This window comes from Acomys russatus, chromosome 19 (genome assembly GCF_903995435.1).
Source record: "Acomys russatus chromosome 19, mAcoRus1.1, whole genome shotgun sequence".
NCBI lineage: Eukaryota > Metazoa > Chordata > Mammalia > Rodentia > Muridae > Acomys > Acomys russatus.
The window spans coordinates 45,933,785-46,413,917 of NC_067155.1; the positions used below are offsets into that span (position 1 = coordinate 45,933,785).

The 480,133-nt window shown below is 45.4% G+C and overlaps 2 protein-coding genes and 1 non-coding gene across 5 annotated transcripts; 1 reads left to right on the plus strand and 2 right to left on the minus strand.

Moving 5' to 3' along the window:
• Positions 1 to 17,387: 17,387 nt before the first annotated feature.
• Caln1 (calneuron 1) lies at positions 17,388 to 461,307 on the minus strand. Of its 3 annotated transcripts, none has more exons than XM_051161377.1 (7): positions 461,216 to 461,307; positions 427,246 to 427,436; positions 348,759 to 348,883; positions 242,122 to 242,265; positions 191,661 to 191,773; positions 33,425 to 33,581; positions 17,388 to 18,281 (listed from the first exon to the last, which is right to left on the minus strand). In XM_051161377.1, the coding sequence occupies exons 2-7, from the start codon at positions 427,362 to 427,364 to the stop codon at positions 18,154 to 18,156; spliced, it is 786 nt and encodes a 261-aa protein (XP_051017334.1). In that variant the 5' UTR covers positions 427,365 to 427,436; positions 461,216 to 461,307; the 3' UTR covers positions 17,388 to 18,153. The 3 variants fall into 3 exon arrangements, with proteins under 3 accessions (XP_051017334.1, XP_051017333.1, XP_051017335.1); XM_051161376.1 differs by lacking the exon at positions 461,216 to 461,307 and adding an exon at positions 455,021 to 455,169; XM_051161378.1 differs by lacking the exons at positions 427,246 to 427,436; positions 461,216 to 461,307 and adding an exon at positions 393,152 to 393,803.
• Positions 75,597 to 75,704, minus strand: LOC127204082 (U6 spliceosomal RNA). The gene has a single exon (XR_007832437.1). It is a non-coding gene; the product is annotated as a U6 spliceosomal RNA (small nuclear RNA).
• Positions 461,308 to 469,509: 8,202 nt separating the features above from the next.
• LOC127202674 (60S ribosomal protein L37) lies at positions 469,510 to 469,865 on the plus strand. The gene has a single exon (XM_051161381.1). It carries the CDS (start codon positions 469,561 to 469,563, stop codon positions 469,852 to 469,854), a length of 294 nt encoding a protein of 97 aa, XP_051017338.1. The 5' UTR covers positions 469,510 to 469,560; the 3' UTR covers positions 469,855 to 469,865.
• The last annotated feature ends 10,268 nt before the right edge of the window (positions 469,866 to 480,133 follow it).

Sequence of the window (480,133 nt, forward strand, 5' to 3'; positions counted from 1 at the left end):
GTCTGCAACCTTTTTCGTTTGGGGCTGTTGTCTGGAAATGTTGGGTTGTAGGTAAGGATATTGGTGAAAGATGGTAGTGGATGAGACTCGGCTCCTGTGAGAACAGCAAAAAGAGAAAGAAAGAAAGATGCCAGGGTTGGGGTGTCATCTGTTGAGACAGCTCACTGCAGCTAGAGGGGCTGAGGTCTAACAGAGTCCATGGCTGTCTCGGAATCCCAGGAAAGCCTTTCAGACCCACCTATCAGAGAGTGCAAAGCAAGCCCACCAGTGGGGACACAGTCTTCCGGAGTTTAATTCCTGTGAGACATTGAGGCTGAGAAAAATTTAGATCACATAGCTTACTCAGAACCTGGTGGGAGGAGAGATAGGCGATAAAGTATCCAGTGGCTACATAGGGCGACTGGGATTTTATTCCTTAGGGACATACCATTAGCATCCCCACTGAGCTGGGGCTCACTGTTTTGGCTCTCCTGGATGGCCAGTGAACCCCCAGGAACTTGCCTGTCTCCATCTCCCACTGCAGAGATGAAAGGCAGCATCACCACACCTGGCTATATACACAGGCTCTGGGTATCCGAACTCAGTGCTTGTGCAGCAAGCACTTAACTCACAGAGCTGTCTCCCCAGCCCTGTGTGTTTTGGATTTTCTTTTCATCTGGACTCCACATATGAGATAACAGCATGTTTGCTTTTCTCAGTTTCGTTTATTTCTCTTAACTTGATGATTTTTAATTCCACCTGTTTTCCTGCAAATGGTGTGATTTCATCCTTTTTTTAATGACTGAGAAGTGCCTCACTGTGTCTATGGGCTCCATCTTCTTTACCCATTCAAGGGTTGTTGGGTATTGTGGCTGATTCCGTATCTTGGTTATTGAATTCCACGACAAGCCCCTCTCTAAGGCAGATCATAGAGACAGTTCTAGAATAGGTAAGAATATTTGGTATCCAGGAGAGGCCAGGGAACATGAGGTGCTAAGCTTCTGTTTGGGTTGCAGGGGAGAAGCCTTCATGGCTGAGTTCAGAAAACACACACACACACACACACACACACACACACACACACAACTGTGTGACTGTGCTCTCTAGTTACTTTGAGAGCAGTTTTACAATGTGAGGCAGCCACTCACTTTATACATGTGTGCATATATATACACTTATATGCACACATAGATAGATAGATAGATAGATAGATAGATAGATAGATAGATGATAGGCTGATCTATTTGTTTTTGAGACAAAGTCTTACCCTGTGGCCTAGGCTAACATTAAATTGGTGATCCTCCTGCCTCAGCCTCCTAAATGCTGGGTTTACAGGACTACACCACCAGGCTTTGATTTTCTCCTTCTTTCCTTCCTTCCTTCCTTCCTTCCTTCCTTCCTTCCTTCCTTCCTTCTGTAATGGCAAAATTAATGCCATATTCTATATGTAATGTATATTCTGCAACTAATGCCGTGGTCTGTGAATGTTCTGTGAGAACCTGTCCTCCAGGTGACTTCACTCCTTCCTGCATTCCAGGAATGACCACTCCCTCCCATAAACTAGACCTGCCAGCACTCTCCAGAAACTCCACTGGAGCAATTAGATACAATTAACTTCCCATGATACTCTGAGATAAAACAACTTCCCCGGACCTAACCTGCCTGAGGGTCGACATTCCTGCAACCCACAACTTTCCCTTGAGATCCAGCCTCCATCCAACCTGCCTAAAGGTTGACATTCCTGTGACCCACAACCCCCCCCCCCCCCCGCTTCCCTTTATAAACCCACTGCCCTTGAAACTCAGGGTCGCTCTCCTATCCTGCTGCGTCAGAAAGGATTGTGACCCAAGCTCTGAGCCCGTAATGTAATACAGGACCCTGTGGATCTCACATCTGTATCGAGTCCTGGTGGTCATTTCAGGGGTCTCACTGGGCGATCTCGGTATTTCACTTCCTTCCTTCTTTGTCTCCACCTCTTCTCTTCCCCTTCTCTGTCTGCCTCTGTCTCTGTCTTATCTGTCTCTCTCCATACAACACACAGTGGGCTCAGGCAGTTCTCCCAGCTCCGTGCCAGGATGACAGACACATGACACCACGTCTGGTACATCTTGCCTCCAATGTGCCTCTTGCCTTTCCACCTTTGCTCAGAGCTGCACAGTTGGCCCAGAAAAAAAAAAAAAAAAAAAAAAAAAAAAAAAAAGATATTTTAAGGAGACACTTGCTTCTCAATCTGATGGTCAGACTATTGAGACAATGGACCACCTTGCCCTGCCCCAACCCCATGCCAATGCAAATTTCCCCAGGAATTTCATGCTGGGAGAAGAAAGAGGCACCAGCCAATGGAGACTACCTCCTAGGTAGAGACCTCACACACCTCTGAGAACTTGTGAGCTCACTTTGCACGGGTCCGGGTCCGTTGAGACTAAAGCCCAGACCGGGATGTGTCACCACTGGAGGACAGGACAGGATCTGGCCAAGACATCTGAGGTACGCATACCTCTGGGCCTCTATTTAAGCTTTAATTTTACTTCAGGAGCTCAAAGATGGACTTGAGGGAATGTCTTCTTTAGGGTTCCTATTGCTGTGAAGAGACACCGTGACCACGGCAACTCTTATAAAGGAAAAACCTTTAATTGGGTCTGGCTTACAGTTCAGAGGTTCAGTCTCCATCATCATCATGGCAGGAAACATGGCGGCATGCAGGCGGACATGGTGCTGGAGAAGGAGCTGGGAGTTCTATACCCAGATCCTCAGGCAGCAGGAAGAGACAGTGACACACCGACCAGGCTTGAGCATCTGAGACCTCAAATCCCAGCCCCCCAGTGATATACTATTTCCAACAAGGCTACGCCACCTAATTGTGCGACTCCCTATGGGCCTACAGGGGCCAGTTTTTTATCCAAACCAACATGGGGTGGGGTGGGGGTGGGGGTGACCAGATATTTTAATCCCTTTTCTCAAAATGTCTACGTTGACTACCTCTCCTTTTTCTGTTTTCTATCATTAAGCATGGCTCTCTTCATCGGCTTATTTAAGATATGGACTGGGGTCACAGGCTGTGATCCCCAGGTTCAGGATCAAGCACACAGTTCTGCTCTCACCACAGACTTCTGAGCCTTCAGAACCAGATTAGACACATCTCTTTTCATCATAAATTTTCTAGTCTGTGACAGGAGCAGAAAACAAGACTAGAGCGCAATACTGTGCTAAGAACGGTTCTTGATGATACCAAATATTCTAGAACGGTTTTTTTTTTTCACCTCGGTCTTCCAATTTCTGACAGTGCAATCATTAAGCAGCAGGTAGGTGGGTGTGCCCACCCCCGTTAGAAATGAATGACAGAGAAACTAAGTCCTAGGCAGGCAATGACGGAGTTGGAGCTGGGTGGGCCACGTGTGACTCAGGCAGACCCGACACATTCTGTTCTGTGTTTTCTAAGTGAGATTTGCGGGTGTGTCTCAGAGTGGGTGACTTCTGTTTGAGTCAGAAAACCTCTCTCTTGATTTCCTCTACGCCTGCCTCAGATTTCCTGCCAGGGTCACTCCATATTAAAGGCATCCCAGGGTTTGCATGTGGGGAGGAGGGGTGGGCAGCACAGACGTAGCATGGTTTTAATAAACCAGGTGTGACCGTGAGGATTCAGGGGTTGGATTCATAGTGCAGGACACAGCACTTTAGTTGACTTCCTTTTGCGCTGGTCCTGAATGGCTTCCTAACCCAAAACTCAGGACCATTGACCCCCTAAAACGTGACATTTCAATGTTGGGTACACAGGAACCTCCACATGACAGAAGGGGACCAAGACCAGAGACTATGAGAGGCCAAGACCAGGCTCTCAGAACTGAGCAGGTCACAGAGGTCTGCAGAAACAGAGGTGTATGAGCAGGGGCTGTGGAGGTCCCTCATCATGACAATCCAAGTTCCATTCTCAAGACGCACATAGTGGAAGGAGAGAACAGACTCTCAAAAGTTGTCTTCTAACCTTCACTCAAGCACACACATATGTAAGTAAGTAAGTAAACTTTTTTTTTTTTCAAAAAAGAAAAAAATACAGGTAGTGTCAAGGTTAGGGTGTGTCAAAGGGTATCCCTCTGTAATTGGGAAGCTCTGATACCAGAAGGCTTGTTATATCCTGTTGCAGTGCTCCAGTTTGGCCTAACCAAAGTTATCCTCTCTCTGCTTTGGGCTAAAAACTGGTAAAAGCTATTCCTCACCCCCACCTTGCCCCCCATTCCCTGCAGTTATACCTGCAACCTGGAAATCTGATTTGCTTTAAGAGTTTTTATTTAATAAGTGCATTAGATAAAAATTTCCAAAGCTCAGGTGATGAAATGCAACAAGAGGCAGTGAAAGCCTGGAAAGGTCCCGGGGTAGCATTTCCAGCCCTGAACTTGGCCACAAGCTGCCCCCCTACCTCGGAACAGGTGGATGGATTCCGCAATGACAGCTCTCTGTCACCAGAGGGCTCTCGGCATGCGGCATATGAATCCATAAGAGCTACCGGCAGGGGGCGCTCGCCGCCCGCAGCAAGTTCCACAAGCAGGCCAGAAAGGCTGGTTGTGTAACCCTCAGACAAGCGCCCCTTCTTTCTAACTTTATGCTTTGTCTGCAAAGATTCTGATTTCAGGACCATGGCTTTCTGAGTCTCTGTGAAGACCTAGGAGGGAGTGCTCTGGATGAAGGTCATTTTGGGAGTAAAGGAAACAAAAGGAAGAAAAGAGCAGGGAGTGGGGGGATCCACTCCAATCACGTGGAAGTCTGATGGCTCAGCGGTAACGGACTTGCCTAACATGACCAAGGCCCTGAGTTCGATCCCCCACCTCCACCAAATAAAATAAAAGCACGATAAAGAGAGACAGAAGATGCCTCCATCAAAATCCAACCCTGAGCGAGGGGTGGTGATGCTCACCTGTCCCCAGGGGGCTTGAGGCAGAGGACATAGTGAGTTCGAGGCCAGCCTGGGCTACATAGAAAGATCCTATTTCCAACAACAAGAATAAAATGCCAATCCTGGCCATGCTCCTTATGCTAACATCATGAAAATGCAATGCAACGGTGAATCTAGAAGCTTCTCTCTAATGCTAGCTATTTTTAGCATTTCTGTGTGCTGCCCAGACCCTGAGGGCCTTGAACCTACCCCCTCCTTATCCTTTTAGCATCTCCTCCCTCAGGACTGCACCATCAGGGCATCCTGATCCAGTCTTGAAGGCAAAAAGAGCCCCCTTGGTACCCTGGTCCCACCATAGAGTCTCTGGACTCAGTTTCCCCATCTAACGGCTCAAATAAACGATAAAGGCCTTGTGTGCCCTGACAGTTCAAATAGTCCGGGTCCTAACCTTCCCCCAGCTCAGACATTAGCAGTGCCAGGGGAGTTTTAAAATACTATGGCCTAGACACTTCCCCCGTCCTCCTCCCCATAGGGCAGAGGTAATTGGTCTGCAGTGGAGCAATGCCGTGAGAATGTTTTTTAAAAGCTCCCTGGGTGAATCGAATGCACTGCTGAGTTCAGAACCTCTGGCATCTAATTCCCCTGCTGGGAACTATGAAAACCGGTGAGCCCCTGTTCTCCCGCAAGGAGGGCAGGGAGTTGGGGGGCGGGGTCCCACAAAATGTCTAAGCTTGTCGAGACCTTGTGAAGGCCAGAAAGGACAGTGCTTGTGACAGAGAGTGAAAAGAAACAGCCCTTTTCTTGGTGAGCTCCTCCCCTCTCGGCTTCCTGCCTGGACCACCCCTCCCCCACCCCCAATCTCTTCACTACCAACCTGTCCCGAAAGGAAGACACCTATATTTTGGATTCCCTACTTGCTCCCAGCTTCCTTAATTTGCAATAGCTTTCTGGATTCACTGGTTTTTTGTTTTGTTTGTTTGTTTGTTTTTCTCGTTTTTTTTTTTTTCAAACAAGTTTAGGTTAATGTGTATTCGTGGTGGAGTGGGGAGCACTGTCAGGCTTCAGGCGTTTCTTTTTTAAACCAGACTTATTCACGCTCTGTGGTGCCGGTGTGGAGGTCCAAGGACAACTTGCAGGAGTTGATTCTGTCTTTCTATCATGTGGCTCCCAGGGTTCAAAACCAGGTTGTCAAGCTTGCACAGCAAACCCTTCTTCTACCTGCAAAGCCATTTTGCCAACTTTGTTTGTTTGTTTGTTTTGTTTTGTTTTTTTTTTTTTTTTTTTTTTTTTTTTGAGACAGGGTTTCTCTGTGTAGCCTTGGCTGTCCTAAAATCACTTTGTAGACCAGGCTGGCCTTGAACTCGCATCGATCCTCCTGAGATTAAAGGCGTGAGCCACCACACCCAGCACCACCCTTTTTTTTTATTTCTGAGATAGGGTCTCATGTGGCCCAGACTGGCTTCAGACTTGCTATGCAGGTGACACTGACCTTGGACTTCTGGTCCTCGTGCCTCCACCTTCTGTGTGCTCCAGACTAAAACTTCCACGCCTGTTCTATGTGGCTCTGGGGATGGAAGCCAGGACTTCTGCAGGTGCTCTGCCTCACGAGCTGGAACCCACAGCGTTTTTACACTGAGAGCGTCTACACCGAGAAGTAGCTGGAAACTGATCCTTGGGTCAGTGAATGTATGTAGGCAGGGATTTGTCATGAGGACACTTGAAAAATCTCCCAGGGGCTGTCAGAACGATGCCGAGGATCCCACACTTCTGGAAGGAAGCAGAGGCCCAGTGTGGCCAAACTGATTCAACGGGAGACATTTTTTCTGGGTTTTGTTATTCTGTTTTCTGGATGTTGTGGGTTGCTGGGGGGTTTTGTTGCTGTTGTTGTTTAGTTAGTTTTGTTTTGTTTTGTTTCTTTAGGTGCACATACATGTTTAAACATCTGGGGATGAAAAATCCAAACAGATTTTATTCTGAGAGTCAGGTGCAGAAAGTCTCCTCCAATGATTGTTTCTTTGACTTTATACTTCCCAGGTAAGCTCAAGTACACTGTGTGTGTGTGTTGGGGGGGGGGGTGTTAAGCTGAGACTTTCCTGCCAGTCGGCTTGGGCTGATAAGGGACAGCTGACCTTGGAGCACATGGAAGTCAGAACAATCAACTAGCAGAAGTTGCTGAGGTCAGGGCTGTGAGGATCTCCCAGAAATCATAGAGGAAACACGCGGGGGAGGGGAGGGGAATGGTGGTGGTGGGGGAAGCAAAGCCACATGATGACTGGCTTCACTTCATGCTCACAGTGCCTGGAATTCATGTATGAGAACTTAAGTCTGGCTATGAATGCTTCCAATAACTGAAGGTCACAGTGACGTGTGTGCTAGGCCTAGGGGAGGGGCCGTTGCCACACCATGTAGATCTATGAGGCATTCAGGGGACTTAAGGCGATAGACACTGTACTGGGTGGTTCACACGGTGTTAAGCCTTGTCCTGTCTGGGTGTCCTTAGTGATTGCTGCAACAGGTCCTTGCTATGTAGGTGGGGGTCGCCAGGGAGCTTGGTGTTCACTATGTAGCCTCAGTTGGTCCAAACCCACGGTTCTTCCAGCCTCCCTCTCCAAACTATGTACCTGGCCCTTGGGGTCAAAGGGTGATGCCACGGTTTTTCCCTGGGTTGTTGGGGTCAGAGATGAGGCCAGGCAGCCCTAACAAGCCAGGTTTGACCATTTACCTCAATAGGCCATTTGAACAGACAAGAAAGCATGAAATGCAGAGGAAAAAGACATTTATCCAATGTGGTCACACCGAGAAGAGGGACAAGAAGCCCAGGGACCCCACCTAGTCCAGGGCCCTGACATGAAATTTAGGTTTAAATAGAAGGCAAGAGGCCTGAGGGGATAGCTCAATGGGTAGGAGAGTTTGCTGCACAAGCACGTGGACCAGAGTTCGAATGCCCAGCACCCACTTCAAAAAAGCTGGGCATGCTCACACCAGTGCCCATGGCTTATAGGGTTGTGGGGACAGAGACAGGAGATTCTCTGTGGTCGCTGGCCACCAGTTTAGCTCAGGTTCAGTGGAAGACTCTGTCCTGAGGGAATAAAGCAGAGAAAGGTAGAGCAGGAAATTGAACACTGTCCTCTGACTCCCAAATGCATGAATGGGCATGGCTGCACACAGAGGTGCGCACACACACACACACACACACACGACACTCACACAAAGGCACATACACGCACACACATACAGAGACAGAGAGAGACAGAAAGAGACAGAGATACACATACAGACACACACACACACACACACACACACAGACAGAGAGACAGAGAGAGACACACACAGAGACAGAGAGAGGAGAGAGAGACACAGAGACACAGAGAGAGAGACAGAGACAGAGAGAGACAGGAGAGACAAAGAGAAAGAGAAAGGAGAGAGAGAGGTTTCAACTAAGTCATCCTTGGTCAGGTGTGGTTCCTCCTATTGCTGGCCCGCCTTTGTCCCAGCTCCAGTCTCTCCCGCAAGATCGTCTGACAATTTTCAGAACCATGTGGAATATCATCTTGGGAGACAAGCTCCCCCTCTGGCTGGTACCGGGCATCAGCCTTTTTTCTTCTCCAGTTTGAGATTCCCTGGGGGGAAATGCCAGTTCCCTGGGGGTCCATTGTCTTAATAGTCTGATGCTCAAAGGGAGGGCATGTGTCTCTCTAGAGCCCCTCCTGGCCTGCTGGGATGCTTACACAGCCCCTGCCTCTGTCTGCCTGGCTGCACCTGAGTCCTTTATCCTCACCTCAGTAAGTCTGTGAACAAGGAGAGGATGCTGACAGCCTAAGGTTGCTCCCCGTGGGAGGCACATAAGGTCAGGCGCTTCATCCCCTGGACCGGGTCTGCTCACCCTCAGGGATGGCTTTGATTTGATTCCCCGCCATCCATGCTCCCAAAGTTCCCGAATGGCCTTCATGTGTACGGTTCATGAAGAAGACGGTGACATTCTAGAGGAAGAATCTACCCAAGCCTGCAAGCGGGGAGAAGGGAGGATGATGTGGACAGTGCACGGCAGAGTCTAAACATGAACAGCTGAGGCTCAGGATGTCGCACGGTTGGTAGAGCATTCCAGAAGCCCGACTCCCATCCCAACAGTCTATAAACCAGCCCGGGGTGGCACATACTTATAACCATAGCACTGTGGGTGGGGAGCGGGGTGGGGTGGGTGGTAGCAAGAGGACTGCAAGTTAATGATCATCCTTGAGGCTTCATAGAGAATTTGAGAATTGTCTGGGCAACATGAGACCTTGTCTCAAAACAAATAAGCAAAAAACTGGGGACCATGGCACGCACCTCTTAAGTCTAGGAATGGGGGTGGCGGGGGCAAGAGAACATCCTTGGCTATATAGCAGATTCAAGTCCATCCTGGGCTACAGAAGACCCTGTCTCCACGAATAATTAAATGAAATAAATCGACTCAAACTCTTCTGGTTGGTTGCATTTCCCTTGAGCCTCTGCTTCCAGGTCTGCTATGATGTAAAGAGACCCTTCCACACACTGCTACTGCCATGATGTTCTAGCTAAAAACAGGGCCGGGTGACCAGAGATCGAGCCCTCTGAAGCTGTGAGCCAAAACAAAACTCTTCCCCCTGAAGTTGTCTTTGTCGGGTACGTTGATCATACTGATGCCAAAGTCACTAACAAAGGCCTGGCCGGCTGTCCCTCCTCAGGTTTTTGAATCTGTCCTCCTGTATGCAATCCACTCCACTGCTGTGTAAGCTCAGGCTACCACCCATCATGTCTCTCATGGATTCACGTGTTCTTTTTATGCCACGCCTCTGTACCTTAACTATGAGGTTCTGCCTGGGAGCCACTGTGCTATACATTGCCTGACTTCCTGTCTGGGAAAGCTTGACTGTGGATAGTCTGTCATAGTTAATTGAGGTGTGTGTGTGTGTGTGTGTGTGTGTGTCACTGTCACTCTGGTTCATGTGTGATCAGAGGACACCTTAAAGGAGTTGGGGATTGTACTCAGATCATCGGCAAATGCCTTAATGCACTGAGCCATCTGCTAGCCTTCCACCCTGTGTTTTGAGACATAGCTCTCATTGAGCCCAGAGCTCACCAGTTCACCTAAACTACTGGGCCACTGAGCCTCAGGTACCCTCCCGTCTTCATCTCCGCCACACCCCCCCAGGTGTGTGCCGCGACGCCCTCTTTCTTATTTAGGTGCCAGAGATGGCTCAGGTCTTCATGTTTCTACAAGCACCTTCCTGACTGAGTCATCTCCCCAGCCCCAAAGTTTTCTTAATTATCATGCCTGCTCCGAAGCCAGGGGACCAGTCACATTTCCTACCATATGTTCCACCGCCATCCGTTTATTTTCTGTATGTCAATCATCTTGTTCCAGAGTCCCTCTGCTCAACAGGCTCTGCCACCTTCCCAACCTGATGCTTCTTAGAGAGGTTGAACAGAGCCCCAGAAACAAATCTCAAGACCCATTGCAAGTCAGAGCACAAATAATAAACCAATTCTCTCATCAAAAGGAAGAAAAAAAAAAGAACTTTTATTTTTTTCTATTGCATAAATAATGGTAAATTAGACTCTTTTTTTAAATAAGATTATATATTTACAGACAAGTTTAGTTACAGAAAACATCTGATACATATATGGCAGTCATTTTCCCTTTATACAGTAAGATAACATGTGAATAATATCATTTCGTTGGGTCACTGAAGTTGCATGCCGAGTTCATTTATGTTAATATTTACATTTGACATAAAGATATATTTTTTTAAAATTTCACTAACCTGTTGTCTCATCACTTAATAGCAGGAAATCACCAACTAACACGAAGAGAAGAAAACGAAAACGAAATGAAACAAAACCCCCAAAAAAAGAATGTAAATGAGGTAAAGTGGGAAATTGAGATGCATGACTGACATCTGACTGGAACATTCTGACTGGAACGTTCTGGAAGAAGAGGCAAGAAGCTCCTGTTGAGAACAGTCTTCACCTGTGCTTCTGAGACACCCAGCATGCAGGGATTGAGTCCCCGCCATTTATATCTGTGCTTTGAGTAGAAGCTTAAGTTCACAACCCGTCGCCACCCACAGGCCACAGCATGCCCACACCTGGCAGGGCCAGACTTTGAGAGTCTGAGTGGCTTCCGTGAGCATCACCTTGGCTCAGTCCTTGGACAATTAACTTTTTCCTGAATTTGGGGGCAATCAAAGTCCCGGTGAGGAGTCGTCAGTCCCTCCTCAGAGCCTTCGATGTGAACTCTCAGAACTTTCTCTCAGGGTCTTCTCATGGAAGAACAATGGGGCCGCGCGGTGGGCACTGACTAGATCACAGGCTGCTTCAGGAAGCAGAAACTAAAGGCAGGAAGCAGGATTTTATCATTCTTCTTGTTTTGTTTGGGAGACAAGATCTCACACTGTAGCCCAGGCTAACCAGGAACTCACCAGAGAGTAGCCCAGGCTAACCAGGAACTCACCAGAGAGTAGCCCAGGCTAACCAGGAACTCACCAGAGAGTAGCCCAGGCTAACCGGGAACTCACCAGAGAGTAGCCCAGGTTGCTCTCAACTTGCCACCTTCTTCCTGCCTCTGCCTCCCATGTGCTGGGATTGCAGGCGTGTACCACCATGCCTGACTCAAACAGGCTCTGGTGTGGCATGGAGGAGAAGGGACAAAGACTTGAGGACCCTGGAGCTGCTACTCTCTCCCTCGTCTGTGTCTCTTGCTATTGTTGGAGCATGGCTATGGCCGGCAGCGTCTGTGCCCAGCTCTAGTCTCTGGCCATCTAAAAAACAGCTGTAGGTCGCTGGCCCTGCATCTCAGACTTGTCATCTACTTTCTGACAGTCATTATAGATGGTAGCTTTCTGCTTTCTGGAGAATTATGAATGGCCCCAAGCCAGGACCACATCCCTTTGACCTGCTGCTCAGCCCGGTGGCCAGGGAAAAAAATAAGGTGGTAGTGGGAGGCAGAAAGCATGGGTGTGTGCATCCTTTATTTGGGGAGGGGGCGGGGGTGTTCCTCAGATGGATGCGGGAGCATCATTATTTTTGGGAATCTGTCTTTTGTCTCAACCTACAGACTCATGCCTTCAGATTCCACGTGACCTTCCTCCAGGGGACCGTATCTCTTTCGTTTTCAGGCAGGCCAAGAACACAAAATCTCATCTCAACTCAGCAAGCTTTTAGGGGACGAACGAAAACCTCTCTCACCTGTGTGACGTGTGGCACATTCGCTGGCAACCAGAGGGTGTTGTTGCCTTTACAAACAGTGGGTGCCGAAAGGAACACCCCAGGTCGCCTCTCAGGATTCATGTCACAAAACAAGCTCTCCTGACTGATGCAAATCCAGGGACTTCTCAACCCCTCTCCACGGGGGAATGTCTTTTTCCTGCCTCCTAGCAGCAAGGGTCCGATTTCTGGCACCCTTCCCAAATGACAGTGCCGGCTTCTTTTTGGTTTTTCTCTTCTGCTTTCTGGCCTCTGTTCACAGGTCTCAGAGCCTCAGGCAAGGCATGCTGGGCTTGGCAGGGGTCAGCATCCATCTAGGGGAGATACTAGCCTCCTATTGGAATCCCCTGAGCTGGCTGGGAACACGTTCATTGGCAGTACCTCCCTTGGACATTCTCAAAGTAGGCCAGATAGACAGGGACTGGCTTCTATCAGCCCTTTAAAAAACACTCTCTGTCAGGTCCAAGGATGAAGTGAACACCCTGGGTGAAATCTGCATTCTCCAAAATATTCTTTCCCAATTAGTCTGTATTTTTAAGAAACATCTAGCCCTGCCTCCTTCCATTTAGATACCCTCTACCCCATCTCTCCCTACCCCTACCCAGCCTGCTCTGTGTGTGTGTGTGTGTTCACATGTAGCTCAGTCCAACTTGCTCTATCATAAAGGATGACCTTGAACTCCTAGGATGATAGGCATACCCCACTCCGTGTGCTTGGATAATGTCTGACAGTGCTTTGGAAGCCAAGATATACTGCCTAAAGAAAGGAGTGACCCTATATGCCCAGCATATGCGGTGTCCTCAGTTGACAAATTACCCAAGCTAGGAATAGGCAAGCAATGTTCAGGTACAGGGAGGGGGCTATTTTGTGCAACTGGGGGGAAAAAAAAACCGTTTTTTTTTTTTTTTTTCTCTTAATGGGAAGGAGTCCCATTATGTCAGCTCATGCTAGCCCAGAACTCTGTATGTAGTCCAGGCTTGCCTGGAACTTACCTATGTAACTCAGACTGCCCTTGAACTTGTTCCATAAATACAGGCAGATGTTGAACACTGATCCTCCTGCCTCCGCTTGCCAAGTGCCAGGAATTAGAAGCATGGTCTCCTGTATCTGGTTGATTTGACCATTCTTTGTAGGGTTTTAAAATTAGGACCAATATTAAATATAAACCATTGGCGTTAACATGACGGTATGCATCTGTAGCGAAGGTTAGGATCCTAAGAGAAGGCTCAGTCAGCGGGCACATCTGACCTCTTTTCTCCAGACCGACGGTGTGTGGCAAGGCCACAAAGTTGAGACCAGTCCCCTGAGTGAGTTAGCCAAAGTGCAGATCGGGTGAAGCTAAGCGACTGTGACACTTTACATGACTGTGGGGATGGGGCCTGGAGGAGGCGGCCTAGCGTCTCCTCTATCTTGTCCTGACTGTAAATATTTCAAATGAAGACTCTAATGGTTGCATAGCTCTTCTATTGTAGATGGGGTTTTCTTCTTGCGGAGGAGGAGAGGAGCCAGGGAGTCGACATGGACGGAGGAAATGACGGTGATTTCTGGACTCTCAGCCCTGCAGGGCATCCTGGAAGAAGCCAGTGTGGGGGTGAGGGTGGGGGAAATTATACTGATCTGAAGTTGTTTGGGATGGATGCTTCCTAGGGAGTGGGGTTCTGTGGTCCTCCTGGTCGTAGAAACAGTATGTGCCAAAGTCTAGAAGATTCATCGGAGCTCATCTGAAGCATGATCACCGCATTATATAAAAATAAGGACCCTTTTCACAAGAAGGTTCCAGACTCTCTGTGTATCTTAGGTAACAGGGTAGAGAGAGGGAAGCTGCAGACCTTTGGGGATATGACGTAATACGCTTTGAGGTACGAAACTTAGCACTTTCCACAAAAACACAGAAGCCAAGGGCGCACAAGGAAACAGTTCCACATACAACACGCAGCCAGGCATAGCCAAGTCAGCCCAACCCTGAAAGTGCCCCCAACGGTCACCTCATTCATCTTCTGATGATGCCCTTGTCCAGTCCCAGAGACACTATCAGTCTCAGATTTGAAAAACAATGCAAACAGCATTCTTTGACGTACGACCTGAGTCTGGACTTGAGCCCACAGAAGGAGACTGCAGCAAGCGCCAGCTATTTCTCTCCTGATCTTTGATTTTTCCAATCACTTTGAGAGTCAGTGGCTGGGGGTTAGGAGGGATGCACTCAACATAGGTTGTTTTCTTCTTCTTCTTTTTTTCTTTTTAAAATTCCATTCTTTCAGACACTAGATCACTTACCATGTAAACTTTGAGATAGGAGCAGGTATGGATGATGCCTAGCAGAGGTCTCGGTCTCTGCAGACTCATCACCCAGAACCACAAATCCCGAGCACTTCCTACAATCACTGGGCTTGCCCAGGAACTTATGAGGACCACAGTTGACCTCTGTTTCTAATTCCTGCCCTCTGGAAGGAGAATCTCAGCAAGACCAGTCTTGATATGTGCTTTTGCCTGCCATAGATGATGTGGGGTGGATTTATTGTCCTCCAGTGTGCAGAGAGTTTTGTTCTGGGAGGTGAGATAAGGGATAGAGGTCAGGAGGCTACCTGCATAAGGCTTACTTATGAGTCGGGGGGGGGGTGGTGGTGAGGGGGGAAGGGGAGGACAAGTTCAAATACAACAGGAAAAAGGCAGGGGAGCCATGCACATTCTTGGAGGTGCATTCTAGCAGGAAGTGGATTCTGGAAGTCATAGTGGAGGCAGGTAGGGCCTAAAGCGTTCTTTGAGAAAAGTGTTCGCTATGTTTGTGCCTTGGCAAACTCAGGGTAGGTGCCATGGTTGCCGTGGCAACCTCTTATAGATAGATGTCTCATGGAACCTGGCATGCGTTACGGAAGCCACTGTTAACAGTTCCCGGGTAGAGTCCCAACTGGGGATTCGGTCTACATCCGGGACAGTGAGGGGGGCGTGGGGGACTCATTTGAAGGTTAAAGAGTTCAGAGTCAGCTTGTTTTTCTGTCCCAGGTAAAAATGCTGTCCTGGTGTCTGCCACTCATGGAGACCTGAGGGTGTGGAGCTGAGCTGGCAGCAAGAAGGAGCCAGTCACTGAGTCACCTCATGGCTGGTCAGCTTCTGTCACTATTCCTAAGTCCAGTCATAGGCTGAACCCTCCCACCGCTGCCCCTGCCTCTCCTACAGAGGGTTTCTCAGCTGCACATGTATGGCAGAACTTTCTGGAACCAGCTCCTACTCATGAAGATGTTAAGTGGCAGGGAAGCTCGGGGTAGCATTTGTGTGAACAGGCCTGAGAGTAGGGCTGTCTGGAAAAGAAGCCCAACACCCTACAAGTGACAAAGACAGATAATACTACGAGCCCAGCAGCTAGAGGGCAGGCCACCTAAGCACAGTCAACCCCCACAAAGTCTTTTGACAAACACCACGAGACCAGACTTCCTGCACTGTTGTGCTCAGTCCCTGGGTACCTCAGAAGAAGAGGATGCTGGGAGATTAACTTCTGAACCACAGGAGAGAATCTCATGGCTTCTTTACTGTCATTTCTTCCTTGCGATTGGGAGAAAAGCATATGCCTCTTTAAGGAAGGGGCTGTTCACACCCTTGGAGGGTACAGGCTTTTTATATCAGCTCATCTCTGGAAAAAAAAACCAACTAAGTTCTTCAGTAATGGGGCAGATCTTACAGAAAAGTAACATTTGAAAAAAAAATCCTTACGTCCCCACCTTGAGAGCTAATCTCAGCTGAGGCATGGCATGCTACGGGGTCCCCCCCCCCACCTTCAGGTCCTTAGAGCCCTTCACTTCCAGATGAGGGAGGGTGCAGTGTGGAGATTCAAACATCAGCTAACGACAGGGAAGCATGTGGCTGCCAGCTATGCTCGCCTTCTCGCACAGAGCCGGCAGAGAGAAGGCAACTGCCTCAGGAAGAAACTAAAGGGGGTGGGAGTTTGTGCAGTGTGTTAATGTTCCGGGTCTCTACCTGTTCCAGCTCGGGAGTCTGGTCCTAAGGGAACAGTGGTGACTCAGCCTAGGGGAGAAACCAAAAGGGCAGGTTTGCAAAGGGCACCGTAAGAAAGGAAGGCAGGCTGCCGCCTAGATGTTCCAGGCGGTTTTATGAAGTGACTCTGTGCCCCTTCGAGCTCTTGGGACTTCCAACCTGCTCCCTCTTGCGTATGCTATGGCTCAAAAGCTAGTTTGACTTGTGCTCTTGGTGGGTGTTCACGCTCTACAGTGGGGAAATATCCACAGCTGTCCCCCACACTACTGCACGGGGCGCTTGTAGAGGTGAACTAGAGGAAGACCCTAGATGGAGACCTTGCGTGATCCAAGTCTAAGAAGTTAGTAAGGGGGCGGGGGTGCTGGGAGCAGAGGGAAAGGAGGGTAGAGGAATATGCATCGCACCATAAAAACCCACCCAGCAGAACGGAGCGGGAGGGAGCAAGCGAGCGAGCAAAGCTGGTGGCGCCTCAGCGTGGCTGGAGGAAGTGGAGGAGGGGAGGAAGGAGGAAGGCGAATCTGGGAGCTTCCGGCAGAGATACAAAGTAGGAGCAGGACGATTCCGTTACAGAAATAGAGACTTGGGCTCAGAAGAATACAAAAGGAGTTAGCACATCTGTAGATGGAAGCCTAATCTGACCACTGGATTTTAAGTTGCTAGCGAAGCCAGGAAATCTCAAAAGAGTCTTGGTCCACTATACTGAAAACAGATCATGATACCATGATGTTCAGTTCTCTGCTCCAACAGAAGCCCTCTGTGATCAGGACACCGATCAGGTCGCTGTCATATCAGCCATGCCCATTAACACATCTCTCTCTCTCTCTCTCTCTCTCTCTCTCTCTCTCTCTCTCTCTCTCTCTCTCTCTCTCTCTCTCTCCTGAATTATCATGAGATATTAAGCAAAATGCAGCAAATTGATCCTTCCATCTTCCCGCGGATTCAGGCTCTGTTTTTTTTAGGGGGGGTAGGGGGGATTCAGCACTAAAGTTCAAGATGAGGGAAGGGTTAGATGTACGCCAATCTTAACTTACAGATGCCGGCTAATATGGCAACTCAGAGCAGGCTCTGTTACTTCAGATGCCTGGGGTGTGGGCCTCCTTGCCACCAGGCTCCATCCCTCCCCTACCCCAGTTGCTTTCATCCTCTGCTCTATAAGAAGCAGGGACGCATGTGAGATAGAGAAGTTCGTGTCCAAAGTAAGCCATTAGGGAAAAAACAGCATCACTCATGGAAAAGTCTCTTGTCTGTCTATGTGTCTGGGTTATATAGAGACACTGGGTTATGGGGGTTTTTGTTGTTGTTGTTGTTGTTTGTTTTTGTTTTCCTATAATGGCGGCACAGGCAAGAAAGCTGGGAGCCAGGCTCTCTGCAGATTCCAAGATGCTGGTGCGGGATGGACTTCAGAAACAGAAAGCCAAGTGCCATGGAAACCGACTGAGAGTGCCCCAGCTGTACTGACAGGAGTCCTGTAGAAAAGGCAATAAGAACAGCAGCAGCGACTGCAAGGAGCTGTGCCCTGCTGAATGGCTCTCCCCCTCATGCCTTGGCGGGGAGGGGTCTCCACTGGGTGGAGGAAGGAAGCCAGGGTGACATGGGAAGTCCCCTTCTCCATAGCAACCCGGAAGTCAACTTCCGCAGGGAGTCTCTGTGAGTCCCCGGGTTGAAAGGACCAGGACGTGACTGTTGCTCACGCCTGCCTCTCTTTCTTGCTCTCTGATGCCACCATGGTATCTGGATGGCTACTGGAATTCCAAGACGAAAAGAAAGCAGTATTTTCTCCCCTTTGGAGTTGCTTACTGGCTGTTGAAGCAATAACTGAGAACTCCCGACTATTTATTGCATTGGGAAACAAAAACCATGAAAGCATTGAAGACAGCCCTTTTGTGTCCCTGCCAAGGAGATGGAGTTGATCCGTGACCCCGGTTGCACTGCAAAACTTGAGTTCTTTACTGAACTGTACCAACGCCTGCGTCCATCCATAGGTCCAGATCTCCTGTGTGGAGGAACAGAGTCTGCCCGCAGGGCATGCACATGCGCGGTGAGCTGGCAACGCGGTGTGGCTGGTTGGGCGGCAGCTACTCCATGCCGCTCCGCAGGATCTGGTTGGCTGCGATCAGCATGACGCTTATGATGAAGGCCATGGCAAAGGCGCATATGAGGCTCTTGCGGACGCAGGTCTGTCGGTTCTGCTTCTGCGAATGAACTGGGGTCGGGGTAGGGAGAATAGAGAACAGAGAGACGACATCGTGAGGTAGGTTTACGTCTTCAGCAAGCGGCCTACGCTGACAGGCTGTGATCAACTCAGATGATGGACACAATGGGGTTTTTAGCTGTGCAGAAACTTCTGGCGAAGGGTATGAAATGGCAAACCATCCTATCAGAACCGTGGTCTGTAAGACGTTCGGGGAAAGATCCAGACATGTAGACATAATGGAACCACAGTAAGTTTCAAAGACAAAAAATAAAAAATAAAAAAAAATCTGTAATATTCCAGAATGAGTGTCAGAAAAAGATACCATCCAACCATTGTCAGCCCTTTTCTGTAACCAGTATTAATAGAATGAGCTTTCAAAGCTTCCTCACAATTTGCATGTGCGTGTATCTTGTTTGTACATGTGCACATGCCTAGGTAGGCCAGAGGACAGCCTCGGGTGTCATTCCTCAGACACTGTCTACCTTGTTGTTGGTGGTGGTGGTGGTGGTTTTTGATTGTTTTGTTTTGGTTGGTTGGTTTTTGAGACAGGGACACTAACTGGCTAGGAACTTGCCTAGCAGTTTAGATTGTCTGTGGCGTGAGTTCCAGCAGTGATCCACCCTGTCTCCACCTCCACAGTCCTGGGATTGCACACACCACCACAGCTATGTGAAAATCTCAGGCTTGCAAGGCAAACTTGCTTGACCAAACTGAGCTGGCTCCCCAGTGTTCTTCTGAAGACTTGGTCACTTCTCCATGGTGCCACCAATTGGGGACCAAGCCTGCAACTTAGGAGCATCACAGACATCTCATATCTAAACAGGGCATGGGGGTTGATACAAAAGGGATGAGTGCTGGCTTCATTGTGAGTCAGGTCCCTGGGAATTCACATCCTAATGAGCTCTTCAGAGGACTGAGCAACTTCCAGTTCATATGATAGGCCTGGGTGGAGGTTGAATTACCAGAGACAAAAGGCACTCGTGTGTGTGTGTGTGTGTGTGTGTGTGTGTGTGTGTGTGTGTGTGTGTGTGATCGGCATGTTGGTAAACAGGCTCTTTTTAGATTCTGCTGTTAAGGAAGGTTAGGGGCTTGTGGTGAGGCTTGCTCAGGAAAACATTTGCTGTGCAAGTATGAGGGCCTGAGTTCTATCCTCGGCACCCATAAATAAAAAAGCTGGTCATGATGGCAAACACTTGTGGCTCCAGAGCTGGGGAGAGAGAGACAGGCAGATCCGGGCGGCCCACTGGCCAGTCAGCCCAGTATACTGGTTGAGTTCCAGACCAGCCAGGTGGATGGTATCCTGAGGAATGATAGATGATGTTGATTTCTGGCCTCCATGTGTTTGCATGTCCACACAACAGGCACACACATGCACAGGTACACAGGGAAGACTGGCGAAGCTAGGTGTGGCACTGCGTTCCAGTAACGCCAGCTACTTGAAGGCAGGCAAGAGAATTTGACTTGAGTTTTGAGGCATCAGTCGAGTTAAGGCTGCACAGTGGGACTCTTGCCTCAAGACAAAGCATTGCAAAACAAACAAACAAGCTAGTGAGATGGCTTATGGGTAAGGGAACTTGAGAGAACTAACAAAAGCTGGCCTCTGGATAGACAGACTGTAGGAACCAGAGGTCAAGGCCACCGCAAGACAACCTACAGCATCAACCAACCTGGGCCCACAGAGACTCAGCCACCAACCAAAGAGCATGCTTGGGACAGCACTAGGACCCCCCCACAGATGGAACAGTTGTGCAGCTCGGCCTTCCTGTGGGACACCTAACAGCAGGGGCAAGGGCTATTTCTGACTTTGCTGCCTGCCTTTGGATCCTCTCCCCATAACGGAGCTGGCATTTCTAGCCTCAACAGGAGAAGATGCACCCAGTCCTCCTCCAACTTGATATGCCAAGACAGGTTGATACCCATGGGAGGCATCTGCCCCCAACCCCCAATCTCAGAGGAGAAAAGGAGGGGGAAGTGTGGGGAGGGAATGGGAGAGGAAGGCACTGGGAGGAGAGGAGGGGCAGGAAGCTGTGCTGTGGTGGGGATGTAAAGTAAATAAACAAAATGATAATGATAATAATAATAATAATAATAATAATAATAATAATAATAGCTAGCCTCTGAATGACATAAGCATAACAACCCCCCCCCCCCACACACACACACATCACCAACAACACAATAAGTTGAATAAGTAAATTAAACAAAGCTTAAAGCCATGGTTCTCAACCTATAGGTAGCAATTCCTTTGGGAATCGAAGGACCCTTTTACAAGGGTCACCTACAACCATTGGAAAACACAGAGATGCACATTACGACTCATAACAGTAGCGCAATGACAGTTATGAAGCAACATCAAAGACGATTTTACGGTTGGGGGTGACCACCACAACATGAGGAGCCATATTAAATGGTCATAGCATCAAGAATGTTGAGAGCCACTGGTTTAAAGGAAGCGAATGGGTAAAACAAACAAACAAAAACCTGGTAATAGGAACGGTAATAGGCCCGTCAGCTCAGGGCCATGCTACAGCCTCTCCTGCCGCTTTGGGACTCCCCCGAAACCTTTTAGAAATGATAGACCGAGAAGTAGGAATCAGGCCATGTTTCAAAGGCCAAGAAGAGCCTTCCCTGGGAGAAAGGGCCCAAAGGCTTGTCAAGGATCTCTGAAAATTACTCTCAACCCCGACTTCACAGTGAGCCTGAACCTCCAAGCCGTTGCTCTGGCGCTCTCCCCAATTCACCGAGATCCTTTCTTGCCCGCATCACCTAAGCCTCATCTTGTTATCTTTAATCCTCCTGGATCCACCAGGCTTGTGTTTCCCTTGGGTGACTCACAGTTTTGTTTTGTTTTGTTTTTTTTCTTTTTTGCGGTTCTTCACTTACTGATTAACTCTGGGTTTTAAGTTCTTAGCTGGAGGAGAAAACATGGCTTGGGGTGGAGATGAGCTTCTCTTAGGAGTGGGCACACGAAGGGGGAAAATGCTAACTCTCAGGGAGGGCAAAGGAGATGGTGTTTAAGCAGAAAAGGATGGGGGTTGGAGATGTGCCTCAGTTGGTTCAGTGCTTGCCTAGCATGCACCAGACCCTGGGTTCCGTCCCCAGTCCTGTGTTAACTGTGGTGATGTACACTTGTATACTCAGCACCCAGGAAGTAGAGGCAGGGGGATGAAATGTTCAAGATCACCCTTCGTTACAAGTTCCAGCCCAGTGCGGGGAATACATGAGACCCTATCTAAACAAACAAATGATGAACCAGCAAACAAAACAAGAAAAACAAAAAACAACAAAAAAGCATTTGTGGTTTATTGAGGACCAGCTAATATATTCTGAGTTTTGCGCTGAATTAGAAACTGTCCCCTCAAGCTCCATCCTGAGGGTTGTGGAAAGCTTCAGCAACAGAAGATGCTGTGGCTGGGCCAAGGGGGAAAGTGTTCATTTTTTACTGAAAGATACTCAGGAAACAAAGTGACAGGCTTTTATCCCCAGTGTTAAGGTGTGGATATGGTTTCCTACAGGCTGAAGTGTCTGACCATGTGGCCCCCTGCAGGTGGTGCTGTTTTGGGGGGGGGGGTGGAGATCTCGGAACCTTTAGGAGATGGGATTGAGTCAGCATGGGGGTGGAAATTGGGGGTTACACAGTGCCATGCTTCCTGCTATGTTTCTTGGTCCTGGCCTAGGTAAGTGAGGTGTTCGCCCATGCAGTGATGAGCTGCCTCCGCCGCTCCCCCAGCCCCTCTGATAGACTGTATTAAACCATGAGACCAGATAAATCTCCCCTCCCTTAAATTGCTTCTTGTCAGGGTTTGGTCACACAGATGAGAAAGGTGACTAATATATCCTAGCAGTGTCGCTTCCACTTTGATCTCAGAATCCTTCAAAGCACGGCGAAGGGGGAGATAAGAAAAGCCTGAGAATCCAGACAGGCGTGTCCAACCTTTTGACATTGCGGAAACAATGTCGTCATCCATATAAAGTTCACGCTAGGCAGCTGCGCTATTGCGGTTTTGTTTTGTTTTAAGAAAAATCATAGCCCCAAACAATACAATGTTTTAACTGATGGTACAGTTTTGTGTTGGGATGTATCGATAGTGACCATCAGCTAGAACAATGTCCTGTAAGCCGAGGGGACCTTCTAGAACATCCTGAGCCCATAGGAACTTAGAAGCTGACATGAACCGGAGCCTGTAAGTCCAGCTCAGTACCTGGTGGAAGATTGTTTGTACAGTGAATTCAGACATCACCAGAAATTGTATAGTAGAGCAAAAATATAATGTCGTCTATGGCTGAACCTAACCATCAATTTCCTTATCTATTGGCCTCAATTTTCTTATCTATAAAGTGGGGATAATGAGAGCTATCTTGCTGGTTTTCCTCTGTAAAACAAAACAAAACAAAACAAAAACCCTACTTGCTTGCACATTTCATATGTGTGGGTGAGTGACTGTGTGTGCAAGCAAGTGTATAGACTGCCTTGGGTGTCTTTCCTCAGGTGCTGTTCACCTTCCGTTGAAATAGGAACTTGCCCTTTAGGCTAGACTGACTAGCCAGCACGCTCCAGCCTGTGCCTCTGCAGCTCTGGGATTACTGGTGGCCACCACTGTGCCCCCGTTTATTTCACTCTAACGATGGGACTCAGGTCTCATGCTCCCAAGGCAGATACTTTATAGACGGAGCCATCTTCCTAGCTCTATAACCCATATGGATTGACTGAGCAGCCCTCAGTGAGTTGGGTATTGCGTTGATTTTATGTGCATGGTGCACGGAGTTGGACCTCACAGAGGCTGGGCGTGTTGTCTTTAGATAGATGGAGAGCCTCCGATGTCAGCAGCAAAGGCCGATGCCATTTGATAAATAATCCACGTGGGATCTGAGCCCATGTTTTCCTCTGCTATGCAAGTTCAAAACCTCTGCATACATATTTGCTTGCTGACAGCAAACATGCTGGACACTTGGTGTGGCTGGCAGGAGCCTGAGCCAGGACCTGACGCATTTCCCTGTGACTCACTTAAGGCCTGTCACTGGCAGTTTCATATTTGTATTGGTGGTATATTGCATCGGGTAAATGTTATTTATTCTTAGCGTATTCCCCTTTCTTTCACAGTCCTGGGCATTGAGCCTAGAGCCTCATGTGTGGGGGAGGGGTGCACGACCACTGAGCTGCAGTTCCACCCTGTTCCTTTTCCTTTTTTCCTTTTTATTATTGTTTTGGGGACAGTTCTTAGCTAGGTAGCCAGGATCCCTATGTACATGTGTTTAGGATGTACATTCTTCCTATGCAGTTCAGCTTGCAGCAACTGAGGCAAGAGGCTGGAGACCAGGCTTCTGATTTCATTATTGTATCACCTGCAATCCCAGCACGCAGGGAGGCAGAGGCAGGCGGATCTCTGTGAATTCGAGGCCAGCCTCGTCTACAGAGCAAGCAAGTTTCCAGGAGCACCAGGGCTACACAGAGAAGCCATGTCCTGAAATACTAAATAAATAAATAAATAAATAAAGTCAGACGAATACATTAAAAAATAATAAAATAAAACCAAATTACTACAAAAATGAATGAGCTCACTCAACTGAAAGCTATGCCCTACCATAAATTGCTAAAGAAATGCCAAACTACATGCCTGTTTCCCCTGGGACTTGGGGAGGGTTTCCCCTGGGACTGGGGGGGGTGGTTTCCCCTGGGGCTGGGCAGGGGGGGGTTCCCCTGGGACTGGGGGGGTTTCCCCTGGGACTGGGGGGGTTCCCCTGGGACTGGGGGGGTTTCCCCTGAGACTGGGGGGGGGTTCCCCTGGGACTGGGGGGAGGGGAATGCCTGCTTGTCTGTTCTCCCATTCGGTGCAGTGCTGAGAAAACCTCAGATGCTCCCAGACCTCGTCTTGGCTTCTTAGCCTCACCAGTGCGTTCTAAGCTGCAGCTAGGCTCACCTTTCCAGAGCCCGTTTAGTATGCTGAAACACACCCTGCTGCCTTCCCTGTGCTGGCTGCCAGCCCAGGAGCCACCATCTCCAGGGGCGCCCCCACTCCGCTGGAGCCCTTCTGGCTGACTTCCCCCCATCCCTTCCCTTCTTTTCCTCTCTCCGTCGTCCCCTTTCCCCTTTCTTATCCCCTCCCCTCCCTCCCTTTCCTCCCCCTTTCCTTCTTTCCTTCCCTTCCTTCTTTCCTTTCCTTTTCCCCCTCCCTCCCCCTTTCCTGCCCTCTCCTTCCTTCCCCCATTTTATTGCAATGCTGGACTATTGAACCTGGGCACCCCCCCCCACATTCTCAGCATTGGGTTTTTTTTTTTTTTTTTTTTTTTTACCACCCAGCTTCTCCTTTATCATTTTTAAGGGCCCCGCTTTTACGATCTGCTTATTATTCATCCAGCTACACAGTTCATGTATCAAAAAATAACTTAACACACTCCCAATTTTGTGTAACCATCACTACCGCTTAACACATGAGCGTTTCCATCACCCTAAGGAGAAACCCAGGACACACTGGCACCCTTAGTTTCCTCCCCTCTGTCCCCAGCCCCAGGCAACCACTGACCTTCCTGAGTCTGTGAATTTGCCTGCTCGGCCTGTTGCATAGATAAGACTTGCAGACTGCAGGACTTTAGTCTCCTTCTGTTCACTTTACACACTGGTGGTTTGTTTGCATTGCAGTCACATCAACGCTTCACTAGTTTACATTTTGACAGAGGGTCTCATGTAGCCCAGGCTGGCGTTAGACCCACTATGCAGGCAAGCATGCCCTCAGACTCCTGCTTCTCCTGAGGCGAGGCATTAACAGGCATGCACCACCATGGCTGGCATCATCCCATTTCCATCTATTGATTAGTAGTACAACATAATACATCTTGTTTATGAGTTCATTACTTAAGGGTATTTGGATGACTTTGATTATTTCTATTATGAACATTTGTGTATATGGGTTTTCTGAGTGTGTGTGGTGTGTGTGTGTGTGTGTGTGTGTGTGTGTGTGTGTGTGTGTGTGTGTGTGTAGATAGATGTGCAGGTGCCTTCTGTGTGACGGGATGCACACAGACGTTCACACACATATGGAAGCCCCGGGTTGACTTCGATCTCTTGGTAGGAGCCCCTTTATCCACTGAGCCATCTCCACAACCCTCCTGTGCATGTTTTTGGGCAGCCATGCCTTCTGAGTTCCTTTGGCTACAAACTTAGGAGCCCGATGGTTTTACATATTAATCTCATGCCTAATCTCGGAGGTGTTGATTCTGTCAGGGATCGTCCTCTATGGATTGCTTTTATGCCCAGTTTCTCATTAGAGTTCAAGTATTCTTGACGTAGCAAGAAGAGAGGCTGCAGGAGGCTGATGCAGAATGCACCTGTAGTGCCTCCTACTTTCTGTTTCCTGCCCCCAAACCTATTAACCATCCCTATCCACCAGCAGACCTTGCCTGCTGGCAGAACCTGGGCTTGCAAGCTTTAGTGACAGACTGTCTTTGCACTTCTTATTTTAACACCAGTTCACACAGCTCCGCTTGGCAAGTGACAGGAGATGGCTCTGGGATTCTTCTCCTGGAAGGAGTCATCTGCATAGACTTTGATACTGGCCGGAAGATGGGGGTGACTGTGGCTCTTATGAGTTTGTGATTCCTTTGCTTCCGTGTGAATGCTGGCCACCTTGTGCTTGTCTGTAGAGGTGATGGCGCGTGAGTGGGATGAGCAGACTAATGTGGTCTACTTTCCACATTAGTATTTCCAGTAAGAACTCTGAGTTTCAGGGGCGTGTAAACGAAATACTCCCTATTCCAGCTCCTCTGATTCTCAGAATGAGCCAGAGCCCCTTTTGGAAGCTATAGTTTCCCTCACAGGCTTATGTGTTTGAACATGTGGCCCCCAGCAGGTGGTGCTATTTAAATTCTGGGAGAGATTCCTTTAGGAGGTGGAGTCCTACAGGAGGAAATGGGCAGCGGTGGGAGGGGACTTGAGGTTTTGTAGCCTCGCCTCACTTCCTGTCCACTCTCTGCTTCTTGATCTATCAAGCCGTGAGATGTCTCTGACACAAGCTGCTACTAACAGGAACCCTATCATGTCTTCCCCACTATGCTCAACCACAGCCCTTTCAACTATGAGATAAAGTACTCCTTCTCCATCAAGCTGTTTCTTGTCAAGTGTTTAGTCACAGCACTGAGAAAAGTAGGAAGGAGTCTATGAAACTGGTTCTTGACACAGCCTAAAATGTAAAACTGAATGGGAATTTTCTTTTATTCTTTTAAAGAATCTATTTTTTATTTATGCACCTGTGTGGATCTGCATGCATGCAGGAGGCCAGGAGAGGATGTCAGATTCCCTGGAGTTGGAGTTACAAGTAGTTGTGAGCTGCCCCAATCTATGCGGGTATGCACACCTATGCACACTGAGGCCAGAGAAAGGCATTAGACCCTTAGAGCTGGAGTTACTGGTGTGCGTATAAAGCCCAGCTTGTCCCTTTGGTGCTGGGGGTCCAAACTCTAGTCTGCATGACCCTGTGAAAAACACTTAACCACTGAGCTATCACCAGCTGGGCTACATGCCAGCCCAGAAAGGGTATATAGAAATAGACTTTGATGGTATTACGCATCACCACCAGGTAAGACCTGCAGATGGTGATGGAGGATGGGGCTGTAGGGAATGGGATGAGGTCGCGGCTTAATGATGCTTTTGTGAAGGAGAGAGCAAACTCCACTTGTACAACTGGAAGGTGGTTCACTTTTTACCACAAAATCTGCCTCCTTCTGTACTTTAGGCAGTCAGGCCTTTCATCTGAGGGTCCTACCCCTGGACTCCCACTGTACAGGTCAGGCATGGTGTTGGCCTTCCCAATGTCCTTTTCTTCCTTTTGATGACATTGTGCATCTTTTGTTTCTGGGGTCTATACTACTCCATGTAGTGAGACTTTCAACCCAAGACTTCACGTTCTTACCCGGTCACAAGCCAGAAGGACAAAGGATAGTGTGCAAAGCTCTTGGCTTCTCTGGAACACATATGGGAGCCAGATAGGTTTGATAAGGTACCCTTTTGCAGCCGACACTGAGACGTGGCAAGGGGGAATCCTATTATCTTCTGAGCATGACCAAAAAAATGAAGCAAATAGAGGAAGGAGAGGAAGAGAGAGTGACAGTATGGGAAAAGACAAAAGACGGGAAAGGAGAAACAAAGATGGAGGAGGAGGGAGAGAGAATGAAGGAGGAGGGGGAGGAAAGGATGGATAATGAGGAAAGGAAAGGTAGGAGGAGGGAGAGGAGGAAAAGGGAAAGAGGGGGAGGGGGAGGAGAGGGAGGAGAAGAGGAGGGAGGAGGGGGAGGAGGGGAAGGAGAAGGGGAAGGGGAGAAGGGAAGGAAGAGGAGGGGGAGGGGTAGGAGGAGGGGAGGAGGGGGAGGGGAAGGGGAAGGGGAGGAGGGGAGGGAGAGGAGGAGGAGGTGGGGGGAGAAGGGGAGGGGGAAAAGGAAAGAAAGGGGGAGGGGAGAATGGGGAGGGGAAGGAGAAGAAAAGGAAGGAGGAGGAAGAGGGGAGGAGTTGTTCAGCATACTCATCAAAAACCATTCTCTGGGCCTTTAGTATCTTAGAATTTCTTTTTCTAAAATATTATTTATTTTTTTTAGGTATATGAGTGCTCTATCTACATGGACAGCTACATGCCAGAAGAGGGCATCAGAGCACATTATAGATGGTTGTAAGCCACTATGTGGCTGCTGGGAATTGAACTCAGGACCTCTGGAAGAACAGATAGTGCTCTTAAGCTCTGAGCCATCTCTCCAGCCCCATATCTTAGAATTTCAATTGGCCCGCAGAAAACTTTGCTACAAAGTTGCTGTAGAAAACTTTAGTGAGTCCCCAAACAAGAAAAAATTCCTTAATTTTTTTTTACCTGATGCCCCAAGTCTGTTTCCAAAAGCTGCCTTCTGGCTTTCCACAAGCTACCAGCCCAGCTGCGCATTCACTTCCTCCTCAAGCCAAAGACACGGGCTTTATTTCAGGAAAGTCACAGGCCAGGCCAGCTGGCAGCAGATGGCTGGTGTGACATCAGGTGACCTTTTCATTTCGATGAGCCCAAAGGACTCACAATGAATTCCCAGGTGAGCACTTGATGACCTGACAGGAACACTGTGACTTCAGAAGGGATGATTGCCCTGGTGACCTTGGATTTGAGTACAGAATTCTCTCTGACCTTCCACGATGTTTGTGTCTAAATATAACTACCATTGTAAAAAAACAAAAAACAAAAAACAAAAAAAACACTTTGCATTGAATAGGTAAGAAAAATAAAACTCAAAGAGGCCAAATGACATGAGGACCACATAGCATATTACATTTCTTGACTGTGCTGGCTAATACTAATTATCAACTTGACTGTATCCAGAGGGACCCAGCAGGCAAACCTCTGGCCACACCCATGAGGGATTATCTTGATTGGCTTAATTAAAGTGGGAGGAGCCCTAAAAATGGGAGACACCAGTTCCCTGGGCTTGTGTTGTGTAAAGAGGAGAAAGCTAGGCGAACTACAGGACTCATTACTCCTTGCTTCCTAAGTGCAGGTGTAATGTGTTTGCCTGCCTCAAATTTCTGCTGCTTTGACTTCTTTAGCATGGTAGACTGTGAACCCTAGAACAGTGAACCAAACAAGCCCTTTCTCTCTTAAGTTGTTTTGGTCAGAATATTTTAATCACAGCGGCAGGAAAATTAACCAAGCAGTGACCAAATACCTGGCAGAAATAACTGAAAAGAGGTCAGTGTTGGCTCATAGTCCCAGAGATTTCAGCCCACAGTCTCTTGGTTCCAAATCCTTGGGCAAAACATTATTGGCAGAGGAGAGCTACTTACCTCAAAGCTGTCTAGGACGCCTGGAGTGAGACATGTGGTGGCCAGAGAAAATATACTTCAAAGGACCCAACCCCAGTGATGTACTTCCTTCAGGTCATGTCATTTCAGGTATGATGCCCCAAGCCCCACCCTCCCACATTATAAGCTTTCCAGAACGCCCCAAGTAGTACCAACATCTGGGGACCGATGTTAAGACCACAAGTCTATGTGACTCGTATTCAAGCCAGGACAGAGCTGTGTGGAAACCCACGTACTCCAGAGATTTCCCTTGACCTGTCCTCCTCTTTCATCAGATGGAGATTCAGTGGGCGCAAAGAAGCTCTGCTATCTCTTTCCCAGAAACTACTTATTTTCCACTGTCCTAGTTTCATTTCTATTGCTAAGACAGATACCCCATGAGAGAGAGAAAGAGAGAGAGAGAGAGAGAGAGAGAGAGAGAGAGAGAGAGAGGGAAAGACTTATGGAAGAAAGGATTTGTTTGGCTCCAAGTTTCCAAGTTGCAGGCCAGTGTTGTGGGGAAATCAAGGCAGGAACTTGAAGCGTCATACACATAGTCAAGAGCAGAGAGAGAAAATGCGTAGACCCTTGCTTGCCTGCTCTCAGCTAGCTTTCTCCTCTGTTTTACACGGCTCAAGACCTTGAGCTGCAGGAATGATGCTGCCCACAGTGGGCTAGGTTTTCCCATATCCATCAGCTTAAGAGCATCCCTTCACGGACACACCCACAGACCAACCTGACCTAGACAATCCTACACTGAGGATTTCCTCTCAGGTGATCGTAGGTGTGACAAGTTGACAATCAAAACCTAAACTATTAGGGGTTAGGGAAACGGCTCAGCAGTTAAGAACATATACTGCTCTCAAAGAGGACTCCAGTTTGGTTTCCAGCACCCACACGAGGCAGCTGCCCATAACTCTAGGGGAGCCAATGCTCTCATCTGGCTTGCATAGGTACTATGCTCACACATGCATGCATGTGTACTCACACATGTACACACACATAGATGTACACAGAATTGCAGATAAAAATAAAATATTAAAAAGCTAACTGTCACACCCAGGTGGTGAGTTTTGTTTTATTTCCCTCTCCTGTGCCTGTTGTCAATATGTCTAGAAAAAAAAATCCTAAAAGACGGAACTCTGATTGGAGGAAAAAAGGTACATAGAAAATGTGTCCTGAGGGGCTCACACAGCCTTTCTGCTCTTCTCTACTTGGCTTCCAGATTCAATATGACTTCGCTGCCAGTGAGATGGAAAACTGGAAAAGGATAATGGAATGCAATTTCATAGGGAGATTTTGAAATTGCTCCTGCAAAGGACCTGTAGTGACAAATGGGGAGACCAGGGGCCTGGTGAGATGGCTCGGTCAGAAAAGTGCATGCTTAGTAAGCATGAAGATGTGAGTCCAGATCTCCGCAGCCCCACGTGAAATGCCAAGCATGGCAGCGCACATCTATAACCCTGTGCTGAGGAGAGATGCAGGGGAACCCTGGGGAAGCCAGGAAGGATGAACTCCAGCATCAGTAAAAGACTCTGGCTCAAACTAATAAGGTGGATAACTACATTATATCAACCTCTGGCCTATGTGTGCACGCACACCTCCCACATAAACACAAACACACATGCATATGCACATGTACACGGGCGTGTATGCACTCGAAGAAGTACACACATTTTCTCTCTCATGAACATGAGTGCAGACATGCACGCGCGGACACACACACACACACACACACAAACTAAGCTGGGATGGTAGTACTGCACACCTTTAATCACAGCACCCAGGAGGCAGAAGCAGGCAGATCGCTAAAAATTCAAGGCCAGTTTGGTCTATATAGTGAGTTCCAGGCCAGCCAGGACTACATAGTGAGGCCCTATGACCCCAAGTAAGTAGTAAAGTAAGAAAAAAAAAAGTAAATAATAAAATAAGTTGATTGCTATGGGACATTCTTGTAATTTCAGCACTGGGGAGGCAGAGACAGGAGGATCCTTGTGACTCACCAGCCATCCAGCCTAGGTGAATTGGTGAGTTCCATGTGAATGTAAGAGACCCTGTCTCAGAAATAAAGTGTATTGTATTGTAACAACAGCCATGGTTGTCCTCTGGTCTCTACACTTCCATATGCACATGCACACACACACATATGCACACACATGCACACATGCATTCACCTGCACACACATGAGACTACGCATATATACATAAACACACACACATATACTTTGAAAAAGAAAGAAAATAAACTGAGTCTGGCAGTACAAATGGTAATATCAGTTGCTAGGGACGAGGAGGCAGGCAGATCTCAAGTTCAGGGCAACCCTGAACTACAGTGAACTTCATGCCATCCAAGATCCCATCTCAAAAAGTAAAGGGACATGTCAGAGGGATGTCTCAGTGGGTGAAGGTGCTTGTGACCAAGGCTGAGTTGCATGCCCGAGTCTCCTGTGGTGGAAGGGAAGAACTGTCTCCTACAAGTTGTCCTCCGAGTCCACATGTGCACCACAGCCTATGTGTCACCCCATCCAACTCCCTCCTGACCTCATCTAGGTAATAAATAAATTAATGTTTTAAAAAGGAAAAGGAGGGGCCCAAACTGTAGCTCAGTGGTAAAGCACTGGCTTAGCATGCATAGGACCTCAGGTTCACCCCCACCTCACTACTGCAAAATTAAAGAAATAAGTTAATAAGTTAACCTCTAGGAAGTCTCAACACAGAATGTAAAAGTCTGCTGATGGCTAACTCTGATATTTTAATTAATTACAAGTCAATTTCCTCTGTTCATTACAACAGCTGTTTTCTTCTAATATGTATATATATATTCTAATATGTATAAATATATATATTTAGTGTGTGTGTGTGTGTGTGTGTGTGTGTGTGTGTGTGTGTGTGTGTGTGTGTGTGTGTGTAGGTGTCCTCACAGAGTCCAGAGGAGGGCATTGGATCCACCTGCTGTGGGTGTGGGGTCCTGAATTTGGACCCTCTGCAAGAGCAGTGTGTTCTTAACCACTAAGCCACTTCTTCAGCCTCCAAATCAGCTGATTTCCAAAGTTTGGAAGAGGAATAGAATTATTAACTTTCTGGAAACTCTTGAGTGTCTGGGAGATAAGCTTCCCCTCACCCCCACCCCCGACCCTCAGATATTTTTTTTTTCCTTTTTCCTGAGCCCAAGAAAAAAATCGGCCCTGCCTGTGTCTCTTCTTGAGTTCAGATGACTCTCATTCCTTCTGTTAGCCCTTTGATTAGGCTGCTGAAAGGGCTCCATCCCCTGAGCTCTTTCTGGTCAGTGCATCTGAGAGGCCCAGAGCTTATCCTTCTAGGGGATTCTGTGGAGCAGATGTAATTATCCTGACATATGTAGATGAGGGGACGAGGAGGAGTCACTCAGCCTGCCCAAGGTCACTCAATTAACCAACGAGCTTTGTCCAAGTCTGCTGACAGATTCAGTGGGCTCTGCCCATCACCCCTGAAGCAGCTAGCTTCCACCAAGCAAGGGCCAATTGCCAGCCCCAGACTCAGAAAGACCTCAGAGAGAACAAAGTCCTTACAACGTCCTCTGAAGCTTGAACTTCGAGCCCTATATGGTGGTGTGGGCTGTAACCCCAGCACTTTAGAGGTAGAGGCTGGAGGATCTTGAGTCTGAATGAGTAAGTACAGCCTGGGCTACATATAGAGACCGCATCCCAAAAAATGCCAAGCAGCAGCAGACACAAAATGCAAATAACAAAAAGGAAGAGAGACTGAAGGGGAAGGAGGAACAGGAACAGGGGGAGCAGGAGGAAGAGGAGAAGGAAAAGGAGGAGGAAGAGGAGCAGGAGGAAGAGGAGGAAGAGGAGGAGGAGGAGCTAGAACAGGAGGAGGCTAGGGTGATGGTTCTGTGAGGGGTCAAAGCGCATGCTGCAGGAACATGAGGACCTGAGTTTTGATCCCTAGCAGTCACATAAACTCTGGGCACAGTAGTAAGAGTGTAACTCCAGCAGCAGCAGCAAAGCAGAGACACGTGGGTCCTGGCAGAGACACATGGGTCCTGGGAACCCACTGGCCACACTGAAACAGTGAGCTCTCATTGCAATGGGAGATCCTGCCTCACAAAATACTACATCGATAGAGGAGATGTCCGACACTGACTTCTGGTTTCCACATTCACACGCAGTCAGGTACACATGTGTGCACGTCCCTTAGCCCCCTACACACCAAAGGAAATTGAAAGATGGAAGAAGAGAAAACTAAAACAGAAAACAGAATTAAAGAAACCACTGCATCTTCCCCCAAGGCTGCCTCTTGTCCTGACGACTGGCAACTCCATGGGCCCCTGTGGAGGCACCCAGGGAGATGCTCAGGCAGGTACACCCACCTCCTTCGAACTCCGTCTGGCAGTTCCCCGAGGTTTCGTTCAAGCTCTCCTCCTCGTTGATGATGATGTTCTCTATGTCCTTCATCGTTAAGTGGTCCCGGAAGGCGTGGTACAGGATATGCTTCAGCTCTTCCAGAGTGACTCTCTGCATGTCAAACTGCAGAGAAAGAGAAACGGAAGAGCGACCTGAGAAAAGGGGTGCACGTGCAGCGGGGGGTGGTGGTGGGGAGGCTGCGGTCAGCAAACCCCAAAGCTCCTTTAAGAAAATGAGTTTCAGCTTCCCAAGATACCAGATGAGCAGTTTGCCACCCTGCTCAGCTCTGAGCATATGCGGGGTCTTATTAAGGATGGCGTCGAATGAAATATGTAGCTTCTAATTTAGGAGACAAAGAATGAAAGCCATTTGCTAGTTGGGTTGGTCATCAACCAGCCATCTGCCGTCAACTTTCCGCGTAGTATGGTGACATACTTTAGACAGTGTGCACGCTTCTAAAATTCTGTCTTCCTGCAAGAAACCAGTAATACTTATCTTGTGTCTCCGTTTTGTATATGTTTCTTTAAAATTATCTTCTAAGGAACTAGCAATCCTGGTTTGGCTTTGATGATGGGCTTTGAATGTGGTCCCCCCACCCTCCAACAGGGTTGCCGTGTTTGAAGCCTTGCGCTCAGTGTTGTGGTTGTTGAGGTAGGGGAAACTTTAAAAGTGAGACCTGGGGCTAGAGAGCTTGTTCCATGGTTAAGAGCATGTCCTGTTCTGGGTGCTGTGGCGCATGCCTGCAATCACAATTGGGGAGGCAGAGGCAGGTAAATCTCTGTGAGTGGGAGGCCAGCCTGGTCTACAAATCAAGTCCAGGACATCCAGGGTTACACAGAGAGACTGTGTCTCAAAAAACAAAAACAAAAACAAAAACAAAAACAAAATCAAATCTCAAAACAACAACAACCCTCCCACATACACACACACACATGCATGCATGCATGCATGTACACCTGCACACACACAAACACACATAAAGAAAACATTCTATTCTTTCAGAAGACCAGTGTGTGGTTCCCAACAATGATGTTGGGCAGGTCACAACTGCCTGTAACTTCAAACAAAGGGGATCAGATTCCCTCTTGTGGTCTCTGTGGGTACCTGCATGCACATGGCACACATACATATATTCAGGACCACACACACACACAGATTTAAAAAAAAAAAAAAAGATGGAACCTGGTAGCCAGTTAGGTCACTGAAGCTGTTGCTATTGAAGAGTGCCTCAGTTCCAAGATAGATCTTAGGGTTTTCTTAGATCTAGGTGTGTGTGTATGTGTGTGTGTGTGTGTGTGTGTGTGTGTGTCTGTGTGTGTGTGTACACACATGCACACATGTGGGTTTACACACATGTGAATGCGGGTACATGTGTGGGAGCTTGCATATATACAGAGGTGCACATGCATGTAGAGGTCTGGAATTATCCTCCATTGCTTTTCCACCATATTCATTGAGGCAGGATCTGTCAGTCAAACTCAGAACTTGCCAACATGGCTAGTCGTTCTAGGTAGCCAGCTTGCCAGATCCCTAGTCCACTCATTCCAAAGTCAGAGTTACAGGTGTGAAGCATTTCCATGACTTCTGAGGATTTGAACTCTGGTCTTCATGTTTGCATGTATAATTGTTGTAAGAGCCTGATCCCTGGGTTGTTTTCTGACTGTGTCTTACCATGTGATCTCTCCTGCATGTGTTCCTGCTATTGTGATGGTATATACCCTAAGGCCTTCGTTAGGGCCACGTGAGAACCAATGTCATCATATCCTTGCCTTCCCAAAACTAGGGTCTGCATCCGTTTCTCCTCTGCAGAAGGGATTTTACCACAGCCATGGAAAATAGACTAATACAGTAGATTCATTATTTTTCTCATTGCTATGACAAAACACCCGATACAGCAATGAAAGGAAGCATTTGGTTTATGTGAGCTCACAGTTCAAAATGGCACAGTCCACCAAGGTGGAGAAAGCATGGCAGCAGGAGCTTGAAGCAGATGGTTACATTCCTTCAGGAATCAGAGGTGAACAATGGTGCTTGGTTCACTGTCTCCTTTTTATTCAGCCCATGAAATGTAAGGAGGATTTACCTCCATCAGTTAACCTAATATGGACCTCGCCCAAGGCATGCTCCAGAGGCTCGTATCCCATGTAATTCTAGGTCCTATCAAGCTGACAATGAAGATCAACCATCACATGACGGGTGAACATGGAAACCCTTGACTGACATGACTCCACACAACACTGAGAGCAAGTCCCACCCAGTCTTCTCTCCTTCCTGTCTTCTCAAACATTTGAGATGTATGTGCTTCATTCTAGGGAATTAAGCTGAGCTGCAACTTGTTGGGAAAGCCAAGCTGATTTAAGCCGAAAGCCCTGTATGAGTCAGAGGACAATGGGCTTTCATATATTGGATGTGTCTTCTGTGTTATAGCTTAGAGACCTTGAGGGTGAATTTGACACAAAGCTGGGTACAGTGGCCCTTCATGTTGGACAAATGCGGAGAGTGTTAGCAGCTCATGTGCAGGAATGAGGCACTAAGAACGCAGAGGGGGATAATTCTGATGTGAAAATCTGGATCCTGTTCGGGTTAGGTTTAACTGTCAACTTGACACAACTTAAGAGTCATCTGAGAAGAGAGTTTCTCAATCGATGGAGTGACTAGATCAGATTGGCCTGTGGAAACCTCTGTGGGGGAGTTGTCTTGATTGTTAATTGATGTGTGTGTGTGTGCGTGCGTGCGTGCGTGCGTGTGTGTGTGTGTGTGTGTGTGTGTGTGTGTGTGCACGCGCAAGCGCACGCAGACCACTGTGGGAGGTTCCATTCCATGGATAGGTGGCCTTGGGCTGTATAAGAAAGCTTGTTGAGCATGAACCCTTGAACAAGCCAGGAGGCAGCGCTCCTCAAGACTTCTACCTCCAGGTCCCCATGGTAAGTTCTTGCTCTGTCTTTCCTTAATGAGTGATGGTGACCTGGAAGTGTAAGCCCAGATAAACCCTTTCCTATCCAAGTTGCTCTTGGTCCAAGTGTTTCATCAGAGCAACATAATAAAGCCAGCACAGATTCTCTGCCATGGTTGGAGAGGAATAGCGTTGACATCAAATAGACTCTTTAGGGGGCAAAATGAGTCACTACTTCTCGGAAGACCAAGATAAGAGGTGGAATGATAACCTGGAAAATAAAATATACCACCTTGAAAGATTTCTGCCATTCAGAAACTAGGCAAAAAGATTGACCAAAGGATAATGGGAAGGAAACTAAAGATAGAGATTTTCCGGCCCTATTGTTTAGGCTATCTGAGTTTTATAGTTATTAAAATATCTTGGGCAGTGATGGCACACACTTTTAATCCCAGCACTGGGGAGGCAGAGGAAGGGGGATCTCTGAGTTTGAGATCTTCGTCTATAGAGTTAATTCCAGGACAAAGAAAAAAGGAAAGAGAAGAAAAGAAAAGAAATATACTGCTGCTTGTAGATCAAATGTCCCCCAGACCCCCAGAGGCAATGGCTAAAAGACGTGGCCTCTAGGTGACGGTGCTGTTGAAGAGACCAGATCATGGAAGTGCTGACTTTATCACTGGATTGATCCATTAATGTGTCCATAGCTAAAAGGGCTGTTGGGAAGCAGTTCCTGACTGGTCATTGAGACTGGGTTGAGGGATGGCCTTGTGCGCTCACTTCTGTGCCCTGGGATCTGGGTGTAGTCCAAACGTGGGCATGGCCATTTCTATGAAGAGTCTCCCATCTCAATGTTGTGTAAAAAGTGCTCCCCAATGATCTCCAATTAGTTAAAAGAAGATGAAGCTGAAGAGCCAATAACTGGACAGAGGAGAGAGGGCAGGACTCCCATCCCCAGTCTGGTGGTCTCAGAGGAGAGAGGGGAAAAGGAGGAAGTTGCCTTGAAGATGAGCAGGAGTTCACCATGAGGACAGAGAATTACAGCAGAAGGCCAAGAAAAGACTAGGGTGGCAAGTCAAAGGGCATGTGGCTAGGAGGTACCCAGACTAGCAGAACTGGGTTAGAAGAGACAAATAATCTGCCCAGTTAGAGAACTTTAAAGCTTATAGAATAAATCTAATAGGTCTCTGTGTTGATGGTTTTGGGAACTAGGGTGGGTACTAGAAAAGGCCCCTACTAATACCATATTTCAACAAGAGAGTGCCTCTGTCTCTCTGCCACTATGAGGTGAGCAGTGTTCATCTCCCACTCTCCACTAACACCACCTCAAGCTAATATCAACAGACTCAGGGGACCATGGACCAAAACATCTCCAACCCTGAGCTCAGATAGAACCTCCTCCTTACAACAACATCTCTTGACCATTTCATCACAGTGACATATGGCTGTCTAACACAGGGTTCTAGCAAGCAAACCTAGCTGAGCAACTTTCCATATGTCACCTATATGGTCAGGGTACCCGTCTCTTAAAGTTTTGAAGGAAATCACTGTAAAGCAGGAACATGGCACCAATGGATATATTTCTCCCATGATGACACCAATTTAGGTTCTATACTTTTCTTGAGTTACTTTTAGAAGTTAATGCTATTTTTGGAGAACTAGCCACAAGCTTCTCGCTATTTTTAGCATGTAATTATGCATAGTAGAGCCACATTTTAAAGTTTGTCTCAAGACTGACTATACCATAGTGACTGTGGATGTGGCACAGGTGACAGAGTCCTCACAACGCCCTGGGTTCTATCCCAGAATTACATAAATCATAGATGGTAGCCTTTGCCCATAATACCAGCACTTGTGGAGGCAAGGGCAGAAACTGAAGACAAGATGGCAGAGACAGGAGGATATCTAGGACTTCCTAGGTGGACAGTCTAGCCTTCCTGCTTGGTAAGCTTCAGGACAGTGAGAAAACCTGCCTAACAAAACAAAACAAAACAATACACAACAACCCAAGGCAGATGGCGTTCCTGAGGAATAACAGGGGAGGTGGTCCTCTCACCTACATAAGCACACATGTAGGCATGCATGTACTCAGCCATGCACACACAAAAGCAAACAAGCTTGTCTACGTGGCACAGCCCAGAGTCATCTGAGAGGAAACCCCTGATGGAGGAATTACCTGGTCAGATTGGTCTGTGGGCACATCTGTAGGGGGCCATCCTAATTCTTTATTGATGGAAAGCCTAGCCTATTGCGGGTGGCACCATACCCTGTGCTGATGGCCCTGGGCTGTATAAAAAGCAGTTTGCAGAGCATAAGCCTTCCAACAAGCCAGCAAGAAACATCCTCCTTGCTTCCTGCCTCCAGATTCCAGTCTCAAGTTCCTGCCCCAATTTCCCTCAGTGATGGATTTATGACCTGGGAGTATGAGCTAAAGCTAACCTTTTCCTCCTATGAGATAGTACCTTTTTGTCTGAGTGGTTTTTTTTTTTTTTAATCACACCAGCAGAAAGTGAACTGTTCTAGTTTGTTCTAAACTGGAAGCAGGAGGCGAGAAAGAGATTGTGAGAATGGGCCATCCAAGACCCAGTGGTGCAGAAGTGTGGGCATGTGCACTGGACTGGTCATACCTGGGTCTAAGTTTCTCTCAAAGACCCATGCGTTAAAGGTGTGGTCTGATGTCTGTGGTGTTACTGGGGGAGTTTTCGGAATATTTTAAAAGGTAGAGAATATTAGGAGGTCTTCTGGTTACTCCAGGAGAATTGCAGTCACACTAAGAAGGTTGCAGAACTCTAGTCTCCCCCTTTTCCTTTTTTTTTTTTTTTTTTTTTTTGCATGACTATGGGTGCATATTTTGTATCACTATACATTTCCTACTGTGATCAGCTGATGGTCCTTCAACTGCAAAGGTGCTAAAAGCTATTATTACATCAGCCCTAGAGGCCATGGAGGATGGACCTGACCACCCATGTCCATTCTCCTGTAACACTAAAAAGGTAAACATAAGACTTGCTCCTATTTAGTGTTAAATTACCATATAACATGGAATCGTCTGGGCTTTGTTGAGGTCAAACAGGACAAAGCTACTTCTTCTTGGTCAAAAGAATGAGACCTGGGTGCTGGGGATATGGCTAGGCTGTGAACCATGTACACACTGCTCTTACAGAGCCTCCACATGAGGAGATTCACAACTGCCTGTTACTCCAGCTCCAGGGATCTGGTACTCTCTTGGGTCCCCTGCTGGTACTGAACCCAAGTGAATATACACACAAATGCATAATCAAAAATAAAAATAAGCATTAACTTAAAAAAAAAAAAAAAGAATGGTATAGCGCAGATCTATAATCCCAGCATTTGGGAGGCAGAGGCAGGTGGACCTCTGTGAGTTTGAGGCCATCCTAGTCTACAGGGCTAGTTCCAGGACAGTCAGACACACACACACACACACACACACACACACACACACACAACCCTATCTCCAAAAACCAAAAAAATAAAAATTAAAAGAAAGAATGAAATCTACCTCTGGCCCTGAGTGGAGACTTTATATTGAAGCTATCCAAATTATTATATGCTATTGTCTCCTCTCTCAAGAGTCAATCCAGCTTGGCCTGTCAATCACCTGGCCTGGAGTCCATCCCCAAAGAAATCTGATTCACCTAAAGCCATACTTAGAAGAATAATTATCTCCTTAGTGAGACTTAGCGTCTCAGAGTCCCTGCACTGCTCTCAGATGCCAACCGCAGTCTTGTAGCTCTGTAGACTGCCCACGTTTTAAAAATTACTTAGAAAAGTATAATTTGTTCTTTTTCTTCCTTTGAAGATAGTGTTATCGTCATTGTGTGTGTGCATGCACACGTGTGCCACACGTTGACTGGGTATTCACAGAGGCCACAAAAGGTCATTATGTCTCCCGGGGCGTGAGTTACAGGTAGTTGTGAGCTACCCAATGCGGCTGCTGGCAAACAAACTCTGGCCCTCTATAAAAGCAGCAAGTGCTCTCTCTTACCTGCTGAGCCATCTCCCCATCTCACCCCTCCCCCTTTCTTCTCTCTTTTCCTTTCAGATAACGGCCAAAACTTGATCAAGCTTTCCCATACACTCTCAGCTCTCATTTTTCCCCCTCCAACTTAGAGGTGACAAGTTAAACTTTGGTTGTGTTTCTTGGAGCTCCCAGAGTGACAGTCCCAACGTAACAGCTGAGGGTATGGAGTGTACACATGACCGGATGATGACGTGAACTTGGAAGTCACTGGAGTTCCGCTGACAATAAAAGTCACCTGAAGGATGACAACCCCAGAGAGCAGTCGTGGAGCATGAAAATACCTAGAGAAGCATCTAGAAGGCATGAAGGCCAGCAGGTGAGCACCCTCTGCCACAGAACGTTCAGGACATGTCTTTGATCGACATAAAATATCTAAATGTTTCTTGAAATTTCTTACACTTAAAAAACAAAACAAAATAAAACAAACCAAGTATACCCTGACATCAGTATAGGCATACTTGTTTTCTCTCTGTGTGATTATGTTACAGCCAAGCTAGCCTGCTCGACAAGTTCCAGGCAGTAGCTGAGAAATAGATGGTACCTGAAGAAAGACACCTAACGCTGTTCCTCTGTTGATTCCTACCCCTTCCTGTGTTGTTTTCCAGGCATGTGTCTAGAAAGGAGAATAACGTTTATGTACAAATAAATTGGATTTGGGTGTGAGCGCAGCTCGGTTAGTAGAGTGCTTGCCTAGCATGCATGGAGTCCTTGGTTCTGTCTCTAGTACCACACAAACCAGGTTTCCTGGTACTCAGCCGCAATCCCAGCCCCTGGGATGGTCAGAAGTTCAACGTCATCCTTGGCTACATAATGAGTCCAGTCTGGGTTACATGGAAGCTTACCTAATTAGCATACGGGACTCAAATTATTCCATCTGGTTCTAATCTGAAACTTCCTTCTAGCAATCTAGCTTCCATAGTACCAGAAAGTATTATGGGAGCTGCCAAGGGAGAGAAGTGGTCCTATCCAGCGGTGATACCTGCAAACCACAACACTGACCAGCATGGCGCTAAATCTACAAAGGTGCAATAGTGGCACTCACATTCCGGCCGTAACCAACAGCTGCCTAAGTGGACTTAGGGCCCACTCAACAGGAGGGGAATCGTGCCTGGTACTAGAAACGAAGTTAACTGCCCAGGGCAAATGAGGTCATGTATCATAGGAAAGAATCCACTACTGTCACTTTGATAGACTAGTGTAATTCTAAAGTACATTCTAAAACTTACCCTTATACCCACAGATACATGGAGCTATTGCCCCTCATCAAAGAAGCCTGCAAACTACAGCAAATGGAGATCATCAAAGAAGAACCACAACGGGGTACACTGCAGAGATCAATGGATTGTGGGGGATCCCAGCTCCAATGGCTATATCTGCAACACAGCCCCTCCCATGTATGTCTCAAGGAACCTCTTGGGAGAAGAGAGTGAAACAGTGTAAGAGACAGAATATAAGCAAGTCTGCCGTGTGTCTTTCTCTCTGCATAAACAAGACCGGAACAATAACAAAATCCAAAGGCATGCTTATGTGAACGGGGGAGAATCTTATGGGGCCTCACCCCTAGACAACGAACTGCAGGCAACCAGTACCTTCCTAGAGAGGAAGGATTAATGTCTCCAGGAGTGAGCCCCCTGATTGGTTATACAAAACTGAGTGGTCAGTTCTGAAACCACATACACATGAATAATAGTGTGTGTGTGTGTGTGTGTGTGTGTGTGTGTGTGTGTGTGTGTGTATTTGTGAATATATGTCACAATCATAAAGAAAAAGGCTATCAATCTGACAGCATGGTGAGATGGGGTAGGGGTGGGGGAACAGTTGAGGCTGGAGGGAAGAAAGGGAAGTGGGAAAGTGATATAATTATATTTTAACCTAAGACATAAACTGGATACATTAAAAATTAGACGTGCAGCCTCTGTTTCCCAGTAGTGGAAATGTATCCCATTTCCATATATTATATGCACGTTTGGTTTATTTTGACATTTTTACTTCACACTTCCCATTTCTAATTCTTACACGTGTACCTTTTCTTTTGTACAAAGTGGCTACAAAGTGGCTTTGTTTCCATTAAACTAGGAGACCTCTTCCTGGTTACCAGATATATGACTTAACTGGCCATTTTTTTTTTTTTTTAAGATCAAATTCAGAACAATTGAATTGCTTCCTTCTCCTCCCTGTGTGAGATGAGAGGCTACACTCCTTTCACTCCCAGACTTCTTCCTTAATGTGCTTCAGTCACTAGGTTTAACTCCAGATTTATTGTGACAGATTTATTATATTCATTCCCAGCAGCTGAGCACAGCGGTGCATGCCTTTAAATCCCAGCATTCAGGAAGCCGAGGCCAAGGCAGGTGACTGTTGGTGAGTCTGAGGCCAGCCTGATCTACATAGCTACTTTAAGGCCAGCCTGATCTACATAGCACATTCCAGGGCAGCCAGGGCCACCCTGTCTCAAAACAACAACTCCCACTCTAAAACACACCCCTGTGTCCTTTTTTTTTTTTTTTTCAGAGAAAAATGAACCATGATTCTGAACTGAATTTGGCGACACAATTTACAACTATGGGCTGCTACTTAAAGACACCAAATGCATTTCAATCCTCACTTCACTTTTCTGGGCTCATGCCATCTCTGGGTACATGGCTATCCTGGCATTATCTGCTCGAGAATTAAACAAACAACAAACAAACAAACAAACAAACAAAACCAGCTGCTAGCGAAGCATTTGTGAATGTTACCTTGTCTGAGAGATCTTTAAATTATTTTAAATTTTTATTGTTGTTGTTAGTCAGCATGTTTGTGTTCATGCATGTACATGTGCCAGGGCACACATGTGGAGGTCACAGGACAACCAGGAGGAGTTGATTCTCTCTTTTTTAGCATATGGGTCCTGGAGATATAACCCGAGTCACCAGCATCCATGACATGTGCCTTTGCTCCCTGAGCCATTTTGCTGGCCCGAGACATTGTATTTTTTCCACAATTCCTTTAAAATAATATGGGTGTGGAAAAAAAAATATATATAGTTATATTACCTACATGTTTGTCTGTGTACCATGTGTATGCAATACCGAGGAAGGCCAGAAGAGGGCGTCAGAGTCCCTGGGACTGGATTCACTAACAGCCGTGAGCTACCATGTACACCTGGGTCCTCTGTAAGAGTAACCAGTGCCCTTAACCCCTGAGTCATTTCTCCAGCCTCTACAATACCTTTCTTTTTCCACTCTCCTATGATAGAAACCTTGATTTGGTGCAACATGCTAGAATTTGCTCAAATGTCCCCACCTTGATACCTAAGCTGGGGGTGTGGGTATAGCTTGGTTAGTGAAGTGCACACACTTGGTGCACACACAGTCTCTCCCCCATATGCGCGTGTGCACGCACACACACACCCACCCACACCCACACACCACACACACACCCACACACCCACACCCACCCACACACACCCACACACACCCACACACACACACCCACACACACCCCCACACACCCACACACAGAAGCACACTAAATTGATTTTTATGGTTCCTTCTGTTTGGAGTTGGGTAAGTGACCCAAGGCCCTTTATCTGCTCTCCAGCACCAGTAGGAATATTTCTTTACACTAGAGCTTAAAAAAAAAAAAAAAGTTTCTGTGCCATTTTTAGACGTATGTTTCTACATTAATCTTGGCTCGAATTTAGCCAGGGTTTTTCATTTTTATACCAACACTGTGTTCTGCCTCCTGTGTGCTTCTTGCAACCATTTTGACAACTGCTTCTCTTTTGTTCTCATTCGGTTTGTCCTCTGGAACACAAATTATTCCTAATTAGCTGTCTGTCCTGTTCTTCCCTGTATTTCATCTCTTCCCTAATAATTTTCATGCCTGTATTCTGGATTGTACATTTCTGTTGCCATATATAGATCATTCTGTTTCTTTTAACTCTTTATTTTTATTCATGCATGCATGTGTGCATGCGCGCGCATGTGTGTGTGTGTGCACGCACATGAGTTCAAGTGTCCTCAAAGTCCAGAAGAAGGCACTGGATCCCTTGGAGCTGGAGTTACAGATGGTTGTGCACCACCCATTGTGTGTGCTGGGAACTGAATTCAGTTCCTCTGCATGCTCTTAGCCAGTGTACCATTTCATCAGCACTGCTTCTCTCTCTCTCTCTCTCTCTCTCTCTCTCTCTCTCTCTCTCTCTCTCTCTCTCTCTCTCTCTCTCTCTCTCTCTCTGTGCATATGCATGTGTGAACATGTGTGTGTTGTGTGAGTGTGTGCAGTACCCATGCAAGCCAGAAGAGGGCACTAGAGCCACAGGAGATGGAGTTACAGATGGCTGTGAGCTTCCTAGATATGGGTGCTAAGGATTGAACTCAGACCGATCAGTGGTGGTGGCACCTTTAATCACAGCACTCAGGAGGCAGAGACTGGTGGATCTCTGAGTTTGAGGCCAGCCTGTTCTACCAAGTGAGTTCCAGGACAGCCAGGGCTGCACAGAGAAACCCTGTTTTTTTGTTTGTTTGTTTGTTTTAATTAGGTTCTCTGCAAGAACAGTGACTGGCTTTTACCACAAAGGCATCTCCTGAGTCCCCCATCCTGCTTCTTATTGGCTGAGTCAAAGATCAGTTCTGTGCTCTTATTTCGGTCTGTGCATTCTTTTGTAATTTTAGTCTGTTTCTTTCTTGCCCCAAAATGTCATGATTGACTGTCTTGTTTTTATGTTTTTCTTTCATATAAATATGTGGTAGATGCCCCTGTGTGTGTGAGGGCACACTTGCCCACAGACCGGAGAGGATATCTCTTGTCTTTCTCTATCACTGTCTATTTCCCCAAGGCAGGGCCTTTCATTAACCCTGGCGCTAGGCTGGCAAACCTCAGTGATCCTCCTGTCCCCAAGCCCCCACCCTATGCTGAGGTTATAGGTACACATGGCCACACCCATCTTACTATGTGGGCATTGGGGACCTGAACTCAGGTCCTCTTACTTGCACAGCAAGTGCTCTTATCTGCTGAGTCATCTCCTCCATCCTCTGTCTCTCTGTCCTCCCCGGCCCCTCCATTAAATCTCCCGAAGCTTTTAGTGCAACATCTTTTCACATTAGTGTAAGGAGATGCTATTTTCCCTTGATTTTTTTTTTATTGATATAGTTTGAATATCCCATGTATGTATTTATTTATGTTTATTTCTATATGTATGAGTGTTTTGACTTCATAATATGTCTATGTGCCACACGAATGTAGTGGCAACAAAAGCCGGAAAAGAGCACTGAATCCCTTAGGACTGGAATTACAGATGGTTGTGAGCTGCCATGCTGGGCGCTAGGAAATGAACCTGGGTCCTCTCTAAGAGAAGCCAGGGCTCTGAACCATCTCTCCAGCTCTCTTGAGTAAATGTTTAAAGGCAAGTAGTTCTTTTTTTCTAGGACACAGGGAGAAGTGTGTGTGTGTGTGTGTGTGTGTGTGTGTGTGCGTGTTTGTGTTTGTGTGTGTGTGCGTGTGCGCGTGCATGCAGGGGCACATGTGTGCTCATGTCTACTGAGACCAGAGAACACCTTCTGTGTCATTCCCCCTTTTTACTTGTTTTTTTTTTTTCTTTTTTCTTTTTTCTTTTTTTCTCCGAGACAGGGTCTCTCTGTGTAGCCTTGGCTGTTCTGGACTCACTTTGTAGACTAGGCCAGCCTCGAACTCACAGTGTTCCACCTGCCTCTGCCTCCTGAGTGCTAGGATTAAAGGCATGTGCTACATGGCTGGCTCCCATTTTTACTTTTAAGACATGATCTCTCAGGAGCCTGGAACTTGCCAAATAGGCTAGGCGCTAGCCTGCTAGCTCCGGATGCCTGCTTATCTCCGTTCTCCTGGTTCTTGGGTTACCAGCATGCACCGTCATGCCCACTGCCCATGGTCCTGGAGTCGAACCCACAGCTTGTGCATGCTAGGCAAGCCTGAGCTGCAGGCTCAATCCCTACCATTGTTGAGAAGAAGTCTTGCTCTGCAGCTCAGGCTGGCCTGGAAATCCCTCTAAAAGTCCAGAAGGCCTCAAATACCTCTTGGTATTTCTCTTTCCTCAGTTTCCCTCATGCTAGGATTACAGGCCCAAGCACCACATCTAGCTTACAAGTTAGTTTTGTCTGTGTAGTGTCAGCACCAGTGGATAAAGAGCCCTTGGGAGATATGTACAATCCCAAATCAGTGGCTAGACCTGAGCATGTGGATCCATCACACAGGATCGTTGAATGAATACATGCTAGCCTTCCGTTTCCTCTCCCTCTCTCTCCTACCCATACTTCCTTTCCCCGACAGACACATCTATCAGGAGGCCAAGAAAAGTATCTTCTGCAAGAAAACTTCCAGTGGAGACTCACAGTGAAGAAGAGAAATTGAACTCCTGTTCCTGCTGTGATTGGAGCCTCAGGGGGCCCTGGCTGCAGTGAAGTTCTGAATTCTCAACAAGATGAAAGCCAGGCCACTAAAAGGACAAAGCCTGAGGCTCACCACAGGCTGCCTGTGAGGTCTTCCCTCTCCCTGACTCCCACTGGGACCAGCACTGTAGGGGACCACATTTCCCCTGACCAGATTTTAGGTTAGTCCTCCACTCAGTCCAACTTTCAGAGGCATAGATGCATTTCATGGTGCAATTTAATTCACCTTGAGGGAGATGGGGGGGAAAGAGGTCAAATAAGTTCTAGAATATTCTATAGTCATGTTCTATCCTCTGCCTGGTTAAAGAGGTGCCATTCTACTGTTACATAGTAATTTCCTTCCATTGTAACAATTCCTCTTCCAGGAAGTGGGGGCGCTCATGAGACTCAAAGCAAACTTCACATGATTGGGGAAGCTGGAACTCACAAGATGCTGGAAGGCAGTCAGTCCCCCTAGTGAATGATGCTGGTTGAGGAGACTCTAACCACCACAGCTGCCTAGAGGAGACTCTCTTGGCCTGGGAAGCTCCCCGAAAAGCCTACAGAGAGCTCCAGGGCACCAGCTGTCATGTGCTGTCACCCATGCTGAGGCCGGTTTTTTTTTTGGTGATACAGTCGCTTTAGTGTCATACATGTTCCTGGAAGTTGCCCCCCCCCACATACTCCTGAAGAAACCCGTGAACTCATTGGTTCACCAAGTTAGGCTTTGGTGGCACCTCTGGCCTGTCATGGGCTCCCTATCAGGAGTGAGAAGATGTCTTACCATGAAAAAGCCTCGCCCACAACATCCACCTGCCAAGAGAAGGAGCTGCCCAGAAGATCAGTAAGATAGAGCATCGCCACGCGGAAGGAGAGCTCTTTCCAACCCACAGTAGTAAGGTGTAGTCTGGGCATACTTATAGAGCCTGGGACAGCCAAGTCCTACCTGCATGGCTGAGCTATCTCATGGGTTTACCCTGGTGTAACAAAAAAGGACAGACTTAAAAAAAAAAAAAAAAAAACTATACCCTGAGCATCAGTTAGACCCTCCCATCCCCATAATTTCACTCTGAAGTCTTCCCTTCATCCTTGGATACACACCATCAGCAGCGCAGATACCCCGGCTACAAGTCAACCGTCAATGTTAATGGTGCTGTTCAACCGGAAATACAGGAAACCCCATAATATTCCAAGGAGCTTCCAGAAGCTTCCCTACTTCTAGGGTTTTCCCCCAACACAGAGCATTAAACAAGGAGCCTGGAGTGAAGAAGTATTGTGAAATCTCTCTGTATTTATTATTTTTAAATACCTGAAGCAACCCAGGGAAAGAAGTGTTTGTTTTAGCTCACAGCTCAAGGGCCCAGCCCACCATGTAGAGGAAAGCATAGCATCAAGATCTGGAGGTAGGATTGTGTGCCCAGAAACAGAGAGTACAGGTGAGGTTGGGCTATAAAACTGCAAGGCCCAACCCCAGTGACTCATTTCTAAAGGTTGCACAGCTTAGAGAAAACAGCACCACCTGCTGGGGACCAAGTGTTCAAATGTGCAAGCCTGTGGGGGACATTTGAAATTGAAGCCCCAGTACTCCTTTACTGTTAAGAGCAATGAGACAGGTTCATATGAAGCCTATAGCCAAACTGTTTAGTTGGGTGAATGGGATGAGAGAATTGAGGGTTTGGTCCTGAGAATATTTAGGGTTGGTGCATGCACCTATCTAGACTCGGGTGTGTCGGTGATGGTTAATATGGTCACCGTGATAGGATCTAGAATCAGAAGACACTCCTCCAGGTGTGTCTGCGAGGGCACTTCTAAAGAAGGGTTAAGCGAGGAGGGAAGACCTACCTTGAATGTGGGCAGCACCATTCCACCCCAGACTGAATAAAAAGGAAGACAGTGAGCTGAGCCGCAGCATCCATCCCTCTCTGCTTCCTGACTGTGGACGCCATGTGACCAGCCGCCTCACACTCCTGCTGCTATGCTTTCCCTGCCACCCTTGGACTGTGAGCCACGATTAGCCCCGCCTTCCTTGAGTTGCTTTTGTCAGCTGTTTGGTCACAGTAATGAGAGAAGATGCTAATACAGCACCTTTGCCAGGTACATGGGAGTGCAAGAATAGAAGGCCGGGGGCTTGTTGTATTCTGTGGCCCTGCTGGGTATCAGTTCAGGTGAGCTGAACCGGCTTCAGTTCATGGCTTAGCCTCTCTGAACCTCCTCAGCCTCACCCCCCTGGAAAGCAGTAACAGCTCTGGGAAAGATGAAGACTCTTAATCAGACCCAAACTAAGATTGAGCACCTATTGACTGCCACAGTCTGGAAGGAATTTTCCACTAGCTACAAGGCCTGTGGAGCAGACACATAATTCTGAACCTGAAGTTGACATTGAAGCTTTGCCCTCAATACACCATTTGAGGGAAAGCTAGGAGGAGGCTCCACTGATCCTACCAGCATCTGGCTGAGGCCTTCTGAAGACCAGACTCCTAGAGGAGTCAAGTCTGAGCCCTCCTGAGCCTGGGACAATACTTCCCCCTCCTCTTCTCAGCCTCAGTAGAGCCTGGTAGAGGGGACACTGTAGGGACTGTACTGCCTGTCTGGCCTCTGAGGAAGTAGGGGAGAACTGATGGTACCACCTTTACTTTTGTCTGCCTTCCTGAAGACACAGCTCCATTCCCAATGCCTGCGGGTTCAGATTTCCTTGTGTGAGTGTGAAAGGGGGGGCACATGCGGACATGTGTGCCTGCCTGTGGAGGTCAGAGGTCAACATCATGTGCCTTAGTCAATCATCGTCCCCCTTGCTCTTTTTCTTTCAGACGGGGTCTCTCATTGAACCTGGAACTCACCAGTTTGGCTGAGATCCTCCTTGTCTTCTCAGCCCCCCCCCCTGCCCCCGACAGCAGCAGGGTTACAGACAAGCACTCCCGTCCCTGGTCCTAAAGTGGACAGGACTGAAGAAAGCTAACTGGGGACAAGCAAGAGACTAAGCGAGCAAGAAGCACAAATGCGTTGACTTTCCTCTGCTCTTGACTGTGGGTGTGATGTGACTTGCTGCCTGCGTTCCTGCCTCAACTTCACCCAAACAAGGGCTGATACTTGAACGTGTAAGCTATTAACCCTTCCCTCCTTTAAGCTGCTAGTCATGATAGGACATGCTTATAATCCCGACACTTTGGCAGCCGAGGCAGGAGGACTACCAGGAGTCTACAGCTAGATTAGGTTACATAGTGAGATCCATGCTAACCCAGTCAACACATCAATACCAGGTTTCAGATTTTAATTAACGTCTACAAGAAGACATAGATTGGCTATATGCAAACCCTACCTCATCGTATCAATATATGAGACTCGGAGAGCTAAAGATTTTGTCAAAGGGCCAGTGAAAGGGCTCAATAAGTAAGAGCCACCAAATAACTTGCCACCAAGTCTGACTACACACACACACACACACACACACACACACACACACCATGGACGCGCTCACCCCAGCTCAATAAGCAAATGGGGAAAAAATGAACCACTCGATGATTTGGGGAGACAAAGGTGTATGTGACGCCCTACTAAGCGCTAGATGCCTATGGGCACCCTAAGGAAATAAAAAAGTGAAAAATGTTCTTTTCCTACAAACCTTACAATACAATTGGGGGAGACAAAAATATCTCCCCTCCCTAAAAAAAAACTGTAACTGGGCATGGTGGTGGCAATGCCTGTAACCCAGATCCTTACAGAGCTGAGGCAGGAGGACCACTGTGAGTTTGAGGCTAGTCTGGAGTACATAGTGAGACTCTGTCTTAGCCTGTTACCCCCAAAAGAAACATACGAAATTTGGAGGCATGCTTAAGGGCAAAAGGAAGCATGAAGGATCCTAAAAGGACCTATTCCGGGGGTGGGGGTTGGGGATGGGGGTGGGGTGGGTAGTGGGGGTTGGGGTTGGGGTGAGGGGGTGGGGAGGAGAAATTCAGACACAGGCCATGAAAGGAATTGCTTAGACTACAGGCTGCTGGTGCCAGAGGAGAGCAGAGAGCACACGCCTCCCCCACTGAATATGTAGCACCAAGAAAAAAAAAATGTCACCTTCAAAAAATAGAGCTAATCACTGTGTAGGAGCACCCTGGTAAAACAGTATGTGTAGTTTTGGAGCGTGGGTCAAAGGGGAGGCCCACTACAGCTCTCTGAACTCACTTTCAGCTGCGGCGGCGGCGGCGGAAGCAAAATAGTAACTCACGAATGTGTTGGCCCTTTGCACCAGTGCAACCCGTCTCCCTGGAAGATGCGGCTTCCAAGACTGCAGAGAACGCGGCATTTTCTGTTCTCCTGGAACTGTGTTTGATATGGGCCGAATACCAGCCGCAAGGGTACCAACATCCCAATAGATCTTAGGAGCCTCATCCGAAGTACTGCTTAGTTTTACTGTCAGCTTGAGCCAACCTAGAATCATCTGGAAAGACAGTCTCAACGAGAGATCGTCTAGCTCAGGCTGGCCTGTGGGTATGCCTGCGCGGACTGTCTTGACTGTTAATTGATGTGAGGAGACCCAGCCTGACAAGCGAGCGGCACCAAGCATGCACACCCCCGCTGCTTTCTGCTCCCGACTATGGGTGAGCTATGACCAGCTAGCTCTCTTGAGCTCCCGCCACCGTGGCTTCTCTGCAGTGACAGATTGGAGCCTGGAATTCTGAGCTTCAATAAACCTTCCGTCTTTAAGTTGCTTTTTCTTGGCAATGTCTCCATCTGAAACTCGGGTTGGCTTGAAGAGCACTGTGTAGTCCAGGCGCTCTGGATCTCACAATGCTGTTCAAGTAGCCCTAGGATCCAGTGTGTAACCCATGTTGATCACAAACTTATAATCTTTTTGCCATAGCTTCTCAAGTGCTAGGATTATAGCTATGCACCACCAGGCCTGGAAAAAAAAAAAAAAGAGGGGGCACAGTTTTCTCTAGTTTGCACATTTTGGTACCCCGGCTTTTTGTTGGCTTGAGACCCACATATAGAAAGTTAAGGGGAATCAAAGCCACTTGGTTAGTAGTCTCAAGGTGAGACGTAAGCAAACAAACACAAACAAACAAACTCCTGATGTGTCCGCACCCAGAGAGTATTTATAGAGCATGTATGTGTGGCATATTAACATCTGTTCTTGTACTTAAATGCATTTTGGGTTATAGTGCCATTTTTGGTTATATATATATATATATTTTTTTTTTTTTTCCTCTGTGGTTATAAAAATGTCTCTGCCTACAAGTTTTGGTTTCAGTGATGTACTGAGGATTTTTGGAACTTATTATGACAGAGTTCAATTATGACGTATTAAACCAGTTGATGGGGGCTGGAAGGATAGGTCGGCAGATTCTCAGCAAGAACACTCACTGTCCTTGCAGAGAAGCCAAGTTTGGGTCTCAGCGTCCACTTCGGGCAGTCCACAGGTACTCATAATTCCAAGTCCCGGGTATTTGACACCCTCTTTTGGCCTCTGTGGGAAATAGGGAATTCCTCTCCACCCCACCCCCCGACCCTCACAGGGTCCTAATTTAAAAACAAAAAAAAAACAAAAAAAAAAACTTAAATAACCCCCAGCTGATGTTCTGCTCCACATCCAGAGTCCTTTCGTCACAGCTCAGTGGACAAGCACAGTAGTTCCAGAAAACAAGATGAGCTCAGCCGTCAGCCTTCCCATGCAGATACACATGGGGAGTGGGGGGGGGTTGGCATCTGAGCAGGGGTGCTGCTACTGTCAGGGAGCTAATACACTCAGCCTAGGAAGGGTTTTTCTATAGACTATCTGGATATCTCCTAGCAGGTGATTTCATAGCTTAGACTCTGTTAACTCTATCCTCTTAATAGATAGTCATAATGATAATTAAAAGAAATAAGGGCGGCGGGTGGGGAGATGGCTCAAGGGTAAAATGATTGTAGCACAAACACGAAGGGGCTGAGCTTGGACCCCCCAGAGTCCACATAAAAGTAGGATGAGCCAGATGTGACGGTGCACACCTGTAATCACATTGTTCCTCCATAGCCACGGCTCTCAACCTTCACAGCGCTGCTGCTACCCTTTAATACAGTTCCTCATGTTGCAGTTATAAAATCATTTTGTTGCTACTTCATAACCGTAATTTTACTAATGTTACAAATTCTAATGTTGGTATCTGATATGCAGATAATATGATCCACGACCTGTGGGATGGGGGTTGTGACCCACAGGTTGAGAATCACTGTTTTAGAGCAATGGGAGGCAGAGATAGGAGAATTCCAAGGAGCTTGCTGGCCACACACAGAGCCAGCAAAGACCCTGACTTAAACAAGGTATAAGGGGAGGTTATCCTCTGATCTCCACACACACAATGTGACATAGGCATGTTAGCACTCACACACACAGATGCACATAGTCATACTTACTTCTTGTGTATATACACCTCTCTCTCTCCTCACACACACACACACACACACACACACACACACACGTACACACACACACCTCTTATGCACATATAAGATAAAGAAAAAATAAAAGTAGCAATAATGACATAACAGTTGAAATAATGGTGCCTTTTTCAATCTCATAAAGACTTGATAAGGATCAAATGCAATAAGAAATGTTAAGTGACATAAAAATGAAAAATATGTAATTTTTATAGACTTGATAGTGATAGGATAGTCACGGTCATCTCTTTTAAAGTATTTTTAAATTTCAGATTTACTTATTCTTATGCGTAGGAGTGCCTTCCTGAATGCGCATCCTTTAACTCTAGCAGGTATCTGCTGAGGCCAGAAGAGGGCATTGGATCCCTGGGAACTAAAGTTACATTTGGTTGTGAGCCACCGTGTTGAGGCTGGAAACCAAATGTAGGTCCCCTGAAAGAACAGCAAGTGCTCATAACCCACTCAGCCATCTCTCGACCAGGAAAAACCACACTTTTTATTTATGCGTACGTGTGTGTGCCTGCATTTGATTTTCAGCATAATGCATCTGTGGGTGTCCATACGGGCCAGAGGAGGCTGTTGGGTCACCTGGAGCTAGAGTTAAAGGAAGCTATCAGCTGCCTGACGTGGGTGCTGGGAACCAACCTGGGGTCCCCATGAGAGCAGTGAGTGCTCTTAAGTGCCAAAGCGCCTCCTCTGTCTCTCTATCCTCATCTGTACCCATTTATTCTCCCAGATGAAGAGGCAATTCAACAGAGGATGTTCTCTGAGAACCGTGAAATTTAAGCTCCTTCGAGGGAAGACGGACCAGCCTTTTTCCTCCTTAAAAGAATGTCGTTCATATTTTGAAGCTTTTCTTGACAGTTTCTGTCCGGCACTCCACACAGCAGCCTGATGGATGGCCTCTGTGTTACCTGCCTCCTTCAGTACACCCCATTTCCCCATCATCCAAGACAAGTAATTACTTCTGAGACAAGGCTCAAGAATGCCCCACCTTTCTCATCTCCTCCCCCGCCTCTCTCCCTCCCTCCCTCCATCCCCCATCTCTCTTCCTCTCCCTCCTCTCTTTGTCTCCTCACCCCATTCCTTTCTTACTTTCTTCCACATTGATGGCAGATGCTCTACCACTAAGCTGCTAAGCTAAGCCCCCAGCCTTCACAGGAGGATTCTGGGAGAGTGCTCTGTTACTGAGCCACGTCCCCAGTTCCATATTGGGAGATCCTAGCCTTGTTCTCTACTGCTGAACCACGTGCCCACTCCTCACGTTGCTCTTGAGGCAGTCTCACTAAATTACCCAGGCTGGACTTGAATTTGTAATCCTCCTGCCTCAGTCACCAGAGGAGCTCGGATCACAGGCTCATATCACCAGCCAGAGCCTCCAATTGACATCTGCTGAACAAAGGAACACGTTGTCTTGGAAAAAAAAATGTATAAAATATCCAATGTAGTGAGAAAAAGAAATCTCTGTGTATAGAGAAAAACAAATAGCAAATGGAAGTGCCCAATGAAATGGGTCACGATGACATAAGAGCATTAAAGATGGCTGTTGATAATGACATTGGAGTGTTAGTGATGACACCCAAAGGCTACTGCTGATGTTTGGAGGCAAAAAGAGGAAATCAATAAAACCTAATGATGATGTTAAAGCATAGAGAATGCAGGACTATTATGGGATGGTCACTGAATGAAGGAGAAATAAAAAGAGATAATCACATAGAGCGGTAAGTCAACAGAAGCCTGGAGGAGCAACGCAAGGTCATCATCCTCTGGGCTCCACATGCAGTACACGTACACACACATGCACGCACACACACGCACACACACACACGGATGTCCACAGGTTTAGCTCTTCTGTGATTCTAGATCCCTTCGACATGACAGCGGATATTACCCATCATATCAATCTTTTAAAACACAAAACCAAGTTGGCTACAACCAAACTTAGAATATCTGTGGCCCAATTCTGGTTCCAGAAAGAACCCCACAGGGGCCATCAACCTTTTCCTTCCCCCTTCACCATGACCCTCTGCTCTTAACTGTGTCACAAATGCAGACTATGTTAAAGTCACTTTGTTTCAGTCACTGGGACACACACACAGCACAAGAGAACATGGCCCAGTTCTCTATCTGAGGAACCAAACCACAAACATGGCCCTCGGTGCCTCCCTGGCCTCTGCTTCTAGAGTGGAACCCACGGCTGAGCTTGGCCACCTCCTGTTATTAGAGCCAGACTTGGGATACAACATGGAGGCTAGTGACCGTCCCTTCTGGCTGCTTCCCTGGCTTTTGAACAAGGCCTGTGGTTAGGGATGCAGATCCTTGTGCCTTTAACAACTAGGTCAGAAACATAGCATGTATGAGGTAGCAGAGCTCGTCATCTTTGAAACAAGACTAGAAAATCAGACTCTGGTTAAGCCATGGTCTCAACTGTGTGTGTGTGTGTGTGTGTGTGTGTGTGTGTGTGTGTGTGTGTGTATACATGTATTGTAGAGCCCAGAGCATGACCTTGGGTTGCTGCTTAGGAGCCACCTGCCTTATTATTTTCATATGTAGGATTTTAAAAATATATAAATGTTTAATTTTAAAAACTCAATATGGGGTTTCGTATTGCCCTGGAGGTCACTAATTTGCCTAGAATGGCTAGGCAGTAAACCCCAGGGACCCGCTTGTCTCTGCTTCCACCTCCCCAGCACTGGGATTACAAGTGTAGGTCACCATGCCTGTCTTTTTACATGACCCCTGGGGTCCTTATGCCTGGATGACAAGTTTTTACCTACTGAATCCTCTACACAGCCCCCAGCCCCTCTCTCTCCTTCTTAACAAACAGGTCACAGCTACAGCAGGTGGCATAATTCCTGAGATCCAAAACTTAGCCCGAGGCAAGCCGTGCAATGTTGTATTTATTGGATTCTATTACCCATCCTGGCCTCATCTTTTTAAAGTTTTATTTGTTGTCTGTGAAATTTTAATCAGCTAAAGAAAAACAAGCATGTTATTAAAAAAAAAAAAAAAATTCAAGATAATGGCGGCCATAAAACCAACAGCTCCATATTAAGTACTTTTTTAAAAAAAGAAAGAAAAAAAGGTTGTGATCACACCTAGAGAGTCAACATGAAGGAATATTTGGAAGAAATGCATCAAGTCTGACAGAGTGGGCATCATGAGGTCTTCAGAGGAGCCATAGGGCAGACTAAGGACCACATTTTACTCTTATGACTTGTGTGTAAAATGTCCCCCACAGGCTCATATAATCATCAACTGGTCCCCTGCTAGTGGCAAGGTTTGAGGAAGGTTCTGAAAATGCTCTCCTTCCTGGGGTCCAGTTGGAGGAAGAATGTCACCGGGGGTGGGTGGGGGTAGGGGTGGCACACCTTTACAGAGCAGAACCTGGTCCTTGGCCCCTTTAATCTTTCTCTGAGTGCTGTTCACCTCACAGTGAACAGGAGGTGAACGGCCTCCACCACCACGCTGGCGCTGCCATGAGATCCTCTCATCACAGACCCAGAAGCAACACAACCAACAGGAATCTCCAAAACTGTGAGCCAAACTGACGCCTCTCGCCTTTTAAGCTACGTCTGGCATTCTGTTCCATGGACCTGCAACGTTGAGTCTGAGGAGACGGCTCAGCTGATAAAGTGCTCACCATACACGCGTGGGTATCAGAATTAGATCCTTAGACTGCATCTCTTAAACAAACAAACAAGCAAACAAACAAACCCTAAAAGCTGGGCATGCATGGTGGTGTAGGTGTGCAATATCAGCACTGGGCAGACAGATAGGAGGACTCCCTGGGGTGTGTTGTTCAAAAAGCCTAGCTTGTTTGGTGAGCTCCAGGACAGTGAGAGACCTGAAGAACTGGGTATTCTCTGGTCTCTACAGTCATGAGCACACATGCGCACCACACTTATAGACACATACGCAGGGAATGCGGGCTTACATATTTTATTTTTATGGAAAGCTCTATTCAATCATTTAGCAAGGCTTGGGAACACTAAAATAAGTGAACACGGAGTGTGAAGCCTATGTGAGAGGTTTAAGCCATCAAAATTGTGGAAAATTGAGGGCCGTGGAAAGACGAAAGGAAATGTATGCTTTGAAAGCACTTAACAGCAAGTGAGAGTAGACATGGCCTGATATGGCAATCTCTTTGATAATACACACGTACATGCACTCTTCTGCATACATGTGCACACGCATGCACATGTTGACCTCAGTGAGGCTGTCTACGTTGGACTGACCTGTGGGGTGCCTGTAGGGAATTGTCTTAATTAAATCATTGGGAAACACAGCCCATGGTGGGTGGCACCACTCCCTAGGCAAGGGTCCTGAGCAGTATAAGAGAGGAGACATTGAGCTCATTAAGCAAGCAAGCAAGCAATCAAGCAAGCATGCATGCATGCATTCGCTCCTCTCTGCTCTTGACTGGTTATGGTGTGATTAGCTTTTGACGTTCCTGCGTTGACTTCCCCACAGTGCTGGGCTGTAACCTGGAATTGCAAGCTGAAATAAATTCCTTTCCCTCCTGAGATGCTTTTGGTGAGGGTATTCTATGACAGCAACAGAGCTGAAACTAGAACATACACACACATATGCATTTGTTGGTTAGAACAAAGTAGTTAATATATAAGAAATGACTTGGAAAAAATACAACATAACCCAGGTGTGGTAGCGCACGCCTTTAATCCCAGCAATAAGGAGGCAGAGGCAGGTGGATCTCTCTGAGTTCAAGGCCAGCCTGGTCTACAGAGTGAGTTCCAGGAAGGCCAGGGCTACATAAGAAAACTCTCTTTCAAAAAAAAAAAAGCAATAGCAGAGACAAGAATCAGTAAAGAAAGAAGAAATTTACAGCTGAGAAAATAGACTCAGTGCCTTGGGTGACAAAATAAATATTATTAGTTTTGTCAGGCAGAAAAAAAGATTTAGGGATACAAAGATATGAGAAGAGATGACAAGCATAAAGAACTCGGGATAGAAACATATGGAAGATTGATTTCTCTGAACAACCATGAAGAAGTGCGCAATAGAAACATTGCCCTAAAATGTTGTTCAATTTTTTTTTTTTTTTTTTTTTTTAATGTCAGGAGCTGGGAAGGTGGCTCAGAGGTTAACAGGCAGTACTGTCCAGTTCCCAACACCCATGCTGGGCAGCTCACAACTGCCTGTAACCTCAGCTCCAAGGGACTTGATGCCCTCTTCTGGCACCTGTGAGCATATGTGTATGTGTGCGCGTGCGCGCACACACACACACACACACACGTAAACACACACACACACACACACACACACACACACACACTTTTAAAAAATCTGCCTGTCTAGTTCTTATTGTTAATTGGGTAACATAACTTAAAAGATGCCCATCTTGGACATTTTTGAGACTTGAAATCTTTCTAACCCAGAAGAAAACACCTTCCCCAAATATGTAGATATAAAAGTGGGCTGACTTTTATCCCCCCTTGGGGCTTCTCCAGGGCTGCTGCATATAATGGCTGGCTACCCAATTTCAAAATGATGAGAAAATAGGGTAGGCTTTAACCTCCGGAAGCAAGGAAGCAACAGCTCACGGCAGTGCGCGTGTGTAGTTTTGAGATGCCTTCATCTGGTGGCAAACAGCCTCCCTCGGGACTTCAGATCTCTGGCAGCAGCAGGTTTCAGCATGTAATGTATGCAGTCCCTCTGACATTAAGGCCCTAATTAAAACACTTCAGCTGCGGTGGGAAGAGAAGGTGGGCTTAGCTGGGGCTGGAGAGAGCACTTGCCTCGCTGCACTGGGACTGGGGTTTGGGTCTTAAGCACCCATGTGAGGTCCAGACACAGTAGCGGGAACCTCTAATCCCAACATTGGGGGAGTAGAGACAGGGGGTTCCTGGGAGCTCGCTGGCCAGTCAGTCTAGCCTAACTGGGAAGGTCTAGCTTTAGTGAGAGACTTGGTCCTCCCCAAAGAAGGTGAAGGGCAGATTAGGGGGCTCCCATGACACCAAGCAACCATACCTGAGTTTGATCTCTGGAACTCACATGGTAGGAAAAGAAAAAAAAAAAAAACACACACACACACACACACACACACACACACTGTAGAACACACACACACACACACACACACACACACACATGCAGGCATGTACGTGCATATAATTGATTCACTATAGGGTAAGAAAACCCTTCTTGGACTTATCCTTGGCATGCCCACATAGAAGGAGCCAACAGAGAGATGCCGCTGGGATTTTAGTAGGAGTTCGACACCTGGCAAGGTGATGATTCATCGACAGAACACAGCAGACTATGAATCAGCCATGCACATGGTCAGAAAGCATGGCGCCCACTGCCTGGCCTATGTAAATTATTTAAAATGCACAGTGTCCCTGTGGGAGATGAATCAACACAGATTTCTTGATTAGTGAGAAGCCTGGCTGGTGGTACAGGCCTGTGATCCCAGCTATTGTGGGGAGGTTGAGGCAGGAGGTTTGAAAAATCAAGGCCAAGCTGGTCAACACAGAGAGACACAATCTTAGGACAAAAGGTAAAAAGAGGTGTGTGTGTGTGTGTGTGTGTGTGTGTGTGTGTGTGTGTGTGTTATAACATGCTGTAAGAGGTTAGAACTATTCTGCTATGCAATTTAATTCAGGATAAATGCTGAAAACGAGACTACAGAATAACATACAAATAAGGTGAAAAACCCAATAACACAGTAAGGTACAACTAGTATTGCATTAAGCAAAGGTCAAAACTTCAGAGCAGTGTGGGTGGTAAGAGGGTAGTGCTCTCTTCTTGCTTTTTGAATGACTCTTTGCCTAACTGCACCAGTAGTTAATGAGCGCTAAGTGACAGCTGTGGTAATGGAAAATGTTCACTCTCTGAAACTAGTTGATGCCTTTCACCTATGTACGTGATCATGCTGTCCCCGCTCCCCGCCCCCCTTCTCTCTCCCTCAGCTTCTTCCACGTTTCTCCCTTCTCTCCAGCTGGTAAACACTAAGGAAGGCACAGAGAGGAAAGTCAACATCAAAGTGGAGTTTTTTTGTTTTGTTTTTTGTTTTTTGTTTTTTTTTTTACTATGAATTCATTGACTCAACTGAGCCAAGCCCAGGAGACCCATGATTGGACAGGGGGGGTCTTTGAGCGCTTTAAATGAGCCTATCAGATATCAGAGGCAATTCTCTTTTTCTTCTTCTTCTATATCTAAAATAGAGATAGCATTCATTGTGTGTGACACTGGAAAAAAAAAAAAACACTGGGTTGCTGGTTAGCCTTTGCTAGTACCACCTTAATCTTAAATATATGGCGGAGAGTGTATCACATTTAGAATAGAGCCAAGTCTTCTTTTCCTCCTCCTTGTGTTCCCTCCTCCCCCTTCTTTTCTCTTGAGACAGGGTCTTGCTATATAGCCCAGGCTAGCTTCATGATTCTACTGCCTTAGCCTCTCAAGTACTGGGATTACAGGCGTACACCACCCTATGCAGTAAGCACATACCCTGCTTTTGCTTAATAAAAGCATGTAGAGGTATTTGTTGAAGTTATTTCCTTCTTTGGATCTTAGAACTCTGCCTTGGGGACATCATTTTATGTTAACTATATGTTTTAGTTATTTGTTTGCTTATTTATTTGTTTGGTCATATATTTATTTTATTTTGACCCTGTCATGTGTAGCACAGGATAGTCACGTATAGCTCAGGCTAGTCATATAAAGCTCAGGCTAGTCTTGAACTCCTGATCCTTACATTTCCACCTCCTATATTCATGGTTAAAAAAAAAAAAAAAACAACCAAACAAACAAAACCTTAACCTGCCAGGTACAGGTTAAGGTTTTGTTTTTCCTTTTTTTCCTTTTTTTAACAGATAGATTAAAAATAAACAATAGCATGTAAATAGTGCTGGTCAATGCATGTATCCATCATAATGTTTAAACCAGGTTAATTCTCTCTAAAAGAAAATACTCTTGTAGAATTAAACAATTAGAAAGGTGTCTATCACAAAATAATAGCCTCAGGTGCAGCAAGATAGCTCAGTGAGGAGGGACGCTTATGGCCAAGTTGAAAGCCATGAGGGGAAAGGAGAGAACGAAATCCTGCGCACACCACAACCACACCCACATAAACACAACAGCCCCCACAACACCCCTACACACAACACCCCCCACAACACCCCACAACACCCCTCCCCACAACATCCCCACACACAACACCCCCCACAACACCCCTCCCCGCATACACACAAAATACAAATTTTAAAGAGGCCCAAAAATAATAACCCCAGAGTAGTCATCATCTTAGTAGGGGCCTTTGCAAGGAAACAAAACAAAAAGTCCAGAAATTCTTTTGAATTGATTTAATCGGCAAACAAGAGGCAGTTGTGGAAGGCTATGAGGGGGCAGCGTGGAATCTTGGGAGAGAAACAATGGCGGCAGCAATCTTCAGAACTAGGCAAACAACTTCCACTTGAAAACCGAAAGCATAGCTCCTCTTCTTCCTTCTATCTGGGGCAGTAAGACTCTCAGATCTCCCTCCTCCAGGGATAGTTCAAGATTAAATCAATTCAAGGTTCAAGGGATCATTTAGTTAGCCACAATCAATCACCAATTCCAGGATTAATGGCTCCCAGTCCAGTTTAGTCAAACACCTATCCCCAGTTCTGACTCATCAGAAGAGACTCCTGGCGCACACTGTACTTAGGGAGGCCATGGTGGCTAGATACATCAACAAAGGCTTCCTTGTATCTGAGGGACAAAAGTATTTGAAGGATGGTGCTGAGGTTTAAATATGGAATGTCCCTCAATGTTCCTGTATCTGGAAACTGGTCTTCTGCTGTTGACACTGTTGGGGAAGGTTATAGAACCCTTAGAAGGAAGTGGCCATTGGAGGCGGGCTTTAACGTTTTATAGCCTGGCCGCACTTCCTGCCTACCCTCTGCTTCTGGGCTGCAGAAGCAGCGTGAGCAGGCCCTTCCCTCCCAGCCTCCACTCCAGTTGCTGTGTCTTCTCTTTCATAATGACAATTAATGTGTGTTTTAGAACTGTGGTCCAAAATAAAGCCTTCCTCTCTTAAGTTTCTGCTTCTCGGGAATTTTTTCACAGCAAGGAGAAAAGTCACTAATCCAGATGTGATTGATGCAAGGAAGGTAGCACGGAATTACAAACGAGCCATGGAGAGGTGGATATTAGAAACCGTAAACACCGCTGTCTCCAGCAAGGGTGGGTGGAGACCACTGCGCGTAGAACTGTACAATTAAGGGCTTTTTGCCTCCGTAAAGCTGATTCTCTATGGCGTCCGTCTAGGTGTCTCCTCTGATACCCACAGGTGTCATCCCGTCTGAGTTCTCAAACACCTTAGACCCAATTCTCATAGAAGATATGATATTTGTTTTCTAAAATGAAGAGAAAGACTGGAGCTATTGGGTGCTTTTTCCTTGGCTTAGCCAATTAGGATGCTGGCAGCCTGGTTAGTGGGGGTCCCAAAGTAAGCCATGCCAGTTACAGTAAATTAAATAAAAACAAAACAAAAACAAACAAACAAACAAAAAACAACGTGAACGTGCTGCCTGCAGCCCAATGGTGCATTAGCTTCTGAGCATCCCTTCACCATGCAAGGATGCCTGCGAGCTATGTTTATCAGACCCTTGGATAACCTTGGAAAGGTAAAAGGAAATAATAATAGGGCCCCTTGGAGCTTTCCTAGCCTTGATCCCACCACTGTTAGAACTTTCATAAGTAATTCTCCCAAGGAGCTGTTAGGAAAATTTCAAAACCTCAGCATTGGCAGAATTTGGAGCTCTGTGTTTTCCTCTTAATACCATTCAGATCACTAACTTGACTACGTTAGCTACAACCCTGCTCTTCAGCTCCTCATTGTGCATTTTTGTACTTTTAAAAAAAATAATGCTGGCTGGATAATAAGTGAAGGAGCAATCCTAGATCCCCATGAATCTAGCTGGGAATGGGGGTGCAGTTATTTAGCCCTCTCTCCCAGCCCCCTCCCCCAGACAGGGGACTCTTGACATGGGCTGATGCAGGGGGACTGCCAAACTGGATGGCAGCTTGAGCTGTGTAGTTAGATCCTGTCTCAGACCTGAAATAAATAAATAAATAAATAAATAAATAAATAAATAAATAAATAAGCAAGCAAGTTCATAAATGTAGAGGTATGAGGTCTACATCAGACATTTCTAAAGGAATAAATTGAATAAGACCCATCTGGGAACAAAGAAATTTCTCAGTGGTTAAAGTACTTACTAGACAAGCTTGAAGACTAGAGCTCAGATCCTACAAGCCAGGTAAACGCTGAGCTGTAAAAGGAATCTCTGGTGTATTGTACAGATGCAACACTTGTCAGTTTAAAAAAAAAAAAATCTATGACCAGTCAGATGTGGTGGTGCACACCTTTAATCCCAGTACTTAGGGAGGCAGAGGCCGGCCTGGTCTACAAAGTGAGTCCAGGACAGCCAAGGCTACACAGAGAAACCCTGTCTCGAAAAAGCAAAACAGAAACACAACCCTAAGGCCTATGGCTGAGGCAGGAAATGGGGGCGGGGCATCTGAAAAGCAGCAGGGACTCTAGCACAGAGCCAGGAGAGAATCCAGCTGGCAAAATGTGAAGAGAACGGATGCATGCGCCTGAGCTCAGGTAACTAGCCACGTGGTAGAATGTAAATTAATATAAATGGGTTATTTTAAGTTATGAGCTAGTCGGAAAAAGAGCCTAGCTATATGGCCAAGGTATGTAAAAATAATAAATGAGTCTCATGGGCTGTTATTCTAGGAGCTCAAGGCAGGAGGAAAAACCTCCACCTACAACACTGAACAGGCACGGGGCCCTGCCTATAATTCCAGCACTCAAGAGGCATACACAAAGAGATCTCCAGGATAGGTTACACTCTAGCAAAACGGTCAAGTACCACTTAGAGCAAAAGGCTCTGCTTTAGCATATAAGGTAGACAGCCCCAATGTCAACCTTTGGTTCTACATTCATTAGTATAGACAAACATGGGTGCTTGTACACACACCTGTATACATACTTGTGAACACCATAGACACATGCATGTATCACACACACACACACACACACACACACACACACACACACACACACACACACACACGAAAACCCACCCATAATTTATAGTAACAGACTGCACTAAGAATGCCAACCATAGCAAAAAACTGTGTTATCTGATTGTTTCATTACTGAAGAAAACTACGTCTTGGGTCATCAACCATCTTTCCAGTGAAATGTGATTGCTATCTTACAAAATGTTTTCCTTTCAAAAGACCCAAGGAATGGGGAGGCTGGGGAGCTGGCTCAGTGGATAAGACTACTTCCTGTGAAAGGATGAGGGCCTAAGTTTGAATCTCCAGCATCCGTATAAAAGGAGGGCACAGCTGCACATATCTGTAACCCCAGTGATGGGCGACTGTAATGGCGTTTTTTAATGAGAACGGCTACTATAGGCACATATATTTGAGTACTTGGTCCTCAGTTGGAACTGTTTTGGAAGGATTAGGAGGTATGGCTTTGTTGGAGGTGTGTCACTGGGGGTAGGCTTTGAAGTTTCAAAAGACTCAAACCATTCCCAGTTCTCTCTCTCTCTCTCTCTCTCTCTCTCTCTCTCTCTCTCTCTCTCTCTCTCTCTCCCTTTCTCTCTTCTGCCTCTCTGTCTCTTTTCTCTCCTCTCTCCTCTCTCACCCCCCTCTCCTTTGTGGTTGTGTCTCAACCTGTAAGCTCTCAGCTGATGACCCAGTACCATGCCCTCCTGCCTGCTGCCAGCTCCCTACCATGATGTCTTTGGACTCATTCTATGCAACTATAAGCCTTAAATAAGCCCTTTCTTCTATAACTTGACTTAGTCATGGTATATTGTCATAGAAATAGGAAAGCAACCAAGATAACTATAGCTAGAGATAGATGACAATAGTATAGAACTGGACGGTTAAAAGCAAAGATTCTTGATTATTTACTCACGTATTTATTTTGATTGACAATACTGAGGCTTTTTGAGCACAGAGCAGTCAACCTTTTCTATATTTGAAAAATACTTCCATTTTTAAAGTATTTTAAAGCAGAACTCTTCTAGCACAGACATCTGAGGGGATGCTGGGAAGGGTCATGAGGACTTGAGTTAAACCCCCAAGAACTCACATTTAAAAAGTCTGAGTACATGGCAAGTACTTTACCCACTAAACCATTTCCGTAGTCTCAAATATTAGATTAAAAAAATTATATGTGTATGTGTGTTTGTGCACCTGAGTGCAGTGTTTGTGGAAGCCAGGAAAGGGCACTAGATCCTCTGGAGCTGGAGTTACAGGTAGTTGTGAGCCTTGCCCAAGGAGGATGGTGGAAAGTGTATTTGGGTCTCCTGCAAGAGAGTCTAAATGCTGAGTCATCTTTCCAGGGCACCGCAAACATAATAGATTCTTGACCATATATTCTTTATGTACCTTCCTGCCTTTTACACCATTGTTGCACTGCTCAGAGTTAAGAATTCAACGCAGGAAGACCATGAAACACTGTTAGAATAAAACTTCAGTCTACGAGTCAAGGGAATTTAAATGCCAGGTCTGGAAGTGTTGAATGGGGTGCTATAGTCCCCATTTCTGGTTGCTAAATCTGCCTTGGGCATTTCACGGTTTTGTTTTGTTTTGTTTTGTTTTGTTTTTTTTATATATCTGCAAGTCTTCAAAGGAGGCTTGCTCTAACCATTCCTTCGTTTCGGTCTGCAGCCAACTGTCTCCCGAGTCCCTTTGTCCTCTCCTCCTCCTCTTGGCCCAGTTACCCATGCTCACTTAATCAGGCCAGAGGCTGAGGCAGAGACAGGCCAAAGGCCCCAGGCAAGAGCTACACAATTTTTCATTAATGGTAATGAAAAATCAGTTGTTTAATTCACTTCTTCCATTGGAGAAAGGTCCAAGAACCAAAAGATCCCTCACTGAGATGTTTGATAAAAAGCACAAAGCAATAATTAGAAATGGAAAAGAGTAGAATAAGTAATAGCTATTTTCCTGGTGATTTAGTGGCTTTGAGGAGAATGCCACCTTCACAGGAACACTGAATCCTGTGTTCACGTTAGCGAGGAAGCAAGCCAAGGAGCCGCAGAGTCTTGGCATGTAAGAAAAGAGACTGAAATCATACTAAAAAATTCACAGGCTTAAACTGAGCAAGCTTATAGGAATTCAGAGCAGAAGTGCTTCTCAGATTGGACAGAGTTTTTCATTTGTTTCTTTGTGTTCCAGTTTAAATATGAAATGCCCCCAGGCGCCCATGCGTAAAAACATAGAACCCCAGATGGCGGAGCTATTTTGGGAGGTGATGGTAACTTTAGGAGGTGGGGCCAAGCTGGAGGAAGCAGGGATCTCAGGGGGGCAGGTCTTCTCACAGGTCCCTTCCTGTCTTGCTCTTTTGATGTGTGCTTTCCATCACAGGTGAAGAATCCCCTCTGCCATTTAGTCCTGCATCATGATGATCTGCCTAAGCATGTAAATCATGAGATCATAGACTAAACCCTCCAAAATCAGGAGCTAAAATGACTCTTTTCTCCTGAAAGTTGCTTCTAATAGGCATCAGTAATGATAATAATAATCCACACATATCAAGCCTTGATTGACCTCTGCCCTGTACTTGCATCTCTTGCAGCTATGTTTAGAAACAAATGTTGTAGTTGTTCCTGTCTGATCTTCCTACAAACTGTGATTTCCCCTTCAACCTTTGACCTCTGGTTGACCTCATGGCTATATGAAATAAATACTCTGAGCAGTGACTTTGGAGAGGCTCCAAATTCATGAGATCTCCTGGGTCCTCCTCTCATTCCAAAATTGACTGTATGTGTATATATATATATATATAACAGAAGGATGTTTAATACTTAAATAGTGATTGTCAATTTGACAAGCATCACCATGGAAACACACCTCTGAGTCTGTCTGTGAGGGATTATCTGAAGGAAGTTGATTGAAGAGGTGACCCAGTATATTATGGATGGCTTTAATGTCAACTAGCCACAAATGGGTCACTTGAGTAGGGATCCTCACCTGAAGAACTGTCCTGACTGCCTTGATTCATGTGGGGTGATCCACCCCAATTTTGCTTGGTACCTTCCGGTAGCAGCTCAGAGATAAAAGGGCTCATTAAGAGGAAGACTATTTTGGTTTTTGCTTACTTGGCCTTCTTCTTGACACAGAATGGATCTGCTTTGCTGTTGTTGTTGCTGCTGCTGCTGCTGCTGCTGCTGCTGTTGCTACCACCATTGATGCTGCTGATTCCTTCACTGATAACAAAATCAGAGTTTCCAAGCTTTAATAGTGGACTAGGGGACCAGAGTCCTCTATTCTATTCCTCTAGAGAAGCCTGACTAAAACACCCAACATAAATACAGGCAGCACTATCCCATTGGCTGGGGTTTGGACTGATTAAAAAGGAGAAAGTGAGCTAAGTACCAACAAGGATTTCCTGCCTCCCATATGTTAACCTGGTCCCTGACGTCACCAAGGGAAAACCTTCTAGAAGCTTCTAAGGCTCATGGTGTACCTAGGCAGAAAGTTAGAGAGATGTCAGTAAGTACACACACACACACACACACACTGTCCAAGAGAGAGGCAGTAACAGGGATTCGGGATGTGTTGTATTCAGAACTGTGAGGCTGTGATGAAACACTATGAACAAAAGCCATGTAAGAAAAAAAAAAAGGTTCATTTTAGCATAGGATCCCGCAAGGACAGAATCCATGATGGTAGAGAAGGCATGGTAGTGGGAGCAGGAAGCAGATAGAAGGAACAGGGAACAAGGTGAGGCTACGAACCCTCGGGGTTCACCCCCAGGGGTATGCTTCCTCCAGCAAAGCGGCACTCTATAACCTTCCCAAACAGTGTCTCCGGAAATGTTGGTGGCCTGCTCCTCCAAGTCACCCGTCACCAAAAGAAGAGTTTTCAGAAGAGCTCAAATACATGAACAGATGGCAGACAGTTCCCTCTTTTTTAAAAAAATTATTTATTTATTTATTCATTTATTCACTTTACATCCTGATCGTAACCCCCTCCCTCCTCTCCTCCAGGCCCCAGCATCCCTTCCTCTTCCCCCCCCCCCCCCGCCCCACCTTTCCCCCATATCCTGTTGGGGGGATGCCCTCCCTGCCTGCCACCAACCAACCCTAGCTCATCAAGTTGCACCAGGACTGAATTCATCCTTTTCCCCTAAGGCCTGGCGAGGCAGCCCTACAAGGGGGAAGTGATCAAAAACCAGGCAATAGAGTCCATGTCAGAAACAGCCCCTGGTCCCCTTACTAGGGGAGCCCCATGAAGCCTGAGCTGCCCATCAGCTACATCGGTGTAGGGGCCTTAGATCCAGTCCATGCATGGTCCTTGGTTGGTGCTTCAGTCTCCACAAGCCCCTCTAGGCCCTGGTTAGTTGGTTCTGTTGGTCTTCTTGTGGAGCTCCTGTCACCACCAGGTCCTTTTCTCTTCCCCCACTGCTTTTTACAAGATTCTCTATGCTTCACCCAATTTTTGGCAATGAGTCTCAGCATCTGTTTCAATCCACAGCTGGGTGGAGCCTCTAAGGGGACAGCTATGGTAGGCTCCTTTCTGCAAGCAGAGCAGAGTATTGCTAATAGTGTCAGGGGTTGGTTCTCTCCCGTGGGGACATTTCTCATTAAAACCACGATTGCCTATAAGTTGCTGGCTTAAGGGATATGCCTGACTCCTTAAAGGCTGGTGAAATTTTACCTAACATGTGACTTTCTGCGGTGTCTCTGACTCTTGGGAGTTAGACCAGGGAATCCTGAGACCCTATTTCAAATAGCTTCTTATAGTGTGCAAAAGAGTCCTATGGACCACACCAAGGATCCAAGACTTTCTCTGCTCTGAGCCGTCTAGGGTGGAGCTGAGAAAAGATCAGCTCATACAAACAGCACTCAAAAGACGAGGACAAATGCCAACGAAGTGCCGGAAATGCAAATTAAGACTCCATAGAAAATTCCATCTCACCACAGAGTGGCTGTCATTAAGACAGCAAACGGTAAATGCTGGCAAGGACGAGGAGATAAAGGCTGCTAGTGGGAGTGTGCCTCACAGTTGGGGTGCCTGCCTAGAATGTCCCAGTGAGGGGCTGGGGCGTGGCTCAATTGTAGACCTGCCTAGTATGTAGGAGAGCCTAGGCGTCCTCTTCAGGAACACCGAAGGGGAAAGAAAGAAGGGAGGGAGGGAGACAGAGATGGAGAGGGAGGGGATCAGGAGAGGTGGGATTCAAAGATTCCCACCCAAAGAAATGCAAATACTTAAAGAAATAATGCTGTTAAATGGATACTAAATGTTTAATAATTTGATCATTGTACATTATCTCCATAAAATATGCATTTAGGGAATTACCACCATGCCGCATTATAATTAATATATAACAAAAAATTAGGCAACTAAAATCAAAAGCCACCTTCAAGTAAATATATATATATATATATATATATGTACACGTATATATGTATATAGATTTTAAAATGCTAACATCTATTAGTCTGTGTTCTTACAATTACTTTTTTACATCTGCCTTTGTTTGAAATGATTCATAACTAAAGATTAATCTTTAGGAAAATAGAAGATGAAATGTCAACTGAAGCTGTCTTTGAATAGTAGAATTATTGTCTTCCTACCTCCTGGTTTTCAATATTTTCCAAAAAGTATACTGAATCTTTGTTACTTTCATAATTAAGGAGAAAACACAAACTCCATTTTTAAAAAGCCATATAACCAATCAACCAAGGTAAATAGGAAAGTACTCAGGAGAAAAACGGATGAGGGATGATTCTGATAAAATGAAAATAGAAAAGGCATAAAATTTGGTCAAATCTCATTAACTGGTGCTTTACTTATACTGAATTAATTAGTGGGCAGTTGGGTTGGGTCTTGTGCTGTTAGCAAGGAGAGATTGCTTGGTACCCAATGGAATTCCAGTTTTAATGATGTTTAAATCCCATGTTTTGATGACTTGTGCCTTTTTCTTTTAATTAGTTTTTTGGATACTATGTCACCTTGGGTGTCCTTTAACTTGTAATAATCCTCCTGCCTCAGCCTTCTGCATGCTAGAATGACAAGTGTATTTCACCATACCTCGCTGAAAACATACGAAGCATCAGTTATGTGTCAAACAAAAAGCATTGTTGATTTCTTACAATCCTGGGATTAAATCCAGGACTCTGTGCCATGCAAACACTAGAGTGGTAGACCACTGAGCAATAACCTGGTTTCTCACTGGGGACTGGAGGCAAGTGCTCTACCACAGAGCCACACCTCAGCCCCTCCCTGGGGGATTCTAGGCAGGTGCTCTACCACTTAGCCACACCCCAGCCCCTCACTGGGGGATTCTAGGAAGGTGCTCTACCACTGAGCCACACCCCAGCCCCTCACTGGGGGATTCTAGGCAGGTGCTCTACCACTGAGCCACACCTCAGCCTCTCCCTGGGGGATTCTAGGCAGGTGCTCTACCACTGAGCCACACCCCAGCCCCTCACTGGGCGATTCTAGGAAGGTGCTCTACCACTGAGCCACACCCCATCCCCTCACTGGGGGATTCTAGGCAGATGCTCTACTACTGAGCCACACTCCCAGCCCCTCACTGGGGGATTCTAGGGAGGTGTTCTACCACTGAGCCATGTCCCCAGCCCTCATGGGGCGTGGGGGAAGAGTGTTCTAGGCAGGTGCTGCACCACTGAGCCATGTCCCCAGCTCTCACTGGGGAATTATAAATGGCACTATAAACTGTCATTGAGTGATGCCACCCAGGCATTTGACTGTATGGATCTTTAATGGAGAGGACTTGTTTTTTTCACATTTGGTTTCTCTTTCCATCCAAGGGTTTTGGGCCCCTGACTGGCTGAGAATGCACCTCTGTCAAAAGGATGATTAAGCCAACAAGGTACGCAAAATTGCAGGAAGATTTGTGATTCACTTAAGAGAACAAACTCTTTAATAGCTGTTGGCTCATTAAGTGTTGAAGTAAATATTGTAGCTAATTAAATACAGCTTTATTTATCTGCTTTCACAAGACCCAGCAGAACATCAATTACCAAATAAAAATTTTAATGAATCAAACGGCTTTAAAAATATTCAATGTATTTGCTAGTGCTGACTGACCACCTTTCTAATTAGTGTGAATTATCATAAAGCTTCATTTGCCAAGAATTTCCAACCTGTGGGAGTTTTCTCAAATGCTGGCTAGGTCATTCACGTCTCCAGTTCCTCAGATCTTTCACCTACACACGCAGGTGTGATGGAAAAATAAGCAATCTACAGGTTGGGTTTATGCTTGTCTTAATTTCCCTGACAAAAGCAACTTAAGGGAGAAAGGGGTTATATGGCTCCCAATACCAGTTATAGCTCTTCATGGTGGAGAAATGCCAGCAAGAGGAGCTCAGGTCAGCTGGTGTCATGACAGCCAGAAGCGGGAGACAGCAATGGATGCATGCACACTTACTATGGTGCCGCTCCATTTCTTAATTAGATTTTGTGTCTTTGCATGTGTATGTCTGTGCGGAGTTTGTGCCCATGTGTTCACAGGCATCAGATTCCCCCTGGAGCTGGGAGATGGTGGCTATAAGCTGTCTGAAGTGGGCGCTGGGAATTGAACTTGGGTCCTTTCAAAAGAGGGTAGGTGAAAGTTGAACCAATTTGGAAAACAAAAGGGACAAAGAGATTGCAACTGTTACAAAATGGCTTCCAGGGGTAAAAGAACATATCCAGGAGAAGATACTTTGGGCAGGACAATAAGAAGAGGGAATCTGGAGGCATGAGGGATGCTGGGAGCCTAGAAAAAGTCTTACCCAAAGCCCAGCCCCCACAGCAGGCGAAGAGGTTGGGTGGTAGTGGTAGGAGGGCATGGGGAGGCTCCTACCTCTGGGGCTCCTCCCATCCCCTGGATGGGAACTGTTTGTTTATCTGTTAACAGATTCACACATTTTATCATTTTGTTCTTTTATCCCCCTTGTGTTATTGATATTGTATTTCTCAGTTCTGTGTCAGTGTATAACTGTTGCTTTCACTCTGTCAGCTGGACCCAGGATCTATTGCTTCCTGTCAGAAGACCTTTTGCTGAGGGCGTCTGCCATCATCATATTCCCTACTTCAGATCCTAGCTACCACAGTCTCTCAGTGGCTCATTACTCTTCAACTGTCACATTACTTTCCCGTCTGAACGGGTCTTATTTCCAGAACATATACTTCTTTGTCCATACCACTGAGTGAACCGGGGAATCCCCTTAAACGACCACCCTCACCCAATATCACCGCAACACTGCAACGGAAGTACGGGCTCATAGATGCTGAGCTGTATCTCCAGTACTGATTTCCCCAATCTTTTTTTAAAGATATTTTATTAATTTATTCATATTACATCTCAATTGTTATCCCATCCCTTGTATCCTCCCTTTCCTCCCTCCCTCCCACTTTCCCTCTACTCCCCTCCCCTATGACTGGGACTGAAGGGGAACTCCTCCCCCTGTATATGCTCATAGGGTATCAAGTCTCTTCTTGGTAACCTGCTGTCCATCCTCTGAGTGCCACCAGGCCTCCCCATCAAGGGGGCATGGTCAAATATGGGGCACCAGAGTCCCCAATCTTATACACTCTAGGATCTCTTGCATAAGGAATGGTGTCACCCATGGTGGGCATGTCTTTTAACTTCAATTAAGGAAGCCAAGGTGATTGCAGATTTTTGCCAGGTTGACAGCACTAACCATCACAATGCCACTGAAAATTCAGTCTCTCATCCTCAGTAGCACCCTCGCCACTGCCCAGCTACTCGATCATATCACATCTTACTCCCAAAGTCTCTCCCTTAACAACCCAGCTCACACAATCTCTCCTCCCCTACACCCACTCCTCTTCCATCTTGACCTCCAACAGCTGACCAAGGCCCTCTATTTTGTGGGAAAACCTTAAATCAGGAGGCAGAAGATCACTTTGCATCCATTTCCCTGCAGATGTGCCAGTGCCCTAGTTAGGATATAGATAACAACATATGATTGTGCCTCCCAAGGCCTCCTCTATTAGACATATGGTCCTGAACCGTACTTCAGATGTGGTATGTGCCATCCCCCCAAACAAACAAACAAACAAACAAACAAACTCCATCTAATAGAATCTTATCCCCAGTGTGACTGGTGTCAGAGGAAGGTGAGGAAACCCCGAGAGGTTGGAGTACACACACGCAATGGAATTTTATTCATCTACAAAGAAAAAAAGAAAATGATGAATTTTGCAGGAAAATGGATGGAATTGGAAAATATTATATTAAGTGAGGTGAACCCAGGCTCAGAAAGACAAACACCACATGTTACCTCCCATATGTGAATCCCAGCTTTTAATTTTTATATATGTGTATTTTTTGTGGGAGGCCAGTAAACTTTATAAAGGGCAAGGAGAGGGGAATAAAGAGGTTAAGGGAGCGAGGTAGAGGAATGTGGAATAGAATATTTGGCATAGAAATATTTAATTGGAGACGAAATGCAGGAAGATGAAAAAACAAAACAAAACAAAACAAAAAAACGGGTGGGGGAGTCAACCAAAAAGGAAGAAGTCAGTAATGAAAATGTTATATGGAAATTTGCAATTTTGTGACATAATAATAATAAAAAGGAAATGAGAGGAAAAGTGGGGCCTGGTGGAGGGTGCTTAGGTAATTGGGTGCAGCACCCTCCTGGGAGCTTCATGCTGATCCCACTGAGTGAATTAGTTCCCCAGAAGGTGAATTTAAATAAAAGATTAAGGATTGGGCCAGAGATGATTCAATGGTTAAAAGTGCTGGCTATTCAAGCCTGATCAGTAAGATACACATAGTGAGGAGAGAGAACCAACTCCAGCATGCTGTTCTCTGACCTTCACACACTTACAACCACAGTTTCCCAAACAGGAATAAGAAGAGTAACTAACTAACGAACTAAATGCAACAAAACATTAACAATGATAACAAGACTAAGGGAGGGAGATGGCTCAGTAGGTAAAAAAACATTTGCCCAGATCCCTGCAGCGCATGTAAAAGGCTGGATGCAGTGTGAAACATCTGGAGTCCCAGCACTCCAAGACAGGAAATAGAGACAGGAGAATCATGGAAGTCCATGGGCTTGCTAGCCTTGAGTATGTAATGTAGCAGAGCATCAGAAGATGCAAACTTGACTCCTGAAACCTGTCTTCTGACTGCCACAGATATACCATGACAGGTACATGCCCCCCTCCCATCATCCTTCCTTCCTTTCTTACATGTACAATCAACTTTTATTTTGAAGGATTTAAAATTTTGTATTTGTATGTCTGTGTGTGGACATGACATGTGCACATGAGTGCAGGGGCCCACAGAGGCCACCAGAGGGCATGGGTTTCCCTGGAAGCAGAGTTTCACGTGGTTGTGACCTGCCCAACATGAGGGGTGGGAACAAAACTTGGATCTTCTGCAAGGGGAGGAAGTGCCCTTAACGACTGAGCCATATCTACAACCCTAAACAAGTAAATTTAAAAGGGAGCAGTACTGATCCCTCTCTGCTCCCTGGCTTCCTCTCTTCCTGTATGGTCTCTCTATCTTGGACAAACCCCCACCAAGATGCCGGCTACCATATTGTGATGTAGAGGGGCTGCCTAATTTTGAACTTTGACCCACCAAAAGAGTGAGCTAAATATATCTTTTTCTTTCTTTATAAGATACAAAACACCAAGCATTACGTTATAGTGGAGAAGAGATTCCATTGACCTCCTCATGGCACCACACCGGGGACCAAGCCTTCATCTTGTGTTCAAAATAGACTCAAACTACAGCAAGGGCCAAGCTTCCAAGATAGCACTTTGCTTTCCCTTCTTTGCACCTGGCAGAGCCAGTCTTCCTTGTGAGATGGAGCTCAGCCTCACTCCTTTCTCAGGAACTTGTTTTTTTTCTCTCCCAAACCATCAGTTTTCCCCCTCACTGGATCTTCCCCATCAGCATACAAATGAGCTGTCATTTTTCTTCCATTTCAAGAATGAAAATAGAAATTTAAACTCCTCTTCACCCCGTGTCCCTTCCAGCTCCCATCCTGCCTCTTGTCTCACCTTAACGGCTAAATTCATCCCAAGAATTCATGGTGCTTATTGTCTGCGAAGTCTCTTCCCCAGTTCTCTCACCCAGACAATTCATCATGACATCCAGCACTCTTAGTCAAGGTCACCAGAGAAGTCCATGGCGACATGCAATGGCTCATTTGTTCTTTCACCCGTCAGTAGGTACCAATCTATTTCACCTGCCACTTGAGTGCTAGACTCAGAAGGGATGGCCCTGGTAAGTGTGTCCGCATAACAGGTTTGCATTCACACTCCCTGAAACTCAGGAAGCTGGTGTGGTGACCTGATCTTGAGGAGTTTGGGCACCTGGGACTGCTTCCTTCCACAGGACACCACTCTCCTGGATCACGTTCTACTATCTCTTTTTAAATATGGACCACTTCATGAATTTATGTGTCATATTTGCACAAGGGCTATGCTAAGCCTCTGCTTCATTCCAACTTTAGTATAGGTGCTGCCATCATCGTGAGCACTGCTCTGTCTCTTTTGCTGGTGTCTCTGTCTGTCTGGAAGGTGTGTGGAATGCTTTGGTTGTCGATCTCCTCTCACTTGCAAGAGTAGTCTGCTCCAGCCCCGTGGTTGAAATGCCGGAGCACATTGAAGGTGTTATCTTTGGATGGAACCTTTACTCTAAACTCCAGACTTGTGTATCTCTTTGACTACTCGACTTGTTCCGCTTTGATGCCTGTGACAGTCAATACTGATGGCCAATACTGATTATCTACTTGACAGGATCTAGAATCACCAAAGAAACAGACCTTTGGGCATGTCTTTGGGGGACCATCTAAACTGGAGTTAACTGAGGTGCGAAGATCCACCCAGAATTTGGGCGGCACCATCCCATAGGCTATGGTCCTGGAGTGAATTAAAATGCACCAGCATTCATCTCTCTTTCTGCTTTCTGCTTCCTGACTGTGGACGCAATGTGACCAGCCACCTCCCACTCCTGCCGCCATGCCTTTCTTACCATAACGACTGGTACTATCAAACCATGAGTCCAATTAAACCCTTCCTTCCTTACCTTGTTTTTGCAATGGATGCAATATCTAACAGGCATTTGATCCCAATCTTAGCATGCTCTGTGTCATGGTTTGAATGTGACGTGCTCCCCTAACGGCTCATGCGTTTGGACACTTGGTCCCCAGAGGCTGCTGCTCTAGAGGCTGTGAAAACTTTAGCTTGAGGAAGTAGTTCACCGGGGGCTGGGAGACAACTAGAGGTTTATATCCCAGTTCAGCATCTGGCCCTCTCTCTGCTCCCTGATCCAAATGGATGCATGTGAGCACGCTCTCCCATTACAGCCACCATAGCGGACTGTATCCCCTTGAACCACGAGCCAAAACAACTTCTCCTGCCGTAAGTGGCTTCATGTAAAGTATTTGGTCACAGCAATAAGAGAAGTAACCAAGAGATGCCGCGTCGAACTTCTAGTTTTTCTTGCCGAATTCAGGCATCTTCCTTTGTTGCTCAGGTGCAAATTCTAAGTTTGAGTTCTGCTCAGCCATGACTCTCCTCTGTTACTCTGTTATCTCTTTCAAAGTGTATCCAGCATTCCGGCCATTTATCCCTCCCTACCTCACTGCTACTCTGTGTGCTGGACCAACTTCCTCGGAATGGAAACATTCTTTCCCGGAGGGAGGAGCCAGGCCCAGGAGGCTCAGGAAGTGAGCAAATGCCCCAAATCCAGGGAAGCTGTAACTTTATAGACAGTCCCTGAGGCCCATCCCAAGATTATAGACAATCTCTCCCGGCTATCTCAAGGTTATTTAAGCAGTAAATGACTGCTGGGGAGGAGACTCTGATCAGCCAAGCTGATGGAGGCCATACAGAGAGCTCCAAGTATGCAGTTTTCATGAGTCATGACGCATGTTAGGGCAGGTGGGCTTTTCAGTGATGCAGCTGCCTTTAAGTTATCCTGCCCCTGTAAGCAACTCCTCACTCATACTCCCATCAATAACCCCAATAAGCTCATTTGTTCGGCAAGCTAGACTTTGGTGTAACTGCTACTTTGGTCTGTTGTGAGTTCCCTATCTAGGTTAAGTAGATGTGTGTGTGTGTCATGTCTCCTCAGGAAAAGTCTCACATGACACTATGCTGGTCCAAGCCAACATCAGCTCCTGTTTCAACTATTGTTGATGATGTCCTAATGGGTATCCTGTTTCCACTCTGGTTCTCGCTTAGTCTACACACCGCCTGACAGCTGCAGTGGTCCTCCTAGTCTGTGTCTGACTGTGTCATTCTCTGCGCTCTCTGTGGATTTCCTTCTCTGTTCAAACAAGAGATAAAACCCTTCCCCTGAAAGGTGTTTCTTCCCCACCTTACGCCTCTAATGCATCAATGTTCCCATCTGATGAACGTTAATTTGCATTGAGTGTTTTGTGGTCACTGTGTTGTTGGTATATCTTTTTTTTTTTTTTCCGCCCTCTAGTGCAGTAGTTCTCAGCCTGTGGGTCACAACTCCCTTGGAGGTTGAAAGGCCATTTCACAGAAGTTGCATATCAGATACTTACATTATGATTCACAACAGTAGCAAAGTTATGGTTATGAAGGAGCAATGAAAATAATTTTATGGTTTGGGGGACATCAGGACATGAGGAACCATATTCAAGGGTCTTAGCGTTAGGAAGGTTGAGAGCCACTACTCCAGTGTATTCATGAAAGACCCCAAACCACCATTAATAGTTTAGCAGCAGTAACACCATTTTGCAAGGCTGAACCAAGTGCAGGGTTCAACCCCCCTCCCCCAAGAGGGAGGGAACGGGGCAGTGAAGCAAGACAGGGCAGGGGAGAAAAACAAGATGTTTTGCCAAACAGGATATCTGTGGGTGGTCGGCCACCTGGTATTACCTAAGGCCCCTGATGTCCCAAGATAACCACCCACTCCCCCTCCCAATTTCCTGGTACCGAAAAACAGCCATGACCAGGACTTGAACCCGGATGAATCTAGCCTCATTTGAATCACCCAATCAGAACCCTGTAACTATGCTTCTCGCTTCTGTACGCGCGCTTTTTGCTCTCCTGACCCTATAAAAGACCAATTCCCCAGCTCGAGCGCGCGCCAGTCCTGCATTGACTTGGACGCCCCGGGTACCTGTGTATCCAATAAAGCCTCTTGCTGTTGCAGCTGATCGTCTGGTCTCGCTGGTCTCTGGGAGGGTCTCCACTGATAGACCACCTAATTGAGTGGGGGTCTTTCATTCATAAGTTGGTTTTTCTGGAAATAATACTGATGGCTGACTTATCCCCTTCCTTGGAATATAAAATCCCATGAGATAAGACTTCTTTTGCTGTGACAATACGCATTGGGTTTTCGGTAAATATTTGCTGAATGGATGCTCTGTGCCCCTAGGGCAACATTTTAATTTTTGTCATTACAATTATTTCACTTGTGTGTGGGTGAATGTATGCACACATGTGTCAGGGACACCATGTAGCTCAGTGCTTGGGTAGAGGTCAGAGGGTAATTTGTGGAAGTCCACTCACTTCTTCCATCATGTGGTGACAGATCAAATTCAGGTGACTTGGTGGCAGGTGCTTTAACCCGTTGAGCCATCCTGTGGGGGTCCCCCTTCTTTTTCTACTCTAAATGTTCTTTAGAACTTGTTCTAAGCTCTCTATATTCTTGCCTTAACATGAAATGTCACTTTTTCTGGATTAAATTATGTCACAAAAATTGTGTCATTAGAGACAGTTAATGTCATCTTTTCATTAAGTGTACCAGATTGCAAGATGTTTTAATAGTCTCTCTACCAGAAGATTGTTTATTATGAACTTTTCCTTGCTGCCATCTCCAGGTTCCTTTTATTTGATTTTTAATAAGAAAAAATAACTGGAAGAGTTTGGGGAGTGTCACTAATCTCCCATAGAGATGGACACGTTGACAGTGTCATCAGAGGTTGCGTGCGCTTGCAATTTCATTCAGTTGCTGACATAAAACACTATGGCCAAAAGCAACTTGAGGGGTGAAGGGTTTGTTTGCTCAGGTTACACTTTGAGGTCACAGCCCATCACTGAACTCAGACAAGAACTCAAGACTGGAATCTGGAAGCAGCAACTGTAATGGAATACTGCTTGCTCGCTCTTGCCTCACTCACAGACTCATGCTCAACTAGATTTCTCATATAGCGTAAGCCCACCTGCCTAGGGATAGTGCTGCCCACAGTGGGCTGGGTCTTCCACACCAATTAATAATCAAGTCAAGACAATCCCTGATAGTCACATCCACAGGCCAGTCCATTCCTCAAATGTGGCTTCTCCTCTCAGATGACTTTAGTCTGTGTCAAATGAACTAGGACACTTGCCTATTGCTATCACCTTCATGGACGCCAGCAGAAACACAGAGAGCAGTTAGCCCCACCCTCCACCCCCTTGCCCATTAGAGGTTGCACATGAAAATGAAAAGAAAAAACTAGAAGCCTGGGCTGGGGAGATGGCTCAGTAGAGATCTGAATTTGAGTCCCCAGAATCCATAGAGAAACCTGGATGTGGATGAGAAGATGAATCAAGAAAACCCACAGAAGCTAATGGGCCAGGTAGCCTGGTACCCACAGCAACAGACAAGAGACGTTGTCTCTAATAAGGTGGAGGGTGAGGTCAGAAACCTGAATTCTCCTCTGACCTCTATATTGGCATCATAGCACACACGTATCACACACACAAACACACACACACACACACACACACACACCCCACAATAGATACATACACCCTCTCACACACAAGAACATATCAAACATACGCATATTCCCCCCCCTCTCTGTCTGTCTGTCTGTCTGTCTGTCTGTCTGTCTGTCTGTCTCTCTCTCTCTCTCTCTCTCTCTCTCTCTCTCTCTCTCTCTCTCTCTCACACACACACACACACACACACACACTCACTCACTCACTCACAAAGATAAAAGAAAGTTGGAAATCTGAGGCTAGAGCTGGAATCAAAATCTAAATGTTTCCCTTTGCCAGTGTTTCCTGATCAAACACACCTCAAAAGTGGTTAAAACTATCTAAAAAACTTTTTGTAGTAGTAGTTGTTGTTTTTGTTTTCAAGATACAGTTTCTCTGTGTAGCCTTGGCTGTCCTGGACTCACTTTGTAGACCAGGCTGGCCTCAAACTCATAGAGATCCACCCACCTCTCCCTCCCTTTGTGCTGGGATTACAGGCATGTGCCACTGTGCCCAGATTCTATCAAAACATCTTGACTACCCTCTGCTATGCTTGCAGACAGGAACCTAGTATAATTGTCTTCTGAGAGGCTTTATCCAGCAGCTGGTGGAAGCTGATGCAGACACCTACAGCTGTACAGTAGGCCAAGCTTCAGGAGTGTTGTGGAAGAGTGGAAGGAAGGATAGAGGGAGCAGGAGCGGTCATGGTCACCACAAGAACACCTACAGAGTCAACTAACCTGGGCCCATGGGGGCTCACAGAGACTGAACCACCAACCAAAGAGCTTGCATGGGATGGACCTAGACTCCCTATACATATGGAACAGATGTGCAGCTTGGTCATCACGTGGCTCCCCCAGCAACAGGTGTAGGGGCTGTCTCTGACTTTGGAGTCCTTCCCACTAAGTGGGCTGCCTTGTCTAGCCTCTATGGGAGAGGATGCCCTTAGTCCTGCTGTGACTTGCGGTGCCCCGGTGGGCTGGTGCCCATGGTGGTCCTCCCCTTCTCTGAGGAAGAGGAAAAGGGAGAGTGGGAAGGGGCATGAAGTTGGATCTGGAAGGAGAGGGAGGAGGGGGCTAGGATCAGGCTATAAAGTAACTAAATCAAAACCAGAACAAAACCAAACACACAAAAGCAAGACTGGCAAGATGGCTGAGCAGGTAAAGGCACTTCCAGCCAGGCCTGATGACCTGAGTTCAATGGCCAGGACTCAGTGCAAGGAGAGGGGCTAACTCCTGCAAGCTGTTCTCTGACTTCCATGTGTGGCGCAAGAATGCCCTCGCACGCTTGTATACAGACACAAATAGATAAATGAAGGCAATACAATTTTAAATACAAAAGCCACCTACTAGTTGCACCAGTGGCCCTCTTTTGGGGGGTGCCGTGGACCAAACCAGGGACTCTCACACAGCAGACACATGCCCTACTATTGAATTACATTATATGTGATCCTTATTTAAAATGAGCATCCCAAGGCTCCTCTCTAGATCTCCTGGTTCAGAACCCTGGAGGGCTGAGCCCAGATATCTACAGCATGAACACACAGTAGACTCCAAGACCCACCACACTGCCTACTTTGACAAGAGACTAGAATATACTCATGCCTCTCTGTACCTAGGGGAGACTGCCCCAGATGCACTTGTGGCTGGACACCAATTATGACGATGCTTCTTTTTCCAATAAGTGACTTATTTTGTTTTTATTTGTGTGTGTATGGGAGGGTATTTAAACATGAATGTGTTTGCCCAAGGAGTCCAGGAAAGGGTGTTGGATCCCCTGGATCTGGAGTTACACGTGGCTGTGATCCACCCAACCTGGGTGCTGGGAACTTAACTCATCTGGAAGTGCAGCAGTGCTCCTAACTGTTGCGCCTCCTCCCCAGTCCCTGAGGATGCTTTATTTATATAAAATGGTGTGGGTTATTTTTGCACAGTGCATATCCTCCCATATACTTTAAATTATCTCCGTATTACTTATTACAGCTAATGCAATGTAAATTCAATGCAAATAGCTGTTATAGTGTATTGTCTAGGGAATAACGACAAGGAGGAAAAGCCTGTGCACATCCAGTGAAGACATAATTATATTTTCTGAATATATTTGATACATGGTTGGTTGAACCTATGAATATGGAACCCACAGATACAGAAAACCAACTGTTGTCTCTTGAGATTTTTAGTCTATAGGGGAAATAATACTACCTATTTTTTTTTAATTTGTGTTTGTTCGTTTGTTTTGTCTGTGCACTTGTGTGTCTGTGTTGAGAGAAGTGTACATGCCATGGAGAACACGTGAAGGTGCAGAGGGCAACATGTGACAATGTTACTTCCTTCTACCATGTGGCTCCCAAGGACTGAATACAGGCCATCAGGCTTGGACACAAGCCTTACCCATTGAGCCATCTTGCCCATCCAAGAATACTCCTACTTGCCTTTTATGTCATTAGCTTACAGCTGTTGCTCAGCGGGGCAGCAAAAGAAGACTCAATCTGATAGACTCACACGTAGGATGAATCAAAACTAAATTACAGCTGAGCTGTGATCAGTAACAGATGCACTTCAACTAACACCAAAGCATGTCTGAGGGATGTGGGGAAGGAGGAACCCTCGCTGGCTGAGGATGGGAGTGCAAAAAATGCAGCCATTATCAACATCAGTATGTAGGTTTCTCAAACAAACAAATAAAAAAAAATTGAACTATCATATGACCCGGCTGTACCAGTTCCAGGCACATATATCCAAAGGGTTCCATATTGTACAACTGAGATACTTGATCAAGTGTATATAGATTGAAAACACTTCTGTGCATGAAATAGCAGTAAATATTATCACAGATGTTGAAGCATTTCCAAACTGTACAAGGAACTAGGCAGGTTCAGTTTCATCTTTGCTGTTTTTATTTTCAGTGACACCAGGAGGTTCTAATAAATAAAGCATGCCCTAGATGGCGTTAACTATCAACTTAATACACATAGTCTAGAGTCCCCTAAAAAGGGAGTCTCAGTTGAGTTGTCCAAATCAGCCTGGCCTATGGGCATCTCTGTGTGGGATTGTCTTGATTGTTAATTGATGAAGGAGGGCTCAGTCCACTGTAGGTGGTACCATTCCCTAGGCAGGTGGTCCTGGGCTATATAAGAAAGCTAAACATGAACCATAGAACAAGACAGCAAGCAATGTTCCTCCATGGTTTCTGCTACAAGCTCCTTCTCGAGTCTTGGCCGTAACTTCCCTCAGTAAGAGACTGTAACCTGAAAGTATAAGCTAAATAAGCTGTTATAGCCACAGAAAGGAACCCAGAACACAAGAAAAATTAATAGAGTAGAAATACAGAAGAAATAAGACCATGCTTTTGTAAACTGGGTGATGGGGGCACACACCTTTAATCCCAGCACTTAGGAGGCAGAGACAGGTGGATCTCTGAGTTCCAGGCCAAGCTATTCTATCAGGCAAGTCCCAGGACAGCCAGGGCTACACAGAAAAATCCTGTCTTGAAAACCCAAATCAACCAACCAACCAACCAACCAAGCAAACACACCCCCCCACACACAAAACAACTATGTTTTTGTTTATAATGCCACCATTAAAGCATGGCCCTTGAATAAGATAATTTAATAAGGTGTCTAAATATAACACAAATACTTAGTTTGCTTTACATTTCCCCATGTTTAGAAACAAAAGCATAGAAGTAGAATGGAAAAGTTACTTAATATCATGAGCTAAAACTATGAATTACTGTGAATAAATTGGCAAGTAATTTGACATAATGAAAAATGGCGACAATAAAAACATAACTGATGGAGAAATGAGGAAGCATTTATTCTCAGACATAAATACTGAATGCCATTTTTAAAGATTTCAGTTATTGGGAGAGATGGCTCAGCAGGTAAAGGTCCTTACCATCACAATTAACAATCTACATTTGATCCCGGGGACCCACATGGTAGAAGGAGAGACACAACCCCCAGTTGTACTCAGTTTCACATGTGTCCCACTCCCCAACCCACATACACAACATAAATAAACATTTTACAGGCCAGCTATTTTAATGTTAATGTGATGTTAGTCTCGGTTACTGACTTCATGGGATATGGAGTTCCCTGGGAGATACACCTCTGGGTTTGTCTCTGAGGATGTTTCCAGAGAGGTCTAGCACTGGAGCCCATTGGAAGGATGCTTTGCAAGTATTGCAAATGGGAACACCTGGCTCTCATCTCAAACACTGAAAAGGGTCCTGAGAGACGGCAGCCCAGAGGCCGACTATGATGAAGCTTCACTTACGCCTGGTTGCTAAGTGTTCTCCAAGAAAGAGAAGATGTGTTGGGTGTCCTTTACTCCTAGAGGTTGTGAGAAAGAGCTGGTGTGACCTCATAATTCCTTAGCCAAATAGGGAAATGTAAAAATTATATATAATAAATTCATGTATATATTATTATATATCTTTTATATATTATTAGATACATTATATAAGATAACATAAATAAAATTACATACACACACACACACATATCAAGTTGGCCTGGAACTTGCTATGTATCCTAGGATAACCTTGAACTTCTGACCCATGTGTAGTGATTGCAGGTATGTGCCACCATGGCCCACCAGGCTAGGGGTTGAACCCAGGGCCTCACTTGTACTAAGCAAGTACTCTACCGACCGAGCCCCAGCTCTCCCAAAGAACACATTTCAGCAGGAAATTGTTGATTGGACAAGGTGAGTTTTTCTTGAGCCAATGAGACTATTAGGGTGGGGCTCTGGAAGGGACCACCTCAGAGGGAAGTTGTGGGTGGCACCACATCCCTAGCGGTTGCAGCAGAGGAAGGTGACTGTCTGCAATGAAGGTGGGTTTTACTGGATGAGGTTGGCTTCTGGCAAACAATCCTGAGTAACTGAAGGGTAGCGAGAGTCATCAAAAGCATGGAAGGACTCAGGTGAGAATGAGGTGACCGTAACCATCTGCCAAGCGCAAAGAGCTGGAACACTGGGTCCTCCTAATGGTCCAGTGACTAAGAATGGTGCCCATCCTTTCCTGTTCCTGTGGTGGGTGGTATGGAAACCACAGGTGTGGGGGCTGTGGGGAGGGCAGGAGGCCTAATGAGGAGAGAAAAACTAGTCAAACCAGCCCCTTCAAGCAACCTGGGGGTATGATGGCAGCAGACAGTTCCTGATCAGTGTTCAGCTTTGCTTGTGACATACTTCAAGTGATCACAGAAAAGAGAGTGTATACTGGGGGATGTTCATGCGTGGTTTTTTGTTCCAGTGTGTGTATGATTGTGTGCATATGTATATATGTGCATGTTCACATAGAGAGACTAACTTGTGTATTATATGAAAAAGGTAGAATAGAAGGTGGGACATCTGGTAGACAGAAAGGATTCTGGATAGAGCCAGGTACATGAAGTCGCCAGAGAAGATGTGAGGACAGACACATGGTACCTGAGCACAGGTAACCAGCCATGTGGTGGGATGTAGATGGAATAAATGAGTTATTTTAAGTTATGAGCTAATCAGAGAAGAGCCTAGCTATACGGCTGAGGTATTTTGAGTGTCACAAGTCTTTATTCCAAGAGCTTGGGGCCAGGAGGAAGAACCCTTGCAACATGTTCATATGTCATGTCTGTGTATTTGTGGATATGGTGTGTGTGTGTGTGTGTGTGTGTTTGTGTGTGTGTGTGTGTTTGTGTGTATATGCGTAGTGTGTGTGGGTGCGTGTATGTATGTGTGTGTTTGTGTGTCTATGTGTGTGTGTATGTGTGTATGTATGTATATGTGTGGGTGCAGGTGTGTATGTGTGTATGTGTGGGTGCAGGTGTGTGTGTGTGTGTGTGTGTGTACGCCAGAGATCAGCCTTGGGTGTCACTCCTCAGGTGCCATCTACTTTGTTTATTGAGAAAGGGTTCTCACTGGGTGTGGGGCTTGCAGATCTGCTGAGCTGTCTAGCCAGGCAAGTCCCAGGGACCCATCCCCTGCTCTTCCTTCCTCCATGTTAGGATTGCAGGTGCACACAACTTTGTCCGGCTTTTGTTTGCTTATAACGCTTGAGATCAAACCCAGGTTCTCAAGCTTGTGTGGCAAGCACTTTACCAGCTGAGCCAAGCGGTTTATGAAACCTCACAAAGACTTCCCCCCCCCCTTTTTATTGTGGACATAGGCTGTGAGCAAACACTAGCAGGCACTTGAGTGCATGCGTGTTGAGGTCTCGTGACAAGTTTTGGGAGTAGGTTCTCTTCCTCCATCTTGTGGATCCTGGTTATAGAACTGGGGCTGCTAGTCTTGGCAGCGGGCTCCTTCATCTGCCTACCCATCTTGCTGGCCCACAGAGAACACTTTCATTACCTAAGTGATGTGACCAGAAAGATCTGCACATGCAATCATTTGATGAAAAGGGTGAAAGGAGATGAAAGGGCTAAGTAAAGATAGATATAGCGCTGTTTTATTTCAAGAATGTATTTGTTCAGTCTGGGAATTATGTGTTATACAATATTTAAATGAATCATGATTGGAAAAACTGGAGGGGTGTCTCCCCCATCCCAATTAGAATAATGCTATCTCTGTGTTCAGAGTAAGGGACACCATGCTGACTAGTTTCAGTACCTTAGATGCAATTCTCTGAGATGTATGAGAGGCAGGGACTTGTTTAGAGAGGGTTAGAGGTGCTTTCCAAGAGTAGAACAGGGGATAGAGACATAGCTCAGTGGGTGGGGCACAGGACCTCAGTTTGATCCCTAAAGCCGATGTTAAATACATCCACCTCATTAGTAAATTAAAAAGGGGGAGGGGCAAGCAATGTGGTACTTGTCCGTAATCCCAGCATAGGGAGGCAGAGACAGTCTGATCCCCCAAGCTTGCTGGCCACATACTCTAGGCTACTTTACAAACTGCAGGCCAATGAGGGACTATGTATAAACAAACAAACAAACAAACAAACAAATCAACAGCAACAACAACAAATCTAGACAGCGCCTGAGGAATGACACCCGAGTTTGACCTCTGGCCTCCCCATGAACCTGAACATAGGCAACACAAAAGAATGGAAAGCAAGTAGGATGGCATCCTTTGCAAAGCATGATAGCCTGAATTTGACACTTGGATCTACATGGTAGAAGAGAAGTAACTCCTACAAGCTGTCATGTGACCCTCCACATGTAGGCTGTGCCATGTGTGCCACTTCCACGAAGGCATGTTTGTTTTTGGAAACAGTCTCTCTATGTATCCCTGGCTCTCCCAGAGCTCACTCTGGAGACCAGGCTGGCCTCAAACTCACAGAAAGCTGCTTGCTTCTTCTATCTCTTCAGTGCTGGGATTAAAGGTGTTTGCCACTAGTCTTCTTTGCCAGGATGCTGAAGGAGCACGGAGCTGGCGACATTCCTTCCTTCCTTCCTTCCTTCCTTCCTTCCTTCCTTCAACCAGACTGGCCTCGAACTCACAGCAATCTGCCTGCCTCTGCCTCCCGAGTGCTGGGATTATAGGCATGTGCCACCCCACCTGGCTCTTGGTGAGGTTTCTGAATGTTATAATAATAACCCAGTCCCTCCCTACGTTCTTTTCCCAGAATTAGCAGGAGAATAACTGATCTGATCAGTTTTCAGGCTCAGAGAAAAAATGGAAAAGATGTGCTAAAGACCGTCAGGGTCCAAGGGATGCCAAAAAGGCAACATAGCATCAGCAGCAGGAAAGGGCACAAAAATAACCATGGCAACCTCTTCAGCACTCTGGGTACCACTCTGATTCCTGCACTCCCTTAGGGATGAGACCTGAGTCAGAATTCCTTGGCGCTCTGCTGAGGGGAACATAGAAGTGGGTAGAATTCGATTGAAGAACACGGTGTATTCGGACTGCAAACATCTATGCACCATGAGCCAATCTGAGAAGAGCGGGGATTCGAGAGTCTTAATGTTTCCTCACAATTGCTCAAGGTTGATTAGTTTGATCCTTAAATTGTGCTCATCAATGTTAAGGTGAAACCTGGGGGGTAGAAATTAGCCTGACATGGTGCTAATTCTGCATTCTAGAGCATTCTCCTTGGGTCAATTCTATTCCCTCTGCCAGCTTGTATTCTGGCTCAGGAGGAAAATGATTACTTCCTCATTACTCTCAAGTGTACTGTGCTCCTCCAGTCTGTGGCTGTGTGTCCCCAGATGTCCTTTAAATTCAGAAATCATCCAAGACTCACACACATCTGTTACCATTCTTCCCCCTTGGCTTCTCCTCTCTCTCTCTCTCTCTTTCTCTCTCTCTCTCATCTCTTCTCTCTCTGTTCTCTCTGTGTCTCTGTCTATCTGTGTGTTTCTCTCTTCTCTTTCTCTTCTCTCTGTCTCTGTCTGTCTCTCTCTTTCTATCTCTTCTTGTGTCTCTGTCTCTCTTTGTGTGTCTCTTTTTTTTCTGTCTCTCGGTTCTCTTTCTCTTCTCTCTGTCTCTGTCTCTGCCTCTCCCTCTCTCTTTCTCTCTCTCTCTCTCCAGCAGGATCTCATGTATCCCAGGCTGTCCTTGAACTCAGTATGGATAAACTTAAACTCCAGATCCTCCTGCCTCTATCTCTCCAGTGCTATAATTACAGGTGTGCACTCACTCTCATACCTAGTTTACCTTTTGCAGGGTAATCTGAAGTAGCAATGCAATACAAATAAGTGATGGAGGCCATGCTTATCTAATGTGCATGTGGATAGAAGTGAGAGACTGCGTTTGAAGGTCTCACAACTTGGGAGCTCTTTAAGTCTCTAAGTTGTAAATCTCTTTCTTCTTCCTATTGATTTGGAGCAGGAAAAAGCCCACATTAAACTCTTGGGAGATCCAAATCTTGGAAAGGTACGAGCCCTCCACAAAGGCACTGGACATGACTTAATTTACCCTATTGTCTGAGTTAGCCTTATCAACTTGGCACAGGCTAGACCATCTGAGAGGAAACACCTCAACTGAAGAATTGCCTAGATAAGATTGGCTGTGGACATGTGGGTGAAAGGTTGCCTTGTTAATTGATGTTAAGAGGGTCCAGCCCACTATGGGTAGCAACATCCTTAGGCAGGTGGTCTAAGCTAGCTGAGTGTGAGCAGCAGGCAGCTTTCTCTGCAGCTTCAGCTGTACTTCCTTGGGTGTTAGTGAGTTCCCTGGTTAAAGGTGACGCTGTGAGAACAGCAGGCATTCCCACCTTCAGCTTCATGCTTGAGTTCCTGTCCTCATATCCCTCCAAGATGGACTGTGACCTGGGAGCAGAAGCCAAATAGATCCCTTCTTCCCCTAAGTTGTTTTGGTCAGAAGGTTTTATTATCACAGCAGCAGAATGAAACTAAGATGTGTAGCATATGACAACTAGTGAGAATTTAAAATAAAATAACTGGACAAAGGCCACAGATTCTTGGATGAGAGTGCTCCCACCAAGAAGTCACTTGATTCCCAGTTTAAACCAGCTGGTCTCTGAGTGGTGTGTGTTGGGGACAGTCGCCTTTTAAAAACAAAAGTGTTTTCCTCTTAGAATATAAGTTCTGTTTGGGAGGAGAACACTCTTAGCACATAGAGTCAGAACAAAGCAAACATCCAGGATCTGCTGAACTGGAGGTAAGGGCTCATCCAATGTTTCGGATGATCACACACCCAGGCTGGCTTTCTCTATAATTCTATTTTCGTCCTTTCTCCTCTTTGGGGAGAGATTAGCAAGAGCTTTGCAGAAGTTACCTTGCAGCCCAAAAACTCAGAAAGGAATTACAAAAGAAACAAATCCATCTCCATGGTAACAGGAAGGTGACCATCCTGGCCAGCAGTAGTGTGAGATGACTTGACTCATTCTACACCACACAGTCATAATTTGAAAATGTTGGGTGGTGAAAAAGAAGTCCAAGGGACCAGGAAAAATAGCCCGGAAGAATTCAGGGTGGGTTTCAGATCCTCACTAACAACTCAACACCATTAAAACACAAAATCAAAGGAGAGAGCAAGTTCTCTCTGCTTTGATAGGAGCCAGCAAGTCCTCATTCCAGGTGACCTAAGAAGCCCTCACGCCCTGTGGCCAGCTGTCCCCTTTGAGAGCTTCATCATTAAACCCAGCTGGGTCCACATGACAAGGCCAAATATAAAGGGATTGTGAGGCCTGAAGTGCCCCAAAAGGGAAAAGGATTGTGGCGGAGGCAGCTCGTCTCCCCTAGGCATCTGCTGTGTACCTATTTCCTGTGTATTGATAAGTTCTCTCCCCAAAAGAGGCTCCTTATGTGGAAATGGTCAGGTACCAGGAGGGTCACAGGACACAATTCACGAGGGGGAGGGGATACTGTCTGACTGAGTCAGGGAGCTCCGGGGATGCTGCTGCCCGTGGTGCATGTGAGATTTTTGTAGATTCGGCTGCCTGTCAAGACACAGTGCTTCTGTAAGTAACCCCAATAAACCCGCTGGTTCACTTAAGCTAGACCTGAGTGGAATCATATATTTGCCCTGTCCTCTGTGTCCTATCTGGAGTGAATAGATACCTGTTCTTGTCTCTGCAGGAAAAGTCACATGATAGGGTGTGGCATTTTCGCCACTCGTGCTCCTTAACATATCACATGCCTGTTTTGTTAAGGCGAATCTTCTGGGCTTCATTCATTCAGATCAACAGTGACCACATGTCCATCATTGAGGATCTCCAGAGACTGGGCATGAATGGCTGTTGTTTCCTGAACCAATTATATGCTATTGGGGGAACAGAGATGTGTCCCCAAACCACAACTCTGTGACCATGAAAATGCAGCATTAGGCAAAGAATAGACCTAGACCTTAGGGGAACAGAACACAAAGACTTTGCCATATGACAATGAGCTAGGTTCAAGGGTGAGTGACATTTTGCTATGGAAATTTTATAACAGAGAAAATTATTTTTCTTTCCTTTCACTCCTTATCTCCTTTCAGATCTACACCCATCCTCCAACCTCTACTTCCTCCTAACGTCATGAACATTAAAAAAAAATATCATCAAGTCCAATCCATGCTGCCCATATACTCATGGCTGTGGGACCAACCCTTGGAATGTAGTCGACCTACCAGGAGCACAGCCTTAAAGAGAAGTGGCACGCCCTCTCCTAGCAGCCGTCATCTTCCATAGACCCTCAGTTAGGAATGGTGGTTTATGAGTCCCTCCCCTGTCGAAATGTAAGTCTTAGAACATTTCATACTCAAATCATAGCAAAGGGTATGCCGGATGGTAAATGGGTGGGAATGCCTATGGAAGAGCTGTTAGAGGTGTGAGAATCTGGAATGTTCTACAGCAAGCAGAGGGTTGAGGTCTTAGGCTACACACAGAGCCATGAAGGTCCCAGAAGTCAGGCCAAGTTGAAATAACAGATTTAAACAAGAATCATTCCTTCACCCTAGGTGGGAAATACCTTCTTCAGCCACTGCAAATCATTAACCCACAACAGCTGTAGTCACCTGCACTGGGCCCAGTCAACAATCAGTCATGAAAGGAGGTGGGATTTATGGGTTCCAATGGACAGCTTCTGGGAGAGGGGCTTTAGTCATGTATCCACTGTTGAGCCCACCAGGTTCCAATAGATAGCTCTAAACAGTGGTTCTCGGCCTTCCTAACACTATGACCCCTAATACAATTCCCCATGATGTGGTGACCCCCGACCATAAACTTAATTTCATTGCTACTTCATAACTGTAATTTTGCTATTTTAAGTGACCCCTGTAAAAGACTCATTCCACACTGCCCCAGGGGTCACAACCCACAGGTTGAGAACCGCTGGTCTAAGCTGTCACACAGATACGCATGGTTAAATTCAGTGGGTCACATAACAAACCAAACATAAAAAGGTTTGCAAGGGAGAAGGGAGACTAGACAGGGTGGTGGTAAGGGTAAGGGGTAAGGGTTACCTGTATGCATTACATGCACGAGTAAAATTATCTTTAAAAGTTTGACTAATACATTTTTTAAAAATTACTTCTAAAATGTAAGAGTGACAGGAGAAGAAAATATCAGAGTGGAACTGGGGAGTGGGGTGGGGTCGAAAAACCTTCAAGATTTACGAAGGAAAACAAGAGCGAGAGGTAACGGTGAAACGGTCCCAGATAACCGAGAAAGATACGCGTTTTTTAGAACCAATGAAGTAGCCAGGCATAGGGTCACATGACTGCAACCTCAGCAGCTAGAGACACAACCTGAGATGCTACTGGCGACTGGGCAAGGCTGGGGTTGCCATGGCGGAACACTTGGGAGAATCCCGACAAGCCTCGGGTACAAAGAATTACCCAGAGCAAATGGCAAGTAGCAATGAGGTTGAGAAACCTGTTCGAACTGAAAAGAGATGCTTGTGGGAGGCCAAAGCTATGCTGGGTCATCAAAATGAAACGGAGGAGCACCAACCCACCCCCTACTGATGTTCTTTTTGTCTCAAGATTTGGGTTGTGGGAACAGAAGGGCAGGAGAGGAAACAAAAGGCCATCTTGAAGGATCTGGGGGTGATTTTTTTTTCCCCTTGTGAATCAGCCTTCCATCGCTTCCCATGAGGATGCTCCAGCGAGACGTCAAGAAGCCGATCCAATCTGCCAAGATTCATCAAGCTTGGCAGAGGCTGTCTCCTATGCTGCCAAGCTCCCCAAGAGCCAAATTCCCATAGCTACTGAAATCGGCTTCTAGAAGCCACTTGTTACCTTGATATCCTGAGGCTCCAAGGCTTTGTGAGGTTATCTTACTGACGGGAGCTCTTATTTACAGGGCTGCTTAAATTTTAATCTACCATTCTATCTTAAGTTGCACGTGTTAGCACACTTTAGTCTCAGCAATAGGAAATGAAGCTAAGACAGGTACCTTAGAGCCAATTTAGTTTTAAGTTTATTTTGTTTTAGTGTGTGTGTGTGTGTGTGTGTGTGTGTGTGTGTGTGTGTGTGTGTTGCACCTGTGCATGTGTTGCACCTGTGAAGGTCAGAGTGAAACTTGTTGCCATCTGTTCTCTCCTTCCACCACGGGGATTCTGGGGATTGAACTCAGGCCATCACTTTGAGAAAGTGCCTTTACCCACTAAGCCATATCGCTGACCTGAAAAAGCCAAGTAAGGCAAAGGAGCCAGGAGGTGGTGCTGTACACCTTTAATCCCAGCAGTTGAGAGGCAGGAGCAGGTAGGTCTTTGATTTGGATGCTAGCCTGGTCTACAGAGTGAATTCCTGGACAGCCAGGGCTACATAGTGAAGTCCTAGCTTGAAAACAACAACAACAAAGCCAACAGAAACTGTAGTTGCAGCTTGGTCTGTGAAGTGCCCTGGCTTCCATTCCCAGTGCTGTGCGCACTTAGGTGCAGGGTGGCACACACCTGTGATCCCGGGACTAAGGAGCCAAAGGTGAGAAGATCAGAAGAGTCTAAGTCATCCTCAGCTACATGGTGCAGGGGAGGAGAGGTGGGGGTGGGTGGGTGAGGAGAGGCAGGGTGCTGCTGATGCTAGCTGGGGCTACATAAGACCCTGTCTGGGGTGGAGCAGAGAAGGAGAAGGAAGGAAGGAACCAGCCAGATCACCATGAGTGGGCACAGTAGACTCTGGAGAGAACAGAAATGACACACAACTAACTCTCCAGCCTCATTACCTTACATTTCAAAATAAGCTCAAGTTATGCTAACAACCCCAATTGTTAATAAACTGGTTTTAAAAAAGAAAGTCTTAATGTGCTTACATCCTGAAAAATAATGGCCTCAGTAAGCGATCTAAAATAGGCATGGGCTAGCCTATATAATGCCCCCAGTGACTCGGAGGCACACAAATTCTACAAAGGGCACCAATTACTCGGAAAATGACACACACATGCACACAGTTATAGACACATTAATGTTTTAAGCGGATCATCTACTTAAGAGTGATTGCCACGATAATGAGAATAGAGAGGCGACCTGGTCTCATCTGTCCCTCTCCCGTGCAGGCCTCAAGCTTTACCCATCCTGAATATTGAGGAGTCTGTGATTTCTGTTAAGTTCAACAACTGAGGGCTGAATTGTCACCAAAATGTCCCCTCTCCTTATTAATTCAGCATGTTTCTGGAGAAATTCTTTCCCTCTTGCAAGATCAGCACTTCTTCATGTTTAATAAAATATTAAGTTTCTCTGCACTTAAAAAAAAAAAAAAGAGCTGAGCTGGTTAAAAATGGAACTGCGCTTATAAAACTCGGATACAACAGTTCCCAAACTGCCCTAAAGTACTTACCAAAGAACAAAAATAATCAACATGGAACCCAAGCCATAATCTTTACATGTTTGTGGGGAGGAGCCATATACATGTGTGTAGGGGCCAAGGTTGACAGTGGGTATCTTCCTTAATTATTCCCCACTGTATATTTTGAGGCAGAGTCTCTCCATAAACCCAGAGCTCCCTAATTCAGCTAGACTGGTTAGCCAGTGAGTCCCAGAGATTCTCCTGTTTCTCCTTCCCCAGCACTGGGATTATGGGTATATGCTACCATGCCCAGTTTTTTTTTTTTTTTTAATATGGGTGTAGGGATCTGAACTTGGGTCCTCATGTTTGCATAGTAAGCGCTTTACCAACTGAGCCCTCTCCTCAGCCCCATCCCATAATTTTGAAGGGCTTTCCAACCAGAAGCTCTAAGGTGCTGGATTAACACACACCCTAGGAGTCATGACACAAATCCATAGAGCTCCCTTGTCCCAGTGGACAAGGAACACGGGTGGGCATTCAGCAGCTCTCTCAGACCCGGGAACCCAAGACTGGACCATCAAGGACTCTGGCCACACACATTTCAATGGAATAAGTCCCAGGACTGCCCATTCCTCCCCATACCTACACTTATGCTAGCCTGTGCTGAAGTTTAAATATGAAGTGTCCCCAGTGTTTGAGTGTTTTGGTCCTCAACTATTGTGGAACACAAATCGCTATACAGGCCAGTTGCCTTCTCCATGAACTCATCCATGCTTGCCTCCCAGAGTTCACCAACTATGCTTCTTGATTGCTGACACTGCAGGATGCCATGTAGACGGTCACTGGATAGTCTAACTATGCCTTCCAAACATCTGTATGCAATCCTGCTCTGGTTGCATGTGACTTCTTGGTTTAGGCCAAGCGATGGTCTGGGAGGGATGGGGTCTCAGATATGAGCTACAGTACATAGGTAGGGGAAGGTGAGCTGAGGGAGCCCCATCAATGTGGTTATTGGGAAGCCATCATCCATGTTGGGTGAAGACTACATGCCACACCTGCTTTGGTGTCAGTTCCTGAACTCACACTTTGAAGGCAAGTCTGATTGACTCTGGTCCCCCAGCATGGACTTTGGTGAAACTGCTCTTTCTTCTGTCATTGGGACTTTATGAAGATAGGGTGGAGGTCCTTTACATTTCCCTCAGGGAAGAATTCTTACCACACCAGTTGGTGGTACTCTTTTGGGAACTTGTAAGGCCAGACTGGCAGAGGTGGGTCATTGGAGGTGTGGCCTTTGAGTTGAGGCCCTGTTATGGAACTCGTTCTATTTCCTGGCCCACAGTCTTAATGTGACTAAGCCCTTATCAAACACTTCTTAAGCCAGGGAGTTGCTGTACCATCCATGCTATGATTCTGTTTGTTATTTTTGCTTTGACACAGGCTCTCCTGTTATCCAAGCTTGTCTCATATTCACTATATAGCCAAAGATGACCTTGAACTCGTGATCCTCCTGCCTCCACTTGAGCTAAATGAAAAACAGGTTAGCGTCAAAGAAACAGTAGCTTGATTGACAGCTGACGGTTGACCTCAGAGGAGCGATCGATAATCAGAGAGCAGTTATCTCTGCAACAGTCTGAGCAAGGAGCCAGTGATTAACAATGGCTTCACTGTGGGCGGAGGGGGTGGTTTTTTGCCTGGGACATCACCCTCAGAAATTAGAAGGCCAAATTACTATGATCAACTCTGTAAAATTGTACATCTCTAAAATCTAACCCATTAAGATTCAATAGGATTGGTACAATTTAGCAAAAGCCCAGTGGTTTCTCTACAAATGATGCTAAAATATAAAGAAATCCTACTTCTGGTACACATACACAAATACAGAGAGAAGGCAAAATGAAAAGAGAGAGAGAGAGAGAGAGAGAGAGAGAGAGAGGCTCTTTCACAGCACCTCCTCACCCAAACACATCACTCTACACCTTTTACAAAATGTCAAGAAATAAGACTAATAAGAAATGTATGAAACGCTTAAGGAAATGAGATAAAAAAAAAAAACCAACATTAAAATTTATAAAAGAAAAACAAATATTTTAAGAGCTATCCCCTGTCTCTGGATTGCAAAAACTTGTATCTTAAAGGTTCCTGACGTGACTTAATAAACATCTCTATGATATTTATTTTAGAATCAGGAAAAAAAAACACCCTAAAGTTCATGTGACTAAGTAAATAGGCAAGGGGCTGGACAGGTTGCTCAGTGGTTGGGAGCCCTTTCCTGCTTTTTATTTATTTTTTAAAATAAACTTTGTTATACAAATAGTATAAAAATGTATTATTAAAATAAAACCCTGAAAAACCTGGGTTCAGTTCCTAGCACCCATGTAAGGTGTTTCACAACAGCCTATAACTCCAGCTTCAGGAAAATCCATCCTCTATTCTGGCCTCTGCAAGCAATGTACACATGTGCGTAAACACACAGAGAGGCACGTGCTTCTTTCTTAAAAAATGGGAAGAGTCATATAGATGAACCAGACCCCTAGATCTTTTTTTTTTTATTCTTGTTACATCTCAATGTTTATCCCATCCCTTGTATCCTCCCATTCTTCCCTCCCCCCCCCATTTTCCCATTATTCCCCTCCCCTATGACTGTTCCTGAGGGGGATTACCTCCCCCTGTATATGCTCATAGGGTATCAAGTCTCTTCTTGGCAACCTGCTGTCCTTCCTCTGAGTGCCACCAGGTCTCCCCCTCCAGGGGATATGCAGACCCCTAGATCTTAAAGTGTATAAAACACAGCAGTCCGATTCATGTTGGGATACATTCCAAGACTCACGGAATCCATAGGTTGTGCTGAAACCTACATACCACTCACCTCTTTCCCATGCATATATATCAATGGTGACATTTAATGTACATTGTGGTTTGTTTGTGAAGCTTTCCCCACAGGCTCCTATGTGTATTTTACACTTGGTGCCCAATCCGTGGTACTGTTAGGGAAGGCTGTGAAATCTTTAGGGGGTGGAGCCTTGCTGGAGAAAGTAGGTCATTGTGGGCGGGGCTTGATGTTTTATAACCTGGACCTACCTCCCGTTCACCCTCTGCTTTCTGCAATGTATAATGAGCAGGCCAGTTTCCTCCTCCTGTTCCTGTCATGACTTCTTCACCATGATGGACTGAATAACTCTGGAACCATAAGCCCAAATAAACCCTTTCTCCTTTAAGTTGTATTGCCAGAGTATTTTCTCACAGAAAACAGGAAAATAACGAAGCCATTGGACAACATAAGAAATTGCAATCATTAGACTGTGAATCATTATTCAGTCCTCAGCCCCCAACCCCATTCTCTTTCTTTGCTTCTTGTCTACCAGGAGGAGAAAAAAATTGTCTCCACCCGACTAGCATTAATTGTCAAGCTGATGTAGCTTAGGGGGAATATGATTGTAGCTAGGGATATCAATCCGGGAATTACCCAGATTAGTTTGGCCTCCAGGTGTATGTATGTCAGGGGATCAGCTTGATTGTTAATTGATGGGGAAGGGGGGCAGCCCACTGTAGATGGCACCATTCCCTAGGCAGGTGGTCCTAGGCAGTGTAAGAAAGCCAGCTACTCATTGGTCTGCATGAGGCAGCAAGCTCTTCTATAGAGTCTGTTTTAAGTTCCTGCCCTGACTTCCCTCAGTTATGAACTGTGACATGGAATCTCAAATAATCCCCCTTCTCCCACTTTTTTTTTAAAATGTTTATTTTTATCACAACCATAGCATAAAAAGCAGAATCATAGTGTTTGGCTTTGTCAACTCGACACAAACTAGAGTCATTTTTGGAAGAAGGAACCTTAATTGAGGATATGTGTCTACCAGATAGGCCTCTAGGCAAGTCTATAAGAGCATTCCCTTGATTAACGATCGATGTAGAAAGGCTCAGCCCACTGTGGGATGTGCTATACTTGACTTGGTGGTCTTGGGTGGTATAAGAACGCAGGGTGAGCACTCCATGGGGAACCACAGTAAGCAGTGGGAGTAGTTTTTGGAGCTTTGGGTTGGAAAAGCCACTGAGTGCTCAGAAGTTAATGAGCTGTTCCACACAAGCTTGGAGTTAAGAACGCTGAGAGAAATGCAGAGGAAGTCTGGCATATAGGCTTGTGAAGTCTCAAAATCCCTTTAAGACTCTATTAGGACTGTTTATGTGGTATTTTGTGTCAGGAAGTCTGTGTTCTCTTGTGACCTGGGGCTGAAGACTCTGCTTTAGTTAACAGGAGATGAGCACCACTGACGTGAAGTCTTTGCTTTATTAGGACAACTGATGCTGGTCAGCTGGCACTGAAAAGTCAGCTTTGTTTGACAAGAGACCAGCATCATTGAGGTGAAACTCTTCAGGGCTGACACACAGAAGCTGTGGCATAACGTGGGCCAACACTGCATCCCAAGGTGGTAGTAGAACCTGGTAATGTGTGAGAGTCTCCCAGGTGGTACTACTAGGTTTGGTGACAAGTGAGCTGCATGGTTGAAAGAATCATGGAAAGCAGCTGAGGTACAGTATCATGAGACAGGATTGGAGCACCTGCAGAGAGGTCAGGAGGCCACTGGTGAAGGTGCAGCCTCTGCTGTGGTGGAGGCCCGAGGATTTGGAGAGGTCATGAAGAACAGGTAAGGTTTGGTATCATGAAACAGAGTTAGGGCCCCGTGAAGACAGCCAAGGGGAGGCTAATTCTGAAGTCTCAGTTACAGTGGAGACACCAGGTTACTGGAGATGCCAGGACTATGAGATGACCACCAAGGACAACTGAATGTGTTAAAGTTAGCCTGAATCCATGAGACAAGCTGCATGTGCTACCAATAACAGAGGTAGGGAGGTGGGGCTACCCAAGTACTTTGGATCCCAGAGGATAGTAAGTGAATGTGAGATGCTGTACACAGAGCTATGGTGTTTGATCTACACTGCTGGAAGTTGGATTTTGTTTTGCTTTGCTTTGTTTTTTTTTTTTTTTTTTTGCTTTCCTTTGATTGTAACCATGTCCTGGTACATCTCTCATGAGATTACAAGTCTATAACTTATTTTTTAATTTCCAAGAGCCCACAGTTGTGAGACTTTGGCCACTTAAAAGTATACTATATGCTTTACTGTGGTATTTAACATGAGATCTCGGCAATAAATAATAAAGGAAAGGTTATGGTTTAATAGTGATGTCGTTGTGTGTCAAAGGGTCAGTTGCACTCACTGCTTCTTTGTTTTGGTCAAGTTGTCACAAAATAGAGCCATTTTTGGAAGAGGAAACCTTAATTAAGAAGATCTCTTCTTCAGACTGACCCGCAGCGCTCAGTTAATGACTGATGTGGGAGGGCCCAGCCCACTGTGGGTGGTGTCACACCCTAGGCAGATGGTGCTGGGTTGTCTAAAAAGGCAAGATGAAGAAGCCACAGAGGACAAGCCAGCAAACAGCATTCTTCCATGGACTCTGCTTCAGTTCCTGACTTCAGGCTCCCACCCTGCTTCAGTTCCTGCCTTGGCTCACCCAATGATGGACTACAAAGGGTAAGATGACATAAACCCATTCCTTGGTTATGATATCCATCATAGCAGTAGAAACCTAACTGGGACACTAGCATAGAAATGAGCAACAATAAAGGAATAAAATTATAATAATATATCACAATCATAGTTACACAGATGTCGCCTTCCTCAAGAAACTCCAGATGAATAATGTTTGCATGATTGTCAATGAGTAATTGGATTTTAGAAAACATAATCTTATATAAGGGGTGGATAGTATATTTCACAATAATTGAGGCCGGAATAATGAAAAATAGGCTGCATGTGCATCTGTGGCATAGAAAATATGAACTCAGGAACTAGAGAAGTGGTTCCGTAGTTAAAAGTGCTTGTGGCTTTTGCAGAGGACCCAAGGGTGGTTCCCAGCACTCACACTGGTAGCTCACATTACCTGGAACTCACGCTCCAGGGGATCTCACATCCTCTTCTGGACTCTGTGGGTACTAGACATGTGGCAATGTGCATACAGACACACATACATGCATATAAATTAATATATATATATATATATATATATATATATATATATATATATATATATATATATATATGAGAGACCCATTTAATTATTTGATTCCCTGCAAGTCAAAATGATGGCACTATTCATGACAATAGTAAAGGGAAAAAGAGGACAGCCAGCCAGAGTTAGGGTTGAGTCCCTAATTTACAGTCCTAAGTCCAGCTAGGCATAGTGGTTCACATTTGTAACCTAGTCCTCTGGAGGCTGAGGCAGGAGACTGATGAATCTGAAGCCAATCTGGGCTACAGAGTGGGCTCTGGGCCAGCCTGCACTACAGCGAGACCTTGTCAAACATATACAAAACCAAAATGGGGGTTGGAGAGTTGGCTCAGTGGTTCAGAGTATTTACTGCCCTTGCAGAGGACCTCAGTTCAAATCCCAGTACTTCAAGTATTGGGAGACTCACAACCTCCTATCACTCTAGATCAGTGACTCTTGACCTTTCTAACTCTATGACCGTTTAACATGCTTCCGCATGTTGTGGTGACTACCTCCCAACCATAAAATAATTTTCATTGCTTCTTCATAACTGTAATTTTGCTACTGTTATGAATCGTAAATCATAATGTAAATGTTTTTGGACATAGAGGTTTGCCAAAGAGGTTGCGACCCACAGCTTGAGAACCATTGCTCTAGATCCAGGAGATCCAACACCACCTTCTGGCTTCCGTGGGTACTACACACACACACACACACACACACACACACACACACACACACACACACAAGCAAAGAACCCAAATAGACAGCAGCCAAGGCCACAAGGCAGTTGCTCAGGAGCAGAACAAGTCCACATGGTCTCTTTGCAGACAAGAAGATCACCTATACACGCTCTTATCTTGTTTCCCTTTAGTGAAATAAAGTCTCACTGTATCTCCCAAGATGGCCCAAAATTCATGATCCCCCTGTCTCAGCATCTTAAGTGTGCACCACTGCACTGGCTGCATGGGTAACTCTATTCCAGATACTGCCTTCCTGCATTAGATTTAGGATTGTGCAGGCTGGCTTGGGTGGCAGGGGCAGACGGGCATTGTCTGATGTGGGCCTGGCTTCCTGTAATGTGTGTTCTTTCTTCCTGGGCTGGCTATAGAGCAAGCTAGCTTATGTGTGAGGTGCATGCTTCCTCTGGCTTCCCCAGCATTGAATAATTGAACATGTAAGTGATTGTTCCACTTCATAAACCAGGGTCTAGGGGGGCACTGTGTAAATTGCTAAAATCGAATTAGTCTTAAGCAGGAATGAGCTGTTTGAGAGAGAGAGAGAGAGAGAGAGAGAGAGAGAGAGAGAGAGAGAGAGAGAGAGAGAGAGAGAGAGAGAGACTGACTGACTAAAGCCTTGACAATGGCCTATGGAAAGACTGTGTAGAACAAGGCCACACTACCCCAGCCCCACCCCACCCCTGTAATATCATGCTTACACATTATATTAGTTACTTTTCTCGTTGCTATGAAAAAAAAAACATGGCAACTCAAGGAAGAAGGGCTGATTGTGGCTTGCAGTTTAAAGGTACAGTTGATCATGGCTGGGGAGGCATGGCAGCAGGAGGGTGAGGTGGCTGGTCACATGGCAACCACAGTCAGGAAGCAGAGAGAGAGAGAGAGAGATGATTGATGCTGGGGCTCGGCTTGATTTCTCATTTTGATTCAGTGCAGGACCTGTGCAGTAGTGCCACCCACGGTCAGGATGGGTCTTTCCACCATCCATAAACTCAGTCTAGACATGCTCAATAATTTGTTTCCATTAGAGATTCCAATCCTATGAAGTTGGCACTCAAGATGAACCATAGCAACCAGCTAGCCAGAAAGAAACCTGTCATGTACCAGGCACAACTTTTGATGCTCAGTCTGCCAATGGTCAGACACAAACATCTCCTGGTGAAAACAATTCTGTCCTGTATGTGGGGTAGCAATCTTGAGACAGAGGCAGGAAGACCATGATTAATTTAGCTTGGGCTGCATAATGAGACCTTGTGTAAATGCGCTACCTTCCCCCAACCCCAGTCCTTTTTTATGGAAAGTATAACTGGCGTTAGTAATGTATACAGCACTTACTGCCCATTTTTGTATCAGTTTATAAAAGGCTTCCTTATACTTTTTTTTGTAGTCAAATCATTACTATAAGATGTATGTTGGTTCTTAGAAAAGGAAGCTGAGGTCAACTGCCGTTTTTTAGGGAAGAGAGCCTCATGGGCATTGGAGGCAGGGTAGCTATAGTCAGGCCTTAAAGCTGGGGTGCAATTAGGGGAGCACTCTAGCGTCATTCTGCTCCTATAATAAAATACTCTGGTCAAAAGCAACTTAGAGAAAGATTTAATTAGCTTACACTCTCATGTCACACTCACTGAGGAAAGTCAGGGCAGGGACTCAGGCAGGAGCCTGAAGCAAAAACCACAGAGGACTACTTCTTGCTGGCTCCCAGGCTCACACTTAGCTAGCCTTTTATACAGTCCAGGGACACCTGCGCAGGGAATGGTGCTGCCCACAGTAGGCTGGCCCTTCTATATCAGTTAACACACACACACACATACACATACACACACACACACACACACACACACACACACACACACACACACACACACACACACACAGATTCACCAGAGTCTATAATAGTGGTAATTCCTCGCCTGAGATTCTCTTGTCAGGTAATTCCAAACTATTGCCAGTGGGAACTTGTTTGACTTTCAGGTCAAAGTTAACTAGGACAAGAGGTTAGAACATCCTATAGCAGACATATACAACATTCACTTCAAAGTGGAGAAAGACTTCCACTTCAAAAACCTGGAGAGAAACTTCATTAAGAGAGAAAAAGACAGCTAAAGCAAATGAGTAAGAGCACTAACCACCATGGGCACCATGACAACAGGAACTGGGGGTGGCAGAGGTGCTGAAGGAGATAGCCTTCGGAGAAACACCCTGAGCCATGAAGACTCTGTCTTTTACAACCTTTAAAAAGGGAGGCAGGGAGCTTCACATACCTCTCACAGCCATGAGATTTAGTCTGGCTTATCTGTATGACAAGGAGCACAGAAGATGCAGGCACTGGGCTAGACCACAAACTTTTATTGCAGTTGCTGGGGGCACGGGGGCTGGGCTTGGATCTTCCCACAGAGATCTGTGTGCTCTAATGTCTGGAGCAGGAAGCAGGAGCTGTCATTGTGAGGTGTGACCTGGTGTGTGTGTGTGTGTGTGTGTGTGTGTGTGTGTGAGAGAGAGAGAGAGAGAGACAGAGAGAGACAGAGGCAGAGACAGAGACAGAAACACAGAGAGACAGAGAGAAAAACAGACAGACAGAACAGACAGACAGACAGAGACAGAGACAGACAGAAACAGAGAGACAGAGAGAACACAAATACACAGATGTATTCAATTTGATAATACCCTCAAAAATAAAAGGCTAGCAAAAAAATGTTCATGTACGAGCACACATCTGTTCATGTGTAGGCATGTGTCCACGTGTGGACGCGTGTAGTAACTGCACTCTTGAACCAGTAGTCTGTATGTATGTTCCAGACTGCTGTGGGTTGGAACTTGAAATTTCAACTTCAATTGCCCAAAGCATGGTTCCTTGCTTCTGTTCCTCATCAGACATGTGCTTCCCCTCCCCCGCCCCTTCTCTCTGGCTTTGTACGTCACACCTGCAGCTGATGCCCATGAAAGTCCGTCTGCCATGATCGTCCCCAGCGACCACCCAAATGAGTCCATGTTTTAACCCTTATCTCCTGCACAGTGCTAAGTGTTGGCTGGCGCATAACTTGGACTCTTCCCCTACAATCACAGCATATACTTTTTTTTTTTTTAAGAAAGCTGTTCTATTTTGGGATTATCTTTCATCCAATTTAGACCTAACCACAGAGTGCAAGCATTTGTCAAGGTTAGCCACTTTCAATGCCAAACGGAGACAACATAAATCAAAAAGTTAACATCGGAAGGTTTCCAAGGAGCCTGGAGGAAAACCAAGCTAAAAAGAGTGACTGGGAAGGTTGGCTGGGAGTGGGAGATAAAAAACAAACAAACCTGTTGTTGAATTTACAGAGTTCACGGACACAGGAGAAAAGCAGATGCATTAAAAGGACACATTGGAATGCATTGGAAAATAAATATAACAATACATAAGCTGCCTGTTTTCATTCAAATCCTCCTCCCCTGTGCCAGAGTTGGTATCTTTGCCGCATTGTCAGGAAGTCAGGAAGGGCAGGCATGGCCATGTCCTTATTAATTTAAAGGGAAAGTGTGATAGAGGCTTGTACGGTGGTCAGTGTGCTGACAGAGGGAGACACATAAACTCAATGGGTCTAAGTTTAGCGCTAACGAGCAAACTGGGGTCTTTTGGTTCATGTGAATTTGGAATATGCACTGCAGGGACCCAGAAATTTCTAGTAGAGTGCTTCTCTCTCTCTCTCTCTCTCTCTCTCTCTCTCTCTCTCTCTCTCTCTCTCCCTCCCTCCCTCCCTCCCTCTCTCTCTCTCTCTCTCTCTCTCTCTGTGTGTAAGTGCACACATATGCAACTATGACATTCAGTGTAGTTCTCAGGTGCTGCCCCAGACACGATCTCTCACTGGCTTAGAACCAGTGGCTCACCTACACTGGCCAGCAAGCAGCCAGCACAACACAGATCTCCATAGACGCACCTATTTGCCTTTTCAGTACCAGGCTTAGAAGTGCATACCGCTGTGCCTAGCTTCTTTACATGGGTTTTAGGGACTCAACTCAGGTTGTCACACTTGCACTGACTGAGCCTTGGTCCTCAGCTTGCCGCTATTGGGAAGCAGTAAATCCTCTAAAAGGGGAGGTCTGGTGGAGGATGTAGTGCATCAGGGTGTGCACTCGAAGGGGATTATGGGATGTTAGTGTCTCTTCTCTTTTTGCCTCCCACGCAACATGAAGGAGCAGCTTGCTTCACTATATCATCTATTCACAATCACCCTGTGCTGCCTGGAACTGGCCTGAAAGTGAAAGGGACACACAACTAACGTGCATAGAAGTCTCTAGAACTGAGGTGAAAAAAGAAGTTCTCCTTTTGAACTGGTTTATCAGATATTTGTTTCAGTAAAGAAACAATGACTTGTGTGTTCAAGTTCCTCTTGTGTAAATAGAATCTCTACCCCCTCTCTGTGTGTGCATGCATGCAAACACACATGCATGCACATATGTGTGAGTGTGTGTTTATATGTGAGTGTATGTATCTTTAGTGTTGAGGATAAAACCCAAAGAACTATTCATGTTAGCCAAATGTTCTACCACTGAGCCACACCCCAGCCCCTCACTGGGGGATTCTGGGCAAGTGCTCTACCACTGAGCCACACCCCAGCCCCTCACTGGGGGATTCTGGGCAAGTGCTCTACCACTGAGATTTCTAGGCAGGTGTTCTACCACTGAGCTGCATCCCAGCCCCTCACTGGGGGATTCTGGGCAAGTGCTCTATCACTGAACTACATCCCAAGCCTTCTTTTTACTTTTATATTTTGAGACGAAGTTGTTCAGCCTGTTTTTTTTTTGTTTGTTTGTTTGTTTTGTTTTGTTTTTGTTTTTTTAACTCACTGTGGAGTTCAGGCAGGCTTTGACTATGTGGTCCTCCTACCTCAATTTCCCATGAAGCCAGAGTGGCAGCCCTGAACCACCAGGTCTGACTTAGGATCCTTTATCTATATAGGTCAGGTGGGTACCCAGGAAGCACGGGTATCCAATGTCTGTACAATACCATGATCTATCAATCTTAATAAAATGACCCTAGACCCCAGCTCTCCCTCAATGAGTACGAGAGAGAGAGAGGGGGGGGGCATCTCTCAGCAGGTGGGCACACAGATGATAAATGAGATGACTTTTTCTGAGAGCAAGTTCCATCTCTGATTATAATTCTGCCTAAGACGAAAGGAGGAGGTTCTGAGATAAGAGTGACTCACTAAATCACAAAGGCCTCTCTGCACACATTATCCTTCCCACTTGCAGCCATGGTGTCCTTCTCCTCATCCCCCCATATTTATAAAAGAAACATTGTTTTTTTAAAATGAGCACAGTGTCTCACATCTATAACCCTAGACCTCAGGACACTGAAGCAGAGAGATTGCCATTAGTCCCAGGCCAGCCTGATTACATAGGCTTTGTTTCTACAAAACAAAACAACAAGAAAAAAAGTATTTTTTAAAGGTTATTCTGTCTGGGTAAGGTATAGATACATGGGGCTTTTAAAAGCCCCAAGAATGTATATCCATGGAGATGGTTCAATGGGTAACGAGCTTGCTTTGCAAGCACAGGGATCGGAGTTTGATTCTCGTAACTTGCAGAAGGATAAAAGCCAGGCGTATTGGCATACCCTTGCTATCAGAGCGTTCAGGAGGTAGAGACAAGTAGATTCCAAGAGGAGCCACTGATCAGTCAGTCTGGCCTTCACAATGACCTCCAGGTCAATGAGAGAGAGGATCTCAAACAAGAAAGTGGGGGATGCCTGAAGAATGACAGCTGACATTGTCTTCTGGCTCGGTGGTAGAGGACGTGCCTAAAATCTCCTAGGGAGAGGGTGGGACTGTGCCTCTGCAGTAAAACACCTGCCTAGAATCCCCCAGTGAGGGACTGGGAGTATGACTTGCTGATAAACCGCTGGCCTAGAATCCTCCAATGAGAAACTAGGCCTGTGGTTCCGTGGCAGAGCATGCTTCTATAGAAAGCTTGGATAGACAGTAAACCTCTAGGGAAGACATTTCAGCTGAGGAGATAATCAAGTTCCACAACAGGTACAAATTCCAGAACTACACAGGTTTTATCTTCTTTGAGATCTTTTCTTTTTTTCATGAAAAGGATGGCAGTGATAATAATCCTCTCATCTACAGAGAGCAATGCATGTCATTATAATTTCAATGCACACGGGCCATTGGAGCACTCGCCTGTAGATCATCTGGGACAGGAGTCATTGCCCGCATTTTATGGATGATGCAAATGAATAGAGGTCAGGTGAGCAGCAAAGACAACAAACTAGCAAGTGGCTATTCTCGGGGGGGGGGGGGGGGGGGGGGGGGGGGGACTTGTTCTTAAGCTACTCAGTGTCTAGCAGAAGAGTATCTACAACTGCAGCATGGCTGTCAATTAGTTACTTTTCCCACTGTTGCCACAAAGTATCTGCTAAGAGCAACTTAAGAAAGGAAGCCTTTATTTTGGCTCACAGTTGAAGGGACGATCCATCATGGTGGGTCAGGGATGGCAGGAGGAGTGTGAGGCAGTTGGGCACACTGCACCCACAGTTGCGAAGCAAAGAGGGTTGTGCTCTTTGTCCTTTTTATTCAGGTTATAGCCTAAGCCTAGGGAATAGTGCCATCCATGCTCGAGGTAACTCTTCCCTACTCTTTCAGTCTTTCTGGAAACATCTTCACAGAGGTGGCCAGAGGTGCGTTTCTTAGGTGACTCCAAATCCACCTGACTTGACCATGCCATGTTAACAACCATGGGTGGGAACAGGAACAGTATGTATCCACTTCTTTGTACAGCTAACAGGAAACTCACATAGCAATTGGACTCTTGCAGGAAGGTCTTCTATCTGTTCTCAGTTTCCCCTCTGTGCAACCTTAATTCTCTATTACAAGCTTAAATCTCACTCGCTCTTGGGCTCGAGCTCTTCAGCACAATAAGAGGCCTGGCGAGGGTGTCACTCCAAGAAACACCTGTTTCTTCCTTAGAATTGAGAAAATAAATGAGGCCATTTCAGCTCCCTGGCACTTCCTTTACGAGAGAGAGGAACCAATTTGATTTTTGACAGCCTCTATCTTCCTTTTCATGACTGCCTCTCCTCCTAATCACAAAAGGCTCTGAAACCAAGCGTCTTGTGGGTGTTCGGCAATGGCAAAGTATAGATAAGAAAAACCAATCTGACAAGGATGTGGTAGGGGCTCCGAGGGTGAGAGATCACTTTCTGGACACCCTGCTTGGGGTCTGCAGTCACTAGACACACCTTCTGCAAACAGGAGGCGCTGAGGTCCTTAACAATCTGCATTGACCTATGGGTTCGAGTTCTGCCTTGTCTGGGGACTTATAAAGCAACAATATACTAATGTTTTTCTTGTGCAATGGTTAGTATGAATTTTCAGATGGATATAGCCTAGAATTGCCTGGGAAGGGAGCCTCAATGACAGGTTGCCCATATTGGGTTGACCTGTGGAAATGTCTGCGGTGGTTTGTCTTAAGTTAATTGATACAGGAGACTGAGCCCATTGTGGGTGGTGCCATTCCTTAGACAGGGGCTTCTGGACAGTAGAAGAGTGGAGAAATCAAAGTGGGCATGGGCAAATAAATATATGAATATGCGTGCATACATTTTATCTGTGATTGACTATGGATACAATGAGACTGGCTGAAGTTCTGACTTGGTTTCCTCACAATGGCATTACCATACATGGGAGTTGTAAGATGAAATAAATTCTCTCCTATATTGCTTTTGGTCAGGGTATTTTTTTATCACACCTAGGATACTTTTCCTGAATTGTCATTATATCTCAATCCTCAGTATAGTGTGTGTGTGTGTGGTCAGAGGGTGACATTAGATGTCTTTCTCAATTGTGCTCTGCCTTACTCTATTTGAGACAGGGCCTCTTGCTGAACCCAGAGTTCACTGATGGGCTAAGCTTGTTGATCCGTGAGCCCGGTGATCTATGAAGACCAGTGTCACCACCATACCTGGGGTGGTGATGAACACCTGTAATACCAGCATTCAAGGAAGCAGAGGCATTCAGGGAAGTTCAAGGCCAGCCAGGTCTACAAAGCGAGTCCAGGACAGCCAAAGCTACACAGAGGAACCCTGCTTCAAAAAACCAAAACCACGACACTTTTATTTATTGTGGGTTTGGACATGTATATTGTGTGTCTGCACACGTGTACCTGTGGAAGTCAAGGGACCATTCCACGGAGTCTGCTTTCTCCTCCTATCCTTTATGTGGGCTTCAGAGACCAAACTCAGGTCATCCAAGCTTCCACGGCAAGTGATTTACCCACTGAGCCATCTCACGGGCCCCCCCAGTCTGGCTTTAAGAAAAGCAAAACAAACAAAACAAAAACCTAGGGCTTTACCTCAGCTCCTCATGCCTGAGCAGCAAGCAGTTTATTGATGAAACAATATCCTCAGCATTCTTATTTAATTGTATGTACTAATTAATTTTGTTTTGGAATTATCACCTCACTATGTAGCCCGGCTTAGCCTTCAACTTTTGAGCTCTGTGTCCTCAGCCTCTGGAATGCTGGGATTGCAGGCATATGCCACCATATACAGTTTGTGCGGGTGCTGGGTACGGAGCTAGGGTCTTGTGGCTGCTAGGCAAGCATTCTACCACCTGAGCAGAAGCCCCAGCTTCTGTTCCCTTGCTTTTGTAGTAGTTGGATGTGAGACCCTAAGGCAGGGGTTCTCAACCTGTGGGTCGTGACCCCTTTAACAACCCTCTATTTCCAAAAAACTGTTTACGTTATGACTCATGACAGTAGCAAAATGACAGTTATGAAGTAGCCAGGAAAATAATTTCATGGTTGTGGATCGACACAACATGAGGAACTGTATTAAAAGGTCACCGCATTAGGTAGCCCTAAAACTGAAATTCTTGAATTAAGTCTGGTGGGGGGGGGGTGGGCAAAGATACCCACCGCAAATTTATCAGAAAGAAAACCTATGTCTAGAACGGAGGTCAGCTCGAACAATCTTAGGCCGAGGATATTAGTTGAGAGGGTCATCTACTTTTTGTTTTGAAACCTGGTCTTGTCAGGTGCTGTGGCACATGTGTGTAGTCCCAGGTACCGGGAAGGCTGAGACGGGAGGATTGAGTGAGTCCAGGCATTCTGGGTTGTATAGTGCACCATGATGATCAGCGTCCACACTAAGTTCAGCATCAATATGGTGACCTCCTGGGGGCGGGGGACCACCAGGTTGCTAAGGAGGGGTGAACCAACCTATACTCAGAAAGGCAAAATACACATGCTCTCTCACATGTGATATCCTGCAATGCACACACATACATGTAAATACGCATATGCATATACATTACACACATATGTAAATGTGGGTAAAGCCTGAAAAACTAAGAGGGAGGCCAAGAGAGAATAAAAAATAAGTGCCAAGAACGGGCTGAAGGTGACAGGGATACACAGGATATGAAAGAGGAAGAGATACTGGAGGGGGGGTTTATCAGTTATTATTTTCCTGTGATAAAATGTCATGATCAAAAGGAACTTAATGGAAGAAAAGTGTTTATTTGGCTTACATAATGCATTGCCTAGGGAAGTCAGGGCAGGAACTAAAGCAGAAAACAAGGAGGAGCGATGCTCTGTGGCTTACTTCTTTCTGGCGCATACTCAGCTTTCTCATATAGCCCAGACCCACCTCCCTAGGAGTTGAGCTACTGCAGTGAATTGGACTCATATGTAAAAACCTCCATTAGGATGGTCCCGCCCCCACAAGCTCACAGCCCAATCCGTTGAAGGCAGTTTTTCAGTTGAAGTGCTGACAATAAAACCTAGCTAGCATGGTTGGGGATGGGGCAATCAAGGGTGGCATGGGGGTAAAAAGAGATAAAAGGGAAGAAGACTTTACCAAAGACACTGTTTGAAAATATTGAATACCTTGTATTTTAGCTAATTTAAGTAAATTGACCCAAAGGAAAGAGAGAAGCCTGCACAAATATGAAATGAAATATACTGTCCCGGAGGTGAAGTCCTGCATACTATTCCAGAATGCATCTTCTTTTTTTAGTGAGAATCATGGATGCTCTCAATTTACTATCCACTTAAATCCAGCTCTGCAACTAAGTAATGAGAATGTCTTTGACATCAGCACCAACGCCTGCAGGCTGCAACACTTCTTAACAGAGATCTATCCTAAATTCAGACTGGCCTCCCATTCGTCCTCTTTAAATGTCATCTTAAAGCACCTAATTCAAATTTACCACTCAAACCCTTTTCCAGACTTCCCACCGACTACATGATAAGGTAAAACTGCCAGGCCTTGACTGTGAAGTTCCACACAAGCCAGCTCCCCTTCCATTACTGACTGTTTGGTTGTTTTGAGATGGAGTGTCATGTAGCCCAGGCTGGCCTCAAACTCAATTTGTAGCCGAGGATGACCTTAAAATCACAACTGTCCTACTGTCACCTCCACTGGTGCTGGAATTATAGGTGTGTGCCACAATGACCCAGTTTAAATCATCTGTCAAGACTAATTTAACCCATACTTTTCTAAATGCATGACTCTGATTGGTGCATCATCAATGGATGATGATTCATTCATACATTTCTCTCTATTCATCCATCCATTCGGTAACCACTGGTTGAGTGTCCACGATGGCCCAGACATTATGTTCAAGGTTAAAGCTCTCTCTACAACAATGACCTAGTCCTTGATCTCAGGACAGTTACCATCTGATGGGGTTTACCAGAAGGGAATCTTACCATTTAATGTGAGAGGAACCGGGATACAAAAGAGTCAGTTCCCTAGTGTAGTGTGAATGGTTGGTTGATTTTTTTCAACTTGACATAACCTAGACACATCTGGGAAGGGCCTCATCAGTGAAGGACTGTCTGGACAATGCTGTCCTATGGACATTGTCTGTGGAGAGTTGTCTTGATCCGGCTAGTTGCGTGGGAAGACCCACACTGAAAAGGGCAGGCACCATCTCATGGGCTGGGTCCTAAACTGAACGCTTAGTGTGTGTGCATTCATTCATACGTTCCCTCTGCTCTTAACTGTGCGCGCCATGTAAGCAGTTGCTTCCGGTTCTTGCCATCCTGACTTCCCTGCAGTGATCGCCTGTGTCTAGGCTTGTGAGCCAAGGAAATTCTTTCTCCCTCAGCTTGCTTTTGCCTTTGTATTTTTATCACAGAGATTGGTAGGACGCTAAGACACCAAGCCAGCCTGCAGTGTGGAGGAGAGGCAGGCCAGAAGAACTCAGGCTTTATACAAAGACATGGAGACAAAGAGGGGAATATTTGAGATAGAAAGGACAGGCACACACACACACACAACACACACACACAAACGCAGGAATAAGGAAAAGACCCAGCAAGTAACCCCCCCCCCCCCGAGGAGGCCCCGAGAACATGGTTTAAGTGGCTCAAAAGGACTATGTGATGCTAAATTCAAATTAGATGGCTCCCTTGGCTCTGCGAAATGCTGTGTGCTACTGAGGTCAGTATTTCTCAGCTTGCACTGGTGAATGGAGTAGATCACTTGCCGAGAACACTTAAGAAGGAGCCGGAGGTATAGACCAGAGGGTGAGGATTGGTGTAGCACACACGAGGCCCTGGGTCCACGTCTCAGTATCACACACTCATTCGTCTGAGAGCTACTATAAAACAATAGCACCAGCAACAACAACAGCAACAGCTCCGAGGATGGTGAGAGGAAGCAAAGGTATCCAGCGCACAAGAGTCTTATGATCGGCTCAGCTGATGCCTCAGCCAATAGGAATGAAAGGGCATTCCTTCAACGGGTACCACACATCGGTCCATTGAGCTACTCAAGGAAGAAAGGATGTTTTATGCCCATTTTACAGACATGTAAGCTGTCTGTCAAAGATGTTAAATAACCCTGCCCAAGACTGAACAGTAACTGTTCTCATTTGTTTCCTGTTGCTGTGATAAAAATGCTCTGACCTAAGGCAGCCTGGGGGAGGAAAAGTTTATATTAGTTTACAGCTCCTAGTCACACTGAGGAAGTCCCTAATCACTGAGGGAAGTCAAGGCAGGAACTTGCCATCCCACACAGCATAATCCCACACCAAGGAACTCACTTCACAGCCAACAACTACCTTAGGAACCATGGAGGATGCAGGTTGTCACCTGGCTTGCTCATAGGCTCCAGCTTAAACAGCCTTTTAAAACAGCTTAGGGCCATTCTGAATCAGTGGTTCGCATTCTGTGGGCCGAGGCCCCTTTGGAGTCAACAGATCCTTCCACAGTGTGTCCTGCACATCAGATGTTTCCATCATGATTCATAACAGTAGCGTAGAGAAATTACAGTTATGAAGTAGCAATGAAAATAATTTTATGGTTAGGGGTCACCACAACATGAGGACCTGTAATAAAGGGTCACAGCATTAGGAAGATTGAGAACCACTGTTCTAAATCAATTAATAGTTAATACAATCCCCCTCAATATAGCCATGGGCTACTCTGAGCTGAGCAATTAAATCCATTAAGATTCTCTTCCGAGATAATGGTAGTTTGAGTCAAGTTGACAATTAAAGCTAAATAGGCTGGATGTGGTGACCTATGCATTTAATCCCAGCACTTGGGAGGCAGAGGCTGGTGGAACACTATGAGTTCAAGGCCAGCTTTGGTCTACATATCGAGTTTCGGGACAGACAGAGCTACATAGAGACACCCTATCTCTTTAAAATCAAACCAAACAGGAAAGGCTAACTAGAAGTGATGACTAACCAAATCTTCTGAAACCTGGACTGAAAATAAATCCTCATTTAAATTGTTTATCACACACAATTTTGTCACAAAATGAAAAACTAGCACTATGTATTTCACTTTTACCATGTAATTTCTAGGCTTAGGAAAATGAGTTGTTGGTTTTGGTATTATAATTTTGGCCCTCCATGGCTACCATCCTCATCCATATAAGTGGCTTCACAGTGATTTTTGTTTGGTATTTTTTTTGTGTTTGTTTGTTTTGTTTTGTTTTATGCCACGCAGTACAGAAAAGACACCATTTACAATCGGCTGGTCTCTCTGACAGAAAAAGCCAGCAGCTAACTTTGGAACCAGTAATGCCAGTGCACTGTTGATATGTGGTTTTATTTGGCTGCCTGGTTCTCTTAAAGCTTGTTAAATCACAGTCATAATAAATGTCTCCAAAGCAGAACCAGCTTGAAGGAAGAAGGCACTGGATTTGGGTGATGGCGGCTTCCCCCTGCAATCAGGATTTAAAGGGGGAAAGGAAACATCAAGGCTTGATCCAATTAACCTCCGCAGCATGCTGCTCAAGCAGGGCCCAGACAGAAGTCTCAGTCTATTATCCCGGAGCCTTCATTAAGCCAATTCCGTCTGCAGCCAGACACTCTCCTCCCTTCCTGGTGTGCTCTCATGATTCCGTAATTTAAATAAAGAGCTCACTCATTGTGTTTCCTGGGTGTTGAGAAGATTTGGAGTCATGACCTGAATTGGAGATAATAGTCTCCAATAATTTTCAGAAACCTATGAAAAATTACTAAGTTCACGTAAGGACAGAGTATCCCTCATGCAGACGGCTAGATGGAGATGCGCACGTTTTTGTTAGAGTGTCAGAAAGTACAACTCTACCCCTCATGCTGGTTCACCACCACTTAATTTGTGTGTGTGTGTGCGTGTGCATACACTCACGTGGGCATGTGTGTACACATACATGTGAGTAGAGGTGCACACAAACGTGTGCTTATGCATATATGGAGGCCAGAGTAAATGTAGAGGTTCTCAACCTGTGGGTTGTGACCCCTTTAGAGATCAAATGGCCCTTACACAGGGGTCACATATCAGATACCCTACATATCAAATGTTTACATTATGGATTTATAACAGTAACAAACTTACAGTTACAAAGTAACAACATAATGATTTTATGGCTGAGGTCACCACACCATGAGGAACTGTATTAAAGGATCGTGGTGTTAGGAAGGTTGAGGACCACTGATGTAGGGTATCTTTCTTAGTCACCGCCCACTTTAGTTTTTGAGCTAAGGCCTCTTGTCAAATCTAGAACTCTCCAATTCATCCAGGTTAGCTGTTGACAAAGCTCCATATCCTCCCTGTCCACTTCCCCTAGTACACAAACCCATACCATAACATTGGCATGAGTTCTGAGGATCCGAACTCGGGTCTTCACGCTTGGTCAGCGAGCACTTTACCAACAAAGCCCCTCTCTGGCTGGGCTTACGAACATGCAGCAGCACACCAGCTTCTTCTGTGAGGGTTCTGAGCCCTCTCCACAGCTCCAGTGTCACCAGTGTTTTCAACACTCAACTTGTATGTGCTGGACAGACGAGGACAGCACGCTGGACTTGGCTCACGAGACGACACACAGCTTGCTGCTTCAATCTGAAGTAAGTCTCATGATGCTCCCCAGAGAGATTCAGTTTTCCAAAGAAAAGCATTTGTTACCTCCATTGTCAAGGGTGAGGCACCTGTCTGGTGTGTGTGTGAGAGAGAAGGTGCTTCCAGAAAGGACTAACCAAGAAGGAAAGTTCCACCTTGAATGGGGGTAACATGTGAAATTTATTTGACCTAATTAATTATTTGGTGGTTTTTTTTTTTTGAGACAGGGTCTCTCTGTGTAGCCTTGGCTGTCCTGGACTCGCTTTGTAGACCAGGCTGGCCTCGAACTCACAGAGATCCCCCTTGCCTCTGCCTCCCAGTGTGCTGGGATTAACGGCGTGTGCTACCACATCAATCTAGGGTTCTCTGGAAGACCAGCAAGGGCTCCTAACTTCTAGGCCCCCTCCAATGGAATTTAAGGTGGAAACGGATGCAACCACTTGCCCCTTCACTGCTTCCTGGGCACCTTGATGTGAGCCCTCTGAAACCATGAACTGCTTTGCTCCACACCGTCACTCACGGTTGCGATGGGTCAATCCCCAGAAGTATAAACTAAACCAACCTCTTTTCTATACTGGTTACTCAGCTTCTGCTATTTTGGTATAGTAGCAGAAAACAGCTTACTATAGAATTGCTTTTAAACCTGCAGCCCCATGACGTCAGGGATGGATCCAATCTCCATTTGAGTGTTGGGATAAAGCCATTTGAGCCAGCAATGGTTGATAACAATGAAGAGAGAATGGGAGGCAGTGGCTGAAGTGAGGAAGGGTAAGGTAAGGGCGTTCTGTCGGAAGCACAGGGTATCACCTGGCCGATGAATGTCGTCTCTCATCGAGAAGCATTGCTTTTCTCTGTCCATCCTTCCTTCAGCTGTGAATGAAAATAAGGTTCCCGAGCCCATGGGCAATTATGGCTTCAGGGTCCTCAGCCATAAAATGCCATCACCAGGTGAGTGGAGCACTGCAGTATTCTCCTTTAGCCTGGCGTTGACATTCAGGCAAGTGGGGCGCATCAGCCCTGTCAGCGTAGTGCAGGATCCCAGGTGTGCAGGTTGAAGCCGAGCAGAGGGGTGGGAAGGGCTTAAAATAATACCCTCGGAGTTCTTCTCTGCGTGACCAGAAGCCGTGTCAGGACTCTAATGGCATAGCCTGCTGAGTTAGAAGAAGGCTTCCAGAAAGTGCCGGTTTAATCGCACAATAAACAGCTTCTAGGGGCCTCTTAGGCATGGCTGCATAAATCTGACTGCTTAAAAATAGATGCGCACAGGGCCTGGCTTCTCTCTTCAGGCACCATATGCTGAGCTGGAAGGGCCTCTGACAACAATGGAGTGATTGGGGGCGGGGCTTCCGGGATCTTCTGGTAGGAGATCAACTTCCGGCACTGGGCTGCAAGGCAGGAGGGCTCGCCCCCTTAGGGTCAGGTGCGATTGCTTGGGTCTAGTTGACAAAAATTCTCTTGCTTCCCCTGTATTCTGCCCTGTGTCTGTTTTCCTAGTTTTTACCCCCAGTTCTAAACTCCCCCATGATGGCATTTTGAATCTAAGTCATTCCCAGAAGGCTCTTAGGTCAAAGGTTTGGTCTCCCAGAAGATGGCCTTTGAAAAGCAATTGGCATCCACGGCACTCTGACCACAGGGACGGACTTTTCTCCCTTAACAGATTTATGAAATGATAATTAATCTTGATCAGTGTCTTGGTCTCATTCTATTGCTGTGATAAAAAACCAAAACCAAAACAAAACAAACAAAACCCCCACTCTGAGCAAAGCATCTTGGGAAGGGATGGGTTATTTGGCTTATAAGTGGGGCCCACGGTCCATCATGGAGAGCAGGAACCATGGAGAGATGCTGCTTGCTGCACTGGCATTAATACTCAGTTTTCCTCCTACCATTTCATCCTGCACGGCGGAGGGTCCTGTGAGGACTCAGGCATCTCTGACAGAAGATACGTAGTCAGGGCTTATTCAGGGAGTGCTGTCGTATCCTTTAGTGGCGTGGCCAACGATCAGTTGCCCTGTTCTACTGAAAAACTTTCCATTCACTGGGGCAAATGATTAATTAAACTCAGTGGGCCACACATAAAAAAGGAAGATATCAAAGAAGAAGGGCTTGTTGAGAATCAGGGGGTCCCGTGGGAATAGGGAGAGAAGGGAGGGAAATTGTGGTCAAAGTGAATGAAACGCATTACATAAATGTTTGAAACTATCAAGCAATAAAAACGGAAACTACAGGGTTTAGATGTTTTGACATGTCATATTTTCGTTTTTATCTGGTTTGAAGTATTTTTTAATTCTAGTACTTCTTTTTGATCCATGGTCTTGTGGTTCGAATGAGAACTATCACCTGTAGCTTGGTCCTAAGCTGTTTTCAGCATTGTTTTAGGTTGCTAAGGTACCTTTAAGAGGCGTGGCTTCACTGGAGGAAGTGGGTCATCGAGAGGCGGGTCTTGAGTCTTTGTAGTCCCTCTCTTCTTGACCACAGATAGAGTGTGGCTAAATACCTCTTTTGTGCTTTCCCCACAACAGTGGGTCAGATCACTTCCTAAAGCCCCGGCTAAAACAAATCCTTTTTTTTTCCCCCAAGTGCTTTTATCAGCTTTTTGGTCCCAACACAGAGAAACAGTAATGAATTCACATGGCTTCACGGAAGAACATACGGGGATTTTTAGCATTCTATTCTTCAGGTTTTGTTTCGGAGCTTAATTCCATGTGATCGGAGAATACATTTTAATTCAGTTTTGAAATTTGTAGAGTTTGGCTTATCACCCAACATATAATATAGAGAATGGTACACGGTCCCGGTATACTTGGCACCAAGGAATAATCCAGGGCTGTTGGGTGCAGTGTTCTTTGCTAGTCAAGACGCACAAGTACCTTACATCCTCATTTGCATTTGACTTTTTGTTCCACTTGTCAGAGAGAAACACACCATTAAAGGAGATGGAGAGATGGCTCAGCATTTAAGAGCACTGGATGCTCTTAAAGGGGACGTAGGTTCAGGTCCTAGCACCCACATGGTGGCTCACACCTGTCTCTAACACTCCAGTTCTGAGGTATGTGGCCACTGTCTACTGACCTTAGTGGACATGAGGCACGCACATGGTACACACACATTCAGATAGGCAAACACTCATACACATAAAAAGAAAATAAACAAATCTTAACAAAAAGGAAAAAAGGTTAAAGTTTTAAAATGCAACTTTGGATGTATTGATTTCTATTTATTGAGTCGGTTTCATCTATACATTTTGAATTTGTGTTATTAGTCGCCTATCGATTTGAGATTGTTCCAATCTTCTGCTGAGTTGGAAATTGAGTGTCTGGTAATGCCTGTTGTCTTAAAATCCACTCTGATAAGTATCCACCATCCTTCTCACTCACATTACCTCTTCCTTTACTCCTCCCTCTTTTCTCCCCTTCCCTACCCTGTGCATATGTGTGTGTGAGCACATGTGTGTGCATGTGCACAGCATCTCGTGGCACATGTGTGTAGAGGTCAGAGGACAACATTTCGAAGTCATTTCTCTCCTGTCACCATATGGATGCAGGAGACAGGCCATCAGGCTTGGTGGCAGGTGCCTTTACCCTGTGAGCCATTTGCCTGCCTTTTTTGTTTGTTTGTTTTATTTGCTGTTTGTTTTGTTTTGTTTTGTTTTTGTTTTTTTCGAGACAAGGTCTCTCTGTATAGACTTGGCTGTCCTGGACTCACTTTGTAGACCAGGCTGGCCTCGAACTCACAGCAATCTGCCTGCCTCTGCCTCCCAAGTGCTAGGATTAAAGGCGTGCGCCACCACTGCGTGCCTTATTTTTATTTTTATGTTTATAGTGTTTCTACATCTTCTATAAGCAGTTTACTCTAGGATTTTTAATGTGTTTAGCCTGAAAACTACCCATCTCAAGACTAAAACATTCCTCCACATCAACTACTATGACAACTGATTATTTGAGCTTAGATGTACCTTGTTAATCTCACTCTAGACGGACAGATGATCCTGAATTATCATAACCCATGTTGGTGAGAAGACACGTGGGATTTACAATGTTTTAAGCCAAATGATCTCCACTCCTTGTTGCTTTTATCACCGTCAAGTTTTAAGTGTGTATATCTCAAGCTCTACATTGTTTCTTATCAGCTTTAACATTCAATATGCATTATGTTTAGCCATCTCTGTCATGTTTTAAATCTTTTTAAAGCTACCTTCATCTCTTCCTTTGTTATCGTATTTCCATCTGGAATAATATTTCACCTGCCAGGAAGAGCTCTCTTTATGGCTTTTGCTGTTGGTCTGCTCTGAAACAAAACAAGTCTTTCAGGCTTTAGGTGACTAAAAATGTCTTTAGTTAACTATCATGTCTGAAGGATGCCATTTTATGGCTATAGATACTTACAGTAACATTTACTCTTTCTCAATCGCTTTAAAGATTCTATCAACTACCTTCTAAGCTTTACCATCTCTACAGGAAAGCCATCTATCATTGTTGTAAGTCTTTTAACTGTGACTGTTTGGGTTTTAAGGTGTTTTTCTTTGTCCTTAGTTTGCACCAGTTACTACAGTGAACGGCTGCACTGGCCCCTTGTCTTGTGGCAGTGACAAAACACCTGGCGAAAGCTGCTTAAGGAAGGAAGTGTGTACTGTGGCTCACAGTTTAAAGGCACACAGTCCATCATGGCTGGCATGGTGGCATGGTGACAACCATAGGCAGCTGCTTGCATGGCATCCACAGTCAGGAAGCAGAGGGAGAGGAATGCTCGGGCTCAGCTCACTTCCTCTCTTTTATTTCTTCCAGGGCCCCAGCCCATGGGGTTGTACCACTTACATCCAGAGTGGGTCTTCCTACCCCGGTTAGCCTAATCTAGAGAACCCCTCATTTACATGTCCAAAGATTTGCTTCCACAGGTGGAGCAAATCCCACCGATCCGGCAGCCATGATGAACCACAACCATGCCACTCACTCTTCCATCATAAAGACAAAATCCTTGAGAAGGACAAATTAAAGGAGGAAAGATTCATTTGGGTTCATGGTATAGAGGCTTCAAACATTGTTGGATGGTTTCCATTGCCAAGAGGGCTGGAGTGCCATAAGAGGACAGGAAGGAAGAGGAAAACTGCACACTTCACAGCAGCTGGAAATAAGGAAATAAGAGCAAACCCCCCACAGACTTACTTCCTCTAGTCAGATCCCACACAACAGTTCCCATTCCTTCCCAACAATGCCATCAAATTGTCAATCTACTGATGGGGAACATCACTGGTTAGGTCAGAGCCCTCATGATCCAGTCACAAAAGGTAATTAAATCCTCCTGCTGTGGACCAAGCCCTTCATACACAGAGAAGGCTATCCTTCAAATAGAAGAGCAATCATCTTCATCAGAGAAGCCATGACTATATATGAGAGACCTTTAAGGTCAGCTTGCTGTCTGTTGACATTCCTTCATTGAAGGAGGACTGGGGAAGGTCACTGGCCCCTCAGGCCCCTCACACTCTAGCACCTCATAGTCATTTGTATGCAATTCTGCCCTAACTGCATGTGGCCTGGTGGTCTCAGGAGATGCTAATTACATAGAGTGGAAGGTGACTTGAGCAAGGCACTCCATTTATACAGCTAGGAGGCAGTCGTTACCTCATCTGTGGTGACTTTGTTGGCAGTCCAGCTATTTGGAGTCACCCCCATTCCTATAAGCAGCCCTTCACCCACACTCTGAAGATAAGTCAATATGAACTCGCTGGTCTATCCATTAAGACTTTGGTGAGGTTATACTTTGGCTTGCCAGTGGAAGCCTATAAGCCACAGGTAGATACTGTCTACATTTCCCCAGGGAAAGTTCCTGAGGCAACTTCATATTGTAAAAAATACAATACTCAGATGCAATTCTCTTTAGATTTGTTCTGATAAATGTTCACAGACTTTTATAACTTTGCCTTTTGTGTCTTTCGTTGTTTTTGTGCAATTTTCAATCAATGGCTCTTCACATCTTGCCACAGGCCTCAACTATCCTTGAGATACAATAATGGTATATATCTTATGAACAATTTTTTCCTTTGAGACAGCATCTCCCTATGTGGCCCAGAGTGGCCTTGAACTTACAATCTCCTGCCTCAACTTCCCAAATACTAAGAATACAGGTGCCTCACTGTGCTCTTCATATTTTTTTCCAGTTCATTTATCCTACTTATGGCCATCTCTAATTTCCCGTTAAACTCACTGAATTGTTGATTTTAGCAGCTATGCCTTTTGTTCCAGAATATCAATCTGAATCTTTCTTTACACAATGAAGAGATGATGGCAAAGTTTTTATAAATTATTTTCACTGACATACCTGAGCATTCTAATTACTGTTACTTTGAGTCTTATGTCTGCTAGGTGACCCAGTCTCCTTTCTGTAACTGTGCCTATTAATTTTGTTATTTAATAATTTTTATAGTCTTTAAAAAAAAAAACCTTGATTCTCAGGTTTTAATCGTCTTCTGTCAGGGAGATGAAGATCATGATAGGGTTTTTTACACCAATCAGCAATGAGCCTAGTCAGATGGGGGTTGGGTGGAGCAGGCCTGATATTCTAGCTACTCAGGCAGCTGAGACAGGAGAATCACACTCTCAAGCCAAGCCTGGGGAACTCAGCAAGGATGTATCTCAAAAAGGCAAGAGGCATGCTAGTAATGTAGCTTAGCAACAGAGCACCTGCCTAGAGCCCCAAGTCCATGAAGGGTTGTGGGTGGGCAAGCATCTCTGCAAAATCCCTCAGTGAAGGGCTGGGGCACAGCTAAGAGAAGGAGCATTCAACAAGCTTGTGCAAAGTCCTGGATTCCATCCCCAGTACCACCAATGATGAATCCATTCTATCTGCAGTTCCCCGCTTTTTGGAAAGTGTATTTCAAGAGTCCCAACCAGAAGCCTGGGATATGCAGCAGGGTCCACCTTCCCCGTAGAGCCCGAATTCCATTTTTGTCTCCCTAGTGCTGTGCTATTGACCAGCAGGCTCATGACCTATTTCCTCCTTGGCACTCAGACACAAAGATACCCTGATCTGGCATGTCTCCAAATCGACAAATTGACGAATGCCTCGTGGTGAAATGCTATGGATCCCCCTTCCTTGTGGGACTGAGCCTTCCAAATTCAGCCTGCCTTGTTAGCCATCAGGTCCAATTCCGTGCATTCATCCCCAGGAGGCCAGCAAAACCTCAGGGCTGTTCTCGTCTCTTTCTCCTTCAGGTTCACTGCAGAAAATTCCCTGAATAAATGATGCCGTGACAAGTACTGGGGAGAGTTCAGCACATCCTCCTCTCTAAATATTTAGAAGTCCTCATCGTCATGGGTACCTTCTATTACCCTCGGATGGTAGTCTCGCTGTTACGTTTCTTTTAGGGCTCCTCTTTGCAGACATTTAGTCTGATCTAAATTGCTTTATGTAGCCAAAAGTAGATGTCTTGGGGATTATTTAAAACAAGACTCACCAGTTCAAATGACAAAAGAAAAAATAATAAATAGGTATAACTATACCAATATTATGGCTCTATCGCCTTCTCCCTCTCTCTCCATCTCACTCCCTCCTCCCCTCCTGCTTGTCTCTCCCTCACTCCCTCCTTTTCTCTCTTCCCTTTCTTCCTCTTTCCCTCTTTTTCCTTCTTGTCCTTCCCCTCCCCCGTCCTTCCCCCTTTCCCTTCATTTCACTCTGTAGAATATCTTCAAGCTCATTATTCTCCTGATCAACTCCCTGGGTTCTAGGCTTAGAGACACATACCAGCGATCCAGGTAGAAATTTCTGTGCAAGAAAAGGACACCCATGGATGAAATTAGCTGGTGAGCAGAAGCTTAAAAGGTCAATAATAGGTACCTCTAAAATGAACAGCACACCTAGGCTATAGGGTTCGTCATATAATTTATATACAGCTTGACCCATAAATATTTATGGGCCACAAGCTTGGCCACCACTGTGTGGTGCCAGATCCCATTAAGAGGTGGGGCTTAATGGAAGAGAATTCAGTCATGGGAACTGTCACTCAGGAATGGACAGGTTTGAGGAGTTTGGATTAGGCCCCTCAAAGAAGAGGCTATTTTAAAAAAGCAACTCTGGCCCCTCCCACAGTCTCATCCATCCTGTCCATGGCTTTCACCTCTTGACTGTGGCTCACATCCCTTTTACATCTACTACACTGAGGCATGGTCAGATAGGAGGCATATGCTGCTTTGAACACTCCAGCCGCCAGAAAGCGAGACACGTGACCCTCTTCTCTCTGCACATGAACTGACACCATAGGAACCCAAAATAGATGAAGACAGTGCTTGGGAGAAATGGGCAAAAAGTTATGAGTGTGCAAAGGAGGGTCAACAAGACGGAGGACGGGTTCGTCAGAGATGGTCTGACTCGGGAGCAGCTGCAGAGCCATGAGGGAAAAGCACACAGGACACCACTCTCCGTACACCTAACTGGCCACTGAGTCACTAAAGCCTGTGGGAGCATTGGCATCTCTATTCCAGAAAGTGATGCGATGGAAGGTGGGTAAAAAACAGAATGCAGAGTCAAAATTAAGGCAGGAGGCAATCGATCCATATAACACATTGTGGCCCTATCCATACCCTCCAATTAGTTTTTCTTATATCCATTTCCCCTCTATTCGTCCCCAATGATTCCCCTTGCACTTTTGTGATTCGATATATGGGGAGAAACACAATGCATTTCTACCATAGTCAAGAAAATATAAATGAAACATTATACATAATATGTTCAACTATATGCATCAGCACTCGAGCAGCTGGAGAGCTGACTCGGTGGCCAAGAACACTTTTGTGCTCTAGCAGAGGACCTGCATTTGGTTCTCAACACCTACATCAGGCGGCTCACAACCACATGAAACTCCAGCTCCAGGGCATGGAATGCCCGCTCCTGGCTTTCATGGGCGCGCGCGCACACACATACACACACACACACACACACACACACACACACACACACACACACACACACACAAATACAAATAAAATAAAAATCTTTTTTAAAAAAATGTAAACCTATTAAGTGAGCCTAGCATGGTGAAGCTATAACCCCATCACTCAGAAAGCTCATGAGGGTCATGGCCATCTTGGTCTGCATGATGAGACCCTGCCTTTTAAAAAAAAAAAATTAACCAATGGCTGTGGGTGTGCCTCAACGATAGAGCTCTCGCCTAGGATGCTTGAGGCCCGAGGTTCCATCCCGGCACTATAAACAGAAAAAAAGAACAGACCAAAGCTGAGGGCAATACAGATCCAGTGTCTAATACTCCTTGCATCTTCCTTCTGGGTGGATGCTTAGAGGTTCTAGGATACATCTGAAGTCTTGCTGAGAAAACCCTTGTAGTCATTCCCCTATTGTATCCGATTAAGCTGTTCTTAAAAAACAAAACAAAAAAAAATAACTTGCTCTTGTTAATGTGTTAATGACTAATTATGAATTAATTACTGGATAAGTCTCTGAGTCAAGGACCCACTGTATTTAGAAACCACTGTGGGCCCGGGGAGGTGACTTAGTGAGTAAAGCACTTGCTTCACAAGTGTGGAGACCTGAGCTCAGATCTCTAGAGCCCACATAATGGTGTACGCTCTAGCACACGTCTGTAACCCCAGAACCCCTATGGCAAGATGGAAGGTAGAGACAGGAGAACAGCCAGAATCCCATGGACCAGACAGGCTAATGTAGGCACACAAGAGACCCTGACTCAAACAAAAATGGGATCTAAGGACTGACTCCTGAGGTTATCCTTTGACTGGTACCCTCCCACTGAGGGGCATGCATGACTGCGCTCACTCAGATGGATACATACACATAAACACGTATTACATGCAACATACACACACACACACACACACACACACGGAGAGGGGGAGAGTTGAGGAAGAGGAAGGGTTGCTGATGCTGGGGAGAGATAACTTAACAATTAAAGCTGTTGGCCTAAAAGCATAAGGACACAGAATGCAGATCTCCAGAAACCCACATAAATGCCAGCATGGCTAGGGCCACTGTCCTGCATGAGCGAGCTTCCGGGAGACTTTTTCATGATAGAAACTCAGTCGAAGAGCGGCCCTAAGGAAGGTCGCCTTGAGGGTGGCCCCTGGCAGTGGCCCACACAGCAGCTTTTGTAGATCAGTAAGACAGTCAGATTCCAAAAGCAATTTCAGAAATCATAGACTCTAGGGAAATGGTTCACTTTCTTTTAATTAGCTGAATAACCTAACAAGGGCTGGGGTGGGGTGGGGAGAGCTGTTCCAAAGGAAAGAAGTCAGAGAATCTTCATATATTTCTATTTTTGTCTGTTTGCAAAAGACCTTGAATAATAAAACCCAAATGCATATAAAAATAGCAATGATGAGGAAGGAAGCCTGGTTTAGGTCTGCTTTATATCCAGAGGCTACAAGAACTTTCGATATGAGCAGATAAATTTTCCAGACTTGTCTTAGGAGAAAGCCTGTCAAAGCTATATACCCCCTATACAATGGAAAACAGTCTGAATAAAATGGGGGAAGTTACTCAGTCCACAGCTAGCTGGGCTTACTGACATTGAAGTCGGTGTTACACAGGATGAATAAGGAAGTGCCCTTGTGTGGCTATGGGTCCAGTCACCGACCTGTGCTGAGCGAATAGGGTAACACATACCCCTCTGCTAGAATGTCTGAGAGCATAATCTCGGTTCATGTGACCTATCGAGGACGTCAGGCATCACACCACAGATTAACTTGCTTAAGTGAAAATACAGCATCATTGAAGTTGCTGAGATGCCTTATCAAAGAAATATGCTTGCCACCAAGCCTGACAGTCTCCAGAATCTGCCTGAGGGGAGGAGAGAAATGGCTCCCCCCTAAATTGTCCTCTGACCTTCACACATGCACCATGATGTTCATACACACACAGACACAACACACACACACAGACACACACACACACACGTTGGTACATGAGTGCACACACACATAAATAAAATAAAAATAAACAATACAAAAAATACAGTGTAGTTAAGTTACAATACTAATCTATGCACTGTTTATATATATAATGTATATATATGTGCATATATATATATATATATATATATATATATATATAATTTTAAAATAAAATATCTGACTAGAGGCTGGAGAGGTGGTTCAGTAGTTAAAAGTTCATAATGCTCTTCAAGGAGTACTGAGTTTGGTTCCCAGCACCCAAACTGAGCAGCTTAAAGCCACATGTGACTCCAGCTCCAGGGGATCTGATGCCCTAGGCTGGCTTCTGCACATACCTATACACATTTGCACATGCCCACCCAGACACATAATTTTAAAAAATAAAGTTAATCTAAAAAATGCATTTGGCTAACGCAATTTGGTTAAAGAATTTATTTTGTCTCACAGTTTGCAGAGAGACGGTGCATCCCATCACACCGAGGAAGGCATGGTAGCTAGAGAGCCTGCGGCTGCAGAAGTGGGAGCAGGAGACGGCTTGTTCACATCTCCGTGGCTGACTAGGAAGCAGACCAGAAACCAAGAAGGACTATAACACCCAAGCCCCTTCTCTATGCTTCCATGTATTTCAGATACATCCATATACGACATGCTGTACAACTACTTAAAACAGTGCCACCAGCTGGACAGCAAGTGTCTAAGCACATAAGCCTGTGAGGGACATCTCATATTCAAATTCAAAACCTAGTACTAAGAATTAGACCAGAAAGTTAAGCCTAAGACTCCCCCACCAGAAACCATTGTCACAGCTGTTGTTGGAAGCTCTGAAAAGATAATTGGACTTAAAAATGAGGGAAATTATTACTGGAAGTCTTTTTTTTTTTTCCTTCTTCTTCTTCTTCACCTGTAATTTTCTGCACAAATTGTGTTGCCTTCTAATTGTGTTTTCACGGTGCAGTTATAATTAGCCACATTCCCAGGTGTGAATGGCCCTATATGGCCCAATTCACCACTTTGGTGAACTTCTTGGTAACTCGCTTCTGAAATGTCACTTGTTTTGAGGGCCAGCATTCAGACAAACTGGGCTAGCTTTTCTGTGTTCTTGTTTTTCAGACAGCGCAGGTAAGTAGCCCAGGTTGGTCTCAAACTGCTGCCTAAGCCTTTCAAGGGCTGGGATTACTGATATGTACCATACTCAGGTGCTCTAGTTTCATCCTGTTGTTGTAAAAAATCACAGTAAACAGAAATAATTTAGTGGAGAAAAGGGTTTGTTTCATATTACAGGACCCACTCAATTATTGAGGGAAGCAGGTCAGGAACTCAAGAAGGAGCTTGAAGCAAAAACCATTGACGAGTACTGTGTATTGGTTCACTCTCTGGCTCAGGCTTACCTAGCATCTTATAAAGCCCAAGGCCAGGGGAATGGTGTCACCCACCATAGGTTGGACCCTCTGACATCAATGAACAATTAAGATAATGCCCCTACAGATGTGCCCATAGCCAATCTGTAGGTTGTGCCAAGTTGAGAATAAACACTAACAAGGACACCAGCTATGCTTGGGAGTTTCTTGAACAGACACACCATGCAGCCAACTTAGGTTCTGACAAAACAAAACAAAACAAAAAAACAAAAAAAAAACCAAACTACGCTGACTTCAACCCCCCTATATAAATGTAGATTAGCACTGAACTCAATTCTCTTGCCCCAGCTTGACAAGTAGCTGGGATCTCAGGACTCAATCACCCACCACCACCTCAAGTTAGGCAACATTTTGATCGCTGTCCTCTATCTTCCTCCCATCTGATCCATCACCAACATCCCTTTGAAGATTTACAAGCATGCCATGAACCTGGACTCTCCTCCCCACACACTTTGCTACCACCTTGGGTCAATGCGACTCATACAGGTCAATGATCTGACCCAGAACAGTCAAGACTAATCTTTCTCTTGCTCCTCCTATCCCCACTGCATACGACTACCAGAGTCAGCCTTTGGCATTGCAAAATCCAATTGGAACACATATCTGGTTAAATTTACAGCACCGACCCACAAACAATTGAGCCCATACCCCTGCTGTATAGACTGATTCCACTTTACACGCACCTGCACACTGCCTGCCTCATCAGCCCCCGCTCTTCATCTCTCACCATACTCTACTGACACCTGCTTGCTTTGCTGTTTAAGACCTTGTGATGGTTAATATTAATGTTCGACTTCGTAGGCACCTGAATGACCATGGTAGCAAACTTCTGGGCATGTCAGCGACGGTACTTCTAGATTAGGTCAGTTTAAGTGGGATGCCACCCTGAATGTGGACAAAAGGACCGGAGTCTTGGAATGAAAAGGAGAAAGTGAGCTGAGCACCAGCCCCCATCCCTCTCTGCTTCCTGACCACAGAGGCAATGTGACCAGCTGCTTCATGCTCCTGTTGCTGTGGCTTTCCTACAGTGATGGACTGTTCCCTCAAACTGGGCCAGAAAAACAGAGCTTTCCTTCTTGAAGTTGTTTTTGTCAGCTGTTTCGTCACGGCAATGAGAAGTCATATGCAGACCTCCTATTCGCTGTTGCTCCTGTACCCAGGTCATTCCTGCTGCTCTTTACCTTTTCCCAACAGCCTGCACTAGCCAGCAGATCCTAAGCATCCTCTAACCACTACACCATCCTGTGGTACCCAGTTTCGTTCCCACCATGAGACGTATGAGTTACTGACGTTGCCTTCTATGTTAGCATGTCTATGTTGTCTACTTCCCCCATCCCATTTCCAAGTGCCTTAAACCTGCACACTCAGACACACACTCAGACACACACACACACACACACACACACACACACACACACACAATTTGTTTACTTTTGGCATCTCAGAATACACTCTTCAAATGTAATTAAAAGTTTTGCAACCTTGCTAAGGACCAAACAGTTTGTAAATAAACAGTTTGGGTTTGCTGGTGTGTTCTCTCTGTAATTAAGAATCTTCTTTCTTGTTGCTCCCTTCCCCCAACCGGTGCTAAATGACTGAAGCCTTTAATTTCTTCTTTACCCTCCTGGAGAGAGCACCTGTCCCAAGCTACAAAATGTGAGAGCTCATTGCAAAGTGAGAAGTGGAGTGGGATCTCCATGTCACATGAAGCTATTTTTCTGGACCACCTTACAGGGGAAAGGACCACATGGTGGAGCAAGAAGCTTGGCTGTGCAAGTATTTCCCTCCTGGGTCTCAGTAAAGCCACTGTTCTGCTGAATTGTGCTCACCACCTACAACTGCTTAGTTACAGAAAGCAGAGGCAACTTGGGAGCAGTTTCCTGCCCTGTGACGCCCTCACTGTTGTGGTATCAATATGAAATGTCCCCCACAGGCTCATGTGTTTGAACACGTGGTGCCCACCAGGTGTTGCTCTTTTGGAAATGTTATGGAGCCTTTAAGAGGTGGAACCTTGCTCGGAGGAAATTGATCATTGGGAGGGCACAGGGATGGAGTCTGGGGATTGATGTTTTGTAGTCCAGCCTCACCTCCTGTGCACACAGTGATTCATGACTTTGGATGTAATGTGACCTTTCCCTCACACTTCTGCCACCATTCCTTCCCTGCCACATGAACTGTACTCTAAACTGTGAAGCCAAATAAGCCCTTTCCTTCCCTAAGTTGGTACATTTTTAAGAACTTTGTGACAGCAGAATTAAAAGCTACTTGTAAAAAAACGTCTTGCTTAGGGACCTCTCATTCTTAGTTCCTTCCCTCTTTGTTTTAATTTTTAAAAATTGTGTGTGTGCCTGTATGTCTGTGCATGTGTGTCACATGAACACAATGTTCACAGAGGCCAGAAGAGGGTGTCATATCTTCTGGAGCTGGGGTTACAGGTGTTTGTGAGCCACCTGATGTGGGTGCCGGAAATGAACATTGGGTCCTTGGTGAGAGCAGGTGCTGGGAATCGAACCTGGGTCCTCTGGTTCCCAGTGCTCTTATCTGCTGGACCACCTCTCTAGCCTCCTTTCTTTGGTTCATCTTCTGGAAGTGTTTCCCTTTGTAAATGTCTTAGATGCTTTAAAAGTTTTTCTGTTTGACTGTGATACACTTTCGACCTTAACTGATGGGTATGCAAAAAGTCTGCCTTTTCCATCTGTCTCTCTGTTCTTCCCACAGCCTCTTACTTCCTGTGCTGTTAGAGATCACTGCTATCAGCACAACTTGAGTTAAATCCCTTTTTCTCTTCTTTCCACTCTGTTTTATACAAGTTCTTTGTGAGTGACTATTGTACACCTGAATATGTGTGTGTGTGTGTGTGTGTGTATGTGTGTGTATTCTTTCCAAAGTGCTTTGAGTTTTTCTGCAGTAATTTCGTGTGTAATACGACATTTTTTATTTTCATAATAACTCTCCTAAGAGGTGACTAATATGCTTCGGATACGGGCACACATCACTGAACAATGGAGATGCAGTCTGAGAAATGCCGCAATGGGTGGTTCCACCATTGTGGGGCTACCACAAAGCAAACTCAGAAACCCAGATGGTAAGAGTCAGTTACTCCACGAGGGCTCTCAGTGAAATCAAAAGAGGTAGGAAGCTCAGATTGCGTGAGGCAGCTGCTGGCGTAGCAGCACACTGCTTTATAGTAAACGTTTATGGGCTTTGATGAGTAGAAGGAATATTCTCTGAAATAACAATAAAAGTATTGCAAACATAAAGCGGTAACAGACTTTTATTATAATTATGGTAACTACACCAAGAATTATGTGCTGTGCACAGTTGAGTGGCCTAGGCTTGCATGCTTCTGATAGCTTGATGGGTCTGCGTATACCAGCATTGAGAGTACACAGCAGCGAGGCAGTATTCTGGTGTGTATGAGTGGCATCGGTCAGAAAACGGTCACAGGATCTTTCCAAGTCCATTACAACCTTATACAACCACCATCGTATACTCTGCTGATGTGACAAAATATCTTGACAAAAGCAAGTGAGGGGAGAAAGAGAGGTCTTTTGACTCCTACTTCCAGGTTACAGTTCATCACTTTGGGGGAAGTCAAGGCAGCAAAGACACGAGCAGCGAGTCACACCCCATCATGCGTGCATGCCAATGCTCCGCTCACCTTCTCCTTTCATACAGGATTCCTGTCTAGGGGATGTTGCCACCAGTAGTGTGCGGGTGTTCCTACCTCAATTAACAGTTGCTCTAATTCTCAACAGGTATGTCCACATGCCAACAATCCCTCACTGACACTCTCTTCCCAGGTGTTTAGAGACGTACTGAAACTCTGTTTGTGACTCTACAGCTAGCAGACTTCCAGGTGCCAAAGTTTTTCATCCAGGAAAATGAGTGTCCACCAAAGAGGTATTGCTGACCACAAGCCTTGCTCCTCACCTCTTCCCTGCCTCTTTCTGGGCAATCAGCATTAAAAGAAGAGACACCCAAACTCTAGCACAGGTAGCACAGGGGCCTGATTCTCCTTAGAGGCCCTGCTATGCTGTCTCTCTGTTGTGCTGGGACCTGAATTCTCCTCAGAGTTCCTACCACACTGTTGTTGTGTTGTTGTTTGTCTATCTGTAATATTCCTAAATGTTCTAATAGTCTTCTTATCCACAACCATCCATCTCATTGTCCCATTGGACCCCCACATTTGAAACCAGGGATAGTCTAAATACTAGTATTTTTCCCTCTTTTAGAAGGGAAAGTTGTGAAAATCTTTGCCAGTGGCCGCTCAGAACAATACTCCAGTTAATAGGCCACTACCCCACCCCTCAGCTATCCTATTTGTTGGAACATAAGAGATTTGGATTTTCCTTTATAACTGCAAGAAGAGCAGGCAGGAGCTCAAATATGGTAGAAGCCAGAGTCTTGGGCGATAGTAATGATGATGGTGAGACGAACACTTCACGCTTGGGAAGCACTTTTCATTATTTCTAATGCATTTTTATATCTGTTATTATGTTTCTTTCTCACAGTGTCTCTGGGAAACAGTCATGAGATGGACTTTTCAGCTCATTTGCTTAGATGACGGCATTGAGATGAAGGCTGCCAAGTTTTCTTATCGTTTAGTAAAGGAACTCAAGCAATATACTCATGAAAAGCAATTCCATATTGCACTGGATGTGAAAGAACTCAGAAAAAAAAAAACTAATGAAGGATGATGGAAATAAAATGGCTAGGAAGGAGGAAGAAAGAAAATGCCTGTAGTTTACAGTACATTACCAAAGACCTTTGTAGAGTGGGAAGAGATCAGATCAGAGGAGGTCTAGGGAGTGAACCCTTAAGGGCTTGAGGATGGAATTTCTAAATGCAAGAAATTTCAGAGGCTGGAGAGATCACTCAGTGAGTAAGAGCATCAACTGTTCTTCCAGGGGACCTGGGTTCACTTCCTAGCAGCACCCACACGGGGGCTTACAACTGCCCAACTCCAGTCCCAGAGGGTCTAATGCCCTCTTCTGGCCTCTGTGGACACTACACATACACACAATACAGATGTACCTATAGAAAAAAATATCCATGCACATAAAATAAAATTTAAATTAAAAAACTTAAACACAGCCAGTCATGGTGACATACGCCTTTAATCTCAGCACTCAGGGAGGCAGAGGCAGGTGGATCCAAGGCTACACAGAGAAACCCTGTCTCAAAAACAGCAGTGACAACCACAAATTTAAATATAAGGAAAATTTAAATGCAAAAAGTCCTGAAGCAGGTGCTTGTTGGTGTGTCTGGGGAGCGACAGGAAATCCATTGACACTGCTGCATAATGAGAATGAATATAAAGGGAAGAGATGACACCATGAGGGGTTTTGGCTTTTCAGATCGAAGGGACAAGCAAGAGAGTACCATGGTGTGGTTGTTACTCTTGATTGCCAACTTGACAGGACCTAGAATCACCTCTGAGACAAACACTGAGCATGTCCAGATTAGGCTAACTAAGATGGGAAGAATCACCTCGAATGTGGGCGGCACCACTGCATAAGCTGGGGTCCTAAAAGAGGGGAGGGCTGAGTAGCATCCATCTCTCTGTGTTCCCTGACTGTGGATGCCATGTGACCAGCCACCAAGAGGTTCCTGCTGCTAGGACTTTCTCATCACATCAGATGGTGGCCCCTTGAACTGTGAGCCAAAATAAGCCCTTCTTCCGTTAAGTTGCTTCTCACCAGGCATTTGCTAACAGTGAGAAGAAAAGAGAAAGGGGGAACTAATGCACACGGCTTCTGTAACATTTTAGAGTCATGCTGGTGACTAAGGAGAGAAACGGAAAGAGTGAGAAACGCCTTGAGCCAAAAGGAGTTTTGGAGAAATAGCAAGATTCTGGATTTTTTTTTTTTTTTTTAACCCCACAGGGCTGTCTGGCGTATTCAACACCATGTGTGGTGGCAATGTGTCTATCCCTCAAGTAAGGGTGTCATAGCTTACAGGTAGGTTCTAGAAGCACATCTTTGGGAGCCGTTTTGAAGTACGGAACCCTATGGGCATTCGTGAAATGTGCCATATACGTAAGGGCGAAGGAAGAAGTGTTCATGGCCGCCCCAGGCTCAGGAGCAAGAACTGTGAACAGAGAAGAATGAGAATAAATGACAAAACTGGTGACACTGAGGCTGGGGATGTGCTATCCTGGAAGCCAAAATGAAGACAGCGTGAGAAGGACAGAAGGAGGACGCGAAGACAAAGATACAAAGAGAGAAATTAGCACTGTCTATGGCAACATGGCAGCTACAGCCATATGCTACCTCCACTGGAGTTGTTCATGAAACATGTCCTAATTAGTTTTAATCATCAACTTGGCACAGCCTACAGTCATCTGGGAAGAGCACAACGTCACATGGAGAACTGCAACTATTAGACTGGCCTGTGGGCATGTCTGTCAGGGATTGTCTTGATTGTTGATTTGATGTAGGAGGCCCAGCCCATTGCGGGTGGCACCATTCCCTGTGCAGATGGTTGTGGGCTCTATGAAAAATATCAGTTAAGCATGGCCCGGAGAACAGTGGTTCCTCCATGGCTTCTGTTTCAAGTTCCTCCTTGGTTCCTGTCCTGCATTTCCTTAGTGATGGTCCATGACCTGGAAGTGTAAGCCAAATGCTTTCCATCACCTGTAAGCTGCTTCAGGTCAGAGTCTTTATCATCTCATAGCAACAGAAAGAAAGTAGATCAGAATAGTAGGAATAGAAATACACAATGCAAGTGGATTCGAGAGGCAGTGAGAGGAGAGGATACAGGGCAGTTGGCTATAGAGGATTTTCTGCAGCTCTTCCACACAGCCATGAGGTCTGTAGGGTTCATTTTCTGTTTCTTTCTTTGCTCATTCTGGGGCAGGAGTTGACTGCGTGTGCTTGTGTTGGGACAGAGAAGACACATGGAGTGAAAAGAGGGCAGAGAGCCTTGTACATGTTTTGTAAATGTTATTTTTAGAAGCCTCTAAGACATCTACCTGTGTGTGTGTGTGTGTGTGTCTGTGTCTATCTACTTATCTATCAATTATCTATATCTATCTATAAATCCATCCTCTCTCTATCTCTCTCACATCTATCTATCTATCTATCTATCTATCTATCATCATCATCATTGTTGGGTACTGTATGTGTCTGGGTTGCAAATATGAAACTCAGGTCATCAAATTTCTACAGCAAGTGCCTTTGCCCCTAAGCCATCTCACTGTCCCTTAAATATATTATTTCTCTTATTCCTAACTCTGGATGTAATGTGACCACCTGCCTCAACCACCCGCCACCTTGACTTCCCTACCATGGTGGACCGTACTTTGAACTGTGAACTAAAACAAACCCTTCTTCCTCAAAAAAAAAAAAAAAAAAAAATTAAAATACAATACTTTATTCATTCTTATAAACAAGTAGGTGTGTTTTCTCATTAGCATGCATTTACTGTAAAGAGTAATGTGTTTCACTGTGACATTTCATACACATATGCAATGCACTTTCACTGTACAGTCACTCCCTATATTTCTACAATCCCCTAGCCCGCTGGCTCACATTCTCTTTCCAAATAGATAACCTTCTACTCTTACGTCTTTAAAAAGATTTTATATATGTATGATATATATCATATAAACATATGTATGTACACATATATGTATATGTATATATAAATGTGTGTGTGCGTATGTGGTTGGGTAGGTACACATGCCTGTGCTTATATGCTAGGCCAGAAGAGGACACCAGGCATCCTCTTCCATCACTCTCCATATAGTCTTCAAAGGCAGGTTCTTTCCTGAGCCCATGGCTCACATAGAAGCTGCTGGAAGCCAGCAAGCCCAGATGATCCTGCGTCCACCCCTCATCAGAGCCGGGTTATAAGTATTTGTAGGGACCGAGGCGCTTTGTGGATGCTGAGCTCTGAACTCCAGCACTCTTAAAGGCTGAGCCATCTCTCCAGCACAGTCTGGGGTGAGACCAAATCCACCATGGTGAGGAAGGTCAGTGGCAAGAGCATGGGGCCGCTTGCTCACATCTCAGATTACGAGGGACAGAGTAGGGACTGCTGGCGCACAGCAGCTCACTTCATTCCCTTTAATGCAGTTTAGGATCCGTGTCCACAGTATGGCGCCACCCACATTCAGGGATGGTCTTTCCTCTTCAGTCAAACCGTATGGAGATGGCCTCACAGCAGACTAGACTAAAACTGGGTCTCACTAGTCCCCTCTGCATTTCTTAATGCGATCAAGATGGTGATCAAAATAACCATGGCAGGGCTGGATTGACAGGCAGATGCTCAGCCTGCCGCCTGGCTAGTCCCCTGGTGATCTCACAGCCGGCAGCTGACAGGATCCAACTGAGCCAGTGTGGGCTGAGCTGTGTGTGCTCTTGAATCTTAATAAGACACAAGAACCCTTTTGGGGGGGCTGGCTGGGGGCACATGTATAAACTGTGAGGGAGGATCTGGAATCAAGGAAAAGATTTTAAGTGTGGGTGCCGGAGAACATTATGATTCTGTGTTATTCTAATTTAAAGTTCTGGGTGTACCGAGTGGCACAAGCACACAATAACCGAGAGATGCTTCATTATATTATTATTATTATTATTATTATTATTATTATTATTATTACTGTTGCTATTGTTATTTATTATTATTATTTTGACAGCTTGTTCCTACATTCCCCTTTCACAGAACTTTATGAATTGATGGAGAATGGTGTAAGCTAAGTAATAGAGATTATTGAAGTTAATCGTTTTGGTTTTATCTTAGCAAAAGACAAAGCCTGGATACAAGAGCCAGCAACCAAGCACCCAGCTCAGAGGGAGAATTCTTTTTCCTCTGAGAGAAAGAATTTAATTCTTTTGGTAGGGCTAGCAGTTGCTAGGTAAGACTGTGGGTTTTTGATTCATGCATAAACCTAATGCTTTCTTTGACTATACGAGTCTAATTATTGATTCAAGAAAGAAAGAACTAGGCTAAGGAGATGGGTCACTGGTTAAGAATGCTTGCAGCTCTTGCAGAGAACCTGGGTTCAGGTCCCAGCATCCTCGCTGGCTTGTTTACAACTGACTGTCACCCCAGCTCCAGAAGAGCTGGGACTCTCTTTTCTGGCCTCTTCCCACATCTGTGTCCATGTGGTACACATATGCTCACTAAGACCCCACCCCCCACCCCCCACACACACTTTAAAAAAGGAACTCTTAAACGAAGATGAAAATGTGAAGAAATTGAATTTTTAAAAAAGCACAGAGGCAAGAAAGCTTCCAATACAAAATAAATACATTCTTTGGTTGTAGGAAACGCGGCTCTCATAAAGATCGTGGCTTCCAAACCTTGACACTCCTCCGCCCTGCTGCAAAAATCCTCAGGCTGCTGCTGTCACCTGAGCTGATGAATGAAGCCTCGGTGCACCTTCCTTAGCTCACAAATCACTGCATCCATGACTGAAAAGATAGATCATTCTACCTCCTAAGTAACTTTAGCCCTCAGACATGAGGGTAGAATTTATAGGAGATGCGTTAAGAAGCGAATCAAGTTGACTCGGTGGATTTGTTGTTGTTGTATAAGGGAAGAATGGAGGAGAAGTCTCATTTTCACTGTAGGCATTTCCCTTCTAATCTAACAGGGTGCCTTTGATGGTGGATAAGGCAGTACTGACTGCTGCTTATCTGCTCCACTGTACCCTGCCCCCCCTTTAGTAGCTTGTCTTTTTCATTGCTGCATCATATTCCAGTGTGCGGCTGGACCACAGTCTGTGTGTTTTCTTGATTTGGCAGACAGCTGGGTTGTTTCCAGCTTCATGCCTGGATGGTATCTCTCTAAGATCTTGAACATGGGTTTTGGCACTCCTCTGTGAGTTACATGATGGCAAGAGCTCTCATGTAAATGGATACACACACACACACACACACACACACACACACACACACACGTAGGGGAAGGCATATAGAGGGGGTGCAGGGGTGCAGAGAGGAGAAAGGAGAGAAGTAAAATATTTTTTAAAAAAGAGAAAGGAAGGAAGACAGACAACAGTAAACAATTTCCCATTTTATTTTACAAGCTTTCTCACTACTACCAGCCACTAAGCTTGGAACGGGATGTCACACCAATTCGACTGTCTCTAGATTATTAAGGTACCTAAAGAACACTCTCGTTCCTTGACAGCAGGCACCGTGCTAGACAGAATCTAGGCCCAGAAAGGTGACTAAGTCAGATAAGGAATTGGAATCAGAGCTCACATTTGCTCTTTACAAGATGGGAAATTATGGCTGGCTTGAGGCTTAGTTGGTAGAGTGCTGGCCTAGCAGGCATGAAGACATTGGTCCCATCCCCGACACTGCACAAGGCCAGGTGTGGTGATGCATGCCTGTCATCTAAGCACCCAGGAATCAGGAAATAGAGCCAGGAGGACCAGAAGTTCAAGGTCGTCCTCAGCTACTTGGCAGTTCAAGGCTACATAAGATCCTGTCTCAAAAGGAAATAAAACAGAATGACAGGCAATTAAACCTTAATAGACAATCACCTACAGGATGCCTTTATAAATAGAACCTATTTGTGCTCAGCGTTAGGACATGAGTTACAATTTGTGAAAAATGTTGGCCACATTTCTACCTTGGGAGTCTTTCTACGCCAATAATTCCTAATCTCTTTTCTGCCCTCAAACACACAGGGGATTATGTTCACATTTGTTCCGAAGCCCCAAGGGGATTGTTGTGAAGAAATCCTCAAGCTCCTTGCTCTCCTTATTAAACAGAGAGAAAGAAACACTGAAGGTGTGCTTGTACCTCTCAGTCGCCATCCTCTCACTGCCATGGGTCTTGGGTGGCCAACCCCTCTGGGCTCTGTCTCTGGCACAACACATCTCTGTTTGCTGGCTTTGGGCTGGGTTAAGGAAATAAAGGGCACAGCATGGAATCTTAGAGAAAACATGGGTCCTTCTTCAGCATGGTTATTTATGTGGTTATTTATTTATTTATTTATTTATCTATTTATTTATTTAGACAAGATCCCACTCTGTGACCCTGGTGACCCATATATTAGTATGTTTTCTGTACCCTGATTATGGACTCCGACCAAAAAGAGGCTTAGAGATCAAAGAGTGTGTTTTGGTCCACAAGTCCAGAGGTCTCATGGCCAGGAAGACACGGAAATGAGCAGGGGAGACATGGCAACAAGAGCACACAAGCCTAGCTCACCCGCAGTTTTTAAGCAGAAAAAGAACAGAGCATGGGCACAAGGCTATAAACCTCAAAGCTCCACCCCCAATGATGTACTTCCTCCGGCAAGGCTCAACCTCCTAAAGGATCCACAGCCTTCCCAAACAGCGCCACCCGCTGGGAGCCCAGTGTTCAAACACATAGGTGAACATACACTCAAATTACAGCCCAGAATAGACCACACTGATCTCAAAATCACAATCCTCCTGCCTCACTGTACCAAGTGCTAGAATTACAGGTATGTACCACCATGGCCAGTTTGAGTTTGCTTGCTTGATTTTTTTCCATACCAAGTTTGTTATAAGAAAACACACACACAAATATATATATATATAATTTCCCCTCTCTCCTTCCCTTTCTCTCTCTCCCCCTCTCTTGTGTATGCAAGTTTCTGCAGAGACCAAAGAGGGTGCCAGGTCCCCCAGGAGGTGGAGTTACAGGTGGTCGTGGGAGCTGCTGTATGTGGCTGTTGGGAAGTGGATTCAGGTCCTCTACAAGAGCAGAAAGACCTCCCCTGTGAGCCATCTACCCAGCCCTGCAGAGACTTTGTTTTTTCAATGTTGATTTCGTATCCTGCTATTTACAGCGTTTGACCATCAGCTCTGGTGGCCTTTTGGTGGCCCCTTTAAGGTTTTTCTCTGTTGAGGATGATGGCATCTGCAAACAAGGATAATTTGATTTCCTGCTAAAATGGTGAGTTTTGAGAATTGTATCTCAAAATACCACAACGAGTCATTTCCCCTTTACATGCAGCCACAGAACAGCAGTGTAAGCATTGGAGAGCTGCTCCTCTATTGGTTTCTGGAGTTCCCTTCTCTTTGCAGCCTTTGGATAAACTGTCCCCTTTCTGTGGGCATTTAGAAGTCTGGGCTATGGTGGTCTGAAAAGAAGTTTGGATATTAATTATCTCCTTGGCATCCTCTGTAGCTTAGGGTGACATTGAACCCCTTATCTTCCCGATTCTCCTTCCCAGTGCTAGGACTACAGGCAAGCACCACCATCCCTGGTATATGCCATGCTGAGAAAGGCTTCCTGCTAGGCAAGCGCTCTATCAATCAACTGAGCCACACCCGCAGCTTCTCTTTGCTCTTTGACCTGATTTCTCTGACAAACTGTTTCATTTCAACATGATCTATACCTTCTTCTGAGACTATGTATCTCTCGATAAGACGTAGCATACATCACCAAGTAAGCATAAGTTAGTCACAAGAGCACCTTCAGCTGACACGCATCATAAGAGATGGAGCCACAATGCTAATTCATTCACGCCAGCCACCATGCTGCATGCAGCATGTTTTATTCATTGGGGGGGGGTTGTTTCTCCTGATGAGGAATGAGAGCTAAACAGCATCCCCAGCAAGAAAGACTTTATCCAGGAAACAGAAAACCATGGACACTCACAGAAGAGCAAAGATCCTGAAGATGTGACCACTGTCTTCAAATACTTCATAGCCTGTCAGACAGACAGGAGTAAATTAACTTGGGCTCTCCCTATTGGGTTAGAAGCGAGGCTAAGAATTGCAGCCTATCAAGTATCAGGTGAGGCCCTTCTGGAAACGTATCTCCAATGGAGCACCGATGAGATGCAGCGTGTCCCCACGAGCCAGGCTTCTTACTCATTACCTTGGTCATCAATTTTATTAGATACCATAGGTTCACAATTAAGCATTTTTCTGTTCTCTTAGTTCCTCTTTCTCTTGTCTCTCAAGCCTTTGTATTACCATAGCTAAATTTTCTTGTTGTATAGTTATTTTTTTTTCAACCTTTTTTAAGAGGAAAAATAGAAAGGTTGCAACCAACAGTAGAGTCGGGTTTACTTCAGTGGTCATGATTGCAACAAGTATTGCGATGGCTTTTTCAAGCAACGTTTCTAAATCCTCAACTCCTACCCTTGTTCTCAAGGGACCTGAAGTGGAGTTTCCCATTTTTAACCCAGGAAAAGTCGGTTTATACAATTAAAATCATCTTTGGGGGTGACTTACTGTGACTCACGGTCTGAGAGGTTCCTGCATCGTTCCTCCTCGCTCTGGGCTGGAGGCTCCCGCTGCTCCGAGATCTCCTGAGTCTCTCGGGACATCCAGCGGAACTCCTGAATCTTCCTCTGGAGATGATCCTGGGTGAATTTCTCCTCGGTGGCTTTCTACCAATGTCCTCTGCCTCTGCAGTGTCTGTGGGCTTCCTTCTTCTTCTTCAATCACACTGGGTTTTCTTACCAGCCACATTGAGCGCCATATGTAAAAGTAAGTTTTGCTCTTCTGGATCAATTGTCTTGGAGCTCACTGCCTCCTTCTGATAACGTAGGCCCAGTCCTGGAAGTGTCTAGGCTCCACACAATCTAACCTAGGCCTAGAATTGTTTTCAGTCTCTGAGACTTACTGCTTAATGAGCTCACCCTTTCTTGTTCTTACTGAGCTCTGGGCTGGCTGGTTCAACTCAGCTGCTCTGGCTCAAACTCTTCTCCCAGCTGACTTATTTAATCTGGGTTCTCTCTCAGCCTGGAATTGCTCTGCTTGGCCTCAATCTAACTCAGCAATCTGCTCTAGTCTTCTGGCTTCTTCTTATTTTCTGGCTCGTTCCATCTTCACCTGAGTTTCTCTCTCTCTCTCTCTCTCTCTCTCTCTCTCTCTCTCTCTCTCTCTCTCTCTCTCTGCAACCCACCTCTCTATTGCTGTCCTGGTAAGACTGCCTCCTCTCTCTGTAAAACTGCCTCTTAAGTAGCCTCCTTTTCCCGTCTTTTCTCGTGAGAGTTGGGCGTATCCTATTTTGTCAAATCTTCTCTGATTCGTCACCGTTTCTGCCACTCACTTAGACATCACTTTCAAACATGGGTACTTCTGTCTATAAACTAACTTTACCTTCATTTTGGAATTAAAGGCATGTATCACCATGCCTGGACCTAAACTTTTCTTGATCTGATACTTGCTGTATATCAGGCTGGCCTTGAACTCAGATCTGTTTGCCTCTGTCTCTTGGATTAAAGGTGTGTTTGTATTCCAGTCTGGTCATACAGACCTAGAAGGTCTTTGGATGTGATCTCTTGCCAGAACATTCATGTTCTGAATTAACATTCCTCTACTCTTCATTTAGAAAACAAAAATTTCAAATGGGGCTGGAGATAGGTGCCTCAAAACTGCCTATAACTCTAGCTCCAGGGGATCTGATGCCCCCTTCTGGCCTCCCTGGGTATGTACACTCATATGTACAAACACACACAAAGACACAAACATGAACACATCATTAAAACATAAAATAAACCTTAAAATAAGATCAAAAGTTCATATTGATAAAACATTTGCGTCGTCTAACCCCGAGAGCCTATGGCTATTGTTTTACTCACTTTTCCTGTCACTGTGGCCAAATAGCTAAAAGGAAACAACTTCAAAGGGAGATTTGAACTCATGGTTTGAGGGTGCAGCCTATTACGGCAGCGGAGGAATGGGGACAGGAACATGAGGTTGCATTTTCAATGTTGGAACAATTTTCAGTGAGGTTGGAACACATTGAAAAGAGAATTTTGGTACCCAGCTGGCCTTTTCCCTTCTCTCCTTTTATGTAGCTCAGAATCTACTTAGAGAGATGGTGCTGCCCACACTGAAGGGGTTTTCCCTCCTCAGATAAATCTGCCTAGTAACACCCTCACAGACATACCCAACAGCCTGCCTCCATTGTGCTCTAAGCATTTCTCCTTTTTTAAGATTGATTTTTAAAATTATTTTTTATTATGGGAGTGTGTGTGTGTGTGTTTAAATAGGTAGGCAGGTAGGTCGTGTGCATGAATGCAGGTGCCAGCAGAGGTGACTGGAGTCAGATCCCCCTTAAGGTGGACTTGTAGGCAGTTTTCAGCCTCCTGAGATTGGTGCTGGGAATTGAACTCGAGTCCTCCAGAAGAGCAATACGTGTTCTCAGTTGCCAAGCCATCATTTCAGCACCCCTTAGGCATTTCTTGACTCAGTCAAATTCACAGTCAAAATTCACCATCTGGGTTCTTTACATCTATGACTACGTTTCCAACAGCAAACAAATGTATTTTTGACTATACAAACATTTATTGACTTTACTGTCCTCACTATGTTAGAATGACTGCGGCGGAAAGACAGCAAGATGAGACTCTTCTAACCATTTTAGAATCACACCCGTAAGAAACAAAATTGCAGCCCAAGTTTTAGGGATTGTGTTTTTGAAATATCCCCATCGCCGGTGCAGACAAGCTGCCCTTCTCTGCCTTCGGGAAATAAACAGGCATCAGGACATTCTCAGAACGGAGTTTCGAGTGATTTCCCACTCTGCCCTTCTGCTTTTAATACTTAGGCAATAAAGCTCACGACACTTTCAATAAAGAGTACGGAAGGAAATGCTCCTTATTCATGAGTGCACACAAAGTCACATCGTGCACAATCTGACAAAGCGCAGTTAAGCAGCCAGACCCGAGATTTGAAAATCACTCCCTTCACCACCAGGGACCTGAGTTGATAGGTTATGTAAAACTGACAGCCAATTTCATGCCAGCTTGAATGCCGAGATGCTGAGGCTGTGTTGGGATTGCTCAGCATTCCCAGTACAAGCAAACAAGGCCGTAAAGATTGTGTGTGTGTGTGTTTGTGTGCGCGCGTGTGCGCATGTGCACATGCACACATTGATGCACTTATGTGTGTGTTGGTGCACCACCATGTAGGCACATGTTGAGGCCAGAGATTGATATTAGAACACCTGCCTCTACCACTTCTCCATTTTTATCATTACTTAGTGTTACTTTTGTGTGCATGATCTGTGTGTTCGAGTGAGGGCACACAGGTGCTATGGTGTACATGTGGAGGTTGAAAGACAACTTCCAGGACCCAATTTCCCCTCCACCGCAGGTTCCAGGCATCAAATATAGCTTGTCTGTGTTTTGAGGCAAGTGCTTTTATGCACTGAGCCACCTCACAAGCACTCTCCCTAATTTTCTGAGACCGACTCTCTTGTCATTTTTGGCTAGAAAGGGAGCCAAGCAATCCCTCAGCCTCTGCCCGCCTCTACTGCACAGTGTCGGGGTTACAGACATACACAAGGTCTCTAGGCTGAGGATGTGAACTAAGGGCCTCATACTTTATTAGCCACCAAGACATTGACCCAGATATCCTAAGTATGATAACCTAACTAGATCCGGAGCAAAGAAAAAGAGTAAACAGTACAGAGGAACGGATGGGTCAGTGGTTAGTGCTCTCAGTTTGAGCATGAAGACAGGGTTCAGAGCTCCAGAAAACTATGTCGATACTGGGTGGACACGATGGCCTGTCTGTACTTCAAGCCCCAGGAGGCAGAGCCAGGGGATCCCTAGAGAAAGCTAGCCATCAAAACTAGCCATATTGACCAGCTCTGGGGCCTGACTGAGAGATCCTACCTCAGTGAATAAGGTGGGAAAGTAACTGAGTATAATTCCTGACCTTGAGCCTACACATATGCACACTACACACACACACACACACACACACACACACACACACACACACACACAGCACTCAGGCACTCAAGCGTGTGCACATACACCCACACAAGAAACCACATACCGTGCAAAAATATGCATACCAAGCATGCACACTACATACACATAAAAAATGGAATAGGAAAACAAATTAAAGAAATAAGGAAAGGACGTTCTACTGTACACGAGTGTTTTAAGGGGCACTTGAGAACTACTTAGAGCCAAAATATGTTTACTGAGCATGTATCACATGCTCAGGACCAGCTATTATACCCCATTTTGTCCCCACAGGAAACCCGATCACCAGGGCCATTCTATTCTCCCCAATTGCACGCAAGATGATAAGGAGGTTCCGGGAGCTCATGCCATTTGCCCAAGTTCATCTGCTCACAAAAGGAGAAATACAAATTTAGTGCCCACAAATGGATCCAGCAAACACACATTCCAAATATGCAGGTCTAGGGATATCTGAGTCTTTGCATCACACCAAACCTTTTAGCTGAGGGTTACACGGACAAAAACCTAATGAACGCATTCTTACATTGTTTAAGCATCCCAGATGACGTGAATCATCAAGGGCTGGGGAGGCGACTCAGTTGACACAGTGTTTGACTTGCAAACATGAGGACCAGAGTGTGATCCCCAAAACTCGAGTAAAAAAGTCTGGCACCGTGGCATGCTTCTAACTGCAGTGCTTGGGAGAGGGGAGCAGGGAGGCTCACTGGCCAGCTGGCCTAGCCCAGTAGGTTAAGTTCCAAACCAACGAGAGGCCCTGTCTCAAAAAACAAGATGGAGAGCACCTGAGAAATGGTGCCCAGGGCTGTCCTGCGGCCTCTACACGCACGTGCACACAAGTGCACATGCACAAACAAACTGTGATAAGCTGGTCCAGGGTGCTGCATCCATCCACTTCTTGGCTAGTATTTTGATAAATGACATCAGACAAGATTGTCAGATGAGATCAAGGGCCCACGGGGAGGGAGGCATCCATTTCCAACTTAGTGAAATTAATGAATTCTAATGAGCTACTCCGTGTTGAATAGCTTTTGACTTTGCACCTCCCTCACATGCGTACTCGGCAGTGACTGACAGGCATTCTGACTCTCTTAATTTGATTCCGGTATAGCAATCGAGAACCAGCTGTCACCAAGGTGACCAGGAACAAGTGATTTATAGGCTTATCAAAGGATGTGGGCACCGGAAGATCTCTAAGCACCTTCTGTGAGAGAGATGGAGGGGGGGGGCAGGGAAGAGAAGGGAAGGAGGGAGGAAGGAAGAGAGGGGAAAGGAGGGAGGTCATGAACGCAGGAGTCAACTGTACGTATGTGGGTATGTATGCGCACATATGTGCATGAGTGGAGGCTAGAGGTCAAAAATGTGTATGTCACGCTTCTGTGTACTGCGTAACTTCTGTTTGAAACAATGTTCTAGCTTCATTCTGTTACTGTGACAAATGCAATGGCCAAAAGCAACTTGGAGGAGGAAAGTTTTATTTGGCTTACACTTCCAGGCAAAGGACAGTCACCAAGGAGGAGGTCAGGACAGGAACTTAAAGCCAGCCGTGGGAGAATGGCGCTTGCTATTTAGGTACCTAGTTCATGCTCAGCTAGCAGCTAGCACTATTTTTTTTTTTTTTTTTTTTTTTTTGAGAAGGGTTCTCACTATGCAGCACTGGCTGGCATCAAACTCAGAGCAATCTACCTGTCTCAGCCTCTCCAATGCTAGGATTAAAAGCCAGCACCACCACAGCTAACCTTAGGAACATTCTTATATAGGCCAGGGAAAGCTAACCAGAGAATGAATGATGCTGTCCACCATGCACTGGGCCCTCCAGCATCAATTAATAGTTAAGACAACTCCTTATAGACATGTTCCTAGGCCAATCTGAACTAGGCAGTCCCACACTGGAGACACCCATCGCAGGTGACTCCCGGCTGTGCCAAGTCAATAACCAAAGCCAAGTAGAACAGATGGGGGTCTCATTGTCCTGGAACTCACCAAGTAGACAAGGCTGGCTGGCCAATGAGTGTCAGGAATCCACCTGCCTCCGCCTCCCTAGGGCTGTGATTGCCAACATCACCACGAGCCACGGAGCATGTTTTTAAGTGGGTTCTAGGAATCAAACCCGGGTCCTCATGCTTATTCAAGGGCAGGCACTTTAGCGACTGAGCTGTCTCCCCAGCATAACAATGTAAGTAGTTAAGAAAATACATGGAGCTCAGTTGCAAAGATATTTCCTAGCAAGCCTGATGGCCTGACTCGAATCCCATGGATTTGACTGGTAGAAGGAGAGAACCAACTCCAGTAAGTTGTCCTATGACTTCACATGCTTACAGGAGCATGAACCACCATCCCCAACACACACACACACACACACACACACACACACACACACACACACACACACATTCACGTGCACACACACATGCATTCACTCACACATATATGCACATACACAATAAAGAAATTAAGGTGAATAAAATATATTTTCAAAATATGTGCTTAACAGATGCACTTTCCGAGAACTGCTCCCTGCTGTCCGTGTTCTCTGTTGTTTGCATCATAGATCCAATGTTGATGTTGAGTAGCACTGTCTCCTGAGATAAAAACATCCACCTTGGAGAGAAGCTTAAGACACAGGATATTAAAGGGAAGCCGAATCGAGAAGATGTCCTACGAGAAAAGCTCTTAAGACACAAGATTTTTACAGGGAGGTGAAACAACGGGATGGTCCAAGGGAAGGCGAAACATCCCACCCTCCAGGAAAGCTCCTTAAGCTCAGGAAGTAAACAACTCAACAGCTTCAGGAAGTCCCTGAAACTAACTAGCCTTCTCCCTCCCCGGGCATATGTAAGTTGTCAGAACTGCCGAGAGACACTCTCAGACAAACTGCCTGCAACAGACACTACAACTGTTGAGCTGCCTGGAAGTTGTGCGGTGTCTTCTAGAGTCCTAGCTTTCAGGAGCCCTCACCTGTGCTGAGATGGGCTTTTAATGATTCGGCTGTTGTTGAGTCAGTTCTGCTCCTGTAAGCAACCCTTCAATCTATATGTCTGTAAATTACCCCAGTAAAACTCATTGATTCGCCAAGTGGGGTTTCAGTGGCCCTTGCTTTGGTCTGTCGATGGTTCCCTATATGGGATAAGTAGATGTTTGTTCACACAACAAATGACTAGGTCAGTAGATTCAGGCCTGAACGCTACTATAATTAGATCCGCTGTTGAGAACAGAAAGGTGTTTGCTCCTTGCTCAAGACGTACTTGCCAAACCAAAGACGTCTTTATAAACAACTCATTTAGAGTCCTGGGGCAAAGCTGAGCAAGAAAGATGACTCAGAGGTTGTGAGTGCGTATAGTTCTTCTAGAGGACTTGAGTTTAGTTCCTAGCACCCACAACCAGCAGCCTCCACCCACCTGCAACTCCAGCCCCAGGTGATCTGATGCCCTCTTCTGGCCACGGTAGGCACTTCACTCCTATACTCACAACACACACGCACGTGTGCACATACACATATACACACGCATATGCAATTTCTAATAATAAAAATAAACCTTGGAATGTTATTTTAGCAAAATTAAAATTTATAATTAGTGGATGTGTCTAGGGCCCTAAGACTTTATGCTCATTATCACCGAGACAGAGAAGCCAGGGCAAACAAACAGAGTAAATAAAATGACACAGCAATGCTTAAGTAACTAAAGAAACAAAGACGACTGCCAAAGACTTTGGCAATTTAATTAAGGGTGTAAAAGCATGGTAATTACCAATGTGTCTCAGTGCTTCCATGCACAAACACTTTTTTTTTTAAAGTAGCACTTAGTTCCAATTACTTTAGATGCTCAAAGCTGTAGAGCAATGCTGTAATAAAGTCCATGTCTTGAAAATTACCTCAATAATGAGATTTATCTAAATCATGCAAGCTGGCCTTCCCTAAATGGTCTGAACTGATGCAGTTCCAACTGAATATGTAGTAAACAAAATAAGTTTATTAATTTGAATCATCCATGTAATAAAGACAGAGATATCGGGCTGGAGGGCATAGCTCAAAGGCGGAAGTTTTGCCTAGAATCCCCCAGTAAGGGGCTGGGATGTGGCTCAGTGGTACAGCACCCACCTACCATGCATGAGACATGGGGTTCAATCCCTTGCACCAGAGAAGAAGAAGACAAAAAAAAAAAAAAAAAAAAAAAAAAAAAAAAAAAAAAAAGCCTCAACAGAGGCTCTCAGAAGCATATGGTAGGCAATTATGACACTTTGAGGTTTGGGTGGGTGGACATGATACATGTGGGCAAGTTTGAGGGGCAAATTGCTCACTACTTGATGTTCAGCTCTACTCTTGGTGCTGCATGGCCCCCACTCCTGGATCACTGCAATCCTGCTCAGCTTGGCGGGCCGTAGGGTTGGGAACCAGTACTGGCTCCATGTAGGTAGTGGTTCTCAAAACCGGGCCAAAGCCTCCTGAGAGAGATTCTCCTCTCCGTTCCTGTTAGCCTTCTGTCTGGGAAACAAAGCCCCGTGCTGCAGCCAGAAGCTCATAGCAGGACTTATGCATTGGTCGCCAAGGCCCACCCAGCCAGATGCCACTTTGATCAGACCCAAATTAGTCAGTGGCTTGGTTTCGTCCCTTCAGAAGGAGTGTTGGACGTGTGCAGATGTTTCCCTCTGGGTGAACCTGCTCCAAGCAAGCAGAGGTGGAGGCAGGCTCCACCACAGAGGCACGGAAGCCATGTTCCTTCTTACGCAACGGATCTGACATTAGCTGCTCTGGTTGGTGGAGTCTGTATTCAGCATAAAGTTTAAATGCATCCGATTGACCCACTTAGAACAAGTGATTTTTTTTAAGTGTTCAGAGGAGAGAGGTTTTACAACATGAAACTTACCCTTTTTCCATCCCCTTAAGACTATATTGGGCCATGTTATCATAGCGTTGTTTAATATGTAGATTGTATTGGTATTCATAATATAAAGTATTATTTTTAAATTTAAAAGTAAATGATTTTGTTTGTTGTTGTTGTTGTTTTGGTTGCCTGCTTTGTTGTTGTTGTGAGTGGAGGAGTTGTTTGTTTGTTTCATTTTGGTTTTTGGTTTTATGAGGCAGGGTCTCCCTGTGTAGCCCTGGATGTCCTGGAACTCACTCTATTAGAATGGGGCTGGCCTTAAAATCAGAGATCTGCCTTCTCTTACCTCCTGAGCGTCGGGATTAAAAGCGCACGCCATTACCGCCAGGCAAAAATAAGTGTTTTTAATTAAAATATTTAACAAAATAAAATGAGGCAGATAAAGTTTAAACGTAGGCTTAGAGAGACAGCTCAGTCAACAAAGCGCTCACTGCACAAGCATGAGTTCCAACACCAACACCTGTATAAAAGCCAGGCATGGTGACCTGCACTTAGAATCCCAGTGCTGGGGACCAAACACCTAATCAGCCCAGCACACCTGTCCCTTGCTATAATAGCTTCCTTTTCCTTAAGGAAGCGGGGGGGTGGGGGGGGTGGGAGGGGGCAAGTACAGTATGTGTGCGAGTGTGTGTGTATGTGAGTGTGTATATGTGTGTGAGTGTGTGAGAGTGTGTGTGAGTATGTGAGCATGTTTGAGTGTGTGTGAGTGTGTGTGAATATGTATGTGGGTATGGATTGTGTGGGTGTGTGTTTGAGTATGTGAGTGTGCTTGAGTATGTGAGTGTGTATGTGTGTGTGTGTGTGTGTGTGTGTGTGTGCGTGCTTCTCCATTAGGGACTGTCGGCACTGGGTTCACCTGTGGCATGTATGTGGAAGACTGTCTTAGCTACGTTAACCAATGTGGAAAGAGTGAGCTCCATTCCTTAGGAAGGGAGAGGCCTGAAATGAGGAGAAACTGAACTGAACATAAGCAAGCAATGCACTCATTTTTCTCTCCTCTGGGCTAAGGATGTGATGTGACCAACTGCAGCAAGCTCCTGCCTTGATGCCCTGCTGAGAGGAACGACAGCCTGGGACTGTGAGCTAAATAAATCCTTTTCTGCCCTGAGTTGCTTTTTTGTTGGGGTGTTTTATCACAGCATCAGAAATGAAAGCTACAACATTATGCCAGTAGTTTCATTTATTTGTTTTTTAAAACCCACCAGGCATTTCTCTTAATGCCTCTCATCTGCCTCTGAGGTCCAGGCTGAATGAAAACAAGTTCACTGCTTGTTCTCTCTGCTTCCTGACTGCGGTTGCCATGTGACCAGCTGCCTCACCCTCCTGCCCTATGCCTTCCCCACCAGGATAGACAGTCACGGACCGTGACTGAGTTTGCCTGGTGAGCCCCTGTGTGAAGTTGGGCTCAGGGAAACACTTAAAATGATCACACTGTAAAAGCATCCACAATACTGTGAAGGGTGCATGGGGTGAGGCATCTTAGGCTCATCGTAGCTCTTCTATTACTTTCTAAATTATGTGTATACATGTATGCTACATGTGTGTGAGTGCCCTGGAGAGCTGGAGTGGCAAGCCCATGGGAGCAGCTTGATATGGGTGCTGAGAAACCATGCAGGGTCCTCTGCAAGACTCTAGTGATAACATGTGCTTTTAAACACTGAGTCATCTCTCTGCCTCCTGCATCATAATTTTTGTAACTCTTTTACAGGATGCTTCGTTTTGTTTACTTCCAAAGGACTCACAGAGTTGCAGCAGTGCACCAACCACTAGGACGGTGTGTAGAGTACCGATCCTACCTCACTCCAACAGAAGCAGGGACAAAGCAAAGGCTTAGTCCAGCAATGAACAGATGGACTATGTCTTGAGGCCAAAAATGGACCTGAAATGCAATGCAAAAAAAATTGCCCAAGACTGAGGGTCATCTGGTTGCAGAAACAGAAACACAAACAAGGATGTGCTCCCTCCTGGAGAAGGAGCCTTAACGTCACCTGGTGTGAAATGAGGAGTCTGGGTGTGTGGCCCGAAAACATGTACCAAGGCCACAGCACTTTCTCCCCAGGCCTGGGATGATCACAGTAAGACAGAGGGAACAGAGAGGCCTTATCCCAGCAGCAGAGATGAGCTGCAGGTGGCAACCTGCCTACGACACCATCAGGGTCACGGACGAGGCCAACAGCCACAATGAAGAATGTGAGGGTCATGCTGAAGATGCAGAGTGGCTCTGAACTTCATTTCAAACCAGTTAAAGTAGGTATGTGCACATGTGTGCAGAGAGAGAGAGAGAGACAGAGAGAGACAGAGAGAAGATGGATAGGTCGATGGATGGATGGATGTGATGGTGCTAAGTTTTAAACGCCACAGCCTTGGACATGTCAGGCAGATGCTTCACCACTTAGGCACATTCCCAGCCCCTCACTGGGGGATTCTAGGCAGGCATTCTAACACAAGTTATATCCCCAAAAATATGTACTTTAAACATAAGAATAACCTCTAAAATAAGAGAAGCACACTTTATAGAAGAAAAAAGTCAGGGCGGGAGGAGGGGTGTATCATATCTATTCGACAGACAGACACTGCGAGTCTCTTCAACGACCAGCAGAATGCACAAAGTAAGGATACTATTGGTCGGGGTTGGTAATACCCTGGTAACTCCAGCACTTGGGCAGCTGAGGCAGGAGGATTCCAAGTCCAAGACCAGCCTGTGATGCATAGTGATATCATGTCTCTAAACAAGAAGCAAACAGTAAGTGGAGGAAAGAGAAAAGGAGGAGGAGGAGGAGGAGGAGGAGGAGGAGGAGGAGGAGGAGGAAGAAGAAGAAGAAGAAGAAGAAGAAGAAGAAGAAGAAGAAGAAGAAGAAGAAGAAGAAGAAGAAGAAAGAAGAAGAAGAAGAAGAAGAAAGGGGGGAGAAAGGGGAGGACAACATCACATCACATAACAGGAAGCAGGATGAGGTGGCCCAGTGGGAAAAGCCTGATGACCTCTATGGTGGAAGGAAAGAATCAAGTTGTCCTGTGACTTCCACGTGTGTTCTATAGCACTCAAATAACTATGCATGTGTACACACACATACACATACACACACACACACACACACACACACACACACACACGATGATGATGATGATGATGATGATGATGATGAAGAATTTAAGACAGAAAGTAAAAGTGACAAAGGAGATGGGTTTTATCCCTTTCCCAGCAACCTTAGCAGGATTAACCCAGGGGTCCCATGAGAATGACTTTAATCCCTCTGAACCACTCACTGCCTCCCAATATCTGCTCACCAAGCACCAAAATTCCAATACATGTATCTTGGGACACATTGGAATCATAGCCAAGCCACAGCCAAGGGGCAGACCTCAGGTAACATGGAGAGGGTTAACTTGTCTTCATTTCTTCCGGCACCTGGCGTGGCCATGCCGGTGTATACCCTATGGTCTCGTCTACTTTATTCAGCGCGGCCGTGCTACGCTCTGCTTCAGAGAAAATAAGAAAGGCCTCTTTCTCCTGGGGACGTAATGAGTTGGCAGCAATCTAGGCAGGCTGCAGCTAGAATATTCCACCTATGCTGTGGCTCAGGAACACTGAGTCACCCAGGGGCAGGAGGACAAGAGTGAGTCAAAAACAAATCAATAAGAGACAGACACACCAGCAAATTAAAAACTTGGCAACAACAGGCAAAACTCAAGGGAAAGAGGAAGGAGAGAGAGAGAGAGAGAGAGAGAGGAGAGAAAAAGAGAGGAGGGAGGGAGGGAGAGAGAGAAGGGGGAGGAATGAATAGGACAATAAGCTTGGGGGACGAGGGGAATTGTCCGCACTCCAACAGGAAAGGCAGAAGAAATGGAAACAAAACAAACATGAAATACCACAACACTGACTACCAGGATTTGGACAAGGAACAGGTGCCAATGACACAGGTTAGATAGGAGCACAGAAAGCTGAGGCACTGATGAAACAGCAAATGGAAATAACAGTTTTGAAAGTAATTTTGGTGCCGGACAAGGCGGTATACAATTGTGATCCCAGAACTCTATATAGTGAGGCAGTAAGATCACCAAGAGTTCAAAGCTAGCCTTGGTAATGGAGGAAGAAGCTGGCAAGGAGAGGAAACAAAGACGTGAAGGAGGGAGAGAGGAAGAAAAGAAAAAAGTAAACCATTAGGCAATTCTTTGTTTGCTTTTTTTCTCTCCCCTGGGAAACATTGTCTCCTGTATGCCAGGCTAGCCTGAGCCCTGTTGCTTCCACCTCCACACCCTGAACACTGGATTACAGGCTTGCACACCGTGCTCAGTTTTCTATAGTGCGGTGGATGGAACTGAGGACTTCATGAATGCTAGGCAAGACCTCTACCCAGCTCTGAATCATCGGTTCTTAATGGAAGTGAAAGTGCCCACATTTCACAATGCAATAATTCCACTCCCATGCATGCACCAACAGGAGCTCACGGAGAAGCACATCAAAAGATTTTAACCGCAGTACCATCTGCAGTAGTGAACGCCTGGGAACAATATTGCACGATTAGTAGCCCAAGACTGGGCATATCAATGGCAGCACAAGGAAGGCCACTTACCCCTCCATCTGTGGACTCTTCCTCCATGAATTCAGACCATAGATAGAAGACGATTGGGGGTTTGGTTTTGTTTTCTTTTGAGTAGCATGTAATTTGGAGGTGGTAGCGTACATCCTTCACTCCAGCACTTAGGGAACTATGGGAGAAGCACTGTGATGCCGGAAGTCTACCTGCCTCTAGATAGTGGGAGCCTGTCTCAAAAGCTGGGAGCAGTGGTGCATGCCTCTAATTGCAGCAATGGGTAGGGTGAGACTGGAGGATTGCAGTGAGTCTCAGACCAGCCTGAGATACATAGTGAGTTCCAGGTTAGACTGGGATGCATAATGAATTCCGGGTTAGATTAGGCTACACAGAGAGTTCCAGGCTAGCCTGGGCTACACAGAGAGTTCCAGACTAGCCTCTGCACAGCCAGACCGTGTCTCAAAAAAGAAAAGCAAAATTGCACCTGTACTCAATGTGTACAACTTATTTTCTCCTTGAGGTTTTGTAAACAATACAGTATAAAACTATTTACATGGTACAAGGTCATGTATGTCACCTGGAGATGATTCTAAACACACAAGGTGTTATCAGAAATTCTGCACAAATACTACACTCTATATAAGGGGGCCGGTGTGTCTAGGGATTTTAGCATCCACAAGGATCTTGAGACCAATTCCCCATGGATACACAGACATGCCTGCATTTTGAAGCATCTAGAATAATCTAGATCAACACTGTTAATGTAAATTAACTGTAAACGTCATTTTTTTCCATACCAGGGATTGAATTCCAGGAGTCTCATATAAGCTACCCAGGTGATATCTCTCTCTCTCTCTCTCTCTCTCTCTCTCTCTCTCTCTCTCTCTCAGCCATGCCCCCAGCTCCTCACTAGAGGATTTTACACAAGCAATCTACTTTTGAGCTTTATTCCCAGCCCCACACTGTATCCCAGGCAATCCTTTAACCTGTGTACCTCCTGCCTCAACTCCTCTGAGTACCAGGATAACTGGTGTACATCAACATGTCTATCTCAACTATATCAATTCAAAGTAGAACGGAATCTTGTCAATATACTCTGTGAGGGATGCTGAGGCTGTGGGTACCACTTTCAGTTGAAGCTTCTGTTCCTATCAGTCAAACGCATCGCTGTTTACAGTCCATATATGCACAGCAAAAACACAAACACATGGCTAAGAAAGATATAAAACCAGCCTTGGCATTGTGGGAGGCATAGGATGCATGACCAGGCAAGCAGACAAAGTCAGGCTGATACTGTTAAGGATGCTAGAAATTCTAAAACAAGCCTTGAACGCTGTTTATATTTGTCCACAGTGAGTGGTTTGTTTTAGGACACAGCCTTCATTTTATTTGCATAGCTTTATTCTCTATGACTGAAATATCTAATTACGGGACCGGAAGATGGATCAGTGGTAACGAGCAGAGGACATGGGCTCTGTTCCCAGCACCCATGCCACATGTCCCACAACTCCTGTAATTGCAGCTCCAAGGATTTGGTGCCCTTTTCTGGCTTCTGTGGATATCTGCACTTACTCATGAGCATGTGCGCACACAGAGAGAATTAAAGCATTTTAAAATTTAAAAAAAAAATGTAATATTCCAATTCTATTGGACAAAAAAAGGTCCCAGTTTGCCAACTTTTTCATTTATTTTCATGTGTGTGTGTGTGTGTATGTGTGTATGTGTGTGTGTACAGGTTTGTATGGGTGTCCTCAGAGGTCAGAAGAGGGTGTGGGATCCCCTGGAGCTGGAGTGGCTGTGGGTGCTAGGAACAGAACTCAGGTCCTCTGCCACAGTATCAACGACTTTTAAATGTTAAGCCATCTCTGTATCCCCCAATATGCCAATGTCTTTATCTAGGGCAAAGTGGAGTGACTTGATCCGGACCAGACACGTCTTCAGGAAGGACAGGAATTAAAATTGGGCCTTGATGACATCATAAACTGAAGACACTCAGCATCTTTTATACATAAAAGATGATGGGTTTGGGAACAGTGGCCCGTGTGTGGTTATATAAGCTCTGCAGGACACTGCAGAGACTTGGGAGAAGGTCCCCTAGGGTGGGCCTGGCAAGCTGCTTGCTACTGAGCCAAGGACAGAGAGAGGCAATAGGCTCTAGGAGGGACAACAGGAGAAGGTGAGAGCCATGGGGAGATGGGCAGGTGTGAGAAGATGGGCTGGAGGGCTGAGAAGTGCTGGAAGTGTGCGGGGCCAGCTTCCCAGGGTACTGCTGGGGCCACTGAACACAAGACAGATAACAAAGGGTTTTGTAATTTGCACTCTGTCCAGAGGGAGATGTAGAGTCTTTGAAATATTTCTAAGCAGACAGTGACCTTGAAGGAGCCTCCAGTTCCATTTCTTGCCTTGGGGCAGATAAATGTCTAAGTCTTTCGGAATGTCGGCTGGTCTGTTTTTCCTATGTCTCCAAGGACGGAGAGTCTATGGTCCCCATCCTTCAACTTTTACAAGGTTGGACAGGTGTACTCGGGTATGAGAAGGTGACCATGAGGGCATGACAGATGGGGAAGGGAGCAGGTGTCACTCCTGGGATCCAGTTGGCACCGGGGGCAGAGTGCTTTGGAGTGGGAGAGCAGCAGGCAGAGTCAGCGTCTGGGATGGGTAGAGGCCGGGGCAGGTGAGTGGAGCCCAGGGTGACCTGCTAAGATGACAGATGACAGCACAAGCTCTACAGCAGGAGGGCTTATAGCAATGATGCTGACAGCGATGACAGCAGGTCCTCTAGCCACCACAGCCATCCTGGTTATTACTGCGCTGGACACTGGGAACCAGGAAATATTCTAAGTGCTATGCACACTCCCAGCAATTCCACATGGCAGGCATTTCATAATCTGCATTGTATTACTTAACATCACCACCATCAACAACAACGCCATCATCATCACCACCACCACCGCCGCCATCATCATCATCATCACCATCATCATGTATGTGTGTATGTGTCTGTGTATGTGATTGTGTGTGTTTGTGTGTGTGTATGTGTTTGTGTGTGTGTGTGTGTGTGTGTGTGAGAGAGAGAGAGAGAGAGAGAGAGAGAGAGAGAGAGAGAGAGACCTCAAGTGTCATCCCTCGCCTGCTGTTCATCTTTTTCTGAGACAGAGTCTCTCAACTGGCTTGTAGTTCCCCAAGTGGTCTATGCTGGCTGGCCAGGAGTCCCAGAAAAGCTCCTGTCTCTACCTCCCAGCACTGGAATTACAAGTGCACTGTCACTCCCAGCTCTCTCTCTCTCTCTCTCTCTCTCTCTCTCTCTCTCTCTCTCTCTCTCTCTCTCTCTCTCTCTCTGTGTGTGTGTGTGTGTGTGTGTGTGTCTGTCTGTCTGTCTGTCTATCTGTCTCTCCCTCTCCCTCCCTCCTTTTTTATGTATTCATGTATATGGGAATACTTATACGTGCCTGTGTGTGGAGACTAGAAGTCTGTGTCCAGTGGTGTCCACCTCAATTACCCCTTCACAGTATTCTTTGAGGTAGGATCTTTCACTAAAACTGGATCACTGAATGACTAGACTGACTGACTGAAGAGCCCCAGTCTCTGCTTTTTTCAGCTTGCACTACAGTTACAGGTGTCTGTAGGTACACCACTTCTTAGGATGATACTAGGGATTGAACTCAAGTCCTCACACTTGCACGGCAAACGCTTTACCAATTAAACCATGACTGAAGCCCCAATGTCCACTTTTATATGGGTCCTGGGGGTTGAATTCAAGTCTTCAAGGGCTTTTCCAACTGAACTGTCTCCCAGGACCAATGACCCACATTCTAATGATGAGAAAAGTAAAGAGATAGGTCTGAATATAGTCACACGGCTTGGAAGAGAGATGTAGGATGCAGAAGCAGGCACTAGCTGCCAAGTATGATTCTAGCCACAAGACTGCTTTTCAAAATGGAGTGACTACAAGCCAGAGCTGGTGGGAGAAGCAGGAGGATGGTGAGTTCAAGGCCAGCTTGGGCTACATAGTGAATTCAAGGCCATTCTGGGCAACAGGGTGATTTCAAGGCAAAGTAACATAGGAAGACTCTGCGTCTACAGTGGGATAGGTCCCAGTAGAGCAAATACGTCAGAGGAATTTTAGGAAAGACATGACGAGCATCCAAAGCCTTTCATCAAGGTAGAATGTACATCTGAATAAGAGGCAAAGCCTTTGCTTTGAGAACAGAATCTACATATAGGTCTTTGGTCTGCACTAAGACATCCTGGCTTGTTGACCAGAAGTTCAGTGCTTTCCTGTTTCCACACAGAGTGTCAGAAACTAGAGTGAGAGACATGGTCCAATGACCCCCCCCCCCCCCCCCGCAGTGCACCACCCATTGCATGTGCTGTTTCTTTTCATGCCCTGGGCATTCCTCAGAGCTGAGTAATCAGAGGCTCTGACAAGCACAGCAATGGAGCTAGCTCCTTCAAGCTCCTGCAACCTTGATTTCCCCACCATGAACCATGAGCTAAAAATAAGTCCTTTCTTCATTAACTTACTTTTGTTAGGATATTTTATCAGAGCAATGGAAAAATAAACCAAGACACTCAGTAAAGTACTTTTCTTGTAAACGACAGGACCTTAGTTCAACCCTCAGAGTCATGTGACAAAAGCTTGTCACACATGGTGGAACATGCTTGGCATCCCAGTGCTGGGGAGGGGGAGAAAGGAGGATGCTTGGGGCTTGGGGAATGGCTAGTCTATACTATCTGACAGGTTCCTGGCCAGTGAGGAACAGTGTCTTGAAGACAAGATGAAAGATGCCTGAATTATGATGAAGGGTTGTGTCCTAACCTCCATAGGCACATATATACAGAGTGCACATACACACACACACACACACACACACACACACACACACACACACACACAAGACAGAGCCATGTGCATCACCATTTATCTTAAAAGTCCAGTGGGGTTTTGTTTTTTTTTTTTTTAATTTGTTTCTATTATTCTACACAGATTCACACTGGGAATTTTCCAAATAGCCATCAACTAAACATGAGCACTGGCTTTGAGTCAAGCTAGACATCTGTGCTAATTTCCCAGAAGGTTACCCACAGAAATATAGACCTACAAATGCCAACAGTAAACCAAAGATAAGAGAGACACGGGTCAAGCTTTGGGAAGCATTTCCACTAGTGGTCACATTCCTGAGAATGATCTAGAAAGCAACCAAGCGTACACTCTAAACCACAAGAGGAAAACACAGCCCTAGAGAAATTGAAAACTCATATCACACAGCATGGATTAGGAAAATTTTTTCTTTAAAAATTTTAAAAATGAACACTGCACTTTTGAAACAAAGATGGCTGCCCTTGGGGAAATAAACATTACCCTGTTTAAAGAAGCAAAAGAACTTTGCTAGTCACCACTTGCAAACCACAGGGAAACCATCATCAAGACATCTCTCTGAAGGGCCGCAGCTACGGTGACTAGTGTGGTGATAATGTGGGTGGCTTTGGCATGTTGACTTTGTTTCCTTTGGATGTGGAACCCAGGAGCGAGATGGCTGGGCTGCTTGGAAGGGCCAACCCTTTCATGGCCGAAGTGATTCATTCTTATTCACCTCTTGAGAGACATCATGAGCGTTAGCTTAATTGAAGGCTTCCTTTGGGACCCTGTCTGGTGTACTGTTTCTCAGATGATGAAGTGACGACAAAGGCATTCCTTTCTTGTGCTTTTCCTGCTCGTACAAATGAGCCCTCTGTGCCTGTGGGTTCTTGCTCTAGTTTTGACTTTACTGCTTCAACAAATACCCTGACAAAAAAAAAAAGCAATCTAGAGAAAGAAAGGGCTTATTTTTTGTTTACAGTTCCAGGTTATGGTCTATCATTTTCAAGAACAGGAAGCTGGACATGTGACACCCACAGCCAAGAGCAAAGAGCGAGCATCTCAAAGTGGCCTTCCTTCATTCTTATACACCCCAAGTTCCCTTGCCTATGGAATGCTGCCACCTATAATGGGCTGGGTCTTCCCACACAAACTAATAATCAAGACAGTTCCCCACAGACACGCCCAGGGGCCAATCTGATGTAGGTGATTCCCCCCCCCCCATTAAGACCCTCTTCCCACAAATTCTAGGTTGTATCCTGTTGACAGAACTAACCAGAACTGTTCTAAATCAGTGATTTCAGGTAACAGCAAATCAAAAGTAATTTTAAAACTCCATCTGAAAAAAAAAAAAAAAACCCTCCATCTGGGACTGGAGAGATGGCTCAGAGGTTAAGGGAACTGACTAACTACTCTTCCAGAGGTCCTGAGTTCAATTCCCAGCAACTACGTAGTGGTTCACAACCATCTATAATGTGATCTAATGCCCTCTTCTGGCATGCAGGTGTACATGCAGGCAGAGCACTGTATTCACAATAATAAATAAATAAATCTAAAAAACCTCCATCTGTAGAGCGTATGTATAGAATCTTGTCATTATTTCATAAACAATACAACAGCTATTTACAAAGCATCTTTAGCCCATTGGGAATTAGATGCTATCTGGAGATTTTCTTTGAGACAAGGACTCATGATGTATGGATTTAAGCATAGTTAGCCAGCAGGACACCACTGACACATAGAGAATACCCATCTGGCAGCGGATATGTTTTATAAAGTGTCCCTGAAAGGGATAAGGGTGTCATCCAGCAATAGAGGAGTGTGTGTGTGTGTGTGTGTGTGTGTGTGTGTGTGTATACACATATATGTATGCATAAAGCAGTCTAAGGATATACCTCAGTAGTAGAATGCTTACCTAGCATGAGTCCTGGCTTTAACCTCTAACACTGTGGAGGAAAAAAGGAGAAAAATGAAGGAAGAGAAGGCGGGGAAAGAGAAAGAAACAAACTGATGAATTCTCTGGACACTTGGAAATTTCAGATTCGGATAGCACGTCTACATGTAGGACCCAAAGGAAACATCTAAAAGCAAACAAACATAGAGTTGGATGAAAGTAAACACACTGCATCATTCCAAACTCTGCTCTTCTACGTTAAGAAGCTGGAAAAAGAAGAGACTGACGCGTAGGAGAAAAGAAAACACTGAAGAAGTACATACGGATAGAAAGCAAAACCATGGAGGGATAATGATTGGGGGAAAAAAAAGTCTCTGAAAAAATAAGATTGGCAAACTATAAGAAAAATGTAAGAGAAAAACACACCAATCACTAATACCAACAATAACATGTAGTTTTAAAAAATAATTTGTGTTAGCATCCAAAATGATGGGATCATCATGCCTTTGTCATACACGCATTATCGCCCCACATCGGTTATAGATGGGGAGACTGCAGTCAATCCTGCAGCCAGTAAAGTTAGTAAGGGAATTCTGTGGGCACATTTACAGCCAGAAATTAAACAGCCTAGCAGAATTGGCTGATTCCTGCAGGGGAACCTACTAAAATTCAGACAGATGAAATAACATAATCCGAGGAGTGCTGTAATCATCAAAGAAATGGAGTTTGGGGTTTAAAAGTTGCCAAAAAGGCACCAAGAGAAGTATCCAAGCCCAGCTGCTTTCTGTGAGGAAGTCATCCATTCAAATATGAATTAACACCAATTTAAAGTAATCCCCACCATAAATAGTCTTCTACAATCTCCCCCCCCCCAAAATAGTAGAGACAAAAATATTTCCCAATTTATTTTATGAGAGACCTGATTTAAAAAACAAAACAGGAAAACAGTACCACAGAAAAGAAAGAGGGGAAGGGAAAGGAGGGAAGGATATGGAAGAGGAGGGGAGAGGAGGGAAAGAAAGAGGAAAGGGGAAGGAGAAGGAAGGAAATAGAAGGGGGAATGGAAGGAGGGAAAGGGAAAAGGAAAGAAATCAGCTGTGGTTGTTATGCCAGCAGTCCGAGCCTCAACAAGCCAAGTCAGGAGGTTCACTGCAAATTCAAGGCCAGTCAGGGTTACAAAGTGAGGCCCTGGTTATCCTGAGCTTAAAAGTGAGGCTGTGTCTCAAAGAACCGAAAAGAAAGAATGACAAGAAAGCTATAGGTCATGTCTCCTATGAGCTTTGACGTAAGAACCCCAGAGTATCTATGCCAGCACACTCAACCCAAGACTGTGTAAAAAAAAATTCTGCATCGTGACCAAGTCTTATTTGTTATAGGTTTCCACAGTCGAAACTCAGCCAGCATGGGCTGAGATGTATGCAGCCAGTGGTAGAAGACTTGCCCAGCATGTGCAGGGCCCTTGATTCCATTCCCAGCTAACACACACGCGCGCGCGCACACACACACACACACACACACACACACACACACACACACACACTCATCAATGAGAACCCATTGTAATAGCAATAAATTAAAGGAGTAAAATACAGTCATATCAGCCAACACGGAAAGCATTTGACAAAAATCCAACCACCACGAGGCTAAAACAACAACAATCCCACCATGATATCTTCCAGAAATTCCCGCTATTGCTGGTGACTGGATATGGGCCAGTCCTGAATTAGCATTATTGCAGCTCTCAGACCTCATCAAAGAAGGTTCTTTTGTGCGTCGGGCGGTGCTCAACACAGAAACCCTCCACTGGTCACAATGCAGAGAATAAGCGACTGTGGAGTGCTCCATCACAAACGGGAAGTCTGCATCATGTCCCTCCCCCCCAAGGCTCAGGGACCACCATGGAAGAGGAGGCAGAAAGACTGTGAGAGTCAGAGGTCATGGAGGACCAGAGAAAAGCAGTGTGCTCTAGACGTGACAGGACCACCCACAGGCCTGTGGGTGCCCGCACAAGACACTAACAAGATGAAGCCAGTTGACAGTCCATTGTGGACTATAAGTGACTCATGAGTCTTCATCTATTACTGAGGAGCTATGGACAAAGGATGACTTCCGGAAAGAGATAGAGTCACCCTTCCTTGAGGGCGTAGATCCTGGTCCACCACGCTCTAGTGGTTGACTCTGCACCGGAAGTATGTGGGCGAGACGAACTGAAGTCAGTGGGCTAATGAATAAAAAACAATAAGACACAAAGTTGGGAGGGGTCAGGAGGAATGGGTAGTGGGTATGATCAAAATATACTATGTGGGATTGAATAATTAATTAAAATATCTATAAATAAAACTGTAATACGTGAGCTGAGCGGGGCTACGGGATACTACTCAGACCTGAAAAGGAAACATGGCTAGATGTGGCGGCCCAATATAATCCCAGTCCTTGGAAGGCAGAGGCAGGAGGATTGCAAATTCCAGGAGAGGATGGGATACATACTAAGGATCTAAAATTGAAAAGAGGGGCCAAAGAGATGGCTCAGCCATTACGAGCACTTGAGTTTGATTCCTAGCATCTATATTGGGCAGCTTGGCGCTTCCTGTAACTGTATCTCTAAGGGATCCAATACTTTCTTCTGGTCTCCAATGGTACTTTCACACACACACACACACACACACACACACACACCACACACACACACACTTAAAAATAAATTTTTCAAAAAGTTACTTACTAGGCCTGGGAAGATTGCTCAATGGTTAAAACTCTTGTCACACAAACACGAGCAGAGCTCAGACCCCCAGGGTTCACATAAAGGCCAGAGGTAGTCATGGTGGTCCACTTCTAACTCCAGACTCAGAAAGCAGAGAAAGGGGAAGAGCAGACTGAGCTAACCAGTGAGACTAGCCATATCAGCGGTCTCTGGGTTGGATTGAGAGACCCTGCCTCAAGGAATAAAGTGGTAGAGATGATTCCTGACATCAACCCTGTGCCTCCACCCACATACATATGCACACATGTGCACACACACACACACACTCACACACACATATACCCAGGCATACACATGAGCACACATATACACAACACATGTACGTGCATGCACAGACACATGAATATGCACACACACTAATGCATGTGAGTGTGTGCCCACAACCATACATATACACAAGAAAAATGGAAGAAGACAAAAGACTCACTGAACTATATAACCATAATTAACAGTGATGTACACATATGTTTAAATTGCTGAGACAGTGGATTTTTAAATGTCTTTGCCATTGAAAAATGTTAAATAGATGAAGTTAAGGATAAGACAATTAGTCTAATTTAGCCATTTCAAAATGAGTGTCCCTATGTGTATGTGTACGTGCATATACACACATATATGTTTATATGTGTATTTCTATGTATGTATATCAGAACATAATGAACATTGTAAATTAAATGTACACAGTTTTATTTGTCAGTTAAAAACAATTCTGTAGGGTCAGGGAAATGGCTCAGTTGGTAAAGTACTTGACTTGCAAATCCAAGGACCTGAGCTTAATCTCTAGAACTCATATTTAAAAAGAACAAACAAACAAAAAAAAACCCCAAAATATTAGGCATAGCAATGAGCATTTATAACCCCAGTGCTGTGGAGGCTCCCCGGGACTCACAGGCCAACCAGTCTAGCCTCCTTAGCAAGTCCTAGGCCAATGAAAGAACCTGTCTGAGAAAAGCAAGGTGTATGGCATCTGAGGAACAATGTTTGAGGTTGTCCTCTGACCTCCACAACCTTACACACACACACACAGACACACACACACACCAAATAAATAGAAACTTTTTTAGAATCCTGAGCACAGGCCTGGGCATATAGCTTAGCAATACACAGCATTTGCTGCCAATAAAGCCACTGGTGTCAGCAATATTAGTGAAGTTGAATCAACACAAACACCAAGTACAATTCCTATTTACAAACAATGGCCACACTACAGTCACTCACTACAGGGAAAACTAAACACCTAGGCATAAATTTATCAGTGTAGCCACAGGATCAATGTGCCAAAACTCATAAGGTATGGATAAAAGATATCAGAGACCTAAATAAAGAGAGTGACAATTATGTTCATAGGCTAAAAGACTACTAATAATAAGCAAACAGATCCCACCCCCCAACTTTGTAGGCTGAATGCAATTCTCATTAATATCCCAGCAAAGGTTTTGTGGACAAAGTTTTAAAGAGACGCAGAGGGGCCAAGCTCACCCTAGAATTCACATAGAGAGACAGGACCCTAAAATAGCTAAAGCAATCATGATGAGGGAGAATAAAGTGGGTGGAACCACTTAGCTGATATGAAGTCTTAATATACAGCTACGGCAACTTAAGCTGCACAGTATTGGCAGAGACAGAAGCGAGAATCAATGGAGCAGAATTGAAAGCCCAGAAATAGACCCACATACATATACTCTATTGATTTTTTTTTTTTTTTTTTTTTTTTGGCAAGATTGTCAAAGCAATTCGATGGAGAAGCGACAGGCTTTTCAACAAATTGTATTGGAAAAGTAGGCACCCATAGACCCGCTCCCGGATAGAACCTTGACTTAATTACACCTTTATACAAAAATTAACTCTGGAACAATGTCTGGGGTTGGAGAGAGACAGCTCAGTGGCTTAGAGGATACACTGCTCTTACTGAGGACTGAAGTTTGATTCCCAGCATCCAACTGTTACCTCACAACCACCTGTAACTCCAGCTCCAGGGAGTCCAATGCCTCTTCTGACATCCATGGGCACCTGCACTCATGTGCAAATTCCCCCCCTCACAAGTACACATGCATACACATAATTAAATTTTTTTTTTTAATTTAAAAGAAATGTCTGGTAGGGGGCAGAGAGATGTCTCAACGGTTAAGAGTGCAGCAGCCACATTAGGTGGTTCATGACTGTCTATGACTACACTTCTAAGGGACTGGATGTCTCTGGCCCCCTCAGGCACCAGAACTCATATGCACATACTTACATGCAGACACACACACCTACACACGGTTAAAAACATTAAAAGGGTTTTTGTTTTATTTTGGTTTTTTAAATTTTTTTTTTTTTTTTTTTTTTTTTTTTTAAGAAATGAGAACATTACAGAGACACTCCTCTGGATGTGTCTTAGTTACGGTTTTATTGCTGTGACCAGACACCATGACCAAGGCAACTCTTATAAAGCCAAGCACGCCTGTAATATCAGCCCACAGGAGGCAGAGGCAGGCAGATTGTTGTGAGTTAGAAGCCAGCCTGGTCTACAAAGTGAGTTCAGGACAACCAGGGATGTTACACAGAGAAATCCTGTCTTAAAAACACAAATAAACAAACAACAACAAAAGAAGAAGAGGAGGAGGAGGAGGAAGGAAGGAAAACATTTAATTGGGGCCACTTTTCTAGCACAGCTCCACTCACCGCAGTGCCCATCTGTGGGAGCAAGGGGCCAGCTGTTCCTGAAGCAGGCATTTTATCTGCCCAGACGAAACCCGGCTCCTGCCTCTGCCTCTCATGTTTTCCGAGCTCCTAAAGAGCCACCATTACCTGCTGCTCAAAAGCAGCCACAGACTCTCCCAGGTCGGCTGCCTGGCTTGGGTTTGGGGGCTCTGATCTCCTTTGACCCTGGGCTTCATTGTTTCCCTCCACCGAGTGTGTGCTTCCAGATTCTGAGCTATTCCACCCACACACTATAAAGCCTGTTTTCTCAACTACAATCTTTGATATTGTGAGACCCTTCTTCCCATAAGTTTTTTCTGTCAAATATTTAGTCACGGGGGGAGGGGGGCCGCTAAGAGTAACTAGTGCATATTCTAATTGGATGAGATGTATATTCCTATTGATGAGTTTGAGAATTTAACATTTCTTTTTCTTTTTCTTTCTTTCTTTCTTTCTTTTTTTTTTTTTTTTTTTTGATTTATTTTTATTTTCATTTTTTCATACTGGGGATTGAACCTAGAGTTGGATACATTCTAAGCAAATGCTCAGCCATTGAGTTACACGCCCAGTCTCTGCTTTTTATTTTGAGAAAGACTCTCAACTTAGTTGTGCAGCTTAACCTCGAACTCACTCAGCGGCACAGGCCGTGGGTGGGAACTCTTGGTCTCCTGTCTCAGCATCCTGAAAAGCTGGGTTCCCAGGACTGTGTTATCAAGGCCAGCTGAGTTTTGAGAATTCTTTTATAATCTAGCTATAATTTCTTAGTCAGAGATACTGTTGTCACAGTCTTCTCCCACTCCGTGTCTTAACGCGTTTTCTCTCCGAGTAGCATTGAAAGAGCCAAAGTTATATGTTTTGACCCGGTCCTCCGTTACTTGCCCCCACAGGTCCTGTCTTACCTGCCTCCTCCACTGAAACAAACCTGGTGACAGCAATTGGCAGAGATGGCCCTTATTCGAGTCCAGGTTTGGGAAGATGAGCTAGAGAGTAGATGGCCCTCATAGCAAAGCTGTCCCCATTTTCTAAAGGGGTGGTAGGTTTAGGGGGTTTTAATAGGGACAGGGATGGGAGACCCTACAGCGGGGAAAGCCCCTCATTCTCCCACTGAGACCTTCTCTGAAGGATCGGTTGGGCGGAGGCTCCATCTATCTTCTCCTTGTACGACTCCTCAAACCAACCTTCTATCCTCCTGTTGACACACTAGTGGAGCTTCGTGGAGAAAGAATAGGCAGGGATAGATGATTAGAGAAAAGTGAGTCTCTACAGTGCCATTTCATTTTTGCACATCAAGGTTTAAACAAAGGAGAGGCTACCCCTTTGTAGTAAGGCATCACAGCTGGGTTTTGTAAATTTATTTATTTTTATATTCTCCTGGACTTTTTGGCCTGTTGTGTTACATGCTTATTGTTGTCACTAAACACTTGATCAAAGCAACTTAAAGGGGAGAGGTTTCTTTTGCATGGGAGTTAGGAGGAAGAGAAGGAGAGAGGAGGAGGAGGGCAGCTGTTGGGAGTAGAGGTGTAGGGTTGTTGCTCATCTCCAGATGGACCAAGAAGCAGAGAGAGGAGGGGCTTCTGGGATCTATCTGCGTCTTGTCCCATGTCCTCAGCACATGTGACAGTGCCTCCCACATTCACAGTGGGTCTTCCCCTGCCCCTCAGCTAATCCTCCTGAAATTACCCTTACAGGTATGGTGGTTTGAATCGGAATGGCCCCCATAGCCTCATGTGTCTGCATGCTTGACCCACAAAGAGTGGCACTATGAGGAGGTGTGACCTTGTTGGAGGAAATATGTCACTGTGGGGCTGGGCTTTGTGGTCTCCTCCCAGTGTGGCACAGGGTCTCTCCCTGCTGCCTTCAAACAGAGGCGTGCAAACCTCTGCATTCAAGGGCAGCCTGGTCGAACTCTCAGCTTCTCCAGCAGTGATGGTGAAAGCTCTTTACAGTCAGCAAGCAGCATGTGACTGATGATTAGAGGTCAAACCCGGGTATCCAGCAGCTAGTCTTCAGAGAGGGCGGGAGCCCATCCTTCCCCCAGAATAAATGACAAATCCCAGACGGTTGTGAAATCGGCGACTTATAAACTTTAGGCAGTGGGAGGGGTTTTGAGGGTGAGTGTGTTTGATTTGCTGGGGCGAGGGTGTGCCAGAGATATTTCATTTACATAAAGCAACACAGCCCTATCATAAGAGGGGGAAAGCAGTACTGCATTATCCTATGGCATGGGTGTTTCCAGGAATTCCCAAGTGCACATTGACCAGGTTTCTTATCAGGAAAGGTTGGGCCCGTGATTTCCCAGAGGGCTCTGTGACTCTTCTTAGAGGATCTGGGGTCCCCAGATCAGGCAGAGAGGGAACCCGGCTTAGAAATGGAGTTTAGTATCTTGTGCTGAGCTCAGAGGTTATCCAGAAATGCCAGACTTAGACTCTAACAGCAGAGTCCCAGAAATCTTCACATCACAGTGGGCTGGTTTCCCAGGTGGCTCTTTCTGTCAACTTGATACAGTTAAAAGTCACCTGAGAACACTTTCAGTTGAGATAAAGCCTAGATCATGTTGACCTGTAGGCATGACCAGGGGTAGCATTACCTTGATTGTTAATACCCACTGTGGGTAGCACCATTCCCTAGGAAGGTAGTTGTGGGATCTATAAGAAAGATGGCTGACTATGAGAATGGGGAATTGAACAATATTCAGTGTTCCTCCATGGTTTCTGTTTCAAATTCCTGCTCGAGTTCCTGTCCTGACTTCTTTCAGTGATGGGCTATGACCTGGAAGTACAAGCCAAGCATAACCTTTCTCCCTCTAACTTGAAAATGTTTGGTCAGGGTGTTTTAACACAGCAACAGAAAGGAGACTAAAACAATCAGCAAGTGGAGAGCATGACTGCTGGCACTTGTCTCACTTTCCTTGGTTTTGTTGTTGTTGTTGTTGTTGGTTTTCTGTTTTATCCTTTTTGTATTCAGTCTGGGACCCAGGGCCATGTGATAGTGCCACCCACATTCAGTATGGTTCTTTCTTCCTCCATCAGCCCCCTCCAGAAACATCCTCAGACACGTCCAACAGTGTGCCTTATTAAGGCTGCAGACATTTCTTAATCTGACTAAGTTGTTAAAATTAAGCATCACAATAGCAAAAAGATATCAGTAGTGGTTTGTGTCAGAGGTATGCTCGTGGCTAACCACCACTAGAAGAGACTATCTAGTAGAAAAATGGCCATCAAAATCCTATAGAAATATAGCTTCCCAGCTATTAGAATGACAAATAGAGAATAAAGAAAACGCAAGGATACCAAAGCTAGAAAAGATCAGGAAGGGGCTGGGGAGAGGACTCAGAGGTTAACAGTGTGTACAACTCTTAAAGAAGACTCAAGTTCAGCACCTATATTGGACAGGCAAGGTCACACTACCGGTTACTCTAGCTCTGGGGAATCCAATACACCCTTCTGGCTTCTGAGGGTACACACACAAACAGAGAGAGAGAGAGAGAGAGAGAGAGAGAGAGAGAGAGAGGGAGGGAGGAATAGAGAGGGAGGGAGGGAGGGACAGGGAGAGGGACAGGGAGAGGGACAGGGAGGGAGAAATACAAATAAATTCTTGGAAAAAAGATAAGGACAAAACAAAACTAGAAGGCTCATGCATTGCTTTATGAAAATATAAAATGTTACCAGCACAAGAGGGGAATTTTCGTATTTTCTCACAAAATAGAACATGGAATCACTGTACAATCCTGTAATTGCCCTTAGGGTCATTTACCCCAAAGAATGGGAAAAAAAAACACCTGTACTCACAGAAGCCTGCTTACAAATATTGGCAAGCAGCTTTATTCATCACAGCTAGATATGTGAGCTGCTCAGGTGAATATTAACAGCGAATGGTTAAATAAAACATGATGTATATTTACTACCCAATACTACAGAGCAAGGTGATACATCAATAAAAGGTGACTTTAGTGAGTCCACCACTATGTGTGTGTGCACGCCCTTGTGTGTACACGTGTGCACGCGCGTGCATGTGTGTGTGTGTGTAATCGCATACATATATGCAGTACATGGTCTCTTGCATGTTAAGCAAGTATTCCACCACTAAGCACCATATCCAGCTACGCTTATACAAGCCAGGGAGATGGCTTGGTGACATCAGTAAAGTACTTGTCACTTAGGCATGAGGACTTGAGTTTCAGACCTCACTCCTACATGAATATTCCAGGGATGGCGATGCATGCCTGTATTAGCAACACTGTGGAAGCAGAGACAAGGGGGTTACTGGGGCTCACTGGCCAGCTATTCTTGCCCAATTGGTGAGCTCTAGGCTCAGTTGAAAGAGTCTGTCCCAAAACCAAACAAGGTGGAGAGAGACTAAGGAAGACATCCCAATCAAAGTACAGCGTCATTACATCGCCGTGAGCACAGGGGTTCCATATGGCAGCCTTATAGAAACAATCCATGTCACTCTAGACTCCTTGCCTGCCAGCCACTATTGTGCTTGCTCTTGCTAATTCGTGTGTGCGCCCACGTGTGTGTGTGTGTGTGTGTGTGTGTGTGTGTGTGTGTGTGTGTGTACCTATGTGGAGGCCAAGTGTCTCTCTCTGTCTCTCTCCACCTCTATCTGCACCAAATCTCCCTGGCATCCTCACCTTTCTCCCTCCCAGCTTCATGTCTTCTCTATTTTTCTTACCAATAACCCCAAGTTGTCTAATTAGCCACTTCCCATATGAACGTAGGTGGTGGTCATCCACTGGGACGTGAACAGCCTACCAGTGGCCTTCTCCCCAAAGGAGGATGATGTTCTCTGATGGCTGCCATCAGCTGCCCCTCTCTGCTTCCTGATACAGTGTAAACCAGCTGCCTTACACTCCTGCTGCCATGCCTCTCCTGCCATGATGGACTGGGTTCCTTTGAACAGAGAGCCAAAATCAACTCTTTCTCCTTCAAGTCACTTTCATGGGATTGTTTTTATCCACAACAGGAAGAGGAGCTAACACAGATAGTATTAAAGGAGACAGGGTAAAGTAGATAAGACTCTTTCTTCTTCATTTTTTTTCAAGTGCAGATGAATCTACAGTGTTTCAATTTTTAAAAGCAGATCTTTAGAGTCAAACAGAACATGAACTTAAGCTGGATTCCTTTTAGGAAGTTGAAAGCTACGCCTCCCTCCCCTGCCCCCAACCCAGACTTTATATTAAGAAAAATGTAATTTTAGGCACCTATTTTACAAAGGTAAACACAGGCAGCTGTAAAAGGATTATAGTGATAAGCGCTGCCATTCTAATTAAGTTAGAGGATAAAATATACAAAGCAATCGATAAAGCCAAAGACAGAAAACAAAGAAACCAGCTTAAAAACAGAGCTATGGCCATGAGACACTGAACCTCGAATAAGCCAAAGACACTAAGGAACTAGCGGGAGATTACCACGCAATTAGAGGACAGATTGTCCAACACTGGCTTATAAAAATGGATCCCACGCTATGATTCTCACAAAGAGTAGTGAGGCAAAAAGAAGCAGAATTATTAAAGAGAGTAGACGGATAATATTCATGAAAAAGCTACATGGGACAAAAAAGCTACTTATGAATTTGGTAATAATAAATATATAATAAAATTTTATATATTCTATATATTTCATATTTAGTGATGCCCTATTAATCCTGAATAAAGTCTGTATGTTTCCTCTTTACACCATGGCTGTTTCTGTTCCAAGGAAGCCATCAGGCTTTTTCCCCAGCTTCACGCACACACATACACACACACACACACACACACACACACACACACACACACACACACACACCCCACAGATAATTGCATAAATTAATCACTGAATAAGAGTCTTAGAAAAAGGACAAGGAAAAGAGCAAAGTAAGATGAATGTTAAAAATACCAGAATAGGAAATGAAAAGGGAAAAAGAATTATTCATTAAGTATAAAAGTGTACTTCTCATTTTAAAAAAATCACTAAAATTGACAACAATCATCTTGAATACCACACAAATAAATAGCATAAAACCCAAAATGTGTGCTGTGCTAAATACTGAGTAATTCTGAGAAAGTGTTGCCTTCCTGAGGATAACATACCTTTTTAAAACTGACTGAAGAATAACTTTACTTTTTTTTTTTTTTTCCAAGACAGAGTTTCTCTGTGCAGCCTTAGCTGTCCTGGTCTTGCTTTGTAGACCAGGCTGGCCTCGAACTCACAGAGACCCACCTGCCTCTGCTTCCCTGAACGCTGGGATTAAATAGTTATTAAAGAGCCAGGCATAGTGGCACATGCCTTGATTCCCAGCACTTGGGGAGAAGAGGCAGACTGAGCACTGTGAATTCAAGTCCAGCCTGGTCTACATAGTGAATTCCAGGATAGCCTGAGCTACACAGTGAGATTTATTGAAGAAGGGTTTCAAGAAGCGGAGTGTGGCCTCTCGCTCCTATAGTCCCACTATTTAGGAGGCTGAGGTAGGATGTATGCTGAAAGTCTGAGGTCAGCTGAGTGAGCTCGAGGCCAGTCTGCGCTGTTCGAGTGAGTACACAAGTTCAAGCTTAACCTGGGTCACATATGGAGACCTTGTCTGCAAACAAAAACAAAACAAAAGTCAAACAAAACTAGAACAGAAGAACAATGCTTCCAATGGAATTAGGCCCTATGTGAACCAGCTGTTTAAATTCAAGTTCATGAAGTCCTTAGTATATGGAAATTATTGTAGATCACAAAAATAACTTTAAAAAGTAAACAAATTAATTTTATCATGCTAGGATAACTATGGCTCAAGACTAAATGGTGACACATTAATTATGAATATGGATGAAGAAAAAAATCAAGATCGATGGTAAATCAAAGTTTTAAATTGCATTATAAATTCAATGTTAAGAAACGACCTGACATGATGCGTCTTATCAATCCTAGCAATGTTGAGTTTGTTTAATATTAGGAAATTAGTTGACTACTGCATCATGCCGTTTATTGGAAGCAAGAATAAACACATGCTCCTGTCATCACTGAGCGAAAGGACATTTGATGGAAGCTATCACATATTTGTGACTGCAAAAATCTACTGGGCGCCGCCGACTCTAGATAGCATTTGAGATGAGGGCGGGGCTCAGCTTTTCTCAGAGAAGCTTCTAGATGCAGGAGCTGGTGATTATTGTGCGAACCCATAACTGACCAAAGCTCTGAGAATAAATGATGGTGGGGTTGCAGCTCTAAATGAAGCCACCGTATCATCACCCCCTCCAAGGCTGGGGGAAGGTCACAGAAGGCAGGAAAGAGAAAATGTATGTGCCAGAGGAGCAAAAGATGTGCAGCAAAAGGATGCTTTCTAGACATGGCACAAGCATCGCATCGCACTCATGAGCCCACTGCAGCTGTGACCTGTACAACACTCGCGCATGGATGGAGGAGGGGCCGCAAGGCTCCACCCCCCTCTCCAGGGGATTATTGACAGTTACTGGCTATTGGAGGAGGGGTATCTCTTCCTCCAAGGCAGAATCGCTAAGGATCTGCAAAGTCAGCAAGTCCCCACGAACTCCCCAGACAAGAAACTCTAACCTTAGTGTGTCACACACGGAAAAGACGTGAAAGTAGGAAGGGGACCTGGTGAGGAGAATGGTTTCAGTGGGAGCCTGGAAGGAATAAGACCAGGGAATGCTCGCAGGGAGGGGGGGCGTGGCTAAAGCTCATGGTATACTATAGGAAGCTGTCAAGTAAAGCAAAACAAAACAAAACAAACAAACAAACAAACCTCTGTAGCTTAGAGGTTCCTCACCAAAATCAAATACCGCCGATACTGTATTTAGTAACGAGCAGGTTTTGATTGATACAAATAGAACTAAGGTGCCCATTGCCAGGAAGACACAGAGCACTATAATTTGGAGACAAAGTCACAGCAGACACAGAGAACCTAATCAAACAAACTAAACGACCCCAAGCACTGTGTGTACTCTCCTGGATGTATATATTGAAACACTATTCACCATGGTGCTTATTCTGGGATGCCAGCTACTGGAATGTCCTGAAGGTCATGGGGGTAGAATTCTCCCAAAGGACATCCAAGCCCTTATAAAAGAGACTCATGCTTGGGGCTGGAGAGATGACTCAGCTAATAAAGCTTTTGCCTTGCAAGCATGAGGACCTGAGTTCAAACTCCAGGACCCACACTAAAAGCGGAGTGTGGTGACACACACCTTCAAGCCCAGAGCTGGGAGAAAGAAGACAGGAGGACCCCTGGAGCTCTCTAGCCAGTCGGTCTAACCAATTCTGCAAGCTCCAAATGCAGGGAAAAGACCCAGTTTTGGAAGCTGGAAGACACCAGATGTCAGCCTCTGGATTCCACGCGTGCAAGCATCCATCCTACCCTTCTCGTTGCATAACCATTCTAGAAGGCAGCTCCCTGCAATCTGCCATCAGCAGAGCTTGACCATGCTCCAGGCTTCTGGGGCTGTGAGCACTGCAGTTCTGTGTTTTATAACCTGCCAGGCAACAGACTATACACTTGCTGATGTTCAGAGGGTGGTCAGGAAAAGCCTCTACTCCTAAACTGCTTTCTATGACACTAGCCAAAAAAAAAAAAAAAAGCTAGAAATATGTCCCCCAAAATTAAAATAGCCAAAGTTGGAAAAATAAGACATACTTAGTCCAACAAGACAGTGTGGGGTCTGCAGTCTTGTTTCTGCTTGAGAGGATTTATCTGCAGAAGTCCCAACCAACTACCACAGGCAATTGGCTTCTTTCTCTGTCCCTTGAACATAAACTTTAACTAGTTTCAGGGCAAAACAAGATTTAAACCCTGATAGAATCAGTCTTAACTTCCTTTTCTTGGTTTTCTTATTCTCCCCACACCTCTCTGTGGGAAAGAATTCGTATTCTCTCTCTCTCTCTCTCTCTCTCTCTCTGTCTCTCTCTCTCTCTCTTTGTCTCTCTGTCTCTCTGTCTCTGTCTCTCTGTCTCTCTGTCTCTTTCTCTGTCTCTCTCTGTCTTTGTCTCTCTCTCTATGTCTGTCTGTCTCTGTTTGTCTGTCTCTCTCTCTCCCCCTCCCCCAATGTCTTACTCTATGGCTGAGCTGCCTTGCAATCCTTCTGCCTCAGGTTCCCAGACTTTGGGATAAGCATGTATCACCTATTTGTGTAAATCTTGATGAACATTCTGTGCCTTCTGAAAATCTTACTTGCATGACATACTGTGTGCCAGGCACTTGGAGGACATGATACACTGTGTGCCAGGCACTTGGAGGACATGACACACTGTGTGGCAGGCATTTGGAGGACATGACACACTATGTGCCAGGCACTTGGAGGATGAGTCAACTACGTGGAAGGAAATCACACTTGATCTTACCCAAAAGACTAGAAAATTACTTTCAGTATAACTTGAGAGTATTCTACAGGATATAACAATTAGGTCACGTTTTGGTTACTTTATCTTTCTTCTGCCAAAGCCACTGAGAAACTCATTCCAGGCACAGGTTTAAGAAACAGCCAATACTGATTTCAAATGGATTTTTTTTTAAAGTGCCCTTCTCCCCTTCACTTTGGAGACACAGTGTCATGAGCCCAGGCAGGCTTCTAATTCAACTTGTCTCCAGAATGACCTTAGATTTCTGATCCTCCTGCCTCTTCCTCCCAAATTGGCATAACAAGCGTGTGCCACCACGCTCACTTTATACACAGTGGTGGGTAGCGAACCCCGTGCCTCTTGTGTTGGTAGGTGAGCACTGTGCCAACCGATCCCACAGTCCCACCAGCCTTTAAATTGCTTTGAATTCCTTTTTCGATTAGAATATCAGCTCAGACGCTCTCCTAACATGTGAGTTGTCAGCACATTAACTGGGTATGTGTGGAGGCCCATCTGTTCACTTGGCAGTGGGTTTTCGGTGGCCTCCACAACTGAAGAGGCCACATAGCAGCTTGGGGTGGGCAGCTGCCACCAAGCCAACCCCACTCGGCAGCTAAACCTCCCCTCCTGGCATCTGGTGGCTGTGATTCATTTGGACTTCATGTTTGCATGCTTGGGCATGAGCTCGGTGCTCAGCGCACTGCTATGCTGGCTTCATAGATAAGGAAGCCCTTCAAACCCAGCTCCCTTTCGTTTTGCCATGGCAAACTATTGATTTCTAATGCACCTAATTAATTTGAAATTGTGCTGAACTTCTCAGATATGTAAGAAAACAGAACTGACAGGAATGGTGAGGCTTGCCCATTAATGCCAGTGCTTGGAAGGCTGAGGCAGAAGGACCCCCAAAAGTTTAAAGCCAGTCAGCGGTATATTGAAAGACCCTGATTTAAAACAAAACCATGGGATCTGCAAGAGAGCCCAGTGAGCAGACACTTGTCAAGTTAAATTAAGGGCTGGCAATATGACTCAGAGATAAGGATGCTTACCACCCAAGCGGAAGGCCCGAGTTCTATCACCAGGACCCCTGAGGAGCGAAACCGGAACTGACTCCTAAAAGTTGTCCCCAGCCACACACATATACCAGGGTGCATGATCCACTCATCAAATAAATAAATGTTGCAAAAACAACAACAACAACATATTCCATACTGCCTAATTATAGAAACATCAGGAAATAAAAACAAGTGCAAAGAATAAGAATTATCTTCACTTTCATTGAGATCGATAATAACAAGTACCATCAAATTTATTGCGTTTCCTGAAGCTTTTCTCTATGAATACAAATGGATTTAACAGATGACTATAAAGAAATGCATAATAGATGAATATAAATGAATTTATAATAGCGGTAGAACATCTATGTAATTACACCATAAATCTAATCTCTAGACAGACTTTTCCAGTGACTAAAAGGTAATGACATTATTTTTAATAATTGTATAACATTCCATCCTTACAGCTGCATTTGCTGACAGATTTTAGGGGATAGATTTGTAGACGTTGAATTAATTTTATAAGGTTTATCGTGTGTGTGTGTGTGTGTGTGTGTGTGTGTGTGTGTGTGTGCGCGCCTGCATGTGTGCATAAATGTGTGTGCCACACATTCCTGCCCAAGAAGGTCAGAAGAAGGCATCAGAGCTTTTGGAGCTGGAGTTACAGCCATTTGTGAGCTGCCAACCATGGGTACTGGGATTCAAAGGCTAGTCCACAGGACAGAGCAGCAAGCACTCTTAATGTACAAATCCCCGGCAGTATCTGGGTTTGCTCACTTCACTCACTCACTTAAGAACTCTCTGTATTCTTACGGTTTATTTACTCGTCTGTGCATACTCCAGGCACAACTGCGTGCTTGTAGAGGTCGGATGAAAACTTGTGGGAGTTGGGTTCTTTTTTCCCCCCCCTTCTACTATACAGTTTCCAGGAGCTTGAACCTGGGTCTTCAGGTTTAGTGGCAAGCACCATTAACCTGCTGAGCCATATTGCTAGCCCTTAATTCATCCCTAAGAGCAACTGGAGGTGCTAAATGAAATCTTGGGGGAAGACACAGCATGGGCCACATATCTGCATTACACAGATACAGTCAAACCAATTAGAATTTAAATACAGACACTGAACTTCCGGGGCTTGCAAGAGCCCTGCCCCCCCCATCCCCCCAACAGTGAATTATTTAAAACTGTAAATAGTTGACCAGCGTATATGCTTTAGCAAACTGTTTTCTATGCCCCACTTCCAGTGCCTGTGTCACACTTCCAGTTTTTCTAAGCCTCATTTCCTGTTTTCTATGTCCTGCCTCACTTCTGGTTTTCTAAGCTTCCTTCCTGCCCCCATACACACACACACACACACACACACACACACACACACACACACACACACACACACACACACACACACATACACCTTACCCTCCCAAACACCCACCTCTAGTTTCTCCAAGTGCTATTAGATGGAGTTCTTGGTTGGAGTTCTCAAAGCCAGCGCTAGTTCAATAGGGCTGAATCCCATTTCTGTGTTTTTGTTTGTGCATGTGAATTTAATTGGTCAAAGGAACCTTCCTTTTAACAGCGATTAAGGAGAAAACTATTATCTTGTCGTTTTTCAATTATTGTTCCTTCGATTTCTGGTGAAGTTGAATCATTTTAATCCTTTCTCCTGCCTTAGCTCGCCAACTGCTGGGCATACAGATGTGAACCAACACATCCCTGGGTGCACTGAAAAGTATCTCCTGGGCTAGGGATGTAGCCCTGTGGGTAGCCCTCACCCAGATGCCATGGAGTCCTTGGTTTCATGCTCAGCAACCCATATGCAGGCTGAAATGCTGCAGACCTGTAATCCTAGCCCTCAGGAGGTGGAGGCAGAAAGGTCAGGAGTTCAAGGTCATTCTGAACTGCACAGCCAGTCAAGATCATCTGAGTATACACAAGACTTTGTCTCCAAAATTGAAAAAAAATCTTAAAGAAGACCTGGAGGTGGGGCTCAGTGGTAGGATGCTCGCAGAATATGACAAAGCCCTGAGTTCACAATAAACAAATAATCTCTCAGTGGTCTTTTGTCCCGTCTCTCGTGTCTCTAGTGTCCTCGTTACCATTTCTCATGTTGCTTTAGCAATGCTTTTACAGATGACTTTTACATCTTTTTTTTAATATTTTTACATATTTTTTATTTATCAGCTGCCATGTTCTAGTCTGTTCATTTATTTTATTTTATTTTTGTTACTTTTTAAAGCACGTAATTTTTTATGCCATTTCTAGAAACAGAAAATTTCTGCCAACCATTAAACTGGGGCACTTGAGCAAAGAAGAACAAAACATGCTTTAGAAGTTACTGACATTAAACAGTTCAAAGGTCAGAGTGGACCTGCCTTGGCCCTGGAGGTGCTGGAGTTATAGATGTTAGAAAAAGTATTGGCTCACAACCTCTAAGACTAAGTTCTCAGCTCCAAGAAGATTTGTTTGCCCCAGAGGGGCAGAGGGCAAAGGGGAATTTGTCCCCAGGAGATAAAGGACTGCCTCTGGATAGAGAGCAGAAGACGTGGTACTTAAAGGGAGGGTTATAAGGTACAAGGAGAAGTGTTAGGGTGAGGTATTTCATTTTAATTGGGCATGTTAATCAGGTGAGCCTAGGGGAGCTTTTGATCGCTGCGCTTTAATGCTTTGATAGCTGGAACTTGGTAGTCCGCCTCAGGAGGAGGAAGTGGCCAAATGAGGGAACAGACCTTGGAGGCTAGCTTTAGGGATGTAACCTAGCAGCTTAGGAAGGCAGAGGGAATGGGGGAGATGGGCAAGGCCTGCCAGAGCCATGCTTGCTAAGGTCAAGCTGGTCAGAGTCCCTTCAACAGATGTGTACCAACTGTTCACAGACTGCTTCCACGTGTGTACTGAAAGTATCTCATGGGCTAGGGATGTGAGTCAGCGGGTTTTGTGTTTGCTTTGGAATTCATTTTTTGGACACTGTCAGGTCAAAATCTTTTTACTCATGTGGGGTGTGTGTGTGTGTGTGTGTGTGTGTGTGTGTGTGTGTGTGTGTGTGATCCCCACATGCTGTTGACCTGGTCTCGTGTCATAACTCACAGTTTGAGAAGCTGAAGCCTATGAAACACATCAGCTTCAAACTCGTGTTCTCAGAAGATTTTAAAAGATTTTAATTAACTCCAGGCAGTGGAGGTGGTTACAGATTGAATGGTATGTATTTAAAAAAAAAAAAAAATGGAAGTGAGAGAGAAAGTAACTTAACTGGCTACAGTTTATTCAATTAACTAGTCCATCCTCTACAGTTTATTAGGCATGTGGTTGCAGGGCTTCCTGTAACCAACACCATCAGATATTGGTCTGGTCTGAGGTGCTCAGTTCTATGCTGGTGCTGGTTTCAAATCTACAGCTTCCAGTACATTTTTATTTAACCCTCCCCACCAAGAAACTAACAGCAGAGATGGAGAAATGGCTCTATGATAAAGTATTTACAAACAAGAACAAGGACTGAGTTCAAAATCCAGAGCCCACCAACAAAAATAAAATAAAATAAAATAAAAAAACTTGGTGTAGCGGTGCTCACAATTGCCAACACTGGGAAAGTGGAGACAGGAGAATTCCTGGGGATCGCTGCCTAACCATGCCATCTAAGCAGTGAACTCCAAGTTCAGTGGGAGACTGTCTTAAAAAGCAAGGTGGATGGTGCCCAAGGAATGACAGGCAGCATTTGTCCCCTGGCCTCTACACGCATGCACACGCAAATGGATACACATTCACAGGTGTACTTGTGTACAGGAAAACACACACACATGCAAATATGCGAAAAGTTAAAAGCGTACTGTTGCATAATCTCTCTATACTTTAAAACCAGTTTGAGAGGCTGAAGAGATGGCTCAGCTGTTAAGAGCACATACTATTCTTGCAGGGGACAGGAGTTCAAGTCCCAGCACCTACACTAGGCAGTCCACAGTCCGCTGTAATTCTAGCTCCAGGAGATCCGATGCCATGCCTCTCGCTTCCAAGGATTCCTACGTCACATACATAAATCCCCCCCCCACACAACCACAAACAAATGCACGTAGCCATTTCTATTTGAAACTACTGTGTCTTATAAATTACAGTTTTTCAAACTGTGGGTTATGACACCAGATGGGGGTGAGCAGTGTGTGGGGATCACACACACACACATACAAACACACAAACAAACAAACTCAAACAAACCAAAAATGCAAGCAGCAGTAAAAGGATTCTGACCCAATAACAACCAATAGACTAATTTAAAATCAGACACATAGTTAGTCTGACATGTTTCTGGACACACCCGCTGAGGGTCTGACTTCACTGAAGCCTCGGTTTTGAGCACCCAGCGCATGCCCTTTACACTGTGCGTGCTGTCACACACATACACATCACCAACATCCTGAAAACCCTGGGCTCCGATTGGAGCCCACTGTGTGTTATGGACTGCAGTACTTACGCTGTACATATGAAGCCTTCTGCTTTAACAGAAACGTAATGACTTCATTACAACAAACAAAAGCCAATTAGATTTTCCTATGTCGCCCCTCAGCATGTAAGCATCCAGTCAGTACACATTGGGGTTGTAGTGTGCTAAAACGTTTGATTTTAAAAATTGATCTTCAGTTTACGGCTTGAGTTTCATTTAAAAAAAAATTATTGCATTGCATTTTGGGCTTGGGACTGAGACAATTTTCCAAGGTACTTCTATCTTTTGAACTACGTATTTATACAAAATGGCGTTTGGACCTTGCATCAGTTCTGGAAAATTTAGGCACTGGGTCTTACAGTGTCAAATGTTCACCTGAGATTTTATTCCTTCTGTTAAACAGAGTCACATTTATCTCATTAACATGCAAATCTGCCTTTCTTTTAATAAATGGTAAATGATTATGTACAGAAAAGTTATTTTAAAATATATTTTTTAAGATTTATTTTTAATTACGTCTGTGGGTGGCATATGCACACGAGTGCAAGTGCCTACGGAGGCCGGAAGAGAGTTTTTTTTTGTGCTGTATGTTGTGTTTTGTTGTGGTCTGTCCCCCGGTAGCCCTGTTGTCATGTCGTGACCTACCCCCACCTCCAGCTGGAAAAATCAAGAGGTTGTGAGACGTCCCAGGGATCGAAATGCTCTGAAGGAGCAGTCAGTACAAGTTCTTACCTCCCATAACACTTTTCTTCAGGATGCATTTATAAACAAATGCTTGACTTGCATATCTGTTTTACCCACCTAGACACATGGGGCACATAAGAACATCCTGGGTAATGGCGGCCTGCATCGGAGTCCCCGGGACCCAGATGGTGGAAGGAGAGAGTGGCCAAGGGCTGTCCTCTCACCTCCACATGCACACTGTGTCATGCACACACCTATATTTAAAAACTACTCAGTTGATTAAACCTCTCGTGTGTAAAGGATTAATGAGTGGAAATCTTTATGTAGCCCTGATAGTTACACTTGAGAATGGAATAGGTAAGGAAGAACTCAAATTACCAAGCTAGAAGGAAGCCAGGATCAGCAAAACAGCAGTAAATAAGGCTGGCTGTTCTGTCCAGAATGTCACCCCGAGCCTCTCTGCTTTGATCAAGCTCCATCACCAAGGGGGTTCAGACAACAGATTCCTGAGGTTTCTTGTGCAGACATCCTGGGGTGTGGGGTCCAGAGATTTGCCTTCTAACGAGTCCCAAGCGATGCTGCTGCTGCTGCTGCTGAACAACACGGCGGGAAACCATCGGCTCAGACACCTCACATTTCCATGTTTCACACCTAGGAAAATTACTTTGGGCATCCAGGAGCTTGCTGTCAGTCTAACAGGCATGGTGATGGACATTGGTGCTGAGAGATACTCAGGTGTCATCAGAGGAAGAAGAGAAGAGCCGCAGTGTGGATCCAAGACTCTGGGAGAGTGGCAAGCTGACACAATATTAGAGGGGAAACATCCAGCTGGTGCCAGATGTGATGCATGGAAGATGTGCTAGGAAAAGCTAAGTTGATTTTTAAAAATGAGGCCACTACGATAGCTCACTTCTGTCATCCCAGGTACTTAGGATGCTTTGAAGAAGAAGTGTCCCAAATTTTGAGTCCAGTTCAGAGGAATAGAGGGAGTTCAAGGCCAGCTGTAGCAACTTAAGAGACCCTGACTCAAACAAACGGTTGGGGATGTAACTCAGTGGTGGAGTGCTCACTGAGCATGTGTGAGACCCTGGGTGCAATCAATAGCAACACACACACACACACACACACACACAGAGAGAGAGAGAGAGAGAGAGAGAGAGAGAGAGAGAGAGAGAGAGAGAGAGAGAGAGAGAGAGAGAGAGAGAAAGGACAGAGAGACAGAGACAGACAGAGATAGAGAGAGAGAGAAACAAAGACAGAGAGAGACAGACACAGACACAGAAAAATAGAGAGACAGACAGACGACAAAGAAATAGAGAGACACAGACAGAGAAAGACAGAAAGAGGAAGGAGAAGAGAGAGAGAAAGGACACATGGAGGACAGAGGAAGAGAAGAGAGAAGGGAAGAAGGGGAAAAAAGAAAGAGAAAGGACAGGGATGGGGAGGAAGGAGGGAGAAAAAGAGAGAAGAGGAAGGAGAAGGAAGATCTCAAAACCAAAATGTTCTTATATTTTCCAAGCCTTCGCCCCATGCAACAAATACTTCCCAGAAATGAACACACTTTTCATTTCACACCCAACTATTTCCCCTGCAATCTTCGTCAGCAGCCCGCCTCACATGGGTAACCTCTAGTCTTACATGTAAAAAAAAAAAAAAAAAAAAAAAATCATAGCTATTAATAGACACTTGACTAGCTGAAGTCTGCTCTTTCTTTACTTTAACTTTTCCTCTCAATTATGGAAGTAACATATGCCCACTGTTGAGATTTTAGAAAACACCTCCATCCTCCTACCACATAGAATGTCACTGTCAACATCTTAGCCCATCCCCATTCAGTTCTTAAAGGCATATCAGATTTTCCATTATAATATAACTGCGGTTTTGCACATTTTTCTTACATGTCGTGAACATGAAGCATTGGGAACCCTCACCTGGCCAAGAGTCAAGAGTCCCAAGCCATGTTAACACCTATATCAACCGTGGCTTCCACAACATGTCTAACATTCCAGCCAGAATAGAGCCCAAGGCTTGGGAAGAATTGTTGTTGTTGTTGTTGTTGTTGGGCTTTAAAAAAGATTTGTTTTTAATTATGTGTATGTGCCGGGGGGAAAGGGGTGTGGAGAAGAGTATGTGTGCATGTGAGTGCAGCACCCAGAGTGTCCAGAAGAGGGTGCTGAATCCCCTGCAACCTGACTTACAGGCAGTTATGAGCTGCTCAACATGGGGTCTAGGAACTGAACCTTCTTAACCATGGAACAATCTCTCAGGCCCAGTGTGTTTGGATTACAACAAAGACCATGAGTCCGGGACTTAAGCAAACATGGAAAGCTAGGGGGACGGTGGAAGAGAAACAAGACAGAGTGGTAATTGAGGATGGAAGGATAGAAGACGAATCTAGAAAGATTCTCTGGGAGCAGCTGCAGGTATTGCACTACCCTCTTGCAGATAGGGAGGGGTAGAAGCTGGTAGGAGCACTAGGCAGTCCTGTGGTTAGGCATTCGGGGACCAGACAAGCCATTTGGTAAGCAGGTCTTGTTTGAGACCATTATCTAGGGGTGGTAGGTTGGGTGCATATGGGAGGGATCAGAGGTCATTCAGATGGTTTCTACTTTGTTTTCTTCAGACGAAATCTCCTACTTACTCAGAGCTCAGCAAATAGGCTAGGCTGACTGACCATTAATAACCCAGGGACCCACCTGTCTCCGCCTCATAGGCTGGAGTTACTAAAGCAAGTTTTTGTTTGTTTGTTTGTTTGTTTTGTTTTAACATGGGTACTGAGGATGACAGAACCTCATGCTGACGTAGCATGAGTCACTTGCCCAGCCTCCAACTCGTGCACTTTTATGCTAGGACAGTGACTTCATCTCAGATAGTACATAGATCTGTATGGCAAGCCAGACATTGTCACTATCTTAAGAGTTGAATGTGATATGCCCCTCCCCCCTGCCACCGTACCATATGTTGAATGCTCAGGACCCTGTTGAGGGTGATATTTTGGGAGACTTTGAAAACTTTAGGAGGTGGGACCCAGCTGTATGAGTTAGGGCCCTGGAGGGTTATATCCTCGAAGGTACATTATCTCTAGCCCCTTCCTGCCTCGTGTGGGGATTACAGGTGTGTACCAGCACACCTGTGTTTTTATGTGGTGCTCAGGATGGAACCCAGAGCTGCAGGCGTGCTAGGCCATCTCTTCCAGACCCTGTTTTAGTAGTTTATGTCACACAAACAGCTCTCCCGGCTCAGTGTGGAAGCCCTGTCACCTTTTCTTCAGAAAGAAGAGAGACTAGCAGAGATAGCTGTGTGACCACTGGGGTCAACAGTGCTGTTAAATCCTTGTTATTATCTTGTGACTTTTTGCAGTCTACAGACTTGTAGAAAAGCCTGGCACAGTTCTTGAGGTCAAAGAGGAAAGACTGTAAAAGGTTTCTTGTAACAAACAGACATTGAACAGTAACTGGCTTTCTCCTCCTCAGCCTAAGGGGGCGTCTCCGCCAGACATTCTAGAATTCAGATGAAGGTCCTGGTATGTGCTACAAAAACAGGAGTGGTGCCACATAGAGTGCTAAGGACCATACTTCTCAAGTGGTGGCAATCAGCCAATAGCATTGTTTTCTAGCAATTCCCACCCTAGAGGGAAGCTTCTTAACAGGCAGGAGGCAAAGAAAACTTACAAGGCTCAGAAAGTTCCTGAGATTTACAGGATTCACAAGGCCTCTCACCCCAGGGTTATATAAGCTGTAACAAACAGGTGCTAGGGAGAAGAGCATCTCTGCTCAGCTGAACTGTTGCCTGCTAGTTCTGACTAGAGCTCTAGGGATGCAGCTTTTTCGAGTTGCTACCCATGCTAGAGTGGGCTTCCAGGGATACGGGGGCTTTTAGTTATCTATGCTCCTATAAGTAACTCTTCACCTAGATTCCTATAAATAATTTTAATAAAGTCATTGGCTTGCTATGTTTGGCTTTCATCTGTCACTGGTTCCCTCTCTGGGGTAATCAGACATTTGCTCATGTGTCCCCAGGAATGTTGAGCAGGAGGGCCACCCTTCATTCCTGAATCGGACTCTTTTCATCTCTCTCCATCTATCTCACTACAATATATCAAGTCCCAAGTCCAACTTCAAGCAGAACTTCATATTTCCTTCCCTATAATATCTCTGCGATAACATCAAGGGCACTGAAACTTGATACATGGACGAAGAAGAAGAACACAGTAAAGTTTCCAAAGTTACCAGCTGAGCATGGTGGTGGGTGCCTGTAATTCCAGAACTCCAGGCTGAGGCAGGAGGATCAGGGGTTGAGGCAAGCTTGGGATACACAGCAGGACCCTGTCTCAAAAATAAAAACAAACAAACAAAACGAAACAAAAACAAAAACACAAAAGTTCCGGCTGTGGAAACAGATCAGCTGGTTAAAGATTGTCTATGCAAGCATGAAGACCTGAATTCCACCCCACCCCACCCCCCCGCCAGAACTTTACAATACAACTCAGGTGTGGCAGCAAGCAGGTACTTGTAAGATCCCAGCACTGGAGAAACAGAGATGGGAGGCTCCCTGGGAACCCCTGGCTAGCCAAACTATGGGGTGATTTACAAGGCTTTGGGAAGCCCTGTCTCAAAAGGGAGGGGTGGGAGGGAATAGGAAGGATGCTGGCTTAGGACAACACCGAGCTTGCCTTCGGGCATCTACGTGCACACAGGCGCACACATACACCAAGGTTTACAAGCTATAACTTACTATCTAAGAGGCTCTTGAACTGGATGTGCCAGGGACTCTGAGAGCCTCACACACAGGCACAGAATACCCCTTCAGTCCAGACCGTCCAGCACATGACTTACAAGCCACACCCCTTAGGAAGGACGCTGTGGGTGTAGCTAGTTACATGTCCCCAATGTCAATATCAACAGCACCACCATCAATTCCCTGCACAAATACAGTAGGTCATAATTGTAGGACGACGGACACCAAGTGATAAAACAGTTGTTTGTTTGTTTGTTTGTTTTTCAGAATCTCATTCGATTTGATTTTACCCTTGGCAATGTAGGCTAGGACTCCAGGAAGGACCAAGCATCCGAAAACAGATTTAATTAGGAAGATGAGCTCAGTGCTCAGGGAGATTTTCTTGCCGATGACGTAGAGAAGAGCGTCCACCTGTGTGCTTCCGCTAAGGCAGGAAGCATCCAAAGCTGGAGGAAAAGCAAGGCTTGTGACAGCAATATAAGATCAGGAGTGGAAGCTCAGGCTGGGGAGATAGCTCAGTCAGAAAGTGCCTGCCTAGCAAGCCTGAGGGCCTGAGTTCAATTCCCAGCCACCATGCGTGGGAGAGGCAGGGACAAGTGGATCCTCGGGACTCTCTAGCCAGTTAGCCTAGCCTAGCCGACAAGCCCTCAATGAGAGACTCTGTCACAAATCAAGGTGGCCAGCTCCTGGAGAACAGTACTCGAGGCTGACTTCTAGCCTCCACACACAAGTGCATACATGTGTATGCACACCTGTGAGTGTGCAAATGGGAACACACACACATACACACACACAGACCCTGGAAGCCTAACTAAAGGGTGTCTGCTCTTTTTTAGAGCCAGCCTCTCCTGTAGCCCCCAGATAGCCGCTGCTCTTGAATTCACTGGCAGGTAGTCTTCCCCCACACTTAAAAAGGACAGTGTGCCAGTGAGAGGCTTTGCTCCAAAGAGAAGATAAATGGTGCCTGAGGATGTCTACTGACCTCTGTACACATGTACATACATGTGCACACATACACACGCATACACAAAAGCAAAGCCTGAACGTTCTCGTCCCTTCTGCCCTGCATTCTGTTCGATCCCTCGCTTTCACAGAGACCAGTGTCATGTCAGAAAGCTCAAGTGGCACTCTGGCGAGGCCCTGCTGGTGGAGAGCTTGAGAGCAGGTTGCCAGCCAGGGCAAGGAGGCAGCCTAAAGTCCATCCTTGAGCCTCAGCCAAGCCGTCTAATGACCACAGCCAGCATCTTGACAGCAACCCCCTGAGAGAGCCAGAGCCAAGGCACCCAGCTGAGCTGCTCTCTAATTCCACGACCTACTGAAGCCATGGGACTTGCCAAACACTTACTGTTGTCTGCTCCTCGACTGTGAAGCCATGCAAGGAGCCACAGCTGGGTCCAAGGACCTGTGCTTCTGTGAGGACTGGGTACCAGCTCTGATCGACAGTCTTGCCAGTCTCTTAACACAGCACCCCTTGCACTGAATTAGTCCCTTCCCCTGCTAGTATCCCCTCCTGGACTACCAAAGGCAGAAACCTGTCCTTCTGTTCCTCTCTTCCTGTATGCTTTCTTCAATCACTGCCACAAACCAAATAGATACATTCATGTAGAGGTGTCACTTGTGCCTAGGCACACATGCACACAGCCTTCTCTTAACACCTCCAACACCCCAGCCACCCAAGCGTGGAGGCTGGGAGCTTCTCTCCACGCATGGATGGCTGTTCTGGCTGTTTCACACACTTTCTCAGGCCGTTTCTCAGTAATGAGGCAGCAGCGGGGAACAGCTGCTGGGAAGCGACGGGTGCTCCTCTGCTTGTGGACTCAACTTGCTGTGCTGAGCTGGGGGAGCAACCACGGGAGAGGGAAGACACCGCTTTCCAGAACCCATTCAAACATTACAGGTTGGGGATGGGAGGATGGCTCAATGGGTAAAGTGCTTGCCTCACAAGCAGGAGGACCTAGGTTTGATCCACAGACACCCCCCCAAAACACACACACACACACACACACACACACACACACACACACACACACACACCCCAAACCAAAACCAAAACTTGCGTATGCCGGCCTGAACATGTAATCTAACAACTGGGGGAATCTGAAATGAGAAGATCCCAAAGGCTTGCTGACCAGCGAGGCTAGCTGGGCTGGTGAATTCTGGGCCGGTGAAAGACCCTGCTCCGAGAAACAAAGGTAGACGGCTCCTGAAGAAGAACACATGTGTACATACACACGAACACTCGCACACACACAGTCACGCAAAGCAAAATTTTAAAGATAAGTAATCTAAGATATAATTTCCCCGCCCACCCCCGCCCCCCCCCTTGGCTCTCTTAGCAAGCACCTCACCTTAACACTCTGGAGGAGGGAGACCTATTATACAACAAACTCACAGAGGATTTGTCTTCGTAGTAGCATGATGGAACTATGCTAAAAAAGTTGCCTGTCCTAGAGATGCCATACTGTGAGGACTCTGGAGAATTGGGGCCACCGTCTTAAAAAAAAAAAAAAAAAAAAAAAAAAATACCCACGGTTCCTTCCCTCTTCTCTGAGCTGAGACCAGGAAAAAAGAATATAGAGTTCAGAATGTCCCTGTGGCACCTTCCTAGGCTAGGGTGGACCATGAAAACAGAGCACAGGGTGTAGCGAGAGTTTTAGTTTCTTTTAAAAAACCCAGTTTAATATGAATATGTTTTTGTTTTAATCCCAACTGTGGCAGGTGGGGCTGCTTCAGCTTATCCACAGCATTAACTATGATTGTCTTGTGCCCTAGCAGAGGTATGACTTGTGCCAGCTGTAGATAGTTTAATTCTGAGAACTCGTGAGAGGGGATAAATGCAGGGCCCGGAGACGGCCCTTGGCGGGGGCTGCTCTCCCTACTGCTGCTGCTGCTGCTGCTGCTGCTGCTGCTGCTCTCCCTGCTGCTCCTGCTGCTGCTCTCCCTGCTGCTGCTGCTGCTGCTGCTCTCCCTGCTGCTGCTGCTGCTGCTGCTGCTCTCCCTGCTGCTGCTGCTGCTGCTGCTGCTCTCCCTGCTGCTGCTGCTGCTGCTCTCCCTGCTGCTGCTGCTGCTCTCCCTGCTGCTGCTGCTGCTGCTGCTCTCCCTGCTGCTGCTGCTGCTGCTGCTGCTGCTGCTGCTGCTGGTTCATCTTGCTGCTGTATTTGCTATTGCTGGCTTTGCTGGACTACTGGATATCCTGACTATGAAGACTGGACTTGTCCCAAGGAACTATGTCCTTAAACAGCAGGAAGTAGTATAAAGAGACACACTCTGCCCCTTTCCTCTCTAACTTTCTCTCCTACCTTGTGTTGGTGTTTGGAAGGGATTAGGGTGGATAAGGGTTGGGTAGAGGTATAAGAACCTCAATAAAATAGGTAAAAATAAATAAAATACACGACTACAACAGGGTAGAAAGAATTCATGGGAACGGAAGGTAAAGTGCACAGGGTGGGAACAATTTGTCCATTCAGACTCAAACTTGGAAGGGCTGAAGAATGGCATTATGGTTCAAGGGTGAAATAATCTCCCACAGGGCTTTGGCTTAAATTCTTTGATGGCTCTATTTTAGGGTATTCTGGGATCTTGAGATGGTAAGTCACTAGAGGAACATCCTTAGGGGATATGATGCCTGACCCCTTTCTGGATTCCTCTCTGCTTCCTTTCCACTGTAAACCGAGTGAGCATCTCCTTTGCACTGTGTGCTCCCACTGCTGTGGTGTCCTGCCCAAACACACCGAGCCAAGTGACCATCTGAGTCCTCTGAAACAGTGAGCCAAAATGAATCATTCTTCCTCTAAATTGTTTCTGGCATCTATTTTTGTCACAGCCAAATGAAAGGTATTCTATATGCTCATTAGCTATATGTGAGATGAGGAAAAGAACTGTTAACCATATGCCTATCTATCTTAAGAAAATGTACTTACCGGGGGGAAAACTATTTTAAGAAATCAAATAAATACTGTGCTTTGATGGTGTCTGTATTTTTTATTTATTTTTTCTAGTTTTCATTTTTTTTTTAATTTGTTTTTGGTTGCTATTATTTGGTTTGGTTTTTGATTTTGTGAGGCAGGGTCTCAGCCTGCAAACTTTGTAGCCCAGGCTGGATTTAAACTTGTTGTAACCCCCCTGCTTCAGTCTCCTAAGTACAAAAACCACGGTATGTACCACCCTGCCCAGCATCAATAGTATTTTAGACACGTAAAAGGAAATTCAATTCAACTGAACTCAAGAACTTATCTGGCTCATCTTTTTAAAACAAAGATTAATAGCCCATCCCCCAATTCCGTAACCATGAAATAATAGTCGCATTTTAAAATTGAGAAGGGATGTAAAATGATTTAGTGGCACTCTCGTAATTAACATGTAGACATCAGTCATCTCCAACAAGAATTTACAAGACAGGACTGGCTGTAAATTGATGGCATCGGATGCAGGTCTTTAGATAAGACTATCGAGTCACAGGAAATGCAGCAGTAGTGACAGCGTCCAACACAAGCTACCATGTACCTGTCCATGGGGAAATCTCTTGAGATTGTCAGGTTTGGGCTAGAAGCTGCTTAGACCAAGCTCACCTGTGTGTCTACAGAGAGAGGAGAGAGAGGGGAGAGAGAGAGAAAGAGAGGGGGGAAGGGGGGAGGGAAGGGGAACGACAATCTTTTTGGACTTCTTTCTCTCTCCTCTCCCTCTCTCCTCTCCCTCTCTCCTCTCTCCTTCTACCCTTTCTCTCCTCTCCTCTCTCATCTCAAACTGCTGTAGTAGAAATGAAAGCCACCATGCTGTGATGGCCTGTGAACTGTGAATCTGTAATCTTCACTTTCCCAGAGGAATTTCATTAAGCACCCTAAGCAACCAGGAACTAGTAACCATACCCCCATATGACAGACAACACATTAACTAAGGGGACCAACTCCTGCCACTGACATGACAGACATAATCTGACTGGACACGTATACTACAGAGGCCTCAGCATCTACACGGCATTGGACCATCACCTCTTTACCCTAAAACCTCTAAGACAGCAGTTCTTAACCTGAGGGTTGCAACCCCTTGGCGGGGGGGGGGGGGTGTCATATAGTAGCTATCCTGCATATCAGATACTTACATTATGATTTACAACAGTAGCAAAATTACGTATGAACTAGCAATGAAAAGAATTTCATGGTTGGGGGATTACTACAGCTGTATTAAAGGGTCACAGCAATAGGAAGGTTGAGAACCACTGTTCTTAGAGGGAACCTTCACTCTGTCTCACGGGACTGAATTCTCTTCAGAGGCCCTCTCATGCCTGTTTGCCTATGTCATTAATAAATCTCCATGTAAACCTATTCCCCAAAAGGACACCCTGCCTAGGTGTCTCTCATGAACCCCCACACTGAGAAATGTTATGAGTTTGGCTCAAAGTAAAAAATTTCAAACACAACACCAATGTCCCTTTTTCAAGGTCTGAAGGAGAAAGCCCTTCATGAATCAGACATGGAAGGATTCCACTTCCACCAATGCAAACTTGGCTCCAAGGAAAAGACATAAGGAGACAGCTCACTTCCCCAAACCCTAACTGAGCACAGTGTGGACTTCATCTGAGACGTTGGATTCAAAGAACACGCCTATAACTCCAGTCCAAGAGAGTCCACTGCAGTCTGAACAGACACTCAAGGCTTCACAGTCAAAGCCAGTTGATCCCAAAACACATGATTCAGCCAGACTTAATCTTAAGTAAAAAAAAAAAAAAAAAAAAAAAAAAATTCACTTACTTGCCAGAAGATGCTGTCTATCGTATTTCCAAGAAAACCATCCCGACCTTCTGATGACACCAGCTTGGGCCCAAGAATTGTCATGAATTCATCAAAATCCACCTGCCCATCTCCTGGAAAGAGAAAAGAGATATATAAGTGGAAAAGGTACCATAAATGTGAGCAACAGCCCCTGATGCAGTAAATGGCTCCGCTTTTCTCCTTGGTATGACCTAAATCAAATAAAAAGAGCTAGAGATGTAACTGAGTTTGGGTTTTTGTTTCCTTGTACTAAGGATTGAACCCAGGTGCCTAAGCATCCTAGGCAGGTTCTCTACCCCTGACCCATGACTCCAGCCCCTCACTGGGGGATTCTAGGCAGGTGCTCTACCACTGAGCCACAATACAAGCCCCTTACTGAGTAATTCTAGAAACACATTCTACCACTAAGCCATTCCCCAACTTCTCATAGGAGGATTTTAGGTAGGTATTTGTCCTGAATAGATTGTTGTTGTTGCTGCTGCTGCTGTTGCTGTTGTTGGTTTTTTGGTTTTTGTTTTGTTTTGTTTTGTTTTGTTTTTCAGCTGAATCAAGTTTCTTTGGGAAGAGGAAACAATTGAAAAAAATGTCCACAGAAGACATGCCAATAGCCAAGCCTGTGAGGCATTTTCTTGATTAATGATTGATGTGAGAAGGCCTACCCCACTGTGGCCGGTACCACCCCTAGGAAGGCGGTCCTGGATGGTATAAGAAAACAAGCTGAGCAAATCATGGAACAAGCCAGTATGTAGCACTCGTCCATGGCCTCTGCTTTAGTGCCTACCTCTATCTTCAGCTTCAGGTTCCTGCCCTGATTACCTTTCATGACGAACTGTAATCTGGACATGTAAGATGAAATAAGCCCCCCCCCCAAGTTGCTTTTAGTTGTAATATTTTAACTCAGCAATAGAAAACCTGGACAGTAATCTACATTACACCAGGTCAGTACCTCACCTCTGAGCCACACCCCCAGCCCCACACTAGAGGGTTCTTTTTTTAATGTATATTTTATTTATTATAATACATTCATATTACATTCAGATTGTTATCCTCTCCCTTTTTTACATTTTTTTATTAATTTATTCATATTACATCTCGATTGTTAGCCCTTCCCCTGTTTCCTCCCATTCTTCCCTCCCTCCCACTTCACCCCCTTCTCCCCTCCCCTATGTCTGTGATTGAGGGAGACCTCCTCCCCCTTTATATGCTCTTAGAATATCGAGTCTCTTCTTGGTAACTTGCTATCCTTCCTCTGAGTGCCACCAGACCTCCCCATCCAGGGGACGTGGTCAGAAAAGGGGCACCAGAGTTCGTGTGAGAGTCAGATCTCACTCTCCACTCAACAGTGGAGAATATCATGTTCGTTGGCTAGGTCTTGGTAGGGGTTCGAAGTTTAATGCCTATATTCTCCTTGGCTGGTGCCTTAGTTTGAGGAGGACCCCAGGACCCAGATCTGCCTGTCATAAAGTTCTTCTTGTAGGTTTCCAGGACCCTGTGGGTCCTGCTATTTCCCCATTCTTCCATGCTACTCTCACCTAAAGTCTCAATAGGATGTCCTCTCCTCTGACCCACTTTCTTGGTAAGTAAAGTTTTTCATGGTACGTATCCCTTGGACTAGTGTTTTGATATAAGTGAGTATATACCATTTGTCTCTTTTTGCTTCTGGGTGAACTCACTCATTATAGTAATTTCTAGATCAATCCATTTGTCCACAAATTTCGGGAATTCCTCGTTTTTAATAGCTGAGTAGTATTCCATCGTGTAAATGTACCACAGTTTCTTAGTCCATTCTTCTACTGAGGGACACTCAGGCTGTTTCCATGTTCTGGCTATTATGTATAAAGCAGCTATGAACATGATTGAGCATATGTTCCTGTTGTGTGGTAGGGCATTTTCTGGGTATATTCCAAGGAGTGGGATAGCTGGGTCTTGAGGAAGCCCTATTCCCATTTTTCTGAGAAAGCACCAGATAGCTTTCCAAAGTTATCCTCTCCCTCTTATCTTCCCATTCCCACCCTCCCTCCCTCTTCTGCCTATTCCCCTCCTCTAGACCTCTGATGGGGCGGGGGCTCCTACCCCAACTGTCTGGCAACAGCCAAGTAGGTCTCCTCACCAGGATAACAGCTGAGCCACCTCAATCCCAGCCCCTCAGCTAGGGGTCTATACAAGCGTTCTAACGTTGACCAGCCTTCCTAGCCCTCTTTTTTACTTTTTGTTTGGAGAGAGGGTCTCACTAAATTGCCCAGGCTGGCTTTGATCTCACTTTGTAGTTTCTGATGGCCTTTAATTTGCAATCCTCTTGCCTTAGCCTCATGAAAAAAACCCGAAATGACAGGCCTTCACTACCGAGGTCCATTTTGTTTTAAAACACTAAAGTATCACAAGAAAGTAGAAGTGAGTAGCACACATAATGTTATATACACTTCTGCTCTTTTTCAAAACGGCCTGTAAGGCTTTTATTGCTGTTGGTTGTCTCGTGTAGCTCAGGCCAGCCTCCGACTTGCAGTGGAGCTGAGGATGACATTAACTTCTGATCTTCCCACCTCCATTCCCCAAGTGCTGGGACCACAGGAATGTGCCACCATGCTCTGTGTATTCTGTGCTGAGGATGGGCACAGGGCTCTGTGCATGCTACATAAGAACTCTACTGACTGAGCTACATTGCCAGCCCTACCACAAGTCCCGACTATATCATTTCCTCTTGTCCCTAAACCACATGTGCACATGCATGCACACACACACACGCAGACACATACATGCACTTGCACGTGCGCGCGCGCGCACGCACACACACACGCACAGTCATACACTAAGCGTGCACAAGGACACTCTTTGATGTTCACAGCATGAGTTAAGTCCCTGATGAGACATTTCTCAGTGCCTTTCCCCTAATCCCCTGATCACTAGGCAATCCATGGACTACTCTATCTAAAAGCCCACCCAGCACCTCCTACTTAGCGTGACCACATCCACCTCCTGCTTCTCTTCTATACCTCAAACTGTCTGCCCACATGTGACAGAAGTCATAACTTTATCCATGCACTCACACAGAAGCACAGTTGTTACATCTAAAGGGTTTAACCCCTTATAAACTGGCTGAAGTTCTAGCATTCCTCCAGTAGATAATTACCTTCCTAGCAAGCTTGGTGGAACAACACTTCCAAGACTCAACACTTGTGTTTGGAGATTGCACTGCTGCCTCCATACTATCTTCCATATAGTCTGAGATGACTTCCCCCGCGCACCCCCCGCCAAAGCAAATATGATCCCACTCTACAACCTTCAGTGATATTGTGACCCCAAACTAATCTCCAAGTCTGCTTATTTCTCTTGTACCCTTATCACCACACATGCATAAAAGGCAATGTGTTATTTTCATAGCTCCGGGGCTATGTACCTGTTGCTGTATCCTCTGGGGGATGTCTTTACACACGGTCAATCTGGTGAACACAACCTTGTTCTGTAGGAAGAGCTAAAATGTTCAGTTATTGTTTTATTCCTTCCTGGCCATACCTTGTCTCACTAGGACAACTATGCCAACTTTTCTTTCTTGTCAGTACTTAGGTAGCTATTTTCTCAGAATTGAAACATTCTCCATTAGAAGGAAGACGGTGTTGACAAGACCCAAGAAGCTCAGGAAACTCACAAGACTCAGGAAGTTCATGAAACTCACAAGGCCCAGGAAGCTGGGGAAACTCACAATGCTCAGGAATGCCAGGAAACTCACAAGATTTACAAGGCTCCTCCTCAGTGGGCTTTTCATTATCACATCGGCCACCAAGTGACCTATGACACTCTATATAATCCTTTACCAGTACATCTGTAAGTAACCCCGGTAAACTCATTGGTCCAACAAGCTGAAGTTTGGTAAAAATCATTTCTTTCCTATGTTATTGGTGCCTATCTGATGTGAACACATCTCCCCAGGAAAAGTCACCGCATAGTCTCCTATTACGTTCATGTGTGTCTGTCTATTACAGAACTTACCATCTTGTTCCCTAATCATGCTGCACATAACTATGTAAAGTCAGACCAAATCAGTTGTGTAACTATTTCCTATGAAATGAAACATTCCCTCCTGGACTAGGAGAAGTCAATAAAACATACAAGGCACAGAAAGCCCCTAGAACTTACAGGACTCAAAAAGCCCCTCTTGATGTTATGTAAGTGGTTACGATGTGTGTGTGTGTGTGTTGGGGGGAAGCATGTTTCCAACCTATTAACCAAGTACAGGGAAGAAGCTTTAAAGAGTTATCACCCAGGCTGGGGCAGACTTTTGGTGATACAGCTGCCTGTGAGTCACCTATACTCCTGTAAACAATCCCAATACACTCACTGGTTCACAAAAGTAGGCTATAGTCGAGTCATTTCTTTGGTTTGTCATCTGTGCTCTGTTTGGGATGACTAGACATCTGTTCATGTGTCACTAAGAAAAGTCACCCAAGAAGGCTTGAGACATCTACGTATATTGATTGCCAGAACAGGTACTCAATATGTGCTTGTAGAATGAATAAGTCATATCTCCTGATTGTTTTTCCGTTGTTCAGTTAAACATTACTTGGGGTTTGGTTTGTTTTTATTTTTTCATGCTAGAGCTGATGCTAATGAAAAGGTTCTACCAAAGTGAACTCTTGGGTCATTGAGTGACCCTCAGCAAGTCATCAATCATGACATTAGGAACCCTTAGAATTGTTTAAACTGGCACCACTACCAATAGCTTTCCACATCCTTACCTTAGCTCAAGCCAGTGAACATACACACAATACTGTGCCAAAATGCAGACCTAGATGTTAATCTACTCTCGGAATGTCCATGCTTCCAAGGAGCACTCATTCAAAACCCATGAGCAAAGGCCAAGTAGATGTGATGATCAAGTTGTCAATAACTCAGTATAGATTGTCCAGGAACACACTTCCTCACAGATGAAACTGCTGGGAGGATCGGGGAGGTGTGGCGAGCTGGTAGGAAAGGGAAGATTAATTCACCAAATGGGGTGGGGCAGTCAATGAACTGCTTAGTGGAAATCAATTTATCTCTTACCATTTGACAAGATAAAGGGAGCTGGAGCTTCACCCTTGCTGCCATGTTAAGGATGTGCATACAGACAAGGAATTCCCATTTGCAGTTCAGATTAGCAAGGGCTTCTAAATTAAAAAAAAAAAAAAAAAAAAAAAAGACTCCCCAGTGGGATGCTGGCAGAGGCGCAGAAAGGATGCCTTCTGATGCATTGCTGGCATATTTGTTCCTGGGTATAAATAGGAAGTACTATCAAAACAGGAAGAGAAGAAAGAAGAGGAAAGGGGGAAAAGGAAGAACGGGCAGTTAAAGAAGAGGGAGCAGGAAAAGGAGGAAGAAAGGAGGAAAGACAAAGGAAAAGGAAGAGGAGAAAGAGAGGAAGGAGGAGGAGAAAGGAGGTGTTGAGAAGGGAAGAGTAGGGGAAAAAAGGAAAAGGAGGGAGGTGAGGAGAAGGAAGATCAAGAAGGATGGGAAAAGAGGGCAGAAGAGAAGGATTAAGGACACTGGATTCCTATATTCCCAAAATGTGTACCATAGACGCAGCTCATGGTCACCCTCCAGACCCACACCCATGACGAGCTCTGACAGCCATAAAGTCTTTGAGCTTAAGCTCAAGGACACAGGTCCACTTGTATGCAGACCTCATGAGTCCTAACTAAGATGTGTCCAACAAGCTGGACACTCACACTCTTCCTCATCATGCTCTCCCACATGGAAGACTAGCAAGGGAGCTTGTCCATGCTTCTCAGCCCGGGGAAAGCAAAACTACGTTTGTTTGTTTGTTTGTTTGTTTGTTTTAAATCTACCTATTTCTTTCTTTACCCCTTGCAGAAGCTCCTCCAGAGGAGGCAAAGCATTTCGCATCTCAAGGATCCTCAGGAATCCTGGTCCCACTTGTTACAGCACCAGGTAGTGCTCACAAGTAGGATCTGCTTTTGGCCCAAGGCACCACGGGAGCAAAAACTGACCAGCAGAATGAGGCTTCTAAGAGCTACCTTGGCCCTGGAGAAAACAAGCAGCTCATTTACCACTTACAAACTGTGGTCTGGGAGGAGGAACTGGAAAGATAGTTTAGCAATTAAAGTGCTTGCCTGGCAAGCATGAGGACCCCAGAAAGCATGGCAGCCTGCCTACAATTCTAGCCTGGGAAGTTGAAAACAGGTGATTCCCCAGAGCAAGCCGGCTAGCAAGACTAGCCATATTGGATGAGTTCTGGGTTTGGTTGAGACCCCCTGGCTTGCCTCAATAGATAAGGTGAGAAGTGATTAAACATCACTTAAAACATCAGCCTTGGAACTCCATATGAATGAACAGAGAAGTAAATGTGCAACAACACACCCTTGTACTCTCAGACACACAAGAACACACACACACACACACACACACACACACAAGGCACACACACACTAATGTAAATGACTGTCTCAAGGGTTGGGAAGATGGCTCAATGGTTAAGAACTCTTGCTGTTTTCCAGAAGACTTGAATTCAACTAGTAGCACCTAAATCAGGTGGCTCAAAAACACCTGTCACTCCAGCTCCAGGGGGATAGGGGCGGTTTGATGCCCTCTGCTGGACTCTGAGAACATCTGCATTCACAGGTGAAATACACAAATACACGTAATTGAAAAATAAAGTAAATTTTTGATATGAATAAACAGCTCTTACCCCTAGAGGTTTTACTTAATTGTTTAAAAGAGTAATAAGAAGAAACAATAGATAATTGTCTGACATTTTCTAGACGCCAGGTATGTGAGTACTACCTTAATTTATTTCAACTCCAACACTATGAAGAATTCCCCCAATTCACATCTTACCCATGGTAAAAGTTAGGCAAGAAGGGGTTAAAAGCAGTGAGTGGGAAAGTGCCAGAAATTAAGCACATGGCAGAGTAAGGGCTCAACTGGGAAACCCCAATATTAACCTGACAATAGACCACGCCCTTCTGCATCAGAGACTCGAGCACACAGGCTTGATAAGGTTCATATTTCTCTCCAATGTCTGAGAGTTATAACGTGTTTTCCTCTCATAGCCCCCAAGGAAAGGATTTAATGGGAAATTGAGAAAGATGACCTTTGGGAATTTTAATGTAAATGGCCACTGTCTAAAAGCCACATGTTCCCCAGATTGCCACTGTGCCTGCAGTGAGCATCCTGGGTCATCTTCACAGATGGCCAGTTCCCAAAGGATTCAGGGTGCTCGCACACAACCCAGCTTAAGTTTCTCCCACCTCACCCTCCTCCCACCCAAAGAAATCTAAACAGGGCAGGCTTACCACAAACAGCCATTATTGAATGTCCCCAAAGAAAAGCGTGGAACAATATCTAGACCAGTCAGCTTTTGTGAACTGCAGAAAGATTGGCTGTACCCTTTCAGGTTGACCTTGGTGGTTGTCCACTTTGTTTGTCTGAAACAGGATCCCTCACTACACCTGGCGTTCACCAGTCCTGCTAGAAATGCCTGGGATCCTCTTGTCTCCACCTCCCCAGTGGGGAGATTACAGAGATAGCCATCACCTCTTGCTTTTGCACTGGTGCTAAGGATACGAACTCAGGTCCTCCTGGTAAGCGGTTTCCCAACTGAGCCAGCTTTCCAAGATACAGAAGGATTTTTGAGGACATTATCTATTAGCGTACATTATACAACATAGTTGGGTAACCATGAGACATTTTAGACACATGTAACATGACTCTCTTCCATCCTGCCCCCACCCCCCGTTTGCTGGTCCACTTTCTTTTCCCAAATAGTCTCCCTTCTATCTTCACGCCTTATTTTAAAAATTTAGATTCTATCTACAAGAGGGCCAGGAATCTAGATTATTTTTTAAGGCACACAAATAGATGGGAGACTAATTATCTAAGTCCAGATTATTTTGCTTTTCAAAGGATTCTTTTTTAAAAAAATATTTATTTTATGTATATGAGCACACTGTCTTCATGCACACCAGAAGTGGGCATCAGATCCCAGTATAGATGGTTGTGAGCCACCAAGTGGTTTCTGGGATTTGAACTCAGGACCTCTGGAAGAGCAGCCTGGCTCTTAACCACTGAGCCATCTCTCCAGCCCCACCAAGGCTTCTTAATTGCAATATTCTTAAACTTACATTTGACGCAGGAGTGTGTGGCAGTCAGAGGACAGCTTGCAGGAAGTCAGTTCTCCACATTCACCATGTGGCTCCCGGGGATCAAACTGAGATCATTAGGCTTGGCGGTTGGTACCTTTACCCACTGAGCTATCTCAACAGGCCGGTTGTGAAATCTTTTATTTAGCAACGGCTTTCTATGAATCTTGACTAAGAAAGTAAATGCACAGAGAAGGAAGCGCACTCCTTCCAAACTGCCCTCCTTTCAGCGGCTTCCACTGATCTTGATCCACTTAGCCAAAGGTACAGGGAGGCAGCCTGCAAAGGACCATGTCTTCTGGTCTCTTCCTGCTATGTGAGCCACAGTAATGAACTTGAACTAGGGCGGGAAGCTGCAGGAGGGCCAGGACTGTGTGGTGCTCATTAAGAGCAGCCAGCTGAACTTTTCCAGGAAGATGGAAAATAATCATAAACTCCCTGTAAAAAAAAAAACGACGCAAGGGAATAGGCTGGAAAAAGTCAGTGGGCACTGATGGGTAATAAGGCGAAAATATAGAGGGAATGTAAAAACGTGTGACTGAGAAGCCACTCCAAGCTGTGAAATCTACACCCAGAGTGACAAATGCACACAGTACGCACATCCCAAGCTGTAGAAGTACAGTGTACAAGCCACTACTTAGGCTAGAAACAGGACCATGGTGGATCCATAAAATCATCGTACTTGATGCCTTAGGCTCCCAAGAGGTCATCCGCGACAGTTTTCAGAAAATCCTTTCAGAAGAAAGGAGCCTAACAAGCTGCAAAGGGAAAGGAGGTATGGTGGTTCATCTTCATCATCAACTTGATCTTACTTGAGGGACAAAGCCTTTATTTTGGCTCTTGGTTGAAGTGGGGGAGGGGCAGGGATACATGAGTCACAGTGGGAAGGGCATAGCAGTTGAGACCTCACTTGGTTCTGGCAGCCCGAGCTAATAATGCATCTTCGTCACTCTGGGGCACACTAGGAGGCAGAGGAAGAATCTGATCTGTATCCAGGTTGTAACTCCCAAAGCCCACACCCCCCTGCGATTGCTCGCCAGCCAGGTGTTGACCCTGAAAGGCCCCGAAATGTCCCCTAACAACCAAGTGTTGAAACATAGGAGTCACTTTTAATCCCAGCATTCAGGGAGGCAGAGGCGGTGTGGATCACTGTGAGTTCAAGGCCAGCCTAGTCTACAAAGGGAGTCCAGAACAGCCAAGGCTACACAGAGAAACCCTGGGGGAGGGGGTTTGGTGGACAACAACAAAAACCATAGGAGCCAATGGGGGCCATTTCATACCCAGACCATAACAAGGCGAGAATGTAGAACTAGGCCCCAAGTCAGGATGAGCAAGTAATGGTCTGAATGGAACTATGGGTTCTCATCCTCTTCTGTGGCATGCTCTAAGCAGATGGGGTGCAATGCATGTTGGGATCTCTCTCTCTCTCTCTCTCTCTCTCTCTCTCTCTCTCTCTCTCTCTCTCTCTGTGTGTGTGTGTGTGTGTGTGTGTGTGTGTGTGTGTGTGTGTGTGTAAGCAGTTGAGATAAGGTCTCAACACATCATTCAGGATATCCTCTAACTCCCAATCCCCCTGCCTCAGCCTTGTGAGGAATAGGATTACAGACATGTGTACTATGTCCCCACTAGCACTCTTTTTACTGACCAAGCAGCTGTGCATCCTACAACCCAACAGCTGGAGCACCCTAAAACCAAAATGATAAGAAAAAAAAATGCTCCATGACAAACACATTTACCAATGGTCGGCCTATGGTAAGCCTGGTCTCCATGCTAACAGCTGAAAGCAGGAATAACACTGAGTGCAGTGTCAAAGAGAAGAAGAGTCGCATCGAGCACCCAAATTTAAAAAAAAAAAGAAAAAAAATAGCACCTCCCCCCCACTTACTCACAGCCTGAGGAGAAGACTTAAGAACTACCTGTTTGCAAACTCTGGTGGCCCATATTTGACCACTTCCCCTTGGTGGGGAGGCCTGGTGGCACTCAGAGAAAGGATGAGCAGGCTACCAAGATGAGACATGACAGCCTATGACCATATAGTGGGGGTGACAGTCCCCCTCGGCCACAGACATAGAGGAGATGAACAGGGTGAAAGCAGGAGGGAGGGAAGAACAGGAGGATACTAGGGATGGGATGACAATTGAGAGATAATCTGAATAAATTAATTAAATAAAAATTTTTAAAAAAGAACTACTTACCAAGAAGAGACTTGATACCCTATGAACATATAGGGTCCCCCTCAGTCACAGTCATAGGGGAAGGGAGTAAGGGGAAAATGGGAGGGAGGGAGGAATGGGAGGATACAAGTGATGGGATAACCATTGAGATGTAATCTGAATAAATTAATTAAATAAATTTTTTTTAAAAAGAACTACCTGTTTGGATGGTGGGAGTAAAGCTCAGTGGGGAGAGTTCTTGTGTCATATGTATAAAGCTCTTGCTTTTGTCCCCCCAAAACTATGGAAACCCAGAGTGGTGGCAAAACCTGCCATTCCAGCACTCTGTGTAAGAATGTCACGTAAGTAACTGTCATCAGAGGGACTTCATCCAGCAGCTGATGGGAGCAGAGTCCCACAGCCAAATATTAGATGGAGCCCCAGGAGTTCTGTGGAGGAGAGGGAGGAAAGATTGGAGGAGCCAGAGAGATCAAGGGCACCACAAGAACACAGCCCACAGAATCAACTGACTGGGACTCAAGTGGAACTCGCAGAGATCAGGGACCCTGTAGGGGTCTGACCTAGGTCTTCTGCATCTGTGTTACGGTTGTGTAGCTTGGTTTTCTTGTGGGACCAAAAAGTCGGTGCAGGGGCTGTCTCAGACCCTTCTGCCTGCCTTTTTGACCCCTTTTCTCCTCCAGCCATGATGTGAGAATGTGTGCCTGGTCTTGTTATGCTGTATGCTGATGTTCCTGGAGGCCTGTCCTTTTCTGAGAGGAGGTGGGGTGGGGGTGTGAATCTGAGTGAAAGGAGGGGGCAGAAACTGGGGGGGCTAGGTAAGAGAGAGAAAACTGCAGTCAGAATGTAGTATATGAGACGACGACAATAATAATAATAATAATAATAATAATAATAATAATAATAATAATAATAATAATAATAATAATAATAGTAAATGACATGTTAGACCCAGCCCCCACTGAGGTCATAACACCTGCAGCACCCCTCCCTCTTTTCATAGTCACCACACACCCTACTGAAACACTCTCTGTGAATCTTCAGCTCAGAGACTTCCTAGGAAATGAGTTTACTACAAAGGTGTTATACATCCTGCTCCCAAGACCCTCCTCTTCCTCCTGCCTGAGAATTAAAGAGCCTGGCTACAGGCTTTTGCTTCAGAACCTTCCCCATCCTCAGAGAGGGTGAGAACACACCTGCTTTATAGATTCTGACTCCTTCCCTTAAGAGACCCTACCATACTTTCTGTCTCTGATGCTGGGGCCTAACCCCTTCTTAGAGCTCCCACTATGCTCCTGCCTCTCTGCCTGCCTGTCCTCTGCATCAGTAGCTTTTCTAGCAAATACTTTGTTCCCCAGTAATCCATCTCTTGAACACCTGACCCCTCTCCAAAACCTAAGACTCTGGGAGATAGAAGCAGGAGGATTAAGAGTTCAGGGCTATCTTTGGCTACACAGTGACCTTGAGGCCAGGCTAGCCTACTTGAGAGAGAGAGAGGAGAGAGAGAGAGAGAGAGAGAGAGAGAGAGAGAGAGAGAGAGAGAGAGAGAGAGAGAGAGAGAGAGAGAGAATGAAAGAAAAGATAAAGAAAACCCTCTGTGACCAAGAGGATGTCTAGACACAGGGGCTCTCGTTAGTGGGAATGAGAGAGACTGAGACAGAGTGGAAGAAAATTTAAAAAAGGGTCTGGCTTCCATAATGGATAAGGCAAGGGCAGCAGCAATGTGCTCGCAAAGTCAAGGTCTACTTGGTATCCATTGGCAGGGAACTGCAACTTCTAATTCAAATCAAGAAATAACACAAACCCATTATGTACCAGGCATTGTGCTAGACCCTGGGGACACGGCAAGGGACAGTGAAAGCATAGCTGCCATCCTTTGGAAATTAAGTTGGGAGGAGAGATAACCAAGGACTCCAAATCACTTGTCTGGTATATAATGGAAAAATGACACAGACACACAGGCTGTCCCAGACAGGGGCCTCCACGGTGTTACCCCTGTTGGGAAGCCTCCAGTCCTTCTTTCTGAGCGAGGGTCATGGCTGAGTTGGTGAAGTGTTTCTCCTGAAAGCACGTAGACCTGATTTCCATGCTCATATGAAAATTCAAGCATTATGGCACCAGAAAGTGGAGGCAGGGGGATCCCTGCAATGACCAGACAGCCCAGCCTGCTTGGCAACTTGTAGGCCAGTGAAAGACTGGTTTTTTTTGTTTGTTTGTTTTTTTGTTTTGTTTTTTTGCTTTTTAAACTTTTTTCCATTGGGTTGTGCTTGAGAAAGGACACCTGAGATTGTGTCTTCTTGCACATGCATACACACAACCACTTCCCGACTTGAAACTCACAATCCTCCTGCCTCACCCTCCCAAGTGCAGGATGCCAAATGTTCATCAGCACACCTTACTTCATCGTGATTCTTAAGGTCATTTGGAAGAATAAGCGGGCAAGAAAAGCTTTAAAAATAAGTAAGGATGGAAACCTATATCTGGTACTTAAGTGTATTATAGAATTAGAATAATGAAAAATATTCTCAGGTAAGAATGGATGGGAGATAACACTAGGTGGTTCAGAAATAAGCCACAGTAAATACAGATAATGCAACAAATAATAGAGCAGGGGAAAAGGCTTCTTTCACAGGTGATAATAGAAAGATAAGAATTTGGGAAGAAAAAAAGAATTTTGCTCTTCACTAGATTTTATTATAAAATATTAAAAATATAAGCCACTCAATATTATGAGATTTTAAGTTCAAGGGCAACTAACTAAATTTAGTAAGACCCCCTACATGAAAACAGAAAAGTACAAAGAGGCTTAGAAGTAGAGCTTGGGACTAGTGCCCTTGCCTAGAATCCCTCAGTTAGGGGCTGGGAGCATAGCTCAGTGGTAGAGCACCTGCCTAGAATCCCCCAGTGAGGGGCTGGGGGTGTGACTCAGTGGTAGAGCACCTGCCTAGAATCCCCCAGTGAGGGGCTGGGAGCATAGCTCAGTGGTAGAGCACCTGCCTAGAATCCCCCAGTGAGGGGTTGCGGTGTGGCTCAGTGGTAGAGCACCTGCCTAGAATCCCCTAGTGAGGGGCTGGGGCCGTGGCTCAGTGGTAGAGCACCTGCCTAAAATTCCCCAGTGAGGGGCTGGGGTGTGGCTCAGTGGTAGAGCACTTGCCTAGAATCCCCTAGTGAGTGGCTGGGGGTGTGGCTTAGTGGTAGAGAGCCTGCCCAGAATCCCCCAGTGAGGGGCTGGGGGCATAGCTCAGTGGTAGAGCACCTGCTTAGAGTACCTCAGTGAAAAGCTGGGGTGTGGTTCAGTAGTAGAGTTCATGCCTAAAATTCCACAGTAAGGGGCTAGAGGTGTGGCATGGTGGTAGAGCACCTGCCTAGCAAATATGAAGCCTCAATAGCACCAGGAGAAAAAAAAACGGTGCATTTTTAAAAAAGCACAAAAGAGTAAGCCTTTATAATGCACTCTGCATGTTAAATAATAACAGATTCAATTAAACATTTAGCAATAAGCCAGCAAAACATTATGCAGAGAATTTGGCAGTGGGATAGCATTTTTCAATGCCAAAGGACTTCATTAGAAGATTAATATAAAGGATGAGATCAGATAATTCACAAAGGAAAAAAAAGCATAAACATGAAACACATGGAAAATATCCAAGTTCAATAATATGAAAATAAATGCAAATGAAAGCAATAATAACATTTTCCCATACACCCAGGACGCAAAGATTTTATTTTTAAGTATGGAAGGTGCCATTGGCTGAGCCTTCTCACACTGCCGGGAATGGGCTTTGGCAGGCCCTCTGTGATGGCCATTCTGTTTATAGCAAAAGCTCTGTTGTAATGTTCTTTTCCTTTGATTTGATAATTCTTTTTCTGGAATCCATCCTAAGAGAAGGTGGTTAGAAATCTGAAAGATTTCCACCCTGTGCTGTTCATCATAGCATTGTTTATAGACGTGGGAAGTTTAGGAAAGAATAAAGAACAAAAATAAGAAATAAAAGTTCAACCCAATCCCAGAGATGAACATTAGTGTATCGCCTTCCATTTTCCTCTAAGTTCATACACTTAAAAACTAAAATAACATTTTCCTATCTGTTTTATTTTACATTGCTTTATGCATTACTTGTTTGGGGAGAGGAATGACTAGGTATTGAGTATTGGACCTAGGGCTTCAAGCCTGAGAGATAGGCACATCCTTGGGGCTCACTCCCAGCCAACCTAGCTTACTTGGAGAATTCCAGGCTGGGCAAGAGACCCTTCCCCCAACCCTCCCCCCGCAAAAAACAAGGCTGTACAGTTGAACCACCCTTTTATCTTCACTGGGAAGATTCTAGGCAAGTGCTCTACCACTGATCCACACATCTATCATCTCACTGGGAGACTATAGAAGTGCTCTCCCACTGAGCCAAGTCCTCAGCTCCTTACTGGGGGATTCTAGGCAGCTGCTGCCCATGAGACATGCCCCAGCCCCTCACTGGGGGATTCTGAAGAAAGAAGTGTACTACTAAGTTGTACTAACTTGTCCCTCACTGCAGGACTCTAGCCAAGTTCTCTACCACTGAGCCACACATCCACACAGGAGCAAATTAAGTTGCCCAAAATAGCCTTGAACTCACCCTATGGTGCACTCTAGCCTCGAACCTGTGAACCTCCCACCTTGCTCTCCAGAGTAGCTCAGAAAACAGGAGTGAGCTTCCATGCCAGCTTTATTTGCCAGTGTGACATGAACTTGTCTCATGGTGCTGAGTCCACCTGGCCCTTTAGTTCTATCAGACCTCAGAGGAAACCCTTAGTTTTCTCAGTAGGTCCTGTGTTTTCAGAAGTGGGATGCAGTGTATTTGCAAGGGAACGGCAAGCTATTTCTCCCTCCCTGTGCTTCAGCATTCATTTGAAATAAATCCTGAGGCGGGTCACGTTTTTTTTTTATCAGGAAGGTATTTAGCTGAATCCTGATGACCTGTAAGAAATGTAGCTTCTGAAATTGTATAGAAGATGCCATTTGGCACCAACTTATATCACACAGAAGGTTAAACACAGAAGTGTTTGCCGTGAAATTAGAATGGTAGAGAAAACAACTCTTCCAGGAGAGACTCTGACACCGTATTATACATAAAACAAAACAAAACAAAACAAAAAACAAATTAGGCCATTTTGGAAAGGTGGCTTAGTTTGGTAAAGTGCCTGCCTTGCAACTTTGATGACCTGAGTTCAATCCCTAGAACCCATGTTTAAAAAAAAAAAAAATCCCAGTGTTGTGGCACACAGTTGTAATTATGGCTCCAAAGAACGGAAGGCAGGCACATCCTTGAGGCTTACAGCCAGCCAACATAGCTCTCACTTGCAGAACTCCAGGTTGGGTGAGAGACCCTGCCTCAAAAACACAAGGTGATCAGTACCTGAGGAATGATACCCAAGGTTGTTAAGCTCTGGCCTCTTCACACTGGGGGCAGGGAGGGTGAGGAGAACTATGCCGTGTACATCAAGCTGCTGTTCTCCAGGAAGAACTCACAGATGGAAGACAAGAAGCTCCCAGACCTGCCTGTCAGCACAAGTCGGAGTCCCATCCAAACTAAATATTTGAGCTTTTAAATTTGGACTTAAACTTGCGTGTCACACTTCCTGGAACTTGAATATCTAATTTTAAATGTATTTCTCAGCCAATAAAGGTGAAGTGGATTAGGCAGCTCAAAGAAACCCTTTTAGGAAGAGCTAGATATATACGTTTCTTTTCAACAGTCTCTTGAAAGCCTTTAGGGGCTGAAGAGCTGGTTAAGAGGGCCCAAGTTCAGTTCCCAGCACCCACGCTAGACAGCTCACAAGCAGTGTAACTCCAGCTCTGATGCTCTTTTTTCATCTCTATGGGCACCTGCACTCACATGTTTATACAACACATACACACACCACCTTTATAAAAAAAAAATCTTTACACAGGAAATAAACAAAGCACTCTTTGGAATATGAGGGAATCTGTGATATCTCTCTGTCTCTCTGTCTCTGTCTCTCTCTCTATCTGTCTGTCTCTCTCTCTCTCTCTCTCTCTCTATATATATATATATATATACTGTTCACTGAAGAAAGTCTGGACAGGAACTCAAACAGGGCAGGAACCTGGAGATGGAAGTGATGCAGAGATCATAGAGAGGTGTTGCTTACTAGCTTGCTCCCCATGGTTTGCTCAGCCTATAGAACCCAGGACCACCAGCCCAGGGATGGCACCACCCACAATGGGCGGGACCCTCCCCCACTGATCACTAATTGAGAAAATGCCTTACAGCTGGACTTATGGAGGCATGTTTTTCTCAACTGAGGCTCCTATCTCCCTGATCATCCTAGCTTGTGTCAAGTTGACAAAGAAACAACCAGAATGCCCCCAAAAGTGTGCTGTATTAATGGCCTGGACATTTATTCATCACGTTTTTTCTTTCCTTCCTTCTTCCTTTTTTGTCTTCCTCCCCTCCCCTCTCTTCTCATCACACCATTTCCCTCTCATCCCTTCTGCTTTATACAGGGTCTCATGAAACCAATGAATGTTATCCTATTACAATCTAGCTCTTAAGTATTGCCATCCTGGCAGCCAAGCCCTCACTAAGGGACCTGGGTTACATAGACCTTGTCTAAGGAAGGGAAAGGAAGCAGGGGGGGGGGGGGGGAGGAGAGAAAAGAGGAGGGATGGAGGAGACAAAAAGAAGGGAAGTAGGGAGGGAACGAGGGGAGGCAGAGAGATGGTTCAACAAGCAGAAACACTTATTGTGAAAATCTGACATTGGGTCTCGGGCATAGAATCCCGGAGACAGCCCAAAGCAATGGCGCATATCTCTAACCCCGACATTCCTACCGTGAGAATGGAGGCATGGCCAGGAGAATCACTCAGGAAAGCCATGAGCACCTTGGTCCAAAGACCTCAGAGTGGTGCAAAGAAAAGGAGAGGCCCTGGGTTGGCAGAGTAGAAGGAGAGAACCACTTCCTACATTGTTCTCTGGGTTCCGTATCTGTGCACCTGCACACACACATATACACACATGTATAATAATAACAACAACAACGATGAAAGAGGGAAGATAGGCAGGCATTTTCAGGTACATCATAATCAAATTGTTGAAAAACAAAGTTGAGAAGAGTCTGGATAGCCTACAGGGAGAAAGGATGCATTTCCAACATGGAAAGAATGATTTAAAATATTGTACATTTCTCTCCATAAAGCATAGAAGACAGATGAAAATGGAAAAGCATTTTTTAAATGCCAACAGAATTCTATATCCAGTGAAAACAAAAAGGTGAAATAAAGCCATTTTAAAAAAAAAAAAAAAAAAAAAAAAGGCAGAGGAATTCATTACCGGTGGGGTTGCTGCTAAAGAAATGTTTTAAAGGAATGTTCTTCAGAAAGAGAGTAACTGGTATCAAAAGAGAACTTACAACATTGGAAATGGTCAGTGCTATTATCTCATTAAAAAGATACTCGTTTGGGCACTGGGATGATGGCCCATGCAAGCATAAGAACCCTAACATATAGTAAAATACTCACGCTGTCCAGGGCTACTGATAATATTCTTTTAATCCCAGCACTTGAGGGGCAGAGTGAATGATTGGGAGTTCAAATTCAACCTGGTCTACATAGCAAGCAAGTTGCAGGTCAGCAAGGGTTATATATACACGAGACCCTGTCTCAGCAAACAAAAGAACAACAAAAAGATATGTTTGATGGCATGTGCTTGGAATCCTAGCAGAAGGGATGCAGAAACAGGCGGACTCATGGAAATCCCTAGCCAGCCAGCCTAGAGGATACCAACGAGAGACACGGTCTCTAAAAACAAGGTGGGCAGCACCTGAGGAATGACACCAGAGATTGTCCACTGACCTCCAAGGGTACAGGCAAACACATGTGCAGATACACACACACACACACAGAGAGAGAGAGAGAGAGAGAGAGAGAGAGAGAGAGAGAGAGAGAATTCCATGCTTGAAAACATAATCTGTAATATCATCTGAAGAAAATTTCGATACAGATACATTATAATAACATATACACACCAGGCAAGAAAAACAAAACAAAGGAACAGAGGCAATGGACTGATTGCTATACAACACAAAACCTGCCAAAGAGGAAAGGCTCACCCTCAAAAGTCCTATTAAAGAAATTGTAGGCAGATCTCTGTGAGTTCAAGGCTACTGGGCAGTCTGGTCTACATAGTGAATTCTAGGACACCCAGGACTACAAAGTGAGACCTTGCCTTAAAAACCAAAACCAAGCAAAACAAAACTGCCCTTATAATTGAAAAAAAAAATTTGAGAACTAGAAATAAATCCTGGTTCAGTGGGTAAAGATGCTTGCCATGTGTGCTGACCTGAGTTCAATCCCTGAAATTCACATGGTAGAAGGAGAAAGTTGTCCTCTGACTTCTACACATATGTCCCCCCACAACATATGTATGCACACATACATACACACCACACACATGATACATACATACAAATAGACAGAGATAATAGACAGATAGAAAGAGAGGGAGAGGTAGGGAAGAAGGGAGGGAGGGAGAGAGGGAGGGAGAGAAAGAGAAGAGAAAGAGAGAGAGAGAGAGAGAGAGAGAGAGAGAGAGAGAGAGAGAGAGAGAAAGAAAGAAAGAATATTTTAGAAAAATAAATGAACAAATCTTGGGCCCCAGACAGCTTCCTTGGCAAACTTTGCCAAACACACACTTTTTTTCCTTTTATGCATTTTTACCCTCATTTGTAAATAACACCAATTCTGCACAATCTCTTCTAATAAATTTTAAAAAGAGGAAAAAAGTACTCCTGGCTTATTTGATGAAAATTATATTAATATGGTAACAACCCCAAAAATATTCCCAAAAGAAGGACAATGAATAACAAAAAACAAAATAATAAGAATCCAATATTCTTCATGAACTTCCTAAATAGAAACTCTTTAATATTCAGGAAGTTCCAAAGTTCAGGAAGAGTCTAAAGGTGCCTCCTTAAGATTCAGGAAGTATACAACTCACAAGTCTCAGGAAATCCCAGAAGCATGCCATATTCACGAGGTCTTGACTCTCCAAGGTTATATGAATAATAAGGACTGTTGAGGAGAGGAGACTCTCCAATCTGTCATGCTGCCTACAAGTCATGAAGAGAACTCCAGGGTTGTGGCTCTTGTGAGTTGTAGCACATATTGGGATGAACTTTCAGTGATCTAGCTATCTTTGAGTCATTTCTGCTCCTGTAAGTCACCCCTCACCCATGCTCATATAAGTGACGTTAATCAGCTCAGTGTTTCACCAGATTGGACACTGGTAATACCATTACTCTGGTCCGTTGATGGTTCTCTGTCTGGCGTAAGTATATATTTGCTCACATCTTCCCAGAAATAGTGTCACACAACTCATTAATTTTGTTATATCTTTTTTGTTTCATTTGTTGGATTATTTGGTTGGTTGGCTTGTTGGTTGCCATAAGGTCTTGCCACAGCTACTTTTGAGGTCATTGTATTTCCCAAGGTGACCTCAAACTTGTGATGAGCCTCCAGCCTCAGCCTCCTGAGATCTGAGATTACAGATGTACACTACCACATCTCGCCCAAATGTTATTTTTTTTTTAAATTACAATAAGGGGGTAGAAAGAACGTAACAACTAGAGAATGGGAGGAGTGCTATGAAATTCTGTCTTCTAGACATGGCATGGCCACCTCACTCATAAGCTCAAATTACCTGTACAAGAGCAAACCAACAAGGTCAGCCAACATTCCAGCAGGGTAACACTAACTAAACAGTGGTTTGTAAGAAATGAACAAACCAACCAATCAAAAGAGACATAACTGGAGGAGGCGAGTGAACTGGGGGATACTCTGGGGGAAAGGAAAGGGGAAGTTGACAGCATCAAGATAAATTGTATACATGTTAGGAATTTTCAAAGAGTAAGTAAAATGTTTTTAAATTTAAAGTGCAATTTTCTATCTCCCACGGCATGAAGGGACCAGGTTAAATATCTGCAGGAACAATGTGACTGCCTTTTCAAATAGTGTAGAGTGTGATGCAACATAAGATAAAGGAATTGGTGACAACTGGGAACCTTTCTCAATCCTTTAAAGGGGGGCAATATAGTATTGGACATTGTCCTGTAAAGATGTATGAGGTGGCAGCCATCTTGCATGAGGAGGAAATTTCAGAATTCTTATCTTTTAATTTACTTTTAATTAATTTACTTTTAATTAATTTACTTACTTATTTCTGTATCCATCTATCCATCCATCCATCCATCCATCCATCCAGCTATCTATCTATTTATCTATCTATCATCTATCTATCACCACGTGTCCATGCATGAATGTACTGCCGTGCATGTGTGGAGGAAGTCAGAGAATTATTTGTAGGGGTCACCTCTCCTTCCATCATGTGGATCTCTGGAATTTCAATGAAGTCATCCAGTTTAGCAGCAATACTTTTACCCACTGAGTCATCTCACAGTCTTCCCCTTTCACCAAATGAACCAGCCAAGAACTTGTACTAGCTCTACACTTATCACAAGAGTTCACAAAACTATGTCAGTCATCTCATTGATGCAATGGTGGCTGAAAAGTTAGGGTTTTTTTCTAACATAAATAGTAGAGTTGAATGCATATTGTAACACTCCACAGAATTTCTATGGATGAAGTGAACACATGCTGCCTTGTACCAGCAAACAAGTTGTTTTTTTTCCTCTGTGAAGAATCTGTGACCCTTCAGGGCGCAATTGAGCAGAAATATACTCAAAAGACACTAGAGCAACACAAAACTGATTGCTTTCGACAGGTGCTTCATACCTGGATGAAAAGCTATAACTAACTCTACTGTACTGCAAGTCACCCAGGAACCTGGTAAGTGTTCAAAGCCTGCTTCTTTTGACATGCCGTGATGATATAATCCCACTGAAAACTGCACATTTACAACAAATATTATTTAACATACACATGTTAAAATCTGATCTTCTAAGTCAAAGCTATCTCTTTTATGTCCCATGATTCAAGATCCTCATCTTTCCCACGTGAAATTGTTTGGTCCTTAAGTTAATCTCATATTCATTTTTGAAAAAGAAAATATGAGTCATATATTTTTTTCAGTCCTAGGGATTGAACCAGGGCTACATTCATCTTATGCAAACACTCTAGTGATGAACCACATACTTAGTCCCTCACTGGGGGATTCTAGGCAGATGTTCCCTCACTAAGCCATACTCCCAGATTCTCACTGGGGGAATTCTAGCTAGGCACTTTAGTAATTACTCAGACCCTTAAAGACTCTTACTAGGGTATTCTAGACAAGTTCTCTACTGTTCATCAATACCCACTGTGGGAATCTGAATAAGAACGGTCTTTATAAGCTCATATATTTGAGTGGTATTATTTGAAAAGATTAGAAGGATTAGGAAGTATGGCCTTGTTGGAGGAAGTATGCTACAAGAAATGAACTTTGAAGTTTCAAAAGCCCATGCTAGGCCCATTCATTCTCTCTTCTTTCTTCTCTTTTCTCCTCTCCTCTTCTCTTCTCTTCTCTTCTCTCTCTCTCTCTCTCTCTCTCTCTCTCTCTCTCTCTCTCTCTCTCTCTCTCTCCCTCTCTCTCTCTCTCTCTCCCTCTCTCTCTCTCTCTCTCCTTCTCTCCCTTCCTGCCTCCCTCCCTTCCTCTTTTTCTGCCTGCAGATCAGGGTGTAGCTCTCAGCTACTTCTCTAGTACCATGTGTAATGCCATCACCATGATGATAATGATAATAGACTAAACTTCTGAGGCTGTAAGCAAGCCCCTATATAAATTAGTTCTTTTATAAGAGTTGCAATAGAACAATGACTAAGATACACACACACACACACACACACACACACACACACACACACACACACCTCCTGTTCTCTGTGTCCTACTTCTATGTGCTGTTAGAAACATGATTGAGCAGAAATCTACCTGGTTCCCATTTGTTTCCAGAAAGACTTTTATCATTTGTACATTTGGATTCTAAAGAATACAGACATCAACAGTCCACCAGGCTCATAAATCCTTGCAACCTATCCAAATCTTAATCTTATGATCGCTGCCCATCCCTACTGCAGTCCAGTCTGTTTCCTTCTGGAAGTGTTAGTGGTCCAGGGCTTTACAATTCAGAAAATGCTGCCTTAGTGACAGAGGCTTGTGTTCATTGACCATTGATAGAATCTGGAGTTGGTGTAACGCCAGAAGCAATCGAATTCTTCCAGACTGTGAAAATCTTCAAATGTGAAACAGTGGCAGAGCATATCTGAAGAAAGCACGGTGCCGTATATCTTTGATAAAGCTGGCATTCTTAACCCTATCCTGCCAACTTGGTTGAAGCTGAAATTAACTGAGAGCTACACTTCTAGGGGGTCTGTGAGGGCACTTCCAAAAATCATTAAGTAGGGTAAAGACACCCCTCAGAACAAGCAGCATTTTCCAGCACAGAAAATCCGTGCTGCTTTGCCTGCCTTTATTCCATGCTGATACGTCTATCTGCCCAACTGTTTCTGCCACTGCTACTATGGCAATAAGATCAGAAGCCCAAGTATTCAGTCTTCATACATGGGCTAGATGCCAGCAGCCCTCCAGGCCTCTTCAGGCTTCTAGGGCCAGATTGGGATTGCTGAGACCGCCAGCTTTATGGAATGAACAGCTACTGGTTTCTCTGGATCAGTAACATGCAAACAACCACCATTGGCCAGCCCAGCCTGTGTTGTATAAACCAGTCTGATGCAGCACCTTTTATAATGTGTATTCATTCCCTTGACCTTGAGAGCCAGTAGTACAAATCTGCATATCAGCAGAACATTCTTTGAGTTCTGTTACTCAAGGTTATCTTCCTCCAGAACAGTGGTTCCTAACCACTGTTGGGAGTTGAACTAGCGTTTCCCAAGAGTTGCATATCAGATAGCCCACACATCAGATGTTTGCATTATGATTCATAACAATAGCAAAGTTACAGCAATGAAGTAATTTTATGATGTGGGTATGTAGGGTCATCACAACATGAGGACTGTATTAAAGGGTTGGGTCACATGTCCCCTGGAGGGGGAGACCTGGTGGCACTCAGAGGAAGGACAGCAAGTAGCCAAGAAGAGACTTGATACCCTATGAGAATATATAGGGGGACATAATCCCCCTCAGGAACAGTCATAGGGGAGGGGAATAATGGGAAAATGGGGGGGGGGGGGAGGAATGGGAGGATACAAGGGATGGGATAAACATTGAGATGTAACAAGAATTAATTAATAAAAAAAAAAAAAAAATAAAATAAAATAAAAATTAAAAAAAAAAAAAAAAAAAAGGGTTGGGTCACAGCATTAGGAAGGTTGAGGACCACTGCTGTAGAAGAAGCTCTCACAGTCAAGAGAGCAAAAAAGAACCCGCCTTTGACCACAGTCTAAACAGAAATGATGAAGAAGAGAATTACTTGTTTTGTTGCGACAGATTTACCTCTAACAGTACAGTCTACAGTGTATTTACTCTAGTAACAGTACCCTCATGACTGTGAATCCACACCAAATCTGGTGGACATCATTTGCACCTGTGCCGAAAAACAAACCTGTGGAGAGCCCCCAAGGACCGCACCCCTAAGATGGCGCCTGGCCCGTTGCCAGAGCTGCCTCTGTTGAAAACAAACAGGTCCTTATTTGGATATAGCCCACTGCCTGCGGTAGTTCCGCCTTTGTGGACCTATGAGGATACGAGACGTGGTGTGAATTGATTGGAGGACAGTATGCTTTATTAGTGTGTGTCGGGTGTGGTTCGGGGGAGTTGCTTGCACGAAGAGCTTGAATAAACTGCTTGGAGAACTGGTGGTCGCGTCTTTCTTGCTGGCCGAGTGAGGCGCGACACAAACTCTTTTCCATTCTGCTTTGCTCTTACCTATTGCTGTAAGACTGGAGGTCTGCACACAAGTTCAAGACGTTGCCACTGTGTCTGTTCCTCTCACCTTTTAGAGTCAGCCTTATTATCCCAACCCACCAAGGATTTTTTTTTTTTCAGATCCTTATTTCATCGTGCAATGACTTCGACAAATCAGTGCTCATATTTCTGAACCAAACCCCAGGGACGTTCCAAGAAGGCTTCCCTCGGCACAGCCAATTATAGCTATGCATGACTGGATCTGCCTTTGTGGACATACTTTGTCTGTTTTTTAACAAGGACTCGCGCCTTTTATGAGAACTATACTGAGGCGATAGAGCTCTTAGGCTCAATGAAGGGGTCAGAGGGTGAACATGGCTCTAAGGTGCTGGGTTTTGATTTTCTGGGAGCTTGATATGACCCATGATGAATCTTGGGGTGATGACAGAAATGTTCACTAGTGGAGAACAGGAGTAGAAGGTTCTCAGGACCAGAGATGTTCAGGTCAGTCCAGCATTTTCTCTAGCATCTACCATTGTCTATCTTTGTATCTATCTACCATCCATCTATCTATATATTAGATACTTTTCTATTGTGGAGATAAAACACCACAACCAAGGCAATTTATTTTAAAAAAGCATTTATAGATGTCCACGTGCATTAGAATTAAATTAGACATGTATCTATTAACCTGCACAAAAATTAGACCCAAGTAAATCAAAGGCCTCAATTGTAAACCCTAAACACTAATGAAATACCTCGGAATGTGTTCATTATCCTTAACAATAATGGAAATGCAAATTAAAATGACTTTGAGATTTCATCTTGTCCCTGTCAGAATGGCAAGGATCAAAAAGCAATTGACAACAAATGCTGGCAAGGTTATGGAGAAAGGGGAACCCTCATTCATTGTTGGTAGGAATGCAAATCATTATAGAAGAGGTCCTCAGAAAACTAAAGATAAACCTACTACATGGCCCAGGTATGCTACTATATGGCAAATGTCCAAAGAGTTCAACACCAGACTGACCACATAGATGGGTGCTCAGCAATGCTCATGGTGGCTTTATTCACAATAGCCAGAAAATTAGAATGTAATAAATGTCCTTCAGTGTATGAATGTAAAAAATTATATATAAGTGTATACACAACAGAATACTATTCAACTAAAAATAAAACTTAAATTTGCAGGTAAATGTATAGAACTAGAAAATATTATAATGAATGAGATCACCTGGCCATAGAAAGGCAAATGCTGCATGCTCTATTTGATGTGTGGTTCCCAGCTCCAAATCCTCAGATGTGAGCATAGAATATGGAGTAACCACAGACACCAGGAAACTACAAAGGGACCATAGGTGTGTGCATGTCAGGGATGGGTCTTGAAGAGGGAATATCAGGACATAATTGATATGAAGTAGAAAATTTTAAAAATTGGGAGAGGCTTCAACTGTGAGGTAGAGAGAGAAGTCAATGCAGAAAGAGAGGGGAAATCAGAGACAAATAATATCAAGATTATTTGATAAAACATAAAACTTCAATGAATTATATAATTGTATACATACCTAAAATTATAACACACATATACATATTAATAATAATAAAGAGGCTATCAACTTGTGATGGCACAGAAGGGGTATGAGGAAAGGTACCTAGTAGGAGCTGAAGAGAAGAAATGAAAAGGAAAAGTGATGCGATTCTCTTTCAATTAAAAAAAAATCTAATTTAAAAAATAAAAGAAAGAGTTTGAGCTTATGGTTTCAGAGTGTTAGAGTCCATGATGCCAGAGCAAGGGCACCATGGTAGGAACATCTGGATCCACAAACAGGAGGCAAAGGGAACACACTAGGAATGGCTCATGTCTTTTGAAACTCCAGATCATGCCCACAATGACACATCTCCTCCAACAAAGCCACACCTCCTAATCTTTCCCAAACAGTTCCACCAAATTCGAGAGCAACTATTCAAGTATTTGGGCCTGTGGGAGAGGAGGTGGCGTTCTCATATAAACCACCACACTATATCTCTGTTATCTATTCTCTATTATTTATCTTTTGTATATCTGTGTCTGTCACCTATCATCTCTCTATCAACTATTACCTATCATCCATCCATTTTCATACATATATGGATATATATATATATAAAACCAATCTATAATCTTCCTATTCTCATGTATTACATCTATCCATTTAAGATCTATCCATTTATCTATCAATTATGTGTTTATCTTTCAGATGAAAGTCTATCCATTCATCCATCCATCCATCTGCCCACCTACCTACTTACCTACCTACCTTTATCAGGCACAGGTACAGCAATACTAAGACCTCAACCTTTCTGAATGTTGATGCGGCATGAGACTTGATTCTAAGAGAAATGAGTGTCTGATTCACTTAACCCGAATAAACAACTTCTAAGCTGATGCAACCTTTATTTCTTGTTTAATAGGATAAGAACATTAGGCATAGCATAGCTAAGAGCCCTGAACAGAATGCTATAAACATAATTACACTCTGGCAAAATTGGTCTGAAACTGAAGGAATGGCTTCATCTATGCTTTTATAGAGTAATGGAGAGCCTGGAAAATAACAAGAAAGAAATACAATCACGTTTTCACATCCCAGAACCAAGATGGGTTCCACATACATTTTCATGGTCCTCCTTAGATGCTAGAGAAATATTTTATAGATAAAAAAGAAAAATAAAATCTGAAATTGGTCAATAAAGTATAATACTATGGTTCAGAGAGGAGTCCATATTGCCTCATTTTATGATTTTTCATTGTTTGAGGCAGTCTCAAACAGCCCAGACCAGCCTTGAACTCCTTCTGTATTGGAGGATGACCTTGAACTTGAGATGACCCTTCTTACTTCCTCCAAGTCCTGGGGTCATAGGTATACCCAGCATGCCTAGCTGCTGCTATGTTGTGCGTTACTTCTCTGCCATGGGCTTATGGAGACTATCTCTGCAGACTCTCAGCTCACCATCTTCTGTCTCCCTCATCTGCATAAATCAGGATACCCAAAATAGAAGTGAAGGTCAGAAAAAGTCAGCTAACTGTGTCCCAGCTTACAAATTTTATGGGATATTTTCATCTTTCAAACATTAATTCTTCCATTTGTCTCTGTTTCTATGAGCATGGAGTATTAGTCATTGTTTATATGTCTGTTTCCCCTACTAGACAGTAAGTTGAAGAAGACTAATTCAGTAAACTCATGATCACTAACTACTTTCTTCCTATCCACATGTTCATGCATAAATAGCATCATGAGTTAAACCTCAATTATCATTCTCCACTGAGGAAGAACAGTCATTTTTCTGTATGTTCAAAGATATATGTCCTATATGTTTCTACCATTGAAAACCCTAAAAACATACACAACATTCACTTATTCACATTACACACATATTTACTTGTCAAGTATCAACAAAACTCTTTTTAAAATTAATTTGAAATGGAAAATATTTAAGGGAAACATTCTGGTGTTTTCTACATGTATTCCAATCAACTTTTTCTTATTCTTACCACTTTGGATCCCGATGGTATAGAACATATATAATGTAATAAGGTTGAAGAGATACTGAACTGTAATCATGGCTTAATAAACTGAGCCAAGTCACTTTTTAGCCTCACTTTCCCATATCTGAATGATGGACTAATAATACTTTACAGGGAAGAGGGCATGGCTCAGCACTAAAGCTCCCACCTAGAATCCCCCAGTGAGGGGCTAGGTGTGTTGTTCAGTGGTAGAGCACCTACCTAAAATCTCCCAGTGAGGGGCTGGGAGTGTGGCTCAGTGGTAGAGCATCTGCCTAGAATCTCCCAGTGAGGGGCTGGGGGTGTGGCTCAGTGGTAGAGCATCTGCCTAGAATCCCCCAGTGAGGGGCTGGGGTGTGGCTCAGTGGTAGAGCACCTACCTAAAATCTCCCAGTGAGGGGCTGGGAGTATGGCTCAGTGGTAGAGCATCTGTCTAGAATCTCCCAGTGAGGGGCTGGGGGCATGGCTCTGTGGTAGAGCACCTGCCAAAATCCCCCAATGTAGAGCTGAGGGCGTGGTTCAGCCTTAAAGCACTTGCTTAGCATTTGTAAGGCCTTGGACTTCATTGTTAGTACTTTGGGGGTGGGGATTAGCATTAACAAAGATATTCACTCAGCTACCACACCCAAGATAATTAAGAAAAAAAGGTCCTTTCCCACCTCGATACACATACAAAGTAATAATCCTCAATTCAGTGAATATACTGACTGATGACTGTAGAAAAGCCAGAGGAAATAGGCACAATGATACGTCTCAACAGGATCCTCATCTACCCATGCCCTCCTTATATTCCCGGAAGGCTTAGTGTGGGCTGCTCAGTCTACCCACCAGCCCATGCAGGTGAATATCCCAGGCTGTCACCTACCTGTGCTGTATCTACACTCCCAGGCCTTGTTCATGCTGTGCAGTCTGTACACCAGGACAGCCAGGTAAGTGCTCCAGATCCCCCACGCACACCACCCCCTTACTCCCAAGCCTAACTCAACTGGTGATGCTTCTGCTCCAGCCTGACCAGACCCAGCCAGAATTCACATATGCATGCCTTCTTAGTCACCATTAAATTGGAACCACTCTCCTCCTGCCAATCAAACCTCAACACCAACTATCTGAGGGACTGGCCTACTAAAATCTCTGTACTTGTTCTAAACTCAACCAAGATCAGGCAACTGCAAAAACAGATGTAAACATTCACTCAATAGAGGCAGGCTAAAATGTCATCAGACTCATGACCTATAAAAAAAAAGTCCACATGCCCAAGTTGCTAAAACACAAACAATGTGAAAGGTCAAGACAATAAAAATCATTAGTCCTCTTGATATGTTCTCTAACATTATTAGACAAACCCCAGGATATGGAGTTTAAAAGAACAACCATAAATATGATCAAAGAATTCAAGGGGTCCATGGAGGGCATGAACATACACAAACATACATGAATATAAAGAGGATAGATATAAATTCCTGAGTGAAGTCCATGAAGACATACATGTATAGCAGAACGAAATGATGGAGATAATTCGAGATTTGAGAAAGCAAATCCAGCAAAGAGAAATACTGAAGAAATCTCAAGCTGAAATGAAGATGGAACTGGACAACTCAGTAACTCAATTAGAAAGTGCATGGAAAAGCCTTACCAGTAGAATGGACCAAATAGAAGATAGGATATCAGGATTATGGTATGGGAGAGATGGTTGAGCCATTAATAGTGCTTATTGCTTTTTCAGAGAAACTGGGTTTGGCACAGACATGGTGGCTTACAAACATCTTTAACTCATTTTTCAGGGGATCTCATAACCTCTTCTGACATCCCCAGACACCCAGAATGTATATGGTACACAGACATTCATGCAGGCAAAACATTACTACACATAAAAAAAACAAATAAGTCTAAAACAAATTTTAAAAAGAGGATCTGAACTTGAAGATAAAATAGAGGTATTATACCATTCAATCAAAGAACATAATACTTTTTTTAAATGAAAGGAAAATGCAGGAAGTTTGAGATGCCATGAAAAAACACTATGAATTATAGACATAGAAGAAAGAGAAGAATCCAAGGCCAGTGGCAAACACCAGATCTTCAACAAGATTATTGAAGAAAAACCTCCCTAAGTTAAGGAAAAACAAACCCATACAGATACACAAAGAACACCAAAAATAGGACAATGAAAGAAACTTTCCACGAAACACCACAGTTAAAACACTGAATATACAGTACAAAGAGAGGATATTGGAAGCTTCACTAGAAAAACCATAAATAACATACAAAAAATAAAATCCATCAGAGTAGCAGCTGAATTCTCCATGGAAACTTTCAAAGCAAAAAGAGCCTGGAGCAATGTACATCAAGTTCTACAGGACCGAAGATGCCAACCCACACTACTTTACCCAGCAAAACTATCTATCACCATTGATGGAAAAAGAGAAAGTTTCTATGACCTGAGCAAAAGGCTATAAGAATTTGTGTCCACCAAACTATCCCTACAGAAAATTGTAGAAGAAAAAGCTTTGGACTTTGGAGAGGAATAAGCATATCCAAGAAGCTCCAGAAAGAAATTTGATGAAGCTATAATTACTGAAACACAAAAGAAGACTCAGAACACAAATAGCAACAGCAACAAGCCCAATACATTGATGGCAAGCGGCATATTCCTTTCAATGATAACTATAAATATTAATGGTCTCAATTCTCCAATCAAAAGACACAGGTTAGTCAAGCAGGTTAAGATACAAAAATCAATGGTTTTTTTCTGTCTACAATACAATAAACTCATTTTACCTTCGGGGCAGGCACCACCTTAAAGTGAAGAGATATGAAGTGTTCCAAGGAAATGGGACCAGGAAACAAGAAGGTGTCATTATCCTAACATCTGCCAAAATAGACTTCAAACCAAAACTAATCAGAAGAGATTTTTTTAAAAGGATATTTCATTTTGATCAAGAGAACAATTAACCAAGAAGACGTTTACAATCCTCAACAAATGAGCACCAAACTCAGGCACACCCAATTTCATAAAAAGCGTGCTACCGGAGTTTAAGACCTCAACTCAGTAATAGGTCGTTTCAGTATCCAACTTCTCCAACAAATCGGTCACCAGGACAAGAAATAAATAGAGAAACAGCATATTTAAATGACATTATATTTCAAATCGACCTACAAATATCTACAGACTATTTTACCCAAACACCAACAACAAAAGAATCTAGAAATTACAGAAACTTATGGAGATTAAATGACTCACTACTGATAGATACATGGGTCGAAGAAGAAATCAAGAAGGAAATGAAAAATTATGAAAATAATGAAGAAAAAAATACACAACACACCAAAATGTCTAGGAGACATTAGAAGCAGCCTGAAGAGGAAAATTTAGAGCTCAAAATGCCTGCATTAAAAAATCTAAAAGAGTACAAAAAGATGAGCAGAAATTAACGAAACAGAAACAAGCAAACATCATTAACAACAAATACAAAGAATCAATACATCTAAGAGCTGGTTCTTGGAAAAGATAAACAAAACAGATCCTTAACATAATTAACCCAAGGAGAGAAAGAGGAGACCCAGATCAACAAAATTGGAGATGCACTGGGAACATTACACAAACACCAAAGGAATTCAGACTATGTTAAGAGAATGCTTTAAGTACTTATACTCATTAGGTCCGAAAGCCTAGTAAAAATGTATCAATTTCTAGGTTCATCCAAACAAGCAAAATTAAATCAAAAAGAGATTAACAATTAGAACAGGCCCATTAAAAAAAATAAAGTGATTGAAATGATTTTTAAAAAAAAAAGGTTTCAAACCAGCATGGGCCCAGATGGCTTCACAACAGAATTCTATCAGCTTCCACAAAACTACAAACAATATGTGTGTGTGTGTGTGTGTGTGTGTGTGTGTGTGTGTGTGTGTGTGTGTGTAACTATTTTTAAAAATAGAAACATAAGCAGTACTTCCAAGCTCTTTCTATGAATCCAGTTTTACTATAATACCCAAAGCCAAGGAAAGGCATAACATAAAAAGACATGGAAAGCCAATATCCCCCTTGAACGCAAATGCAAAAATTCTTAGCAATATACTTGCAAACTTAGTATAGGTATAGATCTGCATGATCACCTACCATGATCAAATTGGCTGTATCCTGGGGAAACAAGGATGATTTAGTGTTTAAAAGCAGATAAATGAAATAAATCATATAAATGGACTTAAAAGATAAAAATCACATGATCCTCTCAACAGATATAGAAATGGTCTTTCACAAATTCCAACATGCCTTCCTGATAAAAGTCCTGGACAGAATAGACCTGAAGAAAACACATCTTAACATAATAAAAGCAACATATGACAAATGCAGAGCCAATATTACCCTAATGGAAGTCATCACATTAAAATCAAGAGCAAAACAGTGTTGTCCACTATCACCGCTCCTTTTCAACACAATGCCTGAAGCACTAGTTAGAGCAATAGGACAAGAGAAGGAAACTAAAATGATACAAGTGGGAGGGGAAAAGCCGAATTATCCCTATTTGTAGTTAATATCATATTAAATGTAAAATGTCCCAAAGATTCCACCACAGGATTCCTAAAAATAATCAACACTTTCAGCAAAGTAGCAAGAAACAATAGCAACGTACAAAAGCCAGTAGCTTTTTTAAAAACCTATAACATGTTGAAAGAGAGTTCCCAGAAAGATTCCCCTTCACAACACACACACACACACACACACACACACACACACACACACACACACATGAAGAAAGAAACCAAGGAAGAGTGTAGAAGACGAGTGGACTTCCTATGCCCATGTCTTAATAGAACTGATACTGTGAGAATGACCATCCTGCCCAAAGCAATGTACACACACAGTTCAATCTCAACCAAAATCCGTGTGACATTCTTCACAGAAATAAAAACTTGATTAAATTCATGTGGAAGAACAAAAGACCTCAGATAGCCAAAACAACGCTGAGCAAAAATAAACCACCATAGAGGGACTATCATACCAGATTTCAAGCTATGTTACAGAGTTATAGTATAATAGGAAAAAAAAAAAAAAGCACAGTATTGGCACAGACACAGATATGCAGATCAGTGGAACAAAATAGAAGACCCAAACATGAGTACACATAATTACAGCCATCTGATATTTGACAAAGACACCAAAAATACACATGGGGAAAAAAAGACAGCATCTTCCACAAATGATACTGTGAAAACTGGGTATTCGCATAAAGAAGAACAAACTATGACCTGTATCTATAGTCTTGCACAGAAACCAACTGCAAAGGGATTAATGGCACAGGAGTGAAACTTGAAATGCTAGAAGAAAATATAAGCAGTGCCCTGCAACATATAGAAACAGAAAAGGGCTTAATGAGCAGCAGCACTCCATTGGCCCAGGAATTAAGTTCAACAACCAAAAAAAATGGGGCCTCATAAAAATAAAAAAGCTACTGTACAGGAAAGGAAATAACCTGCTGAGTGAAGAGAAAGTCTGTCGAGTGGGAGAGAGTCTTGGTTGTGTGTACAGCCAATGGTGAATTAATATCCAGAAGGGACAAAGACCTCAATAAACAAAACCAAGAAGGCAAATGACAACTAAGAAATGGGCTGTGTGCATCTGAACAAAGAGTTCTCCAAGGAAGAACTAAAAATGGTTGAGAAACCCTGAGGAGTGGGAGGGGCTTTAGAGAGAAGGATTAGACATGGGTGGTTCGATGAAGGAAGGAGGGCAGGAGTAGGGGACTTTAACTGGGAAGGTGGGAAAGAAATCAATATAGAGGGAGGGTGGGAAAGGGGAGATAATACTGAGGGCGTTTGGAAACACCATAGATAAACACATTTATAGGTATGGGGTGTGTGTGTGTGTGTGTGTGTGTGTGTGTGTGTGTGTGTGTGTGTGTGTGTGTGTGTGTGTGTGTTAAAGGCATGATAATGTTCCTCCAAGAGCCACACATAGACTGACAATAACTCCAACAGTAGGTAAGGAAAGCCTCCCCTTTGGGTTGTTGGTTGGGAGGGGATGTCCAAGAGACTCCCAAAACAATATATGCTATTGCCACTGACCTTGCTTGTCTCCAAGAATTTGAAGGGCAGACCCTATTGCTGAGACAGCACACACTTCAGATATCGGACTAGGAGAAATTGAGCTGGGACCGACCTGGATGCCTCCTCCGAGAGGAGTGATATCACAGTATTGGAAGGCACCGTGCATGCTGTCACAAGGGAAAGGCACTCAGTATTCCTGCCCAGCTGTAAAGCCAACAAACCACAGCAATGGCCAACCAAGCAAGATATCCCCAGTGATGTAATCATGGCATCATTAATTCGAATTGGACCTAAAGCCCACCCAGTAGGAGGGAATTCATACCAGGTACTGTTTGTAAACCTAGGCCAATGCTCTGTGGCTGGAGAGGACAAAGATCCTGGAGGAGGACACACTACTGCCATTTTCTTAAACCAATATACAATTTAACTGCATTCTACATAATTAGCCACAGATAAATGAAGCTATCACCCCCCTCATCAGAGAGCTTTCTTTCTTTCTTTCTTATGTATAAAGCAGCTATTCTTTCTTTCTTTCTTTTGCAGAAGATGGAGGACATCAGAGATACCAACAACAAAAATGCAAAGAATAAGTTGCAATGGGGTGTTCAGCCCCAATGGCTACATCTACAATGCAATCCCAACACCTAAGGTTCAAAAAACATCCCAGACAGGAGAGGAAAGGCTTGTAAGAACCAGAGGACCAGGATTCCTACTTTGAGAGTGTGTCTTCAAGCTACACCCATGAAATCAGAGCAATAGGGTTATCTGAACGGAACCTGCACAATGATAATACCAATCAACATGGCAACAGGGAGAGGGAAAGCTTGGGAAGCCCCACTCCTACTTAGATGAAGAGCTACAGGCAATGGGTGTTAAGAGGGAGGATTAGTTTTCTCTAGGGACAAGCCCTCTGAGAGCTTATTCAGTGTCAAGGGGTCAGCCCTAAGCACATGGATATTTAAATAACAATAAATGGACCTAGTAGGTTAGCACAGGGAAGGGGAGAGATGGTATAAACACAGTATTCATGTATGTAATTCCCACAAAAAACAATTTTATTTGAATTAACAGAAAAGAAAATTTTTTTCTTTCTTTTTTTTTTTTTATTAATTTATTCTTGTTACATCTCAATGTTTATCCCATCCCTTGTATCCTCCCATTCCTCCCCCACCCCCATTTTCCCATTATTTCCCTCCCCTATGACTGTTCCTGAGGGGGATTACGTCCCCCTATATATTCTCATAGGGTATCAAGTCTCTTCTTGGCTACTTGCTGTCCTTCCTCTGAGTGCCACCAGGTCTCCCCTCCAGGGGACATGGTCAAATGTGAGGCACCAGAGTACATGAGAAAGTCGTATCACACTCTCCACTCAACTGTGGAGAATATTCTGACCATTGGCTAGATCTGGGAAGGGGTTTAAAATTTACCTCCTGTATTGTCCTTGGCTGGTGCCTTAGTTTGAGCGGGACCCCTGGGCCCAAATCTGCCTATCATATTGTTCTACTTGTAGATTTCTAGGACCCTCTGGATCCTTTTATTTTGCTATTCTCCCATGCGTCTCTCATTTAGAGTCCCAGTAGGATGCCTTCCCCTATGTCCCAGTTTCCTGGTAAGTGAAGGCTTTCGTGGGACATGCCCCTTGGGCTAGTATGCAGATATAAGTGAGTATATACCATTTGATTCTTTCTGCTTCTGGGTTAACTCACTCATTATGATCATTTCTAGCTCAATCCATTTATCCACAAATTTCGGGAATTCCTTGTTTTTAATAGCTGAGTAGTATTCCATAGTGTATATGTACCACAGTTTCTTTATCCACTCTTCTACTGAGGGACACTTAGGCTGTTTCCATGTTCTGGCTATTATGAATAAGGCTGCTATGAACATGGTTGAGCAAATTTTCTTGTTGTGTGCTGGAGCATCTTCTGGGTATATTCCAAGGAGTGGAATAGCTGGGTCTTGAGGAAGCCCTATTCCCATTTTTCTGAGATAGCACCAGATAGATTTCCAAAGTGGCTGTACTAGTTTGCATTCCCACCAGCAATGAAGGAGTGTTCCTCTCTCCCCACATCCTCGCCAGCATGTGGTGTTGCTTGAGTTTTTGATCTTAGCCATTCTGATGGGTGTAAGATGGAATCTCAGAGTTGTTTTGATTTGCATTTCCCTGATGACTAAGGAGGTTGAGCATTTCCAGAAAAGAAAATTTAAGCAATGGACTGTCTCTACATTGCAGTAGCAGTCAGAGTCATTTTTGAGTATAATAAAAAAAAAAATCACTTGTCTTGTCTATCAAGGACAGAGTGACTGGTCATCCAGATACCAACATGCTTAGAAAGGGCAAGCAAGGTCGAGAGGCAGGAGCCCCCTCAGACACACAGTGATGAACTATAGACTTCGTGACAAATATCCAGTTGTCAGAACTCATTGTCACAGGAAAAGACAGGTCAAGCAGAGCTTCCTCAGACAGACACACTCATGGTCAAGGTCTCCTCCAAGTGGCACTTATGCTTGTCAGTGGCGGGTAGCTGTCACACAACACTGCACTTATCACTTCACTGAGGCATAGGTAATGAACTATGCATTTTGGGGTAATAAAGTAAAAAAGCAATATTAAGGCTGGTAAGTGTGCAGGAGTGGCAGGAGGATGAGGGATTCCTAAGACCCACACAAAAAGCTGAGCGTGGTGGTACATGCCTACCCCAGCACTGGGAAGTTACAAACAGGGTGAAAACTGGTTAGACAGGCAGCCCAGCCAAATGACCAAGTGCCAGGTTCAGAGGTAGACTTTGCCTCAGAAACGTTTCTTAAAGGTAGAAAGACCAAGAAAGGGAGATAATAAAGGATGCGAAAAGACAGAATGTAGAAAAAAGGCAAAAGTCATGAAAGAGGACACTGATCTGTTGTACTTTTTTCTAGTTTCAACTTTATCATGGTCCACTCCCCCCCCCCATGGTAGACATGTAAATTCAACATTCTGGGTTTTGAAAATGCACAGACCTATTTTTGCATTACCACCCACCCCTCAATCCAACATGTGTTATTTCTTTGAATGGTAATCGTGAACGTTGGGTTTTCTGCCGACCATCAGTGCACCAGTAGCTGGTCATGAGTAGTCACTGAACACAGTTGCCACACTGACCCACTTGGAAAAGGCGATTTTACACAATATATCAAATCATTCTATTATAGTATTATTTGATATGTAAATTTTATTGGCATGCATAAAGCATGGCTTAAATTTTTAATTAATTAATTAACTATAGAGGAGTAGGGTGATCAAGGAGAGACACTGAAGTTGACCTCAGGCCTCCATATACATGTGCACACACACATGTACACACACACACGTACACACACATGTACACACACACACACACACACACACACACACACACACACACACACACACTGGTTGCCGCAATGGGAAGCTAAGTGACACAGGAGGGTAGTGCAATCCCATTTAAGGGCACCAGGAAGCTCCTCAGCCCAAGATTATTTAAGTTAACTGAATCTGCAAAGACTTTTTCCTAATTAGGTAACATTTACAGACTGCAAGGATTGGATCGTGATACCCTTGGAAAGCTGTGTTCAGCCCTCCCTAACAGTCCTGAAGTTCCCTGTATCCTGAGATGCTGTGATCCTGTGGTCTACATAGGAACACCAAGAGCATCCAGCTCAAATAAAACAAGGTGTGTTACTCACTCCCCTCATCACTGTGGTCAAATAAGCAACTTAAGAGGGGAGGTTTATTTTGGCTCGTGGTTTAAAGGACATGGTTGATCACAACAAATGCGATGGCAAAGGGGCTATGAGGTGGTTGACCACATTGCATCCACTGGCAGGAACCAGGGACTGGGCGGAAAGTAGCACTTGCCTACACAACTTTGTTTCCCCCTGTGAACCACTTCCTCTCCCGATAGACCCAATCCATCCTAATCTTTGTACCCGTGTTTTACGTGTTTTAGGAAACATTCTGTCATTCTGAGGAAGACAGCCTCTCTGTCAAGACCATTTTTGTCAGACAGCTATCACAACACTTGCAAAAGCCAAAGACAGATCGTGGTGAGACGCCACGAGGAACTCAGAATAGTCGTCACATTCTCGTCTCTTTCCTTTCCGTAACTTGGATGAGCACTCCCGGCCATAAAATTAGTTCATTGCTCCTTCATAACTGTGATCTTGCTACTGTTATAAATCATAACGTAGATATCTGTCTTTTCGGGTGGTCTAGGCGAGCCCTGTGAAAGCGCTGTTCTAGCCCCAAAAGGGGTTGTGACTAGGGCATTGCTGTATAGCATTTTCCTCTGGGTTGTAATACTCCCTGCAGGAGTGTGGCAGGAAGCCCATGGGACTCAGAAGGTCAGACTTCACGTGTCTGGGAAAGCTGAAACTTGCAAGGTTCTACAAGGCTTCTCCCAGCCTTATGGAAGCAGGGTCCCTGCTTGCTTTCTAATACTGCAATAAAACATCATGACCAAAAGCAAAGCAAATTAAAGTTCTGGTTTATTCCAGACCTGTACAGCTGATTGCAAGTTGTAAAGGAAGGTGTGGAGCTGGAGTTTTTGTACATTGTCCTCTGTGTTAGGGTGAGCTTTTCAGAGAGGCAGGCGTTTTTGAGTTATTATTCTGCTGTGACCCTTCACCCATCCTCCTGTTAGTAGACCCAGGAAAAACCTATTGGCTCAGTATGTTGGACTTTGGTGCAAACTTTAGTATGCCATGGGTTCCCTGTATGGGATAAGGAGGAAGTATGTTGCCTTTTTCCCAGGCAAAGTCTCACACAACAGTCCATTTTTATGTTGCTACCTCAGGAGTCCAGAGCAGAAAACATAAACTATGTTCTGGCCATAAAATGTGTCCAATTACCCCATGCCCATGAGTCTTTGTATGGCACCACATTGAGTTGTTTATACATAGGCTCCAAAGATACACTAACGTTGGTGTCCTCCACAGCACTCCCAGATAGTAAATATATCATCTCTATTCTCCATAGTTATTTGAGATTCACAAATCTCCACAGAACTCTTTAGAATGATTCTTTTCTCTGCTTTTTTCCCCCTTTCCAAGGAATGTTATGGTTTGAATATGAAGCATCCCTCGCAGATTCGTGTGTCGAATGCTTGGTCCCTAGCTGGTGTGTACAGTATCATGCTTAGCTTTAGTTGCCAACTTGACACAACCTGGAGTTGTCTAGAAAGAGACTCTCACTGAGGAGCTGTCTTGATTAGACAGACTGTCGGAGATTGTCTCAAGTTAATTGGTTGGGATGACCCAACCATGGGCAATGCTGTTTCCTAGGCATGGGGCCCTAAAATGTTTGAGTAGACAAATCAAGCTGAGCAAGCACAGGCAAGCAAGCATGCACCTATCCATTTTTCTATGTCCTTGACTGTGGATTGAAACCTAGGTTATAGAATGAAATAAACCCACTCTCCTCTATGTTACTTTTTCTCACGATGTTTTACTACAGCAAAAAAAAACAAAAAAAACAAAAACAAAAACAAAAAAACAAAACAAAACAAAAAACACCAAAAAAACAAAAAAGTGAAAGTAGGACAGCAAACTTCTCTTAGACTGGGACTTAACTGAGGACATCAGTCACTGCGATGTATGTATTATAGAGAGCCCCCTCCTGCTGTGTTCTTTGCTTCCTATCTGCCACAGTGTAAACAAGTTCTCCATGTTCTCCCATGATGCTCTGTCCCACATCAGACCTAGAAATACAGAGCCGAGTAACCACGAGCCAAGTAGCCACGTTCATTCCGAAACAGAGATAAGATAAATCTGCCCCCTTTAAAGGTGTTTCTGCTGGGTTATTTTGTCACGGGCACTGGAAAAGTAATTAAAACAAGAAATGAGCGTTCCTTCACTTAGTTATGATTCTATGACAAAAGTTAAGGGTTTTTTGTACCCAAAACTTCTCATTTAAGGCCAAAAGGCCCACAAGATCGCATAGCAACTTTCAGATTTGCTATATAATTCCCAAGTTAGAGCTCTGCAGTTGTCGGATAAATGTCCTTGCATCCCCATCCCATAGATGTGTGTGTGCATGCTTCCTTACTACAGGCACAACGTGACCTCCCATTCCCCATCCCACAGACTGTGTATGCCCTTGTGCACATCCTTACTGTACACACAATGTGCACTTCCTTACTGTACACACAACGTGCACTTCCTTACTGTACACACAACATGCACTTCCTTACTGTACACACAATGTGCACTTCCTTACTGTACACACAACATGAACTTCCTTACTGTACACACAGTGTGCACTTCCTTACTGTACACACAGTGTGCACTTCCTTACTGTACACACAGTGTGCACTTCCTTACTGTACACACAGTGTGCACTTCCTTACTGTACACACAGTGTGCACTTCCTTACTGTACACACAATGTGAACACTCCCTCAAGCTCCTGATGTTAGTTATCTGCATTGATGGGCTGGAGCCTGGGAACTGTGAACCAAAACAGGTTCTTTCTCCCTTAAGTTGCTTTTGTTGGGGCACTTCATCACGCAACAAGAAGAGAAACTAATAAGACACATGGTTCCGGCTGAGACTATAACTCCATGGTCTCCTGTCCCGTCTTTCTTTTCAAACTCTGCATCCCAGCACCATCTGGGTAAAGTCGGTAGAGATGGGAGTTCATTCATTTGTGTAAATAACACAGAAAGAAATATGTCTAAGGAGAATCCTGAGAAACTGCACACCCACTGCTGTTGCGTAGCGTCCCGGGAGGAGCCATGAAGAAGCAAATATTTATCCAAAATAGGGCACCAACAGCAGACTAAAGAAACAGTCCCACCCAATTCTTGCTTGGTGAGCCATGGAGAAAACTAACATCCCTGGTGGTCCCCAGCACACCTTGCAGGCAGCTCCACTGAAGACTCCCTTCTCAGCTACTGTCTGCTGGTTTGTAAGCTACAGGAGGGGCCCTGTCAGTCTTGTAACTTTGTGCACTTAATCTAAACATCTTGTCAGTTTCATTAACTTCCTGGGCTCTGTGGGTGTCTCCTCTCCTGGAGGGACTCTTCCAAATCAGTGGCAGTATCGGCACCGCCTGTGTTTGTGTCTGGACATCTTTGCTGCAGGGAACAGGCAGGCAGGGAAGCAAAGCCACTACCACTTTGAGGACTTTAATCCAGTGAAATACTTTCCTTAACCCATCAGTACATAATGATTGTCACAGACTATTAGGAAAATCAAGGCACCTGCCCCCTAAAATATCTCTTGTCAAGCTCTGCTGGAGGAGTGCAAAACTTCTAGACATTTCCCAAAAAAAAAAAAAAAAAAAAAAAAAAGATGTGCTGAACCCCAAGTCTCTGCCTCTGCAAGGTACAGTTGCCATGGCAACTCCAGCTAATGAATATGTATGCAAATGAGCAAAGAACTTATTCATCATTTGACAGTTGTTCTAGCTGCTTTGCCCTTTCTGAAACTTGGAAGGCTGAAAGGTAGGGTATTAGGAAAGTATGTGTTTGGTAAAACATTGGTTAAGTGTTTGTTTTCAGAGGCCATGGGGGGAGGGGCTGTCATTCTTTCTTTCTTTCTTTCTTTCTTTCTTTCTTTCTTTCTTTTTTGTGATATATACATAAAGTGGATTTCTCTGCATCTGTTCCTAAAATAAATAAAACCAGAAAGAACAGGACACATGTGCTCTGGGTCCCTTAGGGAAAAAAATTGCAGTGTGTGTATGACAAGTCCAAATTTTGGTCCACTCATAGTTTAGGTCTTATGCAAGGGCTTGAGAGACTCCCAAGCCATCCTGGTGAAGACTAACAGTATCTGATTCTTCCTCCCTTGATCCCTCATTAAGTGACCAAGGACATCCATGGCCAGACAAAAGCTGAAAAGAACCAAACCAAACAAAACAAAACAGAGCCCAGCGTGTCAGCCCACTGGACTCCCAGAGAAAGGCTGAGAAGAGTGCTCTGGCCTTCTGAGTTAGAATATTGATAAGGAGGCTGAGATTGCAGCTCAGGAGGAGAAGGCTGGCCTATCCCAAGAAGGGACAAGATCCTTAGTTCAACTCCAGCACTGGAAGAAGGTAAGAAGAAGGAAGGAAGGAAGGAAGGAAGGAAGGAAGGAAGGAAATTAAGAAGTAGAGGGGAAAAGAGGAAGGGAATAAGCAACAGAGATGGGGAAGAGAGAATTAGTGAGAGGGAGGGATAAAATAAGGAAGAAGGAGAAGTAGCAATCTATGAAGAAGCAAGGGAAGAAACTGCAAAGGAAGATGGGGTTATAATTCAGTAGCAGCCTAGGGCTGTACTTTGAATACTGCGCCCATCCTTGGCTTTGTCCTGTCTTCCACCATGTAAAGAATGTCCACCTTGTGTTCCCACTAAGAAATCCCACCAGCGTTCACCACCACAGTAGACGGACCCCTCTGAAGCCGTGAGGCAAAGCCAAGCCTCCTTCTGTTTACTCGGTTCCACTGGGTATTTTATCGGAGTAAGAAGAAGTGACTAACACGTGTTCCCGGTTTAGTTGACTAGTCTGTGGAATTACAACACTGAGATCACAGATTCGTCGACTCACTCATATAAAACTCAGGGCACTGACTGGAGTGCAATAGGGCCCGACAACTGAAGCTGACTGTAACAGAAACCCGCAGAGGCATTCTGTCAGTTCACAGCTACCTGTTTCCATGACCCAGCCATGGCTCTGTTCCTCGTGATCTCAGCGGTTTGCCTCAAAATTGACCCCAAAGTGTTTTTACCCACCATAGAAACAAACAAGTCCACACATAATGGGCATCAGATAAACTGTTTTAAATTGGACAGAGTTGAATAAGATTCACCCCTCGGGCAGTGGTTGAACCTAAAGCAAAAGGACACATAAATAAACAAAACCTACTAGCATACCAAGAGACAAAATAAATTCCCAGGCTCCTGGCATGTTGTGAGAATGGCGTAGAATTTAGAACCTTAAAGGGACTCCCATATAAAGTCAGGAAGGCAGAAGACAAAGACTGGGCTTGGCTCAAAGAGGAAACTTAGGGCTGGGGAGATGACTCAGTGGTTTAGAGTGATTGAGTGCAAGTGTGGGGATCTGAGTTCGAATCCCCAGGACCCACCTAAAAAGTAAGGCATAGCTATGTGTGACTTTAACCCCAGCATTGAGAGGCGAGGACAAATGAATCCCAAGAGCTCACTGCCAGCCAGCGTAGCTGAAACAGTGAGTTTCCGGTCTGGTGATAGACTATATTGAGGCAATGAGTTGCGGGGGAGGGGCAATAAAGAAAGACACCTTACATCCTGCTCTGGCCTCCACATGCATGCACATGGACACAGGCACGCATGCATACACATGGACATAGGCACTCACATGTGCACATGCATGCACAACACACACACACACACACACACACACACACACACACACACACACATACACACACCATTCCCCCAAATTCTCATTTTAAAGGTGAATTTTTTGTTCCCTAGCCACAGGAGACCAAGGGTCCATTTGGAAGAAAGAGGGTTACCTCACAAAATATGAGGGAGGTGGTGCAAGGGCCATGGGCTGCTGGCTCCATCATTTTAGAGAACTTCCCTCTAAGCTAGTTTGGCTCACTCTAGGTGACAAACTTGTCATGTTCAAATCACTAGAAATGCAGAAAGTGCTCCAAAGTAACCCTTAAGCCTTGAAAGCAACATGACTTTATACTTCAGTGAAGCCTGCAAGGAGCCACAGCAGCGACTGGGGAGCCCCAGATCTGAGGGAAATAAATGAGGGCACTGCAGAGCTCCCGGGGTCCCCAAAGCATCCAGTCTACTCACACTTCTACAAAAGCATTCAGCTCCCCTATGTGTGTATGTGTGTATGTGCATATGTGTGTGCTTGTGTGCACATGTGTACATCTGCCTGTGTGTGTGCACATGTGCCTGCATGTGTGCATGCCTCCCTGTGTGTGTGTGTGTGTGTGTGTGTGTGTTTGCACTTTTACTGGCAACTGAACCTAGCACCTTGTGCATACTAATCAAGTATTCTAACCATTACAACCGCCTCAGCATTCTTCTTACTTTGTATTCTTTATTCTTGCTCAGGCTGACCTTGAACTTGTGATGGCCCTGGCTCAGGCCCCTGAGTAGCTAGGATGACAAGCTGAGGTAGGTTTCAGCATGATGGTCTGGCAACTCTTCAAGGATGGTTCATAAATGTTATTATGTCGCTATTCACTTTGCTATGACCAGATAGCCGACAGAAACCAACTTGAGGGTAGAAGGGTCTTGGCTCAAGGTTTAAGGGAAGACAGTCCATCGTGGCAAGGAAGACACAGCAGGGGGAGTGGGAGGCTGTTCGCTTACAGCTAGGTAGACCAGAAAGCCAGGAGCTGGATGATTGCTTGTGCTCAGCCAACTTTCTCCTTTTTGCCTCTTTTTTTTTTTTTTTTTTTTTTTCAGTTCAGGACTCCATCCCAGGGGACAACGCCATCCACATTCAGAGTGGGGATGGTAGGAGGGCAGTTTACCCATCAGCTAAGTCTCCCTGGAAACGCCACTGTAGATACACACACACACACACACACACACACACACACTTCATTAATGCCCTAGGCATTTCCTTGTGTATGCATGTGTGTCTATATGCGTATGAAGGTACATACAGGTGTGCATATGCACATGCATATGTGTATGCATTTGTATGGCAGCCAGAGGGTAACCTCCAGTGCCATTTCCCAGGAAGCCATCCACCTTGACTGGCTTCTTGTTGCTTGGGGCGGGAGGGAGGGGAATGATGAGTGTGTGTGTGTGTGTGTGTGTGTGTGTGTGTGTGTGTGTGTGTGTGTGTGTGTCCATTTATCTTGAGACAGGGGCTCTCACTTTTACCTGGACCATACCAATCCAACTAGGCTAGTTGACCAGGGAACACTAGGAATCTACCGGTCTCTGCCTCCACAGTGTCCCTACTACACATGTAAGCTACCATGCCTGGCTTTTCAATGTGGCTTCTGAGGATCAGTCCAATCCGCTCATTCTGGCAAAGCAAGCACTTCACTGACTGAGCCACCTCCCCATGTACCCCCCTAGGCATTTTTTTTGTAATGCAGTCAAGTTGACAATCAAAATCATCCATCACAAGGTGAAAATGAGCAGTTGAGTCCAAGGTCAAAAAAAAAAAAAAAAAAGCAGCAGCTTTTCTAGTAAAAAGCCAAAGAAAGCCCTGGGCAATGAACAGAAGCTCTGAGTTTTTGTTTAACTCAGAACAAAAGTTTAAAACATACAAGACACACACACACACACACACACACACACACACACACACACACACACACACACACCTCAGTCTCAGTACTGACAGCCAACTGGCTACAGACCAGGAGAGTAATTCCAGACCCTTCTGCTGGTCCTCCATTCCACCCTCTGGGACTGTCTGGCTGAGCCTGTGTGGAAGACATCCAACAAGTGTCTCTGATCCAAAGAGGCTACTGTTCGAAGGCAGCCGGCAAGGCACCCCGCTGCCTGGGAGCCCCTAATGAAAACCATATGTGAGGGCTTGGCATGCAACGACAGGCTCAGTCAGTTCTAGCGAGGTCTCGTGCTGAAGGCATGACCTCATTGTCGGGCAAAATCAACTCAGCAGGCACCCTAAGAAGAGATGGCGAGAGTGAGGGTGCAGATTTGCTCTTAATTGTGTCCACATTTTCTGCTTCCTCAGATGCTAGGGTCTAGAACTGGAGCGATGCCGTCATCTTGCACTATGAAACCCCAAATGTTCACTTTCGTCTTCCTGTGTGTGTGTGTGTGTGTGTGTGTGTGTGTACGTGCGCACATGCACGCATGTGCATGCGTGTAGCCGTGTAACCTGACTAGCCAGTGAGTCCTGGGGCCCACCTGTGCCTGTGTCACCAACACTGGGATGACAGCCATGTACCACTGTATTTGCTTTGTTTTAATAGGTTCTAGGGAATTCAAGCGCTTATGCTTGCACAATAATCCGTCTTTCTTACTGGTTTCTCTTCCCAGCCCCTTTAAAAGTTACAGTTTTAAACTATAATACAAGCAATTAACAAACCAATTAGTGTTTATCCTGCAAACACAAATGTCACTATATTTTAGGCATTATTGATATAGCTATTTCCCCAGCTCTTTTTAGGAAGAATAGAACTACATCATAACTTCTTAAAAACAGATGAGCTCAAAGGGCCTCATTAGGAATATGGTCAATCCAGCCATAGCCAGAACTTGGCAGCCCAGAAACTTCCTGTCACAGCCTTTGGTAATAAAATGCCTACAGACGAACATTTCCCCCTGCAATGAGGCTTTAAAAAAAACTTTACACTTTTCACATTTAGTCAGTATTTTCATATAGTTAGTAGTATTTTTTTTTTCAGGCAAAAAATTGAATTTAAGGAAGCCGTGTCTTTAAAAATAAGTAAACGCTGTTACCTCTGCAAGATCAAGCCAAGTACATGAGCCAACAGTCCTACAGGCATCCCTGATTGGACTCAGTGGGGGAGAATAAAAGAGGGGACATGAAGGGTGGATGGTGACGTGTTGGGGGCTGTCTGGAAGGAATGGGAGTGTACATAATCAAGATGTACTGTTTGCATGTATAAAATTATCAAGCAATAAATAAGACACTCTATCAAAGTAATAATAAAAAAAAAATAAGGGGCTGGAGAGATGGCTTGGTGTTTAAGAACACTTGCTGCTGCTCTTGCTGAGGGACCTGAGGTTCAGTTCCCAGCACCCACTGGTGCTTCACAACCGGCCGGAACTCCAGTTCCAGTGGGTTGGACACCCTTTTCTGACCTCCATGGTCATTAGTGTGTGCACACGCACATGCACACACACACACACACACACACACACACACATACGTGCACACACATGTGCACAGGCACACATATCCACATAAATAAAAATGGAATAAACCTTTAAGAGTACATCAGTGTAGGCTAGGCACGATGGTACACATTTGAGAAACTAATGTAGGAAGAATGCAAGTCCTAGGACAGCCTGGGTTTACAGAGTTCCAGGATAGCCTGAGGTTCACAGCAAGGCTCTGGTCTGTCTCCAAAAATACCAGTGCTCAAAACTAAATCAAATACATGAAAAGCATTTTTACCTGGCCGGTCTCTGTGAAATACTTGGCGAATTGTCTTTGGCTGAATGGACTGACAGAAACTCTCTAACTATTTGCATCCGTGTTCTGACAGCAGAGTTCATGTGATTGTGGTAAAACCGCAGGTTGTTGAAGGTTTAGAATAGTGTAGAGCCAGTGGAGCCAATGCCTGAACATGTCTCCCTGTGCTCCCTGAGGAATGTCCCCACATAAGGTCCTATGGGGCTCCAACCATTATGCAGGCAGCCAGGGTCTTCAAATTCATGAGAACTCTCCCTGGGCCGGAACCGAGCAGTTAACGCAGTACTGGCCCTGTATGTGTGATGACTAATCTTGGTTATTGACATCATAAGATCTAGAACAGTGGTTCTCAACCTTCCCAAGGCTGCGACCCTTTAATACAGTTCTTCATGTTGTGGTGACCGCCTCCCTCCCCCAACCACGAAATTATTTTCCTTGCTACCCCGTAACTGTAATTCTGCTTCTGTTACGAACCATACGTAAACATCTGGTGTGTGCAGGGTGTATTTTCATGGTTACAAGTCGACCTGGAGGGGTCGCAACCCACAGATTGGGACATCATCATCATCTCCTCCACCACCACCAGCATCATCACCATCCTCAAGGAGACATGCTGTGGCTGTGGATGTATCTAAGGAGGAGTTTCCAGATTAGGTGAATTGGGGCAGGAAGATTTGTCCTAAATGGAAGTGGCCCCACCCCATGGGCTGGGGTCCTGTGCAAAATGAAAAGAGGAGTGAGCGAGCTAAGCGCGGCCATTCCTCTCTCTCTCTCTGCTTCCTGACTGCGGCTACTTCATGTTTTTTCCCTTGTGTGGATATTTGCACGGGAGTTACAGGTGGCTATGAGCTTCCCAGTGAGGAAGGTCCTCAGTGAGAGCAGCAAGCATCCTTTACTGCTGAGCCATCTCTCCAGCCCCAAGAATTTCTCAACTAAACAACGACACCTTTTTCGACCTATAAACAGCGTCAAACTTTTTTTTTTTTTAATTAAGAGGGCTCCGTTGGTGTGACAGCTGTGTTCTCATGACTCGGGAGGCTGAGGTGTAAGGACTCCCATGAGTCTGAGGCCAGCCAGGGATACAAGGTAACACCCCTGTGTCCAGAAAAAAACAAAAATTAAAACAAAAAGGTTTTAAGTAGGAGATTGTCCTTTAGCAAGCACTCCTTTGAGGACAGGGAACGGATGGAAGAGAAGGTTTTACTGTAGGCACTTTGCCCCAGCACTGCAGAACTGTGGCTACAATAGAAAGCACGGTCGCATCAGGCCTGCAGAGGCACAGTGAGTCACCATCCATCAGGGACTGCTCAGACAATGCATGCCCCCGATAGAGCAGCTCTGTGCTGAGCCAAAATAAATAAATAAATAAATAAATCACCATCCGCAGCTGCACTCCGTTCACCATATGGTCTCCATTGTCCTCTCTATCACATCTTGCAGGGAGGACAGGAGAAAACTAGACGTAAAGCTGGCATACAGACCAAGCAAGCAGTCCCGTACCAGATTGTTCTGGTTTCATTTATGTTGCTGGGATTAAAAACAAAAACAAACCACTTTGACCAAAGGCAGTTTAAGATAGAAAAATGTTTTTATTTCATCTTAATTTCATCTTACACTACCTGGTCACAGTCCATCATTCAAAAAAGTCGGAGACGGAACTCAAAGAAGGAACGTGAAGTTGGGTGTATTAGTTACTTGCCCTTTGCTGTGATTAAAAACGCCACCAAGAAAAGTGACCTATGAAAGAGTTTGTTTTGGCTTACGGTTCAAAGGGATACCAGTCCATCATGGTGGGAAGACATGAAAGCAGATAGAGCAAACTGGAAATGGGGCAAGGCTATAAACTCTCAGAGCTGGTGCCCAGTGATGTACTGCTTATGGCAAGGCTCCAGCTCCTAAGGGTTCCATAACCTCCCTAAACAGCGCCACCTACTGGGGACTGAGTATTAAAATACATGAGCCCATGGGGAACATTTCTCATTCAAAGCACCACAACTGAACTGCTATTCCACAAAGCAGGCTGTGACTCTGCAGTTGCCATTCCTCAACCTCCAAATGGCTGGGATCACAGATCTGTACCAACAGCCCTGGCTGTGATCATTGTCCTTTTGTCTGGCTTACTATGCTATTCTATGTGATTTCCTCCTAACTGAAATACTCCTTTCTGGAGGGAGGCTCTTAAGACCCAGGAAGTAAATAAGACATACAAGTCTCAGGAAGTCCCTGAAACTCACAAGATTTATAAGGCACCTCCTCGGCATTATATAAGCAGTAGCAACAGCTGGAGAAAGGTCTCCTACCAGCTTTGCTGCCTGCAAGCTATGGTGAGAGCCAAGCTCCAGGGGTGCAGCTGTGTGTCGGGGACTGGGAGAACAGGTCAGTAAAGTACTTGCCTTGCAGGCATGAGGACCAGAGGGCAGGTCACCACAATGAATGTTTTAAAAATTAAAGCTGGAGGCATACAAGCACACTTTTGTAATCCTAGCACTGGAGGGGTGAAAACAAGAGGATCCCATGGGGAACAGCCACCAGTCAGTGAATCCTGACTCCCAAAGAAAGACCTTTCCTCAAGAACAAAGGTAGGTGGTGCCTGAAGAATGTCACCTAAGGTTGACCTCTGACCTCTACACGAACACGCTCTAATATGCTCACATACTCACATGTGCAAACCCACGTATATATGTGTGCAAAGAGGCACAGCTTGCTTTTAAAATGGAAGGTAGAGACCAGAAAGGTGTCTCGGTGTTTTAAGTGTTTGCCACCCAAGCTTAGAACACCAGAGCTTGAATTTCACGGACCCACATAAAATATATGTGGCCTTAATTCTAGACTCAGGAGGTGGGGATGGGATTCCCACTCCAAGTGGCTAGCTAGACTAGGGATATTTGGAGCTCCAGGTTTGACTGAGAGACCCTGCCACAGTGAATCAGATGGGAAAAAATGGAGAAAGGTTTTAGACATTAACCTCAGGTTTCCACATACATGTGCACACATGTGCACACATGTGCACACATGTGCAAAACCATGCATATACTTACACATGCACATCACATGTATGAAAGTGGGAAAAATAATATTTATATCATTTTTTAATGTGTGTGTGTGTGTGTGTGTGTGTGTGTGCATGTGTGCATATTAGTGTAGCTCCTGCAGAGATTAGAGACGTCAATTCCCCCTGGAGCAGGGATTATGGATGGTTCTGAGCCACTCAACATGGGTGCTGAAAGCCAAAATTGAGTGGAAGGATGTGCGTTCTTAACCACTGAGCTCTCCCACCCTGAGAATGGGAAAATAAATAAAATAAAATGGGAGAGAAAGGAGAAGGGGGAGGGTGTGTCTCACTGTTCCACCAACCAAAGTGGCTTCATCCATCCCTGTAACTGTCCCCCAAACCATCCCTGCTGGCCCCTGGAGCTCACACATTCCTGTCGGGACAGATTCAGATCAAGTTCAGGTTTCTATGCCTGACGTGTAAAGTGAGATGGGGCTCAGAGCATGAGGCTTGTATAAATCCCAACCCAGAGAATGAGGCGGGGGCTGGGGGGGGGGAAGCGGGAGGGTAGAGGTGGGGAGCGCACCCCAGCAGTACTAAGCAGGGCCTCACCGTCCATGTCCAGACGCTGCATAATGATAGCCAGCTCCACTTCACTCGGCATGTATCCCAAAGAGCGCATGGCCATGCCCAGCTCCTGCTTGGAGATGAAGCCGTTCCCATCTCTGTCCAGAACGCGAAAGGCTTCTCGGATTTCTGCAAGTGAAAAGCAGAGAAAGTCCACGGTCACATGGCTGTTTCATTGCACTCAAACCACGGGTGACTAATAGGTAGCTTCTGGCTGTACCAGTTGGAGGCTCACTGCTTTTCTGGCCACTGTGACTGAACACATGATTTTCTTCAAAGCAATTTAAGAAAGAAAGAGTAGAGCAATGAGACTCCGTTGGCAGAGACTGCTCTAGCATGCATGAAGCCACAGAGCTCCATCCCCAGGCATGGTGATGCCTGTTGTGATCCCAGCCCTCAGAAGAAAGGTGGAAACAGGAGGATACCCTAGGCTTCATAGCAAGGTAGGGTCCAGTCTGAGCTACATGCAAACCTGTGCCTAAATAAATAAATAAATAAATAGACAATAAGATGACTAAGGTGGAGAAATGATTGAGGAAGAAAGCCAGAATCAATCTCTGGCTTGTAAGCGTATGCACCCACACGCGCACATGAACGCATGCAAAAATAATTATAAAATAAAATGTGAAGAGAAAGAGAGGAGAAGGAAGGAAGGGCCAGGAAAAGAAAGGAAGGAAAGAGGAATGAGAGAGGAAAAGAAAAACAGAGACAAAACAAAACAAGAGGCAGATGGCCCGGGGTGTCTGTACACATTGCAATAGGCACAGTCAGGCAGGGATCCCAGCAGAAAACTGCCTCGATGAAGGGAAAGACTGTGTGAGCTTTGCAGAAATGACAGGGTCGGGGGAAAGTGTTTGAGAGTCCCCCTGCTCCTGCTGGAGACGTGCAGTGTTTAATAACCTCCGAGGACAGGAGGTGAGCATCCCGCTGCTTCTATTCCGTCCCTCTAATCCGCAGTTGTTTTATGACTATAAACAGCCACCGCTCGGTATGAATGTCAAAGAGGTTCGAAAGAACTCTAATCACTTTCTCCCTAGTCAGGAGAAGAACTTGACTCTCCTGTCACTAAGGCTCATTTCGCATGGCAGGAAGTCTCCCACTTTTTACTCTGGGCTATGTCTACTTCCTTTCCCCCAGCACCTCCAAAGCTCGCCGTCCTAGATTGAGTGAACATTTTTCACCAGGCCACCCTTGCGAGACATGAAGCCTTTGAGATCCCAGTTTAAAAGGAGGTCCATCCTGTGCATCAGAAGAAGGCTAGACCTGCAGCCACTGGGAGCTGCCCCAATAGATCCAATGTAGGGAAGATGCAGGGTACAGACAGCTCAGTGGTGGTAAGGGTCCTGGCTATATAACCATGAGCACCCAAGTCCATGGTATTTGTCTTTCTCGGTCCAGCTTATTTCATTTAACATGAAGGCTTTCGGCGCCCTCCAAGTACAAAACTCAATTCTTCGTTAAGGCAGTACAATACTCTACTGTGTGCATGTACTACACTTATCATTTGTAGGAGTACATGCAGACTAGGTCAGTTTCAGGCTATTGTGACTAGTACAAAAATAATCATAGATGTGCAGGTTTTATAGCCAATGCAGAGTAGAGCAGGGGCCTGAGTTGGGCTGTTGGTAGAAGTCCCAGGATAGTTGTGCGGTGGGGGTGGGGACTCATCAGGGACAGCTGTCCTGGGGCAGTCCTGGGGACCATGTGCCTGGGCTTGGAAAGAGACCTGGAGATGAAAGGGGCATTTGACACACGAACAAGATGTGGCTTAGTGGCCTGAGGTATCCACCTAGTGGGTTTCTGGGACAGACCGCCTAAACAGATGGAATGGCGGGGCAGGGGGGGGGGTGTTGGGGAGCAGGGTTGGGATGTTGCTGTCTGGGGGATCCACTGAGAGCTTTGAAATACCCAGGAGTAATACTGCTACACCGGAAGGTAAATCATGACTATGTGGGGTGGCAGAAACTGTGCACGTGAATGCAGATGCCACAGGAGGACAGAGGGATCATCTGATCTTTTGGAGCTGGAATTACTGGCAGCTGTGAGCTATCTAACATGGACACTGGGAGGCAGTTAGGTCCTCTGGAGGAATGGTATGCTTTCTTAGCCACCCAGCCATCTCCTCAGCTGAGCTATCTCCCCAGATGCTGTCTTCCACATCGATTTCCATAGTGGATGCAACAGTTTACATCCCTGCCGACCCACTTCCCTTATATCCCAATGCATGAACTGGATTGGGGAACCACCCGGATCATCTATCCAAGACAGGCTCTATTTCAAGACCCTGAACCCAACCACACCAAAGAATTCTTTCCAGGGAACCATCCGGAATTCAGGGATTAGGGCCTGGCATTCCCTAGGGATGTTCTCAGGGTGATGAGGGTGATGATACTCTTTCACCCGGAGCTGCTTCTTTGAACAACTTTCTTTCCTCCTTCCTTGCCAAAGTCACATTCGTCCTTTGTGACCACATCTAATTTCATTTCTGTTGCTGTTACAAAACACCCTGACCAAAAGCAACATAAGGGAGGGGAGGGTTTGTCTGGGGCCACTGCTCCAGACCACGGTCCATGGTTGCAGTGAAGGCACAGTAGGATTCCAGCAGCTAAACATAGCCATAGTCAAGGGCAGGAGAGAAACAATGGTGCCCATGCTGCCTGCCTACTAGGTGTACCTAGCTGGCTTTCTTCACTCTTACAGCTCAGGCTCCAGGCCGTGCAATGGTGGCACTCTCTACAGACCCTGTCTTCCCACATCAGTTAACAGTCAAGACACGTCCACCAGCCAACTTAACCCAGAGAACTCCTCCCCCAGACTCTGCCCAAGTGATTCCGTTGTATAGAGGTTGTGTACGGTTCAAATATAAGGTTAGCGTATAAAGTTAAACCCAGGCAGCATACGTAGATTCCAGAGGGTAAAAAAAGATGGCTTTGCCAGCCACAGCAATGCCTGTCTCTCAATCTGCTAACTATCCAGCAAGCCATTTGCCCCTGTCACATGACATCCTGTATGCCCCAGCACTGTGTGGGGGTAAAAACAGAAGATTAGTTGAGGAGTACAGGTTGACAGCCTAACTGCAAATTCAGTGAGAGACTCTGTCTCAAGAGAATAAGGTAAGAGTGACAGAGTAGGACACCTACCAAAGTTCTCTGGCCTCTGTGCATCTGCACAGGCATGCACACCAGTATGCATGGTATACACACACACACACACACACACACACACACACGGGGGGGGGGGGGCGGAACAAAGGAAAGAAAGGATGTCTTCTCTCAACTCCAAGTCTCAACATAGACTTCTTTTATTGCCATCTGTTCCCGACTCATATTGTAAGAGGCATGAGACAGACAGCTAGCAGACTAATAACGACAAATACATCAGTCTCAATAAACTAAAAATTATAGGACTGAGAGGCTGGGAGAGATGGTTCAGTGGTTAAGAAGAGCACTGGCTGTTCCTGCAGAGGACCTGAATTCAAGTCCCAGCAACCACATGGCACCTCACAACTGTCCGTAACGCCAGTTCCATGGGATCTGATAATCCCTTTGGCCTCTGTGGGCACCAGGCATAAAGGGGTACACAGATATACATGCAAGCAAAACACCTTATACATTAAGTAAAATTAATTGAGATTAAATTAAAAATTAAAAAAAGAGTCATGGGCTTGAAAAGATGGTTCCACAGTTAAGAGTGCTTGTTGCTCCAGCAGAGAAACCAGGTTCAACTCCCAGTACCAAGGTTGGATGACTGAAAACCACATATAACTAACTCTAGCTCCGGGGCATTCAACATCTACCCCTGGCCTCCATGAGCACCTGTACTCAGGTATACACACACACTCAGACGCACAGGCATATACATAATTAAAGATAAATCTTTAAAAATAATAATCACGTATAACCAGTAATTTTTATCAGTATTAATACTAGCTTATCATGTGGAATGCTTGCTGCAAACACATGTGGACCCAGCAGAGAGAAAAGCCAGCCTGTGAGCAAAGACACCAGGCTCCTGGCCAGGCTTCGTAGCTAATTATGTTGGCAGCCAAGACCAGAGGTCTCAATTTGCTCCCGTGTAAAATGAGCTGGGTTGGCTATGAGGCCCCCTTGGTTCCTACCAGCCCTCCCCTCTGCGGATGCATGAGCATCGTTAAAGACGGGAGAACAGGAAGCCTGTGTTCTCTTACATACCTTATTAATCCGCCCTCCCCCTCCAGCCTCTTCTTTCCTTCCATGGCTGGAATAAAAGCAAGTTTTCATCAAACCCAAATTCTTTGTCTGCATTTTCAGTCTTTTACCATCGACACAATATACCCAGTCCCAGGTATCATGAAAGCACTTGGTCACGGCAGAGAGCACCAAAGAACACCTGAGCCCCCACGCAGCCTGACTCTAGACTCTGGATACCGCAGGATGCACAGGCAGGATCTCCTGAAGTGTTTTCAGGCAGTTGGTCCAGACCCCAGCCTCGCTTACCTGGTCTGAAAAGTAGCGGATCTAATTTTCTTAATATTACTGTGATAACACACTTTGATCAAAAGCACCTTAGAGGAGGAAAGAGTTAATTTGTCTACACTTCCAGGTACCAGTCCATCTCTGAGGGAAGTCAGGGCAGAAACTCCAATAGGAACTTGACATAGAAGCTATAAAGGAATGCTGCTTGCTGGCCTATGCTTATCTAGCTTTTTTTCATACCACCCAGGACCGCTGCCCAGGGATGGTACAACCCACAGTGGGCTGAGCCCTCCTATATCGATTAACAATCAAGACATGACCACAGGCCAATCTGATCTAGGCAATTCTTCTGTTGAGACATCCAAATCGAGTGACTCTAAACTGCATCAAGTTGATAGTTGGCGCTAACTAGGACTACGAGATGCCTGTAATCTCTTTCCAGCCTCGGTACTGGCATTGTAAACTTGGTGACAGAATGGTCCATAGAACAGAAGAAAATGTGAGATGATGACAGGGCTTTGTGGCCGCAGTCCTGGATAGACAGTTGCCCAGTGAACCTCTTTATCTGGACTACTCCTTCCCAAGGTATCACACATCTTACACATTTAATTCTGAACCTTCTCCAAGGCTTCTCACACCACCAAATAGAATAGCCCCCCTCTGTAAGGGTTAATATTGTCCACTTGGCAGGATCTAAATACATCCCTGGGTTTAACTTGAGGGTATTTTTTAGATCAAGTTAACTGAAGGAATAGCTGTACACTGTGGGGTGGGATTATTCAGTGGACTGGGGTCCTAAACAGAATAAAAAGGAGGAAGCGAGCTGGGAACCATATCCATCTCTCTCTGCTTCCGAACTGTGGATGCCGCACGCTCCTGCCACCATGATGGACTGTGTCCCTTCAAACTGTGAGGCATAAATACATCCTTCCTAAAGTTCTTATGTAACCAATACTTTGTCACAGCAGGCAGTAGGAAAGGGGCCTCATGTACCTTTCTTATCAGTAAGTTCTTTTTAGTCATTGCCACAATCAAAAGAGAAACAACTTCAGGGGAATAAAAGAATTTATTTTGGCTAGGTATTTTACTGGATTCAATCCATGATCACTTGGACCCATGCATTTGGGGGAAAGATCATGGTGGCAGGAGTGTGTGATCAGGAAGCAGAGAGTGAGATGCAAAGGGGCTGGGCGTAACAGACCCACGAGCTTCCCAGGCTCAACTCCTTGCCCCAATGACCTATATCTTCAAACTAGGTCCCACGTCCTAACGTTTCCAGAACTTCTCCAAATAGCATCACCATCTGGGGGCACATTTCATATTTATGATCCTGTCTGTTGCAAAGTCCCCACACCGCTCTTGTGGACTCTCGACATGCCCCAGATATCACTGTGAACTTCCGCCTGTATCCTTGCACTGATCAGACAAGGGTGCCATGGTGAGGTGGGGTGTGGTTCTGTGGCCAGAGGTTGGCAGGTCATTGCTGCCTTTCTCAGACACTATATGCATCGTGTCAGGAAGGAAGCCATTCTAAAGAAACACTGCACTTCCCCTTTTGACTTCCAGATTTATTGGAACAGTGGACTTTCTCCAGGAGTGGGGAAAGAGAAAGCTGGGACCCTGGGGCGAGGCAGTTCTGACTTCCTATCAGGCCACCTCGCACAGGACACTAAAATCTAAAAACTGAAGGGCGAGGGATGAATAGGATGACACCTTGTTACATGGAGACCTCTTGCCCTCTAAATCTAGACCTCGTGTGGTGACGCTGAAGATGGACGTGCAGGTTCACTGGGCCTCTTTATACCTCTTCCCAGTGAGGCCACTTTTATTCAAAACTCTCCCTCTTCTGTTTGCCACCATTAATGGCCTCTTTAATTAGACTGTTAGCTAGAGCAGGCTTGTCGGGATCCAGGCACTGACAATCTACGGTAACAACTCCGTCAGATGACTTGATCCTGGCTCCTAACTGACAAAGGTATGGCCTGTGTACATCGTATATCTGCTCGTATGCCGTGCATATTACACACAGGTGCTGGTGGGAGCATTCAAAAACTTCTTTTTGTTTCAAAAGAGCTGAGAAACGGGGGGAGGAAGCAGAACACAAAACCGCAACCCCATCACGGAGCTCCTGGAAATTCAATTTTTCCAGGATAAAGCAAGCCAGACTGGAAGAGGCAGGTAACGTGTGCCTCGTTTTGATTCTTATTAGCAGAACATGGTATGGAATGATCTCATAAAACCAGCAAAGACACTGGAGCAGACAGGACCCCTTTGTGTCTGGCTCACAGCACCCGTGGGCTCTGGTTCTACTTTTCCTTCCATGGCCCACAGCTCCAGCACTTGGGAATATGCCCTGAGCATATACTTCTTACTGGTATTTTTATCTTTGGTGGTGGTAGTGCTCTCTCTCTCTCTCTCTCTCTCTCTCTCTCTCTCTCTCTCTCTCTCTCTCTCTCTCTCTCTCTCATTCTGCCTCTCTCCCTCTCTCCTTCCCTCTCTCTCTGCATGTATTCATATGTGTGTGTCCTCATGTGTGTGTATGTGTGTGTACATTCATGCATAATGTATGTTGTGCATGTGTGTGTGTTGTGCATTATGTATATGTTGTAAGTGGTTGTGATTGCTTGTGCTTCGGAGTTAGGTGAGCATGCTGTGCATGCATCTTTGACTGAGTTTCCCTTCCAGTCTTGTATGCCTGATTGGGCTCAGTGAAACCCCAGCACCGTTAAGACACCTTCACGAGCTGCAGAAGTGGTGCCCGCGGTTGGTGGCGTTAGGAAACGGTTCTTATTTCATTTCTGTTGCTGTAATAAAAGCACCCTAATAAAAAACAACTTAGAGGAGAAAGGGTTTGTTTTAGCTCACAGTTCCAGTATAACCCATCACTGCAGGGAGGTCACAGAATCAGGAACTTGAAACACTAGTGATATGACACCCAAGAGTCCAGAACAAAGAGCAGCGATTACATACGTGCTTACTTATCCTCAGCTCCATCTCTACCTTTATACAGTCCAGGACCCAAACCCAGTGAATGACGCTGCCCACAGTGGGCACGTCTTCACATATCCATTAACAGAATCAAGAAAATTTCCCCACAGACCTCCTCCTACAGGCCAACCCTACATAGGCAATTTCCCATGAGACTCTTGCCAGCTGTCCCAGATGAACCTAGGCTGTATCAAGCTGCTAGCTAGAAGTAACCATCACAGCTCTCCAGTCTACGTCATTAAGGGCATGTTTGTACTTTGTGCTGTAGAAAGCAATCTGGATGTGAACGCTGTAAGGAGCCTACCATTTTGTTTGTTCTAGTTACATAGTTTTTTGTTTTGTTTTGTTTTGTTTTTTTACTTTTATTGATGTTTTCTGAATTTCACATTATGCACCCAAATCCCACCCATCTCTCTGTCCCTTCACTTCTACCCTCTGCATTCTACTCTTGCACCCTCCCCTTCAAAAATAAAATAAAATTAATTTTTAAAAATCTCTGTGGAAGATACATTACGGTGTGTCCCACAGTATACCCTTTTGTTGAAACATCTTTACCTGCAACTGTTCACTGCAATGAGTCATTGGTCTGGTTCAAGGCCTCTGACTTCTGCTACACTGGGACGTCTCTCTGATATCCTGCTGTTGCCCTGTTGTCATGGAGATCTGTAGGACCGGCTCCTTCAAGTGCTCCAGCAGTTCATAGATGGGGTGGATGTTGGGGTGATGGGGTGGATGTTGGGGTGGGCCAACTCAAAGCCCTGGATCTGGGGCCTGGGTTGCAGCTGGGTCAGCCCACCAGTTCTCCCGCGCCTATGCCACTAGTGCCAGCTCTGCAGAAGTGCCCTGGCTAGCTCACTCAGTGCCACATCTGGCAAAGCACGGAGCCAGCTCTCATGCTATCATACCCTTGGGACTGGCTCCTGTACTTCAGCCACCAGGGCCAGCTCTACTGTGTTGCTCAGAAGAGGTGTAGGACCTGCCAGTTCCTTTTAATCAGTATGGTTTTCAAGGGAAATGCAAGACTCAGAAGCTTTGGTATTTGCCAAACCCCTGCTACCCACAGAGACGGGGTGGAAAGGAAAAAGCACCATCACCAACAGGAATCCCAGAGATAAGACGGTCAGGCGAGACCATAGGAGAAAGAATAAACTTTAGAATGACTTGCTATGATGGTCCATGCTAATTGTCAACTTGTCACAGCCTGGAATACCTGGGAAGAGAGTCACAGCGTGGGACAGTCTAGACCAAGTTGGACAAGAGTCATGTTGATAGAGGCTTATGCAGAGTGTTAACTGGTGTGAGAAGGGCCCAGCCTGGTAGTGGACATCACCATGCCCCAGTTTTGGATCCTGGACTATATAAGAGTAGAGAAAGCCGGCTGAGCAGTAAGAAAGCAAGCATTCATTCATCTCTGCTCTTCATTATGAGTGGGACAAGCTACTTCAAGAGCCTGCACTGACTTCCCCACAGCAATGGCCAATAGCCTGGCATTGTGAGCTAGAATAAGCCTCTTTCCCCAGAAGTCACTTTTATCAGGGCGTTATCAGCAGAAGAGAAACTGGAAGACTCTCATTGAGCCCACTCCCTGTATTAACTGCTAACAATGAGATGGAACTCAGGTCCCCCGCGGTGGTAAACCTCTGTCTTCTTGGCTTCCTAGCTCTCTGAAAAAAAGGCTCAATTTATAGTTTTCAATTCTTATCTCCATTCACTGGTTTCTCAGAGTATCAGGCAACACCTATCCAGTTCAAGTTTTAATACCACGCTGTCCCAGTGGCATGTGGAATGTGAAAAGGAGACACAGAAAGACACATTTCCTGGGAGAAGAAATCTAATCACTGCCTGTGGAATTGTCCTGAAGCTAAGTCTGCATTCCCATGGGGATCTAGCTGGGCTTCTCCTCCTTAGAATGATGTTCATGACCTCGAGCCCAAAGGGCCTTGGGTAGACCAACTTCTTGTTTCTGCAATAATTCTTTGCTTCTTAAATTTATCCTGTTGTGGGAAAGGGTAGAAGGGCTTACAAGGCCCCTTCCCTCTCTGAGGAGTTATAGACGGCTTACAGCAGCTAGAGAGGTCATAAGGTTCTGTTCCTCTGGGATCTATAGGCAGCTAATAGTAACTAGAGAAGGTAGAGACAGTGGTTAGCCAGTTATGATGCCTGGGCTTTAGTAAACAATCCCACCTCACCTCATGAGCCTAAAAACAACCCTATGAGACCCATTGGGCCATACAGTACTAAAAGGTAGAAGGAAGAGTTGTTAGAAAAAGTAAGAACAAGAATCAACAGGAGTTGGAGTGGATGAAAAGGGGTAAAGTGGGGGTAAATATGATCAAACGCATTAGACACATGTATAAAGATGTCATCATGGAACCTGTTGGTGTGTGTAATTCATATATACTAATACAAATATCTTTAAACTACCCATGACGAGCACTGAGAACTGTTAATCCAGGTTGAGTGCCCTGTCAAAATCCTGCCTCAGATCCAGGAGGTCTTCATAAAGATACAGCCAGGTGAGGCAGGAACAAAGCCAAAGGTCCATTTATCTCAGGGAAGACAGACTCAGAGGAAGGTCAGGCACAAGCCAATGGCAATGTTAACCCTAATGCCCTGAATGTGAAGCATCAGGTGCCATTTACAGCACTGATTTGCCACTCAAGTTAGTAGTGAAGAGCGAGCAGTTTCCTGGCTTGATTCCCACAGGACTCAAAAAATCTACTCATTTTCTGTATCCCTAGAAAGAATGTAAGGTTTTCATTTGTGTGTATATATGTGGCAAAGGGGTTGTTTATGTGTGCCCATGTGTGTGCACTCTTGCAGCATGAATGTGTATGTATGAATGAATGTACGTGTGTGTGTGTGTGTGTGTGTGTGTGTGTGTGTGTGTGTGTGTGTGTGTGTGTGTGTGTGTAGATGCTAGAATTCAATGCCAGATATCTTCTTGGGTTGCATCCCACTTTGATTTGTTTTCAGACAGGGTCTCTCACTGACCCTGGGGCCCATTGACTTGGTAAGACTGGATTGGCAAAGAGTGGTCTGGATCCACCTGTCTCTGTCCCCACCCAATGGTGGTGTTTTAGATGCCTATCCCCACACCCAGCATTTCATGTGGGTGCCAGGAGTCTGAACCCTGGTCCTCATGCTTGCATGGTAAGTACTTTACCGACTGAACCATCTCCCCAATCCTGAACGTGGGTTTTCACTGAACAAAGTAAGGAATGGAAAAGATATATTCTGTAGACACACATCATTGAAAATTGCGAAACTGGGAAGATCTAGTTCCTAAGTGAGGTAACTCTGACCCAGAAAAATGTAAGATACAGACGTACAAGTCTTTATTCAGAGGGAAAAATATAAAACAGGGATGAATTATGAGTCAGGAGAGAGGATTTAGTGGTTACGAGTATACACTGCTCTTGTGAAGAAGCTAAGCTTGGGTCTCACCACGCATGTCAGGGAGCTAATATCTACATGTAACTCCACAGGATCCATCATTCTCTTCTGGCCCCTGTAGGCACTTTGCTCACATACACATACCTACACAGAGACACACAAATATACACATTGGTTTAAGAAAATAAATATTAAAAAAGAACAAAGTTTTTAAGGGTTTCTACTTTGTCAAAGAAAAGTTAAAAAAAAAAAAAAAAACAAGAACATTTGGAGATGATTAACACAGATATTCATTCCACAAACAGCTGCTGTTTACTTACTATATATCAGATACAACATTAGGAGACGTGTTTGGTGAATAAACCCTTCCAGGCTCCAAAAATCTAATATTCTAGATGGAGAAAAAGAGGTTGACCAGATGTCCACTGGCAAGAATAGCAAATTGAATGATTCAAAAATCTCACAGAGTTCCTTAGGATGGAGGCACACTCTACAGAAAAAGTGTTATATTAGACATGGTGGGGAGGCACAGCTCGGGCCATCAGTGACCTGAGGAGCTTCTTCTCCTTTAGGGACCTTCACTCAGATAGGGCCAGAATCTTGACTATACTTCATAAAAGAACGTCAGGATGAATATTTGAGTTTCATTTATTTTGTTGTGATAAAAACATCCTGAGCAAAAGAGGCATAGAGGAAGAAGGGTGTGGCTGTAAGATCTAGCCCACCATTGAAGAGACGCCAGAGTGGCAGGAGCTTGAGACAGCTGGTCACACTACTGCCACAGTTAACAGATAAGAGAAAAATAAATGGACTTTTTTTTGGGGGGGGGGCGGCGAGGAGTTGCTCTAACTTCGCCTTCTCCTATCTCATATAGTTCAGGGCCTAGCCCATGAAACGGTGGTACATACAGTCAGGATAGGTCTCCCCATATCAGCTGGCAATCAGGCCAAGTCCCCACAGACGTGCCCACAGGTTAACCTGATCTAGACAGCTACCCGCTAAGACTCTCTTTCCAGGTGATTTTAGATTTGTGTCAGGTTGAGAGTTGAAACTAGCTAGCACAGTGAGTCAGAGTGACATAAAACTAGTGAGTTTCTTAACAGGAGAGAGAACATATGATTTAGACCAAAGCAAAGGAAGATAGAAAGAGGGACAATTCGAATAGGAGAGTACACATTGAACACGTGGGCAAAGAGTTCTCAAGAGGAAGAGTCACACCTAGACATCTCTAAGTGGTATGCATGGGGGATGGGGAGATGGCTCGGTGGGTAAAGTGCTTGCTGAATACAAGCATGAGAACCTGCGTTTGGGTTCCCTGAACCGACATAAGAGCTAGGCACAGTGGTGCACCTCTATAATCCAAACACTGGAAGGCAGAGACAGGCAGACGCCAGAAGCTCATTGGCTAGGAAACTTAGACGTACTGATAAAGTCTGGGTTTAGTGAGAGACCCTGCCTCAAAAGATAAAGTGGAGAGAGATTGAAGAAGATACTTGAAATTGACTTCTGTCCTCTGCTTGGACACATACATGTACACACACGTATACACACACACACACACACACACACACACACACACACACGTGATCTTGTGGCTTTCTATGTTATTTTGTGTAATTTACAGCAAGATTTAAAGACCAAGTCTAAGAACTAAGGAAGGACACATATGAGCTATTTTACTTATTTCTCTTAAAGAATCCCCTTCTGTAAATGAACCAAGGTACACTGTTCAGGTTTAGGGGTGAAAGGGGAGTGTTAACACACTCAGAGCTACCACACACACTCTGACCCTATGTAAGCACAGTCTGTTGTCCCAAACCAGGCTCATCTGGAAAAGAAAACTGCAATTGAGAATGTGAGTGCTGCCACCCTGGGGCAAGCAATCCTGGATGCTACAAGGCACAGGTAGCGAGCCACTAAACAGCATTCCTCCCATGACCCTCTGCTTCCATTCCTGCCTCCAGGTTCCTGCCTCCAGGTTCCTGCCTCCAGGTTCCTGCCCTTGACTTCCCTTTATGATGGACTACAACTGTAAAGCGAAATAAACCCTTTTCTTTCAGAAGTCATGGTTGGACATAGTGTTTGTCACGGCAATAGAAAGTTAACTTTCTGTTAGTTAACTAGTCCTGTTGTTTTTAACGTCCTTGTTGGAGATGTCTTCAGGAAAAACAAGTGCTGCATCATGGGCAGTTTTTCTCCTCTTAAGATCAGTTTGACTTTTAATTGTGTATGAATGGTAGCGCATGAGTGCAGGTGTCCACAGAGGCCAGAAGCCTTTGATTCTGTGGAGCTGGAGTTTCAGGTGGTGCGAGAAGTCCAACGTGGGCACTGAGAACGCAGCTCAGGACCACTGCAAAAAGCAGTGCCTCCTCTTAACCAATGAGCCATCTCCCCAGTCTCTGGCAGCTTTTGGTTTTTAATCAATTGTGCTGAAATCTTCTACTCCCAGCCAGATTCCAGAGTGAGGGTTTTTAAATTCTCTGTTTCCATGCTCCCCATCCCCCCCCCCACACCGTCTTTTTTCCTCTTTTCATCCCGCCTCAGATGGGAGTCGCACTTGAATCTTTGGAACCTTGAGACCAACGAGGCAGAATAAGGAGGCTGTGTCAAGGCACGGCACGTCTAAATCACTGTCTGCACAACTGGAAGAAGCGGACTTAGAAGTGATGGCAAGCTGTACTTGGGACCACTTGCCTGGGGCCTCCATAGCCTCTGGGCTCTACCCAGCTAGCCATGCATTGACAAAGGATGCTCTGAGCCCAAACCTAAGCATCTATTCATAGGGGACTCTGAGAACACAGAAAATCCTTATTCGGGGCCAGCATTGAACATCGAGAAGTAAACCCCCGGCTGACCATTAAGAAGTAAGGGTCTACGCGGCAGATGGAGAACTTTCAGGCTGTCTGCCCCACCCCCTAAAACCCCAGTCTTCCACTCTCCCCACTCACCATCTGTCCCTATCACTTGGCTCTGGGGATTTTGTCTCTTGCCATTTTGCATAGACACCCTCTAGCCCAACTCATCTCATACATATTTAAATCTCATTTATCCCAGCTCCTCTCCATCCTGAATGCCAGCCAGGGGCCATTCAGCCTGTTTCTGGCCTGGGTGGGCTCCCATGGTGAATTTCTATTCTGTTTTGCTTTGTTCTGTTATTGTTGGGGGCAAGGGGTTCTGTCAGCTTTTACCTGCCTGAAGTGCTGGACTCAGTTTAACCTTGTCTTGTTGGGGTATAAAGTTTTTGCATATGGTTGCTTCTCTTCTAGTATGTTTTCAAAGCTTTATTCATTTTATTTTTATGTGTGTTTTGCCTCAGATACAGACGTTCACAAGGCAAGCACAGTGAATATCTTCCTAGCCCTTAAGTCCTTAGAAGTGCCCCCCAGCTTTTTAACTGCCCAGGTCACCATTACCTAAAACAGAAATGGTTGCTCTTGACAACCTGAGACACCGGCTTAGCCTTTGCTGGTTTAACAGCACCACTCAGTTAGCTATTAAATGCATGCTTTTGGGCCATGAAATAGTAAAAAGGGCCAGAACCTTGGGGGGGACACCTGAGATATGTAGCAGAACCAACTGACAAATCAGGATGTGAGCCTGGTATCTCTGCCTTCATTTTCTGCTTGTTTCCTTTACCATCAAGAAGAATTCTGCTTGACTCAACATCATAATGTTCGCCATTCAAGGACTGGTTATCTACCTAATTTAACTCACCTCTCTTCAAAGCTGAAGGGGCCGGGATACATCTCGTCTTAGAGCTGGAGTCATCTTGGATTCTGGGAATGGCAGAGGTCAACAGGGCCCCCACCCAAATGAGGACAATGGTCTGTCATGGTGAGGTACACTTGGAACAGGAACAATCTTCTCCCCAAAACCAGCTTGTCCCCCCACCCAAGCTATAAAGCTTTCTTTAGAATGCCTTACAGAACCCAAGTTGAGACAATAATTGGCAAATCCTCATGACTGCTTAATTATATGTACTTTCCCCTGTGCCCCAAGTCTTATGTCAGTACCAAAGATGAGCATGACGTCACTGGGCTCCTTTATCTGTTCCTCTTCTTCTGTGTGTACTGATTAAATCACCACTCTTTGCATTTCACCATTACTTATCTCTTTAATTGGTGTATTGGGGCAAGCCACTGAATGTTCTAGTTTCCTTTCTGTTGGTGTGATGAAATGCTCTGACCAAATGCAACTTAGGGGAGGGAAGGGCTTATCTGGCCTATGTTTCCAGGTCACAGTCTATCACTCAAGGAGGTCAGGCCAGGAACTCAGGCAAGAAACTTGAGATTTTAAAAAAGCCTGGAGAACTGCTGCTGGCTAGTTCACTCTGGCCTCCTGGATCTTGCTTAGTTGTCTTTCTTACACATCTCAAGACCACCAGCCTAGGGAATAGAGCTACCCACAGTGGGCTGGGCCCTCCTACATCAATTAATAATCAATACAATCCCCTATAGATGTGCCCACAGACCAATCTGATGGAGAAAATTTCTCAATTGAGATTCCTCTCTCAGATGACACCAGGGTGTAATCAAGATGAGTGATAGTTAAAACTAACTGTACTACCCTGGCCATTGTCAACTTGGCTTACAAACACATCCCTGTTAAACTTGTTGAACCTATTAAACTACTCTTCCTTCAAGGTCTCATGTTAATATCATAAAACACAATCCACAACCTCAAAACTCTCACAGTTTAAAAAATTTCCAATGCTTTAAAAGTCCAAAGTCTCTTAACTGTGGGCTCCTGTAAAATTAAAACCACGTTTCATGTTTATTTTTATTTACTGTGGGGGGGGCAGAGGGGGGAGGGAGAGAGAGAGAGAGAGAGAGGCTGAGGATACTCAGGGAGACATATTGGATATAAGTGCTGGGTATCAAACTCAGGTCCCCTGGAAGAACAGTACACACTCTCAACTGCTGAACTCTCAGCCCCAAGTTACACACTTGTTTTTCCTGTTGGAGCTGAGCTTTTTGGCTCTAAATCTCTAGTAAGAGTATCAAGACGGTCAAGTTTGTGCAGGGACTAAAAAGTGAGTAGCGAACACAGAGTCTAGGAGGAAGACAATGGACCTGAAGACATATCTCTACCACAGCAGAGGAGCTGGGGGCAGTAGACATTTCTAAGACTGAGTGGATAGCACCCAGGACAGGCTCAGGTGTTCAGGTTTGGAAAAGGCAGAATCTGAAAAATGCACAGCAGTTTCTAGTTTACTTGATGGGTAGGAAGTGAGAGAAGAAATACAGACTTCCAGGAAGAGAAAGAACGGAGTTCACCTGGGACCATGTTGAGTTTGAAAGGCCTCAATGACCACAACATCTGTGATCCCTTCTAGCAAGAAATAGGATCAGCTGGCTATAAGACAGTGGATTTCAACTTTCATAATGCTACGACCCTTTAATACTGTTCCTGATGTTGTGGTGAACCCTAGCATAAAATTGTCTTCATTGCTACTTCATAACTCTAATTTTGCTACTGTTATGAACCATAATGTAAATTATTTTTGGAGATAAAGGTTTGACAAAGGGGTGGAGGTTGGGGGAACTATAGATCTTGATTGACCAGCATGAAGTTATGGACAGTAAAGATGTAACCATCCTGACAGAAGTAAAAGTAGTTCAAACAGATACCTGTGCCCCTCCCTTTATCTATCAGACACAATGGACCCCCAAGAAATTAGAGTTTCTATAGGAATCACATGCTGGGAGAAGAAAAAAGACTGAAGCCTTGATGCTAGGCAGGGGAGGGAAGGGACTGTCACCCAGAAAGACATTTCACACAGTTCTAACAACTTGTCACACCACCTTGCAGGAGAGACCGGAGCTGAGACAATGATGGGTCAGTGATGGGCAGGACCACACCTTGACAGGACTGCTTAGCTATGCTTGACTCACTCTCCAACTCTGACTGGCCTGGAACTTCCCATGTAAACCAGGCTGGCCTCGCGTTTACAGAGATCCACCTGCATCTATCCCCGAGGTGCTGGAATTAAAGTTATGTGCCACCATGCTTGGTTCTTGCTTTCTCTTTAAACCTGAACCTCATGTAAAGACACTGAAGATGGAGTTTTGGGGGTGGGGGTCAGGGGAACATAGGACGTCTTTGTTTCTCTTTCTAATGTGGCCACACTGAATAAACCTTTCTCTGATTTGCATTATCACTGGTTTAATTGGGTGGCAGAGTCTGCGTTGTTTAGAGGCTGTTATGGCCCAAGCTTCAAAGGTATTCTGTGACTGGCATCAGTCCTGGCCCCACAGATGTGCTGAGGAAACACCCACAGCCACCACAGCAGGCACCTGAACCCAGTTGCTGGGACTCAGTGAGGGAAGAAGACATTTGGGATAAAGAGGAAGAGGAGCAGAGATAATGTAGCTCTGGGGACCTCCAGGCCAGTGCTAGGGTCTGGACATTTGTTCTAAGAGGAGATGGACCACCTCCACGGTACCAGGAGCATGTTCCAATGCAGACCAGACTACTGCTGGGACCAAGTACAGCAGCAGCAACAGGGGTTCCTATAAAGGAAATAGGAAGCCCCCTACAGAAAGGCTGTCTGAGTATCTCTGACTCCCAAGCCGACTTCCCAGGTACCAGGATTCCGAATAGCAGGCATCTGAATTTTCACTTCACCAAGGATGTTCCAAGGCTGCTAACCTCCGGGACATTAGAAAGCCACCTATACAGTGGATGCTCCCTCAGCTGAGTGGGCCCTTCCTCCTCCTCAGTGTCCTACCTGGGATTCTTCCTTCTAGAGCCCAGGATTGAGGGGCAGGCTGGCTGCAGGCCCTGGTTGTGAAACCTTCATCCTTTTCCTCTGAAAAGGGACCACACTCTGCCTTGTGGGCCTGAACTCTCCATAGGTCACCCGCCATGCTGCTGTCTGTTTGACCATGCCACTAATAATTCCTCTATCAAATATCTTACCCAAAATAATAATCCACCCCAGTGTCTGTGTCAGAGCTCCCCCACCCTCTGCCCCCACCCCCACCCCCCGAGCGCTCAGCATCCTGGCCAACCTTTCAGATAGAAGCAAGGTGTGGCCTCCCAGGCCTTCAGTTCACACTTGGCAATGCACACCTGCTCAGGGAAAATTAGGCCAGTTGCTGAGAATGAAGAATATTAATTGCATCATTTGGTTCAGGAGACAACATCAGAGGGGCCCACGAGCAGCGAATGGAGTTGGGATTTATCTGCAAACATCGGGGTCATAATCGACGTGGCTAATTTCTCATTAAATCATTTCATTCCTGAACTTAGAAAAGTTAATATCTAAATACCAGAAAATAACTGGCCTCTTTGTAAGTGGAATTGTCTGGTGGATTTAGTGTGGATATGAAAGCCGGAAGAACAAAATCCATGTTCCAGAAATAAACCAGCGGCAGTGGAACAGAAGGAGGAGAGAGGAGAGAGGGATTTTAGGCAAAATTCCTAAGAGGAGAAGGATGGATGGTCTAGTGTACATGAAGCCTTGAGTTCTAATCCCAACATCCTTTAAAAAAAAAAAAACATCCAGGAGCTGAGGAGATTGCTTACTGGCTAAAACACTTGACACACAGGGGTGAGGACCTGAGTTCAGACCTCAGGACCCACCTAAAGTTAGACATAGGTGTGTGTGTGTGTGTGTGTGTGTGTGTGTGTGTTGGAGGTTTGGTCTGATGTATTTTGATGCTAATTACTGCGTGCTGTCTCTGTGACCCACCTTACCTCAGAGCCTAACCTGTTTGACCAATTAAAGGCCATCACACCTGAGCAGGGCAAATGGGATAGGCATGGCTAAGGTTCCAGGGCTTGGGGAGACAGAGACAATCTTGGGAAGAGCAGAGACCAGAGGAGAAGAGAAATGAAAATCACGCCATCATGGGTTAGTTGGAGGGAAAGCACCTGGCCGGTGTGAATGGAGATTTGGCCCAGATGAAGAACATGAGCAAGTATTTGGGATTATGGATGGGAGGTAGCTTGATAGAAGTTATTAGAAGCAGATGGCATTGGATTGGGACGTGTATTCCATACCTGCCCCACTATGGGAAGTAGTTTAGGGGATTAATATCTGCCCTGCCCCAGGTTAACTACAGCTATTTTAAAATGTAACAGACATCTGTGTCTTGATTGATTCCTAGTAGCTTAGAAAATACTGCCATAAAAATAATTATAAGCCTGATAATAAACATTATTAAGCCATATTGGTAAATTAACAGCAACATGCATGTGTGTGTGTGTGTGAGAGAGAGAGAGAGGAGAGAGAGGAGGAGAGAGGAGAGAGAGAGAGGAGGAGGCGAGGAGAGGAGAGAGAGAGAGAGAGAGAGAGAGAGAGAGAGCCCTGTGCCCCTATAGAGATGTGGAGGGTAGAACCAGGAAGCTAGGACAGGAACATTTTGAGTTCTAGGCCAGCCTAGGCTCTATGCAAGACCCGATTTCAAACACACACACACACACACACACACACACACACACACACACACACTTCTCTTCTCAATATGAGTAATTCCTGAACAAGCAGCCCTGCATCTGCAGAGAAACTCTGCTTTCTCAAAATATAGAGAGAAAGCCTTTCCTTTTGTGGCTCCCAGACCTCCCAACCATAATGCAAAGCAAATGCTGGGGAAGAAATGTAGGACCATGCAGGTCTCAAAACTCCCAGCTATGTCTCAAGCTCTTGGCCAGGGACAGTCTGAGCCATAGGTAATAGCAGAGGCAGGGTGGGTTTTTTTGATCAAGGCACCTGTCACTCAATAGAACAAGAGGACAGTGAGGGTCACACATGTGGCTCTTGACCTTACATAACTTAGTAGCAGCAGGTTAGATCAAGATGGCTCAGCAGGTAAAGGCGCATACCACCAAGCCTGATAAACTCAATTCCCAAGTCCCACATGGAGGAAGGACATAACTGACTCTCACAAGTTGTCCTCTGACCTCTACACAATTATCATGGCAGGCATGTGCCCATACACACACACACACACACATACACACACACACACACACACACACACACACACACACGCGCGCGCGCGTGCACATACACTAAGTTTTAAAAATATAGTTTAATAATGAAGGAGACCATGTGCACATTAAGGCAAGGGCCCCAAAGACATCTAGCTGCCCACAGCCAGTAGAAAATCTGGGCAGTTCATTGTGTGAAATAATTTTTTTTTTTTTTAAATAAAACCAAAAACAAATGGTTGTGAATTCATCGGCCTACCAAAGCAGGAGGATTACCATGAGTTGAGACCAACCTGGGCTATGCAGGGAGCTCCAGGCTAGCCTGGGCTATGGCACGAGGCCTCCTAGCCAAACAAAACAAAACAAAAGCTGTCGATAATTCAAGTCACCAAGCCTTGGGTCAAAATGACAAACACTAAATACCAAGTTCTAATCCAGAAGTTGCGTGCCTATGATCCCAATATTCAGGAAGCTGAAGCAGGAGAATTGCCAGGAGTTTCAGGCCAGCTTGGGCTATGAAGCAAGATTCAGCCTTCAACATTAACAAGACCTAGGGGTATAGCTAACCAACAGGGAACCTTCCCAGAATCCCCCAGTGAGGGGCTGGAAAATGGAGGTGGCTCAGTAATAGAGTGTTGGCTGGGGGTCTCCAAGGGCAGCCCCTGAAACTGTTGTCTATAAAAGACAGTCACATGGAGTTTGGTGCAACTCTGGGGTAAATAAAGTATGGGAGGCAAAGGCGCAGGTGGAGACGGGCAGGCGCAGGGCATCCTGGGCAAGCCTCCCTCCACGCTCTCTGATCTCCTGTACACAGTATGGCCGGCCCATTCATTCCCTGTTCGTTCTTTCCCGTTCATTATGCCTCCCTCCCGAGGCCCTACTAAAAGGGCCGGCCTATGAAAGCCATTGTTCTCCACCGCAGGCTATGTGAATGTCCCATTATCAACAAGAAGTAATTCATTCGCTTAAAATGGCCAACTCTCTCATTTTGTTTTAACAAGCTGGCTTGCCAAAATAAGTCCGCGCCTTTGAAAAGACTATTTTCAAAGCCTCACACGCGCGCTCCGGCTTGAGAAATAAGTCTGAAATCAGCCAAGGCAGCCTGACCTCATCCCCATTCGCCAACATTAAACGGGCAGCTCAGAAAAAAGGGAAATAATTGCTTTCTGAATTCCATGCGGAAACTTAATTCTAAAGGGGCTGGAAAGTTGTCCTCTGAACCCTGCTGGCGCTCCCGCACCCGCACCGGGAAACAAATCAATACATGAGTAAATAAATAAATGTGATTTAAAATTGTTTCAGTAAGAGCTAAGAGGAAGGGGGAAGGAAGAGGGGAAAAGGAAGAAGAGGAGGAGATAAGGGGAGAGTGGGGCAAGAAGGGATATGAAGGAGGAAAAGGAAGAGATGGGGAAGGAAATAAGAAGAGATATCAAAGAAGAGGAGGAGGAGATGGGTGGGCGGAGCATGGAGGGATAGCCAGGAGGAGGGGAAATAGAAAGCAGAGAAAGAGGAAGAAGAAGTTAAGGAGGAGGAAGAGAACTAGGGGAAGGAAAGAGAGGCAAGAAGAAAGGAGACTAGAGGGAGGAAGTGGATGGGAGAGAAGAGGAGATGGGGAAATGTGAGAAGGCAGAAGAGGAAACAGAGGGGTAAGAAACAGACTGAGGGAATCCCTGGAGTTTAATGGTGAAACGGCTTGTGCTGTTCTCTCTGCTCTTGGGTATGTTTGATGATCCTGCAATAGAAACACTACTAGGGCCAGGGTAGTGGTGGCGCACGCCTTTAATCCTAGCACTCGGGAGGCAGAGGCAGGTGCATTTCTGAGTTCGAGGCCAGTCTGGTCTACAGAGTAAGTTCCAGGACTACACAGAAAAAAACTTTGTGTCAACTGCCCCCCACCCGGAAAAGGAAAAACAAAAACAAAAACAAAAAACAAAAAAACACTGCCAGGGACCCTCTTATTAGGACCTTGCAATTCCATCTGTTCAAGTTCAGCCTAACAAATGAGAGGGTATGAAAAGATTAATTTATAAAAGCATTTATCATAGCCTTTGTGTACAACACACACACAAAACAAAAAAAACTATGAATCCAGTGGCTAAATTCCCAATTGCTTCATTTAAAATGGCGGCAAGATCAACAAATGCCTAGATACGCAAGAAAGTTTAGGATGTGATAAGGATAACATTTTCCAAACAGTATTCAAAGGAGAATTCAATAAATGCTGTCAGAACAATTAAGTAGGTGTGTCTAAAATTGAGAATGAGGGCCTGTAGATGGCTCAGCAGTTGAGAGCACATACTGCTATTCCAAAGGACTCAAGTCTTATTCAGAGCACCCATGACAGGTAGCTCACCATCCAAAACTCTAGCTCCAATGAGTCAGATGCTTCTGGACTCTGTGGGCACCTGTACTCACCTGCATATACTCACACACAGAGACATACACATATACACAATGCCCTCTTCTGGCATCCATTGGCACCTACACTCACATACACATACTCACACAGAGGCTTACATATATACACAATGCCCTCTTCTGGCTTCCATTGGCACCTACACTCACATACACATACTCACACAGAGGCTTACATATATACACAATGCCCTCTTCTGGCTTCCATTGGCACCTACACTCACATACACATACCCACACACAAACATATACACATGTAATTAAAATAAACTCTTTTAAAATAAAAATACACTCTTTCCTAGCAAAAACTAAATAAAAAAAACAAAGCTCACAGTAAGCTTTGTGAAAATTCAGAAACGGAAGTATGCCAGTGTGCTTTTCTGCTGCTGAGTTGAAGTACTATCACAAACGCAAGGGGAGGAGTTTATTTTGGCTCAGAGTTCAAGTACACTCTGTCATGTCAGGGAAAACATGGCGTCCATAGTTAAGAAGCATAAAGAGATGGATGCTGGTGCTCAGTTCACTCTCTCCTTTTCACTCAGCTCAGGTCCCCAGCCCATTACACGGCGCCAACCACAGTCAGGGTAGGTCTTGCCACCTCAGTTAATCCAATCCAGAAAGTCCCTCGGAGGCATGCCCACAGGCTAACCTGACTGAGGCAACCCTTCCCTGAGACTTGATTCCATGGTGATGGATTCTAGGTTCCTTCAAGTTTACATTTAAAGCCAACTATCACAAAAAGAAAAATAAAGTTGCAAGTTAAATTAAAACTACATTTTGGAATTCCAAATGAAAATTCCTGAAAAGAAATTCTGTCTGGCTGTGATATATAAAAAAAAAAAAAAAAAAAAAATCCTGCAGGAAGTCTGTGTCTGCAGAGACTGGATGGACCAACTGGAATTTCAGTACTGTGGAGAGGTTGGAATTTTGGGGGTTCCGAGGCTAGTCATTTTATCTTGGGGTACTCAGCCTTCCGGAATAGCCATTCCTTGATTTCTACTTGGTAATAATAAATAACCCCTTAGAAGCTATTGACTCAGCAGAACATTAGCTTCTGCCAGTCCGAGAGCTAAGAATGTCAGGAGACAGCATCTTGGGCCCACAAAATAGCTCCCCCAACCATGTTGTACCCATTTCTTCAGTATACTCCCAGATGTGTTTTAAAGTTGCCTTCATTTATGATTTCCTTTGTTCTTTAAATCTATTTTTAAAAACCCATGTGAAACTGCTTCCACATTGGAACATGGAATTTTAGGGCACCTATATCAGTGTTCCCAGGTCATGGTCATTCAAAGTAGCTCCAGACTGAATGAGCGCTTATTCTCTTTAAGATGAGAGCTGTAGTTTTTATGTCAGCATAATGCATCGCAAAAGCAGAGGTAATTTTACTCATAATTTTAGAAGCTTATAGTCAAGCAATGCGACATACACCCATAAGTCACAACCATGGGTTGACTAAGGAAGGCAGACTATGAGTTCACGGACAATCTAGGCTACATACTGAGACCTTACCTCAAAGGGGGAGACCTTACCTCAAAGGCAGCCGCTGAGGATGTAACATGGAAAGACCATCTGCGTAGAATGCCCCAGTGAAGGCTTATGGCCTGGGAGAGTTGCTGAGTGCTAGATTACCTGCCTAGAATCCCCCAGTGAGGGGCTGGGGGTGTGGCTCAGGGGTAGAGCATATGTAAGACCTTGAATCCTCCCCTCTTCACCACCACAACAAAACCTTGTATGGAGTGGTAAGAAAAGTATTAAAAGAAAAATATTTAGAGAAAGAACAAGAGCAGGTGGTTCCCAAGGCTGGAATTACAAAGGGCTCAGAAACACAGAAAGTTCGGTTCAACCTGAATTGTAAAGGGAGGGGAGCAATTGGGACAGGGCCTCAGTAAAACGCATTTCACCTGGAAGGCAGGTAAGGATCAAGACATTAGATGGCACAAGGAAAGAGTGAAGCTATGAAGGAATAGGCTGCCTTCAGGCACAGGGGCAGAGGGAACAGAAGCCTGCATATGTATGCTCTTTGAAATGCAATTCATACTCAGGTTTAAAAAATTCATTGCTATGCATCGATTCCACCTCTCAAAATGTATCCCACAAGCATGATTGCATACCTGTAAAATAATATCAAAGGCTTGCTTGTGTTTGCAGCATTGCTTATATACCCACCCACATCTGCCCACCCACACCCACATCTGCCTACTTACACACCCCCACACCCACATCAACAGAAAGGATGTTTTTAGAAGCACTCACATAGCCCCAGCCATGTGGCTAAAGATGACCACGAACTCCTGATCCTTCTGCCTCTATCACAACCTGCTGAGCCATTTCTCCAGCCCTAGGCACTTGTATTCTTTTTTTTTTTTAATTGATTTATTCAGATTACAACTCAACTGTTAGCCCATCACTTGTATCCTCCCATTCTTCCTTCCCTCCCACTTTTACCCTATTCCCCTCCACTAGGTCTAAGACCTAGGGGGACCTCCTCCCTCACCATATGGTCATAGACTATCAAGTCTCATCTTGGTATCCTGCTTATTCTTTCTTTGAGTGCCACCAGGCCTCACCACCAAGGAGAGGTGGTCAAATATGGAGCACCAGAGTTCATGTCAGAGCCGGCACTTGTATTCTTAAGCCGTTTGGGATCAGAAGTTATTTTGGCAAGGGCATTTGGGGTCAGAAGTTATTTTGGCAAAGGCAAAAGCTTGGAAGTGACTTATTTATTGAAGAGCTGACTGCCAGCAACCTTGACTCCATTCCAGGCTACTCATTCCTACATACTTTTCCAGTGTACTGAGCCAGGGCAGAGTGCTGAGCAAGGTTTGTCCCTCATGATGGGCAGGAAGGAAGAGGCAGAGACACAGACAATGACAGCAGGAAGTGTGCAGGGTCGGGGAAGAAAACTCATCCAACATTGGAATATGTAACGTCTTTCCAGATAGATGGTAATTAGATTCAATATTATACAGCGATGGGTCCACCTAATGTCAATGATAGAAAGATAGTTCTTGGTGAGTTAGTTAGGTTTCTATTGCTGGAACAAAACACCATGACCAAAAGCAACACGGAGAAGAAAAGATTTATTTCGGTCTACAGTTCCGCACCACAGTCCATCACGGAAGGAAGTCAGGACAGGAACTCAAGGCAGGTAGAGGCCATGGAAGAAGGCTGCTTATTGGCTTGCTCTCGGTGACTTGGACTTGTTCAGCCTGCTTATACGGCTCAGGACCACCCCAGAGATGGCACCACCCACAGGATGCTGGGCTCTCCCATAGCCATTATGAATCAAGAAAATGCCTCCATTAGACTTGCCTACAGGCCAGTCTTACGGAGGCATTTTGTCAGTTGAGTCACTCTTCCCAAAATGACTTTAACTCGTGCCAACTTGACATAAATTTAACCAACATTCTTGAGTATTGAGCACTAAAGACGAACCCTAATTACCTGCTTGGGATCCTCCAGCATAGGGCTAAGTGAGCTTGCTTGCCTCTTTATGCTTGTCAAGTTCTATTGTGTGTCAAAACAACAGTCCTGTTCCATTCTAAGTAAGTCTGATCCCTTGAGCAAATTACTTTGCTGAGTTTTTTTTTCCCCATTCTATTCATGAAAACCTAGCCAAGGTCACATTGTGGGACTATGCACCACACAACAGACTTCCCAATCTAAAATACTGTGTGCGTATCCTTTCGTGGGTGCACGTGTCTATACAGTTTCATGTATGTGCACATTTATGTGGTCAGTGAGTGTTAGATGTCCTGGCTAGTTTTATGTCAAGTTGACACAAGCTAAAGTGATCTGAGAGGAGAGAACCTCAATTAAGAAAAATGCTGGTGGTCTTGGGTTCTATAGAAAGGCAGGCCAGCAAGCTATATGGAGCAAGACAGTAAGCAACATTTTTTCATGGCCTCTGCAGAATTCCGTTTGAGTTCCTGTCCCTGACTTCCTTCAGTGATGGAGAGTTATATAGAAGTCAAAGCCAAATAAGCCCTTTCCTGTCCAAGTTGCTTTGGTCATGGTGTTTATCGCAGCAGTAATCCTAAGACATTAGGTATCTTGCTCAATCTCTCTACACATTGCTTTCGATACAAAATCTGTTAGTAAACCTGGAACTCATCTATTCAGCTATGCTGGATGGAACGTTGACCAGTGCCAGAATCTACCTGTCTCTAGTTTCCCAGCTCTGAGAATAACAGCTACATTACGACATCTAGCTTGCTTGTTCTTGTTTTTACCGTAATGTCTTATGCTGTCTTCGTTTATCCTTTGTGGCTATGATAAAAATGCTCCTACAAAAATCAGCTTAGGAAAGAAAAGGTTTATTTGGCTTATGGTTCCAGATGTAGTCTATCATGGTGGAGAAGGCATGGTAGCAAGCCGGGAAGACATGGGAACAGGAGCTTGGAGGGGCTGGGTCACAATTGTACTCACAACCAAAAGGCAAAAAGAGATGAATATTAGTTCTTAGCTTGCTTTCTCCAGTTTATATAATCCAGGATCCCATTCTAGGGAATGGGACCACCCACAGTGGATGGGTCTTCACACCTCAATTTTAATTCCCCATAGGCACGCTCTGAGAACTTTCTCCCAACTTAGTTCAGATTTTGGCATGTTGACAACACTGCCGCATGTATTTAGCATTGTCTGAGAGGGTGTGTGTGTGTGGGGGGGGGAATGTTAGGGGGAGGAGTAGGGTTAATGGTTAAAGGACTGCATTTGGAGAGGAGGAAGGTGTTCTCATGTTCTACAGCCTGTAAGGGAACTCGGTTTGACTGCCATGATGGCAACATAGCTAGCAGAGGGTATTTTGAAGCTCCTTAGCATGTAAGTTAACAATGCTTAAAGAGATGGATACGCTAATCACCTCACCTAATTGGTAAACATTCTGTACGTATCGCCCACATTTCGTGAACGTGCATAATTACACATGTCCATTAAAGATAACTAAAGTTAGCCTTACTGGTTGGTGCAAGTCTGTCATTCCAAATGTCTAAGGAAGCTAAGGCAGGAGGAGCACAAGTTCGAGGTCAGCTTTGACAACTTAGTGAAAACCTGTCTCTAAATGAGAGAGTCCAAAAGGTGGCTTGAGGTACAGTTCGTTTGCAGATGCTTGCCTAGAATCCCCCAGTGAGGGGCTGGGGTGTGGTTCAGTGGTAGAGCCCCTGCCTAGAATCCCACAGTGAGGGGCTGGGGGTGTGGCTCAGTGGTAGAGCCCCTGCCTAGAATCCCCCAGTGAGGGGCTGAGGGTGTGGTTCAGTGGTAGAGCCCCTGCCTAGAATCCCACAGTGAGGGGCTGGGGGTGTGGTTCAGTGGTAGAGCACCTACCTAGAATCCCCCAGTGAGGGGCTGGGGTGTGGCTCAGTGGTAGAGCACCTGCCTAGAATCCCCCAGTGAGGGGCTGGGGTGTGGCTCAGTGGTAGAACACCTGCCTAGAATCCCCCAGTGAGGGGCTGAGGGTGTGGTTCAGTGGTAGAGCCCCTGCCTAGAATCCCACAGTGAGGGGCTGGGGGTGTGGCTCAGTGGTAGAGCCCCTGCCTAGAATCCCCCAGTGAGGGGCTGAGGGTGTGGTTCAGTGGTAGAGCCCCTGCCTAGAATCCCACAGTGAGGGGCTGGGGGTGTGGTTCAGTGGTAGAGCACCTACCTAGAATCCCCCAGTGAGGGGCTGGGGGTGTGGCTCAGCAGTAGAGTACCTGCCTAGAATCCCCCAGTGAGGGGCTGGGGTGTGGTTCAGTGGTAGAGCACCTGCCTAGAATCCCCCAGTGAGGGGCTGGGGTGTGGCTCGGTGGTGGAGCACCCGCCTAGAATCCCAAATTCAGTAATACAGAGCATGGTTCAGCAATAGAGCCTTTGCCTATTGCACACTGCCATACTTGGAAGAAAATGGAAAGAAAGAGGAAGGAAAGGAGTAGGGAGGGGAAGGGAAGTCAAGCCAAACCATTATAATAATGAAGGGAAAAGCCAGTAAATAAATTCCCCAAACAGCAACTTTATATAGCCGACCTTCATACCCCCTGCAGCGCAGTCATGAGACAGTGGCAAGCCTAGCCACAGTTTACTTGCTGTTTGTTCCCTGACTTCCCGTCTCTGACTTCATTCTTTTTTTGTTTGTTTGTTTGTTTGTTTTGTTTTTTCAAGACAGGGTCTCTCTGTGTAGCCTTGGCTGTCCTGGACTCACTTTGTAGACCAGGCTGGCCTCGAACTCACAGCGATCCACCAGCCTCAGCCTCCGGAGCACTGTGATTAAAGGCGTGCGCCACCATGCCTGGCTCTGACTTCATTCTTAATGCCCTGGGGTTGCACCTCCATAGAGTCATCATGGCTCAAGCTTGGCTCAGGCTACTTGAGCAACACAGCCTTTATACTATGCATCCTACATTCCTCCAGCCCAGGGGCTTGAGCCAGGCATCTCTCACTACTATACTTGTTCTGTGCATACAGAATGGCCTAGATAGAGACACGGAACTCCTCTAAGCCCACAGTCACCTGTAAGAAACCTTCATGCTTTTCCATTATAATTTTATTTTTTTTAAAAAAGCCGAATGAATGAATGAACGAATGAATGAAAAAATGAGTACACGTGCTAGTGAAGCTCTGCATTTCTCTTCCTGGCCCCTTTGCTCTCACTCCCCAGATATAACTACTATATTTAATTTGGCGTATATTACTCCCATTCACACTTTTAAAACTATTGATTTCATATCCTAAGACATTCAAAAATAAGAGTCCATAAAAGAGAGTGTTATGTAAATGGGTGTTTTTCTAGACCAGTGTTATTAAAGCTATAATTGTTCCACGTTTCCTTTAAATCATTTTTAAAAGACTTCACAGAAATGTAATTTTACATGGCATAGCTTGGGGCCACCAGTACACCTCTGTATTTTATTCCTCTCCTTCAGTTCCGCTATAATTTTAGTCTTTATTATTGCCTTAAAAGACTTCAAATTTTTATTCTGAATGAGTGTGTGCCCATGTTGTATGCACGTGCACACGAGCACATGAACATGTATGTAAGCGCAAGATGCCCAAATAGGCCAGAAGAAGTCAGAAAAAAGTATGTTGCAATGAACACCTTTATGTGTGTTTCTTAGGCTATCTTGTAGAATTCTTTTAAGATTACATACATAGATAAAACTTTTATTATTTTAATTATTTTTAAAGATTTTATTTTTAATGTTTAATGATGTGTACATTGTGTGTCTGTGTGTGGTTTTCTGCAAATGAGTACAGTGCATGAAGAGGCTAGAAAGTTGAGGGACGGTATTAGATTCCCTGCAGCTGGAGTTACAGGCAGTTGTGACCCAAATAAGCCCTTTCTCCCTTAACAGCTTTTTGTCTGGATATTTTACCACAGCAACAGAAACGGAACTTGTGTATCAGTGTCCTACAAGTAGCTCTTTACCTGTGCTAAGTAAACTCCCAAAATTCATGTGTTCACTTAACTTGACCTTGATGGAATTGCACTTGGCCTTTTGTCAGTTCCCTATGTAGGGTCAATAGATGTTTGCTCACATCTCCCCAGGAAAAATTAATACAACACCACAGCAGGAAGGAAATACAAAAAAAAAGCTAAGATGAATTATCATAGACTACTAATATTGACAGTGATTCTGTGCAGAGCAATGAAAAAATGAAATGCTAAACAAAGCCAAGACAATGAATGAAGCGAAGGCGTGTTAGTTACTTTTTCCATTGCCGTGACAAAAATGCCTGACAGAAACAACTTAAAGGAGGAAAGGTTTGCTTTGCCTCACAGTTTCAGAAGACAGCTCAGACCATCCTGATGGGGGGTGCTTGATAGTTTCAGAGCATTAGAACAAGGTTTTTCACGTGGTAACAAACCAAAAAACTGGAAAGAGCAGGACCAGACTATACCTTTCAAAGTCTCTCTCCTAGGAATCTATTTCCTCCAACCAGCTCCCAACCCCTAAAGAGTCCACAATCTTCAGAACAGTGCCATCTGCTGGTGGACAAGTTTCAGAACATGATTCTGTGGGGCACATTGCAGATTTAAACCAGAGCAGATTTAAACCAGTCCACACTTTTTCTACATTCTAGTGCCCATCCCCCCAAGACAGTCTGAAATCTCATTTTAGGAAACTCAAAACTTTTCCTCTCATCTGAGACTCCTCTAGAGAACTTTTCTTCCACTGTCTACTCATCAATTCACCCACAAGGACTAAAACAGTTTCAGGCACCGACTTTCCAGGGCTTATGGAGGTGTGGCTTTTTAACCCAGGCTGAAAAGTGAGTTAGCTAATCTTCAAAAGACGACAGCAACTACCCTAGTCAAATACTATGAAAAGCAATTTGTTTAGGGGGAAGAAAAGCCATTTCAACATGAAAATTGGTTTTGCGACAATATGCTTGATAAAAACAGCCCATAAAGGAGCTGTTGGCAGGCCCGTCTTCCCTGGTGCATGGGCTTCTATAATCTCACTCATTACACTTTCCATCAAGCATGTCACTGTAATGGAAAATGAGGTTTTCCCGATGGAAAATCAACCTGGGACATTTTTTTTAAATCTATGAAGCAGTAAAGCAAAACTGTTCACACATTCTATGAAAAAAAGAAAAGAGAAAAGAAGAAAAGGAAACACACACAAAAAAAATGAAGCCTCTGTTCATTGCACGGTTTCTACCTGAAAATATGACAAGGGTTCAAAACCACGATCTGTTGCTCAACCTTGAAAACACTCACTCTTTCCTCTTCTCATTGATTCCAACACTCAGAGTGGTGAACACTTGTGACATCATGTCTAAGTACTTTTCACTTCACCATCAAATCCCTCTCTGCCTTCCACTTGAGTATGAATTCAACAAGTCTCTGCAGGTTGGCTACCCAACAACATGACTAGAGGGACTACATTTGAGGGTCTTACAAAATTTGCCCACACTCACCTTCATGCATTTCTGAGTCCCAACTCTACTCTTATGCTTCATTTCTGTGGCTGTGATAAGATACCCTGACAAAGAGCAATTTAGGGGAGAAAGGGTTTATTTTAGCTCAAATTCCAGACCATATTCCAACACTGCAAGGAAGTCAAGGCAGGAACTTGAGACAAGTCATAGCACAGTTGCTATCAAAAGCAGAGAGAAATGAATGTGTGTATGTGTTTGTGTGTGTGTGTGTGTGTGTGTGTGTGTGTGTGTGTGTGTGTACTCACTTGCTTGTGCTCAGATAAATCTTTCTGCTCTAACAAAGTTAAAGACCTTTTACATAGGTTATTGTCAGGAGCCATAGGACCTTGCCTGACCTGCCCCAGTGGCTGAGAGGCCCTGCTGGCTGAAAGCCACAGCTGTCTGCATACTTGAGATAATTATTCTGCCTGGCTACCACAAAGATCCAGCCTGACCTTGAGAAAGAGAACATTCGGTGTATCGAGACTTCTGTATAGTCGCCCCACTCCACACCTGCTGTCCTTCGGCCTGGCCCAGAAGATTTTGTAACTTCCCACTGCATTCCTTCTCACCCCCGCCCTTTCAGAAGCTTATTATAAATTTGGATACCCCCTTATAATAAACGGCCCTCGATAAGCAAGTTTTTCCTGGGCCCATGTCTCTGTTCTCGTCCATTCTTTATTCACAGGTCGCGACCCTCCTCGCCACTCCACGAATAACTGAACCTGCGGGTCGGGAACAGGTTATGGTGCCACCCACGGTGGGCTGGGTCATTCTGCATCAAGACAATTCCTACAGATATCCTCAAAAGCCCACCTGATCTAGAAAATCCCTTATTTAGACCCTCTTCCTGGGTGATTTTGTATTTTGTCAAGGTAACAATTAAAGATAACCAGCAAACATTCATGATATTAACACCAACTGTCTGTTCTACTGTGGTAAGGCTTTTATTTAAAAAAACTAAACTATGAAATGTTTTGATATCCAAAAGGCCCTCTCTTCCTTGTTAACTGTTCTGCAAATGACAAATAGCTACTTATTCTTTAAGCTAAACACCCGGGATTATGAGATAGATGGCTCCATCAGTAAAGTGTTTGCTTTGCAAGCATGAGGACCTGAGTTTAAGATCTAGAACCCACAGACAAAAGTCAAACATGGTGGCACAAGAGGCTGAAACAAGTAGATTCCTGGTACCCACTGGCCATCAAGTCTAGTCTACTTACTGAGTTTGATGCAAACGAGAGACAAAAGGCCAAGGGGCACAGTGCCTAACAACTGATAGCCAAGGTTGTTGTTTGGTGTCCATGACATATATGTGCATGCACACCCACCCTCACAAAGATCCACATCCAACCTCAGTTTTCCTACTAACATCTCAGAAGAAAAAGAGGTACCTCTCTCCTCTGTTAATCATGCCAGAATATTCCACCAGAATGGTGGAAAAATACCTACTCAGGGGTATCTAGATGTTTTTGTCAACTGTACCAGAAGATCAGCTGGAAGGATTTCTCCACCTATTGGCCAATGGAGAATAAACAATGGGAAAGGGGTCCTTGGGGGTGACTCTCAAGCCTGAGTGGGTGGGATCAGCTGACTCTGTCCAGAGCTGGGGCTAAGGATAGTAGATGTTAATAACCTCTGACTCAAGACACACATCGCATTGACATGCTGTCTCTGGACTGCTTTGTAGGTCTCTATTACTATTATCTAGACTATACCAGTGAAAGGCTGGGAATACGGCATAGTATTAGAGCTCCTGCCCTAGAATCCTCCTGTGGCTGGCTGGGAATGTAGCTCAGCAGTAGAGTACTTGCCTAGAATCCCCCAGTGAGGGGCTGGGGGCATGGTTCAGTGGTAGAGCACTTGCTTAGAATTCCCTAGTCAGGGGCTGAGGGTGTGGCTCATCAGAAGGAATGGGGCAGGGAGGAGGGGGGCACTAAATCTCTTTCTAGAGACTAATATTAATAGAAAAAATCTAGAAATGGAATCGTAGGAATAATGTAACCTAGGCTGGAGAACTACTTGTGTAAAGAACCCTAGAGGGTGAGTTTGACATCAAAGCAACAAACAGGATGATGATAATATACCAAAAATGGTTCAATCAAAACTTTCTACTCATCAGTTATCCATTGCTGTCCAAGATGCTACTTTCTTTGTGCCTTAGTTTCTTTATCAACATAACAGGAATATATCAACCTGATAGAATGTAAGGACTCAACGCCCAATAAATAATAGCTGTGAGTCAGGCATGATGGTACACACCAGTAATTCTAGTACTTGGGAGGCAGAAGCAGAAGGAGTTCAGAGTCAGTGCAATAATTAATCTTAACTGTCAATTTACTAAGATCAAGAATCATTTGAGAGATGGGCTTTCCCAGCATTCCAGTAAGTAATTAATTATCTTGATTAGGTTAACTGAAGTGGGAAGATCTGTCCACTGTGGGTAGTACCATTCCCAGGGATGAGATACTGGACTGTATTTTAAAAAAGAAGTAGTAAAGTTGAAACATATGTGTGTGTGTGTGTGTGTGTGTGTGTGTGTGTGTGTGTGTGTGTGTGTGTACACACGCATACATATGTATATGTATATACATACATATATATGTGTGTATGTATGTAAGTATGTATTCTGAGTACTGATGCAAAGTAATCAGCAAGCCTCCTGCTTTGCCACCACGCCTTCCCATCGAGATGCCATGTCTTTGCCACCATGGTGAAATACATTCCCCTGGAACTATAAACAAAAGTATAATATACCCTTTGTTCACTTAAGTTGCTTTAATCCAAATATTTCATAACATCAAGAGAAAAATTACTAAGATGGCCAGTCTTGGTCACATATCCAGTTTCACACTATCCTGAGGGACATGAAATCCTGCTTCAAAAAAAATTTTAGTAAGTAAATGTTAGCTTATACCATGATGAGGGTGGTGTTGGTATTTGTGGTGTTGATGATGGTGGCGATGTGTTTATAGTTATGATCTTAATGGTGATGGTAACAGTGATGATGGCGATAATGATGACGGTGGTGGTCGTGATGTTGATGTTAATGTTTTTTAATGTTGGTGATCATTATGGTGGTACTGATGATGAGCACTGTGATTATGAAGGGAGTGGAGATCATGATAGTGGCGATGATGCTGGTGATGAGAATGACAATAATGGTGGTGGTAAAGATGGTGGTGGTGGTGGTAAAGATGGTGGTGGTGGTGGTGATAAAGATGGTGGTGGTGGTGATAAAGATGGTGGTGGTGGTGGTGGTAAAGATGGTGGTGGTGGTGGTAAAGATAGTGGTGGTGGTAAAGATGGTGGTGGTGGTGGTAAAGATGGTGGTGGTGGTAAAGATGGTGGTGGTGGTGGTAAAGATGGTGGTGGTGGTAAAGATGGTGGTGATGATTGTGGCAGCGACGGTTTTCATGTTGGTGATGATGATGGTAATGATTATGGTGATGATGATGATCATGATCATGATAGCAATGATAATGGTAGTAACTGTGATGATGATGATGATGATATGATGATGGTAGTAATTGTGATGATGGTGGTAGTGATACTGTCAACAATAATGTCACAGATCTACATTGTGCTCAGTGACAGAAAAAAATAAACATTATCTACCAAGCAGGCCATACTACCACCTTCAGACAACACTGACTTCCATTTTCCTTAGCATCATCTAGTTGGAGTCTTCATCATCACCTGCAAGACCCTAGGTACAGTCAGGAAGGTTTCTGAACAATCCTTATGTGTGTCTTGTTAAGTATTTCTTCAGGACAAAAAGAAAACAATAAACACAGTACTCCATCAATACCAGGAACTAGGAGCCGGCTTATACAACTTTGACATAAACCTTCTATGTAAAGATTAGGCTGTGCCCCACTCTAAATCACTTCATTGTAACGGCTTTATTTTATTTATTTACGTATTTATTTATTTATGTGTATGTGTGTGAGTACACACATACCATGGTATATGTGTGGACATCAAAAGAAAGCTCTCAGAAGTTGGCTCTCTTCTTCCACACGCTAGTTCCCAGGGACCAGACTCAGGTCCTCAGGTTTGGCAGCAACCACTTTTACTTGCTAAGCCATCTCAGTGACTTGATGGACTCCATTTTATGAAACATCGGCTTGCTCTGTTTTGATTGTAAACACTGAGGCCGAATGACTCTGTGCTTTGTTTGTGTAAGTAAAATTGCCAACCACAAGGTACAATCTGATAAATAACTTACCAGTGCAAATAAAATAGCTCGACCTATGCATTTCATCGGCTGTGGTCAGGAACATATGGACCCATAGGGATATCCAAAACAATATCAGAAAAGCCAAGTTTGGGAAGTTATTTGAACATCCCAGACACCCCCACCTGTCATATAAACAGAGAGGTACCTAACACGGAGGTAGAGTGGCACACACTGGATCCACCACCAGTCCACTTTAGACACATGTCATGGGATAGATGAAAATGAACTCCCAAACCTTCCCCAGGACTTCAGCTCAGCACAGTATCCCTGTTGGACATAGCCTAGGGGGACTGCCATTCATCAGGATGCAGCTATGATGGGATGCCTTACATAATTCCTTATCTGACCACCCCCAGGGGTTCTCTGCATCTGTATCAGCTCTGCGCACCTTCACTAAGCCTCACTGAACTGTAGCCTCTTTAACCCTTTCCAAGGCACTCATCACCATCATCACCATCACCATCATCAGAAAAATCATCACCGCCATTAACATCAGTGTGTGTGAGAACATATGTGTGTGTGCATGTGTACATATACACATATACAATTATATATGTTATTTGAGTTATAATGATCCTGGTGTTAATATTAATAATCAAGACTGAAATAGAAAGCTGAGCATGGCGGCTCAACCCTGTAATCCCAGTTCTCAGAAGCCGTGCCAAGAAGCTGGTCTGAGCTACAGCGTGAGACCCTGTCTCAAGGAATAAAAGGTAAACAGCGCCGGGAAGATAGCATAGAGGAGACAGCACTTGCCTCACAAGCACAAGGACCCGAGTTTGATCCCTGGAGCCCACTTTAAAAAAAAAAAAAAAAAAAAAAAAAAACGGGCATAGTGGCACATACTTGTTATATCAGTGTCAAGGAGGCAAGCACAGGTGTATTCCTGGGGCCCCCTAGGCAGACAGCTTAGCACAAGCAGCAACTTCCAGGCCAGTGAGAGACCCTGTCTTAATACTAACGTGGATGGTATGCACACACACACACATATGCAGATACACATACATATAGATGTACATGCATGAACACATGCACACATCTACACATATTAAGAAGAGATTGAAATACGACTATCAAGTGAAATTGGTACCATTTGGTAAGTTAAAGCCCATCAAACGAACGTAGCTTGGGAATCGAGACCTCGGAGAAGTGCTTCTCTTTCCTGTTTCCCACAGAGCTCATGCCGAACCTCCCAGTAACTAGAGGCGCAGCCGAGGGAAAGCCCAGGCACAAGAACAACCCAGAGAAGGACATGGTTACGGGGTTATGGACTTATAAGCTGAAGGTGCTGGCAAGATGGTTCAGTGGGTAGGGGCACCTCGACAACCCTGACAAACTGAGTTGGATCCTCAGGGCCCATGTGGTGGAATGAGAGAATTGGCTCCTGAAAAGTTGTGCTCTCATTCTCCCTCCTTCCCCCCACCCCAAGATAGATGACAGATGATAGGTAGGTAGGTAGGTAGATAGATAGATAGATAGATAGATAGATAGATAGATAGATAGATAGATAGACAGACAATATTTTTTAAAGATTCTACTCAAGTCAAATACATATGGCCTTCAACCTAAGAAGAGCCCCCCCCCCCAATAAAATCATGGTCCTCTAGTCTCAACTCCTTCCAGCTAGTCATGAGAACAAGAACAGACCCAGGCAGAACTGGATATCCCCCCCTCGTCTGCCACTACGTTCTGACCATAGTGAGAAGCGTTCATTTGAGCTAGAAGCGTTAGCCCCAGTGGAAGCGGATTCTGGTCTTTCCAAGCTGGAGAAGATTACCTAAGGTCACCTTGTGGTAGGGAAGAGATACAGAAAGAAAAAAAAGAAAAAAAACAACTCCAAAATAAGGACTCATTTGTCCCCAAAATGTCCCAGGACACCTAGGGAAAATAAACTCAAACTAAGTAGCTGTCTTTCTTGGAGTCTGAGGTGGTAGCCCTTCATGGCTTAGTAGAAACCAGGCACCCAGCACCGCAAGATAAAAACTCTCCCTTCACAGGGACTGAGTCACTTTCTCCATAAACCCGTCTCCGGTGGTGAGCGGTGAGCCTGGCTTTTCCTGTTCACAAATCCAAGTGTAACTAACCTGGCAGCAATCTAAAGAGATGTTGTGTCCCCCAGGCCGACTTTCACACTATTTGAACAGTGGACCCCAAAAGACAAGGAAATTTCCCCAGGAATCTCATAATTGGGAGAGGAAAAGTCACCAAGCAGAGGAGGCCCTCCCACTTCGGGACCCTCAAGATGAACTTAGGGAAAAGTGGGGGAGTCCATGGACCTCTTTGCCTCTCTTCCATTAAGGATTTATTGACTAAATCGCCTCTGTTTGCTTTTTATTATTAATTTGGCTGCTTTAACTGACTTATTAAGGATGGGGGTGGCAAAGGACTTCTTGGGGTATAGACTCTGGTTCCAAATTCAGTAAGAAGACTCATCTCTAACACCACTGGGTTACGGAAGTCCAGGCTGGCAATGCCCATCACTGCAGCGATGTAACACCTAAGTGTAGGACCCGCAACCGGAAAAGAGGGCCGCTGTTCCTGTGTTGCTTGGCCCTCAAGGCACCTCTGGAGTGGTGGTGGCTGGATCTTGATGCAGAATTATCCACATCGCATCTGTCGTTAGGTTTCTGGAACATGGTCAGACACAGGCTGTCTTGGCACAGGGAGGTCTGTCTCTATGGTACTTGGCTTAGTGCCTATCATCACTGAATGGCATCACTGTGGCCAATCCTGCTGCTGCCGCTGACACTTGAAGGATACTTCAAAGCACTCTACTTGGCATCTGTCTAAGAGCGTGTCATGGTGAGCCCATGCTGTGGAGTTCAGAATGCTCTTTCACCAGGCTGGGGAGATGGCTCAGTCAACAGAGTACTGAACACACAAGCATAAAGGCCTGAGTTCCATGTGCAGAATCCACATTCAGAAAGGCAAGTGGTATGTGCCTGTAATCCCAGCACCTGGGAGAGAGGTGACAGAATCCCTATGAGTCACTGGCTAGCTGGCCTAGCTTAATTAGTAAGTTCCAAGCCAATGAGAGACCTTGGCTAAGAGGAACAAGGTGGAAAGGCCCTGAGAAATGACACCAGAGGCTGTACTCTGGCTCTACAAGCATATGAATACACATACACACATGAACACATGAACACATACACATCAATGTGCAGCAATGAAAACATCAGCAAACAGACATGCAAATTCACATATGTGTATACACATAACATACATCATATACGCCATACGTGTGTGTGTGTGTGTGTGTGTGTGTGTGTGTGTGTGTGTGTGTGTGTGTATAGTCTGGAGTTTCTAAATTTACCCTGATCCAGTCAGAAAGTAGCTCCACAAATATTTGATTTTAAACCCAACACGTGCTGAGTTCTCTGCTGCAGACTGACCAGGAATATAACAATGACAGAACCAACACAGGGCAGGACCGCACAGCTCAGTTCCCATGACATAAAGGGCCCAAACTAGGTCCATACGCAGAGGCTGAAGATGAGCTGGTGGCTGCATAGGGCTGGAAGGATTGAAAGGAAATGCAAGGAACATCAGTGGGTGTTTGCAGTAGGAGGTAGGAGTGGAACGTAATGGACAGTCTCAAACACTGTGGCAATGATTGTTCAGTTCCATGAACATTTTAATAATGAATGGGTTGTCTATTTATTATTTATTTATTTTATGTGGGACTGGTAATAGAACCCAGGCAACCTTAAACACGCTAAGCAAGCACACTACCACTGAATTACCCCCACTCAGTTCCTCACTGGGGGATTCTAGGTGAGAGCTCCACCACTGAGGCACACCCCAGCTCCTCACCGGCTGGTTCTAGGTGGGCACTTCACCTCCGGTCTCCTTTCCTGGCCTTCTTTCTTACTTTTACATTTGAGACATGGAGTCATTAATCTGCCCAGGTTGGTTTTGAACTCACTCTCTAGCCCAGAAGCACTTAGAACCTGTGAATCCTTGCGGTCATTTGAATAGGAATGGTCCCCCCCATTAGACTCACGAGTGTGAAGGTTCGGCCCATAGGGAGTGGCACCATGAGGAGGCGTGGCCTTGCTGGAGTAGGTGTGGCCTTGTTGGAGGAAGTGTGTCACTGTGGGGGCTTTGAGGTCTTATAAGCTCAAATCTGGCCCGTGTGACAGTCGCCTGCTGCTGCCTGCGGATCAAGATGCAGAGCTCTCAGCTCCTTCTCCAACACCGTGTCTGCCTGCACGCTGCCATGCTTCCCAACATGATGATAATGGATTAAAACTCTCAAACTGTAAGCCAGCCCTAATTAAATGCTTTTCTTTATAAGAGTTGACATGGTTAAAAAAAAAAAAAAAAAAAAAAAGCCTCCCTTCACAGCAATAGAAACCCTAACTAAGACAAATCCCTGTCTCCTGCCGCAGTCTCCTGCATAGCTAGACTGACAGACCTGTGGCTCCACACCTGGACTGAACTGGGCACTTTAAATAGTGAATCAGCAACAAATACCGTGAGACACAGAACGGAGCATTCACAACAGGTGTGATGCCGCCTGAGATGGCTAGTGTCAACTGTCATCCTGGCAGATATAGAGTCATGTGAGACACAGGCCTTGTTGCCAGACTTGTAGGGGATTACCTTGATTATAGTAATTGTGCTGGGAAGACACGCCCATGATGGTTGTTCGATTCCCTGCCTGGGATCCTGGACTGAGAAGCTGAGGAAGAGAGGCAGACACCAGCATACATCTCATCCTCTGCTTCACCCTCCAGCTGCCTTGACCTCCCAGCTAGGACTGACACCCGCCCCGCCCCCTTGAACTGTGACCCAGAACAAGCCTTTCCATCCCTACGGTTGGGTTGCTTTTGCCAGGAAGGAGACTCAGACAATATCCAAGATGGAGCTATCTGGGATGCTGTGGGAGATACTCAGGGGCTTCCAGTAGCATCTGCCGAGAGAGAGAAAGCTGGGGCAGTTCCCAGAGGAAGTGACGCAGGGAGGACGCAGTCAAGCAAAGCGAGAAGCTGTCACGGTTCAAGAAAGAGTAGGGAGGGAGAAAGGGGAAAATGGGAGGGAGGGAGGAATGGGAAGATACAAGGGATGGGATAACAATTGAGATGTAATATGAATAAATTAATAAAATATATTTAAAAAAAGAAAGAGTAGGGAGAGAAGAAAACACATGGTATATTTGGAAAAACCATGGAGGTCCTCACCCTGGCCCAGCAAGTGTCTTTCCCCACTGAGCCATCTCACCTCTTGCATGCAGATGTTCTACGCTGGGAATTCCGACCATTGCAACCAGTAATAACATGGGTGTTTTTTTTTTTTTCCTTCGAGACAGGGTGTCTCTGTGTAGCCATGGCTGTCCTGATCTTGCTTTGTAGACCAGGCTAGCCTCAAAGTCACAGAGATCCACCTTCCTCTGCCTCCTGGGATTAAAGGCTTAAAGGCGTGTGCCACCATTACCTGCAACATGGATGATTTGATGGGCAATGCCAAGTTTCTGTCAACAGACATTTTTAAAAATGCATAGTTGCAATATATGGGTGTGTATTATATATATATATATGTGTGTGTGTGTGTGTGTGTGTGTGTGTGTGTGTGTGTATGTGTGTGTGTGTGTGTAAGTTGATAAGACTTGGTGATTTACTACCACTGGATGAGGGGCAGGCATGCAGATGTCCAGGATATGTGTGTGGCCACCAGTTTGACAAGAGCATTATCAGTCATGGTGTTAGGGACACATAGGAAGAAAGATATGAGCGATTGTGACATCCCTTCATGATTTCTAAGAGAAAACAGGGAAAGGACAGAGGCCTTGGCTGGGCTGGGCTAGGCTGCACATCCAACCCTAACCAACACAGATGGCACTCAACCATCCTGCCAGCCTGCATTACAGATTACAACGCGGAAATTGGCAACAACATGGTTCTACTACTTACCGAGGAGCCTGCAAGAGACAGCAGCACTGCAGAATGGCCGCTCCTCCCTGAGTTCTGATGATGGGGAGGTGGGGAGGGGGTAGGGTGTGGTGGTGGAACCGGAAATGGTGGATACTGTGTTTACTAACAATGTGGCAATTTCTAGAACTATTTTAATCGTGAAAAAGAATTGAACAGACTCAAGGATGAAAAGCACACTTAGAATTAGAGGCAGGGCATGAGGCACATCTGTCCTCCCAGCACTTGGGAGGTGGAGGTGGGAGAATCGCTATGTCTGAGGTCATCATAAACTGTGGGGCGAATGCCAGGCCTACCTGGGCTATGTATCTCATTACAATGGAAAGTACTGACCTGGCAATAAGAGAATATTCCTGTAATGCTAGCACTTAGAAGGTAGAGGCAAAACTGTGAACACAAGGCTAGCCTATGGTGAGACCCAATCTCAAATAATAGCAGCTACAACAACAATAGTAATAATAGTAAAGTTCGCTTGGTCAGCCTCACTAGCCATGTGTCAGGTTCCTGGTCAATAAAAATACTAAGATAAAGCTTCTATTCTCAAAGGGTCTCAGACATTTTCCCTTGGTTGTCTCTGAAACTCTAAGATTGTGGTATTATGGCTGGGCCAAGATAGCTATCGTGTGACCACAATACAACCAAGGGTAGTGGCAAAAGCCATCGGCTGCCTGTGGTGGGGTAGAAAGCCGGAGTGAGAAAGACTCCAGAGAGATTGATTGCTATACGCCTGTGAGCATCGTTATCTGCCCCAAATCTGCTTGTTTTGCTATGTAAACAATAACTTCCATCATGATATAAACTCCTGTTTTATTATTTCCTGCCAAATGCATTCCTCATGAAAGTAAGGTGGGAGGTGGGGTGGCTCAGCCGTAGAGCTTTGATTGACCCAGCATGTTCGAACTCCTACATTCAATCCCCAGTATTGCTAGGAAAAAAAACAAACAAAAATCCCTTTCTATCTTCCCATTTAAATGCTCTAGAAAACAGGAAAGATGGTGGCATTTGAATTATAAATATACCAAATGTTTCTCTTTTTTTAATTTTTAGATAGTCCAGACTGGTCTCAAAGTGAAAATACTCATGCCTCAGCCCCCTGGCTACAGCTATAAAGATTCTGTTTTAAAGAAAGCTTTATTTAATCAGTAGATTTGTCTGTACCTGCGTGTGTATGAAGGTTAAGGGACTACTTCTGGGATTCGGCTTTCTCCTTCCACCATGTTGGGTCCTAGGGATCGAACTTGGGTCGTCAGACTTGACTGCAATCACCTTCCTACCAGCTGACTCACCTTCCAAACTGGAAGCTCCAAGCTGCCTTTATAGGCTAAGGACAGTTTTTTTCCCTGGTTGGCAGCCTCTAGCATAAAAACAAAAATCACAGTGAAAGTGAAATAGTTAATGACAGAAAGTAGGGGAAACAAGAATAATAATATCTAGAATTTACTGATGGTTCACTGGGTCTAAGAAATATGTACGTAATGTATGGTCACACGACACAGGCACAAGTACCTGTGCTGTTCACAAACAGGAAGATGGTGAGTTCAAGACTAGCCGAGACTATATATAATGAGACCTTGTTTAAAAACAACAGGATCTAGGGAGATGGCTTGATTGGTAAATGTTTGCTGTGTAAACATAAGGATCTAGGTTTGATGCTCAGAGCCCAGTTAAAAAGCTGAGCCTGTTGGTGTGGGAAATGAAAACAAGAGGATGGCTGGAACGTGCTGTCCAGCCAGTCTAATTCAATCTAGGAGCTCCACGTTCACTTAGAGACTGTCTCAAAAAGTAAGGGGCAGGGTAATTGGCAAAAACACCTGAAGTCAACCTGTGAATGCTACATGCACATATGTGTATACACATGCACATGTGCCCACACTAACACAAACACACCATACACACACACACACAATCAATCAATCAATCAATCCATCAATCACAAAGCCAGCAATGAAGGCCCAGATGCATTTTAGCATAGAGTAAGTATTTGCGGTTCCTCTGTTAGCTGTGCAAGAGAGATGAGAATTGCAAGCTAACTAGCAGGGTTTTTGACCCTGCTGCTCATGTGCTCTGTGAATCTGAAGATACTTTGTGTCTCTGGGGCGCTTTCTCTTCTCTTAAATATAACTGTTGGGAGAAAATTATCCACAGGGTCCGTTTGATGGTTAACCTTCAGTCTGGGTCAATTAACTAGTCTGGGTCAAGGTGGTGTGCCAGATATGTAAGAATTCATGAAATATTTGTGAAGCATCACAGTCAGGTCAAGGGCACCGTGACAACTGAGCATCCCAAGCTATGCAGACATGGTCAGGGTAAGATACCAAAGATGAGACTCGGAGGAAAAAGGATGAGGACTTACTAAATGTTCTTATTTATTTGTTTCCTTGCTTGCTTGCTTATTTAAATAGGGTCTTATGTACCCCAATCTGCCCTCAAACCCACAGTGTAACCAAGGATGGACGGCCTGTCAATTTAATGATTCTCCTGCCTCCACTTCCCCAGGGTTGGATTGCCATGGTGTACACCATGATGCTCAGTTTGTGTGGTTCTGGGCATGGAATCAAGGTTTTCAAGGATGCTGGATGGGCACAGTACTAAATGAGATAAACACGCCCCGCACCCCCAGCCCTTATTAAGGATTCTCAGCACACTAACACAGTCACTGTGACCTTAAGGAATTACTGTCCAGATAAGATCGGGGTTTGTTGTTGTTTGTTGTTGTTCTTTTATTTTTGTTTGATCTCCACTGCCTTTTCTTTTTTAGAGACGGGGTCAAACTAAGTTACACTAACTTATGTAGCCCAGGCTAGCCTCTAACTTGAGCTACTCTTCTTAGCTCACCCTTGCAAGTGTACAAATTACAGGCATGAGTCACTGCACCGGGCTTCCAGCGCATGCCAAGTAGTCCCAAACTGTTTCTATCTGACTTCATGATGAAATATAATAGTTGTGTGTGTGTGTGTGTGTGTGTGTGTGTGTGTGTGTGTGTGTGTTGGAAGGGTTGTTTTTGCTTTGTTTTAATTTGCACAGTGTTGAAGATGGAAGCTAGGCAAATACTTTGCTACTGAGCTACATCTTCAGCACACAGTAGACTTAGTTTAAGATTTACTTTATTTTAAATTGTGTATGTCCCCTATGAGCATATACAGGGGGAGGAGGTCCCCCTCAGTCACAGTTTTAGGGGAGGGGAGTAAGGGGAAAATGGGAGGGAGGGAGGAATGGGAGGATACAAGGGATGGGATAACCATTGAGATGTAATATGAATATGTTGATAAAATATATTTTTAAAAAATAAAATAAATTATATCAAAAAATTAAATTGCGTATGTCTATATGTCTGTATGTGAGTATGTGCATATGGGCACAGTACCCTCAAAGTACAGCAGAGGGCGGTAGATTCCCCTGGAGCGGGAGTTAGAAACCATTTTGAGCCGCCAACAGCTGTGGGTACTGGAAACAGAATCTGAGTCCTCTCAAGAGCAGTATAGGTTCTTAAATACTAAGCTACCTCCCCTCCCCACAACCATTAAAACAGCAAAGCACCCATACAGAATTATTTCTCCCTGCATTATGTTTTCTTCACATTTTTTTCTACACACCTTTTTTCTGTTTCTGTGAACAAAGAATAACTTAGACTACAAATGGAGAGAAGGCTTTTAAATGAAATATTCAGAAATAAAGCTACGAAAGTCAATAATCTCCAGGGCAGGGTAGGAAAAGTTGATGATTTGTGAAGCAGACTGAGTAATTTTTTTAAAAAGTTATTCAAGCTTCAGGAAATTACATGGGCTCATATTTACATTTAGCCCCCATAGTAAAATTATATTTTCTTCTAGATCTACAGCTCTGGGCTTTAAAATATAGAGCTATTAAAATGAACCAAGTAAAATTCCAAGGATTACAAGAAATATTTTATTTATAATGTTTTCACAAAGCTAGACACTTCCCCATCTGTCTTTTCCAATATATTTTCAAAACTGAATTTATAGAGTATAGCTTTCGGAAAGTAAGAGAAAGTGTGTGTGTGTGTGTGTGTGTGTGTGTGTGTGTGTGTGTGTGTGTGTGTGTGTGTTCTGATGCCTTCACACTATAACTGAGCTTATTGTTATATTTGTTGTAAACTGTTAACACACTCTACCAATCCTCAAACAATTTGCCAGTTTCCTTGTGGTTATTTTTGCATATCCCAACTATGATGAATTCTTTAAGAATGCAGACAATGATATCTAAACGTTACCACTCTCTCCCTGAAAATACATCCATGTATAGATGATAGATAGATAGATAGATAGTGGAAAGTAAATAAATAACTGTTGAATGAAACTACAGACCTCTTCTCAGGCATATTTGCTTTCTATTTACTTTTTTCTTTATTTTTAACCTTATGTGCATGAATGTATTCCCTGAGTGTATGTTTGTACAACATATATATGCAGTGCATGAGGAGCAGAGAAGTGAGTCTAATCCTTTGGAGCTGGAGTTACAGACAGTTGTTAGCCTCTGTATGGGTACTGGGAACAGAACCCGGGACCTCAGAAGGAGCAGATGGTCTCTCCAACCCTGATTCTTTTTCTTACAAAAAGGTCTCAGTGACTGGCCTCAAACTCATGATCTCCTGCCTCAACCTCAGGCACTGGGATTCTGGGGGTGATCTCATGACATTCAGCCTCCATCTATTTCTTTTTCTCACTTTCAGCTCTACCATCTTGCCTATTTAAGGCTTTACTGACTCTGATATTAATTGACAAACCATGCCACGGTATCAAACTGTCTCCTAAGATACACACCACTACCAGTAAATTACTGTGGCTCTCAGACTTCGTTGGAGCTTCTTTGGACAACGGGTGGCAGTGAAAGCAGACATTCACCACTGTCAAAGTGCAAAATATCAATGTCTATGGAGTTCTTACCCATAAGTGGGACATCTGTGTCACACATGCGTGTGCGCGCGCACATACATACACACACACACACACACACACACACACACACACACACACACACACACACACCCCTCAGGGATCATCCCTGAAGAAGAAACAGAAAGATTTCAAGAGTCAGAGGTTGAGGAGCTGCAGGATAAGACAATGTCTCTTTGATGGGACAAGGGCACTGAGCTCATGAACTCACAGCAGTTGTGGCTGCCTGCATGACACAGGCACAGGACCAAGCCAGTCAACATTCCAGCGTGGAGGGTTTGCAGAGAAACCCTACCTGAGGACAGATGATGGCTTCTGAGGTGGCGGAGAGTCAGCTTTCTTTAAGGGTGTGGTCCTAGTAGTCTACCATGCCCCAGTGGGTGCCCCCCCCCCATAGCCATGCATATATAGAAAGAACTACTGGACACAGTGGGCTACTTTTAAAAAAAGGAAAATCAAAATAACAAAATAGTAACCTGAGAGGAGATGGGGAGATGGAGGGGTTCAGGGGGAGAGTATTGGGTGGATATAATAAAAATATACTGTATGTATGTATGAAATTCTCAAAGAGTTAACAAAATATATTTTAAAAGCGTGTCACACTCTTTTAATAAGCATCACAAAAATGTCCGCGAAAGCCAGTGAGATGCACAGTAGCTGGGACCACTTGCAAAGCAAGTTCAAGCAGATAAACGCATAATACTCTTTTTGGGAATTAAAGAGGAATTTGACTCATCATGCCAGAGCCATCAATATTTATTGCAACACTGTTTGCAACAGCTGAGTATACAGCTAGCCTGCCTATTGGTCAACAGATGAATGGATAAAGACATCGAAGGTGGATGCATACATATATACATGCACACACACGCATGTAAGCATGATTATGCTCATGCACACATACACAATAGAATATTACTCATCCACAATGAAGAATAAAATTACATCATTTGCAGGAAAATGAATGAAACTTGAGATCATTCTGAACAAAATAGTCCAGACTGAGACAAATACAGTATTCCCCCTCCCATATGCCTAATCTAGATTTAATATATATGTATACATGTGGTTTTATTAGTGTTCTGTGGCTGTGAGGAAACACCATGAAAAAGGCAACTCTTGTAAAAGAAAGCATATAATTGGGGGTTTGCTTACCATTTCAGAGTGTTAGTTCATGACTATGGCAGAAAGCAGACATGCATGGAGCTGGGGCGGTAGCTGAGAGCTTTACATATTGACCCACAAGCATGGAGAGAGAGAGAGAGAGAGAGAGAGAGAGAGAGAGAGAGAGAGACTGGCCCTCAAAGCCCATCCCCAGCAACATATCTCTTCCAGAAAGGACACAGCTCCTAATCCTTCCCAAATAGTCCATCAACTGGGGACAAAGCATACAAATATATGAACTGGGGGTAGGGGAATTCTCATCAAAACATCACAGTGTGTGTGTGTGTGTGTGTGTATGTGTGTGTGTGTGTGTGTGTGTGTGTGTGTGTGTGTGATGAAGTAGGGGGGAATTGTTTACGAAGAGGAAAGAAACAAATAATAAGGGAAGAGGAACAAGAAATGTTAGTGAAAATGAACATGATAAAAACATATGATATACACATATTAAAATGTCCCAAATAAACTTATTGTTTTGTACAAATACAGTGATTTAAAAAAGGAATAAGAAAGAGAGAGAAAGATGTTACTGAGCATTTTAACGTAACTCACCCAGGCTCCCAAGAGCACTAGGCTAAAGGCTGGAGAAATGGCCCAACAGTTAATTTTAATTTCATTTTATTATTATTTATTTTATGTGCAGTGATATTTTGTCTGTATATTTGTACATTAGATCCCCTAGAGCTGGGGTTACAGATGGTTGTGAGTGCCGTATGCACGGTGGAAATCAACCCCAGTTAAAAACACTGGCTGCTCGTCCACAGGACCTGAGTTTGGTTCCCAGTACCCATGTTGGTTGCTCAGAGCTAACTAACTGCCTATATAACTCCAGCACCAGGGGATCTAATGCCCTCTTCTGGCAACTGCAGGCACTACATGTCATCCTACACAGTAGTGCCTACACAGATACACAGACATACCCACACCCACACATACTTTTAAAAAATAAAAATCATTTGTTTAAAAAAAAAAAAAAAAGACTGCCATGCTGAAAATTGGACTCAGGGTCATCATCTCTGCAATCCCGCCCCCTTCCTGTCCCTTCAAAACAGAAAACAAAAAACCTGGGTACAGCTACAAGGAGGAGCCAAAATTCTAAGTTCCTAGGTAGTGTCCCCAAATAATCTCCAGCTGATTCAAGTTGTCCGTCTTTGCCATGTCTTTATTGGCATTCTAGATTCCAGAGCATGGGAAATGGTTCTTTGTGCCATACCACACCAAGAAAGACAGCAATTACTTGATGTATCTTAGCATAGGCTCTGAGATAAGCTGGACACTAAACTAAAAAGGAGAAATTCTGCAAACGTGCGGGAACTTTGAGACGTAATAGTGAACAGTGAGAAAATTTTCTCATACACAATATTAATTATGAACTTGCTTAAACTTGTCTACCAGCCTCCAAAAGGCACCCAGTGTTGTGTTGATTACACATGTCAGGATGGTTTGAGGATTTTTTTTGTTGTTGTTGTTATTGTTGTTGTCTGTTTGCTGTTTATAAACAGTTTCTTGTAACCCAGGTTAGGGTGGGTTAACCTAGGATGACCTTAAACTCCTGACCCCTCCCCTTTTGCCCCATCCTCCAAAAGCAGGCACTATAGGGGTGCATTGCTCCACCCCCAGCACAAGATTCATTTTTATTGATCACTTACTTATTTCTCCTTATTCCTGACGCAGATCCACTAAAAAAACTGTCACAGGGTGAGGAAAGGGAGGGATGTCAGTTGTTCTCCGCTTCCAGGAATCTTGGTTGCTAGGCAACTGAGATCTCAAATTAGGAAACTATTTTTTTTTTATTAAGTTTCAACTTTTTGATAAGCCCGTACTAATTTTACATAGTAATGGGGTTAAAATGGGGTTCCTTGTGGTGCGAATGGGGCTTGGGGAGATATTTTGATGCGCGCATGCTCTGTGAGAGTCTCAGACTCTAAGGACACTCTTGCAGGCTGGTCATTCATAATTTACCACCAATGGGCCATTAAAATTTAAAACTGTGGAGGCAGAGACTATTTGTTGCCCCGTATATGTTTTGAAAATGGAATTCTGGATGTGCTCACTATGATGAGATGTTTTCTTAGAGCATCAATATTTACAAATATATTTGGTATTAGTGCTGGGTGCGTAGCCTGATTTGGTGGGCTAGCAAATAAAATTGCATCCTAATGACCTTTCTCTCTCACCGTCTCTCATCTCATCATTTGCTGCGGACTTTTAAGTGTCATCACTGTCTCTCATGCATCCTGGATATTAGCCACTGAGCCACAGCCATAACCCCTCACTAGGGTATGCCAAGCAGGTGCTTTCCGCCTGAGCTGTGTCCCAGCTTCTCGCTAGAGGATTCTAGGCAGGCACTCTACCTCTTCTGGCAACTGCGGGCACTGCATGTGATGCTCCCAACGGTGCTGAGAACCTTCGGATATGAGGAGAGCTATCTTTCTCAGCTGTGGTTGGTCAGGGAATTTCCCCGCAGCACACCTACAGACATCTACAGACATCGTCAGGAACACTGTTCTATAGGACAGACTTCTCTACTTATCTCTGGGTATGTCTAAAATGTATTTATTAAACTTTGGACTCAAAGAATCTTGCCTTTTTGGTAGAACAAATTTATTATATTGATTTGTCAAAGTTGTGTAATAGCTTTTTTTTTTTTTTTTTTTTTTTTTTTTTATATCTTAGATATTTGAAAGGCTTCACTGTTGTTGTGCCATTTGCCTCGTGGGATAAAGTAAGATGTTTTTTTATAACTTATTGTAAACTCCAGGTCCCTGGGAAAGCCCCTACTAACACTGTACACTGGAAATAGTTTGAGTTTTAAAAATGCTCACCTTAATTTAAAGATACAGCTTGCCCATGAAAGACAGAAGAAAGTGCTAGATGCTCTGGCGCTTGAGCTGTGAGCCATCCAACATGGGCTGGGAACCAAACTCCGGACTTCCGGAAGAGCATCAATCACTCTTAACCACTGTGCCATCTCTCTCCAGCCCCAATCTCAAGACTAAACCTAATTAGCATTCCGCTGTACGTTCTTATGTTTGCATATCTGTTATAGCAATTACCACATGCACGTTCTCACTTCTAATTTTGTCAGATCTTTTGCATTCATCTGCCACAGAGAGCTAGGGTGTGATCGTATAGTGGAAATAAGGCAAGAGAATGAGTGAGATGCGGTTACTGCTCTGGCAGAAGTCGTGCAGCAGTATGAGAGATGGAGAGACACACATAAGCTGAGCATCACAGTCCTCTGTCATGCTAGACAAAGATGGAAGAGAGCCTTGTGTGGTACCTTCGTACTTATAGTCCCCACACTTGGGAGGCAAGGGCAAGAGGATTGCTGTAAGTTTTAGAATAGGTTGGCTTTCAGAACACTCTCAGAGAAAGAAAAACAAATAGACAGACAAGGACAGACAGACAGACAGACAAGACACAGATACAGAAAGAAAGAGAGACAGTGACAGCAACAGGGACAGAAAGACAGACAGACAGATGATGGAAATAACATCTTGCGAAGACAAAAATAAAGCTTCAGGGAACTGGGAAATTCTTCGAAGCCTCCGGGTCCTAACAGATGGAGAGACGGCTACACAATAATTCTGGAGGGAGCTATAGATTGTTCAAGGGAAGACGAGAGTGAAGAGGCATGGTGGGACAGATACTTGCTGTAGTATCGAGAACAGGGAATATGGGGCAGGAAATGAGCCTCATCAAGGTAAATCGTGGTTTGAGTCTGTATGAATTTCTTGTTGCCACTGTAGCAAATTATCATAATCTAGGCTGAGAGATGGCTCTGGAGGTCAAGTGCTTGCCTTACAAGCATGAGAACCTGAGTTTGATTCCCCAGGACCCACATAAAAGGCTGGGCATGGTGGCAGGCATGTGCTGGGGAGGCAGAGATAGGCAGAGCCCTATAGCTTGCAGGCTGACCAGGATAGACTCCTTGGTGAGTTCCAGACCAATGAGAGACACTATCTCAAAAAGAAGTGATGACATTTGAGGAATGGTATTGAGGATGTACTCACAACCCTTCATAAAAACACACATGTGCATGTGTGTGCGCACAAAGACCCAAACACACACACACACATACACACCATATGCATATATATATATATATGTATATGCACATAGAAGTTACCATACACAGGAGCTCAAATAAAAATGAAGTTATTATCTCAGATTATCTATTTTATTGCTGCGTTGAGGACAGCCTGGTCTACAGAATGAGTTCCGTAACAGGCAATTCTACACAGAAAAACCTTGTCTAAAACAAACAAACAAACAAACAAAACCCAGCATTAGTAGCAAGTATTCAGATTTTGTTTTTGTTTGGTTTTTTTGCATTTGTTACAATTTTTTTATTAATTTATTCTTGTTACATCTCAATGGTTATCCCATCCCTTGTATCCTCCCATTCCTCCCTCCCTCCCATTTTCCCCTTACTCCCCTCCCCATGACTGTGCCTGAGGGGGACTTCCTCCCTTTTTATATGCTCATAGGGTATCAAGTCTCTTCTTGGTGAAGTTATTATCTCATAGCTCTTTATTTTTAAGTCTGAAATGCATCCTAAGTGACCAAAATCAAAGTTCAGCAAGCCATACTCCCACTAAAGGTCCTAAGGGAACAATTTATTTCCTCAGCTTTCTGGCTTCTCTGCTCAGCCTTCTGAACACCCTGGCTATATATTATGCAATGATTTCATCTGAATAGAAACATCCCTTCCTAGAAGGATTCTGGGAGTTAAGGAAACCCACAAGGCTCAGGATGCTCAGAAATTTACAAGACTCAAAGACCCCTTCCCAAGGTTACATAAGCAATAAACAATTTCTGGAGAGAGGAAACTCTTTGGTGGATCTCACTGTATACTGTGCAGGAAGCTCCAGGGATACAACTTTGCTGAGTAATCACCCATCTAACTGGCATGAGCTTTTCACTGATGCAGCTGCCTTTGGGTCACCCACACTCCTAACGGTAACTCCTCAACCATCCTCCTGAAAATAACCCCAACAAACTTACCCATTCACTAAGCTAGATTTTGGTAGTGTCCTAGTTTGTACTGACTGTCGACTTGACACAGTCTAGAGTCATCCAAGAAGGGAGCCTCAGCTGAGAGATTGACCAAATCAGATTGGCCTATGGCCATGTCCTTGGGTATTAATTATTTATTGATACCAGGGGACTCATCCCACTGTGGGCAGCACCATTCCCTAGGTGGATGGTCCTGGCCTATGTAGGAAATCTAACCAAGCATGAGCCTGTGAGCCCGTCATTGTTCCTCCATGGTTTCTGCTCCAAGTTCCTGCTTGAGTTCCTGACCCGACTTTATTCAAGGATGGATCTAGAACTGCAAGCCGAATAAACTCTTTGCTCCCTCCCAAATCGCATTTTGTCTGGAGGAGTGTTTTATCACAGCAACAGAATTAAACTAGAAGATGTATAGTAATGCCTTTGGTCTGTTGTCAGTGTCCTATCTAAGGTTAACAGATGTTTTTCAAATCTCCCAGAAAAAAAAAAAAGGCACTCAATATTGTGGTTCTTCTGTCTTTTAGGCCAGGTGTATAACATCTTCTGACTCTGTTCCTCTACTTCCTTCATCCTATTTCCTCCTCCCACTCAGACCTCTCTTCCTCCCTCTTATAAAGAACCCTGTAATTATCTTGGATAAAAACATAGCCATAGGTTCTGGGGAAGTGCACAAGGCTTTGCCTTGGGAGTTGTGTTATTTTGTCAACCATAGAATCTTGTCTAGAGTGTATGGACTTTGTTCTGCAGACAATAAAGGGAAAATGAGAGACTTTTTAATCTGAAAAGTGACCTGATGGAAGACACCAGAGAACACCGAGAAGAGTTCAAAGGCCATTCTAGACCAACTCAAAGCAAGAACAGAGGGATGGGTTGCAGACCTGCCATCTCAGTTACTCAGGAGATTGAATCATGAGAATCACAAGTACAGGATGAGCCTGGGCTACAGAGTGAGCTAGCCTGGACAACTTAGTAAATAACTTTTGTCAAAATAGGAGATAAGAAAAGAGCTGGGGCATGGTTCAGTGGAGGAGAACTTGCTAGAATTCCCCCAGTTGGGCGTTTGTATGCAGCTCAATAACAGATCGCTCACCTAGCATGAACAAGGCTGTGGGTTTGAGCCCCTCTATGACACAGAAACATAAATACACTTCATTTCATTGTCTAGTATAAAATCAAGTTTTGTGGAAGCCCCGTGGTCTCTCTGGAAGAGGACTCATCCCTTCTTTAGATGTGTTTTAAGACTCCCCTGATCAAGTAAATCTTCTTAAGCTGTTTTTAAAAGAGCAATGCCCATCTCAACAATGCGTTCTTAATGCAAGCAGCTCACTTAAGAGTAAAGAGGAAGTCTGAGAGCTCCGAGGCCAGGGAGAACCCGGCTGTTTGCCACCAGATTGTTTGCCAGGCTCTCTGCTTCCGAATGATGAATGGCCATCAGAAGACAGAAACACTCACTTTGAAAGACTTGGCTTATTCGGCTCTCTAAATAATCAACCTGACATTTCAGATTTTGGCCAAGGATCATGGGACCATTGCTTTATTTATTGCCTGAGATTAGATTTTAAAAAAAGACATCATTGTTGTCAGAGCCTACCAGGTTTGTCCTAAACATAATGTGCCATCTTTCAAGTAACATAGCTTGACGGGTCCTGACAGGGTTGGTCTCCTAGACGGAATCGGTTTGTTTCTTTATTGGTTGATTGATCAGTAAGTGGTCTTACTACATGGCCCAGGCTGGCCCAGAACCCACAACACTTCCTGCTAAAGCCTCCTCAGTGCTGGCACAACAGGCCAACACCATGCCTGACTCTTCAACTGGATTTTCCAGCATCACACATAAAAATAATTCTCATTCTACTACCACCCCCGGCTCAGTCCTCCTGCAAACACCTCCCTAAAATAACTTACTCCCACCAATTTTGCATCTACCAATCGCTAAATTTACAACTTATGACCAACCTAAAAAGTGAAAAGATATAAAAAGAATTTACAATCAAATCTGGGTCAGAGCAGAAAGTGAGGGGGGAGGGGGGAGGCAGAGGCAGGAGTATTGCTGCAAGTTCCAGACCAGCCTGGGCTATCAAGGAAGACGTTACCTCAACAACAACAACGATGACAACAACAGCCAGAGTGGGCACATAGACTCTCATTTCCAGGTTTCGTGTTTTACAAACACTATCTTATAGTGTCTCCTTTAATTCTCACAAAGGGTCGTGGCGCTCATTGGATGGATTGAACAACTGAATCTCAGAGAAACTCAATCTACAGCCCAGGGCAATGGATCAAGCAGGAGAAAAGATGGGTCTTGAGTTCAGTTTTTAACTCAGATCTGGTTATGGCTTAGTCAACATGTGACACTCCCTTCCCTGAGAGGTGGGGAGATAGGAAATACCATCATAAATAGCCATAAATAGGAAACTAGGATTGAGGCTAAAAAAACAGGGCAAGAAGGAGGCCTGTGAGGGTAAAGATGAGGTGCTCACGTGACAACAGCCATCCCAGGCGGAAACATCTGGAATTGAAAGCTAACTTGGGGGCATCACACAGCAACTCGCTTCAGCCTCATGCAAGCTGAGCACACAGTGGAGCATGGAGCGGGAAGCCCATGTCCAGTGAACACTGACAAAAGACCTGGCTGCCTAGATGCAAACTGGAGAGAAACTAACAGGAAGCTCTGAAACAACTTTAGAAGCTCACCCCAAAAGATGATCTGGAAAAAGAGCTAGCCCACTTAAGGCAACTCAAGAGTGTATGGATTTCATGAGATGGGAGCTAAAGAGCACCCCAATGGGGCTGAAAAGATGGCTAAGTGCCTAAGAGTGCTTGCTGCTCTTGCAGAGAACCCTAGGTCTATCCTGACCTCCCATGTCTAGTGGATCATAGTTGCCAGTAATTCCAGCTCCAGTAGATCAACTGCTCCAGTCTCTGCAGGCGGGCAAATGTACGTACACGTACATGTACACACACACACACACACACACACACACACACACACACACCTGAATTTAAAAAAAAAAAAAAACTTTAAAAAAAGTGATTCAATTATTTCTGTCATTAGATGCCATACGAGAACTCATACAGAGTTTCATATCACTGCCACCAAATGTCAGCATAAATTGAAAACTATACTCATTGCCAGGCAACCAGAGGTCTAATTTTCAACTCCATTACTACTTAATGACAGGAGATTTTTTCTATGAAGAAGTAATGCATTTTCTTTACTGTGAAGAAGTAATGCATTGCATGAGATTAAATATATGGGTGTGTGTGTGTGTGTGTGTGTGTGTGTGTGTGTGTGTGTGTGTGTGTAGGCTAGGGAGATGGTTCAGTCAGTAGAATAATGTTTGCTTTGTAAACATGAGAGCCAGAGATTAGATACCCAGCACCCGTGAAAAGAGCTGAATGCGATGGCGCCTGTTTAATTCCAGCACCAGAGAGGTTAAGACAGAAGGATGCCAGAGGCTTGCTGGCAGCCAGACCAGCCAAACAGGGGAGCTCTGGATTCCCCATCCTAAAAGCTAAGGTGGAAAATGATTGAGGAAAGACACCAGACATGGACATCTGGTCTCCGCACATACAAGTACATCCTCAAAACAACAACAACAACAACAACAACAAAAGAGACATAACCCACAAGGCTTAAAGAAAGCCCATAGAAAGTTCTCAGTTCTTCACAACACAGCATGGCTCATGCATAATGCTCACATGACAGCTCTTCTTTCCATAATAATAACAGCCAAGTCTAGAGTATGCACCTTCATTGGTTCCTAAAGTACCACAAATGTCCCACGGGGGGGGGGGGCAGAGGGGGGAGGAAATCCAACGACTTGAGGCAGGCAAGATGGCTCATCAGATAAAAGCACTTGCCAGCAAGCTTGATGACCTGATTTCAATCCCTGGGACTCACAGGATGGAAGCAGAGAACTGACTCCCTCTGATCATCACACCAAGGCACACACTCCCAAGACACAAATAAATAATTTTTTAAAGTTCCAAAATATTATTTCAAATGCATTCCATTCCATGAGTAACGATGAGTCATCCCTCACTCACTGATGCCAGTTATTGGACAGTTGTTTTGAGCACTATAGGAATAACATTATAAGCAATGCAGTAACGCAACGCAAGGCAGCTCTGAAGTACTTGGCTTCGGAAGTCAAATTTCCTGACATTAAATCCCTGTTGTGCCATTTATTAGCCATACAATGTTACGCAAATTAACTCAACAATATGTGCCTGCTTCCTCCAAATCACAACAGACTCATAAGTCCTTAGCTCAGAGAGTGGCACGAATTAAATGAATTAATATGTGTAAGGCTTTGGGGTATTTAAGCATTTTTTTTTCAAACAAAAATATTTAGAAATTTAGGTTGCTTCCAGTTCTTTGCTGTTGAAGGTGCAATAATTAGTCTGTTCTACACACAGACACACAGACACACAGACACACAGACACACACACACACAGACACACACACACACACACACACACACACACACACACCTATAGACATAAACATGCATATATACATATACAGAAGTGAATCTTTAAATCACTGCATTTTTTTTTTCAGGAACATAGCCCATTCTGGCTTATAACGTGGTATACTGCTGAGGCTGGCCTTGAACTTCTGAGCCTCCTGCCTCCACCTCCCAAGTGCTGAGATTTCAGGACTGAACCACAACACCTGATGTACATGTTGCTGGGCCTCATGCTAGACAAGCACTCTAAGGCAGCCACGTCCCCAGCAGGTCACTCATCGTTCTCTAAGAGACGCATGGCCCCACACCAACGATGTGCACGCCTGGCCTTGGTTCATGATTTAAGCATTGCTATGCATTGCATCTAAGCGTCACAACCCACTTGTACAACTGCATCAGGCCAGCAAGGAGAGCAAGAAAGCCTATCTCACACAGCATCACCAGCAGGCAGTGTCTACTCTCCCCAACTCTCTAGGACAGTGGATGGTAAAGTGACATTTTCTTGTTGTCTCTTAAATCTCTGTCACCAAAAAGATGGGCATTCTTTTCTGCAGACCTATTGATTGTTTTGATTGGTTTTTTTTTTTCCTCTCTTTCTTTTCTGTATTTTCCCCTGGCTTTGTCAGGAGTGTTTTTCTATTGACTGCCAGAAGCATTTTTTAAGATTGGAAATAAATATTTATAACACATGAATATTGTATAAAACAAGGGCTAGGGTGCACACCTGTAGTCTCAGCACTCAGAATATAGCAGCAGAAGGATTCAAAACCAGCATGGGCTACATGGTAAGATCCAGTCTCAAAAAAAAAAAAAAAAAAAAAAAAAAAACCTAAAAGGGGCTGACAAGATGACTCCATGGTAAAAGGCTCTTGCAGGCAAGTCTTACAACCTGAGTTCAACCCCCAGGTCCCAGGTAGTGGAAGAAGATAACAAACTCCTACTAGTCACCTCTTGACTTCTACATATGTTCCATGCCAGGTACACACACACACACACACACACACACACACACACACACACACACCAACAAATGAATAATAAATTGCACGTGTCAAGTTTGGCAGCAAGCCCCTCTATCCACTGAGCTATCTCGCCTGCCCTGTGTGGTGGTTTTGCCCTCCCTATTTTTGACATGAGTAGCATCCTTTGCTACAATGATGTTCTACCTGGACCTTTTCCTTAAAATTGCCAGGGCTCACTCACAGCCTTGTTTTTATTATTAATGAATTAATTGGCTCTGCTTAGCCATTTGGTTCTTCGGATGAACTTTAGAACAAGTGCTGTCACTTTCTGAAAAGCCCAGTGGAGAATGTGTTGATGTTATATTTGAAACACAACAGATGTTGCTCCGTTTGTTTTGGAATCTTCTTCCAAAATATAAATCATGCACATATCAGCTCACCGATGTCTGTTTCTACACGTACAATCTCCCAAGAAACTGAGTTTCTGTCCTTGACCTCAACAACCAAGGAGTCCTCTCAAGACTCATTTTTCTCACCGCTAAGGAAATTCAGTCATTTTAATTCTACCTTTTACTGTTTTCCCCCCCCCCCCCCCCCCCCCCAGCCCTGCCAAATGGTAGAGGAGATGGTGCCCAGCAGCCTGTCTGTGCTAGGTAAAGCTTACTGCTAAGCCGTGCCCCCAGGCCTTTCCTGAGGGATTCTAGGCAGCCACTCTATGCTGGGATGCACTCCCGCCATCTTTATACCTTCTACTTTGAGATCAAGTCCCACTAAGTGGCCCAAGCTGGCCTTGAACTTGGGATCCTCCCACCTTGTCCTCCTGGGTAGCTGGAACGACAGATCTGCCTCCCACCACCACTGTACCCTCCCCTCACTGGTTTTAATACTCAATGCATTGTCCTCATCACATGACTTGTCTCCTCCACTTACTTCTAGTCCTGCCAAACTCCTTCTCCTCATCAGCCACTACCTTATAACACAAGCTTTCCTTCCCTGTTTTTGGTTGGTTTTTTTTTTTTTTTTTTTTTTTTTTTTTTTTTTTTTTTTTTTTTTTTTTTTGTGCCTTTGTTTACAGACCATGGTTTTATGAGTTTCCTTAAAGCTATAGCACATGCTGTCAAAAAATATGTTGGTCGGTAGAACCTGGCAGCACATGAATTTAATCCCAGCACTTGGGAGAAGGAGGAAAGTGGATCTCTGTGACTTTAAGTCCAGCCTGGTCTACATAGTGAGACCCTGTCTCAGACAAAAAGTACTTTTATGATGAACAATCTTTTCATACTTTTCCCTGTCTCATGCAGAATACATGTGTCTTTTTGTTTGTGTTTTTGTTTTTTTAAGAGAAGGTTTCTCTTTGTAGCCCTGGCTGTCCTGGATTCACTTTGTAAACCAGGCTGGCTTTGAACTCACAGAGATCTGGTTGCCTCTGCCTCCCCGAATGCCGAGATTATAGGCATGCGCCACCACGCCCAGCTGTGTGTGTCACTTACCACCGATTATCTCTATGTCTGATGTGGATGGCTTTGCTGTCCCTTCTTAAGTCATATTTTAACGAAGACTGATCCTGCCAATGAGGATAGGTGATCTCCTGGCCACCTGGAGGTCGAATCTGCACTGTTACAATCCTGGTGAAGGACTTTGGCTTCGAGCACGCCTTTAATCCCAGCACTCGGCAGGCAGAGGCAGGTGGATAGCTGTGAGTTCCAGGCAAGCCTGGTCTACAAAGTGAGTCCACAACAGCCAAGGCTAACACAGTGAGACCCTGTCTTGAAAAACCAAAGAGAGAGAGAGAGAGAGAGAGAGAGAGAGAGAGAGAGAGAGAGAGAGGGAGGGAGAGAGAGAGAGATCTATCCTATGATTCCAGTACTCACGAAGCTGAGCAGGAGGATCATAAGTTTGAGGGCAGGCTGAGATAGACAGAAAGATCCTGTCAAGAAGAGAAAAATGAAAAAAGATGGTTTACCCACACCAGTCAACCCATGATGACCTAACCACAGTGGTCTACCCATGGTGTTTACCCATGGTGGTCTACTCAACAGTGGTCTAGCCAGACACAAACACTCCTTGTCATTCATTGAGCCCTCCTCATAGCAATGGAAGAGCTCCCATATCCTAAACTAGGATATGTATGTATGTATGTATGTACGTATGTATGTATGTATGTGACCAAGATGTCAAACTGTAAAGGATGCTATGGCTTAGCATGCGGCTGAGTGGAAACAGTGCATGCCCGGTATACACGATGCTTTGTATTGCATCCCTAGCACTACATGCTGGATGTGATGATGTACATCTGAAACTCTGCCAGGGATCAGAAGTTCAAGGTCATCTTCAGCACAGTAGCAAGTTTAAGACCATCCTGGGTTACATGAGATCCTGACTCAAAAAAAAAAAAAAAAAAAAAGAAAAAGAAAAAGAAAAGAAAAGAAAAAGAAAGAAAGAAAGGGGAAAAGAAAAGATATTCTGAGGACCCCTTTAATGTTGGTATATAATGCACTTCCTGCCATGAGGTTTCACATGAGCCAGCTCCTTTCCTTTATTTCTTTCTTCCCACTCTCTTCATCTCTGGGTTCCAACTCCCGTGACCTCCTCCTGTCTTTTCATCAGTCCCACGTATGTTCCCAGCTTTGCACTTGGGGTTCACAGGTCTGTTCTGTCCCCACATGCTCCCATAGCAGACTTTTCTTTCTCTCTCAGGTCTCCCTTCAGGTGCCCCTCCCCTGAACACCCGACTTGCCCACATCACTCCCATCTCACCAAACCTGGACTGCGTGTGTTTCTTGGGTGACCCTCTTCCAGTGTCAGATAGAAAGCCCGGGGCTTCTCGCATGTCGAGCAAGCACTGCTGCTGAGCTAAACTCCATCTTTCTGTTCCATTTTCTTAATAGTATTCACAACTAGTTTGCATTATCTGGTTCATTGGCTATCTAATGGACACATCTCCCTCTGCCAGAAATAGAAGCCCTGGACTGGGAATGAGGCTCAGTGGTGAAGTGTTTGCCTAGCATGTACAAGATCCTGAGTTCGATCCCCAGCACCAGATGATTAATTCTTCTTCTTTTTATCTTTGATACCCATAAAGACTTTCTCTGCCCAGGATTTGGAAGTTTCAAACAAGTATCAGACACATAATAAGTGTTTGTTGATTACACAATGGTTTTAGTAGGCAGGACTCTCTGTGGTTTTTATTTTTCCTATTTCTAAATTTTAAAAATACATTATTTTCATAGTAGTTTTGAAAAGCCTATGCAATTTTAAATATAGTGAAATTTATCAAATATTTTAGATGCGATTCATTTTTATAAAACCCTTCTGAAATTACTAGTATATGAGAAATGAAAACCATCTTTCATTGTGTTCAAGTTCTTTTTATGCACTCTGCTATGCTAATTCCCTCATAAAATCAACCAATGAGACAATGAAGGTTCTAAAGGAAATGTTTTAATTTTAAATTAAGACATGTCAATGAGTTATTCCACTTAACAAAAGCTTCAGATGACATTCTCTTATCTTAATTTAGGCTATTTAAATTTTTGCTTTAAAAAAGTTAAAATTCATTTAGAAAGGTAGTTGCAGGTGGTAGTGTGCTTTAAAAATTCATAAATAAAACAAAGGCAATGGTGGGGCAGCGGGATTTTCTGTTAAGACTCTCTGATTAGAAGTTAACTAAGATCAACAAATTCTCACTCTGGTTGTCTCCTTTTAACTTTTAAAAAATCATTTATTTATTCATTCATTCATTCATTCTGTGTGTGAGTGTGTGCATATGCATACGCATGTGTGTGCACATGCAGAGAGTGCATGTGAATGTGCAGATATATGTGTGTGTGTTCACACGCAGAGGACAGCTCTAAGGAGTTGGTTCTCTTCATCCACATGGTTCCCAGGGACAGAACTCTCATCACCAGGCTTGGCAGCAAGCACCTGTGCCAGTTGAGTCACCTCACACTGGTTATCCCTTCTGAGTTCAGTTTACGCCTGGTTTGTGTTTTACTTATTTTTAATAATAAGTTAGAATGCACGTAACACACCAAATATGAACCACATATCAACAGCAAAAACAAAAAGGGTGTTCCAACAGTTCTCAGAAGATCCCCTCACTTCTAATGATGCCGGCCCCCCTCCTCGAGGCTACCTTTCTGCATTCCTCACAGCCTTACCAAGCCACCTACTGAAAAATGACGGGCATGGCTTACAGGTTGTTAGCAATGGCTTCTTCAACTTCCACACGCTTGGACCACCACCCACTGTGCAGAGGCTAGGGCTTCTGCAGGGCACGTCCCCCCAATCCCATTCCCCCCTACATACCTCAATAAAATTTCTCTTCCTTGCCTTCTATCCTCGGGGAGTCTTGCTGAATACAAAGAATAAATTATTTTCCGTGAAGAGATCCTGAGCTGTCCAATTGATCTTTCAAAATGAAAATGTAATTGTTAAACCCATAATGAAATCTTGCTAGAGACCCTTCACTGCAGAAGAAATTAACTCAGACTCCCAGCGGAGCCCTGCTCCAGGGAGCCCCTGACCCTTCTCACCCCTGCAGACTTCTAAAGGTCATTTCTCAGCTTTTTCTTGCCCTGTCCATGGTCCTGACAAACTGAGCGTGTTCTCGGTTCACTTCTGTGGCTGTGATAAAATATCCTACCAAAACGGCAACTTAGGGGGAAAGAGGTTTTAATTAGCTCACAGTTCCAGGTGACGGTCAATGCTTTCAAGGAAGTTAAAGCAGAAACATAAAGCATCACGTCCATAGCCAAGAGCAAAGAATAAACTCATGGACTCTTGCTTGCTTGCTGTGCTTGCTCGGCTGGCTTTCACTACTCTGGTGGTTCAGGGCATAGCCTAGGGAATGGTGCTACCCACAGCAGGCAGAGTCAATTCATAACCAAGACAATCCCCTACAGACAAACCCACCAGTTAAACTTATCTAGATGAACTAAAAGAACTACCAACTCCCTAAGGCAACTATAGAACCCGCTGAACATCTGAAATATGCACTTTCCTTTTTTATTCCAGGAGTCAGCATGAGTGAGATGTCTTTCCTGTGTCTTCTGATTCAGAGCAACTTGGTTGAATCTCCTTTGCTATGGATGACAGGTTCTCAACTTTGTATCTATGTGTGGTGCGTGTGCATGTGTGTCTGTGGTTGGTACGCTTGTATGTATGTGGTATGTGTGTTGTGTTTACCTGTGCATGGACCCACGTGTGTATGTAGGTGTGTGGTTATGTGTGTGTGCATGTGAAAGCCCAGGTTGACAGCAGGGGTTCCCTCACTCTCTTTCACTTTATTCATTGAGGCAGGGTCTCTCATGTAAACCAGAACTCCCCAATACCGGCCAGAATAGCTATCTAGCTCACTCCGTCAATCACTGTCTCCCCCTTCCAAGCACTAGAATTACAGGCAGGCTGCCCTGTGGCATTTACTTGGGTTCTGAAGCTTCCTCAGCAGTAAGTATCGACTAAGCTATCCCCCCCAGCCCCCGCCACCTCAGCAATTGCTATTGATTGTGGATTTGACAGGGTCTAGAATCACCATAAAATGACCATCTGAGCATGTCTATGTGGGTGTTCTAGTCACTATTAATTAAGGAAGGAAGACACGCCCTAAATGTAAGTAGCACCAACCCATGAGGCCCTAGATGACATCCGAAAGAGAAAGTGAGAGAGCGCCAGCATCCATCTCTCTCTCTCTCTCTCTCTGCCAGCTGATAATGGGTGCACTGTGTCCAGTCTCCTTACACTCCTGTCATTATGCCTCCCCCGTTATGACGAATTGAGATCTAAAGCACGATTAAACACTTCCTCCCTTGTGCTACTTAAGCTACTACAAACAAAATGAAATGAAACTAACCAACAACAAGAAAACTAATACAAGAAGCCAAAGAAACAAAATGTCCTCACAGAACCACTAGAGAAAGCCTCACTCTGTCTCAGGCTAGATCTGCCTCAAGACACAGATCACGTGATCAATCATCGATGAGTCTCTGTTCAGAGTGAAAGTCGCTCCCAAGAAATAAGGGCTGATCTAGCAGAAGCCATTCTACCATACAGCCCTTCTGCCACACATTCTGTCATGCCTGCCCTAACTAAAAAATAGTCAACATTTGCTAATACATGGTCTGTGTTGTCATTCCCAGCCTCCCAGTAAGTCACCCAGGATGGTCGTTCATAGTCAGAGATCAAGTCTAATTTTCCAGATCACTCGCTTTGTGCCTTAGCCTGGGTTTTCAAAATGGCAAAGCTGGAAGCAAAAGCTTAGGGGCCAGAAGAAAATTCACAAAAGCAGAAAGCTTAGTGGTTGCCTGGGGCTGAATGTGGAAACATACAATGACTACAGATAGGGCCGAGGAGTGTTTTGGGGGTAACGGAAATGTTCTAAAAATGGAGGTTGGTGATGGCTATACACTAATGTACATTTTATGGTGTGCAAATTACACTTTCAAAGATTAGAGGCGGTGGTTCAGTCAATAGAGGCAAGGATGACGACCTAAGTTTGATTCCCAGAATACACTTCAAAAATCCTGGTGTAGTGCCCTGTGCTTGTAGCAAGTGAAAGCAGGCATATCCCTGAGGTTCAAAAGCCGGCCAGCCTAGCTAAATCAGCAAGCTCCAAGCTCCCAGTGACAGCTCCTCCCTGACTCCTTAACTGGCAGGAACATCCCATTGTCACTTGTTACTTTTCATACCCTTCTCTTATCTGACTGTGGACCCGAGACACGAAAAAGTTCTTGAACCTCTCAGGGCACATATACAACAAACGGGGCGGGTCAAATGATGAGAGACTTTGGTTCTCATTGACCATGTGCCAACCTAAACCCATAGCTTCCAGGGATCTGTAGGCAGTGTCCTTGGAGACGGTGTTATTTTACTCATCACAGGGCCCAACCCAAGTGCCGATGGCCTTGACCCTCGGGGAGAAGACGACTCGGCAAGGACTCATCCGTTTCTTTCCTTGTAGCTGTGACAAAATTGCTGGCAAAAGCCATTTAAGAAAATATATAGTTTGGCTCACAGTTCGATGAAACAGTCCACAGTGATGGAGAAGGCACAGAGCCAGGAGTGTAAGGTTGCTGGCTGTGTAGCCTCCAGAGTAAGGAAGAGAGATACACACTGGCTGGTACTCAGTGTACTCCCTCCCTCCTTCCCTCCCTCCATCCCTCCAGAGACCTCCATCCCTAAACCATCAGATGATGCTGTCCACATTCATCTTTCCACCTCATTTAAACTAGAGACTTGCCCAGAGGCTTATCCCCTAGGTGATTCTGGATCCTGTCACGTAGGCAATAAGATGCATCGCAGATGCTGGTAACTTCCCCCCAAACAAAGAAGAGAAGCATCTGATCTTTGACTCTGACGCTCACTACATCTCCTTCACTTGTCTCCTCACTCCCAAGCTCTGACATAAGATGGGCCAGGAAGATCCCCCGTTCTGGTGGCCGTAGCACAACAGCTGGACCAGGGACAAGCTCTGAGACTGAGCTCCTCCAAGAGAAACATCTCTTCAGGGGAGGCTTTGGTTCTTATTCTGCTCCTGGTTTTTGGATCAGTTCTCTTAACTTGCCATCCTCCTGCCTCCGCCTCCAGCATCTTTAAAGCAGTGTATGAATTGGACACAAGGGCAGAGGACACATCCAGAGGACAATGAAAGACACATAGGAGGCTTTGGAGGGGGGTGTTAGCTTCCCTGCAGAGCAAGCTGAGGGCCTCTCTGTCGCACTTGCTGGCCCACCCAAAGGCTGACTTTTACACCAAAGTAGGATGTGGCTAAAACTGAAAAGAACCCCAAAAGTGACCCTGCTCAGTAGTATCGGCTTTCCAAGCAAAGGAGAGCACCCTGTAAGCAACAGAGCTTTGGTGCATAGAGGAGACACTGAGCTGGGGGTTGATATTTTTAGCTCTCATAGTCTAAGCAAAAATTAAAATTTGATTTATTATTTATTATTATTATTATTATTATTATTATTGTGTGTATGGATGTGTATGAGTATGTGTGTATATGTGTATGTATCTCTGTGCGTGTGTGTGTGTGTGTGTGTGTGTGTGTGTGTGTGTGTGTATGTATGTATGTATGTATGTGTACATGCCCACAGAGTTCAGAAGAGGGCATTAGATCTTCTAGAGCTGAAGTTACAGACAATGTGAACCAAACTTGGGTCTTCTGGGAAAGCAGCAAGTGCTTGAGACAGGATCTCATGTATCCTAGAACTTTTGCTCTGTAGCTGAGGCTCACCTTGAACTCTTTTTTATTTAATTAATTTATTCAGATTATATATCAATTGTTATCCCCTCACTTGTATCCTCCCGTTCCTCCCTCCCTCCCTCTTTCACCCTATTCGCCTCCCCTAGGTCTATGACAGAAGGGAACATCCTCCCCCACCATATGGTCACAGCCTATCAAGTCTCCCGCTGGCAGCCTGCTTAGCCTTTCTCTGAGTGCCACTAGGCCTCCTTACCAAGGAGAAAGGGTCAAATATGGGGCACCAGAGTTCATGTCAGAGTCAGTCCCCGTTCTCCACAGAACTGTAGAGAATGTGTTGTCCATTGGCTAGACCTGACTAGGTATTCAATGTTTACTGCACGTATTGTCCTTGAACCCTTTTTTTTTCCCCGAGACAGGGTCTCTCTGTGTTAGCCTTGGCTGTCCTTGACTCGCTTTGTAGACCAGGCTGGCCTCGAACTCACATTGATCCGCCTGCCTCTGCCTCCCAAGTGCTGTGATTAAAGGTGTGCGCCACCACACTCGGCTGCCCTTGAACTCTTGACTCTTCTGTTTCCATCTCTGGAGTGCTGAGATGAGACACATGCAACTCACATCACGGCATCAGGTTCCACCGCATCAGGTTTACATGGTCCTGGACATGGGGCCCAGGGCTCCGTGCATATATGAAAGCACCCTACCAGCTGAGCCACACACATCCCCAGCCTCTCCTCAAACATTATTAGAGAAAACAACTCTGTGAAGCCCATGTTCATGACAATAAAGCTCTAGGGAGACCTGACATCACTGTTTCTATGGCAACCAGAGAAGGGAAAAATGTAGAAGACTTTTTTAAAAAGCGCAATCAAAACTGAGGACAAAAGTTATACAAGTGACTGAAAGTTCGGGAGTCCTCGCTAGAGAAGGTCTGGGGGTAGAAGAGATGTCATAGGGGTCCCTAGGGTCCAGTCCTGTCTGCTGAGGAGCAGTGATGGGCTACGGTGTCCTGTGGCATTTTGATTTGTTATGGTATTTGCCTAACACATAGGAAGCCCTGAGTTCCATCCCAGCACTGCAGAAGCAGAGTGTGGCAGTACTCATCTGTAATTCCAGGCCTCTGGAGTGGAGGCAGAAGAGCAAGACTTCAAGGTCATGCTCAGCTACAACACAAGTCTGAGACCAGCCTGAGCTATGCAGGATCCTATGTAAAAGGAAATTTTTAAATTAAAAAAATGATAGAATTTTGTCACCGTTGGTACATGCCTGTAATCCCAGCATTAGGGGCCCTCGGGCTATTGGATTGAGTTTAAGGCCAGCCTGGGCCACACAAGAGGACTTTGTGTCGATTTACAAATACTTAAGTGATAACTAACAACTCAGGTCCTGTGTCCATCAGCAGATTCTCCTCTGGTCTCCTCTGGAGGTTCCCCACCCTTATGGTCTGTTTAGCATCCTATCCTGTAGGGGAAAATCAAGAAAATTCGCAGAAGGGCCTGAGAAAGGGGAAGGTGTAGGGCTGTACAGTCCCAAGGGCAGCAGGGCCACCAGAGCAGCCGGTGTCCCAGGTGGCACATGAGTGAAAAAGGGCAATACTCCTTGGCTGGATTTCCCTACCAGTGACCGAGTCCAAAGGACATGTGCTTCTGTGGAATGTGGGTTCATTAGACGAGATCTCAGACATTCCAGTTCTTAATGACCTAATGTGACTCTCAGCTCTGACCACGAGCACAGAGCAAGAAAACCTCGTCTCCAGTGATAGCGCTGTGGGCACCCGTAATTGAGTCAAACGCTCTTCATTGAAAAGTTCATTTATCTTCAGGATTGGTATGGGAATCAGGGATAGCCTACACTGTACAGCCAAAGCCAGCTTCCCATGAAAAGAAAATCCATGAAGGGAGCAAGGCACTGCGGCACACACCTATAGTCCCAGCACTCGGGAGGTAGAGGCAGGTGGATCTCTTTGAGTTCAAGGCCAGCCTGGTTTACAGAGTGAGTCCAGGACAGCCAAGGCTACACAGAGAAACCCTGCCTCAAAAAAAAAAAAAAAAAATGAAGGTATGTGTACACACTAAGACAGACAGAAAGGTGCACAGAGATTTACACATGTGTACACATATATGCATCTAAAAAGGAAACTGGAGATTGAGGGTGTGGTTCAGCTGGTAGTGTGTGTGCCCAGCATATATAAAGCCCCGAGCTCAACCCCCAGAATGCCATAAACCAAGCGCAGTGACACACTACCTATGGTCTCAGTTCTTGGGAGGCAAAGGCACAAGCTCAAGATCATCCATGGCTACACAGTGGGTTTGTAGCCAACCTGGGCTACACTGAGACACTGTTCCCCAGAAAAGAGGGGACTGGGCGGGGGGGCGGCTAAAGCAGGTAAGAGAGCATCCTGGTCTTGCAGAGGCCAAGTACTCCCATTAGATGGCCCACAACTATCCGTAACTGCAACTCTAGGAGCCCTGAGATCTTTTGGCTTCCCCCAGGCACTTGTAGTCACATACACACATCCATATAGAGACAGAAAGATGCGTGTGAATTTTAAAAAAAATTTTTTAAATGAGATTTACAGCCGAACATTGGGCGATGCGTAGGGAGTCTTGTGGAAAAGTGGAGAGAAGGAGAAAAGGACCTGGCGGTGACAGGAGCTCCACAAGAAGACCAACAGAACCAACTCACCAGGGCCTAGAGGGGCTTGCTGAAACTAAAGCACCAACCAAAGACCATGCATGACTGGACCTAGGCCCCCTACACAGATGTAGCTGGTGGGCAGCGCAGGCTTCATGTGGGTCCTCTAGTAAGGGGAGCAGGGACTGTCTCTGATATGGGCTCTGAGGCCAGCCTTTTGATCACTCCCCACCAGCGGGACTACCTTGCCAGGTCATAAGGGAAGAGGACACGCTCAGCTCAGTCCACAAGTGACTTGATGAGCAGGAGAGAATGGGGAGTGGAGGGTCCCCTTTTCTGAGGAATAGGAGAGGGGTGAGGGGAAGAGGGAGGGAGAGTGGGAGGAGAGAAGGGATGAGGCTATGACCAGGATGCAAAAAATTTTTTTTAATTATCTAACATAAAATCAACTTATAATAAAATGTGTATTTCATGTAAAAAGTATCTTTAAATTAAAATAAAGTAAAAGGGAACATGGCTTTGGTGGTAGCTAAATCAATAAAGTGTTTGTCTTAAGAATGAAGTCCTAAGTGGTACCCCAAAAACCATTTTTAAAAGGCTGGGTGTGGTGATAAATTCTTGTAATACTAATGCCAGGAAGGCAGAGATAGGAGGATACCTAGGGGATGCTGGTCAGCCAGTCTGGTCTACTTGGCAAGCTCTAGGCCAAGGAGAGAATTCAACCTCAAAATACACAGATAGAACCCGGGAAATGACAACAAGGTTGTCCTGTAGCCTTCACACACATACACATATGTGCATACACAAGCACACATGTACACACTGCCTGTGCACTATTAATTAATAAGTTATTAATAAACTGAAAGTATTGCCGGGGATGGCAGCATGCACCTGTCATCCTACATAAAGAGCAGAAGCAGTAAGTTTGCAAGTTCAAGGCTAGCCTGAGTGACTAAGGGATGCCTGGGGGCGCTGCTCAGTGGTAGAGGTACCCAGTATGCACAAGGCTTCAAATTGTCAAACAAAACCCTGGCACACGGTGCTGGGGAGATGGCTTGGTAGTTATAGAGCGCTTGCTGCACTTGCAGAAGACCCAAGATTGCGTTCTTAAGACCATGTTGTGTGGCTCACAACCACCAGATGAGGGGGGTCCTAACACCCTCATGTCCTTCACCTGGCACCGGCATTCACAATCATGTGTGCACACAAGCATGGCACACACACACATACCTACATACAACTGAAATATTTTTAAATCTTAAGACATAAAACCCTGGCAACGACCACAGCTACTTTCTCCGTCACAACCATCCAGGTTCTACCAAAGAATGCAGAAAAAAAAAATATTTTGGCTAACCTTCACATAAGAGAAATGAATTTGACCTCACAAGGAACGAAGGGAAAAATCTGCTTGCAATGTCATTTTTGAATTATCAAGTGGCCAACAGACTCTAAGACCCTGAAGACGATGCTGGCAGTGCTGCATAAAATGGATTTTTTTTTTTTTTTACGTGATCTTATGGGCTAGCCTTGGATGCACTGTGTAGCTGAACCATGACCCTCTGGCCTTCCTGTCTCCACCCATGGAGTGCTAGAATTGCAGGTTTGTCCCACTACATCCAACACTATACACCTTCTGTTTCCGGGGTTTGTGCAGGTGAAGAAAGAGGGGGGCACCTCTCAAGGATGGATTTTTTTGGCAATTAAACTGAAGGGCTAAAAGGTGCTTCTACCCACTGACTCGGAGTCTTCCCGTGGATGAGAAAAGCAAACACAGCCAAGCGCTCCTCCCCCAGCTGCTTACCACAGCGTGACTTACGATTGGGGGGGGGGGGAAATGTAGGAAAGGAAACAGAGTGGCAGTCAAGGGGGTGGGGGGGCGCTGGGAATAAGGGAAGGGAGGGAGCGAAATGCGTTTCTCCACGCTCTGCTCTTTTCTGGTGAGTTCTGCCCACTCCAACCTGCCATGAACCTACATCCACCCCCACTGGTCTGAATCTGACCCAAATCAGCTTCTTGCCCCTGCTCAGGGCTGAAGTGAGTCCAAGCAAGATGTTGGGGGGAGGGGGCGCAGGGCGGATATTATTTTCTGAATATAAAGCAAAAACTATGTAACCTGCAGCAAAATGTCCGAAGGGAAATGAGTCCAGGAAGGAACAGAAAATATTAAACAAGCACAAACGTTCCCTACTTAAGAGTGCTGCGGTGGGCCGGGCATAGTGGCCCACGCCTTTAATCCCAGCACTCGGGAGGCAGAGGCAGGTGGATCGATGTGAGTTCGAGGCCAGCCTGGTCTACAAAGGGAGTCCAGGACAGCCAAAGCTACACAGAGAAACTCTGTCACAAAACAAAACAAAACAAAAAATAGTACTGCCCTTCTGGTCTTCCCCAAGGCCCAGAAAACTTGACTTCCGCTAAAAAAAAAAAAAGTAACGAGACTAGAAGATGGCTCAGTGGGTAAGGTGCTTGCTATGAAAACACAGGGACCCAAGTTTGATCCTCAGAACCCAGACATACCTGTATCCCCATAAAAACCCATATATACTTGGAAGCCCAGCTCTAGAAGAGGCTGAGACAGGAGAATGCCTGGGACTAGCTGCCTAGCTAGTCTAGCCCAATTGATGAGGCGAGGGTTCAAAGGGAAAACTTGTTTTCAAAAGAGCTAGGCAGGGTAGACTGGCTTAATCTTGTGCAGGACTTATCCAGCCAGCCAGGGAAGATGTGAGCTCCTGAGCGCATGGATGAGGGAGGGCCTCACAAGAGGAGCCCCTAGCAAAGGAGCTGCCACAATTGACATCTGCCAGAGAAGGGAAAATCAGTTTTCTTTTGGAGTATGGCTGCCTGGCAGGTTGTCCATACTTAGGTAGGCAGTCCCACACTCATGCGCATATGGACTAATGAACTTAATGATTTCATTTTTGAAAATCAGAAGGACATGAACTTGGGGAGGTGCTGTGGGTAGAGAGGTGCCTGGAAGGAATTACATGGGGTAAAAGGGGAGTCAACATGATGAAAATACGCTGTATAGACATATGAAGTTACCAAAGAGTGAATAATACATTATATTAAAAAGTAGTAAGGTTGGCTGGGCAGTGGGGGGACATACACCTTTAATCCCAGCACTCCGGAGTCAGAGGCAGGCAGAGTTCTGAGTTCGAGGCCAGCTTGGTCTACAAAGCAAGTTCCAGAACAGGAAGGGCTATACAGAGAGACCCTGTCTCAAAAAAAAAAAAAAAAAGGGGGGGGGAGGAATTAAGGAAGACACCACCTGAGGTCTACCTCTGGCCTCCACTCTCACACACCTGCAGACACACAACCGCACGCACACACATGTGAAATAAACAAAAGAATGAAAGAAGAGCCCTTCCAGCCCCAGCACTTCAAAAATAAAAAGAAAGTAAGAATGGAGGATGAGAAACCGGGCAAGAGAATAAGTTGTCGCCAGACACCGGGGAGGGATTTAATTATTACAATGGAGACCTGGATTTAGTGCTGCTCTGGTACTAATAGCTCAGGCGGGGCTGCAAACACTCGGGTGATAGAGTTTTTATTGTGCTACAGAAAAATAAAAGGAAGAGCAACTTCGCTGGGCAGATGAGTTATTATCAAGTGTGGAAATAAAACACTGAGCCTGTTCCTTCTTCCCCTGTGGCTTTAAATAAGTAAACCAACCCCAAGCGAAGGGAGCTAGCCCTCTCAGCCTCACCTGGCTCAGTCTTCAGACATCTCCACCCTAAGAAAGGAGAACCAATAAAGCTGGGTCTGTCTCAGTCTGCCTGCCATCTATGCATGCCCTTCCTCAAAACAGAATTGAAGGGGACTGAGAAAGGTCATCAGTGGGGGTCGGGGCAGGAACAAGCCGCCCTCAAGCAAGACAGTCCATTCCTTTCAAGTCAGGTGGCAAGGTATTGGAACTCTCACCTGGCAGTGCATTCAAGCCAGCCATGACAATGGTAGCCCAGGCTAAGGTCATTCCCAGAAACGGTCCTTCAAATATCCACGCATCCCTATCTTCCCTCACATACATGCCACAGGGAAGAAATACAATTGCTGTGCCCAGGAAGACGGCCGGCAGTCTTTTCTGAAAACTAATGGTTTTCTAGTCAGGGTTCCCTGAAGCTCAGGCTGACCTCCATTTCTACACGGTTGCGGGTGGCCTCAAACTCTGCTCCTCCTGCCCTCACCTCCCAGGGGCTAGGAAAGCGGCCATGTGTTGCCACTCATAGAGCTGGGGATCAGAATCCAAGCAGGCAAGTATTAAGTGAGCTCTGTGTCTAACCCACATGACCAGTTAATTGGCAATCAACTTCCTCAGGTGGGCCAAAAGGTGGCACACACCTGAAATCTCAACTCTGGAGAGGCTGGGGCAGGAGGATTGCTATGGGCTTAGGGCAGCCATAGCCAAAGAATGAGTTTCAAGCTAGCCTAAGCTACAGTGGGAGACTGTGTATCAGAAAAATAAAATTAAAAACAAATCTAAACGGCAGGAATGAGAGCAAAAGAGTTGGATTTTCCTAGTACTTCTCTGAACTTGGTCCCTCACTGGCCCCACTAAGCACAGAACAAAGAAATTACCTCAAGCCACTAGCTTAGCGTTTGATGTTTTCTCATCACAGGCAGAAAGAATCCTGCACTGAGCCAGGGGGAGTTCTTATCTGAGCCAGAAGGACAAATCAAAGGAGGAAACCATGTCCAACTCTTCGTATCTTCCGTGACGCTGCCTCCAACGGACTTGATCCTAGGGTGCCAATTACCCATCCCGAGGACAGGGGAGAGGAAGTGATACCCCCAAGGGCCACTTAAAAGAAACGAGTTGAAGACTTCAGCCTGTCGGATCATTGATTGATCTTCAAAATGCATCAGCCAGGTAGGGAAAGAGGTCATCTCCAGTTTTCTGTGCCAAAGACGACGAGCTCACAACGGGAAGATCACACACACGCGGCTCCATCTCCGAAACGTATGAGTGTTCTATTTTAAAGCGACACCATTGGTGCTACCTTGATTTTTGTAGGATTTACACCAAAAGGACAGAAAATGTCACACCATCTTGTGTGTTGCTCCTTTCCATGTGCTCTTTGCAAGAAAGTCAAACGAAACTGTTTCCGAACACTCGGCAAGCCCTCACTCGGGATAGCTGCTGCGCACAGTTTCAACTGTGTGTGTTTTCTGTGAGGCAAAAAGGGCAGAGGGAAAGAAATAGCAGCAGAAATCTGTTCGTGAAGCTAGGCTTGGCGGCTCATGTTTGCAATCCTAGAATTCGGGAGGGTTGGGGGAGGAGAAGAGTCGGGGCCACCATGGGCTACACAGTGAAAACCTGTCTGGCAAGCAAAAGAGGAAACCGCTCGAGAACCCGGAATGTTTACTCAATTGCAGTTTCCTTGGACGCAAAATCACCTGTTCTGTCAGGACAGTTGAGACAGTGTCGTTGGAGCAACTTCCTCAACTTGAAACAATGTTTCCTAGATAGAAGGAAGATCATCCCAGGACTCGGGAAGTAAACAACATCTACAGGATTAGAAAGTGATCGAAACTCACAAGGCGGCGCAGCAGGTGTGTGTCAGTTAGGGTTTCTCTTGCTGGGATAAAACACCACAGCTAAAAGCAACTTAGGAAAGAAAGGGCTTATTTCAACTCACATGTCCCCATCACAGTCCATAATGAAAGAAGGGCAAGGCAGGAACCTGCAGGTGGGAAATGAAGCAAAAGCCATTGAGGGATGATTGCTGGCTCGTTCCTCATGCCTTGCTCAGCCTGCTTTTTGTGTCATCCAGGACCACCTGCCCAGGGGTGATATAGGCAGGCCCCTTCCGCATCAACCATTAATCAAGAAAATACCCTACAGGTTTACCCACAGGCCAATAAGGAGGCATTTTTATCAATTAACATTCCTTCTTTGTGGATGTGTCTAGATTCGTGTCAAGTTGACAAAAAAAAAAAAAAAAAAAAGCAAAACAAAACAAACCCCCCAAAACACAACCAGCGCAGGAGACACATAAACACACAAGGCTCAGGAAGCTCCTGAAACCTAGAAGACTCACACGGCCCCTCTCAAAGGTGGTATTAGTGTTAGCAGCTGCTGGGGAAAAAGCCTTTCTGGTGGACCTGTGTGCAAGTTGTGCTGGGAGCTCCAGAGATGCAACTTTTGTTATCATGCATGATGACGCAACTGCTTTTGGGTCATCCATACCCCTTGCCATATTTCTGTATGTAACCAAATCAACCCTCTAGTTCACTGATGTCAGACTTGAGTGGTATTCATCTTATCTATCAGCAGTGCCCTCTCTGATTAAATGTTTCCCCAGGAAAAGTCACACAAGGCTCTAGTATATTTGTGGAACTTTTCTCTTCCTGTCTGGGGGCCTCAGTTTCCTCTCTCCTCAAATTACAAGGGTAGGTCAAGAGGACAGACAGCTACGTGAGATGAACCAGCTTCAACACAATATCGTGAGGACTTCCCTTCGGACATATCTTTCTATGTCAACCTCCATCACTGAAGCTTAGGACAGGATAAGAGTTATCAGGACAGCTGAGTCTTTCTACCTCATGCAAACAGAAGAGAGAAGGGAGTTTCTGCATCGCTAAGATGATAATTGAAAGCCCCTCGGCATGCTGGGCTAGCCTTAGCATACTGGGCTAGCCTACAGACTCCATGGGATCCCATGCCCTTCCCTTCATATTTTTGATCTCCACAGTCCATTACCACTCCACCACCAAGCTACACCCCTAGTCAGCAAACGCTATAATTGCATGTTTCTATTTTTGGAATCTATTTTTTTTTTCTTTTTTTTTTTTTGGGGAATCTCTTTTTAACCCATTATGGGTTGACCAGATAACACAATTTCCATTTTTAAAATGACAGAACCAGCATAGAAATGGACTCCATTGATTGCAGCACTCCATAGGTGCAAGCGAGAAGATCAGGGTTCCAGGATATTTTTGGCTGCACAGTTATATTGAAACGAGCCTGGGCTATATGAGACCTTATTTAAATGTAAACACACACACACACACACACACACACACACAAATGAACAACAATAGTAGAGAGTGGAGCATAGAACTGTAATTCCAGCACACACCGGCTGAAAAAGGGGGATCAACGGAAGTTTAAGCCAAGTTCAGTCTCCATAGTAAGAGGATGGATAGATGAAAGATGATAGACGATAGATAGATAGATAGATAGATAGATAGATGAAAGATGATAGATAGATAGATAGATAGATGAAAGATGATAGATAGATAGATAGATAGATGAAAGATGATAGACGATAGACAGATAGATAGATAGATAGATAGATGAAAGATGATAGATAGATAGATAGATAGATGATAGATAGATAGATAGATAGATAGATAGATAGATAGATGAAAATAGATGAAAGTTAGCCTTCTGTCTTAGATTTCTACTGCTGTAATAAAATCACAGCCAAAATCAAACTGTGGGGAGGGGGAAGGGTTTATTTCATCTTACAACTCTCAGGTCACACTCTGTATGTGTATATACCATGAACACAGAAATAAAGCTCACTAGGGGAACAAAAGGGACCAATGAGAGAGGGTCAGGAAGGAGAGTAATGGAATATGTGGGCAATGTGTTCAACATACGATGTATACAGTCGGGAAAGGTTAAGTGTGTGTGTGTGTGTGTGTGTGTGTGTGTGTGTGTGTGTGTTTAAAACAACATAAAGAGAAGAATTTTGAGCCGGGCGTGGTGGCACATGCCTTTAATCCCAGCACTCGGGAGGCAGAGGCAGGCGGATCGCTGTGAGTTTGGGGCCAACCTGGTCTACAAAGCAAGTCCAGGACAGCCAAGGCTACACAGAGAAACCCTGTCTTGAAAAAAAAAAAAAGAGAGAGAGAGAAGAATTTCACCTAGAGAAAGCAATCTTTTTTGAAGGCCAGCCATAAAGAAACAGCTCCACAAGGTAAAAATTACCAAATACCAGTTCAGATAGACTTGCTGATGGAACCCTATGTGGTCCCAGCAGAATGCATCCCACACTTGGGTGAAGCAGAAAAGGATGCTAAGTGGCCCTCAGTGACTGGGTTGTGAAGTGTGGAGGGCTTTACTCAAGGGATCTAGCACATTCCTAAGTGTGGAAAGCCTCTTTGCTTCTCTGTTAGCCCTGGGCTCTAAGACATCTCTCCTTCTGGTGTCCGACACTGTTATTAAATCTGTCAGTCACATCTCTGCTTTGTCTCCCAGCTTGCTCCTGGGATCCTTCAAGGTCATGTTAGAATCAACTGTTCCTGTGATGCTGCCCTAACTTCCCACATCTGTACTTGTACCTCATGGTGAATAACGGCCTCCAAATAGAGCAATGTCCTGATGAAGGTCAAACCTTACAATATACACACACGGGGTGGGGGGGTTGCAGGCAGGCAGACGGACAGACAGACAGACACACACAAACACAGAGAGAGAGAGACAGACAGACAGACACATACACATATACAGAGAGAGAGACAGACAGACAGGCCGACAGACAGACAGACATGCAAACAGACAGACAGACAGACACACATGCACACATGCACACATGCACACAGACACATACACCAACCTTAATGGCTGGAATGTTTATTTAGGCTCACAGTTTCAGAGGATTTGACTCACGCTTGCCTGGCCCCACACACTTGAGCAGAACATTGCAGCGGTGAATTGAGTGGTGTCGAGTCAGTCTTCATTTCATAGTACGCAGGAATTAGACTAAAGAGGGAACTACTGGCTAGGTGTAGCCTTTAAAAGCCCTCCATTATCACCTATGTCTCCTTGGCATGCCCAACCCCCAACACAGGCATGCCTGATACGCAGCCCGCGGGTCATGTGCACCATAGGGTGGCTATCAACTCGGACCAACAACAACAACAAAAAAATCGCAAACTCACTTAAAGTATTATGTAAGTTTCCATGACTGGATTATACAGTTCTCCAGAATAAACCTTGCAGGTGACAGTGCTATATCTCAATGTTACATCGTGGCCCGTAGGGTGAAGGAATCTTCCTGCTTCCTAAGTGCTGTGGTTATAGGCCAGCACTGCCACATCCAGGCAAAGATGAGAGAAGGTAGAAGGGTGGCTCCTAGACCATGAATTGACCTCTTTATGCTAAAAGGTTCCCTGGCCTCCCAAAATAGCACCAACAGCTTTAGAACAAAGGTTCAAACCATGAGTCTGGTGGAGGTCGGGGGACAAGATGATGCTACAATTCAAACCTTGATATCATCATAACGCCCAGTCTGTGCCTGTTTATACTGAATATCTACTCTGTAAATTCAAGCACAGTCATCAAACATTCTGGAACATTCCTCTGACCTAATACATATACATTTCTGCACGGACCATGCGTCGTCATGTGTACCTTTGTTCGTATCATCTACTTCCACCTAGCATTTACAGCTCTCTCTCCCTCTCTCTCTCTCTCTCTCTCTCTCTCTCTCTCTCTCTCTCTCTCTCTCTTTCTCTCGCTCTCTCTGACACAGAGTTAATTCTTCTTTTGTATTTGCCGAGTTTGAGTATTTCAGTTGAATATTTTAGTTCAAGTAGGCTGCCTTGAGACTCAAAACAAGTTACTTTATAGTCAGCCTTGCGTCACTAGATAAGCACTTATCTATTAAAAGAGCAATGTCCTAGTTAGCTTTAGCTGTCAACTTGATACATCATAGAGTCACCTGAGAAGGCAGTCTCCACTGAGGGATTGCCCAGGTTGGGTGTGCATGTCTGTGGAGGATTGTCTTGATTGTTAATTGATGTAGGAGGACCCAGCCCACCATAAGAGGCATCATTCCCTAAGCAGGTTGACCTGGGTTAGCTAAGCATCAGCCAGGGAGTGAGCCAGCAAGCGCATTCCTCCATGATCTCTACTGTACTCCTTTGGTTATGAGTTCCTTGATTAGAGGTAATGTTTCAAGGAGTCCGGCCATTGGGTTCTGGCTTGAGCTTCTTCCATGGTTTCCCTCAGTGATGGGCTGTGACTTGTAAGCTGAAATTAATCCTTTCTTCCCACAAGTTGTTTTTGACCATGCTATTTGTCATAGCAACAGAAAGGAAATTAGAACCGAAGACAGATTGTGTGATGGGCACAAACAGGACATTTCTTAGACTTGTTCTTTGCAGCTGTTGGTTGCCTTCATTTAAAGTAACTTTTAAATGCCAAAAAGCTAAAGGCATCATTAGGCCTTTCCTTCCACAAAGCAGGTTCAAGGTACATCTCACAAGACACATTTAAATGCCTGAAACTACGGAGCTGGGAATACAGCCATGCTTCTACAGATAAAAACAATAACAAAGTGAGCCATAAAAAAATAAAGTTGATGGAGACATGGAGAGATAACTCAGTGGTTAAGAGCACAAACTGCTCTTACAGGGGAACTGACTTCAGATCCCAGCATCAGTGTCAAGTGCCTCACAACTGCTCATAATTCCAGCTCTGGGGAGTCTGGCTGGCACACCCTTCGGGTCTCTGGGTGCACTGCATGAAGATGGTGCACATAACTGACACTACTGTTTCTCTTTCTGTCTCCTAGCCTCCATGAAGTGAGCCCATTTTCTCCACCACAGGCTTCCTTCATGGTGTTCTTCCTCACCCCACACCCTAAAACAAAGATGCCAAATAACTACGGGCCTGAGTCAATATTTCCTCCTTTTCAATTGCTCATTGCAAATGAGCTTCTTACAAGGACCCACTTCCCCCAGCTAAGTACTTAAAGGTTCCATGGTCTCCAAAAACTGTGCCACAAAGCAAGGACAATTATTCAAAACATAAGTTCATGGGGGACACTTCAGATTATAATTCAATTTATAATTATAACAGAGTGGTAAAAAATAGAATGACATTAAATGTCCCCAAAGAGGGCAGCAAAAATAGAGAGAAGCTGGTGTGATAGCTCATCTGTTGAGAGCACTCAACCTAAGAGGACCCAAGAAACGAGAGCATTGCTCATTCTGTCCTGAAACTCTAGTTCCAGGGAATCCAATATCCTCTTCCGGCTTCTGTGGGAACTGGCACTTGTGTGTGTGTGTGTGTGTGTGTGTGTGTGTGTGTGTGAGAGAGAGAGAGAGAGAGAGAGAGAGAGAGAGAGAGAGAGAGAGAGAGAGACTCACTTAAAAATAAAAAATAAAATCTCAACCACCAAGACTCAAGCAACCCCACAGTAGACCATGCTGCGTTGCTGTGGGGCACATTTCTGGAAGGATGTTTTCTAAGGTTATAGAGTGTCTCAAGATATAACAGAAAGGCAACGAATTAGTTTTTTAATCAAGGAAAAGCTGGACAAAATAGTGAAAAAAAATCATATAAGCAGAATGGGTCTTAAATTTCTTCATTAAAGGGGTGTTGGGAAATCACAGGGGCTGTGTTCCCAAACAGAAAGCATACAGTCCCAAATGGTCGGATCCCCCAGAGACATGCTCCTTGATCACTAGGCCTAGAGTGAGGACCAACCCGGGTCTCCCCTACTTGCTTCACTATTATTGTTTATATAAAACAATATGCCCCATCTATTCTCCAGCCACGAGCCTCGGAGACGCTGCCTCCCCGTGCAAAAGACCAGACTCCAGCCTGAGGCCAGCTCTTGAAGCCATCACACCACAGAAGAGAAGCCAGACAAACAGCGCCAACTTCCTTTGCAAGGTAAAGAAATCGGGGTTCGGGCAGCCATGTAACATGTGCCTGTAGTTCCAGTACTTGGGAGGCTGAGGCAGGAGGATCATGAATTCCAGGACAGCCTGAGCTACTGAGTGGGGCTCTGATTGAAAAGAGCATGGCTGGAGGTAGAGGTTATGTGGTGGAGCGCTTGCCTAGTGTGTACAAGAGCATAGGTTTCTGAGGGAAGGAGGGAGGGAGGGAGGGAGGGAGGGGAGAAAAGAATAAAGCAAAGAAAGAGAAAGGAAAGGAATAAAAGAAGGTGTCATCTTGTCACTAGAGTCACCTAGAAAAAGGGAACCTCAACTTAGGAATCGTTTCCATCAGATTGCCCTGTGGGCATGCCTGTGGGACTTTGTTTTTATTAATGATCGGGGTGAGAGGGCACAGCCCACTGTGGGTGGTGCCACCCCTAGGCAGGTGCCTACGGGTTAAGAAGGAAAACAAGTCGAGCAAGGCATGGAGAGTAAGCCAGCCAGCAATGCTCCTCCTCCGTGGCCTCTGCTTCTGTGCCTGCCCGCATGAGTTCCTGCCCTGACTTCCCTCAGTGATGGGCTGTGTATGGGATGGGCCGTGAATGGGCTTTTGGTCCTGAGGATTTATCACAGCAGCAGAAAAGCAAGCCAGGACAGAAGTAAAGGAAAGGAAAGAGGAGGGGAAAGAAGGAGAGGAGGAAGAGAAGAGAGGAGGGGAGTGCGGAATAGGCTCAAAGGAAGCCAAAAACTCTGGGCACACGCTGGCACAGGAGGCAAAGCTAACTTAGCAGGAACATTTCCCTGAGACTCACCCTGGATCGTCAACAGGCTTCCGTGAACAATGAAAACCCAAGGTCTTTCCTGCCATGCCAGTGTGTGACCGCGCATAACCTGACAACTCCAGTCTTCCTTCAGAATCCCTCTGTGCCCTCCTGTAGCCCTATACCACTCTCTCAGATCACCCTCTCCCCAAACTTAACGGAAAACAGTTCAGTGTGAGTGCATACAAGGTAGCTATTGGAAAAGCAAGGCCTGGCATCCATGACCCGGAAAGGAATGAATGTGAGGGGTTAAAATGGAATGTCAGAATAGGTCAGCCAGCCTCGGCCAGCTACTGGGTAACCTTGGGGCAGGGACTTAACCTCTGTTAGCTTCTTGAACAGTGACAATAAGGACATCAAGGGCTTAGCTGGGCAGCCAGGAGAATCAGAAGATAACATTCCCAGGCACAGTGGGAACTGCGGGATAAGTCACACAGATTCATCTTTAGGGGCGGCCCGTTTTTATCTTCTCTGAAGTCAAAGGGTCAGCTCTTGAAAAATAAATTACCATTATGGTGTGAGCGTATTTATGATAAAAATGTGTGAGTTCAGGCATGGAAGTGCCACATATAGAGGTCAGAGGACAATTTTGTGAACTTGAGTCTCTCCCTCCAGTTTTACCTGGGTTCCAGGGTTTGAACTCAGGTTCTCAGCCTTGCATGGCATGTACCCAAGGACCATCTTGACAGACAAGAATTGACCTACATTGAGTGTTGACTATTTGTCAAGGTGCCTCCGCTCACCCATAGCTTCCTTTTGCTCACTCCACTGAAGTCACCAGACAAAACGGTTTGGGGACTAGGCTGTACCCTGAGCTCACAATGCTTCGAACATCTCCCCAACAGACTGCACTAAAGTCCAAACCTCATTATCTTGTACCCTGCATCACCAAGAATTTTAGTTCTCCTTTATTTTATTTATTTATTTATTTATTTATTTTGGTATTGGGGAGGGAATAATGCAAGTCAAGTGCTCTACCACTGGGCCACACCCCCAGCCCCACATTAGGGAGTGTATGTGAGCCATGTCCTAAGCCCCTCACTGGGTAGGCAAGCACTCCACCCTTGAACTACATCTCCAGCCCTATTTTTGCCTATCTTAAACTCCATCTAAGTTTTCAAGGCTGGCCATGAGCTCATTTTGTAACACAGGCAGGCTTGAATTTTTATTCCTCCTGCCTCAACCTCCTGAGTAACTGGGCAAAAGCCTGCCTATGCCCCCCTCCCCCCCCCAGACCCAGCTTTAAGCCACTTTCTGGTCCACCCACTTTTCCTCATCTACTCAGACTATAGCTGAGGGAACCCAGGCCTTATGTATGCCAGGCAAGCACTCAATCAGCTGGGGTATGTCTTTAGCTCTACATTGTTTTATATATTTATATACATATAAATATATGTATATATACATTGTAAAAAATAATAGTAACAATAGATTTTATGATGGCATTTTCATTTGAGTATATCATGTATTTTGTTCACATTCGCCCTCCCTTTATTACCCTCTGTTTTCCCTCCCCTCCTTTTCCACTTTTATTTATGTTGCTTTGATAAAATATCCTGACAAAAAGCAAATTAGGGGAGAAAGGAGCTTTTCCCTGCTTACAGTCCCAGGTAACAGTTCATCATAACAGTGGAGTCAAGGCAGGAGCTTGAGACAGCTGCTCACAGACATTCACAATCAAGAGCAGAGAGGAATGATGTGAGCACACATGCATTTGCTTGCTTACTTGTTCTCAGCTCTGTGACTCCAGTCTTCCGCAGTTCATGAACCCCCTGAGTAGGGAATGGTGCTGCCTACTATGGGTTGGGTCTTCTCGCATAAACAATCAAGACAATCCCTTACAGAGATGCCCACTGGCCAAGCCAATGTAGAGAGACTCTCTTCCCAGGTGATTCAAGGTTGCAGTAACTTAACAATTAAAGTTAACCATTACTCCTCTTTAGTGGCCTCTTGGTCTCCCTAAATAGTTTCTATTCTACTTCCGTGTCATATATTTTTTTTTATCTAGATTCTATAGATGAGCAAAAACATGAGACACGTCTTTCTGAGTCTGACTTATTTAGATTAACATGATAGCTGCCTGTTCCATCCATTATCCTGCAAATGACTAACCACCTTGACATCATACGCTGTGGGTACCCCACCACAAGAGCCAGAGACTTATCAGGTGTGGGAAATCTTCTGTTTTCTTCATTATATTAAAAAGCTGTAAGAAAATTGTCATCATCGGATACATGTTTGCTGAATGGATGTCCAAATGATTGAATGAATTATACTGGATGGGTAATTCTGACTTTCAACTCAACAGAACATAGACTCACCTAAGGAACAAGCCTCTGGGCATGGATGTGAGGGTTTAATCAGATGAAGTTAGCCCCTGGGAGTGCCTGTAAGTTGTTATCATGATTAGGTTAATTGAGATAGAAAGACCTACCTTAACTATAGGCAATACCATTCCCTAGGCTGGGGTCCAGACTGAAAAAAAAAAAAAAAAAAAAAAAAAGGAAGAAAATGGGCTGAGCAGTGGAATCCATCTCTTTCAACTTCCTGACTATGGTTGCAAATGTGACCAGCTGCCTCATAGTCAGTCCTACAGCCATGCCTTCCCATGATGATGGACTGTGTACCCTCAAATTGTGAGACAGACAAACCCTTTCTATCTTTAAACTGCTTTCTCACCCTCCCCCAGGTATTTTTGTTACAGCAATGAAGAAAGTAACTAACACAGATGCTATTGTTTGAGGGGGCTGGCAAAATGGCTGAGTGGTTAAGAGAACTTGCTACACAAGACTGAGTGGGAGTTCAGAACGCAGCACCCACAGGACAAGCTGAGCATGGTCATGTGCACACTTGTAACCTCAGCACTGAGAAAGGTGCAGGAACGAGGACCACTGGGGTTTGCCAGCTACTCAGCCAGCCAGAATAAAACAAATTCCAACTCCATCCAGAGACCCTGCCTCAAAGAAATGAGGTCAAAAGTAATAGAAGAGGGCGCCCAATGCCTTCTCTGGCCTCCACACATGCACATAACCCATACTTACATGTATGTACCTACACCACACACACACACACACACACACACACACACACACACACACACAAAATACTTTTAACTTGCTTTTACAAGTTGAAAATTAGGCTCAGAGAAGGCCCCTGAGGCTGCAGAGAAACAGGAGCCACAGTTCCTTTACCCTGGGACCATATTCCCACCACCCCACCACCCCACCACCCCACCACCCCGTTCTTCTTTACCCTGCCCTCTTGGATGGATTCTTAGAGACTGGATCTCAATCCAATGGTCCGCTTTTACTTTTATTAGCTAGTCAGAGTGCTTAGATATTTCAGGGTGTTATGAAAACCCGTAGAGCAAGGGCAGCTTTTTAATAGGAATCAAAATTCAGTTCAGGGTCTGAAGGTGTCACTCAGGTGCCAGGCAAGCATGAGGTCATAAGTTTGATTCCAGCCAGGATCCTTGGGAGATCTCCAGGCCAGCGAAAGACCCCATCTAAAAGTAGGGGGATAGCGTTTCTGAAGATGAAGCCAAAGTTGTGTACGCATGCACCACAGCCAGCCAGTCCCCACTATATTAAAGGACATTCTCTGTTTCATCTCTCCTTTGTTGTACTGACTGCTGTGCCGCACTGCCCAACAGAAAATTAGACCTATACCCACCCGGAACACTCAGGACCTCCCTTGGCCTCCTTCATGGTGTGCTGTCTCCTTTACCCTGTATGCCTGAAGGTTCCAGAATCTTACTATAACATTGTTCTTCCTGAGTTTGTTTCTGCCCATGGACAACTTTGTGGATGTCTTCCTCTATGCCTTGCAAGTGTTCTCTATGGTGTGTGTGTGTGTATGTGTGTGTGTGTGTGTCTGTGTGTGTGTGTGTGTGTTTGCTACTTGGATAAAATCAGGGGAGGATGCAGAGCACAGGACGGTGAACAAGCCACGTATTTGATTTGGCTCTGACTGGTAATTTGTTAAGGCCACGAAGGAATGACGTGATGTATGTGTCCTCGCTCCGGAGCTATCAGCCACTGTCCCCACACATCAGCCTCCCAAGTGGCTGTGCCTGTCTCCGGCACACACATTGAATCACCACCTCGATGAAGACAAATGTGTTTTGCTGTGAGCAGGCAATGCTTTTGTGCCCCCAAAACACATTATAATCAAAAGCTATTATCAAAGGCTCAGAAGGAAACCCTTTCCCGAAGACAGGTTCGGAGTTGAACGGGCAGCAAGTCTGCTCATGAGCTCAGAGCAGTGGTCTGTGTCTCACATCAACCTGGGGCCATTAGCACTTGCCCTGGTGTCTTACCTCCTTAAATAAATGGTCTTTAGAGACAAATGGACTGGAGATATGGGCAAATCTCAACATTGTACCACTCATTGGGACATTATTAGCGCCGTAAGAGATAGCAGTTTTTATCACCTCTATACTTTAAAAAAAAAAAAAAAAAAGACAGACATCCCTGCCAGAAATGGTAGCTCATGCCTCCAATCCCAATACTCTGAAGGCTGAGGCAAAAAGACTACCATGAGTTTGAGGCCAGCTTGACCCACATAGTGAGTTCTGGGACAGCCTGGCTACAGAGTGAGAGACCCTGCCTCCCTGCCTTAAAACAAGAAAGGAAGGAAAGAAAGAAGGTAGGGAGGGAGGGAGAAGAAAGAAAGTTGGAGAAAATTATTTAAGCCTTTTAATCCTAGAGAGTAGTACCCTTCTTTTCTAGAACTTTCCAAACCAGAATGTACCTGGGCTTAAAACAAAGGCAAGAGGCTGCAGAGAAGGTTCATGAGTTGAGAGCACTTACTGCTCTTGCAGAAGGTCAGGGCTTTTCACCCAGCACCCATATCACTCAGCTCACAGCCATCTGTCACTCCAGCTCCAGGAGACCCAACATCTTCTTCTGGCCTCCATGGGCACTGCCCACGTGGCCCACAAACATAAACTTAGGCACACACGTGCACATACACTTATGCATATATGTATACACATAAAATATCTTAAAAGAAAGTGAAGGAGGAAATAGAGACTAACTCTATAAGGTAATAATAACACCAACTCCCAAAGGCTCATACTATACAGTGCCCTTGTGACTATTTCTGCTAGTGAGGCCCCCCCATCTCCTAAAAGCTCTACACCACAACCACCAGCTGGAGGCCAAGGGTTCAAACACATAAGCCTGTGAGTACCATCCCATGTCCAAGCCCTAAAACATGAGTATTATTCTTTTATGTGACTCCCTTTAAGAATGTGGCAAGGGAGATTGCTCAGTGGGTGGAGTGTTTGCTATGCAAATGGGGGGGGAGGAAGTTTGGATCCCTCAAACCCACATAAATGACAGATGGGCAGGGCAGACACCTGTAATTTTAGCACTGAGGGGGTAAAAGACAGGGGATTCCTAAAGCACATTAGCTAGTTAGACTGGCCATCTCAGGGAGCTCTGGATTTAATTGAGAGACTTTGCCTTAATGAAAAAGATGGAAGAAGGATTAAGAAAAAATTCCTGATATAAACAGTGGACCTACATTACTACACACACACACACACATACACACACACACACACACAGGTCTTGTGTACTTTTCTATTGCTGTGATAAGACACCATGACCAGGGTAACTTATAAAAGAAAGTATTTATTTGGGGCTTACAGTTTCAAAGGGTTAGAGTCTATGACCTTCATGGTACTGGAGCAGTAGCTGAGAGCGCATATCTTGAGACACAACCACAAGGCAGAGAGAGCTAACTGGGAATGGCATTAGCTTTTGCAATCTCAAAGCCTGCCCACAGTGACACACCTACAATAAGGCCACGCCTCCTCATCCTTCCCAAACAGCGTCAAAAAAAGACCCAGGTAGTCAAACATCTGAGCCTAGGGGACCATTCTCATTTCAAACCATCATATGTTTTTTTTAAAGTATAATGTTTCTCCTCAAGACAAAAAAAAAAAAAAAAGCCTACTATAAACACAAAATATTCCAAGTTCCATGGTGTACAAAGGCTCTTGCCTTATCAGCTATCCAAACCTACTCAGTGAGATTCAAATTTGAAACATTATCTCTCTCAATTTATATATTCGTCCCACCCATCTCAAAAGAGAATTCATTACCCCGAGGAGTCTAATAAGGAATAATATAAAATTATGATCAAACATAGACCTGAAATTCTGACTCTTTTTTGTTTGTTTTTGTTTTCCAGCCCCAAAAGATGTTGGCTGAAACACCGCATACCACACTAGTGTAGGAAAAGCTGCACCCTCAGGTTTGACTCTATGGCTCCCCTTTGCCCCACTGTTCCTCCAACCTGGACAGCAGATGTTATCAAGACTTCACTTTCTGACATATTGTACAAATTACACAAGGGCGCGAGGCCAAGAATTTCACAGTGCCTCCTGCCTGCCACGCTCCAATGCCCACACATGTTAACTGGCCCTTGCAGGTGACTGAGGTCTGCAACCCATCCCGAGGAGTGTTTCACTGGGAATGAACAAAGCAAAGGCTACTCTGGTAGCAAGCGAGGAATCACACCTATGGCTGGGCTAGCAACCAGGGCCCAGTGTTACCCTCTGTCCTGGGACAATTAATTTTAGTAGTTTCTGTTTGTTTGGTTTGTTTGTTTGTTTTAGGGAAAAGCAAAACAACCACTTTCCTCATGATCACCAAGAAACTTTGGCGTAAGAAACAAACCATTAATACTGATGCTGAGCTGGGTATGAGGGTGTACATCTGTTATCCCAGACATTGTGAAGGATGAGACAGGACGATCACAAGTTGGAGGCCTTCTTTGTGTTACAGAGTGAGCACAAGGCTTGATTGGGCAACTTAAAAAGATTGTCTCAAAATTAAATGGATATATGATTGATTGATAGATAGATAGATAGATAGATAGATAGATAGATAGACGATAGATGATAGATAGATAGATAGATAGATAGATAGATAGATAGATAGATAGATGATAGATAGGCAGACGAGCAGCTAGATCAGGGGTAAAATGCTTGCCTAGCATATGCATGGCCCTGCTTTTTATTCACAAAATTGCAACCAAAAGAAGTCTGAAATTGACATTTGGAGCTCAGAAAAAATGGCCGTGGATATTAGCCAGCTGTTAGAGGAACACAGAGGAGTAGGAATAATCTGGGCAGGTGACATGGCTAAAATAGGCACATCAGTAGGCGCCTACATTTCTAGAAACTTCCACCATTCCAACACAGACTCTGGCTTTAGAGAGAAGAAAGCAGAAGCCCTCATTCTACTTGCTCAACTCAAAGGGCTGTCAAAGACCCTTGACAAAGGGGAGCAGGTTTCTATCCCATCCGGTCTGCTGGATCACGTGATGTGGAGGGGACAGAGCAGCCTGGGCCTGTGGAAGGGCGTTCCCCTGTTCCAGGTCTCATTCACTCACATCTGGCAGCTTTCCAAGTCACTTAGTATATGAGCCAGAGTAACACACCCAAGAATATGCTGCCTCCCAAATCCAAATAGATCCCCTAAGCATTGTGCTCATTTCCTGGTAGTGGGAGTGGCCATGCGTGCATGGCAACTTATCCTTCACTGTAGATGGATGCCTAGAAATTTCACTGAGATAAAAATTTTTGTTGGGTTTATTTCTCATCTTCTAATGTGTTGTATGCTTTGTCATGTCCAAAGTGATTGCTACATCTCATTCATTTGGTCTATTGAGCATGACATCATCAATAAAGTATACTGGCTTTAGGTGCCAGGCAAGCAATGAGGATCATGGCAAACTAAGTTATGATACAGGGCAGCAGAAGGAATAAACCCTTGATGTGCTGCTGGTCTTGACGGCTGAAAGGAAACTACTTCTAGTCCTCCTTATAGATGGGAATCAAGAAAAAAAAATTCTCTAGATCAGTATCCATATACCATGTACCACAAGATGTGCTGTAAAGACACATCTGGCACATCAGCCACAATCAGAGTCACTACTTGGTCAAGTCTGTGATAGTCAAGCATCATTTGCCATGACCTGTCTGTTTCCTGGGTAGGCAAAACAGGAAAGTAAACATGAGATATGGGGGGTAGGGGGGTGGGGTGCAGACCATCACGCTCGTACCTTTCAAGCCCTGGGTGGTGGCAGGAGCTTCTGTAATTCTTCCAGGGATGTGATAATTGTTTTGGTTCGCTATTTTCAATGGTAGAAGCAACTCCAATGGCTCTCATTTGGCCTCTCTAACAATAGTAGCTCTCTGTCCATGGGCTGGGGAACCAAAGTGGGGATTTTGCCAACTTCTGCGTATATCTATCCCTATTATACATTTTATACATTCTGGAACTGGGAAAATAACCACGGGATGAGTTTGGGGATCCACTGTGAGTTGGACTTTAGCCAAAACTCCTAAGCCCCTACTTTAAGTGGGGAGCCATGATGTTCTGGGGAGTCTCATGATATCAGGGTCCATTTAGAATCAGTATTCAATAGGAAATTCTGACAGTTTCCTTTCCCCCAATGTCCAGTTACCCTAGTAAAAGGTCATATAGGTCCTGGTGGAGGAAGGATAGGGAAAAGGCTAATAGTAAAGCTCTTTGATGTTACAATATGGTCCTTCCTCCGGGGGGAGGGGGCGGAGTAGGAGGGAGCGGTGGCATGGCCTTCCTTCCAATCAGGAGTTTCTGGATCTGTGATTGACCAAAGTCTGGAAATTGATGGGTCATGATTCTCTGATACTATGATCTAATGTAGCCTTTCTTTCATTTGTTCTAGAGGGTTTTATTTTTCATATGCAGATCAAACAGAACCCAAGGAGGCTTATTTATTTCATTCTCTGGAACATTCTCTGGAACACTCTGTTGATTAGTCAGAACCAACGCTACACACAAGTCATGCCATTATAGATATTGTCTGGGCTATGTTCGCCTTTCCTTTGGCACTCAATGCGGCCACCTGGTCCCTGCTACTTCAGCCTCAGATAAAAACCCATAATATTTAATTTGTCCAACTGTGCAGCCATATCTCCCACCCTAAGGTCTGGCACAAAAAAGGGGGGGGCAATGACAAAGCTCTTCAAATGAACCGGTGCCCCTCTCATTTTCCACCTCATAGCATTAGTGAAGGGCATGCCTTCTGGGTCATTCCGTTGTGGAGGATTAGATTTTAAACGGCAAATCCACTCCAGTATCCCAATTTCCCTGAGCCTTAAAATCCCTCCATCAACACTAAGCCAGAGACTATCAGGCGTCTCCAGTTCCTTCTCAGTAGGCCATCCTTTCACAAATACTCCAGCCAGCCAATCAAATAACTCTCGGTACTTTTTTTTTTTACCTGTGTTTGTTTCAGTACTAAACCAAGAATGTCTGCTCAATAGGCCCTTATAGATAAATCCAGTCTGGATTTATGTTCCCTCTACCATTAACCAATACCCTTAAAAACCCATCCCCAGACATCTGCCTAGATGAATTCAAAACTCAAGTCATTTGGGGATGTAGCACAACTCCTTCTGGACCACATTTCCTACCTCACCTCTAGGAACCCACTTAGCCTTGAGTCTAGTTATAGGTCTAGAGGCAATGGTTGGTGGTCCCTAATGGGCATCGGCATTGTCATGTCTGGCATCTTCTTTAGGGAAAGTCACTGCCTGCTCTACCAATGAGGTAGAAATAATTCACTCAAACAAGGGTAGTAAGGGCAACACTGCAGGGGAGTGGGGATGAGGAGGAATTCTCTGCCAAGAATGGGGAAACTGTTGCCTCGAGCAGAGTAATCCCGTCAGCATCTAAGAATTCAAGCCCTCAAAGTCCTGAGGATCCTCCCATGTGTCACCATCTGTCTCAGATAACTCTAGTTTATATCAAGTTGACAAAAAAACAAACAACAATCAGGACACCATCCCAAACCATAGGCTCCTGTTCATTTGCGATCAGTGCCCTCACGTGAACTGATGACACCCTCCATGGCTGGGAATTAACTTGGAATTATAGCTCAGCTAATGAGATTTGGGATTTAGGTGGCTACAACTTGAGCTCTAAGGCTGCTGGAGAGAGAGAGAGAGAGAGAGAGAGAGAGAGAGAGAGAGAGAGGGAGGGAGGGAGGGAGAGAGGGAGAGGGAGAGGGAGAGGGAGAGAGAGGGAGAGTCCCTCTCAGGGCGCACGTAGATCATTTATGGTGCGTCTGGAGCTGGTCAATTTTATCGCTCAGCTTATTTCTTTTCTTCTGTCACTTTGCTCAAAGATGCTGAAAGAGTCAGCATCATTGTTTTCCCACGAATGATCAACAGTTTTATACACAGTCACTAAATTCCTTGTTCTTCACAAGAGGTGAACCAGAAGCATCAAATGCACTTATCCTGATAAATTGCAAGCCTGAAGCTAACTTGGCTTACCAGCCTTTGCTCTATAATGAGAGTCCGTCTTCCAAAACTAAAATAAAAAGGTAGATAAAGAGTATGGCAAGCCAGACGTAGTGGCGCACGCCTTTAATCCCAGCACTTGGGAGGCAGAGGCAGGTGGATCTCTGTGAGTTTGAGGCCAGACTGGTCTGCAAAGTGAGTCCAGGACAGTCAAGACTACACAGAGAACTCTTGTCTTGAAAAAAAAAAAAAAAAAGAGTAAAGGAAGAAGAAGAAACAAAATTGTTGTGGGGGGTTGGGAGAAAGTTGTGTGGATATACACACATATGTGAAGCACTAGGGATGGAAACCTTACACACTAGGTAGATGTTCTAATGCTGGAGCAACACACTAAGCCCTTCCTGGGGGATTCTAGGCAGGTGTCCCCAGCCCTATTGTGGCTACACATTGGGCATTTGCTACACGCCAATTTTATATTATTAACTAACATAGCTGTGCTAAGAAATCTGTGCTATGATCCACATAATACAAATCAAAACCCATTAAGCACTGAAATGTCATCAAAGGTCACCAAGTCTCTAAGCCTGCTAAATCACCGACCATCATCAATATAGTCCTACCTCATTAGAGAGCAAACCATCAGGAATACCTAACTCCCTTTGGACAAACCTCTCAGAGGACATGGTGTTCTTATATCCAGCATGCTTTGGAGTTTCTGGTTTTGTTGCTGTGTTTTAATTTTGGACGTGATGTTTCACAATGAAGCCCAGACCTTGAACTCATCAACCTCAGCCACCTGAGTCCTGACATTACAGATTTGGCTTTGAAATAATCATCTTGATAGAAAACGATGTAAATTGTCAATGGCAGTATCCCAACCCATCACCTGATTTTAAGTGACTTGAGGTGGTGTTGTAAAGATGAGTGAGACAGCCCTCCTAAAATATGTTGCTAATATTATATCTTTGATTGTTCCCAAAACAGTTGAACCTAGTGAGAGCCAATTAGTATGAGGAGAAACGCATTGGTACCAACAAAGCCAACATCAAAATGATGGGTTTGGCAAACCCCCTTCTGCATCCAGATGGATAATGCTGGATAATTCTACTCATCAGGTTAACTCATTTAGTTAGATACAGCACTTAATGACCTCAGTAGATTGATGAGGTGGCATTTCTGGTGAAAATGAATCTTTCCCTGCAAATAATATAAAAGTTATTTTATAAGAAACAATTACGTCCTTTTTTAGATTGTGGGGGGGGTGGATGAATACAGGTGCCTACTGCAGCCAGAAAAGGGTATCAGATCCCCCTGGAGATAGGCAGTTGTAAGCTGCCTGATGTGGGTCCTGGACACTGAACTCAATTGCTCAGCCATCTCTCTATCCCAGTCGATAATGTTCTCTTCAACTGTCTCAAGCCAAGTTAATGCTTTAACGCTCACATCAAGCTGTGTGGTTTTTATTTATTATTAACCCCATTTGCCCAAGTGCTAAAGACTTGGTCCTCAGCTTGGGGCTATTGGAAGGAGGTGGAAATCTGTAAGAGGTGGGAAGTTTTAGCTTATTGGTAGAGTGCCCATGAAAGGAATTATGGGACACTGGTCTCTTTCACCTCTCTCCATTTTGCTTCCCAGTCACTATGAGCTGATTCGTATGTATGTATGTATGTATGTATGTATGTATGTATGTATGTATGTGTATCATGTGCATGCAATACCCCCTGAGGCCAGAAGAGGGCATCAGATACTCTAGAACTGGAGTTACAGACAGACATTTGCTACCCTGCAGGTGTTGGGAACTGAACTTCTGTCCTCTACAAAAAGCAAGAAGTACTCTTAAAGTATGGCTTAAGTGCTAAGCCATATCTCTGGCAACATCCTTTCATTATCTTAATTGTCTCAAAGATTGTGTTACAGTAACAGAAAGCTAACATACCAAGATCCCTACCCTGCCAGCAATCTGCAGCCAGGGGGTAGACGTGGAGACATGGATGGCATTAATAAATGAACTTTATGAGAAGGCTTTCTAAATTCAGTGTATCCTCATCTCTCTGCGTTTCTTCCCTCATTGAGGATCACCTCCAGCAAACCATCATTAAGTAGAACCACAATTTTAATACACTCAGGGATTAATGGCTGAGGAGATGGTTCAGCGTTTAAGCATTTAGCATGTCAGCATGAGGACCTGAGGACCTGAATTCAGATCCCTAGCACACACATACAAAGGCAGGTGTGGTAGCACATGACTGTAACTTCAGCACTGGGAATGTACAGACAGGCAGAGCCCTTGAGAGACATGCCCTGCTGGAAAATAAAGTGGATGAAAAAGACTGCTTAGAAGCAACACCCTCTGGATAGAACATGGCTGCCGCATTTGTGAACTCAGCAGCTGTGGTTGCATGTGCAAGATCAGGCCAGTCGACATTCCAGCATAGATGGAGGAGAAGGCACATAAACTCTCAGATAAGGAGCTATTGGCACTTGACAGCTTCTAGGGGAGGAAAAGTCAGTTTTCTCCAGGAATGGGACCATGGTTTGTCACCCATGCTCCAGTGAATAACCTTTGCACCATACACATGAGGACAGTGCTAATAAGGTTCAGTGGGAAGAGGAAGAGGAAGAAGAGGAGGAAGAGGAGGGAGAAAGAAAGGAAGAAGAAGAAGAAGGAGGAGGAGGAGGAGGAGGAGGAGGAGGAGAAGAAGAAGAAGAAGGGGAAGAAGGGGAAGAAAACTTGTTGAAAAGCCCAGGAGGAATTGGTAGTGGATATGACTAAAATGCTTTATATTCAGCCAGGCATGGTGGTGCACACATTTAATCCCAGCAGAGGCAGGCAGATTTTTTTTTTCCGTTCAAGGCCAACCTGGTCTATAAAGTGAGTTCTAGGACAGCCAGGGCTACACAGAGTAACCCTGTCTTAAAACAAACAAACAACAACAACAAAAACTAACAAACTAACAAAAACGAAAAAGCCTTTGTATTCATCTATGAAATGCTCAAAAATAAAATAAGTAACTGCAAGGTAGTGAACAATCAAGGAAGGCATATGACATTAACATCTGCACATGCCTGAACATATGTATACACAGGTGCACACACACGCAATCCTCAAAGAGTTAAGAATGAGACAAAAAGAAACTATCATTGCTATATCTGAAGTGGCAATACAGAATACCCTCAGGCTTGTTATTTTTGACTGTAGAACAAAAGAGGTCTACGTTAAAAAAAAAAAAAAACAACAACAACAACAACAACAAAAAACAGATGAGAAAACTCTTGTTACAGAATGCTTTGAGGCCGTCTTTCGATGGAGGTAGTTAACCTTTTTGTCCCTATCCACTGGAAGTTGGGAGTCCCAGTTAAGGCTCTTTCATGGTAAACTTAATTTAACAGATTAATTTTTATTGTTCTTATGTATGTATGTACATATATGTATCTGTGCATATGTGTGTGTGCGTGATGCATATATGTGCATGCACAGGTGCATGTAGGTACCTGCAGAGACCAGAAGGAGGTGGTGCTGGGGCTGAACTTACAGGCAGTTGTGAGCCGCCTGACCTGGGTGTTAGGAGCAGAGCAGAGCTGCAAGACCAGCAGTCATCCCTAACCTCCGAGCCTCCACAGCAAACTTACTAAGTTTAGGCAAATGTCACTTTTTTTTTCTCCCCCTCCCTTGCTTCTCCATGAAATTTTCTTTCTATTTCTATGCTGACAGCTTTTGTGGTTCATGATTTCCTCTTTTATCATAAGAGATATCTCAATCACTTTCAGAAGCCTGGAGAAAGCCAATGCCAAACAGAGAAAGTCTCGGAGTGTGTGGGAGAACACTCAAATCTCCTTCCTGGCCGTAGCTGCAGGCTGCATGTTCAAAGCTGATGCGGGAAATCAACCAGCAGTCTTCAGCAGCGGTTTCCTAAGGGTTGGCCCTAGAAGCAGGGCACCTCAGAGTCAGCCCTTGTCTTTTGTTTTTGTTTGTGTAGTTGTTGTTTTGTTTTGTTTGTGAGACAGGGTTTCTCTATAATAGCATTGGCTGTCCTGGACTCACTTTGTAGACCAGGCTCGCCTCGAACTCAAAGAGATCTGCCTGCCTCTGCCTCCCGAGTGCTGGGATTAAAGGTGTGCGCCACCACGCCCGGCTTAAAGTTTTTTTGTTGGTGTTGGTGCTCCTTTTCTGTACATTGGTATTTTTTTTTCCTGCCTGGATTTCTGAGAGATTGCATCCACTGAAAGCAGGGTTGCAGATAATTGTGAGGAACCATGTGGACACTGGAAATCGAACTCGGGTTCTCTGGTTCTCTGCTAGAACAAGCAATGTTCATAACCCCTGAGCCATCTCTCCAGTCCAGCCCTTGTCTTGGTTCCAGTTTCTCTAGTGTCATGAAACACTGTGACCAAAAGCAAGTTGGGGAGGAAAGGGTTTATTTGGCATGCACTTCTGCATCACAGTACACCATCAAAGGGTGCCACAACAGGAACTGAAACTAGACAGGCACCCAGAGGCAGGAGTTGATGCAGAGGCCATGGAGGGGTGCTGTTTACTGGCTTGCTCCCCATGGCTTGCTACACCAGCTTTCTTATAGAACCCAGGACCACCAGCCCAGGGTTGGCACCACCCACCATGGGCTTGGCTCTCTCCCCACCAATCACTAATAAAGAAAATGCTCCCACAGGTCTGCCTATCCCAATCTCACTAAGGCATTTTCTCAATTGAGGCTCCATCCTAGCATGTGTCAAGTTGACATAAAACTGTCCATCCCAGTCCTCTGCTCCACGGCTCTCCACAAAACACATCCCTTAAGGCTGAGCAATCCAAGATTCCAAGAATAAGGCTCTGCTAAAGGGAAGAAAAGAAAAACACGCAGCTGTGAAGCCAACTCCCAGCCCAGGAGCAGATCTGTCTATCCATCCAGCCATCCCACTCACAATGGGAAGATGGGAATTACTGTGTGTCTTTTATGGAGACATGTGAGCTGTCACCCTTCAGAGAAAAGCTGCAGTTTTCTCATCTTGTGGCAAGAATGTTTGCATTTACTTAAGGTCTCTCTTCAAAGTGCACTCGCTCGCTCTCTCTCTCTCTCTCTCTCTCTCTCTCTCTCTCTCTCTCTCTCTCTCTCTCTCTCTCTCTCTCACTTAAGACCCTCTCTTTAGAAGCAAGTGCCTCCAAAAAAAAAAAAAAAGGCAGGCAAAAGTCAACCATCAAAAGAAGAGTATGGCTCCGCAGCTAAGGGTATTTGTTATTCTTTCGAAGGACCAAGGTTCAGTTCCAAGAGCATACATAGTGGCTCACAACTGTTTTTACCTCTGGTTCCAGAAGGAGATGCCTTTTTCTTACCTCTACAGATACCAGGCGCACACACTCACATACACACACATACACACACACACTCAGAGAGAGAGACAGAGACAGATATAGACACACAGTGCACATATAGACATGCAGGCAAAACACTCATATACACTATGCATAAAGTAAATAAATATTTTAAGAGATGGAGGTAGGATAGCCACACAAAGTGGTAACAAGCCTGCAATCCTACCCTACCAACAAGATTGTAGCAGGAGGATCATGAGTTCAAGGACAGCCTTGACTATGTCATGAGTTCAAGCTCAGCCTGAGCAACTTGGTGAGACCCTGTTTCAAAGTAATAAACAAAAACAGGACTCAGTAATAGAGTGCTGGCCTAGAATCACCCAGTGAGTGGCTTGGGGTATGGATCAGTGGTATAGTGCTTTTATAACATGCAGGAAGCCTGGGTATAATCGTTAATACAAAAAGGAAGGAAGGAAGGAAGGAAGAAAGAAAGAAAGAAAGAAAGAAAAGGAAGGAAGAAAGAGAAAGAGAGGAAGGGAGAGAGGGAAAGAGGGAGAGAGAGAGAGAGAGAGAGAGAGAGAACACAGCAGGAAGAGGAGAAACAAAATGGAAAATTGTCTTTCTAAGAAAATATGAGGCCAGTTGAGCAGGAAGAGAATGCTGTCACGGCTCAGTGTGATGGACCCAACCTCCTTCCTGCCCACCCCTGTCCATCGCAGCCCACAGGGCTCTGCTCCTAGTTAGGAGCATGCTGGGTTCATCCTGAGCTTTAAAAATCTCTCTCCACCCACTGAAAGCCTGATTAATCAGCCAGTGTTCACCTGTGTGTCACCAGGGGTGGCAGTGATGTGTATGGCAGCAACATGACGGTTGCAAGGAAGGCACAAAGAGCCCCATCTAGCAGGGAGGAGTATTCAGAGCATAAATGTTTAAACAGGGGGTGCGGGGGGGGGAATATAGAAGCTCTGAAACCAAGTAACCAGTTCTAACAAATGCTATCTAGATGACCTTGGACAAGTCAGTCATCTCACTCCCGGATTCCTCTCATTTAAAAAACAAAACAAAACAAAAAACAAAAGACAACTACAAAGAAAAGCAGTACTTTCAAAATAACTAGAATGACAAGATGGCTTGTCCAGTAGGGGCACTTGCTACCTAGTCTCATGATCTGAGTTCGATCCCTGGGATCCGCATGGAAGAGAGAGAGCATCTACTCCCACAAGTTACTCTCTGACCTCCACACTAGCACCTTGGCATGTGTGCAAACCCTCTACACATAGAGAGAACACAATAAAAATAAGTATGTGTATTGCTACAGAGTGCACTGTGGTCCTGGGGCTGGAGCATAGGGTTTGGGCTATGTGCTCTAGACAAGTGCTCTGCTGCTGACTGGACCCTGGGCTTCTTTCTAAGTTTTATTTTGAGACAGTGTCTCAGTGACTTGCCCAGGCTGGCTTTGAACTCACTCTGTAGCCCAGGATATCTGCCTGCCCCGTCCCCTAATTGCTGGGATTAATAGGCACATGCCACTGCATCCACATTCGGCTTATATGATTGAGTGTGCATGAGAGCATTTGTGTGTGTGTGTGTGTGTATGTGTGTGTATGTGTATGTGTGTGTATGTGTGTGTGTGTATGTGTGTGTGTATGTGTGTGTATGTGTGTGTGTATGTCTGTGTGTGTATGTGTGTGTATGTATGTGTGTGTATGTGTGTGTATGTGTGTGTGTATGTGTGTGTATGTGTGTGTATATGTGTGTATGTGTGTGTATGTGTGTGTGTATGTGTGTGTGTGCACGCGTGCATGTGCATGTGTATTAGGAGAAGAGAATAAAGAGAAAACATGTGCTTCAGAATCTTAAAATCTAGATGAACTGGGCTAGAGAGACGGTTCAGTGCACTTGTTGCTCTTGCAGAGGACCCAGGTTCAGCTCTCAGCATTCACATCAGGCAGCTGTAATTTCTGTAATTCCAGTTACAGGAGATCTGATGCCCTCTTCTAGACTCCATGAGTACTTGCACTCATGCGTGCCCACACAAAGATACCAACACACACATACAATTAAAAATAAGATAAATATTTAAAAATTAAGTGAAATACTGACTGACTATATTGTCACTATATTTTATAGCCTCTGTACATTTTAAAATGCAAATATTATGTAATTTTTATGTAAGTATTTATGCATATGAAAAGAAGGGTTAGTGGCTGGAGAGACGGCTCAGAGTTTAAGAGCACTGCTGGCTCTTCCAGAGGTCCTGAGTTCAATTCCCAGCAACCACATGGTGGCTCATGATCATCTATAATGAGATCTGGTGCCCTCTTCTGGCCTGCGGGTGTACATGCAGTCAGAACACTGTATACATAATAAATAAATAAATAATCTTTTTTAAAGAAGAGTTGGGAAGAAAGCTTAGCTCGCTAGAAAAGCGCCTGCCTTGCAAGCATGAAGACCTGAGTTTGAGCTCTAGAACACATGTCGCAAAGACTGTATGTTGAGGCATGTGCTTATGACCCCAGTACCGGGGAGGCAAACACAGGAGCTTGGCGGTCAGCCAAATACTCTAGTTTTCTTTCTGTTGCTGTGGTAAACCACTCTAACCAAAAGCAATTTGGAAAGGAAAGGATGTGCTTAGCTTATACAGTTCGTCATCAAGGGAAGTCAGGGCAGGCAGTCGAGGTAGAAAGCTGGAGGCGAGAACTGGAGCTGAGTCTACAGAGGAGCACTACCTACTGGTTTGCCCGCCCCCCACCCCGCCCCCGCCCCCGCCATGGCTTGCTTAGCTACCTATGTTATACAGCCAGGCACACCTTCCTGGGGATGGCTCCGCCCACAGTGGATCCACAGGCCAGTATGATGGAGGCAGTTCCTTAATTAAGATTCCCTTCTTCCCAAGTATGTATAGATTTGTGTCATTATCAAAAACTAACTATGATACCATCCTAGCCTTTTTTGGTGAGCTGGTAAAAGAGCCTGATCTCAAAAACCAAGGTAGACAGGACTCGAGGAATGATCAAGGTTGGCCTCTGGCCTTCACATGCACACATGCACGAGGAAACAATCGTTTTGGATGAGATGGCTGAGCAATGATGAAAATACAACACACATGCATGGAAAAACAACACTGAAACCCATTCATCTGTACAATTAACTTACATCCATTTTTAAAGGGAATAATAAAAGTCTTATTTTGAGACACGAACACGCATCAGAAGGTCAGAAGAATTTTTTTTTCCTAATCATAATACCAAAGATGTCAGAAAGTTCCCACCCACTGTTGGCACTACCTTGATTCACAGAGAAGGAAGACTTTGCCCATCACCACCGTTGGTCCCATCAGGAAACAGAGATCAGTAAATCACAGCCTTGTTGACAGCAACTGCCTTCAGCACCCACCAGCTTCCCAAACCCACGTCAGCTGCTCATGTGGGGAAAGCAAGACCGGGATTAACTGCACCCATAGCTTGCTGTGTTCTATACAGTGTTAACTCCAGGCAATAAATGTAAACTAGATTGGTCCTGTGTTGAGTGAATAGCCAAACGTCTTTGTCAACAGGAAGGACAAGAAGGGAAAGAGAAGAAAGGAGGTGGACAGCCCTGTAGGGCGGGGCTATGGGCTCCCCAGCTCCATCCCGCAGACATGACCACCTTCTAGACAGAAATGATGTCAGTATTACTGAGGACAGTTAGTACACATTTATGAAACTCTGTGATCCTTTCCTGTCACAGATGCTTCCACCACTCTGCTGCCATATAGCACAGAGCCCTTACTGGGACATAGCTAGTGCTGTACCCTTGAAAACTTTAAGAAAAACAAGCTCCAGGTACCCTGCTACAGTACCAAAAAGTAGATTTATCTAAATAACAATGGATGGCTGGGCAGGTACAAGTGAGGGAACAAGTGTCCCCACTGATCCATGCTTCCGGTTTGTTGAGTAATTTCCAACTCCAATGTGGCCAAGTTGATGCATTATTCTCTCCCAAGCTTGTTTAAAGAGAAGAAGGAGACATTTCCCATGAAGGAACCATAGCTTGAGGTGACTTGTTTAGTCTGTGGTTCTTTTGACCCCCCACACTCATAGACACTTTGAGTCTTTGAGCTCTTTGGGCTAGACACTTTGGGCTAGAACATGGAAACAAAGGCATTCTATCACTGGTGACAATCTTCATCTACATGCGGAAGCTGTCTCCGTGGCTACCCACAAGCAGCAGCCTGCAGCTGGTATAGCGTGAGGAGGAGGTGAGCAGGGAATGGTCCTCAACTGCTATGGTTTTGAACAAGCAATGTAGCCAAAAAAAAAAAAAAAAAAAAAAGGCTCATGTATTCAACGTTTGGTCCTCAGCTGGTGGCATAAAAAGCCATACAGTAAAGTCTATCACATCAACGACCCCACTTCTGCCTCATTTCTGTTGCTGTGATAAAATGTGGTGATAAGAAAGCAGTTATGGGAGAAAAGGGTTTATTTCACCTGACAAGTCCAAGTTGCACTGTGGGTTAAGGCAGGAGCTTCAGACAGCTACTCACATCACATCCACAGTTAAGATTAGAAAGAAATGAACACACTACACACTCACTTGCCTGCTAATGTACAGCTTAATTTCTCCAATTATGCAGGTCAGTTTTCCCCTTGCCTAGGAAATGGTGCCACCCACAGTGGGCTGGATACTCCCACGTCAATTGACTTATTAAGGCAATCCCTACAAACAATGGTCAATTTGATGAAGAGAAGGCAATCCCTTATTCGGGCCATCTTCCCAAGTGGTTGTAGATTGTGTGGTACTGACAATTAAAACCACCATTACAGGGAGGTTCTAGAAACCTCAGGATGTAGAAACCTGGCTAACATAAGCAGGTCACTGGAGAGAGGTCCTTAATGGTTAAATATCCCTAGTTCTTTCTTGTTACACTCTCTATGCTTCCTGAATGTTCACTGCTCTGCTCTATCATGCCTACCCTGACATGACAGTCTTTCACTTGAAACCATGAGCCCAAATGACTCTCTTCTTTTTCACATTGTTCTCTTCAATATTGTGCTCACAGCAACAGAAAAGTAAAATGCCAACACAGCCAGCTTATAGAGGATGCTGTAATGACCATCAGCATCCAACATGCCAAGCCTATGTACCATACTGCCTGTCTCCTTGGGATACACAAGTGGCCCTAAGTGAGTGAACTTTCACATCAGGCAACCCAGGAATAGAGTAACTACACAACACCTCTCAAGTTTGTCTTCTTCCCCAAGATCCAGTCTGTAGGCATGTGAACCGACGCTTGATAGCTGGTGATCAGACCCTGCCTGTCTGCTCAGCACTCAGAGCACATCTCCACTGTCATGCCCAGAGCCCCAGAATGTGTGCAATAAAGCAAGAAGAGTCATAGCTCAGTGTTCACCTTGGCAAAATAAATAAATAAATAAATAAGAATGACTTTTCTATCAGAAAATAAATGGCCCTTCTGCAGGCTGAGTCCGGCTTACCATCCTGAAGGACAAACGCATCATCTTCACCAGGCAGTCCTTGAGTCATAAATTGCTGGTTTCTCTCGACCAGGGACTGACCCCCCCCCCCCCCCCGCAATCCGCACTTGGAGGGTAGATACAACTCCTGCCAGCTCCTGTGTCTACAGAATAGGTACACTCAGGTCCAGTTCAGGATGCCCAAGCCTTGTTGAAACAGCAGTACACTTGTTTGTTTTATAGCTTTCCCAAGAATGGTTCCCCCAGGGGCAGCGGGGTTAGTGGGGGTAGATCTCAGCAAGGAGCCTATATAGGAGACAGCAGGGAAGGAGGGCACAAAGCCAGCCAGCAGTCTTTAGAGCCATAAAGAGTTGCCATAGCAGAAGCCCACATTAACTGTAGGGAAGTTTCTGCTTGTTCTAAGTCTCTGAGAAATCACCTCCTGATTATGAAGGGAATCGTTATGAGGGAGGAAAGGGAACTGGGTCCCTAGATCTGGGGGTGCAGGTTAGGAAGAGCCCAGTGTTGGTGCTTACAGAGTTGAAACCACAGATGACTGCCAAAGTTCACCAGAGTAGTGATCTCAAACTCAAGGTCACCCAAAACGTGGCTGGGGACATAGCTCAGTCATTGAAGTCCTTGTCATTGAAGCCTGACAATCGGAAGTTGATCCTCAGAATCAAGTAAAAGGAAAACAGGGCATAGTGGCGTGTACTGGGGAGGCAGAGACAGGAGGATTCCTGGCAGTCACTGGCTGGCCAGCCCACCTACTTGATGAGTTCCAATACAATAAGAGGCCTTGTATCAAGAAAACAAGGTGTGAACATCTTGAAGAGCAACAGTTGAGTATTTCTTCTGTATTCCAAATGCACATGCACACGCATGCATAATCACCCCAAAACACACACACGCACGCAAGAACTACCCAAAACCATACATACACACACATACACACACACACACACACACACACACACACACACACGAACTACCCAAAACGTACAGGTGGCATTGTCCAGTTACCATGGCCATGTGTGCTTACTGTGGGACACTCCAAGTTCCTAATGCAACTAAGCCTAGGGGACTGTGTCTTTCTTTGTGTTCTTACAGCAGGTTTCAGTCCACACGGCCGAGAAAGCCTGATGGAGAAGCTAAGCTCATGGCAATGGGAGTGGGGGAGTGAGGCTGTTCATATCATGGTGGATGAAGCAGACGGAACAACAGGAACCAGTAGGTGGATCACGTATAATGACCCACTGCTAGTGACCTACTTCTAACAGCCCAGGTTCCACCCACTAAAGGTTTGACATCCTCCCAAAACAGCACAAGTGGAGAAATACAACTCAACGCATGAGCCTGCAAAAGTTCAGCAGTGGCTAGCATGCACAAGGCCTTGGATTTGAACCACCCAATGAGGAAGGAAGAAAAAAAAAAAAAACAGTCATGACTATGTGGACTTAAACTCTTTGTTTAAATATCTGTATAACAAAATATCTGAGGTTAAAGAGCATATTCTGATCTTGCAGAGGACCCAAGTTTAGTTCCCAGCACCAAAACTGGGCAGCTCACAACCTGTACCTTCAGCTCTGGGGATCTGGTGCCCTCTTCTGGCCTCCACAGGCACCTGCACACACATGCACATACACATAGGCAAGTACATGAGTGCACAGAGAGAGGGAAGGAGGGAGGGAAGGAGGGAGGGTGGGAGGGAGGGAGGAAGAGAAAAGGGGGGGGGCGGGGAATAAAGCTTAAGAGATAAAATACAATAAATCTTAAAAGATAAAATACACTGACACATGTAAATGCAGGTACTAGAAGGCAAGGCCACAGTAACTTCTCCTATTAACCTTCTTTAATAACCAAATGTGGTAAATTTATCAACATTCTCCCTTCTCGCTATAGAACCTTCTGAAAAAAACTGCTGAACACACACCTCTAGTTAAGTGGGTTGTTCATCACACCAGGGCATCTGCTCCCGCTCCCACAAACTTACCAAGAATTTGTTGTGTTTATCTATTTGCAATAATTCGATATTACATAACCCAATGAGATGGTGACCATGAGCAGAAGGCCAGGTCTGTGAAAATGTAGTCAAATAATTAGATCCAAAGGCTCGTTACAAAACAAAAGCTTGTTAAGTATACGTGATTAACTGTAAAAGACAGGGCAGGGGTGGTATAACATAACTCTAATGAGTCATATACTCAGGCCCCTGTATAATTATTCTTTATTTTATGAAGCAAAATAAAATAGTTAATGTAACAAAAGAGAGGGGAAGAAAAATTAAAAGAATGAGCTGGTGGGGAACATTTTAGATTCTAGTCACCACAGGGTTCTACAAAACTAGAAGCAAAAAAAAAAATCTCCCTCATATTCACACGCTGTAGCATTCCAGTCATAAACGTGCAGGAGTGGAGGGAAATCTGGGCTTCCCTTCGCCTCTCAAATATGCCTCCTATATTCTTAATGTTGTGTTTCCTCAAAACTCCTATTAGGAATCCATATTACCTAAATAATGAGGCGGGGTCTTTGGGTTAGGTAAATAGAAGAAGAAAACCCTCATGAATGGCTTCCATGTTCCTTTAAAAGAGGCCCAAGGGCATTAAATCATCTTTTGAACCACTGAGAACACTCAGGTATCACTTTGATACTATACTCCCAGCTTCCCGAGCTCTGGGAAATAACTTCCTGTGGTTTATAGGTCAGCCTGACTGTAGTGTTTTGTTATAGCCCTTCAAATGGACTAAGACACCATCCGGGCATTGGAGTTATTCCTGTTTGTGGTTGCAAACGTGGGCTTGCCATGGAGACAGCAGAGCTCTCCTGCTTATGTATTATGCTTCCACATATCCTGTCACCAACAGAAGGTGACAAGGTCCCAGGGCATCACTCACTTCTCAGGCCAACAGCCTCTGCTCAGAGATGATATGGTAAACAGATGTTCTTGTGGGTAAGTGGGTATGTATGCATGGGTCTCTCTTTCCTTCCCTCTTCCCTCTCCTCCGCCTGTTTCTCTCTGTAATCTTGAGACACCAGAACCTTCTACATGCCTGTATCACTGAGCTACATCCCTAACAATGTGCACCTTTCCTAGTATGGTCATGGATGCAGCCCACGAGTCCCTGCTGCTTCACTGGTCATCTGTGTGCAAACCGAGCATCGCAATAAGCATGCAAACAAGGTGGTAATAGAAGGGGGGAAAAATCTGCCAATGGCCTGTCATCTTTACTTCCCTTGCCTCCTGCCCACACTCAAGCAACTGTGGCTGTGTTTTGGCCCAAGAAGAGTGCTGGGGAGGAATTCAGCTCGCTAATACACACAAATAAAACGCCACAGATCTGAACCTGACACTTAGAAACAAAGACATGGGGCCATCTGGAGTAGTTGTCACTTCTCTGTAGTCAAAGCAGAATTTGAGTTTGTGTAGTAAAATCACGTTGCTGGGCCGCAATCCCTTGGGAAAATCGATTCTGGTTTGGTCTCAGCACATGTCGTCGACTGGACCAACCTCACTCTCTAGTTTAGAAAGTCCTTACTCCCTCTGTTTGTTTGTTGGGATGAGTGTGTGTGTGTGTGTGTGTGTGTGTGTGTGTGTGTGTGTGTGTGTGCGTGCGCGTGCGTGTGCGCACAAGTGTGTGTTCAATAAGAGTGTGGGTTTGTCCAAAATACAACAGGACAGCATCCTGAAGATGAATTTGGCTGCTGCATTCCCAGGATAAATTTCCATCCTGAACCCTCGTCCGGGCACTCAGGGATGCGCTGTGTTACACAAGAATGGAGACAATTAAGATAATTGCTGCCTGTTCCCACCTTGATGAAGCTTCCAGATGATTCTTATTTGGGCAGCATTCAAAGTACCATGGCCCCAAGTCAAGAGACAGCAATAAACAGGGCTTAAGCCTTCCCTGCAGAAGCACTCCACTATAAATGACAATAAAGAAAACAGGGTAATTCTGGTTATAAAGACCCTGCCAACTGTATACAAATACGTCTTTTGTTTTGTGATTTTTTTTTTTTTTTTTTGAGAGCGGGATCTCATTAAACAGTCCACAGTGACCTTGACCTCTCCCTCTCCCCCGACCCCAACGCCATGCAATCCTGGCTAATCAACTCCCCATCCTCCTACCTCAGTGGAGTGCTAACAGACATATACCATCACAAGAAGATTCTAACAATAGGTTTTTTTTTAAAGAAAAGTAAGTTTACCCCCCAATCAGTATCCGAGGTAACCACATTCATCATATATTTTTCAGGACACAAGGTCCATCCCACACAACAAAGCCATTTAAACAAAAGTTTGTCTCTGAACTCTTCCCCCATCACTCCGTGCTTAGCCCCAACGGCCAATAAGAAGCACTCTTTCTTGGCTTCCCAATATACAAAATGGTTTTCCAACAGCCAAAGTGCCTTCCCAACACCCCGAGCAGCTACCCAATTATCCAAAATGGCTTTGGGGAGGCCAGTTAGCCCCCACGAAGCAACTCCTTACCATCCAGTTCTTCCACAGAGATATTAGCCAACTGTTCGCTGTCACTGCCTGCAGACAGAGATCGGTTGAGGTAATTCCCCTTATACAACAAGCCAGCGGTTACATGGTGGAACGGCATCTTTTCCCTGTTCCAAAGAGAATTGGGAGGGGGGGGGAGAGGAGAGAAAGATGTCGTCATTCATTCATTCATTCATTCGTTACCTCATTATTTCATTAGAGGATTGGGTCTATTTTCCAGATGGTAAAATTACATATCTAGGGCGGGTGAGATGGCTCCGTGGGTAAAGGTTACTTGTTCCTAAGCCTGACCACCTGTATGGAAGGTGAGAACAGACTCCTGCAAGTTCCCTCTGACCTATGCACCTATACATATGCACCTACACACACAAACACACATACACACACACACACACACACACACACACACACACACACACACGCGCGCGCGCACACACTAAACGAATGAATGCAAAGTTCTAGAGGGAACTTTAGAATATTTCCAGGGTCCCCATAGCCAAAGGATCTTGGTTTCTCCCTCTTCTCGATGTAGCATCTTCACTTCTCCCATTTCATTGTGCATTTGACCTGCAGCGCCCTTGTAAGCCACAGAAAAGCATGACACACACCAAACTGCTTCTTTGTATTTTGGCATTTGGGTTTTGGGGTTCACTTGTTTGCTTTGTTTTTGCAGTACTGTGGGCTGTAGTTAGGGTCTCACAACTAACTGGCGAGCATTCTACAATTGAGCTTCATCTCTGGCCCATCAGCTCTTTTTCTCATGAGACAGAGCCCTACTAATTTCCCCCAGGCTGGTCTAAAACTCACTCTGTAGCCTAGGCTAAGCTTGGACTCACTATGTAGAGCTGGCCTTCGTCTTGCAGTCCAACTCCAGCCTTCTGGGTAGCTGGGACTACAGACCCAGCAGGCTCAGCATCATTGCTGCACTACACAGCTAAAAACACCCTTTGCTTTTTTTTTTTTTCCTGAGCCTCAAATATTATCACTTCATGTAGGAAAAACCTGAACATCCCAGAAATGTTGACCTATCCAGCAACAAGGCCATCTTGGCTATGCTCAAGTGAAGCCGTAAGTAGGTCACGTTCTTCAAGGAAAGCAGGTGCCCCAGCCATACAGCAGTCAAGGAAAGGAAGAAATGCACAAAATCTTTAACTTTCGTAGTTGAGAGTTTAGGGGGCTGGAAAGATGCTCAGTGGGGAAGATTACCTCTGAGCAAGTGTGAAGACCTGAGTTCAAATCCCCAGCATGTAAAAAGCTGAGCATAACCATGTGGGGGAGGGCTGTAACCTCAGTTCTGTAGAAAATGAGAGGTGGAGACAATAGGGTAAGCTCCTGGGAGGATATAGGGGATGGGGGACTCTAGCTGAGACCCCTGCTAGTGGCAGACATGAAGACTGAAGAGCCCACTTTCTAACCAGATAGGACTTCTAGTACAGGGAGGGGAACACCAACCCACCCACAAAAACTTTGACCCAAAATTTACCCTGCCTACAAGATGCGGAAGGATAAAGAAAGAACAGAGATTGAGGGAATGTCCAACTAAAACACGGCCACAACACGCAAGAGAGCCAACCCCTGACACTATTAACAACACTTTGCTACACTTGCAGATGGGAGCCTAGTGTAGCTGTCCTCTGAGATTCACAGCCAAATGTTGGGCAGAGCACAGAGAGCCTTGTGGAAGAGTGGGAGAAAGGATAGCAGGACCTGGAGGGAACAGTATCTCCACAAGATGACCAACTGAGCCAACTAACCTGGGCCCAGAAGGGACTTGCGAAGACTAAAACACCAGAAAAGGATCAAATATAGACTTGGCCTAGGCCCCTTACACATATGTTCCAAATGGGCAGCTCGATCTTCATGTGGGTCCCCTAGTAAGGGGAGAGGGGTGGGGGGGCTGTCTCTGACAAGGACTTTCTTGCATGCTTTCAATCACTTCCTTTGGGCGGGGCTCTCTTTCCAGGCCACCGTGGTAGAGGATGCACTCAGTGTTACTTCCACTAGATGTGCTAGGATGGGTAGGTGGCGAGTGGGGCGTGGGGGTGTCCCTTTTCTGAGGGGGAAGGGAAGGGACACAGGGAACAGGGAGAGAGGGTGAGCCTAGGAAGAGAGGAGGGAGGGAGGGAGCTATGATTGGGATGTAAAGTGAATAAATAAATTGGTTAATTAAAAAATAAAACAGTTCTGTAACTTCAGGCGCCCGGGAGTTATTTAGACTCTGCAGCCCCAGCGAGGCATCAGGCACTTCCATCCGGATGCCAACCCCTCCTCCTTCCAACTCCAAAATGTCTAAAACTGAATTCATCATCTTCCCACAAAATAGGCTGCGCTTCCTGACTCCTCTATTTCTATCAGAGGTACTGTTCACTCATCATAGCAACTGGGACAGCCCTCACCAAAGCTCTGGGCCCCAGAAAAGTAAAACAGGCATATGGACGAGGCGGGAGCCAACTGTCAGTCTCCCTACACCGAGTACGTCACTAACAAAATGCAGCATCCATCAGAAGATCGCAAATGGTGGGTCAAGCAAGTAGAGTTCTTCCCATGCAAGGATGAAGATCTGAGGCCAGCCCTTAGAGTGCACATTTTTAAAAAAAGCCAGGCGTGGTGGCATGTGCCTGTAAGCCCAGATTTTGGAATGTGAAAGCAAGAGCTTCCATTAGGCTTGCTGCCGGGGCCAGCCTGCCTGAATCAGTCACCTCCCAAGCAAGGGCGAGATCCTGTCTCAATGAGACCTGAGACTGACTTCCAGCATCCATGTGCACACACATACATGTGCACCTGCACACAGGCACACCGCACATTTGCAAACAGAGGCACACCCACATATAAATAGTCACACTTTAATTTAAAATTTAATGGCAGGACACGAATTAAAAAAAAAAACATGCTTTTGCTGATTATCAAGGAAACATCCTCAACTAACCTTGCCAGACTTCCACAGATCTAACCACATGTATTGAAGGAGTAAAGCAGTTGCCTTCATGTGTGATGTGATCATTGGCCATCACAGAGCAGAGGCTGCCGTGGTACCTACACGATGTCGGTAGCCATGGTAACAATATATAAGCACAGCAAAACAGTGATAGCTAAGGCTAAGGTAATGGGATGACTTGTGTAAAGGAAGAAAAGCTAGTCACAGGACCCACAGTTGGGGTTCCAGCCGTTCTTCCTTCCTGCACCCTGTCTGCACAAGGTCTTGGGAGACACTGGAGTACACAGGAGACGGAAGGCTAATTGTAGGGGACACTCCAAAAGGTTGTTACCTATAGTGGGTGGGACCTTGAGGTGATGCAGCATCTATCTCTGAGTCACCCACACTCCTATAAGTGACTCCCCATCTTTGCTCCTGTAAGGAACCCCAATAAACTCACTGAGTCACAAGCCAGGCGCGCACTGTAACCATAACGTTTGTACCACATCTAGAGTGACTGAACATTTGTTCATTTCTCCCCAGGGAAAGTCACGCAGCATACATGAAAGGAAGACAAGAACCTTTGCCTTGGAAAATAACATCAATTACATTCTTTTCTCTTCTCTGAGTTAGTTTTCAGAACAATCAGGAGTCACGGAGAGTGGCGGATGTGTGAGTTAGGACTGTGTAGAAAATGAAGCCCACACCTGACTCTTGGGGGCGTGCACCATGGTCAGGGAGAATGGGCTAACGTTTGTGATTGTCCAACCAGGCCACATGTAGTTCAGGATAACAGCCAATCACACAATCGTAAAGTTACGTAAAGCATTAGGAGGACAGGGGGTCTTGGAGTTGTTTAAACATTTGATTGTGCAGTTCTCAAGGGAGAACTTTGTAGATGGCCATGCAGCAATGCCAGAAGACTGGACACACTTGGGAAGGGAAAAGAAGTCCACCCTGGGACTACTGAGATGGCTCAGCAGTTAAAGGTACTTGCTGACAAGCTTGATGACCCGAGTTCAATCCCCAGCTCCCCACATGGTGGAAGGAGAGAAATGACACACACACACACACACACACACACACACACACCAAGTCACCCTCTGATTTCCAGACATGTGCTGTGGCACACATGTCCCCACATACACCAAAAAAAATATGTATTATGTTAAGTAAAAAGAAGCCCACCATGGCACCCTGGTGGGTGATATCTGGATGAGGCCATCTTTGCTCCCAGTATCAGCAGCAGTGGGGCAGGGGACATAACATAGCTCCAGGAGCCACCCACAGCAGCTTGGGGAGCTCTGTCAGAGAGATGGGATTCTTAATTTCATGGTTTTTTTTTTTTAAATGTATGAATGAGCCAGGCATGATGGTGCATGCCTTTAGTCCCAGCACTCGGGAGGCAGAGGCAGAGGTAAGTAGATCTCTATGAGTTTGGGGCCAGCCTAATGTACAAAGTGAGTCCAGGACAGCTGAAGCTACACAGAGAAACCCTGTCTCAAAAAATGAATGAATGAATGATGAATGAATGAATTTCATGGCAAGCCAGTATGAAATAGAGTTGGAGTTACTGTGAAGAAAGTTCAATGCAGCATGAGCATTAACAGAGCAGGCCCTTAGGATAAGGGGGTTCACACACCCAACAGCATGGGTGTGGACTTCTCAAGAGAGAGTCCCCACACTAGCTATACACAGGACTCCGGTGGCTTCTAAAGTTACACATCAAAGGGCTGCTAATGAACTTTTCCTTTTTTGCTAGATGAGATCAGTCGGGTGGTCTCCGATGTCCACTGGATGGGAACACAGCCAATAACAAAGACCTCAGGGGTCCTAAGAGCTACAGGGGGAGTTGTGGTGCTTAGTCTTTTTTGTGAGGTTCCCCCAAGAGTCTCAGCTCTGCTTCCAGGAAAGGAGTCAGCCTGAAGCTGAAGGTCTGTATGGTCAGGTTACATGGTTCATCACTGTTTCGACACTGATTTGAAAATAATCTCTCTGCAAAAGAACTGCCACCTCCGTGTTGGCCACCGTCACAGAAAAGACTCAGTCCTTACTGGGATGGAATTCTTGATTCACAGCTGGTAAGAAACTTCAACCAGACTTTGGAAGAAAGGACTCCTCCACTTTCTCCTCATGTTCCTTAACCTTCCCAGCTCCATGTCACTCGACATCGAATCCAGGATCTAAGTACCTGCTCTTTTACCCCATGTTTAAGTCTTTGGAAATCTGAGGAGACATCTTGCCAAATCGTCTCTAATTTTCCTTGCGGGAACAACTAAAGGTTGTACAGGAGATTAAACGCATTGCTTCCCCAGCAGTGTGAATGGCTTGAGTTTCTTTGTGTTTGGGAAATGGCCCACTATCATCTTTTACCTGGATCTTTGAAGCTCAACTTTTTATAGCTAAAGAAATAAAGACAGCTTATTACTTTCTTGGGGGCAGGAAGGGAGGGAGTGGGGGGAGAGAGAGAGACAGAGACAGAGAGAGAAAGAGGGAGGGAGGGAGGGAGGGAAGGAGGGAAGGAGGGAGGGAGAGCTGAATGAACTTATCTCTGATGGTTCATCTTCACTGTCAACTTGGTGGGATTTATCACCATGGAAACAAACCTCTGGGCACATCTGTGGGGAGTTTCTGGATTGTGCTGAGGAGGAAAACCTCCTCTTGTGTGTGGGCAGTACTGCCGTATGGGGTGTGGCTCTGGACTGAATGAAAGGGAGAAAGCAAAGCTGAGCAGCAGCCATCAGCCGTCCTCTGCCTCAAGACTGAGGATGACTGTGACTAGCCACCCCAGTCTCCTGCCTCCAGGCCTCCTGCACCCTAAAGCTGTGAGCCAAACTAGATCTTCCTTTCCTTAAGGGGCTTTTGTTCAGTACTTTGTCAGAGCAAAGGGAAAACGTACCCGAATGCAGACTCAAATCCACACCCCAAAGTCAGCCCCAGAACACACAGCAAATATTTTGGGGGGATAAAAAGCTGGTCACCAAGGAATCAGGCTTGTGATAACAATATAGTTTGCCTCTGATTAAAAAAAAAAAAAAAAAAAAAAAAGGCAGCTAACAAATTAGGTGCACTTTCATGGCCCTTAGTCTTTGCATCCAAAAATGTTCGGAGTCTAGTGGCAATGAAACTGTGCCCAAGTGGACCATCCACAGCAGTAGATAAAACCACGCCCTTGACCGGACCATCCAAGTCGTAGAACTATGCTCAAGAACAGGAAACATGCTGGCTCGAGGGATCTCAAAACAACTGCTGCTGTGAAGGACTAAATTGCCCTCCAAGATGCTCTCCTTGGCAAAGAGACAGATACAGTCCATAAGCAAAGTCAAACTTTACTTTAAAGCTAAAACTGGAAGCTGGACCCTTTTACAGATAGCAGAGGGGAAATGCGGCATCTTTGTGAAGGCAGCTCTGTCGCCTGAATGTGTGTGCTCCTTCCTCACTCACAGGCTACAACCTCAGAGCAGAGGCAACACTAAGTACCAAGAGGGAAGGCCTTAGACTAAGGAGATGGTTCAGCCACACAGGGCTTGCCGTGCAAGCATGAAGTCCGGAGTTTGATTCCCAGAAGAGGGAGGAGGAGGAAATACCACAGGGCACAAAAGTGCATCTGTAATTGCAGTATTGGGAGGCAGAGACAGAGGGTCTGGGCGGCTCGCTGGGCAGCTAGCCAGGAGGAAGCAGCAAGTCCCAGGTTCCGTGAGAGACGTTGTCTTAAAGATTAAGGTAGTCAGCAACCCAAGAAAAACCCAGGGTTCTCTCGTTCTCTCTCTCTCTCTCTCTCTCTCTCTCTCTCTCTCTCTCTCTCTCTCTCTCTCTCTTTCATGGGGGAAAACCTTCAGTAATGGTACCGATACTACTAGTAAAAAAAAAAAATGTTCAGGGAATTCCAAGGCCCCTTTGCTCTCCTACCATCCACCATGAGAAGGAAACAGAAACCAAAGCTCACCAGACACCAAATCTTCTGGCACCTTGACCTCAGGCCTCCCAGCCTCTACAAATATAAGCAGTGTTTCTGTCATATTTTAATTACTAAGATAGACTCAAATAAGACAGTATGGTTTCATGGTTAAAAGTCAGAATTTTCTAGCCTAAAACAATATCATGGGTCTGAGGAGGTGACTGAACTGGTAAAGTGCTTACCTTGCAAACAGGAAGGCCTGAGTTTAAGCCTCAGAACCTATCTTAAAAAAAAAAAAAAAATCCAGGTATGTCAGCATACTTGTAATCCCAGATGGAAACAGATAGACGCCTGGGACTCATGGGCCAGGCAGCCTACTTGGTAAGTAAGCTACAGGGCAGTCTGAGACCTGACTCAAAAAGGAAAAACAGAGAGACAGCGCCTGAACAATGAAACTGAGGTTGTTCCTTCAGGGCACACGCGCGTGCGCACACACACACACATACATACATGCCACATACTCACATGTGTTCACGCACACAGCACAGACACACACCCACACACATACACACATGAAAGCACTCACATACACATACCATACACAGCACACAAACACACACACCACATACTCGCATGCACTCACACAGCACACACACAGACACACCACATATACACATACACACACACACACTTTTCATTTTTAGAAGCTGTTATGCTTGAGGGCTAGGCCAGCCTCTACTAGCCTTTAGGTTATTGTTAACTGTCATCTTGAGAGACCCTCGAATCACGGGGGAGAAGGGCCTCTCAGGATGGTTGAAGGTTGTCTCGACTGTGTTCCACCTGTCTTCTCTGTGGGAGGAACCATCTCCGGGCAGGTGATAGTAGACTGGGGAGGTGGAGGGAGGTTGAGCAGCAGCCGGAAGTGATGGCTCCCTTCTCTGACTGTGTGAGCAGCTGCTTTGAGCGCCTGTTGCCTTGGACCATGAGCCAAAACAAACCCCTTCTCCCTTAGGTTGCTTCTGTCAGAGTATTTTAAGACAGAAACAAGGAAGAAATAGGGTTTGTGGGTTGCCCTAAGACAAGCTCTATAGGCCGTGCCTCTCTGGTATATAATGGAGATGTCACTGAAAATATTAACTGAGATATGAAAACTACAAAGCATCACCAGTAACTACTTACAGCGTGTCAGCCGGAGCCACCTCATTTTATGAAGCCTTTCCACTAACTTGGTTTTCTTGACCTGCCCTCCCCTTCGCAATAGCTGTCCTGCATCACAGGTGCAGGCTACCAGGCTTCCTTCTTCCCCCCTGCCAGCCAGGAATCAGCGAAAGCCTGACCGCAAGCTTGTTCTATGGCCTGCCCATCCTAGACGCCCGTGGCGTGGAACCTCCCCCTGCCTCGAGAGCAGTGCTTCTCAACCTGTGGGCCTTTGCCAAATGCCCAAGAAATATCCATAACGACGCACAAAAATAAATAGCAGCAGTGCCAGGGTAAGAAAGACACTTCCACTACACAGTAAGGATTAGAGTCGCAAATAAATGTATGGCCCTGAAGGCAGAGATAAAATAATAGTCAGTTAGTAAGTAGACACAGGGAGATTTTTCCCCTAGTTTTCATGTGTTGGGGGGGGGGGGGAGTGTTGCACGTGCACATGCACGCTTTGGGCATCTGTCCCTGCCTTCCACCTTGTTTGGCACAGGACGTCATGTTCCTCATCACTGCATATGCCAGGCTGGCTGGCCGATGACTTCTGGGAATTCTCTGGTCTCTGCTGCCCATTTTTCTAAAGGAATGCTAGGATTACAGACGTGCCCAAGAGCCAGCATTATGTGAGCTCTGGGGATCCAAATTCAAATCTTCATGTTTGCATCACAAGCATTTTATCTACTGAGATATCTACCCTGTCCAAGATGATTATTTGTCTTATATGGCTTTCAATTAAGAAAGAACTACAGAAGACCTCATATGACCAAGAGAAAAATATTATATATAATATATATAATTATGTATTGATTTTAATTAATATATTTAAATTTTAATATTATGAATGATAATAATAGATTTGTGTAATATATAATTATATAATATTGTAGATTATATGTCATATTATGTATTATTGTATATTATATATTAGCATATAATAATTTATATAGTAAATTTATAATTTAATTTTAAAGATTAAAATGGTGTCACCCACATTCAGGGTGGGTCTTCCCACGTCCATTAAAACTCTCTGGAAACTTCCTCGCAGACACTGCCAAAGGTGTGCCCCTCCATGACTACGAATCCAGTGACGCTTACAATCACTATCAAACATTGCACTGCTGGAGTTTACCCAGCAAGCTCATGCTCATAGCATGGGAAGACTCCATATCCAATCAGCAACTACACTGACACAACTAGATTCTGTCCGAGTGACTTTTCTGAATTTCAAAAGCAAAGCCTAGATTCCGTCCGAGTGACTTTTCTGAATTTCAAAAGCAAAGCCCTCCGCACACCCAGGAAGAAAATACAGATTACACACAAAGGAACAAACGGGATGGGTTGCCTTTAAAACAAAAGCAGCGGCATGTGTGAGCTCATGCCTGTTATCCCAGCACTCAAATTGTTGAGGCAGGAGGATTGTCATGAGCTTAAGGCCAGCCTGGGCTATACAGAAAGTTCAAAGCTAGCCCAAGCTACCAAGTAAGACTTCCCTCCTGCCCTCACTCTCAAATAATTTTCAAAGTTGGACTGCAATTTGAACATACTCCTTTAAATACTTCCTAGGTTAAAGTTCAAATTAAATTTATAATTAAAGGTTTTGTTTGTAACAAAAATGGGCTAAAGAGGTGGCTCAGTGGTTACTTACTGCTCTCACAAAGGACCTAAGCTTTGTTCTTAGAATACATATAAAGGTCATAACCATCTATAACTCTAACTCCTGGGGATCTGACACCCTCTTCTGGACTCCACAGGCACATGCATAGACATACCCACAGGTAGACAAGCATATTACATATAAATAAAAATAAAAAATGGAAATAATACCCACTTCAAAGCCATGCATAATATAATGAAGTGATATCCTGGTAAAATATTTAAATCGTATAGCCATTCTTACTGTCCTAGTGAGAAACAAAATGGCCTTCCACACTTGCATCTTAGTTAGAAATCAACAAAAAGAAATAATGAAATCGGCTGGGCATGGTGGTGCACGCCTGTAACCCCAGCACTCGGGAGGCAGAGGCAGGTGGATCACTGTGAGTTCAAGGCCAGCCTGGTGTACAGAGTGAATCCAGGACAGCCAAGGCTACACAGAGAAACCTTGTCTCAAAAAAAAAAAAAAAAGAAAAGAAAAGAAAAGAAAGAAGGAAGGAAGGAAGGAAGGAAGGAAGGAAGAAAGAAAGAGAAATAATGAAATAATGAGCCAAAATGAGGTAAATAGAAAGAGCTAGTTCTCAAAAGCAAAAGCAATAAACCGGAAGACTCTGTGGCAAATTTGTAAAAGCAAACACAGAAGTCACAGATAAAGCAGCAGTGTTATATACGGGCATTCCACATGCAACCCTAGACTAGTGGATTGTAGATAGTAGTTAAATAAGCTGTTTTTATCTAAAAAAAAAAAAAAAAAAAAAAAAAAAAAAAAAAAAAAAAAAAGAAATTGGATTTAGGTAAAAGCAGTGAAATTTAATATTACTTGTGTTTATCAAAATAAATTATTTTCTCCCTTTTTTTCTGTCTCTACTCATGTACTGGTTTTGTTTTATTTAGGACACTGGAGTCTCTCTCTGGAGCCCAGGCTGTGCTTTCTCTCTCAACAGTGCTGCATTCACCTCCTGAGTTCTGAGATGACAGGAATGGATTACAACACCTGCCCATCACAAGCCTTAACACTCAGGCTGGTAAGATGACTCGTCTCAAGTCTGAGGCGCTGAGTTTTATCCCTGGAACACACATGGTAGAAAGAAGAGAGCCGATTCCCAAGGGAAGCGCCCCAACCTCCACACCCCAACCCACACACAAACACTAACACGAGTGACACGCTTGTGTACTCACACAGATAAATAGATTTTTTTTAAAAAAAAAATCTTGCCACTCTCTTATACAATTATTTGAATAGAAGTTTGAGTTTATATTTTATTATGAGGCCTTCATAACTAAAAATGCACCTCAGAGAGACGCTCTGACAGAAATAAAACTGCCAGTGGCCGTGCCTCCTAAATCACAGTCCTCATTCAATTTTATCTGACAAGCGTGGCTAGGTTTCAGCTGACGCTAGGATAATAAAATTTCATCGTCCCTAATATCAACCAACGCTTTTTTCGAAATTGATTGAAAGTAGTTGCATTTTCCTATTTAGAACTGATGGGCCTTAAAAAGCTTTCCGTCTCTTCACTGTGGAACTTTCCCCAACGGTTAAGAACACTGACAGCTGACAAAATTCTGTTCCCCAAGTTTTAAAAGAAGATTTAGTGTATGTGTGTGTGTGTGTGCGCGCGCGTGCGCTGCGCACGCACTTACACGAGTTTATGTGCATGGCATACATTCAAGTGTCCTTAGAGGGTGTTGGATCCCTTGGAGCTGGAGGTACAGGCAGCTGTGAGTCGTTCCATATGGGAGCAGAGTGAGGTCCTCTGGGAGAACAGATGCTTGGGACCTCTGATCCATTTCTACAATACTTTATTCTCAACTATTTTAATTTCACAGATCTAAGCTTTGTAGATAAGCCATCTATAGCATCGTGTGTGTGTGTTCGTGTGTGTGTGTGTGTGTGTGTACACGTACATGCACATATGAAGGTACACACTTGTACACTTGTGTCTGCATACATGTGGAGTTCCCCCTGCATCTTTCTTCAGGCACCATCACCATATTCTTGAGACAAGGTCTCTCACTGGCCTGAACAGCAAGCCGACAAGGCTAGCTGGGCCGGGAGCCTCTGGGATGACTAGTGTGCACCACTAAGCCCAGGTGGCTTTTGTTGTTGGTTGGTTGGTTGGTTTGGGGTTTTCACATGTGTGTGGTAGAACCTGAACTCGGGCCTTCATGCTTACAAGGCAAGCGCTTCACCCTCGGAGCCACCTCCCAGCTTCTCTTCACAGCTATGCGAACTTCACGGGTTTGATATTGTAGGTAAAGCACTCAGACTCATTGCTTCTACGGCAACAAAAAAGTCACATCATGGGTAGAACATTCTCAACGGTCCATTTACGAGAATGTTCTTTCTAAAGCATGAGCTTCCTCTGAAAAGCAGGGCTGTTTATTTTTTTCAGTTCTGTAAAAAAAAAAAAAAAAAAATTGTCTTACGTTGTCTACAGCCAACCACATTCCTGTTGCCCTGTAAGATCTGAAGATGTAGACCCAATGTCTGCTGTGAGCATTAGCTTTGTCAACTTGACACCACAACCTAGAATCATCTGAAAAGAGAGAGTCTTAGTGAGGGGCTGTCTAGAGCAGGGGCGTGTCTGGGAGGAGTTGTCTCGATTACGTTAATTGATGTGGGAAGACACAGCCCACTGTGGGCGACACCATTCCCTAGGAACTGTGTCCTGAGCTGCCCAAAAGAGCAGAGAAATTGAGCCAAGCACAAACAAGCAAGCATGCTTGTAATTCATTCTCTCTCTCTGTACTAGACTATAGGGGTGATGTGTCTAGCTGTTTGAAGTTTCCTGCCTCGATCTACCCATAGCTATGGTCTATAGCCTGTAATCGTAAGGTAAAAACAAACCCCTTTGTCCCCGCAGTTTTTTCAGGGTATTTTATCATAGCAGCAGAAGTGAAACTAGGACATCTACTGAGGTCGAGGAGAGTGGCTCTTCTCTGTGCTTGACAACTTTTTAAGTTTCAAGCCACCAGAATAAACCCGATGCTTTATCATGATAGACAAACTGTCTCAGTCATCGTCCATCTGATTTCAGATTCAGGCTGAGTTTCATTATTCATGAAGAGTGGATGCAGATGTACATTTCAAACAGTCTCCTTGGAGTCTTTAAACTGTGCCAACTTCTGTCCAGTCTGGCAGCCTTGGCAGTACTTAAACTCCTTAGCAACCAAGGAAGGACTCCTTGAGGATACAAGAGAGGTTCCGACTCAGCCATTGCCTTGAGGGTCTTAAGGTTCACTTGACTCTGCTCAATTGGCATAGCCCAAAAAAAAAGCTTGGTTGGCTTTGGATGTGTTTAGGATTTTTTTTTTGTTTTGTTTTTTGGTTTTTGGTTTTTGGGTTTTTTTGGTGTTTTTTCAAGACAGGGTTTCTCTGTGTAGCCTTGGCTGTCCTGGACTCGCTTTGTAGATCAGGCTGGCTTCGAACTCACATTGCTCCATCTGCCTCTGCCTCCCAAGTACTGGGATTAAAAAGTGGCACTCAGAGGAAGGACAGCAGGTTACGAAGAAGAGACTTGATACCCTATGAGCATATACAGGGTGAGGTAATCCCCCTCAGGAACAGTCATAGGGGAGGGGAATAAGGGAAAAAGGGGAGGGAAGAATGGGAGGATACAAGGGATGGGATAAGCATTGAGATGTAACAAGAATAAATTAATTTAAAAAAAATTTTTTAATATTTTTAAATGAAAAAAAAAGTTTTATTGCAGCATGGTGGTACACGCCTTTAATCCCAGCACTCAGGAGGCAGAGGCAGGCAGATCTCTGCGAGTTTGAGGCCAGCCTGGTCTACAAAGTGAGTTCAGGACAGCCAAGGCTACACAGAGAAACCCTGTCTCAAAAGACAAAGCAAAAAAAAAGTTTTATTGCAGTGCCGGGGCTAGAACTCAGAGCCTCACACATGCTGGACAAGACCTCTACCACTGAGTTACATCCCCAGACTTTAAATTTAAAATGGGGTCTATTTAAAAACGGTTTTATATTGTATTTGTTTGTTTGTGTGTGTGTGTGTGTGAGTGTGTATGTGAGTGTGTGTATGTGTGTACATGTCATACTGTGGGGGAGGGGTCATAGAACAACTATTTGCTTCTACCGTTGGCCCTCAGAATCAAACCTGTACCATCAGGCTTGGCAGCCAGTGCCTTTCCCTGACAAGACACCTCACTGACCTGAGACAGTCCTTTAAGTTGTCCAAGACAGCCTTAAGCCCCCTCTGTAGCCGAGGCTGGTCTTGAATCTGCTCTTCTCTGGCCGCAGCCTCCCTACTAGCTGGGGGTGACAGACGTACAACACCTGGCCCAGCCAACATCCTGGGTTTCTTAGCATATATCTGCTGGGCTGGTGGCACAGACCTATAATCCAAGCACTGGGGAAACAGAGGCCCAGGAATCTAAAGTGGGAGGTCAAATTCAGCTGCATATCAAGTTCCAGGCTTGGGCTCCATGGGACCCTGTCTCAAAAGTTTTTAAATGAAAAAAAAAAAAAAAAGGAGCTAAACTAAGTGTCACCCTTGACCATGCACTTTCTTATTGTTTCTTCCATTTCTCTTCTTTACAGACACACACACACAAATGTCATTAAAATGAAAGGAAAGGGGGCTGGGGATATGGCTTCTGAGTCAGTTGGCAGCCACAAAAACATGAGAACCCAAGGTTGAATTCCCAGCGCCTATGTAAAGCCAGATACGACGTTCACACATCTGTAATCCCAGCACTTCTGTGACCAGATGGGAGGCAGACACAGGAGAATCTCAGAAGTTGGTCATCCACTAGCCTGACACAGGCAACAATTAAGAAAGAAAGAAAAAAAAAAAAAAAGCAGCCCTATCTCAAACAAGGCAAAAGGCCAGAACAGACACACAGGGTTGTCCTTTGACTTACAAACATGAGCTGTGACATATGTGTGCCCACACTCCCATGTATACATGTATACATGTGCACACACACACACACACACACACACACACACACACACACATTTTTAAAAAGATAAACTGAGAGAAAATACAACACAGCCATCCCTCTCATTATTAAATAACAGTAATCCTTGAATCTACTCAGTGCAGAACAGCATAAGCAAGAGGAAGAGCCTATTAAAGAAACAGAATACGAGCTGAAGAGGAGGCTCAGCAGTTAAGATCACCTGCTACTCTTCCAGAAGACTGGGGTTCAGTTATACAGCTCACAACTGCCTTCGCTTAAGCTCCTGGAGATCTGCTACCCCTCCTTTCCTTCTCAGTCATCACACTCACATTTGTACACACAGGCACACACACACAGACACACACACACACACACGTAAAAAACAAATCTTTTTTTTTTTTTAAGAGCAAAACATCAAATATTTTTAAAGCCCAGGGTAAATGTATCATGTTTATCTTATCTTTCACAGTTAAGGAACATTCAGAGTTTTAGCAAAAGAAATGACAAAGGGAAAGCATGACCAGCGTAGAAACATGAACTTCTCGACACTGTTAGAGGATAAGTAAAAGTAATTGGCCAGCGAGAAGACCAACAAAGAAAGAACAAACACGACTCAGGAGCAGAACACCTGCCTAGAATCCCCCAGGAAGGAGCTGGGGGTGTGGCTCAGCAGTACCAACATTCCTGTGGCCCACAGCTCACTCCCTCGTAGTAAAAGAGGAAAGGGGGAAGGGGTCAGGGAGGGAGGGAGGGAGGAAATGAGTAAGTAAATCCCATTTCACAGGGGAGATGATGAACGCATAAGCAGCTTCATTTTGAAGTGATTTCAGCCGCCAGAGACACCACCAGTCATAAAAGGTTATCGCCACCTCTGGATTGTGGAGCATATGCTGCTAGAGACCAGTACTTTTTATTTGTATTTATTTATCTTGTGTTTTATTATCCTAGCCTATCTCTGTACGCCTTTTATAATGTCAGGCCATAAAATCATATGTAGAGCAGGGTAATAACAATGAAAACATAATTACCTTGTCATATGCATATATTCTCATATATATGTATACATGTATGTGTGTGTGTGTGTGTGTGATATATCTGCATGTGTTCTTGAAAAAAAATGAGCCAAAATATAAATAATAGTTATGGCTAAATAATAAATTTACTGCAATTGTGCATTTATGGAACCATCCACATACAGTACTAGAGGGCTGTTTCATTTTTAAAGCTACAGAGAAATTAGCATGAATTTAACCACTAAAGAGGTCGATAGCTTCAGAGAGCTAACGGGCAAGACCAAGGCTGCCACAAGGCCAGGGATGGAGTGACCCACACAGCTCACATCTGACCTTTGAAGTGAGAACTTTGCCTGGAGACCTTCAAGGGCAAGTGTTAACAACTGACTGTCAGCCGGAATAGCTGTTGGCCTTCTCCACCAATTTCTCCTCTCTTTTGAGAGCTGAGGAACAAATACAGGGCTTTGGCATGCTAGCTAAGTATCTTAATGTTAAGCGACACTCCTATCCTTCACTGGCAGATGCTAGACAGGCACTTTACCACCGAGCCAGCCCCCCTATCCCTTACTGGGGGAAATTCTAGACAAGCCTCTAACACTAAGCTATGTCACCAGCCCCTCACTAGGAGATTCTAAGCAGATGTTCTACCACTGAGCCATACCTCCAGTCCGTTACTGGGGGCCTCTAGGAAGGCGCCTCACCACTGAGTCATGGCTTCCAGCCCCTCACTGGGAGATTCTAGGCAGGGGCTCCACCACTGTGCCACACCTTCAGCCCCTTACTGGGGGATTCTAGGCAGATACCCTACCACTGAGCCATGCCCCTGGGCCCCACTTCTATCCCAATTTTGATTTTAAGTGGTTTTGTCTCCCCATAAATGGCTAAGATCTTGAAGCACAGGTAATTAAGTAAATGCACCTGCCGGAGGGAACACTACACCAATATCAGAAGAACACAGGTGCTCATCAGCCAAGACATGGGCCTCAGGCAAAAGATGTGAGATGTTCTCTCTGGAAGTAATTAGACAAAAGGTTCAGCTATTTTTTTTTTAACCTTCTTCCTTAAAGCTCATTTTATCTGTTTTAGTTAATAAATTAAATGTAGAATGATGCGTGGGTCCTTTCTTTGTTTCTCTCCTTCTCTTTGTCAGTTACATAATCTTATAGTGAAGTCAGGTTGACCTGGAGCTCAAAGCAATCCTCCTGCCTCAGTCTCCCAAGTGCTAAGATTACAAGGGTATACTACCATACCTGGCTGGGAAATACAATAATTTTAATTTCTACGTAGGGACAAGGAATGTAGTGGCCCTGGTAGATAGATAGAGTACTTGCATAGCATGCACAAAGCCCTGTGTTTCATCCCCTGTACCACATACAACTAACATGATACATACCTGTAATCCCTGAGTTTGGGAGGTAAAGACAGAATAATAAGTCGTTCAAAATTATTCTTAGCTATCTGGGGAATTTGAGGCCAGCCTGGGTTACATGAAACCCCATCTTTGATGATGATGGTGATGATGATGATGATGATGATACGGCAATGACGACGACAACAACAGCATGATGATGATGATGGTGGTAGTGGTGATGATGATGATAAATCTATGTCGTTTCTTTTGATATTCCTATGTCTGTCCTGCTACCTTCATCAGATATGTCTGATTGGGTAATTATCTGTGTCACACCAAGAGACTTAGACACTTTTCCTCAAGGAGACAATATGTTCTGTAATCATTGATAGGCCTCTCCCAAGACAGTGGGAGGTCAAGGATCCTTGTATCTGTAGGAAATAATTACTCATTATACCCAACTTTGATTCTGAGGTCAAGTCTGCACTAACCGCCTAAGCTGTCAGACTGCCATCACAAAAGACCACACTTTTCACTGCTTGACCAACAGAAATTTGTTTTTGGATGGTCCTGGAAGTTGGAAGTCCAAGACCAAGGTATCAGCATAGCAGGGCTTAATGAGCACTTTCTTCTGGGCTTGTATGTACCATATTTTCTGGCATGGAAGACAACCCCCAACTTTAACTTTAATTTTTCCAGTTAATATATAGAGTTTGGAATATGCTCACCGTATAAGACTACTCTTCTTCCAACGCACACCATGTGCAGCAGACTTGGGCTACAAATTCTATATTTTAACTGGAAAAGTTAATGTTAAAGTTGGGAGTCATCTTATATATGGGAAAATACGGTACCTTCTTTGTGTCCTCACATAAAATATTGGGGTGGGGATGACTGAGGTCTGAGCATCTGTACTTGGAAGGGTCCCTGATGCCATTGCGAAGGTCTCAGTCTTGGAGCCTTACTTCATAGAGAGTTTTAGGCCAGTCTGAGCTACTTAGCACCACAGAAATCACAGCGCGTGCTGAGTAACTTTTCCTGAGGAAGTATAAAGCATCTGCACATCTCAGACAAGATACCAATGATAGACCAAGGAAATGATTCTACCCAAATCGGGGAGCTTATTAGCATTTCTTAAAGGCGAAGGGGTGAGTGGTTACTGGAGCACGGATGACTCAAAGGCAGAAGGACAGGGTGAAGAATAAGATCCAGAAAGCTTTACAGAATTAGCATATAAGAAAAACAAGTGTGGGCTGAGGATGCGGCTCACTGGGTAGAGCGCTTGCCTAGCATACTGACGGCCCTGGGTTTCATGCCTGGCTCCTTGTAAACCAGGCATGAAGATGCCTGCCTGTAGCCAAAGCACTTGGGAGGTCGAAACAGGAAGACCTGGAGTTCAAGGCTAGCCTTGGCTACTCAGAAAGTTTGAGGGCAGCCTGAGCTACAGGAGACCCCGCCAGAGACAGGCAGAAATAGAAAAATGTTAACACAAAAAAAAAAAAAAAAAAAAAAAAAAAAGAAGGCTGAAAACGCCATCTGAGAGAGAGCAGCTAAAACAGACACCGTGGACGTGGGTGCAGAGGCACTCCCCAGAGTCTGAAAGTGTCCTGAAGCTAGTGATTATAGCAAAGCCTAAGTGAGGGCGGAAGATGCAGATGAGACACGAGATGCATGAAGTTGTGTGTAGAACTATTACATACCATGTAATAGTATGCAAATGAGCTTTACTATGCAAATAAGCCCAAAATCTAGTGCTGAATCATCATAAAAGTTTGAGCTCTTTATGTAGCAGAGCAATTGAGCTGCTGAATTAACTCTCTCTCTCTCTCTCTCTCTCTCTCTCTCTCTCTCTCTCTCTCCATCCCTGCTTGAAAGGCTACTTTCTCTCTTCAGCTGCTACTGTTAGCTGTCTTTGTCCTATTTGCTCCTGGATACAAGAACCTTTATCGTGTTCTGTGACTATGAAATCTCTCACCATTGCCTCCATCGGTGGTAAACCCACCCCAGTATGGGGTGATAACTCAACAAAAGCTGCCCATCTCCTGGAGCCCACTCCAGACAGCCCCCACTGAATAACGCCTCCTCTCCCCAGCAACGGTTTACTGTGCCTATAAGCCTGAGGTGGGGCCTTGGGAATCCTAAAATTTCCTTAGCTTTCCTGAACCTCAGGGGAGAGCAGGTTGTGGGTATGTGCTGAGTGCACATTTGCATGTGGGTGTGTGCACATAATGCGTGCGGGCACACAGCTGTATGAGTGTGTGCGTGAAGCCAAAGATCTGTATCAGATGTCTCCCTCTGTCACTTTCCACCTTTTTTTTTTTTTTTTTTTTTTTTTTTGAGACAGGCTTTCCTGCTGAGCCCAGAGCTTACCAATTCAGCTAAGCTGGCAAGGGATCCACTTACCTCTGCTTCCCCAGCAGTAGGAATGCAGGTGTGCATCTGCACTATGGGCCCCTGGCTTTTTTTACCTGGGTGCTGAGGACCTAAACTCAGGGCCTCATACTTGTGTGTGGTCAGCACTTTACCAGACGGAGACATCCCCCCGGTCTTAGCTCTCTAAATCCTGGGAGCTGCTGGGCTCCCTCCAGTAAGGAAATCTTTGCATTCAGAGGAAATAGAAAACTCAATAGCGTGTCCTTACAAAGTTACAGAACAGCCAGGCCATGAGTTCCAGAGACTTAAATAATGTCTGGCCGGTGCGGATGCCTGAGAATAACACAAGGTCAGACGGACTGCCCGCCCCCAGCAACCACCTGGCTGAGCCACTGGTCCAGGTGCATGGGGAGATGAGGCAGGCTAGACAGGCCTTGCCAACAGCAGCCAGAATGTCACCATTGGGCACGGAGTCATCCCAACAGCCTGGCATGGGACAGTGAATGCAGGGAGGCCCTGCTGGATGTCTGCTGGTGAGAGACATGAGCTGATGGGGCGTGCTGACTGCAGAGGCAAAAACGAGGCTACCCTGAGATGTGAGTTCACCTGAAGGATGTATCGGGGTGAGCCTGTCCCTCACTCCCCAACCTTCACCGAGGCATGGGGTCAGAGCAGAATCTGCTCTGGGAGGAGGGGCTTTTCTCAGGTGCAGATGTAGAAATGGCTGCAAGGACGACTCTGTGATTAAAGGGCTTGCCGGACAAGCATAAGGACCAAAGTTCAAATCCCAAGGAACCCATGCCATGTTATGCTATGACAACTAGCCTGTGGCTGTGGAACGGAGCAGAGACAGAGGCTCCCCAGAGCAAGCTAGCTAGCTACAGTAGCCATAGTTCTCAGTTTGAGTGAAAGACTCAGTGAACACCATGGAAGGTAGGTGGAGGGTGGTGCCAGGCATCAACCTTGGATCTTCACAGGTACAAACACACATGCATGCACACCCACAAAAGGGCGTGCCCCCACACGTGCAAAAATATACACACATTCATATGCATATCACACACATGAAAAAAAGAGAGAAAAAGAGAGGGGGAAAAAACATGACATCAGACCTGGCCAATCTGTGAAGTTTTGGGATGCCGTGCTCGCCTAGCACAGTGGGCTTGGAGTTGAATACATCAGGGATGCTCAGAGGGAGGGTGGGTGTGTAAGCTGAGCACAGGGCTGCATGCCTGTAATCCCAGCAATCTGGAGACTGGAGAAGGCAGCCAGCCAGGGTTACACAGAAAGTCATGTCTCAAAACAAACAAACAAACAAACAGTGGCTAGAGAGATGGCTCACTTGTTAAAGTCCTTGTGCTTGTCTAACTGACTTTGATGCCCACTATCAATTAAAAAGCTAAATGTGTTGGCAGGTGTCCTAAAATCTAAGAGCTGGAGAGGCAGAAACAGGAGGGTGCTAGAACTTAGAGGCAGCCAACCTAGCTTTCTTGGCCAGTTCTAGGCCAGTGAGACCCTGTCTCAAAAAACAAGGTAGACAGAACCTGAGGAACTACACCCAAGGTTGTCCTCTGACCTTCACACACCCATGTGTATACATACTAGCATATAAGTGCACACAGACACACAGACACACACACACACACATACAAAGAGCTGAAAACATCCATAATAGAATGACTGCTTAGAATCCCCCAGTTAGGAGGTAGGAGCATGTGTATGCATACTAGCATATAAGTGCACACAGACACAGACACACACACACACACACACACACACACACACACACACACACACACACAAAGAGCTGAGAACATCCATAGTAGAATGACTGATTAGAATCATCCAGTTAGGGGTTGGAAGTGTAGTTTAGCAGGAAAGGCAGGGCCTATGTAGCAGGAAAGCTACCCTAGGCTCAAGCCCCAGTACTGAAGAAAAAGAAAAGCATTCCTTCATCCTAAGGGTTGGTCCTGAATTTCTGCCCTTGCTTCATTTCTGGCTCATGATGGAAGCAGGAACTCTTGTTTTTGAAACACACACAGAAAGCTAAGCATGGCAATCCTCATCTATTATATCAGCACTTGGGAAGCTGAGGCAAGAGACTTGCTGCAAGTTCAAGGCCAGCCTGAGTAACATTGTGAGTTCCAGGCTAGCCTGTGCAACATAGCAATATCCTCTCCCTCAAAACGAAAACAAAAACAACAACAAAACAAAGAAGGAAGAGAACATGCATAGAAATCTGCCTGTGAATAAATATACCCAGGGTAGTTGGACATTCAAAGATGTCCCCTACGAATTAAAAAGTAGTCACTTTTCTGTGACACAGTACAGCTGTGGGGTGCAGACCTGGCTTCCACAGGTGTCAAAGGCACAACAAAAAGGATCCAGTGGAAAAGCAAGAAGATTTGAGCAAAGCGGAGGAGCTTGTCAGTGACAGAAGGAAGCCACCTTGAGGAGCCCTTGTCGGAGGGCACCCGAGGGACACTGGTACGTCAGAGGCAGCAGGCAGGGAAGGGGGCCAAGAGACGACGAGACACCACTGCAGCAAAATGCCTTGCCAGTCACTGCCTTCTGTCCCCACCCCACCTCTCTGCCCCCACCAGTCAGGAGAGACAACACTGGACAGTGTCCCACAAGGCACTCCACTCCACAAAAAACAGCCTAATTTAGTCATCTTCCCTGAAATGACCTTACTCGTCAGGTCTGGAGACATGCTGAGTTGGAATGGCAAGCTGACTGCACCTCCTGCCGCAAGGCTTTGTGGGGGCACGGGGTCTCAGAACCAAGTATCAGGGCAAAGTGGAGTCCAGCCAGATGACTCTGCCAGTTGGCATTCACAAGGGGCACCTGCCAGTGCTCTCAGACCTGAGAACTCTGTCCTGCCACGTTGTCCCACCTGCCTCCCTGGTGATGCCCAGCTCTGGCCTCCATGTCATTCTTGTAGTGATGGACTCTTCAGTGTCCAACTCGAAGACTTGCAGGCCTCGAAATGTACAACGAGTTGGGCATGTTGGCACACACCTGTCACCCAAGCACTCAAGAGGCTGAGGCAGGAGGAGTGTAAGACCAGTTCAAGGCTAGGCTGGGCCAACCAGCAACTTCAAATCTGATCTATATAATTCAGGGTTAGCCTGGGCTATACAGTAAAACCCTGTGTGTATGTGTGTGTCAGTGTGTGTGTGTGTGTGTGTGTGTGTGTGTGTGTGTGTGTGTACATATGTGTGTGTGTGTATTCATTATCAAAATTCAGAATGATGCTGGATAGGCGAAGGCATCTAATAAAAGTAGTCATTACATCCATGGATGGATGATTCAATAATACTAGGGGAAATGAATGGCCATTTGGAAAGAAATAACAATATAGTTAATTCGCTATACCTTCGCATAAGGCAAAAGTCATATGAGATGGATTTAAAAGTCTGATGAGGAACTGGAGAGATGGCTCGGCAGTTAAGAGCACCTGCTGCACTTGCAGAAGACCTGGATTTGGTTCTTAGCACCCACATGAGGGTTCATAGCCACCCATAGCTACAGTTTCAGGAATGCCATGCCTTCTTTTGACCTCCGCAGGCACCAGGTGCACAGAAAATACATGCAAGCAAAACACTCATACACACATAATAAAAATAAATAAAACTTTAAAAAAAAAAGTTTGAGGGCAGAAATATATAGCAGACTTCTGGCTAAAACTTTGCAAAGCCAAAAGTCCTATTTCTCTTCTCTTGTTCCTAAACACACTGGTAAAAATAAGAATGAGAGATGGGTGGACAGGGTAGGGGTCTGCTTTAAGCTACAAGGACAGAAGAATGAAAAGAGATTCCAAAGGAGATGTGGAAAGCAGGCTGTTGGTGACCATGGGCTGTGATGAATTTAATACCTGTCCTGGGTTATATCAAAAAGGACACAGACACTGGACCAAGACGCTGAGAGGCACGCACTGACACATCCAGTCTGGCCAGCACCTTAGGAGGTTTAGACAGCCTTGTCCTTCTGCAGAGTCAGTGCCTTCTCCTGTGTCCTCTGTCCCCAAATGGCCCACAGGCCATTGAAAGAGAAGATGAAGGAATGCAGAGTCAGAGAGAAGCGTCCTCAGAGGACACTGACTTGGGGACCAGTCTGTGCTCAGGAGAGGGATGGGGCTGGGCCACTCTTCCAGGGCTGCAGGGCAGAATTCTAATAACTAGCACATCCCCGACTCCTGTTTCACAACTCAGCTCCCTGGGCTACCAAAAGGCTGAGCCTGTGTAATCAGAATCATTTAATATCTAGTACTTTTGTAGTTACGTACTATGGTATTAAAAAGTATAGACCCCATCATTTGTAAATATAAATAAAGGCAAATATTATATATACAATTCTGGAAGTAACTGATTTTTTTTTTAATTTTTATTTATTTATTTTGTTCGTTTGGTGAAGGTATTTGCTTTTGTTTTTCTCTTGGCTTGGTTTTGGCTTCTAGGTTGGTTTTGTGGGGGATTGGTGTGTGTGTGTGTGTGTGTGTGTGTGTGTGTGTGTGTGTGTATGTGTGTGTGTAAGAGAGAGAAGGAAGAGCATCACTATGTAGCCCTGGTTGACCTGGAACTCACTATGCAGAACAAGTTGACCTTGGACTTACAGAGATCTGCTTGCCGATGCCTCCCAAGTGCTGCAATCAAAGGCATGCGCATAACCAAAATTCCAAAGTTTAAATCTTTAAAAGGAAAGGTTGAGTATCTTATTAATTTTTTAAATCCTTAATCGGCACTGGGCATAATGCAGCATGGCTGGAGTCACAGTTGAGGCAGGAAGACTATGGATTTAATGTCACGGCAACTAGTGTATTCGATTAGTGTGAGTGAGGGGGGGCGTACACGCGCATGCTCATGAACACTCATGTTTGGGTAGTCATATATTCTTGTATGCACAGGTGTGTGTTCACGTGTGTGCATGTGCAGATATTATGTGGAGGCCAGAGGTTAATGGCAGATGTTGTCCTCGGATGTCTTAGGCTAGGCAGGTTGGCCAGTGAGCCCCACAGGTCCTCCTGTCTCTGCTCCCTAGTGCTGGGCTTCCAAGTGCACAGCACCCTAATCTGGCTTTTTTATATAAACACTAGAGATGTAACACAGGTCCTCATGCTTACCCAGCAAGCAGTTTACCACCTGAGCCATCTCCTCAGAAGCTTATCTGCTCATTTTTAAATGATACTCACACATCTAAAGAATTTTCCCTCTTCTTTTTTCAGACAGACTTTAACCTCTGTGCACATGCCCAAACATACAAACGCATAAGTAAATGCAATTAAAACAAAAACTTAGGCAGGCAGTGCCTGAGAAATCACAGAAGTTGTCCCTCCCCCTCTGCCCACCCACCGCCCCCCCACGTCTTCCACATGTGTACATGTGCGAACACACGAGCACACTCACACAAAGAATGGTAAATCGCCATACCCTTGCAAACGCATATTTCCCTCTGAGAAGGAGATCAGATTCTGGTCCCCAATGATCAGCTTTTCAGTGCCGGCCTGCTCCTCCTCACTGTTGGTGATTGAATTTTAAGGACTATTTATACAATCCACCTTTTCTGCCCTCACCTCCCTTTAGTAATAACCTGAATGATACAAAAACTTCACTCATTCTGGAGAGGAGTTCCTGCCTTAAAGGGCCCTCGCATGAATGATAGGATTTCAATGCTGCTGATGGCTCCTTGTTTCACCCGTTCAAATTCCTTAATGGGTCCCTTTAAGGAACACCTTGATTTTACTTTGTCTAGCCTTGTGCTTCTTTGTCTAAAGAATTCGAAGTACTGAAAGAAGTCGTTCAGTGAAGGAGGCACTTCCTTTCCTTCCTTACCACCCACCTCTCCAATCAAAGAGGCATCTAACTGTTACTGCCTCCATCTTCTACCGCACATGAGAAGCGATGGCTGGAAGTGAGAACCCCTGTGAACCAATGTAAGTTGTTTCTTCCCATACGACTCCAGAAACATCAGGTGTTCAAGGCCAATCCCCAAAGTATTGGCCTCCAAGTGACTTAGGGTTCGACTATGGACTGGCCCTCACGGGCCGAGATGTGAGCTCTCAGCTTGCTGTTCCAGCCACCATGCCCGCCAGCCCTGCTTTACTATCATGGACTCTAGCCCTCTGGAACTTGTACGCCAAGAACAAACAACAGTGAAAACCCTCTTTCTTCCATAAGTTGCCTTGGCCATGGTGTCTTATCAGAGCAGTAGAAAAGTAACTAATACGGAAGTTGGTACCAGGAGTGGGGTACTGAAGTGACAGACCTGACTATGTGGTTTGGGGATGAAAAAATAAGACATTGGACCCTTGGATTAATCGAGTGGTTGAACTCTGTAAAAAGAGCTTCACCGGCTGTCCTAGTAAAGATTTCCCCCATTAGACACTCAGTCGCCATCTTGTTTATCAAATTGACAGTTTTGCAATTTTTTTTAACTTGTGTTCAAGTAGCCATTATTTTACTGAATAATGGCATCAGATGTAGTACTGGTGATACCGGCAGCTTGGAGTTTCCGAAGGAAAATCATATTATCCTTTTTTTTAAGTGAGAGAGTATAAGCCCTCTGTGTAAGAAGAAAACAATAAAAGAAATACATTGGGGTAGCCAAGAGGAGGGTGAAAATAAATCTCTACCCATGAAACCGAGGAGGGAGGGAAATTTGTGCTGCTTTCACTGATGTAAGTCACACTACAAACCTTATGGACATGAAAGTATAAATAGGATCTGAGCCTGGTGGCACAGACCAACCATCCCAGCTGCTCATGAGAAGTGCAAGTTAAAAGCCATCGTGGGCTATACAGTGTGTTCAAGGCCAGCCTCGGCAACTAAGTGCGCCCTTGTGTCAAATTGCAAAGTAAAAATCAGGACTGAAGTGTAGTTCAGTGGTCTAGTGTTTGACTAACAAGCACAAGGCCCTGTGTTCAATTCCCAGAACCAGAAATAATAATAATAATAATAATAATAATAATAATAATAATTAAATTTGTTGGTAGAAGACAAGAAAAGAAAATGTGTTTTAATGGTTATCATCGTTATTGGTGGTTATGTTAATCTCTTACTGTGTATTAAGTTATGAGTTACATGTTACTGTAGCGAGTATATAAAAGAAAATATACATACACGCTCAGTGTGATCTATCATTTCAGGCACCTCCTTGATGGCGGGGGGGGGGGGGGCGGGGGGTGTGTCTTAGAACAAATCCCTCATGGTAAGTGCAGGCTTATTATGTCTAAATCTCACACAGTTCTATGCCCACGTCTACAAAAACAACAGTTATCGCAGTATCTACCTCAGAAGGTTGTTAAAAGGATTAAATGCGCTAATGTATGAGAATGACTTAGAAAAGGCTGCTTATATAACCAGCTCCAACTGCACCAGCATCCTCCTGAAGCCAACTGCCACGTGCCTCCTAATCATCCTCTTCTAGCTAAAGAGAAAAGCACCCGACCTAGATCATTAGAGTCCCCAAAAATCTACCCTCCCCATCTTCATCTCAAGTCAGTTTATAGAGCAAGAAACAGACAAGAAAACGCTCTGTCACCTGGCATAGTGGGTGTCCCTTTAATCCTAACACTAGGGAAGGAGGAGAAGGTGGATGGATCTATGTTTGAGGGCATCCTGGTCTACAGACTGATCTCAAGGCCATGCATGTCTCCATAATGAGACCCTGTGGGGGGAGGGGGAATGAAAAAGTCCCTGTCGATTATTACAGACTCAAATTGAAAGGCGTGTGATGGGGACACGGTTCAGCAGTTAAGAACATGTACTGCTCTTGCAGAGATCCCAAATTCAAACCCCACACCCAGGTCAAGTGGCTTAAGTTCAGCTGCAAGGGGGATCTGACGCCCTCTGCTGGATTCCGTGGACACCTGCACTCACATGCACATACCTGACCAAAGACAAACATCCACATAGTTGAAAATAAAAAGTGGGAGGAAAAGTTCTGCTAAATACACTTTATTAGTCATCCCAGGCTGAGTGCATCATGGCTGGGTGACAAATGCCCAAAAGTACCAATAGACACACTGTCCTTACAATGGATTTGCAACACCAATTTCTGCACACATGAAATATTCCTTATTTGTTTTGATGACAGGAGAAAATATTTGGGGTGGTAAGCATGGGTAAATTTGTGCCAAGCAAGGCAGCCTGCAGTAGAGTTTCACCTGCAAACCATATGTGGGGGCTCTGCCAAGGTTAACAGCTCTAAGCAAAGAGCTTCATTGTGTTAAGATGGGTGGAGTGGATGGAGGATGGAGATGGAAAAATCACAAGTGTAATTCACAGAGATGTGTGTGTCTCCAGTCACAGGTACCTCACGATTCCCCTGTATCCAGAGCAACACCATGGCACACTTATCCTGGTCCACAGTGAGGCTAGTTTAATGGGCTCTGGACAGACCACTCTGGGTCTATTTCTTATTGGAAAAACAAGTGGTAAGCCTGGCATGGTGGTGCACACCTTTAATCTCAGCACTCTGGAGGCAGAAGCAGGCAGCTTTCTGTACTGGCTGGTTTTGTGGGTCAACTTGACACAAGTTAGAGTCATCAGAGAGGAAGGAGCCTCAGTTGAGGAGATGCCTCCATGAGATCGAGCTCTAAAGCATTTTCTCAATTAATCATCAATGGGGGAGGGCCCAGCTCATGATGAATGGTGCCACGCCTGGGCTGGTGGTCCTGGGTTCTATTTTTTTAAAAAAACAAGCTGAGCAAGCCATGGGAAGCAGGTCAGTAAGCAGCACCCCTCCATGGCCTCTGCATTAGCTCCTGTCTCCTGGTTCCTGCCCCATTTGAGTTTCTGTCCTGACTTCCTCCAGTGATGGACTATGATCTGGAAGTGTAAGCTGAATAAACCCTTTCTTCTCCAACTTGCTTTTTGGACATGGTGTTTTGTCACAGCAATAGAGACCCTAACTAAGACACTCTGTGAGTTCAAGGCCAGCTTGGCCTAAATAGTTCCAAGACAATCAGGACTATATGGAGTGACTCTTTCTAAAACAAACAAAACAAAAAGCAAAAACAAAAACAAAAACAAAAAAAACAAAGGTGGTTCTTGCATCCTGTCCTCTCTTCCATGTTCTGCACTAGATTGGGCCCATAAACATTTCGTCATGGAGTGGGGCAGGGCTCGTGAGATCCCATCCATCCCTGAAGATGTATACACCGTTAATGGTTGCTACGAGGAGGGCTCATGAAGCACTGCCCACTGGAAAATCTGTACATACAGTTAACAATACCTAAACTGACGAGATACTCTCGAGGCTGACGGTCTATAGGTACTTAAGGCAGTCAGAGTCTCATTTCCTTTAGTAGTGTAGGCACTGGTAAGTTGCCTGTGCTCCCGTAAATAACCCTTGACTCATGATCCTATAACCAACACTAGTTAAGTTCAGTGGGTCTGTCTGTCTATCTCTCTACATCGTAGGGGGGCATGGCGTGGAAGGGAGGAGAGGAGAGGAGAGAGGCAAGATGGAAGGGGACAAGAGAGGGTGATGGGGTGAGTATGATTAAAATGCATTATATGATGCTAATGATCTCATGAGATGACAGTGATTCCAGAAACCCTTCACAGGATGCTAAGCATTTAGGCAGATGCCTCCTCCTGCCCCTGGCACTTTGTGCATGGCCCACCACTATTGCATACGTGGCATGCTTTTACCTCTACTCTCCCCAAGACCAAAATCCCATCCCCAGGCAACTTGTGTTGGATCTCTTTGAGAAAAAAAAAATAGCATCCTAGAGCTATGGACCTCAGCATAAGCTGTTTCATAAGGCTCATGAAGGAACTAGGGCCCATCTGCCCATCCACCTGGGAAAATTCTGATGTCACTGGTATCTGGGGAGGGTGGCACTAAAATCTAAAGCCTCCTTGGAGTGGGCATTGTTCAGTCAAGTTTAGAGGATTGAAAAACTGAAACGTCAGCTAAAGATTCCAATACTAGTGGCTGGGGACATGGCATGGTGAGTGCACAAAGAACTTGCCACACAAGCAAGTCGAAGTTGGAATTCCAGAACTACATTTGAAAAAGAAAAAAAACTGGGCATGGTGGCACATACCTTTAATCTCAGCACTCAGGAGGCAGAGGCAAGAGGGTCCCTGTGAGTTTGAGGCCAGCCTGGTCTACAGAGCTGGAAGATCCTAGGATCCGTGAGACTATCTCAAAACCTACTAAGATAAAATATGACATTCTTCCCCATTGTCTAGTAGCCTATGAGGGCCCCAGGTGGTTCTACATGAAGTCCCAGAGGCTAAAGAGAACTAACTCTTAACCTTTTTGTTAATGATTTATTTATTTATTTATTTATTTATTTATTTATTATGTATACTGTATGCTGCCTGCATGTGTGCCTGCACCTCATTATAGATGGTTGTGAGCCACCATGCGGTTGCTGGGAATTGAACTCAGGACCTCTAGAAGAGCAGTCAGTGCTCTTAACCTCTGGGCCACCTCTCCAGCCCATTAACTCTTAATTTTGTTGGGTGTTGAGAACCAGACAACTTCTGGGTATCTCTAAAGGCTTCAGGAGTCAGCCATACTGGATCTATTGGAGCTCAGAAATAGAGCGGCAGCACTCAGCAAACTTGAAGGTTGGGTCTTGATGGGCAAAAAGCGATCTTCTGCACCCCCCCCCCCGTCCCGCCCCGCCCTTTCACTTCAACCACCAAGTGACTTGTGAAGGGAAGGCAATGGGGACATCCCAAAAGAGGCTTGAAAAACGTCACGTCCACCTGGAGAAAAATGCAGTCTTCCCGGCTTGTAGCTCCTCGATTCACCCAAGTGGGGGGAAAAAAAACATTTGAGATATTTTAACTGATTTAACAAACTCAGGCCCAGGGAAGGCAAGCACTGTAACAAGTGAGCTACAAATGTTGAAGAGAAGACTTTTCAATGTCCATCCCAGACATACTAACCTGCTATCCTGGGCAACTTAGTAGCCCTGGTTGTGTCTTTGGCTTTATTGTTTCATTTTTGTTTCATTTTGCATGCAGTGCTGAAAGCTGAACCTAGGGCCTCCCTCATGCTTGGAAGGTACTCTTACCAGTCCCTTCCTGGGGGATTCTAGGCAGAGACTCTCCTATTAAGGCACATCCCTACCTCCTTGCTGGGGGATTCTAGGTAGTGGCTCTATTGCCAGGGCATACCCTCAGCCCTGTTTTTAGTTTTGATTTTGAAACAAGCTCTCAAATCCAGGTTGGCCTTGAACTTACCATCCTCCTCCGTAGCTGACCTGAACAGTCCTGCGCTGGCATTCCTGATGCTTCTTTATTTCTTCATCAATAAGTGTTTTTGGGGGGACTAGGGGGGAGTAGTGAACCTATAAGATATGGTAATAAGGTTAATGCTCTCAGTGCTGCTGTGATTCTGTGTGCCTTCTTCTTGCTAGATATGGAATGTGTGCTTTGTGTGCATCTGCGTAAAATGAATCATCAACCACAGATCAGATTTAAAGACGGAGGGACTGATTTTTTTTTTTCAAGTGAGCAGCAGGAATGCCAGAGGCTGCAACACTACATCAGTGTGCAGTACAGATGTTTGCCGGCTATAAAAATGTTTACACAGTAATTAGGCGTGTTATCAGTACACACACAGATTACGCTTGTGGAATGAAAGGAACGCTCACAAACTGCCCCGTTTTTTCATCATATTTGAAGTGCCTTCCTAATTCTTGAGTTTGCTAAAATAAATTCGTTTTCCGCTAACAGAATCACGGGTGAGTGGGGAAGGAAAAAAAAAGGAAGCTGCGCTGGAGAGTGAACCTGCGTGACCAAACACATGTCACTTAATCATCACGTTCCTCATTTCCCCATCCACACAGTGAGATGACTAAGTGCCCTCCACTTATAAAGAGGTATTCTCAGTTGAGGAAATGGCTCATCCATTTAGTGGACTGCTACAGAAGCACAGGGACTTGAGTTTGACCTCTGGAGCCCACATAAAATCCAGACCCCATAGCATCCATACATCCAGTGTCCCTACAGCAAGACGGGGTGCAGAGACAGGAGAATCCCAGACACTCACCGAGTAACCAGGCTGCTGTGCAACAGGCCCAGCAAAGACAGCATGCATTAAAACAAGGCAGAAGGTGGGGACCCGTGGCTCGGGTTGTCCTCTCACCTCCACGTGCTCACTGTGGCATGCTCACACCTGCAAACACACACACACACACACACACACACACACACACACATGCACATATGCATGCACACGCAGAGAAAGAGGAAGAGTACAACCTCTGGCAACTCTGCTATGCTATGGTGGTTTTGATAGTGATTGTCAACCTGGCCTATTATCACGCAGAAGATAAGCTATAAGCCTCTGGACCTGCCTGTGAGATAGCTTCAAAACTGGCTTAACTGTGGCAGGATGACCGCACCTTCAATGTCGACATCACCATCACTTGAGCTAGGCTGCCAACCTAACTGAAAAGAGGAAGTGAGCTGAGCACCAGCATCCTTGTCATTCTGATTCCTGACTGTGGATGCCATGTGACCATCGCCAGCCCCATCCCCTACCCCATCCTCTGTGCTGCTGCTACCCTGCCCGCCCTAGCATAATGGACTGTACCCTTAAACTGTGAGCTACAATAAACCCATCCTTTCTTCCTGAAGTTGCTTTTGTCAGGTGTGTTGTGACAGCGGGGAGAAACACTCATGCCTTCATTCTTCCATTAAGCAAGAAACAACGTGAGTGCCGTAGTCAGTTCTCCAGTTGCTGTGATAAACATCACGACCTTTCCTCGGGAGGCATTTACTTACTTACTTACTTACTTATTTCACGTACACCTTGCAGTCTATCATCCAGGGAAGCCAAGGCATGAAGCCAGTAGCTTGAAGCAGAAACTGCCAGGGAACACTGTTCAGGGGCTTATTCTCCAATAGCTTGCTCAGCTACCTGTCTTCTATAGGCCAGGCCCGTCTGCCCAGGGATGGCACCACCCACAGTGAGCTTGGCCCTCCTACATGCCCAACAGGGATTAGAGAGGTTGTGCAGTGGCTAAGAGCCTGTGCTGTTCTTGTAGAGGACCTGGGTTCAATTCTCAGCGCCCACATAGTGAGTGGCTTAGTCATCCTTAACTCCAGCTAGTCCAGCACCCTCTTGTGGCCTCCGTGTATACTAGGCATGCATGTAACACACACATACACAGGCAGGCAAAACACTCATATACATTAAATTAAAGGAATATTTTTTGAGAGAGAGAGAGAGAGAGGGAGGGAGGGAGGGAGAGAGAGAGCCCCCAGAGACTTCCCTGCTGTACTAGGCTGTTCCCCAGAGACAGTGAGCCAAAATAAACTGTTCCGTTTGTGCCATTTAACTGTCCAGTGTTTGGTCAGAGTCCAGGAAGGAACTGCTAGATTACAGAATGAAAGTCCACTCCAACACTGTCTGTCACATGTACACTGAGTTATGGTCATAAATGTCTGACACGTGAGATCCTGGTCCTAGTTTGGCTTCTTTGTCTGTAATAAATCACTCTAACCAAAAACCGACTGAGAGGAGAAAGGGTTCATTTCACCTTACACTTCCAGGTCGCAGTCCATCATCATTGAGGGAAGTCAAGGCAGGAACCTACAGGCAAGCCTACTTGCCATTTCAGGAAGCATCGCCTCTGACCAGGGAACTTGCTCACACCCAAGGAAGGACAGCAGGAACCGTGAAGGATACTGTGTGCTAGCTTGCTCACAGACTCATGCTCAGCTAGCTTTCTTACACAGCCCAGGCCCACTTGCCTAAGGAGTGATGCCACCCATGGTGGGCTATGCCCTCTGTCAATTAACAAGCTGATCTGAGCAGTTTTTCAGCTGAGGTTTCTTCTTCTGGGTAACTATTTTCTATCAGCTTGACAATAAAAGCTCACACTTCCAAACTGGGGTTTCAGATGGGTCATCCAAAATTACACCCATGAGTCTAAGTAACAAGAATTCTGTATTTTTCTCTTCCTGTTTTCTAAGATAGTATTCCACTGTAATAAATATGTCACCAACATAATTAGCTTTACCGTCTAATTTGTTTTCCTATTGCCAAACTTTTGTTAATGAAAAAACGCCAATGATTTGTAGTCACGATACCAACTTTGGGGCTCCCGTACTGGAAACAATAATGTGTGATGTTCAGAGATGACTTTTTAATGAATATTTAATTGCTCCATTCTTTATAAGTATAAATTATGCTTTCAGTAAACACTGTGAATACTAAGAAGGCAAAAATTTCACTTCTCTCTGCAAAGCTGTGTTTGTTAAGTTCCCTAACAATTTGTTAAAATTGTGTATATGTGTGTGTGTATATATATATATATATATACATATATATATATATATATGTATGTATGTGGATATGTGTGTGAGTACAATGTCCACAGAGGCTAGAAGACGATGTCAGATCCCCTGGAGTCACAGGCAATTGTGAGTTGCCTGGTGTGGGTGCTGGGAACCAAACTGAGGTCCTCTGGAAGAGCAGCTTGTAACTATCTCTCCAGCCCCAAGATATGGGGATTTTAATATGTACAGAGAGAGAGAGAGAGAGAGAGAGAGAGAGAGAGAGAGAGAGAGAGAGAGAGAGAGAGAACTACACTATAAGAACCTGAAATGTCAATGGTCTGGAGGGTGAACAATTAGGAAGGTATATTTTTTCTTAATGTTACATCTCTATATTGTCTTACTTTCTATTTAAAAACAAAAGAAAGCTTGGATTAAAAAGGAGCTTCTGAGCTGGACATGGTAGCACACGGCTGTAATCCCAGAACTTGAGAGGCAGAGGCAGGTGGATCTCTGCGAGTTCAAGGCCAGCCTGGTCTACAGGAGTGAGTGTCCAGGACAGCCAAGGACTACACAGAGAAACCCTGCCTCAAAGAAAAACACAACAAAAAAACAAAAAGCAAAAAGGAGGAGTTTCTGAAAAACAAGGCTTCTGGATGAATTGGGTGTAATAGAGCCGACATTCAATCAGTCCCAGCCCTTGGGGGACGAAGGGACACAGAAGGTCAAGGTCAGTCACAGCTACTTGCATGAAGCTCAAAGTGAACCTGGGCTATGAAAGACATTGTCCCAAAAAAAAAAAAAAAAAAAAAAAAACAAACCTTTTTTTTTTTTAAGTAAGTAAGTAAGAATATTGAGCTGGGTATGATGGGGAGTACCTGTAATCCCAGAATTCTGTAGGCTGAGGCAAAGAGAATCACAAGTTTTATGCCAGTCCACACCACAAGGCAAGACCCTGCCTCAACAAAAGAATATTATATTTATATGTGTGCGTGTTTATATCCATGCCGATGGAAGCCAGTAAACAGCCTGTGCTAACCTTTCATAGTTTTTTTGTCCACTTTGTTTTTTGAAGCAGGGTCTCTCACTGACCTGGAACTCACCATGGAACGTGGTCTGGCTGACCAGGGTGCTCCAGACATCTTCCCATCTCCATGTCCCCAGTGCCATGGTTACAAGTGTGCTCTATCCTTCCTGGCTTTTTCACGTGAGTTCTGGAGTCGAACTTAGGTCCTCAATATTCCAAGGCAAGTGTTTTACCAACTAAACTATCCCCCCAATGCAAGAAAAGTTTACTTTCTGGACTAACCATCCTTCCTAAGAAGATAAAGCAAAATAAAAAAAATTTAAAAAGGACCATGCACTGGGAAGCTAAGGCAAAATCAGCATGGTGTCCTAATCGGGATAATGGGATTTTGACATTAGGTTTTCAGAATGGGGCTCAGTAGATGGCTCAGTGGGTAAGAGCACTTGCAATGAAAGCAAGAAGACCTGGGTTCAAATCCCCGGTATCCACATAAAAGCTGTGAAGGGCCACACGCGCACTTGTTATCCCAGAGCTATTGGATGAGAGACAGGCAGAGGCTACAAGCTTAGCAGGCAGCCAGCCTCCTCCAGTTCAGAGTCAAAAACTAAGGTGCAGAAGAAATAGAGGAAGAGATCTAATGTCATCTGGACTTTGCATAGGTGTCCAGGATGGATACACCCATATACACACACCCATACACACACACACACACACACACACACACACACACACACACACACACACGCACACACACACAAATAAAAACATATCTTTTTTTTTTTTTTTTAAAGAATCTAACAGAGGCCAAATGTGATGGCTCATATATAATCCCTCCACTTGGAAGGAGGAGTTTGGAGAATTCTGACAAGTTCAAAGTCAGCATTGCCAAATAGTTCAGGCCCTACCTCCCTAAATTGTACATTCATTGTCTCAATTTTGCATGTATGAATGTTTCATCGGCATGAATGTGTGCATATCACTGCTGCCCATGGAAGTCAGAAGAGGCCATCAGATCCCCTAGAACTAGAGTTACAGACAGTTGTGAGCTGTCATGTAGGTGCTGAGAACTGAACCCGGGTCCTCTACAAGAATAACAGGTATTCCTAACCACTGAGCCATCTGTTCAACCCCTGTATTCATTTTCAAAAGAAATAAAATTTCAATCATTCACAGTACCCCATCAGTAGGCAAGCTCGGTTAACATTTTCAGTTCATTTCTTTCCATTTGTTCTTTTATGCCATTTTTTTCCCCAACAACTGAAATTGTACTACAAATGCATCTTTTTTTTTTTTTTCTGTCCCCACATTTAATTGGCACACTAGAAATCACTAAATTAAGGTCAACAAAGCATTTTTCTCTCCATCTGTCGCTTGGAAGCGCTACGATTCGTATTTCACTGCTAGCAGAGAGAGAGGCTGGGTTTCCTGGAGGAAGGGTGAAGTGTGCAGAGCACGTTTCTGCTGGGGAGCTTGGGAAAATACAAACCACACGAGCTGAGTGTTGGTGGCACAAGCCTGTGATTCCAGAACTTGCGAGGCTGAGCCAGAAGTGTTGTGAATTCCAAAGCAGCCTGCGCTACAGAGTGAGACCCTTCCCTGCCTCAAACACAGGGGCCTGGGGAGGCGATTCGGTGGGTGATCCCACCTGCTGAGCAATGGGGGGAGCTGAGCTCAAATCTCTAGCACCCAAGCATAGAGTTTTATGTGGTTCTGTGTGTGTGTGTGTGTGTGTGTGTGTGTGTGTGTGTGTGTGTGTGTGTGTATGGTGGGGGGACAGGCAGGAGTATCACTGGGAATTGCTGGCTTTCAGCTTTCCTAATACTGTCACCCTTTAATACAGTTCCTCGTGTGGTAGTGACCCCCCAAACTGTAAAATTATTTTCGTTGCTACTTCATAGTGTAATTTTGATAAACGTATGATTTGTAATGTAACTATCTGGCATGCAGGATACCTGATGTGTGACTCCTGTGAAAGGGGTTGAACACTCCCTTAGGAGCTGCTACCCGCTAGTTGAGAACCACTAAGTTCTCAGAGGAATAAATTGGGACTGACAGAGTACGATATCCAATTTCATCAGCTCACTCACACACGTGTACATGCGACATGTACACACACACACACACACACACACACTTAAGTATGGCATGACGCAGTCTAGCACCTCTCCATATACACTAGGACTCTTAAAAACAACATAATCACAATAGCCAAGCTACGGAGCCAGTGAGATGCTCATCAGCAGAGGAGCGGGCGAAGAGCATGTAATGCAAGCACACAGTGGGGTTTTATTCAGCTGTGACGAAGACAGAAATGTTGTCACTTTCATGAAAAGGAAAGCACGTTAGACTCAGCAAGATAAGTGTTGTGTTTTCTCTCGTTTGTGGGGCCTAGAGTTTATGCGGATGCATCGCGCAATTGTTATATAGGGTATAAAAGAAGAAGAGGGAGCAAGGGAAGGACGGATACTCAAGAGGGAGAAAATGGGAACAAGAGAAAAAAGAAGAGGGTATAGGGACGAATAGGGCCCGAGCACACGGTGTAGTTGGGGGGGAAAAAAGATGTGTTAGGAAATCTGACACCTTGTGCAGTCACCACATACCAATTAAAAGCACAGCAAAGAGGGCCATCGAGACAGCTCGGGTGGTAAAGCTGAGTTCAATCCCAGGGACCCAGAAGACGGCAGGAGAGAGCGGGCTCCTGAAAGTGGTTCTCTGACTTCCAGGCACACATGGGGTACACAGGGTAAGTGGGTGCTTTAAAATAATGATGACTAACAAATAAATGCAGTCATGTCACCGGCCAGTTTAAAATTTCCCAGAGCCTCCCCACAACTCAGCATCACGGCCCCTCCCCCCACATAAGATGACAGTACATACCCCATAAACTCACCCCCTGCCAAGCTATCTTATCTCTCATCCACCCAATATTCTACCACCAAGACCTCTGCACCGGCGGCTCCCACCTATTTCACGGCTCTTTTATTTTGTCGCTTCCTACAATCCCGGCATCAGCGTAACCGCCTCCTCCAGGAAGACGTTTCTTACCCATCCAAATCTCAAATAGCCCTTGCAACTCAGTGACATCCTGTTACTTATTTTATTTTGTTTTAAAAACAAGAGCCCCTTTCTGCAGCCCATGCTGGCCGGGAACTTGCCACAGAGCCCAGGCTAAGCCCAAACTCACAGCAACCACCCTGCCTCAGCTTCCCGAGCGCCGGGATAACTGTCACAACCTGTTTCAGTACTTTTTTTCTATATTTTACCTTCTTCGTTGTGCCTTACACCTCCTCCGGTGCGTGAGAGCACCGCCTCTGGCTGGTGAAAGCACAACATTCCCGGAGCTTGAAAGAGACTCTGTATTCAGGGGTTGGATGAATGAAGGAGTCTTGGGTACCTGGATTTGTGGGGCATGAGACAGAGCAGCCTACTTTAGCTGGCCGTATTCATGACAGCAGAGATTCCCTAATGAGATGTTTTTAAAATAGGTCACTACCTTCTCCCGCGCGGTCTAAGCCTAGCGGATAGCTCAAAGCCATGTCTAGGGGAAAACAAACCAATTATGTGTTCTCGGTAAGACTTGAATGCTGCTTCTCTACTCTGTCCCCTAAACTAGCCACCCACCTGTCACAGTTGCCTTAGACCCTCCTCTGCCTCCTATGGCAAATGGAAATTAGTAAAGCTGGTGTGGTGGAGCACGGTTGGAAGCCCAAGACTTGGGAGGTGGGGGCAGGAGGGTTAGGAAGGAGCTATCATCCAACACGTAGCTGAGTTGCAAGTCAGTCTGATCTACACAAGAGATGCCGGTCCAAAAGAAGAAAAAGATGGAGGGAAGGGGGGGAGGGAGGGAGGAGCATAGGGAGAAAGGGAAGGGGGGAAAGGAAAAAAATAAAATTAAAAAAAAGAAAAGATTGTTCCAGAACGTGACTTCTTATCCCCATGACCATTGAGAAACTTACTCCTAGCCAAGTACTGCCATCCGACGTGCCCCCAGGTGTCACACGTGAGGAACAATCACCCAGTCACCACCTGCGCAAAACAGACTAGATGGGACTTCAGAGATGTCTGAATGTATAAAGCAATCACCAGGCAATTGGGCCAGAGTTCATATATCCAGAACCCATGTAAATGTTTGATGGGCAAGACGGGCCACCCATAATTACGGTACTTGGAAGACAGAGCCAGGAGACCCCTCTAGCAAACTGGGCAGCTTGACTAGCCCACTCAGTGAGCTCTGGGTTCAATTGAGAGACCCTATTTCAGTGAACACAGTATAAAACCTTGAGGAAGACTCAAAAAAAAAAAAATTCAGGGCCTCCACATGTCCCTGTGTGCATGCCCACCTATATACACACGTACGCAGAAAATAATTTGCTTTCACACACCCAAATACGCGAAGCTTCCGGGATCCCTTTGACTGCCCAGCTCCCATGAGCTGCAAGCTAGCTCCCCAAGCCCGTTCCATCTTGAGAGTTCCTGTCAGCACTTGCAGGACAGGCTGACAACCTCTGAGCTCCGTACACACACCATGGTTCAAGCACCCAGGCACATGCAAAAATGAAGAAATAAACAGACAAATAAAACATGGGCTCAGCAATTAAGAATACCTATGCTCTTGCAAGGGACCTGAGCTGGGACCCTAGCACCCTTGCCAGGTGGCTTGCCACCACCTGTATCTCCTGCTCTGGAAGGATATGATACCTCTGGCACCTTAGTGTGCCTGCATTGGTATGCATAAACCTCCAGATTGACACACGTGCATTTATATAATTTAAGATAATAATGATAAAAATAACCAAAAATAATCTTACCCCCCAAAAATGAGAGCACTACAGCCTATGTATGTGAAACACAGATACTCCCGTCTTTGCATCAGTCTCACCCGGAGCCCCTCAGGCTTTCTGGTCCACAGCACCAGCAGTGCCACATCCAGTCCTCTGGTTTTTTTCCCCCTTCTGAGACGCATCTCTGGGTAGTGGGTCCTAACCAGACTCCTGTGTATCCCCAGCCTCTTTTCTGGTCCCTCCCTCAGCTCATCCCTTTAAGCTTACAAACTCCAAACCATGCCTTGCTCTCTAATACTGCATTTTGGCTTTAGAGGTTTGAGACAGGGTCTTGTATAGTCTGGGCTGGCCTCAAACTCACTATACTGTTTAGGATGACCTTGAACTCCTGATTGTCCTGCCTCTGTCACCACCTCCCTGAGTGCTGGGACTGTAATTGTGTGCCACCACACGCCATTTACGGAGTGCTGGAGATCTAACAGGGCTCTGAGTATGCCAGGCAAGTGCTGTACCAACTGAGCCGTATCCCCAGCCTATGTGGGATGCTTAACAATTAAAAAGATAAATCACTTTGAAAACCCCAGGTTAGAAGCAGCCACTGCATTTGGAGTTGTCTCCTTTCTGGCTGCACCGAGAAGCAGCCTCCACCGGAGCCTTTGATCCCGGAAGATAGCTCCATTGCTTGAGAGTCTGGGAGCATGGGGTCTTAAAAAATCCCACAGACGACTGCTGGGTTGCAATCATGAGCAGAGATTACAGATTCTGACGACTGGCATCTTAAGCCTCGGGTGGCAAAGGGAGGCCACCCATCCTGCACCTGTGTGGAATGTTCTATAATGATAAACGATGACGTGGGAGAGAAAGGGAGGGAGGGAGGGGGAGGAAACCCAGACGGGACAGAGAGGGAAAGAGAAAGGAGGGAGGAAGAAGGAAGAGGAGGAAAAAAATGAAAAAGGGAGAAGGAAGAGGAGAGAGAAGAAGAAGAAAAGAAAGAAAGAAGGAAGAGACCAAATTGCACTGGGATGTGGCTCACTTGGTACAGGGGTCTGCCAAGGATGCAGGAAGCCCTGGTTTGTGCATCTCCAGCTCTGCATCCATGGGGCATGGGGCACATGCCTACCATCCCAGCACTCAGGAGGCTGAAGCTGGAAGGCCGTAAGTTCAAGGCCAGCCTGACCTACAAGCGCCAATCTTGTCTAAAGAAAAAAAAAAAAAAAAACGAGGGATTGGGGGATGGGGGTTAAATATCTGAAGCTCACCATCAAAACTAGAATCGCCTCATTAGAATCACCCCCACCCCTTTGCCCCATCCCCACCACAAACTCTGCATGTCAGTACAGTAATGGGATGTCGAGCTCCCCACTGTGCACACCAGCCTCAAGGACCAGCTCACAGAGACACTCCCATGACAGTGACCCGGAAACACACTGGTTTCCTCCAAGTACATGTGCTGTGCTAAAGCAATTTCTAAGCTGGGTCTGGTAGCATGGGACTTCTAATTCCAAGCACTGGGCACCTGGAAGCAGAAAGATGAAGGGTTCAAAGTCGTCCTAAGCTACACAGAAGAGGAAAGATCAGCCTGGGCCACGTGAGACCATGTCTCAAAGAAAGTGAAGGGAGAGAGGGAGAGAGGAGGGGTTCTAAATTGGAACCCCACCCTGCCTTGTATTTAAGCCCTAATCACATGCTCGGTAATGAGAAGATAAATGATAAATTCAGAAAGTAGGTGCTGGGCTGAGAAGACAGCTTCGTCGGTAAAGGGCTCGCTGCGCAAGCAAGAGCACGTGAGCTTGAGCCAGACATGGTGGCACACGCTTCCGATCCCAGGGATGGAGAGACAGAGCCTGAAGTATCCCTGGACCTTCATAGCCAGCCTCAGATATTTAGCAAGCACTTGAGAACACATCACACACACACACACACACACACACACACACACACACACACACACACAATAATAATTATAATATATTTTAAGAATTTTTTAAAAAACCAAGATGAACAACACATGATGGATATAGACAAGGTTGGCCTCTGACCTCCACACATGCACACACACTCACACCTGCACGCCCACGAACATGAATACAAAAAAGAACACAAAAAGGCACCTTCTACCCTATCCCCTTCCCCACCCATGTCTACCACAGAGGAAGAGGGATCCAAAGGTCCCCATTAAGACTTAACCATGATCTCTCTCAATGAAACTAACTCAATTAAATTATTTCTTTCTTTGTTGGTTCTTTTTTTTTTTTTTTTTTTTTTTTTTTTTTTTTTTTTGAGGCAGAGTCTTGAGGCAAAGTCTAACAGACTCAGTCAGTTAATTGGTTGCTTGCTTGATTGATTTAGAAACAGTCTCACAATGTACCTGAATCTGGCCCCTCAATCCCCCTGCCTCAGCATCCCAAGTGCTGGGGTTACTGCCCTTCACTGCCATTCCAAACTACTTACTTTCTTTCTACAAAGCCTCTATCCCACCATCTCAGTGAAGGCTGGGTTGGTGACAATTGTCACTTTCAGGGGAGGGGAGTCTGAGAAGAGGTGACGTTTTTGGTGAACCACCCTAAAACAATTCTCAAAGGTACCCCCAGCTGCTTCTGTCAAACCCCACAAGCTCCAACAGGCTCCAAAACTGCCACCTTTCAGAAGCTGCTCAGCTCATGAGCAGCCTTGAGCATCTGCCAGGACCCTACATATTGCACAGGGAAGTAGCCATCTTCGTGACCTCAACACCCCGGGTGAATGCTAAACTAGGCATAGCAAGGGAGCTGTCCACCCAGGAGAGGTCTAAAGAGGTCCCAAGACTTCAGCCAACCACCTCACAGTGCAGAATTAGCAAATAAAAACCAAGCATAGGATGTGGGGCCAGTGAGAGAACATTCCTGGTATATGGATACACAGCACTGGGTTTCATCCTCAGCAATGCAAAAGGAAGGAAGGAAGGAAGGAAGGAAGGAAGGAAGGAAGGAAGGAAGAGCATCAGGGCTGGAGGGATGGCTCAGTGGTCAGAGCTGGAGGGATGGCTCAGTGTTCAGGGTTGGAGGGATGGTTCAGTGGTCAGGGCTGGAGGGATGGTTCAGTGGTCAGGGCTGGAGGGATGGCCCAGTGGTCAGGGCTGGAGGAATGGTTCAGTGGTCAGGGCAAGTACTTGCTGCTCTTCCAGAGAAGACCTGAGTTTGGTTCCCAGTGCTTGTGGCCAGGTGGCTCAAAAAACTGCACTGTGACTCCAGCTCCAGGGAGATCTCATGGCTCTGGCCTCCAACACACACACACACACACACACACACACACACACACACACACACGTGCAGGCACACACACCAAATAAATCAAAAACTAATAAATAACAATGATAACACATTCTTATCATACCACTGCTGCCCACCTTGCAAGATGGACAGACAGATAGATAGACAGACAGACAGAGCGACAGACAGGATGTTAAATCATCGCCTCCAACATCCCTAAGGAAAGCTGGAGTGGTACTCTGTGGACAACATGTCTTGCACCACCCTGTAAGACAATTTCACACTAAACAGCTTTACAAATCTTTACTAAGCCCCCCTCTGTGTGTGTGTGTGTCTCCCCCCCCCCCCGTGTGTGTGTGTGTGTGTGTGTGTGTGTGTGTGTGTAAAGTTGATCTTTGTGACTGGGAGACAGCAGTTAGATGCAGAACACGAGTCCCTCCACGTGCACCAGCTCTGTGGCACTGAGCTCATGCACAGGGTTAAAACAGTGCCCATTCTTTCTATGGGTCTTGGGAACTCTGTAGGCCAGGCTGCACTGCAGAATGTACTTAGTACCACAATTTATCAGACTTCACGGCCACACACCACAGGCTCTCGGGTGATGTTTTGAAATCAGAATGTCTCCTTTTTGTGTTAAAAAAAAAAAAAAAAGAAAAAAAAAAAAACTATAGTGTGGGACCTAGGGATGGCGCCCCAGTCTTGGCACCTAAGGAACTGCATGCAGGCACAGCTACCCCTAGAGCTAAGGATTGAGGTGCAAATGGGATCTCTCACAGGCTCCTCCTGCAAAGGAACAGCTTTGAGAAGAAATACCCGGGATGGGGGCCCGAAGGTGCACGTGGCCCGCACTGTGGAATCAAACCGGAGCGCAGGGTCCCAGTTTAGCACCACATGCTTGTGGTTCCAAGGATCCCCGGGCCCTCCAGAGCCCTGAGGCCAGATTAGAACTACCTGCTGCTGCTGCTGCTGCTGCTGCCCAGGTGTCCTCAAGTCTGAGGAAGTTCACTCCCCGGAGCGCTGGTCTGGAGAGGCTGGGCACCCTGACAAACCTGGCTTGCGCTAGAGAGGCAGAGTCTACCACTGCCCTGGATCTGGATTAGTTCCAAAGCCTGCCATCCAGGGGTCCAGGTGGGGCTGCCTGTGGTGGTCTCTAGGGTCACCCTATGCGCTGCAAGATTATCTTACCGATCCTGGCCAAGGGAGCGAGCATCAGGGGCGGAGAGATGGATGGAGATGGAGTGAGCCATACCCCCCACCTCCCTGGATATATCGCCATGACTCCAGCTTCCCCAAGACTAGTATGCCACCAAGGACTCCCACTTAGGCTGCGATGCAGATCGGACCCCCCCCCCCACACACACACACCCAGAGCTCCCTTTTCCCACACCCTGGGTGTCCCCGGGGAACGCTCAGCCCGGTGGCCACCGGTACCCAAGACTCCACGATCTGGCACAGTCCCGGAATTCCTACCAGTGAACCCAGGCCCTTCTGCGTCCCTCACCCACCTTAAGCATCAAGATAAATCAGGATGGCACGGGTGACACCCTGGCCCCAAGAGGTGGGGTGCTTAGTGCGGGGCCAACAGGTCCGGAAGGTGCCTATAGGCAGCTCACCCGCCCACTCCGAGACACGATAGGGTAGGGGAATGGGGGAAAAGACCATGGAAGCATCAAGGGAGGCTAGGATGCAGGGAGGATGCAGAATGAAGACCCAGAAGAGAGCAGCACTTACCTCTCTTGGAGCCGGAGCTCCGCTGCCCAGCTGCCCAGGCACCTCCTCCGAGGCCCGCAGGGAGGGGGTGACCCGAAACCGAGCGCTCAGCCTGGCGCTCACACGCGTCCCCGCGCGGGCATCCTTCCCTCTGTGCCGCCGGCTCCCACGGCGTCCCCCACTCTGGTTGGGAGGCCGCTTTGCCCAACCCAACGGCACCCGGGAGCCCGGCGCGAGTCTTCTCCTTTCCCTTGAGTCTCTCTGCTGGGCTTTGCAGAGCCCGCGATGATCCAAGCTGCTCCTTTCTCCCCTGTCCTTGTCCTCGCCTCCCGTCTGGGAAAAACGTGCGCCCCGCACCCCCTGCACCGGCGCTTGCCTCTATCCCTCCCAAGCCCGCTGGCCGCGCGGGCTCAGCCCATGTGCGCGGCTGCCTCCTCGCTGCGCCTGGGAGCCCAGTGGCCGAAGCCCCGCCGGAGTTGCGCGCCCCAGAAACTCCATGCAGCTCCGGCCTCCTCCACAGTACCTCCTCGCTCCTCTCGAGGAAGAAGCCTAGCAGTCTCTAGCACAGAGATCCCCTTCCACTCTTGCCTTCTTCCCCTGAGCTAGGAGCCTGTTTGCTGGGCTGGCTTGGCCACCCCAGTCTCTCCTCGCTTTTCTCCCAGGATTGGGGAGCTCCCACCCCCACCCCCAAAGCCTCTCCAATGGCTCCCTCCGTTTCCAGGCAGCAGCACAACCTGAGGAACGCCTCTGTGCGCGCGCACTCACACTCGCTTCCTTGCTCTCTCTCGCTCACACACACACACACACACACACACACACACACACACACAAGCTGCACACACAGGCAGACACGCGGGGAGCGAGCTGCAGCATAGCAGACGGCCCCCCTCCTCCCCCTCCCCAAAGAAGCTGCCCACGTTCACTCTTCTTTCTCTCTATTAAATATCTCAACCTCAACCCCAAGCCAAGCACACCCACCCCTACCTTAACTCCTTCTCTCCCGGTGCCCACCAGTTACACCTGAGGCCCTAAAATCCATGGAGGAGGAGGACAGAAAGGCTGGTAGTCAAAACTAGGGTTAAAGCAAAATACTGTGAGCCGTCTCTTCACAATGTCTAAAAAGGGCATAGGCACACCCACCTGGCCTCTCATCCCGCGTCTATAGAGCCCCAGAACACGTGGCTGTCCCCACTTCTACCAAGGTCATAGTATAGATTCCTTAAGAAAGACCGAGTACCTTGACACAGGTGTGATGCGGAAACTTCCCAGATTTGTTTGCAGCCTTACCTGGAGCTGACTCCCCAAGTCTGTACCCAGACAGAATCCTGGCCTCCCTTGCCCCACACTTAAAGGGCAATGACTAGCTTAGAGTCACCGCTTAGTTTTCCTGGAGGCCATCTGGCTGCCATCCAAGTGTCCACCTCCTGACAGGATACACCTTACTACTAAGGACCAAGTTGCGCCCCACTCTCCTGCCTCACCCCAAGCTCTCACAACTCCTTTCTGCTCCTGCTAGGGTGAACCAAGAGAGAAACGAACCACTCACTCACCTGGTTGGCGCTAGCTAGTTTTTTTTCTGGTATCAGAGCTTCCATGGTCTTATTCCCTACAGGGACCATGAATCTGAATCCGGGCTCAGCAGTCCACACTATCAGAATCAAGGAGTGGAGAAACCCTTGCTCCAATCAGGAACAAAATGGGGCGTGGGAGTCAGGGGGAGGGCGGGAGTCATCCTTAGCACTTCATCCAAAAACCTCAGCCACCACCTCTCCCTTGCCTGGTCCTGCTGCCAAAGGAGTTTGGGCACTGACACTGGCAGCCAGTCACACAAGTTAATCAGGATCCCCTCCCTGTCTGTGCCTCCTGGCTTGTGGCCTGAGCTCCCAGGATTTGAGTGCCTGCAGCGCTGGCTACTGGTAGCACACCTTTGACATTTAGGGTATCTTAGCCCGGTGGTATTATTATCTTTTCATGTCCCACTTTTCCCTCCCGAATTGTCTCATAACCTTCTTGGGACGCCAGGTGAGCTGTGTGTGTTTGTTTCACAGATGCTTATAGAAAGGGTTTGCACAAAGAGTGATAAGCAAGCCAAGTATTATGGGATACACCTGGCATCTCAGCACTGAGGAGGTGGAGGCAAGATAATCAGGGAATGGGAGGTCAATCTGTGCTACTAGTGGGTTTCCAGGCCACCTTGAGCTACTGTGTAAAATCCAGTCTCGGGGGTAAGTAGATGAATAGAGTGGGGGAAATTTCAACATATACCTGGATAAGAACCACATTTTCTGTGTGAGGGTGTATGGGTGCGTATGCACATGTGGAAGCTAAAGGACACTGTAGATGTTACTTCTCAGTTACCATCCACCTTGTTTTTCTTTTGAAACAGGGTCTCTCATTTTTACTTAAAGGCTATATACTCATTGGCCCAACCGTTCCAGGAAACCCTGCCTCCACCTCCCCAGTGCTGGCATTACAAGTGTGTACCCAACCATACTCACCCGGTTTTATTTGCACAGGCTCCTGGCATTGAAGTCAGTTCCTCCTCTGCCTATGAACTATCTGTTGTGAGAGCATCTCCCTGTATAACCTGTCCTCGAAGCCCCTGAAATCACCATGCCTCATCTTTCTGGGTACTAGGGTTGGCAGGTGTACGTCACCACTCCCAGCCGAAAGCTGTGTCTTCTAACGCTCTGCAGCCCTTTTAAGAAATTAACTTCCAGTACGGAATGCAGACCTGCAAAACCTAAGGACAAGGCTCTACACATGGAGAGTTCCTGGGAGTGGGGGTTGTGGGGAGGGGGGGGTGTGTGAAAAGTGAGCCACATGACCAGTGTGGGACATACCTGGCAGAAATTCTCAGTCCATCCTCCCCACTGCCTGTGGGCAAGTTGTTTGGTCTTTCTCAAGCTTGCTGTCTTCATCTGTAAAAATGGCAACGATTCTGGCAACCATCCCCTTTAAAAAGGGTCCTGGGATCACTCAGCTCTGAGCTCAAAGTAAGCTCTGAAAAAACACATGCCTTTGTAGCTATGTTGTGAAAATCTTTACCCCGGACACATCTGTCCTCTCTTTAAAATGTTCCACTGACAAACAACCTCCCCCCCCCATCCCCAGAATTTACCCAGTGATTTTATTGGGCTTACTTAGGAAGCATGAATGAGTACTCACTGACAGGACTGTGGGTGACCCCAAAACATCCATAGCAGAGTCTTCACCCAGCTTGGGTGATGGCTTCCCTACAACTGCATAGATGGATCCCCTTAACTAACCTTACCTAGACTATGGTCCCTAGCACAGTGGTCCTCAACCATCCTAATGCTGCCACCCTTTAATACATACAGTTCCTCATGTTATGGTGACCCCCCAACCATAAAATTATTTTCATTGCTACTTCATGACTGTGATTTCGCTACTGTTATGAATCATAATGTAAATATTTTTTGAGGCAGAGGTTTGCTAAAACAGGCTGCACCCCACAGGATGATAATGGCTGCTCTAGCACCTTTGAGGACAGAGAGAGAGAGAGAGACAGACAGACAGACAGACAGGCAGAGACAGAGACAGAGACAGAGAGACAGAGACAGAGAGAGAGACAGAGAGAGTTAGGGCCAAATTGTATGCAAATGGCTAGGAGGAGTGGTTGGGATCTTGGAAGAGTTGGCCCTCCTTCTGGGAGGAGCACGAACAGTTAATAAGCACATTCTTACCTCCAGACAACTGATGTGACTAAGATGGCAGCTGTAGCACTCAAGAACTTATATTTTACAAGACGTTAACACATGTCAAAGGCATGACCTGGAGGCAAGGAAGAATCAAGGGCCTGTCTCTTCTGTATGCAAAGGCATCAGGAACTGAAGGAAAGTAGCAGACTTCGAGGATCATGGTGAAGGTAGCATTTCTCACTGTCCTCACCAATTGCAACTATTGAAAGAGTTCCAAGTTAAGGGAGGGCCACGGGACATGACGCTAGCTGAACTTTTATTCTATAAACAGAAAGCACAATAAATGTGTAACATGCACTCACACTTTCTAGTTAAATGGGGTCTGGGGATTTAGCTAAACATCAGAGCCTAGAATCGCCCAGTGAGGAGCTCAGGACATAACTTGATGGTGGAGCACTTGCCTCACATGCACAGGTCCTGGGCTCCATCCTCAGTACCACAAAGAGATGTTCCAGAATGGGGGCTAAAGTCAACAGAGAACAAAATGCATGGCAAGGACTTCCTTCCATCACACATTTGTAGCTGCTGTTAGCATGAAGCACTGTCCCCAATCTAGGAAAATACAGCCCTGGAGGAGACAGCAACTTCCATCCTCTGCCTGGCTTTGGGACTTTTGTGACAGACACACATGAGGCCCGGGACAATTGCAGCCTCACTAGAAGTTATCGTTTTCTGCAGTGACCAGGCCATTCTACTTTTGTCTTCTTTTCTTTTGATGTTCCTGCTTCTGTTTGCCCATTAATTGACAGACCTACATCCAGTACTCCGGGCAATCAGAAGCAGAAAGTGAAGTAGCTGGATTTTTTTTTTTTTTTTTTTTTTGAGACAGGGTTTCTCTGTGTAGCCTTGGCTGTCTTGGACTCACTTTTGTAGACCAGACTGGCCTCGAACTCACAGTGATCCACCTGCCTCTGCCTCCTGAGTGCTGGGATTAAAGGCATGAGCCACCACTGCCCGGCTGAATTTTTTATTTTATTTTTTTTAAAGAAGAATCAAACCATAAAAATGGCTCAGCAGATAAAGGCATTTTGGGCCAAGTCTGATGACCTGTGTCATCTCCAAGGGGTGAATAAAAAAATCTGACTCCTAGCCACATGTAGTAGTACACACCTTTAATCCCAGCACTCAGGAGGCTGAGGCAGGCAGATCGCTATGAGTTCAAGGCCAGTCTGATCTACAAAAGTGAGTCCAAGACAGCCAGGATTACATGTCTCAGGAAAAAAAATCTGACTTCTGAAAGTTTATGTCCTGGCACAAACTTGAGTAAAGATACTGCCTGCAGTGATATGAGAAATAAGAACCTCAGTGTCAGGTCCAAACTTTGGCTCCTCTTTTGCCCTCACTCTCTTTGTCTTCATCTTTCGCCCTCCCTCACCCCTCTTCTCTGCTCCTGCTTCTCTCATGCCCAGATCCAGTCTGCTCAGACTCTTGAAGATGCCTCTGGCTGTACTCTCCCTCATAACTACAATGAAAATCTTCTCCCTACCTGTATCATGGAACAGTCATATTGTCAATGTATACACTAAGGAAGTCATCGACCTGGGATCCCAAGAAGAAAACAGAAAGTAAGTTTTTCTAGACATTTATGATAAGTGTGTGTGTGTGTGTGTGTGTGTGTGTGTGTGTGTGTGTGTGTGTGGTGTAGGAGATTAATTAAAGAAACTATTCTGGAGCTGGAAAGGTGGCTCAGTGGGTAAAGTGCCTACTGTAGGTGCAATTGTGAGGACCTGAGTTCAGATTCCCAGAACCTATGTAGCACACGTCTGTAATCTCTATAAGACTCCTACCATGAGACAGGAGAGGAACACAAGAGATTTCCTGGATGCTCATAGGCCAGCTAGCCCAGTGAACACTGCAGCTAGCCACAGAAGGTGGACCCTGTCTCAGAAAAAGGTGGAAGGCCAGGAACTCTGGCCTCTACACCACACACACACACACACACACACACACACACACACACACACACACACCACATAGGAAGACTGTATTTATATTTATTTTTTAATTTGGTTGGTTTCTGTCCAGTTTTGATTTGGATTTTTTAAAAAAGACTTATTTCATTTATGTGTATGTGTGTATATGTGTGTGAGTGCCTGAGGAGAGCAAAAGATGGGGTGTCTGGTCCCCTGAAGCTGGAGTTACAGACTGTTGTGAACCACCTAGTGTGGGTGCTGGGAACTGAGCTCAGGTTCTGTGCAAAAGCAGCAAACTATGGTTTTGTTCCTCTTAATTTAGGGGGTTTGCTTGCCAATGCCACAGGGTGCATATGGAGGTCAGAGGACAACTTGCAGGAGCTGGTGCCAGGGACTGAATTCATGTCAACAGGCTTGGTTGTAAAAGCCTTTCCTACTGAGCTGTCTTACGGGTCTGGCTTCATTTTTTTTCCCCCCTAATGAGAAAAAGCACAGCACTGATCTGTTTCCAGGGCAGTAAGTGTGCAGTATAGAAAGTACAGCACACTCGCTGCTTTACAAACAACTGAGATTACTCTGTGAGAAGATGGTTACTGAAGGGACTATATTGGCCCAAATGCTGGTAATTCTTGTAACTTCCAAAAGAAAGAAAGAAAGAAAAACCGTATACAGCAGGGGTCCTAGCTCATGCCTGGAATCCCAGGGCTTCGGAGGCTGAGGCAGGAGGATAGCTAGTGGAGGTCAACATGGGCTATACAGCAAGACCTTGTGTCTGAAAACAAAAAGATGAAGTGGAGGAAGGAGGGCAAGGAGAAGGAGGAGGACGAGGAGGATGAGGGAAGGAGCACAGATCTACCGGGTAGGAAGACTGCATGAATTCCCTTTCCTCCTACCCAACCACCCAAGTGCTGGGGTACGGGCACACACCGCCACTTGCAGATAGAAACGCTTTGGGGAAGTGCATCTGGAAGCTTCCGTCCATGTTCATATGGCGAAGATTGTTTCCCTCTACCACAGCTGGAGCTGTGTTACAGCCCCATACCAGCATGCCTGGCACTGTATTAATTTCAGTAGAATAATAAATTCATACACCCAGCCTTCTCCATCTCAGTAACCTCTTAAAAAGGGAAACAGACTCCATCAATCCAACATGGCATAGTGATTGCATATGTCTGTTTGTTTGCGTGTGTTACATAGGTACATGTATGTTCTCGGGCGTGAGCCCATGTGTGTGCCAATGAAGACCAGCGGAGGACATCAGGTTCCCTCTCTCTCCCTTTCCCTATTCCTTTGAGGTAGAGCAACTCCATGAGGCTGGGCGTCATGGTTTGTTTGGGGGTTTTTGTTTTGTTTTGTTTTGTTTGTTTGTTTGTTTGTTTCTTTCTTTCTTTCTTTTTTGCTCAGGCAAGGCAAGCCCGAAAGACCCTCCTATCGACACAGCCTTCCATTCTGGGGTTTTGGGAACACTTGGAACCATGCCTGGCTTGTTGCCTAGGTGCCCCCTCCAAATAGCAATTGCACAGGTATCAAAAAATAAAAATAATTTTTTAAAAATGGTGATGGGGCTGTTGAGATGGTTAATTGGTTAAGAGCACTTGCTGCTATTCCAGAGGACCCGGGTTCAGTTCCCATCCCCCGTATAGTGTGGCTCACAACTGCCTGTGATTCCAGCACCTGAGGAATCCAACACCCTCTTCTTGTCTCTAAGGGTACTGCAACTGCATTTACACATACAAATGTACACACACACACACACACACTTAATTAAATCTAAAGTAAATCTTTAAGACACGCAGGTACCATCTGGTCCTTTATAGAGCAGTGTACCTGCCTCAGAAGTTGGTAAAAGATGCCTGGCAAATAGACGCGCTAGTTTTCCATTACTGTAACAAATACCCGGGATATAGCAAGTTTAAAAGCTCATGCTTTGGCTTAGTTTTCAAGGTTTGTTTCCACGACTTATTTTCCCTGTTGTCTTAGGTTTGCGCCAAGCCATTTTGTCATGATGGCTAAAGACATCCGCTTACCTCATAGCCAAGTGTGAAAAAGAGTAAGAGATGGGGCTGGGGATGTAGCTCAGTGGGTAGCGAACTTACCTACTGTGAATGAAGCCCAGATACCATCCCCAGCATCATATAAAACAGGAATGATTACGTGGGCCTGTAATCCCAGCACTTATGAGGAAGAAGCAAGAAGATCCAGAGTTCAAGGTCACCCTTAGCTACATAGTAAGTTCAAGACCATTCTGGTATACATAAGACCCTGTCTCAAAAAGAAAAAGAAAAAGAAAAAGAAACAGAAGTTGGGAGCTGGAGAGGGGGCTCAGCATGTAAGAGCACTTGCTAAGCAAGCATAAGGACCTGAGTTCGAATCCCAGCACCTATATAAAAAGCCAGTTGTGACCTCAAGTCTCCTATAATCAGCTCTGGGCAGGAGGGGCAGAAAGAAGAGGTTGGCTGGGGCTTGCTGGCCATCAGACTAGCTCCAGGTTCAGAGAGAGCTTCTGTCTCAAAGACATAAGGCAAAGAGTGATTAAGTAAGATACTCGATGCCCTCCGCTGACTTCCATGCATAACCTCCCCCAATGTACACATGTACCATCCACATATATACACAATTTGCACATGTGCGCACGCACCCACTCACACACTCACACACACACACACACGGACAGTCAATTAGGGAAAGGGGAGAAGAGAAACAAGCAGAGAAAGTTAGGCAGGTCTAGGGATGGCGGGCTGCGCCTGTGACTAGGCTAGGAGAATCACTGGGAATTTGAGGACAGCCTGGGCTATGTAGAGACACCCTGTCTGGAAAAAAAAAAAAAATACCAAAACAACAAAACAAAAATGTTGGGCAAAAATAAAGCATCTTTGTTTTGCGAAGGAAAAAAGTTCAATAGAAATTATTGCATTTCAAGTGGTTTAACTAAAAAGTAAGTTTAAATGTGTAAAACTATAAACTGACTTTTACACCTCAAGGGGAACAAGGATGTGCACACATCATACGTTACAATTCACCAAGGAGGAGAAAAACAGATGCGCAAGACCGTCTGATTTCAAAAGACGGACAGACAGACAGACGCAAAGCTCGCTTTTAAAAAGAAACGTGTACCAGGCTGGGGTTTACACTTAACACATGCCACAACTGGACTAAAGCAGCTGACGGCAACTGCTCACGGGTGGGGAAGCTGGCTCAATATTGCTGAAGGGTGCCTCCCGTAGGCGCCATGGTGCTCACCTGTCATCCAGCACACAGGAGGCGGAGGCCCAGTGACGCTGAGTAGGAGGAAGGCCTGGGCCACACAGCAAGTTCATAGACAGTACTGGCTACAGAGCGGGACCCTGTCTCAAAAAACACCACAAATAATCTGTTAATTACTTAATTAGTCAGTTAATGAATTGGATAATTGGTCAGTTAATTAATTAATCACTTGTTAGTTGATTGGTTAATTAACTAGTCACTTTGTGATTAATTAGTTAATTGATTGATCATTTGTTAATTAAAAGTTGGAAAACCATTTGCAACACCTGTTACTAATCAGAATGCACACATCTTTACATTCATATGTTTGTCTCATAAGAATGCATTTTACGGGGCAGATGAGATGGCTCAGTGCATAACGGTAATTGCCACCAAGCCAGACAACAGGAGTTCAATCCTGGAACCCACAGAGTGGAAGGAGAAAAGTGACTTCTGCAAGTTGTTTTCTGACCACTTAAACACATGCACACATTTGCTCAGACACACACACACACACACACACACACACACACACACACACACACACGACGTAATTATATATTTTATATATTTATAATTATAATTTTAATATGTACAATTAAATATCATATACATATATTTTTTCAGAACACATCTAGAGCTGGAGGGAAGGCTCAGCAATTAAGAGCATTTGCCACTCTTGCAAAAGACCCTAGTACAAGGCCCAACACCCAAGACAGGTGATCCATAACCTCCTATGACTCTAGTGCCAAAGGATCTGGTACCCTCTGCTAGCCATATCAGGCACTGTATTCATGTGTGTGTGTGTGTGTGTGTGTGTGTGCGCGCACACACATAAATAAAAACATAAAATAAAAAAGGTTTGAGGTGCATTTTACATATGTATCTGCACAAAAATGTTCGTGCAAATGTTGTGATTTCTGAAAGAATACAATAACAGTATAATTAAATATAATTCCTACTAAAGTTTTCTTCTCAAAGAATTGTTCCAATTAATAACATGGTTGAAAATAATGAGAGAGGGTTTCAGTTAATGGTTTCTATGCAGTGAAGTGTAGCGGTTCTAAACAAGTTAACTAAAAAGACCTTTCAGGCGGTGTTAAGTGTACAGGCGGCCTCCGACTTGGTGCTTCAATGCCTAACCTTCCAATTCACAGTTTTTCAGTTTTATAATGGTGTGTGTGCACACCCATGCAACAAGCTGATTTTTCACTTTCAATATAGTACTCAATAACTTCCAGGTGAGACCCCGTGCTTTGTTATAAAACAGGATTTGTGTTAGAAGATTACGCTGAGCAACAGTCTGCCATGAGTGCTCTGAACACAAGATAAGTAAGCCAAGTGAGGCTGTGATGTCCCATAGGTTAGGAGAAGTACAGCTTCTGATTAAAATATTCCCAGAGCGTGGCAGGTTTATTAGGATGCGCAATTGGTCGGCTCTAACTGTCAACTTTACACAATTTAGAATCATCTGGGAAGAGACTATTGATTAGTGTTTGTTCTGGATAAGACTAACCTGTGGGCACGTCTAAAGAGATTGTCTAAATTGTGTTAATTGCAATGGAAACACTCTCCCTAAAAGTGGGCTCTGCCATTCCCTAGGCAGAGGATCCCAGCATGTACAGTTCAAGGGCAAGCTGACTACAGACAATCGTGCATTCACCGAGTGCCCCTGCTCTTGAGCAGATGTGACTAGTTGCTTCAAACTCTTACCTTCCCCACCATGACAGACTGTAACTTGGAACTGTGAGCCAAATAAACTCTCGCCTAAGTTGCTTTTGGCCAGGTTACTCTATCACAGCGATAAAAATAAAACTAGGACAGGAAGTAAGTCATAAGTCAAAGAGCACCTGTCATCCCGTGGCATAGAAGCTATTCGGTTTATATGCTTCCATTTACACGCAAAAATAAAACAATTCTAGAACTTTAACTTAACTTTAGCCGTGACATTCCATGGGCTGAAGAACTGGGGAATTTGGGGGGCGGGGCAGGTTTGTATATAAACATTTTCAGTCTGGCTACATCTTTATACAATAAAGCATTTGTCTCCTTTTTTTGTCCTAGGCTTAGTTTTAGTTTAGTTTAGGAAATGTGGGGGTGGGGAGAAGATGAGGCTGAAGAGATGAGCCAGCAGTTAAAAGCACTTGCTTGCTCTTGCTAACACCTATGTTGAGGTGCTAACAACCTCCAGTAACTACAGTTCCAGGGATGCTAACACCCTCTTCTGGACTCTGGGGAAACTGTGTTTGTACTGCACACAGAGACAAATACACACACACACACACATACACACACACACACACACACACACACACACATTTTTTAATTAATTGGTTCCTTTTAAGGGAAAAGGCCAGAGTTGGCCCTCCCCTCTCTGCTTCTTGGTCTGCTCCGATGGGCCCATCACCATGAACACTGCCATATTTTCCCAACCATAATAGCCTTTCTCTGTATAGCCTTGGCTATCCTGGACTCCCTTGGTAGACCAGGCTGGCCTCAAACTCACAGAGATGGACCTGCCTCTCCCTCCCCAGGTGCTGGGATTACAGGCATGCGCCATTGCACCCGGCTCAGAAATAAATCTTTCCTTGAGGTTTTTGTGTAAGGTGTTTGTCATATCAATGAGCAAAGTCACTAATACACAATGTAAAGGAACGATTGATGGAATAAAAACTGTATATAAAAGCTCAGTAGAGCTTCCTGGCTACTGGGCAGCATTGCATGCTGGGCTAGTAAGATGGCCTGATGCCGTCGGAATAGGGAAGGTCTATTCACAACCCTCCTAGCCCTCACCCTCACTCAACATCATCATTCCTAAATTGCACCCTAATGTCTTGCTTTCATGCCTGTTGGTGTGACAAATGTAAAGACAAAGGGCCATTTAAGGGAAAAAGGAATTCTCCCTAATGGAGAAAGAAATTCAGCTTGCAATTCCAGATTACAATCCACTGTTACTGAGACATCATGGCGGCAGGATCTTGAAGCAGCTGGTTCTATCACGTCCACAGTCAAGACCAGAGAGAATCGAATGCGCCCATGCTACCTGCTTATTATTGCTCAGCTAGCTTTTTTTTTTTTTTTTTTTTCCTTTTCAGAAAAACACAATTAATATTCTTGCCTAGGGAATGGTGCCACCCACAGTGGGCTAGGTTTTCCCACATCAATTATTATCAAGTAGGTCTTCCAGAAACATGCCCATAGGTCAACCTGATAAAGACCTGTCCTCAATTAAGACTCTATTGACTCACTTAAGCCAAGTGATTCTAGGCTGTGTCAAGTTGACAGTTTAAAACTACCCGTTGGACCTGTGGCCAAAGCACAGAGGGTTCCTGAGTTCTGAGAGTCACTATAGCAAATTACTGACTTTGAGGGCATCATTTTAAAAAAAACAAAAATTTATATCAAGCCTGTCAACCATGTGAGTGGCCTGAGAATCTTAACTTGATGTCCTGCATTTGAAGGAATTATGTTAACGATTCTGGTTGAATTGAATCGCGGGATACTAGTTAGGGCCAAAACAGAATAGCGATCACTTACTTCTTTTGAGGTAGGCATAGTAGTTTTCAGTAAAAGAATAGATAATGTAGACCACTTCACAAAACAAGATGATGAAATGTACGCTGTAAATATCAGGCAAAATATAGTTCAAGGTAAGAGTTATTAAACAGGACAGAGAGTCATTTAGTCTGGGCAACCAACCATGGAGATTTCTAGAATGTGCCATTCTGCAACAAATAACCTAACAAGAAATCAATTGGAATACTATTAGAAATCATATGGGAACTCACTTAAATACCAAGTTACAAAAATATGTATGCACCAAAATCAATGCCTTTCTCCCCTATGAAAATAACAAGGTATAAAATATAATCGGAGCCAAGGTAATTTTTTTCATTTGCAATAGGAATAAAATGTTCAGTCTATATATAAAGAGATTTAAAACTCTCTTAAGATACATAAAAGGAGCCTCGAATGAAAGGAAAAGTTTAACAAAGAACCATACCTTGTTGCTAATATGTTTAAGACAGCAGCAGAGCCCCCTAAATTAACTTCAAAGTGATCACAATTGAAATCCCACTGGGATTCTGTTATGGTCCATGCCAGCTGTCAACTTGATGAGACCTAGAGCCACCTGAAAGGTGAACCTCAGGCACATCTATGAGGGATGATCTTGATTAAGTTAACGGAAATGGGGAGATGCACACTGAATAGGCAGCATGCCCCACGGTCTGGTCCTGGACTGAATAAAATGGAGAAAAGATAAACTGAGTGAAAGCGCATTCACCTCTCTGCTTTCTGACTGCAGATGCATCATGACCAGCTGCCATGCCTTCTCCGCCATGATGGACTGTGCACCCTTGAACTGTAAGCCACAATCAAACCTTCTTTCCTTCCTTAAGTTGTTTTGTTGGATGTTTTATAATGGCAATAAAAGAAACTAGAACTTTTTTTTTTTTAGAATCAGATCAAAAGGTTCTAGAATTCACCTACAAGGTTCAATATTTATGAAGATGCAAAATAATAAGCTAGAAGAATGAGCTTTAGTTAGCATTAAATATACATTAATTCAATGGCAGTTAAAACTATGGATCTACCTACAACTATCATAGCATTTCAGGAAAAGAAATAAAAAATGCTTAGGATTTATTAGCTGGTTCTTTTGTAATGCAGTCTTAAAGGGGAAGTCTCTCTCTCTCTTTCTCTCTCTCTCTCTCTCTCTCCTCTTCCCTTTCTCTCTCTTTCTTCTTCTCTCTCCCTCTCTGTAATTCCAGCACTAAAAAGAAAATGAAGGCAAAAGGATCAGAAGTTTAAAGTCATCCTCTGCTACAGAGCTAGTTTGAAGCCAGACAGGTTACATAAGATCCTGTCTCAAGCAAAACACGAATGAGGGGAAAAAAATCAACATAATAACTGGCGGAATATATAAAATAAGAAGTAAATATATAAATATAAATATATAAAATAAATAAATATATAAAATAAATATATAATAAATAAATATAAAATATAAAATATAAAATAAATATATAAATATAAATATATAAAATAAGAAGTAAATTTCTTTTTAAAATAACTAATAATCAACAAACGATTACTATAAGATATTAAGATGACCCATTAGATTGACGTGATTTAAAACTATAAAGAAAATCCACTATGAGACTCTATGAATATGTGACCTCTTACACAATAATGTCCAAATCTATATCATCATTTCAAAAAAAGAAATTAAATTATGTGCATGTATTACTTATATCATTGTGACAAAACAGGTGTCAAAAGAAACTTAAGGAAAATGGTTGATCTTTGGCTCACACAGTTCAAGGTACAGTCAATAATGGCAGATGAGGTGGCTGGTCACATTGCCACCACAGTCAGGAAACAGAGAGAGATGAATGATGGTGCTCAGCAGACTCCTCCTTTTTCATTCAGTCCAAGCCCCCAGCCCATGGCATGCTGCCATCCACATTCTAAGTGGGTCCCCACTCCTCCATTAATTCTACCTAGAAACATCTTTACAGTCATGCCCAGGATGTGTCTCCTAGGTGACTCCAAATCCCATCAAGTTGACAATCAAGATTTGCCACCGCTGTGTATTAATAGTTTAAATGTCTATTAAATCTAGCAATTCCAATTCAACATATATCATAGGACCAGTAAGATGGCTCAGCAGGAAAAGGCCATTGCCACCAAGCCTGACGACCTGAGTCCCAACTTGAGTCCCAGAACTGACTCTCACAAGTTGTAACACACACATGCACACACACACACACACACACACACACACACACATAACAAAAATCTAATTATCACACAAATATAACAAAAATCTAATTATCACAAATAACAGTATATGTATTGAACAAAGGCATGATTATAATGATTATAAACGTAGAATAGGGCAGTTTTATCTTAGTGAAAACTCAGCAATAGAACTGACCATTGATTAGTGACTGGATCATTAAAATATAGGATGGCTATAAAAGAAACACTGGGAAGACAGCTCAGTCAATACGATGCCTGCCTTGCAAGCAACAAGACCTGAATTTAACCACCAGAACTCACATACAAATGGCAAGCATGGTTGTATGCATTCGTAATCCAGAGAGACAGGCACAGGAGGCTCCTTGGGGCTTACCGGCCAGGCATCTAAGCCTAACAGGTAAGCCCCAGGCCATTGAAGGCCATGTCTCACAGAAGATAGATGGCTCTGATAAGGATGATTCCCAAGGTTGTCCTCTGGCTTCTCTGTGTGTACGTGCACATACATGAGCCAGCTTGCACATGAGCATAAACACACAAGCATAAATAAAGTAAATTAAGATAAATGGTTAGGGGGGGGTCACATTGGAAAATAGCTGACTCATTTAAGTATTAAATCAAGTTACAACTGTGAATCTGGTCAAGAGCTCATGGCTAAGGAAGTTGTGAGCCATCGGGGCCAACTTACTAGTATTATTTTATAAAATGGATAGAGAATCAAACTGCCTCCTGAATTACTTCATCTTCATCCCCCTTGATTAATGCGTCTCTCCGCCCTCAACAGAGAAGCTTGTATTTGCCATGGAAGGTAGGTAACGCAAGACACTGGGCAACTGGTAAAAGTGTAGCGAGTAAGTGACTGTTGAGTTCTCACTCGTACGGAGATGTGTGTCTCACGTACCCCAAGACTCAGGGGCCATCAGAGAAGACCGTAAGAGCCAAAGATTGTCTGGGGTGGGGTCTGACATGAAATGGCATCTTCTGGGCATGCCACCGTCATTGCACTCATGAACTAAGAGCAGCTGTGGTTGCCTTCACAAGTCTTGTACAAGATCAAGCGTGTCAGCATTCTAGCGTGGAGGGGGTGGGGCTTACGAGCCCCTCCCCCTAACTGAGGTCTTATGGTGAGGGCTGCTTTTTTTTTTTTTCATGTCCAGAAGAGTGGCGCTGGTAAGTTGACCATGATTTTGGGAGAGTGGCGTGTGAGGATCAAGGCAAATGTAATCAAAATACAGTGTATATATGTATTAAATTCTCAGCGAATAACTTTATCAATCCCAAGACATAAATCAAATTTCAAAGCAGCCTATCCAATATAATGTCTTTTACTCAAAGTCATACACAGCCTAGAAATGTCTTTCTTAGGAAAATAGTTAATAAAAATAAGGCACTCAAATGTTCACAAAATATGTGTCCTAGAGTATGTTCGGCAGTGCTACTGAGAATAGCTCCAAACTGGAAACTACCCAGATGCCTATCAACAATAGCCTGGGTAAATAAATTATGGTATGGACTGAGAACATCAACAGTGAACAGCCTGTAAGCACGGGGAGTGAGGTGGGGGAGTGAATCTTTACAAATTGAATAAAAGAAGAGTGATGAAGCCAAATTCATTTTGGAGCTTACACTTAACAAAGTTAAAAACAGGCCAAACCAGTCTCTGTCACTAGAAGTCACTATAGTCCTATAGCTTTGGTTGGTGGTGAATGGCTGTCTTCATTAGGGTTTTATTGCTGTGAAGAGACACCATGACCAAGCTGACTCATAAAAGAGAGCATTTAATTGGGAGCTTGCTTACAGTTTCAGAGGTTTAGTCCATTTTCATGATGGTGGGAAGCATGGTGGCATGCATGGTGGCAAAGAGGCTCGAGGGGTAGCTGAAGTAGTTGAGAGCTACAGTCTGATCCACAGGCACAGAGAGAGAGAGAGAGAGAGAGAGAGAGAGAGAGAGAGAGAGAGAATGGACTGGGTCTGATATGGACCTTTGAAACCTCAAAACCCACCCAGTGACACACATCTTCCAACAAAACCTTCTAATCCTTTTAAATAGTGCCACTCCCTAGATGGCTAAGCACTCAAACATATGAGCTTATAGGGACCATTCTTATTCAAAGAGCCTACTGTTCTTAGCCTTCCTCAGAGAAGTTTCTTACTGAAGCCAGAAGATGGGGAGACGCACAGCAAAAAGATGTCTTCTGGGAACGACATAGCCATTGTGCTCATGAACTCATTGCAGCTATGGTTATCTGTTGGACCCTGTTGTTAAGGTCAAAGTCTGCCATTACCAGATAGCTACTGAGCTCAGTGGTAAAATGATGGACTCCCTTCCTCAGCTGGGTTCCCTCCTCTCTGCCTGATCTGGGAGAAACCCTAGATCCTCTAGGGAGTGTCACATAGCCCTCAGAAAGACTACAGGTCCAACCCTTTTCTGATGAGAAACCCATTCAGTGTGTACTTGGGGGTTCCTGGAAATACCCTCCCGCATGCTAATGAGATGTTTTGGTGCCTTAGCTTTCAACCAATGACATTTATCTATACCTCTAACAGTACCTGGAGTTCTTCCTCCCAACCCCCCATACCCGACATAGGATAATTAAGTATTGTGTTCCCCTTCTTATGATAGGACTTTAGTGCTGCATGTAAACAAAGTATCCCTGGCACTCCTAGCCCCAGCGAATCAAACACATTCACACCCAAAACCCTTCCCACTGCCCAAGGTTTATAATGTCCCTGGGTTCATGAAATAAACGCTCTCTCATTTCCTTCCTCCACCATGACCATCTGAGACTCACTGCTCCATTGGTGAATCTTCAAATTCACCTGCCTAGCCAGGCTTGTTGGGTGGGTGGGAGGCGGGGTGTAAGCTTCCACCTCACAGCTGCTGCTGGATGGGCTCACATCTCTATCCCCGCCCTCCACACTTCTATCTGCAGCAACGCAGCCACCAGATTTGCCAGAGCCAAGTCCGGCTCCGAAAGCCACTTGGCTTGGCCCAGTTAGAGCTCCAAGCTGCCTGCTGCTGCCTGGCCTGGGGCCAGCTGCTTAGCTAAGAGAGCTGTAACCTCCCGCTGCTAATAGTACTTGTGACAGAGAAAAATCCCTTTCTCCCACACCCCTGGCTGAACTGGAAATTTTGTGACATGGAAGTCTCGTTCTGTGTCCAGACCTTCCAGGAGCTGCAGAACGGCGGTCATCTGCACAAGACTCATACAAGATGGGGCCCATCAACACTTCATCAAGGATGGGAGGGGCCACTCATTAGACTCTACCCTTCTCCTAAGGGATTATTGCAGTTAGTTCCTGTTGGGGGAAGGAGTGTCATTTTCCTTGGAGCCACTGACAAATAGTCACCCCCAACCACATTCAAGCAAGAAACTCTAACCTCAATGGACCACACACAGAAAGAAAATATGTATGTGTTTATGTATGTGTATATATGTGTGTGTATGTGTGTGTGCATGTGTCTATGTGTATGTGTGTGTGCGTGCATGTGAGTATGTGTGTGTGCATGTGTGTGTGTGTATTTGATTTGAAGCAGTCAAGAACTTTACATGCAGTTTGTTGTATTTCAATAACCCTCTAATAACTTCATTTCTTAAAGTGGATTTTGGAATCAGCTTCTGCCATAACAGAATCAGCAGAAATTGCCCAGCACTTTAGCCTGTAGGTAGAGCGCTGGTTTTCACTTTTTCTTTTTCATATAAACTTGAGTTCATTAGCAGTGTTTTGGGAGGAAAAATCTACCCATAGCTTTCTAGCCAACTTTCTGTGACCCTATGGGCTTTCCAGTTTATTATTAAATTGGTCCCACTTTCTCACTTCTGTTTATTTTCTAACTTTTTAAAGAGATACACTCAAAACACATCCGGGGAAGGGGGGGGGTGCATCTCCTAAATCCAATGAAAGTTAACATTTTAATTTTGTTAAGTTCAATTTTTAAATACAGTTCCAGTAACTCCACTCTACCCAAAACACTTGCTATTTATTATTCACTCTTTAAATAATTATATGTATGAGTGTTTTGCCTGTATATACGTCTGTGCACCATGGGTGTGCCTGGTACCCAGGGAAGCCAAAAGAAGGCATCCAATTCCTTGGGCTTGGATTTACAGATGGTTGTGGCCACAGCAGCAAGAAGAAGCTGCTTGCTCAGATCCAAGAAAAGGGTATCCCAGCGCTCAGCACGTTTCCCCCTCTTTCCCTTTGCCTTAGTCACTGTTCTGTTACTGTGAAGAGACACCAGGACCAGGGCAACTCTTGTAAAGAGAGAGCATTTGATTCTGAGACTGCTTATAGTTTCAGAGGTTTAGTCCATCATCTTCATGGCAGGGAGCAGGCGGCACTAGAGCAGTTGCTGAGAGCAACTGATTCTGATCCCCAGACACAGAGAGAGACTCTGGGCTTGGCACAGGCTTTTAAAACTTCAAAGTCCACCCCAATGACACACTTCCTCCAACACGGCCACACCTCTTAATCCTTTCAAATGATTTCCTTACCTGGTGACTAAGCATCCGAATCTATGAGCCTATGGAGGCTAATCTTTTTTTATTATTTATTTTTATTTAATGTGCACTGGTGTTTTGCCTGCATGTATGTCTGTGTGAAGGTGTCAGATCTTTGAGATACAGACAGTTGTGAGCTGCCATGTGAGTGCTGGGAATTGAACCCAGGGCCTTTGGAAGAGCAATCAGTGCTCTTAACCGCTGAGCCATCTCTCCAGACCTGGAGGCTAATCTTATTCAAGCCTCCATATTCTTTCTATTCAGTCTGGTATTCTAGCCATGAGTCGGTGCTGCCTGCATTCAGAGTGCACCTTTCCTTCTCTCTGGAAACACCCTCACAGATGCATCCTGAGGTGAGACTCCTAGGTGGTCAACAAACCAGTCAAGTCGACAATGACAGTTAGCTATCACAAGCACTGCTCTGGGAAAGGTTAGAATGGGACAGTTCACAGTGAAGACAAGAAAAACTTGTTCTAAACTTTGTTCCTGGGCCTGGAGATGGCTCAGTGGCTAAGAGCACTCGCTGTTCTTACAGAGGACCCAGGTTCATTTCCCAGCACCTATATAGAGCATCTCACCAGCGCCTGGGACTCCAACTTCCAACCCCCTCTCCTGCCCTGTGTAGGCAGCTGCACTCATATACACAAACCCACCAACACAAATACGCAAATTAAAAATCTTTTTCAAAGTTAAAAATGAAAAGTGTTCCTACTTATGAGATCAGTGGAAGGGAAACAAACAATGTTTCAGTCACAGCTTTTCTTCTTCATCTACTGTGCCACTTACGAGGAGGCAGGTGTAAAACAGCTAGGTGGGTGTACAGCAACTGGTCCTGCCGTTCTATTGTTTAAACAGTAATTCCAATTCCTAGTGCACAGTTACAACCTGAGTATGACCAGAGAATCACACACACACACACACACACAAAACAACAACAACAACAAAAAGCCTCTTTCACCATTATGATCAGGGGAGCTTTGCAAACTTGACAACCTGAGTTTGAACCCCAGCAACAACCGTGGCACACATTTGAAATCACAGAGAGATGAGACAAAAAGGCATCATCCCAGAGCTCTAGGGTCAACTAGCCTGAAGCGAGCAGTACAGCAGCAGGCATAAGGCAGACAGGCAGACAGGCAGACAGACAGACAGACAGACAGACAGACAGACAGACAGACAGACACTGCCTCCACTGAGGTCAAAGGAGAACAACAAGTAAGAAGCCATGTAACTTGTAAGGCCAGCTTCCACCTTATCTATTCACCCAATATGAGAATGCATGCTTATGCAAAATTCTATGCAAATGTTAATAACAGCTTTAGTCTTTTCTTCATTTTTATCACATTTATTTGCTTACATGTGAGTGTGTGTGTGTGTGTGTGTGTGTGTGTGTGTGTGTGTGTGTGTGTCATGGTGCATGCTTGGAGGTGCATAAACAACTTCCAAGAGTCACTTCTCTCCTCATGCCATGTGGGTCCCGGGTATTGAACTCATGTCATCAAGCTTAGCAACAAGCAGCTGCTACCCATTGAGCTGACTCACCAGCTGGCAGCTTTGTACATAATCTCCCAAAAATGGAAAGCAAGCAAGGGGTCCTGTCCACGAGTCAATAGGTAATAAGCAAGCTGTAATGCATGTATAAACTAGAAAATAATCCAAGGATAAAAAGAAACGAGGAGAAAAACTTAAAGAGAAACAAACTTGGGTGGGTAGGGAAGGATGGATGAGATCTGAGAGCAGTTGGGGGAAGGGAGTAAATACGATCAAACTATGCTATATAGACTTCTCAAAGAACAGGAAAAGAAATGGAGACTCAAAACGCCATGGCGTGGGCTGGAGAGGTGGCTCGGGGAATTAAAATGCTTGTTCCACAGGCATAAGGACCTGAGTCCAAACACCCAGAACATAAAAGGCCAGGGTGATCACATGTGCCTATAACCCCAGCACGGTGGGACAGAGAGACAGGAAACTGACTAAGATATGTTGCATTACTCCAGGGTTAGTAGGAAACTTTGTCTCAGGGGAATAGATGGAGAGTGGCAGAAGATGCCTAATGTCATCTTCTGGCTTCCAAACATGTACATATGTGTACACACACACTCCCACACACGTGTGTGCATACGACACATACTACACTCACACATGAAAACACTAAATTTACATACACACAGACAGACAAGGCATTCATGGATCACAAATGTATGTACACTCGAGTGAAAGAAAGTAGTCTAAGGCTAGAGAGATGGGTCAGCTGTTAAGAGGATTTCATGTTCTTCCAGACACCATGAGTTAGTTCTCAGCACCCATGCTGGGTAGCTCACAACCACTGGCAACTCTAGCTCTGGGGGAATCTAGCACCCTCTGCTGGCCTCCATGTACCCTGCACTCACATGCACATACTCATAATTAAAATAAAACAAGGTTTTTGGGAACCAGTCTGAAAAGACAAACCATAGAGATAAAATCAAGGCACAAAGAAAAAATGACTTGGTGAAGCATGGGTACTTTTTCAGGACAGAGAAAGCACACTGTGGGTTCACAACAATATGTATTTCCAAAAACTCAGCAAACCACACCCAACAAGTTTACCTGAAAGAGTGCAAATGTTAAAAATAGTAATTAAGGTTAGGGGCATGGTGATACAAACTTATATATAGTTCCAGCCCTTGAGAGATAGAGACAGGAAGATCATTAGTTCAATTTCATCCTCTATACCAGACAGTATCCCAAAGAAACTAACAAATAATAAAGCATGTAGGAGCCCAAGCAAATCCTAGAATGGGATGCCAAATGGAACAAGTTTATTTGTACTGCAGACGTATAAAATGACCTCACTGGAAACAGGCCCGCCATGTAAAGCATAAGCACAGCAGTTGATGAAGTCGCCTCCTGGGGGTTGATGATGTCACAGTTCTCGTGGCACTGTGAATGCACTCGACCTCATTAAGTAAATGGATGGTAGAAGGTCAGAGCCAATTGCTCACATTGGAGCCGTTTACAGTCTAGCAAAAGAGGATTCTAGAACGATCCATGTGGTGGATTAGGAAACAGCATAGACCAATGGTTAGCTCAGGTTACATGTAGAAATCTGTGTGGATTGTATTGGTACGTATGCATGTTTCTTAGCCCTGTCAGCTGAGAGGGCCTAGAAGTAATGGTCCTTCCATAGCAACAAGCAAGCCTAGCACCCAGATCTTGGCTTCTGATACCATTCTCTAATCAAAGAAAGCAGGACAAGGGTCTGGGGACATGGCTTCATCAGCAAAGTGTTTGCCAGGAAGCATGGAGACCTAAGTTTGATCACCATAGCTCACATTAAAAGCTCACATGCTTGCACACATCACATGCACACACACACACACACACACACAGAGTTAGGTGTAAGCTTGTAATCCTCCTAATAGGCAGACTGAGAGAAGGTTGCCCCTGGGGTTTGGCAGCCAGCTAGCTCACCTACATGGCGACCCTGTCTCAAACTAAGCAACGGAGAAGGCAGCTGATTAAAGAGACCTCAGGCTGATATGTGATGTCACAGGCACAAGAATATGCACACACTACACACATGAGAGCACACACCACACACATGACAGCACATACCACACACATGAAGCGCACACACACGAGAACATACATCTCACACACATCAGTGCTCACACCACACACATGAGAGCACACATCGCACACATGAGAGCGCTCACCACACACAAGAATGCATACCGCACACACATGAGAGTGCATACCACATACATGAAAGTACACACACGAGAACATACATCTCACACACATCAGTGCTCACACCACACACATGAGAAAGCACACCAAACACATGAGCGTGCATACCACACACACGAGAACATACATCTCACACACATCAGCACTCACCACACACACGAGAGTGCATACCACACACATGGGAGCACACACCACACATGAGAGCACACTCCACACACACAAGAGCTCACACCGTGCACATGAGAGCGCACACAACACACATGAAGGCGCACACAAGACCAAACACACCAGAAAAAAAAAAACAAACAAACAAACCAGGCCAAGAATATGTAAAAAGAGACTGAGACATCCTGCGGTATCTTAAAGTTAAACCCTGCTGGCAGTGTTCTTCTTCACACTGATAAAAACAATCCAAAGAGCAGAGCTGTTTCCGTCCTGCTATGATAGAGTGTAACTTTGCCCATAAATCTTGGCTGTTAAGTCAAGTGTGTCTCTAAGAAGTCAAATCTTACCCTTGAAAAAAATCTCTTGATGTGGGCTCAGCCTGGGGAGAATATGGGGTAGGCAGAGTGCTAGCCTTGTAGTCCTAGCACTCGAGAGATGGAGGCAGAGGGATCAAGAAAGAGTTCAAAGTTATCCTCAGCTACATAGCCTGGGCTGCATGGTACCCTGTCTCAGCAAACCAAAATATATAAATACGAAAATTAGCATCCACCTTAATACTTGCCAAAATATTATTTCTGTAGTCTACTGTTGCAGGGGGAGGGGAGGGTTGCTGAGTTCTTCTTTGGGGGTCAGAGGGAGGCCATCCCTGTAGTTCAAGTTTGCTAAAGGAGAGTGGATGTGACTAAGACACGTATCAGATAGTGAGGTGGGGCAGCATACACCTGGAATCCCAGCTCTCAAAACAGAGGGAGAAGCCAGGCATGGTGGTGCACGCCTTTAATCCCAGCACTCGGGAGGCAGAGGCAGGTGGATCGCAGTGAGTTTGAGGTCAGCCTGGTCTACAAAGCAAGTCCAGGACAGCCAAGGCTATGCAGAGAAACACTGTCTCGGAAACAAACAAACAAACAAACAGAGGGAGAGCTAGAAGAGGAGAAAGAGGGAGGGAAGGAGGAGGGAGGGAAAGGAGGGAGAGTGGGAAGGAGGGAGAAGGGATGGGAAGGAGGAGGGAGGGGAGGGAGTAAAAAGAGAAGGGAGGGCAGCCTGACTGGTAGTTGCACCTATGATGTTGCCATGACTCTCTCCCCATCATCTCACAGTTGTGCATTATTTTTAGATACTGTTTACTCTCAGCTCTACACTCCCTGCAATCGTCCCCATGCCCACTGCTACATCTTATTAGTTAATGCACCAGGGAAGACTCACGTGCCCTACTGTGCCACACATTTGTTTAATGCTTTAAGACAGCCCCAGACTATCATTGATTTTCTTTGCTGTTACCTTAAGTGTTCTACTCTGCGTTTAGAAAACATAATTCACAGGCCTCGATAGACTTGATAACGAAATCCATGCATTAAAAGAGCCTTTAAAATATATTGTTTTTCTAATTTTAACAAAATTCCTTTTGCTTTGCATTGCTCTCATGTAGCCCAGGCTAACTCAAACCTGCTATGTAACTAAGGGTAACCTTGAACTCTTGATCCTCCTGCCTCCACCTCCAGAGTACTGGGATTTCAGGTGTGTGATACCACCATAGCCAGCTTGCTAAGATTTCTTTGTACACTGTAATTTTTCCCTATATAGAAACTCTCCAGTTAGTCCCAAGCCTGGTAAAATAAATCTCTCCCTCTCTCCCTCCCTCCCTCCCTCTCTCTCTCTCTCTCTCTCTCTCTCTCTCTCTCTCTCTCTCTCTGTCTTTCTCTCTCTCTGTCATCTCTCTGTCTTTCTGTCATCTCTCTCTGTCTCTGTCTCTCTCTGTCTCCCTCCCTTTCTCCCTCTTTCTCTCTCTAGCACATGCACGTACGCACGTGTACACTTGCACACACACACCTCCCACCCCTTCTCAGGTGTTAATGGGATCAAATTGATAAGGGAGTAAAGAAAACTGTCCCCTCCTGCCTTCACTGACCCTAAAGGGGGGGGGGTGACTTGGTCATCACTACATATTGAGAGAAGACAGTGACACCCCCTCCCAGAGTCCCTAATATGGACTTGACCTAAAGCCCCAGAGGACTGAGATTCAACTAAACCTCGTTCGGTTCCAAGCACCATACTATTCAAACAAATCCACCCAACGCTTAAGTCGCATAGGGGTGGTAACAGGCCAAGGTAAGACAAGGTAAAAACTCAAGTTTCCTGTAGAGGATGAAAGAGCCAGAGCTCAGGGTGGACCACTGCAAAGCCATCTTCTTGATACATGAGAACATTGCACATTGCACGCGGGAGCTCACAACAGCTGTGCTTGCCTGCATTAGACCCACACACGACCAAGCCAATCAACATGGCTGCACAGACAGGAGAGGAGGGGTCATGGAGCCTGCCCCCTGGCTGAGGAGCTTTAGCAGCTGCAAGATGCCCAGGTGTGGTGGGTCCCTTCTCTTCCAGGAAACGGCCCCCAGTAAGATGTCCATCTGTGCTCCAATGGATGACCCACACCTACAAACATAAGGGCGGCACTGAATTGACTCAGTGGGCTATGACAAAAGGTCATGGAGTTGAGAAGAGGATGTGGCAGAATTGTCTGAGGGGAGCTGAAGGGGAAGTGGAGGGTTGAAATGATCAAAACATGTGTGCAATTATCAAAGAATAGATCAAAATATTTTTTTCATGTATTGGAATTGGATAAATAGCCCAACTGTTAAGAGAACTTACTTCTCTCACAGAGGACCCAAGTTCAGTTCCCAGCACCCATAGCAGACAGGTCACAACCCACCTGTGACTTCCACTCAAGTGTTCTCTTCTGGCCTCAGTGGGCACCCACCCATCTTCATGTGGACATAGCCACAAACACACATAATTTAAAAATAAATATAAATATAAAAAAATAAAAAGTGGACCAAGGGTGAAAGAAAGACCCTGATGAGCCAAGGTCAGAGAATCCGGGGTGTGGCAGAAGGGTAATTCCTGCTCCTCAGCCAAGACCAGCAGTCACGAATTCTGTGACATTGAGGGCTCACTGCTGCCTTGGCTACACTTGTAGTTCCGTTGTTCACGGAGGACGATGCTTTTGACCCTGAGTGCTCTCGCTCTCTCTCGTTTCCTCCGAGAGCAGCTCTATTAATGAGCAAATTCAAGTACTTCCTCTCTCTCTAGTCTCCTGCTTCTCTGTGTCCCCTGTGCTCAAAAGCTCTGTCCTTTGACGAAAACTACAACTGCTCCAGACAGTAATTTGGCAAAAGTTTACAAAAGAAGAAGGTAGAGGAGTGTGTGTGTGTGTGTGTGTGTGTGTGTGTGTGTGTGTGTTAATACTGGTACATGTGTACATGTTCACATATGTAGATGCACACATATGTGGGGCACATGCGTGCAGAGAGCAGACATCATCCACAGATGTCATTCCACGGGTGCCATCCACCTCATTTGATGTTTTTAATTTTTAAAAATTTATGCATTTATTATGTATACAGTGCTCTGCCTGCATGTGAGCCAGCAGGCCAGAAGAGGGCACCAGATCTCATTCTAGATGGTTGTGAACCACCATGTGGTTGCTGGGAATTGAACTCAGGACCTTTGGAAGAACATCCAGTGCTCTTAACCTCTGAGCCATCTCTCTAGCCCTGATTTTTTTTAACTTTTAAATTACATTTCTTTACTTACTGTGTGTGTGAATTTGTCATGGCTCTCATGTGGAGGTCAGACAACAACTTGTGCAAGTCAGTTCTTTCTTTCTACCACATGGGTCCCGGTGATGAACTCAGGTCATCAGACTTGGCAGTAAGTGACTTTATCCACTGAACCACTTTGCCAGCCATCTTGTGATTGCCATTTTTATTACTGTAGCTCTCTCTGGACCCAGGGCTCACTAAGAAGCCTGAGCAATGAGTCCAGGGATCCATTCGCCTGGCTCCACAGCTCCAGCACTGGGTTACAAGCATGCATTACCACACCAAGCTTTTAGGTGTGTATTGGAGTTTGAACCCAGGTCCTCACGCTTGCATGGAGACCACTTTAATGAGCTAACTCCACAGCCCCAGTGTGCACTTTTTTTTTTGAGACAGGGTTTCTCTGTGTAGCCTTGACTATCCTGGACTCGCTTTGTAGACCAGGCTGGCCTCGAACTCACAGAGATTCACCTGCCTCTGCTTCCCAAGTGCTGGGATTAAAGGCGTGCGCCACCACACCCAGCTAGAGTGCACTTTTTTTGACCCAGATATTTTGCTTCTTGAAAATGTGTCTTTAGTATAAATGCACACGTTCATAAGGATAAACTCACCCAGATGGCCATCGCACTATGCTTGTGACAGAGTGAAAGCGTAAGAAAGAATGAGAGGCAACATCAACAGGCACAGGGGGGGTGGGGGGCGGGGGCGCGGCTTGATTAATTAGATCATTATACAATAAGAGAGAAGGTTGTCAGAAGCAGGGAGATGGCTCACCACGCAAACTCAAGGACCAGAGTTCAGACCCCAGAACCCATGTAAATCCAGGTGGGTGTGGCAGCCTGCCAGTAAACTCTCACCTTAGAAGATGAAAAAAGGGATCTGCAGAGCAAGCTAGCTAGAAGCAGATATAAGAGTGAACTCAGGGTTAGATTAAGAGAAGCTGCCTCACAGAGCAATGGGGGATTGCTTCCTGACTTCAGCCTTGGGCCTCCATGAGCCTGTACACTCATGTGCATGCACACCCAAACACACACATGTTCCCATACATGCTAACACACACAGGCGCATATCTCCAGATCTCGGGCACACCTGAATTTACCCTAACACATAAACTATGTCCTGTGTATTAACTCATTTCCCTCGTAAGCTTGTAAACCGATGGGAAAACAATTATTCACCTCTTTCTGTCCAACATCCACACAGATCTAGATGCACTGATAAGCGGTACCTGAGTGAATACGACTGTGTGAGCATTTGCTGGGGAAAAGTCCATTACGTATGCTTGTTTTTGTCGGTTGGAGATTAGGGTCTGCAATGGCTAGTTTTCATCATCAACTTGATGGGATCACTTGGGAGGAGAGAACCAATGACTAGTTGTCTACACCAGGTTAGCCCATGGGTTCACCTGTGAGGGACTTTCTCAGTTGGGTTTGGTGAAGTGAGAGGCCCCACCCTGAGTATGGGCAGCAGCGTTTCCTATGTTTGAGCCCAGAACTGTATTTTTTAAAGTAGAGAACACTAGCTGAGCACTAAGCAATTGTTCTTGGCCATGCAGATAATATGACTAGCTGGCTGCTTCAAGGCCCGGCTGCTGTAATGTCCTCCGCAGTGGTGGCCTGTAACCTGGAATTGGGGGCTAAGTCCCAATATTATATCATAGCAACAGAAATGAAATGAGGACAGGCCCTTGCTCTGTAGCCCAGGCTAGCCTTGAATTCCTGACACTTCTCCTACCATAGCCTCCTGGTGCTTGGATTACAGGTATGACCCACCATGCTTAGCAGAAGTTGTAAGTTGTAAGATGGTGTGTGGGGATATGTAGGTGTGGGTGAGTGGGTGTGTGGGTGTGAGAGAAGCATTGTTTGCATGAGTGCACATGAATGTGAAAGTGTGTGTGTAAGTTGATGTCACATGTCTTACTTAATTGCTATCTACCATTTGTTTGGGGTTTTTTTTTTTGTTTTTTTGTTTGTTTTGTTTTTGTGTGTGTGTGAGGTAGAGTCTCCCTTCATAGCCCTGGTTGTCCTGGAACTCACTACATAGTCCAGGCTGGCCTCAAACTCACATCGATCTGCCTGCTTCTGACTCCCCAGTGTTAGGATTAAAGCTGTGTGCCATCATGCATGGCATATCTACCTTAATTTTTAAGAGAGGGTCTCTTGCTGGGCATGGTGGCACATGCCTTTAATCTCAGCATTCGGGAGGCAGAGGCAGGCAGATCGATGTGAGTTTGAGGCCAACCTGGTCTACAAAGTGAGTCCAGGACAGCCCAGGCTACACAGAGAAACCCTGTCTTGAAAAAAAGAAAAAGAAAGAAAGAAAGAAAGAAAGAAAGAAAGAAAGAAAGAAAAACCTGAACCTGGAGCTCACCAACTTGGCTAGGCTAGCCCCAGGGATCTTCCCATCTCAGACTCCCCAAAGGTTGGCTTGCAGACAAACACTATTGTGCCCAGCTTTTTATGTGAGTTCTGAGGACCTGAAGTCTGGTCTTTATGCTTATTGATGTGGGGTGGGGAATCAGGAGTCTTATGACAATATATCATCATGGCTGGGTTTTTTGGTTTTTGGTTTTTGGTTTTTTTTCTTTTCTTTTCTTTTCTTTTTTTTTTTTTTTTTTTTTTTTGAGACAGGATTTCTCTGTGTAGCCTTGGCTATCCTGGACTCACTTTGTAGACCAGGCTGGCCTCGAACTCACAGCGATCCACCTGCCTCTGCCTCCCGAGTGCTGGGATTAAAGGCGTGCGCCACCACGCCCGGCTGCAACTGTTTTATCTTACTGATATATGTGTTCATCTCTTACTGCTCTTCTATCTAAACATTGAACTTTATCATAAATATGTACTGTGCATTGTCGTGCACTCATGCCTGCTGCTGCGATGTTCTGCAGCCTGGGTGTTCTGAGGCAAACAACACTGGACTAAACCCTCCACAACCATGAGCCAAAGCTAATTATAATAAGTATGTTACACACACACACACACACACACACACACACACACGCACACACACACGAACTCCAGAGTCCAGACTCAGCCCGCTCATTATAATCCACGGATGAGCTGGAGATGCTGGAGACCTTGACTGCTTCATCTTGCTACATCTTGCATTGCACACCTTCCCCTGAAATCAGCTTTCTCAGAGATGCTGGATGTTGCAGCATCCTTGTTGGGTCTGGTGAGATCAGTACCACTGAGCCAAGCATTGGGGGAGAGAGCAGCATCCAATGTAGGGACCATGGAAGTGCCTGAGGCCCCATGGGGGAAGGGGAGACACAAAGAGAAAAGATGAGGGTGGCCCTCCAAGAGGCAACTTGAGTTGTTGACACCAACCCAGCAACCAAGGCCAGCATAGCAACCAGGCAAGAAGTAGCTGAGTTCCTTCAACTTTGTGCTGTATAGGACCATAAATAAGGCCATGAGGCAGTTTGTGGGACCTGTTTATGAAGAGACTCTTTATCAAAGCTATTCAGAACAGGGGTGGGAGGGAGAAATGGAGAGGGAAAAAAAAAGTGCCCTTTGAATTTCCATTGCTTTGAGAGTCCGCAATTTAATGACTCATACATTCTAGATCCCCGCTTTGTCTACACATTTTCATTTCAAAATACTAAAAACGCTTTGTTTGGAAGATTGGTTATTTTTAGCTTATATATCAACAGTGCGCATCCACTTCTCCCCACAGAGAACAGCTTCCTCCAGACTGGCCCGTAGCACCACCCTAGCTGTGGAGTTGTTTACTTAGCTGTATTTTGTCAAAGCTACCTGAGCATCTCTCTGTCTCTGCACCACTGACCACCCAGAAGTCACTCAAGACAGACTCTCTGCCAGTTAGCTTTGTCAACTTGATACAAGGTAGCATTACCTTGGAAGAGAGTCCTGATGAGAAACTTTGTGGTTCGAGTTGGCCTGAGGGCATGCTTGTGGAGCCTGTCTTAACCAGAGGCTGTGGGAGGATCCAGCCTACTGTGGGCAGCTCTATTCCCTAGGCAGAGGTCTTGAACTGCATAGAGAGTGGAGAAATCATACATACACTCATTCCTTTCTGCTCTTGACCGTGGTGGATGTAACGTGATTATTTAAAGTTCTTTGGCATCTCCACAGGGATGAACTGGAAACCTGGAATTGTGTGCTGAGACAACCCTCATCCCCTAAGTGGCTTAGCGGTCAGGGTAGGTTTTTTTTGTTTGTTTGTTTGTTTGTTTGTTTGTTTTATCACAGCAACACAAATGAAAGCAAAATGGGACCCAAAGATGCCCCTGCCCTGGATCCCATGACATGGACAGAAATGGAAGAACATTTTCTCACCCTCCAAATCAAGGAGCCTTCACCCTTACAAGTCACGACAGCTAGCTCTCCAGGGGATCGCCCTTGCAAAGGGTTGCACTTTAAATCTCAATATAACAACTTGGTATTGGCCTTGGAGGTGCACAGTTGCAGTTCCAGAACTCAGGAGAACATGGCAGGAGGGCCATGAGTATCATATCATACTGAGATACCAAATAAATAAATAAAAGGAAAGGGGGTGGGGAGTGAGGAACTTACCATATTTAAGGTAGAAAAAATTCACATTATCTATGGACTGCATCATCCCAAAGACTGAGGTGCCAGACTGAACAAAAACAAAAAGGAGGCCTGGTGTGGTGGCGCACACCTTTAATCCCAGCACTCGGGAGGCACAGGTAGGCACTGTGAGTTCAAGGCCAGCCTGGTCTACAAAGCGAGTCCAGGACAGCCAAGGCTAGCACAGAGAGACCCTGTCTCGAAAAACCAAAAACAAACATAAATAAATAAATAAATAAGAGATGACTACAACCACTTATATCTCTTTCTTCCTAAATGTGAGCACGATGTGACCAGACAAAGCCCCGCCGATATGCCTTCCCCACCATGGGAGCCATAGCTCCTCAAATCACAAGCTAAAATAGTCGTCCTTCCATGAAGCTGCTGTTTGTTGGGCATTTGTCACAGCCACAGCAAAAGTAAGCACCTAGCCAGGCTTCTCAAGCAGCCGTTCTGAGCCCACTCTCATACAGACTCACAGCTTCGAGTTCAGAGTCCTCGGGAGGGCACGCCCTGCCTGTCAAGATGCTCTTGATCAAAAATTTCTTCTTCCGCTACTGCCCTTGATTTCTCAAACACGAAGAAGGTTCTGGAGTCTAGATATAGTCTGGCAATATCCTGTGCCCTGTGCCCTCCATGCCCGTGTTTCCACAACTCCGGGGAAATGTTACTGAAAATCAAGAACTGCACTGCGAAAAATGTTCCCACTTTCCCCCTTCCCCCATAAGCTTAAATTCACTGTCTCTACCATAAACACTTTCCGCCATTAATATGAGCTAGGATGGAGAGAGAGAGAGAGATTCCATTACCAAGAGCCTTAAAAAGATAATCTCAGAACACAACCAATTTAAAGACCTCACTGCGCCCTAATCTTTGAAGCCAGTATCACACAGCTCTAAACTTCCCTTCTACACAAAACCACCCTTGAATCTTTACAGCTGTTTCTGGATGGAATGCAGGGCAAAGAAAAAGAGTAAGATCAAAACCCGGGGAGTCCCGTGGCGTGGTAACATACAGACCCTGAACCTGAAGCTGACCTCTTCTATATACAGGGAGAGGCAAGAAAGAACAGAAGGGAGGAGAAGGAGAAAAGGAAGAGGCAGAAAGGTAGCTGGGCGCTGGTGGCGCTGGCCTTTAATCCCAGTACTCGGGAGGCAGAGGCAGGCAGATTGTTGTGAGTTCGAGGCCAGACTGGTCTACAAAGTGCATCCAGGACAGCCAAGGCTACACAGAGAAACCTTGTCTCGAAATATATAAATAAATAAATGGAATGGAGAAGACAGAAGGAGGAGAGGCAGGTGGAGGGGAGGGGCAGGTGGAGGGGAGGGGCAGGTGGAGGGGAGGGGCAGGTGGAGGGGAGGGGCAGGTGGAGGAAAGGGGCAGGTGAAGGGGAGGGGCAGGCGGAGGGGAAGGGCAGGCGAAGGGGAGGGGCAGGCGAAGGGGAGGGGCAGGTGGAGGGGAGGGGCAGGTGGAGGAGAGGGGCAGGTGGAGGGGAGGGACAGATGGAGGAGGGGAGGGGCAGGTGAAGGGGAGGGGCAGGTGGAGGGGAGGGGCAGGTGGAGGGGAGGGGCAGGTGGAGGGGAGGGGCAGGTGGAAGGGAGGGGCAGGTGGAGGGGAGGGGCAGATGGAGGGAGGGGAGGAACATAGTAAATGGCCTCAGGGAGGCCAGGCTAGGAATTCTGGGTTTTCCTTTGACTATGTCTCCTCAGGCCAGCTAGCTACTCAGTATTTTAAAAATACTTTCTCCTATAAAAGTGTGCTTACACAGCTAACCCCAGTGATGCAGACCTAGAATCCCAGCTACTTGGGCAGACTAAAGCAGGAAGATTTCCAGTTCAAGGACTCTTTGGGCTACTGAGTGGGTTTAAGGCAAGCCTGAGCAACTTAGTGAAATCATGTCTTAAAGTAAAAAAAAAAAAAAAATGGAGGAGGCTTGGAATATAGTTCAGCAGTAGAGCACCTGCCTAGAATCCCCCAGTGAGGGGCTGGGGGTGGCTCAGTGGTAGAGCACCTGCCTAGAATCCCCCAGTGAGGGGCTGGGGTGTGGCTCAGTGGTAGAGCCCCGCCTAGAATCCCCCAGTGAGGAGCGGGGGTGTGGCTCAGTGGTAGAGCACCTGCCTAGAATCCCCCAGTGAGGGGCTGGGGTGTGGTTCAGTGGTAAAGCACCTGCCTAGAATCCCCCAGTGAGGGGCTGCGGTGTGGCTCAGTGGTAGAGCACCTGCCTAGAATCCCCCAATGAGGGGCTGGAGTGTGGCTCAGTGGTCAGGCACTTACCTAGAATCTCCCAATTAGGGTCTGGGGCAGTGGCTCAGTGGTGAAGCACTTGCCTAGAGTTCCCTGGTGAAGGGTTAGGGCCACGGCTCAGAGACAGAACCCTTGTCCAAAATCACCTAACAAGGACTTGTATAGCACTGGTCTTATGTATACAAGGTCCTAGGTTCAATCTCCAGTACTCTGCATGCATGTGTGCACACACACATATGCACACACGAGCACACAGGATTAAAAAGGTCCTCATAAGAATATTTTGAGAAATAATTAAAATGATCTACGCAAAGGTTCTGCTTCCACGCCGTCACTTGCTCTGCATTCTGCAAGTTGCATCTGTTTTGTAACAACCCACACCCTCCCAGATGCACTATTGTCAGTGGGTTTTGCAACCACACCCTCTTGCCTCCGAGTGTGAATCTCAAAGTCCATGGAAACCGACCACCTCCAGAATCCATATAAGCTGTTTCCTGCTGGATAGCTCACCCTTTGGGAAGCCCCCAACCCCCGTGGTGGACTTTTTTCATAGACTCTCCTCTCTCCCCTGGACCCTGAGCACCACAGGCTCTCAGATCCCACCCCACTCCCCTACCTGGGAGGTGCAAAGCAATCTAGATCCAGGGATTTGGGGTTGGAGGGGGGGGAGACTTGCCAGGTGGGGAAGTCAGGGGCTGGGCTTCTCCGTGGCTCTTCTCCCCCTTCGGGGCTTTCTTGGTCCCCCTTTGTGTCATTCTCAGGCTTCCCATCTCCAGGTTGCTCGGGCAGCCGCATCGGGGGTCCAGGATGATGTGGTCAGAGATTTGGGGGTACCATCAAAGGAACATCAGCGAAGACATTGAGGCTCTGCAAGGAGGTGACAGAAACTTACTGCCAGAAACAGTGCTGAGCGGTTACTCGCTCAAAGCCGGTGCCTAAATAATTCACACCTGCTCTTCCACGTTGGCACAGGACAATGGGGGGAGACACAACCATGGCACAAGAAATATAATTATAGTACTGACAGATGTTTAGTTATTAGTAAGGGCTCGATGTCAGCAGAGAATATTATATAACAGACAGATCTGTGCCTCTGGAAGCAACTTTAATCTTTCTAGGTATTTTTTCCATTCACGCCCTCAGGCTTTGCCTAAGCATAAGCAATATCAAAGGGACAATAGCAGACTCCAACTTGAGGGCTCCTTGCAAAAGAAGCCCAGCACCTCACGTGTAGCATATTGCTAGGGTTAGAGCTCAGTGGCAGACGCTTTGCCCAGCAGCTGTGAGACCCTGGGTACCATCCTCCCACCCTGGCCTTCCTCAGCCAAAGAGGAAGTGTGGCTAGAGCTTGATGGAGCATGCCCAAAATCCCAGCTACTCAGGAGGATGAGCCGGGGGACTATAAGCCGTAAATTCAAGGTTGGCATGGACCACAGAGCGAGTTCAATGCCAGCCTGAGCTCTAGAATACGCTCCAGGGCAGCTTGGGCTACAGAGTGACATCTTGTTTCAAAGCAAAAAGCAAAAAGAGGCAGCAGTGGCAATTACTCAGCAGATGAAGGCGTTTGCCCTGCAACATGAGTTCAAGCCTTAGAATCCACAGGAATTCACATACTTGTCCTTTGACCTCCACATGTACTCCATGGCACATATGCACATGTGCACACACACACACACACACACACACACACACACACACACACATCATGCATGCACGCATGCATGCATACACCTACATCATGCACAGGTAACAATACATAAATTTTAAGTAAAAAGAGGACTGGAGTTATAGCTGAGTGATTGGGCTGCAATGTCCCAAAAGATAGGACCCAGGGAGTCCTTTCAGAGAAGCATCTCAAGTCAGATTAATAAACAAAATGTGTGTGATCTCTGACAGACAAACACACACACACACACACACACACACACACACACACACACACCAGCACCAGTCTTCAGACATTGTGTTTGTCATGTGTTTGACTTCTGGTAAATGCTTTGAGAGACCCACTTAAGTGTGAATGGTTTATTTTGGCTCACAGCTTCAGCTGTGTCAGTCAGTAATGCTTTGTTTGTTGCTTCTGGCCCTATGATAAGGTAGAACATTATGGCAGGAGGTAATGGAGCAAAGAAGCTCACCCTATGGTAAACGGGAAACAGAGAGAAAGCAGGAAGTGGCCATGGATATGGCGTATCCTTAAAAAACAAAACAAAACAGCCCCAAGTACCCGTAATGTACTTTTTCAGCTAATTGACATGCTTTAACAGCCTTCTCCTTCCCAATAATGTCACCAGATTATGGTTCTATCACTGGGTTAATATATTCATGGAATGAAAGCCTTCAGAATTTGATCATTTCCAAAAAGTCTCACCTCTGAACATTGGTGCACTAGGAGCCCAAGCCTTCAACATAGGAGCTTCTGGAGAGATACTTCACAGCCAAAGCATAACACAGTGCTATATGACCATTTCCTCTGCGCTGAAACAGTCTATCCTGGACGGAAGCTCCTTAAGACTCAGGAAGTAAACAACCTACAAGTCTCAAGAAGTCTCTGAAACTTAGCAGATGCACAAGACCCTTCTGCTCTCAGTTAGCTTTAACTTGCGACCTTACACCGCCTGGGGTCATCAAGAAGGAAATTTCAACTGAGAGATTTCCCAGAGGAAGCTGGCCTGTGGACATGTCTGTGGGAGATCACCTCAGTTGTTAACTGATGTAGGAAGGGCCAAGCCTACTGTGGGGCCAAGCCTACTGTGGGGCCAAGCCTACTGTGGGCACCACCATTCCCTGGGCTGCTAGTCCTGGGCTATAGAAGAAAGCTTGGGCGACCAGCCAACAGCACTCCTCCATGCTTCCTGCTTCAAGTTCCTGATTTCATTCAATAACGAACTGTGATCTGGAAGAGTATAAGCCAAATAAACCCTTTGCTCGCTTAAGTTGCTTGCGGTAAGAGAGTTTCATCACAAAGACGGATGGGAAATAGCTCCCTCCCTGGATTATTTAAGCAGCTCAAACTGCTGAGAAGAGGAGGCTGCCTAACCTGTTGAGCTGCCTGCAAGTTCTGTGTGAGCTACAGGTTCCAGCTTTTATGGGTTGTCAGCCACGTTAGCGTGGCTTTCGGTGATGCAGCTCTGTCTGAGTCACCCATATGCCTGTAAGCAAACGCAATATCATCACTGGTTTACCACGCTGAACTGGGGTAGTTTAATTGGTGATCTGGGCTAAAGAGACATTTGTTCATGTCTCCTTAGAAACAGTGTCCTACCGCAGTCACACACACCAACAGTAAATCTCAGTCCCCTAGTCACAACACACACACACACACACACACACACACACACAAAACCAGTGGATTTCGGATGCCCACGTGTGCCCACACATATACCCACAGCCTCCATCTCTGGAGACACACTCAGAGAACAGTCCTGGTTCACGCCTCACACCACTCATACAACAGTGTGCCAGTCCGTGGGAATGAACTCCTAGTCACATTCATGTCACCTCAGACCTGATTTCAACCTCCTCCTTTGACTGTCACATACCCAAGTGCTCTCATACCGCCCCCACACACCGCACCCCCGCAGCCGATGCCACTGCACACGCCGTCCCCACCTGCACAGCACCACACCACTCTCTCACGTGCCCCCTGTGATTCAGTGATTCACATGCCCTGACACCCACTCCCCAACGCACAAGGCGCGTTCTAGACTCTCTCTCAGTCGCCTCTAGTCATCTCAAGAAGTTCAACAGGAAAAACAAATTTTCCATGTGCTGACAGTAGACATTTTTTTTTTTAAGTGACATTTTATTTTCAAATACGGTTTGAGTTGCCAAGGGAGAGCTAGAGCCATGAGAGCTGTGACTGGTGGGAAAGACAGAGTTCCAAAGACTTCCAGTTGGCTCCCTTAGGCTGAATCCTCCTGTGTCAGGCTCCTCAGGCAGAGTGGCCACCGGGAAAGTGCTGTTAATGGTAATGGAGCTGCAGACCTGGAGCTCTCTTGCAAGGCTGTCCAAACTCATGGGCATAAAGCTTGAGAGTTCAGTCCACTTAATGACTTGGAGCTTGTCCACAGTTCCTCAGGAACATGGCCTCAGAAAAAGGCTGCTCCCCAAAAGGAGCAATTGTTCCTGCAGCTCGGGTGGCCTTGGGTGTCAGAGACGCTGCAAGCCAGGAGACCCACACAGAGCAAAATCCTCCAGCCAGAAGCCACCCAAGGATTCCCCCTCTTGCTCCCTGTTCCAAGCACAGTGCTGTGGAGATGGCTCAGTGAGTACAGGGTTTGCCATGCAAGCATGAGGACCTGAGTTCAATCCCCAGAGCCAAAATCTTAAAAGCTGGAGAGATGGCTCAGCAATTAAGAGCACAGGCTGCTCATCCAGGGGACCTGAGTTCGATTCCCAGACCCCACATGGTGGATAACAACTGCCTGTAACTACAGCTCAAGCGGATCAATGCCCTCTTCTGGCCTCTGTAGGCACTGAAGGCAGAGTGCATACAGTGGGCAAACATACAAGCAGGCAAAACAGCCCATACATATGACAATTTTAAAAGAACCTCTTAATATGGGAATAAAAGTATACACTAGTAACCCCAGTGCTGGGGTAATAAAGATGAGAGATTCTCTGGGGTTCACTGGCCAGTTAGTCTAGCCTACTTGGTGAGTTTCCACTTTAGTGAGAGACCCTGTCTCAAAGAAGAAGGTCAGGCCAGTGAGATGGCTCAGAGAGGAGAGGCACTTGTGTTCAGGCCTGACAACCTGAGTTAAATCCATGAGTATCACAATGTGGCAGGAGAGAAAAATTCCCAAGGGTGTTTTTTTTTTTTTTTTTTTTTTTTTTTACTTCTCATGCATACCAATCATGACATGCATGCTTGATATCTCTCTCTCTCTCTCTCTCTCTCTCTCTCTCTCTCTCTCTCTGTCTCTCTCTCTCTCTGTGTGTGTGTGTGTGTGTGTGTGTGTGTGTCTGCATATATGCACAGTCAGAATAAACAAACAAACCAAGTTTTAAAAAACACACAAGGCAGGCCAGGTATAATGGCACACACCGGTGATCTCACCACTCAGAAGGCAGAAACAGGTGGATCTCTGAGTTTGAGGCCAGCCTGGTCTACAGAGTGAATTCCACAACAACAGTAAGAGCTATATGATAGAGATACCCTGTCTCAAACAGAACAACCAACCAACCAACCAAATTCACAGGATGGACAGAAACTAAGGAATACCACCCAAGGTTATGTCTGACCGCCGTGCATGCATACATTCATGTGGACCTGCTCTGTGGCTTTGTTGTTGCATTAGTGAAATGTCCTGACCAAAACAAAAACAAACAAACAAACAACAATAACAGCAAAGCCTTAGGGAAGAAAAGGTTTACTGTGGCTCACAGTTTGAGGGGATACAGTCCATCATGGTGAGGAAGGCATGGTGACAAGAACAAGATGCAGACTGGTCACATTGAATCCATAGTCAGGAAGTGGAGAGAGAAAAGGAGCTGGGGATCAAGTTATAAAGCCACCAATCCTGTCCTCAGTGAGGTCCTTCCTTCAGAAGGCTCTCCCTCCAAAAAGGGTACTATTACCTTCCCAGATAATAGCGCTTAGCACCAGCTGGGCACAAAGTGTCCAAACACAGAAGCCTGTATAGTACAGTTTTCATTCAAACCACAACACAGACAGACAGACACAGAGGAGACAGAGACAGAGACAGAGAAGGAAACAGAGACAGAGAGACAGGGAGACAGACACAGAGGAGACAGAGACAGAGAGACAGGGAGACAGGGAGACAGAGAGGATAGCAAAAGCCAAGACATCTTTTACAGTCCAGGACTACCCGTGAATACCAAAAGAAACATCCTGCTTAGGCCTCTGAACAGAGTGGAAGATGGACTTTCAACGCCACCCCCACCCCCACCCCCCGCCAACTGAACTAGGTGCTTCTCCTGAGCCCTGAGAGGCCTCATGTACTTTTGGGGACCTACAGATGATTCCTAATTTTAAAAAATGTTCTGTTCCCCCAAATTACCAGTGACCTCATTTCCTGATGAGATTTCCAAGGACAATTCACTTCAGGATTTATCCTGGAAGTCCATCTGTCGACTTCCTCTATCATCTCCTGGAAGGGAAGCAGGTGTTTGGGCCCAAACCCTGAAGTTTGAGTTCTGTGATTATGGCGGGGTGCCCACTATCATTCTTTTTTAGCATCTTGCTCCAAGAAGCTATCCACCCACTTCCCGAAGCACCTAAAACATCCTGGATGCATTGGCCAGCCTTGTGGGATAAGTGGGAGTTGTTCTAAACTACCACTGCCACCCAAGTGACATTTTATTGGGTCTGCCCCTCAGGTCCTTCATCAGCTCCATCCTTTATGTGTACACATACGTGTGTGTGCCTGCATGTGTGTATATTCATGTGTGTACATGGTTTTGGAGGCTAGTGATAAATATTGAGTGTCTTTCTCAATCACTCTCTACCTTATTTTTCTTTTTAAATTAAAAAAAAAAAAAAAAAAAAAAGACATATCTATCCCAGGGATTGAACTCAGGTGCTTAGACTTGGCAGCAAGCACTTTATCCACTGAGACATCTCGCTGGCCCTCTACCTTATATTCTGAGACAAGGTCTTTCAGTGAACCCAGAGCTCATCAATTAAGTTATGGGCTGGCTGGTCAACAAGTCCTGGGACTCTGTCTCCATGTCCCAAGTGCTCACCAGGATTACAGACTCACATCACCACACCCAGATTTTTACATGGGTTCTAAGCATCTGAACTCAAATCTTCTTGCCTGGGCCTCCGACATAAGGTCCTTCTGTCAATAAAGAAGTCTAAAGGGTCTAATTTACACTTGATTATAATGCACTGTTGATCTCTTTCTTATCAAAACAGGGCATATAGACCCCAGTGCCCTCCAAGGACAGTGAGATAATATAGGCCAGGCCATCACATGTCAAAATACGGGGTGACAGGAAACTGTCAAATGGGAAGCCACAACTCATCATCTACTGACGGTGGCTGGGAAGGAACTGGCCCAGAAATATAATAGCTAAACAACAGGCAGCTGGTTTTTTTTATTAAATCCTGCCAATAAAGACCTTCATGTTTTAAGAGTCTCTATGAGAAACTATAGCAAGTCCAGGTGTAGTGGCACACACCTGTGTTCTTGGCTCTCAAGAGGCAGAGGCAGGAGGATGGAGAGCTCTAGGTCATCCTCAGTTATAGTAAGTTTGGGAATAGCCTGGATTACATGAGACCGTGTCTCAAACAATAGATAGATTAGATAGATAGATAGATAGATAGATAGATAGGTAGATGATAAACAGATTAGATAACAGTTACTTTAAATAAGTGAGTACATTACTAAATATTAAGTCTATTTTTCTGTCTACGTAGTGGACTCGCTGCTACCGAAGATGACCATTCACAATGACCTCAGCCCCTTCTTTCAAACTGGTGACATGTTCAGTCAACCCCTGCGCTACAGGTACACAGCCAGCTCCTCGCTGGCCTGGCACAGCATTACCCCACAGCCCAGGGTACTGAGAAAGCCAGAGGGAACTGAGGCCAGGGCCTGGGCCCAGGGCAGGCCAGCAGGAATCAGATGTGCTTAGCCAAAACACGCTTTGGGTACCAATGAGTTCACACTTTGGGTGCCAACCAGTTCAGCTGTCAGAAGGAGAGGGCTGACTTCCTGGGTATCCCCAGAACTCAGAGTCTCCCCTAGGAAACTAGAGGACATGTTGAATACAGCTGGCGGGCTCCCAGCTAGGGCCTAGCTGGGCAAGTACAATAGACATTTTTCTTTCCTTCCCCTCTGCTTCCTTTCCCTTCCCATTTCCCCCTTCTTCTTCCTCTTCCTCCCCCTCCTGCTGTCCTTCTTCCTGCTCTTATTTCCTCCCCTCCCCCACTTCCCCACCCATCACTCCTCCCTCCTCCCTCTCTGACAGTGGCCCACTCATCCACCTCAGGCTGGTGGTCTTGAATCCCTCTGCTTCAGCCTCCCCAGAACTGGGGTCACAGGCCGACTGGTGTCACTCTAGCCCACTCTCCCACTCCTGCTTTACTTCCTAACCAACACACACACACACACACACACACACACACACACACACAAACACCAAAGCTGGGGAAAGCGCTTGAGCGGACCAACCTGAGTCAGGGCATCAAGAACAAATGAGAGCCCAAAACAAAAGTGACCGGGAAATCCATTTGGAGCCTGCAGCTGCCATCCCAACGCTCACACGGCTGCTCTCTTGGTTCCCAGCCAGCCTCTTTCGCTGCTCTGGCTCCTAAGCGACTACTTAATCAGGCATTGTGCATTTGAATGTATTCATTATATTTTAATATGATTATGTCCAATCCAGTAGACTGAAACAGATTCATCCAGATGTGTAATTAGTCTCTAAATGCCGATTATTCTTGATGTCAACTTGGCAGGGACTTTGAGAACAGAGAAGGCATTCACACTCCGTGTTTATTTGTCATGCTTGGGGCAGGACTCTTCCATGCATCAGGGGTCAAGGGTCAGCCACACAGCCCTTGAATCCACAGGCACAGTCACAGTGAACTGGTGTGCTAAAGCCCCACCCAGGGGAATCTCCGAGTCTCCTGTTTCTGCCTCCTTGCTGGTTTTTTGAGAAAGAGCACTGGGGGCCAGAGGGTGGTTATGAGTGTGATTGGCACACTCAGGGGCTCTAAAGAATTGTATAGTCTCCACACTCACACGGTGCCCACAGAGTTGCTAGCCACGTAGTCACCTTGGGCGAGTGTCTTCCCCAGCCTGACTCCCAGCTTGCACAACAACCCCCTTGGCTGGGACTCCTAGTAGTTCAAGCTTTTATGTCCTCAAACTGTCATAGGAAAAAAGACTATGAGTGTTTTTTCCTATTTTTTTTTTTCAAGACAGGGTTTCTCTGTGTAGCCTTAGCTGTCCTGGACTCACTTTGTAGACCAGGCTAGCCTCAAACTCACAGTGATCCTCCTGCCTCTGCCTCCTGAGTGCTTGGATTAAAGGAGTGCGCTACCACCACCTGGCTTTTTTCCTATTTTTTTAATTACATTTATTTATCTATGTGCCTGAGGTGGGTGGGCCACATGCCACCATGTGTATGTGGAGGTCAGAGGACAATTTGTGAGAGTTGGGTTTTTTTCCTTCCACCATGCAATCCCGGGGATTGAACTCAGGTCACCAGCCTTGGTAGCACCTTTACCCACTGAGCCATCTTGCCTGCCTAAGAACCGTCATGCTAGGGGTGGTAGAAAAGATTATAAAAGCCAGAAGTCCTGGAGGACCAGATGGAAACAATGCACACGTAGTTGCCTCTAAGTCTTAGACCTGAGTTCGAATCCTGGGACCCACGTGATGGAAGGAAAGGACCAGCTCCTGCAAGTTCTCCTCGGATCTCCACACTGACACTGTGACACATACATGCCTCTCCATGCACAAAAATAAATAAACAAACAAATAAATAAATAAATAAATAAAATGTGATAAAGAAAACAAGTATTTAAGGTGACTTGATTGAATAAAACACCCAAAATCCGTTTCTGGCCTGCACACACTCATGTAAATAAATGCATGCATATCTTCACAAACATGTACACAGGCATACAGCACACATTCACATGCAAAGAGGCCCATACAAGACTGAATGCCTGTGAGCTCAGGAATTGCAGGTCCTAAGGAGCTACTTAGATCGAGTTCATCTCTTGCCTCTGGGATGGTGCTCAGCACTGACCCCTGGTGTTCAGGGCTCATACTGCAACACACTGTGCAGGCTCATCACTACCTGGGTGGGATCCGTCCTGCCCCCTAGGGTACCATTCAACTATCTGTTTTCAATCTTACTGTCTTCAGAGCCTTCCTTTTACTAAAGCATAAGACAGAGCACAATCAGTACCTTACTAAAAATCCCTCTGATAATTTGTCGTCCCCTGCCTGCCACCCCAGCAGCTCCTGGTGCCATCCACTGTTCTCACTGTGATTCCTGACATCATCCTTTCGTGAATACTCAACATCCATGAATCGCATGCTTCTACTGGAGTATTTGTGCCCACACCATGCACACAGAGACTCTTCTGTCTTTCAGGTCGCGGCCCAGGCAAAACCAGACTCTCCCATCTCCCGGGTATCAGCTAAGCACACACCCAGCCTATTTCAACTCCCAAGACAACTCCATTGTACAGTTTGCTATCTCCCAGGTCTCCATTCGGTACATAGTTAGGCTCTCGCGCCTCTCAGGCCTCATCTCAGGGCACACCTGACCTCTTGAGTCTGACAAACCAAAGTAAGGACATATTTGACCTCTCTAGTCCTCCAGCATACCCATTGTCACTTCAGCACATATCTGGCCTCTCTCACCTCCTCTTAGAGGCAATTTCCAGTCCCTGAGTTCCTGTGTGACTTTCTGCACGCAGCTTCCACACACTCTGCCCTACTTCTACCCATGAACGCATTTGTCACTGTCTAAAATGATCGTATCCACTTATCTCATTATCACTTGCTAGGTCTCACAGATACAGCAGCTCATGTTTGAACAACTCTCTCCTGCAAATACCAGCCATAAATCCTGCCCAGTTTATATAAGGCAATATTTCTAAAGCAAGGAGGTGTGGCCAGAAGGAAGAGGAAGCGGGGAGGAGATGGGGGGGATGTGCATAAGGGAGAAAGGCATCTGTTCTGGGACTTCCTAGTTTACGGCTTTGGACCCTTGGAATTCAGAGTTGGGCTGCAGATGGCTCAACAGTTAAAAGTTCTGGGCTGCTTTTGCAAAAGATCAGTTTGACTCACAGAATGCAGGGTTCACCTCTAACTCCAGATCCAAAGAAACCGAAATCTTTTCTGGCCTCCGCAGGCCTGGTGGTGCACACATACTTAAAGTAAATCTGTTTTTAAAAAGAATTCAGAGTTGAAAACAACAGCCCAAACTAGAAAGTGAGGTGACATACGAGGGACTGTCACCATCCTGGCAGGAACTGGTGACAGTCTCCTCCCTCTGCCCCACATTGTGTGTATGTGTGTCTGTGTGTGTGTGTGTGTTCACATGTATTTAGGCACACATGTGTGCGCATGTGCATGCTGAGACCCACAGTTAATATTCATTATCTTCTTCAATTTCTTTTTTATTTACTTGCTTATTTATATACTTATTTTACTCTTTTTTAAAAAGATTTATTTATTTTACATATATGAGTGTTCAATCTGATTGTACTCCTGCATGCCAGAAGAGGGCATCAAATCACATTATAGATGGTCGTGAGCCACCATGCGGTTGCCGGGAATTGAACTCAGGACCTCTAAAAGAGCAGACAGTGCTCTTAACCTCTGAACCATCTCTCCAACCCCCCTTACTTTATTCTTAAAAGGTTTACTTATTGTATGTGAAAGAGAGTTTGCATGCATGTGTTTAACTCATGGGTAAAGGTCAGAGGGCAGCTTGCTGGAGTTGGTTCTCTCTTTTCACCATGTGGGTCCCAGGGAGAGAGAGTAAGAGAGAGAGGGGGCGGGGGGAGAGTACTACAGAAGATAGACACATTTCATAGGTGGAGCAAACTTTGCCCATAAAGTACACACATTGGGCAAGCTCTACACAGTCTATTGAGGCCAAGCGAATGGACCACCTAGCCAGGTAAGTCGCCCACTCAAGGAAACCCAGCACATGGATCAAAACTGCTCAGATGCCTCACAGAACCCAGAGTCTCCATGGCATACACTAGTGCAAGAACAGGGATTAAAGCAAAATTGTCTGCACAAAGAAGGAAGAACAAGAAGAAGAAGAAGAAGAAGAAGAAGAACAAGAACAAGAACAAGAAGAAGAAGGAAGAGGAAGAAGAAGAAGATGAGGAGGAGGAGGAGTGAGACTCAGACAGACAGACAGACAGACAGACAGACAGACAGACAATGTGGACTGGTTGCATGACTCAGCCAGTAAAGGTACTTGGCACTGGCCCACATTCCATCCTTGGTATCCGCATGGTAGAAAGAGAGAACAGGCTACCCTGAGTTGTCTTCTGACCTCCACACACATGTCATAGCACATAATATACAGATGATAGATAGATAGATAGACAGATAGATAGATAGATAGATAGATAGATAGATAGATAGATAGATAGATTTCTAGGTATATAGATAAATAAATGTTAACTTTTATTTAACTGTTTAAGCATTGGATTCTCATTCTGTTTTGTTTTGTTATGTTTTAGACAAGGTCTCACATAGCTCAGCCTGGCCTTGATCTTCCTCTGTAGCCAAAGAATGCTTCCATTTCCTCATCCACCTCAGCTCCTGAGTGCTTAGGGTTACAGGCATGCTCCACACACCACACCTGGTTTATATGGTTCTGGGAAACACATAGAGCTTTGTCCTATTAGGCAAGTGCCCTACAAACTGAGCTGCCTCCCCTAATCCAAGGGATCCAACTCTCCTAGAGAAATTTCTCATCCTGCTACAGTCAACAACCTGTAAAACATAAGGCACAACCAACCAGTCAAAGTGGGCACTGTCAGGTGCCTGGAAATCAAACGGGATGCCAATCTTCATGAGGTAGTCCTGTATTGGCTGCACCCCCAAAGTGTTCTGTTTCAGATGTCCTGGTCACCTCCTCAGTTAGCATAACCCAGTTCCAGTACCACCTCCTGCTCTACCAACTGTTAAAGCATATGGGATTGTACCAGACCAGAAGCCATGGGCAACTGCCCTCCAAATTCTGTCAAGAAGAATTACCTCAGAATCCATGGCTCGGTACTCCCGCTGTTATGAGAACAGCTACCTACAGAGTTAAGTCCCTCCATGTGAGTAATAATGTGAAATCTATTAGCAGTAACAGGGACCCCTTTTCTTCAAGTAATACCTTAAATTTTTATTTTATATTTTTTATTTTAAAGATATTGGAGACAGGGTCTCACAATGCTGCCCTGGCTGTCCTCAAACTCTCTATGTAGACTGTGCAGGCTGAGAACTCACAGAGATCTGCCTGCCTCTGCTTCCTAGGTACTGGGATTAAGCATGTGCACCACCACACCCAGCAAGATTTATTTTATTTGAAAATATGTATCTGTGTATGATTATCTGCATGTGTGTGCAATAACCACAGAGTCCAGAAGAGGTTGCTAGATCCATGGAGCTGGAGTCACAGGCAGTTGGGAGCTGCCTGGCATGGGTGCCAGGAACTAAACTCGGGGCCTTTTTACCACTGAGCCATCTCTCCAGCCCCTCAAACGAGAGCTTATATGGACCATCAATAAGAAATTTAAAAAAACTACAGAGTTGGAAACGTAGGGATTGAAATACCTTCCTGGTCAGTACATCTCAACTCTTTTCTCATACCCCTGACACACACATGTGTGTCCATACATACACATGAGCACACATATATGACCGCAATACGAAAGCAACCTTTGAGGCATCCCACTGAGGTAATCAAGACAGGCAGCCTGTCACAAGAACGCTGAGTTCTCATTAAAATTAACTCAGGCGCAAAGCTGAGAAAGTAACTTGGTAACGTGCTGGCCTCCATATGTGTACCATGATTCACACACACACACACACACATGTGAATACACACAATAATCAATAAATAATAAACAAACTAAAGAATGTCCTCAGATAACATCTGAAGTTTTAGCAGAGACTTCCCAGTTTTCCTGTCCCCTGCCCAGCTGACGTCCCCACAAATGCATTTGGAAACTGCCTTAACTCTCTTTGCCCTATGATGATTTAAAAAAAAAAAAAAAAAACATGCAATCATTTCACAGTGGAACATGTTATTCGAGGCAACTAGAATCTACATACCCAAGCCCTGATCACTCAGATTAAACTCTCTCTTACTCTCTCAGAGGTGAGAGCTGTGTTTTTGCAGTGATGCTGAGCCTGGAGTTTCACTTCCTGGATGTGAGTCTGCCTTTGCTTACTGCCCTTGCCCATTTATTTCCATGATCATTTAGTCAACGCCTCCCAGTACAGCATCCATCCCTACAGGCCGCCTCCACCAAGTGGAGTCTGGATCGTGAGTCCCCGCAGTGTGCCACAGCTGGATTGAGTTAGCGGTTCCAGGGTCCTCTTTAGCAATCACCATCTGTGACAGCAGCAATCCCACTATCGTTTAAAGCTAGGAAATCTGCCTGGCCAGAGAGATGGTGCCGATGAAACCAACCAAATTCCACTTTGTTAAGCGCGCCTGTAATCTTGTTAGCATCTGTGTTCACAGCACCGCCTTCCCAAGGGGCACGAGAAGAAATGAAGCCATCAGTGTGCCTGGATCATTTGTTATTCCTCCTGCAGTGCCCGTGGACTCTGCTTGGGTTCAAGGGCCACAGAGGGAAAAACTCAGTATGTTGGGTAAGACCCCTGGAGTTTTAGATGCCTGAAGTTCCTGCTGTGCAGTTTTGTTTTCCTCCAAATTGGGAGCAAAGAAAGAGAAAGGAAGTTATAGAAAGAAAGGCTGTCAGAGCCAACCGCTGCGGTACACACCCCTAATGCTAGCACTTGGGAGGCCGAGGACCAGAGATTCCAGTTCAACCCTGGCTGTATACATACACATCAACACTGTTACGGTTAGTTATCAACTGTCATTGGTCCAGGCTCTACAATCACCCAGGAGACACACCAGGCTGCATTTGTGAAGGACTTTTTAGATTGGGTTAACAGACGTGGAAAGATGCACATGGAACGTGCAATCACCATCCCATGGGCTGTCATCCTAGACTGACCGAAAAGGAGGAAGTGAGCTGAGGACCAGCATGCATCTCTCTGCTTCCCACTGCAGATGCAATATCAGATACCTCCTCAGACTCTTGACACAGCGCCTTCCTCGCGAGCTGTGTTCCTTGAACTGTGAGCCAAGGTGAACCTCCCCTGCTTAAGTTACCTTTGTCAGGAGTTTTGACACAGCGGCTAATAGAAGTAACTAATAGTGACTTTGTCTCAAAAAAACAAAAAAAACAAAAAAAAGAAACCTTAGCAACAACATTAGAAAGACCAGTTTCCCTGTTCCCTCACAGACAGCAACCTGTGACCCCATTGATAACCCCCACTGCTCCAACAATAGAAGCATAACGTGGCCAGATAAGCAAGTACTCAACCAAGCACTTTTGGGGATACACAGTGCAACCCAAAGTCTGGGCCTAAATAAGCTGAAGGGCTGGGGTGTGGCTCAGTGGGAAACCCCTTGCCTAGCATGGGCAAGGTTTTGAGACTTATTTCCAGCACTGTGGATACACAACAAGAGGCCTGTGAAGTGAGAATTAGCTGGAGAGACGGCTCAGGTGGTAACATGCTTGCCTCCTAGGCACGAGGACCCCGGCGCCCAAATTCAACTCCAAGAAACAAAGGCATGGCTGCAGAAACTAACAAGCTCAGCACGGGGGAGGTGAAGTCTGCTGGACCCCTGAGGCTCCCTAGCAAGCCAGTTTAGCCAAATCCAGGAGTTCTGGGCCAGGAAAACACACGGTGGGTCTGGAGAGCCAGTGGTCTCAGGGGCAATAAGGACTCAGGGCCAGTTAACCAACAAGGTTGTTGTTGACTCAAAAGCAAGGGTGAGGAGGGAGGAGCCAGGGTTCAGAAAACAACCTGGGGCCCTAATTCAACGTGGGCAGCTGGGGTTGGGTTGTACCTGAGTAAAGTACTCACTCAGCCCTGAGTTCAAACCCCAGCAGCATACACTGGGCAAGGCAGCACACATCTGCACTCTGGGTCCTTGAGAGGAGGAGGCAAGAGGATCAGAAAGTCAAGGTCATTAGTGGTTACAAAGGAAGTCCGAGGCCAGCCTGAGCTACATGATGCCCTGTCTCAAAACACCAACACAATAACAACAACAAAGCACCCTGGAGCTTCAGGCGGGAGGATCACAAGTTCTAAGCTAGCCTGGGATACATAACACATTCCAGCATAACCTGAGCTACATAGTAAGACTGGAGCAAGATAGAAAGAAAAAAAAGAGGGGCAGGGGACATGGGAGGGGAAAGAAACCAGTCACCCTAAGATTTTGCTTGCCCTTCTTGCGATGAGTCAAGAAACTTCAACACAACTGATAAAGTCAAAACGGCTGCAGAGAGAATGTGTGTTTTCCTAAAGATATCTCAAATAGGATGTTCAAACCAGCATATGAGGGCCGAGGAGATACGCAGTGGCTCAGAGTGCCGGCTGATCTTGCAGGAGACCCGAGTTTGATTCCCAGCACCTGTGTCAGTCAGCTTACAAAGGCCTGCCAGCTCCAGGGATACAACACCCTCCTCTTTCCGGCATGGCACTCATGGGGCACTCTCTGTCAGAGACATTCGTGAACTGTGCCTGCTTATAAAGGGGACCTTCTGGCTTTTGAGTTTAAGTGGATTAGCACCCTTCTCCTCCCCAAAGTCATGAGTGCGCCTTGGAAAACCACTGAACAACTTCATTTACAAAAAAAAAAAGGGGGGGCTGGAGAGATGGCTCAGAGGTTAAGAGCACTGACTGCTCTTCCAAAGGTCCTGAGTTCAATTCCCAGCAACCACATGGTGCCTCACAACCATCTATAATGAGATCTGGTGCCCTCTTCTGGCGGGCAGGCACACATGCAGGCAGGATATTGTATACATAATAAATAAATAAATAAATCTTTAAAAAAAAATGAGCTGCTTAAGATTAAAGGAAGAAGTAAATCTAGCTCACAAAATATAAATTCAAAGTTTAAGCTTTGATTAATGTTTAAACTTCTCTGTAAATTACAGAAGTGAAACTTAAGACAACCACAGAATAAGGAGCAGTGAGATGCTCTTCTGGTGGCAGAGAGCACTTGCCACCAAGCCTGATGACCTGAGACACATGTGGTGGAAGGAGAGAGTGGGCTCCTGAAAGGTGTCCCCTGACCTCTGTGTGAGTGCATGCGTGTGCATGTGCACGCACGCACACAGACACACACACACACACACCATACTGTAAAGAAGAGCTATGCACATCCCCATGTTTACCACTGCTTTTAGTCACTATAGCAGAGAACCAGAATAAAACTGGTTTGTGTGAATATTATTCAGCTCTAAAGAAAAATGAAATGACAAAATTCGCAGGAAAATGGATGGACTCAGAATATTAAGGGAGATCACACAAGCTCAGAAAGAAAAAAAAACCCATGTTCTCACTCATATGCAGAATCTACTGATAACATATCCATGTGTGTAAACAGGTGTGCACGTGGCTATAGTCTGACATGCAGAAAGAGCCATGGCTAAACACTAGGGGATGAGGGGTGGCTGGATGCATGTGACAGACACGAGTCATGAAGGAGGATAGGAAGTTAATGGAGTCTCCAGTTCTGCTTCGGTCGAAGGTTCCCCCCCCCCACTTTGGGTGGTGGATAAGTGCATAAAAATGCAATGGATAGTGAAAGTGTAAAACCCAATGTGAAACTCCGCAGCTGCAGAATGGCTGTTCTAACCGGATAGACATTTACTGAGACAGGTGGAATTTGGCTCTAGTTCATTTTAGTGTGTGGTGTTTAATACAAGGGGTGTGTGTGTGTGTGTGTGTGTGTGTGTGTGTGTGTGTGTGTGTGTGTGTGTGTGTGTGTGTGTGTATTTGGAAGAAGGAGAAGAAGAAGAAAAGAAAACCATAGAATTGCGTATACTGCCATTGTAAAAACAACAAAGGTTGGCTCTTTCTCTTAAGAGAACTGGCTCATGTCTTAGACTGGTCTCTCTTCTAAGTGTCTCTCTCTCCCTCTCCCTGTCTCTTCCCCCTCCCTCCTCCTCTTTTACCTCTGTTCCTCTCTTTTCCCTCTCTCTGCTAATACGTAAATCTGAAGCCTGTACCACGTCTTATCTCTATTTATCAAACACGCTAACTTTGTCACCATCTAGCTCACTCTGGAAATCCTTTCTGTAGCACAGTCAGAGATCTGGCTTCAGCTGAGTGGAGGTCCCTGAGGAGGAAAGGAACTCTGTAGGCTGCTGGCAATGGCGCTGAGCTAAGGTCCCTCATGAAAACTCTGTCTCAAAGAAATTAGAAGGCAGGCATTGGTGGCATGGCTCACCAGGCAAAGGCATTGCCACCAAGCCTGACAACCCGAGCTTAATCTCTTGGAAGTAGAAGAAAACAGACTCCCACACGTGTTGTACCACGACCTCCACATGTGTGTCATAGCATGTGTGCACTCACACCTACCCTTCCTCACACACATGAATAAACTGCCATAAACACTTTTAATTGGAAAAAGCAGGGTCCCCTCCACCCTGTGGACCTTTTTATACTTTGAGGCAGAGGAAGCCCAGCCCGCAGCTCCCCTCGGAGTGCAGCAGCAAGGAAAAGACCCCCACCGCATCTCTAGGAGACTCAGACCATCATCTCAACAACGGACCCATTGGGAGCCCGCCCTGGCTGAAGTGAGAAAACCTTGGCTCTTTCTGTAGGTTCTGAAAAGCTGCGGGAGGGAACACGCCCGGAGGGACGGTAGAAGAGACTGGCCAAAGTCCAGTTCGCGGCCGGCCGCTATCCTGAGCTCCAAGGATGGATACCAGGATAGATGGAAGAGGGCGGGTGACCGCATCCTAAAGCATATAAGCTTTGGGAGGGAACGGACGACCTCAGGGATGCAGCTAGGCTGGTTTCTTTCTCGGGGGACCAAAATGTACAGCGTTCAAGCCCTGGGGAGGTAAAACAGCCCCAGGGAGCTGGCGGGGCTCCTTGTGAATGTGAGAATGTGTTGTCCCATTTGGAGCTCTCTGGAGGGTTCCCAGGGCCAAGTCTCTCGGCCTTGCTTTGACAAGAGTCACTTTTCATCTTCCTTGGCTCCGGGAGCCAGCCAAAGCATGTGGGTGAGGGAAAAAAAATGTTAATAACTATGCACATTTTATAATAAATTTTAACAATTTAAGAGTACAGTACAGCTTTATTCTCATTTTTATTCCACCACACTAATTCAGCATATAATAACCTGCCAGGAACACAGAACCCACTTGACGTATGCTCTGAGCACCAAGGTAATGGAAAGAGGTGCGTAGGGACTTCGGACCACACCCAGCACAACAGAGGACTCCCCCCCCCCTTTTTTTTTTACCTTGGGAGCAATGAGGGGTGCCGCACCAAGCTGCCAGGAGATGCAGCCTTGGTGATGTCCTAGCATGGGTCTCCGTGGTCTTTCTCCCCCATGGAAGGACCGGCATAGCAGGGAGCAAAAAGCACAGATGGGATGTGCTAACAACAGCCTGGCTCTCCCGGGATTAGTCTCAGGGATCACCGCCTTTCCTGGATCTCTTGGGTATTGACTGCAAGGTGGAGTGGCTCATTTTCCCCTAACCGACAGATGGCCACTCCTACCTTTCAGACCTCAGCTGAGCCCCAAGGAAATGTTCACAGGGGCACAAATTTGAAAATGAATAAATAGGACCTGGAGAGACAGCTTAGTAGTTAACAATACATACTGCTCTTCCAGAAGATTCCTACTCAGTAGCACCTATGTTAGGTAGTCGACAATTGCCTGCTCCAGGAGCTCTGACGCCCCCTACTGGCCACTGTGGGCAACTGTATTCACACACACACACACACACACACACACACACACACACACACACACACACACACACACACACACACACACACACACACACACACACACACACACACACACACACACACACACACACACACACACACACACACACACACACACACACACACACACACACACACACACACCCCCCCCCATACATAAATGAAAGTAAAATCAAGTGTTTTGTTTTGTTTTTTTCATCGAAAAGATCTCTTGCCTCTATAACCAATCTTCTGGATACCAGGCCAGCCAATTCTCTTCCTAAGGACCAAGGTCATCCATCTATTGATTTCAAAGCTTTGGGGAATTATTTTTGAGTTTCACTGTCTGTGGCATACTCAAGACTTTCCTCTAAAGTGGTTTTTAAGGTGGTCTAACTAAATTAGGTTTCTCCTAACCCTGTGACCCTTTAATACGGTTCCTCATGTTGCGGTGACCCCAACCACAAAATTATTTTGTTGCTTCTTTATATTTGTAATTTTTTGCTACTGTTATGAGTTTTGATGTAAATTTCTGATTTGCAGGATGTCTGATATGTGACCCCTCCCCCAAAGGGGTCATGACCCATAGGTTAAGAACTGCTGCTAACAGATGTTGAAATAAATTAGTTGGATGGTTCTGTCAGCACTGGTTGGGGAAGAGATGGCCCAGAGCAGCCACCAACAGCCTGAGATATTTTCTTAGTCTCTTAGGGACCTTCACTCAGGCAAGCTGGATCCTTGGTGTTCCCAGAGAAAAGAATTTTAGGGTGAGCCAGTTCGAAGCAGAGCTGGAATTCATCAGAGGATGCTTATCATTTTAAAAGTTAGTTTATTTAGTGTATGTGCATGTGTGTGCACGTGCATGTGTGTGTCCAATCTCTTGGGACACAGTTACAAGTGGTTGAGAGCTACCTGTCACAAGTTCCAGGAGCCAAACTCAGGCCCTCTGCAAAAGCAGCAAAAAGTGTTCTTAACCCCTGCGTCATCTCTCGAGCCCTCCATGCCTCTTTCTGATACTCCAGATAATCAAGTGGCTCCAAGGTGCCTAGGGTGGGATTGTCATCTGAATACGATGAAACCAAGAGCCATCGGGGCTGAGCAAAGAGGGTCAGGGCATGATCTTCAACGCAAATGGGGTTTCTGGTGAGAGTCTTAGAAAATTGCAGGTTTGCATTGAAGAGGGAGAAAGTCCTTCAGCCAGTGTTTCCCAGGCAGTTGGTCGCAAGCCCTGCTGGCAAACCTCTCTCTCCAAAAACATACTTACATTGTGATTCATAACAGGAGCAAAATTAGAGTTATAAAGTAGCAATGAAAATAATTTTATGGTTGGGAGGGGTCACCACAACATGAGCAACTCTGTTAAAGGGTCACGGCATTAGGAGGGTTGCGAGCCCCTGCCTTCAGCAGTTATTAATAGCGTTGGAGTTTTTGCTTCTGCGCTAGTGGGAGACCTCGGCTTGACTCTGAGTTAAGGGGCTTTTCCCCTTCTCGTGTCCCCTCTTTTCTATCTTGCCTCTCTCCAGGGTATGGGAATATGGATACATGGAAATGGTATCTATTTCCACCACATATTTAGAAGAGCTTACGCATGTGGGTGTATGAAAATACAAAAATATAAAACCAAGGATTTAAAAAAGGCAGAGTGGCTTTCAAAAGCCTGTCAAAGGCCCTAGAGACTGGAGTGAGGATGACTGAGAGATTAGATAACTTGACGGGGTCATCATTGATTGATTAGCCCTGTTGCTTTAGGACTGTGGCAATATGTTATGGTGGAGACTGTGTGATCGAGCAAAATGGCTTACCTCATGGGCAGGTATCAAAATAGAACATCCCATAATTTCTCCCTAAGGGCGCTCCCCACAATGACCTAAAGACCTCTCCCTTTCAGGCTCTGCCTCTTGAAGGCTGAACCACCTCCTCCTAATAGTCCCAAGCAGGCAACAAAGCCTTAAGAAGTAAGACTTTAGGGGAGTGTTTTACATCTAAAGTATAGCGTGTCTTAGACAGGGAGACATAACTACTCAGATTCCTTGATTAGCTCCTCCTAGTGTTGTCAACCTATAAATAGCCATGACACCTCAGAATTCAGCCTTGACTTTTCCTCTATCAGCCCATTTCTTGATGATCTCATCTGACGGGCCTCCCAACACTCCCTGTACTTTGAGGACAACTCACGAGTCTCCAAGGCTAGGGAGACAGCTCAATTGGTAAAGTTCTTGCTGTGCAAGCATGGGGGTCACAAGTTCTATCCTTAGCGCTTGCATTAGAAAAAACAAGCACCATGGTGCACTTTTAATCTCAGCACGTGCAAGGGGACAGGTGGGCCCCTAGAGCCCCCCTGGCCAGCTGACTTAGCATACTTGGCAAATCCCAGTGAGTGACCGTCAAAGACCAAGGTGGATAGTGTGAGGACGGACACAAGAGGTTGATCTGTGGTCTTCACATGCATGTGCACACACATGAACACACACATACAAAAGGCTGCCAAGATTTCTCCCTATACTTAAGTCTGGCCACTATCCTTTTCCTCCTGGGAGCCTCCACAGACATCTCCAAGTAAAAAAAACAAGAAACCCTGAATTGCCGCCCTCCTCCCGGACCTGCTCCATCCGCAGGGTCCCAATCTCAGGCTGCCTGAGTCATCCTCCACTTGTCCTCTCCTTGCACACTGCCGCTCAATCCACCCACAAATCTGGTCGCCTCCTGCCTAAAAAGAAAACTTAGCCTAGCACCTCCCACGCATCCTCAGTGACCCCTTAGCCAGCCATCTTCCATTCACTTGCTGTCCTGGTTTCATTTCTGTTGCTGTGATAAAATACCCTGACCCCTCCACCCCCCAAAAAATCAACTTAGGAAAGAAATGGCTAATTTTGGATCACAAGCCCAGGTCAATCATTGAAGGGACATCAAGGCAGAAACTCAAGTAGCTAGTCACATAAAATCCAGTCAAGAGCAGAGAGAAATGAGTGCACCCATATTGCCCACTCCCTCTAATACTCAGCTCAGCTCTTTCTATTCTCATGAAGCCCGTGCCTAAGGAATGGTGCCGCCCACAGTGGGCCGGGCTCAGGTGGTGTCCTGCTTGTCTGGCGTGCATGAAGCCCTGGATTCCAACCTATCCTGTAAATCTTTCCCCCTGTAGAAGTGTAAACAACATCTGCCTCCTTTTCCTAGGATTCCAACAACCAAAGTATGATTCCATCAAAGTTCATTCTGGGGAACCCGTGAGTTTATTGGGATTTCTTATAGGAAGGTGAGGGGTTCCTGGCAGAATGGTGTGGGTGGGTGCCCCAGTGTGGCTGCACCCGAAAGTCTTCACCCACTGTGAATGATGGCTTCCCCCATATCTGCACAGATGGAGCCCTTTGATTAGCCTCCTCCCGTCTAGTACTCCAGCACCTCAGTACTCCAGCACCTCAGTACTCCAACACCTTAGTACTCCAGCACTTCAGTACTCCAGCACCTCAGTACTCCAGTACCTCGGGAGATCCCAGGCCACTTGCAATAGTGGTGAAGGTTCCCTTGATGACCCCAGCCACTGTCTCCTTCTAAGAGGGAATGTCAGCAGTCAACAGGCTCAGTCGGGATGGATTCTCACAAGCAGGCACCAGCATCCCATCTCACACAGCATCAAAGCCACAGTTCTTACAGTGTTTCTAAGAATCATTATTCCAGTGACCTGGTTTGTTTTCTCTTATCTGCTTGGGTTGTTTTTTTTTTTTTTTTTTTTTTTTTTTTTTTTTTAATGCCTAATTTTCTTTTGTTTCCCATTTATTTAATTATTTATTCACTTTATAGCCTGATCTCAGCCCCCTCCCTCCTCTCCTCCCAGTCCTACCCTCCTACTCCCTCCCCTCTCCCTATTCCCCCTTTCCTTCTTTTCTGAGAAGGGGAGGACCCGAGGGGTACAAACCCACCCTGGCACCTCAAGTCACAGCAGAACTAAGCTCATCCCCTCCCACTGAGGCCAAACAAGGCAGTCTTACCTGGTTTTTTTGTTTGTTTGTTTTGTTTTTGTTTTTGTTTTGTTTGAGACAGGATCTCATGAGACATGTAGCCTCAGTTATCCTCAGACTGACTATATAGTCAAGGGTGACTTTGAACTTCTGATCCTCCTGCCTCTACCTCCCAAGGACTGGGAGGTATACCCAGTTTAAGAAGTGTTGAGGATGGACCACAGAGCTTCTGCTTGCTAGGCAAGAACTCTGTCAGCAGAGTTACAATCCCAGCCAATGCTGAAACATCTACAAACAGACAGACAGACAGACAGGCAGAGAGACAGACAGACAGAGACAGAGCAAGACACAGGGAAAGGGGGACGTTAGTTGTCTCCCTGAGAATAAAATCCTTCCTGTTACAGAATCCAAGACCCTTTGTAACTGGCCACATCTCCAATGGATAGCATAGCCAACAGTAATTTCTACCGCCCCCTAAAGTGGCTCATTAACTTCTGATCTGTGCATGAGCTACTTATAGGTCTAGAATATTCTCTCAGTGCCACTCCCTTGCAGAATCAATTTTGGGGCCACTTACTTGAAGGAAGACCTCCCTGACCCTAGCTTAGGTAGATTCCATAAAGGTTCACTGGACTTGGGCAACGTATAATATCTATTGTTGACTCTCCACCTTCTAAACTGTGCAACTTCAGGTATTTTCTTACAGTAACGGAAAACTGAGTAACACAAACATCCAGGATGCAGGTAGCACAAGCCTGTAATCCCAGCACTTAGGGAGGTAGAGGCAGGTAGATCTCTGTGGGTTCGAGGACAACCTGATCTACAAAGCCAGTGCGGGGCAGCCAGGGCTACAGAGAAAAACCCTGCCTTGTGAAAATAAAAAAGGAGGAAGAAGAGGAGGAGGAAGAGGAGGAGGAGGAAGAGGAGCAAGAGGAGGAGGAGGAGAAAAGCAATATTTATTGGAACAAAAGGTGCTGACTGTCATCCACAGATCAACTTATTGCTTCATTGATTGATAAACTGGTTGACTTTTTCTACACAGGTAGAGCGACCACTTAGGCAGCTCTTTCTATCCAAAGCTGTTTCTCTTCTTCAGAGCCTTTCTTCAAAGCATAAAGAGGAGGAAGGAGCTCATGTGACTGCCCTGACTGACCAGAATGACATCCGGGACGCCCAGAGCCCACAGGCACCTGGTACAGGTCCCAGAACAGGAAACACTTTTTTTTTTCACTGCAATTCAAACGTCGCCACCAATGGATATGCTTTACTTCACACATAGTACCACTGTGGGACTCTTCTGTCCTCTGGCTCAGCTGTATTCCTTCAGTAAACTGAGTGAGACGTGGTGGCGCTCGGTCATTAAAAATCACCTACATTGATGCTTAAATGTTCACAGAACATCGTGTATTGGTTCAATTAACTTTTATGGAGCGAAAATGCCTGACTAGGCCTTGCTCTGGCCTTTGGGAGAAAGGCAATGACAGGATAGCATAGAGGAGGCCATCTCTGCCTTCGGGAGAGGCACTCAGGGGAGGAGCCATTGTAGTTATCTAAGTGGCTGGATCCTCGTGCTAATGTGTGTTTAATTGGTGGCAGCTGAGACAGGAGCCAGCCTTTCTGTGTACCTATGACATACAGACTTCAGCTGCCTCATCTCATCCATCCTGACAGCTTGAATGTATTACAGAGAAAGCACACAGTGACAACAGATCACTGGCCAGGCCACACACTGTCCTAACAGAGCTGAGGCTCCATCCAAGGCCTGTCCGTCATCAAAGGTCAGACCCTTGCTGTTGCACCAGCCCCAATAATCTGAGCACCCACTTAGGTCATGTCATGAATCCTAATGCTTAGGTATAGGAGGCTGAGGCAGGGAGGCTGAGCTACATAGTGCTCTGTCTCAAAACAAACAAACAACAAACCAACAAGACAGGTGTGGGAATGTGGCTCAGCTGGTAAAGTTTATTTCTAGCAAGCACTGAGCCTGAGTTCTATTCCCAATGCTACAGGAGCCAGGTGTGGTCGTACACGGCTATAACCCTAACACTGAGGAAACCAAGGCAGGAAGATCAGAACTTCAAGGTCATTCTTAACTATCTAGAAAGTGCAAGCGCCTGCATTGTATCCCCAGAACCCACATAAAAATGCCAGGCATGGTGGTGTATGCTAGGAATCCCATTACTGGGGATACAGAGACACAAGGATCCTGGAGGCTCACTGGCCAGCTAGTCTAATGAGAGACCTTATCTCAGAGGAGGTGAGAGCATTTCAGAGGTTGACCTCTGACCTTCATGCACATGCTCACATGCTCACATACACACACACACACACACACACACACACACACACACACACACACACACGCGCTAAAACAGGGGTTCTCACCCTTCCTAATTGCTGAAACCCTTTAATACAGTTCCTCACGTTGTGGTGACCCTCAGCCATAGGGTTAATATTCGTTGCTACTTCATAACTCTAATTTTGCTACTGGTATGACTCTCAATGTAAATATTTTTGTTTTCTGATGGTCTTAGGCGACCCCTGTGAAAGAGTCATTCAACGCCTTCTCCCAAGGGGCTTCGACCCACAGGCTGAGTATCACTACAGTAAAAGAAAATTTAAAAAAAAAAAAAAAAGAATATTAAAGAACCAAACTCCATATTATCATGTTGCTGGATCTGAGCAAACCCCACTGGAAAGCTTTATGCGATGCGAAGGCCGGCAGACCATCAGTAAATTGAAAACAAATGCACACACGCCATTAACTTTCACAGAACAATTGAAGGTAAACAACAGTCCTCAGATTTACTTATTGTTCACGGGGTCCCCGCCAGAACAAGGATTACCATTTGTGACATCCATGCCAGGCCTCTTTTGTCAAACCTCTGAAAGCTGGCGGGGGGGGGGGGGGGGGGGGGGGGAGCAGGGGGAGGTAGGGGGGCTGTTAAGGCTTGAACACACTGAGTAGCGGGGGGGGGGGGCACAGGGGGGCAGGGGGAGGTAGGGGGGCTGTTAAGGCTTGAACTACAACACACTGAGTGGCAGGGGACCTCCAGCTTGGGGGAAAGACTGGAGAAAGAAGTACCTGTGGAGCGAGCCCCTTATGGACCTTCACCTCTGAACCCTCCAGCTGTGCATGCTGATGCACACGCCAAGGTCCCATTTGCAGGCCCCAGGGGAGCCGTGTGCAGCCTTTACTGACCTCCATCTTGCATAATGAAGCCCTCCGCTATTGACTCTTGGGGTTTTTTTTTGGGGGGTGGTGTTTTGTTTTGGTTTTTAGAGGCTTTTAGTTTTGTTTAGTTTTGGGTTGGGTTGGGGTTTTTTGTTTTTGTTTTTGTTTTTTGTTTTATTTTTTGTTTTTTTCAGGAACAGCCCTTCCTGGGTTTTCTTTTAGGGGAATCTTCCCATTGTCACACAAATCCACCAGTCCTCAGAGAGATGGGCAAGCCCATCCTTCTAGGGCTACACTCTAGAGCTTTGAGCACTCTCCCCTAACCAGAGAGTTTCAGCGCTGTAGGGAAGTTTAGTACTCCACTAACAGGGACTGCAGTGGGCCTACAGTGCATGGGAGGCAGAGAGGTACTGTCCTCCACCCTCACTTAGAGGAAATATCCATCCTTCACTAGGGGACTGGGAAGGGTTCCACACCTACGAACTTCCCTACCGTTCAAACAAATACTTTGGGCTTCTGTTTGTGCCAACAATGGGGTTTGGGGGGTGGGGGTGGGGCATAGTCCCTCCTGGCATACCTGGGTGGCAGTTCAGCTCCCTCTCAACGCTGATGTGATGTTCCTCACCGGAGAGGTTTAAAAAAAAAAAAAAAGAAAGAAAGACTTGGGGGGAAATAAGCGAAGGTGTTTTCCTTCCTAAATGAGTCTCCCTGCTGAGAAGTTGATGTCCATGGAAGTTCCGGTCCCCAGGCCACGTGGACCCAGTGACCAGTACCCAGAATAAAAAAGCACCCATCTGCCAGAAAAATGGCCTTGGGGTGTGTATGGGGGAGTGGGGGGTCATCTATGGAGGGACATGGTGCTGACTGAAGAAAAACCTTTTCCTTGGGTCTGAGTTGAAATGGGAGAGAGGTTCACCACCCCCCCCCCACCGCCAGAAGGAAGCTGTGGGGTGGAAACAAATCAATGTAGAATTTGTAGATGGATGTGTGGCTCTGGGCCCAGGTACAATTTACAAGATGCAATGTGAAAAAGAAATAAATCTCCTTTCTCCCTCACTCTCTCCTTCTCTCTCTCTCTCTCTCTCTCTCTCTCTCTCTCTCTCTCTCTCTCTCTCTCTCTCTGCCAGGTTCCAGCAGATTCCTAAATCAAAACAACTCTTTAGAAGAAGAGATTTCTTAGCCGGGGCTAGAAGTGAGTGAGTTTCCTCAAAAGGCAGGAGGGGAAGGGTGAAGGATCTTGGCGAACAGACAGCATGCTTTTTTTTTTCCCCCAACCTGGCAGCATTGAGAGTCAAGGGAATGGGGACAGGTGTTGACATGGGGCACCTCTGGGACGATTTCTGGAGAGAAAGTTGTATGGCTTACACGGCCATCTTCCATCTGAGTGGCAGGTCCTGGGTTTCTTTCAGAAAAGCAAACTGAGTCAGGGTGATGTCCTTTTTCATGATCACCAGGGGTCAAGAGACCCATCCAGGAAAGAAAAAAAGATTTTTTTTTTTGCACAAGCCAGAGCTGAACTAAACATGTTTCCCCCACTTCTGCAGACCACCTGAGCAGCTAGGTGAAGCCGGGGGGCCCAAACCATACAAACGAGGGCACTCTCCAAAGCGCCCCTTTGCCTTCCCTTTCCTTCCCTTCCCTTCCTTCCCTCCAAAGCACAGGGAATCAAGACTTGGACACCCTGAGCTGGGGGGATGGGGGGGGAAATCGGAGGGGAAAAAGAGGGGAAGGAGGAAGCCAGAGGGGCCAGGCAGCATCCATGCAGTTAGTGTCTTATTGATTTAGAGCCACAGCGAGCTGGAGTGCCAGCGGTAAGGACCATACCTCCTGCTGATCTCGGGAGAAGTGCTCCTAGATCCATGGCTGTGGAGTTGGGGGAGAGTCGCTAAGCCATCGGAAGGAGCAGAGCACTGCAGCTCCTCAGCCTGATGGGCCAGGGCGAGCTTTAATTAACAGGGTCTGTTGCCTCTTCTTCTTCTTCTTCTTTTTTTTTTTTTTTTTTTTTTTGGGTAACTGAGCGGATTTAAAGGGCTAGAGACCCAATTTGAAGGGTGCTGCTGCTGCTGCTGTGACTGCTCCTGGCTGCTGCTCTCCGCTGCTGGAAAAGCTTCCTGCAGATGGCTAGTTCCAATGAGGAGATGGAGCCAGGAGGACAGGAAATGGGGCTGCTCTTGCAGGGGTCTCTTGGGATATGAGGTTGGGAAAGTGGACCACGGTACCAGGCGCAGCCCACACCAGTGAGTACCAATGTCCTGCCTGCTGTCCTCTTTGGCCAGGGGAGGGGAACAGCTGTACTGGGTGGGGGGTGGGGCGGGGGAGCAGGCAGGTAGCATCAAGGGCACCCTGTCCCCACATGAGCCTGGTAGTTTCTGTTCGGAGAAGATTGCTTGAGGACAGCGACTATAGAATGTGTGCATTCATGCACAAGCCTGCCCTTGAACACACGTGCCTGCTCGTGGATACACAAACACACACCTGTGTACAGACACCTATACGGGGCTGGAGAGATGGCTCATGTGTCAAACGCTAGACTCATAACCAAGAAGAAAGAAATCTATGTGCACACATACTAGTCCAGGTAGATGTGCCTATGTTCACACATGTAAGTCTAATCACACACACACACACACACACACACATATGCATGCCTACTTGAGTATACACACACATCCACTCACATCCACAGCATGCCTCCCCATCACCTTTCCAATGCCAGGTGCATGGCTCCTACACCTTACGGCAGTTATAGCTTACAGGAATGTGACCAAGAAAACCATTGGCAACAAGCATGGCCAAGAGAGTATGTTTGGAGTTAGATGGCCACAGATACGAGAAAAGGACCACACTGTGTGAGTTCCCGCCACTTCTGGTAGAGCACAGACCTCATGAAAGACTATGTTAATTCCTTAAAGATTTGTTTTGTTTTTATTTTATGTGAATGTGTGTGTGTCACTCACTGCAGTGCAGTGCCTGCAGAGGCCAGAAGAGGGTGCTGGATCCTCTGGAGCTGGAGTTACGGGAGGCTATGAGGCCTTTGCAAGGCGGGAACTGAACTCGGGACCTCTAGAAGAGCAAGAAGCACACTTAGTGCCTGGGCCACCTTTCCGGCTCCAGGAACTATGCTAATGTTTGATACCATCCCAGCAGAGACCCTTTGACCTCTGCTCCTGCTAAGGCAGCTGCTGGCCTCTCTGTGGTCCTCTCTCCACGGCCACTCCATGCCTCAGTCTCAAGTCTCTAGTCGGGACATTTAGTAGCACCTCACCAGGCCTTTTGTCTGTATGTTTAAGGAGGGAGCTGATGCCCATTAAGGATGACTGCATGCAGAGCTAAGGGCTCAAGGTCCAGTGTCTTCCTGTATTGCTCTCTGCCTTGATTTTTTTTTTTAAGACAGGGTCTCTCAGTGGCGTTCAACTACTTGACTAGTCTGCTTGGCCCGTGAGCCCCATGGCTCCTCCTGGCCCTATACCAAATAAGTCACTTTCCTAGCCCTTGCCTGGGACTTTTAATCTACTCCCTACCCCTGGTAAGAACACAAAGTAAATTCAGCAGTCTCCAGATCCCTTCCTAGGGTGCAACACCCAAGTGCGGGACCCTCTTCTCCTAAACCTGCCTTTATGACAGGCCTAACATGACAAGGTTAAACTAATCCAGTGATGCTCTTGGTGAGAAGAGGAAGTAAAGAGGAGAAGGGATTTGACAGCAGCTAGTCCAATTATAGCAGCACTGCGCCTAACCAAACCCTACATGATTGGACCAGCCCAGTGAAGAGAGTACGCACCTCTTAAAAAGGATTCGTGAAACACCATGCAAGGCCTTTGAGTCGATGAGGAAGGTGAGAAATGGACAGTGTCTCTCCCGTTCCTACCTCTCCCCTGAGAAATGGGCCCGGCATCTGGCCCAGGTGGCCAAAGAGAGGGTCACATTTTAGACTTCACCTGGGACTTACGCAAAAGCCCTGTAGCTCCCCAGCAATGGAAGGCACCTGCCATCTGCTTGGTACCCACTGCTGGATACCCACCACCCTCCTACGCACGCACGCACGCACGCACGCACGCACGCACGGTGTACAGGCCGCAGCAGCCCTCCGCACAGAAGAGCTTGTTCCGCCGAGAGTCTGATGTCCGCCTTTTGGACACAAGTTCCATGCTTTTCCTTGCCCTGTGTCTCTCAAGGAGGTTTCTATGTTGTCTCTTCCCTCGTGTCTCCAGAAAGCAAGCCTGCCGGGTGGCGCGGAACTACAATAACAGCACTTAGAAAACGAAGGCAAGAGAGTCAAACGTTCCCAGGCCAGCATGGGCTATATAGTGAGGCAAAGAAGGAAAGAAAGAAAGAGGAGGAAGGGGGGGAAGAAGGAGGGAGGAAAAGAGAGAGAGGGGAAGGAGAGAGAAAGAGGAAGATGTGAAAGAAGGGAGGAAGGGTAGGAGGAAAAAAGGAGAGGGAGGGAGGGGAGAGGAAAAATGAAAAAAGAAAGGGAGAAAGGGAAGGGGAGAGGGAAGGAAAGTAGGAAGGAAGGGAGAGAAAGAAGAAAAGGAAGGAGGGGGAGTGAAAAGGAGAGAGGGAAAGGGGAGGAGGGAGGAAGGACTAAAGAAGGAGAGAGTGATGATAATGTGTCCTTTCCCTGGTGATTGACAGGTTGCCTACATCGAAATGCAACACACACACACACACACACACACACACCCCCCCCCCCCCCGCCACCCCAGGTGCAGCATGAGCTGTTTCCTGCAAGCCTGACAGGACCATCTCTATCAGTTACAAAGGGGCAGTGGGAACCTCCCAGGACCATTGGCCTGCTGTCAAGGCAGTGAAATGAACAGAACTCTACAGCAAACTCCAAGCTCTAAGGGAAGGGCTGCTAACACTTCCTTGCCAGGGGTGGAGTAAAGGGTCCTTAACCCTCACAGGACCACAGGACCCTTCCTCTGACAATCCCAGGATTCCAAGAGCCATTCCCTCCTGCCCCAGCTACACGGGAGAAAACGTTGACCCCTGACTTGCCCATGCTCCTGTAAGTAGCCCCCTCCCCTGAAACATGTCAAGCTGACTTCCTTTGCTTAGCTGGCACCCTCTCTATTTAGGATGAATAGATGTTTACTTTACCCAGGAAGGTTATGAAACATCAGGAGGCCCTAGTCTTTATCGAAGTGGGAATCATTTTGTGGACTGTCCATAAATCTGCTTTTTTTGTTAACTGCCATCCCTGAGCTCCAGGCTATCCTTGGAGCCTGGGGTCTCTAAATCATATATACTACCATATCCTGTCTGCTTGCTGGCTTCCTGCTAGAAGTTTCAGAAGGGTGGGGGTGGGGTGAAAGATGGTGCAGGACCTCAGTGTCTCCTCTCTTTCTCTCTTCTCTTTTCCTTTCTTTTCCTCTCTCTCTCTTTCTCTCCCCTTCCCTCCCCCTTCCTCCCCTTGGCCTTCCTCTTCTCCCCACCCCCCATGTGATATATGTTGGCATGAGGGTGCATGTGGTAATCAGCAGTCAATGCTGCATTCTTCCTTAATTATTTCTCCACCTTTTAAGGTTTATTTTCTTTTTTGTTTTGTTTTGTGTTGTTGTTGTTGTTTCGTTTTCTTTTGGGGGTTTTTGTTTTGTTTTGTTTTTCGAAACAGGGTTTCTCTGTGTAGCCTTGGCTGTCCTAGACTCACTCTGTAGACCAGGCTGGCCTTGAACTCACAACAATCCACCTGCCTTTGCCTCGAACTCACAACAATCCACCTGCCTTTGCTCCCAAGTGCTGGGATTAAAGGCACGCCTGGCCTTTATTTTCTATTTCAAATTATGGGTCCTTGTATGTGTCTCTATGTTGGTTTACGCACATGTGAGCACAAATGCCTGGGGTGTCCAGAAGAGGGTATGAGATTCCTTGGAGCTGGAGTTACAGGTGGTTGTGAGTGCTTACGTAGCTGTTGGGAACAGAATCTAGGTCTTCTGTAAGAGCCGTACATACTCTTTAACTCCTGCACTGCCTCTCCAGCTCAACCCACCTTACTTTTGAGACAGGGTCCCTCACTGAACCTGCAACTACTCATTTGTTGGCTTGGATCCAGCGAACACCCAGGATCCACCAATTTCTGCCTCCCAGCCCTGGAGTTAAAGAGCCATGCGCCACTAGACTAGACTTGTTTTTACATAGCTGCTGGAGATTCAAACTCAGGTCTTCGTGCTTGAGCAGCAAGGGCCATTAGCCATATCCTCACCCCCTTAGCAGCCTTTGATAACTGCTAGTGCCAACCTTGATGTATCCTTTAGAGAAAAAAGGGCTGGTCTGCTCCAAGTTAGAGAAAACAGCAGCATCAGAGCCATGACCCTCAGAGGGTGGAAGGCCAGCCACTGAAGGACCCTTGGGCTGGTACCTTCTTTTAAAAGTCTGACTAAAAACTCCATCAAGCCCTTCTCAGACCAGGTAAGATCATCTTTTTCCTTTGTACCTCTTCTTGCAGTTACTAATTTCTGGGCAGGTTCAACTTTCCAATATCTGTGCAACCGATCCCATGTGCTAAGTGCCATCTGTTGGAACATCTAGTGTGGTTTTTGTTTTCCTGACTGGACAAGAATTTTTCCCCCTTGGAAATCCCAAATTGGAATGTTCTAATAGTCACGATTAAGGCTCAGTCAGAACGTTCTGGCACCAAGTACGTATTTTGGAGTATGTTAACATTTACCAATTACATGAAATTATAAGAGAGTGAAAAGAAAAAGAAATCTGAGCTCACTCTTCACATTGGAGGCTGCTGGCACAACCCTAAATTATCCGTTTATCATTTATGATACAAAATTTATAGGCATCAAGAAAGAAAAACACTCCCAGCCTAATTTTAAATCTGATGCATCCAAGGCGAGAAATAAATAAATAAATAAATAAATAAATAAATAAATAAATAAATGCAACAGAGAAATTTGAGAAGAATCAGTCTAAATGCCACCCCAGCAGAGAAAGGAGATCGACGGGACGTCCTCACAACTGTTGTGCTTTCTTACTGAGCTTTGTTCAGTGTGTCAGGTGAATGTTGGCACAGTGCATTGATATTCTGAAAGTTGCAGCATGTAGTTGTGATGGAGTTTGAGGGACTGAACTCATCTCTTAGTACATTCCACATGGGGTCTGTACAGTTGCGCGTGCGCATGCGCGCGCGCACACACACACACACACACACACACACACACACACACACACACACACACACACACACACACCGGTCACTCTGGAAACAGAAGAGCGTGGGGCCCACCCTGGAGAAACTTCCCTAAAGCAAGATCGACAGAGGCCTCTGTCGTCTTTTCTACACGCTGAGGAGAATGAACGAGCCTATTTGTCACTACTGTAACAAAGTACTTCAAGTTGGGCGCTTTAGAAACAAAAATTCAGCCAGGCGGTGATGGCGCACGCCTTTTAATCCCAGCACTCGGGAGGCAGAGGCAGGCGGATCTCTGTGAGCTCGAGGCCAGCCTGGTCTACAAAGGGAGTCCAAGACAGCCGAGGCTACACAGAGAAACTCTGTCTTGGAAAAGAGAGCGAGAGAGAAAGACCGAGGAAGAAAAAAGGGAAATTAAACTCAGCTCATGGTTTTAGAATCTAAAAGTCCAAGTTGGGGCAACCTCAGTAATAGCCCAGCCTGAGGACCAGTGGGGAGGGTGGTTGGACATATGATGGGGTTGATGAGGAACAAGAGCGCAGGGCGGTGGCTAGGATGTCAGAGTGAGGGGTGGGGCCAGATTCCTTCTGTACCAGTCCCCTCATGAGAACTATTGTGGGTCTGACCAGGCTGAAGGGTGCTTGGGAAATTCATAAGGCACGCTTGTAGGAGAGTCCTAGAGGGCATTTCCAGAGATGACTGGCATGTGGGAGAGCAAAGGAAAGACCAGACCTGATAGTGTGTTGGACGCGTTATCCAACAGGCTGTGAATGAGGATGGACAGATAATTATAATATTAAATAAGTAAAGAAAAAAAATTTAAAAACAGGATAAAGAGGAAGTTAGCCCAGGCATGCAAGCTCTGTTCTTCCTATCACCTGTGTCTGCTGCAGCTGTTATCACCCGTGAACAGACTCCAGCGACTTCAGTCTCTGATGGCACACCAGACACTCTCCAGGAAGCCTCCAGGAAGCCTCCAGCCTCGGACCAGAGCTGCATCCACCCTACGGGAAGATGGGGATGCTGGCATGAGGATGACGACAATGGATGCTAGTGAGGCTTCCAGCTAGTGGGTTCCCTGATGGTCCAGCATGCAGACGGTCACTGTGGGGCTCTATGGTCTGCAGTCATGTAAGCCAATCCTACAGGTGTTCCCGTAATCATCCTCTATCCTTGTTTGTTTGTTTGTTTGTTTGTTTTTCAAGACAGGGTTTCTCTGTGTAGCCCTGGCTGTCCTGGACTCGATTTGTAGACCAGGCTGGCCTTGAATTCGCAGCGATCCGCCTGCCTCAGCCTCCCGAGTGCTGGGATTAAAAGGCATGTGCCACCACACCCGGCCTGTAATTATTTTCTAATCCCACATATCACAACATAGAACATGCACACATCACATATAAGCCTATATGAGTTCCTAGATCTAAAAATATAGGAACTAACCTATATATTGCCTCATTGCTTTCTGAGACCAGTGCCACCCTCACATGTGCCCCCACATGGAAACATGTCTTCACACGCATGAATGGATTAAAATGGAATCAAAACAGCAGTTGCGATGGAGGCAGATGTGTAAGGCAAGAAACACACAGGGATGGCTCAGGGTCTCAGGGTCTCCTCATGGGAACTGACCTCCTCAGGCTTAGAAGGGACCTCCAGCGGTAGCTGGTGATGCTCGGAACTACAGGCTGATGTGTGTTGCTGGGGTGATTGGGAACTCTTGCTGCCGACACACAAGGTGAGGGTCGGAGGCTCCCAGGCAAAACAGGGAGTGGAAGACAGGGTGATTCTGGTCAGTGAGAGAAAAATATTCCTGGTCAGACTGGAGAGGGATGCTGAGGTTCATCATGACAACCTGTGTCTCTTGGGGAGAGAGGGGAGTCGCTGCAGGGCTATTGCAGGTCCTGCCCCAGGAAAGTGCCTCTGAAAGAGATCCTTCAACTATATGAGGGGATCAATAAAATGTGAGGGGCGGGTGGCAATTAGAGAGCAACTAGACAAACCTTTCTAAGAGAGAAACTGTGCTACCCTAATGTCATTTCAGAGAAAAAGCAAACGCCACGATCCGCCTTGAAGTCTCTTCAAGAACTGCTGACAGGAAATTACCTTTCACCACATCTTCTCCTTCCAGCTCCTCACTGGGGAAAAAAAAAAAAAAAGTTCCAGATGCACAGAAGCACTCTTCGTGCCCAGAAGAGGCTAGCCACACACGATCTGGCTTTGATGTGTTCTGCCAGCTCGGGGGTATCCATCCTTGGGCCCTGGTAAACTCCTAATTATCTATCAATACCCTACACAAGTCTATTCACTGGGAGACACCCCAAAGATCGGTTTCTCCAAAGCCTTTTCTTCCCCATTCCCCAAGCTGAAAAGAGTACCTTCTTCCCTTACAGCAGCAGCCCACTGTGTAGACATTTTGTTTTCCTCCCAGAAGACTGTCTCCCACTCTGTAAGAGGAGGCAGAGGCAGGCAGATGTTTGTGAGTTCGAGGCCAGCCTGGTCTACAAAGTGAGTCCATGTGTGTGTTGTTTATCTATTATAATTGTTATTGTGGAGGGATACACAGGCTGCAGCATGTGTGTGGAGACCAGAGGACAACTTTGTGGTGGTGTTTCCTTCCTTCTATTCTTTTTTTTTTTTTTTTTTTCCTCCTTCTATTCTTAAGGGGGCTCTGGGGAATCGAACTCAGATTGTCAAGCTTATGCAGCAAGCAAGCACTTTACCCCACTGAGCCATCTCACAGGCCCCAGCAGATTTTGAGTAACATGAACTGATGCCCAGGTATAGAGGCTCGCACCTGTAATCTAAGCACTCAGAAGACTAAACCAAGAAGATAGTGAGTTCAAGGTCAGCATGGGACACACACACACACACACACACACACACACACACACACACACACACACCAAAGAGGTGGTGGATCTGCTTTCGTATTAACAAACTAAGAGAGCTTACTCCTTGGAATAAATGAGAAATTTGTCATTCTCACCCCTGTGGAGCAGTAATAATAAGGACACATTCAGGCCTGTATCAGGAAGCAAGCTACTCAGTGCTCAAAGACCAGGGTTAGGAGACTCGGAGGGTAGCTCAGTGGTGCAGCACTTGCTGCGCACACTAAGTGTGATGCTCCAGCACCACCAAAAAGAAGGAAGAAGAGGAGTGGGGGGGGAAGGGAAGAAAAGGAGGGGGAGAGGAAAGAAGGGGAAGAGGAGAAGGAAGAAAAAGAAAAGGGGGAGGAAGAAGAAGAAAAAGAAAAGGGGGAGGAAGAAGAAGAAAAAGAAAAAGGAGGAAAAGGGAGGAGGAAGAGAGGAAAAAAGTGGAAGAAAAGGAAAAGGGGGGGAAAGAGGAGGAAGAAGATGAGAGGAGGGGAAAGAAAAGAGAGGAAGAGGAAGAGCAGGAAGATTAGGGAGAAGAGAAACAAGAAGAGGAGAAAAGGGAGAAGGAAGATGGGATGGGGACTTTGAGGAGAAGAGGAGGAAAAGTCAGCCTCTGTCCACGCCCTCTGCTGAGCCACAGTCTCCGAAGCTGAGCTTATAGACCTGACCACACCCACCCAAATACAGGGACAAAGGCCACACCCACTCTACCCACTCTTGCTCAAGCCACTAATGGGAAGGAAATGTAGTGTATTTAAAGGTTAGTGTACACTCAAGTTATAAATGTATGCATAAATGTTATTTATAAAATGGAAAATGTAATACATTTATGTTTCTTATGTAGTAAATATTTATAAATATAAATTATTTGTACATCATGCATATATTTATGGATGTGGAGATGGAGAAGTCAGTAGAGTTGTCTGCCACTCAAGAGTGAAAACTTTGATGCTCAGTGCCCACAAAACAGAAGCCAGGCATGGTGATAAGAGCCTGTAATCCCAGTGCTGGAGAGGTGGCATGGCAGCCACCAGGGCTAGCCCACTGGCAAGCCTCAGGTCCCAGTGAGAGACCCTGTCTGTAAGAAAAAAGGGGGCAGAACACTAGGAAAGGCCACCTGGGATCGACTTCTGACTTCTACATGTGATACACACACATACACGCATTTTTAAAAGAAATGAGAAGTCATGAGTATAAAGAGAAAGCATTCCAGAGCAAGTATGGCCATGCACAGCTGTATTCCCAAACTTGAGAACAGGAGGTTCACAAGTTCAAGACCAACTTCAGTACCATAGAGAGTTCAAGGCCAATCTGAGCTGGAGGAGACTCTGAAGGGGGAAAAATCCATTCCCCTAAATAAAGAAAAAGGGAAAAGAAAGAAATGGGACTCCAACAGAACACGGCTGTCAGGACCACACAGTGGTGAAGTGTCCACCTTCAGACTGCCCCCAAAAGAGTAAAAAGCTATTTGTTTCATCTTATGAATGACAACACAGGAAATACTGTGAGTACCCTTATTGCCCCTGGAGATATGTGTGAATATGTGTATAAGTCCTATGAAACCTGGGCAGAGTCTTATCCCAAAGCCAGATCTAATTTCAGGATCAATTCACATCTTTTTTCTTTTTTAAAAGATTTATTTATTTATTATTATATATACAGTGCTCTACCTGCATGTACACCTGCAGGCCAAAAGAGGGCACTAGATCACATTATAGATGGCTATGAGCCACCATGTGGTTGCTGGGAATTGAACTCGGGGCCTTTGGATGAGCAGTCCTTACTCTTAATCTCTGAGCCATCTCTCCAGCCCTCACACACCTATGCATAAGCACAAGGCAGGACATCAAACATTCTGCTCTGTCACTCTCTTATTCCTCTGAGACAGAGCTTCTCAGGAAACCAGAATTAGGCTGGCAGCCAGCAAGCCTCAATGATCTGCTGTCTCTGTCTCCCATCGCGCTGAAGGTCCAGGCTCATACACAGCCATACCTGGCTTTGTCCATGGGTGTTGGGACCTGTACACATGTTCTCATGCTTTTGAAGTAAGTGTTCTTACCCACTGAGCCATCTCCCCAGCCCCAACAAATTCTCTGAATGACCTAGGCTCGCCTTGACCTTGAAGTAACCGTCTTAGCTTAACTCCTCCTAAGCACTGGCTTACAGGTGTGTAGCGCCACACCTTGGCAGCTTTCGTGTCTTATTGTGACAACCCATCATAACCACAGTGGTCTGTGGAGGTGGCTTTGGGTTGAGCTTCCCTTCCCAGGCTTCCCCACTGCCACACGTAGTGAATCCCACTTCCTCTAGTCTTCAGCCGATATACACTGTAGCCCCTTCCTTAAGACTACCTACCACACACCCCAACAAACAACTAAGAAAAACAGCATTTAAATAGTTAGAAGGAATGGCGGATTCTTAGGCGAGGGTCCAGTGACCGGCCCCACGGCCTCCTCAGAAGGACTGTCGCGAGTCCCCAGGTTCACTCCTGGCAGACCCTTAGAGCTGACATCACGAAGCTCGAGGCAGTATGGCTCAGGAGGTAGCACCTTGCAACAGAAGCTCCCCCCACCCCCACTAAACCCATGCCCAGAGAGGCAGTTGATTATGTGGATAGATGCTCGGCTGCCGTGGTGCTTTGTGGGTAACACAAAACTCCCAGAGAGCCGGGGAGGGACCCCCGCATGGAGTCCTGAAGGGATAAACAGCTCATAAAATGGCTTTATACATGGCTGTATTCTCTTCTTGTGACCTTTGGCCCCAACACAGCTGGGTGTGTAGCTCGCCTCTCTAACTAGAAACCCCACAGCACAGCACTGTCTGGATAAATTATGAACAGAAGTGCCCTTTCCCTCCATCAGGCCGCTGTGCCCCGGCAAGGCCATCTTCTTGATGCTCCGAGGCTTGACATCCTTTTATCTCCGCCTGAGAAGAAGCCAAAGTCAACAACAATGCCATTGCCGTTGGCCTCTAAGGAAACACACTCATCAGGGAGCCAGGGCTATGGACACAATCAGGAGCTCAGAGAGAGAGAGTTTATCTGATGCGTGACCACAGCCACAGTATCCTGGATCTATACTCAGAAAACCCAGTGCGAAGACGGAGCTACAAAATGACTGTGAGATTGGGGGAACAGATGAATCCTGAGCTGAGGGGAGCCCCAGCAGTGGTGTTAACAGCCACCGAGCCTGCCCTTCCTGACCATGGCAAAGAAGCCATGTAGGGAGCCTTAAACAGAGAGGGTCTGGAGGCTTCTAGAACGCCTCAAACACCCACTCCTCTTCCCTGAACAGAAGAGCCCTCTGTGGTTGGTGGTTAATATCATCCACTTAGGGTCTAAAATCACCTAAGAAACACTCCTCTAGCCATGTCTGTGAGGGAGTTCATTGGGCTAAGACTGGGGTTAACTGAGGTGTGGAAAACCTACGCTGGCTATTAGCAGTGCCATCCGTGGGCTGGAGTCTTCGATCGAATAAAAAGGAGAAAGCAAGCTGAGCCCCAGCACCTACCTCTCTCTGTTTCCTGACTGTGGATGCCCTGTGACCAGCCACCTCACGCTCCTGCTGCCATGCCCTCCCCACCATGATGGGCTGTATTCCCTAGAACTGTGAGCCACAGTAAACTCTCCTCCCTTAAGCTGCGTCTGTCAGGCACTTAGTCACTGCAATGAGAAAAGTAACTAATAGGTCCCTGTGTGTTATAAACTGAACCAGCCCACCTATTTGAACTGGTTTACTCAAGGGTTAGACTTGGTTTCTGTTTTCACTTGGCCTTAAGCCTTGTCCTTGCACATGGCTGTGTTTCTATTACCATAGACCTGGCTATCACTGCCTTGATGTGTTCTAGCTGCCATGGCTACTAAGCCAAGTTAATCTCTACTCCAAGATGATGTCATCTTAAACCTGGGGGAAAGAGACCATTCTATGACACCAGGCTTGGAAACCAGCATCTTCTCAGGGGTAAAGACCACTCATGGCAATTCTGGTTATTTGTTATCATCTCAGTGACAGAATGCCTACAAGAAGCAACTGAAGGGAGGGGGGATATATTTATTTGTCTCACGGTGGAGAGGAAGGCATGGCGTTACATTTGGGTCCACGGCAATGGGTGATCCTGGCTTGTTCACATTCTGGTGGGTTTTGAAGCAAAATTAGAATATGGCTTTCAAAGTCCATCTCTAGTACCTTCTATCTACCAGCTATAACATATATCCCGAATATTCTAAAAGCTACCCCCCAAAACAGCACTGCCCTATGAAGACCAAGTGTTCAAATGTTTCTATTCAGATCATAAATCGCCCAAGTGCCATTTCTCCCAGAGACCCAAAGAACCCAAGAATCTAGTTCAGCAGAGAGTGAGAAATATCTGCATCATGTAGAGGAGAGGGGAACCAAATATGAAAAATAAGAGCTAAAAGGAGTTGGAATTGCTGGATCTGAACCGGAAGGGATCGAGAAAGGCCATATAGATGACCCCACCAAGATGTTGGTGAAAGCCACCCATCCCCACTGATTGAGGGATCAGATTGGCCTGTGGGCATGTCTGTGGGGGTTGTCTTGATTGTTAGTTGATGTAGGAGGGATAAGCCCACTGTGGGGGGGGGGGAGGGCGGGGAGTACCATTCCCTAGGCAGGTGGTCCAGAACTGTATAAGAAAGCTAAGCATGAGCTTGTGAGGCTCCACAGGTCTTGCCTTCAGATTCCTGCCTTGGCTTCCTTCAGTGATGAACTGTGACCTGGATGAACTAAGAGCAAATGTTTCCTCGGCGCTTGGTCATGGTGTTTTCCACAGCAAAAGAACGAAACTGTAGCAGTCTCCAAAGCAGAGGTGGGGCGCTTAGGAAATGATTAGCTCACGAGGACTCTCACCTTTTTAGCGGGAGTAGGTCATTAGGGGGTGCGCTTTTGAAATGTGTACTTTTCTAGCTCCCTCTGATTCCAGGACACCATGGGGTGACAGCTTCAACTCCCCTGAATGATCCCTACCCTGATGCTCTCTGGCTTCCTACAGTCTAAGCGCAATGGAGCCAATCCATCACAAAATGAACCCTCCGATACCATGGGCCAAAACCTCTCATCCTTTACGTTGGTCTTCTTATGGGACCAGCCGGTAAGATGTCTCTGAGGCCTTGAGTTTAGTCCCCAGAAATCTCATTTTAAAAACTGGGTGTGGTAGCATGCACTGGCACTCCCAGAGCCTGCAAAGCAGAGACAAGAGGATCTCTGGGGCTCCTTGCCCAGCTAGCCTAGTCTTCTTGATGAGTTCTAGGCCGGTGAGAGGCCACGTCTGAAAGAACTAGGTGAACAGCACCTAAGGAATGACCCAATGGCACCCAAGGTTGATCTCTTGCCTACACACACACACACACACACACACACACACACACACACACACGTACATATGATGCGCCTGGATGGCCATCTTCCCAGTCACCTTCGCCCCCTAATTGCTGCATCCAGGAGAAACGGAAAGTGGGAGCGAAAGCCAGCGCAAAAGGAAGGTTTCATAACCTGACAGCCAAAACGCCAAGCAAGAGACAGACACTCGCCTGGAGTAATAACGTCCAGAAATGATGCCAGCAGGGAGCCATGAATCTTCTCTGTGGATCACTGAAATCTGTGGGCAGGAGATGAACGCTAGCACTGCGAGGTGCCTGATTTGTTGTTTAATACAGTTGGAGATGAGCTTAGGAAACAGAAAGAAGCGGAAAGTTCCAGCCAGTGTAGAGGGCCCCTGACTCTTCTGCCTCGTAGGCTCCAGGTTCTGAGCAGCAGTAAAATGAATAAAGACAGTTAATAGCGATGAGGGGTGGAATACTACAGGCAAGTAAATAAGTCCAACCTGAGAAGGGAGAAAAACAGATAGAGTAGAAGAGTAAGAGAACAGGAGCTGGAGGGATAGCTCACTTGGTAAATGCTTGCCTTGCAACCACAAGGATCTGAATTCAAATCCCAGAACCTACGGAAAAAAGTCAGGTATGCCGGTGTGTGTACTGATAATCCCAGGATTGATGGGGTGGAGACAGGGGAATCCCTGAAGCTCACAGACTCGCCATGCTAGCTGGTGAGTTCCAGGTCAGTGAGAGACTGTCTCAAAAACCAAGGTAAGGGGGCTGGAGAGAAGGCTCAACTGGTAACAACTGAGTTCCTTCCCCAGGACCCACATGGTGGAAGAGGAGAACTGATTGCTTCAAACTGTCTTTTGACCTCCACATGTATGCTGGGAGATGCATGGCTACATCTCACACACACACACACACACACACACACACACTAAAAAGAAAATGACGAGCCAAAGGAAGTCACCGAAGTGCTTTCTCTTCCGGTCTCTTTGGCCTCGGCGGTAGAAGCAAGATGACGAAAGGGACGTCATCCTTTGGGAAGCGTCGCAATAAGACGCACACGCTGTGCCGCCGCTGTGGCTCCAAGGCCTACCACCTTCAGAAGTCGACCTGTGGCAAATGTGGCTACCCTGCCAAGCGCAAGAGAAAGTATAACTGGAGTGCCAAGGCTAAGAGGCGGAACACAACCGGGACCGGGCGGATGAGACACCTAAAAATTGTCTACCAGAGATTCAGACATGGATTCCGTGAAGGAACAACACCTAAACCCAAGAGGGCAGCTGTTGCAGCATCCAGTTCATCTTGAAGATTTCAAGCAACCATAAAATAAATCCTCTGGTTTAAAAAAAAAAAAAAAAAAGAAAAGAAAATGACAAGGGGGCGACACATGCCCCCATGCATGCGCACACATGTGCACCTGCACACATACATATACACACACACACAAAAAAAACTGAGACAACAGGGTCCGGTTGGGAGGCCTGGATGGGTATTGTGTTTCCAGCTTGAAACCAAAGCAACTGTAATGATCTACGTGGGACCCTCTCAAGATCAGGCCTGATGTGAACAAACTTCCACTCGCCCCAGGGAGGGCGCTGGTGCCAGATTAGAAGAACAATTCCTTCCAAGTCTATCTTGGCCAGACTGGTGGGTTCATTAGGGTAACTTACGGGAGAGTGAGGGGTGACCCACAGACAGCGGCGATGTTAGCATGGGTAATGAGTTCTCTACACTGCATAGACAGGGTCCTCACTTCAGTTAACTTCCTACCACCTGTAGACCCCATATGCATATGTAGATCATATGTAGATCAGCTGCAGCTGGGGCAGAATTACCTGCAGCTGATGTGGGAGGGCTGGAAGGAGAGTTGGCTGGGCTCTCAGGTGAAAGTCTAATGGCTCCCCACCCCCAACACCTTTGTGTGGTTTTTTTGGGGTTTTTTTTGGTTTTGTTTGTTTGTTTGTTTGTCCACTTGACCCAGGCTAGAGTCATTTAAAAAGAGGGAACCTCAGCTGAGAAAATGACCCCCTTGGCCTGTGGGCAAGCCCGTGCCTGCATTTGCTTGCTTGATGATTGCTTTGCGAAGGTCCAGTTCACTGTCGGTGGTGTCGTGCCTGGGCAGGAGGCCCTGAGTTGTGTAAGACAACAGGCTGAGCAAGGCCTGGGGAGCAAGCCAGTAAGCAGCCCTCCTCTGAGGCTTCTGCCTTAGTTCCGGACCTCCAGGTTCCTGCCCTGAGTTCCTGCATTGACCTCACATCCTGATGAACTACTACAATGGGGCACCAAAATAAACCCTTTCCTCTCCAAGTCCGCTTTTGGATATGGTGTTTTATCACAGCAATAGAAATGCAACTGAAACAGCCTTCTACAAGGGAGTGTCAATAGGCCTGAACTTGTGAAGGTTCTGTGTGTGTGTGTGTGTGTGTGTGTGTGTGTGTGTGTGCGCGCGCGCGCGCGCTCTGATGTCAAGATCAGCTCAAAGGACAGTTTCTGTAACACCCAGAGAACCTTCACGCACATGTGCCAACACCTAAAGGTTAGAGTAGGGAGACTTACAAAGTCTGTTTTTTTTGTTTTGTTTTGTTTTTTTAGCCTGTGCCCCATATTGGTTCTGTATTGTTTCAGCACAGGGGGACAGGTTGAAATAAAGGCCTTGGTCTTTCGCCCCATATCACTATCAGGCACCCCAAACACTACTAGGGTTTGTTATGTAAGGGTGAGTGGATCCCTGGTGGAGATCCCCCTGACAAGAGATTCTAAAACCTAGAGCTCACGGTGTAGACTTGGAGTTTTCGCCGCTGGTTCCAACGTTTACGCTCCAAGGAACAAACTCTTGGCGTAGGGAGCACAGTGCGCTTTGAGAGCAGAAGGAGTGGGAAGCCTGTGAGCTGGGAAGGCGCCCTGAAGGAGGTGATGTTGATTCTTGACTCCTGAAGATCAAGAAGTTAATAAGAAGTACATTCCTAGTCCACTTGCCATGTCCACTACCAGGGCAGGCTCCCCTGGAACTCAAGACAAGGACACGACTGCGGAGACGCACACTTTCTTCCATTAGAAACAGCCTGTGGTCTCTGAGCCCCCACAGCCCTCAGGCTCTCTCACCTGTGTTCCTATCGCGTTCCTCGGAGCTGCCTCCAATGGGACCCCAGTCTTTACTACTGGAGCCGCCGCGAAGATGGGTTAAGCCACACAGCCACAGACAGGAGATCTTCCGAACCAAGCTGGCTCAGTCCACCCAGCTCACCGAAAGTGTGCGGGGACCCCTGACTATGGTGCGGTGCCCGCTCCAACTGCGGAGCCAGGGAAGCGTGCAGCAAGCTCTCTGGAGCGTGGCCAAGCCCCTAGCTGACCTACCAGGCAGATGGAGGTGGAGCTCAGGGATCCTGGCAAATCTCCAGGGTCACATTAACTCCCAACAAGCCACAGAAGCAAGCGGCTGAGGGCAGCAGCCATTAGTCCAAGGCCAGGTCCTTCCCCAGACTTCTGGGGTCCTTGTTACAGTCACTCTGGTTCTTATAGGGTCCGGTCCTGGTTAAATTGGATGTGTTTAACATCCCCTGGAGCCTGATTCTCCATGCACAAGCAACACACCTTAGGTAGATTGGAGTCCTCAGCTGAGAACTTCAGGACTGGACTTTCTAATTGTTTCAAACTCTTCTTCTAATTTTAAAATTTACATTACAAAAATTTTTTTTCTTTTACAATTTATTTTTTAAGTTATTCGTTTCCTTTTTTGTTTTTATTTGTTTGTTTTGTTTTGTTTTCTGAGGCAAAGTTTCTCTGTTTTAACCCTGGGCTGTCCTGGAACTCACTCTGTAGACCAGGCAGGCCTCCAACTCCCAAGAGATCCACCTGCCTCTGCCTCCTGAGTGGTAGGATTAAAGGCGTGTGCCACTATCGCTCAGTTTGCTTTATTTTATTTTATTTTTTAAGTGAGGGTTGAGCCCATGATAAGAGTTCTACAAAAATAAACAATTAATACGTTTTTAAAACTCATCATTAACTCCATGTGTGTCTAATGAGCAGCTGTTTTGTCTATTTCATGTAATTGCTCCGCCTGTGATAATGAAGACCCCTCTTCACCTACAGTTTCCAAAAATTATGTGACTAAAATGTATAAAATTACAAAAAAAAAAAAAAAAAAAAAGATTTCTACCACTGAGCCACACCCCTCAGGCCCTCACTAGAGGATTCTAAGCAGCGCCTTGAACTGACCACAGGTTCCATGCTTGTACATGCCCAGGACCCACAGGCTGGATCTGAAAAGTAAAGCCACATGCCTTACTTTTTCAACTAGAATGTGGGTCCCTGGACCCCCAAACATTGAAGCTTTCCCCTAGAACCAAGCCTGTTGCGTGTATACTGGTTGTGGGCCAGTTTACGGACAGCTCTTCTCTTAACAGACCGATCCATAGAAATAGCTAGTGAGGAGACTGCGCATGCGCTTGATCTGACTTTGCTGTTGCCTGCTGCAGAGAAGGAAGGTCCCCTGCCTGTTCCCATCTGCCAAGCCAGAGCTCATGCTGGCCTCAAGCAAATCTCATATGCCTACGCTAATGTGAGTCAGCGCCCGTTCCCTAAGGCCCGGTGCCGACTACTTCCTACCGTCATCAGCCTGAGCCATCAAAGGTCCCAGAGAACTCATGTGACTGTGAAATGTCCCCCACAGGCTCATGTGTTTGAACCCTTAGTCACCAGCTGGTGGCGCTGTTTAGGGAGTTGGTAGAATTTTAGGAGGTGGAGTCTAGAGAGTGTGGGTCACTGGAGGAGGGCCCCCCACTTCCTGACTGTGGATGCAGCGTGGCAAGCTGTTTTATGCTCCAGTTCTGCCTTCTGTACCATGATGGACTGTGCGCTCCTCAAACTGTGAGCCACCGTAAGCCCTTTCTTCCCTTGAGTTTCTTCTTACCAGGAATTTCGATGAAGCAACAAGTAACTACTCTATATTCCAAAGATTAATAACAGGGTTTTGATATGAATTTAGAATGAACACATGACAAAAAAAATGCATTTTTTAAGTTTAAGGTTGCATCTATTTATCTGGTGTGTGTGTGTGTATGTGTGTGTGTGTGTGTGTGTACATGCTGTGGTGTGCATGTGAAGGATTGTAGGACATCTTGTGGGAAGGGGTTCTCTCCTACCATGTGGATCCTGGGATCAAACTCAGGTCAGGCTTAATGGGGAATTCCTTTACCCACTGAGTCAGCTCACTGGCCCATATTTAATTTGTTAATGAAAGAAATAGAAGGCTGGGTACATAGATTTCAAGGGTTATAATTGTCAAGTGCGGTGGCACATACCTTTAATCCCAACACTCAGAAGGCAGAGGCAGGTAAATTTCTGAATTCAAGGTCAGCTTATTCTACATAAGTTTTCCAGGACAGCCAAGGTCATATAGTAAGATTCTGTCACAAAACAAAATTTTAAGTTACATCCCCCAAGCATGGTGGCACATGACTGTAACTTCAATTCTTAGAAGGCTGAGGCAGTGGGACAGTGACAAATTTCAAGACAGCAAGGCTACATACCGAGACAATATCCACCCCCAAAATTATACCTAAAGCTGAGTCAAACAGCATTTCCGGGCTGGAAAGTGGTTGAGAGAGCTTACTGCTCTTTCATAGGATTCACGTTTGATTCCCATTGTGTGCCCTTATCAAGCAGCTCACAGCCTCCTGTAACTCCAGCTATAGCCACAGGGGACCCAACATCCTTCATAGGCACCTGAACAAATGTGCCCCCCCCACACCACACAACCACACACACACACAACTGCACACACACACATATACACACATAACAACCCACACATGGCCACACACACACACACATATACACACACAACCACACACATACACACAACTGCACACACACATATACACACATAACAACCCACATATGGCCACACACACACACATATACACACAACCACACACACACACACATAACCACACACATAACCACACACATATCATATACACACACAACCACACACACACACACAACTACACACACACACACAACTACACACACACACACACACACACAGGGCATGGTGGTACAGACCTACAATCCCAGCACTGCAAGGCTGAGACAAGAAGGATGACAAGTTGAAAGACAGCCTGAGCTACATAGGGTGGCCCAGTTGAAAAAGAAAAGAAAAGAAAAGAACCTTGGCCACAGAGACTGCCCAAGTCAATCAAGCGTATGTTGTGCATGCATGAAGACTTGAGTTTCATGCCCAGAATTTGTATAAAAGCAGGGCATGCCAGTGCCCATCTGTAATGCCAGTTTTCAGTGAGAGGCCCTGTCTCAAAAATGAAGCAACTGAGGAAAACACTGGGTGTCAACCCTTTGCTACACACACACACACACACACACACACACACAATCATATAGAACACACTGCAAACATATCCAAAAAAGCAATTGAAGGATGTAGTTTTAGGTTTCTGGGGAAAAAAAAGAAGAAGAAGAAGAAGAAGAAGAAGAAGAAGAAGAAGAAGAAGAAGAAGAAGAAGAAGAAGAAGAAGAAGAAAAGAAGAAAGTTGAGTTAGATACAGAACGGCTTAGAGACCCTTGTAAGACAGTTTAAGGCCATACCAATTGGAGTTACAGTTTCTGCCAGCCGAAAGTCCATTCTGTCCCCACCAAGGAAAAAAACATTATCAAGCTAACAACATGTGACCCCCATAACGCCTGAGATTTGAATCAATGAGGAATAGTGAGTTAAAGACAGGTATATTTATTCCTTTATTAGTATCCTCGGGAAGGGGTGGGGCTTGTTAAACCACACCCCTTGTGGTTTAACCCCTTGTGACATTGGAGAATGCCCTTTCTTTGCCTTTTTTTTGTTTTTGTTTTTGTTTTTTTGTTTTTTTTGTTTTGTTTTTTTTTTTTGTTTTTCGAGACAGGGTTTCTCTATGTAGCCTTGGCTGTCCTGGACTTACTTTGTAGACCAGGCTGGCCTCAAATTTATAGAGATCCGCCTGCCTCTGCCTCCCGAGCGCTGAGATTAAAGGTGTGTGCCACCACGCCCGGCTCATTGCCTCATTCTTACAGCTTAGATTTCGTGACTAAAGCTCCAAGATCCCTTGGAGCTGGAATTACGGACACTTGTGAACCACTGGGTCCTGGGAACTGGACTTGGGAGAAAGTTTGGTTTTGCAAAAGCAGCTAGTATTCCTATCCATTGGGCCAACTGTCCAGCCTCTATAAAGAACTTTTAAAAGTTCAGTAAGAAAATACCTCATTACATTGAGTAAAAAATATGAATATACATTATACTAAAAATGCACATACACCTTCAGAGACCAAAGGGAGTCAAACTGATGTTGCTGGACACCACAGTTTTCTCCTTCTCATTGTATTTCCCCAAATTCCCACTCCTACTCTCTTTTTGGTTTTGAGACAGAGCCCCATGGTGCCCAGTGTGACCTTCAGCTTACAGAGAGCTGGAGATGACCTTGAACTCCTGAGCCTCCACCTCCAGGGTTATGGAAGGATAGGCATGCACCACCACACCTGCCCTGTACACTGCCCTTTTATCCTTTTAACTGTTTCTTATGGAAAGATAAAGATTTTATTTGGATGACTGTCAATGAAATGGAATAAAAACATGCCCACATTTATATAGACAATTAAATTTCGACGAAGGGGGAAAAAAAATCAATGGAAGGAAGCAAGGCTGGGATTTTTAGTAAATAACACATTATCTTAATTACCATAGCTTTGTAGTAAGTCTGCAAAGAAATAATTTTCCAACCTCAGTTTTTCATTTCCAGTATGGATGTCTTTTATTTCTTTTTATTATCTTATTACACGGACTAGAACTTCTGATAATATATTGAACAAGAGAGCTGGAGAGATGGCTCAGCATTTATGAGGGCTTGCTGCTCTTGCAGAGGACCTAGTCCTGTTTTCAGCATCTGTCAGATGGCTCAAACCACCAGCAACTCTCAGTTCCAAGGGGTCTGATGCGTCCCTGGACACTCACACACATGTGACAGAGACATACACACACATGTGTGTAATTAATAATAAAAATATTAAATGAAAAATATATATTAAATGAAATTTTAAAGTGCACACTTGCCTCTTGTTCGAATTTTTCAATGGACGTGTAGATGCATCTACCAGATTAAAGACATTATCTCTTAGTCCTAGTTTTCAGAGGGTATTTTTCAAGAACAAACACAGGCTTTAATTTAAAAATATTATACTGTGTTTATACTGTGGGAGGACGGCTCTGTGGATAAAGAACTTGCTTCGAAAGCGCGAGGACATGAGTCAGATCAGAGGCAGTAGCCTATTCTATAAAGCCATCAATCAAAGCACACAGTGGAGGGCAGAGACAGGAGACCTTCTAGAAGCCACTGTGGAGTGTGCAGCACAGCTGCAAAGAAATCTCATCCTCAACAAGAAAGAGTCAGGAACCAACACCTGGGGATGTCCTCAAATCTCCACACCCATGTCACATCTCACGTATATATGCACAATGGCATGTGTACACACACATGCACACACCATGAACATGTGCACACACATATTACACACTTAAAGAAGCTTTCTCAGGTCTTGATTCCCTAATTCCCTATCATGAGGCAAAGAGTCGAAAAACATGCTCTTGAATTTTCGATGTGAAGCTGATTTGTTTTGCTGTGTGTGTGTGTGTGTGTGTGTGTGTGTGTGTGTGTGTGTATGCCTGTGCAAGTGCATGTGTGTGAGGTCAGTCAACTTTGGGTACCATGACTGGCCAGTGAGTCCTAGGGATCTGCCCGTCTCCACCCACTCAACACTAGGATTACAGGTGTGCACCACATTGGTTTTTACATGGGTTTTACATGGACTGAGCTATTGCTTCGGCCCCTATGGTGCTGCTTTGAAAGCTGCGAAGCCTATAAAAGGTGGGATGTCATTGGCACAAGTGGGTCACTGAAGGTGGGTCTTTGAAGGTTTTACCAATCCCTGGTTCTGGCTCCTCTCCTCTGCTTCTTGGTCAGCTGTGGTGTGAGTACCTTCTGCCTCATGCTGTCCCCACGAGCAACAGAGACACTTCCACTGCTGTGCCTTCAATAATGCACGTATATTGGCAAACTGTCACATGCTGTTTGAACTCACTGAACTCTGGAAGTGGGACTGAACGCACATGCCCTGCCATTTCTAGACCCAAGCACGTTTGTCTCCAAGTATCCTACAAGGTCTGAGAATGGGCTGTTCTCCCAAACTCTGTGACAGGGGGAGAAGGGAAAGGCAAAACAGGCCAAGGGTGAAACACTGCATCCCTGAGGACAGTTGGGAGGTGACCCATTCCCAACAGAGGTCACCAGTGTTTATCCCATGACGTAAAGGTACCTGCAGTGGAAGAAAGGACCTGGAATTTAACCCATGGGAAGCTCAGCCATGGGAAACTCCTCAGTCACGGAGAGAAAGCCCAACCTGGAATCCAGCTGACTGCCTCAACTTCCCCAATCCGTTTCTGCTGAATGTTGTGAGCACACAATTTGGTGATGTCATCTCTGTCTGCTGCGATTTGGTTGTCTGCGTGTTTTAACTTGGAATCCTCTCCTGAGGGGATGCCCCACTATCCAGGACTCTCTCCTGACTGGGAACCCCACCTGAAGGCCTTCATGGGGGTTCCACATTGGTCTCTTCTAAAATGTCTTAAGCACTCAATTTGAAGGTATTTTGCTATCCACTCATCTATCCGCTGCTATTTATTCTTTTACTTTGCTTTGCTATGTATTTTGTAAGCTCACTCGAAATTGAAAGAATGGCTATCACGCATCATTCTCTGGGCCACACAGAACACTTTCCCTACCGTGATGGCGTAAAACCCTGTGCAGAGGTAAATCCTTCCTCCCTTAAGTGAGTCTGTCAGGTATTTGGTCTCATAGACACAAAAATAGCTAACATACATGTGGACTGTTCTTAACTTCCCAGCCCCACATGATGCCTGATGTCTCTAAAAACTGGAGGGGTCAGGGGTAAGACAGTGGAACAGTCGGTAAGGTGCTTGCCTTGCAAGTGTGAGGACCTGAATTTGGTCCCAAGAACCCATGTGGAAATACAGAGCATGAGCTGGCGAGGTGGCTCAGCAAGTCTGATGACCTGACATCATGGAAGGAGAAAATCGGACTCCAGAAAGTCATCCTCTGACCTCTACAAGCATGTGGTGGCATGCAGACACATGAGAATGCACACACATGTACACACACACACACACACACACACACACATACACACTCAATAAGTAAATGTGACTTTTAAAAAGCAGAGTGCAGTGATGCATTATGATTCCAGTGCTAATCAGACAGAAACAGGCAGATCCGTGGAGCTCACGGACAGCCAACCCAGCCTATCTAGTGAGTTCCAGATCCCAGAGAGAGGAACTCTAAAAAATAACGAACAACTCCTGAGCTGATCTCTGGCCCCTCCATGCACATACACACATACCTACACACACACACACACACACACACACACACACACACACACACACACACACACAAAACAGCATGCACACACACAGGTCTCTTGTAGGTTCACTCGCAGAAAGGCAAAAAGAACGGACTCAAGAGATGGCTCAGGGGTTAAGGGCACTGTCTGTTCTTCCAAAGGTCCTGAGTTCAATTCCCAGCAACCACATGGTGACCCACAATCATCTATAATGAGATCTGGTGCCCTCTTCTGGCCTGCAGGTGTATGTGCCATCAGAATACTGTATAAATAACAAATAAATAAATCTTGAGAGAGAGAGAGAGAGAGAGAGGCAAAAAGGAGGGCTTTGAAGGGAGGAAGTGTGCATTCAACACGTGCTCCAGAGCCAGCCTTCATGTGCCTGTGTAAGAACACAAAAGATGGCACTGTCTTGTCTAGGGGGAGCTGGATCCTACCGTCGCCCCACCCCATTGCCCTGGATCTCAGCAGGAGCTGGTGGCATACAGATTCCTTCGTGGTCGAATCTGAACCCAGAGCCTCGTTCAGTGTTCCTCCATTCAAGGGCTACCAGATGTATATAGAGACCCTAACAGCCTGGAAGACCATCGGGTCCACACACGAGACAATCTAGCTCCCTGGATGCCAATGAACACCACCCCAGTAAAGTTTGCTCTCTTTAGGGAGGACAGAAAAGGGCAGCAGATCTCCTGGAGCTTGAGGTATGGGCAGTCGTGACAAAAGGTAACTTGAGAGAGGACAGGGTTACTTTGGTTCCCAGTCTGAAGACACAGCACATCACGGCGGCAGAAGCACCCGGTCACACGTGTACAGTCGAGAATAAGAGGTGAAGGCAGGGCACCAGCACACTCAGCCCAGGACCCCAGCCCATGGGATGATGCCACCCATATGGGTCTTCCTACCTCAATAAAGCCAGGCCAGAAACCGCCCCCCAGATACGCCACAGTGACTCTCAATGCAAGCAAGTTGACAATGGAGGCAGATCATCATATTCAGTCTTTCAGGTTTTTTGTTTGTTTGTTTGTTTTTTAGGCAAAGACGTCACATGCAGAGCTGTAAGGAGTTTGGACTTGTGGGGTATCATACTGGATTTTTGTGATCCCAGCATTCTGAAGGCTGAGGCAGGA

Excerpts from the sequence above, each read along its gene's own strand:
- Caln1 (XM_051161377.1), bottom strand. The coding sequence starts at position 427,364 with ATGCGGCTGCCCGAGCAACCTGGAGATGGGAAGCCTGAGAATGACACA. Across the intron at positions 348,884-427,245 it reads GCCCCTGACTTCCCCACCTG|GGAAAAGATGCCGTTCCACC; the intron begins GCAAGTCTCCCC and ends TCTTTGGAACAG. Across the intron at positions 242,266-348,758 it reads CTCTGTGGAAGAACTGGATG|AAATCCGAGAAGCCTTTCGC; the intron begins GTAAGGAGTTGC and ends TTTCACTTGCAG.
- LOC127202674 (XM_051161381.1), top strand. The coding sequence starts at position 469,561 with ATGACGAAAGGGACGTCATCCTTTGGGAAGCGTCGCAATAAGACGCAC.